Source organism: Hemiscyllium ocellatum, chromosome 6 (genome assembly GCF_020745735.1).
Source record: "Hemiscyllium ocellatum isolate sHemOce1 chromosome 6, sHemOce1.pat.X.cur, whole genome shotgun sequence".
Classification (NCBI taxonomy): Eukaryota; Metazoa; Chordata; class Chondrichthyes; order Orectolobiformes; family Hemiscylliidae; genus Hemiscyllium; species Hemiscyllium ocellatum.
Genome location: NC_083406.1, coordinates 96,657,141 through 97,233,856, shown reverse-complemented (window position 1 = coordinate 97,233,856; position 576,716 = coordinate 96,657,141). Strand labels below are relative to the sequence as shown.

At 41.1% G+C, this 576,716-nt stretch overlaps 4 protein-coding genes and 1 non-coding gene across 6 annotated transcripts; 2 read left to right on the top strand and 3 right to left on the bottom strand.

Moving 5' to 3' along the window:
• Positions 1–80,400: 80,400 nt before the first annotated feature.
• Positions 80,401–92,819, bottom strand: LOC132816500 (NHL repeat-containing protein 3-like). The gene is made up of 7 exons (XM_060826174.1): positions 92,511–92,819; positions 90,420–90,572; positions 89,492–89,642; positions 88,287–88,490; positions 85,811–85,896; positions 83,476–83,588; positions 80,401–81,349 (listed from the first exon to the last, which is right to left on the bottom strand). Exons 1-7 carry the CDS (start codon positions 92,628–92,630, stop codon positions 81,115–81,117), a joined length of 1,062 nt encoding a protein of 353 aa, XP_060682157.1. The 5' UTR covers positions 92,631–92,819; the 3' UTR covers positions 80,401–81,114.
• Positions 92,820–92,824: 5 nt separating this feature from the next.
• On the top strand, positions 92,825–116,883 carry proser1 (proline and serine rich 1). 2 transcript variants are annotated; one of them, XM_060826172.1, is made up of 12 exons: positions 92,825–93,347; positions 98,548–98,613; positions 98,882–98,950; positions 99,114–99,208; positions 100,725–100,818; positions 102,752–102,862; positions 103,810–103,893; positions 106,370–106,448; positions 108,159–108,242; positions 109,833–110,271; positions 111,609–112,833; positions 115,226–116,883. In XM_060826172.1, exons 1-12 carry the CDS (start codon positions 93,303–93,305, stop codon positions 115,352–115,354), a joined length of 2,520 nt encoding a protein of 839 aa, XP_060682155.1. In that variant the 5' UTR covers positions 92,825–93,302; the 3' UTR covers positions 115,355–116,883. The 2 variants fall into 2 exon arrangements, with proteins under 2 accessions (XP_060682155.1, XP_060682156.1); XM_060826173.1 differs by lacking the exons at positions 92,825–93,347; positions 98,548–98,613; positions 98,882–98,950; positions 99,114–99,208 and adding an exon at positions 99,504–99,584.
• A 14,689-nt stretch (positions 116,884–131,572) lies between these two features.
• LOC132816959 (high-affinity choline transporter 1-like) lies at positions 131,573–156,936 on the bottom strand. The gene is made up of 8 exons (XM_060826984.1): positions 156,753–156,936; positions 152,682–152,795; positions 151,211–151,366; positions 148,040–148,188; positions 141,934–142,077; positions 137,590–137,743; positions 135,000–135,217; positions 131,573–132,028 (listed from the first exon to the last, which is right to left on the bottom strand). The coding sequence occupies exons 1-8, from the start codon at positions 156,934–156,936 to the stop codon at positions 131,573–131,575; spliced, it is 1,575 nt and encodes a 524-aa protein (XP_060682967.1).
• LOC132816988 (U2 spliceosomal RNA) lies at positions 145,558–145,750 on the top strand. Its single transcript, XR_009644833.1, has one exon. It is a non-coding gene; the product is annotated as a U2 spliceosomal RNA (small nuclear RNA).
• Positions 156,937–173,092: 16,156 nt separating the features above from the next.
• Positions 173,093–402,193, bottom strand: LOC132816501 (FRAS1-related extracellular matrix protein 2-like). Its single transcript, XM_060826175.1, has 24 exons — positions 396,866–402,193; positions 391,384–391,473; positions 303,121–303,267; positions 295,266–295,496; positions 289,479–289,604; positions 275,175–275,423; positions 218,656–218,805; positions 214,958–215,167; positions 214,178–214,375; positions 212,296–212,460; positions 212,024–212,206; positions 208,432–208,562; positions 207,448–207,606; positions 202,790–203,093; positions 201,057–201,188; positions 200,006–200,337; positions 190,016–190,208; positions 186,004–186,108; positions 185,254–185,381; positions 183,868–184,002; positions 180,723–180,849; positions 179,576–179,763; positions 179,096–179,242; positions 173,093–175,721 (listed from the first exon to the last, which is right to left on the bottom strand). Exons 1-24 carry the CDS (start codon positions 401,925–401,927, stop codon positions 175,221–175,223), a joined length of 9,393 nt encoding a protein of 3,130 aa, XP_060682158.1. The 5' UTR covers positions 401,928–402,193; the 3' UTR covers positions 173,093–175,220.
• Positions 402,194–576,716: the final 174,523 nt, after the last annotated feature.

The window sequence follows — 576,716 nt, the reverse complement described above, 5'->3', positions numbered from 1 at the left end:
GCTGTTGGACTATAACCTGGTGTTGTGTGATTTTTAACTTTTCTCTTGAGGAGGCAGTAGTGAGTTGCCTTTTTTGTACTGCTACAGTCCATTTGGTATAGGTAGACCGACAATGCTATTAGGGACCCAGCAACACGGATGCACTAGTGATACATTTCTGCATCAGTATGGTGAGTGGCTTGGAGTCAAACCTGGAGGTAGAGGTGTTCTCATGAGTCTGTGAATCATGAATCTTGTCTAACTAGATGGTAGTAGTTGTGTGTTTGGAAGGTGTTGTTTAAGGAACCTTGTTGAAACCTAGAAGATAGTACATACTGTCAGCTGCATATCTTAATATGTAGACAAAGTAGATGCACATGCACAAACACACTGCTTCTAGTTCAACTTGACAAAATAGGGCACAGCCATTCTGCATTCATTTCCCAGGACAATGACTGGATCAATCACAGACAACCTGCCTACATCTAACATTTAGATAAAACTTTGCCAGTTGACTGTCAATCATTATTAACTTGTGCTTTATTCATGTCAATGGAGTAATCAGAATCTACTTGCCTTCCAACAACTCTCTCCTCTCATACAGATTAAATGTTGTTTTTGTGATAGTTATAGAGCCATAGAAATGTATAGCATGGAAACAGACCCTTCGGTCCAACCCATCCATGCCGACCAGATATCCCAACCCAATCTAGTCCCACCCGCCAGCAATATGAATAGTTCTGATGAGTGTAAGACAAAAGGTTTTGATAAAATGTATCTTTTATCATCAATGCTCAAGCTGTGTTTGGGAACAACTTAAAGCATTAGTAATTCTAATTTTGAGTTTTAAAACTTAGTGGATTGTAAGAGAAAGTAAAAATAATTTTGGCTGTTTGAAGCTTATGTTTTAGTGGAGGACATTGTGACCATTTCTGATTTCAACACAGTGATGATGCAGAAAAATAGGATTTAAGATAGAACACAGGTTCTTTTACAATTATGGATGCAGAAGAGTTAATCGACTCTCTTTCCTCTTTGTAAAACTACGTGTGGAATCTGCTAGGGAATGTACTTTAAGCACACCATCGTACAATAGGACCTGACCTCAAACTCTCAGGTCAAATCTTAGTAATCAACTATAAATAACAAAGAGTTAACCATGATTGAGAGCAGAACCCACTTAAGATGTATGTGTGTGGTCCTACTAACCACAGATTTTAGTTAGATTGATTCAATGGCCATTTTAAGATAATAGGAACAGAAGTTAAACTCATGCCAGTACCTTCAAAGCCCACTGAAGCAAAATGGATGTAATGTTTGCCCACATAATAAGTACCAGATTTTAGAAAATAATTTACTGTATGAAGCACTTTGCAATATTTCAATGTGATAAGGTGTTTATAATTAAAAGCATTTGTTTTATTTATTTAACAGCTCTGCCAATATTTCAATGTGCTTAATAAATCACAATCTTTAAAATTTCACATGACTGTGAAGAGCAGATATATTTCCAAAAATATATCTTAATATTACTGACAACTCGAGAGATCCCAGCAATTTTTAAAATATTCATTCACGGGTTGTGGACATTGTTGGCTAATTTGAGTGTAGTTGTCCAAATGAAAGTTCTATACATCGATTTATGCCACATGCAAAATCAAAGTGAACATTTTTGAAGCACAATGTGTTAGCCATGATACAGTTACAGATACCTGGATATATGCTGAGAATGATCATTAATGAAATACTCAGTTAATAGAGTCATAGAGATGTATAGCATGGAAACAGACCCTTTGGTACAACTTGTCCATGCCGACCAGATATTCCAAACCAATCTAGTCACACTTGCCAACCCCCAGCCCATATCCCTCCAAACCCTTCCTAATCAGATGCCTTTTAAATGTTGTAATTGTACCAGCCTCCACCACTTCCTCTGGCAGCCCATTCCACACGCACACCACTCTCTGAATGAAAAGGTTGTCCCTTAGGTCTCTTTTATATCTTGCCCCTCTCACACTAAACCTACGCCCTCTAGTTCTGGACTCCCCCACCTCAGGGCAAAGAACTTGTCTGTTTACCCTATCCATGGCCCTCATGATTTTATAAGCTTTTGTAAGGTGACCCCTCAGCCTCCAATGCTCTAGGGAAAACAGCCCTAGCCTATTCAACCTCTCCCTGTCGCTCAAATCCTCCAACCCTGGCAACATCCTTGTAAATCTTTTCTGAACCCTTTCAAGTTTCACAACATCCTTCCAATAGGAAGGAGACCAGAATTGCATGCAATATTCCAACAGTGGCCTAACCAATGTTCTGTATAGCCGCAACATGACGTCCCAACCCCTGTACTCAATACTCTGACCAATAAAAGAAAGCATACCAAACGTCTTCTTCACTATCCTATCTACCTGCGACTCCACTTTCAAGGAGCTATGAACCTGCACTCCAAGGTCTCTTTGTTTAGCAACACTCCTCAGGACCTTGATTTAGGACTGAATTGAGAAGGAACTTCTTCACCCAGACGGTTGTTAATCTATGGAATTCCTTGCCCATGGAAGTAGTTGATGCTACTTCAGTAAACACTTTTAAAGCTAAGGTAGGCTTTTTTTGAAAAAAAAATAAAGGAATAAATGATCCATGAAAAGATCAGCCATGGTCTTATTGAATGGCAGAGCAGGCTCAAAGGGCCATATGGCCTACTCCTACTCCCAGTTTTTATGTTCTCTTTAGCATCAGTAAGGGTAAGGGGTTTCTGAAAAGTAAATAGAAAGACATGGTTACACCAGTAGAAAGAAAGGTAATCAGCAATGACAGAAGAAAAACTATGGGTAGCACCTAGAAATTCAAGAAACAAATAGTTCTGTTATGAAAGTGGATGTCATCATTGGCTTTTACTGCTAGCAATTTTGAAGTTTGAGGTGTCACTGACAGAATTTATGTATTTTCTTCCTGCGTATGATCTGTATTTTTTAATAGAAAATGGTATGGTTTGAGTATGTATTGCGATGAAACCTTACAGCAGCAAGCTTTTGTGAGTTTAAAGAAAGGTATTTATTCTTACACACTTGGATCAATTTAATTCTTGCATATACAAAAGATTAATTTAAGAAGATATTGTACTTTTGCTATCCAAGCTTCTAATTTATCACCTACGATTTCCCAGGTGGTAGATCTATAGGGTTTTTAGATGGTTTCAAAACTTTAAAATTGAAGTGATGGTCTTGTAATACAAATTGTTCTCAGTAGGTTTCTTCTAGTCAAATTTCTATAAAGTTGGTTCCCGGGTGAAAACTAACTGTTATGTATTTTGGCTACCCAATGTCCCCCAGCTTGTTTCCAAGTCTGGTTCAGAGAAGGACTGAAGTGGTGCTTCCAATGGCTTTATTGAAACTGCATGCATATAACTCTTAGCTGGTCATTTAAACAGACAAATACAACATGGCAGCCTTCACATGACCCTTCCTAAGTTTAAATTACTAAACAACCCCACCTCCCTGTGGCTGACCACTTCAAACCCCCTCCCACTCTACCAAGGACATGCACGTCCTAGCCACCTGACAACTGGAGAAAGAATATCCCATCTTCTGTCTTGGGACCCTCCAATTTCACAGAATCAATGTCAATTTCACCAGTTTCCTCATCTCTCTTCTCCCCACCTTCTCCCAGATTCAACCCTCCAACTCAGCCTCTTGACTTGTCCTACCTGTCCATCCTTCTTACCAAACATCTGCTCCACCGTCCTCTCTGACCTATCACCATCCCACCACCCCCCCAACCTTCATCTACCTATTGCATTCCCAGCTACCTTACCCCAGACCCACCTCCCCCTCCCATTTATCTCTCAGCCCCTTGGCCACAAACCCCCAACCCTTACCCACCCACACACATCCTGGATGAAGAGCACATGCTGGAAATGTCAATTCTCCTGCTCCTCGGATGCTGCTTGACTGGCTGTGTTTTTCCAGCACCAGACTTTTTGACTCTGATCTCCAGCATCTGCGGTCCTCACTTTCTCTTTAAAATCAGAGATAGGCCATTTAGGAGCAAAATCAGGGAAAATCTTTCACACAAATAGCAGAGGAGCTCTGGAATGCTGTTCTCCAAAAGGAACATGTAAACTGGATGAACTAAAACTTTCAAGGTTGAAATCAATAAGTTTTTATTCAGTAACTATAAAGAGAAATGGAATAAAGGTGGGTTAATGAACATAATACACATTTAAAAATCAACGATCCCAGGTTATATTTCATAAGGTTTATTTGGAAGTCCAAGATTTTGGAGTGCTGCTCCTTCATCAAGTAGCTAGTGTGGCAGGATCATAGGACACAGAATTTATAGCAAAAGATTGATGCAATATATTGAACAAACCTACATTGCTGTTAAGTCTTTCATCTTGTAGAATGAGTTGCACATGCATGTGTGTATGGGAGAGATGGTGAGAGGAAGTGTGTGTTTGTGTGTATGTGTATGTGTGTGTGTGTTTATGTGGGCATGTGCCCTTGATAGACCGTGTGCATGAGTGTGATGGAGTACATGTCTGTGAGAGAGTGGAAGGATGAGTGGGGGTGTGTATGTGCCTGAGAGAGAGCATGTGTATGAGATAGGGTCTGTGTGAATGTGTGAGTATGTAAGAGTGTGTGTATGCGGGTGTATGTGTGCTTGTACGCGAGAGTGTGTGGGAGAGTGTATAGTGTAGTGGGGTCACCTGTAGTGTGAAACCACTACACACACACCCCACACACTCACACCTACGTGCACACCCTCTCGCAGACATATACTCCATCACACTCATGCACATACTCCATCACGCCTGCACACACAGACTCTCATATGCACGTGCGCACTCACACTCTCTCTCTCTCACACACACACACACACACAGACACACACAAGTTTCTGCGGTGAATTTGCAATTGCAGGATTGTCTTTGCAGATACATTCAATTTTGTTCAAAAAGCACACATATATATAGGCAGTCTATATATTTTTTATGTTCCATGTGTCATTTCCTACTTTGGAAATAGAACCAGCCTAACTCAAGATTGGGATACAGACAGACTCTAACCTCACACCTTTATTCCATTGTCTGAGCTGAGATATCACTTTTTTTATAAACCTTAAGTTGTCTCAGGTATGTGACTTGACAGAAGTTCTGGGATGTATATATTAATGACTTGAGACCTGCATTCCCATTCCAAAAGATAAAAAACTTAACAGCAATCTAGTTTTGTTCAATATATCACATCCGTGTATGACACTATAATCTTTTGCTATAAACTCTGTGTCCTATGATTCTGCCCCACTAGCTGCCTTACTCAGGAGCAGTGCTCCAAAAGCTTGTACTTACAAATAAACCTGTTGGACTATAACCTGGTATTGTGTGATTTTTTTAAACTTTGTCCACCCAGTCCAACACTGGCACCTCTACATCATAGGACACATTTGCTGGTTTCTAGTGGATTGGTGAAATTGTTTCCAGAGGCTGAATGGTGTATTGTGGTCTTGAACCTGTTTTGGATTCTCTTATTGAAAGTGAAAGCAATGGACAGAGTTGGAGTTGGATTCAAGAGAGACTGATATCCAGTGATAAAAGGAATGATTTGTAAGGAAACTAAAATAGAATAAATAATAATATAGATGACAATAAAAGTAAAACCTTCATGTGCAACCACTCTGACTCCACTCTTGTTACAAACTGCCTAATGGCACATTGATTTGTTTTGATTTGTTGTAGTTACATGTACCTAAGTACAGTGAAAAGCTTTGTTTTGTGAGCAGTGCAGGCAGATCATAGCAAACAAGGACATAAAAATCATAGTGTGCTTTGACAGAGCAAGACATGCAGGTTAGATAGGTGCACAAAGCAAGATCAACATTATTTGAAGTTAGAGAGGTTCAGCAGTCTAATAACAGTAGGGAAAAAGCTGTTCTTGAATCTGTTGGTGCATGTGTTCAAGCTTCTGTATCATCTGCCTGATGGGAGAGGTTGTGCAAAAGCATTGTTTACTGCCTAATCCGAACATTTGTAGCTATGCCAAAGTATAAGTGCCAGGTGGTAATCTTGAATCATTATCTAAATTGTCACTTATTTTCTTGGCTTAATTATGAGATGGACACACCCTTACATGTTTAGTATCATTTAGTCTGATACACATCATTGAAACCACTGTAAACTCGACTTTAAACTAATATGTGGGTCATTAAAGAGTCTTTCATACATCTTCTGAATTGAAAACAACCTCTGGTTGCTCATTTCCCTCAGGACATTAGATATATTTATGAGCTAAACAGCCTATTACTATTACGGTTCCCTACTTTTTTCAATCAAATAATTTTTAAACTTGCAAATAAGTTTTCAGGGTTTTTGGAAGCATTTATTTTAGCCTTCTGAATAGTTCAATGGGTGAGTGCTTCTTCTGGTCTGATATTGATCCTCACAGGCAAAGCTTGAAATATTAATTGATAACTCAACAAATACCCAAGAATTAGTTTTAGTATCCCTGGAGGGGTAAAGCATGTTTCCCACTGGAAAAGCTTGTTTATTTCAATGGGGAAATGAAAATAATCGACCCCAACTGGAGCTGGTAAACCTGCTAGAGTACATGAAAAAACTCCACAAAGGCTGGTACCCCGTCACCAAGTCACCTTTCATTTACACATACATTGTGTGTGACACTGGTCCTTAAGTTCTTAAGAGCCAGCTCTCAGTGACCAGAACCTCTGACACTCCCATTTATACCTGTCAGCCAAGGCTTCTTAATTGGATCAGATTAATGGCCCCAATTAGGGAATCCATATTCTATGAGGTCCTCCTGACTGACTTTGTTACAATCACTACAGTGCACTGTCTACTTTTTTAAAATATTAATTTAACAAATTTGGGTTAAACGGACATTGATGGGTCACCGTAACAAAAATACAAAACTACATTTGGACAAGTATGTGAATAGGAAAGTATATAGAGAAATATGGGCCAAACGCAGGCAAATGAGACTTGTTCAACTTAGAAAATCTGGTCAGCAAGAACGAGTTGGACCGAAGGGTCTGTTTCCATGCTGTACGACACTATGACTCTATAACATTTGATGCAAACTTACATAAGGCAAACTGAAACCTATCAAATCAAAATAACGTTGTCCAGGGTGATGATGCATCCCTGCCCCAGTGGTGCCCATCAGTTCCTAAAGGCCAGGACCCATGCCAGTGAGCAGTACCTCGTGCTAGGCTTGTCAAAGACTGACTGCTTGATAATGGTGTTGGAAACTGGCTAGATCTCAATTATGGCCTGAGGATTACTTTCATGAAAAGAAGGAGGATAAAAATGAAATCAGTAAAAAAGTAAACATTGCCTGATATTCTGGTATCCTTGAACATGTTTTAAGGGAAACAATCAGAATATAAATTATAGTTTTATTCTATTCCTGATGAAGGGCTTTTGCCCGAAACGTCGATTTTGCTGCTCCTTGGATGCTGCCTGAACTGCTGTGCTCTTCCAGCACCACTGATCCAGAATCAGGTTTCCAGCATCTGCAGTCATTGTTTATACCTAATAAATAATAGTTGTAAATATACCTCAATCTCTACCCAGAGTTATTGGTGTAGCTTCTGCTATTCTGACACCTGACACTAGAAATTAAACTGTTAATAAGCACTCTCATACACATTAATATATGGCATTCTACCAAGCCAGGTTGTTGCTGAACACAGTACTTTTCCAAGACATTAACAAACCTTTAGTAGTTCACCTAAAGGGTTCCATGTAGGTATTACAAAAAAGCATTGTGGAAGTGCTTCTCATTTGATTTGGAATGATTTGTAATTCATTAGTGAACATTGAAGCCAAAGTAAAGCTGGGTAAAAGTATAATGATAATCCACATTTAAAGATATAGGGAGCTATTGAGAAGATTTTCATACCGTTTCCATACATTTTAGGCCTTTGCTCTGATGCTTGTGGTTAAATTTCTCCCTGGAAAGCTAACATTAGTTTGGGATTAACCGGTTGATCCATTTTGAACAGAACATAATAAAAAATCTTGCATTTGTGGCCAGCACTAACAGTTAATGATACTGAATTTGTTTAGTCTGTAAATTAAAGTATAAAGATTGAATCCCCTTTATGACTAATGTTAGAATGAAGCAATTGAGAAAATAAGTTAAAAAGATCCACCTGGAAAAATGAGTCAATACAGTGTGTTATACGCTGCTAATCAAATTCATATTAAATTGAAAGCTCTTATAAGTTTTCAGTCATTTCATTTCATTTTGATCCACCAACACTTCCTGAAATGACATGCTGTGCACATGAATAATGGAAGCTTCTCTGACTCCATCGCAAATCTCAGCTGTTCAATTATCTGCACAAGGCGTCTTAAAACATCAGATGATGGGATGCTGCTTCATGATGAGGAGTTATCAGAAAGAAGAACTAAAATATATAAATGAAGGCCACACTCAAGGCAGGTGTGGACCTGCTAAGTACAGCAGGAAAAACAACCATTTGCCATTGTAGTGGCACGATCAGCTCTGAGAGAGCATCCTTCATTCAAAACTAAAATACTGCAGATGCTGGACTTCTGAAATGTACATGATAAAATTGTCAAAATCCTCCACTGGAAAGAGAAACAAGGTTAACATCATAGGTTGGTGGAACTTCACCACTTTACCAGTTTATAGTGCCTATGCAATTGCATAGCAGGTTCACAATGGACTCTGTAGTTCAGTAAATAGTTTCACTAAACAAACAATGTTCCTCTTAAAATCTGCTCTGCAAACTTAAAGTGACCACACAGGACAATTAAATAGATTGAAGGGAACTTTACTTGCAAGAGTGTATCTCTAAAACCCCAATGCTTTAAGGGAGACAGTGGCCTCATGATTATGTTACCTTATCTAATAATCTACAATCCAGGTTAATACTCTGGGGATTTGGGTTGAAGTTCCACTCCTGCAGCTGGTGGAATTTACATAAAGTTAATTGTAATTGGTATTTGATATTGGCAATTATTGTTTTTAAAAGATTTGTTTAACTAATGTCCCTGTACAAAGGAAATCTTTGCCTGGTCAGACCTCTCCAGTAGAAAGTGAGGACTGCAGATGCTGGAGATTAGAGTCGAGAGTGTGGTCCTGGAAAAGCACAGCAGGTCAGGCATCATTTGAAGTGCAGAAGAATCGATGTTTCGGGCGTAATTTTCGAGTTTTCCTGATGAAGAGCTTATGTCCGAAACCTCGATTCTCTTGCTCCTCGGATGCTGTGTGACCTGCTGCGCTTTTCCAGCACCACACTCTCTACTCTACGTGGCTCCAGGAAAAATAATCTCCTGGGCTGCTGTCACCTCAGGGTTCCCTACTAGCAGTTTTGATCTGCCAGACCCACACTTCCACAACGGATTTTGCTGCAAGTTGGGCAATCTCAAACTCAGCTGATGGCACAGATTGTTTGTTGGAAATAGGTAGCTCATTAGTTTGACCTAAATGAGACAGGGCCTCAAAAAGATCCCAAGTTCTTCATACCTGAACCAGGCCAGCAGGCAACATGAGTCAGAAATCCAACACCCCAAAAATTAAAATCTATTTTCACATTTCCAATCCAACCCAGTGTATCAGCTCATATTTGGTGGTATCTGGTGGTATCATATTCCCTACATATAAAGCACAATGAAGTCAAGTACAATTAGCAAATGCAATAAATCCTGCAGAGTTTGGTGGTCCTACAAAACTATAATATTATCGGTGATCAAAAACTTCTTATTGTGGCAATTTTGATATAATGATTATATAATTATGTTTGTTCAGTACGATATAAATTTTAGTATGATATAAATTTCACATCTCATCCAAAATAATAGATATTCAACAGCAACCAATCATAATCAATGAAAGAGAAGCAAAATAGCCATTGAAAGTAATCCCTATTCTTTGTTATGGACCAGACCTGACCCCTCAAAACATTTTTAAGCAGGTAGGCCAGACCGTAACATTGCTATTTGTTTCAGGTAAGTGTATAGTGGATATTCCTGGAGTGAATTAGCTTATCTGATTGCCAAGTTTTAAACAAAGATAATTTCTTTATAAAATTATGGAGTGAAACACAAAGAACAGAAAATAGAATACTAGATAACTTATCCTTTCCTAAAAACCAGACTATCCCACCTTAATGATGCTGTTCTGAAAATACTTGCAACAATCCCAATAACCACATCCCTTAGCATAAAGAGTAACAATGAAACAAACCAGGGCTTACAAGCTTAAAGTTAGACAGAGAGAGTGTACCTGGCTGGACATGCCCCATCAGCCCAACACACTGCTGCTGAACTGAATCAAAAAACTTCTAAACGAAGGTTAGTTGCACAGTTAGCTGGCCCTTTGATTATACCAAATTTTTTTAAGACATGAAAGCATTAGGCCAGAAGTATTATCTGTTAGGGGTAAACAAAAAGGGCCCCAGTAAACCTTTCAAACCCAGCCTAGTTGGAGCCTGGCCAATTACCCCCTCTGTGGGGAAAAGAACAACTCAAGGGCACAGCATAACCTTGTTAAAAGACCAGCATTATGACATCTTCAAAGTAAAGTCTGAGTTATATGTTGGTCAGGGTCATTGAAAAGTAATATTTATGTATAGTTTCTAAAGCTCAGGTTTCTAGGAGACAAGATTAACTAAAGTAAAAGAAGAAGTTTTACATGAATCAGCCTTGGATTCAGGCAGGAGTATCACTATTGTCCATGGTAGCACTATATGGACAGTAGACAATAAATGGTTGTTTTGCACTCTGGCTGATTTCATTTGCTTCAAGTTGTGTCCTCATCTGATGCACCCTTGCTCAGTGAGGTTACTGGGGAGCATTCAGGATCAGAACCCCTGACTGATTGTCCCCTCTCATGTTCAGTGGTACAGAGAATAACTGCACCAGGTAATTGGATGTAGTTAACTAATGCAATGATGTGCAGCAAACCCTGTGATCTTTCTGCTCTGTTGGGCCCAACAGGCTAATACAATTAACCAACTGAGCCAAATAGCCACGTTCTGTAAAGTTTCAATTCACTAAGAATAGATTGCATTTTATGTCAAATTGAAATTTATGTTCACTATTTTAAAAATATTGGAGGGGGGGGAAAGATGTGGTTTTTATTGTAGTTAACAGTGGGTGAGGGTTTGGGCAGCTCCACAGCTATTTTTTTGCTGCATCAAAGTCTGTGATCTCTAAAACATAACAGTTTTCTTTCTGTACAAATCCAGAATCTGACTAATCCCAAGTTAAAAACACAAGCGTTTCTCTCTTAAATGTGTGTGCCAAAAAATACAAATATACAGAGATCTATGCTTCCTGCTATAAGCAGGTCCTAAAACTGCCAAAAGTCACATGAGCAGTGGTGAGAACACTGACAAGCCTTTTTTTCCTGTCATTTGATCCTCCTAATTTTTCTGTTCTCCACAAATTTCCATGACCTCATGTGGAAACAATTATGGCCTGATTTCTGTGAAATTAAAATTCAGGCAGAGCATTTGAGGCATCATTCTTCCATTTCCGCTTTCACAATTGAGTCCAAATCAGCCAAACATTTTATTACCACCATTCCAACAACATTCCAAATCTATCACCAGCCACTGAGCAAACACTTATTGAGAGAAAAAAATACATAGCTGGAAAGTTTCAAGTGGCACATTTTAATTTGTGAGTATTACTTCAGCATGTTTTATCTTGTTCTGATTGCATACTAGTTTCTTTCTAAATAGAATTGAACCATGCTTCAGCTGTAATATAAGAAAGTAGGACAGGAGATGTTTGACACTGAGTAGTCATCTGTGAGTCTTAGGTCTGAAAGGTTATGTACACAAAGAATGTGTTTCAGTTTACTCAAATCAAAATGCCTGGCTAACTAAAAAAAAACTCAGTAAAGCTGGTCAAAATCCACTGTAAGATCTTTGTTATTAAGAGAAAGGAGGAGGACAACAGTGAAGGATTAAATAACTATAGGTGGCAATCTTGATAAGCTGGGCAATGAAAATAACAGAGTGGCCAAGTCATAGGTCATAAAATGTATCTGCATTTTGCATCTTAATGATCCATTTCAGCCTATTCTGTTGTGGTGTGTAAAGTGTTCCTTAGTGTTTTTCTACTATTATAACCCTCCTACTAATCAGATTGTGGAGCAAGAGGTTAAAGTAAATCAGCCAGTGATGTAACTGTTGATAGCAGCGATGACATTAGCAGAGCAGACTGAAAGGGAAGCAACACCCTTGTACCTGGAGAGACATGGTAGTAATCAGAATTGAGTAGTAACTAAAACTATATAGTGGGAATAAAGAGTTGGAATTACTTGACCACACCTGCATCCAGATTATAGTTAGAATGAGGATGTAAGGTCTACCAACCAATTCAGCTCAAAGGAGACCAGGCCAAACCAAGCCAAACATAGAGGACAGACCAAACCATGGTAGCAGAAGCACATTTCAGATCACTTCAATCTCAAACCACAAATTGTTCATGTTTACAAAAATAACTCATGATTTAGCAGAAAACTTCAATCATTTGAGGCTGTCAGGAGTACAGATCAAACAGACACTTGTGGAGAACTGTATATTTTAATAAGATGCATTGCTAAAACTGGGTTTGTTAAAAACACCTTCAGTCAATTAACTCATTTTCAGCATGGGTCAAATGATGGTTGCAGTGAAATTTCTGAGCAGGGGTGGTTCATTTGAGCATTATAGAAGTCATAGGATCTTCACTTTCTGAAATACCCTGATATTTCCTGCTGGTGAAAACCACTCACGTTAAAGGGTTTCACAGTTGCTTGCCTGACATTAAGTTATCAAAGTTGTGTCAAACAGGATGCCTTTGTTTCTTGATCCTATACAAGAATTGTTTCTTTTACCACTGACATTATCTTCTTTTTCAGAAATTTGCTCAAATTATTGGTTTTCTATTCAGTTCAACTTAACTTCAAAACCACTGCCATCTGTGACAACACATTGATCACTGGTTGGACCGGATGGGCTGTTTCTGTGCTGTATGATTCTATGTCTCTTGTTAGTCAATTACAACTGCACCTCCTCTTGAATTTTCCAACTGAAGTGGCAGTTTTTCCAATGTCCTCTTTGTTGGTAATTGCATTGGTTTTCTGAATGAATTTTATAGAAACCCATGTACAGTAAAAAGAAATCACTCAAGTTAATTCCTAACCCTGGATATAACTGAAACTTTACTTTGAAGGATAAGAATTACTTTGAATGGCTATTTTGCTTTTCTTTCATTGATTGTGGTTTGGTTGCTGTGGAACATTGATTATTACGTATGAGGTGTGAAATTTATATTGTACTGAAATTTAAGCATTCAATTCTGTAACTTTACCAGGATACATAATCATATAATTATTACATCAAAATTGCCATTTCAAAAATGTACTGATTGTCTTTCACTCTTATAGTATTGTAGGACCACTGAACTCTGTAGGAGTTATTGCATTTGCTAACTGATCTTGACTTTGCTGTATATGAATATGTAGGGAATGTGATACCACCAGATGTAAAATGAGATATTATATTGGGTTGGGCTGGAAATGAAAGAATCATTTTTAACTTTTAGGATGTTGGAATTCTGGCTTGTTGCCTGCTAGCCTGGTTCAGGTATGAAGAGCTTGGGATCTTTTTGAGGCCCTGTATCATTTGCTCTTTCTTTTTGCTTCTTTGCTCCACATCCCTCCTCTTACCCTTCCTAGACCATTTTATTCTATCGGAATGCCTTTTTTCACTTCTCAGGTATTCTGTCCTCTCAATTCCCAACCCCAATTCCTCAAAATTTCTGCTCACTTGGTCCAGATTTGTATCCTATGTACTTGACTATAATTTACCTTTATGCCTCTCTGCAATAGGTTCATCAAGGCATCAGCACTGGCTCATCACAAACAACATACACCAATTGCCCAAGCCACTCTTTCACCAACATCCTAGTCCAGTGCACCCAATGAACAGATTGAAGATAATTGCACAGACATTGTGGCCTGAATGAAAACCAGACTGAGGAAGGATGGCATTTTCTCACTGAAAGAGGCCTAGTCCCCTGGCCCCATCTGCTATCACTCTTTGTATTCTGCTCCCATCCACTAAAGCTGCTCACTATTTCAGGATCATTCGGGAGCGTAAATTAATCCCCAGCTTCTCTTCTTGGAACATAGGAGTAAGAGTAGGCCAATCAGCACATTGAGCATAGCCTACAAGTCAATATGACACAGGTTGATAAATACGAAGTTGGTTTCTGTGCAGGGAAAAGGGGTTCAGAGGGGAAAGGTAGAAAATGATAAACTTTGCAATAAAATGAATAAACCTCTGAAACTCTTTTGTGGTGTAAATCAGCAGCCGGATATGAAACCGTGCTGGGCGGCACGGTGGCACAGTGGTTAGCACTGCTGCCCCACAGTGCCAGAGACCTAGGTTCCATTCCCGCCTCAGGCAACTGTCTGTGTGGAGTTTGCACATTCTCCCCGTGTCTGTGTGGGTTTCCTCCGTGTGCTCCAGTTTCCTCCCACAGTCCAAAAAATGTGCAGGTTAAGTGAATTGGCCATACTAAATTGCCCGTAGTGTTTGGTGCAGGGGTAAATGTAGGGGAATGGGTCTGGGTGGGTGCGCTTCAGCGGGTCAGAGTGGACTTGTTGGGCCAAAGTGCCTGTTTGTAAGTAATCTAATCTAAACAAAAAACAAGGAATGCTCTCCTAATCGCTCAACAGGTTGTGATATTGCTCAGTACTGCTTTAAACAAAAAGAAAGTAATTTGAAAAATATTAGATGAGACTCAAGAGAAGGAAAATAGTGATCGACAATAGTCTGATAGGATGCAAAAGCAAGTGGCTTCCAATTTGGATGTTATTAACACTATTAATAATTGAACACTTTTCTAACGTACAATGTGAAAACGGAATATTTTATCAGTTAATGTCAAGGGAATAGTCAAATAATAAGGTTAGAAATATTGAAAGGTGAAGTGTGTGGGATGCTTCATTTCTAATTTTCTTCATAATAATTTGTTTTAGGCTAGTAACTACAAATATATTTTTGAACACACAAGATAAAACAAAGGTGCAAGATGGTAATATTAGAGCTTGATGAATGTGGTTAGCGAACATTGAGGACGTGTTTGAAATTCAGAAATGGTAATTTATAGTGAACTAGAATTCATTTGAAAGCCTTTCCAGTTTTTAACAGTGATAAAATAAATAGAACATCTCATTAGTGGTATCATTGAGTTCCAGATTTTCCTTCACTCAGGCACCCTGAAGCATTCATATGTTAAGGGACAGCATTCATCTTCAAATAGCTGCTGTAAATCTTTGCTGTCATTGCTGTGATATTCAACATAAATTCGAAAGAAACATGAATAAATCCAGTGGTCTGCTTTTGAATGAAGTTTCAAGGCAAAATTTAATATTACAAATGATTAGTTTGGGGAGGGGATTTTTGGGTGAACAGTGAAGTTAAATAAATTGTCACATTGTGACTGCAATCCAGTTTCCAAATTCCCATGTCGCAGTATAATGGAGATGGGTTTGAATCCTGCATTGCAAGTAAATCACTTGTCACAGATGGGACCTTGATTATACCAGACAGGCTGATACTTACCACGACAATTAACATTATTATGAGCTGTTAATGAGGTTGCTTTGCAGTGAATTTAATTTACCTTTAAATTCAATATCTCCAACCTGAGTTTATAGGTCCATGGGCCAAAAAGACAGATAGGTCCAAATGCTGTTTTTCCAACACTCCGTGTGGACCTGAGGGGGAGCTCAATTGCTCCCCCATTTCTGTGCCTCAAGCAAACATGCATCCATCCCTACTTTCAGCCTCCATCTTCGTCATAATCAGATCGTTCCCTGGATTTGATCCCTGATCTTTTCTCTCATCTCATCCGTCATTTACAACATTACTAAACATTCTATTCACAAACTTCCCCAACTTTTCATCCACACTGTCTATCAGCCACCATCCATCATTAGTCTCATCCTTTGTCTCTATTACTTCTTTGACATTCCATCCTAAATCTGGATAACCATTTGTCCACAATCTCCTCCCACATTGCAATCTCTTCCTCACTCACTCACTCCCTCTCCTGCACTCCCTAGCTCTGCTCTGCCAAGCTCAAGTCTTCCTGTCTGAAAGGACAGTTGGCCTCTTCAACTACCTGACTGTGAGTTGGAAAATGGAAAGGAAGTAGAATAAATGAGACTGCATTATTAATTGGACCAGAACCTCAGATTTCTGGATTTCTCTGAGGTTGTACCACATTTCTTTCTGACCCGCCCTGTACAAATTAGGGCGTAACCTTTCCCCAGAGACAACATAGGGAAGATTGAGAATTGTTTTTGCAATGAGTTTTCCTCTAGAAATTGCAACTGCTTGCGAAATTCCAATATGTAACGACTTTCAAAACAAGATCTCCTCAATGTGTTCACCTTCTTTTTGTGTTGATACTTCTGATCGCAAACAAAGGCCTGCCTTTCCCTCACTCAAGCATGGAAATCTCGAACAGAAACTCAAGTGGGCTCTCGCCATGTAAATTGTATATATACAAAGAGCAGTGTGGACATGTCCCCCTGACTGATTTCAGAGTGATGTTAGTCGAAGTGTATCCCAGCATTGCCTCAAGGGAAATAAGACCTCAGTATAGGCAGGCTCCAGGCCTCATTAAAGAATACAATCAAAAAATGTCACATTTCCAAACCCTTGGAAACTCAATTATAGATGGCTACAATTTATAATAAACAGTCGGGATGGATCAAAAACAAAAGTATTCTGTTTCTATTGGAACACAATTATTAAACGCAACATTTATTAAACAAAAGCCTTCAGGCCATGAATCTTTAATATTTACCAGGACACCAAATAGTAAGTTGAATCTCATTTAAAATTGTAACGATCAGAATGTCATTCCCTCTAGAATGAAACAAATGTGTTCTACAGTTAGAATCTGGCCAGAAGCAAATTGTGCTCAGAATTGCACAAGTTTTAAAGGTTTGATTCTGCAAAGGTTTTGGCTCGCACTTATTTGCATATGACTAAATGTAAAATCTCCTATAAGTCACTGTCAAGATGTCATTTGAGAACATCGTTTTTAAATTATATCTTTTTCATTAAAATCTCTTGATATATTTAATGTAATTAACCTTTATGCATCAAGGTAAAAATAGGTTTATCTCAAAAACTAAAACAGTTATGACCACAGAATTTCAGAATTATTATGGTGCAGAAGGAGGCTATTCAGCCCATCATACTTGCATTGGCAAAACAACACATTGAGTCCAACAGTCATACTCAATGAATCATAGCTGACAGCCAATCCATCATCCCTATCCCTGGCTATGCCCTTTTCCACTATCAGGACAGACTGATCACAGCACAGTAGCATATGGTTGGGACAGAGTGGGTCTGATTGCCATCAATGGTGGCTCATGACCTCATGGAGTTTCATGAAGTTTCATGAAGTTTAGTGATCCAATCATAGACTCAGAAATTGCTGCTTTACCATTTGCCATCTCCCTCCCTCACCATCACTTTGTTTCCATTCACTTTTCTCCTTGTCTACCCTTTGCCACCATTGCCTTCTCCCCTCTCTTTCCCAGCTACCCCCTTACACCTTGCCAACAGACTCTTGCTCCCCATCGGCATTAGACTGCACACACACTTCCCACCCCATCCTTCACACACAGACTTGCTCACTCGTCCTTCAACTAGTTACCTCCCTAGCCAAGCTGTTTCTATACAGCTACAATAGTGGTAGAGATGCATGTAACAGCATATCTGAACAAGTTGATTAAAAATATCTATCCTTCTCCCAATAACAAGGATAAAACAAGAATAATTCAATCTCACCAGTTATCACCCCATCAATCTATTCTTGATCATCAGTAAAGTGATGGCAGGGGTCATTAACAGTGCTCTTAATTGTCCCTTACACAGCAATAACCTGCCAATTGACACTCAGTTTATATTTTTTCAATTCACTCACAGAATGTGAGCATCACTGGCTGCGCCAGCATTTCTTGCCCATCCATAGTTTCTCTTGAGAAGGTGGTAGTGAGCTGCCTCCTTGAACCACGACAGCTCATCTGCTGTAAGTTGACCCACAATGCCCTTAGGGAGGTCCAAAATCTTGACCCAGCGACTGTGAAGAAACAGTGATATATCTCTAAGTCAGGATGGTGGCTGGCTTGGAGGAGAAATTGCAGGTGGTATTCCCATGTATCTGCTGCCCTTGTCCTTCTAGGTGGAAATGGTTTAGGTTTGGAAGGTGTTGACTAAGGATGTTCTGTGAATTTTGGCAGTGCATCTTGTAAATCGCACACACTGCTGCTACTGAGCATCAGTGTTGGGGGGAGTGGATGTTTGTGGAAGTGGTGCCAATCAGGCAGACTGCTTCGTGTTGGATGGTGTTAAACCTCTTGGGTGTTGTTGAAGCTGTACCCATCCAGGAAACAGGGAGTATTTCATCACACTCCTGACCTGTGCCTTGTAGATGGTGGGCAGGCTTTGGGTGGGGGGGGTGGTGGGGGTCAGGATGTGAGTTACTCGATGCGGTATTCCTAGCTCGGTATTCCTAGCCAGTACTCAGCTCCTAATCTCATTACAGACTTGCTGCAAACATGGAGAAAAGAACTGAATTCCAGAGGTGAGGTGGGAGTGTCAGCTCTTGACATCAAGGCTTCATTTGAACAAGTGTGGCATCAAGAAGCAGTAGCAGAACTGGAGTTGATGAGAATCAGGAGCAAAACCTCTCTTTGGTGGAAACTGGCACAAAGGAAGATGGTTGTCATTAATGGAGGTCAGTGATGTCAGCCACAGGACTACAGGTCACTCTACCATAACAAGGTAGTTGTGTTTCTCTGGAACCCCATGCAATAGAAAATTGCACTATGGACAACCGCTACACTCGTTCAGTAAAAGGTTTGCATTATCCAAACACTGTCCACAATTCCTCAATTGAGTTATAGCCAATTTGTGTTGAAAAAATGTGCATTATACCAATATGCTCTGTATATTTGCCCAGTGTTTATATTTTCATTTAACCTGCTCTGCCATACCTCTGGAGAATATGGGTTTTGAACCAGGCTTTCTGGCTCAGAGGTAGGAACACTACAACTGCACCATTCTATTTCTATTCCTAACCACTTTCAGCTGCTTCAGTGCTCCATTCCTCATAAGGTCAGCAGTGGGAATGTTTGCCAATGATTGCACAGTGTTTATTACCATTCGCAAGATGTAAGGTACAGAAGCAGTCTGCTAGAAGCTTAAGAAGACACCTCACCAACACCTTTTCATGAGCAATAGTGATAGATAATAAACGATGTCCTTGACAGCAATGCTCACAATGATTAAAAAAAGCTCAGAATACCCATTTTTTAAAAAGTGAAAATAACTTTTAAAAAAACTTGTCAGAACTGTTTGTCAGTTTTATTGATGAACAATAGTTCGTTTCCTCATATGTCAAAACAAAAGGCTTTTAAAAGCTTTTAAGTCATGTCTATTATTGTTGTGGCTAAAAAAAAGGCTTAATTTTAAAGGCCTTCTCATCATCCTGAAAACCGCTACAGTGAATGGAAACTGGCAATGGTGATTAATTCGATTAGGGAAGAAGAATATAGGATTAGAAGCAGGGTGAGGCCATTTGGCCTTTTCAAACTGTGCCACCATTCAACAAGGTCATGGCCAATTTAGTTGACTAAACTCCAAGATCCTGTCTGCTTCCCAGAACCCTTGACTCACACATTGAATATAAATCTTTCTAACTCTGCCTTGGATAAATGTAGTACCCCAGCCTCTTCAGTGTACCCCAGGTTACAGCATTCCAGAGTCTTATGGCTCTCTGAGAGAAAACAAAATTTCCTTGCCTCAGTCTTAAAATGTAGATGTCTTATTCTTAAACTGGGTCCTCTAATTTTTGTCTCCATCATCCTCCACCAATTCCCACAGAATCTTATATTCCATTGAGACCACTTCAAATTTTTCTATAATCCAATGAGTACATGCTCAACTTTTAGACTTTGTCTTTAAAATTCACTTGTGAGATGCGGGCATTGTTGGCTGAGCCAGCATTTATTGCCTAGTTCCCCTTGAGAAGGTGGTAATGAGCCGCCTTCATGAATCACTGCCATCCATGTATTGTTGGTAGACTCACAATGCCATTAGGGAGGGCATTCCAGGATTTTGATCCGAAGAATGGCAATATATTTCCAAGTCAGAATGGTGACTGGCTTGGTAGGAAATGTGTAGGTGGGGATATCTGCTACCTTTGTCCTTCTGTATGACAGTGGTTATGGGTTTAGAAAATGCTATCTAAGGATATTTGGCAAACTCCTGCAGTACATCTTGTAGATAGTACACACTGCTGCAACAGAGCATTAGTTGTGGATGTGGTGCCAATCAAGCAGGCGTTGTAACACTCAGTCAAATACAGCGTTAATGTCCTGCTTTGGCCTGAATGGTGTCAAGTTTCTTGATGTTCTTGGAGCTGTACCCACCCAGGCAACGGGGAAGTATTCCATCACACTCCTGACTTGTGCCTTCTAGATGGTGGCTAGGATCTGAGGAGACAAGAAGTGAACAATTTTCTGCAATATTCCTAGACTCTGAAGTGCTCTTGTAAGTCATTGTGTGTATATAGCTTTACCAATTCATTTTCTGGATAATGGTTGCTCTCAGGATGTTAGTAATGAGAGATTCAGTAACAGAAATGCCATTGAATATTATGGGACAGTTGTCTCTTATTGGAGGTGGTTATTGTCTGGTAGTTGTTTGGAGCAAATGTTAATTGCCAGTTTTCAGCCCAAGTCTGGATATTGTCCAGGTCTTATTACATTTAAGCATAGATTGCTTCAGTATCTGAGGAGCCATGAATGGTACTGAACAGTGTGTAATCATTGGTGGACATCCCAATTCTGACCTTATGATGGAGGGAAGGCAATTAATGAAGCAGCTGAAGATGATTTAGCCAAGAATACTACCCCAAAGAAGTCCTGCAGAGATGTCCTGGAGCTGACTGACCTCCAACAACCACAACCATCTTTCTGTGTGCCAGGTATGACACCAACCAGCCCAATGCTTCTCCCTGATTCCCCCTGACTCCAGTTTTGCTAGGCCCCTTGATACTAGGGCGAACACAGCCTTGATGTCAAGGGCAGTCGCTGTCACCTCACTTGTTGAATTCAGCTGTTTTGTCCATGTTTGAACCTTGGCTGTAATGAGGTCAGGAGCTGGGTGGCCTTGGCGAAACCCACACTGAGGATCAGTGAGTTGGTTATTGCTTGGAAATATATTGTCAGTCGTTCAGTGTCATTGGAAATTCCCTCCCCAGTGGCATTTTGGGACTATCTGCAGCACACAGAGTGCAGCAGTTCAAGAAGGCACCTTATCATCTGCATTTTCAAGGATAGCTATGGATGTTCAATATATGCAAGCCCAGCCAGCGACATCCACATACCAGGAGAAAATTTTAAAAAGATCTGCCTCCTTCACTGTTCTGTGCTCCCAACAGTGACAATTTATGTACCTTTCCTCTAAGCTACATAGCAGTGCAAGCCAGAGACGTTGGTGGCCTTCAAAATATGTCAGAGGATCCTATATGTTAAAAAGCAATGTCAGTGACAGAGGCTGGAAGATTGAAATTTATGACGGAACAGTCAATATACAGAAAAGCAATGCAGGCCACAAGAGTTTGGCAGCCTTGAAGTCAGTGCAAAGTGGGTGAATGCCAAGAAATTAAACTAAAAGGTATAAGAGGCATCCTGTATGGATGCATGAGATCCATGTGTCCAAGCATGCAAAGTGACCTGGCAGAAGCATGCTAGGCATAAGTATCCCTGAATTTCGAAGTGAGGTTCTGAAGGACTGAAATGGTTTGTGACTTTTCCTGAAAGTAACCATGATATTGTGGTGAGGCTGATGACTTGGCAATACCCATGGAGCAAAGGCATATAACTGGTAGAAATGGTGTTGACCCTAGACTGATGAAACCCCGGAGAAACAAGCAATGAGCTGTTGGCTTGGACTTGAATGTGGAGAGTTGGAGCTGTATAGTTTGCCATTGCCTGAGGGAAGGGGAGAATGGGGAGGTGCAATGAAATGATAAGCTATTGATGGGATTAGCTACTAATAAGGTACAGCTACATGGAAATAAAGTAGCTGTCATTTATTAGCGAGATTCGGAACTCACCACTTAAACATAGAGGAAAATTGGAAATGCTTTTCTTGACATTGAGAATAGTTCTTTTTTATCCTCACTGTTGTTTCTCAATTTTCTAGCCATTGCCTACAGTGCTCAAGGCCTGGGAAAAATTCCCCCCAAAGAATATTATGAGGGTTTACTTGCATTTAATATAATTTGCATTCAAAGTTCCTTGCTTTTATTTTACTGACTTGCCCATATCACAATGAGAAAACCAACAAAACATAATGGATTAATAGTGACCTTTGTTGAGAAATGTGCATTATGACTCATAAGACAAGGAGGTCAGGCTGGAGATTTTTCTTTGTTCATTAATAAGGTTTATTTACAGAGTTACATGTTACATGTAATGCATCTCCAACCAAACAGGCACAATTTCAGTCTGTTCCTATACATGAGTACAGGACAATCTGCAATGAATACCACAACCTGAATACAATTAAATCCCCCAATACCACTGTACAATTAACAAGATTTGGCAACAAACAATAAGAAGTAGATTCAGTAGGCATGTCCGCCAAAATCAAATACTCTGCGAATTCTCACTATGTAGAAATATACATCAAAAGCCATTTGACAAGTTAGTAGACCTGTGCCAGCTCCCCTTGTCATTCCCAGGGAAGTTCTTGACTTACAACATAACTCTCAATCCTGTTAAATTGAGTGTAAAAGTCACAATTTGACAAGGTCATCATTGTATATAGTTATGGATAAAAGTCTTCTGTGCTCTAAAGATTGGTGGATTAGTAAAAAAAAATCTGCTAAGTAATATGGAAATATAAATTGATGTGACTTCTGTGGTGAAACTACATTCACCAAGCATCGCAAACTAGACACTAGAAACATATGGGAAAATTCTATTGGAACCAATTGTATTTATTTAGTTCGTTAACTTTTGTCTAATGTTTCCAGTTACAATGGTAAGTACATTTCAAAGGCACTTGATTGCTGTTGGAATGTTTTGAAAGTTTTACAACACATGAAACTCACCAAAGAGTAAAAAAAAATGCAAAACAGAGGAGAATAATAAAACAAAATTTGATGCTGAGCTACACAAAAACACAGCAGATGATCTAAAGTTTGATCAAAGGGGTAGGTTTTAAAGACTGTTTTAAAAGGGATAGAGAAATGGAGAGCTGCCTTTAATTTTTAATGCTATTGCATGGATCTCTGAGATCTGTGCACTGTAGCAACTTCCACAATGGGAAGTCATTGTGTCTGTGGGATGGACCCTCCCAGCAACTGCGCAGCCATAGAGGGAACATTGGTGGTGAGGTCTTATTCTCATTTATTTATTGTTTTTATTATTCAGTGAATTCATTCTTTAGATTAGATTAGACTTACAGTGTGGAAACAGGCCCTTCGGCCCAACAAGTCCACACCGACCCGCCGAAGCGCAACCCACCCATACCCCTAACCTATCACTACGGGCAATTTAGCATGGCCAATTCACCTGACACGCACATCTTTGTGACGGTGGGAGGAAACCGGAGCACCCGGAGGAAACCCACGCAGACACGGGGAGAACGTGCAAACTCCACACAGTCAGTCGCCTGAGTCGGGAATTGAACCCGGGTCTACAGGCGCTGTGAGGCAGCAGTGCTAACCACTGTGCCACCGTGCCGCCCACAAATATAAATAGTGAGAAACCCCAATATAACATGACATTTAAAGAAATCATCTCTGACTCCACATATTGGAAAAATTTCAGCACTGATTTGACTCTCAAATATTACCAGGGAAGGTGCAGGGCACAGGGGTTGAAATATTGGACAACCAGAGAACAATTGGATGGTCTGCTGCATCGCTATTTGGCACATGTATTCTAAAAAATGGGTAACGTTTGGGTGGCAGAGTGAGCTTGGCAGCTGGTGGTCTAGTATGATACAACATGTCTTTTAACAGTGAAGCTTGTTACAGAATGGTGAGTCACAAATTTGTGTCCTTGTTCTCCACAAGGTGAGGGGCTCATTGTAATAGATGGCCTGCCAAATAGGTTTAACAAGTTTACATAGAGGAAGAGTGTGACTGCACATCACCTTGATCCTCTCAATGGCTCCTCAGCAGTAAGCAAACCTAGCATTGGCAGAGGCCTGAAAGGAGGTCACAATTGCATCAAAGAAAAGGGAATCGTGCCAGATATTTGGAAGGTGTAATAATGAATTTAAAAGTACAAAAAAAAGAGTTTTGAGCTTTGGCCAAATCCAACTGCACAGGTGCAGAGCAAACAAAAAAAAACGCATTGACGCCAGTCCTGAAGCATGTGACATTTCCTGTAGCCTGAAGCCATGTGGAGGCAGCAGCTGTTCACATAGCTATTTCACTGTGTCTCTAATCCACTGCCAGACGTGAGAGGTTTAAAATTGCTGTCAAATGCTAATATTGAATGAGGGTGTAAAACAATGGAGCTTGAACACCCTAAGATATTTCAATCCAAATCTATCAGGGACTTACTCCAGTTTGGGTGAATCACCAAATGGAACTGTGAGGAAATGTTTTCAAAATGGAAAATATTTGCTGTTGGAACAGACCTTGTAGAGGTTTGGTTCCGAGCCAGTTATTTTCTGCATTGTTTTGTAACTGAGAATGCTGCACAGATAGGAATGAGCTGGAGGAAATGATCTTTACCTCAAGAAGAGATCTTATGACTCCCACACTGTCATATCCACCTGCACATAAACATTTCAATTGTAAGGAAAGGAGAATTGTTAAGAAAGCAGAAAGAGATAGGAAAGTAGCAAAAGTTTGAGAACAAGAAAATACGTAAAATGCATGCTTTCTGTGCCAATTCTACAATTAAACTAAATGAGCTCCAGTAATCTACTTGCTACTTTCTACACCAGAAGTTCTGCAATTCCCTTGCATTAAAAACATTTGGAAAATATTTTGAAGATGTAAGCTAAAAATTACATGCTTTTGAGGACCAATAGATGGTTATAAATAATATTAATGTCAAAGACAAATCTGCACAAAATAATTTTAATGGACTTCAATATCCAACTAACCAACTGGTATTTTAATGAAAGCTCCAAATTGTGCTAATTATCATAATTGCAGTACTGAACTGCAATAATTGCTCCATTAGTGCAATTATACATATTAACCCTTTTAAACAAAGTAGCTTCAGGGAAGGGTATATATTCGTGTTTCTTAGATGGATCATCTGAAGATATGAAGTCTCACTAAAGAAAAGGAAATCAGTCTAGACACTATTTAATAAGCTGCATTGAATTTAGAATTTTAAATTTTTGGACCAAGGGAATTAATGGCAGGGGTGGGGGAAGATTTAGAGTTGTTTCAGTTGTCCCTTTTCAGCTAAACAATCGTTGCAGGCTAGACCCCACCAGTGACTTAGGAACCACATAGTATGCTGTATTTTCTCTATGAGTTATTGAGCTGGTATTGCATTGTCAGTTTACAGGAACAATTTGGACAACTATCGCATTAATGGAAACGAATGAGAGGCAGAGTGTTTTGATAGTGCTATGGAAATTTCTATAATGTTAGGTGATAGTGATCTGCACAGAACAGGAAATACCCAAATTCAATTAATGGAGCCTTCCACTCTCACTGGTAGCAAGTTAGGCACTGGCATTTAATCAGACAGGGTAATGTTGTACCTGAACCCCATTGCCTACTTACTCCTAATGTAACTAAATTCTAGATGGAAAGATCTATGCTTGACTCATTCCTCCCCCCCCCCCCCCCCCTCCCCCTCCCCACTCCCCTGCCCTCTCAATGTCAAATAATGATGGGCAATTAATGCTGGCACATTCCATGAATGACAGCAAAGATTATAAGTGACTAACTGATGACCATTTAAAGTCTTTATTCTGCCATAATTAGAATAAGCCCAGATGCAGTTGGGCCAATCACCATCTGGCACATTTATCAAGTCAGACAGTGCTGACCAATTGTCATCTCTGGTTGATGGGCGAAGATGGAGGCAATGTATAGTGGTAACATGACTGAGCTAGTATATCAAACTAATGTTCTACTGACCAATAAAGGCAACTATCCCATTTGTCTTCTTAACCACACTATCTACCTGTCCTACTGCCTTCAAGAATCTATGGACACCCACTTCACCTTTCCTTCCAACAGTGATCACTCACTCCCTCCCTCCCTACCTCACTCTCTGACCAATGTTTCCCTCCCTCACTCAGGCCATGAAAAGATTTATATTGCACATCTCCCTTTCACACACCGCCTTGCTCTTGACAATGACCGATCTTGGACATTAGCTGAACAAGAATCAGGGTTTCCAGAAGGAGAGACAATGGATTGGGTGTGGGATTGGGAGGGGGCAGTGGGGAATCAGGCCAGAAATGGGAGGTGTGAGGTTGGGTCTGCGAGGGTCAGGCTGACGATAGAGGGTTTTCAGGTCCAGAGCTTGGGACAGTTTCAGTCCTCAGAGGGTCAGGGGTGGCGTATGGGGTATTGGGCTGCCAGAAGATGATGCAGTGTTGGAAATCAACCAATCAAAGGGGTATGTATCAGCTCAGGAGAGGGTACAGACTGGTAGTAGGGAAATGAGCACTATTGGTGTGTTAGGTCCATTAGGATTTAGTTGGGTGGGAGGAGTGCAGGGTGTGGAATCTGGTTGGATCAGGGGTGGGTGGCTTTGGTCAGGGTGTGGTTGTCAAGGGTTTTGGGTGTGTCAAGATCAGTGATAACTCTGGGGTGCAGGAGGTTGTTATCCAGGAGTTTGATGCAGTTTTTACTTCCTTTAAATTTTCCTGAGTTAGTACTAACAAAAGTGAAATGGAACTCTCCAAATTGTCCAGCTACAATGCTCTTTTTGAAGGTTCCAGATACAGGGGAATTGACAATCAGAAAATTTAATTTAATGTACAGTGCCCATGGAATCAACTGGGTCAGGGGTTCCTAGTAGACCCAAAGTGCAATTCCACTGTAAGTCCTCCAATGATTCCTTGGTCATTGGAATATCTCAGCTGTGGGATCTTAACGGTCTGTGATGAGGATGGAAAGATTGTTTCTTCCAATGTGACAATATAGAACCAAGCATCTTTGGTCAAAAATCAGGGGCTGTCCATTTAAGACAGAGATAAGTCATAACTATTTTTGTCACTGAGGGTCACGAGTGTTTGGAGTTGTCTTCCTCAAAGTATGGTGGCAACAGAATCTTCAAATTCGTCGAGATGGATTCTTGAGAACTAAGGAGATGAAAGGTTGTCAGAATTAGGCGGGAATGGGATGTAATCGAACAGGCTTTGATAATATTGAAAGTTACAGCGGGCTCAAGGGCCTCAATCATTTGTGTGCATGGATGTATGTATACAAGATGCAAACAATACGATTTCAAACCCAGTATGTGCCACTAGTTAAAATGATATGGTGAGCATTTTGTAAATTCTGTTGAAATGGATTATGCTCTGAGTGATATGGGCAGATTTTGCAATGGCCAGTGGCAGTTGCACAGTCTCAGATTGGGAGCAGTGAGTTGGAAAATTGAATGAAGAAGGCTTAGATAAGTTACTCATCCAATTCCAACTAGCAGTGAGCTATTCTGTGGACATTCTGTATAGTGGTTTTATTTGGACTCCAGAATTTAAATACTTATTTAGTCAAATAATTTGCATAACCTTCCAGCTTTTTGGCATTTTACACAGGTTGAAGATGTGAGCTCTGGATAAATTTTCTACCATTGCCATGGAAACAGGTAAGAATGGTACAATTTTCACTGGGTGGTTTTTCAATATCTAATTCAGGTGTATTGTCAATAGACAGTGCTATTCCAAAGTTCCTAGATTGCTTCTGATTCATATTAGATGTGGCATTACCAATGGGAGGAAAATTGAGAAACTTCACCCAGCAACATTTAAATTATTGCTGCTCAGGCTTAAGCCATGCAGCCTTAAGATACAAGTGTCAGCCTTTATGAAGACCCTCATTGGATTGAAATGTCATTTCCTGCTTTACAAAGGCAAATGGGGAAGTACAAAATCATAGTGACAGCCAAACTGAATGCAGATGCAGAAGAAGAGTTTTCAACCTTGTGTTAGGAGTTAAAAATCACACAACACCAGGTTATAGTCCAACAGGTTTAGTTAGAAGCACACTAGCTTTTGGAGCAATGTTCCTTCATCAGGTGATAGTGGAGGGCTCAGTCCTAACACAGTTAGGATTGAGCCCTCCACTATCACCTGATGAAGGAATGTCACTCCAAAAGCTAGTGTGCTTCCAATTAAACCTGTTGGACTATAACCTGGTGTTATGTGATTTTTAACCTTGTACACCCCAGTCCAACACCGGCATCTCCAAATTGTGTTAGGAATGAGCTTTTAGCTGAATACTCTGCCAAATGACTGATAAAACAGAGGTGCTGCTGCAGAAGAGGAATATGAATAGAGGTGTCTTTGTTTGCCTTACCCCACTGCAGAACATCTCACATGTGCTGGTGTAACAGAATCCAAGACAGATGTAGAAAATGATAATATATTTCAAGTAAATTGGCAATGTCGATCTTTAAAATATAAAGCTAGGAATGTTTTAGCAATGATCGAGCATCTGTCACAAATTTTGAATATCCCAAACTCCTGCAAAGTAACTTAAATACTTCAGGAATGTTGTATTCCTGATCTTGTATTCCTTAACTAGGCACATGCAAGTTGTAACTTACAATTGTAAGCCTTGACATATTTATGCCTTCAAAGGGCTTCCCACATGAAAGCACTGTAATATAACTTGGCTAAATAATAGATGGCTAATCACCAATGTACAGAAGGTGTTGAAAGTTGAGAACATCTGCTATTGGGTGAATATGCTTTCAACTTGCAACATCTGAAGCTGTATTCTTTAATTGCTAGGTAACTTGGCAAATAATGCAGAGGAACAGAAGTGAATTGTGGTTGGGCTCAAATTATAAACTTGTCTTCGATTGCAAAAATGGAAGGTAAGCATAGAAATCTCAAGTCCAGCTGGCAAACAAGGGATTCACAACCTTACAGGGATGAGAATGGGGCTGTGTCTGGATTACTTCTGCACAGTTCACAGAGATAACTGGTCGTTTAAGTTGTCAGATACCTCCCCTGAAGGGGGTGTTAGGTAATCTTAGGATATGAAAAGTGAAAAGTGAAAACTGGAGCAGTGAAATCCAAACTTTGTATATTTCTTTTGATAGTTAAGATACTCATTTTGGAAAGGAAAGGAACCTCTTGGAATCTCCCTGAAACATTTTTAGGGAAGGGAATATGTCCTTTGTTGGAGTTCATGTGCTCTCTGGGTGAAGGAAGATGCCCTTTGGAATTGTTAAAAGTGGACGTATATATGCCAAAAAAGCACATTCATGTCTAGTTCATTGAAACTGTCAATGCACCTTCCAAATTCAAAAGTCAACAATCTGAAGCATAGTCAAAGGCAGTGGTTAAAGAAATCTGACAAAATGGACCTGTCACTTAAGGAGAACTCTGAACGGAGCTGTTAAGTTGTCAAAGGATTTAAAAATCCTGCCCTGTAAATAAATCTTTGGGAAAAACATGTATCAAAATAAAATATAGTTTGCTACTTCACATTGTCAATTGACCTAAGCTTGAAACTTTCTTTCATAGTCCAACCGATCACGGTAGAGTACCTGCCATTTCACAATTTGATTGACAGTTACAAGAGGTTATAGACTCATTGTTGTGGGAGTGTTAATTCAAATGCTTATTAGTATAGAGGATTGTGCACTAATTTAATGTTTGTTGTTATGAGGTCTTATTTATTTGAGGGAATATTAAGTACAAAAATATTCACAATAAGGAATAGACTAGTTAATGTAATAAATACAATTTTATGAATGTGTGTTTTTAAATACATTTAGAGAACTATATTTTCTTTCATCTTTGCACTGGTCTATAACCCTATTGTACTCTGTTCATGGTAGATATTAGTTAAGTTGGGATGGTATGTGTTGGGCAAGGTTTGGTGTATGGGAGAATGTGAAGCAATAGTTTGGCATAGGGGCTATAGAGGAACATGGACATTAGTCAAAAGAATCACCCACCCTGACTGCAAATCCAGTTTGCCCTAAACCCCCCTATCATCCCAAGATTAGGCAAGGTTGAGCTTGCAGTTCCATCTGACCCAAGAACGAAAATACAAGCCTTTAGAGAAAGTTAATCTCAACGTCCTCACGGATGAATAAATGGAGATGAGGGAAAATAAATGACAAGCCTAAACTCCCAAACTCATTTCAATTTGTTAACCTTTTTATACATTTGCACATAACAACAAAGTACTAAATATCACAATTTTTGTTTAGTGAGTGTGGTCATTTTTTATTGCCCATCCCTAATTGCCACTTGAACTGACAAGTTTGCCAGGGTACTTCAAAGGACAGTTATTGCTGTGGGCCAGACCAAGTGAAGATGGTAGATTTCCTTTCGGAGCGGGTATTAGTGAATGAGATGGGTTTTTACAGTTAACAGTGGTTTCATTGTCATCATTTGGCCAACTTTTTTAAATTCCAGATTGCATACATTCAATTTCACTATCTGTCATGGGATTCAAACCCATTTTGCTTGAGAATTAGCCAGCGTTGCTGGGATTCTTCCCACAACCCATCTTCAGCGTATACTGTATACCAACCTTTTCTGAGCTACAATCACCTCTAAAAAGGGGTCACAGGATCTGAAATATTAACATTGCTTTCCATCCACAGGTGCTGCCAGATCTACTGAATTTTTCCAGCAATTTCTGTTTTTGTTGCTGGATTACTCATCCAGTGATATCTGTAGGCTCCCGCTTCTGATAACATTGTGCTGAAATCTGAGGATGGTTAGAAGAGTCTTGGAGCCAACATTTTAACAATGTACTTTTCTTTCCTGTCATTGTGGGCTTGTTACAGGAGAATGCTAAACAATATCGCACCACATAGTTCACTGTGACTCTTTTGCCAAAACATCAGCAGTAGCTACTCATATGACAGAAGAAGTGGTTAGTGAGACTGCAGAGGCAAGACTGGATGACTGACAGGTAAAACACCCAAGAATCTTGTGGTAAAGACAGATTGGGCAAAAGAAAATGTGGCTGTGTCAGATGTCATTACTGCTATCCGTAACCTTGGGATATAATGCAGTATGGATACATTTCACACTGTTGTTTCACTCATTGAAAAGGGAGATGAAACAGCTGGTCATACTATTTGATATAAGTTTGGCTATATTTATTACACTGACAAGTAACTTAGGATTTGCTCAGGCTCAGAGTGCAGTGCATGTATTGGAAGCTACATATAGTAAAAGGCCAGGCCCTGCCCTTTGTAGAAGGAAAGAAAATGTACCTGTTTCAACTCATCAAAATAGGAAACAGCTATTAACTGGTTCATTTCTTGGGTCAATGTCTTGACCAAGTGTCAATTTGCCAAATTTAAAATTCAGAAAAAGTTTGGTAGTTGACTGTCAGTCATCATTTACTAATGCATTTCCATGGCAGGGTCTGCACCAATCAATTGCTAGCTAATTAGTATTTTCCTCTCCAACACTATAAATGTTATTTTCACTTAGATTGGTATTATTGCAAGTTGTCCTGTTGAGCGCAAGTCAAAAAGTGGCTTTTTCCCGAAAGATTTTTAAGCATTTTCTAATTCACCTGTTCTGAGATTTTATTGCACACCTCTAAGCAGGTGGGAATTTGATCCTGACCAAACCACTGATAGTCCTCTTCATTTTAGTCTTAGAGAGCTCCAAGCATTGCTATAATTTCAGATCAGTATCCATGGCAGAAGAAGGAGAAGATGCAGTGACCTTCTGTCAAGACTCTATTTAGATATTTTAGATTTAGACTTTCTTGTCATGTATATTCAAGTACAAAAGTACAGGAGTACAGTGAAAGGTTTTCAATGCCTCTACACACAGCGTCACCTTAGGTACAATTACCTTGGTACAAAATCTTAAGAACAAGTTAGAAAGAAATAAGGAACAAAGTTTAAAGCTAAAATATTCAATCTCTAAAGGTATTGCATAAATTAAGTTAAAAGTTCAACCATTGCGCTCTTCCGTAAGTGTTTAGCATGCCAGATTGCACTTCCTACAAGGACTCAATGTTGATGTATCCTCTCTCACTAATTATTAGCTAGGCCTTGGATAGTAGTTTCAACAAAGAGTGATTTATTTCAGTGAATCATCTCAAATAGTCTTTAAACTGAACTATACACTGACAGAGATGGCAAATCCAATTGAAAGCTGGCTAATGTGGTACCACTGTCTAAGAAAGGTGGTAAGGACAAGCCAGGGAACTATAGAGCAATGAGCCTGATATTGGTGGTGGGCAAGTGTTTGGAGAGAATCCTGAGGGACAGGATGTACACGTATTTGGAAAGGCAAGGACTGATTAGGGACAGTCAGCATGGCTTTGTGCATGGGAAATCATGTCTCATAAACTTGATTGAGTTTTTTGAAGAAGTAGCAAAGAGGATTGATGAGGGCAGAGAGGTAGATGTGATCCATGTGGACTTCAGTAAGGCATTCGACAAGGTTCCCTATGGGACACTAGTTAGCAAGGTTAGATCTCATGGTATACAGGGAGGAGTAACCATTTGGATATTGAACTGGCTCAAAGGTAGAAAACAGAGGGTGGTGGGGAGGACTGTTTCTCACACTGGAGGCCTGTGACCAGTGGAGTGCCACAAGGATCGTTGCTAGGTCCATTACTTTTCATCATTTGTATAACTGATTTGGATGTGAGCATAAGAGGTACAGTTAGTAAGTTTGCAGATAACACCAAAATTGGAGGCATAGTGGACAGAGAAGAAGGTTACCTCAGATTACAATGGAATCTTGATCAGATAGGCCAAAGACTGACAAGTGGCAGATGTAGTTTAGTTTAGATAAATGTGAGGTGCTGCGTTTTGGACAAGCAAATCTTAGCAGGACTTAATGGTAAGATCCTAGGGATTGTTGCTGAACAAAGAGACCTTGGAATGCATGTTCCTAGCTCCTTGAAAGTGGAATCACAGGTAGATAGGATAGTGAAGAAGGAGTTGAGAATGTGTTTAGTATGTTGGAATATTGCATGCAATTCTGGTCTCCTTCCTAGTGGAAACATGTTGTGAAACTTGAAAGGGTTCAGAAAAGATTGACAAGGATATTGCCAGGGTTGGAGCATTTGAGCTACAGGGCGAGGTTGAATAGGCTAGGCCGGTTTTCACTGGAGGGTCGGAGGCTGAGGGATGACTTTATAGAGGTTTACAAAATCATGAGGGGCATGGATAGGATAAATAGACAAAGTCTTTTCCCTGGGGTGGGGGAACTTAGAACCAGAGGGCATAGGTTTAGGGTGAGAGGGGAAAGATATAAAAGAGATCTATGGGGCAATTGTTTCACACAGATGGTGGAACGTGTACGGAATGAGCTGCCAGAGGAAGTGGTGGAGGCTGGTACAATTGCAACATTTAAAAGGCATCTGGATGGGTATATGAATAGGAAGGGTTTGGAGGGATATGAGTCAGGTGCTGGCAGGTGGGACTAGATTGGGTTGGGATATCTGGTCGGCATGGACGGGTTGGACTGAAGGGTCTGCTTCCATACTCTACATTTCTATGACTCTACGATGCTAGATGTCAGTAGTAGCATTCAGGGTATCATCACAACATCCATCCATGCCTTCTTTGCTTCAACTGCAGGATTTCAGAAGTCCTCATGAGGCATCTCTAAAAAAAGACATGTGTATGTGTGTGTATACTCCTTTCTGTCAATCTATTCAATCTACTGTAAACTCTGGAATTCATTACATTTAATTTTGTAAAGTCTCTTCAAATATAGAAGCTGAAAATGAATCATGTAGGTTCTCACTATATTCTGCCCAAAAACATTGGTTGGGGATGGGGATCTTGGATATCGCATGGTTTTTTATATTAGATGCATTGTGCGTTCTGTATGCTGTTACAACCGCTCTCCTCTATAAGACCCTTCCCATTGTATTCAGCTTTGAACAGATCATTAGATTCCTTGCATTGAACAGGTATCTGACGGCTCATGACGATAGGCAAAAGCATCCTTCTGCAATCTAAACATGGCACCCACTCACTTTTTTTAATTGTTACAGGCGGACGTATGAGTCAACTTCCAAGAAATTGGTCACATGCTGTTTACAATGTAAACTTGTTTGCTGTTTTGCTCCTATGTCTTTGTTTATTATTGCTGTGTGATATTCTGCACTTCTCCTAGCTCCATTTGCAGTTTTAGTCCTGTTACAGTCAAACTTATTTCACTCTATCCTCTTCTTCTACATCTTCCCCAGTGCAATGCCCTTAATATTTACTTAATGCATATAATGTGGGCCAGAAGTTATTGATCCCTAATTATTCCTGAAGAGCTGGTGTTGAACTGTTTTCTTGAAGCTCATGGAGTTAGATACACCCATAATACTGTTAGGAGGAGAGTTCTAGAATATTTATCCACTGACAGTGAGCAATTGTAATTCCAAGTCAAAACGGTGTGTGGTTTTGAGGGGAACTTACAGGTGGTAATGCTTCCACATATCTGTTGCCCTCATTCTTCCAGATGGTAGGGGTCATGCATTTGAAAGGTACTATTGTCACAAAGCTAGTCCTTTTCTCCCCCCTAAAAGCTGGTCCTTGGCTCAAGGAGACTTTGTCCTTGACTTTTTTCAGAGGGGTAATAAACCAGGCCAGGCTCCAATAAGTCTGGTTTGGTACAGAGATGAAAAGGATTTTGAGAGGCCTTTTGTTATATGTAAACAGATGAGACTTCAGGCCAAAGTGGTCATGCTTTAGAAGTGACCTGTATAAAGAAAGGGGAGTAGTCAGCTCTCTAGTAAGATGAGTTTTAGTTCAGTCTGGTTGGAAGTTCAACAGGGAGCTGTGTGGAAACTCTCTCTCTCTCTTTTCTGCCCTTCAACTTCAACCTGTGAACATGTGTTCCATGTATACTGGGTTTTAAAGGGAGTTTGCTTTTCAGGATTGTTGTGTATTTGGAACAGCATAATTAAGTCTACTTGGATAGGCTGAATTCTTTAGGCATTCTTTATTCTGTTCATTATGTTTCATTGTGTAATTTTGTGAATAAATTTTTGTCTGTTTTAAAATCTAGTATTCAACCTCGCTAACTTAATCCGGATAATTTTCACTGTACACTTACCGAATAAAATTGCAAATTTATGGTCTGAGCTGCCTGCTTAAGAATGTTTTGAGAGGTCTGGTTTAATCCATAACACTATTTAAAAAACAACTTAGTGAGTTGCTGCAGTGTATTGTGTAAATGGTGTAAATGATGACATTTCGCATCACTGATGAAAGGACTAAATGTTGATGATGGTGGATACAGTGCCAATGGCCGTGTTTTGCCATCAAGCTGCTTGACTGTCAATGGCTCTGCATTAACCCAGGTAAGTAGAGTGTATTTCATTACACTCCCAGGATGGTTGGGCCTAGACCGTACCCTGAGGAACTCCCATGGTGATCTTTTTGGTCTGACGTAATTAACCTCAAAGGTTTTGAGTCCAGTATGACTCTTCTTCAGAATCCTTTGGATTATTAGTCCAGTACTGCTATGCCACTACAGTCCCCTACCTCCTGTCCATTCTAGGCTGTCTCCCTGCACTTCCATACCCCTCACTGGAGACTGTTATCTTGGCGGAGATCTAAAATCCTCTGTCATTTTCAAACCAGCACGTCTCCTCACTGGTCTCACACTTGTGCTGCCTCTGATTGACTTGCAGCTGTGTGAAGTACGATTTCCTGTTGTTAAGGGGTGGAAGTCCTACCTCAACTCAATTAGTGGCCAATTGAGCATTTGATTCCTGCAGGGAAGCTGTCCATAGTCGGGAACTGGCTTTCTGACCACATCTTTTTGTTTGTGGGCAGATGGAAACTTCAATTGCCATTAAACCACCCCAATATTTTCTTAAATTCAATACATTAGCACATTCCCTGGAATATATATTTCAGTGTAAATGTCAGAATAATTTTTTTCAAATTTGATGTTTTCACTACATGTTAATGAAAGATATCCTTTCCCCCTAAGAATCATGTGAATTTGACCAGGCTTTTGGTCATTAGTTGTAATGTATGGCGTACAGTGCTGAATTTTAATTGCTACATGCCTGAACAATCAGTGTTTTTATGCTTTGTATGAAGTAACAATGGTCAGAATTGTCTGGGTCCACTCAATGCTTTCAAACTGATCGTGGACCTTAATTGGTGGGAGGCAGAAATTTAGTTTCCGGATGGTGGGTTGAAGTTTTGCTATTTAGTCCTCGGATCTTTGCAGGCGGATCAGCTTTCCTGATCTTCATCATCAGGGTCTTATTTTTCATTCATTTACATGTCATAAATATTCATACATGCCCAGCCTATTGGAATTACGTTCATAGACACAATTTTGTTAGCAAGAAGAGGGAAATATATGTTCACAGATCTGACTATATTTGTATGTGTGAGGCATGTATTTAGAATCATGGAGTCATAGGGATGTACAGCACGGAAACAGACCCTTCGGTCCAACCTGTCCATGCCGACCAGATATCCCAACCCAATCTAGCCCCACCTGCCAGCATCCGGCCCATATCCCTCCAAACCTTTCCTATTCATATACCCATCCAAATGCCTCATAAATGTTGCAATTGTACCAGCCTCAATCACATCCTCTGGCAACTCATTCCATACACATACCACCCTCTGCGTGAAAAAGTTGCCCCTTAGGTCTCTTTTATATCTTTCCCCTCTCACCCTAAAGCTATGCCCTCTGGTTCTGGACTCCCCAACCCCAGGGAAAATATTTTGTTTATTTATCCTATCCATGCCCCTCATAATTTTGTAAACCTCTATAAGGTCACCCCTCAGCCTCCGACACTCCAGGGAAAAATTGTCCCAGCCTGTTCAGCCTTTGCCTGTAGCTCAGATCCTCTAACCCTGGCAACATCCTTGTAAATCTTTTCTGAACCCTTTCAAGTTCCATAACATCTTTCTGGTAGGAAGGAAACTAGAATTGCACGCAATATTCCAACAGTGGCCTAACCAATGTCCTTTACAGCCACAACATGACCTCCCAACTCCTGTACTCAATACTCTGACTAATAAAAGAAAGCATACCAAACGCCTTCTCCACTATCCTATCTACCTGTGACTCCACTTTCAAGGAGCTATGAATCTGCACTCAAGGTCTCTTTGTTCAGCAACACTCCCTAGGACCTTATCATTAAGTGTATAAGTCTTGCTAAGATTTGCTTTCCCAAAATGCAGCACCTCGCATTTATCTGAATTAAACTCTATCTGCCACTTCTCAGCCCATTGGTCCATCTGGTCCAGATCCTGTTGTAATCTGAGGTAACCCTCTTCGCTGTCTACTACACCTCCAATTTTGGTGTCATCTGCAAATTTACTAACTGTACCTCTTATGCTTGGATCCAAATCATTTATGTAAATGACAAAAAGTAGAGGACCCAGCACCAATCCTTGTGGCACTCCACTGGTCACAGGCCTCCAGTCTGAAAAACAATGCTCCACCACCACCCTCTGTCTTCTACCTTTGAGGTAGTTCTGTATCCAAATAGCTAGTTCTCCCTGTGTTCCATGAGATCCAACCTTGCTAATCAGTCTCCCATGGGGAACCTTGTTGAACGCCTTACTGAAGTCCATATAGATCACATCTACTGCTCTGCTGTCATCAATCCTCTTTGTTACTTCTTCAAAAAACTCAATTAAGTTTGTGAGACATGATTTCCCATGCACAAAGCCATGTTGACTATCCCGAATCTGTGTTTGCTTTTCCAAGTACATGTACATCCTGTTCCTCAGGATTCCCTCCAACAACTTGCCCACCACTGAGGTCAGGCTCACCGTTCTATAGTTGCCTGTCTTTACCACCCATCATAAACAGTGGCACCACGTTTGCCAACCTCATCTTCTGGCACCTCACCTGTGACTATCGATGATACAAATATCTCAGCAAGAGACCCAGAAATCACTTCTCTAGCTTCCCACACAGTTTCGGGTACACCTGATCAGGTCCTGGGGACATATCTACCTTTAACCATTTCAAGACATCCAGCACTTCCTCCTCTGCAATCTGGACATTTTGCAAGATGTCCTCATCTATTTCCCTACAGTCCATATCTTCCATATCCTTTTCCACAGTAAATACTGATACAAAATATTCATTTAGTATCTCCCCCATTTTCTGTGGGTCCACAGAAAGGCCGCCTTGCTGATTTTTGAGGGGCCCTATTCTCTCCCTATTTGACAGGGTACAGTGTTCCTCCAAGCTACAGTGAGTACAAGCTTCTTCAAGTAATCATCACCCTCATAAACAAACCTTATCTTTGCCCAAATCTTACAGTGTTTCTAATGTATCCTTTCTATTTTGATCAGCGGTCTGGCTTCTTGTTGTTCAACACTTTTGGTATTAGTGAAAAGCCTGGACAACTCAATATGCCTAGCCAAGTAGGACAGCCATACTGGCAGATGTCAGTAGACATTGCAGGAGCCAAGCAATTTGAAAGCGGCTCAACTCAAAAGGCCAGCTTTTGTGGCCATATCCCTCTCCCCATACTTTTGGTGAAAAGCTGTTGGATGTGTACTGTGATGATACTATGGCTTTACAAAGTGTATTTTGTCCTGAGTCCTTTTGAAGAGAGGTTTTAAGGGAACTGCACTGAGCAGTCTACCAGAGCCACGAGAGTAACCAGCTTGTGAGGCTTTGGTCTTTTCTTTAAGTTGGAAAAATAGAAGCAGCATGAATGGGCAAGATCAATCTCTCACAGAACCAAGATTTTTAGTCTTAGTTTTCAGTAGTTGTTGCTGGGGTCTCAGCAGGGGTGAAAGCTGCAGTAAATCTCTCCCTGCTACATTCTCTCCAAGTTCTCTTCATGTATTTCCTCTTGGGCTACTGGAGCTGCATGTGAGACAATCTGTTTTCTGAATTTGCCTTTTGCCATGGATGTCTTTATGGAATGTTACTATATTGGTACAGTTACTTAATAATAGTTACTAAATCTATTTATTCTGTCATGTTTTCTAATAGAGTTCCTATATTCCAATTCCTTCTTTCTTTTGTTGTATTTTATAGATAATAAAGTGGATGAATAAAGTCAGTAGTTTAACCACTCAAATTGCACTCAGAATGCAAAACCTTCCATTTACCTTGAAAATAAGAAAACGTTAGGGTCTAAACTTCCTTCTGAATATTTTGAGGGGTTCTGGTCTGGCCCATAATGGTACATTCAAATATAAACAAGAAAATTCTGAAGATGAGTCATAATGGACTTGAAATAATAACTCTGGTTTCTCACTCCATGGATACTGCCACATCTGAAGAGTTTCTCCAGTAATTTCTGTCTTTGGTTCAGGTGTGTATGTTTTCTTGGTTGTGATGAAAGGTTTGTGACCTAATGTTGCATGATTTGCTGATTATTGTATCTCCTTTTATGTTTTAAGCTTGAAGCCTGATAGACATATGGGAGACAGTCACATTGTGTTGCCAGCCCTACTGCATCTGATGGAAATGCCTGGTACCAAACTCCTGTGTGACAGTTCTCTTCAGTGGGAACCTTACAGTGCTGATGAAGGGCTCTGGCCCGAAACGTCAAATTTCCTGTTCCTTGGATGCTGCCTGACCTGCTGTGCTTTAACCAGCAACACATTTTCAGCTCTGATCTCCAGCATCTGCAGACCTCACTTTTTACTACCTTACAGTGCTACCTCACACTCATAGGGGCATGAAGCATTGAATAGAGAGGGCTACATACTGTGGCAGAGCACAGCTGATCATTCAACCCCCTGCAGCATTAGAACCAGGTACTTTTGAACTACCCACAGGAGCTGACCTGTGTCTAGGTTGCCTTAGTTGCCATTAAAATGGAAAAAAATTTCTCATTCTGGACAAATGTCGGGAGAACCTCCAGGGAGGCATTGCTATTCCATAGTCTCAAATATCTCCAGGGCTGAGGCTGATGAGCAGACACTGAGCGATGCCTCCTTGGGGTGTGCTTTCAATCATGGGACATGGTTGTTGGTGGCTTGGCAAGCATTTATTGCTCATCTTGAGGTACCCTTGGTGGTGGCGAGCTGCCTTTTTGAACCTCTGCACCCAATGTGCTGTGGGTAGATCCACACTGCCCTGAGGAAAGATTTGACCCAGTGGCAGTGAAAGAATGGTGCTGGGAAGGTGAATTGGCCAGGCTGAATTGCCCGTAGTGTTAGGTGAAGGGGTAGATGTAGGGGAATGGGTCTCTTCAGAGGGTCGGTGTGGACTTGTTGGGCCGAAGGGTCTGTTTCCACACTGTTAGTTATCTAATCTAATCTATTCTAATATTTCCAAGTCAGGATGGTGAGTGACTTGGAGGGGGGCTTGTAAGTGATGATGTTCCCATTTATTTGCTGCCTCTATCCTTCTGGATGGAAGTAGTCACGGGTATGGAAAGTGCTATGGAAGGAGTTTGGTGAATTTCTTCAGTGCATCTTGTGGAGAATGAAGTGTTGTACAGGTGCTTTTTAAATATGGTGCCCAGATGTTGAAACTTCGAAGGGCTTGGCGGAGACAGAACATCTTGGCCATAAAATTTGACCTTTACCCAAAACATATGTGATGAGTTGAGAAGAACACTGAGAATAATGTAAAATCACATGTTTTGGAAAAAGCTTTCCTCTGCTTTCAGATTTTCACGTGTAAAATTTAAACTAAAGTCAATTAAACTTCATTCCTTAGTTTCATGCCTGTGGTTTATTTTTAAATAGAAGAATTGAATTTCTGTAAATGCAAATAGTGTTTTTGTTAGGTTTGGGGGAAGGGTCTCACATATGGCTTCAAGTTCTTGGATGAAACAAAAAAAAAGCTTTATGGCAAATGTTTCCTCATTATAAAGGAATTGCCAGTAAATTTTGACAATATTTAACTCGAGCAGAATGATGGCTGTCGTTAAAGACAGCTCGATGGAGTTAAATATAAACTGAGTTGTGAACCTTTACCAGGTTTGGGATTGGGCAGTTTTAATTTGCACAAGTGTCTTTGGTTTTCAAAATCTTTCTGTGATCTCCAAAAATCTTCTGCAAAGTTAAGCCAAAATATCGCATTTGAAGGTATTTCCCCTTACAGCTTGATTAATCTTTCTGAAGGTCAGGCGGCATCTGAGGAGCAGAAGAATCAATGTTTCGGGCAAAAGCCCTTTAACTGTTGCCTGAAATGTCGATTCTCCTGCTCCTCGGATGCTGCCTGACCTGTTGTGCTTTTCCAGCACCACACTCTTGACTCTAATCTCTAGCATTTGCAGTCCTCACTTGCGCCTAATCTTTCTGAAGCCCCAAATTGTGAATTTGAATGTGCCATTGGCAATTTTATCATGACAGTAGATTTCACATGAAAACCAATTGCAGGACCCTGTCACAAAACTTTTGTGCAAGGTCATTTGTTTTAGACATTGCAATTTAGGCATGCCTTTATCATAAGATAAATTACATAGATTCCACTTCTGGTGTGAATGGAGATACCTTGTAGGAACTTACATCCTCCTTTTGAAGGGAATTTGTAGACAAAACAAGTTCATCAAATCTCCCTGTCATCCCAATCAATCGTGACTGATCATCCACCTGAATTCAAATTTCCCACACTCTTTCCATTTCCCTTGATGTCATTTGCCTCCAGAAATCTGAGTTCTGTCTTGAATATGCTCAATATTGAGCTTCTATAGCTCTTAGGGATGTAAAATTCCAATTATTCACCACTCTCTGAGAAACTGTTCCTCATCTCAGTCTTCAATGCCCTTTCTCTTATCGTAAGAATATGTCTCCCGGTTTGAGATTCAACAACCAGGGGAGACATCTTATCTACATCTACACTTTCGCAAAGGTACTGTAAGAATTTTTAATATGTGGGTTCAGTCACATTCTTTAAAACTCTAGGGAACACAGACCATATTTTTCTGAATATTTGCTCAAAAGACTATCCTGCCATTCCAAGGATTAATCTGGGAGGATAAGGAGGCAAGGCTTGGTGGCATTATCTCTACACTAACAATCCAGAAACTCAGCTAATGTTCTGGGGACTCAGGTTCAAATCTGCCTTGGCAAATGGTTGAGTTTGAATTCCAAAAATAATCTGGAATTAAGAGTCTAATGATAATCCTGAAACCATTATCGATTGTCAGAAAAACCCATCTGGATCACTAATGCCCATTAGGGAAGAAAACCTGTCATCCTTACCTGGTCTGGCCTACATGTGACTCCAATGTGGTTGATTCTTAACTGCCTTCCGGGCAATTAAGAACGGGCAATGAATGCTGGCCTAGTCAGAGATGCTAACATCCTTTGAGTGAATAAAAAATAAACTCTGGTAGACCTCAGTTGCACTCCCTCTAAGGCAAGTGAATCCCTCTTTCGATAAGGAGACCAAAAGAGTACATAATCCTCCTGGTGAAGTCTCACCAAGTCTCTATACAAATGCAATAAGACATCTTTAATCATGTACTCAAATTGCCTTGTGATGAAGGCCACCATACCATTGGCCTTGCTGATTGCTTGCTGCACCTGCATGATAACATGAATAAGGGCATCCAGGTCTCTGTGGACATCTACATTTCCCAATCTCGCACCATTTATGCAATATTCGGCCTTACTGCTTTTTCTATCAAAGTGAATAATGTCGCATTTATTCACATTGGATTCCATTAAGGCCATAAGACCATAAGACATAGGAGTGGGAGTAAGGCCATTCGGCTCTCTGAGTCCACTCCGCCATTTAATCATGGATGATGGGCATTTCAAATCCACTTACCCACACTCTCCCTGTAGCCTTTAATTCCTTGCGAGATCAAGAATTTATCATTCTCTGCCTTGAAAACATTTAACGTCTTGGCCTCCAATGTATTCCATGGCAATGAATTCCACAGGTCTGCCACCCTCTGGTTCTAAATTGACCCCCTCTAATTTTAAGGCTGCGCACACGGATCCTAATCTCCCTGCCTAACTGAAAAAGTTCCCAGCATCCACCCTTTCTAAGCCATGCATTATCTTGTAAGTTTCTATTAAGTCTACCCTCAACCTTCTAAACGCTAATGAACACAATTCCAGAATCATCAGCTGTTCATCATATGTTAGGCCTATCATTCCAGGGATCATCTGTGTGAATCTCTGCTGGACATGATCCAGTGCCAGTATGTCCCTCCTGAGGTGTGGGGCAGAAAACTGGACACAGTATTCTAAATGGAGCCTAACCAGAGCTTTATAACGTCTCAGTAGCACATCACTGCTTTTATATACCAACCCTCTTAATATAAATGGCAACACTGCATTTGCTTTCTTAACCATGGACTCAACTTACAGGTCAACCTTTAGAGAATCCTGGACTAGCACTCCGAGATCCCTTTGTACTTTGGCTATATGAATTTTCTCAACGTTCAGAAAATAGTCCATGTCTGTATGCTTTTTTCCAAAGTGCAAGACCTCGCATCTGCTCACATTAAATTTCATCAGCCATTTCCTGGACCACTCTCCTAAACTGTCTCAATCTTTCTGCAGCCTCCCCACCTCCACAGACCTATCTGTCTGTCCACCTAACTTCGTATCATCGGTGAACTTTGCCGGATCATTAATATATAAAGTGAACAGTTATGGCCCCAAAGCTGAACCCTGCAGCACACCACTCATCACTAGCTACCATTCCAAAAAAGAACCTTTTATCCCAACTCTCTGCCTTCTGTCAGACAGCCAATCCTCAACCCATGCCAGTAGCACACCTCAAACACCATGGGCCCTCACCTCACTCAGCAGTCTCCCATGAGGGACCTTATCAAAGGCCTTTTGGAAGTCCAGGTAGATAACATCCACTGGGTTTCCCTGGTCTAATCTACTTGTTATTTCTTCAAAGAATCCTAACAGGTTTGTCAGGCACGACCTCCCCTTACTAAATCCATGCTGACTTGTTCTAATCTGACCCTGCACTTCCATGAATTTAGAAATCTCATCCTTAACGATGGATTCTAGAATTTTACCTACAACCGAGGTTAGGCTATTTGGCCTATAATTTTCCATCTTTTGTCTTGATCCTTGAACAAGGGGGTTATAACAGCGATTTTCCAATCATCTGGGAATTTCCCTGACTCCAGTGATTTTTGAAAGATCACAACCAACGCCTCCGCTATTTCTTCAGCCACCTCCCTAACAACTCTAAGATGTAGCCCATCGGGGAGAGGAGATTTATTAATTTTTAGACCGTTTAGCTTTTCTAGTAATTTCTCTTTTGTAATGGCTACTATACCCAACTCTGCCCCCGATACTCCTTAATTGTTGGAATATTACTCATGTCTTCCACTGTGAAGACTGACACAAAGTACTTATTAAGGTCTTCAGCTATCTCCTTATCTCCCATCACTGGCCTTCCTGCATCAATTTGGAGCAGCCTAATTTCTACTTTTGCTTCTGATTTGTTTCTTATGTATTGAAAGAAACTTTTACTATCATTTCTAATATTACTGGCTAGCTTACCTTCATATTTGATCCTCTCCTTCCTTATTTCTCTCTTTGTTATCCTCTGTTTGTTTTTGTCGTCTTCCCAATCTTCTGATTGCCCAGTGCTCTTACCACTTTATAGGCTCTCGCTTTTTCTATGATACATTTCCTGACTTCCTTTGTCAGCCATGGCTATCTAACCCCTCCCCGGATAATCTTTCTTTTCTTTGGGATGAACCTCTGTACTGTGTCCTCAATTACACCCAGAAACTCCTGCCGTTGTTGCTCTACTGTCTTCCCCACTAGGCTCTGCTTCCAGTTGATTTTCATCAGTTCCTTTCTCATGCCCCTGTAATTACCTTCATTTAACCATTACATCCAATTTTGCCTTCTCTTTCAAACTGCAGACTGAACTCTACCATATTATGATCACTGCCTCCTAGGTGTTCCCTACCTCTACCTCTTTTCTCCTGTTCTACTGTTGTGTTACTGAGCTTGTGAACTGGTTAATTGGTTATGATGCTATCATATCTTTTGGTCAGGAGCAATCCTTAATACATTAATTATTTAAGACAATCAGTTGAACTTATAACATGGCTCATTTATGTTTATTAGCGGCAACATAAATTCATACCATGATCATTCTCTGCAAACAAAACCAATGTGTCTGAGCCTTTCACATCATTTGGGGATTTTTGGAAGGGAGTTAATTTGGTATATCTGCAAGGTTATATTTCTTCACTACAGAAACACAGCCACAAATTCACCTGAAAAAGCTAAAAGCTTCCAACCTCTATTTGCCTTCAATGAACCAGCAGAGAAGCCTAACAAGTCTACCCTCTTTTCAACCTCCACCTTAAAGATTGATTAGGCAAGTGGCTTGAGCCATGTTATTCTGTTCGTAATCTAAATGCATGTTACATCTTTGTACGTCATCTTTTCTTGCTTGTATATTTGTCTACATGCTTGCTGGAGGTTGTGGGTTGGGCATTAGTTGCATTTACATTTCAAGAGTATAAAAACAGTAGGAATATATTTAAGAGGGAAATCAGGAGGGAAAAAAGGGGACATGTGATAGCTTTCGTAAATAGGGTTAAAGAGAATCCAAAGGGATTTTACAAAAACATTAAGAACAAAAGGGTAACAAGGAAGAAAATAGGGCCTGAAAGATCAGTAAGGCTATCTATGTCTGGAACCCACAGTTGTTGGGGGAGATACTAAACAAGTATTTTGCATTAGTGTTAACTGTCAAGAAAGATATGGAAGATAGAGCATGTGGGGAAATAATCAGTGACATCTTGAAAAATATCCATGTTACAGAGGAGGTGATGCTGAATGTCTCAAATACATAAAGGTGGATAAATCCTCGGGACCTTTTCAAGTGTACCCTAGAAGTTGTGGGAAGCAAGGGAAGAGATTGCTAGGCCTTTGCTGAGATATTGATAACCACAGGTGAGGTGCCAGGAGACTGAAGGTTGGCTAACATGGAGCCACTATTTAAGAAAAGTGGTAAGGAAAAACCAGGGAACTATAGACCATTGAGCTTGACATTGGTGGTGGGCAATTTGTTGGAGAGAATCTTGAAGGACAGGATTTACATGTATTTGGAAAGGCAAGGACTGATTAGGGGCAGCCAACATGGCTTTGTGTGTGGGAATCTGTGTCTCATCAATTTGATTGAGTTTTTTGAAAAAGTAACAAAGAAGATTAATAAGGGCAGAGCACCGGATGAGATCAATATGGACTTCAATCAGGCGTTCGACAAGATTCTTCATGGCAGACTGGTTAGCCAAGTTAGATCACACGGTATAGTGGGAGAACTAGCTATCTGGATCCAGAACTGGCTTGAAGGTAGAAGACAGAGGGTGATGGGAGGGTTGCTTTTCAGACAGGAGGCCTGTGATCAGTGCTATGCCACAAGGATCAGTGCCGGGTCCACTGTTTTTTGTCATTTGTATAAATGATTTGGATGTGAACAAATGAGGTATGGTTAGTAAGTTTGCAGATGACACCAAAATTGGAGGTGTAGTGGACAATGAAGAAGATTACTTCAGAGTGCAATGGGATTTTGATCAGATGGGCCAATGAATTGAGCAATGGCAGATGGAGTTTAATTTAGCTAAAAGCGAGGTGCTGCATTTTGGAAAGGCAAATCAGGGCAGGATTTATATACTTGATGGTAAGGTTTTAGGGAGTGTTGCTGAACAAAGAGACCTTGGACTGCAGGTTCACAGTTCGTTGAAAGGAGAATAACATGTAGATAAGATAGTGAAGAAGGTGTTTGGTATGCTTTCCTGTATTGGTCAGTTTATTGAGTATAGGAATTGGGAGCTGAAAATGTGTTGCTGGTTAAAACACAGCAGGTCAGGCAGCATCCAAGGAACAGGAAATTCGACGTTTTGGGCCAGAGCCCTTCATCAGGAATGAGGAGAGTGTGCCAGGCAGGCTAAGATAAAAGGTAGGGAGGAGGGACTTGGGGGAGGGGCGATGGAGATGTGATAGGTGGAAGGAGGTCAAGGTGAGGGTGATAGGCTGCAGTGGGGTGGGGGCGGAGAGGTCAGGAAGAAGATTGCAGGTTAGGAGGGCGGTGCTGAGTTCGAGGGAACCGACTGAGACAAGGTGGGGGGAGGGGAAATGAGGAAACTGGAGAAATCTGAGTTCATCCCTTGTGGTTGGAGGGTTCCCAGGCGGAAGATGAGGCGCTCTTCCTCCAACCGTCGTGTTGTTATGTTCTGCCGATGGAGGAGTCCAAGGACCTGCATGTCCTCGGTGGAGTGGGAAGGAGAGTTAAAGTGTTGAGCGACGGGGTGGTTGGGTTGGTTGGTCCGGGCGTCCCAGAGGTGTTCCCTGAAGCGTTCCGTAAGTAGGCGGCCTGTCTCCCCAATATAGAGGAGGCCACATCGGGTGCAGCGGATGCAATAGATGATGTGTGTGGAGGTGCAGGTGAATTTGTGGCGGATATGGAAGGATCCCTTGGGGCCTTGGAGAGAAGTAAGGGAGGAGGTGTGGGCGCAAGTTTTACATTTCCTGCGGTTGCAGGGGAAGGTGCCGGGAGTGGAGGTTGGGTTGGTGGGTGGTGTGGACCTGACGAAGGAGTCATGAAGGGAGTGGTCTTTGCGGAACGCTGATAGGGGAGGGGAGGGAAATATATTCCTGGTGGTGGGGTCCGTTTGGAGGTGGCGGAAATGACGGCGGATGATACGCTGTATACGGAGGTTGGTGGGGTGGTACGCTGTATATGGAGGTTGGTGGGGTGGTATACGCTGTATATTTTAGGAATTGGGAGGTCATGTTGTGGCTGTACAGGACATTGGTTTGGCCATTTTTGGAATACTGCGTGCAGTTTTGCTCTTCCTCCAATAGGAATGATGTTGTGAAACTTGAAAGGGTTCAGAAAAGATTTGCCAGGTTTAGAGGGTTTGAGCTATATGAAGAGGCTATTTTCCCTGGAGCGTCAGAGGTTGGGGAGTGACCTTATAGAGGGGCATGGATTGGGTAAATAAAACTTGCAGAATTGCATTTTATTTTGCTCTAAAACTGCATGAATCCATGTAAGATTCTGTAAATCTTTTTTTGCAGCTTAGAATCAGTTTGACCATTGTGGCACAGACATGCTCACACAAGACAGCTGATACCTTAAATGCATTATCTGGGATGACATGATACCAAAAGCTCACTTGAGAATGTAACTTTTAAAAAAGCTTTGCAATTTACATATGAAAGAGCTGAAACCAACATGCTCATTCTCAAAGATGAGAGACTTAACTAACAATCCAGGTTTTTTTCGATATATAATTTCAGTTACATCACATTGTAAACTTTTGATATAAATTCTGCGTCTTACAATCTTATACTCCACAACCACCTGGTGAAAGAACAGCGCTCCGAAAGCTATTGCTTCCAAATAGACATGTTGGACTATAACCTGGTGTTGTGTGATTTTTAACTTTGTACACCTCAATCCAACACTGGGGCATCTCCAAACCAGTAAAGCTCAATCCCTCCAACCCTGGCAACATTCTTGTATGTATGAATCCTTTCAAGTTTCACAACATGTTTCCTATAGCAAGCAGACCAGAATTGAACACAGTATTCTAAAACTGGCCTAATTAATATCCTGAAGTAAAAAGTGAGGTCTGCAGATGCTGGAGATCAGAGCTGAAAATGTGTTGCTGGTTAAAGCACAGCAAGTCAGGCAGCATCCAAGGAACAGGAAATTCGACGTTTCGGGCCGGAGCCCTTCATTAGGAATCCTCCGGCCCGAAACGTCGAATTTCCTGTTCCTTGGATGCTGCCTGACCTGCTGTGCTTTAACCAGCAACACATATTCAGCTCTAATTAATATCCTGTACAACCCCCGCAACATGTCGTCCCAACACCTGTACTCAGTGCACTGACTGATGAAGGTAAGCATGCCAAATGCTGTCTACCTGCGACTCCATTTTCAAGAAACCATGCACCTGCACCCTAGGCCCCTTTGTTTGGTAACACTGCTCAGGGCCCTACCATGAACTGTGTACGCCCTGCCCTGATTCGCCTTACCAAATTGTAATAAATCACATTTATCAAAATTAAACTCCATCTGCCACTCCTCTTTCTTTTTCTTGACCAGAGCCTCAATTTCTCTGGTCATCCAGCATTCCCTACAGTTATCAGCCTTGCCCTTCACACTAACAGGAAAATACTATCTCTAAATTCTCATTATTTCATTTTTAAAAGCCTCCGACTTTCCACCTGTCCCTTTACTTGTGAATAGTCTCTCCCAATTAAGCTTTGAAAGCTCTTGCCTGATACTATCAAAATTGACCTGGCTCCAATTTAGAACTTTAACTTTTAAATCAACTCTATTGTTTCCCATGACTACTTTAAAACTAATAGAATTACAATCACTGGCCCAAAGTGCTCCCCCACTGACACCTCAGTCACTTGCCCTGCTTTATTTCCCAAGAGTCAAAAAGTGTGGCGCTGGAAAAGCACATCAGGTCAGGTAGCATTCGAGGAGCAGAAGTGTCGATGAAGGGCTTATGCCTGAATTGTCGACTCTCTTGCTCCTTGGATGCTGCTGACCTGCTGTACTGTTCCAATGCCACAATTATAGAGTCTGATTCTCCAGTACCTGCGGTCCTCACTTAATCCTTATTTCTCAAGCGGTCAGGTTTTGCTCCTTCTCTAGTAGGTGCATCTGCATTCTTAATTTTCTTGTACACACTTAACAAATTCCTCATCATCCAAGCACTTAACACTATAAGCAGTCCAAGTCTATGTTTGCAAAATTAAAAAACCCTATCATTAACAGAGCTATTATGCTAAAAATATGTACAAGTGAAATTTAAAGAGATCCAGGAATTTTTGACCCAAGACTGTGTCACAAAGCGGGTCCCTTTTCTCGAAAAGCTGTTCCTTTTCTTTAGGATACTGTGTCCTTGGTTTTTTTTTCAGAGGGGTCATAAATCCGAGGTGACTAGTTTGGTACAGAGATGAAAAAGGATGTTGAGAGGTCTTTTGTTTCTATGTAAACAGATGAGACTTCAGGCCAAAGTGGTCATGTTTTAGAAGTGACCTGTATAATGAAACGGTCAGACCTCTAGCTGAACAGTTCAGTCCAGAACTAGTTAGGAGTTCCACAATGAGCTGTGTGGAAACAGGCTCTCTCTCCCTCGTTCTGCCCTTCTAACTATAACCTGTAAGCATTTGTTCAATTTTTACTGTTTTTAAAAGGGGGTTTGCTTATTGGGACTGTTGAGTATATTCAGAACAATATAATTATGTCTAATTTGGATAAAATGCATTCTCTAGGGGTTCTTTATTCTGTTCTTTGTGTTTCATTGTGTAATCTTGTGAATACATTTTTGCCTGTTTTAAAATCTAGTAGTCAACTTAGCTTCCTCACTCCAGGTAATTTTCACTGTACACTTACCGAAACAAATTGCAAAGTTATAGTCTGGGCTGCCTGCTTAAGAATGTTTGAATGGTCTGGCCATGTCCATAATAACTGAAAATGACCAATCAACGAAGCCAACAATATGAAAACAAATAAGAGCTAAAATGAGATTTAGGTTGGACAAGATAACGTCTAAAATTTATTTTTCTCTGTCTACATCACACTTGCAATACAATTTTCTATTCTGGTTGTCAAGAAATGAGAGATGTCCCACCTTCTGGAGGTGGAGAATGGAATAGACTGAGTCCTAGTACCAGTGAGCAGCAATAGCAATAAATCAAAGCTATATGTGAGTCATTACAACTAGGTTTATTTTTATCTTTCTATTTTGATAAATGTTGTTAAATATGGCCTTTTCGACTGCCAGAAGAATGCAACAAGTCTCACTGCATACAAAGGTTTTGAAATCTGACTTGAAAGGACTGATGCTATCTTTCATATTGCTATATGATAGGGTTATAATTTGCTGCAGGAGTGGATCCAGCAGCATTTTCAATTTGTTAAGCTTGCTCTTGCATGGTCAGGTTTTTACATCTTTGTTTGCATGACAAGTTGTTGAAAGAATGAACTGATCACTTCACAGTGAAACAAACCAGGAAGCCGAAACCTGAGTGAGCAGGAGTCAGCAACAGAATGTCTCCTTATGCAGTCAAGTTGTGAAAGCAGCAACACAAGGGCTGATAAGGAAGTGTAAATTAGAATGGTTGAACTCAAAGCCCAATCAAGTGGAATCGACGTTTCGGGCATTAGCCCTTCCTCAGGAATTTCTGAATTTCTGACTCCTGAAGAAGGGCTAATGCCCGAAACATCAATTCTCCTGCTCCTTGGATGCTGCCTGGCCTGCTGCGCTTTTCCAGCAACTCACTTTTCAACTCTGGTCATTCAGCATCTGCAGTCCTCACTTTCTCCTAGCCGAATCAAGTGGAGCAAGAAAACGAAAGATAAATAAAATAGGTCTGAAAAAGAGACAGATTAGGAAAAGTCAAACAACCAAATATAAGCAATTATATTTTTAGACTTTTCAATAGTAATTAAAAGCTGAAGGAATCTGGCTTTACACATGAAATATTTTGTTCTCAGTGCCGGCAAGATTGACTGATAACAATTGACACATATTGCTCTCTTAAAAAGGTTGTTGACTTAAATGAAGAAACTTAACTACCTGTGGTGAATTTATTTCATACCTAATGCTCAAATGCAGCAATTTGCATGCTGCTCAATCCTTTTCAATCCTAAGGCAAGCAATAAGAAGCTGTTTTTGCAAAGCTAACAGTGGAGCGATGCATCTTGAGTAAGAGCTTTTGATTTAAACATTTAATCTTGCACCTGCCCTTCTTCTGAATTTGCTGCAGCATTTACTTATAAATAATGGTCAAGCACAGTCAACCTCAACATTTCTTTGACAACAAATTATTGGTCATCATCTCTCAGACACCATTCTATGCTCTGGATCAGTGGTGCTGGAAGAGCACAGCAGTTCAGGCAGCATCCAATGAGCAGCGAAATCGACGTTTCGGGCAAAAGCCCTTCAACAGGAATAAAGGCAATGAACCTGAAAGCGTGGAGAGATAAGCTAGAGGAGGGTGGGGGTGGGGAGAAAGTAGCATAGAGTACAATAGGTGAGAGGGGGAGGGGATGTAGGTGATAGGTCAGGGAGGAGAGGGTGGAGTGGATAGGTGGAAAAGGAGCTAGGCAGGTCAGACAAGTCCGGACAAGTCATGGGGACAGTGCTGAGATGGAAGTTTGAAACTAAGATGAGGTGGGGAAGGGGAAATGAGGAAACTGTTGAAGTCCACATTGATGCCCTGGGGTTGAAGTTTTCCGAGGCAGAAGATGAGGTGTTCTCCCGATGCGGTCTCCTCTACATTGGGGAGACTGGGCGCCTCCTAGCAGAGCGCTTTAGGGAACATATCCGGGACACCCGCACCAATCAACAACACCGCCCTGTAGCCCAACATTTCAACTCCCCCTCCGACTCTGCCGAGGACATTGAGGTTCTGGGCCTCCTTCACCGCCGCTCCCTCCCCACCAGATGCCTGGAGGAAGAACGCCTCATCTTCCGCCTTGGAACATTTCAACCCCAGGGTATCAATGTGGACTTCAACAGTTTCCTCATTTCCCCTTCTCCCACCTCATCCTAGTTTCAAACTTCCAGCTCAGCACTGTCCCCATGACTTGTCCGGACTTGTCCGACCTGCCTAGCTCCTTTTCCACCTATCCACTCCACCCTCTCCTCGGTGACCTATCACCTTCATCTCCTCCCCCACTCACCCATTGTTCTCTATGCTACTCTCTCCCCACCCCCACCCTCCCCTAGCTTATCTCTCCACGCTTTCAGGCTCACTGCCTTTATTCCTGATGAAGGGCTTTTGCCCGAAACGTCGATTTTGCTGCTGATTGGATGCTGCCTGAACTGCTGTGCTCTTCCAGCACCACTGATCCAGAATCTGGTTTCCAGCATCTGCAGTCATTGTTTTTACCATTCTATGCTGACAGTCTTAAATTTCTTTAGTCCTTACTCATGATTCAGACACTTGAGCCTTGTTGTTACTGTTCTCTGTACCGCCTCCAAATCCGAATATCTCCCTTATTTTATTAGCAACCAGAACTGGACATTTTACCCAATATTCAGCTCCTTTCAGGAAAGTTCAGTTCACTTCTGAGAAAAGACCAGCCCTGGAAGACACATTGAAATAACAGAGGGCTGTACATTCTAATATAGCATTGTGTACAACACAATATTTTACAAATATGTAAATATAATTGTCACACTGAAATATATCATCAGTCATATGATCAAACATCAGATAAAGGACAAACGTAATACAGGAGGCCTGAATGTAAATAACAACTTTCACAACTTAAGGATTCACAAATCGCTTTACAGTCAATAAAGTATTTTTAACATCATGGTCTCAAGTAGAGAAAGCATTCAAGAGTTAAGGACATGTTTGTAATTTTGTGTATTAAGGGATTTTAAAAGTGCAGTGGTATCCTTTGTGTTAATGATAATCCTTCAGGGGATAGAAGATAGTAATCATCTAAATAGAATATATTTTGAGGATTTAGTAAAACGTTGTCTTTATTTGAACCCCTCAAGCTGTGTCAATGAATGGGCTGATTCGCCAGCTGCAGATCCCCAGGAAACCAGGACATAAGCTCAGGATACAGATTTTCTAGCCACAGGAATGATGACCTATATTTCATACAATTTAGGAGTACTGTTCAACCCAAGGCATTAGACACACCCAAACAATGAAAAACATGCTCATTTGTTAATGGTCAGCAATCTAATTTTGGAAGGGTGGACTTGTAGTACTGCTGAAGAGGTGAACAATGCTTTTTACCTCAGGCTCCATGCTTCCCAATGATTCATCTTTCCATTATGCCTGAATTGTAACAAATAATTCATGCTCAGTGAATTGCAATCTCCATTGTGAGTTTAATTGCTAATTTATATCGCTTAATGGGAAAAAGATTTTGTCGCTCATTTGGACAGGTCAAATGTCATATTCCAAGTTGTTCGATTTGTGTTGGTTCATCATTAGTTTTCAGTCATTCAATTTACTTCAGGAAAATAATTTAAAATACTGCCCGGGGATAGGTTAAGTGACCGAATAGAATTACAGTCTTTTGCACAACTTCTTTTTCACCCAGAGACTTGCATGTGGGGCTCATTATCACTAACACTGAGGTGCTGCAACTTCACTATGCCTATTAATTCTGCTCGCCGGTGCTGTCATGCTCAATACTTACTTCAACATAATTTTTAATGAAGTCAGGACCATGCATTGTTTAAATAAAAAATATTCAAAGAAATTAAAATCAGTATAATTCATGGTCACTCTAAAGGGACACTGATGGTTGAATTGCTTTATAGGATTTGAATTTATTGTAATTTTAATTAATTACTATCCGATAACATCTGCTCTTGATAATTGTAAGTTATCAGAGTTAAAATGTGCACCAATGAGTTGGGCAGTTGTAAGACCTGAAGGCTCTGCAGTCACATGTCTTGTAAGCCAGTCATGAGGAGACTATCATGTGCTTTTTATTGATCGGAAATGAAATAATTTATTTTTTATTACAGTCTGTTATCTTCCATTCATCAACTTATTATCTCTATAGTGAGATACAATGTCATTTATGGATAATATTAATAACAATTGCATTGTATATAATTTACTTGGCATGGTGGCTCAGTGCTTAGCACTGCTGCCTCGCAGCACCAGGATCCCAGGTTCGATTCCAGCCTTGGGTGAATGTCTGTGTGGAAGTTGTACGTTCTCCCCGTGTCTGCATGGGTTTCCTCCGGGTGCTCTGGTTTCCTCCCACAGTCCAAAGATGTGCAGGGCAGGTGAATTGGCCATGTTAAATTGCCCATAGTGTTAGGTGCATTAGTCAGAGGGGGAACGGGTCTGGGTGGGATGCTCTTTCGAGGGTCACTGTGGACTGGTTGGGCCAAAGGGCCTGTTTCCACACTGTAGGGCGTCTAATCTAATCATTATTTTAATTGAATATGCTGCCTGCATTTAAATTATAGAATTAATAGTGTTGTAATTCTTGATTTGTATTATTTGTGACTACTTTGTGAGCCATTTCAATCATAGGACAGACTCAAACGCAGTTCGAGGTAAGATTGTCACAGTATGGTCATGACACACATTCATGCCTGCATATTACTTTCAAGTGACACTCCCTGCTTTTAGACACATGGCCCTGAGTTCAAGCTACAAGACACACTGAAGAATGTAATCTAAATGAACACTTCACTGCAGTTCTGAAAGAATGTTGCCTTGTAAGTAATACTGTTAGGGGGGATAAGAGGTCCTTTTTTCAGCAGGGATGAAACAAATGCAGTATAGCCAAATTTGCAGACAACACAAAAATAGGTGGAAAGGCAAGTTGCGAGAGGCATACTAACAGTTTACAGAGATATATTGATAGGTTAAGTAAGTGGGAAAAAGGTTGACAATGAATAATAATGTGAAAATATGAGATTGTTCATTGAGGGAGGGAGAACAAAAGAACGGAGTATTATTTAAATAGAGAAAAACTGCACAAAGCTGCAACACAATGGGAGTTGGGGGCATTTTTGCTTGAAATACAGAAAGCTAGCAGGTGCAGCACATCAAAAGGAAAGCCAATGGAATATTCACCCTTTTTTAAGAGCATTAGAATTCAAGTGCCATTGTAACCGTACAAAGTGCTGGTGGAATCACATCTCTGTGAGCAGTTTTGTTCCCCTTATTTAAAGAAAGATATTGTTTGTTTGGAGATAGTTCAGAGAAGGTTCACTTGGATGATCCCCAGTCTGGAGGGAATGCCTTACGAGTGAAGACTAAACCGATTGGGACTCTACTTAACTGGGGTTTAGCAGTATGAGAGGTGGTCTTATTGAAACATGTAGGATTCTCAAGTGATTTGACAGGTAAATGCTGAGAGGATGGCTCCCCTCATGGGAGAGTCAAGAACCAGAGGACATAGTCTCAGAAAAACAAAGGGTGCCCATTTAAGACTAAGATGAGGAGGAATTTGTTGTTGCAAGTCTTTGGAATTCTTTTCCAGAGAGAGCTATGAAGTCCTTGCGTATGTTTAAGGCTGAGATTGTTAGATTCTTGAATGGTCTATGGAGAAAACACAGAAAAGTGGCTGTGAGGGTTATCCATGATCCTATTGAATAGCAGAGCCAGCTCGAGGGACTGAACATCATGGTCTGTTGTCCAGTTTATATGTTGAACAAAGACGTTATCCACCCATTCAGGTGGACATAAATCTTTTTTGAAATGGTTGTTTGAAGAACAGAAGACAGTGCTCCACATGCTTTTATGGCCAAATTTCATTGTTCAATCAATCCCAGCAAAACAGGTAACTAATCATTTATCTCATTGCTGTTTGCTGTATATAACTGGGCTACCATGCTTACTTGCATAGAGCGTTATGGCTAAATTTTCCTAACCCCTGTGCAATGGTGAGTCAGTTGGGAGAATACAGTGACATTGCAAAAATAACATTCTCAACGTGGCGGAAAAGAAACAAAATGCTGGAAAAACTCAGCAGGTCTGGCAGCATCTGTGGAGTTAATGTTTCAGGTTCAGAGTTCTGAAGAAGGGTCCCTGTGGATTTCTCTCCACAGATGCTGCCAGACCTGAAGTGTATTTCCAGCAATTTCTGATTTCCAGTACCTGCAGTTCTTTTGATTTTCTGTGAAGAGAAAGAAGTCCAATTTTGCAAGAGTAACCATGTTTCGAATGGTGTGACAATCTCACTACTGTGTGGTGACAAGTCTATTTTTATGCATTTATATGCCGTTCGTACTTAATCTTGCCTCATTTATATGCAGTTTCCTAATCTCCGAAGTGCTGGAGGGAAAGTAAACGGTGACAATTCCAACCTGAAAGTCTGAGCAGTTATCTGGTGTCTCCAGGTTGCTGCTTGGTCCTCAGGGTGGGCTCCATCGCAATGAGCATCCGCATCTACAGAGAGTAGCATCAGACCACGGCTGCTTCATCACATCCTTATGGCATATCTCTGACTTGATTAAAATAGAGTTTTAAACTTCAGTACTACACTTGGGATTATAATGCTTCTGCTGGGCCACTTTGTTAGCAGGGATTACTACCTATCTCATGCATTGTATGCATCTCAGAATTCCTGGCTTGCTTAATAAACTCTCACTTACTTTGTATCTATCTGGACATTCACAACATCTCTGTTATGCCTTGTCTTGGTTTTTTATACTTTGTCAGCTCATTCAGAACTTAAAGACTCACCCTATTTCTCTGTTAGTGCAGACATAACACCAGGCAGCTTGTCATATTTGTCAGCAGTGATCAGTCAAGTGGGTAAACATTTTTCTGTGCTGTACCATTCTACATCAACATCTTACTGACACCATGTGCCAGCAGCATACATGGCAACTACATTAAATATGATTCAACTAAATGGGCATGCCTCAATGTTTTGGGAGAGTAAAGTCAAGGAGAACTGTTGTCCATTGGGGGACCCATTGTAGTCAATGAGGGGCAAACTCTGATCTTAGTTCTGGGGCTTGGACACTGTCAGTTGGCCATTTGGAAATGTCAAGGTCAGGAATTCCACAATGTGACAGCTCGGGGAATGGGCCATGGTCAAGACTGCAGTCTCAGTTCAACCATCGCTGGGATTCACAATAAGTGAGTCAGGAAACTGCATAGTGATCAGTCAGAGGCCCAGTTACTTATGAGCCATGGCTGTCATTCCAAGTCAGTCAAGGAAAAGGCCACAGTGAGTCCTCAGGTCTGTTCATTGAAAGCCAAGTGGGATCATCACGGACCACTGCATGGTAGAGAAACTGAGCAAGTCAATAGTGGGAATTGGAAGCAGCATGCTGGGATGCAAAAGGGACAATAACTGTGAAAGCATGCAACTCTCCATGTAAGGGTGGGAGACAATAGTATATTGGAGGACATGGGCCACTGGGGGTTCAGAGGTCATTGACTGTCACAACCATTCTGGATTCAACAGGGGGCACAATGCAGCACAATTGTTGGCCTGATTAAGCTTTAGGGCTGGGGCTGAAGGGATAATATTGAAATGAAGATGCAAATGAAAGAATAGAGTGGAAATGTCTGAGAGCTCCGTGCTGATGGGGTCAACAGTGAGTACAAAGAAGAAAGGAACTTGGAGGTTCGTGGATGGCCATTGATTAGCAGGATGAACCTGCACCTCCCCCTGCCAAGAGTTCTACATGTAAGTGACGTGAGGTCTTTCATGGGGTAATTACATTAAAAGGCATTCTCACAGTAATCATCTGTCATGGGTCATTGTAGATTGATCATAGTCATCACCGTGAAGCAGAACTAATCACAGGAGACATTTAAAGTCTCACCTGTGGGCCACTACTCACAAACATAATCCAAGATCTTAATGGAATCACAAGGGCACAAAGCTGATATTCTCTCACCTTGAACTGTCAGTATCCATCAACATGCTTTTACCTGAAATGCTGCCTTTCTGAGTTAATGTAGGAGCAGGGTGGACGAGGTGGATAAGAGGGTTTCAGTTATATTACTGCACTTACAATCTCCTCCTGTATTTGTTCAGCATGGCTCGTACTACATGTATCAGAAAAAGGTCAAGTATGTTAAAGCTCCATGCGGAGACATTCCATGGCCCTCCTTATCAGAGTCCTACACACTCACTATATGGAGGACTGTGCTGAACCATACTTGGGATGTGAATATTGACTGAGCACATTACTAAGGACCTGTTCTGTTTCGGATTTTCTGTATTCAAAATAATTGGAAACATGACCAATGGATCTAGCCACACATTGTGTATCATCATCACTATAGCCATGATGCAATGAAGGCAGAGGGATGTGGAGGAGGAACAGATGTGCCAGCCCAGGACCAGCAGTAACCTCCAACATCTACCGAACAGCTTCCACATGGACTAGTTGCAACTGAAGGTCCCCTCAGGATGTGTACAGGAGACCTATCATCCTCAATGCCATTTTCTCCATATAATCAAGGTGCATTGTCACTGCAGATTGAAAATGTCCCAGAGCATTGATGAGCTTTTCCAGTATGTGGTGCTCCCACATTGAACATTGAGAAGATGTTGTGAATCACTGGGTGTTAGTGAAAGGATAACTTTCCTTTATACAGTGTTCTGACATGGTATTATGCTAAGGACAGGGTAGCCTGTGTCGCTTAGTTCATAAGAAAGTGATGATGTACGATAGCAATACGATACATTTACAAATATGATCTTGCATTTGCTATAAAGTGTCAGCTGTGCTGCTTGTGCTCCCTCAGAAACCTGTCTTTATTGTTCTCTCCAATAATGTGCACTGTGAAAGGCAGCTTTCATCTGACAGTGCCTGACTTAGCACACGGCTGAGACATAAATACGGTCACAGCACCTGGAATCCTGGGAGGATCTGGAGGAGGAAGAGATTGCCTGGCACTATAGAGGGCACAATAGCATGAGTATGGCAGGGACACATATATAATGAGGCAAGCTGCAGAAAATTATGTGAGATAACTCACCAGAGCTCTTGGATTTAAACCCTTCATGAACCTCCCTGAAATTGATTTTTAGTAATTCAGCCCATAGAATCTGGAATAGGCCATTCAGCCCCTTACTATATCCTGCCATTCAATGTGATCTATGACCTAGCAACAACAATTGCAGTTCAAAAGTACTTCAATTAGATTAAGAGGTGATTTGGAATATCATGAGATTATAATAAATGCTGACTAAAAGCCAGTTTTCTTTTCAGATGAAATGTTCAAAACCAACACTTTGCCACCTTGCATGTCATTGTGTGAGTTGCCTATGCTTCGTTATGTCTCTTGTGAATCCAGTTTAGCGTCATTTGGAGGATGAAAGCTTTTTAAGTCAACATATCACTTGTGGGAGAATTGGTGGCACACTGTTAATGTCACTGGACTAGTAATCCTGAAGTCCCAGGCTAATATCCTGTGAATATGGGTTCAATTACCAGCAAGGCAGCTGGTGGTATTTAAATTCAATCTGAAATTGAAAGCCCTTCTCAGTAATTGGAGAAGCTGGCTATTTATCCTATCAAGTCCACACTGACGCTCCAACAGTGACCCATGTCCCTACCCTATCCCTGTAACCCTTCAATTCCCATGGTTAATCCACCTAACTTACACATCCCTGGATACTATGGACAATTTAGCAAGGCCAATCCATCTACAAGCACATCTTTAGGCAGTGGGAGGAAATTGGGGCACCTAGAGGAAACCCACACTCACACAGAGAGAATGTGCAAACTCCACACAGACAGTTGCCCATGGGTAGAATCAAACCTGGGTCTCTAGTACTGTGAGGCTGTAGTGCTAAGCACTGAGCCACCATGCTGCCATAACTACAACTCCCATTAATTGTTGCAAAAACCTGTGCTGGCCTGGCCAATACGTGACTCCAGACCTGCAGCAATGTAGTTTCCTATTAGCTGCCCTCTGAAAGGGCCTTGCAAGCCACTCAGTTCAAGAAAATTGAAGATGGGAAGCAAATATTATTCTAGCCAGTGGTCCCCATGTCCCTGGAAATAATAAAGAAATTGGAAAGATGGAAGTTACTGTTGGGAAATTCAACATGGCTTGAATGGTACCATTAAGCATGGCTTGAATGGTATCAGATTGAAAATTTGGCATCCGCTCATCACAATAACCTTCCAGTCACAATATTGATTTATTATGGTCAAATTATATGTAAAGACTATTTATTTCTCATGTTGTAGTTCCCAAGCAATTACAGATTCACAAATATATGAATGATGACAGATTGTAGTGTGGTCAGAATCTATGGAATATTTGGTGGCTGTGTTCGTAATCCTCACAGACTCTCTCTGCAGGTTCTGCACAAAACAAATGTTGTGCAATAAAAGAACCTGCTGATTTGTTGCATATTCTGTCAACATTAATCCTCCTTCACATTATTCACCAGCACTAAGCCTCTCCAATTCCACTGCTGACAAGGAAGTGCTGTTATAATTCAACCACTAACTCACAAATCAACATTTATCATGTGAGTTCATAGCAAAGATGGCTCAATTATTAAGCTACATTGATTTAGAATAATTGAAGGATTGTGTGTTAGTTTTTGTTCCCTATGACAGTCTGGGCAAAAGGACAAAACTATAGGTATGAGGTGGATTTTGTGAGACCAAATACAACCATAAGGGGGAGGAACAACAGGAGGCCATTCAGCCCATTGAGTCTTCTCTGCCATTCAATGAGATCATGACTAGGAACGGAGGGTTTGAAATATAAAAATAGATTGGAAAGACTGGGAGTTTTATAAAATGATGAGAAGCATAAATAAGGTGAAAGATAAGGGGAGTTCAAAAGTAGGGGGGCATACTTTTAAGATGAGAGAAAAAAGATTTTAAAAGGACATGAGGGGTAACTTTTTTGTGTGGAGAGTGATTTGTGTGTGGAATGAACTGCCAGAACAAGTGGAGGATGCATAATAGTTACAATGTTTAAAAGACATTTGGATAGGTTCATGAATCCGAATGGTTTGGAGGCAAATGGGACTGGTTTAATTCGGGAACATGGTGGGTGTGGACTGGTTGGCCCAAAGGGTCTGTTTCTATGCTGTATCACTGTATGACTCTATGGCCGATCAGATAATCCTCAATTCCATGTTCCTACCTTTTCCCCATAACATTTGCTTCCCTTAGTGATCAAACATCTGTGTATCTCAGCTTTGAAGATGAATGGGAACTGTGACATGCAGGGTGACTCAGTTAGACAGGATGCCAAATTCCAAATTGCCCACTGTGGGTTAGGATGCAGAAACTGTGTCTTCACAGTGTGTAATAAGGGTGTTTAATATATTATGATTTGAGAATGTAGGTTTTTAAAATGGAGGGTGATGGATTTTATTTTCAGTTCTCTGAAGGTAACATTTCTTTGAGAGGTCAGAACAGTGACTTAAATGCATCACAGATTTGATACCAGGATGGTGTTTTGCCTTCCTACTATTAGGATGAAGGATGTCATACCCGTTACCTGGTAACTCCAGCTCACGGCATACTCCTGCAGGCTTCAGTCTTGGAATGTGATTCCCAACATTTCAACACACACTTCATGGGCAACCTTTCCATAGGCACATCCCAGCCTCATGACACATCTACCATCCATTTATAATACAGTTCAGAACTTTAATACTGCATTATGGAGTGCACCATTCATTGCAATGTTGATGCTGAGACACTTTGTGCACAGGGACAGGCACCTGACTTATGGATTTGACCAGTGAGCATTTCAGAATTTCTCAATTGTTCTCTAGTTGCTCACTCTATTTGCACCTATTTGGGAGTGCATGACGTTTCTGCTTTGCCTTGCCATTTCTGTGCTTTGTCCCCTCATCCAGACCTTAAAACCTCATAGTCAGGCAGATTATCGTAGTTGTCAGCCGTTCAGTCAAGAGAATGCCATGTTTCTCTACGGTACCTTATTACATCTATTTTACATTTTCACCATCTGCTAGCAGTACACATGGCAAACACACTGCATGTGCATCAACTAAATGATTGTATTATAAAATCTAAGGGGAAGTTGTCCACAGTCATGCCAAGGAAGGCAGCTTTTAGTCAGATTATCTCAGCACAGCAAGTCCAGGGCCGTGTCCAATGTTAGTCCAGGGGCTTGAAGAGGGTCAGTTGGATGCTTTGGGAGTCCCTATAATTACAATCCTGGAGTAGACCACGGTCAGTCCTGCAGGTCTAGTGCAAACAATCCAAGAAGTCTTGTGTGATAACTTTTGTGTCAACTTCATTGAAAAGATATGCGTAATCATGCTCTGGACACCCTCATCATCGGTACCACTCAGCAGTGCAGGAAGAAGACTAATGATCTTCTATGCTTTGCAAGGTTAAGTACCACCACCTTGTTTCTTGTACCTCACACTCACAATGCCAACACACATTCTAACACTGTCTCTGTCACACCTCACCAACACATACGGACTACAACTCTCCATATTATATGTATTATGTCCATAATGAGCTCTACCATCTAGAAGGACATGGGCAGTAGATACATGGGAACACCACAGTGTGCATATACCCTTCGTGGCCACACACCATTCTGAACCAGGAACTTTATAATTGTTTCTTCAGTATTATCTGGAACTCATTCTCTAACAGCACACGGTAGTTCATCTAGACCACATGAATTGCAGTTCAAGGTACCAATACACTACCATCTCAACAAGTCCACACTGACCCGCTGAAGAGCAACCCACCCAGACCCATTCCCCTACATTTACCCCTTCACCTAACACTACGGGCAATTTAGCATGGCCAATTCACCTAACCTGCACATTTTTGGACTATGGGAGGAAACCTGAGCACCCGGAGGAAACCCACGCTGACACAGGGAGAAATTAAAAGATGTTTGCATAAGTTCATGAATAGGAAAGCTTTGGAGGGATATTGGCCAAGTGCAGGCAGGTGGGACTTGTTTGGGTGGACTAGTTGTACTGAAGGGACTATGCTGTATAACTCTGTGACTCCAATAACTAACATATTCGAGTATGTTTTTAATGGTCCAAGTTTTTGCAGTAAGTGGGTGATGGGTAAGTGAGGAAATGAATGAATGAGTGAGGTTGGTAGATAGGTGAAGTATGTAGGTGGTAACCAGTGAGGAGGGTAAGTGGGTGTGGTGGATAGCTGTATGTGGACAATTGAATCATTGGGTGGTCAGGAGGAGTGAACTTAGGTGAGCAATAGTCACTTGGTTGGGGGTAGTCAGATTAGTTGAGGGGGGCCAAAGTCATTGGTTAGTGCAATAATCAGGAGGTTAGTTAGTTGGAGTGGGGTTTCTAAATAGATGGTTAGGAGGATTGTCGTGTGGTCAGGGTGTTGGATCAATGGTTGGAAGGGTTCTCAGTTCAACTCGTGCTCTGGGGTATTGTTTGTGGTGCTAATTGTTGAGTTAAATTGACACCAGCTCTCCCTCTTCACCCATCCACCCTCACAATGCACCCTACCCCTCCAAATCTCCCTCACCCTCTTCACCTCATTCCCCCCCCCGCACCTCTTCTCATACCCCCACCCAACTCCCCAGATCACCCCCCTCCCAAATTTCTGCACCCAGGCTGAACTGGAGCAGTTCATCAACTTTGTCCACAACTTCCACCCCACCCTCAAATTCACCTGGTCCATCTTGGACATCTCCCTGCCCTTTCTTGACCTCGCCATTTCCATCTCTGGTGACAATTTCCAGACAGAAGTTTACTATAAACCCACAGACTGTCACAACTACCTGGACTGCACTTCCTGCCACCTACTTTCCTCCATCCCATTTTCCCAATTCCTCTGCCTCCTGCTTGGATGAGGAGACATTCCATTCCCAAGCATCCCAAATGTCCACCTATTTTGAACAACGTGCTGTTCGCCCCTCTGTCATCCAGACAGCCCTTGACTGCACTTCCTTTATTCCCTGTTCCACTGCTTTAAACCCCCCCCCCCCCAACAAAATGCAACAAAGACAGGGTCCCTCTTGTCCTAATCTATCACTCCACCAGTCTTCACATTCAATTTATCATCCTTAAACACTTCCGCCAACTCCAATTAGACCCCACCACCAAGAACATCTTCCCCTCCCTACCTCTCTCTCCCTTCTGCAAGGACCATTCGCTTCACCAATCCTTGGTTCACACCACTGTCCCCACCAACCCCACCGAACCCCCAAGTACCTTCCCCTGCAACTGTAAAAGATGCAAAACCTGCTGGCACACCATCCCCTTCACCTCTATCCACGGCTCCAAACAGTCCTTCCAGGTGAGATAGAGGTTAACCTGCCTCTCCTCCAACCTAGTTTACTGTGTTTGGTGCTATTGATGTTGTCTTCTCGACATCAGGGAGACCAAATGTAAACTCAGGGCACATTTTTCCGAGCATCTCAGCCAGACCAACCTGATCTCCCAGTTACTGTCCATTTTAATTCCCTTTCCAATATGACCATCCTTGGCCTCCTCCATTGCTACAGCAAATCAGACAGCAAATTGGAGGAACAACATCTCATCTTCCTCTTGGGCAGCCTACAGCCCGGAGGACGCAACATTGAGTTCTCCAATTTCAAATAACCTTCCTTCACATCTCCCGAATCTCTTCCCAGCCCCTCCCCCCCCCTTCCATTCCTCTGAACAATTTTCCTTCCAGCCATCAATTGGATTCATTCATCCCATCGACCAACCAAATCGTACCCTCTACCTGTGTTCACTTATCCCTACCTTAACACCCACTCCCCCTTCCCCAACCATGCCATTCCCACCCCCTTTATCTGCAACCCCTTTAATCCACCCATCCTCAGTCCTGAAGAAGGGTTCCACCTGAAATGTTGACTTCTCCACCTCCTGATGCTGCCTGGCTTGCTGTGTTCTTCCAGCCTTCTGCTTGTCTACCTTGGATTCCAACATCTGCAGTTTTTTTTGTCTCTGAACAAAAAATTTGGCCCAGTGTCAAATGGTCTCATAATTCAGGTGTTACCAAGCAAGAGAGAGCCTTGCATATCTGGCCTAAGTCTCCCCCCTGAGCTCGAGAGAGTCTTACACAGTGACATTCAATTGATTAAAGGTTGACATTTCCTGAACAATTACAGCACACATCTGTTCATTAGGAATTCCAGCAAGTCCTGACACAAATCCCCCAACTTATGTCCCATCTGAGACAATTCGCAGCTCAGAAGGTTTGCATCATTGTTCAAAGACAAACAGGGGCACAAACATTAGGTGGTAGAGTTAAATAAATTTTAAATAATATATAAGTAACATTTCAGATTATTCTTCCTTATGACAATGACAGGTAGACAGTGGAATGAGTTAGGTATGAACATAATTGATCACTGCACTGCATGTTAAAAGCATACATAAAAATATTTTACCAATTACTCTAATATTTACTTCAGCTGGGTTTGATCCAAACATTTCTTATCAAGAATATCAGATCAAAAACAATAACCCGACTACTGTTTCAAGCTTAATGAATTCAGAAGTAATTAAGTTATGAAGGTCACTGAAGAATGGTTGTTTTTAAACATGCGTGTAAATTTGCTTTCCTGTAGACAATTATTGATAATAAAAATCATAATCATGATGGATTGCTATTCATTACTGTTCAGATCAGTACATTTACTGATGGCTCTTCTAACTCGATATTTATATATCATTGTGTAAATATGAGGTTTTTTTTGTTTCTTCATATTTTAGTAACACCGATATTACTTTATATCTAATATGGGTTATTGATTTGATACAAGAAGTGAACTTGGGCCTTCCATATAATGAAACTAAAAGGAATTATTTATTGTCTATGTAATTAAGATTTTTGCCTTGTGTGCATGTACTAGGACAATAGGTGTTGAAGGCGATTGACTCATTTTTTTAAACAAGTATAATGCAACCATTCAAATAATCATTACTACATTGCTTGAGTAAATCTCAATTTAAAAAAATGGGTGGATACTTTGTGCAAAGTAAAGGTCACATTTGACACAATTGATTTTAATTTCTCTCCCTTGCACTATTGCTCTAATCCATCATTATAGGTTTCGGCCTTGAATTTTGTTCCTTTCTGCCAAATCCTATCATTGACTTTATTCTCCTGTGGTCCTCCTTTGTTTTGCCATTTGAGGGTTTTGAAATATGGCTGTTTGCTTTGCCCAAAGAAAACCAGGGAGTAAACTTCAAATCTAATTCATTGGCAGTAAGATTTTTGGCTAGCACAGAGAACAACCACAAACCTTCCTTCCTCTTGTGTCAGCTTTGCATCATGTGCACATATGCTACCTACCAGCGGTTTGAGGAAGTACAATTTTCTGGGAACGTAAGATCCACTCCCTACCCAAACTCATGTTTTGATGTCTTTTATTCTGTTGAACATTTTCTAATTTCAAATTTGCATATGTTAATCTAAGGCAGTAGGTTCTGGGTTCATGTCCCTAAACTTGCAAGAAGGTCAGACCCAGACAATTTTGAAAGAGAGACAATTGATGCAGTGACAATGGGCAATAGACAATAGACAATAGGTGCAGGAGTAGGCCATTCTGCCCTTCGAGCCTGCACCACCATTCAATATGATCATGGCTGATCATCCTTAATCAGTTCCGATGAAGGGCTGTGGCCCGAAACGTTCAATTTCCTGTTCCTTGGATGCTGCCTAACCTGCTGTGCTTTAACCAGCAACACATTTTCAGCTCATCCTTAATCAGTATCCTGTTCCTGGCTTATCTCCATAACCCTTGATTCCACTATCCTTGAGAGCTCTATCCAACTCTTTCTTAAATGAATCCAGAGACTGGGCCTCCACTCCCCTCTGGGGCAGAGCATTCCACACAGCCACCACTCTCTGGGTGAAGAAGTTTCTCCTCATCTCTGTCCTAAATGGTCTACCCCGTATTTTTAAGCTGTGTCCTCTGGTTCGGCACTCACCCATCAGCGGAAACATGTTTCCTGCTGCCAGAGTGTCCAATCCTTTAATAATCTTATATGTCTCAATCAGGTCCCCTCTCAGTCTTCTAAACTCAAGGGTATACAAGCTCAGTTGCTCCAGTCTTTCAGTGTAAGGTAATCCCACCATTCCAGGAATTGACCTCATGAACCTACACTGCACTCCCTCAATAGCCAGAATGTCTTTCCTCAAATTTGGAGACCAGAACTGCTCACAGTACTCCAGGTGTGATCTCACCAGGGGCCTGTACAGCAGCAAAAGAACCTCTTTGCTTCTATACTCAATCTCTCTTGTTATGAAGGCCAGCATGCTATTAGCCTTCTTCACTACCTGCTGTACCTGCATGCTTACCTTCATTGACTGGTGTACAAGTATACCCAGATCTCTTTGTACTGCCCCTTTACCTAAATTGATTCCATTTAGGTAGTAATCTGCCTTCCTGTTCTTGCCACAAAAGTGGATAACCATACATTAAACTGCATCTGCCATGCATCTGACCACTCACCCTGTAATCTCCTAACTTCCTCTCACATTTCACCTGCCACCCAGCTTAATATCATCAGCAAATTTGCTAATGTTATTGCTAATACCATCTTCTATATCACTAACATATATTGTAAAAAGCTGTGGTCCCAGTACTGATCCCTGCGGTACCCCACTGGTCACTGCCTGCCATTCTGAAATGGAGCCGTTTATCACTACTCTATATTTCCTATCAGCCAACCAACTTTCAATCCAAGTTAGTACTTTGCCCCCAATATTATGCGCCCTAATTTTGCTCACTAACTCCTATGTAGGATTTTACCAAAAGCTTTCTGAAAGTCCAGGTACACCACATCTACTGGATCTCCCTCGTCCATCTTCAGAGTTACATCCTCAAAAAATTCCAGAAGACTATTAAAAGCATGATTTCCCCTTCATAAATCCATGCTGACTGTGACCTATCCTGTTACTCCTATCCAGATGTGTCGTAAATTCATCCATTATAATAGACTCCAGCATCTTTCCCACCACTGAGGTCAGACTAACTGGTCTATAATTTCCTGATTTCTCTCTCCCACCTTTCTTAAAAAGTGGTACAACATTAGCCACCCTCCAATCCTCAGGAACCGACCCCGAATCTATTGAACTCTTGAGAATAATCACCAATGCATCCATGATTTCCCGAGCCACCTACTTCAGTACCCTGGGATGTAGACCATCAGACCCCAGGGACTTATCAACCTTCAGACCTAACAGTCTCTCCAACACCAATTCCTGGCAAATATAAATTCCCTTAAGTTCAGGTCCTTCAGTCACTGTTACCTCAGGGAGATTGCTTGTGTCTTTCCCAGTAAACACAGATCTGAAGTACCAATTCAATTCTCGTGCCATTTCTTTGTTCCCCATAATATATTCCCCTGTTTCTGTCTTCAACGGCCCAATTTTAGTCTTAACCATTTTTTTGCCTTTCACAAACCTAAAAAAACTTTTACTATCCTCCTTTATATTATTGGCCAGTTTACCTTCGTACCTCATTTTTTTCTCTGCATATTTCCTTCTTAGTAATGCTCTGTTGTTCTTTAAAAGCTTCCCAGTCCTCCATTTTCCCACTTATCTTTGCTATGTTATACTTTTTCTCTTTTGATTTTATACGTTTCTTAACTTCCCTCATTAGCCACGGCCACCCATGCCTTCTCCTAGGATCTTTCTTCCTTTTTGGAATGAACTGATCCTGCAACTTCTGCATTACACACAGAACTATCCGCCAATGTTCCTCCACTGTCATCCCTGCTAAAGTATTGCACCATTGAACTTTGGCCAGCTCCTCCCTCATAGCTCCCTTTATTCAACAGAAATATTGTCACTTCCGATTGTACCCTCTCCCTCTCAAATTGCAGATTGAAGCTTATTGTATTATGGTCACTACTTCCCAATGGCTTCTTCACTTTGAGGTCCCTGACCAATTCTGGTTCATTGCACAATACCACATCCAGAATTGCCTTCTCCCTGGTCAGCTCCAGCACCAGCTGTTCTAAGAATCCATCTCTGAGGCACTCCACAAAGTCTCTTTCTTAAGGTCCAATACCATCCTGATTCTCCCAGTCTACCTACATGTTGAAATCCCCCATAACAAGTGTAGTAACATCTTTACGACAGGCCAATTTCAACTCCTGATTTAACATCCAGACTACTGTTTGGGGGCCTGTAGATAACTCCCAAGAGGGTCTTTTTACCCTTGGTATTTCTCAGCTCTATCCACACTGACTCTACATCCCCTGATTCTAGGTCCCCCCGCGCAAGGGACTGAATATCATCCCTTACCAACATGGCCACCCCACCCCCTCTGCCCGTCAGTCTGTCCTTATGATAGCACGTTTAGCCTTGAATATTCATTTCCCAGGCCCTGTCCACTTGAAGCCACGTCTCAGTTATCCCCACAATATCGTATCTGCCAATTTCCAAAAGATCCTCAACTCATCGATCTTATTTCCAATGCTTCATGCATTCATACATAGTATTTTTAATTTGTTACTGCCCTCACCCTTCCCATCAACTCCTTTTTCACTCAACCTTACAGTATGATCCCTTTCTGAATTTTCTGCCTCATTGATACAGTTGTCTTTCTTGACTTCCCTTGTTCTAACTTTCCCTCCAATTTCCTTCTTAAACATCCAGTTTGTCCCCTCCCCCGCTACTTAGTTTAAACGTAGCTGTGTTGCAGTAGCAAACCTGCCTGCCAGAATGCTGGTCCCTAACCTATTAAGGTGCAAACCGTCTCTCTTGTATAATTTATGCTTACCACAAAACGTACCCCAGTGATCCAAGAATTTAAATCCTTCCTTCCTGTACCAGTTCTCCAGCCACATGTTCAAGTCCATTATCTCCCTGTTTCTGGCCTCACCAGCCTGAGGAACTGGAAGCAAACAGGAGATAACCACCCTGGACGTCCTGCTTTTCAGCCTTCTTCTTAGTTCTCCGAAGTCCCGCCGTAGTGTGTTCTTCCTCTTCTTCCCGACATCATTTGTGCCGACATGTACCACCACCTCTGGCTCTTCATCTTCGTCCTTGAGGATTTCCTGCACTCTGTCTGTGATGTCTTTAACCTTGGCACCAGGAAGGCAACACACCATCCTTAAGTCCCTTCTGCTGCCACAAAAGCCCCGGTCAGTTCCTCTCACTATGGAGTCCCCTATTACCACGGCTCTGTGTGATGTCCGACTCTTCCGCTCTGCCTCCACGCCAACTTTTGATTGACAGACCTGGCCGCCTCGTGGACTGGCAGTGTCATCTGTCTCTACTGTTTCCAAAAGATTCAACTTGTTCCAGACAGGTACTTCCCCCGGGGTCTCTTGCACCTGTCTCCACTCTGCCTTCCTCATCGTCAGCTCTCTTCTGCTCTCTTCTGGCATGATTGGTGTAATAACCTCGCCGAAGGTCTTGCCCAGAAAGATCTCATTCTCTCAGATGAGCCTAACGTCCTCGAGTTCTTTCATCAGTGTTGCAATATATTAAGTAACAAAAATTATACTTAACAAAGGAAGGCACTCATTCATTGGATATGGGCATTACTGGCTAGGCCAGTATTAATCACCCAGGGGTCAGTTAGGAGTCATAGAGTCATAGAGACGTACAGTACAGAAAAAGACCCTTCAGTCCAATATGTCCATGGCAACCAGGTTTCCTAACCTAATCTAGTCCCATTTGCCATCACTTGGCCCATATCCCTCTAAATCTTTCCTGTTCATGTACCCTTCAAACGCCTTTTAAATCTTGTAATTCAGATGTTATAACGGTACAAAAATTGAGAAACTCTAAGAAAAAAACAGAAAGAAAACTTGTAGAAATTGAGCACCTCCACTGCCTCAGGCTGTGAAAGACAAAAGGATGACTTGAAAAATTCAAGTTGCAGTAGTAAGAGTTATTATTCTAAAAGCGTTAAAGGGGAGTTCCAATGAAAGACCATACACCTGAGACATAAACATATTTCCCTATCCATAAATGCTGCCAGACCAGTTGTACATAGGAAACAGTTAGAGTAGAGAAAGAGGACCTTTCATTTGTCCCATTTCTAATGCACTTGATTCCAACATAAAAACTGATTATGGAGGTCTGGCGACCTTGCCTTTATAAATATGCCTCTTTAACTTATTTACATCTAACCATTAACAACTAAAAGGCCACTTGCAACCACATTACTGTGGGCCTTGAGTCACATGTAGGCCAGATCAGGAAAGGATGGCCGATATCTTTCCTCAAAGGACCAACTGATTTTTTTAGAACAATAACTATGGGATGGCATTGAGCGAGCTTTTTCATTTGAGATTCCTCCTCCCCCCCCCCCCCAAGCTTATTGCATTTCAATTCCACAATCTGCCACAATGGGATTCGAATACATATCCTCAGACTTCAGGGTTACTAGTTTAGTCACATTAACACTACTCCATGTGAATCCTATTTCTAGCCGAGTTCTGATGGCTCCTGCTTTTCACTGATCCTAGTGGCCACAGATGGTTTGTGACTTGTGTTCTTTTTTTATCTTTCTTTGGTTTCCCCACATCTGCACAAAAATATCTCCTATCATTATACTTTTTGATCCTTTGTGTGTTCTGATATTGCCTTTGTGCTTCGATCTTGCCATTTCATTTGTCAACTGTCACATACGTGTAGTCACAATCTGAACAGCGAAACAGCTCATGGTTAACTTTTTTTTATATGTAACTATTTGATGGACTTTATAATCCTATCCTCATTTATTTATCACTTTAAAGTCCATTGTTTTATATATTTTAAACTGGATCACAACTATTAATGCGATTTGAACAGCTGACCATGTTTCTCTTCCTGTGTTAATGCTACCGATAGTTAGATGCAAATTTAATTCAAGTAAAATCACAGCTCCGCCTTCAACACTGTAATCCCAACCAAACTAATCTCCAAACTTCAGGATTTAGGTCTCTGCTCTGCCGTCTGCAACTGGATCCTTGATTTCCTGACCCAGAGACCGCAATCATTGAAGATAGACAACAGCACCTTCTCCAAGACAATCATTAAGCCCAGATGTGTGCCCATCCCCTACTGTACTCCCTGTACCTTCATGACTGTGTGGTCAAATTGCTCCTGAACTCCATCTATAAGTTTGCTGACAACACCACCATTGTAAGCTGGATATCAAGTGAGATGATGAGACAGAATACCAAAATGAGGTACAGCGCTTGGTGACGTGGTGTAAAGATAACAATCTCTCCCTTAATGTCAGCAACTAAAGAGCTGATCATCAGTTTCAGGAAGCAAGGAGGAAGGCATGGCCCCATCTACATCAATTGAGCTGAGGTAGAGATGCAATTTGTCCTTGATCACCCACGTTGATGTGACAGTCAAGAAGGCACAATACCACCTCTCCTTCCTTGTGAGACAAAGGAAATTCAGCATGTCCATAAATACTCTAACCAAGTTTTATAGATGCACCATGGAAAGCATTCTATCTGGATGCATATTAGCTTGGTATGGCAGCTGCTCTGCCCAGAACTGTACGAAATTTGTGAACATGGCCCAGACCATCATGCAAGCCAACCTTGACTCTATCTACACTTCTCAATGCCTTGCAAAGGCAGCCGACATCATCAAAGAGCCCTCCAACCTTGGTTGTAATCTCTTCCAACCTCTTCTGTTGGGCAGAAGATGCAAAAGCTTAAACACATTTACCAACAGTTTCAAGGATAGCTTCTTCCCCACTGTTATTAAACTTCTGAATGGACCACTCAAATTTCAAATCTAATGTTGATCTTCCTTTTTGTGCACATTCTTTGCAGCTTAACTTTGTCTTCGTCACACTGATCAATCGCCCTGTGATCTTTGTATGCAATACAAAACTTTTCACTGTACTTAGGCACATGTGACAATAATAAGCCAAATCAAATTAAGTTACAGCTAAAATTAACATCTATTAATCAGGAAGTCATACAGAATACACAGGAAAATAACTCATAATACAAACGATGTTCGCATTTTCTTCAAAAACGAGCTCAATCCTGAGGAAGTGCTGCACTGTTGAAGGTGCTATCTTTCAGATGATATGGTAAAAAGAGGGCCTCTGTTTGTCCTCTTCATGAACATAGAGCATCCTATGGCACTATTTAATGAACAGCATGGAATTTATACCCATTATCTTACCAATATTTATCCCTCTATCAACATTACCATATTGCAGTTTGTGGGGGCTTGTTATAGAGAAATAAATTGTTATATTTCCTATATTACAAAAGTGACTCCATATCAAAATAATTCACTATGTGCAAAGGCACAACAGCTATCAGTCATTTCAAACAGCTCCAAATACAATAGTTTTGTTGTTATGTGTTGATTTATTTATCAAGTATCAAGTAGATGTGGTGTACTTAGATTTCCAGATGACATTTGGCAAGGTACTACAGCAAACATTACTACATAGAGTTCATGGTGTAGGGGATAACATACTAGCATGAGTAAGGGATTAATTAGCTAACAGGAAACAGAGCATAGGCATAAATGGCTCATCTTTGGGATGGCAAGATGTAACTAGTGGTGCATTAAAGGATTCAGTGCTGGGGTATCAATTATTCACAATTGCTATCAATGAATTGGATGATGAGATTGAACGTTAAGCTGCAAAATATTCTGATGACATAAAAGATAGAAAGGAATCTGCAAAAGGGTAAAGCTATGTTGAGTAAAAGATTGGCTGGTTGGGATATAATGTAGAAAAATGTGAAGCTGTCAACTTTGGCAGGAAGTAGAAGAACAGAACATTACCGTATATACTTCAGTAATAGTAGAACGTTTTTGACTACTTTTTAAAGTTCCTGTGAAGGATTTATGCACGAAATATCGATTCTCCTGCTCCTCGGATGCTGCCTGACCTACTGTGCTTTTCCATCACCACACTCTTGACCTGTTACTCAAATATATATGTACTTAAACAAATACTTAACTCTGAGCCACAAATTAATCTGGGTGTCCTGCAATATAAATCACAGTGCTTGTATCTACAACAAAAAAAATTAAGAATGAAAACGGACAGCTATTGTTTAATGTAGGGAGAGTTGTTTTGTTTCTGATTTTCAGCATCTGCATTTCTCTGGTTATTTTGTTTAGTATTTAACTCAGTGGCACATCTCTTCCTGGAATGCCCACCTTGAAGAGGCTCTGTTCCTCTCTCCGGCAGGATTTCCATTCTAATCCTTTCTCATTGCTCATTGTCATTACTTTTGTTGTCGTTCCTGGTGGTTGAGAAGGAATTTGCCAAAACCAACTTCCACAGCCTCATCATTTTTCTTATGACAGCTTCCAGCTCAGACTCACCCCATGTGGATTCCAACTGAGGTTTCACCCTTTGTGTTTCAAATCTACCCAAGTATCTCATAATGTACAATGCTTCACAGACAGCTGCTCTCGCCACATTCGGAGATCCACACTCAGTGCTAAGCTTTGCCATCTTCGCCACTCTCAACCTCTCTCTCCACCAGCACCCCCTCTCAGTTTCACCTCATTCTCCAGCTCGAGTTCTGAAGAAGGGTCACTCTGTTAACTCTGCTTTCTCTCCATAGATGCTGCCAGACCTGCTGAGATTTTCCAGCAATTTTTATTTTTGTTATAAAAGTAGGAATGATGTGTTACAATTGTGAGACTGCCCATAGAGCACTGTGGACAGATTTGGTTTCCTTACTTAGGAAAGAACATAATTGTGTTAATGTAGTTCAGAGATGGTTCAGTTGATCAATTCCTGTGGTGACGGTGTTATCTTATGAGGAAATGTTAACCAGAATGTCTCTGTCTTATCTGACATTAGACACTAATTTTATGGCAGGTTCAGTAATTATTTAGGATCAGAACTCTTGCAAAACGATATTATTTGCAATACAACATTGATTGGAAGTATTTCAGCACTCTCTTGTGGAGGGGATCTGAAACTACACACAATTATGTGAATTTCACAAAGACACTGAACTTTAGGCAGGCTGGGGGGGTGGGGAGAGAAACAGTGAAATAAACTTTGATTGCATCTGACATTTCAAAAGCATTAATTTGAGCAAAATAGCAATTTATTAATCAGCCATTACATTTTACGACTGATCTGAAAGGCCTTCTGCTAATTGAAATGTCTTGAACCAGAAGTTTCAAATCAATGCTCTCAGTAATTTATTTTGTCTGTACCTATGATATTCATGGATCTAAGCAAATCAGGGATGTAGCAATCAAGCAGCAATCATGCAAGCGCTCAGAACAGGTTAATCCAAAACAAGAGGCATACTAAATTAAATGAGAAGTTAAAAGCACCAATTGAGTAGAGTTTGCTGGACGTTGTGGGCCACGTTGTCAGGTCCTTAAATAGTCATGTGCCATGATTTGGACACCTGTGACACGTTAGCAGCCAATATTCAACTCCTACGCATAAACCAGTAGATAGGCCTTCATTAAATGCATCAGCTTGCATCTCTATTGTAATCTTTGGAGGCGAAATTGGCACAATTCCCTAAACGCTGACCAATCCATATGCAATTTTATACCCAGTGGTGAGTTGACTTCCCACAGGAAGCATAATAATTGCCAACTACTCATGACTTTCTTGGCTGAAATCTGAGCATTGATAGATCGAAAACTGTGTTTGTCATTATCTAGTAAAGTTTCTCTGTTCTGTTTTTAGACATGCTTCTTCCACATGCTGCATCTTTCTCAATTAGGCCCTGGTTAAAATTGTATCAGATTATAAAAAGGATCTCATTTAGCATAGTGTTTTGATGCTTTCATTTCATTTGAGTGAGTAACCCAAGCATGAAAAAAACATAGAGCTGAAAATCTGGAATGGTTGGGATCTGTGCATGTAAGTGACAAGCTCATTTTACTGTTCACCAATCATATTTCCACCATGCAAACAGGATTAAAAAGTGGCCCAACTGATAATGTGTATAGGGTAAGATTGGTTTGATTCATTAGTTTATACACTTACTTATAGCCCATAGGATTTCTGTTCTTTAACAAGATTTATCAACAATTCTAATATAAAACATTAAAGAACATACATTTATATAACATATTTCCATTTGTGGTAGGTTGCCAAGTGCTTCATCATTAATGTATTACTTTCCAAATACAGGCAACAGTATATTATAGGCAAGTATGGCAACTAGGTTATCTACTATGAGCACAGACTAAATGAAGATTTACTTCAATTATATGGGAACTTGGTTAGACTGCACTTGGAGGACTATGTGCAATTATGGTCTCCTTACTTCATGGAAGATATTACCATACCGTGAGTGCAACAAAGATTTGCAATACTTTTTCCTATGTTGATGGGACTGTCCTGTGAAGAGAGATTGGGTAAACTGGACCTGTATTCTCTAGAGATTCAAAAATGGAAGGTAATCTAATTGAAACTTATCAGAATAATTAAAGGGCTATACAGAGTCCATGCAGGTATGATGTTTTCCACAACCAGGAAGTCTAGAACCAGGGAGTACAGATTAAAAATAAGGAGATTAGATTAGATTACTTACAGTGTGGAAACAGGCCCTTCAGCCCAACACGTCCACACCGACCTGCCGAAGCGCAACCCACCCATACCCCCACATTCACCCCCCACCTAATACTACGGGCAATTTAGCATGGTCAATTCACCTGACCTACACATCTTTGGTCTGTGGGAGGAAACTGGAGCACCCAGAGGAAACCCACGCAGACACGGGGAGAACGTGCAAACTCCACATAGTCGTCTGAGGCGGGAATTGAACCCGAGTCTCTGGAACTGTGAGGCAGCAGTGCTAACCGTTGTGCCGCCCACTAAGTTGTCACTTAAAGGATGTCACTTAAGTTGAGGATGTGCTTTTTTTTTGCTACAAAAAAGTTTTTGAGAACCTTTGAAATTCTTTCCCCATAGACAGTTGTGGAGCTCAGTCTTTGAGTATCTTTAAGGTAGAGATTGATAGATTTCTTATTATTTGTGCATACAGTCATGGGGATGGGGCAGTAAAAGGCATTGACGTGTTCGATCAGCCAATATCATGCAAAATGGCAGGACAGGCTTGATGGACTGAATGGCCTACACCTGTTCCTAAGATTGTTTTATTTAATATTAGTTAATGAGACATGGATGTTGCTGGTGGGCTCATGGTTATTGGTCATTGTTCATTGTTATATGGAAGATAGTGGTGAGTCACCTTCCTGACTGTAAGGAGTTGACGTGTGCTAGTACACACAAAGTGCAAAAGGGAGGGAATTCTGGCATTTTGAAGTGTTGGCATTCAAGGAATGGTGATATATTTCCATGTCAAGATGGTGTACAACTTTAAGGGGAACTTGCAATTGACTGTGCTTTGTTTGTTGTTTGTTGCTCTTCTGGATGGTGGAGATTATTGGTTTGGAGGATTCTATTGAAGACACAGTGAGTTAATGCAGTGAGTCTTGTAAACGCACACACTTCAGCCAATTTGTGTTTGCAATGTTGGGAGTGAATTTTTAGGTTTGTAAATGTGATGCTGATGAAGCAAGCTCCAGATGGATAAGGAACTTGGTGAGTGTTGATAGAACTGCACTCATTCAGGCAAGCACTCTCCTTACAGCTGCCTTGTAGATAGTGAACAGCCTTCAGGAAGTCAAAAGGAATTATTCACTGCAGAATGCCCACTCTCTGAAGCACTCTTCTAGCGCAATATTTATATAGCTGCTATTTATATAGGTGTAGTTACAATATAATTGAACATCAAAGGGAGATGACTAGATTCTCACAATGCAGCCGCCTTTACACTGAAAAGACAGAACGCAGACTGGGTGACTGCTATACCAAACACCTCTGGCTACACCTTGAACATATCCATAAAAGTGACCCTGAGCTTCCAGTTGCCTGTCACTTTAACCTTGCTAATATTTGTGTCAATGCTTCAGCAAAGCTCAATGAAAGCCTGGGGAACAACAGCTTATCTTCTGCCTGGGCACCTTACAGCCTTCAACACTGTGTTTAACAATTTCAGAGCATAGAACAGAATGCTAATTTGTCACTAGTATTTTCACAAAGAAAAAGTGAAATGTTTTAAGTCTTCATATCTTGGTGACTATATTAATAACAGAAGCGAAGCAGGCCATCCACGGCAAGCTACTAGAATCTTGGATCACAAAATTCTGCAGAATACCTCCTTCCATGTTCATTACTCACCGGAAACCTCAGATCCTATCCTGTATTTGTTGTTTCCTGCATAGCTAATATTTTTCACCATTCGCAGTTCCCATTATCATCTACTCATCTTTTCTTCTTCACTGGCTTACTTTCAACAATCCTTTTGTGTGCTTCCCTTTCTCTCTGTCTGGGCATCATCCCCATCGATCAGTCCAACTCACTTCCTCAGTACCACCCCACCCTGTCATCAGCACAAATATTACTTGCTTCTTGTAGCCCAAACCTGAATGTGTCCAAGTCTTGTTGCATATGTGCATAGACTGCTCCATTTTCAGGGGAGCTGCAAATGGAAATGAACATTGTGTGCATTAGCAAACATTTTCACTTATGATGGAGGTAGTGAGTGGGGAAGTTGCTAAACATAGTTTGGGTTTGGGCACTATTCTGAGGAACTCTTGCAACAATATCCTTGGGTTGAGATAACTAACTTCCAAAAAAAAACAAAGACATAATTTTTTGCTTATTCTTCCATGGGATGTGGGAGTAAGGGAAATGCAGAGTCATTAGGTTTCTCATTGTGATGGTATAAAATTCCTCCTGTTGGTTTTGGCCCATGGTGTGTTATGGATACCCAGATTTGAGCTGCTAGATCCCTTCTGAATCTATTCCATTTAGTACAGTGGTTGTGCAAACAAGATGGCATCTCTGTGTGAACATCTGTGCATCAGCCCTGCCAATACTGATGTGATTAGATGCATCTATGACAGTTGATAAATGACAAGGTCAAGTAGGAATACTTTCAGTGCTGGTCATTTTTTCACTAACATTACGATAATAAAGCTTTGTAGCTTCAGCCCATTTTCTGGTGTTACATGTAGAATTTGAACCAGAAGAAAGAAAAAAAAGCAATTTACCTTAGAGAAGATATGAAATTGTAAATTTAAAACGATGAAAATCTGTAGGTGGGCAAATGAAAGAATATCCTTTACACATAGCAATATTGTAAGCTGAATAATATAACTGCCTCTTCTCGTGTGTAACATTCCAGCTTTATGATTAATCCGAAATTAATTCAGTTAAGCTGTGAATAATGAATAAAGATCTGTCTTCACCAAGAATGTCTTCATCCTTTTAAAAGTAAAAGCATGGTGGAAAGTTTAGCTGATATAATGATGTTATCCTAAGTCTGTGTAGCAGAGACTCAGGGAGCTAGCTGTGACGGATGGTAAAGGTAGGTTTGGTCCCAGAGATGGCCAGAACCAATAATCCTTCAGTGTCTTCTCACAGGAAACTCTTAAGATCAGAATCTTTAAAGAATGAGTTACACTTGGTCTGGAATTTGCATAGACTAAGAATCCATGCAGTGTGGAAGCAGGCCATTCAGCCCAGTGAGTTCACACTGACCTTCTAAATAGCATCCCTTCCACAGCCACCTCCCTACCCTACCTCTGTAACTAAAATAAAAACTCAAATATGAAACATCCTAATGAATGAATGTAACATAATCTTAAGTCAATCTGTTTCCACATGATTAAAATGCAATTTACTGCACTTAACACCTTGCTTAGGAAATGGCACATTTGTTGGAGGATTTTGTTCAAAGGTGATACCAAGAGTTGCTGCTGATCCAGAGAGAGAGTACCTAATGTGAATAAAGGCAAAATCTGGAAAATGGCTGAAGGCAATACCAAGGAGCAGGGAAGAGCACAGAAAATCAATTCTATATAAATTACTAACAGTGCTTGCAAACTTGCAATAACATTTAGAATTTTAAATAGCTACAACATTATCTTTATTTTATGGTGTATTAATTACATTTCATTTATTTTAAATATAAACTGTACATTTATTTGGAAAGGTAGAACAATTTCACATCAATTCTTTGACATTTCCCTCCCCTCTTTCATCAACTCCTTTTTGGGATATGGTTTCATGAACAGCTGTTCATCACTTGAATGGGCATTATTTGTCAGAGAGCCTTTCCATCGAGTATCAGTTACTTATTTGGTGTGCAAAGGAATATTCACAGCCAAAACCACTTGTTTTCAATTAAAATCTACATATTCACTTCCAACAAGGGTCACTCTACAGCATTCAGAAGGTGGAACCCCCTACTGGGGAATTCGGCACACCTGAACCTGGAACACTGAGGTAAGGTACTACAACTGTACTGCCCTTATCTGGTCTTTAATAGCTTAACAAACTTAGAAAAACCTGGAAACTTCCTAATTCAAATCTCACCTGAGCAATTTTTAAAATCTGACTTTACACTGGATTGGAATTATCCCACTTGCAGTGAAACTGCAACACCATTTGAGACTGTCTATGGGACAGTGTCTTAAACTGCATGGCATTAATACTTTTGTGATTCAGATCAGGTTGTAACACCTGCAGTCTATCACCACGTTTGCATTAATTCACATCTGATGCACTTTACATTATTGTGATAGTGGTAGTGCAACTTCAATGGATGTTACAAAAACTATTTTTTGTTTGTAGGTATAAATTTCTGAGCTTGACGTGCACCGATTTCAGCCACATAAATGGCTCCAGTTTTACGACTGACATCAACTAGATGGGGTTTCACATCAGCAGCCAACTGAATTGTGTCCTCTATGAGGCATGGCCCAATGTCACCTATTGATGGGACAGGCAAAAAAACTATTCTGTTGACATTCAGCTGGGCCACAACGAAGTACTTGCCGTCAGATGTTAGCCTGTAAGAGATTTTAAGAAAGAACAAAATTTAAAATAATAAATTTTTGGAGAAGATGCTGGATGCAACATAGAAAATGAAACTACTTTTTATTACAAAAGATGATTGAAAAACTTAGGATAGTGGCATTTGTCATAGACTGGATAATAGCCCTAAAATTCTATTGGGTTGCAATCACAGCAGTCATGTCGGGATTGCATCTTTTATTCCTTTCAACATTGAAGCCTGTCAAAATCTATGTAGTCAGTGGGAGGGAACCTATTTAGAGAAAGAAAGTGGATCCAAAGTGTCACTTCCAGCAATACCTTCACATCCAACCATGTGTCACTCTTCTGGGAGGAAAGGGTCAGGGCGGCAGGGGATGTGGTGACCACCACCTAGATACCTTCTTTCACCCCTGCCTTGGATTCAACTAGATCCTATTCTAGAATTTGCTTCAAATGATTAGAAATTGGCCCAAAATCAACCAAAAAATGGCTATCACTGTAGGAATGCTTCACTACTCCTACTTTTTGGCACAGTAACAGAGCTCTACATTTCTGTTTAGGAGTTCAGAACTTTGCCCATTCAGAAAAGTGGAATACAGTTTAAACCAGACTCATTCAAGTACTGGTGGATCATTAGATTATAGTGAGAAGATAGGGAGGGAATGTCAGAGGATCAGGGCAGATTTCAGGTGGCACAATTGGTGGGGTAGTTGAAGTGTTGAAGAAAAGGAGTTGGTTGGAGATCTAGTCAAGTTGGTTTAAAGGGTCGGTTTTTTGTTATTCAAGAGTTAGATATATTCTGAGTAAGCAGCCAGGTAAGTAAATTAACCTTTCTAGTGGGAGCTTGTGGACTAGTGATCTGGAGACCAGCTAATGTTCTGGGGATATGGGTTCAAATCCTATCCTATCATAGCAATTGATGAAATTTAAATTTGAATAAATCTGTAATTCAGTGAGGGGAACCACGAAGTTATCTTCAATTGTCACAAAAACCCGTCTGGATCATTGACACTCTTTAGGACAGGAAATTTTTTTTAGATTAGACTTACAGTGTGGAAACAGGCCCTTCGGCCCAACAAGTCCACACCGACCCGCCGAAGCGCAACCCACCCATACCCCTACATTTACCCCTTACCTAACACTACGGGCAATTTAGCTTGGCCAATTCACCTGACCCGCACATCTTTGGACTGTGGGAGGAAACCGGAGCACCCGGAGGAAACCCACGCAGACACGGGGAGAACGTGCAAACTCCACACAGTCAGTCGCCTGAGTCGGGAATTGAACCCGGGTCTACAGGCGCTGTGAGGCAGCAGTGCTAACCACTGTGCCACCGTGCCGCCCACTTTACTTGACCTAGCCTAAAGGTGATGTCAGATCCATAGAACTCAAGTTCATTCTTAACTATGTTTGAAACTGATCTATGAAGTAACTCAATTCAGGATGAATTAGTGATAGTCAACAACAAACTCTAAGTCAGAGTTTGAGGATTTTCCTGAAGGGTTTGCAAAACAGGGAAATTGCCATCAGAAGTTCAAACTTCCTGGGCAATTCTCACACAGTGCTTCAGGGACAGGGGAAGGGTCTTGAAGAGTATCTTTAGTCATATATCTGGTCTAATATTTACCGCAGGGCACTAGCTGCATGTCCAATTGTGCTTCATACGCTAGCTTTCACCATCATGCCAGTTACTTATACAAGGAAGGATCCCCAAATCCAAGCTGTTGATTGCCTTGAAAGGAATGGACTAAAGTTTCACCCCACACAAGTCAATACAGAAGATCATAGACTGGACTTAACCTATTCACTCCATTTCTGTGGCAGACTTGCTGGTCTCTCCTCCGAGCATAAGCCCTGAGAAACCTTGGGCCCAAGTTTTGCAGTGAGTTTTTATTCCTTTTAGAAAACAGGAACGGTTACCATTATAGGTGCCATGCAGATGGAAGAATGGGCTCACAGCGAACATTTCCATACTGTGAAATGTAAATCTCAATCAAAACAAAACAAAACAGAGAATAGAAGTATGATGCTTCCCAACAATTAAAGAAAGTGAAAGCCACAAACCAACTAGTTACAGTGTAACCCAGTTTCATTCTAAAAGTTGAGTTTTCTGTCTAAGCTTGTGCATTTCTGAACTCACCTCACAGAATAAGGAGCATCATCTATGAAGCAGCTAGACCAGGACCCAAGCCACTCTCCTGAAGCAGCATCAAATACTTGCAAACGTTTGTTTCCTCTGTCAGCTACCCAGATCTACAGTTAAAAAAATTTCTGAATTACAAGCAGAAACATTTGCATACAGTACGTCCTCATTTGAAATTCTTGTCTCCCTGAAAGTCCCATATGAATCATTGTTAACAAGATTGTTAAATGTTCTTTTGATTTTACACGCTCAGCCCCCTTTCCCCTCCACTTTCCTGATGAAGGGCTTATTCCGACTCTCCTGCTCCTTGGATGCTGCCTAACTTTCTGTGCTTTTCCAACGCCACACTGACTCTGGATGAAGAATCTTCATGTATAGATTGAAATACTGTGCCATGTATGTGCACTATTGAAATAACCAGTAAAATAAGATGACTAAATATAAAAGAAATACTGTACAGTTAGGTACTTTAGGAGCAATTTCAGCAGGAAAAAAGTTAAGTTGAAATGCTTTATATTCCTAAAATGCCTCCATTCATGAATAGAATAAGTGTATAACAAATACAAAACACTATAAAATGTAAATTAATGCAAAAGAAATCTCCTTTCACATTGTTTCGGATTGACCAGGCTCCATCTAGTGGCAGAAATTGGTCAGTAATGTTGCAGCTGAAGTCCAAAGACCGAAGATTGAGTTCAGAGCAGGAATAGGAATAAGGAGTACCTCAAGTTCCCCGTGATGGCAACACTGGAGACTTTGAGGACAGAGATTGGGAATGGGAGCACACTACAGAGGACCATCAGAACTGAGGGCAAAAAGTGGAGATGGGGGGGGGGGGGGGGGGAGAAAGGGTGAGACTGGGAACAAGGTCAGGAGTGATGGGAAGATGGGATGCGTCACCAGAGCAAGAGTGGGAGCAATGGCGGCGACAAAGGTGGATCAGGGCTGGAGAAAAGGCGAACAGCTAAGGAATATTTTCATGGTGGCAATGGTCACCAGAGACTTTAAAATTGAGGATGGAGGATGAAATTGAGAGCTGCATGTAACAGGGACTTAATGCTGAGCACAGGAGTGTAAGAAGTAGAGAAAAGTGATGCGCAATGCAAATTATATAACAGGAAGTCTGTGGCAATGTTGAAAAAGTGAAACGTTTTGCAACATTAAACAGATGTATTGTCACTTGTATTAGCAATGTTAAAGCCAAACATCATGAAACAAATCAATGTTAAGTAAGGACGTACTTTACTTCTAATCTTACTTCTATTTTCGCACTCTCACTTTCTATAAATGTCTGTTTTAGCCAGGAATTGCTGAAACCATTAGGCTTCATCTAAACCATTCTTGATCCTCCCTCTTAGTTTATTGAGAACAGCTCTGCCTGCAATGAGGCCAATGAACATTTTCTGGTTTTTCTGAGGCGAGTTCATCATAATTTCATCTTGGTTTCAATATTTCATTAATTCTTTTACTTATTGAAGTGATTAATTTAGATAATGAGAATAAGATATTTTACCTATTTTTGTACCTGGTGTCTTTGCCAAATAATTTCAACTCAGGTGTTGAATATAACCAACACCAATGATGTGCATTGACCCAAAACTGAAATGGCACTCTCACTACATTCTGGATCAGTGGTGCTGGAAGACCACAGCAGTTCAGGCAGCATCCCACCTTTACTCTCACTACATGTTTCTGTTAGCTATTCTTGTTATCCCAATGCAAGACACTAATGATGTCAAATCAGAAACCATTTTTCATGCAAATTAAGTCTAGGTAGAATGTAGGTAATGATTACCGAAACTGACTTCAGTTTGGAAAAGTTAAACATTTATTATCTCAACACTTTCTGCTGGATCTATATTCTGAGCTGAGATATAAAAATTTTAAAAAGTTATACATTGTCAACAACCCAATTTTGTCAGAGAAGTTTTGCTTGGAAGTAAAATATGTTTAAGTTCTGGATTTATTACATTTTACACTTGTGTCACATTTGAAAAATTAACCGACAATTCATACTGGAAATTGAGGTGCAGATAAGTCCAGTAACTTTTGCACTTGACTTCTTAACATGCAGACATGAAATGCAATGTTTGTTATTCTGAGCATAAACTGAAAATCATATTCATAAATAATAAAATTTCAGTTGAATATTTGCAAATATGTTGCAAAAGGATGGTCAAATTGTTTTATTCTTCAACAGCTATTTATTACTTTTGCACTGATCCAAATAAATTTTGCAGTCCTGTTGATAAAATACCATACCATCAACTGTTTTGAATCCATAATGCATCTTTAGACAATTCATTTAATAATGCCACAGACTGAGACTTACTCTTCCTACGTTATCTTCAGTTATACTGTGTGGAATGTAAAATTGAGAAGGTCCAGCTCCCTTTTCTCCTCTCATCCAAGCTATTTCTAAGTGTGCAACAGATAAAAGCAGCAGTTAATTAATCATTCACTTCTAACAAAGAACACTCCAACCAGGAGAAAAACTATGATTGATTACAGCAGTAAACAGGCATTAGAAAAACATTAATGTACATTTTGTACAGATCTTATATATTAACAAGGTGGAGGCGATAGTGATATTATCCATCAAGTATTAATCCAGAATCTCAGTTGACATTCTAGGAACCCAGGTTCAAATCCCATAATGGCAAGTGGTGGACTTTGAATTCAACAAAACAAAACTCTGGAATTAAGAATGCATTGATGACCATGAAATAGTTGTCGATTATCAGATAAAAAATACCCATCATCTTGCTCATTAATGCCCTTCAGGGAAGGAAATAAGCCGTTCTCATGGTCTGGCCTACATGAGACTCTAAACCTACAGCAACGTGGTTGACTCAACTGTCCTTTGAAATGATAACATCATTGCTAAGTCTCAAAATAAAAATGCAAAGCCATCTCAGATCAGTACAGTTATTCATAAAACATATTTTTTTTTAAAAAAGAGTTGCTTATGGATCCTAGTCATTTCTTTGGTTTTATCAGAGTATTAATGCACAAAACTGCAACAAGGCTTATAACATGCAGACCTGTTGATAGGAGTGTTACATATTCCTGACTCTATACCAATTTTATCCTTCAATTAGCAGCAAAAGGACAATTCCCTTCTAATATTGGCCCCTCAGATGTTTCTTTCCTGAAGACATGCACCAGACCTAGCTTGAGAACTATATAAAATATCAAAAACTGATTGTAGAACTTTTTTTGTTCACTTGCAGGATATGGGCATCACTTAGTCGGGGTCGGACTTATTGCCTGTCCCTAGTTGCCCTTGAGAAGGTAGTGGTGAGTTACCTTCTTAAGCAGCTGCAGTCCATGTGCTGTAAGTAGATTCATAATGCCATTTGAGGGGGAAACTGAGGATTTTGACCCAAGAACACTGAAGCAACTGTGATACGTTTCCAAGTCAGCGTGGGCGAGAGAGATTGAGCCCATATGGGGAAAGCCCATCATGGACTGCAGGCCCATAGCTAACAAAGGACTGTAATTTGGAACTTTATTTCTTATTCACTACTTCATATAGAAAAGAACTGCAATGCTGAACTTTTAATATTTCTTTATTTTCACCTAAGATTTTGTACCTAGAGTCCTCATACCCAAGATGGCGCCATAAATGGCAACATTGTAACCTTTTCACTGCACTCCCATATTCCTGTACTTAAATTTACATGACAATAAAACCTAATATATAATAAAACCTAATAAAGTCAGGATGGTGAGCGGCTTGTAGGTGAACTTGCAATGATACCGTTCACATGTGTCTGCTGAACGGAGGCCCACAAAGCCTCAAGGATGTCCAGGATTGATTAGCTACATTTGTTCATAGTCTCTGTCCCATTTAGCATGGTGATAGGACCAACAATATTCTTCAGGAATGGAAGTGCTTGTGCTGTAATATCCAGATATGAAGCTGCATACCTTACTGTAGCCAATTTTGAAATGAATAGTTCTGCATTAGTTTAAGTCCAGTTATTACAGTTTTGCTTTAAAGAACTATTCTTCCACACAAACTATTGAGTTCAAGTATAATGACAGCTGTCTCATAAGCAACCTTTACAATTTCAACTAAATTTAAAATGGACAGAGTGGGGTTCTACTAATCTTAGGAGAATTTACTGGAGAAAAAGATATCACAAAACTGGAACATTCCTCTTACATACAAGTCATAGGCCTAGAATTCGGATAATGCTACAGCCAGTGATGACCAAGCTTTTATTAAAGAGCTGCATTACATATTTAATGGCACATGCCATAAAAGAGTCAGCCGTATTGGTAAAGGCTGAAAGAGAGATGTCCAAGGTCTGTATGTGAAACAAGCACTCAGAGAATTTGCACATGTAAAGAGCTTAAATTAAAATTTCCTTTCAACATTGAGTTTTCCTGAATGCAACCTGTGGTAGCAAAAAAATGCTGAAGAAAACATGGTCTATACAGGTCCTAACAGAAAATCCTGAAAAGGACCATTGGAGGCCACTATCAAAAACATAACTTTGAAAAAGGTACTGAAATGAGACAGCATGGGCAACAAGGCAAATGCAGCTTGGATACAGCTTAAATGTCCTCATTCAAAATGGCCAATCTATCCCTCCCAAAAACGAACTGGACAAATCTGAGAACAGCTCACTTGCTTTGGGGACAATGTCTCAAGTTTTATTTAGTGCTTTAAGATAATAAAGGGATAAACTACAACAAACCAAGTCTCTTCCACAAATGCAATAGTAACTTCAAACCACAAAAGTAATGTTTAGAAAACAACATTCACTGAAGTTACAAATTTAAACAGTTACAATTACCTTGATTCGTGAGCTTGATTAGCCTGTTATTTAAGCCTCCATCGCCATCCACAATGTAAATTTCCTCTTTGTTAGAAACAAACACTTCTGCTGGTTGATCAAATTGTAATGGATTTAAGCCAGAGCCAGGTGTTCCAGGTGTCCCCAGAATTTGAAGAAGTTTTCCTGATTGAGTGTACTGCTTTACTGTGTGTCCATACTTTCCTAGAGCAAATGAAAAATCTGCTATTTATAACATTCCTTCCATTTCCTCAAGATGACTTCCAAAGAATTTGAAAGAGAAAGTACAGGGGTCATTGTTACTTTATGACATATGTAGCAGTCTCTTTCCCTGAACACAATGCAATTCCATTGCAATATCAGTGAATTTTAACATTACACACTACACTTCTGAATTTGGGTCCTAACACAGATTGGAAACATACAAATCCAGAGTGAATCCCTCTGCACAAACTTCCCAGCTCAAATTCATTTCACTGGATAGTAACTGCTAGCAATTTCTTATCCACATCTTAATTTTTACGTAGGATACCTGCCAGCTTAACTTGTGCGATGTTATTTACCTAACTTTAGGTAAGCAACAAGTTTGGATTTTTCAAAGTCTTTTCACACTAATGCCTAAACACGACCTTGGTCTTTTTGAGGAATATGATTTCAGGACCAAGCTGAAACCATGGTAATGTGAGGCAAGCATTTTAAAAATATGACCAATGTAGGTTTGTGGTTCCAATATATGTCAAAATAACAAGTACCAAAACTTCACTTACACACCTCCATTTAAAGCTATTACATTTTTTCACCACCTCTCATCTTGGTTTCAACAAAAACGAAAGGCAGATGTCACATTGTAGAATGCTTACAACTAATCTACTTCTCTCCCTCAAAATTAAAAATTTGGTCTTACATCAGGATACTTTTTATCCTAATAAAGCATAGGAATATTAAAAAAAATTCAAATTCTATTTTTGATGACAAAGTAGTAACAATCTGATATCCTGATGTCGAATTCAACATGACTAGTTGCAAAATTGAACGAATTATCCCAGAAAAATAAATTGCACCCCACACATGATACTACATCACAACATGTCCCTATCCTCACACCCAGAATGAACAGAAAAGTTATTACAATCAAATTAAACAAGGACAAAGCATTGTTAAACTTGATTTGTTCCCAAAATCAGAAGCTGTAAATTCTACTATACCATTTCCAACATCTGTCACCCACACAGATGACAAAGGTGCTGTGTAAGCTGCAAATATCCCATGTGGCATCTCAATTGTTGTAGTATTCCACTTTTGGAGGAAATATCCCTTCTCTGTAAACATCAGAATCTTTGGTATCGATTCTCCTCTCTGGAAGGTTTCAGAAAACAGTCTGAATTGTTTAAGTTCTCACAATTAGAACACATTTTGATATAATACATGAAATAGTTTGAACGGCCATGTATAGTTCTAAAGGAAAAATCTTCAGATCGCTGTATATTATTTGGCAGTTGATATGAATGTCCAATAGTACCTGCATTAGTGAAGACATGCATAGAAAATTGTGAATGAAAAGATTTCAGAATTACAGAGACAAAGGTATAGTTTCATTTTCTGGTGATATGGATTATTTCAAAAGAAGTCAAAGCATAGGAGAAAAAAAAGATGATCAATCATACACATCCACATTTACCTTTCCAGTACAGATAGTTCCCATCATAGCATCTCAATATTTGCTTGATCAGCCCAACATTCACCCTTTCATTACTATGTTTGATAGATTTCTCCAAACTTTGTTTCTTTTAAATAACAAAAATTTTCAAAAGTTGATGCTCACTGATTTCCATTAAGAAACACACTTAAAAACATGGCATACTATTTTTTGTCAAGTTCATACAGTTTAGTAGTACAATATCTGCATTGTGTTATTTTTAAAGGAAGTATATCAACTACATGCATCCCACAGGGAGTGGTGACAGTGATCCTGACTGTTCTTGCTTATCTTTAGCAATTTAGTCACTGTTGGCTCAAGTGACCAAGTCACCTTTCCAGACAGAAAACACCAAAGCAGGAAAAACCAAGTAAAATGAGAAAGTATTGAACAATAATAAACACCACAGCATGTTCAAATGCAAATGTATGTCTCACCTGAGCCACATAGACAATATCTGCCACTGGGTCAACTGCAACACCAAATACTTGACCTGAGAAATATTCTGGAAAATTGGGCCAAGAGGTATCCAGTTTGTAGAGGTTTTTCACAACTACTTTAGGCAATTCCAAGTAATAACCAGCTGGCGCCTGATGGATGGAGACATAAAGACAATTTTAGACATAGCACTCAAATATCTGGTTCACTATCTGCCAAGTTTCATCAATTGGTTATGACATAATACCAAGGTAAGTCTAGAATCCAGGGAAGTAATTTAGTGAACTGAAAACAACCACTTTTCCCATTAATATAGCTGATTGAAGGAAAGAGAAAGATCGCCTGTCAACGTGCTATGTTTACAAATTTAACCCCTGGAAGTTAATCATGAGGGCACCGATTTACTTCATATCAGTTTAAAGTGTAATTTTGTGAAAGCAATGATGAAGAAGGGATAGATGACAGTCAATCTCTTCTGTATGTTTGTTAAATCTAGCTCTTCAAATAAATAGAATGTTAAAGGAAAGTGATAAGGATGTCATGTTCTAAGTTTGTGTTAATGATGCTCCAAATGATGTAGTTTGAAATTCGTCTTCTTTGACCAAAGGCCTTAACCCAAAATCACTGAAGTTGCTCTGCTAATTTCGCAGGTTAAATGGCAAGGTGGGAGAAGTCAATTAGGGTCACAACTTGAAAGTGCAAAGTTGGAGGCTCGTGACACAGTGCCAGTGTCCCTTCCCCTGGATCACGAGGCCAGGGTTCAAATCCCACCTGTTCCAGACTTGTGCAATAATATCTCTGAACAGGTTGATTAGGAAAAATAGTTTAAATAAAAGAAACTAAAGTGCAAATTTGCAGCTGCTCGGACTGTTGATAGACAGCGCCTCAATTTGAAAAATGTGATTTTTCTAATCTAATAAATAAAGCAAATTCTTTGCTTTAAAAGTACACTGACAGCTTCTTGTGCGTGTGTTCAGTAACTGCTCACCATAATTGAAATTTTAAAAAATGTTGGGCCTGACAATCGCAATTTCACTGCGAGGTCTGACTTGTTCAGTATTGACAATCAGCTGACATTATAACGCCACATTGACACTGTCCAAATTATCTTCATAGTTGGGAAAGTGAACAAATCTTCACAGCAGGTCAGTCAGAATCTGTGGAATGCGAAAGTTAACTTATCAGGTCAATAACCTTCCATCTGCGCTCGAAATCTAAAGGAGTAAAGGTTTTTAAGCAAGAGAGAGAGAGAGATTTTGTTGGGGGCGGGGGGAGGAAGGAGGAGATGAGGTTAAGGGAAGACCAAAACAAAAAGAATAAGGTAGTTGAGATTAATGACAAAACGTATTATGGTGCAACACCAAGGGAATAGTTATGGGACAAGTAGAGAAATAATGGACACGTTCAGAGGAGGTACGAATGGCGGAAGGATGAACTATTGCCATCTGAAAGCAAGAAAGAGGGAAAAAATGCATTAAACCAGGAAATAAAAATCAAACAAAATGAAAACACAGCCGATGGGTGCGAAATTGTTCAGTCTTTTAAGGCTGTAAAATGTTTAATCAAAAAATGTTCACTTGCTTGAGTTTACATTTATATTCTTTCGACCACAGCAGGAAGCAAAGGACAGAAACGCCCTAATGCAAACACGACAGATAATTAAAATAACAAGTGGCTGGAAGTTCGTGGTCACGTTTAAAGGACCAAAACAGAAGTTTATTAGCCTAAAAACAGTACAGTTTGCATTTTCACTCTGCTCAAATTGTTGAAAGTGTCCAGCATTTCCGTAAAACATGAAGCGCAAGCTTATTTCCTACTGACACCGACCATGGTTCACTGTTCCCCGATTAAATAACCAACTCAAATCAAACTTCTCAGCAACCTCTCTGGCTGGCCGACCGACACTCAACCGGTTTCTCTTTCACCACAGCGGGGCTGCTGAGTTTCTCCAGTCGGTGCCCACTGGGTCACCCAGACCCAACCTCCCCTTCACAGTTCGGCTGAATCCCCCATTCCCCGCGGGGAAAAAAAAACACAGAGAGAGGCCTCCTCGGCAAGTTTGGAAATAACTTGACTTTCTAATAACCTACCGAGTTGGTGAAGCGTGTGGGCAAGAATATCCAGAGGGACAAGAGTGAGACGATCATGATGAAAACGACGAGGGGTTTAGTTTGTTTGACAGACACAAACATCCAGTTCATCCGGAACATGACGGTTGACGGGGGGAGAGAGGGAGGTGGCTACTGTAACTGCCTCCACAGCGGAACGAAGATTGAACGAGGGACAACCATGCTGAAATATTTTATATTTTAAAAGCGATCATGCGACCGCAGGGTGGAAACGAATAAAGGACGAATAAATTAGAAAAGGGGCTGCTGGAGGTTTGGACGTCATCAATTGGCGGCAATTGGTGGTGAAGGACCCCCCCCCCCCCCCTCCTGTCTTCGGCAGTTCGGGGCAGAGACAGAGCGACGGTCGGAAGTTCGAGTCGGTCTCGAGCGGCGGCCGTTAGCCGGGAGTTGGGGGACGACCCCCAAACCTTTCATTTCTCCGCCTCCTCTTACTGGAACACAGCCGGTAGCTGGTGGGGGACAACAAGGGGCGGCGTTAGGGAGGTTGTTGCTTCCCTTTCCCGTTGGTATACCGGCCATGGAGCAGGTTGCACGGTTCGGGAAGAGGCCGAGGAGGATGGCGGCCCTCGGAGCCCAGTGTGTGGAGTAGCGCCCACCCTCTCCCTCTCCGTCTCTGGTCGCATTCCTCATCCTCCTGAGGGTGCGGAAGTAACCGTGATTACTGAACAACCGCTCCTCTCTTTCAAGACAAGGAGAGCGAGGGAGATACGGTTGGATCATCTCCTTTGCTTCCCTATCTCTCCCTCCAAAATGGATAGCAAATCGTTTGCAATCGTCCTGGATGAAATACGGAAGGTAAAGTCTCCACGGTTCCCCTGCGCTTCACTCCGCCCAGTGAGAATTTCAGATTAAAGAAAATACTGCGGATGCTGGAAATGTGGAACATACAGAAAATGCTGGATAAACTCAGCAGAGAAAAGGGGTTAACGTTTCGAGTACAATATGACTGTTGTTCAGAAACAGAATTTCAGAGGTCCTATGCCCGAAGCGTTTCAGACCATGTCATAGAAACGTACAGCATGGAAACAGATCCTTAGGTCCACCTTGTCCACGCCGACCAGATATCGCAACCCAATCTAGTCCCACCTGACAGCACCCGGCCCATATCCCTCCAAACCCTTCCTATTATATACCCATCCAGATGCCTTTTAAATGTTGCAGTTGTACTAGCCTCCGCCATTTCCACTGGCAGCTCATTCCATAAACGGAACATCCTCTGCATGAAAAAGTTGCCCCTTAGGTTCCTTTTATATATTTCCCCTCTTAGCCTAAACCTGTGCCCTCTAGTTCTGACTGTCCCACCCCATGGAAAATGCTTTGTCTATTTATCCTACCCATGCTCCTCATGATTTTATAAACCTCTATAAGATCACCTCCCAGCCTCTGACACTCTAGGGAAAAAAAAAGCCCTAGCTTATTCAACCTCTCCCTATACCTCAGATCCTCCATCCCTGGCAACATCCTGTGTTCCCTTTTAAGTTATAGTTTCTCTTCAGTGCAGAATTCCAGCATGCGATTGGTAGCAGCAGATGAGAAAAGGCACCCCAGGTGGTGGAAGATACTTGTGTAGCTAGTGCAAAGTGGCAAAGAATGCAATGCTGGAAAATACCTAGGCAAGACAAACAGCATTTGTGGAAGGAGAAACAAAACTTAATGTTTCAACTCAACAGGATGTGACCCACTAGCCGCAATGTAGTTCAATGACCATGAGCGTACAGTGTTCCAGTATCTTCTCCTTGACCTGCTGTGCTTTTCCTGCATCCCACTTTTGACTTTTCTCCCTTTTTATGATTGCTGTTCTAGAAGGGAATCTTGCTGGAGTTGGATGCAGTGCAGAAAACTATGGAGCTTATAGAAGCTTGGGTGATTATAGTCTTGAAAGATGCTTGAAAGCTGATGGTAAAGAGATTTATAATTGGCACATGAGCAGACAAGATAAATCTGAAATAAAGTATTAGACTATTGGATTAGGGATAAAGGTTGTAGAGACCAACACTGACTAGACTGAATTCTGGAGGTATAAATCCTGGAATCATTTTAAAAATAATTATATACTGAAATGAGTTAAATTATTCAAAATTATGAAGTGAGATGGGCACAATGATTGTGGATGTTGGATGTGATCTGATGTTAGATCTGGGTGGTTAGTGAATGCAAATTCCTTGAAGAAATATTTGGACTTAAAATGTAAAGTTGTGGTAGTCTTATCAGAGCACAGGGCTGCTGTTTCAATGGAGACAGAATTTTTGGTGGTTTAACCTGAGGGTTATCACCTCTCTCGTGAGGGGAGAGGCTGAGCAGGAGACTTCTTTTTGTCATTGAAATACTGTCAGTGTGTTGTGTGGCTCTGCCACCATGCTGAATGGGATATGTTTCATACAGATCTAGCAGTAGAAAGTTGGGTAATCGTGAGGGACCGATGGGGCATCAGCAACGCAAATGTGTTGACCCACAACCTGTAACTTCATGTCCTGGTATATATGCCACTCTACTATTGCCACCAAGCAAGGGGATCAGTTTGGCTGCAGGAGTAGCATCAGGCATACATTAAAAATGAGATATTAACCTGGTAAAGTGAGAACATCAGACCATGTGATAGTAGACCGTGTGCAATAGACCAAGCTTAATATACCAGAACAAAACCTAAGCTCAGATTCAGTTGTGAGTAGAATATAGTTAAACAACTCATTGGTGAAGGAAAGTCTGCAAATATCGCCCCATTACTGATAATGAGTGCCTGGCATATCAGTGCAAAAGGCAAGATGGCAGCACTGCAAGCATCTTTAGCCAGAGATGGCAAGTGCTTGATCCATCTCTGCCTCTCCAGAGGCCTCAGTGTCATAGATGCCAAGTTTCAACCAGTTTGATTCAGCATGTGATATCACTAAACAGCTGAAGGCAATTGATACTGAAAAGGCTATGGGACATTCCAGTGACAGTACTGGAAATATGTGTCCCATGATCCTTGCCTAGCTGTCAGATGGCAGATATCGTGTTGGCACCTGACTGGCAATGTAAAACGTTGCCTGGGTATGTCATGTATGCAGCAGGCATGACTAATCTAACCAAACCAATTTCCACTTCTTCAATCTATCTTAGTCTTCACTAGAGTGACGGAAGGTGTTGTTGACTATGCTATCAAGCAACACTTAATCTGTTCACTTGCCCTAGTTTTGGGTTCCACCAGCCCTACTCTATTTCATGACCTATCAGCCTTGGTCGAAACAACTGAACTCGTCAGGTAATGGTGGTGACCACCCTTGTCATGAAGGCAATATTTTACCAAGAGTGTCATCAGAGTTCTGACAAAACTGGAGTCACTGGGAATCAGAGGGGGAAACTCTTACACTATAGTTAGGATCTTTCCTAGCACAAAGAAACCTGGTGGTGATTGTTGGAGGCAAATTATCTCTACAGGAGTTCCTTAGGATAATGTCTTAGGCCCAATCGCCTCAGGTGCTTCATCAATGACTTTCCCATCATCGTAAGGTTGAAAGTGGGGATGATTGTTGATAATTTCACTCTGGTTAATTTGCAATGTTTAATACCATTCACAATTCCACCAATGTTGAAGCAGTCCATGTTCAAATGTGATAAAATCTGGGCAACATTCCAGGGCAACTACCAGTTGTACCATCTAAGTTCAGGCAATGACTGTCTTCAACAGGAGAAAATCCAGACATTGTCCCTGTATGTTCAATGGCATTGTCATTTTTGAATCCTCCACTGTCAACATCCTTTGGGATTAGTTGACCAGAAACTGGTCCAGCCATATATACACAATGGCAATAAAACCAGGTCAGTAGCAATTGATAATTTATTGTAAAAATCACAAACTTGTATGAGATTTTGGTGTCGCCTTCATTTAATTTGTAGCACTGCTCATGGAATCCTCAGTGAGGAAGCAGACCATTCAGCCCATCAAGTCCACACTAACACTCTGAAGAGCATCCCACCCAGATACACCCCATCCCCGTAACCGTGCATTTCCCAAGGCCAATCTACCTAAGCTGCACATTTTTGGACATTATGGGCAATTTAGCATGGGCAATCCACCTAACCTGCATATCTTTGGACTGTGGGAGGAAACCGGAGCACCTGAAGAACCGACGCAGACATGGGGAGAATATGCAAACTCCATGCAGTTGCCCAAGGATGGAATCAAACCCGGATCCCTGGCGCTGTGAAACAGCAGTGCTAACCACTGAATCTCTTATTTGGAAAGTTATGGATTCAGGCTAAAACTGAGCACAACTATAATGTCAGAAGTCCTATGTTTTAAATGGATTGTTCAACCAAATTTCTATGTTGCTTATTCCAGTGGCTCAGGTAGACACTGAAGAGCCCATGACACTGATGATTAAATAAGGATTTTTGTGTTTTTGGACCAACAATTTTTTCCTCAAGCCAGATTGACTGCACATTTGTCTCTTTGTTTGCGCGATCTTGCTACTTGATTTCAGCAATGGGCACTGTAATTCCAACAAGTTATTTTACGTGAAAAGTGTGGCGCTGGAAAAGCAGAGCAGGTCAGGCAGCACATGAGGAGCAGGAGAATCGATGTTTCAGGCATAAGCCCTTCATCAGGAATGTCTGGGGGGATGGGGAGGAGGGGGCTTAGAGATCAATATGAGGGTGGAGATGGCTGGGAAGGCGATAGGTAGATGCAGGTGGGGGGTGATGGTAATAGGTCAGAGGGGAGCGTGGAATGGATAGGTGGGAAGGTAGGTGGACAGGTAGAACATTTCAAGAGGGTGGTGCTGACTTGGAGGGTTGCATCTGGGATGAGTTGGGGACAGGGGAGATGAGGAAACTGGTAAAGATGATGTTGATGCTGTGTGGTTGAAGGATCCCTAGGCGGAAGATGAGGCATTCTTCCTCCAGGTATCAGATGGTTTAGATTTGGCAGTGGAGGAGGCCTAGGAATTATGTCCTTGGCGGACTATGCTTTTACAATTTATTGTAGGTAAAATGCTTCAATGTTTCGGGTTATGCATTATGCAGTAGTTTAAAAAAACATAATATGACATTGCTATTTCAGCAGTGTGTGACATCTTAGTGTGTTATAATATTTACGAGCTGTGTTGCTTAAACCCAATATAAATAAATTGTATATATATTGGGTTTCCAGTATTGAATATTTTATCTTCCAGTAATCTCAAAACAAAATATGAGTATTTTATAAGTTCTTGGCAGTTTTCCCATCCTTTTGACTTTGTCCCCTGTATATGATGCTTTCTTTTGAACTGAGATTTGAGATATTACTTTGGCTTGCCTGTTTTCAAAAGTATTCAATTTACTGACCTGCTGATGTTAATATACTTCTGTTTTATATCAACTTGCATTGTCCATTGAGTTACCTAGATACATGATGTACTGTCCAGTATAGAGCCGATTTAGAACATTAGTTTAATTTCGTGATTTAAAATTTGTACACTTGTCAAAATTTGTTTTCAGGTTCTAATAACTCCTTTTTATAATGGCAGCTGCTATAGTTAATTACTTCAATCATTTATGTTTAGAGATATTTGTGAATTCCTCTCTAAGTCATCATGGGGGGCTCTTTTGGTGTAGTTGTAGTGTCCCTCCCCTTGGGTTAGGAGGCCCAGGTTTCAGTCCCACTAGCTTCAAAGCTGTCTAATAACATCTCTGAACAAGTTGATTATAAAAATAGGTTAAAATTTTTTTTTAAAAGGCTTGCTATTTGTGGAGTCAAATACCTGGATACGTAGGACATTTTTTCATATGTTACCTTTCATTTTGAAGTAAAGTTACATTAGTTTTATCTTGCTAAACTATTTTATTAGACACTTGTGATTTTAGCAGAGGCTGGAGTAATACTAGTTTTACCACCAATTGAATCTTGTTAAAGCATATTAACAAAATTTACAACATGCTAAGATGAAAACTGCACTGCAATGTTTGCAAAAAGATGTAAATATGTTCTGGCAACCATGTTATTTATTCAATCTACAAATATTCACTTTCTTCTTAGGGGGTTCTGACTGATCATAAATTAAAGGCAATTGAATATGTACATGGATATTTTTCAAGTGAACAGGTATTGTCAATTAACTTTCAATTAACTGCACATGACTGCTGCTCGTGCATTCTGTGTGATTGCAATTTAATATTTTATGTTATAACTACATCTATGGTAGATAATTGTTGGTTTTAACATTCTAATGTATTCTAAAATCCTAGTGGAAAATATTAATTGAAAGCTGTGTTAGATAATCACTTTTTTCTAAATATATTTAGTTCAAGGGAAGTTAAAAATAATTTTATTTTAGTTATCTCTTAAAACTGTATCCACATCTTACTTGCAGGTGGTTGAGTTACTGAAGTATTTTTCTTGGGCAGAACCTCAACTGAAAGCCCTTAAAGCTTTACAGCATGTAAGTGTAGAAGAATTTGTGCTATATTGCAGACTGTTAAATGTCTGTCCAATTTTTCAGTTTGTCTAATGTATGATGATTTGTCTTGATGAACTTTGTTTTATTGCAGCCCTTTGAACGAAGTCTTTTAAAGCCAGTCTGCTTTCATTGATTTGTTTTACAGAAAATGGTAGCCATCCATGTATCTAAAGTAATAAATATCCTTCAATGCCTCACTTTCACTAAAGATAAACTTGTCGCCTTAGATCTAATAGCCTTGTAAGTATGTTTTTATCTTTGGTTTAGTTTCACACATGCCCTGTGTTACATTTGCTAATGATATATTTTTCCAATTTCAACTTGACATTTTAGGCCTTATCATTTTCTAAATACCCTATGAATAATGCTGAAAAATGCAACAATTCTCGATCATCTAGGAATGCCATAACTATGTGAATGTGAAATTCAGAGTATTTTTGATTCTGTCAGGTACTTCCAGTGCATCTGATGTGTATATCCAAGATATTGTTTTTGGAATTTGCAGGAATATTACCATAAGTGTGTAGTTGTTGCAGCCAGAACCAAGTTATTAACACCGTGAGCAGCTTAGCTGTGTAGGAGAAAAGATGAAAAGGGAAAGAACAGAAGTAATGGGGTATGTTATTTTGAAGACTATTGATGTGACTCTTGGATGATGTGTTACCTCGCTGCTGCCGGGTGAAGAATGTCATGAACCAATTGCAGAACATTCTGGGAGGTTAAACATGCATAGGTCATGCTCTATGTTGCAATCAGTAACTTGGGTAGGAAATGGGAATGAGGTCCTGAAAGCAGACTTTGGTCAATTGGGAAGAAGATTGAAAAGCAGGACCTTTTAAAGCAGTTGCCTCAAGATACTCCCAATCTGTCAACACAATGAGCATAGAACTAGGAGAACTGAATGACTGAACATTTGCATATGAACTGGGTAACAATAATGGGTAACTTCAGTTTACATAGATTGGATTAACCAAATTCCTGGACTGTGGATGAGATGTTTTTCTGGAATAATATATTGAGGAGCCAACTAGGGATTATTTTGGATTTGGAACTGTGAAATGAGAAAGAGGTAATTAATAACTTACTATAAACAAAATTTGGGAAATAGTGCCCATATTATGATAGAATTTTGCATAAAATTTTAATATGGTGCAGTTCATTCTCAAACTATGGTCATAAATCTAAAGAAAGAAAATTGTGAAAGACTGAGAAAATATACTAGAAGAGTTAACAGTAATCAGGTAATGGCTAGTATTTAAAGAAATACTACATTGTCTGCAACATTTATACATTCCTCTAATGCACAGATCCGTAAAGGGAAAGGTTAATCAACTGTGGTCAGTGAAAGAAGTTAAAAACTTAAAGATGTGTATAAGATGTCTCCCCTGGCTGGTAAATCTAAAACCAGGGGACATATTCTCAGGATACTGGATAGGCCATTTAAAACTGAGATGAGGAGGATTTTTTCATTGAGGGTGGTGAAGCTTTGAAATTCTCAAACCGAGAATGCTTCAAAACTTTAATTGTTCAGCATATGCAATATAGAAATTGATAGATTTCTGAACACGAATGACACCAAGAAATATGGAGAAAAGTGTCACTGGGGAGCTGATCAGCCATGAGCGGCAGGGCTGGGTTGATGGTTGGACGGCCTACTCCTAGTCCTATGTTCAGCTGTTTAAAAAATGAAATGAGTTTTTTAAATGTGAAATGTTTGGTAGGCATTGTAAATGTGATCAATATTTTTTCATATTAGGAATATCATTGATCCTCACAATTATCGGCTAATTGAAGATATTTTCCGGGTACACCTGCCAGAAAAGAAACGCTGCAAAAGAATTCTTGATCAGGTGATGTATCTTAAATAAACTATTATTCTGACTTTTGGTTTTATGTGACTCAATGTTGTGTGATGGAGGAGTTAGCAGAAAATGAGGACTGTAGATGCTGCTGGTCAGAGTTGAGGGTGTGGTGCTGGAAAAGCACAGCAGGTCAGGCAGCATCCAAGGATCAGGAGAATTAACGTTTCTGATGTAAGAAATGTCAATTCTTCTGCTCCTCAGATGCTGCCTGACTTGATGGAGGAGATACTTAATTTTAAATTTATAAGGCAGATATTTCAATTATTCAGAAATTGTTTTATGTACCACAATAAAGTATGCACGTAAGAAATAAAATCTGAAAGTTTGAATTTGTAGTACAGGAAGACTGTAACATTTATTTAAGAAGGCGGTTGAACTGTGATACTGTTCTCACAAGTGCCAAGGAAAGAATCACACTATATTTGGGTGGTAGGTGGGAGTACATTTGAACAAGTTATGGTTTTGTGATAGTCAGCAGCCAAGGTCAGGTGGGCAAAGGAAACTTGGCTTGGATGAACAGGATGGATAGCTTATGATGAGCTTATGTTTGAGAGTTTTATGTACTGGATGTACAGTCAGAAACTAGGAATTCTGACAGGACTGCCTGTCACCGCAGGGTTTGTCCACCAGCTGCAAGGCAAATGTCAGGACTATGATGGAATTTTTTCCACCAGCCTGAATGTGTGCAGCTCCAACAACAATTGAGGAGCTTGATGCCATCCAAGGGAAAGCAGCCTGACTGACACCCCATTCATCACCATCAACATTTGCTCATTTCATCACTGACACATAATGACATCAACAAGATGCATCATAGTAAATGACCAAGGTTGCTTCAACAGCAACTTCCAAACCTGCAATGTCGATCATGTACATGGAGAAGAGCAGCAGATGCAAGTTTTTGCCTGAACTTAACTTGGAAATATATTACACTTTCTTAGTTGTCACTAGGTCAAAATTCTGGAACTCATTTCCTAAGAATATTTTGGAAATCTCCATATCCTAAGATCTGCAGTAGTTCAAAAGGCCACTCACCGTTTCTCCAGAGTAATTAGCGATGGACAATAATGCTACCCTAGCCAGTGTTACTCATGTACCATGAAAGAGTTGAAAATAGTATGTTAGCCGAGTAATATGGTTTAGTGGCTAGGCAATGGTGTGGAGCTTGACAACCCAAGGTATACCCAGCAGAGAAAAATGCTCAGTTTGTAGAAGTCAGATCTTGAAAGGAGAGAGAAGAAAACATGGGGACAGAAAAAGTGAGAGGCAGGAGCTGTCTGAGACAAAAGCTAGGAGAAATTGAGAACAGTAAATTTAACATTCAGCCTTTAAAGGTTTGAAGGAAGAAAAGTTGTAATTTAAATTGTATGTTATACAAGGTATTAAGTTCAAGCTTAGAAAAAAATACATTCCAATAAATTGGGAATTGAGCAGCACCTGGTGGCTGGAGTGTAGGACTGCGACCAGACTCCAAGCAATTAAGGTGTTCAAATCGTGGATAGTCTTGGCAAACAAAAGCGACACAGTGAAGACATTATTAACATTTTCAAGCCCATAGGAAGTACTTGTGGATGACTGAATATACTGATTTTATTAATATGTAAATAGGTACCAAATCCATATATTAATATTTGAATCTTCAAATCCTGTAAGAATGCACTTTCTCTAAGTTTTGCACTTGCTTTGAGTCTTAAGCACTTCAGCCATTTTTTGTATTCTCTGGGCAAAGCCTTTGTAATGCATTTTTATTGTTTATATGGGGATTAAGCTATGCAATACAATTAATCTTCTTTTAAACCTACAATTGAGTTTCTAAGCTTATCTATGAAATCAAGGGTAGTGCATTTTGAAGATTTACAACGATGGGATTAGAGGTGTGGTTCCTTCTGTTATAATCCTTATTTTTCTTGTCATGTATAAGGCTTCTAAAGCTGGCTGTAAGGCTCCTCTCGCAATGAGATCTTCGTGTGGAATGATTCCAGGAAACCCATATCCTAAAGGGAAACCAAGTGCGTTGAATGGATTGTTAGCGGTAAGTATAGAAGCTTTATTTTGAACATGTTTAATCAATGATTTCTCGTGGTTGTAAAAGGAAACCGTATCATTTTCAGTTTAGGGTGTTTTCCTTTTTTGAAGGCAGTTGGAACACAGTGGAAAGGGAAGGCTGGTAAATCTGGGTGTGAGTGACTGATCCAGCAACTTATACATTTATCCATTAAGAGGCAAACAGCTTTTATTTCTGTCTGTTTAATGTTAAGGCTGCCAAGACAATTGGGGACAGAATGTTTGCAGCAGAATGGTATGGCATCAATTTGTGCCCTTAGTTCTTTGCAATTGATGTTTTCTCATTTGATGATATGGACATGCTAGAAAATATACTAGAAGGTTTACTGAGTACTAATTTGATTTGAGGACCAAGTTAAGAACAGTATTGACAAAGGTCTGGGACAGATTTCTATCTGTCAATATTTATTGAACTTATTAAAAGAAAAATTGACAAGAACTTCAAAAGTTACAAAGCTAACTTGCTTATAGGTTCAGCCAACAAATGTTATATTGGCCATTTATAAAGACACCGATGATGCAACATCCTGACGGTGGGAACTTTAGCCAAGCAAGGGCATCAGCATTTTGGGAAAGATTCTTAAGACATCAGTAAAGGACACAACTCCTGTGCTTTTCCATCATCTTTTCATTCATGATATTGTACTTTTATGAGAGATTGGAAAATATTGATTTAAAATTATTTGGGACATTTTGTGCTGTTACGTTTTGTGTTTCCTGAAGCTGAGTGAATCATGTAGTTCAGTGGGTTACTTACATCATCATTTATTACCAAAAATGTTTGAATATTTTGGTAGTCTCCTATAATATGTAGAATAATACCTATGATAATAATAAGATATGTAAAATAGAGCTCCATATTAACCAAATATAAATGTACTATGCGAAGAACTAATTGTGACCTTCTTTGGACAGGCTCTTTCTGTAAAGAAAGAAAATGAAAGTGGTTATAATGTTGGCCGAGGGATAGCAACCTGTATTCTTGGACCTTCTAAACCTGTAAGTATGGAGAACAAAATACTGATAACGATGACTAATAAGGTCAAGAATTATATTTCTTAAATAATGACATTGTCCACAGTTTTCATTGATTGATGATGGGCAAACACATGTAATGGGATAGAAGGGATCAAAGTCTATGAATCTGTATTGGTAAGCATCAAGCAAACGTGGGTGTCCAATTGTATCACGTTCTCCATTTTCTATAAACTAATATTTCAAACATTTCTTTCAAATGAATTAAATCATTTTACATGTGGAATAGAATGCCTACAACCCCTCAGTTAACGTTGTGTTTGAAAACATAAAGCCAATACTTTTGTCATTTAAGTAACACTTGCCTTATTCAATGTTAACTTAACAATGTTTGTGTTTTGTGACTTCTGCAATGATGAAACTAGGTATGTTTTATATTGTATTGCACAGTGCTCCTATCTTTGTATAATAAATTTTACCCAGTCTTACCTTGAGACAGGAGTCTAGTAACTAGTTCTGTGAAAGTACATGTGCAGCAGTTCAAAGAAGTTGGGACAGGCAAGATCAGTATCCAGAGGGATAGCTGAAGAGTTTATCATAGATAGTGTAAAGTCATCAGATAAGGTAGAAGAATTCCCAAGTTAAATGGAAATATTAAAGTGACCAGAGCCAGAAAGTGAGCTCAGGGCTAGGTTTGTAAACTGTTTGTCTAGTCACAAAGTTAGAATGTATAGCTAAAGGGTATGACTCCAGTGTAAAGGAGAATTATAAATTGTATCTGAGGTTTCGAGGCTTTCTCTGTATTGAGGTTGGCTCTTTATTAAGGAGAAAGTGAGGACTGCAGATGCTGGAGATCAGAGCTGAAAATGTGTTGCTGGAAAAGCGCAGCAGGTCAGGCAGCATCCAAGGAGCAGGAGAATCGACGTTTCGGGTGTGAGCCCTTCAGGAATGAGGAGAGTGTGCCAAGCAGGCTAAGGTAAAAGGTAGGGAGGAGGGACTTGGGGGAGGGGCATTGGAAGTGCGATAGGTGAAAGGAGCTTAAGGTGAGGGTAATAAGGTGAGGGTGATAGGCTGGAGTGGGGATGGGGGTGGACAGGTCAGGAAGAAGATTGCCGTTTGGAAGGTGGTGCTGAGTTCGAGGGTTGGGACTGAGACAAGGTGGGGGGAGGGGAAATGAGTTCATCCCTGGAGGAAGAGCGCCTCATCTTCCACCTAGGAACCCTCCAACCACAAGGGATGAACTCAAATTTCTCCAGTTTCCTCATTTCCCCTCCTCCTTTCTTCCCCCGCCCCCCCCCCCCCACCTTGTCTCAGTCCCAACCCTCGAACTCAGCGCCACCTTCCTAACCTGCAATCTTCTTCCTGACCTCTCTGCCCCCATCCCCACTCCGGCCTCTCACCCTCACCTTGACCTCCTTCCATCTATCGCATTTCCAACGCCCCTCCCCCAAGTCCCTCCTCCCTACCTTTTATCTTAGCCTGCTTGACACACTCTCCTCATTCCTGAAGAAGGGCTCATGCCCGTAACGTCGACTCTCCTCTCCTTGGATGCTGCCTGACCTGCTACGCTTTTCCAGCAACACGTTTTCAGCTCTGGCTCTTTATTAAAACAAGAGCAGCATTGGCCTATGTGCACTCTAACTTCATTTATTTGTATGGCAGTCAGTTCTTTGCATCAGTTTGTAAACTGATTATGAAAAAATGCTATCTACTTTGTAAACAGGGTAAAGTGAGCTGGTGCTCTAATGTTTTAGACATCTGACTGACTCCTATTCCTAATGTCTAAGTTATTTTCCACTTAAGTTCCCACGTGTCACAAATTATTTGGCCTGTATTAGAGCTATCTGTTAAGTGGTGATAACTGAACTTTTTTCTTTGCGGTTGGCTCTGGAGATTTGAGTAACTGATACTGTTTTATTTGAATAAATTATTTGAGCTTTTATCACAACTTTTGAATATACTAAATTGTTTTACAGCAAGTGAATAGCATCTGAAGTGCAGAAACTGTTATATTGCCACATTTCCTTGTCAGCTGGAACCAAGCAAAATTACATAAAGTACCACGTTATTTTTTGGTGGTATTGATGAGGACTGAACCTCTTGCTGGAAAATATGACTTTCATAGATAGCTGCTTGATGACCAGCATGGACAGGATGGACTTTAGTTTACCTCACCCCTTGCACTTTGATTTTTCAGTGTAAACTACTGCAGTGAATTTCTGTAAAGCCTTTCATGTTCATCCATCTAAAAGTTGTATAAATGCTAGAAAAACATGAATATGACTTCAATTTTAAAAGTATTGATTATGACTAAAAGAGTGTTTATATTTAAACATTCTTTTGAATGATTTGTTGAAATTATGTATTCATTTTATGTTTTGCACTTTATTTAGATACAAAATTCTACAAAGTATACTTGTGAATGGATTAACTGAAGCTTGTAGCTTTTATTCAGGAATTGAGTCCTGCGTATTTATGTTTAATTTTTCTTTTTGTTTAGGCTCCAGCAACTTACAATCCTCATAAGCCTGTTCCTTACCCTATACCTCCTTGCCAACCACATGCAACTATTGCACCAAGTAAGATTTTAGTTGTTTCACTGGCAACAGTAGTTATACTGTGTGCAGTCACGACACCACAAGTTATTTGTGCATCGAATTGTTGACAAAGTGTCAAGTGTCTTAGAGTAGTAATGCTGTTGTGCCTATTTTGACATCAGAAAATGATTTCTGTCCAAAGAATCAAGATATTGGTGTTAGAAATGTTATAAGTGTCAAAGAGTGGGGTGCTGGAAAAGCACAGTGGGTCAGGTAGCATCCGAGAATCAACGTTTCGAGCATATGCTCTTCATCAAAGAAGTGTTATAAGTTGAGCGATGCATGACAAGTATTCTTTTACTTGGGAGAGCGTCTAGTGTAGCAGAAATATTGATGTTATAAAAAAAGACATCATGCTTTGTTAAGCACATCGTGATTGCACTTTGTATACTGGAAGGTGAAGAATGTTGAGCTACAAATTCAAAGCATCGCTCTCAGTATTTTCAAAGTTCAATTGTATAATGGCAGAAGACAACAAGACAACTATCTCTCTTATTTTACACCAATATTTTTACTTACCATGATATAAGCTTATGCTGTATAAGAGCATACATCGTTATTAATGAGTTTTGATCAATAAACATTTTGTCTGCTGCGAAATGGTTATGAGAATTCTAAACCAAAAAAAGAAAATTTTCATATAATCTGTTGTTAGATCTTACCTAAATATAACAAGTAATAAGACCTGCAACTCATTGCACCATCCTGTGTTATAGTTTCTCTAAACTTTGTGCACTTGACTATTGTAGTAGTCAATATACTAGTTTCAATCTGTAATGATTGCAGATTGTACTGCACTGGTTCAACTAGATGGCCTCCAATCGTCAGTTATTTCCTATGGGGATATAATTTGAAAATAGATATCCACAATTATTTCATCTGGAGAGCTATGTTTGGCCCTTGAACTGTGTAAAGTTTGCCGTATGTCTCTTCATTAATTATGAAAATTATGTTTCGAGCCACTTAACGTACCATGTATGCCTGTTAGATATGACATTATTAAGAACACGCAAACATGAACGCTTCATGCAGCTCATACTGAAACTGTAAAAATGCATTCACAGAAAGTAAAAACATAGCGCATATTTTCGAAAATGTTTTACAAATAATGCATTCATCTGGCTGTTCAACGTGGGGATGAGTTATTACAATAAATGCTTAGGTACAAGAATCAATAGCTTATATAAAAGATTGATAAATTTTGTTATGTTGTAATTGCATGCTTAATATACTTGTCCCCAAGGTTATCAATCCTTTACAGCACTTAGTTGCTTAACACCCCAATTGCATCTGCCTCTCATAAATAAGCACTCCATAGCTTGATACCACACAGCTGGATGACTTTTCACTTCTTCACATCTGTAAAACAGGTGTTTTATTTCTTAAAATGTGCACTGTTTTTTTTGTTTCTTCGAATGCATTTTTACACTTTCAATATGGGTTGCATAAAGAAGCTTTCATGCTTGTGTGTTCTTAATGTGTCATCTCCAAAAGGCATACATAGCAGTTAAGTGACTTGAAACTTAATTTTAAAAATTATGTGGGAACGAATGACAAGTTTTGGACCCAAAAGTAGCTTCCCAGATGGTGCAGTGTGGGTGTTTATTTCCAAATAATTGCACAAGGACATGATGTAGGAAATGAGACTCTTATGATGAGTCCCAATTTATATATCTATTTGTTTTTCTGTAGGTGCATATAATACAGCTGGCCTTGTCCCAATGGGCAGTTTCATAGCTCCAGTTGTAGCCCCAGCCGCCTATGCTCCTCAACAAGGTCTGACCAGAATTAATTTGTTTTTCAATGCATTTCATGTAACTGTGTTTTTAAACTAAAAGTTGGTTACTTGGGTGGAAAAGTACTTGGAGCATTTTGTAATGTTGCCTAAGGAAATTTATTTCTGAACCACTGTTCCTGAATATTCTAATCTCCTGTTTCTTACATCACCATTCAATGTAGGGTTAATTCATCACTGAAATTTGGTGAACTTTGTTTAATAATAAGCAAAAACAAATCTGTTTGACCCATGCATTGACTTACAATGTTAATGGTAGAAGTAAGAAGATCATAAATAGAAATGTAACAGAAAAATAGATAAAGTATAAGAAAATGTAGAAACAATATGTAATCTGTTCTATTGTAACCTCTACTGAACTTATTTACTTTCTAGGGCAAGGATTCTGCAAAGCACTTTGGGAAGGTGAATTTTTAATACATGGAAAGGTCACTGGGTACCACAGGATATAGGAGCACAATTAAGCTATTTGGTTCATCAAGTCTGCTCCACCACTCATTCATAGCACATATTTGAATTACTTTTGCTTTAACTGTTTTATGCACTTGATGAAAGTGTCCCTCTTGGCTTCTGCCTTGTTTGGTACTTATTTAGGATATTCTAGCCTATTCGATGACCTGGTCTGTTCTATCTCTAAAGTCGCAACAGACACAGTTCATTATCTTTCCCTTAGATTTCTCAACATGATTGCAGTTCGTCAGCTTGTTCCTCGCATGTATCTAATATCTTAACCCTTCAAATCATGGTACCTTTCATGAATTGATGTAAAAAACACTAAATTATGACAGCTATCTGGTTGAAAGTATTGATATGCATGTCTGGTCACCAGATCCTTAGAAGTGGAAGTGCTTTTCGTTAAAGAATGAGTTATAGTGCCCTGAAGATGTTCCAAAGTGCTTAACAACAGATTTGAAGTCTAGTTTCTGTTACAAAGAGGGCCATCCAGTTAAGTTATACAGAGCAATTCACTAAAAACAATAAATGAAGTGAATAACTAGATAATTTATTTGAATGGTGCTTGCTTGAGGAGACTGCAAAAATACCTGTTTCCTGATGTTTGTATTCCAATCTGAATAGTTAGCTAGGGTTTTGATTTCACTTAACACCTGAAATAAAGGAAATGACATAAAGGTATGCTATTAGTAATGTGCTTAATATTGGGGATTCCATGCAGATAATGGACATGTAAGCTTCTTCTATGTAACGGTCTCTTAAGGGTGTCAAATAAAAATTGAGAGGCATTATTGAAAATTGAGATGCATAGGTAAACAAAGCACCAATAACCTGCAACAATGAATTGCAGGTTAGCAAGGGCAGATTTTTTTTCTGTTGCCTAAAAGTATACAGAGGTGAAAAAACTTGATAGCACTTTTTCAAGAGTTTGTCATTGAACCACTTTGTAGGTTGGACAAAGTTTATTTTAAAAACCATTTATGTTTAGACATACTCATAAATGTACCAGAATTTAAGATTCAAAACGATAAGCTGAGGAGCATTGAACAATGAATATCTTTTAGTCATTATTTATAACTTGTAATACAGCTTTTAAGGCAAAAATATTTTTCTTTCAGCTTTTTCCAGATCAGCCAACCAACTGAGCTATAACTCCTCTGCTGCCAACTTGCATGCGACTGTGTTCTCACCACTTGGTTCTTACTCATCAGCTCCAGCAACACCTGTTGCAACACCTACATTTGTCCAGTCGCCTGCAAATCAATTAGTTTTTGCTTCAGCGCCAGTAACACCAGCCTTTTCAAGGCTTGGCACATCCGCCTCAATACCTCCAGTTTTTGCAGGTGTTCCTCAATCAAGTGGCTCTTCTGCCCCACCTCCATATCCTGAATGTCAGGACACTACGGCTGTAGTATCAGCGGCACCACAGAATTCCCAGGCACATGGTGAAGTAAGGTCAGGAAATACTGGTACATCAACTCATAGTTCAACTGTCACAGGATTAACCTCCAGCTACACTAACACAAACTGTAGTCCTGGTGTGATGCCACAAACTGGGTAAGTATATTGTCTTTGATGTAAGAGGTGCATTACAAAATGTATACTGCAGAAGTACAGTTCTCAATTCAATTAACCTGCTAAATCTGACATATGAGGTGTATTTCTTTATTATAAAAATGCAGTTAAGGAAGTTGATGAGCATCATTTCTTTGAACATTGTAATCTTAACTGAATACTTTTGATTTTGAATGAACAAGTTGTAGAAAAAAAATTTGTATTATGAAATTATTTGAAGTGTGACTTGGCTCAGATGATGGTGCATATTTTTCCCACACTGAGATTTAACAGCCCAAGCTGGTGTAGTGTTGAAGGGTGTGTTGCTGGGAAAGCACAGCAGGTCAGGCAGCATCTGAGGAGCAGGAGAATCGATGTTTCAGGCTTAAGCCCTTCATCAGGCTTATGCCCGAAACACCGATTCTCCTGCTCCTTGGATGCTGCCTGACCTGCTGTGCGTTCCCAGCAACACACTCCTGACTCTGATCTCAAGAGTCTGCAGTCCTCACTTTTGCCAAGCTAGTGTAGTGCTGAGACTGCTGCATTACTGGGGATATTGGCTTATGGATGAGATATTAAATTAAGGTTATGTCTGTTTGGATGAATATTAAACTAAAATACCTGACATACGAAGGTTGGGAGGGTAGAGAATTCCAAAATCTAATAGAAAATCATTAGTCATACTTTAAATTTGCAATTCATAGTCTTCTAGATCAGTCGAATGAAGATTGGTCATTTTCCTGTAGATTGGAATTTTTCCTTTTCATATTTTTATCTGATCCCTTTTTGAAATGAACCAGTTTCCATCATCCTTTTTAGGTGGTGCATTCTGGATTGTAATTTGCTGAAAAATTATTTTCCTCATGCTTTCCTGTATCCTTGTGCCAATTAGCTTAAATCTATATTTACTGGTTACTGAACTTCCTGTCAGACAAAAATACTTTATGCCAGTCTTACCAAAGTCCTTTATGATGTCACAATGGTAAGAAGCGAATAAGGCTAAACTGTTATTTTCCTCAAAATTGAAATCTCAATTTTCAGCCTCCAAAGCTCTATGTTTGAAAATTTGTTTTACTTCAGGATGAGTGAATTTTAAAATGTTCTATTGTACTGACACCATTTTTATATCCTTTCAGTTTGTGTAGATTTCCATGTTGTTAATGCAATAGTGCTTCTGTTTTTAATAACATGAAATAAATCAATCTGTAGTAGAAGTAGTGAATATTCTTGAGACACTCTCAAGGAAAATAACAATTTTATGGTAATCGTCAATAGCTAAAAACCTGTCACTGTTGCAATTCTAATTGTCAATGCTTTAATCTTGCATTATAATTTTTCAGTTCATCCTCAGGTTTTCAGACAAGTGAAAATTCCAATACATCTCCACCGATGAGCAACTCATTCCCAAATCTTCTATCCTTCCCAGGATTGCCTATATTTTTCCAGAATCAGACTTTATCTCCTGCTTCTCTGTCTGCACTCCAAGCAGGAATGACTGTTACAAATTTACCTGGTCTTCAGTCTATTGCAACTGCAGCAACATTGACAGGAATGCATTCCTCTGGGACTACTACATCTCTGTCTCCAGTCCAGAATGGTGCGATGGCAGCTACAATGCCTGGGCTTCAGTCTGCTGTTTCCGTTGCTGGACTCCAGTCTAATGCTGATGTCACCTCTCTTCATGGGCTCCAAACTACAGCATCGCTAGGTGGACTCCAATCTAATGGAAATTCAATGTCTCTTGCTGGACTGCAGCCTACAGTATCTCTTGCTGGGTTGCAATCTGCTGCAGCATCTCCAATTGGAATGCGATCTGCTGCAGCATCTCCAGCTGCACTGCGATCTACTGCAGCATCACCAGCTGCACTGCAAGCTGCTGCCTCTCTCGCTGGTCTGCATGCTGTTGCTGCCTCTCTTGCTGGACTGCAGTCTGCTGCTGCTGCCTCCCATGCTGGCCTCCATCCTGGTCCTACATCTGCTTCTGAGCTCCAGTCAGTTCCTGCCTCCCCCTCTGGACTCCAGCATTCAATTTCCTCTCTCCCTGGGCTTCAGCCTGCTGCTGTCACACTTCCCAGATTGCAGTCATCTACATCTTTTTCCGGACTTGATTCTATTGTGGTTGCTGCCTCATTACCTGGATTGCAACCTACTACAACTGCAGTCACCCTTCCCAGTCTCCAAGCTGCTGTAGCTGCCTCATCTTTGCCTGGCCTTGAGTCAGCAATGGCGGCTGCTTCTCTCCCTGTTTTGCAGTCTGCCTTGGGTGCTGCTTCTTTACCTGGACTTCAGTCTCTAGGTGCTGGGTCTTTACCAGGAATCCAGTCTGTAGTGGGTTCCCCTGCACTCTCTAGTATCCAGTCCACTATTGGTGCTACTTCATTTTCTGATCTTCAGTCCACTGTAGGTACCACTTCTATCCCTAATGTACAGTCTGGTGTGAGCATGGTGTCACCTACAGGCCTACAGTCTAACGTGGATACCGTGCCTCTGCCAGGATTCCAGACAACTATGGGTGCTGCGACTCTTCCTGGATTGCAGTCTGCTGCACCTTCTACTTTACTGCAGGTAAAATGTATAAATATGAGTGGTCAGTGAGCAGAAACATTTTTTTTCTCACTTCTTGGCTATTCTCAATATGTATTAATGATTCAGACGAGGAAATTACATGTCATATCTCCAAATTTGCAGAAGACGCAAAGCTGTGTGGGAAAGTATGCAGTGAGGAGAATGTAGAGAAGTTTCAATGTGATTTGCACAAATTAAGTGGGCAAAAGATGGCAGACAGAGTTTAATGTGGATAGTTGTGAGTGAATCCACTTTGGTAACAAAAGCAGGCAGGTAGATATTACCTGAATGGCAATAGAGTGGGAAAAGGAAGGACTTTGTACACCAGTTGCTGAAGATAAGCATGCAGGAGCAACAAGTGGGGAAGAAGGCATATGGACTTCTTAGCAATAGGATTCAAGTGAATGTGCAGAGATGTCTTGCTGCAACTGTACAGAGTAGTGGTAAGACAATACCTTAACTATTGTGTGCATCATTGGTGACGCACTGATTAGCACTGCTGTTGCACAGTGTCAGTGACCCAGGTTCGATTCCATCCTCAGGAGACTGACTGAGGAATTTACACATTCTTCCCATGTCTGCGTGGGTTTCCTCCGGTGCTCCAGTTTCCTCCCACAATCCAAAGATGTGCAGGTGGATTGGCCATACTAAATTGTCCATAGTGTTCAGGAATATGTGGATTAGTTGCATTATTTGGGGTAAATATAGGATAATAGGATAGGGGAATGGGTCTGCATGGGTTACTGTTGAGGGTTGGTGTGGACTTGTTGGGCCAAAGGGCCTGTTTCTACACTGTAGGGATTCTATGATTCTGTGATTGTTCTCCTTTATCTGAGGAAGAATGTCCTTGCTAGTGAAGGAGTGCAAAGAAAGTTTACCAGACTGATTCCAGGATAGTAAGACTGATGTAGAGGCAGAGACTGGATTGGTTTGGACCAAATTCCCTAAAGTTTAGAAGAACAAGGGGAGGATCTCATAAAAATCTATAAAGCAAGATTAGACAGGATAGATGCAGGAAGGATGTTCTCAATGACTGGTGAATCCTGAACCAGAGATGACAATCTAAGGCTTTTGAGATAGACTACTTAGGACGTGAATGAGGAGGATTTTTTTTAAACCCAGAGAGTGGTGAGCCTGTGGAATTCTCTGCCACAGGAACCTGTTGAGGTCAAAACATTGAAGACTTGCAAGAAAGATGTGGATATGGTTCCTAAGATGAAAGGGATCAAAGGATTTGGAGGAAAAAATGGGAATAGAGTACCAAGTTAGCTGATCATCTGTAATTCAATTGAATGGCGAGGAGGCTTGAAGAGCCAAATAGCCGCTTCCTGCATTTGTTTTCTCTGATGTGTAGTTTGTTTATCGGGGTGAAGTGGTGTATACCCCTATAAAGGCATGGATAGGGTAATGAGTAGAGACTGTAGATGTTAGGAGATTACAATTATAGTACACATAATTGTTGACTACGGGTATGGAATAATGCCTAGAATTGGCACTGCTGTTCACTGAAATCAGTCTTAGGTCTTTTCTAATAAAGTGGAAAGGACTTGGGAATCATTTTAGAAAGAGGTTGACACTAATTAGAATGAATGATCAAATGTACTTTTTCATGACCCATAATAAACTCCATAGATTATGTTATAGATTATGTTAATTAGGATGCACTGAAAACTTATCACTGAATACTTTTGATAAGTGGAAAGTTTTAGCATTTTAAACTAATGGTGCTGGAATTGTGAGAGAGCCAATACAGGTAAGGAGAGTTTGCATTCTACAAATAACAGGCTGAATTCTTCAATCATGTTAAAACCAATTCACATTGAAGAATCACCCATTATAACAACAGACTCACTGAATATGTTTTAGACTGTTGCAGGGAGTAGAGGAATATCGGGAACAGGTAAGAAGGTGGAGTTGAGGCAGATAATGAGTCATCATGTTGAATGGAAGAAAATGTTCAAGGAGGTGCACAGTCTACTCTTAGACTCTACAGCACGGAAACATGCCCTTCAGTCCAACTTGTTGGTGCCAACTAGACATCCCAATATGACTTGGTCCGATTTGCCAACATTTGGCTCATTTTCTTCTAAACACAGTTGAAGGAGATACTAATTAAGCTAGAATTTGGAAGTTAGAAAGAAGAAATAGCTTGCTGTATGACCAATACAAGGTTTTGCTTTTGCTCAAATCTAGGTGAAGGTATAAAACTTTAAATGAATTTAAGTTTGCAGTCTGATTAACATCTATTGCATAGGTAATCAGTCACAACAGAGTGCAATCAGTACTAATAAGAAATTGAACAGCTGATAAAGCATACTTTTCATTTTAAAAAAATCATTGCTAGTACCTTTTGTTAAGATTACAATTACAATATATTGTATTTTTTTTCCAGTCACACTCAGCTGCGTCTCTGGAGAACTTTCCAACTCAGGGCAACAATGATTTTGGATGCTACTCATCTGGACCAGCAACTCCATATTCTCTCCCACCTGGCTTGTCTTCTCAACTGGGGTGGCAGTAGATAATGGACCTGCTTTCAAATACCCTGTAAGATTTCAATGTAAAGTTGATGTTTGCTGAATTTATCCAGCTCTTTGATTAGGCATACGGTATACTTAGCAGTTATGTAGATGGAACTTGATGGGTTTTTTCCAAATAAAATATATCTGAACATCATTTTTTGATTTTTAAAAAAAGGGACGAGGGATGATATAGAAACAGTGTCTTCAGTTTAAATTTCTTCTGATTAGTTGCAATATCTGTAAGCTGGTAAGACTTGCTAAATGCTATTTTTCACTCAAGTATATGGGACATTAGAGAAACATTATAAAGGGATAGTCTTGTGATTAAGTTTTTGAACTAGTAATCCAGAGACTGGAGTAATGGACTGAAGACACTGATTGAAATCCCAACACAGAAGATGGGAAATGTAAATGTGGATAATCTGAGTAAATGTGAAATTTAAAAAATTTAGAACCAGGAGTAGTGACCATATTGCCACTGGATTATTGGTAAAGACCCATCTAACTGACTGTTGTCTTTTTGGGGAAGGAAATCAACAGCCTTACTTGGTCGGGATTATATGCGACTTTAAACTCGGAAATGTGGATAATTCTTAACTATTCTCCAAAATGGCAAACTATTCAGTTGCCAAGGAAGTCTATTTTCTGCAAACAGTTCATTACTGTAAATGTTTGAACATTTTGTCATAAAGCTTGCTTCTTATGCTACTAATTTGCATTAAACTTAAGTGAGACTTCTCGTTAACCTGATATTGCAGTCAAATCAAAAAGATGTTCTGCTGACTGCACATGTAAACAATGTAGTTTTTGAGTCATTACCATTGTTGTGACAAATACGTAGGCAGATGGTTTGCTCCAACAACTGTCAGACCTCATCAAACAACATGTCCCTTTGACCCCCTTTGAGGAGGGATCTGATTGAGACCTACAAAATCATGAGAGGTGTGGATAACAAGAAACTTTTTTTTCCAGCGTGGAGGACTCAATTATGAGGGGTCAGGAGTTCAAAGTGAGAGGGGAAAAGTTTAGGGGAGATATACGTGGAATGTTCTTTACGTAGAGGGTTGAGAGTGCCTGGAATGCATTGTCAGGGGAGATGGTAGGGATGGGAACAATGGCGTCATTTAAAACATCTAGACAAAAAAGTGAATGGGCAGGGAGCAAAGGGATACAGAGCCTTCAAAAATAGACGGCAGATTTAGATGGAGGATATGGATCAGTGCAGGCTTGGAGGGCCAAAGGGCCTGTCCTGTTCTGTAGTATTCTTTGTTCTTTGACCATCTGCAGCAGACAGAATGCTGATCATATTCATAAATGTCAATGTTACATGGTATTCAACATTAGATTTGATTTGTTAAGTATTCCTGACCACCAAGAATTACACTGAAAACCAATTTAAAGTTATCCTTCCGGCTCCCAGTAATTCAGTTTCATGTGCTAGAAGCTACATTTATTTACACGCAGGGTTCTGTCCTTTGTAGGAAAAATATGTTCGTGATTTTTTTTAACTGAGTAAAGGCTTATAAAAACAGCTAACTCCCTTTGCATTTGCATGGCAATGCTCTGACAAAGCAATTGATTTATCTGGTTTAAATCTAATTACTGCAAAGCAGCATAACATCAAAAATGAGAATACTTTGAAGCTTAAAAACAAGAATATGACTTTTTTTTTTGAAAACTGGCAGCTTTCCAATGATTTTTTTTGAGTATTGCGGAGGCAGTTACCAATCCAGCACACTCTGGTTTCTGGAAGAACTAAACAGGAGGAAGGGTTTAGAAGGATATGGGACAGGTGCTAGCAAATGGGACTAGACTAATTTAGGATATTTGGTTGGCATGGACGAGTTGGACCGAAGGGTCTATTTCTGTACTGTACATCTCTATGACTGTATGACTTTCAGGGCTTTAATCTAATTCTTACATTAAGATGTCAAAGATGTTTTTACATTTAGGGTAGCCTAACACAAATGGTTATCAATATAAGATAGTAGCTAATAAATTCAATTTGGAAGAAAATTCTTTAGCCAAGAAGTATTTAAAATTTGGAGCTTGAAAACCCATTAAATAATTGAGATGAATAATATAAGTGTTTTTAAGTGGAAGCTAATTAATGTGTTGAATATAAACAGCACAGCTCAATTGCACCTTTTAGCAAAAAATATTGAAATAAGATAAAAATACTGTAACAAGAAGGAACACAAGTGATATATCTAGCACAAATTTACATCTTTGAATTGTTTAATATGGATTTGTGCTTTCATCCTCATTTTAACTGTTCTACATGTTTAAATATTCTGGAACATTATGTCTGGAAACAAATAAAAGCAGTTTGGGGGAAGCATGACTACTTTTTGCAAAGAAAAAACCCCTGAATTTATTGCTACTACAAATGATGTAATATTTAACTCCACTTGATTTTAAATGAAATATTACAAATATATATGTATGTAGTCTTAAAATAGTCTTTGAATTTCTTTAAAAAGAAAAACATTTTCTCCTTTGAAAGTTATTCATAATGACTTCTTGGTTGAATACTGAAGCCTAAGGCTATTGGAGGACAATATTGTTAAGCATAATGTGAATTTGCTAGCGTGCTAATCAAAGAGTTGGTACAAGGCATACATCCTGCTAATGAAATTTCATTTACTCTGAGCCTTGGTTCTGCTACTAATTCTCTAGCTCTGGTACGTGTTCCACAGAATTATATACAGAATATTTTATTTGTTATTTAGGTGCACCTATTCAGAGGTTTCACTGGTAATTATACACTTTTCTAATAGTACGGTTTTGTGTAAACAATTTAAAATTGATCTAATCTAGCTGCATTGAAATTTAATTTAACAATATTGTCTTTTGAGACTTGTTGATATGCTGGAGTATCAACTTTAAAAAAAACCTTTTAAACTTCAAGCTGTAAAGCTATTGGAAATAAAATGCATTCATGATTTTCTTTCCAAAATGATATTAGAGGATACTAAAACTCATGAGCAGACTGGTGCTTTCGGAAAACGTTAGTTTTGTATCATTAATACATTTATAATGTGAGTCAACAAGATGAACTTATTAGTATAAAGACTTGTAGGATAAAATTAATCTTATTCTGAGTGCATTACATACAAGTTACTTGATCTTTATTTTTGTTTTTATTTGTCTGATACATTATTTCAACAGTGTTGGCAGAGCATGTTTTCTTTTGTAATTTTATACCTCCCATCCTTGAGTATTCTTTGTACTTCTGAAACCATTTACAAATCTATTTCTACAGTATTTCTAAGCCTAACATGTCACTGTCCATTTCTTAGAAACAGAAATAAGTACATAATGAAAGTCAAGAATGAGAAATGGCCATGTCAAATTGAGGTACAGTTATAGCATGCAGGAGCATTTTGAATGCACCAAAGGTGTTTTGTCTGTTTTCTCACATGGCAGTTTATTCTAATTGTTTAACTTTTCAGTAAGATCTTTGTAATAGTTTTGAGTTTTTGACAAATTTAAATGTATTTCAACTGGTGCTATTTTCATGACGTAATGTGAAATATTCTGGATTAAATGTCTCTAAATCATTCAAATGTTTTATATAAAATGCCCCTCAACCCAACAAACTTTGTTTCTTTCAATCTATAAAGTTTGCACTTCTCATATCCTAAACATAGCTCATCTTTCTTACAATTGGAATAGTTTTGCTCTAATCTGCACCTTCTCTAATGCATGAAGCAATTTTAGTGATACCCCAATTTGAAAATGGTGTCCTTTGTATGGTGTTTGCAGTGCACCGTTCAGTCTTAAGTCAGGGTCACAGTCTAAGGATATGGGGTAGGCCATTTTGGACTGAGAAGAGGAGAAATTTTTTTCACTAAGTAGTGGAATTCTCTGTCACGGAAAGCAATTGAAATCAAACAATTGAATGTTATCAAGAAGGAGATTGATATAATTTTTAGCACTAATGGGTTCAAAGGGCTGAAAGTGGAAACAATGTACTTAGTAGGATGAAATCTTCGAGTAAAAAATGAGGTCTGCAGATGCTGGAGATCACAGCTGCAAATGTGTTGCTGGTCAAAGCACAGCAGGTTAGGCAGCATCTCAGGAATAGAGAATTCGACGTTTCGAGCATAAGCCCTTCATCAGGAATATGGGATGATCAGCCATTAATACATTGAATGGCAACCAGGCTTAAAAGGGCAAATGGCCTATTCCAGTTCCTGTTTTCTGTGTTTATAAATCTATCTCTTAACATAACCCACAGGAGGATTATTTCATTGTTCTTAATGTCAGTTCAAGTAGTGAGGAGACCAAGAGGAAATAAGTAATTAGAATTGGAGGATGCTCATGTGAGCTGTGGATCAGCTGGGATGTATTGTCTGTTTCTGTTTTAGATTGTATGTATTCACAATGTGTTTTTTTTTAAAATGATTTCTCAATATTTTGTATGTAATTACCAATACAAAGTAACAAATGTTGAAGGGGTCGAGGTACTGTGTTGCTCCAATTTTCTTTGTGTAGAGAAATCAGGGAAATGTTATCTCTGATTTCTGTCCACAGATGCTGTCAGACCTGCTGAGCTATTTCTGCAAATTCTGTTTTTGTTTCTGATTTCCAACATCCATGGTTCTTTTGGATTTTTTTTTCTTGTGTGTGTTTGTGTATATATATACCATTAACAAGGAATTCTGTGTTTCATAGTAATTAAATAATACCTTCTGTTATGTGTGTACAGTCCATTTTTTATGTATAACTGTTTTTAGTGAGATGAGAATAATGCCTTAAAATAACGATTTGGTCATGTATTATGTCACATCTTGGTATTTTGAAATAAAATTAAAATATAATTACAATTAAATTGTTTGTGTCATACATGGATAACCATTTAGCAGCTTGCCTGGTTGACCTTATCCATTGGTTTGTATGTAGCACAAGAGCGGTGGAGAGGAACTTAAAATCAGATATAAACAAAAATTGAATGTTGCTTTAAAACAAAGTTACCTGAGAACTTTAATACAAATTTCAGTGTAGCATTTAATAGTGAGAGTACTTTTTGGAAAAAGCACCACATGTGAATTTAACTACACATGCTTTTAAATAACATTCAAAAAGCTGATATAGCAACTTCATTGTTCACTGTGTAATGAAGCACGAAACAAGAAACAATTCGACACAACTTTCATTTTAGTACTTTAATTTTACCCAAGGTGATTTTCAAAATGGCAGCTATTATGATACTGTTCAAACCTCCGTGCTTGTAATAATGATAACTAAAACAAATCTGATGCAGTAGAATTTTTTTTTCGAAAATGGAAACGATTTTGACTTCGTATTTGCAATATGTGGCTTTTCTGATTTTACAATGTGAATTTGACTTCTCATTTTGTAGCTTTAATGTTATTTTGTAATGGTCTTATTTTAGTGGAGAAGAGATTAGATTTAGGTTATTGAACTATACACATTGTCTGTAAGTAAGCTGGAAGAAGATTGCTTTTATGGTGATATGATCGACTGGATAATTAGTTCAAAGAAAGCTTATGCAATAAAACATTTCTGTTAAAATAATTTATATGACCTATTGCTTTGAAAGAGCATCATTTAATTATCCTTTGGTTGCATTTGCACATGTGCACTATGATTTCTGCTGAAGGAGGGTTTTCAGGTTTTTTTACCATTTGGAAACTATGCAGAGTTTATATTATTCGACGTTTCGGGCATAAGCCCTTCATCAGGAATGAAGGGCTTATGCCCGAAACGTCGAATTTCCTGTTCCTTGGATGCTGCCTAACCTGCTTTGCTTTAACCAGCAACACATTTTCAGTTGTAATCTCCAGCATCTGCAGACCTCATTTTTTACCCGAAGAGTTTATATTATGTCTTAGACTTTCAAAGAAATCCACTTCATATTTGCAAGGTATGACAAAGTTCTTTCAATCAAAGGATGAAAACAGGTGCTAAGTGGCTCCTGAGCTAATGTTGGAACTAAATGACTGTCGTGATTTGAATATGGTTGGTGACACTAAAACAGACACTTGCAGGATTTACACTTGAGCACTGATCAGAAGCAATTTGGTAGAAATTAGTAGATGTGTAGCTTCCAATACCCACTTGCAGTGAAGATGTGGAATTCACTGGTTGGCACACATTGGAACTCTTTTTAGAATGATTCAAGGTGAGGGAGTACAGGTTCTCAGATGTGGCACTGGAGCTCTACGTAAAGGAGATCCAAGGATATGAAACATCCTTTTATTCTGGAATAGGCTGTCACCTCATCCTCCAGTCCATCTCCCCCACAATGGCTGGTGCTGCTTTCTCTGTCGACATCTCCAGTTCCTCTTTCAAATTAAGAGGGGCATCTGGTAAGAATCTCTTAAAGCACTTACTTTCTGTTGTGGTTCTGTTTGCCAAGCTGAGAATTAGTTTTGCAGACGTTTCGTCCCCTGTCAAGGTGACATCGTCAGTGCTTGGGAGCCTTCTATGATGTTTCCTCTGGCATTTATAGTGATTTGTACCAGCTGCTGCAGCGGACAGCTGGAACAGACAACTGGAAGCGGCAGGTACAAATCACTATAAATGCTGGAGGAAACACCACAGAAGCGCTTCACAGGAGGCTCCCAAGCACTGAGGATGTCACCTAGACAGGGGACGAAACATCTGCAACACAAATTCCCAGCTCGGCGAACAGAACCACAACAATGAGCACCTGAGCTACAAATCTCCCAAACGTTGAACACTTACTTTCTCTTGGTGACTCCTGTGATATTTCCCAGGTGAAATAACAGTTTTTGCTCTCTTCTGGGTGAAATATAAAAATCGTACAAATGAGAATGGGGGCAGCTCTTAGGTCTTTCTAGCTTGCTCTGTCATTTGCTAAGATCATGGCTGATCTGATCCAGCCTTATGTCCTTAGACTCCGTCAGTAGTCCAGATCTAACTCTGCTTTAAACCTATTTAATGATTCAACCTTTGCTGCTCTAAGAGAATTCCATGGAGTAACATATCTTTGAGAAAATAAATTACCATCTCTGTAAATAGAATGATAGTGTTGAAAATATTATAATTGTCTCTCAACTACCAAGGATGATTTTAATACCATTAGTAAAATTGCTATTCTAAACTCATTTTGTAGCAAAACTAAAATTGAATTGTTTATTACTACTGAATAAGCTAACACCTCCCTGAGGTAAAGTTTCTTTGGAATTCCTTGCCACAGAAAGCTGTGTGGCCAGAGTCCTTTTGTATATTTAAGGCTGAAATAGATCTTGATTAGTAGGGGATTTGAAGGTTTCTGGGAAAAGACAGGAAAGTGGATTTGAAGAATGTTGGATCAGCCATGAACCTGTCGAATGGCAGAGTAGGCTTGAGGGGTCAAATACCTATTTCTGTAATAAAGTCATACAGCATAAAAATAGACCCTTTAATCCAACCAGTCCATGCCGAATGTAATCTCAAACTAGACTACTCTCACCCGCCTGCTCCTGGTCCATTTCTCTTCAAACTTTTCCTAATCATTTATCTTTCTAAATGTCTTTTAAGCATTGTAATTGTACCTGCATCCACCACTTGCTCAGGTAGTTCATTTTACATGCGAACCACCCTCTGTGTAAAGAAAATTGCCTCTTGTCATTTTTAAATCTCTCCTCTCCCCTTAAAAATATGCCCTCAGTTCTGAAATCCTCTATCCTAGGGAAAAGATAACCACCTACATTTATTTATTTCATAAAATTGTATCAGATTGCCTGTCAAACTCCTATACTCCAGTGAAATCTCTTCTGAACCCTCTCCACCTTAATAATATCCTTCGTATAACTGGGCAACCAGAACTGGACACAATATTCCAGAAGAGGTCTCACCTATACAACCTCAACATGTCTTCCAACTGCTATTCTCAAAGGACTGTGCAATGAAAGCAAACGTGCCAAATGCCTTTTTAACCACCTTGTCTATATGTGACACAAATGTCAAAGAATTATGGTCTAATTGGTTAAGAAGCAGACTGCAGTATTAACGTGATATTCTTTAATTTGCATCAATGAATTTTGAGATTCAAAGATGTGTTTTTTTTACATGTAATAATTCAACTAATAATTCCTTTTGGACCTCAGCAGCTTCCAGACTTGTCCAGCATCATATACCAAGCTTCAGCCAATTCAGCTCACTCGCCAGGATAGAAAGAATAGCTGAAGGCACTGGATTCTGCAAAGCTCATGGCCTCTGATAACATCTCAGCAATAGTACTGAAGACTTGTGGTCTCCAGAATTAGCCATATTACTCAAGGCTTCCCATATTACTGCAATGACATACCCACCAATGAGGAAAATTGTCAAGACACAGGTGAGTGTAACCGCCTATGACATCAAGCCAGCATTTAATCAAGTATGACATTAAGGACCCCAATTAAACCTGGAATCAAAGGGAATCTGGCAAGTGGGGTGTGAATACTGGCTGGAGTCAAAGAGTCATAGATATGTACAGCATGGAAACAGACCTTTCGGTCCAACCCGTCCACGCCGACCAGATATCCCAACCAAATCTAGTCCCACCTGCCAGCACCCGGCCCATATTCCTCCAAACCTTTCCTTTTCATATACCCATTCAAATACCTCTTAAATATTGCAATTGCACCAGCCTCCACCACATCCTCTGGTAGCTCATTCCATACACGTACCACCCTCTGCGTGAAATAGTTGCCCCTTAGGTCTCTTTTATATCGTTCCCCTCTCACCCTAAACCTATGCCCTCTAGTTCTGGACTCCCCGACCCAAGGGAAAAGACTTTGTCTATTTATCCTATCCACGTCCCTCATAATTTTGTAAATCTCTATAAGTTCACCCCTCAGCCTCCCACGCTCCAGGGAAAAACGCCCCAGCCTGTTCAGCCTCTCCCTATAGCTCAAATCCTCCAATCCTGGCAAGATTCTTGTAAATCTTTTCTGAACCCTTCCAGGTTTCACAACATCTTTCCAATAGGAAGAAGAACAGAATTGCATGCAATATTCCAACAGTGGCCTAACCAATGTCCCGTACAGCTGCAACATGACCTCCCAACTCCTATACTCAATACTCTGACCAATAACGGAAAGCATACCAAACACCATCCTATCTAGCTGCGACTCCACTTTCAAAGAGCTATAAACTTGCACTCCAAGGTCTCTTTGGTCAGCAACACTCCATAGGACCTTACCATTTAGTGTATAAGTCCTGCTAAGATTTGCTTTCCCAAAACGCAGCACCTCGCATTTATCTGAATTAAACTCCATCTGCCACTTCACAGCCCATTGGCCCATCTGGTCCAGATCCTGCAGTAATCTGAGGTAACCCTCTTCACTGTCCACGACACCTCCAATTTTGATGTCATCTGCAAACTTACTAACTGTACCACTTATGCTCGCATCCAAATCATTTATGTAAATGACAAAAAATAGAGGACCCAGCACTGATCCTTGTGGCACTCCACTGGTCACAGGCCTCCAGTCTGAAAAACAATGCTCCACCACCACCACCCTCTATCTTCTACCTTTGAGCCAGTTCTGTATCCAAATGGCGAGTTCCCCATGTATTCCATGAGATCTAACCTTGCTAATCAGTCTCCCATGGGGAACCTTGTCGAACGCCTTACTGAAGTCCATATAGATCACATCTACTGCTCTGCCCTAATCAATCCTCTTTGTGACTTCTTCAAAAAAAACTCAATCAAGTTTGTGAGACATGATTTCCCATGCACAAAGCCATGTTAACTACCCCTAATCAGTCCTTGCTTTTCCAAATACATGTACATCCTGTCCCTCAGGATTCCCAGCAACAACTTGTCCACCACCGCGGTCAGGCTCACCGGTCTATAGCTCCCTGGCTTGTCCTTACCACCCTTCTTAAACAGTGGCACCACGTTTGCCAACCTCCAGTCTTCTGGCACCTCACCTGTGATTATCGATGATACTAATACCTCTGCAAGAGGCCCAGCAATCACTTCTCTGACTTCCCACAGAGTTCTCGGGTACATCTGATAAGGTCCTGGGGATTTATCCACTTTTCCTGTTTCAAGACATCCCGCACTTCCTCCTCTGTAATCTGGACATTTTGCAAGATGTCACCATCTATGTCCCTACAGTCTATATCTTCCGTATCCTTTTCCACAGTAAATACTGATGCAAAATAGTATTTAGTATCTCCCCCATTTTCTGTGAGTCGACAGAAAAGCCACCTCGCTGATCTTTGAGGGGCCCTATTCTCTCCTAGTTACCCTTTAGACCTTCATACATTTGTAAAAACCCTTTGGATTCTCCTTAATTCTATTTGCCAAACCTATCTCATGTCCCCTTTTTGCCCTCCTGATTTCCCTCTTAAGTATATTCCTACTTCCTTTACACTGTCCTAAGGATTCACTCGATCTATCCTATCTATACCTGACAGATGCTTCTTTCTTTTTCTTAACCAAACCCTCAATGTCTTTAGTCATCCAGCATTCCCTATATCTACCAGCCTTCCCTTTCACCCTGACAGGAATATACTTCCTCTAGATTCTTGTTATTTATTTCTGAAGGCTTCCCATTTTCCAGTCATCCCTTCACCTGCAAATATCTGCCTCCAATCAACTTTCGAAAGTTCTTGCCTAATACCGTCAAAATTGGCCTTTCTCCAGTTTAGAACTTCAACTTTTAGATGTGGTCTATCCTTTTCATTCATGATTTTAAAACGAATAGAATTATGGTCGCTGGCCCCAAAGTGCTCCCCCACTGACACCTCAGTCACCTGCCTTGCCTTATTTCTCAAGAGTAGGTCAAATTTTGCACTTTCTCTCGTCGGTACATCTACGTATTGAATCAGAAAATTGTACGCACTTAAGAAATTCCTATCCATCTAAACCCTTAACACTATGGCAGTCCCGGTCAATGTTTGGAAAGTTAAAATTCCCTACTATAACTACCCGATTATTCTTATGGATAGCTGAGATCTCCTAACAAGTTTGTTTCTCAATTTCCCTCTGATTATTAGGGGGTCTATAATACAATCCCAATAAGGTTATCATCCCTTTCTTATTTCTCAGTTCCACCCAAATAACTTCCCTGGATGTATTTCCAGGAATATTCTCCCTCAGCACAGCTGTAATGCTATCCCTTATCAAAAATACCACTCCCCCTCCTCTCTTGCCTCCCTTTCTATCCTTCCTGTAGCAATTGTATCCTGGAACATTAAGCTGTCAGTCCTGCCCATCCCTGATCCATGCTTTTGTAATTGCTATGATATCCCAGTCCCATGTTCCTAACCAGGCCCTGAGTTCATCTGCCTTCCCTGTTAGGCCCCTTCATTGAAATAAATGCAGTTTAATTTATTAGTCCTACCTTGTCCCTGCCCGCCCTGACTGTTTGACTCCTTTTTGTTCTCAACTGTACCAGTCTCAGATCGATCTCTTTCCTCACTATCTCCCTGGGTCCCCCTCCACCCCCACCACCTAACTAGTTTAAATCCTCCCGAGCAGTTCTAGCAAATTTCCCTGCCAGTATATTAGTCCCCTTCCAATTTAGGTGCAATCCATCCTTCTTGTACAGGTCACGTCTACCCCAAAAGAGATTCCAATGATCCAAAAATGTGAATCCTTCTCCCATACACCAGCTCCTCAGCCATGCATTCATCTGCTCTATCCTCCTATTCCTGCTTTCACTAGCTCATAGCACTGGGAGTAATCCAGATATTACTACCCTTGAGGACCTCCTTTTTAAATTTCTACCTAACCCTCTGTAATCTCCCTTCAGAATCTCAACTTTTTCCCTTCCTATATCGTTGGTTCCAATGTGGACAATGACCTCTTGCTGGCCCCTCTCCCCCTTGAGAACATTCTGCACCCTCTCTGAGACATCGTTGATCCTGGCACCAGGGAAACAACACACCATTCTGCTTTTTCTCTGCTGGCCACAGAAACGTCTGTCTGTTCCTTGGAGTAATACCTAATGCAAAAGAAAATTGCTGTAGTTTTTGGAAGTCAGTCATCTTGGTCACAACACTACAGGAGTTTCCCAGAATAAGTGTTATCACACAACCAAACACATGTGAGCAATGCTGGGAAATGTGGATTCTGTGTCATTGGGATAGTATGCACTTGAATCATACTGGAACTGATGTAGTCAGGTACATAAGTAGGGCAGCAGAAAAAGTGCAAATTAAAACATAAAAGCAATGAACAAATTTGAGAAAGTGTGAGAAATCAGAGAAGAGATAAGGCAAGACAGAAAGGTACTAATATAGGAAATGACAAGTTGATCATGACAGGAAGGGTTTCGAGACTACATATTTAAAAGAAAAATAAAAGACAATGTTAGAGATTTAAAAGAAGAACAAAACTAACAAACTTTATCAGAATGCATAAAACATTCATAGTAAAACATAAAGTGTTGGCACAAATAGAAATAAATTAAATACAATTTAATCAGTATTATTTAGAGATGATTATAAAATGACACAGTTTCGGATCTGAATATTAAATGGTACCAGGCATTTAGAAAGAAGAGGTAGCTGGGAAAAGGGAGAAGTTTTCTCTGTTAAATAATCATGGTTTTAGTGCATTAGAGAAATATGATTCAAATTCAGGAAACCAGAATATAGAGTCAATTTGAATCGAGATAAGTAATGATCAATGTAAAGAAGTCATTTCTCTGCCCTCTATTTCTCTCTACTTCTTTAAGACACTCCTTAAACCTTTCTTATCAAGCCTTCGGTTAGCTTGGTGTCATATTTTATTTTACAAAATAAAGTGCCATATAACTATAAGCTGGAGATAGTGTGGACTGCAGATGCTGGAAGTCAGGGTTGATAAAATGTGGAACTGGAAAGGCACAGCAGATCAGGCAGCATTAGAGGAGCAGGAAAATCAACTTTTCGGACTGGGCCCCTGCCTCAGGACCTTTTGTCATAAATAGAACTTCTTGTTGGTATTTCCAGCCTTCAAGTGTCAACCATCTCTCTATCAACTGTGTACCTCTCTGTTGACCTTCATTGGTTAGGATCTTCAGCTCCTATGTTGACTATTTAACTAATTCAAGGTGCTCTTTTTAAACTAAACTCTTGCACTCTCCTGATCTCTTTCTTCCCTTTCTCCAATACTCACTGATCACTATCTAGTCATGTGCTCTGAGTCATTACTTAATGCTGTACCAGAAAGGAATAGCCACCCTATCAATAACCATTTTCAGTTTTACTCCACCCCATATTTTCCTGATGTCGTCATGTTTATACACACTCCTAAAATAAATTCTGCTGCATGATTTTTCTATATTTTCTCAGCAAAAGAAAAGTTTTAAACACAGTATATGTATTATGCTGGTAATCCAACAGAGGAAATTTGAACAGTACATTAACAGTCAAGCATTACCAACTTTCTAATCTTGGAATACGCAGTAAAGAAGACTATCATTTTAACCAGAGTAATGTAAATGAATCAGTATGACTATTCAGTACGTACTATCACATTTAACTTAATTGAAGTTGTTTTCCCTCACATGATCGCTAATAAATGCTTGACCTGCCAGTGACACTCATGTCCCATGAGTGAACTTTTTAAAAATTGGAAACCATTCTGCAGAAAACTTAAATTTAAATGATATTAAGTATGCACATTCTAGAAAGATAGAAATACATTGACATGTTAGTTCTTCACAATTTATTACTTTTCAAATTAACTTGTGTAAGATTATAGTAGGATTTCAACATCTCTACAGACTTCTGTAAGTTGTTCTGTTAATAAACTTACATATACAGATGTCTGTAAATTGTTCTGTTAGTAATGCTTACATCTCTCTTTCCCTCAAAGACAGTTCATCATTAAATTCTTAACAACTTTCTATAAAGTTATTATCCATTATCTTAGACATGTTGACTGTTCCAATGAATATTTTCTAAAGCAACAGTTCTCCCCATAGGTTTGCTGCTGAGTCTCCTCTCCAATCTTATAAACATTCCACACATTGCCTGTAACACAGTTGAGAAATAACTATTTGTCCAACTAAGTTTATCCAATCATTTAAATCCTCTTTCACACCAAAAGTGTATTAACTATTTTTGACTTTATAACTCAAAGCCATATCACTGCAAGTGAATGGATCAGGAGTCTAATGAAGTCTATTTTCTTTTTGTAATTGAATAAGATTCACCATAAAAGTGTGATTACAATTCTGTATTTCCGAAAAAGTTATTTTTATGCCTGCTAGTAACTTAAAAATATAAACATGGCTGCATGAAATGTGGTGACATAACAGATGAATGAAAAACAGCACTTCTAATATGTTCTAAAATTGGAAACAGTAGTTTGAAAATTGTAGGGCAGATTTCTCAATGCTGGTCCAGAGTGGGTCAAAATGTACCTGTGTAAGTGAGTTGGTTGCTCAGGACCTGAATTGCTCCTGTGCTACATGCGACATACCTTAGAATTAATTTTAGATTTCATCAACTTTCCGATTTTCAGTTATACAATCCCAATTTCAGCTAAATAAAAACTGAAAGAACAGCCGGTGCTAGAAATCAGAAGCAAAAACAGAAATTGTGGGAAAAGCTGAGCAGATCTGGCAGCATCACATTTGGCGGTTGAGATAAGAGTCACTCGACCTGAAACGTTAACCCTGATTTCTCTCCACCGATGCTGGCAGACCTGTTCAGCTTTTCCAGTAATTTCTGTTTTTGTTCCCAGTTTCAATGTTTGGACCATAACTTGGTGTAGGAGCAGGAGAATAAAGAGGGAGGGTCCAGGTTACTCTACTCCACTGCTGTAACATTCACAAAGTGATGGGATTCTTCTTATTGTACGTGCAGGTCCAAGTGCACCGCTTTCTCTCCCCAGAGAAAAATCATTAAGTTGTAACCTTTGGGCACAGATCAAAAAACGTGCAGGAACCAGTTAGCAATTCAAACAGGTAATTTATCCTTCACTTCAGATCTCCATTTCCATACAATAGGTTGTGGTTTGTAGCAGTAATCCCTCCCCATATCAGTCCAACATCTATAGAGGCATGATTTCCTCAGACAGGAACAGCACTGGCTGAGTACGTGGTATGATGCTGTCATGTTGGGACAGGTAGAGTTAGAGGAAGAAAACCAGTTGCCAACATAAGATGCTCATAAATGGATCAAGAAAGGGAAGACTGGTCTAATTAATGTGAAGAAAAGAATGACAAATATGCAATTGTCTGGAAGCAATTTATCTGCATACGGAGTGTAATCAGTGAAAAAGCATGGATTCATGGGATGGGTCTGTGCTATGATCCAATTGGGTCTCTAGCATGAGGATTAAATGCAAAGATTTCGACTTAATGAGAAACTCTGCAATTTTACCCATGTCACCAACAAACAGAGAGAACAAGGAAACAAAAAACAAATTTCTGTCAACACTTGAGATCTGAAACAGAAACAGAAAATGCTGGAAAAACTCAGCGGGTCTGGCAGCATCTGCGGATTGAGAAACAGAGTTAATGTTTTGAGTCCAACATTGGCCTTTCTTTGGACACTTCCTTCAGTGCCATCAGACACCCTGAGTTTTTCTTGCAGTTTCAGTTTCTGCCGGATGAATTTATTACCTCAGGTCCTACTTTATGACAGAAGGGAGTTTGCAGTCATTTGCAACCTCAAAGTGCAAAACACAAAATGCTGATAATGTAGAAGCAACTTATCTGGAATTCTTCAGTTGTCACAATTCCTGATTTCTCTCTTCAGAGATGTCCCATTGTGAAGACATGTAAAATAGATACCAATCTTAAAACTAATTTGATACTTTCAGCTCTCCCTCAAACAGGAAATCTTTTAGGGCCATACTGACATTTGCAGAATGTGCCTTTTCCACACAATCATACACATGTCCACCCTGGCTATATTATATCCTCAACTTCATGAGCAAAAATGGCTGCAAAGATGACTGCAAGACAACTTGCAAATGTTCAATCCTAATCACTCCAAACAGTAAAGTTTAGAGAAATCATTTGAGGACTTGAGACAATGTGTGAAAAGCCTGAATGGCTTTTTATTGGAGACTGAAAGCTTTACTAATAAATTGTTCAAAACTTGTGCAGTGTCCTTGGAAAGGTTGCAACAATTTGATTTTGTTACTTATCACTTTTTTCATCCAGAAGTAATCTTATACTGAAGAAACTGAAGGAACATCAGTAATATCTCTAGGTGAGAAAACTAAATCCCACCTCCTTCCTACCAATGTGTCTGGGTTGTATATCGTTTCCAATGTTATGATTCCAGTTAGTCAGTGATTAAGAAGTGGTTCTCATCTCACGTGATATTTCTGTCAAGTTAAATACAGTTACATAACCCTCTGGCCATTTGAGTTTGCTGATATATGACAAGGTTACAGTCACTATCAAAGAGGACAGCATTGCAAAGGTTTTATATGGGAAAATCTGGATATAGTCACTATCCTGGAAATAACCTCCAGGATAATGTATAACAGCTGGGAAATGAAAAAGAGGTTCACCTCCAGCAATTCTAAGCAATGCTGCTGTCAGAACTCCAGTGACAAATCCCAATCTATTCACACACGAAACATACAGAACACAAACAAGCTGTGGAAAAAGGATGACATACACAAGGTCAGCACTTAATGCATAAAGACCATAGATAGTGTTGGTAAACAGAGCAAGGACAGTGGCAAGTACTGTCACCACAAAGACTGTGGTCTTCATTGCATACAGAATTTCTTTCGCTGATGCCTGAAAATAGAAAAAGAAAGAGGGTTGAAATGTGCAAAGCCATATTCTGTAAATAACAGGGTCATTCTAAACACTAATACATTAAGCATGGAACTTTCAAACCATTGGAGAATACATTAAGGTCATCTTGATGGTAAATTTTGATTGGTAGACATAAAGCAGATTTGAAGTCTAAGAAGTGTTCAACCAGGGACTTTTTGCAGAAATATCATTTGGAATTGGCCTATGTAACAAAACTCTATTTTGTGATATTGTTCCAATCAAATGCAGTAAAGCAATGAAATATATACTTATGGTGAAATAAGGTTAAAATTGAACACAGTAGATACTCAAACCAATAAAATGCAATCTATTTCACAAAGCATTAACCTTAGATGAACTCATCTTGTGTTCAATTCTTATTGTGAAAAAGTTAAACTCCAAAACAGTTGTTAACAGTATATCATATAATATGAGCAGAGCACATGAATTGCGCTCCAGATTGCATCTATTTAAAACCAGCACTACCTGAATGACATTAATTGCCAAAGTGACAATTAATTCCGAAGTGACCCAGCATTGCAATGTTGGAAACATTGGAAATGTTTCAAAAAAAGATATGCAGAGATTATTATCTAAGGAGGAATTTGATTGTCCTGCAGACAGTCTCAGAGACCATTTGTAGGACATTGATTTTTTAAAACTCTCTCATTTTCTGTTTATGGGTCACTGTTCACTTGAAATCACTTGACCAAACATTAACATTAAATGATGAAGCTTTTGGCAAATGGATGGAATTTCAAAGAAAAGCAGCAGAAACTCTAGGGGCTGAATGGCCTATAATAGTTTCCATGTTCCTTTCCTGCAAAAATCTGGCAAAAACAATTTGAAAGATGCTGAATTTTGACTACCTAGTTGAATTATTTCGTGTATAGCACCTTGCTAATGACAGCCAGGTATTCATGGTGTTTCTTGTTGTTACCTAAATGCATTGCCTGCAGTAGCCACTACTGCTGGCCATGGGGGCAATAATGAAGAACTGCTGATCTCTGACTGGCCAGCAGCTCTCAAACTTGGGAATTCTGCCCTTCAGAGGGGTGTTTTAGAATGAGATGTCCCCTTGGAGCTGGGAATCCAGGCAATTAGGTTCCCCCAGATGATTGGAGAATCTTTTTAGATCTTTTGAGCCTCCTATTCTCCACACTATAACTGATGACCAGCTCTTATGAACTAAAATAAGGGACACTTAGATTTTACGATGTGGTTGTGGGGTCAGGTGGGTACTGGCAATCAGAGAACAGGATGGGGATGTGAGAGAGCTGGTGACTTTAGGGGTTAGTGGATGGGGCTTTCTGGTGACTCTAAGAATAATTGTGGAATTGGGATTTAAGGCAAGCAAAGCTCTCTCTGATTACTGAGTGGTTAACTTGCAATTCTGCTTCAGTCACTCAAACTGCCCCTGATGGCCAATGACCACAGTGCTCATGCTCACAAATAAAGCTAAAAGGAGGGACTCCCAAGCTTAGTCTCCAGGGAATTGTCTCGAAGTATGGCAGAAAAGGCATCCCCGAAAAGAAGCAAGACAATTAGTCAAAATAAGGAACAATTTCATTCTGTTCAGGGTTAACCTAAACCAATGGGGAAAATGGAGTTGGATGTATTTTGTGCTGCTTTCAGGAGTGAACATGATCACATATCACATTGTGCTAGATTAGGAAATGGCGCTGTGACTGCAGGCACCACAGACATTACTGCAGTTATTATCTGCACAAGGGCTTATATGCAGTCAACTGAGCAGGGCAGTGGGATGCATTGCAGCCCTGAGGGACAGCTTCATCACCTGTACAAGCTCCTTTCATTCCTGTGCTCCTAGAGAGTCCCTTGGTATGACCAGGGAAAGACATGTGGGAGAACTGTGATGCAACAATGACATTGCAGTAGTCAGCATTACCTGGAAAATTGGAAGCTTGGAGAAAGTATCCTTAAACCAGTTGCAAAAAGTGTAGCAATTGTGAAGAAGGCAGGTTGATAAAAAAAGGGAAATATAACCATACATTAAATACAGCATAACAGCATGGAATTATAGATTATAAATTTTTACTTGCACCAGCCAAACATGAGTTAGCAGATTGGAAGAGAAACAAAGCTGATTTCCACTCAAAGCAGATCTTGTGCCACTTTCCCTCTGTTTAACTTATGAGAACATGAGCTGAGTAAACTCTGTGATCTCTGCACTTCATTCAAGACATACAGATCAGAACCTAACACAGGGAATCACACAAGTTTCAAAGTGATTCCTATGCTAAGGCACATCTAAGGGCTGATTCTTTCTGGATGTAGGTTTGCTCGCTGAGCTGAAAGGTTCATGTTCAGATGTTTTGTCACCATACCAGGTAACATCTTCACTGAGTCTCCGGACGAAGCATTGCTGATGATTCCTGCTTTCTATTTATATGTTTGGGTTTCTTTGGGTTGGTTATGTCATTTCCTGTTCTTTTTCTCTCAGGGGGTGGTAAATCAGGTCCAAGTCAATGTGTTTGTTGATAGAGTTCCGGGTGAAATGCCATGCTTCTATGAATGCATGGCATTCCATCTGGAACTCTATCAATAAACACATTGATTTGGACCTGATTTACCACCCCCTGAGAAAAAGAACAGGATATGACATCACCATAGAAAATGACATCACCACAGGAAATGGCATCATCAACCCAAAGAAACCCAAACATATAAAAGAAAGCAAGAATGATCAGCAATGCTTCATCTGGAGGCTCACTGAAGATATTACCTAGTATTGTGATGAAACATCTGAACGTGAACCTTCTAGCTCAGTGAGCAAACCTACATCCAGAACCTCAACCTGAGCTACAAATTTTCTCAAAACTGGCTGATTCTTTCATTTAGGTCTTTTATAATGTGGTAGATTTTTGTTTATTGACTTTGATATCATTCATGGCTATTGCACTCATGTATACAAAAGCAGTAAAGTTACCTTTGGCCTAAGAATCTTTCGGTAGATATTATGTGTGAACATAGTACTGGATGACAGAAGAGAGGAGTCAGTTGAGGACATGACTGCAGCTGCAATGGCACCAATTCCAAATATGGAGATATAGGGAGGACACAAATATCGAAGAACTATTGGTAGAATCATGGCAGCTTCATTTTTCTCATAAGGTGACTGGGAGCCATAAGAAGTCTGATTCCAGTCTGAGAATAAAATAGAACCTGTATCAGATATTAACATTAAAAATCAAAGGACTATCAATTAATTTATAATTATAAATAGATGTTGAGTTTTCTTTTATATGTGATTTCTGGTGTTGAAACTGTCACCAGCTACAAATTATTTTGCTCCATAGGCACATACAATATATAAATACAAAGAGACCTAGAAACAGACATAGACACAGACACATGCAGATATAGAAATGCTTTGTTACCAGCATGTGATGGGGGTGGCGGATGTATCAGATCTCCTTGTTTTAGCCACTGGTTGGTTGCCACAAATATTTATAATCGTTTTCAGCGCACAACTATATCACACTTCAATTAAAATGTAGCACTAGTCAAAATTTAAGGAGTCTATTTCAAGATTTCCTTCAGCAAAATGACAAGGAGTTTCATTATTTCCTAACTCCAAGCATACCAACCACCAAACACACACACACACACATCACAAATACAAAGGGGATGGTACCAGTACAAAACAAAATGCAGTTGAATAAAGAGGTTCTTAGAAGTTGTTATGAACCAAAACAAACCCCCTCAAAATATAAAGAGAAGATAGTCTCGATCCTAAACTTTTTCTGATATTAAAGGTAAGTTTAAGGCATTGCATCCCAGATGTAATTTGATTGGACAAACTAATCAAGGTTAAACAAAACCCAGTTTTTACACCACAGTTAAAATACAGACAAAATAAAACCAAAAGAATTGGCTTAATTGTAGCTCTATTGAAGTGCTGAACAAAATAATAAATATATTAACAACTACTAACTCACTGTTTCAATATGGTAACATCCCAAAAACACATCCTTGACAAATGCAAATTCAATAAAATAAATTGTTGCACATGCAATTTTAAAGCAGGCAGAGAACCCCAGTGTTTAGTTGTAATGGGGAAAGGGATAAGAGCATCCACATCCAGCTTCAAAACTTCAGCAACTTGTACATCCACCAATATCATTTATTGTATCCATTACTCCCGATGCAGTCTCCTCTACACTGGGGAGACTGGACACCTCCTAGCAGAGCGCTTTAGGGAACATCTCTGAGGCACCCACACCAATCAACCACATCACTCTGTGGCCCAACATTTCATCTCCCCCTCCCACTCAGTCAAGGCCATGGAGGTCCTGGGCCTCCTTCACCGCCGCTCCCTCACCACCTGACACCTGGAGGAAGAACGCCTCATCTTCCGCCTCAGAACATTTCAACCCCAGGGCATCAATGTGGACTTCACCAGTTTCCTCATTTCCCCTCTCCTCACGGCACCCCAGTTCCAAACTTCCAGCTCAGAACTGTCCCTATTACTTGTCCTACCTGCCTATCTTCCTTTCCACCTATCCACTCCACCCTCCTCTCTGACCTATCACCTTCATGCCCACCCCCATTCACCCATTGTACTCTTTGCTACCTTCCCCCACCCTCCTCCCTGACCTATCACCTCCATCCCTACCCCCATTCACCTATTGTACTCTATGCTACTTTCTCCCCACCCCCACCCTCCTCTCATTTATCTCTCCACCCTGCAGGCACTCTGCCTCTATTCCTGATGAAGGGCTTTTGCCTGAAACGTTGATTTTCCTGCTCCTCGGATGCTGCCTGACCTGCTGTGCTTTTCCAGCACCACTCTAATCTAGAATGTTAGATATTCAAGTTCTTCCACATCTGCCCAAAAACTGGTTTCCTCAAATAAAGTTCACCCAATGTCTGGCATTATTATTTTTTGCCAAGCAGGTAATTTCCAGAAAGGCATCAATCAAAAATAGGAAACATGAGTTTCTTGAGCCCAACTGAATTTGAGTATTCTTTGATAAAATATTAGTTTCAGTTCAGACTACCCTTGCCTATCTCTCAACACCTTGACCTGGTAACGTGACCTTCAGTCATCTTAAGTCGATTGTATTCCCTTTTCTGAAAAAAACTGTAGTCTAAGAAAAGTCACTCCAGAGAAAAATAAATCTTCCCAAGTATGCAATATATTATAAAACCGTTTTCTTACATTTTGAATGCATAAGTGGGACAAGAACGCCAATTGATCACAACATGTACATGATTTTAGTGAATGTAATGGTAGGCCTACCTTGTGTTGCATGCAGACTCACTGTTCACATCCTTGATATCTATAAGCAAAAACTGATGGGAACAGAAATGGGGGCAGGAACCCCAGAATCAGGTCATGCCTGCCATTTTGAAAAGGCTTCTAAGTCATCCTGGCTTGGTGAATATCTAGGCGAGGTATGGACACAGACACATACACACAATAATGCTGTGTAATAATACACAAACTGCCTATTGTTGATGGCTACCAGTTTATCAGTTTACCAGACATTGTACATGGGGATGCAGTACTGTACCTGTAGAGGCTGCAACGGAGCCAATCAGGACTGAAGGGATGCCCATTATACAACCACCAAATGCTCCTGCGATTGATAATTTTTGAGCATTTTTAATAGAGGAGGATGCCAGCACTCTTTGAAAATAGGCTTGCCATGGTATTCCTCCCAACACCTACAAATAAAAATTACAATCCTGTCAGGCTATGAAATCATATTTTATATTAAGACTAAAAAGTTCATTATCATCCAATATGACATCGTAATATATTTTTGATCCTAACTGAAATAAGTGCACTGAGGCTGGTATCCCATCACGAAGTCACCCTTTGTTTAGATGTGCATGGTACATGGGCTCTAACCCAGCCAGTGCAAAACCAGTCCCTAGATTGAGGAGACTCTCTGAATCTCCTGTTTATATGTCAGTCTGGGCTCCCTGATTGGCCCAGGGTTAACAACCTGAATTAGGAATCGCATAGTCAATAAGATCCACATGGCCCTTGTTATAATAACTACACAAATGTACTATAGAAAGCGAGAAACATTTGTAGAAAAGCCACTACTCAGGCATATTACCTCATAAATTGCACAGACTGGGCAAATTAAATATTAATTTGATACGGGGTCAATAACTTTGACCTATTTTTTAAAAGAAATCATCCGCAGGATGAGGCATCTCTTGCTAGGCCAGCATTTATTGCCCATCCCTAATTACCAGGAGGGCAGTTAACAGCCAACCACATGGAAATGCATGTGGAGTCACACCGGGATAAAATCAGGTAAGGACAGCAGTTTTCCTCCCCACAGGGCATTAGTGAACCAGACGTTGTTTTCCTGACAATAATTTCATTGTTAGTATGAGGCTTTTAAGTCCAGATTTTTAAAAAAATTGAATTCAAATGCCAATATCTGCTGTGGCAGGATTCAAACCCAGGTACCAGAACATTATCTCAGTCTCTGAATTAACAGTAAAGAAATAACACCATTAGGCCATCATATCACCCAAAATGATAGAAAATCATCCTGAAACTGTCTTCCTCTGCACGAAATTCACTTTCACAAATTGGTGGCCTTTAATTTTGTTTGGGAGATCAGGCTCACTGACAATCCAACATTGGTTGCCCATTCCTAGCTGTCCTTGAGCTGAATGCCTTGCTAAAACATTAAGATTCTTTTTGAACTAAGAGGGACATTGTATGACCTGAAAATTGACCTGTTTCAGTTGCTACATTTCAATTCCATTAGATTTAATAAATTGCGAATGCAAATTCAGGATAACATTAGGAATCAACGATAACTGTTACATTTGACAGTAAGGACAAAACACTGGAGCTGTAGTATATCTATTTGTAAAAACATACTCTGCTAACACAACACCTGACTGTCTAAAACCTGACTAACATTTCCATTTTCCCCCTTTAGAATACTGCATTGATTTGTAAACCATCTATATATTAAATGCAAATATTTCCTAATCACTTCACACTATTTTTCAAAAGCATTTCCTAATTTGTTTTCAGTAGTTGGAATGAACACAGCATGAGTGTTCAATTTTTAAGGGAACTTTGCATTCCCTATCAGTTTATACATTTTTATAGGTCACAAGTCACAGTCACCGAGTCATAGAGTCATACAGCACGGAATCAGACCCTTCAGTCCAACCTGCCCATGCCTGAACATTATCCCAAACTAAACGACTCCCACCTGCCTGCTCTTGGCCCATATCCCTCCATATCCAAAAGTCTTTTAAAAGTTGTAAATGTACCCACACCCACTACTTTCTCAGGAAGTTCATTCCACATGTGAACCACACTATCATTCTGCTACAATGTGTGTTTCGTTAATGTGAATTGTTGTAGCGCGATTGACAAATAGAGGATGCTATTTCTAAACTGCGATCTTTTAAAACATGTATTGGCTATAACGCAATCGCATCAGCAACAATTTAAATGCTATTTCTATTGCATGATTTTTATATAGCATGGGGTCACACAAGAATGCACCCATGACATTATCGAAAAACTGCCTGTAGCTTATTCCCAAAGAAGTATTCCAAACATAGGAACATAGAAAGTAGGTCCAGGGGCAGGCCACTGGCCCTTGGGCCTGCTCCACTATTCAATATGAGCTCAGTACCCTAATCCTGCCCTCCCCCGAGTCCTTTTGTCCTTTTAGTCACAAGAGCAATATCTACCTCTTCTTGAAAACACATGATGTTTTGGCCTCAACTGTTTTCTGTGGCAGTGGATTCCACAGACTTTGTGAGGAAATTTCTCCCCCTTTCAGCCTTAAAAGGTATACCCCTTATTCTTAAACTGCGACCCCTGGTTCTGGACTCCCTCACTATCGGGCACATCCTTCCTGCATCTAAACTGTCTGGTCCTGTTAGAATTTTATAGGTTTCTATCAGATCCCGCCTCATTCTTCTCAACTTCAGTGAATGCAATCTAACTGACACAAACTCTCCTCATATAACAGTCCGGCCATCCCAGGAATCAACTTGGCAAACCTTCACTGGACTCCTTCTATAGCAGGAACAGTCTTCCTCAGAAAAGGAGATCAATACTACACACAATAACCAGGTATGGACTCACCATTGAGCTGTATAACTGAAGTAAGACACCTTTGTTACTGTTCTCAAGTCCCTTGTTATTTAGGTTAACATACATTTTTGCTTTCTTTACTGCCTGCTGCATCTCTGTACTTACTTTCAGTGACTGGTGCATGAGAACACTCAGGTCTCTGTGAACATTCCCCTCCTTTAACTTACAGCCATTCAAATAATAATGTGCCTTCCTATTATAGTTACCAAAGTGGATAGCTTCACCTTCATCCACACTAAACTGCATCTACCATGTGTTTAAGTAAAAAATTCCTGATGAAGGGCTCATGCTCGAAACGTCGAATTCTCTGTTCCTGAGATGCTGCCTGGCCTGCTGTGCTTTGACCAGCAACACATTTGCAGCTGTCTACCATGTGTTTGTCCACTCACTCCCCTATGAAAATTACACTGCAACATCTCTGCACCATCCCCGCTCCCCCCGCCACCGCTCACTGTCCCACCCAGCTTTGTGTTACCTGCAAATTTTAAGATACAGGCAGACTATCCTTTATCTGAACATCCAAAAACCGAAAAGTTCCGAATTCCAAAAGTTTTTCTGTGAAGTTTTTTCTCTCATTAACAAGGTTGTTTGGCGTGCAAACAGTTAACCCAAGTCGACACCCACTAGATGCGTGTCACTCAGATGCGATGCAGGGGGGAGGGGCGTGGCCAAGCACCGACAGCCTGTAATTACTTAGAAGTCTGCTCCTCTGGTAAGATTTTTAAAAATTTCACCATTAAGCTATTACTTATTCTGAAAACCAAAAAATTCCGAATTCCGAAAAACAGCTGTTCCCGAGCATTTCGGATAAAGGATCGTTTACCTGTATTACATTTAGTTCTCTAATCTACATCATTAGCAAATCTTGTGAATAGCCGGGTTCCTTATATTGATCCCTGTGGTACTCCACTAGTCACTGCCTGCCATTCAGAAAAAGACACATTTATTCCTAGTCTTTGTTTCCTGTTTGCTATCCATCTCAATACACTATTCCCAAACTCATGCGCTTTAATTTTACTAATTTACCTCTTTTGTGGGACTTTGTTGAAAGCCATCTGAAAGTCCATATAAACCAAATTCAACTGGCTCCCTGATCAACTCCACAAGTTACAATGTCAAAGATTTCCAGTGGACTTGTCAAACATGACTTCCCCTTTGTAAGCCCACAACCACTTCCATCTAGAAGGAGAAGGGCAGCAGATACATGGGAATACCAGTGCTTGCCAATTCCCCTCTGTAAAGCAACCAGCCAGATGGACCTCATGGAATATGAGTTCCCTGTCTGGGGGTGTTAATCCGATCCAATCAGTGAGCTCAAGCTGACGCATCAGAACAGGGGTATCAGACCTCCTGTTTGCTCTGAGATCTGGCTCTGAGGGAGTTGGATCAGTGTCAAGGATACTCCATGTGTATATACAGGGTGCCTTGGTGATGGGATACTGGCCTCTGTGAAGTTATTTCACCCTCCAAGCCACTCATTATCCTGACTTGGAAATATACCACCATTCCTTCACTGTCACTGGGTCAATATCCTTTTGTGGTATAACTTTAGTACTCCTTTAATGTGTGCATCTCAACTACAAAAAGAAAAATATATAACATTAAATGACAGGATGAGAACCTACTTTCCTTTCTTAAAAACTTTGCAAGCTTTATCTAAATATATACCTTGCTAGCCATCCATTTTATGATTAATCAGAAAATCGCAACTTTACACCAGGTAAAATATTTTGACATGAAGAAAGAAAATTTTATATCTTACCATTAGCAAAAAATCATCTATCCATTTTCCAATAAACCTGTCATTAATGCTTCCAAGCCAAGATTTTTGATGGATCTCCTTAACTGCTGTGATCTTGATATCGGTGACAGCATGATTTAGCATTGTGAATGGCACACACAGCCACTAAATGACAAAATATTGCAATTACCCACTCACACATATTTAGCTACACAAGCTATAAAATACACTGGATGCTGGATATCTGAAATTAAAATAAAGCAGAAAATGCTGGAAATATGCCCTAGGTCTGGTTACATCTGATGAGGGAAATGGAATTAACGTTTCAGTTCCATGGTCTTGAAACCTTCTGTATAATTAGCTACTTGTCTTGAATCATTCGTAAATGATTACGCAACCCTGATCGAAAATTTTACCTCAAAATGTTAACCTGTTTTTCTACTTTTCGGATGATGCCTATTTCTGCAATGGTTTTAATTTCAGATTTTCAGGATGATTTTTTTTCCCATTCCAAAACATATTACAGAGTCAATGTACAACATCATTACTTTTAATTTAAGAATCTCTAATTGATTCGTCTGTAGGTGTTTGACTACTAGCCTTTTGTGAAGTGTAAGAACTGAAGGTAAAATTTTGGAGGCATTGGTTGTGCAGGCAATTTTGTAGTCAAGTCATTGAGATCTTCAGCTCATGATTTGACAACTTGTAGATTCTACATTTGAAACATGGCAATTATGTAGCAGTCCCTCAATTTGCACTGCAGTTGCGGTTTGAGCCCAAAGAACTGGTCCTGAATCTTTGCTGTGTTGGGATGGGAGCCCTTTAAGAATGGTGGGTCAGTTTCAATTCCAAGATTCCTGGGCTTTCTAATTTTCAGGATGCCTTTTAAGAGTCTTCTGTGATTTTCATGGAGTCAGGTGGGCCTTTAAGGGATTGATGGTTTACACACCACAGATGTGTCATTCAGTCACCATCCATGTTCCCTCATGCCTTACTGTGGCACTTCCAGACCTATTGATCCTCTACATATTGAACAAAACCCATGAACCCAATAGTAACAATGGGAAGTGCAAACAAACCCATCCATCACCCCTCAATTTAAAGCTATGCCCCTTCGTGCTCGCTGTCACCATACTTGGAAAAAGGCTCTCCCTGTCCACCCAATCTAACCCTCTGATTATCTTATATGTCTCTATTAAGTCACATCTCAACCTTCTTCTCTCCAATAAAAACAGCCTCAAGTCCCTTTCCTCATAAGACCTTCCCTCCATACCAGGCAACATCCTAGTAAATCTCCTCTGCACCCTTTCCAAAGCTTCCACATCCTTCTTATAATGCAGTGACCAGAACTGTGCACAATACTCCAAGTGCGGCCGCACCAGAGCTTTGTACAGCTGTAGCATAACCTCATGGTCCGGAACTCGATCCCTCTATTAATAAAAGCTAAAACACTGTTTGCCTTCTTAACAACCCTGTCAACCTGGGTGGCAACTTTCAAGGATCCATGCACCTGGACACCGAGATCTCTCTGCTCATCTACACTACCAAGAATCTTACCATTAGCCCAGTACTTTGCATTCCGGTTACTCCAACCAAAGTGAATCACCTCACACTTGCCCACATTAAACTCTATTTGCCACCTCTCAGCCCAGCTCTGCAGCTTATCTATGTCTCTCTATAACCTACAACATCCTTCGTCACTATCCACAACTCCACCAACCTTAGTGTCGTCTGCAAATTTACCAACCCACCCTTCTACGCCCTCACCCAAATCGTTTCTAAAAATGACAAACAGTAGTGGATCCAACACCGACCCTTGCGGTACACCACTGGTAACTGGACTCCAGGATGAACATTTTCCATCAACCACCACCCTCTGTCACCTTTCAGCAAGTCAATTACTGATCCAAACTGCTATATCGCCCACAATCCCATTCTTCCGCATTTTGTACAATAGCCTATTGTGGGGAACCTCATCGAACGCCTTGCTGAAATCCATATACACCACATCAACCGGTTTACTCTCATTGACCTGTATGGTCACCTTCTCAAAGAACTCAATAAGGTTTGTGAGGCACAACCTACCCTTCACAAAACCATGCTGACTATCTCTAATTAAATTATTCTTTTCTAGATGATTATAAATCCTATCTATTATAACCTTTTCCAACACTTTCCAAACAACTGAAGTAAGACTCACTGGCCTATAATTACCAGAGTTGTCGCTACTCCCCTTCTTGAACAGGGGAACGACATTTGCTATCCTCCAGTCTTCTGGCACTATTCCTGTAGATAATGACGACTTAAAGATCAATGCCAAAGGCTCGGCAATCTCCTCCCTGGCTTCCCAAAGGATCCGAGGATAAACCCCATATCCGGCCCAGGGGACTTATCTATTTTCACACTCTGCAGGATTTCTAATACCTCTTCCTCGTGAAACTCAATCACACCTAGTCTAGTAGCCTGTATCTCAGTATTCTCCTCGACAACATTGTCATTTTCTAGAGTGAATACTGTCGAACAATATTCATTTAGTGCTTCCCCTATCTCCTCTGATTCCACACATAACTTCCCACCACTATCCTTGATTGGCCCTAATCTTACTCTCATCATTCTTTTATTCCTCAAATATCTATAGAAAGCCTCAGGATTTACCCTGATCCTATCCGCCAACAACTTCTCATGTCTCCTCCTGGCTCTTCTGAGCTCTCTCTTTACTTTGTAACTTTACTTTGTAACCCTCAAGTGCCCTAACTGAGCCTTCACAACTCAGCCAAACATAAGCCTTCTTCTTCCCCTTGACCAGAGATTCCACTTCCTTCGTAAACCACAGCTCCCACGCTCTACAGCTTCCTCCCTGCCTGATAGGTACATACTTATCTAGGACACACAGGAGCTTTTCCTTGAATAAGCTCCACATTTCTAATATGCCCATCCCCTGCAGTTTCCTTCCCCATCCTATGTTTCCTAAATTTTGCCTAATCACATCGTAATTGCCTTTCCCCCAGCTGTAACTCTTGCCCAGTGGTATACACCTATCCCTTTCTATCACTAAAGTAATCATAATAGAATTGTGATCGCTATCACCAAAGTGCTTATCTACTTCCAAGTCTAACACCTGGCCGGGCTCATTACCCAGCACCAAATCTAATGTGGCTTTGCCCCTTGTTGGCCTGTCTGCATACTGTGTCAGGAAGCCCTCCTGCACACACAGGACAAAAAACTGACCCATCTATAATACTCGTATTATAGTGTTCCCAGTCAATATTTGGAAAGTTGAAGTCCCCCATGACAACTACCCTGTCTCTCTCACTCCTACCGAGAATCATCTTTGCTATCCTTTCCTCTACATCTCTGGAACTATTCGGAGGCCTATAGAAAACTCCCAACAGGGTGACCTCTCCTTTCCTGTATCTAACCTCAGCCCATACTTCCTCAGTTGACGAATCCCCAAAAATCCTTTCTGCAACTGTAAAACTGTCCCTGACCAACAATGCCATCCCCCACCCCCCTCTTTTACCATCTTCTCTGTTCTTACTGAAGCATCTAAATCCTGGAACCTGCAACAACCATTCCTGTTGAAAATATGTTGCTGGTCAAAGCACAGCAGGCCAGGCAGCATCTCAGGAATAGAGAATTCGACGTTTCGAGTATAAGCCCTTTTGGCTTGGAATATGTGTAGTTTCTGTTCTTATCAGTTTAATCGCTGATATCTCCCGAAGGTGGGAGTGTTTGTATTAAATGGATTTTTGGAGCAGGGAGATGGCTTAAGGGCTTGCTCTGTCCTCTCCATGTATCAGTCTGGTATTGCAGTGTTTCCAGGAATGGTGAGCTCATTCCTGATGAAGGGCTTATGCTCGAAACGTCGAATTCTCTATTCCTGAGATGCTGCCTGGCCTGCTGTGCTTTGACCAGCAACACATTTTCAGCTGTGATCTCCAGCATCTGCAGACCTCATTTTTTACACAACCATTCCTGTCCCTGCTCTAACCATGTCTCCGAAATGGCCACAACATCGAAGTCCCAGTTACCAACCCATGCTGCAAGTTCATTCACCTTGTTCTAGATGTTCCTGGCGTTGAAGTAGACACACTTCAAATCAACTTCTTGCTTGCTGGTGCCACCTTGCATTCCTGAAACTTGATTTCAGACCTCCCTACTCTCAACCTTTTCTATACTTGAACTACAATTTTGATTTCCATCCCCCTGCATCCATCAATCATCCAGATCCTTTGGATCTATACGCAATTGAAACTTTTAATCTTTGGTAAATAAGTGGGTAGGGAGCAGAGATGGACAACTGCTAATCAAACAGCGTTCAGGTGACAGACCAGAGTGAAGTATTTCTGATTTTTAAGCCAAAAATCCACAATGACACTTAGCTGGAGCACTAAACACTTGAGCCGCTGTCAGCTTTCACTTTCTGATCTCTGTTGCCAGTTTCACAGGCTCAGGATAGACAAGGTTAAGAGATTTCAAGGACTTGTAGGTTCTGCTACACATACATTAAAGAGTCTGAACAATTGGCACATATTGAGCTGTAGAGACATATCGGTATTTTTAACATTGTGAAATGCAACAAATGAATTATTGTTCTTTAAAGCTATTCTTTTATTGTCATTATAGGATTTACTGATTCTATGCAGTGTTTTGTTTTCATTCACTCATATGGGCAATGCTGGATGATCAAACATTCATTGGCTATAGTTACTCTTGAAAAGGTGGTGATGAGTTGCTTCCTTGAACCACTGCAATCCATTTGGTGTAGGTACACCCACAACGATATTAGGGAGGCCAAGGGCAGCTCAGTGGTTAGCACTGCTGCCTCGCAATGCCAGGGATCCAGGTTCAATTCCAATCTCAGGTGCATGTCTGTATGGAGTTTGTACATTCTCCCAGTGCCTGCGTGGTTTTCCTCCCACAGTGCAAAGATGTGCAGTTTAGGTGGATTGGCCATGCTAAGTTACCTGTAGCATCCAGGGATATGTAGGCTAGATGGATTAGCCATTGGAAATGAAAGTTTACAGAGATGGGATGGGTTTGGGTGGGATGCTCTTCAGAGGGATAGTGTGGACTTGATGGGCTGAATGGCCTATTTCCACACTGTCAGAATTCTATGATTTTGACATTGAACGAATTGCAATATATTTCCAAGTCATGATGGCATGAGTGAAGGGACAAAGTCTGGTCTGGAGACATGAGATGGCATGGGAGGGGGAGGAGGGTGTAAGGGGGGAGGTTTTTTTTAGATTAGATTAGATTAGATTACTTACAGTATGGAAACAGGCCCTTCGGCCCAACAAGTCCACACCGACCCGCCGAAGCGCAACCCACCCATACCCCTACGTTTATCCCTTACCTAACACTACCGGCAATTTAGAATGGACAATTCACCTGACCCGCACATCTTTGGATTGTGGGAGGAAACCGGAGCACCCGGAGGAAACCCACGCAGACACGGGGAGAATGTGCAAACTGCACACAGTCAGTCGCCTGAGGTGGGAATTGAACCCAGGTCTCTGGCGCTGTGAGGCAGCAGTGCTAACCACTGTGCCACCGTGCCGCCCCTAAGGTCTTGAGACTTGCTTCTGCTTCAACTGTATCAATTCCTACAGCACCAAGGTGAGCCCTTTGGCTGCCTCCAGTCTCTTTCTCAGGTTGACTGGCCTGACTACAATTCACAAAAATAATGATGGTGCCACCCTTTTGTATACTTTTTCCTGAGGGGGACAAACCAAGCCAGGACATTTCCTATCACCCACTACCTGACTATCTGATAATAATCCAGGCCCTCATCTTTTAAGGCTTTTGTTGGCTGAGTGATTTGACACTTAGAATGACCATTTGAACAAGTGATCAAGTAATTATATTCCAAAAAAGCTGATTATTCCAACATTTTAGTGCAGTGGGGAATAACCTGAGAGATTGATCTTACAATGAATAAAAGATGCAGTTGGAATGGGAAATGTTACTCTGGCAGCAATCCTAGCTTACAATAAACATAATCGAGACTTCAATGGATCACGGCCATGACCTAACAGCCTTGCATTATCATTTTAAAATAATGGGTCAACGATGTATATTTATGCAAATACTGTTACTATATGTAATAGAGTCTGCAACTCACCAAGCCAAAGAAAATGCAACCTAATTGAACGACATCAGTATATGCCACTGAATACAGCCCTCCAAGTAACGTATAAATCATTGTTACACAAGCTGAAATGACCACTGATAGCTTCTTATCAAGGCCCAGAATAACACTAGATGTTGTACCTGAGCAATAAAAGGCAAAATTTATGTTTAGTCTTTAACCATCAATACATCAATAAAAAAAAAAGGTTTACACTAAACAAAAATTGAGAAGCTCCGTAAGATATGTGTTAGCCACACAGCTCCATGGAAACATTCCAGCAAAAGCCTTTGTGAATCTCCTCTTGATGGTAAATGCTCCCGTGTAAGTGTTTTGAGAGACCTTGTGATCAAAGCTGATATTGGACTTTGATATGCACTGATGAGGAGTAGTTGAACTGAAATGTAATCACTGGAGTTGGGGTTGAGGCCAGAGTGTCTGCAATTTGCATTATATACATTTCAGCCTGAAATAGGTTCAGAAATAAAGAGCTACATCATTCATTGCCAGGAAATGTATCAGTGAATGATTGTTCTTTGGTGATAACAGCTGTAGAAGGAACCTTGCTCAGACAAGGCCTAGAGTAAGGACAGGCAGGTACTTTAAACAAATAGCTACCTTTCAAAACTGTGTTGGCTTTGCATTCAACCTTGTATAATAGGATCCTTCTAGAATATGTGGCATTGGATGTCATTTTGGTGAACAATATTGTGGTTCAACTGCCTGAAAAGGAAATAGAACCATGGACTGGTTCACCATGATGAACACATACAGAAATTGCTGGAGAAACTCAGCAGGTCTGGCATATCTGTGGGAAGAAAGCAGAGTCAATCCATCGAGTCCGATGACTTGATGATGAAAAGTCTAATGAAGAGTCTCCAGATGTTGCGAATCAGACAAGATAGAGAAAAAGGATCTGTAGAAACTGATTTGATACTAAGAGGGACAATGCCCTTTCCACCTATGAGGATGAGGACACAAACTATTGGGTGGATAGCCCAGAGACTCACCATGATACCTTGGAGCAGGACTCTGCCCAAAAGCATTAGGAGAGGAAGCATAATGTGTCAGTTTTAAGAGGATTCAATAACTAAGGGATGGCTTTGAGTGTTGTTGGCTAGGCCTGACTTTATTGCCCATTCTTAATTGCCCTTAAGGCAATGAAAAGTTACCAACATCACTGTGAGTTGAGAGTCACATGTAAGCCAGACAAGGTAAGTGGTAGATGTCCTTCCTGTAAGGGCAGCAATGAAAAAATCAACAGGGGGTTACACTGTCACCAGAATTTTACTTTCACCACCTGTTATCTGAGATTCAAACCCATGTCCCAGGACATGGGGCTCTGGATTACCAGAGACATAATGACTAAACTACTGTTTCCCCACAGGACAGCACTCTTTCTAAAATAGATAAGAAGTCCCATTTGGTATATTGCCTATATCACGTCAGGGTGAGGATCATCTCAAACCTGCTTGAAATGGTAAAAGAAGGAGGGAGGACTGAGTCATTGTGATCCATTACCATCGAAAAGAACAGGCAAGCGGTCATGTTCAGAGGATTACCATTAAAATGCCAGACAAGGAATATCTCCAACAAGAATGTGGGTGGCACGGTGGCACAGTGGTTAGCACTGCTACCTCACAGCGCCAGAGACCCGGGTTCAATTCCCGACTCAGGCGACTGACTGTGTGGAGTTTGCACATTCTCCCCGTGTCTGCGTGGGTTTCCTCCGGGTGCTCCGGTTTCCTCCCACAGTCCAAAGATGTGCAGGTTAGGTGAATTGGCCATGCTAAATTGCCCGTAGTGTTAGGTAAAATGGGTAAATGTAGGGGAATGGGTGGGTTGCACTTCGGCGGGTCGGTGTGGACTTGTTGGGCCGAAGGGCCTGTTTTCCACACTGTAAGTAATCTAAAAAAAAATAAATAAATAAAAAGAAGGTTCCAACTATCATCCTTTGACATTCAATGGAAATATTATGACTCAATCCTTCATTCTGGGGACTTACTGTTGATGAGCCATTAAAATACTTGGGACAACCTAGCACACTTGGGATTTTTCAGCAACTCCTATGCAATTGTGGTACCATGTCTAATGTTAGGCATTACATTTTGTTTCTGTGGAGAGAATGCCCTGTTTTAATATAGTTAATAGTCTGCATGTTGCAAACAGCTAAAAGGATATATCAAACAACATGGTGTTAGAGGTCAATTTCTCACCAGAGAAAATCGCCAATGAGACTTACCTCATGGTGAGCTATTTGTAAAATTTTTCCTGACTGGATGTAACTGCCCATTTATTCTGGGATCTTTTAATCTCAGTGAAGAGAGAAATGAGCAGTGCAGAATCCCCTGTCTTCAAGATGAATGAGCAGAATAAAATCGGCAACAGAGCAAGTACACCATTTTTACAGCACTAGCTGCCTTATTCTGGTAGATTTCTATAGATCCTGCCTTTTATTGAATGAGACAGACTGATCAATGGGTAAATAAATACAAGGGTAGGTGGGATTGTGTGAGAGTGGGTGAGTAGATCACTGGGTGAGGAGGTAATTGGATGAAGTAGGTTAGTGGGTGAGGAGGGTAAGGTGGGTTAATGGGTGAGGTGAGTAACTGGGTGAGGTGGGGAGGTGAGTTGGTGCATGAGTGGACAGTCAATTCAAGTTGTCAACCAGGTTACTTGGGTCTGTCTGAACTGTACAACAGGCAGTTGGGCTATAGTTTGGATTTTGGGCCTAGTCAGGTTGGTTCGGATGGTGATTGGGTATTTAGGTGGTCACTGGATATTTGGGTTGGATCGGGCTGAAAGGGTAATCAGGTGATCAGGGTGCAGTAAGACTGAGCACGTGGTTGGGATGGGGGTTTATTTGGTTGATCAGGTAGAGGGCTTGGAGGATGGCGATTGGGGATAGGCTGCAGTTAGAGTTACCTGACTGCTAGACTGCAAACATCTTCTGGGTAAGTACAGAGGTAAGTCACATGTATCTGGCTGAAGATTCCGCCCTGTGTCAGATCAGAGTTATATACAGCAGTCTCTATTCTGGAGGTTTAAACTTGAGGGGGACTTTCCATATTTGCCCATGACATATCTCATAAGACTAAAAGAATTTGACATTTACGAGAGCTAGCTGAGCCGAATAGACTGGAAAAGAAACATTCGTATGATTACCTAAAGCTGCAAGGATGGCAGCAGACCAGAATATTTCCCCGACTATGGCAGGGATAAACACTAAACTTGCAATTTGTTTCCCATAACGCAGCTGAAATGGGTCCAACATTGTTACATATTTCTCAGCTCGCATTTTCTTGGCAAAACACAATCCACCTGTGTGAAAGCAGAAGAAAGGCTCTTAGATACCCACATAGGTGAATCCAAAGGTTTGCTGTATATTCATCTACATTTAATCTTCATGGCTGAGATTTATCCATATCCTGCAGGCTTTTGTTTCTTTAAATAAGGTTCCACGGATTTGTGCTGCACAAGCTGCATTTTTATGCTGAAATGTTCAAATGTAATACGTAGCACACAAGACTGCAAAGGAGCAAGAACAAATTGTTTAAGAATATTTAAGCTGAGAAACAATTTTCTCTCTAACAGTGGTAAGTAGTACTTACACCTCATGGTGAAATCAGTGTTGAGAAATCTGAAAGGCTGCTGCTTTTGCAAGTGTTTACTTTGACTTCAGAAAGCAAACTGTGCAAATGGATGCAAAAGCGCTGGAAATTCAACTCATTGTTTAGTGGCACGCCAGGCCAACATATTGAATGTTTCGAAGAAAATGTCCTGGGGCTAAAGGGATGGAAAAATGTAGGAAGAAAGTGGGAACTGGGGACTGAATTGGATGATGAATGATGTTCATATGGTGGAGCAGGCTCAATGGGCAAACAACCGACGCTGACTCCTTTCTCTCAGGCTTCTGGGTTTCAGCCTGGCAGAGTGGTCAGAGCCCTGGGCTGGCTTCTTCCATAGATCCAGGTTAAGTCAGTAAATTGCTGGTGAGGAAGTGAGTGTTCAAATGAAATGTAAAGGAATGGCAACAATTGAAGGAAAATATGGGATTGGAATGGGAAAAGAACACAAGTTTTGAAAGTTTCTGGAAAGATTTGAAAGGCATCTGAACCCATTGGAAGCTGTTGGTGGTGATAACATTTGCAAAAAGGTGACGGACAAAAATGTAGGAAAATGAAGTCCCACATGTAGATTTGAGGCTGCAGTGGGCCAAGCCAATAGAGGCTGTTAGGATCAAATGTCCTTATAACAAAAGTTACAGCTGTGCATCCATTTCACTGCTCACCTAAAACCGATGAAGACAGTCCTGCACACCCCACAGTGTCTGAAAATATGATCTGTCACATTTGAACAATCTAGGGTTGCTGGTCAATATTGTGCTTTGTGAGAAATAACATTCTGGGTTTGGGTTACTTCTGAGTGTCCATCCAACTTAACAAATAGTTTAAACCTATACATTGTGCCACTGTTGCACTGTGGATACAATGTTTGCAACTTATATTGCAAGTTGGAGCCTCTACCTCTGCTAATTGTTTGTTAATGTGAGGTCAGTGTTGCTGTCAACTGCATCCTACATTCTGATTAACAACATACAAATGAGTGAACTGATACTGAGATTATATTTACTCACCAATAACCAAACAAAGTAGAGAGGTCCAAGGTGCTACAGTCCATACTAGTCCAGCATCCGGTCGATACACCATCTCAGCGGTGCCATTTATATATGCACCACCAACCCAGGTTGCTGCAATAGATGCAAAAGCACTGGAAATCCATCTTATTATATCAATACATGTGAGGAAAATAAACAGTTAACATGCTACTGTAGTTGAAATATAAACCCATCTGCTGATAACATTAGAAACCAATATTGTTAGATTGCAAGAGAAAGTTGGCTTCTGTTTTCTGAAGGAGTATCAGGGAACACTTAACCAAATACTAGACTTTCACAGTAAAGATGCTTCTATTTTGTGTGATATATTGTAGTAAGGTAGATTTTATATTGTACGCTTATGATAGTATCTCTTGATAATCCAGATTGGAAAACAAACACAATTACTGTAATATTAAACTAAAATATTGCAGATACTGGAAAGCCCAACAGGTCAGGCAGCATCCGTGGAGAAAAACAGTTATCAGTTCAGGTTGTTAAACTTTCCCTACTGAGCTTTTCATCTTTTCTTGTTTTCATTATGTAATCATGTTGTTTGTACTATTAACCACCACATAAAATATTTGCTTTTCTGTAAAGTCACAGCTGATAGAATGTATAACAGTGCATGCATATGAATGTGTGGCTGGGAATTTACATGTATAAAATGTTTTAACTGCATCTTTTCATCTCAATCACTTACTAGGTATTTAATGAGCCCATTAACAATGTGACCTCTAATTAATATTAATCAAGAGTTTATGATTTTGTTCCTGTGTCTGAGAAGTTTCACTTGCTTTAGCGTCTGGCTCACCCAATGCTTTTCACATGATCCGGACCCCTGTTGTCGGCACATGTGATTCAGTGCGGAGGTTCCTGTATCACTTCTTGTGGTCCCTGATCTTTTTCCATCCACTGTTTAGCTTCGCTGCATTTAATTTCCAACCTGTCCTTACACATCTGTAAACCGTATCCTCTCTCAAGTCAACAAAGGATCCTGCACATGAAGTCTAATTCTCGCTCCCAACCAGTTGCTCCTGTGTGTGTGTGAGATCGAATCTTACCTCATGTTTCTGCTTGTCTTTCTTTCAGAACAAACCAGAAAAGATTACAAATTTTGCAAAAATATTAAAAATCATTTTTAATTTATGTTCAAAATCAATTTACTTGAATATCTCATTATTCTTTCTTAGCATCATCAGCAGTTGTTGTTCACCCCTAACTGCCCTTGAACTGAATGGTTTGCCAGGCCATTTCAGTGGGCAATTAAGAGCCAATTGCATTGTTGTGGGTTGGGAGCCACATGTAGGACTGGGAGATTTCCATCCGCAAGGGCATTACAAACCAGAAGGTTTTTTTCTCCCACCATCCATCTGCAATGGTCAATAAAATAGTTTTTAAATACAGGTGTAATTGAATTCAAAGTTCACCATTTGCCATGGTAGGATTTGAACTCATAACCCAGCACACTAGCCTGGGGCTCTGGGCTACTCACCCAGTGACAGTATTGTTACACCACCACTCTATGGGAGCACAAAGGGAACCCTATTCATTTCCTTTTTGACAAATTATATTAAATCATTATTATGTGGAATGCCGGTGTTGGACTGGGTGGACACACCCAAAAATCAAACGATACCAGGTTGTATCCAATAAATGTATTTAAAATCACAAGCTTTTAGAGCACTGCTCCTTGGTCAGGTCAAGTGGAGACAGGCATAGGCACAGAGTATATAGGTGGAGAGGTAATGACAAGGTAATTCCACGTAGTTAAGAATATCAACAGATAATACAAACAGTGAGAGTAGAATTTGTACTTATCTGTTGATATTCATCACTACCTGGAATTATCTTGCCATTATCTCTCCACCTACATACTCTGTGCCTGTAACTCTCTCTCTACCTGACCTGACAAAGGAGCAGCACTCTGAAAACTTGTGATTTTAAATTAATCTGTTGGACTATAACCTGGTTTCATATGACTTTTGTCATTAAATGATGAAGTCGAAATTCCTGACACTGCATTGTTATAAATACCAAGTGTATGAGGTCATTATATATTGTGACAGTCTGTTGAATTTAGGGTAAATTGGATGAATGAACGGGATCATAGGAGCTGCTCTGGAATTTGCCTCACAACAGGCTTGGCTGGCTTGGTTGTTAAATGTTAAAGAAACACGTGGATTCTTTCAGCAGGAATGGGTATGGAAGATGTTGGTGGATTAATATTGGCCAGATCACTTGGAAGCATTTTGAGGAAGTATTGTGTCATGCGACCTCTATCCTGCAGCTGAGAGGATAGATGTGTTTCAGCTAAAAGGCCACTCCTCTGACAATGCAGCACTCCCTCAGTACTGACCCTCTGACAGAGCAGTATTCTCTCAGTATTACCCTTTGACAGTGCAGCACTTCCACAGTATGACCCTCTGACAGTGCAGCACTCCCTCAGAATGACCCTTTGACAGTGCAGCACTTCCACAGTATGACCCTCTGACAGTGCAGCACTCCCTCAGAATGACCCTTTGACAATGCAGCACTTCCACAGTATGACCCTCTGACAGTGCAGCATTCCCTCAGTACTGACCCTTTGACAGTGCAACACTCCCTCAGCACTAAACCTCTGACAGTGCAGCACTCCCTTAGTACTGACCCTCTGACAGTATAGCACTCCCTCAGTAATTACCCTCTGACAGTGCAGCAATTCCTCACTACAGGCCCTCTGACAGTGCAGCACTCCCTCAGCATGACCCTCTGACAGTGCAGTACTCTCTCAGTAGTTACCCTCTGACAGTACAGCACTCCCTCAGTACTGACCCTCTGATAGTGCAGCACTCCCACATTACTGATCCTTTGACAGTGCAGCATTCTCTCAGTACTGATCGTCTTACAGTGCAACACACCCTCAGTACTGACCCTCTGATAGTGCAGCACTCCCACAGTACTGACCCTTTGACAGTGCAGCACTCCCTCAGTACTGACCCTCTGACAGTGCAACACAATTGGTACTGAAATCAGATGCCCTTCCCTTTGAATTTAAAATGCTGCCTTGGAACATTTTATATCTATCTGAGAGCAGGTATGAAGCTAGGAATCGTGCTGTGAGTAACTCACCTCCTGACTCTCCTAACCCTGTCCACCATCTTCAAGGCTCAAATCAGGAGTGTGATGGAATACTCCCCGCTAGCCTGGATGGATATAGCTTCATCAATACTCAAGAAGCTTGACACCTTGTAGGACTAAGAACCCATTTGACCGAGACTGCACCCACCATTTTCAACATTTAGTCCCTTCACCACCGTTGCACAGGAACATCTTGCTGTACCATCTACAAGATGCACTGTAGTAACTCATCAAGGCTCATTTGAAAGCACCATTCAAACCTGGAACCTCTACTACCTCAAATATCAAGGGTAGTAAATGCATTGGAACACCAACCGAATCTCAAATCTTTCTGATTTGAAACTACAGTTTTAAATTTATTCTTTCGTGGGATGTGGATGCCATTGGAAAGATTTTTGTCCATTACTGTTGGGTCAATATCCTGCAACTTCCTCCTCAACTGCATTGTGGGTCTCCCTTCAGCACATGGACTGCAGTGTCACAGAGTCATAAAGTCAAGAGTAAATATGAATGGGTAGTAAATGCTGACTTAGTTAGCAATGTCCATATCTCATGAATTACTACATTTTTTAAGGAACGAAAGGGTAGCAGGCCTCTGTTTAACATGTTGTTCTATATTATCCATGTCCAAACAATGTTCAGGGATCAGAATTGCTCTCAAACAGCCAGAACCCTGATTCAGAAAGAATAGCCTCACCACTGAGTTAACTTTAATTTGTTAAGGAGCAATATTTGTATTTTGTGCTTTTGACTAGAACGCTTCCTAGCACCGAAATTAATGGCTATAAAATAATCGGCCCAAATTGCGAATACATGTTTCTGACCAATCAGGTTCCTCATTGGTCATTCAAAGTTGGAAACTGACCGTCTGTAAATCTGACAAACGTTACAAGTCTCTCTCTTGATAATTTAAAAAAACAGTTACTGTACCCATGGTTGTTAGAATGCCAAGAATGAATCCGATTTTTCGTCCTGCGATCATTACCATTTCGGGTTGATCACCCTCGTACGCTCTTTCAATCTTTTTGGCTCTTCTTGCTGCCCAGATGCCAACCGTGAGGATAAGAAGATAAAAGCTGGCAATTGACACAGCCCCAGCGATATTTATTGCCATGGTGCTTTCCCCTATTGCATGAGACAAACAAACACTATGATTACAACTGAATGTAATTTTCAGCAACTATTTCTGTCATTATAGACAACATTCCTAAAGATGTTTTAGAAACCATTTAAGGCTAACCTCTGGTAGATGACTATAGAATAGCTAATAGCTTCACAATATTCATCAAACAGGTTTTTCCAAGTTGTTTCTCCAGTTTAGAATTGATGTTTTCTTACATTTAGTACATAACCTGACTTGTTCAGCAGATCAATAAAAATATTCAAGAATAGAGAAATAGGAAAACTCTTGGTACATTTATGTTGAGATTTATATGATACAAGGATGCGTTGTCTGCAAGATATATGACTTTACAGACAGTACATTCAAATAATTTGACCTTGGTATGTATGCACACTGTACAGAATACTGAAGGTCCTTGTGTAGAGAGGTCCTTGTGGACATTGTGGGCAATGATACATAAGAGCTATAGAGACATTCCATCAACAATCCCATCCACCACATCCTCCAGGTTTAATGGGGAGTGCATTAAACAAATGGTTAAGTCCTTCTTAAAGCCAGCCCCACACACATTCAGGCAAAGGTCTCGGAAAACTAACTCTGATGGACTGAACATTACATCCAGACTGATGACAAACAGCTTCTCTGCAATTTCCGGCTCTCTCAACTCCTCAAATGGCTAACTTTCTAAAAGAGAACAAAATAAGACTCCTGATATACTCTGAAGCTCTTCTTGAAATAAAGTAGCATTAAGATTAATGACTGAGAGGAGTTTGTTCCAGGTCATTCAGAACAGCAACAACTTGTATCATGCTTTGAATCATAGCTTCTTAATGACGAGGAAGAATGAAAGCAGTGAGGGAAAGATAAATAGGCAAATCCTGCACTTGGGATTCCATTACCTTTTGGGATGTCCTGTCCCATGAACCTCAAAATCTATGATTGGAGAATCTGTATAACATGTTATCCAATATTACTCATGTCTAAACAAATGGTTCAGATTCATTCTTAGATTGAGAATTGGTCTATTCACATGAAGACCCTTGGCAGAAATTTGTGATCCTGAATAGATGTCATCTTAGACCCAAAGGACATGGATGGGGTGGGTTATTTTACACAGAGTGGCTGGACAGGTTTGGCCTGGATCCATTGGAATTTAGAAGACTGAGGGTGATCTTATTAAAAGGACTTTGCAGAATGGATGTTAAGAAGATGATCCCTCTTATGCAAGAGACTAGAATCAGGGGACACAATTTAGAGAAACAGATCTTCCATTTCAGACAAAGATGAGGAGGAACATTGTCTCTTATACTGTCATGAGTCTTTGGAACTCTTACCTTCCAGAGAGTTTTGGGAAGTGGGGGCTTCTTGAAGGAATTTATTTACCTATTTTAAAGGAATAGGTAAATAAATTTTTGATGAACAAGATAGTTAATGAAATCGGGGGAGGCAGGAATGTAGAGTTGAGAGGCCACATTCAGATAAACCTTGATCTTATTGAATGCTCATGCTCAAAGCACCAAATGGCTTTCTCTTGCTTCTGAAGCCTAGATAAGTGTGTTCATATTTACACTACTGCTTCAATCAGAACATTGGGGATTTATGGAAGACTCACAGTAAACATTTTAAAGCAACAAAACTCCACTTACTCAGCAAAGTATCAATTTAAACAGTACAGCTGTATGCAGAATCTATTTTTTTATGAACTACAGCAAACAGACTTAAGACTAAAACTAGAGAAAGGTCACCCTCTGTTATTTTTCCAACCACATGGAGTGAGTAAAGGATAGTGGCTGACAAATTACATGTAGAATCAATCCCAGGCACGTTTCCAATCTCAGCGTGACTGATGGGGATTGAGCCATTGTGACTGAACATAATGGTGCCACAACATGCAGCCCTGATTTTAAGGGTAAAGCCTTTTAGATTAGATTACTTACAGTGTGGAAACAGGCCCTTCGGCCCAACAAATCCACACCGACTCACAACCCACCCCTACATTTACCCCTTCATCTAACACTACAGGCAATTTAGCTTGGCCAATTCACCTGACCTGCACATCTTTGGACTGTGGGAGGAAACCGGAGCACACCCACACAGACACGGGGAGAATCTGCAAACTCCACACAGACAGTCACCTGAGGCAGGAACTGAACCTGTGAGGCAGCAGTGCTAACCACTGTGCCACCGTGCTGCCCACTATAATGGGAACCTTTGGATGTCAGGTTTTTTTTTCAGATTAGATTCCCTACAGGCTCTGAGATCACCTCTTCTGCAAGAGATATTAGTGCCTTTGAATTGTTTATGGAGCATACCCTGCTCTTGGCATTACTGATGGCTAGACAACATGCAGTTTTAGCAATTTTTAGAAGACTTAATTGGACCAAGTTAAACATCACACAACACCAGGTTATAGTCCAACAGGTTTAATTGGAAGCACACTAGCTTTCAGAGCACCGCTCCTTCATCAGGTGGTCGCTCCGAAAGCTAGTGTGATTCCAATTAAACGTGTTGGACTATAACCTGGTGTTGTGTGATTTTTAACTTTGTACACCCCAGTTCAACACCGGCATCTCCAAATCATAATTGGACCAAGATATTTAGATGCCAGAATCTTTGATAAGACAGGTAAACATGTAACACCAGATCTCACTAATTCATTATTCTTATTTCATCTGATTATTAGATAAATAGAAAAACTTATAGTACTTTTGGAAGTCATGAAGAAGAGTTATTTGGAGCACAGGAGTTTCTCTGTGACTGCAACTTGACTGACAGGGTAACATGTTACTTCCTTAACAGTGAAAGTGGGATTTATGATGCACTTCCAGCATCATTTCCAAAGGGAATAGCTCCAAGGAACCTCTGAAGGAGGACGTGAAAGAGGATTATAACCAAACCAATGCAATAGATGGAATATAAGAAATTTGCTCAAGGTCCTTATTCTCCTGTGCCCCACCTGACATTTGTGTATGGAATGATTTCCTGGTATTCCAGAAAGGCCCTCCATCTTCTCTATTCACTCTGTGAGCAGATACTACACATCTTACTCCATTGATGCCAAAGCTGTGCTGTGGCATATTTCTTTTGTCCAATTAGTTCTGGAAATTTCAAGACTGGTGCATCAGGTGGTGAATGATGTGAATTGGACTTCACCTTATAGCTGTTATTGTTTTGTAAGTTGCAAATTGTTGTATGGAATTCCTACTATAAGAAACAGTCCATTTGGCCCATCAGATCTGTACCAAGCCTCTGAAAGCATCTGACCCAGTCCCAGTGCCTCCATCATATCCCCAAAACTGTGTATTACCATGGCTAATCCACTTAGCTTGCACAGCCCTGGACACTACGTGGCAATTTGGCATGGTGTGATGATTCTGCTCCTTCCTTATGTTGTCCTTGGTTTCTTTCAAGCGGGGTTGTAAAAGGCAGAGGCTCTGACTTGTCTGGTATTGGGCCACTTTGCTAATGGCTAACAGATACTGCCCTAGAATGGATGCCCTGGAAATATGCAGGGAAGAGGTTTTGGGAATATTGGAAAGGATGAATATAGATAAGTCTCCTGGGCCTGATGGCATTTACCCCAGGATCCTATGGGAAGCTAGGGAGGAGATAGCAGAGCCATTGGCCTGGAATTTTATGTCGTCATTGTCAACGGGAATAGTACCAGAGGACTGGAGAATAGCGAATGTGGTCCCATTGTTCAAGAAAGGGAGTAGGGATAGCCCTAGTAACTATAGGCCAGTGAGTCTGACTTCAGTGGTGGGCAAAGTCTTAGAGAGAATGGTAAGGGATAAGATTTATGAACATCTGGGTAGGAATAACGTGATCAGGGATAGCCAGCATGGTTTTGTGAAGGGCAGGTCGTGCCTCACAAACCTTATTGAGTTCTTTGAGAAGGTGACTAAGGAAGTGGATGAGGGTAAAGCAGTAGATGTTGTGTATATGGATTTTAGTAAGGCATTCGATAAGGTTCCCCATGGTAGGCTAATGCTAAAACTTCGGAGGTATGGCATTGAGGATACATTAGAGGTTTGGATTAGGAATTGGCTGGCTGGAAGGAGACAGAGGGTAGTAGTTGATGGATTATGTTCATCTTGGAGCGCAGTTACTAGCGGTGTACCACAAGGATCTGTTTTGGGACCATTGCTTTTTGTTATCTTTATAAATGATCTAGAGGAAGGACTTGAAAGCTGGGTAAGCAAGTTTGCGGATGACACAAAAGTCGGTGGAGTTGTGGATAGTGAGGAAGGAAGTGGTAGGTTACAGCGGGATATAGATAAGTTGCAGAGCTGGGCGGAAATGTGGCAAATGGAATTCAATGTAGCTAAGTGCGAAGTCGTTCACTTTGGTAGGAATAACAAGATGATGGATTACTGGGCTAATGGTAGGCTACTTGGTAGTGTGGATGAGCAGAGGGATCTTGGTGTCTATGTACACAGATCTCTGAAAGTTGCCAGCCAGGTAAATAGTGCTGTGAGGAAGGCATATGGTGTACTGGGCTTTATTGGCAGAGGAATTGAGTTCCGGAGTCCTGAGGTCATGTTGCAGTTGTATAAGACTCTGGTGAGACCTCATCTGGAGTATTGTGTGCAGTTTTGGTCGCCATACTATAGGAAGGATGTGGAAGCTTTAGAACGAGTGCAGAGGAGGTTTACCAGGATGTTGCCTGGTATGGTAGGAAAATCTTATGAGGAAAGGCTGAGGCACTTGGGGCTGTTCTCATTGGAGAAGAGAAGGTTTAGGGGAGATCTGATAGAAGTGTATAAGATGATTAGGGGTTTAGATAGGGTAGATACTAAGAACCTTTTACCGCTAATGGAGTCAGGTGTTACTAGGGGACATAGCTTTAAATTAAGGGGTGGTAGGTATAGGACAGATGTTAGGGGTAGATTCTTCACACAGCGGGTTGTGAGTTCATGGAATGCCCTGCCCGTATCAGTGGTGAACTCTCCTTCTTTATGGTCATTTAAGCGGGCATTGGATAGGCATTTGGAAGTTATTGGGCTAGTATAGGTTAGGTAGGATTCGGTCGGCGCAACATCGAGGGCCGAAGGGCCTGTACTGCGCTGTATCCTTCTATGTTCTATGTTCTAAGACAACAATCAGGGAAAAGGCTTTTAGGGTTTTTTTTAAAAGCAGTTGCCAGTTCTCCCAGTTCAAAGATTTTTCTAGTTTGGTTTAGTTTTTGCAGTTAGAAACTGCTGGGGACAGAGAAGCAGCTACAGTGAAAAGAGGTTCCATGGTTCAGCAAATGATCCCTGGCTGATCTCTCTCTCTCTACATCTCTCCTCTAAGAACCTGGGTTTGAATTTACCTTTTTTTGCCAAGGGATGTGCTTATGGGGATGTTGCAGGAAATTGGAACAGCATTGTTAAGCTGCAATAGAGTCGGTTGGGTTTTCAGATAGATTAAGCTATTCTATATTCTGTTCTCTACTGTTCGTGTTTGATTCAGTAGTCTGTAAATAACTTTTGTTTAAAACTGAGTGATTTGATCAGCTGCATCACTCCTGGAGTATCCACCTTACATCTGCCTAAAACACCTAAAACAGTTAGGGTCTGGGCTACCTTCTTAAAACATTTTGAGGGGGTTTAGCCTGGTCCATAGTAATGGCCAATCCACCTCACCTCCACATCTTTGGACTGTGGGAAGAAACCAGAGAACCTGGAGGAAACCTACACAGACAGGGGTAGAATGTGCAAACCCACACTGTCAACCAAACCTGAGTCCTTGGTGCTAGCCACCCCATCACCCATAACGTAATATGAATTGATGAGGCACCTGACACTTCATGAATGTTGGGTATGAACCAAAACAAGTTAAGGAATTTGGAGATAACAACAGAGTAAATCCAGAAAAATGAAACAGAGTAATTTGAGTTAAATTAGGTGTACAAGGATAAGTAAAGAGACAAAATCAATTAAGAGAGACAAGCAGGAAATATTGAAAGATAAAATGTTATAGATACAATTTCGTGTCTGAGGGAGTGATATTGTACAGATTTGTTGTTCTTTCTCTGCACCTCTTAGGTTAAGGTTCATCAGGATTACAACTGATATTCTGAATGCAACTTTTATAACATCAATGGCCAGTTCTAATTGACACTGGTATGATTTATTCAAAATAATTGCACTCACCCAGCAATATCATAGCAACACGCTAGGGAGGATGATCATGAAATGGGTTATCCTTTGCATTTTATTTAATGGCAGCATGACGTCATCTCCAATAGTTTATGGTGAATTTGAACCTATGGCGTATTCCTTCTCCATCAGAAATCATTCTCTGTTTAATGCACTAGTAATAGTGTCAGAAGTCACACAGCACCAGGTCATAGTCCAACAGGTTTATTTGAAAAGATAAGCTTTCAGAGCACAGATATAATTAGTTGTCAATGTGACTTCTGGCTTTGTCCATGCGGTCTAACACCAGCAACGTCACATCATAGCTAGAAATAATGGACATTATTATCTTGCCATTATTTCTCCAGTAATTTCTGGGCCATGAAAATGCTTTTGGAGTGGCTGAGAACATAAAATGAAGCTACTGTTCCTTTCAGTAGATAGTAGGCAGTTAAATAATAAAAAGGACGACAGAGCAACAGCTGCAGTACTGTACTCAGGAAAATTCAGGCCGATAGTTATTGGCATTTGAATAGGAGCATAATGCCACCAGCCCTTCATTCTGTTTTATCTGTTCCTGTCAGAAGTGAGTGTTCTTGTAGCACTTTGGTAGTGTCCTTATCTCTGGAATCATTCAAGTCCTGCCTGTTTCAGAGATATGCAATAACATCTCTGACCTATTTGATCAGAAAATATCTGTAAAGAAACTATGGCAAGATGATGTAATTATGTCTTGATTTCAAACTAGGGATCCATATAAACCTCAGATTTCTCAATTTGTAAACTCATTGGCACATTCTTCCTATTGATTTATGGTAATATGGCAACTCTTAACTATTATTCCTTTGGACAAGGTATCTTTCAGATTTTAGCCCCAAGTTCTCCAGGAACCTGCAGAATGATTCCAACAAAAAAAGCATGAAAATCACAATCTATAAGAGAAGCCATGTAGTTTAAATGTTTCAATACTCCTTTCCAAATCACAGTCTCAATAGAGCCATATAGACTCATTGGAGTCATAAAGAATGTAAACAGACCGTTTGGTCTAACTCATCCACGCCAACAAAGTTTCCCAAACTAAACTAGCCCCACTTGCCTGCTCTTGGTCCATATCTCTCTAAACCATTCCTATTCGTGTATCTATCCAATTGTGTTTTATATGTTGTAACTGTACCTGCATCCACCATTTCCTCTGGTAGTTCATTCCACATATAACCACCCTCTGTATGAAAAAGTGGCCCCTGAGGTCCCTTTTAAATCTTTCTCCTCTCACCCTAAAAATATGGCCCGTAGTTTTGAATTCTATCACCGAGAGAACAGACCTTTGTTATTCAGACCTTATCTATTGATTCACTTTGTCACAATTCTTTCTTTCCAGAACGCATAATTTTCTACACCTTAAACAGCCATTTTGAAGTTATTTCTTAAGAAATGTAGTGTGGATTACAATGAACTATTTAAATCTTTTAGTGCTACCATCTCAGAGCCTGATTTTAAATGGATTAAGTAGATTTAATATAATTGCTACAGATTGGAAACAGGCCAATCAGTTTTACAAATCCGCACTGACTCTCCACACAGCATCCCATCCAGACTCATCCCTCTACCCCTGCATTTTCCATGGCTAATCCACCCAACCCACACATCCCTGGATATTAAGGACAACTGAGCACGGCCAACCTATCTAACTTTATACTGTGGGAGGAAACCAACATAGACACAGGGAGATTGTGTAAACTCCACACAGACAGACGCCTGAGACTGGAATTGGACCTGGGTCCCTGGTGCTGTGAGACAGCAGTGCTAATCACTGAGCCACCGTGCCAACCTATTCCATCATTTTCAATGCTTTTCCTGCCTTTGATGTAGAGGAGCTAATGGTGGACTTGGGTAGACAAAACTAAAAATTACACAACACCAGGTTATAGTCCAATAGGTTTATTAGGAAGCGTTAGCTTTTGGAGCACTGCTCCTTCATCAGGTAGCTGTCACAGGATATAGTTGTAATGCCCACTGTCACAGAAACCTGATGAAGGAGTAACACTCCGAAAGCTAGCACTTCCAAATAAACCTGTTGGACTATAAGCTGGTGTTGTGCGTTTTTTAACTTTAGCCTGTAAATTCTTTCTTGCCAGTATATAGACAAAGTGGAACACAAACATTTGATGGTGGCAGGAGTGGAAAGAAGAAAGAGCATTCGAAAGGCAACAAGTTTCAAACTCTTGCAGAAGAAGGACAGAAACTCAGCAGGCAGATTCCAAATGAGACCTCTGTTTCTTTCTCCACAATGCTGCCAGACCTGTAGTGTTCTCTGTGTTTGTTTCAGGTATCAGCATCCACAGTATTTTGGTGTCAGTGTAGAGAAATTGGTTACTGAACAAAGAAGAAGCCTTTTGAATGAAATAAAAGTCGAGGATGTAGTGCATGTTTGAGAAGTGGACCTGATTTGTGATTGAGAAGTTAGCAGAGTCCGGGAGTTAATGAAAGAAAGGGAGCTCAATTTGGAAGTGAAAGTTGAAATTGCTGATGATGAGGAGCTATTTGGTAAAAGCAGGTTGTAGATAATCCTATCTGTTTTGCATATATATCAAGGTCCTTTGCTCAGGGAGATAGAGTCAAATGGAATAGGTGAAAGTGATGGAGGCCAGATTTATTAAAAAGCTATTTAAAATATCATGCACCAAAATGTCATTTGAAACGCAGCAACTTGATCAGGCACGTCTCCTTCAAAATGTAGTCCTTAATAAAAAGACTGAGGATAGATACTCAGGATTGAAAAGCTCTATCCAAGGGAACAGGTGCTTTTCTGGATAAACAACTTGAATTAATCAAACATAAATTTGGGAAACCAAAAATGGTTTCTAGTCAATATTGGCAAATGTTATGCATGACCTTTCATAACGAGTATGTCACAGAAATAACAACAGACATCGGTCATTTTTACTTAGCATTTTTAACATCATTGTTACATGGATTTAGTCTAGTTTAAAGCCATATTGGTCAGAAACTCTGGTTATACATTTGGTTATCCAGTGCAAAAATGCATCTACATCAATTGATACCAATCTTTAAAGGATGACAGTTTAATGCCAGAGAGGTATCAATCACTCATTAAAATAATTAACCAGGTGCAAGAATGTGAAGAAGGTCAGGTCAGCCATGATGTTACTAAATAGCAGAGCAGGCTTGAGGACCGAATGGCCTAACTGTGTTCCTGTTTCTTATGGTCTTTTCAATAATAAAGCAGGTATTACAATTATGTCCTGTTGTTTAGAATTAAATCTGTCTTTAGTTTTGGAAGATTTTGGGAAAGTTACAATATTACAGTTAAAACTCTGTTCTTACATTCTTTAACTGCACCCTAGTAATGCAAATAAACTGAACACTAAATGAGGCTGTTGCTCCACATCTAATTGATTAACCATAGAACCAATGTACTCAGAGTGGTGAGTTGCATTGATGGTTCAGTGATAGGATTCTTGCCTGCCACAAGGCGGGGCAGATTTGATTTCCAGCCAATGAATGGGAACATTTTCCTTCTATTCTTAGGGGCTCTTAGGGTACAGTGGTAGTGTTCCTCCTTCAAGGCTAGGAGACCTGGGTTCAAATCCCAGCTGCTCCAGAGGTGTATAATGATATATCTGAATACATTGGTTAGAAATAGCGGCAAAAAGCATCATGTGCCAGGACGCTGTTTACACAGTTACATTAGACAGGTAAGTTCAGGTAGACATGAAAATCCTGCACATCTCACTTATATTTTCAAGGATCGGTTACTACATACAGCCTGCAAATTGCCAAGGATTGAATATGCACTTAACACTGCCATGGCACTGTAAGAGGTATATTTACCTTACACGCTAAGGGCTGATTAAGTCCTGATGAAGGGCTTCTGCCTGAAGCATCGATTCTCCTGCTCCTCAGATGCTGCCTGACCTACGGTGCTTTTCCAGCACTACACTCTTGACTCTGATTTCCAGCATCTGCAGTCCTCATTTACCACATTAAGGGTCAAATACAACCATCCCTCATTCAGTGCACCTACTTCCTGAAAGTTAGCTTGTTAAATGAAAACACCGTAAAAGAGATGCTTTGCCACACAAAAACATGTGAAAAGATTGAGTTACATTCCCGGTGTGATCATTGCAAGAACAATGAACAGCAAAGCACCAACAAAGCACTGAAAACAAACTTGAAAACTTTATGCCATCACAGCATAACGTACCATAAATCTTACTTATAAGAGTGATCTGGACTAAAGAATGTTTCTCAAGGTGTTAGCTGCTGAGCCTGATCTTACAGTGTTTTGGGGAGGCAGACTAAAGATAAAATAAAGAATTGGAAATCTGAAACAAAAAACAGAAATAGTTGGAGAACTTCAGCAGGTCTGTGGAGAGACAAACAGATCTAATGATTCAAGTCTAATGATCCAGCTTGAGACAAATATCTGGCTGCTGCAAGGTTCACTCCAGGATCTGGGATGCTGGACAGTGGACTGAGGATACCAGCACTAGGCTGATATGACCCGCCTGTCCACAACATTACTATGTATATCCACTTGGACCACTCAAGTAGCCTGCACCAACTTGAAAGCATGGCCGTGCCTTGGGCTGAGGACCAGTTCCTGAGGCTACAGAACCTCAAGCCTGCCTGAATGGCCAGGAGAATCAGAGAGAAGGCAGTGTAGCTGAGCCAGCTACAGGAGGTTGGGTTTATTATCAACCTGGGAACCAGCATTTCACTGTGCACTGTAAGTATTTTACAAATATTCAGGTAGTTATTAAATCTGAAGGTGTCAGAACAGAACCAAAATGTTGGTGTGCTTCTGAATGCATGCACTGTACTAACTTAACAATTGAGGTCATGCTCAGCAATGCTACTCAGGAAAGGTTTCAATTTGTAAAACCTCTCTGAAACAGAAAGGCAGGGTTTAAGTGGAGGATCTCTGCTGGTACAATTTATCAGCAATCACTGTAATATCAGGGATCAGGCACATGGTCTATAATACAGATCTCTGCTAGATCCCCACTCACCCCCACTTCTCCTCACACTGATAATTTCTTCAAGGATCAGATCGTTACATTACTACATGATCAGGTATTGGGAAGTCTTAAAGTCATAAAGCATGGAAGAGACACTTCAGTTCAACTAGTCCACACCATGTTCCCAAACTAAACTAGACCCACTTGCCTGTGTTTGGCTCATATCCTTCCAAGTCCTTCCTAATCATGTACTAATCCAAATGTCTTGTAAATGTTGTCACTGTACCTGCATCTATCACTTTCTCTCGCAGTTTATTCCACACACGAAACACTCTTGTGAAAAAGGTTGCTCGCCAAGTCCTTTCTAAAACTTTCTCCTCTCACTTTAAAAATCTACCCCGAAGTTCTGAACTCTGCAACTCCAGGGCAAAAAAAACTGTTGGTATTCACCTTAAAAAGCTTGAACTTTTTCTCTCACTTGGATAGGAGCTCCTTTCTCCAAAAGGACCAGGCATGTAATCCACCAGACTACCAGTGTAGACAGTGTGTCCCTCAAGCTGCCCCAGCAGTGAACTGGCAGGCTCTAGAAAAACATCACAAGATGTGAAAGAAACTGATGTATTCAAAACTAAAATGATTGGTTAAAGAAAGGTCAAGACAATCCTCATCTCTCATGGGTCACATGACGAGCTGACCAACAACTGCTGGAAGAAAACCATGGAGGATTGAATCAATGTGATGGAGCGACTGTATGGTACATGTCAACGTGTTGAGACATGGAAAACTTAAGAATTAATTGAGGAATACGATCAAACCTACCCAGTGGACAGCACTGATGGATCAGGAGAGAAGGGCAGAGAAAAGAACATGTTTATTTGATGCTCTACATTTTGCAGATAGAATTTAAGATTCAGATTACTCAGTCACATTCGTTTCTTTCCATAAAAGTAGAGGATACAGCGGAGAATTAAAATTTTTCTGAATAACTTAGATCAATTCATATTGCAAGATTTCGAAAAGATAGGTCAGAGGTTTTCAACAATGAACAAAGTCTGACCTAAATATAGTTAATGGACAACGGGATCTTTCATAGAAATTTAGACATTTGAGCCAATCAACTAGAAATTTTGAAAGGTGTCATTGACCAGAAATTATTCTTGTTAAATGGTTTCTTTGTAAATGTCTAGAGTACTTTCCAATTTGACTCTTCTATTTCCTCTAAATTCATAGGGACGAAATTACCATGATTTATAACAACAAACCACAGAGCTCTTTTGTCTGTTGCAGCTTTATGACTGTCACAGGATTGGAGCTTGCACAGCTAAGTACTGTTGTTTCAGAGGCAACCGAGGTCAGGAAACAGAACTGCCAGCATATTGACATTCTGAAATAAAAGCAAAGTATTGCAAATGCTGGAAACCTAAAGTAAAAGCAAAATGTTGGAAAAACTCAGAGGAGCTGGCAACATCTGCACAGACAGGAACACTGTCTGTAATTCAACTTTTATATGATACTTCAAAGAAGACATGTCAGACTTGAAACATTTACTTTTGTTTTCTCTCCACAGATGCTGCCAGACGTACTGATTTTCTCCAGCACTTCCTTTTACTTATTGAGATTCTGTTCTATGTCGGGTGTCAGTTTAGATGTTCATTAAGAAGCTCATTTAACAAGGAGATGGCTTCTGGGTCTCTGCATTATGCAAACTATGCTTCATGAGTCCATGACAATTACTGTCCAGCTGTCTGCCTGGATTGACTTCAAATAACCCTTCATTATGTTTCAGGAACTCTTAACCATTCATGTAAAGAATACTTGAAAATACTTAACTGGCTGCAAAATAGAAGCCATGCAATGATGTGTGTGAGGCTCAGACAAGTCATCGTGTTTTAAATATTACTTTCACAAGGTAATTATAGGTGTAAAAAAAATTCAGCCTGTCTTAGCTTATCCAGAAATAACCTTCAGCATTTGATTATTTGTTATAATTGCTGCATTTTCATCCTCCTACTTTTCTCTGGAATCTGAACTGTATATTGATCATTCTTTACTTGAGACAAAATACTTGAAATCAGTCAAAATGATTCATTTTACCTTTTTTAACCTCATGTCTCTTTCTTTAGTTGAATCAATGTAAAATTTTACTGTGTCTGTTTTTCGCTTAACAATTTAAATCTGGTCAAAATCACTTCAATCTTGATTTGCATTAACTGGAGTAGTACATATGAGCAGAAATTGAAGAGAGATAAGCTTATTTCAAATGGTATATTTGGGGTAGGCTGTGTAGCTATCCAAGTGAAGAACCGGACTGCATGCTTGGCCAGTGTTGCTGGTCCACGATGTGCTAAGTAGTGAGGAGGATAGCCTGAGGCGACAGGACAATACAGACTGCATGGTCAGATAGTGACAAATGCATTTTAATCCAGAAAAGTGTGAGGTGGTGCATTTTACATGGACTAAAAAGCCAAGGGAATACACATTGAATGATAGAACCCTAGGAAGTGCAAAGAATCAGAGGGACCCTGATGTGTATGTCCACAGATCCTTGGAGGCAGAAGGACAAGCAGATAAAGTGATTAAGAAAACATATGGGATCCTTGCCTTTATAAGACCGCACATTAAAACATAGATTCAAAGCAGGGCCCTCACTCCTAAAGTGCATTGTCTAACATGAGTTATCATCTCTTGCACATTGATAAAACCTTTAATTGTCTAGGGACAAAGACTTGAAAGGAATCCGGATTTTGCATTTTAATCAGTAGTCTACCTCCTAACTGATTAAAGAACTCAACAATGACAGCTTGTTTTAAAGTTGTTAACTTTTTGCTTATAAGTGCTATGTTTAATACCTCTCTATCATACTGCAACTGAGGAAGGAATGGAGCTCCAAAAGCTTGCAATATCAAATTAACCTGTTGGACTATAACCTGGTGTCATTTGAGTTTTGACTTTATTAGTCAAGGTATTGAATACAAGAACAAGGAAGCTATGATGGAGCTGTTATGTTATTTAGCCATAGCTGGAGCACCGTGTATAGTTCAGGTCACCACATTACAGGAAGGATATGATTGAACTATAGTGTAGAAGAGATTCACCAGGATGTTGCCGGGGCTGGAGCAACTTAGCTAAGAAGAGAGATTTGATAGGCTATAGTTGTTTTCCTTCGAACAGAGAAGGCTGATGAAAAAAATTCTAATTGAGGTGTACAAAGTTCTAAGGGGCATAGACAGGGTAGATAGGAAAACATTTTACTCAAAGGACTGTCGATATCTAGAACTGACTGCCTGAAAAAGTGAGAGAGGTGGGTTCCTTCAAAAAATATTTAGATGAGCATTTGAAATGCCATAGCATATAAGATTATAGGCCAAGTGCCAGAAAATGGGAGTAGAATAGATGGACATTTGATGACTGGCTTGGACACAATGTGCTGAAGTGCATCTTTTCATGCTGTAAAAACTTTCTGACTCACCCTTTGTGACAATATGAGTGCCTTGCCATAAGGCAAACTCCAGATGAATGCATTCCTGGAAATACCTTCATATTCTGCTCCTTCTTCATGCTCCCTCAACTAGTCACCCAAGACAGCCATCCTTGCAGGACAACATATTCCAATACTGATTGGAACTTTGAACAAATTTTTTGGCACTCAATCAAGCGTTTCTCGAGTGCCAGTCAATTAACCTTTCTTTTTGATTTTCTTTGTCATCGGAGTGGAAACACCCTCATTTTTATTCAACATATGTTGTGAAATTTGAAAGGATTTACGAGGATGTTTGCAGGGGTGAAGGATTTGAGCTATATGGAGAGGCCGAATAGGCTGGGGCTGTTTTCCCTGGAGCATCAGAGGCTGAGGGGTGGCCTTATAGAGGTTTATAAAATCATGAGGGGCATGGATAGGGTGAATAGACAAGGTCTTTCCCCTGGGGAGGGGGAGACCAGAATGAGATGGCATAGCCCTAGGGTGAGAGGGAAAAAATTCAAAAGGGACTGCAGCGGCATTTTCAGGCAGAGGGTGGTATGTGTGCGTAATGAGTTGTCAGAGGAAGTGGTGGAGGTTGATACAATTACAACACTTAAAAGACATCTGGATGGGTATAGGAAGGGTTCAGAGGGATATGGGTCAAGTGCTGGCAAATGTGACAAGGTTAGGTCAGGACAGGATAACTGGTTGGCATGGACAAGTTCGACCAAAGGGTCTGCTTCCATGCTGCACATCTCTATGACACATCAGTGTCAAGAAGAATAATTGTCAAACCCTGGAAACTCTTCACTAATCCTAAAGGGCCGGCTTTGCAGCTAAAAATTAACCAAGTGAACTTACGTCCTCATCTCCAAGTTGCTCTTCAAAAGCTCACATCCAAAAAGGCATCCATTTTGGCGCCAGGAGATGAATAACAAAAAGCAAAGGAATTTGTTGTTTTCTTTAGCCAAATGAGTTGTTACTTACAAAGTGACAAGAAAATCATGAGCCAGGAATTCCTCATGTTTACTCCTTCACTGAAAGTGCTGTGTTAACTCCACTGCAGTGAGCATTCAACTGCACTTCCAACCAAATTGTAGTAGAATAGGTCTGAGGAAATTCCAGCCAAACATAGATGGCAGTGTTAAGAATTTAATACATAGGGATTATTATCTTGACTAAGTTCACTCATGGGAAAAGTGATCATTAAGTTTGTGTCAGGACTTGCGTTCATTGTATATTCAATATATCAATATTACATGTGGAATTGGCAAGGCCAAACAAAAGGTCTGTTAATAACTTCTCCTTTCAACACTCTTGCAAGGGTGAACAGGAACAAGCTTATTAGGAGTGATTTAAAGCAAGTTCCATACATCCCATATAATTGGCACTACAATGGTGACTTTTGACTTTTGATAATCTTCCTTTGAATGACATAGTTAAAATAGACCTTATAAGCACTGAAATTCCAGTTTATAAGAACTCAATACACAGAAAACAAAAAGGAAATGTAGCGTGGACTGAGGGAAAAATAGAACATGCTCTTGTAAAATCAACTTTATTCATTACAAGTAGGAGAAAGAATATTTTATTTGAATGCAATATGACACATTCCTAAAAAAGAAAGGAAGGGTTAAAATTATAATTTTTAACTGCAGCTTTTTACATTATTCCTAGAAATGATTTTTGCCAACTTTATACTTGCTGATGTGTTACAAATAGTTACAATATGCAGCCAATAAGTTTAATACTGACTACTTCCCAGGAAAGCAAAATTAAATAATCTTGCTTTAAATATCAGTGTCCCACAATGGAATAATTGGATTTGCAAACAAGTTTCCAAACACAACAGGCAAGAGATGTTGCTAACAGTGCAGCAAAATGTGTAGAATAACCAAATTACCCTTTTATGCTTAATGGATAAATTCTATTTCCATAAAATGCATGGTTTTCCTACTTCAAATGAGCAGTTGGTATCATACATAAAGAATTACAATGACAGATTTAAAACATTACTTAAAACAAAATGAAATGAACTAATGGTGCATAACAAGGCAGAAATAAAAAAAAGTCAAGTGAACAGTGAATTATTTCAGGATTTTCTATAGTTTATACATAAAGCATCTACAGTGTTCATATAGTCCACTGTTACAATCAGTTGAGTATTTTGAAGCATTTTTGTCGTAAAATTTGTCGCTACACATTCTATAATGAAATAACCATGACTACACTGCAGGCACACACAAAACTAAGTATGCTGTTGTCAATAGGACCTCATTAAAATATAACACTTTGTATGTGAACTTTATATCACATCCATTCAAAGTGTAAAGAAAAACAGTTTAAATCTAGATCCAAGGGGAATTGTTTCTGGAGAGATGATTTGAGATTTAAAACATGAAAATAAAGTACTGGTAGTCATAGATGAATTAGTGGTGACAGAACTAAATTGAAGTGATGAATTAACTGAAACAGAAAATATCAAATACCACTAGCTTTATTGTGATTTCTTTTCCTATGACATGATAGTATCAATGCACTAAGTAGTCAGAACGACAACATTGTATGAAGCCAAACACAATTACTGAAGACCTAATTATTAGGTCTACTCTTGCATGAGTGCAGGGATTACCTGGCCTTGGTCTAGAGTTATTCCATAGATCAGAGCAGACCTAGTGAGGAAGTCTTACAGAAGTTAACTTCACTTGTCATTATGGAAAAAAAAAGTGATGTGGTGAATTTTTTTTTGAATTTTAAGAAAGGCACATCCTTGGCCACCAAGGACAGTTACAACAAGCCTGCTAAACATTTACACACCCACCATCTGCTATTCCCTCATGCAGCACAAGATAACACTTAGTGACAGCAGTACACATGCAGTAAATACACTTGCTTGCAGATCAGAGCACAACGTGACACATGAAATGAATAAACTGAACCTGCCCAAGAATTTTAAATAAAGATACAAAACAAGAAAGCACCATGTGGATAACTTAGAGACCACAGGGTGTGCAAGCTAAAGCACCTCAGTATTCCCAAATGAACAAAACAATCTCTAGGTGATTTTTTTTGTATTTATAAAGGTTTATCGGGAGATGCAAAGATTATAAGGCTCTTCCCTCGGAACTATTTTGCTATTCCATGACTGGTTAGTCTTCCAGTGCATTTGTCTGCGCTGCAATATTCTTCTACAAAATGCTGGCTTACTCATTTACAAGCTAGAAACAAACAGAACATTAAAAAATTGATTTATTGAGTCTTCTAACTACTGCACCTCCAGTCTTTACATCATCTACATAAGTTAATAAATCTCCTTTACAATAGGAAAGAACTAATAGCACCTTTAGATACAGTCGTCTTTTAATCCTGTTCAGGGAAAGCAATTTAAAAAATAGTGGATTCCCCTCACACATAACCCTTGGCTGCCCCACCCCTCCTCCCCCGACATATGTGATGCAGTCTGTGCAGTGCCTCTCAATGGACAGTGCATTTTAGGTCACTTGCTGAATTCTGTGCAAAGATGATAATTGAGACCCATGATCTAGTTTCTGTGAATGTGATGTTGCATGGGTTCCAAAACCAAACATTCAAGTACAGCTGGAGTCAAGTGACTACAGTAATTGGATAAATAACGTTCTGGTCTTTGTAATAAGGCACAGTTCAAGTCCTCTGAGGCACTCTGGAGTTGGCTGAGTTAGAACTTGATGTTGATCAAACCTCAGAACTGTCGCTGTGATAATTCTGTGCAGTCATGGTCTGGACTCTGGACGATTTCTTGTACGCTCCCTTATCTGATTGTTTTCTGCGCTTCAACAGAATGACAATGATAATGACAACACATATAGCGAGGATTAAAGCTGCAAAGCCTCCAATAATGGGAACGTTGCCAATTTTGTCACCTCGGTCATTTGGTGATCTAGCAACAGCTCCTTCAGGGTAGATCTCTTCCTTGACAACCTTCTTCCTGTTGCTGCGGTCCAAGGCAATATGCTGAATGTTGGTTCCTCTGTTGTTTGCGATGCCAATGTCCTCAGCCAGTAGAGGAGCTTCTTTAACTGATCGTCGCTGGCGTGAATGCCCCATGGAGCTCACATTTCCAGAATGTGAAAGAATATGATATTCCACACTTCTCTTTCCAATGCCTCTGCTAGCAGTGTCCCTAGAGCGCACAGTGTAAATGGCATGAATATACCACTCACGACCAGCAGCGACCTACAGATGAAATATAACATGATGATTCAGACTTCAGTGCAGCAATCTAAGTATTTAAAAATACAGACCAAATAACCGGACCTGACTGGAGAGAGAAAATGACTTTAAAGATACCATTAACCATTTTATTTCACATCTGAGAACATAGTTTTAAAATAGATTTATCTTTTACAATAGAATAGAATGTTAAAGGAAGCCAGAGAGGAAATAATGGATGTTGTGATGAACATTTTTCAATGAGGTAGCAGAGGTGGGATGTCCGCAAATGTTGTATCAAGATTCAAAAAGAATGCAAGGGATAGGCCAAATAATTACAGACTCGTCGGTCTAACCTCAGTGGTGGGCAAATTGCTCGAAATCACTAGGAAGAAGTGAGGGCTGCAGATGCTGGAGATCAAAGTTGAGTGTGTGGTGCTGGAAAAGCACAGCATGTCAGGCAGCATCCGAGGATTCCTGATGAAGGGTTTTTGCCTGAAACATCGATACTCTTGTTCCTCAGATGCTGCCTGACCAGCTGTGCTTTTCTAGCACCACACTCTCGACTCAAAATCACTATGTAGAGATAGAATTAGCTGTCACTTAGAACGGCACGCATTAAGCATCATGACTTTTTTAAGGGAAAGCCATATCTTATTAATATGATTGAATTGTTTGAGCAAAAAAAAAACAAAAAAAGTGATGAAGTGAGTGTAGTGGCTGTGGCCCACATGGGCTTAGTAAGGCATTTGATAGAGTCCCACATGGCAAACTTGTCAGAAATAGCAAGACCTAAGGAATACATGGGAATCTGATGAATTGGGTCCAGTAACAGCAAACAATGTGTAACAGTTGACAACATTTTTGCAAATGGAAACTGGTTTCCAGTAATTTTCTGTGGGGTTTAGTATTAGGTTCTTGCTATTTATGGTATATAAGGATCATTGGACCAATAGATGTCGAAACATTCAGCCCATCAAGTTTGCTGGACTGTTTAACGAAATCATAGTGATCTGTTGACCATCTACTCGTTTCCTGCCTTTTCACTGGATGCAATGCTGGAACTATATCAGACACTCGTTAGGCCACAGCTGGAATTGTGTGTACCAAATTGGTCACCAAAGTACAGAAAAGACATATTGCTCGAGACAGAATACAGACACGACTTACAAGAAAGCGGCCAGGGCTTGAGATTTACAGCCATGTGGAAAGATTGAATAGGCTAACATTACCCTCCTTTGTTGTAAGGTTAGCAAACAGTCACTTAATTGAGGTGTATAAAATAATGAGGGGCTTGGATAGGATGGAAATTAATGCAATTGCTTCCCTCCTGGAGAGGTCAAAGGGGGCACAGATTTAGATAAGAGGAGACATGAGAAAATGTGTCTTTACCCAAAGGGTGCCTGGAACTCACTGTTTGGTTTGTGGTTAAGGCAAATCTCTCAATACATTTGAAGGAACCTGATCTGTACCCGAAGCACTGTAAATTAGAAGGCCACAGATCAGGTGTTGGAAAGCGGTCAGTGGGATGGGTGGCTAGTATATTCAGAGACCTTTAGTGGCTAGTGACTCAGACTCAAACAGAAACACTAAGAAATTGATGAACCTGCCATTGTATTTTCCAATGGTCTGTCTATGGATATTACAGTGCACAAAGACATTTAAGGTTGACAATTCAGGTTGCAATTTAAACATTAACTAATTAAAATTCAAACATACTCCATTGTGACAATCTACTACGAACATAAACCATCGTCGTGTGAAGGATGCCTCAGTGGAAAATTTATTATAAATGCCTAAAAAGTACACCAATGAATTCCCGCAGAAAATAAACACTTTTGGAGGTGCCAGGCACTAGCATTAGTAAATTAATTACCATTGCTTTATTTGACCACTGAATGGATTGAGTACATTAAATGAAGCCCAGAAAAAAAGTTTGGTTAGAGATAAATTTTTTCGCTGGGTCTAATAAAAATGATCAGAAATAATTGAAAGTTTAGCTAGCTACCGACAAAGTAGTTACATTGGTAATTGGCAAAATAATAGAATTCATTATTCAGAACAAGGTTGTACAGTATTTAAAAGAAAATCTCCTAATAAGAGGGAGCTGATGTATCTCAAAAAATGCTTCAGAACACAATTAGGCCATTATCTATATGCCCAGTTCTGTGCAAGAACAACACACCTAGCCCCATTCTCCCACCTTTTCCCTGTGGCTCCCAAAATCCTTTTCTCTTCAGATAATAAATCTGCTCAGTTTTGAAGGCCTTGGTTGAATTCACATCAAAAGGTCTGCACTTACTGGTCATGCCTACTTGTCCTTAAAAACTGGTAGTGAGCTCCCTTCTTGAATCGATACAGTCCATTCACTGGAGCTGATCTTTCGGGAGGGAATGCCAGGATTTCGATCCAGTGACATTGAAGGGATGGTGATATATTTGAAATCAGGATAGTGAGTGGCCTGGAGAGGAACTTGCAGATGATAGTGTTCCTATGTTGCTGCTTCTCTTGTCCTTCTGGATGGAAGTAGTTATAGGTTTGGAAAGTTCTGTCTAGGGAACTTTGGTAAATTTCTGCATTACATCATGTAGATGGTACACAATGCTGCTACTAAGCATTGGTGATGGAGAGTGTGAATGTTTTTGGATGTGGCATCAATAAAGTGAGCTGCTTTGTCCGGGATGGTGTCAAGCTTCTTAAGCGTTGTTGAAACTACACTCATTTTGGCAAACGGGACGTCAGGAGGTGAATTACTTACAGTAGGATTGCTAGCATCTGAATTGTGTTTGTAGTCGCAGTATTTTTATATCCAGTTCAGTTTCTGATCAATGGTAATGTCCCCAGGATGTTAATAAGGGGGGTGATTCAGTGAGTGTAATGTCACTGAATATCAAGGGGCAAGGCTTTGGTTCGCTCTTGCTGGAGATGGTCATTACCTGGAACCTATCTGGTGTGAATGTTACTCTGTGGAGTTACCTGAAGGTTTACTTTGTGTTATTGCGTTGTGTGAATGCCAGCTCTCTAATTGAGCTGGCAGCTCTTGGGACAGACTGCCACCCTTAATAGGGGAGGCAGCCCTGGCTCTAGTCACCAAAAATATCCAGATCGGACATTCTTTGCCCACAGAAGTGGGGTCATCCCCTGCTTTTGGCCCCTGCTGGTGATGTAACTGTTGCTTCCTCAGCAAAAGTCAACTAATAGCTTTTAGAAATAAAATATGTCTCAGTCCTAAAAATACCAAAAGTGATGGAACAATGATCCACTAATAACACAATATCTGATTTTTTGTAACTGCACCTGATAATCCTTGTGTTGATAGCACAGCATGTGCCTTCCAGCCAGCAAGTCAAGAAAGGTATTGTTTGTGTAAATAAAGGCAACAAACATGAGTTTCCTACCTGGAAGAGTGGGGAGGAGTCAATTCGAAAGCCATCAGATCCAGGCTGTCTGGAAAGTGGAATTGCTTCAGTGTCATCTATCGCAAGTTTAGCATTGAATGCGACATTTCCAAAATATGGATCCTGTGTCTCAGGCTGAGCCTTATCCTGTTCAGAAAAGTAAAAGTTACAGTACATCACTGAAAATAAAAATACTTAAGCCACATTTGAGGAGGTTGATAATTTGTATTAAAGGCAGCCCAGAGAACTGCTTCCAACAATAAAACAATGGTTTCCAAGCAGAGCAATAGCAATGACATTTAACAGATTAGCAATAAAGGCACCTTAGTTAACATGCATGAATTCACCTTTTCTCTCTCAACATTTTACTCAGCAATCTTCTCCTTACTCCTCCCAGAAAATTCATAGCTGTATTCTGCTGAAGGTCTGGGCACACTTACAATGAGGAACACTTTGAGCCATCTGAAATAATTGACTTACCAGGATTTTGAACCTGTATAAGAGAGACGATGAGTCGGCCAGGCAGCCATATTCACTGTTTATTGGGTTGTACTTGGGCACATAACCATCAGCTCCTGTACACAGAAACACTTTCTCAATACTACAATGGAAAGAGTCTCCCAGGTTCTGCACAGGATCAACCATCACACGTCCATAGACAACTGATCCTGCGGGGAAAATAAATTTCAGTTAGGAATCTGATGAAACTTTGTATCGTATTACCAAACTATTTCCCTTCCCTGAAAAGTACTCTTTTGCTATTTTGGTATGCATTGATATCATTCCACTTCCTGTGAAATTTCCTTATGAGCAAATCACCTCATTTTCAGGTCTCTATCTATCTAAAGCAGCAATTAATTACTGCAAATGCTGTAGCGGCATGCTCTGACCTTCCCTAGCTTCATCTTGACACCACACTTTGTTTCACAATAGTGTGAACTGCTGAATAATTAGACAGGAGACAGATTCCATAGGACAATACAGCACATCATAATGCTGGCAATTGGTTTCTCAGGTAAACTAGGGACAGTGTTTCCAGTGGAACATTCTTCCAAAACATTCTTGTTGTTGGAAGGACGCTCAACAGCGTAAAAGTGCAAAACTGTTGCAAATTATTATATATTATGTCACTGGGATGACACCAGCGACCATACATCTTTATACAAATTTCACAGCAGATTCAGTGCTCTTGTGAACTGATTCTGGTAGATATCAGAATTGGCAATTGGCACTTGTCAGGGCTCACTTGGCTTGACCTCATTGAGGGGTCTAGAGAAGAGCACCTAATTTATGTAAGATGTGCAGATATGCTTTCTGTCCCCACCGGCTAACTGCACTTTCTATACAGAAAATTTGATGCTTAACCACTAATGGAATGGGGGTTGAGAGACAGAGAGCCAGTGTGGGGATGGGGAGAGAATGTTTTGGGGAAGAAGGATTGTCAAGGCTTCTTTCTGGAGTCCTCGCACAGCCATACAAGCTGTCATCAAATTTTAAGAGAAACAACTGCTGCCTTTGAATGGATTTCAGGATGCCCAGCCTTCTAGGTTGTGTATGAGGACTTGATTATTAAACAGCATGTTTCTTTTCTCTGTCAAGAAAACAGTAAATGGCCAGACTTCCATACCTTCAGTGAAAGCGACATCACTGCCTTCTCCAAATCCCATAGAGCCGTCCGACAGCCAGAGACCTTTTCTATTTAACAAGAACATTTGAGTATTCAGGCTGAACTCAGCAGCAACTGGATCACTCACCTGGAAGCAGCAGATAAAGTCAATAAGTCAAAACATAGTTTGCAACGATAATGATGGATGAATTCCAAACTTCATGGAAAAGGAAAGAGTACTTTGATTCATGCCCATAATAGATGCCAATAGCTCTACAGCACATGTATACCAGCTGCTCAATTGCCTATTAACCACCTTGCACAAACCCCACCTAGGATGTAGTATGGATGGAAAACAGACATGGCTCACTCAAGGTACAAGAACAACAAGGTAACTGAATTAGCTGCACAAAGACTGATATACCATCACTAAGTCAAATTTTATTCATTTATCTGTGCACTGTGCTGTGGCCAGCCAGCTTAGAGTCAATCCCCTGAATTGAGGAGATTCTAATCTCCTGTTAATATTTGTCAGCCAAGGCTTTTCTAATTGGCTCAGGTTAACAACCCCAATCAAGGATCTCATAGTCAACCAGATCCACCTAGTTCCAATCACTACAGTAACTAAAGGATCTAATGTAAGCCATGCACTCCTGCTGCATTCAGTCGTGAATGATGCTGTATGATGAAGCACTAACAAAAGGAGGAGGTTTCACACATATCCTCATCCTGAACGACTGGGGAGCCTAACACATCAGCGCAAGCGACAAAGCTGAATGCAACTATCTTTAGCCAAAAGTACCTGTCCAGTTCAGTCTTATCCTGAGGAACCCACCCCAACTCCAACTCTTCAAACAAGTTGATTCAGTTCACATGAAATTGCTGAAAGCACTGGATACCACCCTGATAACAATGGAGTAGCTGTGTCACAAGCCAAGCTGTTCGAGTACAGTTACAATGCTGGCAATTAACCCATCATTGTGAAAAATCACCCAGGTACATCATGCCCACAAAATACAGGCCAAATCCCAACACATCAGCCTCCAAAGATAGTGCCAACAAGCTTTAACCTGTTCACTGAAACTAAGCTTGGATTATGCCTGGGCCACTTAGCTCCTGACCTCATTACATATTTAATTCCATCGTGGACAAACAAGATGTGAACTTGAGAGGTGAGGTGAGTGTAACTGCCCTTAACATCAAAGCATCTTTAGGATTAAGCAGCATCAAGCAGCCAAGGCAACACTGAAGTCAATGGAATTGGGGGAAAACTCTCTAATGTTAGAGACACTCCTAAATGAAAAAAGATAGCTGTTGGAAGTTAATCATCTCAGTCCCAGGACATCTTTACAACAGTTCCTACTGCTAGATTGGTATCAACAAATAATTTGAAGGCTCTTGTGCACAGTGGTAGTGAGCAAGGAGGCCTGAGTTCAAATCCCACCTGTTCAGAGGTGTGTCATCGCATATTAATAGGTTGATTAAAAATATGAATTAATGAATAATTTTGACACCAAGTACTACAAAGTCAAAAAGTATATATAGCCCTTTAAGACAGAAAGGGCTTTTCAGAGCTGAGTGATTTTTGACATCACGTGTGTCTGTGACTAGCTGACTGCTGCATCGAGTGCTGAGAATTGATAATAAGTAACCGTTGGCTTGGGGTTGTCTTTTGATGTTAAGGTAACCAGCTTTGAATTTAACCAATTAATTTAAATTATGACCAGAATACCAAAAGAAAACAACTGAGTCAGAATTGTGATTGTATTGACAACATCAGACCAATGAAAGAGTACAAGTCTTCGGGATGCAAAAAGTGCATTTTGAAAATTGAAGAGAGCCAACCCATCGAACCGGAGAGCACACCATCGGCAAAAACAATGAAGAGTAAGAAGATGACACATGAGAAGACAGCGATTTGGAAGCCCAGAAGGAAGAGAGCATAAAAGGCTGTATGGACCCAGGGAGATTAAGTTGATTTAATGTTTTATAATTGTGTTACGGGAGCAGCATTTTATAGAGTCAGGGTTGGATATTGATTAGTTAAGAAGAAAAAGGGGGCTCGGTTTTGTTACTAGTTTTTGATTAATGTTCACTGTTACGAGTTAGAAAAATAAATCTTTTTATTCTTGAACAGTGGAAATCAAAGGTTCTTTTTTACTCACTCACACTTCTAGCTGATTACAGGTGAGGCAAGCTTATCTGGTGTTTTAGTTTTAGTTAGCAGAGGGGTTTGACCTCCTGTTGTAACACTAAGCAACAGAAAGAAATAACTATCAAAAGCTACTGAGGTGGGGTCTCTAAAGGTGGAGGAGAGAGCTCCAGAACTTCGTGTGAAGTTTCTGTGCATTTGCAGTTCTTACCCCTGCTCATCATATTTTATAAGCTCTCTGTACATTGCTAACTTCAAGGTAGATTTGTTACTATCATCCTCTTTCATGCCAGGGATCTACACGGCTTACTTTGTCTTGTGCAGGACAGGAAAACCATTTGGTCGGCTCATGAGATGAGACTCTTGTTTTAAATAAGATATAGGTTATTGCATGACAGCAATTATGTACAAGTTACACTGATTTGTCAGACATTATTAGAGACGATGTAGACCTTAGTCCTTCGAGATTCTCGGTGTTATCCACCAAGCCCAAATGATGGTAGTGCTTCAGGTGCTCCTCAGTATTAACCTTTTCGGATCTTTACTACCTTGCCTAACTGCCAATAATGGAGCAAATAAAATTGCAAAATGCCAGAATTAGAGGAGTCCCAAGTCCTCAAAAACTTGTAAGACTGGAGGAGGTTCTGGAGATAGAATCAACAAACAAGTATGGATAAGCTGGAATTCTGGCTGATGTAACCTGCATGTGGTACGGTCAGAAAGGCACCAGATGCAAAATAGAAAACACAGAAAGTGTCCAGAAATGTGTAATAAAAACCATGGAGAAGGAAAGGGCAGGTATATGGTTTATGTTCTTGAAAGTCATAGTACTCCAGATGTGGTCTCACCAGTGCACCAACATGGAAATGATATGCATTTCAGTGAGAAAGTTTCCTGAATTGCACTGTTGCTATTTTTATCACACGAATATTGCCTTCCCACGCAACTGAGAGGAATGGAGGAGTTCACAGGCAAGGAAGAGAGGCTCATTTGAGCTTTTTAATAATCTCATACCTGCTGAAACCTGATGTCAAGGTCAAAGGTTATTGGCTCCCTTGGATTGCACACGATTGGGATGGTATACTCCTGGCTCGGAGCAGAGACGCAAGGAATAAGCTTCACAGTGTACGTTCCTGAATAATCACGGACCTAGGACAAGCAAGAGATTAACTGAAACCAGAGAAAATATACCCAGATCACATCAGATAATTAATCCTATATTTATAAATAATTACATCAACACAGAATACCATATCTTTCTGGATTTTTGACATATTATGGTGACCTTTTACATGTCTTTTAAAGTTTGATTTCATGGTTAGTGATCCAATCCTTCCTCATTGCTGAGACCCACCAGCCCTGACAGCATCCTGATCAATCACCTCTGCACCCTGTTAGTTGCAATCACATCCTTCCAATAATGTAGTGACCAGAACTATACACACATTACGTCAGATGTGGCCTATCCAGTGCTTCACACAGTTCCATAATAATTTCCTTGCTCTTGTATTCTGTGCATTGTTTACTAAGGACAAGTACACCATATATTTTTGAAACTGCTTTATCTACTGCCCTGATGTCGATTAAGACACCAGGGAAAAAAAAAGTTGTGTTCTTAAATAATGCCATGGGTCCTTTTATTTCTACCTGGAGTACTGTTAGAGGAAACGAGAGTTTGTGTTTAACAGTCCACTTGAAAGATGCTACCCCTGGTAACGAAGCATTCGAAACTGGGCAGTGAAAGCATAAGCGATGTGGTCAAGTCCTTCAGCTGAATTTTATGGGGTTACTCGTTCTTTGCCCTCCCCGACTGATGAACACATCAGGGGTGGTGGAAGGAAACCCTGCTCATTGGAACATCAAGCACCTTGCGGCTGTTTAACAGCCAATTCATTGATTTTCTCCAGCATGGATGCAGGTCAATTGGCCCATCAAGTCCACACCAACCCTCCAAAGGGCATTCCACCAAGAACCACCCTCTTACCCAATGCTTGTAACCCTGCATTCCCCATAGGCAATCCATCTAACCTACACATCTGTGGGAGGAAACCGGAGCATCTAGAGGAAACCCACGCAGACACAGGGAGAATCAAACCCGGGTCCCAAGCGCTGTTAGGCAGCAGTGCTAACCATTGAGCTATAATGCAGCCCTCTTAACAGACTCCTAACAGGCACACCTTTCCTGACACGTGGTGCTAAAAATTGATGATAACACTCCAGTTGAGGCCAAACCAATACTCCAGATAAGCTTATTACAAACTACCCATTCCTGCATCTCCCACTGAACATGTCATATTTAAGAATCCTGATTTTCATCTGATCTTGGTAAGTCATAATATATTGTGATCAACTGGTTCATCAATAATTCCTCTCCTCTCAGTTTAAATTGATAAAACTTACAGCAAAATCTGAAGTGAAACTCCACTGTTGCTCAGGATGATTGTATGTTGGCTCAGTCCGCACTAAACTGAGGGTAAAGGTCAATCCTGGATGATCAGCTGACATAACCATGGAGCTCAGTGGTGATGCTGGAAAGGACAGATGATTTTAGGGCATCTCAAAAACACTATTACAAGCAGTCAAGTAGCTACAAGTCTGTCAACATTTATTGTGAACATTAATATCTCGAACTGACAGCTCAAACCTATCATAATGTCATGTGGTGAACACTGAGGTGTGCTGATGTGAAAGTGAGTTCAGTCAATGGTGTAAACCTTTTGTGGATCTCCATATCAACAGACTCCTGTTATTTGACTAACATCCTCATTGTTCAACTTAGGCACATGATCAGTTGAACAACACTGTAGTACAAATTACAGTTACACGTATGCACATGGAACAGTATTTAAAATCACAGAACACTAAAACCCGAACGGAAACATTCAGTGAACCTATCTAGGCTTTTCGGAGAACAATAAATCAGTCGGAGACTTCTCCACCTTCTCTATATTCCTGCAATTCTTTCTCATTTAACCAGTTGTCCAGGTTTCCTAAGGAAGTTCATGCTGGGTTTGTATCTCCCATTCTATCTAGTGGTGCATTACACATCTTAAGGACTTACCATGTGAAATAGATGTGAGGGGTCTTCAGGAGAGAGGAAGGAAAGTGTTGAAAGGAAACTGAGCAATGACACAAAAGAAACTCACTCACCAGCATGTGACATAACAAAGAGACCCCGGAATCGTGCATCTGTACGGAAATTCACCACCAGGCGTCCTTCACTATTGATCCGCATGCTGGTTGGGTAAAGAGCACCTAGCGGTACACACACAGGCATCTTTATTAACTCGGGCAAAAAGCATCTGAAATAGTGACCATTGATATTCAGAACTAACAGTGTGAACTTTCCTTAATGTCATCTGATTGTAAGCCATGATGTGGAGGTGCCGGTGTTGGACAGGATTGGACAAAGTTAGCAATCACAGAACACCAGGTTATAGTCCAATAGGTCTATTTGGAAGTACAACCTTTCTGATTGCTCTGAAAGCTTATACGTTATGGGCGGCACGGTGGCACAGTGGTTAGCACTGCTGTCTCACAGCGCCTGAAACCCGGGTTCAATTCCCGACTCAGGCGACTGACTGTGTGGAGTTTGCACGTTCTCCCCGTGTCTGCGTGGGTTTCCTCCGGGTGCTCCGGTTTCCTCCCACAGTCGAAAGATGTGCGGGTCAGGTGAATTGGCTATGCTAAATTGCCCGTAGTGTTAGGTATGGGGTAAAAATTTAGGGGTATGGGTGGGTTGCGCTTCGGTGGGTCAGTGTGGACTTGTTGGGCCGAAGGGCCTGTTTCCACACTGTAAGTAATCTAAGTAATCTAATCTAATCTAAACCTGTTGGACTATAATCTGGTGTTGTGTGATTTTTAACTTCATCTAATGTAGCGTGAGATGTATTGACGTGAAGATGAACTCAGACAATGAATATACAATGGGATAAACCCACTCGAGCTCTACATATCATTCTAGCTCTCCATATCGTTGACAGCAGTTATTTGAGGAAAGTCCTCACCCCTCAATTTAGATATATGATCTGTTGGATCACATTGGAATTGAGCTTCTTTAGATAAGTCAAACATTTTCTATCTAGCACATCTACTTTGTATGTAGAGAGGAAATTAAACCAGGAGAGATTTTTCAGAAAGGTTCAATGTTAATGCTAAACACAGACCCATTCCCCATTACTCTACATTTATCCCTGACTAATGCACCTAACCTACACATCCCTGAATACATTGGGCAATTTAGCATGGCTAATTGACCCGATTTGCACATTTTGGATTGTGGGAGGAAACAGGAGCACTCGGAGGAAACCCACGCAGACACAGGGAGAATGTGCAAACACCACAAAGACAGTCACCCGAGGCTGGAATTAAACTCGGGTCCCTGGCGCTGTGAGGCAGTAGTGCTAACCACTGAGCCACCATGCCACCCAAAAATAGTATGGGTGGCTAACCCAACACCTTCCTGCTGAGCTCATCAATTCAGTGGGTGCTGGGAGATGTACATCCCTCTCAACCAAGGAGTCATCCCTTCTTCCTTCCACCCTACTACCTGGCAGACACCCCTCTCCCAATCCTCCTGCCCACCACTGCCCTGTGATCCCTCTGATTCCTTGAACTGTAGCTCTTGCTATTTTGGAGTAAGCTATGATCCTCTTTGTGGTCCTTGCTGTGGTTCTAGCAACAGCCCCACTCCTGGGCACTGGTCCTGCCAGGAGTGATGCAGCAGCTGGTAAATCAGATTAGCTGGCAGCTGCCAAGAGCTGAGGGGTAAATGTCTCACTGTGGACCAGTTTAGCCACTCCCCAGCACAGCACGGAATGGCTGCAAGGCAGGATCACCCAATCCCATGAGCCTGAGAGGGTTGTGAAGAGGGGTAGCGATGGTTGGTGGGGGTCACGGAAGAACCCACTTACAAACGCAGCCCCTTGTCACTGTCTAGGACAATGCTGGTCTGTTAGAAGGGCAGGAGTCCAACAGCATCTTCAGGAGTGAGCCACGATTGGGGGTTCAACTGAAGATCAAGGACATGTTAATGGATGGGGGCTTTCACAATAAGACACATAGGCTCTGAGGATGTCCAGAGCAAATCACCAGGCCCAGGGAAGGTAAAGGAGAGAGTGGATGTTTGTGAGGGCAGATGGCAGCGTTGGTTGGTGGGAGAGGGGATGGATGAGGAGGTCTTCTTTCAATTATGACGGTCAGATAGCTTTGGCCACTCGTGGGTTTCCCATTTTGAGAAGCCTCAAGACACCAATGGGGTCTCAAACCGACACAGTGATACCCACAATTCCGTGAACATTAACTTTGTGCGGTAACTTCATGTGTAACATGCTTTTTCTAAACCTAAACACATGATATCCACTAGTGTTTCCTTACCAATCTCCAACGTACGACCTGAAACAATTTGAAACAGATTTGCCAAGTGTGATTCCCATTTCACAAATCTACATTCACTCTACCCAATTCCCTTGAGATATTCTGCGTGCCCTGTACTCTGTCCCTGAGAAGAGAAAAGGAAGGTCTTGTGGAAAAGTGGGTAACACCCTAGCCTCCGAGCCAATCCCTCTGTGTTTGAAACCAACTCCAGCACTTGATGGCCACAGAAAGTGTGTTCAAAACATGGCCGAAACAGGTTAAAATAGCAACCCGTGAACCCTGCCAATATATCAACAGCGGGTGGGAAGAGTGAGAAAATTGCCCAGTCACTCAATCTTGTTGTGGAATGATAAGCTTCAAGCTATAGCTCTGGCAATACTGGTGACCTATGCCAGAAAAAAACTAGCACTGGAAATAGACATGTGCATTTGCTTTAATCTGCCTCACCTGAGTAATGGGAAAGTCCTTATACTTCATACTATGTTTAGACTTATACACAAGGTTCCTCAAGATAGACTGGTTAGCAAGGTTAGATCACATGGAATACAGGGAGACCTCGCCACTTGGATACAGAACTGGCTTGCAGGAAACAAAGAGTGGTGGTGGAGGATTGCTTTTCATACTGGAGGTCTCAACGAGCGATGTGCCACAAGGATTGGTGCTCGGTCCACTGCTTTTTGTCATTTAAGTAAATGATTTGGACGTGAACATAGAAGATTTGGTTAGTAAGTTTGCAGATGACACTAAAATTGGACACTGATCACATGGGCCAATGGGGTCAAGGAATGGCAAGTGGAGTTTAATTTGGATAAATGTGAGGTGCTGTATTTTGGAAAAACAAATCTGGGCAGGACTTAAGTACTTAATAGTAAGGTCCTGGGGAGTATTGCTGGACAAAGAGACCTTGGAGTGCAGGTTCACAGTTCATTGAAAGTAGAATCCAAAGTACACAGGATAGTGATGAAGGCGTTTGTTACACTTGCCTTTATTGGTCAGTGCATTGAGTATAGGAGTTGGAGGTCATGTTGCAGCTGTACAGGACATTGGTTAGGCCACTTCTGGAATACTGCATTCAATTCTGGTCTTCCTGCTATTGGAAGAATGTTGGTGAAACTTGAAAAGATTCAGAAAGGTTTTACAAGAATGTTGCCAGGTTTGGAGGATTTGAACTAGAGGGAGAGGCTGAACAGGCTGAAGATGTTTTCCTTGGAGTATCAGAGGCCGAGGGGCGACCTTATAGAGGTTTAGAAAATCATGAGGGACATGGATTGAAAGAATAGCCAAGGTCTTTTCCCCAAAGTGGAGGAATCCAAAAGTAGAGGGCATAGGTGTAAGGTGAGAGGGGAAAAGTTCAAAAGGGACCTAATGGACAGAGGGTGATGCATGTGTAGAACTAGCTGCAAGAGGAAGTGGTGGAGGTTGATACAATTTTAACATTTAAAAGATATCTAGATGGTTGTATGAGCAGGAAATGTTTGGAGGGAGATAGCAAATGCTGGTGAATGGGACTAGATTAGATTAATTTAGGATATTTGGTTGGCATGGACAAAGTTGGATCGAAGGGTCTTTTTTTATGCTGTACAGCTCTATGACTCTAAGAGCATGGTGTGATGTTCTTTCTCTCTGTACAAAGCCTTACTAATGGGTGGGATTTTACAAAATTGAGTTATAATTGCAGAAGTAAATTAGTGATGGGAGGTTTTCCTGATGAACTCAATCCCCATCGAACTGAACTTGCTGACAGTAAGAATTGGGAATGGTGAAGTAATCTCTAGCAATCACTAACCCTGCAATTCGGCCTCTGGTGGGCTGCCAATTCCATCCCTCCACAAGATGGCAGTGTCGTATACAAAAGTCAAACGAAGCTCTGATTGCAAGTCAAAGTGCTGCCAGCCACCAACACCCACTGGGGAATGGAAAACGTAAGAGACATAAAGAGGCACCCGCAGAGTTACGTAGGACTGCACGAGGTTTAAAACCTGAAGAGATAAAAAAAATTAAATTAAGTACATTAGGTTAAGTATTTAGCTTTTTGTAAAAGTCGAAAAATGGGGGCAGCATTGCTTCAAGAACAGTTTGATTACTGCTGAATTTTATTGCTCTGCAGAATTTGTTCTCATTTTTCTTTAGGTAATACACACATGTACTACTGTTAAAATGATTAACATTTTTATTTTTGTTCATCGTGTTTGATAGGTTCACAATATTTAGTGGTTTTGCTAAGGCAAAACCCATGTTTAATTGTGCAAATTTTTTCCTAATATTTTCACTACAAATCCTTCTGTAAGTCTTTAGCTGAAGAATGGACACTTGCTGGTCAGTCACAGAAAGGTGGTAGGAATTTTACCACAAAGGTACTTTCCTTAGTATGCCTCAAGTAAATCGATTGTTTACATTGAAACTTCTTCAGACACACCCTCTAAGCCATTTACGGAGTGTGGGGAATGTGCAAAATGGATTACTCACGGACAGTCAGATTCTACAACTCATTAGAAGAGACAAGTAGGTGGGTATTTAATGAGGAACACAACACAGGTTGGTGAGGGACTGAATGATATACAGCAAACCTTTTATTAACTAGCACGTATGTGACCAGGAGGGTGCTGGTTGATCAAATATTCTGGATAATCAGGAGGTCCACATTATCACATTAAAAACATACACTGAGAAACATAATGCAGAGGATACACACAGCATTGTTATATTTTATGTGTAGCATACATCAGCTAAATAATAATGCAACTTTGCCTTACTGGTGCAGAGCCTTCTCACACACCCTCTACTGACTACTCAGACCTCATGGTAGATCACAGTTTTTGAAGATAAATTAACTTAAATCTGAAACAATTGTTGATATTTCATGTGGCCATTTGATTGAAGAACAGGTATATTTACATTGAGGTAAATAAATCAAAAAAGCTATAATAATTGGACAGAATAATACAGTATAAACTCTGTGGTATTTGAGGTATATAACTTTTGTCAGTTTATCAAGGGTATTGGTTTATTGAGAGCACCAGCTCAATGAGAGTGCCTGGTTAAAACAAAGTTTGCTGTACAGTATTTTCAGTTTTTGAGCCCTAATGACCTTTTCCAGTTCAGTGCATTCCATTCTCTAAGGAACGAAAGACTCCCATCTTCAGCTTTATCTATTTTACCTTGATAATAAACAGTACACAATGTGAAATGTGTTCACTTGCTCAGAACAAAGCACACGTGCCAGTTCACATCTAGGAGGGACATCAATTTGTAAAAGACCAGGACTGATCCCGGCAACACCTGCTTTCTGTCTATGTTTTTGATAAATGTCTGGTCAGCTTTGAACCTAACAACATCCAGGCAGAGTGAAATGTGACTTTATGTAGGGTCTGAAGTTGCCACAAAAGAACTACAGGTAAACCTTAATTTCTGCAGGCACTAATTCTGAGGGAGCAGTGTTTGGCTCACTGGAGGTGCTGAAGAAGCTGGTGAGAACGGCAAGTTAACCACGAGGATCAGTTCCATGGTTGATCATCTGACTTGCCAGCAATTAGGCCTGTAGTAGTCAATAAAATGCCACATTATGGCCTCAATTTGCCTTTGGTAAAGTTACCTGCCGTTGCAGCTGGAGTAGGCCTTTCAGACCTTTGAGCCTGATCCATCATTCAATATGAGCAAGGCTGATTGTCTGTTTCAGCCCAAATTCCCGCTCCCACATATTATCCAAGATGTGTTTAAAATTTAAATCTTTCCGGAAATTATTCCGTGACTTCGACTCCACGGCCTACCGTGGCAGAGAATTCCACAGGTTCACCACCTGTGGTGAAGCAACATTTCCTCATCACAGTCCTAAATATCCTTACACTGTGTAACCTAGACTCCCCAATCAGGAAAAATATCTCCCCTGCATCTGGTCTTTTCAACCCTATTAGAATTTTATATGTTTTAGTCTAAACCACAGTTCATAAAAGCCCAGTCAAATATCTCTTCTGGTAGGGCAGTCCTGCCATCCCATATCAGCTTTGTGACCAGACCAAAACTGCATGCAGTACTTCAGGTGAAGTCTGAGACCAAGACTCAGTATAATTGCAGTAAGAGATCCTTATTTCTGAACTCAAACCCGCTTCCAAAGAAGGCCAAGATACCATTGTTTTCCTGACTGCATGCTGCATATTCCTGTCTACATTCATTGCCTAGTGTACAAGGACATTCGGATTCTTTTGAATATCCACACTTGCCAACACACTACCATTTAAATACTGTTCTTCCTTTCCGTTTTTCAAACCAAAATACGTAACTTTACATTTAGCTAGGTTGTACTGCATCTGCCATGTGTTTGGTCACTTCTCAATATGTCTAAATCAAACTGAAGTCTTTGCACATCCTCTCACAATTTATATTCTTACACTGTTTTGTATCATCTGCAAACTTGGAAATGGTGCACACCTTTCCCTTCTCCAGGTCATTTACATGTATTGTGAACAGCTAGGGCCCAATCACTGATCCCTACGGCACTCCATTAGTTACTCCTTGCCACTCCGAGAAAGAAAACATGTAATTCCCCCTCTGGTTCCTGTCTGCCGACCAATTCTCAATTTGTGTTAATTAAATATCTCCTATCCCATGTGCTTTATTTTATCCACTAACTTTTTATGTTGGACGTAATCAAAGTCTTCTGAAAATCTAGATACACTATCTATTCTTCTATTACAATCTCCAGAAACTCTAGTAGATTTGTTAAGGATGATTTGCTTTTCATAGGTTCATTCAGACTTTATCCAATCCAGTTAATATTTGGTTATCACACCCTTCATAATGAACTCCAGCATTATACCAGTATTCTGGTATGTAGTTAATTGGTATGTAATTCTTTGTCTCTCCCTCCCTTTTTAAGTAGTGAGGTTACATTTCCAACCCTCCAAACTGTAGGAGCTGCTTCAGAATCTACTGAATTTTGGAAGATGACCACCAATGCATCTAACATTTCCAGGACCATTTCCTTTCGTACTCTGGAATGGAGAGTATCAGGCCGTTTGTCAGGCTTTAACTCCATTAATTTCCACAGCACCATTTTCTTATTAATATTGATTTCCCTCAATTCCCACACTCTCACTAGACCCTTGGTTTCCCAACATTTCTGGGAGGTTATGTGTACTATCTTTTGTGAAGGCAGAACCAAAGTATGTGAATGTAGGTTTGCTCGCTGAGCTGGAAGATTCAGAAAGTAGAAAGTGAGCTACATCACCAATGCTTCATTCGGAGGCTCACTGAAGATGTTACCTAGTATGGTGACAAAATGTCTGAAAACGAGCCTTCCAGCTCAGCGAGCAAACCTACATCCAGAATCTCAACCTGATCTACAAATCTTCTCAAAACTCGCCAAAATATGTGTTCAATTCTTCTGTTTCTTTGTTTCTCCATTCTAATTTCTGACTGAGAATGGTGGTTAGTTTTCCAATTGGGAACACCAAGGAACCTGCCTCCCAGGTTTTTTTAATTGGCTGGTGGAGGCTCGCTAAAAGCCACCCCATGCCCTTGCCTTCAAATTTCGTGACTCTCATCTTCTGACAATCTCCCCACCCTGTGAGACCTTCTCGCTATGGGATGCTCTGAAGACTAAACCTGCATCAATTGTTCTAGGACCCAGCTGGTAAGGTGGGATTTCAGACACAATATGTGATTCGTCAAGCAGCATGTATCAAACTGATTGGAGCTTGCTTCTGTGAGCTCTCCCACCAGTGCACTGCAGAGAGTCAGTTGCCACTCAACATGCCCATTCTCTACACCTAAGTTGCAAAATGGAAAATCTTGCCCTCAACGTTTATGAAGTGTTTCACAAAAAGCTGTAACAATTAATTTTGAGCCATGACCCTGAGTTTTGAATATCCTTCAGGCTAACATACACTTGACAAGATAACAGACTGCATTTTACAATCATTACTGCATTCAAGCTTCAGAAAATAAGTGCATCATCACTATAGATTAACAGAAACTCAGTCTAACTAAAGAGATTTAACCACAGCTTTCAGGGTGTAGAAAACAAGCACAAGCTAGTAATCAACTAACAAAATAAAATTCATGTTTCCATAAAAACTGCTGTCTAAGGCAGTGACTATGTGCCTTAACAATAAATTTCCATTTATCTAATGACTGCACAATGGTGCTGTTTCCAGCTGACAGCCACTTGGCACTGAGGGACGGAACACAATTTTGGACAACATCTTTTAACAGAAAGTAAAACATGCATCCAAAATATGCTAACTAATACTCAAATACAAAACTCCTGATCAATCTTTAACTCCAGAATCTGATTCGCCCATCTAAATTGCGGTTTAGAAGTTTCTGTAATAATTGCAATTGTGTTGAGTTGATCAATGTACTCATTCATTTCACCAATCTAAACTACTTCGCAAAAAGACATTTAGTCCATGAATAAAAATCACAAAGCAATAATTTTGCCTAATAAATTTCAATTATCATGTGACAAAAATCCTAGCACTTCTACATAGAACGGAAAACAGTACAGTTCAGTACAGGCCCTTTGGCCCTCAATGTTGTGCCGACCTTCTCTAAGATCAAACCAACCAACATACCCTTCATTGTAGTATCATCCATGTGCCTATCTAATAGTTGCTTAAATGTCCCTAATGTATCTGAGTCTACAACCACTGCTGGCAGTGCACTCCATGCACCCACCACTCTCTGTGTAAAGAATCGACTTCTGACGTCTTCCCTAATCCTTCCTCCAATCATCACATGACAGCCATTTGCGCCCCAGGGAAACGGTCTCTGGCTATCCATTCTATCTATGTCTCTCATCATCTTGTACACGTCTATCAAATCACCTTTTAACCTTCTTCGCTCCAATGAGAAAAGAAGATAGAAAAGTACATGCTGACAATATATTTTGTCAATGTGATTCAAGTGAAATCCATTAATTTGTATTAAAAATTAAATTGTAAAATGACTATTTAGACTCTATTAATAAGTTTCTTAAAATTACAATGCATTCTCCTTTGATTTGTTTATCTAGAAGGGAATGAGAAGGAAGGCAGAACTTCGTGTGGGGGCGGATGGAACAAGGTACAGAAATGCTTTCTGATGAAGGACAGTCAGAATAAGTTGCTTTAATACAAGGAAAATTGATTCTGTTCAAGCGAGCAACAAAGAGAACACAATCTCGAATGAAGAGTCACCACACTCGAAATGTTAATTCTGCTTTCTTCCAATACGTGCTGAGCTTCCCCAGCAATTTCTGTTTCAGATCTCCTGCATTCACAGTTCTTTGTTTTACTTTAGTGCATCCCAGAAAATTGACTTCTAGTTTTATCAAGGATCTAAACACAGAGGTTGGTTCAATCAGAATCCATCTTGGTAAAGCTGCGAAGCATACGCTGTTAGAGAGGATCCAAAGTTTGCAGATGAAGGATATCTCATTGTCAGCAGTGCCACTACTTAGTGTCCACGATATATCAACAGCAGGATAGGGACAGTAGGACACAAATGAAAGATATTGATATTAAAAGTAAATGTTCAAAAGTTCAGTGTTTCTGCACCTTTCTGGTGGCTTTACATAATATCCAACATTTTTCCTGAAGTTGAAACCTACGAGATTCTCTGAAGCATTAAAATAACTCAACTGGAGAAATGTTGGTAGAAGGAAGGGAGTGTTAGAGCAGGTCTTCCAAAATGGAATGGAGACTTTGATCATTGCATTGTTTCACTAAAGTTCAAGCGCTGTACATAAAATAACACAGTAAAAGACAAATAGAAGTGGGTAAACCAATATACTGGACTTAAGAGAACATGTCTTTATTTGCAGGGTTCTGAACCGCACAATCGTTGCATTATCGACAGTAAGAAATGGAAGCAGAAAAGGAGCTTTCTTATCTGCAGGAGACATCAAAGGGAAGCGCCACTGAGATCTAGTTTGTTTTAAAGCCTAGCCTTCAACAGTGCAGCAACAAAAGCAGGGAGATAATGCATTTCCATTTATGACAAGAAGCTATAGTTATCTGAAAGCTGCCCTTTACCAGGGTGGTTGAAGCTCTTAGATTTCTACTGCTGATAAAATTGAGACTGCTGTGGCTGCCTCTGTTCAATGAATGATGTCAGCCCTTGTGCTTACCGCATAAGTAAAGATCTGCTTTGTTAGTGGTGACCAAGAGTTCACAGATTAAATTTTCCTGGGATGTGGGTGCTACTGACTGGCCTGCATTTGTTGTCTAACCCCCTAATTACCCTGAAGAAGGTAGTGGTCAGCTGCATTCTTCGACCCCTAAAGTTCATGTGGTGTAGAGATCCCACAATGCTGTTAGGGAAGGAGCCCAGGATTTAGAGCTAATGATAGTTAAAGATCAACAATAGATCTTGCTGCTACTGGTCTTCCCAAGTATCAGCTGCCCTTGTTCTTCTAAGTAGTAGGGGTCGTAAACCTGACAGATGCTGTCAAAAGAGTGTACTGTTTCATGGACATATTTCTTTCACTGGAAACATTCAGAGCTTCAGACCATTGAAATTCCATTTTCTCCCTTTTTGTAGCATTGTCGGCCTCTCTCACTTAATACTGCCTCCTGACACTTTCTTCTAATGATCCTGCATCTATGAATTCACTGAAATTTCCAATCCCTTTTGAAGAAAGTAGACAGACAAGTGGTAGCACAACAAACTCCTCATTTATGTCTCAAGCTTAAAGAACCTGTTAAAACTACAACCAAGTCTTTTGGAAGTAGCAATATACCAGGTAAAATCTTAAATGCTTTGCAGTTGCAGGTGAAATATGACCACTGTGCAATTGATCTCCAGACTTCACCCAATTTACATATCTTGCAATTACTAACGCTGTTACATTTAATATCGTCAACAATTTACACCAAAATAAGATGAAGCAGAAAATATGTTAGGGTAATATCATGCAGAAAGAACTAATTCCATTCGGTTGAATTCTAAATGGCTATTTCAAAACAGATAATAAATGTATTTTATATCTGAATAGCCTACTCCTGCTCCTATTTTCTATGTCTCTAGTCAGCTAACATTAGATTTAATTAAAATAATAATCCAGTGAAGTTACACTGGTGCAGGTAGCATACCTACATGCAGTATTATTGAACAGCCAAGTTGCTTAGAAAGATAACCCATGGAAATGTGTTAGAAACAGAGAGAAATGCGGAGGTTTAGTCAACCAGTTAGTCAATCTTGCACATCACCCACAAGTGATAGAAGGTAGAGTATAGGACCTGTTAACAATGGAAACTCCATACAGGAGGTCCAGGAGGAACAAAATTAAACAGGGAGAGAAAACTAAAATGAAATATAAATGATAAACTAAAATGTTGAACATTTATCATAACATCAAGCAAATGCTCACAAGGAATGAGTAGGCAGGATGCAGGTTATGGAAAAGAATTCAAAACAAGAGGCAATCTCACATCTCAGCCATACTCAAGACATGTGGGTCTTATATAAAGAGCTGACAAATAAAAGGATTCACACTTTACCTAACGACACGTGGCTCAACATTCTGTGTGGTGTTGTGTTACAGTAAAACATCATCCCCACATAGTAAGCCTTTGTTCACCACCCAGGAGACAGTCAGTAAAGCAACGAGGTAAGCAGACACCCACATAGTGCAGATGAAGGGAGATCTGGCAGCATTTATCAACACATTATTCTGTTCCATCAGCAAATGGAGCCTTTTTCCTCAATCATTTGAAAGGAGATGGGTTAACGAGATAGAAAAGTGTGTCTTGATTTCACTATATTCAAAGTGGTATTTAGAAAAGTATCTAAAAATACACAAATAGTGATTTTCTACAGACTACAAACAAAATTTGCCTGCTCTAGCTGAATGAAAACAATTTTAATTAATCAAAACTGAAGTGGCAGCGTTGTCTGTACAGATGTTCGTGTTTACTGCAAATGACTGCAATGATGTGATTCAAAATGAAAACACTGGATTAGCAGTGATGCTATAATTATTGGATACCATGGTCGACAATGCACTTGTCTAATGATTTAAACAAAACTATTTTGAAAATAGTTTAAGCAGGATATCCTCTGTATTGATGGGTATGATAGTGAGTTTTTTTATATTTGTTTATGAGATGTTGGTTTCACTGGCTGGCCCAGCATTTATTGCTCATTTCCAATAGCGCCAGTAGTGAGCTGCCCTCTTGAAGCACTGTAGTCCTTGGGATGTAGGTACAATCATGGTGCTATTAGGATCTTTAGCATGTTTCACTGGGCTGCCGTCTCTGGTGGGTCTGTGCTGCAGGTTGGACAGGACGTAACTAATGACGATGATTGTGGTGTCTGGGACATTTGTATGTAGTATATAATTCCGTAAGAATGAATATGTCAGGCTGTTGCTTGATTAGTCTGTGCATCAGCTCTCCCAAATACTTTGGCATTAAGCCGCCAGATGTTAGCGAGTAAAGCTTTGCATTTGTTCACAGGACTAAGTTTGGAATTGTCATTTGCAATGTTCAGGGTGATGCCAATAGTGTGTCTAGTATCATGCCTTTGTTTAGACTTGATAGCGGTTCGATACAACTGAGCAGCTTGTTTGGCCTTTTAAAAGGGCAGTTAAAATTCAACCATATTGCTGTGGGTCTGGAGTTACGCTTAGACCAGACCAGGTAAGGATGGCAAATTTCCTTCATTGAAGATCATTAACGAACCAGATGGTTTTTATAACTATTGACAATGGACATCACCTTTCAGTTTATCATTTAATTTCAAATTTTACTGTTTTCGAATTTCACCAACTTCCCAGAATGTTAGCCCGGAGATTTTGATTACTAGTCTAGTGACAGTAGCTGATAAATCGATGTTAATTACAGAAACATTGGAACACGGGAGCAGGAGTAGTCCATTTCACCTATTCAGCCTGCTCCACAATCTAATTTATCATGGCTGACCAAATGCTTCAATGCCTTTTATCCACATTAACTCCATAAACCTTTCTGTATTAAAAATTAGAAACTTATTAAAAAGACCAAGCTTGTACAGCAATCTGGGGTAGAGAATTCCGAAGATCCATAACCCGCTGAGTAAACAACTTTCTCCTCACCTCAGTTCTAAATAGCATCTCTTATTTTTAAAATTGTGACCACTGGTTCTAGATGCCCAGACTGGGAGAAATATCTGTATTTACTCTGTCTATCCTTTTCAGTTGTGTGGTATATTTCAAAGGGATGTTCTCACTGACTCCAAAGACTCTAAAGATTACAGGTTCAGTTTACCCAATCTTTCTTCAGTGGAGAGTCCTATCATCCTTGGAACAAGTCTCGAGAATCTAACATTCACTAACGGTATATCTCAAGCCCTCCTGTTGGAGAGGAGCTAGTCTCAATTGGAAGAGATAGAAATACAAAGGGGATGGATTCTATGGAGTTTGGATCACTCACTCCTTTCTCTACCTCTCCTTAGTCAGTGCTTTGCCAATGTGAATTCTGCAAAGCAACAATATCCCGCTGGGGAAAGGGATGGGAGGCAAAGCAGAGGGAACATGTGGAGGCACAAAGGGAGTATTTTGACAGGGGTGCCTGAGAAGTTACCTCAACCTTCCTGCCCCCAGCAGCCCACGCAATCAATGCAAGAAGGCTGTGGATTGGCCACCCACTTTGTTTCTTAGACCCAACTCTCACCTTCAAATGCGAAAGCAAGGAGGGCACAAAATTCAGCCTCCAATATGTGGCATTCTTCATTTTTTTCAAGTATCAGTTATCATCTGTATAAGAAAAGATACCTGGTGCAATACTAAACATTGCTGAGGAGCAGACACTGTTCATACCTGGCCATCAGTCCCAATAGAGCCTCCACAGTCTGTGAGCAGTTCAGACATATCATAGAAACTCTCAAACTCCCAGAGACAAGCTTCAAGGTTGAGGTTTCGGTAGAACCGGAGTGTAGGAGATCCACGCAATGATGAACTGTATTGGTATGGGGCAGTCTCTCCAATCACCTCGGGGTTTTTAGTGGAATCTGACAAAAAGCCATAATGTGTCTTCACTTCATTGTAGTCCAGCAAGTTAGAACATTTGTGGTTGCCAACTCGAGTGCCGTCAGGGCTGAGAGTGAGTTCAAAGTTAGACAGCTGGCGTGTGGAGATAACCGGGAGCATACCTGAAACAAAAATCAATTGTGAAAAGGACATATTCATTATAGAACACACATACAATAATACAAAAGAACATTCGAACACTAAATCAGAACTTGCTGCTTTTTCTGAACTTCATTAACAGAGGCCTCAAATATCAGCTCGCTTCCCATCCCCACACCAACTGTGATGAAGGATGCAGCCTTGCAAAGTGAAATGTATTCTGCCATTTTTGTGGTTGCAAGTACCCAGGCCTCCGAATATCTGACTACGAAGAGGCAGGACATTTATTTCACGTATTTACAAGGGGCTCCCAAATTAAAAAGACGTCAAATTTCTTTGGCGCTACATGGGATTCACAAAGTTGGGAAACTCAATTGTGAAATAGAGACAGGAGCTGCAGGCTCCACATGTTACTGGCTTATTCAGCATCTCCTTATGAGCTCAGTGGATCAGGTGAACTACTTCCAGCCCAACTATAGAAGGTGGATTCTCCACTCCCCAAATGGGGAATCCACATTCTCCCTTCTTCTATCCCACCTAGCCTTCCCATTCCTGATTTCCCACTCAATCCCACAGCTCTGATCTCTCATTTCCCATGCTGGCTTTCACAATGTTATTTATTGTCAGTAGCGATTAAGTGAAATCTTGCAAACAATGGAACAAAGTTCTACAGAATGTAAAGGAAATCACTTGATAAAGCAGGAATACATACAGAAGCAACTCCACATAGTTTACTTCTTACCATCAATGTGAGGCATTGTTACAGTCACTTTAATGAGGTTGGGATGATCTGGATCTTCGGATCCTGTGTAACGAAGCTTCGCAGAGAAAGGTTCAGCACCGACTGCTCCTTGTACTCTGGGCTGGCATAGACCTGCCAATAAAACAACATTTATCACTATCTGATAGCCAAAACTGAACGCAGACTTAAAGCTAACTGGGAATCCCTTGTCCTCCATCTAAAAGTACGCTATTTCTCTTTATGCATTCATTCCAGTCTCTGTAAAATAAATACAACATGAAGTAACTGTTTGAGTTAGGGATGTAAATCACTTAAAAAAATCACGTTGTTTACAGGATGTTAGTTTTGTAAAATACAAAGATTGGAATCTTCTAATGACAGAGGTGGCAAGGTTGATGGTGTAAGAGGCATTTAATTTGGCTGGGTGGCGGCATACACAAACTTTTGGCCACTCTTCCTGTCCATCGTTAATTATGACCCCAAATTGGTCAATTCAGGATTACCACTTCAGAGTTTCACACTGATGCTGGGATTAACATGACTGCTGGCCAGACAGCTGTTACCCAGTAGCCTGCTTGTCACTTTGCAGTGGGGTAGGGGGTGGGGAGGGGAAGATGCTTGATCAAGGGACTGAACATTGGGCAGGTAGCTGGCTGCTGGGAGACAGTCACACCCACCCCCCCTCTCCAGACATCAATTGCCCTTTCCTTGGTGATCCTGGGGGCCAGCAGGTACTCTCTGCCAGCAGCCATGGCTTCTTCCATGTTGCCGCTGAGTACAGGAATTGCCAGTCTTTGCTTCGCTGACAACTCTAACTGGGTGAGGCTTCTGTCCCTGACATCTTGATTCCTGGGGATGGCTCACCAGTGGCATCACCAATGCTTGACTGGTATGTGGTTTGGTGGGCCTTGGGTACAACAGGTCTCTTGCGGCTTTCCAGGCAACAAGCAAGGTACCTAATGCGACATGATTCTGCCCAAACTTTCTAAGTAAAATTATAAACAACCTTGGAATTGCTTAACCTGTCACTGCAATTAATGTGATAAATCAGCTCACGTCAAAGTGAAATAATTCTGCAGGCATTTGTGAAGGTGTGAAAGTTATTAATGCCATCTCAAGACTCAGTTAATATTGAACATAATAGAGATCCACATGTAGGCATTTAATGATCCTTGCTTAACTATAGTGATTAACGATCGCATTAATCCAGCACAGGAAGCAGTTTCCGCGTGAAAGCATTGTCAGTATTCTTGAAATAAAACAGAAGGCAGGAGAATGGGGTTGACAAACATTTCAGAGTCGAGAGCGTGGTGCTGGAAAAGCACAGCAGGTCAGGCAGCATTTGAGCAGTAGGATAATCGACGTTTTGGGCATAAGCCCTTCATCATGGCTGGTTCCTGGTGAAGGGCTTATGCCTGAAACGTCGATTCTCCTGCTCCTCAGATGCTGCCTGACTTGCTGTGCTTTTCTCGCACCACACTCTTGACTCTGATCTCTAGCATATGCAGTCCTCACTTTCTCCTTGAGAAACATATCAGCCATGATCAAATGGTGGAGCAGACTCGATCGGCTGAATAGTCTAGTTCTGCTCCTATAGCCTATGGTCTTATGAAATGAAACCCATTAAAGTATATAGCAACATCTAAATCTCTTGATTTCTGCTAATCATCATTCAATGTGAATGTTACATTTTAGTCACTTCAAGTAGCAATATAAATGTCTTTATTCGGTACCTTCCTCAACACTGATCGATACAATAGGGCTCATTAATTCAAGCCCTTCATCCCCATTGGAATTAACTGCTCGAGCAGCGCACTGCACCCGGGAACCAGCTTGGAAGTAGATGGAGTCCAGAGTAATTATCTTGGATGAGGTGAAGAAGGTATTTGAGTCGACTTCTCTCATAGGGCTAGTCACTCCATCAGGGCCAGTTGGGGCACTCACCAACCAGCGGTAATGAGTAAGGGTATCATTGATGTTCTCACTGGTACATATTGAGCCTGTCTTGTCATAATCAGAATATTTAGGATTGCATGCCTGAGGAAAGAGTGGAATGGATTTAAACATCTTAAATGATAATATAAACCAGGTTTAATAAAGAACAAAACATTTTAAACTGAGACACTCGACTTTTTTTAAATATTTGGATCTATAATTAAATAATGTTTGCACATGAATAAAAGTTATGCCTTGCACTTAAGCGTTAAATTTAGATAAAGGTTAAACAACAAACATAAAGGTTTCTGCAATGTACAGTATAACCGAAATGTTCTTCAAAGCATAAACAATGCCCCTATACACAACAAGCAGATCCCCTTCTTACTTTCGATTGTTAACATATTTGATTGTTTTTGTTTCGGAGCAGATGAGTTTGTTGTACATTTCCATTATGTAGCAATAACATTTCTACAAGTTGATGGCTTTAAAATCAGTCACCTAAAGGAATCTACTCTGGACCAGATTTTCTAACCATAATATTGTTACAGAGGAACTGCCATTTGATTCAGTGTTAAAAAACATTTAAGCCTAGAAATTTCCTGCACAGGCATGGCTTATCTTGTCTCAGTTATCTCAGTGTCTGTTAGTGTGGTTGTTATCTTCATTTTCTCACTTTTTGGCGGATAATAATGCTTTCCACTTGTATCAATCCCAATGTAGCCAGTACATTACCTCCAGAATTCCTATCTGTCCAATTGCTCAATCAATGCCCTAAAGCTTCATCCTTAGCAAGCTCATAAGAACATAAGAAATAGGAGCAAGAGTAGGCCATCTTGCCCATCGAGCCTGCTCTGCCAATCAATGTGGTCATGGCTGATCTATTCATGGACTTAGCTCAATTTACCCGCTAGATCACCATAAACCTTAATTCCTTTACTGTTCAAAAATTTATCTTTGCTTAAAAACATTTCTATTCCTTTCCCACTGCAGTCATTTTAATGAGGTCAGTCAGCTGGAGCTCATAGAATATGAGTTCCCTAATTGGGGCTGCTAATTGGGTCCAATCTGGGAGCACTGGCTGACAGATTAAAAAAAAGGAATGTCAGACATCCTGTTCACTCTGAGAACTAACTCTGAAGAGGCATTACTAAAGTCAAGGACTGTTCATGTATAAATTAAGGATAACTTGGTGATGGGATACTGACCTCTGTGGAATTATTTCACCCACTTCTTCTCAAACTTAATTCGGTGTGCCCTTGAGTTTAATGTGTGAACCCAGAATGAAAATGTGGGGGCTTGTGTGAATAGCTCAGCACAGAGTAGCTTCAGCGACTGAACTGCTATCTGCTGGGAAGTGTTTAAATATCAGTGTTATTTGTAAAGAAATCTACCTCTTCACTTTCTTTTTGTAGCAAGACCCAGCCTCAATGATCAGTCTAATGTTGTTTACTCTCCATTATAAGTAAACACAAGGACCCACAGCTGTTGGTGTTCAGTCCAAACTCCAGGACAGCCAATTACTGCCTGAGAGCTTGTGACCTCAAAATCTTGTATCACCACCTCTACTGGGTTCACAGCTGCCATTCAGATCCAAACAAGACTGTTTTTATCTCTCCACCTTCATTCTCAACCTTCTCGTTGTTGGTGTGATATTGGACAAATCAAATCCGAGTGAGATGTGCTCCAATTAAACTTCATAATACTGAAGTCAGACTGTTTGACTTCTGACAGAAACTTTGTGCACCACAAGTGCCAATTCCATCCCAATTACTGATTTCTCACTTAGGCTCGGATCAACTCAGGTGTCCCACACAAAGCTCAGTCCATATCTGATCTGTCAAAGACCACCTATTTCGAGGTTAATAAAATATTCTGCCCATGTCTCTACTGCATTGAAACCCTCATCCACCCCTTCAGCATCTCTCAAGTTAATTCTTCCAAAACTCTTACAAGTTCTAGTTTATACAAACTTCCTCATATTAAAAAAAACTGAAAGAACTGTGGATGCTGGAAATCAGAAACAAAATTTGAAAATGCTGGAAAGGCTCAGCAGGTCTGGCAGCATCTGTGGAGAGAAATCAGGAATTAACACTTCAGGTTCAGTGACCCTTCCTCAGTTCTGACTTCTCTCCACAGATACTACCAGACCTGCTGAGCCTTTCCAGAAATTTCTATTTCTCATCTAAAATACAGCCAATTATCTACTACCACACATTTCTATCATTACTATCCTTGCTGACTTGCACCAGTCCACTGATAGAACAAAGTCTAATTTCTCATCTTGTTTCCAATTCTCTCTGGCCTTGCTTTAACTCTACATCTCAACAAATACAGTCCAACTTTCTCAGACTTTTGTACCTCCTACCATTTATTCTTTTATAGATGTGCAACATGACAATCAAAGGTAAATTGTAGAAATTATCTCATTGGATATGGGATTGCTGGCAACGCTAGCATTAATTACTTATTTCAAATTACCAAGGCTCCTCAGACAGCATCACTGGAAGGACAAGGATAGAAGATACATGGGAACACCCACCATCTCGGGAGGAAGCCCTGCTTCAGAAAGCTGAGAGCCAATGTGATGGGGATTCGGAGGGAATCCTGATCAAGACAAAAGGGGTCATGAGGGAGATATCCTGCATACCCACTATCCCCCCCAACCCAGCTCCTCCTACAGCTCGAGCAGACTAATATGTTGAACTTCACACCTGCCCTGACCTCCTTCCATCCACTAGAAAATTAAGAGTCAGGCAGATAACACCTCCCAAGAGAACAGTAAGGCACATTCACCACCCAAGGCCTTGCTCTCCCCCTGTAAAAAATATGGATGGCTCAGGTAAGCTGCAGATATATGCCCATCAGCAAATTTGCCAGTGTGTGTACTGTTAAATTCTGTTCGATGGCAAGTCTGAATTTCTGGATTACTTGTCCTGGAATGTATACACATCATGTAGTCTCCTTTCTAAACATACTGATGTGATCCAAACAACATGGCTGATTTACCTAGCTTCCTGTCCTCCAATGCTCTGATTGGGAAATTGTTTTTTTTAAGATGAGAAATTACTTTTGAGTTGCAATACGTGACATTTTTAAAATGCAATTATTAAACACAAGGGTGGAAGCTTCGACACAAAGGGCTGTATTTTTAATCAAAAGTCAGGACTTGAAAATGGGGCTAGTTGCAGGCCCCTTCCCTGCAGGCCTTGCTTTACACATTTTACATATGAACATTAGAAACAGAAGTAGATCACACAAGCCTTGACTCTTCATTCAACAAGATCATGGGTGATCTGAGTACTCCACATTCCTGCCTACCCCTGATATCCAATTTACACTTTACTCGTTAAAAGTTATTTCCTGTTACCTCAATAAATTCAAAGACTCTGCTACCACTGCCTTTTGAAGAAGAGAGTTCAAATGACTCATGACCCTCTGTGAGGAAAAATCCTTCCCTGTAAATCAACAATCTGACATGGACTCAAATGTATGATCCCTCATTTTTAAACAGAGACGTTTTTACTCTGATTTGCAAAGGTGCAGTATCGAAAAGTGTGGTGCTGGAAAAGCACAGCTGGTCAGGCAGCATCTGAGGAGCAGATGAGTTGATGTTTTGAGCATGAACTCTTCATCAGGCTCATGCTCGAAATGTCGACTCTCCTGCTCCTCAAATGCTGCCGGACCAGCTGTGCTTGTCCAGCACCACACGTTTCGACTCTGATCTCCAGCATCTTCAGTCCTCACTCTTTCCTTTGCAAAGCTGCAGCCAAATACAGGCAATGGAATGAGTTCTCTTTCTGATCAGGGACAATGTGTGGGTAATTAATGTTTGTGTGCCAATAGGAGGCCCTCCACCAGTCAGTGATTGGCAGATCCACTGACAGAGGGGGGAACCAATGATCTGAAGACTGAGGGGAAGAGGAACGACTTCAAGAAGATCTTTGTGCTGCTTAAAATCAATGCATGGGGATGGCCATCAATTGCTGTTGTGGCTTAGCAGGAAGTGAAGGGAGGGAAGGGCCTCCCATATGATCCATTGCACCCATATGCCCTGTCTACCGGCCCATATCTTTTCATGTTGACATGGACATAGTCTAGGCTAATGTGGGCTGTGCCCATATTACAAACTGACAGAGCTAGTTGGCATGGGAACAGAGCTTTGATAGACTCTGAAATTATCATTAATTAATTTGCCATTGTTTCCTGCTGTCCCTCATTAAAAATGCTTCAACTCAGGATCTTGTTGGTAAAGAGGCACAGAAGTTGGCAATGCCAAATCATGTGTCTTCTATCAGAAGTCTGCATTAATGTAAAAATCCTTGCCAATGCTTCTGCACATCATAAAGAACAATAATGCAACCTTATTGTCCAATGAAGATACTACAAAAAATTCTGTACTGAACTGCCATGACAACGTTTCAGTGCGCAATCACGTTAAGTGGATGATACGTACCGTAACGCACACAACAGGATAGCCTGCTGGAGGGCTAGGGGTTTCTGCTGCTCTGGATGTGTCATCATATATAAGCAGTGAGACAACTTGTGGGACAGATGGGAATGTGACATCAGCCATGCTGTTCATCTCCTCGATGTATACAATTGCTTTGTTTATCTGAGACACAATATGGAGAATATCAGTAATGAATTATTGTGCAATATCCACAGAATGAAGCAATTTTTTTTGTCATTGTGCTCATCAAGACAAGCAACATTTGTTCGAAAGTATCAAGCACTCAAAAACAAAATGATGTGGAACAAGGTTAATATGTGGCTTCCTTGTTAGTTTAGTTGAGGATGACCTGCAAGAGCTGTGAGAGGTGTAAGAAGAGAGAGTGTGGAACAGAGAGGGTTTGGAGAAGATTTCATTGTTTTTGATATTTCTGAAGCCTACCATTTTTATTGGTGTAGCAGTTAGGCATTGAGGATCAGTAATATAGATCAAAATTTGAAATAAATGTGTGGACTTAAAGTTGTCTCGTAGCTGATCACTCAGTTGAAACTCTGTGGTAAACTTTTCTGACCTCACACGCCAACATTTCAGAGAGTAATACTAATTACGGTTACAATCCCAATTTGGAGAGATCTGATCCACAATAATAATATTGCCACAGATGCACAAAACACAATTTCAAAATTTGCAGGTGCAATAAAATTTAGGAAGCTTGTCAACTGTGAACAAGGTAGTGATAGACTGAGAAAGGACACAGACAGATTAGTGGATATGTGGCAGATGCCATTTATTACAGAAGAATATGAAGTGATTTGTTTTGGCAGAGAGAATGACGAGGGGTAATACAAATAAACACACAACTCGAAAGAGATGAAAGTGCAGAGCACTGAATCAAGAAGTAGGGACAAAAGGCACTTACTGATATTTTTGAATCTGTTAATCAACCTACTGCTAACTGGGCCACATGCTTTCCTTCTGCTTGTGTACCTGAGTTTCTGCCACCATGTTCTCATCGGGTTTCAGGTGGACGGTGAAGGCCTCTCGCATTTCTCTCACTCCGTCATAAAGCACCTCAACTTCCACAAAGTGCTCAGTTTCACTTGCTTTAAATTCAATTTCTGAAATTAGTCAAAAAAAAGTTTTGATGAAGAAGAGGCAGTCAAGGAACATCTGAGTGAGAAGGGAGACAAATTTTCATTCAAATCACAGAGAACCATTTTCCCCTGAACGTATTTCATATTTTATGATGCAGCTACAGAAAAAATTATACTTTATATCTGTAATTTCCAAATTTACTTTGCATCTAAAATATATCAAATTTGTCAATGAGTAAACCTAAAGTCCAACTCTGTAGTCCGCTCTGCTTTAGCTTAGAAATGGTGGATAGGGTTTGGTCTCACATAAGCTTCAATTGGGGCTATAAGGTCAGAGGGGCAGGGAACCTGCCTACTGTCCCAATGCCTGCTCTGCATCAATGTAATGCTGGGGACAGCATTTGCTTTAAAGTGAGACTTCCATCACTATTGTGGGAGGAGGCCTGCCTCACACAGCAGCCAGCCAAACCAAAACCAATTGTGGGCAGTTCTGCAGAACCACCACCTGCTAACCAGGAGGAGTGGCCACTGTTGGGACTATAGACAGTGCCACCACACCACGGAGCTCAGGTAAATCTGGAGTTGGCAATCTCACCGAGGGGTGGATGGGCAGGTTCAAATGGCCATGGGGCAGATTAAAGGGGGCGACAGCATTATGGGGTTGGCTCCTCTGATAGGCCCAGGGAACTTGAGAAAACTAAGGGGATTCCTACATGTTGTAGGAATTAAGATGAGAACTTTAAGTGATATTTAACTGGCTGCTTAGGCGCTGCAGGAGGCCTCAGGCCTGGGGAGGAATGGCCTCAGGGTGGTCTGTGGAGCAAGCTGACTGTTGGAGTTTGCACACCCAAACTTGGCCCAATCCTATTTATGGAGCACCAAAGTGCAACTTGAAACACGTAGCAACACCATCAGCCAAAACTCCTGATAGTTTATTTGATGAATCCAGTGGTTTGTGTAGAGGTGAGCTATACAGCACAGAAAGGCCCCAGGTTTGTATTCAATTGATGCTCTTAGTTAGGACAACAATGCTGGTGCTACAACTGAGGTCAGCTGACAGGGTATCTACCCTATCTAACAGAGTGGGTAGCATACTTCTGTTCGAATGTGTGTAGGTGCTCCTTGCTCATTACACTGAAAGTGTAGTTGGTTGCTTGTGTTCAAAAATCAGGCATTGGCCACTAAATCTCTAGGCTTTTATCTTTGAAATAAGAGGAAAGTAAAGGGAAGCATTGTGACCATAAACAGACCCTCTGAGTACAGTCATAATTATGTGAAGGCCAAGATGTCTTCTAAGACTTAATTATTAAAATGAATTAAGTCTATGAATCACATCAATCCAATAAATGCACTTCTAGTGTTCAGCATCATAGACTGAATTGCTTCCACATTTAGATCAGAACTCCTTCAATAATGGCATTCCAAATTGTTTGCCAACTTTCAAACAATGTTACACTGATTCAACCGGAAAATGCACTGACACAATTTATCTGGAATATAAATGGAAAGTTGCCACTATTCCAGACAGCTGATGGTTTGCCATGCTAAATTGATAATAGTTACTCTAAATAGCTGTTCCATGGTCACTGACTCCATCCATCTGCCTGGCTACTTTTTGAGGTTCAGTCAGGCTGTTAACAACCGATGGTCTACCATGAGATAACTGCAAGCCCCATACCTGCTCCAGCACGAAGACAATCTAAGTCCACCTCGGTAACATTACCCCAACCTCCCTGTTGGTTTTTCTGAAACTCTTATCCATATCTTAGTTACCTCTTGGCTCTTCCATCACTCTTCTTGTTGACCTAATATCTTTACCCCTCCCAATAAAATTCAATTGATTCAAAATTCTGCTGCTTCTATCTGAGCTCACTCCATGTTCCATTCACCCACTGCCTGTATACTTAGTCAGAAAATAAATTCCACCAAGGCCTGATCCCTCCCTATTTCTATAATTTCCTCTCATTCCCTCACTTTTCTGTACTTCCCCAATGCTGGCCTCTCTTGCATTCCTGGTTTGTACTGTGCTGTTGGAATTCCCTCCCTAAATCTCTTAGCCTATCGTTCTTTCTGCTTTAAGATGATCCTTAAAACCTACCTTTTTGACAGAGACTTTGATCACATGCTCTAATATCTCCTTATGTGACTTGGCGTCAATTGTTGTGTAGTGCCACTCCTGTGAAGTGCTTTAAGAAGTTTAAGTATGCTAAAAGCACTGAGTTCTTGCAACAGTTTAGGTTTTCTGCAATTCATTTGACCCGGTGTTATTGGTGAAATGGCAGGGAAGATATTGGTGATCAATAAGAGTGAGCTAGTTCCAAGTTCCTTTCAGCATGAACTGTATTATTTTTAGGAAGGACATATATCAAGATACAGCACACTTTGATGTTTACATGAGAGTAGATATACAGTTGTATGTATTTGTCTCTTCAGTAAGTATCCAAGATTAAGATGACACACTGTTTCATGGTCATTCGAGATAGGTCATAGATTTATATGTTGGTAGGTAACCAATGGGTGGCATAATGTTGATGGTTTGTACTACTGCCTCACAGCGCAAGAAAACTGGATTCAATTCCACCTTCAGGCAATTGTCTGCGTGGGGTCTGTATGTTGTCCTTGTGTCTGTGAGTTTTTGCTGGGTGCTCTAGTTTCCTCCCACAGTCCAAAGATGTGCAGGTTATGTGGGTTAGCCATGATAAATGTGGGGTTATGGGAATAGAGTGGAGGGCTGGATCTGGGTGGGATGCTGGTTGGTGTGGACTTGATGAGTCAAATGGCCTCTTTCTGCACTATAGGGATTCTACGATTCAGTTGGATTTCAATGGCCTTTTTTTTGGATCTGTGAACTGTTGGGTTATTCAATACAATATATTATCTATATATATAATATGTGTGTTGTTATGTGGTAATTATCAGTTCTGCATCACAGAAGAAATGCAGTTAAATTTTCTGTGAAAATAGCAAGCACGGATTGAATACAAAGACTCAAGACATCCTGTTCTTCAATGCAGCTGAAATTATGGCAGCATTCCATCAGGACGGTTACATATTTTTGGCTTCCTTTATTTTAAACCACAATTAATCATTCCTTGAAAGCTAACTGATAAATTTGGCACTGATGTTGCACAGCAGTGAGAAAACAGTCAACCATTTAAATAAAAAATACTAAAACCAAGACGTTGATTCATTTTCTCAAATCACAAAATACATTTTAAAATTAATATGGCTTTAAAGTTAAGTTCTTTGCATCTTTGTTTACTTCAAAGTTATAGACATTCTATTATTTTTTCAGACATTTTCTGCAGACTAAATAGCTGTCAAAAAATACAAAGGCTGTACTCAGAACAGGTCAAATCATGTTCCAGTCTACTCCAAACCTCCTTGCTGCAGGGCACTTCAGATTTACTTTAGTATAAGTACCTGAAACATAAGACACCACTATACTTTCAGGAAACTATGAACTATTTCATATAATCATGTACCTTCTGACAGAGGATGGTAGTCTTCTCCTGAGGTTGCAGAACCATCTTTTGTGTGGACTCGTACAATAGAAACTTTTGAAGTGTCTCCAAGGCGAAGTACAGGAATTTTTACAACTGCAATCTGCCCGGGTTCTTTCGGTTCACTGATACTGAATTTGGTCTCTCCAAATTTAATAATAGCCTCTGTAGTAAAAGAGCAGTTTTGTTAAAGTAACCAGTGAAATAAAGGATGAATTCAATTCACTTTGAAACTACACAATAATGCTTCTTACTGTCTGCGCCATCCTTGATTTTTATCACTGTTTCATTCTTTTCCCCAATTGAAGCTCCAAATGGGGACTCGCTCTTTGGAGTTCCAAGCACCAATCTCAAATCCTCATCTTCCTCGTGTATTGTATCATCATTTAAAGTCACAGTGCAGGGTTTCTCAATTTCACCTGTGAAATATGACAGATCAATATGACACACTTAAAAGAGGTTTGCCATTTTTGCAAAACATAAATAATTTTTAATTAATGAAAAAGTTTGATTACATCAAAAAAGCTTTATTTTTCTAACAGTCAAGATAAGGAATCTTCAACAGAAATAGTAACACAGGAGTAAAAAAATGACTGCCAGTCACATTATACAAACATTTAATGCATTCATAATAAATACTCCTCACTTGTCTTTTAACATCTCCACTCAATTAGCATTTTTGCATTTTTGAGTAGCATTTTTTTTCCTGTGATAGGTTTATTAACAGTGAAGGAAGCATGTAATTAAGTTTGAGGCAGTTCACAGAAAATTTACGAGACTAATATTGTTACAGGTAAGTTGTCTCTTGAGGAAAGGTTGAGCAGTCTAGGTTTGTAATCATTAGAAATATAAGAAACGACTTGATTGAAACATAAAATGTTAAAGAATTGTAACAGGACAGGTGTGTAGACAATATTTCCTTTTACTGTAAAATTGAGAATAGTGTTTAATCTAGTCAGCGCTCAAAAATCAGGGTCACCCATTTAAAGCACAGAAGGGAACTCTCTCCCTGGAAAGGTGGCGGAAGCAGACTTTTTGAATTAGTAAAGCAAAGATTGATAGATTCTTTTTAAGCAAGAGGTTGAAAGGTTATCAGGTATAAGCAGGAATGTGATTTGAAGTTATAATCAGATCAGCCAGGATCTCGTTAAAGTATGGAATAGGCTTGAGGGGCTGAATGGCCTACTCCTGCTGCTGATTCATATGCTTGCATTTCCCTTTCCATATCAGATGTCTTCCCCATATTCTGCCCTGTGTGGGTCTTCCTTTCTCATTGCCTATTACATCAGAACACATTGCAGGAAAATATAGTCACTATTGTAAGTAAAGGAAATGTTTGCCTGTCAGATACTTGTAAATCAGGGTCTCTTGCGGATAATTCTATAAATACTACAATAATTTGATCACAAACTAACTGATTGGTGGTTCAAGTTCAAAGAACTGTTTTCTAATTTACGCATAAAACACGGATGTCTAGAGAACATTCTCGAAAATGCCTCCAATACAATGGCATCCTGACCTGTCCAAATTCCATTGGCTGTGACTACAGAGGAATTTTGCAGAAGATTGACTAATCGTGTGATTTGCTTCACAAGTAATTTGACAGAAATAATTAGGTCATTTGAGATGTGTGTAACATCGCAAGTCACGGTTCTGTTTCAATGTAAAGCAGACACCAAGTGATTATCTACAGTGAGGAGTGGAGAGCTGTGATCAGGAAGACAGCAGCAGCTCAATAACACAGACAGAAATGACCTTGTTCCTAGTTGCCCTTGAGAAGGGATGGGATACTTCTGTTCCCAATATTCCTTTGTATTGCAATGTAGTTACTCAGTAGTTTGAGAGACAGCAAGGAACTGTGGCAACACTGGAAACTATAACTCCATTTCCATTTTTTACAAGCTGCCACTAGTTTTCTTAATTAGTGTTTTAAAATCAGTTTCAGTTAAATTATTATTTCATTAAGCATTTTAAAATCTGCTTCAGGTCATTCAAAAAATAGTTCTTTGAAAAATTCTGCAAGTAACAAATTGTAGATATTGCACACAAAGTTAAAAGAATAGAGAGAGATAACCAATGCTGCTCTTGCTAAGTAAGTGCTGAAAATTAACATTATTTCTGTATAATGTACAATACCGGGAAGAAATGTAATGATGGAATCATCGGTGTTGGGACGCTCAGCAAAATCCATCATGACCTGAGCAGATGCTTGACGAGTGTAACACCGAACTGTGGATTTGTAACTGGTGTCCCCACTGCGGTAAACAATTGCTGTGATCTGACCATCATTCTCTTTTCCCACATATGCTGCATCCTTGAATTGTACCTTTGGCACTTTAAAGAAAAGGAAAGTTGTTGATGCATTATTTTCTCGTAACCATTACTGGGTGAAGTACAATACAATTTCAAGTTATGTAATTGCATCTGTGCCTGACAAAAATTGGCCATTGCAATTTTAGCTTACAAGATTTGGGTTAGGTAGGAGATCTTAAATGACACAACCACATCTAATCTTGCAAAACACTCTGCTGCTTTATTTTTATGTGGAGATTCCAATTTAATTGATTACAGGTGTGAAACAAATCCATTAAATATTGAAATCCCCAGGTATATTTCCAAGCCAATTTAACACCATTTCTCACTGTGCCAGAAATAAAATGTAGTTAAATGATCAAATGAAAGAAATACTCCCCGCCTGAGACCTTTACATAATCAGGATTCCTCTGTATTGAGAAGATTGTCAGAAATGACATCTAAGACAAATATTTATTTATATCCCTGCCACTTCTTACATTTCAGAAGTTGCCATAATGTCATTTATTTTGCTAACCATTCCAGTCTCCACTTTAGAGGTCTTTTGCCATGGCTTTAGAAGCTATTTGAACAGCAAGATGAAAGTGTAACGTGAACACTTACAATCTGACACTGAGTCATTAATGAGCACTGTGGTTTTACTGGGTTCTCCAAGGACGGCATTTACTGGCATACGCAGCACAAGTTCAAATGTCTCTGGTCCTTCCAGAGCTGGTTGACCTAAATCATCAAGGATTGTAACACGGAAAGTCTGCATGTTCACTCCAGGAGCAAAATCCAGGTTGCGACTGATGCCTACATAATCAACGCCAGCTGGAAAAGAGACCCAGTGTTTAGGAATTCTTAAAAAGATAGTAAGTTAATTACTATCAGACTGTGGAATCACATGATTTCTGTAATTGTTTCAGTCGTTCTTAAAGATACATTTCTAACTCAAGGTCCTTTTAAAATTATGTATATTTACAGTAATCATAATAATAGATCATGAACTGTTATACCAGCACATTTTCAGTAATGAAAATTCCTTGGGTTATGTTGAATTATGCAGGATGCACTATCCCCAATTTTCAATGTTCTTAACTGACTTTTTTAAAAATTGCAACCTTCTCAATCAGTGCTATTTTTATGTACTGAGTAAGACTTCGGTGTTTTCAAAGTGCAATTACAGGGAATTTTAATTATATGAAAACTGTATCCTAACAAAACTGAATTTTTCAGTTAAAAAAATTAACCAGATTTTAATTTTATTTTCAATATACTTCTGTTTTTATGACCCTGGTCAAGGCTGTCAAAAGACCTTGTTGCATATATTGAATGCCACCCATAGCAAAGCTTCTCATTACATTATTTACATGCAGGTGTTCACCCACTTAAAATAACTAATGCGTAAATATATAAAATAGTGTCGATCATACAAAAAGGGATATTTGGTTCCAAGCATATGAGTTATCCTTTGTCTAAAACAAAAAGCGGCAATTTCATCCAGAGGGTTAGGAATTTCTCAGGCCACTTTGAACCAATAGTCCATAATTTTAGTGGAAGATTTGTAAAAATATTGTAGGTAACATCATTAACAGCCATAGTGTTGCATTTCTAATTTCAGGGAATTCTTCTCCAACATTTTGACAGATTTTAGTGATTTCTCAATGGAAATTCAACTCCAAAATGTTCAAACGAGATAACTAGCAAAAGTGTGGATTGGGTTATTAAATGGGTTATACTGTATTCCTAGTTTCTGGGGATTCTCCACTAATATATTGACAGATTTTAGTGATCTGCCATTGAAAATTCAACTCTGATATATTCAAAAGAGGCAATGAACACAAAATGGCTCAAGTGTGGTTTGGATTATTAACAGGTTGAGTGATGGAATCAGAGGACAGTGAGTGAGTAATTAATTTTGTGCCACTGGCCCATGTGCCAGTTCCCCAGCACAATCCTGATCACAAACCACATTCACTGAGCAGGGGTTGAATCAGATCTCGTTAGAAAGTAAGGAGGTGCCAGACAGCTGATTAAGAATAATACAGGCCTATTAAGTGCGTGCTTCCAGGTCAGCTGCATTTTCTCATTGGCCACCCTGGCATCCACCAATGTGGTGACTTCAGCTGACAGCGAGTGTGGTACGAGGAACTGGGGAGAGCCCCCTACTAGAATGCATTCCACCCTCCCTACCACCATATGTGTTGCCAGACCACAGTTGCCTGTCCAGAATCATGGCAGGCAGCTGTAGAAATCTCTCTCTGTGCACATTCATATCAGCAGCTCCCATATCGGCTAACAGATCTGCAGAGGTGAATACTCTGTCGACTGTCCTAGATTAGACAGCAATCCTGTTAATTAGTTTGACTCTTTAAAAATCTTGGTACTACTGTGGAACACAACACACTATGCTGGGTCCTGGAAGTGAACCAGCGGCTATATTCTCAATTCAGAAACTGGAAATCCTGGCCCGGACTACTTTTATTTCAGGATTTTGTTTAACAACAAGCAAGACATATTAGGAAGTATCACTTTATATGCAGGAGGATGTAACTATTTAGAGGCAATCCAGACCTGGTGGGGCCTTGCCTTATGAGAAAAAGTTAGGCTTACATCCTCTGGATTTGAGAAAGTAACAGGGGCTTGATTGAAACATAAACGATTTGAAAGGATAGGTATAGAGAGAATGTTTCCTCTTATAGGACAATCCACATCTTCACTGATTAAAATGTACGGGGGTCACCTATTTAAAACAAGAGATGAGCTGGAATGTTTTTCTCTCAGTAAGTCATGACCTCCCTTTCAGTAAAAATGCTGGAAGCTTAAATATTTGTAAGGCAAATGTTGTTAGATTCTTGTTAAGCAAAGGGAGAAAGGTTATCACAGAGACACAGCAATGCAGGTTTGATTATTATTTGATCGCACTTAGATCAGTCACGATCTTATTGGAAGTTCAAACAGACTTGATGGGCTGAATGGCCTGCTCTTGATTCGTATGCTCGTATACCAGAATTTCTTTTGAAGTTACTGGATAAGTGACTTAGTCAATTATAGGACTATTAAAAGAATGGGGAAGCTTTTGTAGCTCTTACTTTCTGCATTAGTGGAAAGATCTGACTTGAGATTAATTCAATTAAGGGAAAATTGTTAAGCAGAGGTTAAAAGAAATTGACTTTTTTTTGGTTCTTACTTGTGCAACAGACTCGAGGCTGGTATTTTACTTTTGAAGTTCAGAACTACAAACATTGAAGGTAGACTTCAACTATCTTACTAGTATGCAGGGCATGGGAAGAGACATGTTTACATTCCCGTGCTAATATATTTCTCAGCAATGTCCTGTCGATTTGAATGCAGCACAATGTGTTTGGATACCTTTAGTCACAAAACTGTTGACATTCCTAGGATGAGTCATCTCTTAGTACAATTGTATTGGTTTATAATACTTCATCAGGAAAGGATACTTTGCAAGTAAGTTGTTGGATGGGGCATTTTGATTATCAGCTGTCAACATAGAAAATGCTGTTAGGCAGAAACAAATTAACTGTTCCAAACTACTCTCAAAAAATTCTGTGAAAGGGAGCTCTGATGTAAAGTCCGAAAGTGGATTCAAATGAGAATTAATGATGTTAATAATTGTAGTTACTCAAGTTACAAGTTCAATATTATGCATAAAAACAGACAACAACCTGGGTTTGGCAATAAAAATGAGGGAGACTTATTAAGCAGTAAATTGGACAGCAACTTTAGGCATTCAAACATGCCCAGTTAAATACAAAAAATGTGGAAGGCGCTAACTGGGTTTTTGCTGCTCCTCCAGAAGCCGTGTTCCAATGCTTTCTTGCTGAGGCTATAAACACATGAAGTGTGTGATAATGCCGTACCTACCAACTAGATACTCACAAGACAGAAAATGTTGGACTCATCCTTTAAAATATAACAGAATTTTTAATGTTGTGGTAGTGTCTTAATCACTGAAAACAATCTCTTTTATACTGAAGATGTACCTTTTAAAAGCAGCATCTCATTTCTTCACATTTTAGATATTTTAAATAAAAAAAAATTTACTCTTCGTCTGTCTCTTCTCTCTTTCAATTCCTTCACTGTCCCCTTTTTGTTTCATTTCTGTATTCAAATTTACATTGATTTAAATATTTCAACTTACACTTTATCTCTTACATTTGCAAGAGACCCAGATCCCCTGCAACTCATACAGTAAAAACCCACAGAAGGTTTGAGGAAAAGTGCAAGGGTACTGAACAGCTTATTTGCCGCTGACTGCTCCTATGTCTAAAGCACCAACAAAGAAATCATGTTCTCACCTTCAGCTGATGCTGGTTCTGTTTTGCGAGATCGAATAGTTACAGTTGCTGTCTTGGATAAGTCTGTTCCAGTTCGCCAGACTTGGACTTCCACGTAGCCTTCACTTTCATCCACCTGGTACTCAGTGTCTCCAAAGTAAAAAACTGGCTCTGGAACAGAGACAATACCAGCAGTGTGAACCATGTACAACATTATGTACATGAGATATTTAAAGGCAAAAAAACCCAGAAACCAGGTTTCTATTTTAGATATATCACCCAATTTAGAGTATAATGGAGAAATCAATGTGGTAATGAAGGTAATGCTGCAAAATTAGGCATTTTATGGCAATTTGAGAAAAAATATCAAAGTAATACATTTTAAATGCAAATAACCATATCAAGCTTATGGCAATAAAATTAATTTTGATTTATTTGCACATGAAGTTAACAAAAGCGATTTGATATTGAGTCATGATGTGGAGGAGTTGGTGGCAGACTGGGATGGATAAAGTTAAAAATCACACAACAGCAGATTATAGACCAATAGGCTTATTTGGAGGCACTAGCTTTCAGAGCGCTGCTCCATCAGGTGGCTGTGGCTGTGGCTGTGATGAAGGAGCAGCGCTCTGAAAGCTAGTGCTTCCAAATAAACCTGTTGGAATATAACCTGCTTTTGTGTGAAATTTACCTTTTGACATTGAGTAATTTTTCTCTGGTTGTGCTGTACCATAAACCCATACAGGGGCCTGCATGTGTCAATCTGGAGTGAACACAATTAATGAAAGACCTGTAAAGCTCCCTATCAGGAGGCAAGTTAGAGAAAGATTCATTCTGGGCTAATTGCAAATCAAGAATTCCTGTTCCAATGACTCCTATTGGAAAGTGTAACTCCACAGGCATTAGGCTGGTGTAAAAATCAGACTTGGTTCTATTGAAACAAGATCCAGGTACCTCTGTCAACACTCAGTCTGCATATTCAGTTAGGGCACTTATTGTCTGGGTTACAATGTCTCAGATAACTCAAAATCAAGGTCAAATCTAAAACAAAAGTGAACAGCATGACCAAAGTGCAAAGTTAGAAGTATGATTTATTTTGAACTACTTTGGCAAACAAAGTCGAGCAAATTCAGTTGGAATCAAAGTTAAAGGGTAGTCTTTCAAATATATTGTCGATAAATTTGTTTTGATTCACTCAAATTAAGTTTTCTGAAGTTTGTTTTAATTTTGTATGTGGTTAATTGCAGGTAAGAACAGAAAATTTTGAAATTTTGTTGTTCGTATATTTTTCAGAATAACTGTTGACAAAGTCATTTGACTTCATGTTTTACAAAGTTTTACTGATATATTATTGGACAGAGGGTGTTGTGTGATGTGGTAGCAACATGTTATCACAGTAACCTTGAGCAAACAGTATTCTAGTCACCTGCCAAGGAATTCCACACTTTTTTTTTTAACCTCTCCACAAAACACACTACAAAAAGCTGCATATTGCAACTAAACAAAGATGAACGAAGGAAAGGTTGCTGTGAGTCTGATATTTCACATCAGGAAAGTGAAATTGAGATTTCTTCAACTTAAAAAGCAAGTTATTTTATACTCAACATCATCGTAGATGAATATAGTGTCCTTAATACAATAAAACATGTCAAGGTACTTTACAGGAGTGTTGCAAAGCTGAATTAGAGACCCAGTCATATAAGACAATATTAGTGTAGATGGACAAATGCTTGGTCAAGGGGCTAGGTTGTAAGGAGCATCTTAAAGAAAGAAAGAACGATGGAGAGTTGGAGAAGTTTCAGGAGGAAAGTCAAGAGTATAAGACTTGTGCAGCTGAAGGTGTAGCCAGCAACAGTAGAGCAATTTAAAATTGACATTTGCTCAAGAGGTCAAATTAGTTGAATGCTGGTATCCTGGAGAGTTGTTGGACTAGATGAGAACACAGTGATAGGGAGAGTTATTGGAATATTTAAAAACAAGGATGAGAATTTTAAGAGCAAGATATTGCTTGACTAGAAGCAATGCTGTTCATTGAAGACAATACTAACAGGTGGACAGGATTTGGGCAGCTGAGATCTTGACGACCTCAAATTTATGGAGTTTAGAACATGGGAGCGGAGCCAAGAGATTGTTAGAGTAGTCACGTCTAAAGGCTACAAAGGCAAGAATGTAGGTTTCAGCAACAGATGAGCTGAGGTGAAAATAAGATCAGGTAAAGCTATGGAGTTGGAAATAGGCACTTTCAATGATCACATGAATATGTGGTCAGAATCTTATCTTTTGGGCAAATAGGACACCAAAGTTGCAAACAGTCTGGTTTAGCCTCAGCCAGTTGCTAGGGAGAAGGATGGAGTCAGTCGTTAAGTTTTGGAGTGGGTTCAGACTTTCAAATATTTAAGTGAAGGAAAGTTCTGCTCATTAAGTATCATACAATTAGGCTGATAATTTAGCATTATGCTGTAGCCAAGAGTGGTGCTGGTGACATAGAGTTGCATATTGTCAATATAAATATGAGAACTAACAAAGTGCTTTCAAATGATGTCAATGAGGAACCAGAAATTGGAGACCAGGGACAGATCTTTGTGAAATATCAGATATAATAGTGTGGGAATAGGAAGACAAACCACTTTGTGTGCTAGTTTTATTGTGGTCAGATGGATAAAAATTGATCTATGTGTAAGCAATCTCAACCAAGAATAGGCATTGGAGGACGATACAGAGGTCAACCATGTCAAAGACTTCAGGTGAGTGGGTTGAGAAGGGAAATTTTAACTTTGTCATAATCACAAAGGATATCATTTGTGACTATTGATAGGCCATTTTACTATGGAAAACAGAATCTCACACTAAGAAGAAATCCCTCAGTATTGCAGTAGAGTGATAAGTTAGTTTATATGATCAACAGTTATAATTGAGCTTTTATCCAAAGGTTGAATGATCCCTCTTCTCGGGACTTAATCCTGGAGGTCGGGATCAGGAAAGTAGCAGGGAACAGTCCAGGATAACATGCTGATATTTCTAACTGCAGGCAAAGTTACGCCCTAATTAGGGGTGACATCTCCAGACACACAGCATTATCCAGTGCCTGAGCAGCACTCACCATGTAAAGGGAGGTTGCTAGCTCAATGGAGGTGTGCTTTCTGCAGCAGACTAGGGAGGGGTTGTGAGGTATTAGAGCCATAGGCTCCAATTCTAAAGAGGGAGTCTCCGGGAAGCAGTAGGATTGGGGTCCCAGATGTTTATAATCTGTTCATCACTCAGATGAAAGGACCAAGTGAATTGTTGATTTGCTAACCCAACAGGTTGTGAGGAGGGCACATCACCTTTAGTCTATGTCCTCTTGTTCTTTATCTTTTAGAGTTTCTCCTTTTTTACTCTGTCTATCCTACTCATGGTTTTGAAAACCTCTAGTAAATCTCCTCTAGCCAACTTCTCTCCAAGGAGAATAGTCCCATCTTCTTTACTCTTTCCTCATAACTGAAGTTTCTCATTCCTGGAATCATTCTCGTAAATCGCTCCTATACTTTCTCCAATGTATTTGCAGGATTATATTCACTAGAGATTAGAACAATGAGAAACTACCTCATCTAAAAGGATGAGATACTAGTGGGTCTTCACAAATTAGAAAGGATGTTTCCCCTTTGCAGGAATCTAAAACAAGGGGGCATAATTTCAAATTGATGGATCCCCATCCAACAGAGAGATGGGGAAGATAATTTTCACTCAGAGGGTGGTTAATCTTTGAAATTCTCTACCCGGTGGAGGATGGATTATTGATAGAGTTTGGTCGTCAAAGAATCAAGCATTAAGGTGAACAGGAAAAATTGCAGTTTAGGCCATGTCAGATCAACCTTGGTATTATTGAATGCCGGAGGAAGTTGGAATGCCAACATGACCAATGTCAGATCTTATTTCTTATGTTCTTTAATGCCAAAACCTATAGGAAAGCTTTGCCTTTTCATATTCTGACTCAGGGTTGAGTGTGCTACTAGTGACGACTTTCATTTTTCAAATCAATATGATCTTGACTGTTCCGAATAGGATTCAGTTCGATGAGTGCAATTGGATCTTTAAGCATCAGGAACTAAGATTTCTCAAACTCACTTCACTTATGAACTTTACAATCATTAGACTGCTCTATACTCTAACCAGATCTTAGCCTGTTCCACTTTTATCAACTGACTACTGACTTTGATAAATAGGCTCTAAAGGTTAATTTTAATATTAAGCAACTTGATTTTTTTGCAGCATTGCTTATGGCTAGTGTGAAAGCTGGCTGTGATGTGAAGCTGTTAACCATGGCTTAAAAGCCCAGGGACTCTCTGTGGATCCATCAGCTTCGGACTAATCATCAACTTGATAACTGCAAGTGCGATTGGACTTTTTGAAGTGGGGTTGTATTGGGTTTTATGCACTTGAATTTCATGTTTGTTGTTATAAGAAGTTGTGTAGCTGAAGGCATGTGAATGTAGTAAATGTTTTCTTTTAATGAAGGAGAGTGTATTTTTTCCAATGTCATGAGTTCACAATAGACACCTTACTTAATCCTGCCCTTGATGGATAACGAATGAAGCGAAAGTGAGGACTGCAGATGTTGGAGATTAGAGTTGAGAGTGTGGTACTGGAAAAGTACAGCAAGTCAGGCAGCATCCGAGGAGCAGAAAAAAAATCGACGTTTCGGGCAAAAGCCCTTCATCAGGAGTGCATAAAGAGTTGACATTGTAGGTATAAGGGCAAAGGTTGGGAAGTAGAAGGATGGCACAAATCAGAACTAATTTGACATGGGGTTACCATATAGTCCAAGGAGATGGTCTATGGGGTATAGGTTGGCATGGAGAATGTGTGAGGCCGTGAGAATTACTTAGTTAGATGTGTGAGCAGCCATGACTCCAGATTTAGAGGTATGTGCTGGCATGGATTAGTATGGGAGATGGGTAAAGGAGTGTAGGTTGCATATGAGGAGACATAAAGCCATTACTGTGCTGGAGCACAGAGACAACCCTTCTGTTCTACTTGCCTCTATGTCTGGCAACCTCTGCTATTGTTCCTGGTTTGGGCAGCTCAACTCCCAGGGAGCAACTCCAACCTGGAGTGAAAATCCCAATTGCTAGGCTACCTTTGCTCCAGTTGGATTTCTGGCAATAGACTGTGCCAAGAAACTGTTTTCATAGACAGCATATCTGTGAAATAAATGGTGACTGCTCAGATAACACTTTGGGATACATGGCTTGATTGCTATACCAAATATGGAATAACAGAAACAGTACTTTATTCTTTTCTGTGATGTTGTTATTGCAGGTAAGAGCAGAAGCAGTTCTTCGGTTAAGAGTTAACCATTTTGCTGTGCGTCTAGACTCGCATTGTAGATCAGGTGAGAATGGCTGGGTTCCTTCACAAAAGGATATTAATGAACAAAAAAAACTATATATGGAGTTATCAATTTTGATGTAAGAGCTGTTAATAGTAATCAAAATGCATTATTTTACGCATATATTCTCTTTCACAGAATCTTACTTCAGAATCCTCTACATATGCGGTCAGTGCACAGAGCTAAAGGTGGGAACAGCATTCAGGAGAAGCATTTAAAATATTTGCCACTCCAGCCCTATCATTGCAATTGTGCTATACTATCTGTGAGGATGAGGTGCTGTAAGGCTCACTCCTGCATTCAGCAACTGCACTCCTGTATTTCATATTTCAGCAAGTTGGCAAATGAATTGAACTGCATACTTTATATCATTGCGGAGCCAAATCTGCTTTGTGTCAGTGATAACAGTTTATTACGTATAAATGACCCATTAAAAAATCCATTATTCTGTGAAAGATAGTCATTTTTTTCTTCTACAGACATGTAATGTGGAAATCAAGGCCTTTATAAATGATTCCAGAATTCACAGTGCTTTCAGAAGGGAATATTCACACAACAATGATCATACAGCTTTTGAGCATTAAACCCTGATGTTAAGCTTTATTGCAATAACAGTCAGATAGTGAATCCAGTCACATCAGATATGGTTGATCCAAACTGAATGCAATCTCCTCGGACTTATACATGACTGATAATATATCATCACAGCAATATGTCAGCTCATTTGACAGTTCGGGTTTTCAAATTTAAGTAACGTTAGCAATGCTGTCCCTGGTTATTGCCAGATCATATGCTAAGATTAGGGGGAGACCTTCATGAAAAGTGAAAATCTGACTAAAGTATTAACCAGTTACAAGGTACTGACTTGCCCAGATTCACATCTTGTGTATTACAGCTTTAAATTATGAGCTACGCATGCCTTGAGTTCCTCTCCCTGTGGAAAAATAATGGGAGAGAAATAGAAGATTATTTATATCGGTTTGATATAGATCTTAAACCCAGCAACTGGGAGCATATCTGATGTTAAATGTAGGAGTTAGCTAAATCCTTACTGTGGATGTATTACCTTCCTTGTGCAAAATGATTCCTGTCTTTTCCCGAGGTTTGGTCTTGTCACAACTGAATGGAACTACAGAGCAGCATGAATACGTTATAAAAATGTCATTTACTTTTCAACATTTGAAGGTGTAATTGCAGTGCTACGTTATTTACATGTCCAAATATGTTGACTTTATTATGTACTGAAACCACAGTAACAATTTTCAACTTGTGCATTTTAAACAGCAACTAATCATGACTGATCTGCAGGGTACAAACCTGCCATCCACTTTCAGATTCACCAGACTCTTCTTCCCACCCATATCACACTGCATTCCTGTTTGGTGGCCAGGCTTTCATGTACTTGGGCCTGACACTTTGGAATTCCCTCCTCAATCCTCTCCACTTCATTCTCGTTAGAACTTTCCTTTCTGACTGAGCTATTGGTCAAACAAATGTCCTTCAGTAGATAATATGCTGTAGTTTGTCTCATAATACTCCCATGAAGCATCTTGGGTTGTATTATTTGGGATATTTTATAATTATAAGTTGTTGTTCTGAACTTCACCTCTGGATTAAATCACTCATTTCAAGCTTCCCGTAACCAAGTGAACAGAGAGAACTGGTGAGACTGTAATCCTACAATGGCACTCAGTGAGGTGCTGGGTTACATTAAATTAATCAACCCAATTCTGAACAAAATAATAGGGCAAAATAATTTAGTGCACCAATAGTCTTGCTTCATAATTCAAGCCTCTTAATATATTCTGCAATTCCTTTGAAATAAACCCAACCACAATGTAACTATTAAGCTAGGATGATTCATTCACGAAGAATTTTCACACTTTCTCTCACTATTGTCTGCACTATGTGTGCACGAAGAATTTTCACACTTTCTCTCACTATTGTCTGCACTATGTGTGGATAATGCCACTGAGTAACAGGATGTGGTTGAGCATGGAATTCCCTCCCAATTGAGTTATAATCTCTATAGCGTGGTGTTTCTACTTGGGTAAAATCTAAAGAAGTATCTGATTCTTATCACCTGGGCTAAGTAGCAAAGAATGAGTCATTAGAACAGGTCACCTGCCTCTGATTTGGATGGAGTGTTTGGGAGACTTAAAAGAAGTGAAAGAATTATGTAGAACTTGCAGGATACAATCAGTCCAATTGTCCAATGTCAATATTTATACTCCATATGCGTGTCCACTCACTCCTCTTCCTCTAATCCCATCAGAATGTCCAGCTACTCAATTGACCCTTGTGTACTTATCCAGTTTCTCACTTAATTGCTTATGTTTGCTCTTAAGTCATAATGAACATTACGAGATAGGGTAATTGCTTGTGATACAAAACAAAACATAGCAGTGACAATTTTGTAGGACTCTGCTCCCAAAGTACAGTCAGGCAGGTGGGAGTGGATGAAGATTTCAACAGTGGATAAGGTGTGGTAAGGATAAAATCAAACATCGTTTGGAGGTAGAAATGGGGCACATTATTGATACCACATTGGTATGTGGTGAATTCACTCAGCTCAGGGTCAGATGTAACATTGAACTGCATATAGTTTTTTTCAGTTTCAGAAAACTACTAAGGAGAGAGACGGGATCGATGGTCAGGGACTAGAAAATGTTTTCACAGAATCCCTACAGTTTGGAAACAGGCCCTTTGGCCCAACAAGTCCATACCAATCTTCCAAAAAGTAACCTACCTAAACCCATTCTTCTACCCTATATTTATCCCTGACAAGTGCACCTAACCTACACACCCTTGAACACTATGGGCAATTTAGCATGGCCAATTCACCTAACCTGCACATCTTTGGATTGTGGGAGGAAACCCATGCAGACAAGGGGAAATCTGCAAACTCCACACAGACAGTCACCCAAGGCTGGAATTGAACCCAGGTCCCTGGCAGTGTGAGGCAGCAGTGCCAACTACTGAGCCAACGCGCTGAATTTGAAAACAACAGCTTCTGTTTTTCCAAATATTTAGACTGAAGAAATCTCTGCTTATCCAGTACTGAACACAGGGCAAGTAATCAGACAAATCACAGAATGATGGAGCAGTGAAGGGACTTAGAGGTGAGATTAAACTGGTTAATGACAGCCGACATGTAGAAACTGGCTCTGTGATCTTCGATACAGTTATCATGGGGAGGTGTGTAGATGAGAAACAGCAAGGATCCCAAGGATAGAACCAGTTGAGCTAAGGACAGCAATCAAAACTGATCATAGTTTATTTTTCTTTTAAAAATGCAATAGGAACATAGCAGCAAGTGTAAGCTATTCAGCCCCTTGAGCCTATTCTGCCATTGAATAAATTCAATAACAAAAAATTATCAATCTCAGATTTAAAAGGAAAGACATGTGAGATCTTAATGTCTTTCTCATGGGTGTCATTGAGTAGGTTAGGTTTAACAGAATTCTGTACTGTGAAAGTAAATGTGGTGTGTTATGTGAGAACTCCCAGATGTACATTATTAATAGTAGAATGAATTGTACCAGCAGGTTTTATAATGTAGCAGCAACAGGGATATGTCCAAAGGCCTTTAAACTTGGTTTAGTTCAAAGTTCTCAATTTCACTCTGAACTCCGATGGATTATTCACCGCATACTTTAGTGTAACATTGAAATCAGTTACTTTTCATTAATTTTTATTAATTATTTTCCTTTTTATTCCTCATTTTGGCTTTGATTTTCAAACATTTCATTTTGATCTGCTTTCATTTTGACAACAATGCAGACATTTGTCTCTTGCAAGATAAGTTCCCAATAAACAGTTCAATAACACTAAAGAAGCTGATCAATTAAAAGATCAGAAAGTCATGACTGCTGAACAACTTTATTTAATTCTGCCACGTGCTCTGGCTTATTTATTACAATATTTTGAAACTTATCCCTTTAGGTTTTCCTACATCATGCCACAATAAAGTTAAAGTCACCATAGCCCTAGAGGACCACAGAGCTGCTATCTTATTAGAGAGAGATGACTGGTGGCGTTTTAACCTGAGGGTCACCATGCCTCGGGCAAGGGTAGAGGTTAAGAAGGTCCTTCATGGTAACCTCAGTCAGTGTGTGAATTGAACCCATGCTTTTGGCATTTCTTTACATTGCAAACCAGCCATCCATGAGCTAAGCGAGCCCCACACGTTAATAGTTACTACTTTACTCCCCTGGGTCTATCATTGTCATTCTGAAACAGCTGCTAAGAGGCTTGATTGTAACAGCCCTGCAATGACTGCTCTCAGATTTTCCCTCAGGGTCTGTGGAGAAGCAGGTTTCTCATGCAGTAAATGTGAATTAATACAAAATTATTTTAGCTAAAAAACTGAAAGAAATAAAAGCCTGAAAATTCCAGCATACCACTGTGGCATAACAAATGTGGTAGGGTAGGACCTCTGTTACCATCTGCCCTTACCATAAACCTATCTTAAATTCATGATTATGACCTGGTGATCAGAAGAGAATTAAGTGACATGGTGCTTTACCATTGTGGTTGGGGTGGCAGGAGCACAGGGCAGTGTGGTGTCCACATATTCTGATAGCAGATTTAAAATATCTAGACACTAATCAACTATCTTTGACTGATTCATGATGGGACTCATCACTGTGGGCTCACTGAGAGACCTTTATGACAAGTTTGATCTTTACAATTCGCCATACAAAGAAATTAGGATCTCAATAACTCTGCCGCCATAATTTCACTGAGCGGGTTGGTGAAGAAGTTGATTTAGAATAAGCGTTTGTGGGCCTTCCATGGGGATTATTGACTGAGCCAACTGGGTTGGAAACCTGACAGCAACATTTTGCTGACCCTTCACTCCCATGTCATCCCCTATCAAAATGATGTGTAATTTTTAGGCCACAAAGTTTCCTGAAATTCAGCTCTGCATGAATTATATTGATTTAAACAATTATTGCAAGAAATGGGGCTGTGTAATGTCAATTTGGTTCTAATGTACAAATGGTTTGCAGACCTAGATGCTGCACAGCACTCTCATATGAAAAGTTAAGAAAGCAAGTGACAATCAACAATATCCTTAAGAAGTTCAAAACTAATCTATCCAAGTAAATTGTGTTCTAATCATCATATTCTTCTGCTGCTCTGCCTGTGGCTATGAATTCACATTCCTCTACATTATCCACCAGTCCATGAATAATGGAAAATTAAAATTTAGAGTGGTTGCCAAAATGGTTTGGTTTGTTCATTGTCAGCCCTGATAAGAGTATGCAAGTCTCCCAGTAGGTAAATAGTATAGTTATTTTCAAATCTACATCAATTTCTCACTTTTCCAACCATTTGGTAGAAAAGTGCTGGTGATTTCAGCAGCATTCTTTACAGCCTTACATCTCTGGAAGTAATTCTGTAGCCAGGTTCACAAGTCAAAATTGCTTTCTATTTCCTGTCAATTAATTTAACTGCTCCTCAGGGGAATGTAAAAGTCATGCTTTAAATGGTAGGTATTATGTACACAACAGGTCATTTAGAGCTCTTCTGTGTGAGTGAAGGTTTAAATGCAATGGCCTTTTTATCCTACAATCATGTTAGATACAGTAGTCAGGAAAATTAATGGCATGTTTTGAAGGAATACTTCAAAGATAATGGTAAATAAGCCCACAGTAGGGGTGGGGGTGGGGGCGTGGTGATGAGGGGCAGGGTGTGGTAGCCCCTCACTGTTGTGGGTGTAAGTTAATTCTGGTTTGCATTAAATGACTGTTGTTGCAAAGTCATCTGTAAATTATTTTAATGACAATAAAACTTTTTAAACTTTTCCATTTTTAAGATTGATAATGGCCTGTACAAATATGAAGATCATGAAAAAAAATTGATCAACTTATTCAGACTGAAAACTTTTTGGTGCTATAAAAGATTGCAAGCAGACAAAGGATTGCCTTTGTATTTTCCACTGAGATAAGAGGATGACAAAAAAAGTAATTATTCCTGTCTTTATTCTCTTCCATTGCCAATTCCTTAATCTTTTTTTCTTATTTCCATTCAGCATCATCATTGCCAATCACTGCCTTATGTCTTAACCTTGTACTCACTTTCTCTCTAAATTACAAGTATGGAAAAATTGGAATGAAAGCTTTTTCATATTTCTAGCTAAGATTTTGAACAATGGTGTTCATCTCCAGCAATCTCCTGACCACATTGTTTTCACTGGAATTGCACCTTGCATTATACAGTATTCATAAACCAAAGGTTAACGAGAAACTGCCATTATAGACAAATTCTACCTGGTACAGATGTGAATTTTATCATATTCAAGATATTACTGTACGTAATTATAGATATACCTCTGCATAAAAAAAATAATTCACTATATTTTAAAGAAAATCTTTATTTCAAAGCTAAACCTATATCTTTGATATTTGTTTGCTACAAACAGGGTGTATCAAGTTATAGTCAAAGACTTATCTAGACTTCGAACCACATGAAGTCATATACAAATGTCACACTTTGCGATGTACTCATGTGACTCATTTAACTTTCATCAGAGTTCAAAAAGTAATTTTATCACTGTGCATGTGCATGCACGCTAACTTAATCTTAACTGAGCATCTTGATGGGTGGAGCATTAATGTTGAATGAGTTGAAATAAGATAGCTTTTGAATTTTGTAAATTACATATACACACCAAACATCTAAAGATTGATTTCAATCAACTCATTTCTTGATGCTGCTGGTCATTATTTACTCAACATTTAAAATCTGAAGAATTGGTTTGCACTGATAAGATTGGTAGCATTCAGAAATCACACTGATGCTTACAGTCACATTTCCAGCAGGTCTATCAGCATAAGACTGATTTACTAAAGGGGCAAGTAGGGTAGCAAAGATGGATTAATGTCTTGGTAGTGAGCCAGTATCAAAACAACTGAGCCTCTTCACAATATATTTGAACATTTCTTACATGTTAGCTGACTTATACAGTCATGGAGTCATTGAAATGTACAGCACACAAACAGGCCCTTCGGATCAACTCATCCATGCCGACCAGATATTCTAAACTAATTTAGTGCCATTTGCCAGCACTTGACCCATATCCCTCTAAATCCTTCCCATTCACATACCCATCCAGATGCCTCAAATGCTATAACTGTACCAGTCTCACACCATACACGCAACACCCTCTCTGTGAAAAAATTGCCCTTTAGGTCCCTTTTAAATTTTCCCCTCTCACCCTAAACCTATGCCCTCTAGTTCTTGACTCCCCCACCCCAGGGAAAAGATGTTGTCTATTTATCCTATTCATGCTCATTATTTTGTAAACCTCTACAAGGTCACCCCTCAGCCTTCAACTCACCATGGCAAACAGCCCCAGCCTATTCACCCTCTCCCTATAGCTCAAATCCTCCAACCCTGGCAACATCCTTGTAAATCTTTTCTGAATCCTTTCAAGTTTCACAACATTGTTCCGATAAGAGGGAGACCAGAACTGTACACAATATTCCAACAGTGGCCTAACCAATGTTCTGTACAGCTGCAACATGACCTCACAACTCCTATATTCGATGCTCTGAACAATAAAGGAAAGCATACCAAATATCTTCTTGACTATCCAATCTACCTGCAACTTCAAAAATGAGATAATGAGAGTCCAGAGACAGTATATTTCTGTTAGGGTTAAAGGCAAGGCTGGTAGGTGTAGGGAATGATGGATGACTAGAGAAATTGAGGTTTTCGTTAAGAAAAAGAAGGAAGCATACGTCTAGTACAGACGGCATAGATCGAGTAAATCCTTTAAAGAGTGTAAAGGCAGTAGGAGTATACAGCACTTTAGAGGGAAGTCAGGAGGGCAAAAACGGAACATGAAATCGCTTTGGCAAATAGGATTAAGGAGAATCCAAACGGATTTTATAACTACAGTAAGGACAAAAGGGTAACTAGGGAGAGAATAGGCCCCCTCTAAGATCAGCAAGGCAGCCTATGCGTGGAACTAAAGGTGATTGAGGAGATGCTAAACGAGTATTTAGTACGTGTTTACTGTATAAAAGGGCATGGATGATATAGAATGTGGGGAAATAGACGGTGACAATTTGAAAATGTCCTTATTACAGAGGAGGAGGTGCTTGATGTCTTAAACGTATAAAAGTGGATAAATCCCCACGACCTGATTGGGTGTACCCTAGAACACTGTGGGAAGCTGGGGAAGTGATTGTTGGGCCCCTTGTTGAGATATTTGCACTATATTGATGTATATGACAAACATTTTCTGTTTTGAGTTTAGATATTTTGCATTTGTCTCCACCACGTCCTCTGGCAGCTCATACCATACACGTAACACCCTCTGTGTGAAAATGTTGGCCTTTAGGTCCCTTTTAAATCTTTCCCCTCTCACCTTAAACTTATGCCCTCTAGCTCTACACTCCCCCACCCTAGAGAAAAGACACTGTCTATTTACCCTAATTGTGCCCCTCATAATTTTGTAAACCTCTATAAGGTCACCCCTCAGCCTCTGACGCTCCAGGGAAAACAGCCCCAACCTATTCAGGCTCTCCCTACAGTGCAAATCCTCCAACTCTGGCAACATCCTTGTAAATCTTTTCTGAACCCTTTCAAGATTCACAACATCCTTCCTATATGAGGGACATCAGAATTGCACACAATATTCTAAAAGTGGCTGAAACAATGCACCGTACAGCCACAACATGACCTCTCAACTCCTGTACTTAATGCTCTGACCAATAAAGGAAAGCATACCAAACACCTTCTTCACTATCCTATCTATCTGCGATTCCACTTTCAAGGAGCTATGAACCTGCACTTCAAGGTTTCTTTGTTCAGCAACATTCCCTAGGACCTTACCACACAGTGTATAAGTCCTGCCCTGAATTGCATTTCCAGCACCTCGCATATATCTAAATTAAGCTCCATCTGCCACTTCTCGGCCCATTCGATTAAGATCCCATTGTAATCTGAAGTAACCTTCTTCACTGTCCACTACACCTCCAATTTTGGTGTCATCTGCAAACTTACTAATTGTACCTCCTATATTCACATCCAAATCAATTATTTAAATGACAAATCAGTGGACCCAGCACTGATCCTTGTAGCACATCACTGGTCACAGGCCTCCAGTCTGAAAAACAACCCTCCACCACTACGCCCTGTCTTCTAACTTCGAGTCAATTCTGTATCCAATTGGCTAGTTCTCCCTGTATTTCATGTGATCTAACCTTGCTAACCAGTCTACTAGGAGGAACCTTGTCAAACACCTTCTGGAGCTTTAATGGTTTAATTCCCTCGAAGATGTAATTAATGGCCAGTGGTTGCTTCATTTTGATATTTTATTGCTGGGATCTGCAAATTCGTGTATAATTTTTAAAAAACATAATGTCACTGACTTCTCTCCACAATTTATGAAACAACTCATCTGGCGTTCCAACACAACATTGAAATGAGATGACAAACAGTAGGTTTTCATCAAGCACTGAGCAACTGTAATCTTTCAGGTGATTTGTTCTCCTTGCTAAGACAAGGAAAGTCCTTGAGAGAATGGTGCTGATCTGGTAAACACCTTGTTAAAGGAAGGAAAGCGGGCCTGAGACGGAGAATTCTTTCTGTTGTAATGGAATAGAACCCATTGTTGTACTGCAAACCAATGTATAATGAGTGTGGTATACTGCCTTCCACAAAAGGAGTATGAGAATCCCATTTGTGGCATCCAGCCAAACAAATGGCTTCAACACTTGAGTAATTTAAACTTTATTTTAAAGCCTTGGCAGAATGTTCCTCTCTTGCTCAGAGGGGTGCTAGGGTCATTGGAAACGTCAAGGGTCAGCTCAAGCAGCAGTATCCCTATATCCATGAAGCTACTTAGTGATATTGTGCCCAAAGTGGCACCCAATGCCCATCTGATGCATGCCAACTAACTACCCATATAGTAAAGTCCATCGAGGGTGTGGCCAGGAGATGATCTCAAGGAATTTCTTGACTCAGATAAACGGAAACCCTAAAATTAGCTGATATTCAAACTTTTATTGCAGCTTTTCATTACACATATGAGGCACCAATTACCAGTACCTCTCCTTCCTGCTTACTGACCACTAAGCACTACCCTCTCCAGTCCTGACTAGATTCAAGCCTATTGAGAAAGCAAAGAATATTGCAAGTAACAGATCAGTAGGACAGGTATGGTACTTGCCAATAAAGCACTAATGTTGGAAAACAGATTTAAAGAGACCTTTTGTTCATGTTCATCTTTCTATGTTTGGTTATTTATCTCTCATTAATTTTTATCGCAAAACTATAATCTTTCAGGCGATTTGTTCTCCTTGGTGAGACTGGGAAAATCCTTGTGAGAGTAGCGCTGACCTTACCTGATAAGGCAAGGAGAGGGGACCTACGATGGAGAATTCCTCCTGTTGCAATGGAACAGAACCCACTATTGTATTGCAAACCAGTGTACTGAGTGAGTGACTTTGAAAATAATATTGATATTGGTCCATGCTGCATTGAAAGTTCTGCTGAATAATTTAGTCTTATTTGACCAGAGGGCGATGCAAAAATAGAGCAGTGCAAAACTGCTTTCAACTGTGGTGCATAAAACTTGGCTAAACAGCAAGTTATTTATTCCTTATCACAAAAGTTGTGGTTTAGAAACATTTACTTCTTTAGTTCTTTCAATTTTCCAATTCCATTCTGATGCCAAAAAATAGTATGTAGTCTTACCAAGGTCAGAGAGCAGAGTTACCAACAAACCACAGCTGCCTGGTCTTAATGGCTGTGACATGTTTGCTGAAATCTCTCTGATGTGACACGAGAGTAAGATGTCCTGCCAAATTAGTCACTTTCATGTGTTCAGCTTACCTGGCAGAAATTTTGCTATTTTAGTCACAGAATGAATTCATCTTTTGATCATACAGTGGCCACTGAATGTATTAAAGGTTTTAAATGCCATGAGGATAGATTAAATTATTTAGATTGTGGTGTTGACTTGTTTTAAGACTAGACTTTCATCTTAATGTATGTCAGGTAAATACATCTGGAGACTTTGCTGAAGGTGACGACTAGAGAAACAATAATAAAGCAATTTAATCATTGGAGGTACTGAAATACTCAGATACTGTAGCTGCCCCTGCCCACACTAAGCAAGATTTGGATAACATCCAGGTTAGGCTGATAAATAGCAAGTTTGATTCCTACTTCACCAGTGCCAGAGAATGACTATCTCCAACAAGGGAGATTCCAACCATTTTCCCTTAACAGTAATACTAGTGAATATCACCGAATTTCCCCACCATTAACATCTTGATGTTTGATATTAACCAGAATGTTAACTAGGTCAGCTATTAAAATGAAATAGCTACAAAATCAGGTCAGTGTTTGGACTTCTGCAGCAGGTAACTCACCCCCCAACTCCCCAAAGCCTGCTCACCATCAACAAGGTACAAGTCAGGAGTGTGATTAAATGCACTCTCTTGCCTGCTGAGTAATACTCCACTCAACCATCAGGACAGATCAGCCTACTTGATCAACACCCCATCCACCAGCTTGAATGATCACTTGCTCCACCATCAATGTACAGAGGCCCAACAGGATATACCAGCTGAAAGCTGCGTTGCAGCAATTCATTCGTTGACAGCACCTTGTAAAGCTATAGTCATGCCACCTACAAGAATAGTGGGAATACCATTCTGCAGAAGGTTGGGAATACCAATCACTGCAAGATCCCCTCCAAGCCATGTACCATTGTGACATGGAACAAATCATTGTTTCTTCATTGTGATCCAGTCAATAGCCTGGAACCACCCAGCACTTTAGAAATATCTAAATCGGATGGACCACAACATCGCAAGAAGGCAGTTCACCACTTCTCTCTCAAGGGTAGTTAGGGAAGGGTAGCAAATGCAATGCTTTCCTGATAATGATAACATCCCACAAAAGGATTTTAAAAAAAATTAATGCTCTTTTATCATTGATAATTCAGGGAATCCATAATTAGTTGAGCTTTCATGCAAAGAAATAGATTCATGCAATTTCTTTTCCAGATCTATGACTCTATGTGAGTTTGATAGGCCAGGTTAAATGCAAGGAGCAATGTAGCTGCAGCCCGGTTAAGGTTTCTTCCTTCAATTCACATCCAATCCAATATGTTAGGAGGCACACGCCTCCAACAATGGGCTGAAACTGACAATCAGCTTGGTGCCTCCCAAACAATAATGCATTGAAGACTGGGCTAACCTGGCAGACAGAGGACATAAGAGAAACTGGTGCACTTCCATTTCACAGTCCCAATTAGAAGAATACACAGAAAATATGAAAATGTAAAAAAAAAGTTTGCCAACACAGCCAGTATTATAAGACAGTTCTATAGTGCTATAAACAAGGGTACAAAAACTTAGAAGGTATTAAGGAAACATTTTACAAGAACTTGTAAACTGAAAATAAATGAGGAGAGTTGTTTTATAGCGTTATGTTGCTAATTTCTCAAACATTCCCTACAGAACAATTGTTATACATCCTACTGAACCTTCTTCACAGTAACATTAAACAATTCTAAAAATCTACTGATATGCAATCATACAGGAGGGATCAAGATTTATGATTCAGAAATTTGAGCTTTAAAAGGACAGAAATCTTCAAAGTAAAAACAAGAAATGAATAGATTCTAACATCCACATATTCCAGGGCAGTCTATGAATGTGTGTGTGTGTGTGTGTGTGTCCGTCTTCCCTGGTGAGAGATTGAAATGCTTCCTTGGTGTCCTCTTCATCTTAGTGTTGTCCCAACAATGACCTCTGTTCCTGATGATGCTACTCAGGTGACTGAGCTATTCCCACTTCAATTAGAAGGTGGGTAGTCATCGTATAAAGGGATAGCAAGCCCAGCAGCAGCAAGATAGTTATCTGATGGATGTAAAATATGGAGTAGCAATCCTGCAAATGGCTGAGACTGGATAGTTCATGACTTTTACATCCATCATCAGGGTCTCCACCAAATGAGCACAGAAATGAACCATGAAACTGCCTGACTACTAGAGAATTAATTCTGCTTGGATGTTTTCATCATTGAATATAATTAAATATCTCTTTGCTATGATAAAATGTAAAAATTGTAAACATTACAATGACAAAGTAAAGCAAAAAATAAGTAATTGTATTATTTATTTCTAGTATAGGATCTCCATGAATAAGTAGCAGAAACTAGCAAACTCAAACTCTGTTACTACACAAGTAGAAAAACAAACATGGTTTTGGACTGTGCCCAAAAGACTCTTGCTGGCTTAAAGCTGCTCAGTGTAACTATAAAAATCTTCATGCTCATTAAAATTTTACTATACAGCATTTTTCAGTATTCTAGGAAGCATTGCAACAGCACTTTTTTTTAACAATTCTGAACATTTCTGATGTGGCGTTAAAATTATTGGATTTTTGTACTGATTTCTGTTTAGCTCCTTAATTTGTTATATAATGAAATGCATGTCTGTAGTTTTGCCCCACATAGAAACAAAGATACCATCATTTTTGCAAGTTTTCTAAATTTAAACTCAACAAAGTCAAATCCACAAGTACGCAATGCCTTGACTAACATCACTGTCCTAACACTTGAACATCAGGGAGTATTTTGTTGATTATTTCAGCAACTTATCGAAAACTTTTACTTTACATAGATTATCATCAATATTTAGAAAGAATTAACATTAAATAAAGCAGAAACTGAGTTTGTGCTTCAATATCAGAAAAATTGGAGCCACATATATGTCCATGATAGTGTAAACATTTTAATACTCTTCTGTGATACACTTTTAGGCTTGAAAAAAATGTTCATTAATCTCTGGGATTCTGCCCTAATGCCTGATAATGTTATTTTTTATAGTTTTAAACATTTACGCTGAGAATAAAGAATAATTTAGGGGTCATCCTTAAGAGTCATTGTTTTGATTAGAATGCTTCAAGCACATTGGCTTTTCCTTTTCGCAAGTGCATACAATTAAAACTGATGTAAATTTACTGTTTGTGCACATTTGTAAAATGGAGGCATGCTGATGCATATCATTGTTATATTGATCAGAATATACACAAGAATACCAAATGCCAAAGGGAACACCAATTTATATTGCATGAGAAAAAGGTGTTGATTTGTTGCAAAGTGGGCTTTAATTAATCCAGACATGTCACAGAGAATGCATCAATGAGCTACCACCCCTAGGTTTTTGTTTTATTCCAAATCTCAAAATGCCTGAAAATGTTTTCCTGCCTGGTAGAGGACAGGTGTTTGAGATTTAATATATGTAGCTTCAAGAAAACATAAATGAATTGGGTGGCACAGTGGTTAGCACTGCTGCCTCACAACGCCAGAGACCCGGGTTCATTTCCCGCCTCAGGCAACTGTCTGTATGGAGTTTGCACATTCTCCCCATATCTTGAGAGTTTCCTCCCACAGTCCAAAAATGTGCAAGTTAGGTGAATTGGTCATGCTAAATTGCCCGTAGTGTTAGATGTAGGGGAATGTGTTTGGGTGGGTTGCTCTTTGGAGGGTCGGTGTGGACTAGTTAGGCCGAAGGGCCTGTTTCCACACTGTAAGCAAAGTAATCTAATCTAATTATATTGCAAACCTTAAATTGGTTATTAGTGTAATTCTTAAAACACTTGGAGTTGATCAGCAATTGCCATCCAATTGCAGAATATTTTCTAACATCAAGCATTATGTTGTGCGTTTTGGAAGGACAAATTGGTTAAGTAGTGTCAGTGTTTACCTTTTGTGATAGCCATGAGGAGGTGCTGTTTGATTTGACTTGCTGGTCATTGGGAAGTAGACTCTACATAATTGGCATCAAATCAGCAATGAAATTCACACACCATATTACTAATTTGTATAACAGGCAGAGTAATGCAATGCCATGTAATAACTAACTTTACCTGTTGCTCACATCTTTCAGTTATCTTACCTTCTAGAGCAATATTCAGGTAGAGTGGGCACTTGCTAGCTCTCAGTGGAGCACCACCTTCCCCACTCTCTCATCTGCAGCCCACAAGCAACATAAAAGGGTCTTCTTCTCCATATCCCAAAACCATTCCCACAGCACTGTCTGCCACTGAGTCAATACTGAATGCAGCAGGATCAATTGGCAGGATGGAAAAGCTGGCCACTGGCCTTGCCATCATGAAATTAATCTGGATGTAAGTGGGAATGTGATGGAGACCCCACCCAGCAGCCTCTCGCTTAATGAAATGTCGCCTCATCACCAATTCACCATCAGGGAAGTGTAGCAGGGAAGAACAGAAGATTCCACCCTATATCTCTACAGTTAACTGATGACAATGATCCACAGGCATCTGTTCCAGATACATGCTTCACATTATGAAGAAAATACATGAGAAGGTACTGCTCCTTGTTTAGTTGTTAAAGTTATTATTGACTACAAAAATGCAGCCTGGTAATCAGTGTAATACAAGTTGACTGAGACTGTACATGAATTGCATGATCTAAGACATGGTCAGATGAGCTTTGTTGTGAATTAATGCACTGTTTCCTGAAGATATGCAAAAAACGTGAATATAGGATGAAAGATGTCAATTAGCAATCTCAGAAGGATTAAGAACAACTCTTGAAAGTTTGCTGAGTGTTTTCAAAGACTGAAATGATTACTGCTCAAGGGCACTTTAAAATCCACCAAGATATCTAATTTTTAAAGAAACCATCTTTGGAATATTGTTTACAATATTCTGAACCCTGTTTTAAAAGGATTTTAGTGAGAGGGGTACAGTGAAAAGTACCAATGCTATTCCAATATTTCTGACAGTGGGAATCTTACCGACTGTATCTTCAACAGGAGGCTAGTAGAGGAAAATAAATGACCATTCTTATCTTCTGTCTGAGAGTCACACTGATTTCTCACTAACAGAAGCAGAAGATTGGAATAATCCCAAGTTAGGTCTAACTCGTTGACAGCTGACTCATAAATAAGGCTGACAAATATGATTCTGCAGCTTTTCACAGGGATTTGTATTAGATTTCTTGCTATTATGCTTTGTCCATCAATGATTTATACTTAAATTTAGGGGACACGATTAAGTTGAAATGATCATGAAGTTTGCAGGTAGCACGAAAATTGATCATGTGATTGATAGTGATGGAGAACTCTGTAAATATTGGTGGATGAGTCAAGGTCTAAAGAAGTGACAACTGGAATTCAAACCAAGATATGTGAGGTAATGATTCTGAGGATGGTAAAAAGGGATGGAAATAATTAAAGACAATCATTGATAGGCTATTGAGACATTTAGAGCAGGGTTCTAGATGTCTGTCTCCACAGATCCCTAAAAACAGAAGGGCAGTCAGATAAGGCAATTGAGAAGGTAAATGAGATACTAGCCATTATGTGCTGAGGTCCAGAATATTATGTCATATATTATGTTTAAACTGCACAAAAACCAGTGAGATTGCAACTAGAATAGCATGGACAGTTCTGATCCCCGCAGTACAAGAAAAATGGTATCACAGAAGAGAGATTTACGAGAATGTCACCAGTTTGAGAATTACATTGACAAGGAAAGTGTGGAGGAGCCCTGATTATTTTACTTGGAATTCTGAAGAAGCTGAGGGTATCTCAAAGTCAGAGCATCTACCTACTGGTTCCTGCTCACCACTTGTTCCTCCACCTTGAATACCCAGCACCAGCATTTCAGAGCACATCCATAGGCAGGAGTCAATGCACCACACATCAAGGTCACTGGTATCTAAGACATATCAGCTTTCCTGCATCATCAGGGTACATCTCTGATCCATTTAAGTATGCTTTTGCATTTCTATGCTTCACTCTGGGCTGCAAGAGGCTAGAGAAGAAATTGCGGGGGCCCTATCTGATATCTTTGCATCCGGAAGGTCGCGCAAGACTGGAGGTAGCGAATGTTGTGCCATTATTCAAGAAGGGCTGCAAAGGAAAGCTTAGGAACTATAGACCAGTATGCCTAACAACTGTGGCGGGTACGCTACTTGAGAAGATTCTGAGCGATAAGATATACATGCATTTGGAAAGATAGGGTTTGATCAGGAATAGTCAGCATGGCTTCATGAGTGGGAGATAATGCCTCACAAATTTGTTAGAGTTCTTTGATGAAGTTACCAGGGAGGTTGAGAAGGGCAGGGTTGTAGATATAGTCTATATGGATTTCAGTAAGGCCTTTGATAAGGTTCCACATGGTAGGTTGCTCTGGAACGTTACAGTGCATGGAATCCAGGGGGACCTGGCAAATTGGATACAAAATTGGCTTGATGGAGGAAGCAGAAGGTAATAGTAGAAGGATGCTTATTAGACTGGAGGCCTGTGACTAGTTGAGTGCCTCGTTACTGGGCCCATTACTGTTTGTTATCTATAATCAATGATTTGGATGAGAATGTACAAGGCATGATTAGTAATTTTGCTGATGACACTAAAATAGGCAGTATTGGACAGTGAGGAAGGCTATCAGAAATTTCAGCAGGACCTTGATCAACTGGGGAAGTGGGCCGAGAAATGGTAAATGGAGTTTAATGTAGATAAGTGTGAGGTCTTGCATTTTGGAACGTCAAATCAATGTAGGAGTTTCATGGTGAATGGTGGGGCCAGAAGGAGTGTAGTGGAACAGAGGGATCTTGGAGATCACATTCACAGTTCTCTGAAAGTGGAGTTACAGGTAGACAGGACAGTGAAGAAGGCTTTTGGCACACTGGCCTTCATCGGTCAGGGCACTGAGTATATAAGTTGGGATGTTATATTGCAGTTATAAGGATATTTGTGAGGCCGTACTTGGAGTATTATGCTCAGTTTTGGTCACCTTGCTATAGGAAGGATGTTATTTGACTGGAAAGAGGACAGAAGAAATTTACAAGAATGTTGCCTGGACTCAATGGTCTGCGTTATAGGGAGAGGTTGGACAATCTAGAACATTTTTCTTTATAGTGTCGGAGACTGAGGTGGGACCTTATAAAGGTGCAGATAGGGTGAACGCACTTAGTCTTTTTCCCAGGGTTGGGAAATCGAGGACTAGATAGTATCAGTTTAAGGTTAGAGGGGAAAGAATAAAAGGGAACCTGAGGGGCAACTTTTTACACAGAGGGTGGTATGCATATGGAATGAGCTGCCAGCAGAAGTGGTTGATGTGGGTACATTAACAACATTTGAATGGCATTTGAACAAAATACATGGATTGGAAAGGATCAGCAGAATATAGGCCGAGTGCAGGCAAATGGACTTAGCGTGGTCGGACATTTTGGTCTGCATGGGCCTAATGGTCTGTTTCCCTTCTGTAGGCCTCAATGACTCTACGGACTGCACCAGCACCATTTACTGTATTACTGCTGCAAGGATACTTTGCATGGTGGGATGGGCACCAATCCCAGGGAGTGGACCAGACTGCATCACAGGGCTGCTGGCTTGCTACCTTGGTACTTGTGCTCTTTGCATCTACCTGGGTGCTCACTGTATCTGTGCCTTGCCATTCTTCATCTTTTTGCATGTTGGCTCCTTAGCCAGAGCTTAAAGGTTCTCAGTGGTTTTGTCAAGCCAAGCTGCTTAGCCCAGACTCAAACCATGCAACTTGTCATGCTTCTCAGTCATCATTTATCAAAGGGGTGGGAATGTCACTGTACAGCACTGAGCTGATTTAGTGTTATACATGAACCATGTGTTAGTTGCATATGTGCCAAAGAAACTGCATCTGCTTCAGACAGGTGGAGTGACCCTCAATGAATTCCAGGGTAGCACCTTACAAGCACAAATCTCTGGTACTATAGTCAAGGAGAGCCTCTGATAGTAGTCCTGGGGTAATCAAGGTCAGGATCTTTCCATTGCAGAATGTGAAGAGCAGAATAGCAGGCACCCCAAGATTGCTAAGTGAGAAATCAATATAAAACTTGTCTATGTTTTGCACTTTCACTATTGCAATCCATAAAAAGCTATTTCTCCACTTGTGATCACCACAGTTTACCCTCAACCACTTTTGGAATGTTGCTGTCCTGGGTGTGGAAAGACCTACTATCCTGCATTTTTATACATGCTGTACTCTTTGAAAGTAATCGCACTTCAACAATTAAGGTAAATAGTACCTAATAAATCCAATATGTGGATCCTATTGTATTTAGCGAAACCTCACAAGATATTTCTTGGAGAACTTCAACAGTAAAAATATCGACTGGAACCAGAATGCTTAACATTTGGGATTACAGTGCATTGAAAAGGACAAGCTTCAAATAAATGCTGACTAAACAGCAAAGAAAATGAAAATAAATTAAGAGCATGCTGCAGCTAATGCATTGTTATGGTCATCAAGATTCAATTACTCAAGTTTGGGCTGCTGCATTTTTTTTCCATGCTGGCTCATGCTGATTATACTCTAGCTGGGAGTCAGTGTTCAGTTTGAAACACCTGGCTTTGGAATTTTACTGTATGACTCCTAGTCAAGAACTGATCATTTAATGTTAGTGAAAACTCAACTGCAGATAATAGGTTAAAAATATAACATATTTTGTGATGCCAATATTTTCAGAAACTTTCATTCAAACATTCTGAAATTGTTCAAAATCTCAAAGTTTCAAAATCAGAAAGACCATGATCTCCAATGATACATTTTTAAAAAGCTGCTATTCCTAAAAGTAGCCTTTCTGCTTCTTGTTTGGTTTCACTTTATACCAAAGGTACTATTGTGCATCTTTTGTGCATAATGCTCGAAACATCCTCATCACAGAAATCCTGCAATTGTGCCGAAACTTCAATCTTGGTATTAGAGGATCAAACATGAAACTGCAGAAAGGTAGCATGCCGGATTAGCGTTTTAGGATCTTAAAGAATTCAAACTCATGTCCTTATTCCAAAGCTTTCCAGTACAAGTGAATCTAAGAATCAACTGACAATTAAGAGGTAGTTCAGAATGAAGAAACGTACAAACTCCATCAAGCCTGCTGCAGAATGTTTGCATGAGATATTTCAACAGAATTTGTAGTTTTTACAAATAATATAAAAATAAGTATTTGTGAATACCTACAACTAATATATAGATAAGGACACGAATGAACTTTTTATATGGTTATTATTACTGCGATGAGCTTTCAATTGTCGATTTTTAAAATTTAGTTTGAAGGTGGGAATTGAACACGTTTCCAGAGCACTAACCTAGGTCTCTGTAACTCTTCAATTACCTCATTCTTCATATTATTACGAGATAGAAGAAAAGTAATTTTTAAAAAAAAATTCTTGCATAGAATAAAAATATAGTCGAGTTTAGATATTATGAGTGTTTTTCAAAACCATTACTTAATTATTTTCACTTTAATCTTGCTTTTTGAAGAATCAGGTCATTTACCCTTAGGAATTGTAGTTCCTGTGTTTCATTAGTCATTGCTACTAATATACACTGCAAAAGTCAAGAAAATAAAGTACCTCTAAGCTTTAGGTCATTTACAACTTTGGGATCTCCATATACCTTAGGATACTTATGTGAGCTTAGGAATGCTGTACAAATGCTTGACTGACCTGTAATATTCATCCAAATTCCTATTTCATGGCCAAATTAACTTGACTTCTTGTATGCTGTTTTGTCTGTTACATCATAAGAGCAGAATTAGGTCAAATGGCCCATCAACTCTGCTCCACCATTCGATCATGGCTGATATGTTTTTCAATCTCATTCTCCCACCTTTGCTTTGATCCCCTTACTAATCAAGAACCTAACTATCTCTGTCTTAAATCCACTATAGGCCTCTCAATTCTGTAAGTTTCAACAAGATTCCTCCTCATCCTTCTAAATTCCATTGAGTACAGACTCAGAGTCCTCAACCAACCCTGATATGACAAGCCCTTCAACTCCAGGATGATTCTTGTAAAACACCTTTGGACCCTCTCCAAGGCCAGCACATCCTTCCTTAGGTATGCAGCCATAAACTACTCATAATATTCCAAGCATGGTCTGTCCAGAGCCTTTTATAACCTCAGCAACATATCCCTGCTCTTGTATTCTAGCCCTCTCAAATGAATGCTAATATTACATTTGTCTTCCTAACTGTCAAGTGAACCTGCATGTTAAACTAAAGAGAATCCTAAACTAGAACTCATAAGTCCCTTTGTGCTTCAGATTTCTGAAGCCTTTCCCCATTTGGAGAATAGTCTCCGCCTCTATTCTTCCTACCAAAGTGCACAATCTCACACTTTCCTACATCATATTCCATCTCCCACTTGTTTGCTCACTTTCCTTGTCTGTCCAAATCCTTTCGCAGCCTCCTTGCATCCTCAACATGCTTCACCAGGTTGATTAAAAAAAAAGTTGGATTTTGGAGGACTCTTGTAGCACAATGTTGGTGTCCCTACTTTTGAGGCAGGAGTCCTGAGTTCAAGTCTCACCTATTCCAGAGCTGTGTAGCTTATGTGAACTGATTGCAAAAAAAGAGCTGACAGGGTGGTTTAAAGACATTTAGCATGCTTGCCTTCATTGCTCAGACCTTTAGGTACAGGAATTGGGACATCATGTTGAGGTTGTACAGGAAATTAGCGAGGCGTCTTTTGGAGTACTGCGTGTAGTTCTGGTCGCCCGTTATAGGAAGGATATCATTAAACTGATATCATTACATCATTCAGAAAAGATTTACTAGGATGTTATTGGGAATGGAGGGCTTGAGGTATAAAAATAAACTAGAAAGGCTGGTACTGGCACATTGGGGGTTGAGGAGTGACCTCACTTAGGTTTATAAAATCATGAGGGGCATAAACAAGGTGATTGACAACGTTCTTTTTCCTAGGATGGGGGAGTTTAAAACAAGGGGGAATATTTTTAAGTTGAGAGGAGAAATATTTAAAGAGGACGTGAGAAACAACGTTTTTACACAGACAGTGGCTCATATGTGGAATGAGAAAAGTGTACAGTTATAATGTTTAAAAGACATTTGGATAAGTTCATGAATAGGAAAGGCTTTGAGGAATATGGACCAAGCGCAGACAGGTGGGACTAATTTAGTTTGGGAACATGGTTGGCGCAGACTAGTTGAATCAAAGGGTCTGTTTCTGTTCTGTATGGCCCTATGAGTCTATGAGTTCAGTTTTGGCCCTACTTCGGTTCAAATCTCACCTGATCTAGATTAATGGCATATCATGTTGGAACAGGTTGATTAGAAAATATCAACAGATGGGTTCAAAGGAAGTCTTGTGGCTTAGTGTAAAGTGTTGCTATCCATGAGCCAAAAGCACCATGTTCAAGTCCTATCTCAGAACTTAGTGGTCTTAGGACATTGCCATTGTGTGGCCAAACAGGTTGTAAATCACTTCACTATTGGCAGAAGAGTTTTCCAGAGTCATGAGGTGGCTGTAGAATAACAGTCACTCCATGTTAAAAGTCCAATCATGCAGTTTCTTGTCCTGAGCAAACGTGATTCTCATTCTGAGGAACCACCACATACAGACATTCAACACACTGCCTCCATTGTGTCCCAACTCAAAATATCCTCTGAGAAAAGAAATGCCCCTTCACCTCCTCTCTTAAATGAGTGACGACTTTATAAGAGCTGGGTTCAATGTAAGACAGGCTGGGTTGGAGTAGCCAATTCACTTCCTGAAGAAAGATATATGGCAAATGATTCTTCAGTGGCAGCCTGAAAATCATCAGATTTATGGAATTTATTGTCAAAGTTTAATGCAGAATTGTATAGCTTGCATTTGCAGAGCAACTTTTCTTTTGTTCACAAGACGTAGAGTAGTGCTCTCCAGATAATGAGACCTTTTCAGAACATTATCAAGGTTGTATTGTGACAGCCAATTTGAGGAATAGTTCAAAGTTTATTCCTGCATATTGAGGAATTAGTTAACAGCACAGACAACAGGAGACTATTTCTGCTTTTGTTCAAGTAGTGTCATGGGATTGAACTTTACCTAATACCTCCTCTTTGGCCCCTCTTTGGCCAATGAAGGGCCCCCTGCACAATCCCTTGTGGCATTAGAGCCTCTTGCCCTCAGTGAACATTGGCTCCTCCTCCCCCGCCCCCCAACATTGGCAGCTCCTCAACTGGCCCAACAAAACCCACGTGATTTCAACCCAGCAGTAGGATTCCTCTGAAAAATCCCAGCTTTAATGCATGCAAACATCTGCAAAAGAGATTCAAAGAAACAGAGGGACAGATGCACTTCAGACTGTAATTAGTTGTCTAGCACACATTTAAGTATTGGAATGACAACACCTCCGTGGCTCTTTTCACAAACCATAATTAAAACTAACAGATCTCACCAGAAGTATGGAACATGGAATTTGCCAAATGCTCGCTAACTGTCAGTGTTTTGGGTTTCTCACGACTGGTTTCGAGCAGGGACATAACGAGTAAAAAGCTACTTCTACATTTAATTTTGATTCTATTTCATAAATCCATAAAGATTAATCTTTGGTCAGCACCGCTTTATGGATTGCTTCTATTCAAAACTTAATCTTCAATGGTTTCTATTAATTTTACACTCCTTTTCATATAAATCAAAATACAGCATTATCAAATAGAAACAATCTTTATACTCAAGAAGTGTAACGATCAAAAAGGCAGAGGAGTGGGGATGAAATCGAATAGCAAGGGGCAAATTTATTGTGATTAAATGGCCTTTGATTTTCTTGAAATATTTTTGATGTTCTACCCTTAACAGAAAAATGTGATTTTTAAAAACTTTAGAGCATGCTTATTCCTTTAACATGCAAGTAAATACAAGTCTGGTTAAGCATAAATATGCTTTGAATATCATGTACAGATTTATGATAATGTCTAAATGTTGACAAAAGGTATTAAAATGTAACATTTCAAAAAAAATTATTATCCATATTGTGAATTTTTGTTTCATATAAAAAGCTGATAAAGACATTTGTCTATCCACAGACTATGAAATGATCACAAATGTAGTGTCTCAAAACATGGTGTAAAAATCAAATGGAGAGGTTTGTGTTTATAATTAAATCAGGACACAGCTGCCTACATTCCAACTTAATTCACAAAGAGGAGTAGACAAAACCTTGCTGGCAGAAACAGGTGTTAGAAATATTTCTCGTTCAGCAGTTCTGTTCCTGATGGGAACTCCCTGCAGTACAATGTGAAATTATGGCTGAATTAGAAGGCCATGTGTGGTATTTTCCTCCCTCAGGGACATGAAGGGATATTTCACTCTGTTCCTCATGTTCGTAACCTGCTTTACATTCGTACTAGCCTTGATCACCAGTAAGCATGAACAAACAAAAGATTCTGGTGTATGCTAGGCCAGAAAAGTGGCTTGGACTACAATGAATGAGTTAAAAAAAAAGGATTGATGCCTACTTTTTGCTCAAAGCTATAATTACACTGTCATCATGTCATGCTCTGCAGCTTGAACCCCATTGACATTTGTGAGGTCAATAAAAGACACTGTCACATGTACCTTGCTGGCATCAGTGCACCACATGCAGCAGAAAAGCTAGTTCCTAGCTATACATCAATGCTGGGAAGCGATGAATGATAATTTAAACAATGTAATTATGCAGAAAATGTAATTGATTATCACAAGATGTAGATATGATAGACATTGTTGTGTGTGGTGTTTGAACTCTTGGGACATAATGGGTTTTCCTTGGTCGTGGAGAAAGCTGTTGTATTATGGAGTTGATAATGAGGTCCAGCATTTTTCACTTTTCATGTCAACAATTTCTCAATTCATTGTAAACTCATTATAATTAATTAAATCAAGGATTTTATTAAAATAAAACAAAGAACTACAGATGCTGAAGATCTGAATCAAAAACAGAAATTGCTGGAGAAACTCAGTAGGTCTGACAGCACCTATGGAGAGAAAAACACAATTAATGTTTTGAATCCAGTGACCCTTCTCCAGTAACTCTACTTCAGAAGTTCAGTTCTGAACTTGAACGTTAACTCTGCTTTCTCTGCATAGATGTTGCCAGACCTACTAAGCTTGTCCAGCAATTTCTGTTTATGTTTTAAATCAATTATTTTCCTTTATATTCTAAAACCTTTTCATCTCAGTGGATAAAAAATGAGGTCTGCAGATGCTGGAGATCACAGCTGAAAATGTGTTGCTGGTTAAAGCACAGCAGGTCAGGCAGCATCCAAGGAATAGGAAATTCGACGTTTTGGGCCAGAGCCCTTCATCAGGAATGAGGAGAGTGTGCCAAGCAGGCTAAGATAAAAGGTAGGGAGGAGGGACTTGGGGGAGGGGTGATGGAGATGTGATAGGTGGAAGGAGGTCAAGGTGAGGGTGATAGGCCGGAGTGGGGTGGGGGCGGAGAGGTCAGGAAGAAGATTGCAGGTTAGGAGGGCGGTGCTGAGTTGAGGGAACCGACTGAGACAAGGTGGGGGGAGGGGAAATGAGGAAACTGGAGAAATCTGAGTTCATTCCTTGTGGTTGGAGGGTTCCCAGGCAGAAGATGAGGCGCTCCTCCTCCAGCCGTCGTGTTGTTATATTCTGCCGGTGGAGGAGTCCAAGGACCTGCATGTCCTCGGTGGAGTGGGAGGGAGAGTTGAAGTGTTGAGCCACGGGGTGGTTGGGTTGGTTGGTCCGGGCGTCCCAGAGGTGTTCCGCAAGTAAGCGGCCCGTCTCCCCAATATAGAGGAGGCCACATCGGGTGCAGCAGATGCAATAGATGATGTGTGTGGAGGTATCTTAGCCTGCTTGGCACACTCTCCTCATTCCTGATGAAGGGCTTATGCCCGAAACGTCGAATTTCCTATTCCTTGGATGCTGCCTAACCTGCTGTGCTTTAACCAGCAACACATTTTCATCTCAGTGGATATGCAAGCAGATATCTATTGTGGGAATGTTGTTAAATGAGCTAATATACTGTGAATGGCCAGATCTATCAGCTGTAGATTGTAAATTTGACTGCTCTGCACTTGCTTTCAAACTGTGACCACATTTTTTTCCCCTTCCTTTCCATCGTTTTTGTTGATACATTTCTAAGGACATTGAAAAGACCTGCTCTCCCTGCAGATTTGAACTTAAAAAAATACTGCATTCTGGCTAAAATAAAAAAAGACTGATTATCAATCTAAGAAAAGCTACACTAACTAACATTTGGATATTCAACAAAAGTAAGTGTCACCTCCATAACAAACCCACAAAGCTATTCATCCTCTGGAATACCTGCTATCAGTACACAATAACTTGCAATGTCCTCCAGACATTCCTTAAAGCTTCATCCTTGCTAATAGTATCCTCACTTCAAAGTAACAGTCTCCCCCTCAAACTCCCTCGTTCATGCTGACACTCTTTTTCTCCTCTCCCCACTTCATCTGAGTTCCTTCCTTCCCCTTTCCTTTTCTTTACCAGTCTACACAGCACTTTTTCCTCCTGCAGAATTCCTCCTGCAATTCATGCTGGTATTATCCTTCCTCTTTCTTTTATGCTGTCTTTTCCCCTTCACTTCTATTCTTCATTCTGCCACGGATCATTTGACATCCTTCTCTCATCTCTAAAGAGTTATGGAAGCAATTTTCTCCCTGTGCCCAGTGCATGCTGGCACTCCATTCTCCTCCCTTTACGTTGTGCATGCTGTCATTCTGCTTTCAATTTCACCAACACCACCCTCCCAACCTCCACCTCCACCACATCTAGTAACCTCTGCTGCTCCTCTAATCTCTTCATTCCCACTGCAGGGCATTCCTACCTGAATCATGCTGTTGCTACTGCTTTCTAAAGCGACTGGATATGCATACATGATGTTGCAGTAATTCCTGATTCTGAGTCTGCTCATCCAATACAATTGTGCTCAATTACTTACAAAGACGATGACTGGATTCATAAGAATGCCCAGGGGCATGAGTGAGGAGAGGCATGCTCCATCTCAAATCATGAACTGTGGCTCTTGACACAAATCATTTGTATCATTAATGTTGGCAATGTTTGATGTAACAGTCAATGCCCAAAATGGAAATTGTTGCATGCCACAATAGCCTTGTGGGCACAGATATTCATAGAGAAACTGAAAAATAACTACTATAAAAAACATATACATTTGTATGAGAATTATCCTAATCTAAGCAGGTTTTAGAACAGTCAATAAGGTACTTTCAATATGCAGCTGCTGTTGTAACACCGGAACTTTTACCCTAATTGGAACATTTTGCATGATAATTTTATATGCTGCATTGATTAATTTGGAATTCTCAGCAAGAGTTCACCACCCTATATTAAAGAAAATCAACTTCTTAAAGAAACTATTAAACTGCTACAATAATTTAACTGAGTTTTACCTTCTTGTCATTGTTACAGTTTATAGGTAAGAACAGAAAACACTGAAAAAAACACAAGAATCATCAAGATCTTTAGAACTATTTCAACAATTGCTAACCATTTCTTTGGAAAGGACATCAAAGAAGTCATACTATTCAGGCATTGTTTGCAGAGATATGCAGAAAGTGAGTGTGGAACTGTGAAGCTTTTCTGCAGCACTCTAGTAGAAGGATATATTGCTAAAAAAGTTACATTAAGGAATATCTATTTATTTATTTGTTATGAAACATGGGTATTATTAGCTAGACCAACATTTATTGCCTTAACCCGTAAATGTCCTCGATAAGGTGACAGTGAGCTATCTTCCTGTACTGCTGCCATCTATATGTTGTAAGCATACCTACTGTTGTTAGTGAGGGAATCTTTGCCAGGACAATGAAACATCAATAATACAGTTTCAAATCAAGGTGTAATGGGAGTTGGTGATGGACTGTTAGGAATGGAAAACAAGTAACAACATGAAGAACAGAAAATCGCAGGGATAGGGTATGGGTTGGCACGGGGTGGGGTTGTATGTTAGTTAACTTTAGTTAAGTAAAATTGTGGACGTAATTGAAGATGAGAGTAAGGAAATGAATTTGCATTTATATTAAGCCTTTTGCTACCTCAGGATGCAAAGCAGTTTATAGTCAGTGAAATACTTTTGAAGTGTAGTTACTTTGCAATATGACTACGTAGTACAATTTTTGCACAGCTAGCTTCAATCAGCATGTGATAATAAAGTGATAAATATCTACAAGCAGAGTTTCCCGTTTTCAGTTGAAATGGTTCTCATGCGATCTTCTGCTCTTAATTATGCAGCCGGGCTCCCTGCTGCCTTTTTCATGGAATTACATGGCTAGAGCGGTGAAAGTGCTCACCGCTGCCAGGATCTTGTAGCATTCATGCCATTGGTACCACAATTAAAGAGCAGTTGCACACCACACTATTGCCATAATTCAGCTCAATCTTTATTATCCTCGAAAGGGAGGTTAGTTCCTTAACTTGATGACAAGGAGCTGGAGGCGTTGGTGGACAGGTTAATGGAGAGAAGGGCTGTGTTGTGTTGCACTGCTATTCCATTACCACTAGTACCAACTAATTCTTAATCTGCACAAGTTTTAATCCCTTTAATGTACATAATTCCCATCACTCTCTTATGGAGGCACAAGTGGCACCTAGCCACGAAGAGGTCTGCACTGAAGAGACATGGTTCTATCTCTATCTCTGAGGAGTAAGCCACTGAACCTCTGAGGAATCTTTCAACTGCACCACCTCATCAGCTCAAACTTTTATCTCAAGTGGGTTCTCGATCTAAATTAGACTCAGGAGCACAGTCTGATGAGTACCTCATCAACACATTGCTACAGCAGGAAGAGCAGAAAATGTCCTAGGTCTCGCGCACTCAGAGGGCTGCTTGAGAGCAAGGCACCTGCTTAGTATCAGACAAAAAAAATGCCATAGATCTGACATTAAAGACTTTATTAACATACACAAAAAAGCACAAGAATAGCAGGAAGATCTGTAATTCTCATGTGGTACTGGTGACTGCCACGGAGACCCAGCTTCTGCACACTTAATGTCTGTGGGATACATGTACAAACTTGCACTCCAACCTGCTCAGTATCAATGTCAAACAGCATCAATTTCAGAAGGCTTTGTCCTCTGGGGCCAAATAGGCCACTGGATGATAACCCGAGTTCTCCAAGCCAACAAGACTAATTATACAACAGGCTCCCTGCACCATAGCTGTAAAGGTCAGAACTGCACATAGTGATAGTGGGACGCAGAGGAAGAAAAAAAAGTAACAGAAGGTACCTAGATTGCATGACAATTGTCTGATATGGTGTTATTTTTGCAGCCAGCAGTAGTTAAGTTGCACTCATATGAGAAATGAGCAGTCTCTTCAGACATCCCAAAGACAAAAGAAGTTGTTCAAAAGAATGGGCGACTTCTTGACTGCAGCTAGATTTTGACAACAGAAATTCTTGAACTATACATTGGTGATTACAGCCAAGGCACTGCACTTTGATGTGGGCAGCAATAAAGCTAAATGCATTGTGTAGGACTTGTGCTAGGGCCTGCCCAGCACACATCATTTCATAGTTACACCCATCTTTTGAGGGAGAGCACAAACTCAATAATTATATCACATACTGTATCTCTGCAGGGAAAGGTTCATTCACTCAACCAGCTTTTCAAGGAAGTACACTGCTATTCAAGACTGCAAGATGTACGATGGGCGGTCCAAACGTGCACTCTCCCACGTTGTGCACCTGTCTGCCGAGAAAAGTCACTCAAAATGCTAATTCTCACAGGTTCAATGCTGTCCAATAGGATGCTCAAGCATTTTGCGGCAATTTAGTGGTTTCTACTGCTCTAAAATATTGGAAGGTTACTGGTGACGTAAGGGCCAAATGGTTCAATGGCATTATCATCACTGGACACCCCATTATCAACATCCTGGTAGTTAGCAAAGACTAGAAACTGAACTTTTCAAAGCCTGTCTACCATCTACAAGGAGTGAGGTGGAATATACTTCACCTGCCTGGATATGTGCAACGTGAACAACACTCAAGAAGCTTGACACTAGCCTGGAAAAATCAGCCCACTTGATTGACACCACATCCACTCTCTCTACCACATACACTCAACAACTGCAGTGCAACTACAAGATGCACCGCAGAAATTTGCCAGAACTCCTAAGACACGTGTTCCAAGCCCACAATCATTGAGAAGGATAATTGGGAACATCGCCAAGATAGACTTTAATCCACACATCATCCAGATTTGGAAACGTATTGCTGTTCCTTCAGTGGCGCTGGGTCAAAGTCCTGGAACTGTCTCTCTAATGGCATTGTGGTTTACGTACACCAAATGGGCTTCAGTCATTCAAGAAGGCAGTTCACCCTCACCTTCTCGCGGGCTAGTAGGAATACTAGTCCAGCCAGCCATACCACATCCCATGAATGAATTAATTAAAAGAAAGGGACATTCCTCAAAATTCCTATCATCCTGCTGGCTGCAATGAGAGACTTTGCTGCATAGCACTGTATAATATGCTGACGGAAGGCGTAAGTACTAGCAAACTTTAGCAATGTTACTTCACTGTCTCACTCACTGCAGCTTTTACCCTCATCATCAGTTGAACATGTAATACTTAATACTTGATAGTGGGATCATCCGAATATAACAAGCATATATTCAGATGGCTAATGAGACATTTATCGCATAATACAAAAGGTCAAGTACTAGAACAATAACAAAAGTCCTATGTTCTTTTCACCAAGCATGGGCCTCTTCCTAGATTAACTACAGAACTTAAACAATTAAACAGAATCTAAACACAGCTCATTCACTTTGGAAACATGTTTCAATGAAATTGTCTGTCTTCTCACACTTAACAATGCATTTCTCTGTCATGCTCTCTTGGGTAACACTACTTGCCGATGTCCTGACTCATTCTCAGAAGATGCTGGCTGACATATAAAAATTGACCTCGGACTCTGTACTGTTCATCAATAGGGCCAAGGAACCTATTTATGTCCAACAATGGATGCAGTCGGAGCCTCTGTTAAACCATGCATCTGAAGCAGGGTAATGAAGCCAATTTGGTTTTGGACATAGACAGCCAATGGAATTTGGTAAGAATAGGGTAGAGTGCTGCACATGTGTGCAATATGTGCTCTCATTTAAAGCAGGTGTTAAGAGTTACTGGGATCAGAAGAACACAATAAAAAATGTTCAGTGGCCTAAAATTTTGATATTTCAAATTGGAGCTTGTTTCCTAATGGATTAAATTGCTGTGAGATCTTAATGACCAGAAGTCAAAGAGTGCCGCATCCATGAGAAGCTTAAAAATAAAGTGGCTTTATACTGCTCAGAAACAGCTGTATGAAGCCGCAGGGAACAAAGCATTTCCACAATATTCAGCACAAAGTCTTTCCAGGCAGTTATTATAGCTGAATACCAGGTTGTAAAACAGTCTTACTTGTGGATTTAAAAGAGTTTTAACTGGTGGGACTCTTGACTGTTCAAAGCTTAAAAGTTCCCTTCACTTTGATATTCCCTTCGGGTCTTGTTCCAGTAGATGACAAGTGAATGACCGACACAAGCTGCCCAAAATGACACAATACAATTGTGAATCTGTTTTGCTTTCTAGCAACCTACCATGTAGAATCTAGTAACTAGTCCAAAGATACTTGTGCCATGTAACAGCAAGATGAAAGGTTTGCAGTTTAGATTCCACAAAGGAGCCTGACTATATAGATCCTGTGTTTAATTTTTAGTCCATTAATATGAGTTCTGAATTCACTCAAACCGAAACATTAACTCTAATCTCTCTCTCTCCACAGATGCTGCCAGACCTGAAATTTCTATTTTTGTCTCAGAAAGGTTTGCAGTTTATGTATATGATTTTGGCATATTAAGAGGTTGTCTTTTTTCTGTGATGTAACATTTACGGGAGTACTATGTATGTACACTAAATGGTACATGTGCAGGTTCAGTCTGCGGACTAAATAAATATTTACAACAGTTCAAAACGTAGACAGGGTTTTAATCAGACAGGGAATCACGGATTAAGGGCAAAGGAAATGGAGTTGAACTTTTCAGATTCACACTGAACTGACAGGCCAAATGTCTATCTCCGTTCCTCCATCTTATAGTTTTATCTTATAAACAGGACAATTTAATATCTAGTCCTGCTATTCTCTGAGCCAGGTCTCTGTTAGCGCAACAGCAACACAGTGTCACGTAGCCATCTATGTCTGCAATTGATTAATCCAATTTTCACATTCTGACCAATCACATGCCAGCATTGTAATCCTAAATTAGGCTTTGTGCGCCGCAGGGAGTGGGTGCATTATTTCCTCCTCCAATTCTATTCTGATTTAATCCCTGCCCTTCCCTTCACTGTTTGATCACATAGCAATGCCTGTCACTGGTGCTTCTTTTCTTCCTGGTGGTGGAAACTGAATAAAGATTTGTGCACCTCGTGTCTCTCACTGTGTCTCACAGCTGCACACACACAACATGGGTGCTGAAAAAATAAGCACTACCGCAATTAGACGGTAGTGTGAGGGTAAAAGAAGAAAAAAAGAACAGGAATGTCAGACATCCTGTTCACTCTGAGGGCTGGCTCTGAGGAAGCTGCATCAGTGTCCAGAAAAAAGAGTAAATAAATAAATAAGGCTTTGTGCAATGTAGTAAAAAGATACATTTTGAAGAAGCTTTTTGTCTTGCACTCATTAAAATAATTCACAAGAATTGGATAATATCGAGCAGCACATACCTTTGGCTATTTGCTAAAATTAAGACACTGGCCATATCCAAGCATTCAGTGCTTGTAAAACATATAACACAGTTCCCAATATTAAACGTGATACTGCAATTGAACATTTTCTACATATTGATGAGGGTGCAAAAAATTACACTGACAACCAATTTGGAAGTGTTAGTCAGCTTCACAGTTTGGTGTACATGCATGTGCTGGGAGCTACATATATAAATTACAGAACTGTGTTTGCTGCAGATAGGACAAAACAAAACCTTGTACATATTGCATCTGTTTCAAGGCAACAAAATAGGTAACATCCATTCCTTGGTTTATTTCTCAGAAGAATGCCATGACCAATCAGAGTCAACCTGCTTAGTTTAAAATTTTAACAAAGCTTGACAGCTAACTATCAATCATTGTTAACTGGAGCATTCCCTATGACATCACAGTCTATTAGCCAACCAAGTAGCACCCATGTCTTTTAGTATAAATATTGCTTTCCCTTTACAGTTGGAATTCTTGCAAATTTGTCCTGACATGTGCAATGCAAAAAGCTTCAATAAAATATTTTTCTCTCTCTCAGCAATACTTTTTCTATACCACCAAATGACAAATGCAGAACCCACCTAATGCTTTATTATTTCCTGCTGTAGTATTATAGGTTTCTTCCAACCTTCTTTGCATTTTGGTATCCCTCTCCAGTTTTACCTCCTGGTTTCAAATACCCTGTCAAGTTGTTTAAACATTCCCCAGTAGCAATAGCAAATCAACAATCAAGGAAGGAGCAGCAAATTACTGCAAATACTAGAATCTGAACTGAAAACAAAACGTGTTGGAAATCACAGCAGGTCAGTGAGCATCCATGGAGAAAAAGCAAGCTAATGTTTCAAATGTAGATTATTTTTCTTCAGTCAGAAGAATCATCTAGACTCAAAATGCTAGCTTGCTTTCTCTCCATGGATGCTACCTGACCCGCTGTGATCTCCAACACTTTTTGTTTTCAGTTTAACTATCAAGGAGGTTGGTCCTAGCTCTGTTTATCTGCAAAGCATCTGGACAGTACAGCTCAGATTTTCCCAGAACTGATTCAAATCTCCCAAGAATCTAAAATCTTAGCTCTTGCACCTTCTCTCTCGCTAGGCATCCATTTGATTGATTCTCCTCTTTCTGTACTCACTTGCATGTGATAGCGTAGTAACCTGGAGACTATCATTTTTATGGTCCAGCTTGCGAATTTCATGCGTGGCACTAATCCTCTCAAATAAAGCATTTATCATTCAGTATGGCACATGAAGTTGGCAACAATCTTTGAACTTACCTGTCAAAAAGCTCCTAACTCTATTAGTAGCACTTTTATATTTGTGCATTCCCTTCCTATACTAAAATCTTTGCTACACCACATTACATCTCAGGATAGAAACTTATTACATGAACTTACTGATCTCTATTGCCATTGATCTCAGCCTCAATTCCACTTTCCCTTCTGCTCTCCATAACCAGTCAACCCAATACTAATTGAAAATCTATCGATCTCCTCATTAAATCTATTCAATGTTCCAGCATTTCACAGATTCACGACCCTTTGAGAGAAGTAATTTCTTCTAATCTCAGTTTTAAATCGCAACCCTGTCCCTAAAACTAAACTATGATTTAGATATTCCATACATTTTTACAGAAGGACATAAAAGACACACAATAGTGTGAAAAGGAATGATTAGGATGGTATTAAAATTGTTGCAGTTGTGATGAGAATCCTTAGAAGGTGTTTCTTTCCTTCATGGTAGGAAAGAGGTTTGAAGCTGATCAGAGAAGAAGGCTTCAGGATTGTGAAAAATTATGATAAGGTAGAAACAAATAGATTATTAACATTCATTCACAAGACAGTAACAACATCGTCTTGAAATAGAGGAATATGAATACAGAACGAATTAACAAATAAGTGATAAAGTGGGAACATTTAAGAAGCATTTGGATCTGCACTTGCGATAACAAGGCATGCAAGTCGACACGGATTCCACCATTACATGTGGAGACACCTCTCACATGTGGCAGGTACTCATGTGACTCGGCCAATGTTGTCATTCTCATACGCTGCAGGCATGGGTGCCCTGAGGCATGGTACTTTGGTGAGACTGAGCTGAGGCTACGGATAAATGGACACTGCACATCAATCAACAGAAAGGAGTGTTCCCTCCCAGTTGGGGAACACTTTAGCGGTCCGGCGCATTCGACCTCGGACCTTCAGGTGACCATCCTCCAAGACGGACTTCGGGAGAGGCAATACGCAAAGTGGTAAAAACAATGACTGCAGAAGCTGGAAACCAAATTCGGGATTAGTGGTGCTGGAAGAGCACAGCAGTTCAGGCAGCATCCAACGAGCAGCGAAATCGAAGTTTCAGGCAAAAGCCCTTCATGAGGAATAAAGGCAGTGAGCCTGAAGCGTGGAGAGATAAACTAGAGGAGGGTGGGGGTGGGGAGAGAGTAGCATAGAGTACAATGGGTGAGTGGGGGAGGGGATGAAGATGATAAGTCAGGGAGAAGAGGGTGGAGTGGATAGGTGGAAAGGAAGATAGGCAGGTAGGACAAGTCCGGACAAGTCATGGGGACAGTACTGAGGTGGAAGTTTGGAACTAGGGTGAGGTGGGGGAAGGGGAAATGAGGAAACTGTTGAAGTCCACATTGATGCCCTGGGGTTGAAGTGTTCCAAGGCGGAAGATGAGGCGTTCTTCCTCCAGGCGTCCGGTGGTGAGGGAGCGGTGGTGAAGGAGGCCCAGGACCTCCATGTCCTCAGGCAGAGTTGGGGGGGGGGTTGAAACGTTGGGCCACGGGGCGGTGTGGTTGATTGGTGCGGGTGTCCCGGAGATGTTCCCTAAAGTGCTCTGCTAGGAGGCGCCCAGTCTCCCCAATGTAGAGGAGACCGCATCGGGAGCAACGGATACAATAAATGATATTAGTGGATGTGCAGGTAAAGCTTTGATGGATGTGGAAGGCTCCTTTAGGAACTTGGATAGAGGTGAGGGAGGAGGTATGGGCACAGGTTTTACAGTTCCTGCGGTGGCAGGGGAAAGTGCCAGGATGGGAGGGTGGGTTGTAGGGGGGCGTGGACCTGACCAGGTAGTCACGGAGGGAACGGTCTTTGCGGAAGGCAGAAAGGGGTGGGGAGGGAAATATATCCCTGGTGGTGGGGTCTTTTTGGACATGGCAGAAATGTCGGCGGATGATTTGGTTTATGCGAAAGTTTGTAGGGTGGAAGGTGAGCACCAGGGGCGTTCTGTCCTTGTTACAGTTGGAGGGGTGGGGTCTGAGGGCGGAGGTGCGGGATGTGGATGAGATGCGTTGGAGTAAAAAATGAGGTCTGCAGATGCTGGAGATCACAGCTGCAAATGTGTTGCTGGTCAAAGCACAGCAGGTTAGGCAGCATCTCAGGAATAGAGAATTCGACGTTTCGAGCATAAGCCCTTCATCAGGAATAAGAGAGAGAGAGCCAAGCCGGCTGAGATAAAAGGTAGGGAGGAGGGACTAGGGGGAGGGGCGATGGAGGTGGGATAGGTGGAAGGAGGTCAAGGTGAGGGTGATAGGCCGGAGTGGGGTGGGGGCGGAGAGGTCAGGAAGAGGATTGCAGGTTAGGAGGGCGGTGCTGAGTTGAGGGAACCGACTGAGACAAGGTGGGGGGAGGGGAAATGAGGAAGCTGGAGAAATCTGAATTCATACCTTGTGGTTGGAGGGTTCCCAGGCGGAAGATGAGGCGCTCCTCCTCCAGCCGTCGTGTAGTTGTGTTCTGCCGGTGGAGGAGTCCAAGGACCTGCATGTCCTCGGTGGAGTGGGAGGGGGAGTTAAAGTGTTGAGCCACGGGGTGATTGGGTTGGTTGGTTCGGGCGGCCCAGAGGTGTTCTCTGAAGCGTTCCGCAAGTAAGCGGCCTGTCTCACCAATATAGAGGAGGCCACATCGGGTGCAGCGGATGCAATAGATGATGTGTGTGGAGGTACAGGTGAACTTGTGGCGGATATGGAAGGATCCCTTGGGGCCTTGGAGGGAAGTGAGTGTGGAGGTGTGGGCGCAAGTTTTACATTTCCTGCGGTTGCAGGGGAAGGTGCCGGGGGGGGCGGTTGGGTTGGTGGGGGGTGTGGATCTGACAAGGGAGTCACGAAGGGAGTGGTCCTTGCGGAACGCTGATAGGGGAGGGGAGGGAAATATATCCTTGGTGGTGGGGTCCGTTTGGAGGTGGCGGAAATGGCGGCGTATTATCCGCCGCCATTTCCGCCACCTCCAAACGGACCCCACCACCAAGGATATATTTCCCTCCCCTCCCCTATCAGCGTTCCGCAAGGACCACTCCCTTCGTGACTCCCTTGTCAGATCCACACCCCCCACCAACCCAACCTCCACCCCCGGCACCTTCCCCTGCAACCGCAGGAAATGTAAAACTTGCGCCCACACCTCCACACTCACTTCCCTCCAAGGCCCCAAGGGATCCTTCCATATCCGCCACAAGTTCACCTGTACCTCCACACACATCATCTATTGCATCCGCTGCACCCGATGTGGCCTCCTCTATATTGGTGAGACAGGCCGCTTACTTGCGGAACGCTTCAGAGAACACCTCTGGGCCGCCCGAACCAACCAACCCAATCACCCCGTGGCTCAACACTTTAACTCCCCCTCCCACTCCACCGAGGACATGCAGGTCCTTGGACTCCTCCACCGGCAGAACACAACTACACGACGGCTGGAGGAGGAGCGCCTCATCTTCCGCCTGGGAACCCTCCAACCACAAGGTATGAATTCAGATTTCTCCAGCTTCCTCATTTCCCCTCCCCCCACCTTGTCTCAGTCGGTTCCCTCAACTCAGCACCGCCCTCCTAACCTGCAATCCTCTTCCTGACCTCTCCGCCCCCACCCCACTCCGGCCTATCACCCTCACCTTGACCTCCTTCCACCTATCCCACCTCCATCGCCCCTCCCCCTAGTCCCTCCTCCCTACCTTTTATCTCAGCCGGCTTGGCTCTCTCTCTCTTATTCCTGATGAAGGGCTTATGCTCGAAACGTCGAATTCTCTATTCCTGAGATGCTGCCTAACCTGCTGTGAGATGCGTTGGAGGGCATCTTTAACCACGTGGGAGGGGAAATTGCGGTCTATAAAGAAGGAGGCCATCTGGTGTGTACTGTGGTAGAACTGGTCCTCCTGGGAGCAGATATGGCGGAGGCGGAGGAATTGGGAATATGGGATGGCATTTTTGCAGGAGGTAGGGAGGGAAGTGGTGTAATCCAGGTAGCTGTGGGAGTCGGTGGGTTTGTAAAAAATGTCAGTGTCAAGTCGGTCGTCATTAATGGAGATGGAGAGGTCCAGGAAGGTGTCAGAGATGGTCCAGGTAAATTTAAGGTCAGGGTGGAATGTGTTGGTGAAGTTGGTGAATTGCTCAACCTCCTCGCTGGAGCACGAGGTGGCGCCAATGCAGTCATCAATGTAGTGGAGGAAGTGGTGGGGAGTGGTGCCAGTGTAATTACGGAAGATCAACTGTTCTACAGAGCCAACAAAGAGACAGGTATAGTTGGGGCCCATACGTGTGGCCATGGCTACCCCTTTGGTCTGGAGGAATTGGCAGGATTCAAAGGAGAAATTGTTAAGGGTGAGGACCAGTTCGGCCAAACGGATGAGAGTGTCGGTGGAAGGGTACTGTTGGGAACATCTGGAGAGGAAAAAACGGAGGGCTTGGAGGCCCTGGTCATGGTGGATGGAGGTGTGGAGGGATTGGATATCCATGGTGAATATGAGGCGTTGGAGGCCGGGGAAACGGATGTCTTGCAGGAGGTGGAGGGCATGGGTGGTGTCTCGAACATATATGGCGAGTTCCTGGACTAGGGAGGATAGGACAGTATCGAGGTAGGTAGAGATGAGTTCAGTGGGGCAGGAGCATGCTGAGACAATGGATTGGCCAGGGTGGTCAGGCTTGTGGATCTTGGGAAGGAGGTAGAACCGGGCAGTGTGGGGTTCCTGGACTATGAGGTTGGAAGCTATGGGTGGGAGATCTCCTGAGGTGCTGAGGTTCTGTATGGTGTGGGAGATGATGGTTTGGTGATGGAGGGTGGGGTCATGGTCGAGGGAGCAGTAGGAAGAGGTGTTGTCTAGTTGGCGTTTGGCTTCAGCGGTGTAGAGATCAGTGCGCCAGACTACCACTGCGCCCCCTTATCCGCTGGCTTGGAGCAGAGGGATTGGAGGGCTGCGTGTTGTGAGGGTGAGAGGTTGGAGTGATGTCATGTGTGATGCATGAGGAATTGTGAGGGGCAGAAGTGGTTGTGGGAATGGCCATGATGGGGGTGGAAGTGACATCATGAATCCACGTGGGGGTGGCTGCTGCATCAGCCACATGGCTAATCCCCATCCCCACCCTCCTCTCTCCACGCTTCAGGCTTACTGCCTTTATTCCTGATGAAGGGCTTTTGCCTGAAACGTCGATTTCGCTGCTCCTTGGATGCTGTCTGAACTGCTGTGCTCTTCCAGCACCACTAATCCAGAATACGCAAAGTGGCCGAGCTGAGGCTGATAGCCAAGTTTGTACCCGTGGAGATAGCCTCAACCAGGATCTTGGGTTCATGTCACATTACAAGTGACCCTGCTGCAGTATATACACATACACACACACACACACACACACACACACCCTCTCTCATACGTTCACACATACTCTCCTACACTCACATGTGTACACACACCCTCTCACAAACTTACACCTCTTTACACTCACACACGTACACATACTCTCTCACAGACACTCATACCCTTGCACACACACCCACACGTGCATACACATGCACATGCACGCACACACACACAAAGTTTGTGAGGTGAATTTGTAACTTGCAGAATTACATTTTATTTTGCTCAAAAACTGCATGAATCCATGTAAGATTCTGTAAATCCCTGTTTTAGAGTAGAATCAGTCTAAACATTGGGGCACAGAGAGCCTCACACAGGGCACCTCACACCTTCAATGCATTATCTGGGCCAACATTGTACCTATTGTTAAAGTTCCCTTGAGAATATAACTTTAAGAAAGTTCTGGGATTTACATATGAAAGAACTGAAACCAACATGCCCATTCCAAAAGATGAGAGACTTAACAAACAATCCAGGTCTTTTTCAATATGCAATTTCAGTTACATCACAATGTAGACTTTTGCTATAAATTCTGTGCCCAGGATCTTATACTCCACAACTACCTGATGAAGGAGCAGCGCTAGTGCTTCCAAATAAACCTGTTGGACTATAACCTGGTGTTGTGTGATTTTTAACTTTGTATACCCCAGTCCAACACTGGCACCTCCAAATCAAGGTATGCAAGGGCCAAAATGCTGGAAAATGGGATTAGAATAGTTAAGTGGTTATTTTTGACCATGCAAACTCGATGGGCTTGAGGGCCTTTTTCTGTACTGTGTATCTTTATGACTAGCTGATAAATATTAATTTTCACAAAGAGTAGTTAGAATATGGAATTCTGTGCAATATACCAGTGCTTAAGCAGATTCTGTAAGAACAAAGGAAAACATGTAATTATGAGAAAGATTCATAGTGAAGTATCTGGAGAGTGAGAAGGACAGTGGGATGAGGTTAGTTGACTCATATAGAAAAACAAGAATGTAAACTTCATTCGCCAAATGGAGAGTTTTGCTCTGTAATATTCCATGGTCCTATTTGAAAATTAAATACTATATATAAAAAGACTGGTTAGAAACATTTAAAGAGATTTTTTGCCAATTAGTGGGCATGTGCTGATTAGATTTAACCATAGTAAGATGCCACCACAATACTATATACACAATGTTACTTTTGTTACATCCATTATCTTCCTCCTTAAGTAGGCAGTAAGTCTGTATAAAGCTACACTTTTTGTTTGTATGAATGAAACAAGCATTGCTTTTCAGAATGGTGCAGAATTTTGTTAATGGAGGAGATAGCTGAAGGACATGGGGAATAGGCACTCAAAAGTTTCATTTGCCATTATTTTTACACAAGCTCGTAAAAACTGTCAACGTTACCATGGAATCCAAATCTCAAGAGGTGCTGTTGCACCAAAACATTTACTTCTCAACATAAGGGCTATTTACAAGCCATTTACAGCATTTAATCATCTAAAATTGTTTAGTGATAATTGCACTCCTCAGTTAATGGGGGCTCAGAAGGACTGCCGACCACAATGACCTTGGAAAATGCCTGTGTAATTCGGACCTACACACATTTTAAAATTTCACCTACATAGATGAGTTTTGCAGAATTAGGTTTAGCCATAAAATTAGGTTAGTATTAAGTTTAAGGCTGTTCAGAAAAAGGAATATTAAAATATAATCAAAAAATCAATGAAGCATACTCAAACAAATAGATTGTGCATATGAACAATTTGATCAAATTGAGTAATATGTAAAATCATGGCAGCACCATAGAAATCTCCCTCTACTCTGATGCTAATTCAACTTACTTTGCATATAAGTAATTGTGGCTTATTTTGGTTGACAAAGATTGTCTTTCAAACAGTACAAGCTTAGTTTTCCTTTAATAGCTTGGCATGCTGATGCAAATACAATATTTAAAAAAGATTTAAAAGGGTCCAGTTTCTTGAGCGCATACAGAAGGTAGATGAAAAGAGGGTCACAGAAAAAATACGACTTTGATTGAAGCACAAGAATTTGGAAAGGCACACTCAACTAGGAAAGTGACAATCACTTCTTTAGCAATTTTAAATTCACTTTGTAATGACAGCATGGAAAAATCTAAAGTTACCATCTGATCTTTTGGATACTTGGTTTAAAAGTTCCCCATTCTCCTGATTTTAGGCAGTAAGTAGCTATCTGAGGCTTTCTGTTTCAGTTTGCTTCCTTGTGTATGAATGTTGTCTTATTGAATCATGGTTTAAAGTCAACTAGAAGCCTGTAATAGATCTGGTTGGGGAGGCTGTGCAAACAAACAAATGTAGAGTCAAAATATGTCCAGGAGCCGAGCAAGGTATAATTTCACTCTCCAAAAAGAACTCTAACAATTCTTGCAAGTTATGCATCATATTTAAGACAGAGTTGTTCTGAAATTTTGCAAAATTCACCAGTGAAAGAATTGTTCTGATTGCTATGTAATTACCCAACTATCTTGCGATCGGATAATGAATTGAAGGAAGTATCAATTCAGACTGCTTTTTCATTTAAAATTGTTCTGTTCATGGAAGAAACTAAAATTAAATGATTTTATTGTCTTTCCTTGTTTTGCTCTGCATGCTAATTCTTTGTGTTCCTTTCAGTCTTCCACCTATAGAGCCTATTTCTCTTTTGGCTTCATGCTGTATATACTTTCATAATTTCAACACTACAGCAGTGACCACATTCAAAAGCACTTCATTGGTTATAAAGAAAACTTTTGGATGTTGTGAAGTAGTGAGAGACTGTATTTAAATGCATAAATCTTTCTTAGATACTTTACTTCTCAACAGTAATCTGACACCTTCATTCTGATTCAAACTACAAATCTACATGACTGGGGTGTACAAAGCTGCAAATCACACAACACCAGGTTATAGTCCAACAGGTTTATTTGGAAGCACTAGCTTTCGAAGCGCTGCTCCTTCATCAGGAAGGAGAGGCGCTCTGAAAGCTAGTGTGCTTCCAATTAAACCTGTTGGACTATAACTTGGTGTTGTGTTATTTATAATTTTTTTACAAATCTACAGCTCATCTATATTTTTCTCTATTAGGCATACATGAATCTTATTTCTTAATTGCACCTTTTGGGTTTGGTGTCCCTGTTTCTCTCTGTATGCAATTCTCATTAGAACAAAGGATGATTTTCTATTGCTGAAATCACTCAGAAACTAGCTATTGGTGTAACATTTTGGATTCTGAAATTCATGATTTATTAGTTGGTAAGTTAGTTGATATTAATTGACATATGGGATAAATTATCCTGGCCATCTAATGACCACTTGGGTTGAAGCTGAAGGGAGGGTGGAGAGTTGTTGCGATGGAGAAACAAGAGGCAGCCTCACTTGCTGGTGCATATCCAAAGCAAGGGTTCCCAATGACTGATGAGAGTCTGAATCAGCTGTTCCCAATGTGGAGGCAGCAGGCAATGAGGGACCAATTCAAGCTCAACTTTGCAGGCGTGCTGGAATTTCGATATCAGCAGAGTGGCCTTCCACTGCTGTCATTGGGAGCTCCATGCCACAAACAGGAGGCGAAAGGTGGTGGATGAATGCCGATCGAGTGGCTTCTTTATGCTAGATAGTGCCGAGCTTCATCATTTTGGTGCTGTATATGAAAAAGGTAAGTCATGCAGTAATCTGAGGCAGGAAAGTGATCAACCTGCTTCCGAGGAGGCTGGTGAAGTAGATTAAAAATAATAGAGACTTGAACTTAATCTAGCTTTCCTGCATCTTGGGTAAGCTGGAGCTACATCCAAACGAGGGCTTACTGGATCCAGCAGGTGACTGGCCTTTACACCTACCTTCTCGGTATAATGGGTCTGTGTGAGAAACTACTGGGATTATGCAGTCTTCTGCTTTTACACAACACCTCTGAAAGTTCTTCCACCAACCAGACCTCTGGTTTTCTGAGGCCCTCATCTCAATACCTCTGACCTCCACAGTCCCTTCACATTCCCACCAACAATGGTCAGTAATTTTCCCCTTTGGTCCTCCTCCTCCCCCAACCAGAGGCCTTTAATTAACCCCCGCCCAATGTTCCGAAAGGGCTGGTACATTTTTCGTCCAGTCCCTTCCTCACAATAGTGGGAAAAAGTCTGCAAGAATTGTCAGATGGGTTTCTTGAGATCAACCCCTGTGATTTTGGTGTCATTTGTCAGCAAATCTCTTTACGTTCAATGATGCATGTACTCATGAGTACATAAGGGCCAAAATAAAATGTTAAGATAAACTGCCCTTATCTTGACAATGTAGGAGAACCCCCATCCCCACAAAATTCCAAGCCATGTGTGTCAATGTTGAAGTAATGGCATGTAAAGTAAATCTGAAAGAAGTCAGTATTTTCAAAGAATGTGGAATTAATACTGAAGGCTTCAGAATAAAAACATTTTATTTAAATATTTATATTAAGGGAATTCCAGGATTGTAAAACAGTCACTAATCTAGTTAACAACTCTTAGTCCAACATATGAATTAAGGCAGATAGTCTTGTTTGAGTCTCCTCCGCAAATTTTTGTTCTTACGATAAATAAGACCTTTAGACCTTTTTGAAAAGTACAAGATTCTTAAGAAGACTTGACAGGGTAGATACGGAACGATTGTTTCTCCTTGTGGGAGAATCAAGGCTAGTGGACATTATCTCAGAAACAGGGATCGTACATTTAAGACAAAGATGAGGAAGAATGTCTTCTCTAAGAGGATAATGAATCAGTGGAATTTTTTACCCTAGAGAGCTGTTGAGAATGGGCCATTAAGTATAATCACGGCTGAGATAAACAGATTTTTAATCAGGAGGGAAATCGGGGTTATAGGGAAATGACAGGAATGTAGAGTTGAGGATTATCAAATCAGCCATGATCTCACTGAATGGCGAAGCACATTCGGTGGGGTGAATGGCCTACTTCTGCATCAACATTTTACAATCTTAATGAACAACTTGAAGATCTTTAAATACAATATGAGATATTGAGACTCATTCATTAAGCACAAACCACTTTATCTGAGATAAGAACTGGAATATTATAGAACTTAGAACTGTCATTCTTTCACTTCTAGTAGGTACTCATCTCATCCAATTCAATGATTTAGTACAAAAGTTTAAGTTAGTCTCTGTGTGGAGAAACAAGTACAATTGATTATCAGAGTACAACATAAATACTAAACTGTGTTTAGTTCCTCCTCAGGTCAGTCAAGGGTGCAACATCCAGATCTGGCTAATGACTACTGCAATTAGAGTCATAGGGTCACAGAGATGTACAGCACGGAAACAGACCTTTCAGTCCAACTCATCCATGCCAAACAGATATCCTAAATAAATCTAGGCCTATATGTCAGCATTTGGTCCATATCCCTCTAAACCCTTCCAATTCATATACCCATCCAGATATCTTTTAAATGTTATAATTGTACCAGCCTTCACCATTTCCTTTGGCAGCTCATTCTATATAGGCATCACATTCTGCATGAAAACGTTGCCCCTTAGGTCCCTTTTAAATCTTTCCCCTTTCACCTTAAACCTATATCTCTAGTTTTGATCTCCCTCACCCCAGGGAAAAGACCTTGTCTATTTACTCTATCCATGCCCTCATGATTTTAAAAACCGCAATAAGGTCACACCTTAGCCTCCGACGTTCCAGGGAAACAAGTCCCAGCCTACTCAGTCTTTCCCTCAAACCTGGAAACATCCTTGTAAATCTTTTCTAAACCCTTTCAAGTTTCACAACATCCTTACTGTAGTAGGGAGACAAGAATTGCATGCAGTATTCCAAAAGTGGCCTAAACCCTTGTCTGTACAGCTGCAACATGACCTCCCAACTCCTATACTCAATGCACTGGCCAATATAGGCAAGGATATCAAACACCTTCTTAACTATCCTGTCTATTTGTGACTCCACTTTCAAGGAACTGTGAAACTGCACTCCAAGGTCTCTTTGTTCAGCAACACTCTCCAGGACTTTACTGTTAAGTGTATAAGGCCTGCCCTGATTTGCCTTTCCAAACTACAGCATTTCACATATATCTAAATTAAACTCCCTTGGCCCACTGGCCCAACTGATCAAGATCCTGCTGTACTCTGAGGTAACTTTCTTCTCTGCCCCCCACACCTCCAATTTTGGTGTCATCTGCAAACTTACTAACTATACCTTCCATTTATATAAATGACGAAAAGCAGTGGACCCTCCCTTTCTGTCCTTCCTACAGCATCAATACCCTGGAACATTAAGCTGCCAGTTCTGTCCATTGCTGAGCCAAGTCTCAGTACTTCTTGTGATATCTTGGTCCTACTGTTCCCAAACATGCCCTGAATTCATCTGCCTTACCTTTTAGGCCTCCTGCATTGAAATAAATGCAGTTTAATTTATCAGTCCTACCTTGCTCTCTAGGAGAGAGTGAGGACTGCAGATGCTGGAGATCAGAGTCGGGAGTGTGATGCTGGAAAAGCACAGCTGGTCAGGCAGCATCTGAGAAGCAGGAGAATTGACATTTCGAGCATAAGCCCTTCATCAGGATTGTTTGATTTGCTCCTTTTCCCAAGTGCACCAGTTTCAGACTGATCTCTTTCCTCATTATCTCCCTGGCCCATCCCCCCACTCCTTGCTAGTTTAAATTCTCCCGAGCAGCTCTAGCAAATCTCCCCACCAGTATATTAGTCTTATATAGGTCACTTCTACCCCAGAAGAGGTTCCAATGATCCAAAAATGTGAATCCTCCTCCCCTGCAATAGCTCCTCAGCCACACATTCATCTGCTCTATCCTCCTATTCTTACCTTCACTAGCTCATGATATCGGGAGAAATCCAGATATCACTACCCTCGAGGGCCTCCTTTTTAAATTCCTGCCTAACTTCCTATATTCTCTCCTCAGAATCTCTTCCTTTTATCTTCCTATGTCATTAGCTTCAATGTGTACAATGACCTCTTGCTGGTCCCTCTCTCTTTTGAGAATATTCTGCACTCTCTCCGAGATATCCTTGATCCTGGCACCTGGGAGGCAACACAATATTCCGACATCTCGCTGTCAGCCACAGAAATGTCTGTCTGTGCATCTGACTAGAGAGTCTCCTACCACAATCGATCACTTGGTACCTACGTACACCTCATTACATTACAGCCTGTCTCAGTACCAGAAACCTGGCTGTTCGTGCTCCATTCCCCTGAGAATTCATCACCCCCTACATTTTCAGAAAACAGCATACCTATTTGAGATGGGAGACTCCTACACTAACTGCCTTCCTCTCCTATCTTTCCTGGAGGTAACCCATCTACCTGACTGTATCTTCGGTTTAGCTCCCTTCCTGCACTGCCATCCATCATACCCCTGGCTCCTGTAAATTCCTCATTGTCTGTAACTGCCGCTCCAACTGATCGAAGCAATCTGATAGGATTCACAACCAAACATATTTCCTAAAGACATAATCATCAGTAATATGGAAACTCTCCCTACTCTCCCACATCCAATAGGAAGAGCGCACTACTCCACTAAAGGCAATTGACAGACCTAGAAAATAGCACACTCTTACTGCTCTAAAAAACACTCTATGTTTTATATTTTTAAACTTTAATCAAGAAACAGATCTTAATAAAACATATAATCAAAACGGAACCCACTCTACTCACAATAGTAGATTTACAAAAACACAGTAAGGTTACATTTTAGGAAGATACTTACTTAGCTGCTCTCCTGCTGTGAACTCTCCCACACAGGTTTCTCCAAGGTCAACTGTTTTGCTGATTGTTAATTTTGCTGTTTGTTAATTTTTCTTCGACGACTTTAGGGTGAGAGGAGAAAGATATAAAAGGGACCTAAGGGGTAACTTTTCCACGCAGAGGGTGGCGTGTGTATGGAATGAGCCGCCAGAGGAAGTGGTGGAGTCTGGTACAATTGCAACATTTAAAAGGCATCAGGATGGGTATCTGAATAGGAAGGGTTTGGAGGGATATGGGCCGGGTACTGGCAGGTGGGACTAGATTGGGTTGGAATATCTGTTCGGCGTGGACTAGTTTGACCAAAGGATCTGTTTCCATGCTGTACATCTCTATGACTCTGACTCCAATGTCCAGAGATACTTGAAATCAAACAGAGGAGGCAAGTCAGCTGTGCAGATTCACTACTGGGTCAGACAGCAGTGCAGATTTATTTCTCCGTTTGATTTACTTCTCATGGGGGTCACTGCTTTTGTCTGTCTTCCTCCTTTTTAAAGTGCTGTTGATTTGATTTCTTTCCCCCCAAAGTTCCAAACAATGCATCAGCTCATAAAACAGTCATTACCACTGCTGGATTTCAAGGAAATCAGCTCCAACACCGAAAATACCTCTAAAAAGGAAAGGCTCTTACAGCCACATTCTATTAACCAAAAGGAAACATTACAAATTAAAATGATCTTTAGATGACTGAGAAAATGTCACTTATATCCAAAACTAATCCATCGGTAACTCAGTTGTTCCCAGCCTATTTTCCTCAAGTTAATATGTTTGCATCATGCACTATGATATGGTTTCACATTCAGTGGATTATGCAATAGACGGAGCAATGAGAAGACTAGTTATTCAGCTGATCAGGACAAGACAAGTAAGCCTTCTGAGAAATTAATTAACACCACTTGCCATGCAATGGATTTTCCAGCCAGTATACAAGAAGACCAGTTATGAACCAACGGAGTCTCTTGGCAGCAGACTTCGTGGCCTTTGCAGCTGGAGGATCCATTCAACAGGGGAAAACACCATGCTACTGAGTAGCAGTACCTGTTAGTGTGGGTGGGCTTTTCCCCTTTCATCCTGCATATTATTAAATACATGGCTAAACTAATAGTACAGACTTGGTCTGACACCTGAAATTGACTTTGATAATTTACATATATGCTTTTGAACGTAACATCTCACTGGTCTCATGTGTGCTGACTTCTTACACCTGTTGCACTGTCTCAGCATTAAGCATGTGATCTTTCTCAATATAATGTATTCTGTCATGTATTCATGCTACCTGTTATGATCTTTAAATCTTGATTTAAGCCTCCACATTTGGAGTGGCCGACACGGCACAATTTATTCTGGTTAAGTGGTTGTTTAGCAGTATAGCATTTCTTTCAGGTTAATTTCTCATTAGCCATTCTCCCATACTTTAGTCTTAATTCACCTTAATGTATCTGAGCTTCCCAGATTTGAAAGAAATTGAGAATCTCTACAAATATATTCAGTAAAAGAAAAAATGTTAACTTTTTGATTTTCCACAAAGCATTTTCTCCTTTTGTTTTTGACTCTACACTGCACTGAAAAACATTCAACAACAGATCCCAATTCTAGCCAATCTATAGTGAACCTTTCACTCACAGGATATGTAGCCTACTTGGGAACAGGATGCAACAGGTTTCATGTGTTGGGTAGAAAGGTCAGAATTTCAGCACCTAAACAGATTGCAATCTTTAAACTCTTTATAACCAGGAGGTTAATACACAAAGTGAGATAAGAGATAAAGAAATCCATTTGGAAATATACTGGTAGAGTTAGACTGCTCATACACAATGGTGCATGGAAATCAAAAGGTACAATGTTTACAACAAAAAGTTGACAATACACAAAAACAGATATACTGAAGATTTCAGTACTATGTAGAGAACAGAATTACAACATTCTGAGTGTATAGCTACAAGAAAGCACACTCTTTTCTTGGAAAAATGTTTTTGTATGATCCACAATCTTGTTTGAACATTAACTTATTTAAAAATTGAATTATTTGCCTGTGGCGAAGCTATTAAGAGTGCCAATATTGCATAGTTAGAATTTTCCAAGAGATTAACTTTTGATTCACTTGAAAGCAGAAAAAGTGTGGTGTTGTAATTACTCTATGCCAGTATCATATTCATTGAGAGTTAAGAGCAGCAATCGAGCACAGGAAAGTTGTCGACAGGCTTGCCTGCCTTGGATTTAATTTAGTGAGTTTTCCACTAACTGCCCTCCTTGTTACCAAATGCAACTTGAGTGAGGACACAAGATTCCACCTTACACGGGGACTGTGTTTCATGGTTTTATGGACCGAATGCTATCACATAATCTCTTTGCCACCCAGCATTTAGTGTCAAGCATTGATTGGAACTAATAGTAACAGCTTTGCTTTGGAGCATTTCTCTCAGTTGAGTTATTGTGTTTTATTGAGTTTACTGTGGCTCTGAAATTAAACGTAAAATATGTTTTAAGGAAATATAGTACACTTAAAAAAAGGAAACAGTTCAAACATTGCATATCAATTGTGCAGCTTTTAAAAGGTGATCTGCCCGGAGAGCTGAAAATTGTCCTTAAAATTGCTGGGTCCCAATATAAAAGATACAGTGCTTTTCCATAATTTTCAAAGAAATGTTGCATATTTCTAATCAACACTCTTTGCTCAGGTCATTCAAAGTGTTATTCTTAGCCAATTATATATTGCCCGCTATTCATGCTGACAAGGGATAAATTATGGGTACCACTGAATGACTTTAGTGAAATGGGATCTATTTGTCTTGAGCAAGGTGTTGAAGTGAAATGACAAAGATCTTCATGCAGACACCATTTGAAGAAAATAGTTTTCTTTGCTCTTACAACTTGAAATCAGACTCAATAGTCAGGATAATGCATTAGTCATCAAGCTACAAGTTGAACTCTCTGCCCTAATGACAAATGAGCAAGTAGTGATTCAATGTGACACTTATCACTGGTAAATAAGTTAAACCTGATTAATGGGGAGTTAAATGTACAAAAATAATACTTCTTCCACGACCAATTTCAAATAGTACATGGTCAAATTAATTAACAATAAAAAGATTGTAGCCAAATGCATTTCCAATGCTTTTCTCAGAGCAATTAGTAATGATCAATAAATAGTGACCTTGTTAATGACACCCACATCCCATGAACACATTTTTAAAAAGCAATTGAATAGACTCATCACCAGTATTAGATGTACCCATCTAATTCACCTTAAAGATGAAAAACAATTTGTCATTTTGCTGACTACCTGCTCCACTGAGGTGTTTTCAGTCAAATTAACAAATTACTATTCTTTCAGAGAGTTTAGTTCAGTTGTTACATTTGACTTTGCTGAGAATTTGAGGTGATCGCATTATACATTGCTCCAATTTTCAATTATTGGTCAGAAAAGTATAAAGCAACCTGTGGTCAGCTACAGACATTCATTGGTAACAATGTTGGCTTTTCTGTGCAAGGCAGAACTGAACTGAGTTCCAAACACTCCTTATGCATAATCTGTTAACGTTTCTCCTTTCCCACACTTTTAAGCACTAGTCTCTTAGAACCAAGAATGCTGAATTAATGCTGAATTTAGTACTTTTTGGAGATTTTATTCAGGTCATGATTTCTATTTACTCAAGTGTTGTAAGTAAAATACAGGTCAATGAACCTGTTGAAATCATGTGATATACTGCTTTGTTAACTGCTTAACATATTGAACAGAACATTAGCTTAGCCTGCCAGACATAACTAGTGATCCCATACCTGTGTGTTGGATAAAACTGCAGTGTACATTCTTCACAGAGATTTAAACTCATTTCTTAAACATGAAAGCTTTAAAATACAGTAACTAAATGTTCCAGCCACCTCAATTATTATAGGAAGTTTACCTCAGTAAAACCAAAAATATTCTGGTAAACATGGCACTTTGCTCTATGTTCATTCACATAGTTCATAATTCTGTAGAAATGTAACTGTAAAGAAACATTAACTTATGGTTCCTGCTGCATAAAATACCTAAATTTACTGGATCAAGTGAAGTCTTTCAAATTCACAAAATGTGATCAAGAACACCGAAATACTTACGAGTTCAACCTGTAATAACAGTGGATAACCTAGTTTTAATGAAATCATTTACATGTGATGCAGATCAACAAGAAAAAGATCTTGACAAACATATGTCAAACTGACTAGTTCAGACATACCTACAAGCTATCATAGAGAAATGTGATGCAGAAGATCAAGAAGGTTGGGTCTTACCGTCATTCACATCTGGGAGGATGATGATCTGAGTCAATGGATGTACTCCTATTCTGCCCCCCATGGCCATACTCAGTGTGACGTTAAAGGTCTCCTTATTTTCATACAGAGAATCATCAATGATGACTACATGGCATAATTTCTCTGTTTCGCCCTTGTCAAAACGAATAACACTGTTGTGATCCTCTGCTCGAGTGATGTAGTCTGAATAAGACAGCACACTTGATGGAATAGTGCCAGTCGCACTGCCTGCAAAAAGGATCAAAAGATTTCACATTAAACTATTTAACCAAAGCTAAATAATCTCTTTCTTTGAAAATTTAATTCGCTGGAGTAGGAATTTATCCCAGGTGGTATCAAATCAGCGTCCCTTTTTCAGTCATTTCCTGATATTCAGCTCCACTGTAGTCATAGAGATGTACAGCATGGAAACAGACCCTTCGGTCCAACCCGTCCATGCCAACCAGATATCCCAACCCAATCTAGCCCGACCTGCCAGCACCCGGCCTATATCTCTCCAAACCCTTCCTATTCATAGGCCCATCCAAATGCCTCTTAAATGTTGCAATTGTACCAGCCTCCACCACATCCTCTGGCAGCTCATTCCATACATGTACCACTCTCTGCGTGAAAAAGTTGCTCCTTAGGTCTCTTTTACATCTTTCCCCTCTCAACCTAACCCTATGACCTCTAGTTCTGGTCTCCCTGAACCCAGGAAAAAGACTTTGTCTACTTATCCTATCCATGCCCCTCATAATTTTGTAAACCTCTATAAGGTCACCCCTCAGCCTCCGATGCTCCAGGGAAAACAGCCCCAGCCTGTTCAGCCTCTCCTTGTAGCTCAGATCCTCCAACCTTGGCAACATCCTTGTAAATCTCTTCTGAACCCAATCATGTTTCTCAACATCTTTCCGATAGGAAGGAGACTAAAATTGCATGCAATATTCCAACAGTGGCCTAACCAATGTCCTGTACAGCCGCAACAACTCCTGTACTCAATACTCTGACCAATAGAGAGCATACCAAATGCCTTCTTCACTAGAGGAGAAAGTGAGGACTGCAGATGCTGGAGATCAGAGCTGAAAAAGTGTTGCTGGAAAAGCGCAGCAGGTCAGGCAGCATCCAAGGAGCAGGAGAATCGACGTTTCGGGCATAAGCCCTCCTTTCACCTATCGCATCTCCAATGCACCTCCCCAAGTCCCTCCTCCCTACCTTTTATCTTAGCCTGCTGGACACACTTTCATCATTCCCGAAGAATGGCTTATGCCCGAAACGTCGATTCTCCTGATCCTTGGATGCTGCCTGACCTGCTGCGCTTTTCCAGCAACACATTTTCAGCCTTCTTCACTACCCAACTACCTGCGACTCCACTTTCACGGAGCTATGAACCTGCACTCCAAGGTCTCTTTGTTCAGCAACACTCCCTAGGACCTTACCATTAAGTGCATAATTCCTACTAAGATTTGCTTTCCCAAAATGTAGCACCTCGCATTTATCTGAATTAAACTCCATCTGCCACTTCTCAGCCCATTGGCCCATCTAGTCTAGATCCTGTTGTAATCTGAGGTAACCTTCTTTGCTGTCCACTACACCTCCAATTTTGGTGTCATCTGCAAACTTACTAACTGTACCTCTTATGCTTGCATCCAAATCATTTTTGTAAACGACAAAAAGTAGAGGGCCCAGCACCGATCCTTGTGGCACTCCACTGGTCACAGGCCTCCAATCTGAAAAACAACCCTCCACCACCACTCTCTGTCTTCTACCTTTGAACCAGTTCTGTATCCACATGGCTAGTTCTCCCTGTATTCCATGAGATCTAATCTTGGTAATCAGTCTCTTATGGGGAACCTCGTCGAACGCCTTACTGAGGTCCATATAGATCACATCTACTGATCTGCCCTCATCAATCTTCTTTGTTACTTCTTCAAAAAACTCGATCAAGTTTGTGAGACATGATTTCCCATGCACAAAACCATGCTGACTGTCCCGAATCAGTCCTTGCCTTTCCAAATACATGAACATCCTGTCCCTCAGGATTCCCTCCAACAACTTGCCCAGCACCGAGGTCAGGCTCACTGGTCTATAGTTCCCTGGCTTGTCTTTACCACCCTTCTTAAACAGTGGCACCACGTTTGCCAACCTCCAGTCTTCCGGCACCTCACCTGTGACTATCGATGATACAAATATCTCAGCAAGAGGCCCAGCAATCATTTCTCTAGCTTCCCACAGAGTTCTCGGGTACACCTGATCAGGTCCTGGGGATTTATCCATCTTTAACTGTTTCAAGTCATCCAGCACTTCCTCCTCTGTAATCTGGATATTTTGCAAAATGTCACCATCTATTTCCCTACAGTCTATATCTTCCATATCCTTTTCCACAGTAAATACAGATGCAAAATATTCATTTAGTATCTCCTCCATTTTCTGTGGCTCCACACAAAGGTTGCCTTGCTGATCTTTAAGGGGCCCTATTCTCTCTCTAGTTACCCTTTTGTCCTTAATATATTTATAAAAAACCCTTTGGATTCTCCTTAATCCTATTTGCCAAAGCTATTTCATGTCCCCGTTTGGTCCTCCTGATTTCCCTCTTAAGTATACTCCTACTTTCTTTATACTCTAAGGATTCACTCGATCTATCTTGTTTACACCTGACATATGCTTCCTTCTTTTTCTCAACCAAACCCTCAATTTCTTTAGTCATCCAGCATTCCCTATACCTAGCAGCCTTCCCTTTCACCCTGACAGGAATATACTTTCTCTGGGATTCTTGTTATCTCAATTTTTGAAGGCTTCCCATTTTTCAGCCGTCCCTTTACCTGTGAACATCTGCCTCCAAACATCTTTCGAAAGTTTTTGCCCAATGCCGTCAAAATTGGCCTTTCTCCAATTTAGAACTTCAACTTTTAGATCTGGTCTACTCTTTTCCATCACTATTTTAAAACAAATAGAATTATGGTTGCTGGCCCCAAAGTGCTCCCCTACTGACACCTCAGTCACCTGCCCTGCCTTATTTCCCAAGAGTAGGTCAGGTTTTGCACCTTCTCTAGTAGGTACATCCACATACTGAATCAGTAAATTGTCTTGTACACACTTAAGAAATTCCTCTCCAACTGAATCTTTAACACTATGGCAGTCCCAGTTGATGTTTGGAAAGTAAAAAAATTCCCTACCATAACTACACTATTATTATCACAGATATCTGAGATCTCCTTACAAGTTTGTTTCTCAATTTCCCTCTGACTACTGGGGGGTTTATAATACAATCCTAATAAGGTGATCATCCCTTTCTTACTTCTCAGTTCCAACCAAATAACTTCCCTGGATGTATTTCCGGGAATATCCTCCCTCAGGAGAGCCGTAATGCTATCCCTTATCAATAAACTAAACACAGAGAAACCTCGATTATCCAAATGACACGGGCGAGGAGTATTTTGTTTGGATAATCGAATGTTCAGATAATTGAATGCCGGATAAAACAGTTTAGCCAAGCATCGGGACCTTGTGATCTTGTCTGGATAATCCAAAATTTGGATAATTCATGTATGGATAATCGAGGTTCCTCTGTATCAGGTGCTGTGCATAATGGGCAGCAAATTTGATGCTGCCCCTTTAGCACCAACACTCAAGACCAACTTCTACCTCTCTATCTCTGAAGCATTAAGTATTTCACAGCTGACCATTCTTGCTCTGCAAACTGATCGGAAATCATTTGGGGTGATCCGATAAGAATATTTCCAAGACATTTCAAATCAGAATGAACAAGTTAACATTAAGTTCCAAGGCTATTCTATTAATAAAGTTTACTACTTGTTTCAAAGTGGCTCAATTTGCCTATATATATCGGATCACATAAAATGTTAACTTATTACCGACTCTTTTAAGGATGAAATTTAAGCTAGTAATAGGAAACTGGATTATGAACTTCCTACTGAGCCTGTAAAGCATGAAATCAGGACAGGTGTTTCTATTAAATGGTGTCCAGCACATTATGCTCGGAAAGAGGGTCAGATTTTTAGGCTTATTGCAGCCTGATGTAACAATCATGTTGTAAGGTAAGACCTTATATCTCAGCTTCCTCAACTCATCCTCTACTTACCCACAATTCCCAATTAAAGAGGAGTGTGGTCACGTGGCTATAATGTTTAAGAAAGTCATATTTAAGCCACTGCTTTTTAATGGGGTGCCCTGCATGTCTTGAATGAAGCTCTATCACTTAAAATTGTTCCCATATTTGGAACCAAACATTCAATCAACGATGGTAGTGTTTGGAAGGAAAAAAATGAAAACTGCACTTCCAGTTTCGATTCCTAACTCTGGAGGATAGCATATGAAAATTCCAAACATTCTCTATTGCAATCTTGGTAATAACTGAGTTTTAGCTTTGTACAATTATTTTAGCTTTTAGGATGGGAGCGTTATGGAGGGAAATTATAAAGCCAAAAAAACATGGGTAGGTTTGAGTTGGGCAGGAGTTTAACACATTAAAAAGCTGAATCCTGACCCCAACCCATTTACAATCTGCTCGTCTTTATGGAGATGGGTTGGGATAAAAAAGGAGGGTGACCAACACACTCCTAGGAGGTGGGTTGGAATTTAGAAAACTGTACTGAGACTAAGCACCTCATATTTATGGATCATTCTGGATTTAACACTGTGTGACTAGATTTTCAGAGTATTGAGAAACTTGAAAGCTAAAGGAAAGAAGCACTATTTGGTTAAGGAGGTGTGTGCCAATCAGTCACCTCCACCATTTACAACCTCCCTAGTTCCCCACCAAAGCCTCCAACTCCCCCATCCTTACCCTGAGTCCTCATATCACCCCCAGATCTGATCTTAAACAGTAAAGCCTTCACAGTCCCTCCAGCCATCTTACTAATGAACAGTAAAGCCTCAGAGCCCCTCCACCTATCCCATAAATAAATTTATCACTATTGTGTAAAGTAAATGTCACTTTAAAATTGTCACTGAACCATAAATTCTTCCATTTAAATTGGAAATTTGAGAGTTTACCCCCAATTCCACAAATGGAACTGTGTAACCTAACTTGAATTCCATAGCAGTACCAAAGATGTATTACACCATCAGATGGGACATTCTTCAGATGAGAAGTTAGACTGAAATCCATATTACTCTCTCATGTGGACGTTATGAACCTAACTGCAGTGGTCCATGCACCAATGCCACTTAAAACAGACCTAATTCTGGTCTTTTACAGCACTTAAACATATACTTTACTTTTTACAAAGTTTGTAATAATTTCCAAAGGCATGGTAAAATGTGATACAAATGGGTACTGGCCAAAGATGACTACGATAGAATCATTGACTCTACAGAGGAAATAGAGACCATTTGATCCATTGTGTCTGCGCCAACTCTATGGACAGCATCCCATCCAAACTAAGCCCCACCTCGCCATCTCTGTAACCTGGCTTTTAGCATGGCCAATCCACCTAACCTGCATGAAATAAGAGAACCCAGCGGAAACCTATGTAAAGGATGTGCAAACTCCCCTCAGACTGTCACCCGAGGTTAGAATGGAACCCAGGTCCCTGGTGCGGTGAGGCAGCAGTGCTAACCACTGTGCCACCTGATCTTTGAACTAATTTCAAGTATGTTAATTACACAGTACATTATCGTACTGCTCAGACATTGTTGTGCATGTTTTAGAATTCCCGTTGACTTTTTTGGAATGTATCACATCAGGCAACAGGTACAGTCAACACTCTGCAAAATGTATATTATGAACCTCAAGAGTAAGAGTTGACAGCAGGAGATTTTGTGAAGGTAATTCCACCTGAGATGCATTGACTTGAAGTAACAATAAATTTTAAGCCCTGCCATATCTCACTTCAAAGCCTCAGTGTTTTGGTTTGTTCAATAACTTAAAATTAAACGGATGTTAAATCTGATTCAACAGCTGTCAGCTGTAGCACAAAGAAATGAATTGTTTGACTGGGTCTTCCTGTTGAAAACCGTTAGTATAAGTTCACAGCATGGATGCTGTGCATTATTTTGTATGAAATACACAGAACAATGAAGTCACGACACAAAAATGATACATTTAAGGCCATAGTTGTTTAATTGAATGAGGAAGCAGCTTCAAAACCATACTTTCGGCCCTGATCTAACAGCAACCACCTTGCAAAATACAAAAAGGCGCTAATGCGAAAAGCAACCGCCTGTAATTCAAAGCAAAGCATGATGTATACTCTACCATCAGCTAGTTCAACTTGAATGAGCTGAATGCATTGTATTTCCAAGTGATTCTTTTCCCAATTTTCAAACCATTTTCATTTTGTTTAAATTGTGGTGTATAAAGCAATCTATTACAACCATTCTTCCACTATTAAAAGACAAAGCTTCATTACAATACTGAATGTTCCCATCTAACATGTTAGCTTGCTGATTTGCCTGCTGTAAATTCCCTCAGACAGGCCATGCTGTGGATTGTTATGTGCCATCTGTGCAGCTTTCATTTGTATTGTTTAGTAGGAACAAGTGGGCCACATGAAGACCATGCAAATTAATTTGTCCTGCACAAATATTTAACTTCCTGTAATCAGTAACAGAACTCTGAAAAAAAGAGTGAGCAATCCAAGTGCTAGTTGAATTTGAACATTTGTGTCAGAAGTGCGAATAAATAAGGTTAATGTAAAGGTGGCAAATGATCCATTATGCAATCAGGGAATTAGAGCAGTCACATTTTATCGGGACAGAAATGTACAGCCACATTTTGCTCAGAAAAAATCCAACAAACAGAACACAAACCAAATGAAGAATCTAACACACATGAAATAGTAACAATATTTGAGAAGAGTTTTAGCTCAGGTTGATGGCAAGTATGTAAGTTAGCTCACTGTACTTGAAGGTTTGTCTGCAGACATCACCATACTAGGTAACATATCAGTGAGAATCTCTGGTAAGCACTGGTGATATGTCCCGAGTCTCTATTTATAGGTCTTGGTGTCTTAAAGTGGGTGATGTCATTTCTGGTTCTTTTTTTCAAGGGAAGGTAGATAGGTTCTAAATTGATGTGTTTATTGATGGAGTTCTGGTTAGAATGCCATGGCCTAAGAATTCCTCTGTGTGTCTTTATTTCGCCTGTCCTAGGATGTGTGTATTGCCCAGTCAAAATGGTCTCCTTTGTTGTCTGTCTGTATGGAAACTAGTGATAGTGGGTTGCGTCTCCTGGTGGCCAACTGGTGTTCATGTATTCTGGTGGCAAGTTTTCTGCTAGTTTGTCCAATGTAGTGTTTTTTTAACAATTCTTGCATGGTATCTTGTAAATGGCGTTAGTTTTGCTGGTGCTATCTATTGGATCCTTTAGGTTCATTACTTGCTGTTTAAGTGTATTGATAAGTTTGTGCTTAAGCAGCTGGGATATTTACTCACAGTAGCTAGGGAGTAGTGCATTTTGACCAGAGGAAAGTGGCTAACTCAAGTCTGGGACTAAGCTTCACTGTACTGAATCACAGACAGAATGGTGACATCCCTAGCCCTGCACTCATCCCTGGAATACCTGAACAACAAGGTCACCTATGTCAGACACCTGCTAAATGACTACAGCTCCACTGTCAACGTCATTATCTCCTCCAGATGGATCTCAAAACTCTGTGAACTAGGTCTCGGACCCACCCTCTCCAATTAGATCCCCAGCTTTTCGACCCACAGATCACAATGAATGAAGTTAGGTAATTGCACCTCCTACTCAATAACTCTCAATACTGGAGCCCCACAGGATGCATCCTTAGTCCCCTACTCTACTCCCTGTACACCCACGATTGTGTTGCCAAATTCTGAACAAACACCATCTACAAGTTTGCTGATGACATTACTGTAGTAAGACAGATGTCTAACAACAAGTCAAAATACAGAAATGAGATAGAGGCCTTGTTGACATGGTGCAAAGAGAATAATCTCTCCGTCTCAACGTCAGCAAAACTAAAAAACTGATCATTGACTTCAGTAAGAAAGGAGAAGAACATGCCTCCAAAGACATCAACAGAACTGAGGTTGAGAGGGAGGAGGACGTCATGTTCTTTGGAATGATGATAACCAGCAATCTGTCCTGGACTCCTTATGTAGATGTGATGGTCAAGAAAGCACAACAATGCCTCTTCTTCCTCAGGCCATTCAGGAAATTTGGCATGCCTGTAACGAAGGACCATCAGCAACTTTTACAAATTCACCATAGAAAGCACACTGTTCAGGTGCACAATGGCGTGATATGGCTACTGCTCTGCCCAGAACCGTAAAAACTACAGAAGATGGTATACCGAGGTCCATCATGGAAGCCAACCTTCCATCTGTGGACTCCATTTACATGTCTTGCTGCTGCAGAAAGGCTGCCACCATCATTGAAGACCCATTGCATCTCGGTAATGGTCTCCTACAATCATCAGGCAGAAGATAGAGAAGCCTGAACACACAGACCAGCAGGTTCAGCAACAGATGAATGGACTCTCTAGCCTCAAATTATGCTGATCTTGCTAAAGTTGATCGTGCCTAGCAGACACCCTGTGCAATAGAAATTGTAAGCCTCTGTCTCAGTCTTTCTGATCCATACATCCTTGCTTACTATGATCTGCTCGTAATATTCATAAACAAAGCTTTTCACTGTACTTTGGTACATGAGATAATAAATTAAATCAATAAATCAATCAACCAGTGTTGGGACAATCAAATCAGAGAACAAAGTAACTCTGAAAATTTAAACTACATTTACTTCAATGAAAGGGTCTTACAGGTATGGCAGATGAACGCAGGGCATGTTTGGAAACATGGGATTGGGGCGTCATAGCTATTACAGAAACTTAGCTGAGGGATGGACAGGATTTGCTCCTCAATATTCCAGGTTTCAGATGCTGGAGGAAGGATAGAAAGGGAGGCAAAAGATAAGGGAGACTGGTGTTTTTGATTAAGGAAAACATTACTGCTGTAAGTAGAGAAAATATTTCTAAAAAACCACCAGTGAAAATATATGGGCTGAAGTTAGAAATAATAAAGGAATGGTATTGTATTATAGGTTCCCCCAGTAATCAGACAGAAATTGAGGAACAATTATGTAGCGAGATCTCAGATATATGTAAGAATAATAAGGTCGTCAAAGTAGGTGATTTTAATTTTCTAAATATTGACTGGGACTACTATAGTATTAAAGGTTTGGATGGTGAAGAATTTGTTGTATGTGTTCAAGAAAAGTTTCTTTATCAATGTGTAAATGCTCTTACTGGAGAAGAAACAAAACTTGACCTTCTCTTGGACAACAAGGTAAGGCAAATGACTGAAATGATAATAGGGGAACACTTTGGGTCTAATGATGATAATTCTATGGGTCTTAAAATAGTTATGGAAAAGGATAAGCCTTCCATATAAGTTAAACTTTTTAAAAGGAATAATGCAAATTTTAGTGGCATGAGACAAAAAACTTTCAAAAGTTAATTGGAGTAGATAGTTCACAGATAAAGGGACATCTGATAAGTGGGAGACTTTCAAAACTGTGACAACAAGAGTTCACAGACATTATGTTCCTGTTAGAGTGAAAAGTAAGGCTGGTAGGTTTAGGGAAAATGGATGAATAAATTTATTGAGATTCTTGTCAAGAATAAAAAAAATCATATATTATATATAGACATTGGGTTCAAATGAATCTCTTGAACAGTATAAATAGTATAGGGGCATTCTTAAGAGGGAGAATAGGAAGGCAAAGATGGGATATGAGATAGTTTTGGCAAATAAAGTCAAGGATGATCCAAAGAGATTGTATAAGTACATTAAGAGCAAAAGAGCAACTAGAGACAGAATACAGCCCCTTGAAGATTAAAGAGGTCATCTTTGTGTTGAACCTCAGGAGATGGGAGGGGTATTTTCGCATCAGTTTTCACTGCAGAGAAAGAAATGGAGGCTACAGAACTTATGAGAAATAAATATTGATGTTTTGCTGAATGTCTTATAAAGGTGGATAAATCTTCAGGACCTAATCTAGTATATCTAAGGATATTGTGGGAAGTTAGGCAAGTAATTGCAGGACCCTTTACAGAAATATTTGTATCATCTATAACTAGGGTGAGGTGTTGGATGACTGGAGAGTGGCTAATGGTGTACCTTTGTTTAAGAAGGGATGTAAGGAGAAGCCTGAGAACTTTAGCCCTGTGAGTCTAACTTCAGTGGTGGGTAAGTTGTTGGAGGTGATTCTGAAACATAGGATTTATATGCATTTGGAGAGACAAAAAATGATTAGGGATCATCAGCATGGTTTTGTGCAAAGGAAATCGTGTCTCACAAACTTGATTGAATTTTTTGAGGAAGTAACCAAGAAGATTTATGAGGGCAGAGTGGTCGACGTTGTTTATTTGTTATAGAATTGACAGGCCTAGGGTTTCAGGTACTTAATTCTATGAAATTTGGGTCACAAGTAGATAGGGTGGTTAAGACGGCATTTAGCATGTTTGCTTTCATTGCTCAGACCTTTGAGTATAGGAGTTGGGATGTCATGTTGAGCTTGTACAGGATGTTGGTGAAGCCTCTTCTGGATACAGTGTCCAGTTATAGACAGTATATTATTAAGCCGGAAAGGGTTCAGAAAAGATTTACCATGACATTGCTGGAAATTGAGGGTTTGAGTTATAAGGAAAGGCTGGATAGGCTGGGACGTTTTCTACTGGAGCATAGGAGGCTGAGGGATGACCTTCTAAAAGTTTGAAAAATCAGGAGGGGTACAAATGTAGTGATCGCAGGCATCTTTTTCCTTGGATGGAAAATGTCTAAGACTAGGGGGCATATTTTTAAAGTGAGGGGAGAAAGATTTGAAAAAGATATGAGGGGCAACATTTTTACACAGAAAGTGGTTCGTATGTGGAATGAACTTCCAGAGGAAGTGGTTGATGAAGCAACAGTTACAAAGTTTAAATGATAAGTACATGAATAAGAAATGGCTGGCGGATATGGGCCAAGAATAGGTAGATGGGACTAGTTTAGTTTGGGATTATTGTTGTCATGGACTGGTTGGACCGAAGGGTCTGTTGCAATGTTGTCTGACTCTATAATGGTTGGTCATATGTTGGAAACTTTCAGTTAGAAGGAGATGACTAGAAGCTCCAGAGGGCAGATATTCACAGAAACCATGAAAGCTTTGGCCTTTAAAAGGGGAGGGTGAAAGGTCAACGAGGGCATGGAATTTTGAAAGTCATGGCTCTGGAGTAAATGAAAAGGGGAGGCTAAAAGTTCATAGGGGTCATGGAGTCAGTAACACAAAAGGTATTGTGAAGGATAGGAATGAACTCTCGCAATGCAGACTGAGCATCCAAGCTGCTCAGACTGAACAAAGTTGGAATGTTGCCAGATTGGATTGAAAGACTTACCATGTAATAACAGCCACACCATAGGGCCAAAACTACACGCAATGATGGCAGAGAAAGTGTCTTTAGGGTGGAGTAAGAATCCTGGAATTGGAGACCTCCTAGGGACAATTGCAGTAATCATGCCTCCATAATGTCACCCGTCTCTCTACAATTTGTACTTCATTGACAGGCCATTCAATGTCCAAGAATGCAATACCATGGCCTCAAGCAATCATGATCATCAAATTGTGTGCACAAATTGCCTCCTTGTCATGTCTGCTAAGCAAATGTAATTAGATAAACATAATTAAAAGCATCATCTGAGCTTCTCGCATCAGAAAGATATTCCACAGCAGTTTCCTCAAGCACCTCGGAGATTGTGCATTGAAAATAAAATCTGGATGCAGTATTAGTGTCAGCTCTGTACGGAAGCAACACTCATTGTGAGAAGCAGTAAGTGCTAGTTTTTACTTCTAGCCCTCTTAGCTTATTTTTTGATGTTCATTTAATGCTTCCCCTGGCCCAACTGAACTTATTTCACACAGCTTTGATGTCTAATCACCTCTTCACTAAACCGATAATGCGGACTGCTCAGACAGCCTTTTGCATCCCAATGAACCTGTAACTGCGAGCTGTAACTAGATTGCAGCTCATACTTGCCTCTGTGCTTCTTTACCACATTCTCAGCCTTTACCAACAAATACTGTTTCTCCCTTCTGGCCTTTCTATAGGTTTCTGTTTAGGCTCTCTTATTATTCAATTACTTCACTGCTAAAAGGCCCTCAGAATTCACCGGAATTCATTCTACATAGTTAAATCCAAGTCTAATCCTCACCGCTGGTCACAATGTTATGTTTGGTAATGGGTTACTTGTGGTTAGGATAGTTCACTGACACCAATGGAATCATTATCAGAAAACCCTGTTTTCTTAAACATGATGCTGTTTATTGCACGATAGCGATTGGGTTACATTATTACGAAGCACATTGTTGCAACATCTGAGAGGAGATCTCTGGATATTAGATCTATACCCCATGAAATCCTAAACTGTTATGTCCTGTCCCTCTCTCCTAGACTGTACAGCATCATTTGGGTTAACTTAATGCGGTCTCCAAAATTAACTCTTTCAGTACTTTCACAATGTGCTAACGCTCATGTGCTGGTTTATTTTTAGATTACATATGGTGTGGAAACAGGCCCTTTGGCCCAACAAGTCCACACCGACCCTCTGAAGGGCAACCCACCCAGACCCATTCCCATTCATTTACCTCTTCACCTAACACTACGGGCAATTTAGCATGGCCAATTTACCTAACCTGCACATTTTTGGACTGTGGGAGGAAACCGGAGCACCCAGAGGAAACCCACGCAGACACAGCGAGAATGTGCAAACTCCACACAGACAGTTGCCCGAGACGGGAACTGAACCCGGGTCTCTGGCGCTGTGAGACAGCAGTGCTGTTCACTGTGCCACTGTGCTGCCCACATAGTTTCTGGTTGGTGTAGAATGCATTTTCACGGGGACTGGGGGCGGGGTGAAGAATGATGTTATCTGATGGAGTTGTTTCATGCCAGAACAACCAGAACATTAAGTAAACACCTGCAAAAGAGTTTAACTACGGAGGACTGGATCTTAACTTGCAGAGTTCTTTGCTGCCAAACATTCGCTGTCATCATTTGAAATATCTGTTTTGTTTTGGCAACATTCAAGAATAGGCTGAGTGTCTCTTGTATACAGAAACTGAAGAGATTAAATTCAGCTTGCAAATCCAGTACAGAGAGGGCCACAGACTCCTTAGCAATTGCAGGGCACAAATGCTTTTGTGGCACAGAAGCAACTGAGATTCAAGAGTTTCCATCTAGGTGGTCTTTCAGACTTAACCACAAGTCATCACAAGTCCAAGTCTACAGACTCACCACACTCCTGTACTACGCGAGACCTGGACTATGTATCAGTGACAAAGTAGATAGGCAGAACAACTTTTTCAGCAATGCCTGTGCTGCATTCTCTGGATTCATAGGGACTATCATGTGCTTGCAACCTTCTTGAAGCTAGCACTATAGGCAATCAGACAAAACTGCTGTAAGATCAATAACAGTACTTGAACATGGGTCAAAATGGCTGTAAACTGTCTGCCCAGTCAGGTCCAAACTTCTCCATACTTAAATTGCTAGATTTCCAGGGGAGGACAAAGAAATTGCTTCAAATGAACTCTGAAGCTTCCTTTGGAGAACAACAGCATTGACAATGATGGTTGGGAGGAATTTGTAAACAGCAATATAAATGGTGATACCTTGCTCATCAAGCATCAAGCTTTGAATCCAAGTGTCTTATGATGGGGCATCGCGCTGGCAGAGAATGTAAAAACAGAGTCAAATTTTACACTTCAGGCCCGTTGTCAAGCAAAGGCTGCCAGTATTCTCAAAGATCGATCTCACCCTGGCAATGTGCTTCTACAACCTCCACTATCGGGGAGAAGGTACAGAAGCCTGAACACACTCATCAGCCTGTTTCGTAATAGTTTCTACCCTACTATTGTTAGAATACTGAATGGACTCACAAACTCCTGTACCTCTGTTTTTATTTTTGCCGCTGTTTACCTATTATTTACTTATCTATGCTACCTAACTCTGTGATCTGCCGGTATTGCTCGCAAGACAAAGCTTTTCACTAAGCCTTGGTACAGGTGACAATAAATTCAATTCAATTCACTATCTCACAGGACAACAGTCTTGACCCATGTGTCCATGGGTTCATGGGCTGAGAATTAACTTGTCCAGTCACAGAAAGACCTATGACTGAAACGTGTATCTCTGTGTAAACGTCACCTTTAACTTGAGGCACAGCTGACAATGACCATTGCATCTTTAAGTTTCTGCAGGTTACTGGATATCTCCACATAACAGTGAGAATAATTCATTACTTACATTTGATGTTAGCAACTACTATTCCTTCGCTTACCTTGATGTGTGGAACAGATAACCATCAGTTCCTGACTCGTATCTCCTGTTCTCATCACTGGAATCAACAACTCGCCAATATCTTCATCAATGGCATAGGAAGATTTTGGGATAAAGACAGTCGATTCTGAAGAAAATATACGTAAAAGTGTTGATAAGAAGGAACAATGGAAATTATAAAATCGTTTTTGTATAATTGAGCAACAATACACAAACCCAGAAATGCATTCTATATAATGAGGTGGTGAAAATAAAGTTTATTCTTTGATGTTCTGTGGAATTTTATTCTTACCTAAGTAATTGTTGATGTGTTTTCTTTGGTTTTTTTTTGGTAAGTATAGGTGTATAGTAGTTCCTTTATACAAGTTGCTATATTTTGCAATATTATGAGAATTAGAATCTTATCGCTTCAAAGACGATGGATGTGCGTTGAATGAGGCTATGTATAAATATCCAGACAATATTTTTATAGGACATATGTCTCTTGGTTGAACTTTACTTGAATTGTGATTCCAGCAGGCAGTCTCACTTGTGCACCTCCCACAGTGAAAAGTATTCTTTCTTTTGGTCCAGAAAACACACACACACACACACACAGACTCCTGGCAGTATATCAAAGGAAACTTCTGTATGGAAAATCTAAATTAATCCTGGCACTACAGGTCTGAATAAACCAAAATATTTGGGGATATTTTCCAAGCTAACACATTTATGCAACAATAAAAGATAATTATAGTTGTTGTTAAGCTCCCAAAGTACCTTGAGAGACAATTTTTTTTCATATTTTACGAAGACCTTTCATGCTATTTACTCAATAGGTTAGACACCTGCAAAATGAAGATTTGTAACCCACTGACAATAAAATTTATACTAATGAACAGCTAGTAAAATTCCTAAATGTCTGACATCTATGAAAAAGACTAGAAGTTCCACTATCTGGGCTCAATGTTAAGGTGGCTGCAAATCAAAAATTGAATCAACACAAACAAAGCGAAAAGTCAATGTTCATTTTGGGGTTTGAGAACTCATAAGCAGATTTCTGGCAGTTAAAGTGCTTTCAATAATTAATGGGCCTGATATTAATGAAAAACTGTGAAAATTGTCACAGCAGACATATAGATCCTGATGTCATCAAAAGGGTGGAAAGACCAACAAGAAGCAGTAGGTCCCCAGGAAATAGTCACAGCAGGGGATACAGATAGAAGTTGTGGGTAGCTGTCAAAATGGTAGAGAGAGAATGGATGGCAGGTCATCAGAAAGGGAAAAAGAGTGGTGCAATAGGGCCACAGCATTTGGGGACACTGGGACTTCAGTGCAGGTTTGTGGATGGGGCGTAGAATAAAGATTTTCTTCTGAGGTCTTGGGCAAACAATCTTGCTCTTCCTGAGCCAGAAGAAATGCCACAAGAGGCAGCTCTTCAGCGCTTGGCTGGATTGTATATCTTGTATCTGCTGCCAAGAATCTTGTGGCCTGGAGGTTCTCCTCATTCACTTTAAACTTCAGCCGTGGCACTGATGATAATATAAATGTTAATTTAATCCCCACCTTCCTTTGAGGCAGCCCCATCGATTGCTGAATTTGCCTTTGCTAAATTTAAACATGCAGGTATGTTGCTGGATTACTGGCTCCCTCTTCCCTACCTTGTAGAGTTAAAATAAGACCAAACATTCAAACGTCCTGATTCAAACTCTTCTTTTTCCCCTCAATCAACCTTTCTTTGTGAAATTTTGTCTTTAAAATATTTTATCTTATATAGTCCAAAAGGTCCAAGCCAATGGGTTAACTGAAAAGTTACCATTGTAATCTATCATCCTATGGCAGCAGTAAACTGACTGGTTGCAAACTGGATTATCAAAGGTTCTGCTCTCATTTTCACACCACACGCTATCTAAACTTTCAGGCTGTTTTACCTTTGCCGTATCATTCCAAAGTTTTCCTTTAAACAATGAATGCACACACATTCTACTTGCAGATAAATCATTCAGCGGGAGTCCTGCTCTGCAAGTGGAGTTAGCAATGCACTTATTCTTAAGGCTACTAAAGTTACATAAACATGACTGAAGCTTGATGCCTGGAAAATGTCCTGTTTCAAGTCTAGAAATGGTAATAGAGGGCATTCCGGAAGAGAAGGAGTTAACCTAGAGACACTCAAGAAACTTGCAGTTTTCTTACACAAATTAGTCAGCTAATTAACAAAACACGACAGGCTTTGAGAGATTTTGTATGTATATATATATAAATATTATATATACACACACACACACACACAGACTGACCGTGAGTGATTTCATGTACACTAATCAGCTACTCCTTTCACATCATTTGATGTTCTTTTAATTAATTGAAGTGCATGGTAATCACTCCACCAGCAAGACTATACTTTCAGCTGTCACAGCCTTAAGCTCTGGAATTGTCTTCCCAAATATCTGTTTCTGCCGTTTTTACTTTAAGTGCTCATTAAAACCTCATTTCTTGACCAAGTGTCTGGACACAGCCTTGTGTGAGACAAACAACTATCAAATTTTGTTTGATAAAACTGTTGTGAACTGCCTTGTGAGGCTCTGCACATTTAAAATGCCATATAAATACATGCTATTGTTGGAATTTTGGTGAAACTTTTTTTAAATTGCACCAAAGAGTCAATTCCTCTCAGTTGGAGATGATTGATAAATTTACTTAGTTTGAAATATTGCTTCGAAATATCATTTGAAGATTGTAATAAAACCAGGGAGAAATATTCATTACTTTGCAAGACAGAATAACCTGCTACAGCTAAGTGTTTCCTCCACTTTTTTCAATTGCATGAAAAATATGTTTTTTTCCTTTGGTTTAATTAGCATTTAAACATCAATTAACTGTATTTAAGTGTTGTTAAGGCATATTAAATAAATTACTGTTACTTAATACAATTGTCTGTCTCCTAACTATCCCCTATAATTATGTAACATTACTTATTTTTGATTAAATCCCAATTTTTTTGGAACAAAACTTTGAAAATTGGATTTTAGGACATTGTCTCTGACTTCCTCGATGTGCACTCTTGATTTGCCAAACGCATTACAATAACAGAAGCATCTGAGGCAATGAGATTAGTCTACCAATTACCAATATTGAAGCTTTGAACACTATAGGTCAGGGGAGCTACTCTGATGTTGGGGTCTCTTTGTGTTTAGGGAAATAAACTGAGACTAAGGAACAGCAGGGCACTATTCTGTCATTTGAAACTGTTTTGCTAATCAATTAGGTCATGGTTGATCTGTATTTTAACTCTACCTACTCACCTTGAGAAAGGCTGAAGGTGACAGAAAATCTAAAGCAGTTTCTCAATGATCTTCCTATTTCCTAACACCATTCATAACAAATATTTCAATTAAATTAACCACAAAGGAACTGCAAGAACATTTACTGGTAACAGGCTCACCCCAGGTTGGTTTATCCTCGCAGTGATGGAATGAGATGTGGGTTAAGAATTTGGTCAATTAATTAACCCACTAAAAATGGTACATGCTGACCAGAGGCACTAACCAGCTTTATCCTGAACTCTGGGACAAGCCCGGGGAACAGTGAGAAGCCAGGAAAAACAGAATAGCCAGAATTTTAGATGGAGGCGAAGGTCTTGCCTCTACATGGAAATTCTGGACGTGAACTACCTCTGCTTGCCATTCCACTCCTTAGACAATTTATAGTCATGAGGTGGTCCAGCTCTTTCATCCCAACAGTGCCTCAGGGACTGGTGACTGCTGCTAGGGCTGCAGGCAGTCTTCAAAGAAGAGGTGCTGTGGACCTAGACTTCAAGGAATCCCTACAGTTTCATTAGCATCAGATTGGATGGTGCTAGCGAGAATGGTGGTCAGGAAGATGAGTTTATGGAATTCTTTAATGACAGTTTCTTTGAACAATACATTATAGAATCAACTAGGTTTAAAGCTATGTTGATCTAGTACTGGACAATGAGACAGGGTTAATTAGTAATACAGTACTATTATAAAAATTCCACTGGGAAACATAATTATAATACAATAGAATGCACATTACGTTCAATAACGACACATTCCAATCACTAACATGAAATTTAACAAAGGCATTGTGATAAATAAACAGAAAACAAAAATCATAAAACAATTCAGAATTTTCAACAAAACATGCATTTCATTAGTAAACCACAAATCAATGACAGATCCATTGTAAAGAGGTGAAGCATAGTATTGGATTAAAAGAAGGCTTATAATAGCAAGTTTTGAGAAGATTTGTAGCTCAGGTTGAGGTTCTGGGTGTAGGTTTGCTCGCTGAGCTGGAAGATTCATTTCCAGATGTTTCGTCACCCTCCTAGGTAACATATTCAGTGGGCCTCCCAGTGAAGGTTTGCCCGGAGGCCCACTGAAGATGTTACCTAGCAGGGTGATGAAACATCTGGAAATTAACCTTCCAGCTCAGCGAGCAAACCTACACCCAGAAAGGCTTATAAACTTGCAAAGAATATTAGTAAGTCTGAGAATTGACAATGACTTGGGATCCAGCATAGGGCCACCAAAACATGAATAAAATCACTTCTACAGTGTATTTTTCCAGAAAACTGTCACTAAAGCATCTTAGAAACTAATTTTCCAGACCGCCATTGATTTGGTTGATTCAATCCACACAAAGATTAATGTCTTACACAACTATTATGTTGGCTTTGCCTCAAGTTCCAATCATTTCTTGCTTATTGCTCTGGCAAGTGGTATAACTACTGTTAGTGGGGCTTTTCAACCTCACCAACAGCATTTTCTGACTCTTGCCACTTCCAATTTCTTTCCAAACTGATTTCACCTCCTGAGTGTCTGAGGTGGTAGCCTTTCCCATTAAAGTCCCTGTATAATCCCTTTATTGTCAGAGCTGCTCTCCCTCTTTTTGATTCTTCTTGTCTTTTTGAAACACTGTATGCCCTGGAACTTTGTAACCTCTGTCTCTGAATGGTGATAAGGTCTGGATTTGAGCCACTAGTTCATCTATCGTACTGGATGCTCACATTCAGGTAAGGTGACTTCAATTTTATGTTTCAATACTATCCCCTCCTTGGATTTTGGTCTTCACTCTATTATAATTAAGCTGTCTCTCCCATCCTCTACAACTCAGCTTATCCCTAGCCTATTCAATTTAATTTTCTATTGCCTCAACTTTCATCTTGGCATTTCCAAATCTTTCTTCACTTGATTTGGACATGCTGGTGTTGGACTGGGTGTACAAAGTTAAAAATCACACAACACCAGGTTATAGTCCAACAGGTTTATTTGGAAGCACTAGCTTTCAGACGGCTTCTCCTTCACAACCACCTGATAGGAGCAGTGCTCTGAAAGCTAGTGCTTCCAAAAAAACCTGTTGGACAACCTGGAATGTTTTCTTATTGAAAGCATATTTTTCCTATTCTGACCATGCTTACTGGGGTACTCCTATGTTTGCATGCCCTGTCCCTTCCTGTCAAACCCTGGTAACAGCTATCTCTCTTACTACACTGCACCATTGCCCTTTCTTTCCAACTTCCTAAATTTTCCCTCATGTGAACTGTCCTCCAAACTGTTTAATGTGAATACATCAACCAGAACATTCCATTCAAAACTAAACTGTTTCTTTTTCCAGTGAAATATATATGCTTCTTAATTAAATTTCTTTAGAATTTTGAAAAGCCAGTTTTACTTCAACAAAAAATATCATGCTTAATAGGCTTTGGTCATATGTGCACTACATCACAAATATGCAAAGTTTTACTGGTAAAAATCTTGAAATATAGCTCAGTTAGGAAGATATTTACCATCACCCGGGTCCACAATCTCCACAGTTGCAGTCTCTGGGAATTCCAGAACAGCCATGACGGGCTCAGAAAGTACAATTTGGAATGTTTCAGACTGTTCATATTCGTTATCTGTCAAAATCCTTACTCTCCAAGACGCTGTGGTTTGACCTGGATTGAACTGCACCTGTTTTTGGGATTTTCCTCTGAAATCCTTATCCTTCTCAGCTGTGCCATCTTTTGTACCAATGCCTGTCAACAGAACATGAAAAGCAGCTGGGTCAAAATCCAAGTTAATGTAACACATAGCCCTTCAGTGAATGATTTCACTAATGAATAAATGCTGAGCTGCAGTACCATTGATTGACAAATAAATATATGACTGGGTTGGAATTTCCTTCTGAATTTCAAACAAAAAAACACCAAAATGTAAGCTGGTTTCTCAACTGATCTTATAGAACAGTACAGCACAGAACAGGCCCACAATGTTTGCCGAGCATTTATCTTAATCTAAGATCAACCTAACCTACACATCCCTCAATTTACTGCCATCTGTGTGCAGGTCCAGCAGTCGCTTAAATGTCCCTAATGTCTCTGACTGTACCACCACTGCTAGCAGTACATTCCATGCACCCACTGCTCTCTGCGTGAAGAACCTACCTCTGACACCTCTCCTATACCTTCCTCCGACCACCTTAAAATTATGACAGCCCCCATGATAGCCATTTCTACCCTGGGGAAAAGTCTCTGGCTATCTACTCTATATATGCCTCTCATCACCTTGTATACCTCCATAAAGTTGCCTCTCTTCCTTTTTCTCTCCAGTGTGAAAAGCCTGAGTTCACTCAACCTCTCCTCATAAAACAACCCTTCCAATCCAGGCATCATCTTGGTAAATGTCCTCTGCACCTATTCTGAAGGTTCCACATCCTTCTTATAATGAGGCAACCAGAACTGGACACTATATTCCAAGTGTGATCTAAACAGGGTCTTATAGAGCTGCAGCAAAACCTAGTGGCCATAAAACTCAATCCTCCTGTTAACGAAGGCCAAAACACCATACGCCTCTTAACAACACTATCAACTTGGGTGCAACTTTGAGGGATCTATATATGTGGACCCCAAGATCCTGCTGTTCCTCATCACTGCCAAGAATCCTGTCTTTAACCCTATATTCGGCCTTCAAATTCAACCTTCCAAAATGAATCATTTCACATTTATGCAGGTTGAACTCCATCGTCATTTCTCAGACCAGTTCTGTTTCCTGCCAATGTCTTGTTGTAGCCTGCAACAGCCCTCGATACTACCTATAACACCACCGACCTTTGTCGGCAAGCTTACTAATTTACCCTACTACTTCTTCAAGTCATTTATAAAAACTACAAAGAGCAGAGGTCCAAAAGCAGATTCCTGCGGGACACCACTGGTTACAGAGCATCAGGTGAAATACTTTCCATCCACTACCACTCGCTGTCTTCTTTTGGCCAACCGATTCTGTATCCAGACAGCCAAATTTCCCTGTATCCCATACCTCCTAACTTTCTGAATTAGCCTACTGTAGAGAACCTTATCAAATGCCTTACTGAAATCCATATACACCACATCCACTGCTTAACCTTCATCAACCTGTCTCGTCACATCCTCAAAGAACTCAAGGCTTGTAAGGCATGACCTGCCCCTCACAAAGCTATGCTGACTATCTTTAATCAAACTATGTTTTTCCAAATAGTCATAAATCCTATCTATCAGAATCCTTTCCAGTATCTTGCTTACTACAGACATAAGACTGACTGGTCTGTAATTATCAGGGATTTCCCTATTCCGTTTCTTAAACAGAGGAACAACATTCACCTCCCTCCTATTATCCAGTACTACTCCCATGGAAAGTGACGATGCAAAGATCATTGCCAGAGGTGCAGCAATCTCTTCCAGTAGTAACCTTGGATATACCTGGTGTGGCCGTGAGGACCTATCTATCTTAATGCTTACCAGAATTTCCAGCACATCCACTTTCTTAATATCAATCTGTTCAAGCCTATTAACCTGGTCCACGGTGTTCTCACTATCAACAAGGTCCCTCTCTCTATGAATACTGAAGCAAAAAATTCATTTAGGGCCTCTCCTACTTCTTCAGACTCCAGGCAGAAGTTCCCTCCACTATCCCTGATCAGCCCTTCCCTCTCTCTGATCATTCTCTTATTCCTCACGTAAGTGTGGAATGCTTTTGGGTTTTCCCTAATGCTTATCACCAAGATTTTGCCAAAATTTCTTGACAAGCTCATCAAAATATAAACGTAGAAGCTATTATGAAACAAGCAAAAGTAAGTAAATAAGCTAGATTTCAAGAAACTACATACTTGAGGACTATCTTGAATGGTTAGGGCTAAACGTTGGTTGGAAACTGACTGATGAAATAATGCACGGCAGGAGGAGTTACGAAGAGCAGAGTCAGACTTCCACTCTTCCTGGAGAAAGAAAAACCACCTCCGGTACTGATGCACCATCTGATTGGCTGGGAGTTCAAGCAGTCAGAGCAGTGCCAACAGCTTGGTAGATGGCACGGATGGTACTTCAGACAGGAACATGAGGCAGGTAGTCATGGAACAAGGCAAGTCAGAGATATTGGGTTGGAGGGATGTAGCCATCTTAAGGAGTGGGAGTAGGGGGCTGTGGCAGTGTTAGTTTTGGAGAACAAGCAGAAGGAAGAGAGTCACTATCCCTGGGATGTGCTCCCAAAAACAGCAGCCATCCATTTCCTTCCCAGTCTTTTAAAACATTAAAATCAAAGTGGGCAGCCCAGCTGTACATGCCAATCACATTTTAGTGTGGGCAGCATATTAACAAGATATCTGGGCTTTTAAAAGGCTCAATTAACTCTTAATAATTTATTTACACATGATAGGAAGGCTGCCATTTTGGTGTCCATCAGCCCTTTACATTACAGAGGTGAGTAGTAAGAAGGTGGTCCTTCTGTGCCACCTTTGCTGTGGAAATCATCATTGGCAGGAGCTCATATAATTCAGACCCAGCTTTCAAATGTTCCTCTCCACTTTACAGTTGCTGTCAAAACTGAAGTACAAATGGTGATTGACAATTAATGCAGCAAGCAATCAAAGGCACAGGAACTACAGTGATGATTAGAACAGCATCATCCTATATTACCAGATATCATTAAAGTAAAACAACTGAACTACTGACAAGCAACAAAGGGAACTTCGCAGTCAGTGACTGTGGTCAGCATTTGGCACTGGTCTCTTTGGAAAATATGGGATGGCCACCCAATTTGCTCTATATTGTCTATGCTTTCTAATAAGGATGCCTGCCTGAGAAAGAACAGCTAACCCACAGCCATTAAATGGCTGCTTGGCCTTCATGGATAAGAGATGCAATTTCTGCCCTTCTGGCTCAGGATGTTTCCCTTGGAGAGCTGCCAGAGTTCAGTCAGAGGTTGGTCATTGCCATTCAAGGATTGAGGAGGTGAGCTGTGCTAAGTTGGGATACTAAAAAATCGTTTGGTGGTCTCAGTGGGTGCCAAATGTCAGGCCACAATTGGAGGCCTTGATGTTGGGTGGAGGCCTTGATGTGGTGGTTGGCAATCTCCGGTAAACCCATCAGGGCCAGTAGCTTGTTATGGGATCTTCCACTGCCGATTAAATCCTGGAATCAGGATAAGGCCTTTAAATTGTCATTAGGAGTTGGGAGGTCATGTTGCAGCTGTACAGCACACTGGTTAGGCCACTTTTGGAATATTATATGCAATTCTGGTCACCGTCCTATATGAAGGATATTGTGAAACTTGAAAGGGTTCAGAAAAGATTTGAAAGGATGTTGCCAGGTTTGGAGGGTTTGAGATATAGGGAAAGGCTGAATAGGCTGGATTTGTTTTCCCTGCAGTGTCGGAAGCTGAGGGGTGACCTTATAGAGGTTTATAAAATCATGAGGGGTATGGACAGGATAAAGGTTTTTTGCCCTAGGGTGGGGGAATCCAGAACTAGAGGGCATAGGTTTAGGGTGAGAGTAGGAAAGTTTAAAAGCGACCTAAGGGGCAAGTTTTCCATGCAGAACGTGTACAGAATGAGCTGCCAGAGAAGTGGTGGAGACTGGTACAATTACAACATTTAAAAGAAGACGAATAGGACGCGTTTGGAGGATTATGGGCCAAGTGCTAGCAAACGGGACTAGAGTAGTTTAGGATATCTGGTCAGCATGGAAGTGTGCAGACTCCTTGGGCCAAATGGCCTCTTGCTGTACTGTGAGGACTCTATCCTATAAAACAAAGACTGGCATCTGTGTTGTACTGAAGGAGGTGGATAGTCCACATGTCAACTCTGGCTAAAGATTATTGCAAATGAGTTAGCCTTATCTTTTGCACTGATTTGCTGGGCTCCCCTCTCATTGACGATGGGGATATTTGTGGAGTCTTAAGTGACTGAATGGCAGGCAAACTGTCCAACATCATCACCAATGTTTGTTAAATTGGTGGTAGGGTCAGGGACAGGCCACTCACTGAATTTGAACTTGAGACCGACCAAGACATCGTTGCCAATTAATTTCTACGTTTGTTTGTTTATGGTGTTGTGGTTGGAGTGCCAGGCCTCTAGGAATTCTCTGGCATGTCTTAGCTTTAACTCCAACCACAACGCCATAAACAAACACATAGATCTAGATGCCATCTATCAACCCCTCAGAAAATGAACAGGAAATGATATCACCACAAACCCAGGAACCCCATCCAGGAGAAAGATATAAATAGAAAGCAGGAGACAACAGCTTCGCTTCACTTGGAGGTTGCCACTGATGATGTTACCTAGCCACGTAATGAAACATCTGGATATCAAACCTACAGCTCAGCGAGCAAACCTACACCCCACAAAGGCAAGTGATAGGAATGCATAAGCTCCATCCTGTGCCAAGTTGTGGAACATGACAGTACATCCTCACTGCTTCCTGGATAAACACTCAGCTTGGAAAACCTCACCACAACCTTTAGACTGAACAACCTTAGATGCCAAAACTAATCAGAAATCAAACCACTTACTTGCAGTTTCAGCCTTTACGCTATTGGGCACAGACACAAAAAAAAGCATTCTAAATTCTAAAAATATCAATGCTAACTTGTTTTGACAGCTGATGTACAGTCTGCTCAAGTTTTAACAATCCTTCAGAGCTCTATCTGTCACACAGTGGAGCAAGCGAAGAATAAAGATCTAAGACGAGTTATTCAGATTATTGCTTCAGATTTGAAGCTCATGTTTTTCTGGTGAGATATTTTCATAAATGAACTCATTTGCATTTCAAATATTTTGACTCTTTCACATATTTAAGAAAAGTTTGTTGGCGACTTCTGCCTGTAGCCAAAATACCATGCAAGACGACTAGAATTTCCACAGAAGTTTATTCACAAAACAATCTATTTCTGTATTGGTGTAATTATTCTATTTGTTTACCATGTAAAAGCCATAAAATGATAAAATCATAGGCATCTGCAACATAGAAGGGATCCATATGGATCATCAGATCCGTCCTCGAGTTATGCAAGTACTGTCAAATTAGTTCCACTCCCTGTGTTTTTCCCTTGGTACCCTGCAGTCTTTGCATTACATATCCAATTTTCTTTTGAAAGTTACTATTTCAGCCAGTATGTCGTAACTCACTATTATTTCAGCCACATTACTGAAAGGTTGAGATGAGAATATTACAGTAGCAATTACTATATATACTCCTGTAAAAGTTGAATTTTTTTAGACTACTTTTTAAGGTTATATTTATGGGGTCGACTATTACATGGATACTACACAACACCAGGTTCTCGTCCAACAGATTTATTTCGAAGCATTAGCTTTTGGAGTGCTGCTTCTTCATCAGGTAGTTGTGGAATATAAGATTATAAGACACAGAATTACTGTATATTTAGCAGAAGTGCAGCAGGTCAGGCAGCATCCAAGGAGCAGGAGAATCGAACTTTCGGGCATAAGCCCTTCTTCAGGAACGTCGATTCTCCTGCTCCTTGGATGCTGCCTGACCTGCCAAACTTTTCCAGCAACACATTTTTCAGCTCTGATCTCCAGCATCTGCAGTCCTCACTTTCTCCTATTTAGGAGAAGCCCAATTAATCTCGAAAACGAATAAAGAAAAAAAACCAAAGAATTACTGTAATTACTGGATAAAGACAACAGAAACAAAAATGAAATAGTAATTATTCTTTTTTTTTTGTTATTATCTCTTTCTTAAAAAAAAATTACCTTGGAGTAGCAATGACATCATTGGTGCAGCTGAGGCCCAGAATGGAGCAGACGGGAACCCCAGAGCGGAGATGGACACCCAGTAGATTGGAAGCCAGAGCGGAGATGGACACCCAGTAGATTGGAAGCCAGAGCGGAGAGGGACACCCAGTAGATTGGAGGCCCACAGCGGAGAGGGACACTCAGTAGACTGGAGGCCTGGTGTGGAGTGGAACGGCCAGTGGACTGGAGGCCCAGACTTGAGCGGGACAACCAACGACTGGAGGCCCGTAATGGCACGGAATGGCCAGTAGACTGGAGGCCCAGTTTGGACTGGGATGGCCAGTAGACTGGAAGCCAAGATCAGAGCAGGACGACCAATGACTGCAGGCCCGTAATGGAGTGGAATGGCCAGTAGACTGGAGGCCCAGAGCCGAGTGGGACAGCCAGCATACCAGAGGCCCAGAGAGGAGCAGGGCGACCGGCAGTTTGTGGAGGCGCAGAATGGAGTGGGACGGCCAGTAGAATGAAGGCCCAGAGGGGAGTTGGATGGCCATTGGACTGGAGGCCCAGAGCTGAGTGGGACAGCCAGCAGACCAGAGGCCCACAGAGGAACAGGATGACTGGCAGATTGGGGGCCCAGAATGGGATGGCCAGATGACTGGAGGCCGAGAGGGGAGTGGGATGGCCAGTAGACTGGAGACCCAGAGTGGAGTGAGATGGCTAGTAGACTGGAGGCCCAGAGGGGAGTGAGATGGCCAGAAGACTGGAGGCCCAGATGGAGTGGGACAACCAGGGGACTAGAGGCCCAGAGCATTCTGCGACAGCCAGTAGACTGGAGGCCTAGAGCGGAGCGGGACGACCAGTAGACTGAAGGCCCGGAGTGGAGCGGGATGGCCATACAAAAATGAGTACTAATTATAGTAACTATTGTCCTCATTTAGTAATGAACTTTAGAAATTTGTAACCTAACGTTGGTGTGAATTGTACATCAAAGCACATAATAACATGAAAGAAAAATTAATTTCCTCACAGTAGTATTTATATACAGGATAACACCTTGACTCACAACTGTTGACCTGTTACCTGTGAAGAACTAGGGTCTTATTTTATACAAGATATAAAGAAAATTCCAGATTTTTTGGCCAAAAATAGAGACTTTTACATGAGATCAACGTTTACATGAGTACATACAGTACTTTTCTGTAATCAGTGACACTGTAGACACATTAAAAATATTGACTGACACTGTACCAGTCATTTCGACAGGAACATTACTTAAGGATCATTGCTTCCAATTATGTATTAATGCTTTTTTTTAGATTTTTCAGTTGTGTACCTGTATATTCAGATATTTGTGAAAAACCTGTTTGAACCACCAATGAAAATTCCATATATCAGAACTCTACCAAGGCAATTACTGCAAAGAAAACAACAAAATGGCAAAAGCTGATGAAATCTATAGAGCACTGACAGTAAAAGAATAATCATTTTGAAATACCCAGCCGGGACAACTTACAAAGGAATATATAGATAAATTATGTATTATACTATTTGCTGACTTGATCAGCCAGTACATTTTAGACTGAAAACAAAAGCCAATAATACAAACACATACTATATTGTAATTATTTGTGGTTTTGCCAGGTACTTACCAACAAATGACGTTTCTCCCAGATAACCTCTGCGCTTTAATGTAACCTCCAGGAATTTTGAATTCTCATCTATAAGGTAGTACTCCTTTTCCAGAGAGATCCAAGCCCAGTTCAAACGAAAAAGTTGATTCTTCAACTTATTACCACCTGCAGAACAAATGCCGAGAGCACAAATTTAGACATGTACCATTTGACCAGTAACTACGTATTTTGTGAAGACAGGGATAAAGCTTATGTTTGCACCAATAATCCACCCGAGGACAATCTGATGCCAGATTTGCAAAGTCAGTGGAACAGCAAAACTCTTACGTGGGACTGGTGAATGCCCAAGGCATTACAAATACATTCTGTCTGCTCCATCCCACCAGAAACTCTAGCTCCACCAAGACATTTCCACACACTGGATTCAACACTCCATCCTACTCCCTTACACTCTGCCCTGATTCGCCTGTCCTGTGACTCCAACATCTAGTCTTTTGGAAAGCTGCAAACCATCTGATTTCAAAGCCATTCCTGAAGAAGAGCTTATGCTCGTAACGTCGAATTTCCTGTTCCTTGGATGCTGCCTGACCTGCTGCGCTTTTCCAGTAACACATTTTCAGCTCTGATCTCCAGCATCTGCAGACCTCACTTTCTCCATCTGGTTTCAAACACCAACGTCCAGTTTATTTCCTGCCATCATCTGAACCGGGAAGTGGGAATTTCCTGCATAAGATGTCCCTGACCATTCTGATATGGCTGATCTTGTAAGGGGCAGATAAAATGTTCTTCTCTGTACAAAGCTGAGCAGGTTTTCTCTATGAAATGTAGCCTGGCAAATCTAGACTTGAGCTGTTCTCTTAAATTTAGTTCACACTCTGGAGAACAGCCACGGGAATTAACACGGTGTGAAACTGGTCTATCTATATCAGCAGCACAAAAGAGTGAACTTGCAGCCAATTTTTTTACTGGGCCAGTTTTTATCTTCTTGAAAGATACTATCAAAGTGATTAAATTTGTTTTTCAAGCCAAGTAAGTGCAATGGGGAATCTAGGAAATCAGTCTTTACAACAAATTGCAAGTTATTATTCTGTGATTTTCAGTGGAAAGAAGACAGCTGCTGATTCACTTTCCCCTTCACACTGCTGATGTGCACCAGTTTCACCCCCCATTGCAATGATCAAATGCTGCAAATGTTTGGAAGTCTGAAATAATCACCAGAATATTCTAGAGAAACTCAGCAATTCTGGCAGCATCTGGGGGCAGAGAAACAGTTAATGCTTTGGATCCAATATGATTTCTTCTTGAATTGGGATCCCTACTTTCCCAGCAGTTAAGTGTCAACCACATTGCTACAGTCCTGGAGTCACTAATGGGCCAGATTTCCCTTCCGAAGTGACATTACCAAACTAGATTGGTTTTTAATCACAATCAACAATGGTCATCATTGACTAGCTTTTTTTAAAATTGATTCTTTATTGAATTTAAATTTCACCAGCTGCCATGATAGGATAGTGTTCTATTCTATAGAATATTAGATTGGGCCTCTGAATTACTAGGAGAAAGTGAGGTCTGCAGATGCTGGAGATCAGAGCTGAAAATGTGTTGCTGGAAAAGCGCAGTAGGTCAGGCAGCATCCAAGGAACAGGAGATTCGACATTTCGGGCATAAGCCCTTCTTCAGGAATGAGGAAAGTGTTCCAGCAGGCTAAGATAAAAGGTAGGGAGGAGGGACTTGGGGGAGGGGTGATGGAGATGCGATAGGTGGAAGGAGGTCAAGGTGAGGGTGATAGGCCGGAGTGGGGTGGGGGCGGAGAGGTCAGGAAGAAGATTGCAGGTTAGGAAGGCGGTGCTGAGTTCGAGGGATTTGACTGAGACAAGGTGGGGGGAGGGGAAATGAGGAAACTGGAGAAATCTGATTTCAGTGAGTCCGCCTCCAACCACAAGGGATGAACTCAGATTTCTCTAGTTTCCTCATCTCCCCTCCCCCCACCTTGTCTCAGTCAAATGCCTCGAACTCAGCACCGCCTTCCTAACTTGCAATCTTCTTCCTGACCTCTCCGCCCCCATCCCACTCCGGCCTATCACCCTCACCTTGACCTCCTTCCACCTATCGCACCTCCATCGCCCCTCCCCCAAGTCCCTCCTCCCTACCTTTTATCTTAGCCTGCTGGACACACTTTCCTCATTCCTGAAGAAGGGCTTATGCCCGAAACGTCGAATCTCCTGTTCCTTGGCTGCTGCCTGACCTGCTGCGCTTTTTAGGCAACACATTTTCACCTCTGAATTACTAATCCAGTGACATTACCACCACACCACTCCAGCCCATATGTTGCACACGGTTACGATGCTACATATTTTTTTCCACTTCCAGGTGGACTGTAGAAGTTAACTCATACATGGCAGAATTCTCAAGATTGAGTGTTTAGAAAGTTCCAGAGTATAACATTATGAGGCTTGATTTGGACTTCTTACAAAGGTGGTGGGATTCCCATGCATAAGTCCTGCCCTCATTTCTATAGAATAGAAATTGCTGTAAAACCGTGTTCTGAGGAAGGGTCACTCAAACCAAAACTTTAATTTCTCTCCACAGATACTGCCAGACCTGTCGAGCTTTTCCAGCAATTTCTATTTTCATTTTTAACTTACAGCATCCTCAGTTCTTTTGATTTTTATTTTCCACAGACCCAACTTTTGCCAATGAGATAAGAGGCCCAGGTGGAGCATGAATCAGAGGAGGTGCAGCAGGGCTATTTGAACTCGATGCTGAGTTCATATATATCAGTCTGTTTGGTGCTGGAGCTTAATCACAGTTTGGGAGTTATAACTTAAGCAGCATTTTTTTCATAAAGGGAACATATGGTCTGTTTAACAGAATCACAGAATTGATGGACAAATGAATGATATATTGTCCAAAATGTGTGAATTGTCATGAACTGAAGATTTTGAACTCCACTGTTCTTTAAACATGAAAGAAACAGGACGAAGTTCACATGAGTGTTTAAGGAAAATATCTACTGGTCTTATTTGATTGAAAGGCTGTTGTGAGTTACATTTGCCATTTGGCTATGCAGTTACATTATTTCTTGACACTTCCCCAATTCTATTAAGTCAGTTACTAATGCTGTTATATAGGACCGCACAGTGACTCAGTGATTAACACTGTTGCCTTACAGCATCAAGGACCCAGGATCAATTCTGGCCTCAAGCAACTGTCTGTGTGGGGTTTACATATTCTCCCCATGTCTGCGTGGGTTTCCTCTGGGTGTTCCGGTCTCCTCCCACAGTTCAAAGATTTGCAAGTCAGGTGAACTGGCCATTCTAAATTGCCCATAGTGTTAGGTGCATGAGTCAGAGGGAAATGGGGCTGGGTGTGTTACTCTTTGGAGGGTCGGTGTGGACTTGTTGAGCCGAAGGGCCTGTTTCCACACTGTAGGGAATCTAATCTAAGAGTGTAGAAGCATGTGAGGCATTAAATTGTTAGGTGTTTCTCTCCCCATCTCCATATGGTTCCTGAAATCTTCTCATGGCAATTATTGGATGAATGGTTTTCAAGGCTATCTTCCGTCTAAGCAGTCGTTGAGATTTTCAATACACCCCAACTGACATGCCGCGCACGTCATGCATGGACCTTGGGACTCTGACCCTGGTCTGCGCAGACTGGATAAGGGCTTTCTCTTGATGTCTTCCTCCTGGATTAGAGTACTGCATGTGAGATAATCTATTTTACGGAATTTGCCTTGTGAAGGGTAGGTTTATGGGATGTTAAAATATTGGTTAATGTTTAGTAGTTTAAACATTTATTATTCTGATAAGTTTTCCAATAGAGTTGTTATTCCAACTTCTTCTAGATTTTATTGTATTTTAACTATAGCGTATGAATACAGAGGCTGGAAGTTTGACCAATCAAATTGCATCCAGAACACATTGCCTGGCACTTGCCTTTAAAATAAGAAAAATTTAGGATCTGTGCTATCTTCTTAAAATATTTGAGGGAGGTTGATCTTGTCCATAACAATAATCATGACATAAGAGATTACAAATAACCAAGAAAGAAGTATATATATAGTTGAAGGCAAGCTTAACCCTGCCCTAGACAATTCCATACCCTTATTATTACAGTGCAAAGGCAGGCAGCAATGTGGCGTAAAGAAAAGTCATTTTAAATTTAAATTCCTGAAACATATTCTTAAATCCCATTATTGCTATTTATCAAGTCTGCAAAACAAAGATTTGATCTCATCTCTACTGAGCCGATTGAAACATTGTGCAAAGCTCCAGAGCTACTTCCTGGAGAGATCAAGACTCAAGTGGTCAAACTTAGTCTAAATGTGCAACTCAGCAGACAGGTACCAGATCCAAATAGTGGCTCCATATTGGCTGCATCCATTAAAAAAAAGAGGAAGTCTAGACTTTTAGAGGTGACAAACCTTAAAAGGCTGCTACAATAGGACTCAATGAAATAAAATGCCTAGTCATATGCCTATTAAACGTTACAACTATAAATAAGTTCTGGAAAGAAAATTATGGCGAAATGGTGCATCTCTTGTTAGTGCATGTATTCATAGAATCCCTACAGTGTGGAACCCCCTATTGACATCAATGGAACTGAGGCTGGGTTGATTGCAAGTGTCAAGTTCCCACCTAAATCAATGGAGCTGAAGTGGGGATGTTCATGACCATCAAGTTTCAAGGAGTGACAATCACCAGCAATCTGACCTGGACCAGCTATGTTGATGCATTGGTCAAGAAGGCACAACAATGCCTCTCTTTCCTCAGGAGGCTAAGGAAATTCGGCATGTCAATAAAGACTCTCACCAACTTCTATTTAGTTGCACCATGGTTTGGGGCACAGCAAATGCTCTGTCCAGGACCATAAGAAAATTCACAAAGTTGTGAACACAACGCTCCCATCACACAAGCCAACCTTCCATCCATTGACTCCATCTAGAATTCTTGATGCCTCAGGAAGGCAGCGAACATCATCAAACCCGTTTCCCCCACCCCACTTATAATCTCTTCCAACCTTTTCTGTCAGGCAAAAGATACAAAAGCTAAAACACACGGACCAACAGGTTCAAGAACAGCTTCTTTCCCACTGATATTAGACTTCTGAATGGACATCTCAATTTCAGATCTAATGTTGATCTTGCTTTTTGTACACCTTCTCTTCAGCCTCAACTTTGTATTCCTCATTTTGTTCAATCACCCTATGATCTTTGTATTTTGTGATCTGCTTGTACTGCACACAAAACAAAACTTTTCACTGTACATAGGTATGTATGAAAATAATAAATCAAATCAAAGGAGGCCATTCAGCCCAGTGCGTCCGCACCAACCCTCCCACCTAGACGCAGTCCTCTACGGTATCCTTCCTTAACCCTACATTTACCATAGCTAACCCACCTAGCCTATCCTGAACACCACAGACAATTTCAGCAAAGCCAATCCACCTGATTTGCACATCTTTGGACTCTGGGAGGAAACTGAGTATCTGAAGCAAACCCACACAGACAAGGGGAGAATGTGCAAGCTCTACACAGCCAGTCACCAAAGGTTGGAATCAAACCTGATGGGTTAACCACTGAGCCACTGTGCTGCTCACACTGTTGTACCATGAAAGGGCTAGCAGTAGCAACTAAAGTAAGCACCTGTGTTTTCCAGGACTCCAGTTTAGACAGTATCAGTGAAAGGGCAGGACCTTAATGTAAACATGTGTGGAAGAGGCAAGTCCATATACAGACAACTTTTCAAAATAAAGAGCTGCAATTGTAATGTTATTTCAGAGTTTAAGATGAGATGGTGCCAGTGTTGGACTGGGGTCGACAAAGTTTAAAATCACACAACACCAGGTTATAGTCCAACAGGTTTAATTGGAAGCACTAGCTAGCATTTCTAAACAAGCCTGTTGGACTATAACCTGGTGTTGTGTGATTTTTAATTTCAGAGTTTACGAATGCATTCAAATAAGGCAACCATATATACCGGTCAGAAATGCGTTGGAATAGGAGGAGGCTGCATGTTTTGCTAGAAAGATATTCTTTTGCAAAAGATAAGATTTGTAATTTCAAAAGCTGGAATGCTGGAAATTTGGAATAAAATAAAATGTACTGGAACTAATCAACAGGTCGAGCAGCATTTGTGGAGAAAGAAACAATTAACGCTTGTTAGAAAATTCCAGAGTTTAATTGAATTTGATTATGCTTGCACTTCAGAAGAATATGTCTTCAGTCAGGTCCAGTTATTGCTTGCAGTTCCTGCTCTTCTTCTAGTTTTTATTCTTGGTCTACTTCTCCAACAGCTTTTTTCTCAATGTTTTTTCTTACTCTTCCTCTGTTAGGACTTCTCTCTTCTTGGTAAATTATATAGACAGCGAGAGATAACATTGAGAGACCTTGGCAGCAGATAAATAGTTTTCAGCTAATCTTCGATTAACCTCATTTCGTGGAAAGAAATTAGCTCCAAATATCCAATGAAACTCTCCAAGTGCAGTGTTTTAATATCTGTATTGATTTTTTTTGGGGGGGGGGAAAAAGATCTTCAATTACAAGACAGCATTTAATGACAGAAAGTTATGCCAATGGGACAGAACCTGAATCAGTTTCATAAAAAGCTAACTTCATTTGAAAATTTTATAAGGGACTCTGCATCACTTCCATGTATAAAAATAAAAAAAAGCCATAATTAGAAAAAAAATAATATGCACTTGCAAAGAGCACAAGAAAGTGGAAATTGGGTCCAACAAAGAAATCAGATAATTTGAGTTTGATGGAAGAGTAGAATTTACTCCTAATCACTCCCAGTAACAAGGCATTCAGGTTTCTGCTGCCTGTGTAGTAGACTATCTTTTCTAAACAAATAAAACATGGGAAGCTTTTTTAATGGAATGGCTACAGAGGAGCAGTATTTGTCTGCAGCAGACTAATTTCTGTCGACTGCTTATATTTCTTTGATGTTCTGTACCAGTGTCAGCACTTGAACTGATAAAGATGAACCCAAATACATACTTATGGTACAGTGGTAGTGTCCCTATCTCTGGTCAAAGAGACACAAGTTCAAGTCCCATCAGCTCCAGAGGTACATAATAACATCTCTGAACAGTTTGATTAAAAAAAGTCACCCGAGTCTAATTACTTCTACCTTCTAAAAGCATATATTCTGTGCATCAGTGTGCTACTGTCAAACAAACTAACAACTAATGTGGAACCCATTTTATATAGATTATTTTCCCCCTTGTTTCCCTCTAGGATAGCCTCAATTTTTCACTCACACTGATAACTTCCAATAATAAGTGCGGGGTGGACAAATGAGATCAGCATACACTCCTAGTCGTATCCACCAGGAGATGACCAGAAAACACAATTTGTGGTGAGCAGTATTGATATGCTGCTTGTCACTGAACATTAACTGTAGTGCCGAGTTAGTTAATACAATCCTCCTGCTGAGAATTTCAGTGGGCAGGCAGATCGTATCATTTGGTAAAATTTAAATCAGATGTAACTAGTCTATTCAAAAGTGTACAAAAAAAACATTGTTAAAAGCAGAGGACCTGGTCTTAATCTAAATGCACCTAGTAAGGACAGAGTGTGTTCTGATCATACACCTTGATTTATACAGAATTTGATTTTCAACTCCTTATGAACACAATATCAGTCAAGTGTTAAGTAGAACACTCAACTGATGGCATCCAATATTTACTTCTCACATCAGGTTAAATAGGGATTTAATTTTTTCTAATTGATATTTCTACAACAGCTATTCAACTGAAGCCAAAGAGGAAATCTAATCTTGAGAGTATAAACTGACACTGTTGTTCTTTTGCCCCAAACTAAGTGTATAACTCCAACTGTAATGGCAACATAATTGGCAGATTGCACCATAAAAAGAAAAAAAAATTAAAATATCATTTTCAAAGTTATTAATATGAGGCACAATAAACTTTCCCGTTGGTAAAATACTGCAGAATGAAATTGTGTTTTAGTATTGGATTGCATTTTAGCTGTAACTAATTTTTTAATGATTGTATTCTGTCTCGATTGCTTAAGGTCTACTATCCCTGCAGAGATTCGTACAAGTTAAAAGAGGCCTCAGGCTAAAATGATAAACATTCCTTCTCTACACAGCTGTTAAAAAGAATGTTAAATGTCTCCTTCCCAAACTCCTCACATTACCAAATGAATGACAGATTTTCATGCAGCCTTATTAACAGGCTGAAAAACCTGTAGGGGTTGGAGGTTGAAGGTGGGAAGTAGGATGTGAACCAAATTGGCAAGGCTTGCTCATGCATTCCTTTCGTCAGGGAGTTTTCCCAGGAGCAGGTTGAGAATAAGAATGACTGCCCAGTAGATGGAAGTGGGCTGCCAATTAGGATGCTAAAGCCCAAAACAGCCTCAGCACACCAAGTTATCCATGGAGCATTAGGAGCCTATCTACCGGCAAATGACAGTGCCAATCTTGCTGCCAGTAAGTAGGGTTCGGGACAACCATTTCGCCTTAAAATTGAAGTTCTAAAGCCTATGGTAACATCCAGTTCACTGTACATTTTTAAAATGTTACTTACTGACCTGATCAGGGGGACATGCAAAGAAAAGTTAAATTCACTACTTTTTTAAACTTCTATCCTGGGGTTGAGCAGTTGTCAAAAACACAGATGACCTCAGGCAACCATGGGATGAAGGCAGCATCAGTGAAATATGAAGATTGTACACCCATTGAAATGTGCCCACTAATCAGAAGCAAAGAAGATCTGGTCTAAATACATCCAAGATGTTTTGATGAGATGACTGGATGCTTTTGTTGATTTTGAGCATCACATCACCATTGATTCAGAGAAGAAATCACTGCTTGCTTGAATTCTGAGGAGTTAAACAAGTCAGAACAGGAATCCTTACTCTAATATCGGCAGAGATCACATAAGCACAGACAGGGACAAAAGTCTTGAGCAGCACAAATTCTTGAGTCTACCTTTTGATCATAAAATGAAACTGTGTTCCAGCTGAACCTAGGTGGAAAGAACAGAGGATGAAAAAGAGCAGTCAACAGAGCTGATAATGATGCTTAGACCATGACTACCATTTATATCATGCCAAGGATAGAACCTCCCAGGAATATGAGAGAACCAGTGGAATAACAAACATGAGGAACTTCAAGTGATTTGTATTAATAATAAATGTAATTCTGGAGAAGTAAATGGTACTGAAAATTGATAAGTTTCCTGAACTTGATGATTTACATCACAGGTATTGAAAGTGGAGATAGTGGACTTGTGAATGGTCAGCTTCTGAAATTCTACAGATTCAGGAATGGTTCCTGCCAATTGGAACATAGATGATTTCACTCCATTACCTAAGAAAGGAGCAAGGGAGAAAACAGGGACTGTAGAATTGTTATCCTGACACATAGAGAAAGAGTCCATTATAATGGTTGATAACTCGACATTAAATAATAATGGTAGGATTGAGCAGAATCAACATGGATTTATAAAAGGGAAATCATGTTTGACAAATCTGTTTGAGTCTTTTGAGATATGCTTAGTCAAATAGATAACACAGAACCAATGGATGGTGTTTGGACTTTCAGATGGCTTTCAATAAGCTCCCACGCAGGAATTTGATGAAACTTTGGAATTCTTGACCCCACAGGGCTGTGCAGGGATTAGGCATTTTTCTTAATTTCAAGGCAAACATTAATATATTTCTAGATATTAAAAATATCTAAGGATATGGAGTAATGCGGGGAGATGGTATCGAAATAAATGAGCCATGATTTCTGCAAATGGTGGTGTAAATTCAAGGGATTGAAAGGGTTGCTACTCTTGTTTCCTCTGTTCGTATGAACAGTACAACTGGGATCAAGCTAAACACAGACAAATGTATTGTGATAGAGACAAAGCGCAGGCTGTACACATTTCAAACTGCATCCTGAAAATAAATCACAGGCCAGAATCTAATATGGGATTAGAAAGTCTCGCATGTCACTTTCCTCTGGAAGGCCTGATGTCATTTAACTCCAGTCAGGCACTTAACTCGGGAACATTGCACCTCCCATTTGATTCAGCATCCAGAATGGTGGACCTGACTGCTGCTGGCAATTTGGGGCCAACAGTGCCCCCAGGACTGATGGCTACTGGATGGTACTACACTGGAACCTGCAGGAGGAAAAATCAGAGGATCCTTAGATGGAGCTGAGCGGAGCAGAGATGCAAGTCTTGAGGAGGGAATCAATGCTGATGGACGAAGGGTAATTGGAAACAAGGACAGCAAAGTAGCTTCAAGCAGTCCTTATTCCAGATTTGATTGGTCAATCACACACAGGGTTTGCTGCATGTGCATCCCAGATAATGAGCCCACCAGTTGGCATTGGTTGAAAACCAATGTAATTGGCTTCCAGTGTAAGAGTCACCAAAAGGACCTCCTACTCCAGACCTGATTGAGGGAGCAGGGATCTCCATCACACACCCTCTCTTCCTTTCTCCCAGCCCCATCAGGTTGATGGGACAAATGAGATCCAAGTTGAAATTTCAGAGGGGAAGTCAAAAAAATTAGAAGCAAGGAGAAATATGAAGAGAATGATAGCCAACATTAAAAAGCAATCCAAAGTTCTTTTGTAGACATATACATAGAAAAAGGATTAACAAAAAAAGAGGGGAAACATCAATTATGGACTAAAAGGGGGATTTACAGCGAGTCATCTTTAAAAGACCATTGCGCCCCTGGACAAGCACTGGCAGTGTGTAACTGCTCTGCGTGGTTCCCGACATTTGCTCCAGACATAACAGATAAGGAGAATTTGGCAACATGCTTTGCAGGCAGAGATTTGGAGACACAGGCACAGGATGTTGTCTACCCAGGACCCGCAGTGAACATCATGACAGCAGACCATGTCAGCCTGGTCCAAGGTTGCCACCCAGGTCAGAGCAGAGCAGTCTCAGCCATCTGAAGGAACACGCAGCAACGTCGAAAGAAGGTCAATGACCTCTCAACTCTCTATCTCACGTGTTATCCTTTTCTCTATCACCGTTTCTCTATCTCTGCTATTCACCCAGCTCACACCAAGTAACATGCTATACCATTCTCACTATTGCCTGCGATATCTTCCCTCATTTGCAGTCATCCACCCTAACCCCGATATCACTAATCCTGCATGTCCTCTATGTAATTACTCACTTGCTCAGGCCATCTCCCTACCTCCATCAAAAATAATTCCCATTCCAACCATCTTTCATCTCCCTTAACACCTGCATTTTTCTCATTCCAGGAGGAAAGCATCCCACAGTAGGGCAGAAAGAAGCAAGATGTGAGGTGGCCTGCACGACATCAGGCTTCTCACCTTATGTGGAGAAAATTGCGATTCTGACTGTGTCCAAGCATCTGGATTGGTATCAGAAGCTGCCCTTGACCGACTATGCTGGGACTCTCCTGAATGAAGGCTATCCCCTTGACCTAATGGAGGACTGCTGCTAACCACAACAACTTTCCTTGCTTTTGTCCAGGCTAGGTAATACAGCAGCAGTGAAGCTGGTATTTCTGTGAAGGGCAAGCACCTTCCCCTGCAACCGCAGGAAATGTAAAACTTGCGCCCACACCTCCACACTCACTTCCCTCCAAGGCCCCAAGGGATCCTTCCATATCCGCCACAAGTTCACCTGTACCTCCACACACATCATCTATTGCATCCGCTGCACCCGATGTGGCCTCCTCTATATTGGTGAGACTGGCCGCTTACTTGCGGAACGCTTCAGAGAACACCTCCGGGCCGCCCGGACCAACCAACCCAATCACCCCGTGGCTCAACACTTTAACTCTCCCTCCCACTCCACCGAGGACATGCAGGTCCTTGGACTCCTCCACCGGCAGAACATAACAACACGACGGCTGGAGGAGGAGCGCCTCATCTTCCGCCTGGGAACCCTCCAACCACAAGGTATGAATTCAGATTTCTCCAGTTTCCTCATTTCCCCTCCCCCCACCTTGTCTCAGTCGGTTCCCTCAACTCAGCACCGCCCTCCTAACCTGCAATCCTCTTCCTGACCTCTCCGCCCCCACCCCACTCCGGCCTATCACCCTCGCCTTGACCTCCTTCCACCTATCCCACCTCCATCGCCCCTCCCCCAAGTCCCTCCTCCCTACCTTTTATCTTAGCCTGCTTGGCTACTCTCTCTCATTCCTGATGAAGGGCTTATGCTCGAAACGTCGAATTCTCTATTCCTGAGATGCTGCCTGGCCTGCTGTGCTTTGACCAGCAACACATTTGCAGCACCAAAAGGCACAGTCAGGCAAGGCAAGGATGCTGTGAGCATCCAGGTAGGCTCAAAATGAGTGACAGCTGAGACAGCAAGCAAACAGGCCAAAGATGCAGTCTGCTCCAATCCACGAGTTGCATGCTTATTCCACAGTGCTGTGTCTTTGCTGAGCATTATAATGGTACTTGTCGCTGTCTTCTCAGGTTCAGAACTTAAATCCAGAAGTGTACTGTAAATCAATCAGTGATGTATCATGAAGATCTTAGAGGTTGGCACATGTCAGATGATAGTGTCCGTAGACATTGGGTGCATGTGACCAGTGTCTATGAAGCTTTCCCCGAGATGTTTGTGCCTCAACTCCATTATGGAGGTCCTCTGGAGCAAGTGGTGAGCTGAAGTCATCTGGTACCCACTCTGACATCCATGTCGAGAATTCCCAGTGTCTAGCTTTTATGCGGTAGATGGTAGGATAGGAAGTTCTTCATTAGTGAGCCAAGTAGTACAGTTAATAAATTGTTAAGAATTTATAATTCTCATTAATAGGCAACTAGTCGCTCCGTAGAATGACTCTCAAAAAAGATGCAGCAACTCGTTCCCGATATTGAGATTGGATTGCTGGATGTCCTGTATGATTCTGCTATATTTATCCCCATACATACCCTGTGGTGTTCATGCCCTGGGGGCATCCTGGCCTCCCAGAGTTGCCATGGAATCGAGTCCAATTCTGGACATCACAAATTTGAAAAGATGTGAGGTCTTCAGAGAGATTATGAGTACAGAAAACTTTTTCCAAGAATGATGGACTTCAAAATGTGCATGGATTAGAGGTGCTGGAGCTGCCCTTTTTAGGTTTGAGAAATTTGATAGTGGTGCTCAAAATCATGAGGGTCTTAATACAGTAGATAGAGAATAGGTGGAAGGCTCAAGAAACTAGACACTGATTCAAGATAAATGGCAGAGGAACCAAAAAGGTCATGAGAAAAATCTTTTTTCTATAGTGAGTTTTTAGGATCTTGAATGTGCAGCCTGAGAGCATGATGAAGATAGATTTGATTATAACTTTCAAGAGGGAACAGCATAGCTGTCTGAAAGGAAGAAAACTACCATGGGGCAAGTTTGGAACAGGATTAGCTGCAGCATAGATACAATAGACCAAATGCTCTCCTCTTGTGCGGCAATCATTCCATATCTTTTCTTTCTTAGACAAAAAATAAGATTCTTACACATAAAGCTAACTGAGCTCCAAGCATTTCGTTTCTCTAAAGAGACATTTTTCCCTCCTCTTTCCTGACTTCAAACCTGTCACAATGATGGCCACTTTTGTTTGACTACATGCTTGTGATGTGCCTCAAGTCATTTTCCAATGTTAAAAGTGCTCTATAAATACAAGGAATTAAGTATGTAAGTTAACTTGCTGAGCTTGAAGGTTTGTTTTCAGACATTTCATCACCATACTAGGTAACATCACCAGTGAAGTGCTGGTGGTATGTCCCCCCTTTCTGTTTATAGTTCTTAGTTTCTTAAGGTGGGTGACGTAATTTCCGATTCTTTTTGTTCTTCTTTTCAAGGGAAGGTATTTTTTTGTGCACTGCTGGCTGCTTAAATAAGTACGAATTAAGTCATGTGGTAAAAAAACTCAAGGCATTCTTAGCATTCTCATTTTCTTTTCTTCATGCATTCTCCACACCCCCCCCACCAAATAAACTGTATCTACTTCCCCACTAGGCCCTTGCCCTCTACATGACCTTGTCAAACCATGGCAGGTGGATGCCCAAGTAATGATACTGGGAGTGTTCAAATCCATGATTACTTAACTGGGTAGTCATTGCTCTAGTAGGATATGCCACTGTTGGATGCCTGTGGCATAAACTCATAAAATTTCCTGATGCAATAAACATACACTGAAAACCTAATGTAAAGTCAAAGATCTTTCTGGATTTTTTTATTTGAAATGATGAGTAAGATACATTAGAACAACATGGGTTGGTCACAATGCATAAAGTTGACTGAACATGAAACATTTACTTCAAGTGAAAACAACTACAAATTCACTTTTATTCCCCTTTACAATTTTTCCAAAAATACATTCAAATAGTGCATTCAGCATTTTACAAAACATTGGACCAACAGTGTTACTGTTTTGCACCCCCTTGACCTGTAGTATATTAGGTTTTGTTTATTATTCCATATCCAAGAGCTAAAAATGTAATTCAGATATGTATATTAAATTGCACAAGCATGCTGTAATCAAAGTATTCAATCACTTCAAATCATTAGTGCTCCTGTTCCCATTTATAGCAATTTCCACAGCATTGTTTAAAATAAAATGGGAAGCATTGTGTAGTCTGTAGCTTTTCACAATGACCAAGTTTTATGCTTATACTCAGCAACCTGATACTTTAATCATTTTAAGTCTGTTCTACATCAAACGACAAGTAGAATATAATAGAAAATGGCGTCTGTGTTGCATAGACCTCCCTGCTGAGAATTTCTATGCTAATATTGCTAACTGAAAAAAATAAAGGTTTTGTAATACACCATTTCTCACCTGAAAACAAGGTACAAAAAGTAGAGTTCAAAATAATACTGCAGACTTCATTTCCACAGAGAGAGAGAAATAAATTCTGGATAAGTAAAAATTAATTAGCTCTGATTTGTCACTTCTGCTGAAATACATGTGTGGTAGGTCAAATCACATATTTTCTTTGACAAAATTCTGACTTTTAAACCTCACAGGTTGCAACAAAGTATGTTTGTGAAACTTGATATCTTCTCAAAGGGCTATGAAAGCCACAGACCAGATAACCCAACAATTAACCCTGCTCCAGGCTTCTGATTGTCTGACATAAACAGACAGGCCATCATCCTTGCTAGCAGTCACAATTTTGAAGCTTGGATGACGCCCAAAGTGTGAACAGAAAACAGATTGATTTAAATCAACCAAAACTAGTTCACAGATTTTATTTTAGAAATGGAAGTTTTAGTTAAGATCGTGACAGTCCCATTACATTCTTCAATAACTTTTTCTGCACAAAATGGCAATCAATCACTTCATGGTTAATGGAAACTGGTGAAATATTCGACGTCAATCTTTAGATTTCATTTCTCTGAAATACTATTAGAAACAAAAGAATCATGAAAAAAAATTTTAAAATCTGAAACTAATAGCAGACATACCTATTTTTTAAAAAATCAAATGTTTCTCCTTTTGTGCAATAGAAAATGCTGCATTCATATCTTTGTCTTGGTGCTTTTTGAGTATTGCTGAAAAAAAAGATATTTCATCGATGCTTTTTAATCATGCACTCATCAGGACAATGCACAAGAATACTAATGTAAGGGGTAAACCAACACTTACATTGTATGAGAGAAAAATGCAGATTGGTTGCCAAATATAATCTGACTGTCATTGCCATGGAGAAAGTAAGAATTAATGGTGATTTTGACAGTTAACTTCCAGGTTTTGTTTAGATTTTAAAGTATACAGTTTGATTTTGATTATTCAGAGCACCAAGAAGTGATCCAGTGAATGGTTCTCTTAAATTTGACACAGCTCTTCCTAGCTGCCTATCACACAACGAGTAATGTGGCAAATGAATTTCAGTGCTGGTGTGATTCCAAGCATACAGACTGTATATCCCAAAGATGGGCAAATTGTGCCTAGCAGCACATCCCTTTGGCTGTTTGCAACAAGCAAAATACTGCCCCTACCCAACAAGCCCATACCTGCAAAACTCGCAACATTGTCAAACATTAGATGCTATTCTGCAATTGAACAACATTTGCTGGCTAACAACGCTATAGGAAAACTAGTCTGTTCTACTGACAGATCTACTGGTTTTCTTTGAGGATGTACCTCAGAATTGATGAGAAGGAGGCAGCGGATGTGGTTTGTTTGGACTTTCAAACGGCTTTTGAAAAATTTGCACAGAAGACTAAGTGTGAAAAATTAAAGCACGTGGGATTTGGGATCGTGTACTGAAATACATAAAAAACTTGTTGGCTGACAGGAAACAAAGAGTAAGAATAAACAAATCTTTTTCAGAATGTCAGGCAGTTCATAGTGGGGTACATGTAGGGATCACACTTGAACCCTACCTATTCACAATATATCTTAATAATTGAAATGAGGGAACTAAATGCAATATTCCCAAAATTGCAGATGACACAACGTTGAGTGGGATGCTGAAATGTGAGGAGGATGCAGAAGTGCTTCTGTGAGATTTGGACAAATTGACTCCATTGACAAATTGTGGCAGAAGCATTATAATGTGGATGAATGTGATGTTTTCCACTTGGGAGAAAAAACAGAAAGGCGGATGATTATCTGAATGGCTATAAATTGAGACAGGGGAATGTGCAATGAGACCTGTGCATCCTTGTTCACCAATCACTGAGGGTAAGCATCAGGTGCAGCAGGAAGTAAAGAAAACAAATGGTATGTCTGCCTTCATGGCAAGACAATTTGAATACAAGAGCAGAAATACCTTGCTGCAATTATACAGGGTCTTGATGAGAAAAATTGTGCACAATTTTATTCTCCGTTTCTGAGGAAAATGTCCTTGCAATAGAGTGTATGCAGCAAAGGTTTTCAGATTGATTTGTGGGATGGCAGGACTTACATATGAGAAGAGACTGAATCAGTTGGGATTATATTCATTGGAGTATGGAAGAATGAGAGGGCATGTCACCGGAACCTATCAAATTTTAACAGGCCGACATTTAGCTCTGCATCCCTTACGTGGACAGCATCATGACTCTCTCCATCCTCGGTGGTTGATGGGTGGTATCCAAATGCCTGGACTGCTGTCACAGGCCGCCCATAACTTACTATGCCAGGAACCCTGAGCAAAGATGTTGCCCCTTGACGTGACTGAGGTATAGTGACAACCAAATTAAGGTTCCTGCCTTTGTGTCTGGACTAAATGTGAAAGCAAGACAGAAGTAAGCCCTGGAAAGGTAAGCATTGGGCAGTGTACAAAGCAGCTTTACTAGAACAATATGAGGAATGACAGATTTTAGTTATAAGGAAACATTAGAGAAATTGGGCTTAATGTCCTTGGAGCAGTAAGATGAACAGGTGACCTTATTGAGATATTCAAAATTACGAACAATGTTGACAGGGCAAAGAATTCTAGGTAGAATTCTTGATAGACAATTTCAAGATTGTTAGCAAGAGAGTTAAGGACTCACATATGAGGAGAAATTTCTTTACTCAGACAGTAAGTTTGGTTGAGGTGGCAAAGTGCCAAAAGGAAAGGCAAGGATGCAATGTGTATCCAGGTAGACAGAGAATGAGTGAGCATTATTACAAGTCAACAGCTCAGGTGCGTGCCTTTATGTGTACAGTGTCCTTGCTGCAGCATTATAATGGTCGTTGCTGCTGCAGCCTGAGATGCAGCATTAACATGCAAAAATGGATTGGAGACATGCCACGAGGGTTTGTAGAGGTTTTCACATATTCAATGGCAATGTCTATGGATTTGGACTGTATGTGGCGAGTGTTTATGACCTAACCTATTGGTGCTCAGTGTCCAACGTGGAAGTCATTTAGAGCAAGCTGTGAGCTGCATTCACTCTGTTTCCATGTCAGGTTGCCTAGCTTGTTTGTCAAATTTGATAAGGTAGAAAGCGGAATATTATGAGTGAGCCATCAAGAAGGCATTTGACAAGCAATAATCCCCTTTAACTTGCCTGTGGGAAACTCACATCACTGCTTAGCAAATGCATAAGACCTGGAGAGTGTTGTTCCTGACATTGATATGGACCCTGGCTGACTTCTTGCCCAATTCTGCTTTTTATATTGCCATCAGACCCCCATAAGATTCCGCCTGTTGTCTATGTTGCCTAATTTGCATTGCAGTAAGTTTCATAATGGACAGAGTTGAACTAACGTTGATTAGACAGGAAGCATGCTTGGAAAATCAGACCAACGCAATGCTACATTTTATGTTAATGCACTATTACAGCAATAAAAGGTTGAACAGTAAATTTGCTACATTGGAACCCCTACAAAATGATAATTTTCATTCATAATACACCCTAAAGGTACTCCTTGGAAAAAATGGTCATTGCTTATACAAACAGGTAGGTTAAATCACATTGAGCCATTTCTGGCAAGTTCTCCTTGTGTTCCAAGATAGGAGACAGAAACTGGTAGTGGAGGGTTGTTTTTCAGACTGGAGGACTATGGCCAGCAGTGTGCCACAAGCATCAATGCTGGGTACACTGCTTTTTGTCATTTACCTTAATGATTTGGATGTGAACATAAGGTATGGTTAGTATGTTTGCAGATGACACCAAAATTGGAGGTGCAGTGGACAGCGAAGAAGGTTACCTCACAGTACAAAGAGACCTTGATCAGATGGGTAGGTGGGCCAAGGTGTGGTGTTAAATTTAGATAAATCTGAGATGCTGCATTTTGGAAAGGCAAATCAGGTCAGGTCCTACACATTTAATGGTAATGTTGAACAAAGAGACCTTGGAGTGTAGGCTCATAGTTCCTTGAAGGTAGAGTTGCAGTTAGACAGAGTAGTGAAGAAGGCATTTGATATGCTTGCCTTTATTGGTCAGTGCGTTGAGTATAGGAGTTGGGAGGTCACGTTGTGGCTACACAGGACCTTTGTTAGGCCATTTTTAGAATACTGTGTTCAGTTCTGGTCTCCCTGCCAAAGGAAGGATTTTGTGAAACTTATAAGGATGTTGTGAGAGTTGGAGGGTCTGAGCTATAGGGAGAGGCTGAATAGGCTGGGACTATTTTCCCTGGAGTGCCAGAGGCTGAAGGGTGACGTTACACAAGTTTATAAAATCATGAGTGGCAGAGGTAGGGTGAAGAGCCAAGGTCTTTTCCCTAGGGTAGTGCAGTCCAAAACTAGAGGGCACAGGTTTAAGGTGGAGGGGAAAGGTTTAAAAGGGACCTAAGTGGCAACATTTTCATGCCGAGGATAGTGCGTAATACTATCAGAGGAAGTGGTGGAAGCTGATACAATTACAAGATTTTAAAGGTATCTGGATGAGTATATGAATAGGAAGGATTTAGAAGGATATAGGCCAAATGCTGCAAATAGGACGAGATTAATTTAGGATATCTCATCAGAATGGACAAGTTCGATGAAAGGATCTGGTTCCATGCTATACAGCTCTGTGACTCTATGACTTTAAGCAATTAAAGTTTACAGATTATTTTCGGGATATGAATTTCTATCCCAACCTTTCCAAGGGGTAAGTTGTTGACAAATGAATGTTACAAATCTTCAATATGATAATTTCACAAAGCAAATACCTAAACACAACCATGATATAAGGGCAAATTGACTACCACATGTAGTCATCTGTTATTTTGTGGAATCTAAAACCCATATTTTATTTACACGAGGCAAGTTACAAATTCAACTTGTTTCGGTAACAAATAACAAAAGGTAAATGCTCATTGTTATTCCGTGGGCTCCAAACACAAATTTGTTTATTTGAGATCTGAACTGTTCCAATACTAAACATTTTACTTCTTCCAACTATCCAGTTTTTGTTTGTTGCCTAGATTTACTGTAGAATTTGAAACCATTCCAGTTCATGGGATGGAGTCAGGGCAGTGATTGGGGAAACTGCCTTTTTTTCAGAGTGAAAAGCAGAAACTTTCAAAACTACTGATTTGAACCAAGAAGAAAGAACCAGCCTTTTACTTCATCTATACTGCCCCAATATGATTGTTTTCCCCCACAACCTTCTGGAATTAACAAGCAGCTTTTATGGAGGAAATAAATAAATACATGATCGTAACTTTCAAAGACAGTCAGTGGCGAAGCAGCTAGAGAGTCCAGGGGAACTTAGCCCAATACGGGTGAAAGCTCCCCAGCACGTGGGGAAAGCCCAGCATGGAGCATCTGCAGGCTCACGGCTTAAGAAAGGACCGCAATGTATAACTTTTAACTTTGTTTCTTTATTTTTCTATTTGTGCACCTAAGATTTTGTACCTAGGTACCTTTATACCTAAGATGGCACTGGGAATAGCAGCATGGTACACTTTTCACTGTACTTCTGTACCCCTGTACTTGAGTACATGGTATAATAAAACCTAAATCTAAATCTAATAGTTATGCTCAGCCCATTTCATTCAATATGGAATAAATTTTTTTTTCACAACTAGACTTGTCAATGACATGATCACCACTCATGCTGCAATGCAGAAGGTAAAAATCTAGCTGGGCAAGTTGGGCAGAAATTGCTTACTTGCTTCCCGAGAACATAGCTTCTTGGACAAAATCAAATATAGAGAACTGTCCCAACACAACTAACATGATGCAGTCAGTCACATGAGTTTAAAACCAGGGGAATGTGGAGTATGATCTCTGCAGTTAATGCAACAATGGTTTGTGTTTAAGTTCCTCAAATAAAGAAGCAGGCAGTAAATAACTTCAAGTGGGAGATGATACTCATCAATGTAGGTTTTATGGATGCTTTTGAAGGCAATGAGAGGCAGACAGGAAATCATTTTGGTGAAAGAGTAGGGCATTATAAGTGAAGGATCAATTTTCCATGGACCATTGGATAGGTTGCAGATATAATCAGTCAGAAAAATAAAGTGTGCGGCAACTATGGAATGGCAATCAAGACAGGGGAAGGAGTTAACAATAAAGATTCTTATCTTCAAGTTTGTTCACTTGAATTAAGGAAGCCAAGTTAAAACAATTAGTTAAGGATAAAAATTCAAACAGAGAATGGGAACTTTTACAAAAATGTAGTTCTGTAATTGTTCAGCATTAATCAAGGTTTAAGGTACAGTCAACTGGGGCAGCAAAGGGGAGTGCAACAGAAACTAGCTTTAAGGGATTGAAAGCCCAAATGAGAGTTTCAACGCAAGAAAAAAGTATCTGCAATGTTTGAAATGGAGTAACATATCTTACACTGTACTGAAAATGACAAAGAAGGTTTAGCTTCAGAACTGAACACAGGTTGACAATTAACAGTCACAGCCTCAGTAAACAGACAAGTTGATGGAGTTGGAGCAAAACTAAATGCAAATAACAAAAAAAAAGCAGAGTAGACTGGCTTACTTTGCCAATTTTGAGTTGTAGAGTGTCATGATAAGTAGCTCATCCAGCACCTGAGGTCAGGAAGGCAATAGACTACTATAAATCAATCTGTGAAAATTAAATATGAATTATTTAAAAGAGAGCTAACTTGTGACAGTACGTGAAGAGGATTAGATGCTTTCATGAATGCACAAAATTTGATCCGTCACAATATAGTTTGCAAATGTTTTTGTCCCTAGGCAGGACTCAATGCCATTCTTGGCTCAATGATCAGTGGAAAGCAAATGAAGGATAAAATGGACAGGATCTAAGGTGGTCAATTCTATTTCCTACATCATTCCATCATGCTTCCAAGTAGAATGATCAAAGAATTGGGATAATTGGTGGTGGTGTCTGCAGGCTAGACTGTTCTGCTCTCCTGCCCTTTACATTAATTCTGTTGAATGATGCTTTTGTAAGGTTTATATGGAACAGATTGTCAGCATTCCTTTCCAAAAGTAAGAGGAACCACCTGGCTGCATGAAGTTTCACTCATATAATTAGTCAAACTTATCAGATCATTGGGAGTGTGCTCCTGGCATTTTGCTTTGGGTTTAGCTTCATTGATAAAGGTATTTTGATTTTGTTTAGAGGCATCACCACCTCAAAGGATAATATTGGGTCATCTAAATGTTGAGCAATTCTGGACAAGGTTACATGTGCAGTACAAGTGCAGTACAAGCTATATGATAGTAATCTGGGAAATCCATAACATCGGTTTCACACACTGCAGCAAATAATGTGCTACCATATAGTGTACTTTCACAAAAAAAAGTACCATACAGTCTTGGGAGGTCTCAAGTGCTTTTGCAATTAGGCAGGGTTATTTACACACTGTTTCTAAAAGGGGAATATTGACCAAAGGTCTTGCCATCCAGTGACCTCGCCTGGAAGTGTACTTGTTATGTGAGGACAGGCTGTGAAGGCTTGTTGACACTTACTTTCCAGACTTCTATGAAGAACTGATAACTTTTGTGAGGTATCGGGAAACTGTCAGAATGCAAAAAGTTAGCATTTCCAATGACAAAGTATAGCCATTGAATGATAAAAATGATGGAATTCAATAAGAAAGTTGAATTTGGAAAACTTTCCAAAAGCTGTTAATTCTTTAAAGAAATAAATGCAGAATGTATAAGCAATCTTAGAGCTCGGTACTGAGACTCTGCATTTGCACTGTATAGCGGCAGACACTGTAGAAGGAATAATAATTGTACCATCCCAGTCCAAAACTAGATGGATGGGCAGTTAATGTTAGTTGAAGGGCTTGACAGATGCTTGTCTGAAACCTGCCATATTCCATTTAAATCTGCTCTCCTGAACATGCAACATGAGTATCCATTAAAAGCCAATGGGATCATTCTTTAAATAAACAAGTCAGGGCTTCATGAGATTATTGACAACAAGAGTACAAGTGGCTCAGTTGGCAGCAGTCTGGCCTCTAAGTCAGATGATTCTGGATTTAAGCCCCACATTAGGACTCATACAGAAAATTTAGATTGATAGTTCAATGCAGTACTGATGTCTCTACATGGGATGTTAATCCTGGCTATGTCTACCCTCCCAGTTTAATGTATTGTGCCATGCCACAATACAGCAAGGGAGTTATCCTTAATGTCCCAGCCAATATCGGTTCCTTACTGAACATACACAAAAACAAATGACCTGATCATTATCACATTACGAAAAGTGGGAGCTTGCTGTGTACAAATGAACCAACATATTCCCCACATAAAAAAACTGCAATGGCACTACATTTTGAAATGTCTGGAAGTTATGAAAAGTGTTATGTAAATACAAGTTTTATGTTATTTAACAGCAATATTAATGATGCCTTAAAGGGAATCCACTGTGGCTTTCTGGCAGGTGATGGTAGCACAACATGGATCGGGATCAGAAGTCTATTTTTCAAGAACTTTCTTCTGGGGCCAGGAGTATTATTCTGGGTTCCTCTAGGACCTAGAGGATAAGCTTAGGATTCCTGTGCTCAGGTCCTGCAATCTTATTGTGTGATCTGCTCAAAAGCCTGGCTCCCACCACTCTGACTAAATGACTTGCTACAATCCTCTCTTTACTCCCCAGTGACCTTCCACCAAATGAATGCTTGCTCTTCTCAAATAACTGCTTCCCGTCTCTTTCAGCAAGTAGTTTACTGATGACAGCCAAATGAGGTCTGGGAATTAAAACTGGCAGGAACAGGGATTCCCACCTGCCTAAATCTTGTTCCAAGTTAAAAGTCACCCTTTTTAACAATAGAAACAATGGATAAATCAATGCTATATCTTACAAGACTCTTATGAAAGTGGTTTTTCTAGCTTCACATCAATTTGAAGTTTGGAAATCATCCACATCCATTTCAAGTTAGAGCACTGATTTGTTCAATGAAGCTCACAACAAGAGTTGAGAATCAAATCAACAGCCCGGTCCAATAAGCTGAATAATAGCAATTCCCAAGCAGATCTACATTTCCATGGCATGGACAGACTTATAAGTAGATCATATAAACCAGAAGGGCTGAAAATGAGGAATATAAACTGTTGGTACAGCCATACTTAAACAGTATAATTTGACAGTACATACTACATACAGTATAATTTTAATGGACAGTGTAAATTGTATCATGTCCCTGTAGCCTCCTAGCCACCTTGATAGATTGAGTGAAAAAAATCTAAAACTGGAGCTCCTATTTTAGGACAAAATTACAAACTGGATGGAAGTTACCTTGTTGCCCTATATCTTTGATTTATACAAATGTCAAACATCTAATTCCATCATTTTCCCTTGTGCAGACTGACCACAATCCCATGCCCCCTCTCCATAGTAAACGTTTTTTTTTGCAATTCCCACTTATAACCAGAAGAAAGTTTGAGTCACTCAGGTCTACCTTATTTTGACTCACTTCTCACTATCCTGGTGGAGGCTGGTACAACTGCAACATTTAAGAGGCATTTGGATGGGTATATGAATGGGTATAGGGTATATGGGTATAGGAAGGGTTGGGATATCTGGTCGGCATGGACGGGTTGGACCGAAGGGTCTGTTTCCATGCTGTACATCTCTAAGACTCTATTCTAAAAATTATTTGTGCCTGCTTTCTGTTCCATGTATGGAACGTACCCCTTGTAGATTTAACAGAAAAAGAAAACCAAAATGCAAGAAAGTAAGAACTAGGAACAATTCGATCCCTCAAGTCAACTTTGCCATTCAATACAATGATGGCCAATCTCATCTCAGATTCAACTTCACTTTCTTGCCTATTAAATAACTTTTTAACATGTTACTAATTAAAAATCAGTCTAACTCCTCCTTAAAATGATTCAGTGTCCTGGAGTCCACTGTACTCATCATAGTAAATTCCACAGATCCGTGACTCTTTGAGAAAAGTAATTCCTCCTCATCTCTGTTTAAAATCTGCCATGCCTTACCTAAAACAATGACCTCTGGTCTAGATTGCCCACAAGGGGACACATCTGCTTTACATCTACATTGTTAATCCCATTTTGAATCTTACATACCTCAATTAGATCTCCTCTAAGTTTTCTAAACTCAGGTGAGTTTGGCCTAAATAGCTCAATCTCTCCTCATAAGACAAGCATTTCATTTCTGGAATTAATCTAGTGAATCTGCTTTGAACTACCTCCAAAGCAATTATATCCTTCCTCAAGTAAAGTAATCAATACTATATACAATACTGCAGATACAATCTCAACAATGACTTGTACTGCTGCAACAACACTTCCCTACTTTCATACTCTATTCCTTTAGCAAAAAATAGCAAAATTCTATTTGCCCTCCTTATTATCATTTCATAAGTTGTGACACTAAGAAAGCAAAATTTTTTTGCAGCATGATTCAAGCTCCAGAAATAATGCCGCATAACTTCAAAGAATTAAAAGGGACATTATCATCTTTACAGGTGTATTCTATTGCTAGATAAACCTTACAGCAACAATCAATGTTTAAGGAGGTGGATGTTGAACACATGCCAACATAAATCCCGTTATAATCCTTTGGTTAGTTTGCAAATGTGATAACTTCAGTTCACAACATATTGAAACAACTTGCTGAGTTGTTTCCCTACATACCAGTGCAATAAGTAATTGTATTTCACATTTCACAGCAACACAAAGTTAATATCTTTCAGATTAGCGCAACTGGATTTATTCATCATTTCTATCAACTGGGTATTAAAAGTCAGATCCGGAAACCCTTTTCTTTCCATCTCTTTTAAGTCGACCTCTGGCAAATGCTGGACTAAGATCCTTTCATACTAGTCACAAGGATAAAAAGAGGTGTATTGTTAATGGAATTTAAAAAGAAATCTCAAAGGGACAGCAATGTCTACATCTTCAGAATATTTTAAGATCAGAAGTTTGAATATGCAGTTTATAGAACTCAGTCTGTCAGTGTATTTTTAGAAAAGGAAAGAGTTTTAATTGAAATTTATAATAAACTGACAAGGATTTTTTGTAAAAGTGGATTTGCGTAGGAAGCATGCAGGACTCAACTTGGAAGAAATTACACTACCTCACTGGCAATTCTTTCTGCAATATCAGCCAGTGGTGACAAGTCAAAAAATGTTATCTGTGATGTATTCAACATCAATGCTCTTTTATGTATACAGTTAGACTTAATTAAAGGGATTGCACTAGGTAACATGTTTTTGACATGAACCAGGTAATCAGAGTTTGGCATCTAGGGGTTTTCATTTTATTATATGAAGTAGGTCCCTGCCTAGTGCTTTTTCTCTTTATCTTATCTCAGTACTGCACTGAACTGATGTAGTAGCTTTGAACAAACATTTCCTATTTGTTGGACCAAGTTGTCCGAAAGCTATATCACAGAACCTCTGAGCTGGTCACTTTTGTAATGACTAATGATTGAAGGCTCATGTTTAGTGAATTACTTTAATACAGTAGTGGCAGCGTTCTAAGTGTGTCAAAAATTTTCCATGAAACAAGTTATAGTTTTAGTTCTTCAGCAGAAATGCCTATAATAGTTTGCCTGAGGAACAAGTTTAAGAAGCTTAACACTTAGCGGCAAACAACCTTAATACTGTCAACCTGGTGTAAAGGCAATGTACTGTGCAAAAGTTCAGGAAGATTTATGAATGTAACTTCAGAGCTCCGGTGGCAGACAGTTATCACAAATTCATCCTTAGCACCTCCATTCATCTCACCTGGTTTGGCTGAGTTTGAACAGGGCTTTAGGACTTCAAAAGGCACAACACTGAACTTAGCAACTTCTTCCCATTCTTGATCTGCACATCATCGTTTCCAGTACCCAGAGCACATACCTGATCCAGGAGAGCTGTTCACTAAAGATATGCTATCTGTGGTCCTATAGCATATTCAAGATCATAATATAATTTTCACTGGCAAATTGACAGAGTTCATATGTGACATGTCTGTACTTTGTCCAAACCAAGAGTCCTTAAAGGGACTGCGACAAGTCAATCACAAAAGTGAGAAACTTTTACATTTTTAAAAATTCTCATGGAATTGAACATATTTCCAGATGCTCTCTTTGTCCCCTTAGATTGCCTCAGTGAAGGGGGCAAACAGAACAGAACTTTTGTCACAATACTTACAGGTTGACAGTCAACTATTCGGGTCTATATCATTTGAGAAAATCTTTATACGAGACTGAATTTTATTATACGTTACGTATTACAATATGCTACATTCTAATGGCAGTTTAGTAAAATTTAGTTACATTGAAATATGAGCTCACATTTTTTTCAACTACAAGAATCTAGAAATACAGCTGATGAAAAAATTAAGCACAATAATTATTGCCTTATACTTGAATTATTAATGACATATCAAAACATTTAACACTCTGAATGAGACCTTTTCTTCTCATACACTGTAAGCAAATAAATATTCAAGTAAAGTTGTCATAGTACTACTGGCCTCTAGGATTGCTTTCGCATTACAGAGAGAGAGAGAAACCTTCATGGAGACCACAGCCAGTGCAGAAACTGAACCCTCACTTTGCAAGGAAAACTCGCTGTCAGCCAACTGAGCTAACAGACCCCCTAAATATGTGAAGTATAAACAGAAATTGCTGGAAAAAGGTCCGGCAGAATCTGTGGAAATCAGTGTTAACATTTTGGATCCGATGAGTAGAATCTATAGAGAACTTGAACTTACATAATAAAAATTCAAAACTAGTTTATATCAGAGTGATGAAAAGATAAGTTCCAATTAACTCCACAATAAATATTAATTCTCTGAGCAACCACTGGATAATTGCAGTTTCTAGTGTGATTACATTTGGCATCACTGTGGCTCAGTGGTTAGCACCTCTGCCTCACACTGCCAGGGAGGTGGGTTGATTCCAGCTTTGGTTGACTGTCTGTGTGAAGTTTGCATGTTCTCCCCATATCTGTGTGGGTTTCTTCCATGAGCTCTGATGTCCTCCCACAGTCTAAGGATGCACAGGCTTGGTGGATTAGCCGTGGGGAATGCGGGGTTACAGACATCGGTAGGGGTCTGGGTGGGATGCTCTTTGGAAAGTTACATGTGGACTCAATCGGCTGAAGGTCTCCTTCCACACTGTAGGGATTCTAAGCAGATTTCACCTTCCACATTTCTTTGTTCAGCTGAGGCTGATATTCCAGGTGCAATGCTGACTTTAATGAATACTCTAACTCTTCCTAGCTGGGAGTAAATAAGTCTACACAAGTCCTCATCCTACAGACACCACAGCAAATTATAGTGGAGAGTTCCAGGTATATCTGTATCACCTAATTAAAATAAACTGCTTCCTTATCAGTTTCTACTGGGAGTTTTCTGGTTCATGAAGCATTCTTTCTTTCACAAAGCAGGATACATTAAAACATTTAAAAAGTGATATACAGATCCTTCTACCAACTATTTCCGTGAAATTCCTTGTGCCACACATTTCTCAAGCAAGATCAACATACAGCCTCCCTGCTTAAAATAAGGGAGGCATGCAAAGTTGGTGATACGATCATCAAACTACTTTTCTCCTTTGATGGAATAAAGTATACAAAGACACTAAGTCTAACTTTTATGTGAGTTAGTGGTTAGAGAGGTGTGTGTTGTTTCATAAAATAGGAGCTTTTTTTGTACTGTCTTGTATCAAATTAAGACCTGAATTTTCACTCCTGTGCCATGGGTGCAGATTTGGGACAATTCTCAGCTCTGGTAAAACTGACCGGGGGAAAGAAAATGTCCTGGTAGCTCAGATTTTTGTTTTCATTTTTGGCAGGGAGTTGGGTCACCAGGTTTTATGACAGTCTTGCCCACTGCCTCTGGAAATGGTACAGAGGCTGACAATGCAAACATTGGCTCAGCTAAAGGGCAGTCCCATTTGTCCTATGCTTTGTTCCAACTGTAAAAAATAAAACAGAAAGTATACCTCACTCTCCTCGTGCTGCATTCATAGAGTCATAGAGACATACAGCATGGAAACAGACCTTTGGCCCAACTCGTCCATGCCGACTAGATATCCCAACCCAATCTAGTCCCACCTGCCATCACCTGGCCCATATCCCTCCAAACCTTTCCTATTCATATACCCATCCACTTAAAAGTTGAAATTGTACTACCTCCACCACTTCCTCTGGCAGCTCATTCTATACACGTACCACCCTCTGCGTGAAAATGTTGCCCTTCAGGTCTCTTTTATATCTTTCCCCTCTCACCCTAAACCTATGCCCTCTAGTTCTGGACTCCCCGACCTCAGGGAAAATTTATTGTCTATTTATCCTATCCATGCCCCTCATGATTTTGTAAACCTTGATAAGGTCACCCCTTAACCTCTGACACTCCAAGGAAAACAGCCCCTATCTGTTCTGCCTCTCCCTACAGCTCAAATCCTCCAACCTGGCAACATCCTTCTAAATCTTTTCTGAACCCTTTCAAGTTTCACAACATCTTTCCGATCGGAAGGAGACCAGAATTGCACGCAATATTCCAACAGTGGCCTAACCAATGTCCTGTACAGCCGTAACATGACCTCCCAACTCCTGTACTCAATACTCTGACCAATAAAGGAAAGCATACCAAATGCCTTCTTCACTATCCTATCTACCTGTGACTCCACTTTCAAGGAGCTATGAACCTGCACTCCAAAGTCTGCTAACCGTATAGAGATGTACAGTACAGAAAAAGGCCAAATAAGTCTGCACCAGTATTCTACTTTATTTTCTACTCAGCATGTTCAGAAATGTTACTACACACCTCTGGAGCATGTGGAATTTGAATCCAGCTCTCCCGGTATACTACCACTGCATCACAATCCCATTTTCCAGCACCTTGTCCATAGCCTTGTATGCCTTGGCATAATAAGTCTCCACCTAAATACTTCTCAAAAGGATTTCTGCCTCTACTTTCCTAACAGGCAGTGAGTTCTCAGTTCCCACTACCCTCCTTGTGAAAAACAATTTCCTCACAATTCTCTGAACCTCTTTCTTTTGCCTTAAGTCGATGCTCTCTCCATCAAGACGAAAGGTTTCTTCTTGTTTATGCCCCTCATAAATTTTATACATCTAAATCATGTCCTACCTCAGTCTTCTCGGCTCCAAGAAAAACAATCACAGTCTATCCAATCTCTTTCATAATTAGAATTCTCCAGCCTTGGCAATATCCTGGTAAATCTCTTCGCGCCCTCTCCAGTGCAATCATATCACTTCTAGAACGTGAATTCCAGAACTGCATAAAATACTCTAGTTGCAGCCTAACTAACTTATTATGCTTTTCTAACATAACGTCTTTGCTCTTAAACATGCCCTTTGCTCATAAAGGCAACTTGTCCTATATGCCTTCTTAGCCACTTTATCTACCTGACCTCTAAATCAGGAACTGATGATATGCTGCTTCCCATGGTCATGTTCATCATGTATTCCCTTGCCTTGTTTTTCATGCCCAGTGCATCGCCTCACACTTATATCTGAACTAAATTCAATTTGCCACTGATCAGTCCATCTATATTTAGGGCTGTAATCTAGGGCTATCCTCCTTCCTAATTACCATCTGATATACCCATGCCACCCTTAATGGCCCCACATATCCTCAATGCCAATATATACCCTTACATTCACTCCCCAAGGCCCTTCAAACCCCGGTTTGGCCCTTTATAGATACTATATCAACTTATTGTTCCCTCACCTTCCACATTTCACCTTTATGCCATTTCACATCAACTCACTCAGTATACATCTTAGGCAGACTTCATGAGGAAACTTTGGGAAATCATTGCAAGCAGCCAGGAGAAATCAATCAGTAATCAGCTTATAAATCACTGATGATCCATTAAATAACGCTCATGAGGACCTTTCCTTTCTTCTTCCAAATGCATGCTTATTTGTGAGAAGTTGAGAGAATATGTAGCATTCAGCTCCAAAATGACAACCTGGGCCTTAAATCAACTTTGTCATGCATCATGTGAATAAATGTTCACTGTTCAATACAGCAACTGACACAATTTGTTTCAGAAGGTGCACACCCACCCTTGGATATTGATAGTGGCGATTTCTGTGATAATGCTATTTAATGTCAAAGGACAATGGTTAGATTGTCTCTTATTGGAGATATTCATTTGTGTGGGGTGAATATTACTTGCTTGGATGTTTTCAGTGTGCCAAAAAAATCATGCATCACTGAGTCCAATTTCTTGCCTTTACTCTTTTCGCTTAAGCAGATCCCTTTAGTTTAAATACCACAATGATATTCTTGGATAACCTCTGTCCACATAAATGTGTTCAATCACAATTCAACAGGGACAAGTGCAAATAGAGTAACCTGCTGACTATATTTTTTACTGGTTCTTCAAAATAATTGCTTTCTTGTATATTGTACAAGAAAAAGGAGCCAATTTTCTATTATGTGGCCTGGTATCAATGAAGGAACTGAAGCTTCAAATTGAGTCAGTAGCTCTACTATCCCACTAACCCTGACATGCAAATGGTTCCAGGTTTCAAAGAAGCTACTGTTGGGTGCTCAAAGCACTTGCCTGTTTCAGGTGGTAGATCTTTTAAAATATGCAAAATGGGATCTTGCATTGTATAAAGGTGTCGTAAGGTTGGAACTTGCCATTCAGGCTCTGAATCATTCCACTGTCAAATGAATGAATGAGATGGGTTATGAGTTAGTTTACACAGGGCCTGGAGGAAGGTATTCAGGTGGGGAAGGTTTGCAACTTTCTTTAGGTGTACAGGAGCAAACCTCTGGGTTCAGACCAGCTGCAGTTCTGTTTAACAAGACAGCCATGTCAGTTTCATGCTCGGATGCCAGCTAAAATCACAGAAATTTGTATGACTTTAAGCAGGTGCCTTGAAGGCTTCCAAAATTCTCCTGGTTAACATCTCAAATTATTGCTATTTGAACAAGTAGACAATCTGTTTTAATTAAACAAGAAAAAACTCTACAGTAGGTTTCGAATATATCCCTGCATATACTATGACTTACACACAACATTCGTTTGCCTGTGATTCCCTTCATCATTGCTTTTCTGTGACTTTGGATCATGTATATTTTTCCAAATGGAAGGATAAAGAAAATGAGCAATAAACTGGCCAACAATTTTCATACTACTTACTTTCTTTCTGCTCAACCATCTAAAGTGTCATATGCTGTACTGGTAGATGAGATGTCCAAATGATTTTTGCAGGAGGGGAAGTATAACAAGATGAATTTGTACATAACTCAGTCAAAAAAACAAACTAAACCATACCAAAAGAATGCCTCAGAATCATGGGCAGATACACCACAAGTGGGACTGCCATTGGAAGAGACTGAATAATTTTAAATTTTCTGGACACACTTCCAGTCGCAGCTGACAATATCAGACTCCGGTTGCATGAAACATCTAGTCCTGGCAAAACTGAAACAGCTGGTGCGGATAGCGGAAAACAAAGGCCATAACAACTAGAACTGAAACTGTTTTGAAGCCGGAGAGACCAGATCATAGTACAGTATGGACAATTTACTAGAGGCAGTAAAAGAGATTGTCCCAAACAAACTTGCCACCAGATACTGGCTGAACCCCACATGGATCATCTAGGGGTTTCCAAAACCAAGATGTTGGTGCGGAGTTATAGCTGGTGGCCAGGATTAGATGCAGACATTGCTGTGTTAGTGAGGCAGTGCCCAGAATGCCAACAGGAACATGAATTACCGAAAGCAGATGCCCCACATTTGTGGGGATGGCCAGGTAAACGCACGGTGGCACAATGGGCGGCACGGTGGCACAGTGGTTAGCACTGCTGCCTCACAGCGCCTGTAGACCCGGGTTCAATTCCCGACTCAGGCGACTGACTGTGTGGAGTTTGCACATTCTCCCCGTGTCTGCGTGGGTTTCCTCCGGGTGCTCCGGTTTCCTCCCACAGTCCAAAGATGTGCGGGTCAGGTGAATTGGCCAAGCTAAATTGCCCGTAGTGTTAGGTAAGGGGTAAATGTAGGGGTATGGGTGGGTTGCGCTTCGGCGGGTCAGTGTGGACTTGTTGGGCCGAAGGGCCTGTTTCCACACTGTAAGTCTAATCTAATCTAAACCCTGGACTCGGTTACACATTGACTATGCAGGTCCTTTCATGGACTCAATGTTCTTGGTCATTGTGAACACCCATTCAAAGTGGCTGGATGTGCATAGAGTTCACTCAAACACAGCAACGATATAGAAAAACTGTGCGCCTCTTCTGCAATACATAAACTCCCAGAAGTGTTGGTCACAGATAACAGGCTATTGTTTGCCAGCAGGGAATCTGAGTGTATCCTACAGTTGAATGGTATTTGTCATGTATGGACAGCTGCATACCATCTGTCACCCAATGGTCAAGCAGAAAGAGCAGTCCATACTTTGACAGCAACGTTAAAGCAACAGCCTACAGTTTCACTCGATACCGAACTGTCCCAGTTCCTATGGATGACCAGACCATTCTTCATAAAACTACAGCAGAATCACTAATGGGGAGAAGCCACTGCACCAGATTAAATCTGTTCTTCCTGGACCTGGAGGGGAGGGTGAATGCTGGACACAAGTCTTTGCTAGCTAAAAGAGACATTGTACTTCTGGGGACAAAGTTTAGTGCCATAACCATGGCAGTAGCCCTGCATGATAAGAGGCATAGTTGACATGAGGTCAGGTCCAGTGACGTTTCAAGTTCAGGTAGGTGCGATGATACTGAACAAGGACGTGGACCACATGATAGCTGTAAAATCAAAACAGTACAGGAGCAAAACATGCCTGGCTCCTCAACAAACTTTCTCACTGTTCTAAAACCCGTGCATTCTCCCTCTCCATCAACCGCTGAAGATACATAGGAATCTGAGATGGATACTGCGGATGTCATTGTCTTGACACCTTTGATGTCTGAAAAAAGCAATGAATTGTTTCCAAGATGCTCTAGGCACAAGAGGTGAGCTAGTATGCAATACACAGCGTTTGCATCAGAGGTAGAGTTGGAAGAACCTGGCCTAGTGCTAAAACATCTCAAAAGAAGATGCTTAGTAAAGAACCAGCCTATGTTCTCCCCATAGAATATGAGTTCCCTATTTGGGGCTGTTGATCCCATCAGGTACCCTGGCTGACAGATAAGAACTAGAGTGTTAGAGGTTCTGTAACTCTGAGAGCTGGCCCTGAGGGAGCCTGATCCCTGTCGAGAACTCTCCAAGGGTGAGTTGGTGATGGGATACTGGCCTCTGTGGAGTTACTGCAACAATAATTTAGTCATCTTGGCTTAAGAGTCAAAACTAATTACCAGGGTGTAGCTGTGCTGTGGCTTGTGTTTAATGAGGATCAATGCATTTACTGAAACACATGACAAGCTGCGCAGTGTCACGAAAGTGATGAGTTTTAGCTACTATTATGAAAGTTACTCTGGCCAGTTATGCAATTAACTTGCCATTGCAATGCATGCCCGGGATCATATGACAGGGCTCCAGTAACAGATAATGGTCATGCATTGTGATAGGTTAGCTGAATCACTGGGAGATGAGCTAATGCTGAAGATTATGGTGTTATAATGTGATAGGTTAAGTGTGATGGAGAGAACCAGTGTGGCAGACGATGATTAGTTTAGGAAGGTAAAGCAAGCCAGCATGATTGGTTATGCTCATGCTATCCGATAAGCGCGGGAAGAACAACTGTACAAGTTGCTGGAGAACAAAGCGCCTGCGGGGAACAAGGGAAGACATTTTGCTGGCTCTCACAGCTTCGATTTTTCAAGATTAAAGTTTAATTTCGTGAAGGATTTTCTGTGTCTCCTGGTAATTTTCTTTTATAGATCATGGAGTGATTCTTTCACAATAGTATAAAACCTGAAAGTATTAAACATCAAATTCTAAAGTGGATTAAGAAGATTAAGAACATTGTATATTTTGTTAACTTCAATGGAGTAATATTTCAGGAAACTGCATGGATAAATAGTGTTTGAACCGAGCAATGTAGAGGTCGCCACCCACACAGCTTGGATGCTATGTGGACTTATCCTGACAGCTGCTCATAACAAATCAAAATGTTCTATAGTACTCACTGGCATTTGAACTGCTTACTGAAAACTTCTATGGTTTCCATGAGAGTTGAAAAACAGTGGGTTTCTTCTTCAGATACAGGTACAAAAGTAGCAGAACTGAAATAGTGTTTTATTTAAATCACAGGAGAAGTCTTTTTTTGTGGGGCCTAAACTCAGTACAGGCAGTAAGCACAAAACTTCTCAATCTTGTTGCCCTGCCATACCCACATTCACCTTTACATTATTTAAGGATCCAGAATATTCTGAAATGCTATAATCTATAAGGTGTTGATGACCACATGAAGCATAGCACTCGAACAAAAATCATTTGCCTTAAGATGTAACTTCCAATTTTTGATCATAAGTGTACAGTGATTATTTTAAGACTATAGTCTAATGCTGTTCAGGAACATAAGTGAGCAGAGTTTCCCACATGTGCTCTGATCCAAGAAAGTTTTACAATGCCTTGATTTCCAGCTGGTCTCATTTATTTGGAGAGGGCAGACTTCTTATGCTTGTGACTATGCACAATTGAAGCAGACCACCCAGAAACCAGAAAGATCAGGCTGATGAAAGGGGTATAAAGCAAGAAAAGATAACTACAAAGGACTATTGTAGAATAATCATATTTATATCAGTCCTGATATCCTTTTGCAAAACGATGTGCCCAATTTCAATTACTCCTGATACTTCAAAGGTTCAAAAATGTTACAGCATGCTTAAGGATTTGTCTATAATGCTTACATACTAGTACTTTGAAATCTTCCCTGGAATGTATGTACTTCTGCTGCTTTGAGATTCTATTTTTTGCTGGAGGAAATTTTAACTTTCATGAAGGGTATAAAATATATTAGCATAGTCGATCATTGCACATCTTCAATGCTTTTTCTATTTATTGATTTGAGAGAATGGTAGTTTAATAGTTTTGCAAATAGACTTACAATTTAAAAGGATGGGCTAAGATTCTCAAAATTGTGATTTCAAGTTGCTCTGTGGTGGTTTGAGAATTTGAATTCATTCTAAAAAATTGAAACTGATCAAATTGACCATCAAGTTGTTGGAACATTGTATGAACCTAACAAGGTTATTGCTACATTTACCCAATCAAGCAAATGTATGGCATGAGTTTCACACCAACATGCTGACTCTTAATAAAACACCTTTAAAGGTTGCTTCTCAACCTCCTTTCGTACACTTTATGAACATATTCAAGAACACCTCCTCAGACAAACCAGAGAAACATGTGTCTTGCTGGTTGTTTCTGTTTTGTCAGCTTACAGTTTGCATCAACATTAAAATTAGTGGTGTGTAGCTGCTCCTTATCAGCTGCTCCTAAGGAAACACAATAGTGTTTCTAAAAGAAATTACAGAAGAACATAAAAAAAGGAGTGGGCCTTTCATCCTTCGAGCCTCCTCAACATTCAATTACATTTAGTTAATTTGTTTGGGCCATCTATTCCACTTTCCATCTTCCATAACTCTGACTCCGTGTTGATCAGTAATCTGTATAGTGAAACCATGACTATATTCAATGACACAACCTCCACTGCTAGAGAATTCCAATGATGAACAACCCTCTGAGAGAAAATATTCCTCCATAGCTTTATTTAAATGTGAAAAATCTTATTCCTATTTATATAATTTTGCATACAATATATTAAAGGGACACTTTGACTTGGTGCATTCTCCTTAATCTTAACTTCACCCATGTGTTTCAACACACAATCACGACAATCACTGTGCAGTGTACAAGTATAGCTGATTAAGAAACATTACATTTGCTTATGCTTTCAAAGAATCAAAGCAGATTTTGAAAGAATTGATATCAAAGAACAGAAACCAGCATATCCCGGACTAAAGGATGAAAGATTTGATTTAAAATTGTTTAATATACCACATCTCCATGACACTGGACTCCTTTGGCTATAAATTCTCCTCAACCACCTGCTGAAGGAGCGGTGCTTCGAAAACTAGTGCTTCCAAATAAACCCGTTGGACTATAACCTGGTGTTGTGTAATTTTTAAGTTTGTCCATCCCAGTCCAACACCAGCACCTCCAAGTCATGGTTATATATAGAATGCGAAACTTCTTACGTCTTGAACCAGGCTGTTTGAAGGGTATTAGTCAAAAAGAGACTGGACAAACTTGGTTGGTTTTACTCAAGCATTATTCCTGATTCCCTGTGCATTTTCATGAACGTCTGTGATTATTTTGTGGAAAACACTAAAAATAATATAGTTTATAACAATAAAGAAATGGAAGAACCCAGATTCGTACAGTTTTTGAGATCTCAGGATATTCAAGATACTTTACGACTATTTAATACTTTTGAACTATAGTCACTGTTTTAATGTTGGGAAGGGGAACAACCAGTTACTAAACAATGTCTCACAAAGAGCACAAGATAAAAAAACTACATTTTAGTGATGGTGGTTGATGGATAAGTAGTGGTTAGATCATTGATGATACTTTCACGGAATATGTCACATCTCTGAAAGAGCAAATGTGGATTTACTTTAATAAGCCTTCCAAAAGACAATACATCTTGAGTGCAGTGCATTCTCAGTTCTGCTTTGAAGTGTCACCCCAGCTTATATGCTTAAGTCGCTGAATTTCCAAGGCAAGCACACTACCAGAGAACCCACAGTGTTGGATCCTTAAGAAAGGACAGAAAGATTGTGACTGGCAGTATGTTGGAGTGGCTTTTCAAATTTGCCATAAATTATCAGGTGCTGAATTGCTTGGATTGAATTTTTGGTGCTCAATATAGATTGGGACAGAAGCTGGCATAGAATTATAGATTCCCTAGAGTGCAGAAAGAGGCCCTTCAGCCCACCAGGACTCCACCAACACATGACGTCTTTCTAAATTAAAACTCTTTTGCCTCTATCCCTCTATTCCCTACCTATTCATGTAACTGTCAAGTTGCCTTTTAAATGTTGTTATTGTATCTGCTTCTACCACCTCCTCTGGGAGTGCATTTCAAGTATTTACCACCCTCTATGTAAAAGACTTGCCTCTCACATCTCCTTTTATCTAACCCCCTTTTACTTATGTATCTTTGTAAATGATATTTCTAGCCGGGGACTATCTATTCTATCAATGGCTCTCATAAGTTTGTAAAAATTCTAATAGGGTCATCCCTCATCTTCCAATGCTCGAGTGAAACCAACCAAGTTTGTCCAGTCTCTTTATGACTAATACCCTTCAAACAGCCTGGTAACCTTTTCTGTATCCTCTTCAAAGCCTCCACATCCTTCTAGTATTGTGACGAACAGAATTGTGCACAATATTCCAAATGTGGCCCAACTAAAGTTCTATACAGTTGCAGCATAACTTACCACTTTTTATACTCTATGTTCTGAATGATGAAGGCAAGTATGCCATATCCTTTCTTGACAACCATATCCACTTGTCTTGTCACTTTCAAGGAACTGTGCATTTGTACACCTTGATCCCGCTATATGTTGATGCTTTTAAGGGTTCTGTCATTCACTGTATACCCCCCCATATTAGACCTTCCAAAACGCATCATCTTGCATTTGTCCAGATTGAATTCCATCCATCATTTCTCCAGCCTATCTATATCTTACTGCATCCTCTCGCATCTTTCTCTCTTTCTGCAGCTCCCCCAATCCCTGTGTCATCTGCAAACTTACAAATCAGACCACCTACACTCTTCTCTAAATCAGTTATACATATTACAAATAAGAGAGATCCCTGCGTAACACAATTGGTCACAGATCTCCAGTCAGAAAACATCATTTAGCTGCTAGGCTCTACCACCAAAGCAGTTTGGTATCCATCTTACCAGCTTACTATACATCCCATTCTGTAGCAGCCTGCCATGAGGGGCCTTATCAAAGGCCTTGCTAAAGTCCATATTAGATAACATCCATGGCTCTGCCTTCATCAATCATTTTTGTCACTTCCTCAAAAAACTCAATCAAGTTTGTAAGACACGACCTTTCTTGCACAAAGCCATGCTGCCTATCGAAGTAAGTCCATATTTTCTGAAATATGAGTAAATCCTATCCCTAAGAATCTTGTCTAATAATTTCCCTACCACTGACGTAAGGTTCACCTGCTGGTAATATCCCAGATTATTGGGTGGCATGGTGGGACAATGATCAGCACTGCTGCCTCACAGCGCCAGGATCCCAGGTTTGATTCCAGCCCCGGGCGACTGTCTGTGTGGAGTTTCTCCGGGTGCTCCGGTTTCCTTCCACAGTCCTAAGATGTGCAGGTCAGGTGAACTGGCCATGCTAAATTGTCCATAGTGTTTGGTGCATTAGTCAGAGGGAAATGTGTCTGGGTGGGTTACACTTTGGAGGGTCAGTCTGGACTTGTTGGGCTGGAGGGCCTGTTTCCACACTGTGGGGAATCTAATCTAAATCCCTGTTTCCCTTTTTAAACAAAGGGACAACGTTGGTTATTCTCAAGTCCTCTAGGGCCTCTGCTGTGACCAAAGGAATTACAAAGATTTCGTATAAGGCCTCCCTCAGTATTTTGCAATAGATCCCATCAGATCCTTTGTACTTGTCTACCTAAATGCTTTTCAAAATACCCAACACCTCTTTTTTTACATCAACATGCCATAAAATATCAACATGTCTCTCCTGAAACTCATCATCCACCATGTTCTTCTCCTGTAAATACTGATGCAAAGTAGTTTTTGAAGTCCTCATCCACTTCCTCTGGCTCCATGCATAAATTTCCTCTTTTATCCTGGTGTGGACCTACCCTTTCCCTAGCTGCCTTCTTGTTCCTCATAAAATACCATTTCCTTAATCGTGTTTGCCGAGGATATTTCATGGCCCCTTTTAGCCTGCCCAACTCCTTCCTTAAGTTCTTTCGAGCTTTCTTTTTATTACTTGAGGGCTCTGTCTGTCTTCAGTTTCCTAAACGTTAAATATGCTTCCTTTTCCTAATTGACTAAACTCATAATTTCTCTTGTCATCCAAGGTTCCCAAATCTTGCTATCGCTATCCTTCATTTTCACAGGACCACATTGGTTCTGAACTCTAATCAAGGCCCTTAAAAGATTCCCACTTGCTAGATGTGAATTTACCCTTAATTAGCTACCCCCAATCTATATTCCCCAGTTCCTGCTTAATTTTTTGGTAGTTAGCCTTCCCTCAATTTATTACTTTTACCCAAGAACTACTTTTTCAGCTTCGTCAAGCAATATCAACATCCAATTAAAATGTGCATATACTAGAGTTTTCAGCTAAGCTAGTATTACCGTCAGCAGTTCCAAAAACAGCTAAACATTATTTTCAATTCACAATGTCTTGCCTTACCAAATGTTTTAATTTATAACAAAAATACATGACTGCATACAATTCAGAAGTTTATTTTTATCAAATATAAATTAAGCAGTTTCAACTCTTGCCTGAGTAAACAAGACAGCCCTCTCAAGGGGATGCTGTCTCATCAGTCTGCCAAATTTTTTATCGTTACCTAAAAATAAGTAATCTGCCTGTGGGGATTAATTTCATCTCAACATTACTGCAAATAATAGACCTCAAAGATAGAGAATTGTAATTATTTCCCTTCAGTGCTACAGTGAATGTTCACTTTACATTTTTTGATTGCACAAGTTATGTGTTTGAACTCCAAGTAATGTAGGTTTTTAGTTGCTACCAAAGCTTGCTATTCATTATTTATGATACAATATTTCTGTCCATCAACTCCCTTTCATATTGTTTATGCAAATCCAGCATTTAGCGATAAGGAATAAAATATCCTGGTTGATTTGTCTCACTTACTTTTCTATGTGGGTGCAGTCTGGTCAATAGCAGCTCACAGGCTTTTAAGTTTGTGGCCAAACATGTGTTAACCCTTCACTGTGCTGAAGTATCTTAAGTTATTAATCAAAAATGGACCCTTACATTTATTCTTGAAATACTTCACCTTTTGACTTCACCTTTACTGGTCTCACTATGTTAGCTCTAATCAAGACTACTACAGTTAAGTCCATATTTGTACACATACTGTTGATTTAAAAACCAAATCCTATTGGCTTAGGATCCAGAAATGCCGGTCCTTATTGTCAGATTTTTGGTGGTTTTATGCTAAACTTTCCACTTGGCTACAACATCAACAATACTCCCACAAGTGGATCTTCCATCCTGATCCTCATCTTTGTCTTAGATGCAGTTGTCAATCAAAATCACACCCCAACGACTTCAATCACTCAGGATGGTTGAAATTGTTATATTTGAATGGGATAACTTAATTTGGAAATTTGTGCTTAACATATCAAACAACATGCTAGTTAGGAGAAAGTGAGGACTGCAGATGCTGGAGCTCAGAGTTGAGCGTGTAGTGCTGGAAAAGCACAGCAGGTCAGGCAGCATCCGAAGAGCAGGAGAATCAAATGCCCTGAACATCTACTTACCTGCTCCTTGGATGCTGCCTGACCTGCTGTGCTTTTCCAACATGCTAGTTAGGTACATGTACAATCTAAGAAGTCAAGCTATGCGTACCAAGCAATTAGTGAAAAATGGATATCTATGCCTTCCTTTGAGATGTGAATATTAATCAATATTCTCTGCACCTTGTGGAGAGATCAAGGTATAACTGAGTTCAAGCTGTGTGGTCAGTATTGGCAGCATTGCCCTGCAAAATGCACATTACTGTGAGCAACCCAGGATACTCCTTACCTGATAGCTTCAGAAATCGTGGAGAGTAGAAAAAGGTATTTGACTGGATTGAGTGGTTGGAAAAAACAGACATATGAATAATTTCTAGATATATCTGCAAACTGAGTTGCCAATTCAATATACTGTAGTCAGTAATGTGTGGCTAATAAATTATGGCACAGCTGGAGGATCTGGTCATCACACTACAGGAAAGATGTGATTGCAGTAGAAAGGGTACAGAAGAGAATTACCAGGATGTTTCCTGGGCTGGAATGATTCAGCTATGAAGAGGGACTTAGATAGACTGGGGTTGATTCCCTCAGAGCAGACTAGGCCGAGAGAGGACCTGATAGAGATGTACAAAGTTATGAGGCGGGTGGACATGGTAGACAGAGGGTAATCGTTTTCCCTATAGTACAGGGGCCAATAAGTCAGAGGCACAGTTTTAAGATAAAGAGCAGGAGGTTGAAAGAGGATTGGAGGAAAAATATTTTGATCCAGAGTAATGGGAGTTTTTCATTGTCTGTAACAGTGATCATCATGGGACCTATCAAGACATTTAAAAATTTAGATGAATACTTGAAATACTGTAGCAAACAAAGCTATGCACCAAGTGCTGGAAACTGGAATCAGGATAGATGGATATTTGATGACTGGCACAGATGTTATGGACCAAAGGCTCTCTGTCTCTGCTGTAAAAACTCTATTGTTCCTAATTGAACTAGGATTAACAAAAACATTTTTTGTTGACACACTTAGGTCAACATATTAGACATAAATATTGAAAGTTGAAATTCAGACTGCACACTTCGGATTGAGATTTTCTGAGGAGTGGCAATCACATGCATATTGCCACTCCACTCCTTTTGTTACGTAACAAAAGAGCTCCACATTTCTGACAGTAGACCATGATCAAGGCTCCTCCAGAAATACAGAGCATGCTTTAAATTGGACAACTCCCTTATACTGCAGCATAGCAGGGAAAAGGCACTCCAACCTGCCTTTTTTTCTCAGCAGACAGTTGCTGTTTTCTGCAAGTTAAAGGTCTAGTACCATAGATTGCCACTTTGAAAGCTTCTGTATGTGAGGTAAATGTGAGGTTAGGCTGCCAAGAGGGTAGGGGTAGGGTTCCAGAGTGCAAGGTGGCAAGGGGGCCAAGGAAACGATGGGAGTGTTTAGGGTAGGCCCATGGGTTGGAGAGATTGGGTCTGGCAGGGAAAGGGGATGTTGGGTCCTAGGAAGTGGTGGAGGGATTGAGGTTGGATATCAGGTTCAGCAGAGGGCAAGTGGAGAGGGATGGGAAAAATAATCGGAGGGGAAGAGGGTGTTGCATTGTGGAGTGTGGCGGGGGCCAGGCAGGTTTGTAAGTTCAAAAGTGACCTGAATTGTTACTTAGGTATTAGACTTGGTTTTTAATAGGCTAACTTTTCCAGGTTAACAATTTATTTAACTGCAGTGGAACTCTCTGATTTCTCTGAGTTAAATGGACATTTCAGAGGACCCAGATTGCTTCATACTCCTAACATATATACAGCTGCCATCTGATAAGGGATATATAAAACCTTCCAATCTAGAAGAGGCTTCACAAAAACAACTGGAAATTTTGTCCATGGTCACGCTTCATTGTAGTTGAGGAATTATATATCATTGCTCCATGGATCTATCCTTGACCTCAAGCTTCCTTAATATTTCCTTATAACTCAGATCTCTGACAGTGGGAAGCAGTTGCATTGGTTCATTATGCATTGCCTCTAGGAACTGAACGCATCTCTTATTTCTTGGCTATTTGTACTGGATGCTATTGTATTCCAAGTGCAGTCGCACCAGAGAATTAGAAAATTTGATTCCAATTTCCTCCGACATATTTTGCCATTTTAGCTACAGAAATCGAATATGACAATGTAGGTTTACTATATTTCTTGCTAAGAAATTGTGTGATGATGTAGATTTACATTCACACTATTTATTGCCAAAACTTATAAATTATCTGAAAGTGACTTTTTTTTATTTGTTAATGGGATGTGAGTGTCACTGGCTGGGCCAGTATTTCAAAGAAACCTTCACAGAATCCCTACAGTGTGGAAACAGGCCATTCGGCCCAACAAGTCCACACCTCGCCTCCATCCAGACCCATTCCCTGACTAATGCACCTAACCTACACATTCCTGAACACTACAGGGAAACTTAGCATGGCCAATTCACCTAACCTGTATATCTTTGGATTGTGAGAGGAAACCAGAGCACCCAGAGGAAACCCACGCAGACATGGGGAGAGTGTGCAAACTCCACACAGAAAGTCACCTGAGGCCGGAATTGAACCCAGGACACTGGCATTGTGAGGCAACAGTGCTAACCACTGAGCTACAGTGCCACCATGCTGAGTCACCGTGCTGCCCTTTATTGTCCCTAGTTGCCCTTGAGAATGTGGTAGTGAGCTGCCTACCTGAATTGCAGCAGATGGACTCACACTGCCATGAGGGAGGGCATTTCAGTATTTTGACCCATAGACGCTGAAGGAACAGCAATATATTCCAAGCCAGGATGGTAAGAGGCTTGGAGGGAACTTGCAGGTGGTGGTACTCCCGTTTGCACGCTGTCCTTGTCCTTCTAGATGGGAGTGGTCATGGGCTTGGAAGGTGCCGTCTAAGGATCATGGGTGAATTTCTGCATCTTGCAGAAAGTAGGCACTGCTGCTACTAAGCAATAATGATGGAGGGAATGGATGTCATAGGTAGATAGGATAGTGAAGAAGGCGTTTGGTATGCTTTTCTTTATTGGTCAGAGTATTGAGTACAGGAGTTGGGAGGTCATGTTGCAGCTGTACAGGACATTGGTCAGGCTACTGCTGGAATATTGCATGCAATTTTTGTCTCCTTCCTATCGGAAAGATGTTGTGAAACTTTAAAGGGTTCAGAAGAGATTTGCAAGGATGTTCTGGATTAGTAGTGCTGGAAGAGCATAGCAGTTCAGGCAGCATCCAAAGTGCAGCGGAATCGACGTTTCGGGCAAAAGCCCTTCATCAGGAATAAAGGCAGTGAGCCTGAAGAGTGGAGAGATAAACTAGAGGAGGGTGGGGGTGGGGAGAAAGTAGCATAGAGTACAATGGGTGAGTGGGGAAGGGGATGAAGGTGATAGGTCAGGGAGGAGAGTTTGGAGCGGATAGGTGGAAAAGGAGACAGGCAGGTAGGGCAAGTCCGGACAAGTCATGGGGACAGTGCTGAGCTAGAAGTTAGGAACTAGGATGAGGTCGAGGAAGGGGAAATGAGGAAACTGTTGAAGTCCACGTTAATGCCCTGGGGTTGAAGTGTTCCGAGGCGGAAGATGAGGCGTTCTTCCTCCAGGTGTCTGGTGGTGAGGGAGCGGCGGTGAAGGAGGCCCAGGACCTCCATGTCCTCGGCAGAGTGGGAGGGGGTGTTGAAATGTTGGGCCACGGGGCAGTGTGGTTGATTGGTGCGGGTGTCCCGGAGATGTTCCCTAAAGCACTCTGCTAGGAGGCGCCCAGTCTCCCCAATGTACAGGAGACCACATCGGGAGGAACAGATACAACAAATGATATTGGTGGATGTGCAGGTAACACTTCGATGGATGTGGAAGGCTCCTTTAGGGCCTTAGATAGAGGTGAAGGAGGAAGTGTGGGCACAGGTTTTACAGTTCCTGCAGTGGCAGGGGAAAGTGCCAGGATGGGCGGGTGGGTTGTGGAGGGGGGCGTGGACCTGACCAGGTAGTCACGAAGGGAACGGTCTTTGCGGAAGGCGGAAAGGGGTGGGGAGAGAAATATATCCCTGGTGGTGAGGTCTTTTTGGAGGTGGCGGAAATGTCGGCGGATGATTTGGTTTATGTGAAGGTTTGTAGGGTGATAGGTATTTATGCGAAGGTCTGTAGAGTGGAAGGTTTTATGCGAAGGTTTGTGGGGTGGAAGGTTTTATGCGAAGGGTTGTAGGGTGGATGTTGCCAGGGTTGGAGGATTTGAGCTGTAGGGAGAGGCTGAACAGGCTGGGGCTGTTTTCCCTGGAGCGTCGGAGGCTGAGAGGTGGCCTTATAGAGGTTTCCAAAATTATGAGGGGCATGGATAGGGTAAATAGGCAAAGTCTTTTCCCTGGGGTTGGGGAGTCCAGAACCAGAGGGCATGGGTTTAGGATGAGAGAATAGAGAGGGTGATATAAAAGAGACTTATAGGGCAACATTTTCACACAGAGGGTGGTACGTGTATGGAATGAGATGCCAGAGGAAGTGGTAGAGGCTGGTACAATTGCAACATTTAAGAGGCATTTGGATAGGTATACGAATAGGAAGGGTTTGGAAGGATATGGGCTGGGTGCTGGCAGGTGGGACTAGATTGGGTTGGGATACCTGGTCGGCATGGACGAGTTGGACCAAAGGATCTGTTTCCATGCTGTACATCTCTATGACTCTATGTCCTGTATTGCATCAAGCTTCTTTAGCATTGTTGGAATTGCATTCAATCCAGCAAGTGGAAAGTCTTCCTACAATATTCCTAGACTCTGACCTGCTATTGTAGCCACAATATTTACATGACTATTCCAGTTCAATTCCTAGTCAGTTTGCCCCAGGATGTTGATTGTGAGGGACTCAGTGAAGGAAGAGCCTTGCAGTTGTCCAATTGGTTTGGTGAACACACATTTTGGGTGGACAAGAACCAAAACTGATGTTAAGGATGAGCAAACTGACCATGGCACCGTGGAACAGAGAGCTATTAAAGTAGCAAGAGCAAAAATGAATGCTGTTGTGAATGCCCAGTATAGTTAGGGGATAGAAATTGTTCTTTGCAGTCAAGAGTATGAGTCATGGTGGTTGTGTTGTTTGATTGTTTGACAGAGTTGTCACATTAAATCAAGAGGGAAGAGAAAAAAATGAAGACAACAGGAGGGCATGGCAGGAGTAGTTCCAGGCACACTTAAAAAAGATGTCCTAACCTGGTGAAGTTACAACATAAGACTACTTACATATAGAGTCATCGAATCATTGAGACGTACAGCACGGAAACAGACCCTTTGGTCCAACCCGTCAATACCGACCAGTGAAAACGTTGACCTTTAGATCTCTTTGATATCTTTCCCCTCTCACCCTAAACCTATGCCCTCTAGTTCTGGACCTCCCCACCCCAAGGAAAAGACTTTGTCTATTTATCATACCCATGCCCCTCATGATTTTATAAACCTCTACATGGTCACCCCCTCAGCCCCCAACACTCCAGGAAAAACAGCCCCAGCCTATTCAACCTGTCCCTGTTGCTCAAATCCTCCAACCCTGGCAACATCCTTGTAAATCTTTTCTGAACCCTTTCAAGTTTCACAACATCTTTCTGATAGGAAGGAGATCACAATTGCACTATTCCAAAAGTGGCCTAAACAATGTCCTGTACAGCCACAAAATGATCTCCCAACTTCTGTACCCAATACTCTGACTAATAAAGAAAAGCATATCAAATGCCTTCTTTCACTATCCTATCTACCTGCGACTCCACTTTCAAGGAGCTATGAAGCTGCACTCCAACGTCTCTTATATCAGCAACACTCCCTAGGACCTTACCATTAAGTGTATAACTCCTGCTAAAATCTGTTTTCCCAAAATGCAGCACCTCACATTTATCTAAATTAATCTGTCACTTCTCAGCCCATTGGCCCATCTGATCAAGATCCCATTGTAATCGGAGGTAACCTTCTTCGCTGTCCACTACACCTCCAATTTTGGTGTCATCAGCAAACTTACTAATTATACCTCATATGCTCACATCCAAATCATTTATATAAATGATGAACAGTAGTGGACCCAGCACCGATCCTTGTGGCAATCCACTGGTTACAGGCCTCCAGTCTGAAAAACAACCCTCCACCAACACCCTCTGTCTTCTACACCATTCTGTATCCAAATGGTGAGTTCTCCCCGTATTCTGTGAGATTTAACCTTGCTAATCAGTCTCCCATGGGGAACCTTGTCAAACGCCTTACTGAAGTCCATATAGATCACATCTACTGCTCTGCCCTCATCAATCCTCTTTGTTACTTCCTCAAAAAACTCAATCAAGTTTGTGAGACATGATTTTCCATGCACAAAACCATGTTGACTATCCCTAATCAGTCCTTGCCTTTCCAAATACATGTATATCCTGTCCCTCAGGATGCCCTCCAACAACTTGCCCACCACCGACGTCAGGCTCACAGGTCTATAGTTCCCTGGCTTGGCCTTACCACCTTTCTTAAACAGAGGCACCACGTTAGCCAACCTCCAATCTTCCAGCACCTCACCTGTGACTATCAATGACACAAATATCTTAGTAAGAGGCCCAGCAAACACTTCCCTAGCTTTTCTCAGAGTTCAAGGGTACACCTGATCAGATCCTGGGGATTTATCCACTTTGATGCATTTCAAGACATCCAGCACTTCCTTCTCTGTAATATGGACATTTTTCAAGATTTCACCATCTATTTCCCTATATTCTATATCTTCCATGTCCTCTTCCACAGTAAATACTGATGCAAAATACTCATTTAGTATCTGCCCCATTTCCTGCGGCTCCACATAAAGACCACGTTGCTGATCTTTGAGGAGCCCTGTGCTCTCCCTTGTTACCTTTTTGTCGTTAATGTATTTGTAAAAACCCTTTAGATTCTCCTTAATTCTATTTGCCAATGCTATCTCTGGCCCCTTTTTGCTCTCCTGATTTCTCTCTTAAGTATACTCCTACTGCCTTTATATTCTTCTAAGGATTCACTCGATTTATCCTGTCTATATCTGACATATGCTTCCTTCTTTTCCTTAACCAAACCCTCAATTTCTTTAGTCATCCAGCATTCCCTATACCTACCAGCCTTTCCTTTCAACCTAACAGGAATATACTTTCTCTGGACTCTCTTTATCTCACTACTGAAGGCTTCCCATTTTCCAGCTGTCCCCTTACATGCAAACATCTGCGCCCAATCAGCTTTTGAAAGTTCTTGCCTAATACCGTCAAAATTGGCCTTCCTCCAATTTAGAACTTCAACTTTTAGATATCAAACAACATGCAATAGACAGGGCTTATTTACTGCACAACCAATTGCTCACACCCTAGTTCGATAGTCCTGACACATCCACTTATGATTGGTGATGGACAATTGAACAACCCATTGGAGGAGAAGGCTCCACAAACATTCCCATCCTCAATGATGGTAAGCTCAGCTTATCAGTGTAAAATATAAAGCTGAGGCATTCCTATAAGGTGGATGGTGTGTCTCAGCCTCCTCCTGACATCCCTAGCATCTCAGTTGCCTCTCTTCAGTGAATACAATTTACTCTGCATGGTAACAAAATGGTCTGGAGCTCGCTATGCCAGAAACACATCCAAGCTACTCAGTACAGCTACACACCAGCATCTACCCAACCATGTGGGAAACAGTCCAGGTTGGTCCAGTGCACAAAAGGCAAGACAAATCCAACCAGGCCACCTATGCTCTATCTACTCTCAATAATTAGTAAATACATGGAAGAGTCATCAACAATGCAGTCAAGTTCTCAACAGTAACGTACTCAGTGATTCTCAATTTAGGTTTCATGGCTGTGGTTCAAACGTGGAAAGAAGACTTGAACTCCAGAGGTGAAGTAAGGGTGACTGCTCTTGACATCAAGGCAGCATTTAAGTGAGCAAGGTTTTATAGAGCTTTAGCAAAACTGGAATCATTGGGAGTTTGAGGAAGAACCCTCCATATGGATTCATACTTAGCACAAGGAAGATGGTCATGTTGTTGGAAGTCCATTGTCTCATTTACAGTTGCCATAATAGGATATCACCAGGGTAGATATTTTTAATCAACCCATCTGGAACGGGTTAGAGATGAACCTGGATCCCCTGGCTCAGGTGTAGAGACATTTCCAAACATTTTCAGCTGTTTATCAATTACATTCCCTTAATTATAAAAGTAGAAGTAGAGTTACTTGTTGATGATATGTAATGATCATGTGCAATGATCAGTACCTATTGTGACTCCTCAGATACTGAATAGTCCATGCACATATACAACAAGATTGAAACAACATCCAGGTTTTGGCATTTAAGTTTATACAGGTTCAGGACCTGCCAAATGGTCCCAACATTGTTTTCTCACTCCCACAGAGAAAATATAGCCCTAGAAGAGGAAATTAAAATATCCTAACTCAATCTAAAATTATGTACACAAAGCAAAAATAAAGAAAGGGAATGACAGATGGAAGTAAAGGACAGAGAGATCATCAAAGATTGTGTTGAATTCTAGAGCAGGCTCAAATGGCAGAATGTTCGAGACCTGCTCTAATCTCTTTCAACAGGAAGAAAATGTAAAATCAGCAACAAGAATTAAAATCTGAAGGAATGAGATTCGATCCCTTTAATTGTTAAGTTTCAGTCCAAAAAACATTTTGACGGTATTTAAGACTTACCACACGATTAAATTTTACTTACACTTTGATGAGCGAGCCTTAAATTATTTCAGCACATTTCGCAGACATCTAACAGTTAAGTACTGCAATTTCATGTCCTTCAAGTATGTAACATTCAGCCTCTGGACAAGGTACCGATGAAGTGCAGTTTGTGAAGAAGCATGGCATCTTGATTAATAACTTCAGCATTTCCAATTTTAACTGCACACATGGATCACAGAAGTTGCTCTTCACTTTACTCCTTGTTAAAAGCAATCGCTGAAAACTTGCCAATCTGTCTATTGCAAAACTTGAACTATCCACTTCAATTGTTAAGGAACTAAGAAATTACTGTTGTCTCTGAGTTGAAGATGTTTATTAAAACAGAATAATTGCATCTTTGAAAAAATCTATTGCTAGCACAACATAATAGAGGCATTCAAACAAAGATTTGACATTTGGTATCTAAAAGAATCACACGATTGATTAATTGACACGATTGTGTTAATATGCTCCAGGTCATCAATGCACACAAGTCTTCAAATTCATCTTCCTGTGAGTTCCACCTGCTCCAGTAATTCTCGCAAAGTAGGGATTAATAAACTGTGGCATACAAGGTCATGCTTTCATCCGAAATGAAGGGCTGTTTCATTGTGGTAGAAGATTACAGTTCAGTCTTGGATGGACTTCAGCAATTTAACAATGTGTTCTTTTTCCCTGGTTCACTCTTCTCTGACCTAACTTGTATTGTGGCATTTTATGGTTTATACCCAATGATCATACATTGTTCTTGTTGATTTACTGAAGGAGACATTTTACTTCACTCTTTCACCTCTCCACAAATTTCAGTGCAACATGGGTCCAGAGCTTGCATTTGTTTTAAAGGTGAAGTATGATTATGAATCTAAACTCATGAAGGCCCTGTATAAGATTTATACACTTTGACAAATAAATCTTTGAATCCAGACTGGGAATGAAAAATTCCTCTTCTGGTTCCTTGCTACTTTCAAGAGGCAAAAGTGAGGATTCACAAACCTAGCTCCACATGAAAGCAATATAAACTTCAATGGGATGAGAAAAGATTTAAAAACAATAAACTAAAGTGATTGTTAATGGCTAAACACAGAGATAAACAAAGTGAATTTCAAAGAATTGTTTTGCAGGAAACAAAACCAGCCCATAACATACAAGATAAAATATTCAATTTTTGTACCTAATAAATCATGAATTATCAGTAAAAGAAACTGATCAGTAAAAGTAACTATCAGTAAAAGAACCATAATTGCTACCGGACCATAATAAAACTCCAACTATTTCACTAATATCTATCAGGGAAGGGAATATGCTATCCTTAGCTGATATGATCCATATGTGATTTCAGCTTCACACAATGTGATCGACATTTAATTCACAAATGTAAATTAAAAATGGGGAATAAATAAATTGCCAGGATCATTTATATCAAAAATAAAAAGTTCAAAGAAAGATCAAAGCATTATTTGATAAAGAGGAACATTTTAAATAAATGCTTCATCTTGTCATGCGTATTAATACATTAGCACTTCAACAAAGCCAAAAGCTGTCACTGCAGCTGTTCTGAGGCATGCTTTTGTGCAGTTACACAGACAGGCTACTGGTAAGTAGGGATCTGTCCAGGATGGGTGTCATCTTGGTGAACTACACACCCACAGATCCAGCTAATACCTATACAGTGTATCATCTACCTGTGTGTTAAACACACTAGTCGTGTACAAAACCAAACTGTCATGTTAGAAAATGGTGGCAGCAGATCATGTACTCACATGCAGGGGTGTGTGTGTGTGTGTGTGTGTGTGTGTGTGTGTGTGTGTCACTGTCGGCCACAGTCAGTCACCTGCTTGGGATGTTCATGGTCAGCGGAATTGGTCAACAAAATGTTCAGTGGGCAGTCCTGCGTGACTATTCATTGGACATGATACCAAAATTTGATCTGCATTGAGAGGTGAACTACAGCCTCTATTGGTTTTGTTTGTGTTCCATTTTGCTTTCGATAAATAAAAGCTCGTGTCTGTATTTGTCCAATTGCTTGCTGATATGTAATGTTCCCCTACAGGGCAATGTCAAGCTGCAGATTTACGATGAACGTTGGGGATAACTAGTGCTTACGCAGAGGGTGTTTGGATGGGCTGCAGCTAAGCACATGTGTGGCGTGACTGGTAAACTGTGACAACGTGACAGAATAGAGTTGTATGTATGTGGAAATGTTAGTCATATTGGCTATGTGCCATGGGCAGCATGACTTCACAGTTGCTGTGCCACAACATTGCCAGTGAGGTGCAAGGGCAGATCACCAATTCTTGTCCAGGTGCACAGCAGTCTTTCAAAGATGGCACACACACATGGGATGCCTACCAGTTATTTGGAAGATATCTGGAATAGCGCATGGTAAGATGGAGCCACAAATTGAATGTGATGGACAATATACGTAGAATCCCTACAGTGCAGAAAGAGGCCATTCGGCTCAATTAGTCTGCACTGACCCTCTAAAGAGCAACCCACGCAGATTCAGACCCCAAACCTATTCTAGTAAATCCTGCATTTGTCATGGCTATTCTTTCTAGCCTCACATCCCTGAACACTACAGGCAATTTAGCACAGTCAATCCATCTAACCTGCTGTGGGAGGAAACTGGAGCACCTAGTGAAAACTTACGGAGACCCAAGGAGAACATGCAAATTCCACATAGACACTTGAGGTCCCTGGTGCTGGAACGCAGCAGTGCTAACCACTGAACCACCATGCTGTCTCAGGGTAGAGGTAGTAAATTAATGCATTTGGTAAGACACGCTGAAAGAACCGACTTGGCCTCATTGTGAAAAATGTTCCAAAAATCTTGATGCAACTTGGACATAGCTAAGATAGGCAGGTAGGACAAGTCATGGGGACAATGCTGAGCTGGAAGTTTGGAACTGGGGTGAGGTGGGGGAAGGGGAAATGAGGAAACTGTTGATGTACTGGGGTTGAAGTGTTCCGAGGTGGAAGATGAGGCGTTCTTCCTCCAGGCATCGGGTGGTGAGGGAGCGGTGGTGAAGGAGGCCCAGGACCCCCATGTCCTTGGCAGAGTGGGAGGGGGAGTTGAAATGTAGGGCCACAGGGCAGTGTGGTTGATTGGTGCAGGTGTCCCAAAGATGTTCCCTAAAGCGCTCTGCTAGGAGGCTTACAGTCTCCCCAATGTAGAGGAGACAGCAATCGGAGCAATGGATACAATAAATGATATTAGTGGATGTGCAGGTAAACTTTTGGTGCATGTGGAAGGCTCCGTTATGGCCTTGGAATGGAGGTGAGGGAGGAGGGTGTGGGCGCAGGTTTTGCAATTCCTGCGGTGGCAGGGGAAGGTGCCAGGACGGGAGGGTGGGTTGTAGGGGGGCGTGGACCTGACCAGGTAGTCACGGAGGGAACGGTCTTTGCGAAAGGCGGAAAGTGGTGGGGAGGGAAATATGTCCCTGGTGGTGGGGTCCGTTTGGAGGTGGTGGAAATGTCGGTGGATGATTTGGTTTATGCGAAGGTTTGTAGGGTGGAAGGTGAGCACCAGGGGCGTTCTGTCCTTGTTACAGTTGGAGGGGTGGGGTCTGAGGGCAGAGGTGCGGGATGTGGACAAGATGCTTTGGAGGGCATCTTTAACCACGTGGGAAGGGAAATTGCGGTCTCTAAAGAAGGAGGCCATCTGGTGTGTTCTGTGGTGGAACTGGTCCTCCTGGGAGCAGATACGGCGGAGGTGAAGGAATTGGGAATACGGGGTGGCATTTTTGCAGGAGGTAGGGTGGGAAGAGGTGTAATCCAGGTAGTTGTGGGAGTCGGTGGGTTTGTAAAAAATGTCAGTCTCAAGTCGGTCGTCATTAATGGAGATGGAGAGGTCCAGGAAGGGGAGGGAGGTGTCAGAGATGGTCCAAGTAAATTTAAGGTAAGGGTGGAATGTATTGGTGAAGTTGATGAATTGCTCAACCTCCTTGCGCGAGCACAAGGTGGCGCCAATGCAGTCATCAATGTAGCGGAGGAAGAGGTGGGGAGTGGTGCCGATGTAATTACGGAAGATGGACTGTTCTACGTTGCCAACAAAGAGACAGGCATAGCTGGGGCCCTTATGGGTGCCCATGGCTTCCCCTTTGGTCTGGAGGAAGTGGGAGGATTCGAAGGAGAAACTGTTAAGGGTGAGGACCAGTTCGGCCAAACAAATGAGAGTGTCGGTGGAAGGGTACTAGTACACCTGCCAACCTTAATCCTGAATGAGAAGTAAAAGCTTTTACCAACTTATCTGAAAAGCCCAATTACTTACAGCCAAAACAATGTGGTTCTGCGCTTCACAAAAAATATAATTGTGATTATACGAAAAGACAGGAATTTCCCAGAAGTGCCTCTCAGATTCTGCTCCTACATTTATCATCCAGCACTAGCTCTATGTAAATGAGATTTCAAATGACACCTGGTTGTCACACAAAGAGCACAGCAATATTATACGTTTAGTTGAAGGCTGAGAAGGGCACAAACACTTCTTCAGAAAGTGGAAACTGGATTTTGCATCAAGTTGTATGAAAATACTGCTTCCCATACAGCTATTTCCATATCTAATCATCTTGTAGCATATTGTACCACTGGGGAGAGTCAGTGAGTGGTGGTAAAATCAGTAATCCAGAAACACCTGGCAAATGTGCTGATGAAAACAAAAACAAAGTGTTGGAAAAACTCAGCAGGTCTGGAAGCATTTGTAGAGAGAAAAAGAGAAATAATGTTTTCAGTCTAGTGACCAGTCGTTAAAACTGGGATATGGCGATGACAGGGGGTGGGGTAAAGGGGAGAGGTGTGTTAGTTTAATAAATGAAGATGTTGCCCAGAGAGAGAGAGAGAAAGAAAGGAGAAAGAGATAAGGGGATTACTGATGATAAACCGGGAGAGATAAATGCTAAGTTATTGTGAAAATGACATGTGAATAGTTGAAAATGGGCTGGATGTGCTGGGAGTAATCCATGTTTTGGAAATATGGGTTAGAATCCCATCGTAGTGGATACTGAAATTTGAAACCTAAAGTTAAAGGTAAACCAGTGGCCACCATTTAACCATTTTCAATTGCCATAAGAACCCATTTGGTATACTGGTGTCCTCTTTGTAACTATGTCCAGCACCCTTACTTAGTCTGACCTATATGTGACATGGTGGCACAGTGGTTAGCACTGCTGCCTCACAGCACCAGAGACCCGGGTTCAATTCCCGACTCAGGCGACTGACTGTGTGGAGTTTGCACTTTCTCCCCGTGTCTGCGTGGGTTTCCTCCGGGTGCTCCGGTTTCCTCCCACAGTCACAAAGATGTGCGGGTCAGGTGAATTGGCCATGCTAAATTGCCCGTAGTGTTAGGTAAGGGTATGGGTGGGTTGCGCTTCGGCGGGTCGGTGTGGACTTGTTGGGCCGAAGGGCCTGTTTCCACACTGTAAGTCTAATCTAAGTGACACAGACCTACAACAATGTTGTGTGCAATTAAGGATGGATAACAATGCTGGCCCAGCCAGTGATGCTCACATCCCATAAATAAGAAGTGTAAACCACAGTTTACATTTTCCACAATGACTAAATTTCTACTGCATCAAGTTTTACCGAATTTTATTGAGATTAGCAGGTTTCACTGGTACATTATGACAGCTAATTTACCCAGCCTGCACGTCCCTCGACACTATGGGACAATTTAACATTATCAATCCACCTAACCTGCACATTTTTGGACTATGGGAAGAAACCTACGCAGACACAGGGAGAACATGCAAACTCCACACAGATAATCACTCAAGGCTGGAATCAAACCCAGGTCCATGGTACTGTTAGGCAGCAGCACTAACCACTGCCCTGCATAGTGGGATGTCCTGTCAACTTTAAGCTATGGCTGAGAAGAATCACATTTGTTCAGGTCTGTTCACATCTGCAATTGTGTTTTCGGAGTTGGCCAAACTTATTCTCTGGTAGGAGCAAATTACTGAAGATGCTGGAATCCGTACTGAAAACAAAATGCTGGAAATCACAGCAGGTAAGGCAGCATCCATGGAGAGAGAGCAAGCTATCCTTCTGAATCTAGATGAAACTTCATCATAGACTTCATAGACTTTTAAAGAAAAATTTCATTTCCTACCATCCAAATCCAAAATAGCAAAGCCTAAAACTTTAAAGCTGCTCTTACTCAAACTTTAAACTGGAATTTAATCATTCAAGTTTTGAAAATGCTTCAGAGCAAACTTACAGTCTGAATCATATAACACATACCGTAGGATACACACATGGACTGAATTCAAAATTATCACATTACACTGGAGAGACTTAACTGCTGGATTATATAAATCAGTGAAGATTTCAAGAACACACAATTAAAAATTCACTCCTCTGCTGAGTATTTTAGCTGTTTCAGCTATGGCGTTTATAAGATGATTGTGCTTTGTATTCTATCTTTAAAGTTAATATGTTCAAATCTTATTCAGTACAACTCAAATTTCCAGGATCATCTGCACTTAGTTTCAAAGGTGCCAGACTAAAAGCAGCTCCCACCTGCAAGGCCTCAACCAGTTTCCACTAATTACACTTGTCTGCAGGCCTTTGAGGAGGTTCTGAAGATTAGGTTAACATTTTTGGGCACAAAGATACTAACAATTTATTCTAAAATGCTGGTGGAGGATTGACACTGACTTACATTTACATTTTTTGTGATAGACCCATTTTTTAGCTGTTAATTAGAGGTTCTTAAGTTATCACTCTTTAATATATCAAGGGATATTTGTAAAAGCAAGGTTTCAAAAGAGATTACATTTTAAACCACTGCGCAATTGCATTGGTTCATGACAGATTTTAAGCCTGATGATAAATAAATGAGGTTAGCTTAAACTCAGGGAGGGTGGGGTGCACATTTCAAATCGGGTGCAATTTACACTCACATTGGCAATTGCATGCAAAACAAAAATCATGCACCACATGTTCTAGAAAACTCAATGGTCAATTAGTTATTTTTCCCTTTTCTTAATTCAGCTTGCCTTGCAAGAAACCTAGCAACGTAGTGAACATAATTAACACTTGAAAATCAAAGATTGGCATATTCACAGAAACTTAGTATTTGCTAAGCCACTGGAAGTATTAATACATTGCATATCAGCCAAAAAGGTCAGGTTAAACTACAGCATAACACACCTCTGCAGCTGAAGAAAGATAAAAAAAATACACTTGGATTTATATCAAGTATTTCAGGGCCACAGCATATCCCAAGGCAATGAAGTACATTTGAAGTGCAATCACTGTTACAGAGTCAGAAACCTGGTAGGCTTTTTTATGGACTAATGGGATGTGGGTGTTGCTAGCTGGCAAGCATTTACTGCCCTTCATAGTTGCCCTTGAGAAGGTGGTACATTCTTGAACTGCTGCAGTCCATGTACTCTCGGTTGACCCACAATGCCCTTAAGGAGAGAATTCCAGGGTGTTGCCCCAGTGAATGTGAAGGAACTGTGATATATTTTCAAGTAAGGATGGTGAGTGGCTTGGAGGGAAACTGACAATTGATGATGTTGCCATGTAACCTCCATCCCTATCCTTCTAGATGGAAGTTCCTGGGTTTGGAAACTGATTTCGAAGGATCTTTGATGAGTATCTGAAATGCATCTTGTGGATAGTACACAGTTGCTTTTACTGAACGTCAACTGATGAGGAAGTGGATGTACTCGTCGATGTGCTGCCAGTCAAGTGAACTGCTTTGTCCTGGATGGTATCAAGCTTCTTGAGTGTTATTGAAGCTGCACCCATTCAGGCAAGTGGGGAGAATTCCATCACACTTCTATGTGTGTCTTGTAGATAATGGACAGGTTTTGGGTGTCAGGAGTTTCTGGTCAATGGTAACCCTCAGGATGTTGATTGTAGGGGATTCAGTGATGGTACACAATTGGATGTCAATGGATGGTGGTTCATTTTTTTTATTTATCATTGCTTGGCATTTGGGTGGCACAAATGTTACTTGTACATAATAGATTTTCGTAAGCAACAATGCACAAATGTTTGGTTAATCTGTCTGATGAAAGCAGATATGTTGTCCTGAACACCAGGGCTAATTCCCCTAATCTTTGCATTGCAACAGCATAAGACAATTTGTATCCACCTAACTCAGTTTACTGCCTTATTTAAAAGACCTTAGACAATACAACATTGGAGCATCAGGTTTGATTATTGGGTTTGGACTGAGCAAAGAGCATGTGTACTTTTTCAAGATGCCACGATGAAACTGGTTGTTATGCTTCCAAAAAGCTAATTTTTACTGTGAAGGATACTAAATAAACCATCACAATTTGAATAAGGTACAGAAAGGCAGCCACTGCAACTGCACCACACCATCTTCTAAGGGAGAAGACTGCATAGATGATTAAAATAGCCCAATCTAACAGATGATCATTTCTCAGAATTTTCTATATTTAGCATCCATCATAACTGGGATTTAACAAAAATAAACGTACTTAAATATATTATGGTGCAACTAATTAAGAAGAAAGATAATGTGAATTTAAATGTCAGGGGACTAGAAATGGACTGAAATTGTCACAATCTCTCCCATTTGTGTTAAAACAGTTGTCTGGTTAATGGTGGGTGTAATTAACTTTGAATCTATTCCATTTAAATTTTTTAAAAAGGCTGGATGACTCGATTAAGCTGGATAAGAGATACAAAGAATGTTCCTGGTTTTCCACAGTACAAATGTTCTAATGACAAGTGAAAATTGAAGTATAATTTGCCAAACTGAGGCACATGTTATTAACATCCTTCCCAATATAATCAATCGCCCATATTGGTAACAGCTACTGAACAGGAAAATTAAATGCTCCTTTCTTTCAATTGTTTTAAAGCTGGGAATTATTGTATTTAATATCACCCATGAAATTTTCTTCAGGCTAGCTCATACTTTGCACTACATCCTGCCACGTTTCACATGTGAAGTTTGCACAGAATAATTTTACACATTGGGCCTTTTGACATTTTAATCAAAAACACTTAGGACTGAATTGTACTTGTAACACTTACTTATACTCGAGTTGTTAACTGTTTTCTCTCCACAGATGCTGTCAGACCTGCTGTGTTTCTCCAGCAATGTGTGTTTTTGTTTGTTTCAAATCCATTGCATCTGGAATTTTTAAAATTTGAGTGTGTTTTACATTCCCTATTTAGATTTACCAAACATTGAGCAGCTAAATCAGGAAAATGCTGGAATAATCACTCAAATCACTCAAATAAAGATTCATCAAATTGTAAGGGTTCTTCTGTATTCCGGAGGAGAGGTGCCCTCACTGTTTGTCCCACTAATCTTAAGTAGTTGGTGAGCTCAGTAAAGGAATTAAATTGCTATGCTCTAAAAGTATGGAGTGGTGTTTATTTGACTCCTACAACTTGTCAGTGGTCCTCAATAAAGTCTAAAGCCAAACATGATTCAAGTCCTTGACCTCAGCCTGTGCACGGAAGGTCGAATAAAATCAGTGAGAAACCTTGCAGGTCTGACAGCATCAGTAAGGATGGGAATAGAGTTAACATTTCAAGTCCACAGATCCTTTGTCAGAATGGTCAGTTTTTCTCTCCACAGAAGAAGCCGGATCTGCTCAGCACTTTTCTCCAGCATTTTCTGTTCTTGTTTCGCACTTTCAGCATCTGCAGTTCTTTGCTTTATTTTAGCGTGAAAGGGTCTTACTGCTGATTTGGGAGATTAAGTTTCATCATCTATGAACGTTTTTTGCTATTTTGAAAAGGAAAGTATTAGATTTGTCACAGTTTTCCACTCTGAACATTTTCTCAAGTTTTCTGACAGGTTCTTTTGCATATTACCAAATTTAAAATCAACCATGAATCAGCATAATTACTCAGCATTTAAAAACTTATTTTTAAGTCTTAAAATCATCTGAATAATAACAATATTTAAGTACATCCTTGCACAGTTTTATTGATACAGCCAAAAATGGGTCTTGGGCCAGGAAATGTTTGCATTACAAGATTATTGCTCACTAGTTCAGCCAAAAATGTCACTGTAGGATTTATCTTTCTGGTTAATATTTCAGAATGAAAAAGCATATTAACACGGAGACCAATCTACCATCTCCTGACACATTTCTTGTATGAATCTGAAAAATTGTTTTACAAATAGCAACATCATGCCAATATATGTTTTGTACGAACAATCACATAATCTTCAAAAACATTAACTGATGTCCATATTAAATGAAACTAATGCCAAAGTTTGAGAGATTGCCAATAGCACTTGAACAGAAACTTGTCTTCTCAAAAAGCAAATATGAATAACTTTTCTAAGAATGCAGCGTTTTATAATCACAAAACCTTGGTTGGATATTGCATCAGAATGTGGCGTAGACTTTCAATTCTCTTGAGGCCAACACAAACCAAAATACAGATATCAGAATAAAAAGCAACTGGGTGCATGAAATCTTCAAACAAACTGATTTCCAGCTCACATTTACAAAGAAGATTGAATACAATAAATATAAGAATGGTCATGTGTCAAACCAAAAAAAAAAATTTACTTTACCAGAGTTTGCATTTCTGAATAAAACTCTTTGCAATTGAAATTTTAAGGAAACAAAGTTTTTAACCTAACCAAAATATAAGCCACGACAATGGTTCCAGCTAACGGCACAAAACCACTGAAAATATTTTTATATTCTAATGTTTACACTTCAAGGATGTTTAAAAGAGTAATTGCCAAAGATAAGTCTAGAGTGACATGTAATCCACAGCTTACTTGAAGCTTAAGCACTTTCTGAGATGTCAGGGATAGAAAATAATATCTCATGTGGGATGGAATGTAGAAAGTCAGACCTGCCTGAAGACAATCCAAAAGTTTCTAAAATAGAGAGCTAACCTTTTCACACCCAAAAGTAAGAGCTGTCTAATCAATTATAGCAATGTCACATCGACATTTAACATTCATGGTAAATTTAAACTGCCTTTCATATCACATTTGTCATTGTGTGCTTTTGGGATTTAGGTTGGTAATCTGAAGATCTGAAGAATACACAGAATGCTTTAGTCACTAAGATGGTAAAGTTAGTCAGGTGATTAGCTGCTTTGCAACATCTGTATGTGATCTGAACATAAATTAAATATAAGAAGTGAAGTTAGAACTGAGAACAATAACTGCTGTTTACAACTAAATTCATTGAAAATTCAGCAAACTGAGCAACTCTACTTACCTATTCATAAATACAATCATATAATAAAGTGTTTTCCAACCTTTTTTTGTCTTACATTCAGATTCAACAAAACACACTGATCCATGAGAATATTGACTGTTGGCCATAGCACGCTGGTAGTAATTTTACCTCAGAGTCAGGAGGCTACAAGTTCAAGTTCCAGTCCAAAGCTATGTGAATGTAACCTAGGCTGGCATTTCAGTGAAATATCTGAAGACCTATACAGATGAAGTCCCTTAGCCCACAACAAATATTGTCACAGAATCTTTTACATCCCTCTGTGAAGGCAGACAGTTAAATGTATGCTGTTGAACCAGCAAGTGTAGAATTTACACTGTTGAAGAAAGACACGTTTTGCTGGAGCTTTTAATAGGGTGTCCTTATCAGGAGAATTCACAAGAATACTAATATAAAGGGAACACTAGTATATGAAAAATGATGAATGAATACCAATGTGAACTCTGACTGGTTGAGACATTCTCATGGAGAATACACCAGTTAGGTGATGACTGGTAATTAACTGCCAAGCTTCGATTAAACTAAAATCAGGCAGGTTGACATTGATTGGACATGGCATTGCCCTGAGGAATGAACCAGACAGAATCAGTTCAAACAGGCACAACTGATGTACTTATTATTTCTGTGCTTTTAAAAAAAATTATTCATGAGTATCAGGCGGCATTGGCTGGCCAGCATTTATTGGCTGTCCTAGTTGCCTAAGATGAGCTGCCTTGTTGAAAGGCTGTGACCATTTGTTGTAGATAGATCCACAATGCCCTTAAGTATGGAATTCTAGGATTTTAATCCAGCAACAATGGAGGAATGGCGATACATTTCTATGTCATGGGGATGAGTAGCTTGGAGGGAAAGTTGTAGGTGGTGGTGATCCCATGTATCTGCTCCACTTGTCCTTCTTGTTGGACGTTGTCATTGGTATGAAATTCAGTGAATTTCTACAATGCATCTTATAGATAGTCAACACTGCTGCTACTGAGCTTTGGCGGTGAAGGGAGTGGATGTTTGTGGATGTAGTGCCAATTAAGTGGGCTGCTTTCTCCTGGATGTTGTCAAATGTTTGAGTGTTTTTGGAGCTGTACCCAACCTGGCAATTTAGAAGTTTTCCATTACACTGCTGACTTGTGCCTTGTAGATGACGGACAGATTTTGGGGAATCAGGAGGTGAGTTACTCGCAGCAGTATTCCTAGACTCTAACCTGCTCTTGTTGCTACTGTGTTTATGTTGCAAGTTGAATTTCTGGTCAATGGTAACCTCTAGGATGTCGATAGTGATGGTATTGACATATACGTAGATTCCAGTATGTGCAAGTATGACACAGTGTGGGCCCAACTGATAAGCTTAAATTGGTTTTCAGGTTAATTTTTAGCATGCTCATGATTGTTTAGTAAATGCTGTCCAATGGCAGAATCACTTTTAATGTCAAACACTGAGCAACCATGGTTAATACCCTGCCTGTTGTGAGCAGCTGAAGGAGTATGCAGATTGAAATGATTGGCTAATCTTTGGGACATATGGCTTACATATCTAGCATTACACTGCCACTGAAGTTCATGCAGTATGTTACTCATTTGCGTGAAGGGAAAAGTTGTTTGTTCAAACTGGAGCAGAGATGGCCACTGAAAGCCACTTTGCTTTTAAATATGAAGTGAATCCGGTAATTTTTCTCCTGGCCTGGGCCTTGTCCAATGGTTAATGATATCATTTCATATCACTGACTAAGCAGAAGGTGAACTATGAACTCAAACTACATTTCTACTTTTGAAATAAACCAGAAAACTCTGGAGAAACTCAGCAATATGACAGCATCTGTGCAGAGAGAAATGAGTTAACATTGCAAGTCCAGCATAACTCTTTGGAGTTCCAGATTGCTGTTAGACCGACTGACTTTTTCCAGCACTTGCTGCATTAGTACAGTCTCAAACATCTGTATGATTTTCCTTTAAACTCTTTCTTTCTTGACTCTACTCCCTGTTGACATTGCTAGCTTTCCTGAGACCTGAGAAACTAGAGGAGATAGCATCATTAAAATAACAAAATGGAGAACCTTGTTTCCTAGGAGTGTTAATTCTCAATTTTCATTTTAATCGCTCTGGTTTGGAGTTGGCAAGTGTATTTCTCAGTTATTTCCAAACTATTGTTGAAAGTAAATTTAAAGGAGTGAAGTGTCATTGGATGCAAAATTAACAGTATTTTCCAAATTTGAAAAATCCAACAAATACAATTTACACTTCCAATCTCCTCAATAGAAACAGTTAGATGGTGATTTACTGATGTGCTTTCAATCAAATATTTACATGAGCAGACGTTCCAGTAAGTGATCGTGTTTTTCAGCTTCCAAAGTTGCATGTACTTTGTTAATGTTAAAGTTGCTCATAAATTCATCCAACAATAAAGATAATTTAACAAGAACAATTTGGTGGTGCTGTCACATTGTGAAATTCTGCCTTAAACAAATTACTGTGAAGATAGTTTAAAGTGATGTCCAAGTTACTTGTAAAATTCTGAGCCTGTGACAGCGAATATCTCAAAAATAAACTTTACTGTCTTAAGTTATATAAATTAACAGCAATTTTAAGAGCAAAATTTCATGTTTAAGATCTATTTTCATGTTATTCATATTAGAATATGTAACTCAATGGTATTAATAATGAAAATCTTGTGGCACACTGGTAATGTTCCTATTTGTGTATCAGAAGTTCTGGAGTTGACTTCCATGCCAGGACTGACTAGTCACGGGATGTGCATTCATAATGTGACCGAACATGTTGGTTAGCAACCTTTAAATCCTCCCAGTACACCTGATGGCACGTACTAAGAACATGAAAGCTTGTTGTCAGCCATCTTGTAGAAGGCAATGGAAAACCACTGCAATAATTTGCTCATAAGCATAGACCACAGGAGGTCCAGGGCCCCATGTTAGAAACGTTAATATAGGAGAAAAGACGGACAGCATTAGAATAATTGCAGGTACTTCAACAAATTAATGTAACAATGTGTTGGGCAAAGGTCTGCAACCAGTAAGTGATTAATTAAGGACTTCGGTGGCTATCATCCTTGATCTATTGGACCCATTTTGATCAGAAAGAAATGACTCATTTCTCCTTTAAAACAGTTCTTTAAATAATTAAACATTTAATGTTTCCTTGTAAACTTAAATTATGCTTCTGATAAAGTATCATTCAATTAACAACTGTTTTTGTGAAAACATTTCACCTTCATTGAAATGTGCATCTTTCATGTTTTTCATTATCATTTGCATTTGAGAGATAGCACTGCAGCTCTTAAAATTGTGGCCTGGATTTTCACTAATTCGGGAAGTCTTAGGTGCTCTTCATAAGTTCCTTATAATCGCTTCATAACTTATGTCATAGGGTCATAGAGTCATTCAGCATAGAAACAGACTCTTTGGTCCAACTTGTCCACATTTGATATGTGGGAGGCTTTCAAAGATAGGTTGAAGATAGTGCAGGATAGGCATGTCCTTTTGAAAACAAGGGATAGGAAAGGCAAGATTCATGAACCGTGGATAACAGGAGAAGTCGTGCAACTAGCCAAGAGGAAAAGAGAAGTGTTCATACGGTCCAGGCAGCTAAGAACAGAACGGGCCCTAGAGGAATATCGGGGAATCAAGCTGGCTAAAAGGGTTCATGAAAGAACTTTCGCGAGCAGAACTAAGGAGAATCCCAAAGCCTTTTATTCATATATAAGAAGCAAGAGGTTAACTAGAGAAAGGGTTGGTCCACTAAAGGATAAAGAAGGAAGGTTGTTTGTTGAACCTGAGAAAATGGGTGAGATTCTCAATGAATACTTGCATCAGTGTTCACTGAGGAGAGGGACATGATGAATGTTGAGATTAGAGACAGACATTTGTTTACTCTGGATCATGTTGACATAAGGAGAGAAGCTGTGTTGGGTAGGCTAAAAGATGTTAAGGTGGACAAATCCCGAGGATGGGATCTATCCCAGGTTGCTGGGGGAAGCAAGAGAGGAAATAGCTGGGGCCCTGACACATATCTTTGTGGCATCTTTAAACACAGGTGAGGTGCTGGAGGACTGGAGGGTTGCTCATGTTGCCCCCCCTGTACAAGAAGGGTAGTAGAGATATTCCAGGAAACTACAGACCAGTGAGCCTGACGTCAGTGGTGGGAAAGTTGCTGGAGAAGGTACTGAGGGATAAAATCTATTTATATTTGGGCTTATCAGTGATAAATGTGATGCTGGAAAAACACAGCAGGCCAGGCAGCATCCGAGGAGCAGGAGAATCGACGTTTCGGGCATAAGCCCTTCTTATCAGTGATAGGCAACATGGTTTTGTGCAGGGGAGATTGTGCCTTACCAACTTAATACAGTGCTTTGAAAAGGTGACCAAGTTGATTCATGAAGGAAGGGCTGTAGATGTCATAAACATGGACTTCAGTAAGGCCTTTGATAAAGTTTCCCATGGTAAACTAAAGGAGAAAGTTGAAGGAGGCAACAACCATCAGGATGTTCTAGCTAGGTGTACAAAGAACTGGTTGAGTAACAGGAGGCAGAGCATAGTAGTTGAAGGGAATTTCTTGAAATGGAGAAAGGTGACCAGTGGTGTTCCACAGGAATCAGCATTGGGGCCAGTGCTGTTTGTAATATACATAAATGATCTGGAAGAGGGCATTGTTGGTCTGATCAGTAAGTTTGCAAATGACACGAAGATTGGTGGAGTAGCAGAAAGCACAGGGGACTGTCAGAGAATATAGACAGACTGGAGAGTTGGGTGGAGAAGCTCCAGATGGAGTTCAATCCCAGCAAATGTAAGATGATGCATTTTGGAAGCATGTGGTATGCTTGCCTTCTTTGGATGGGGTATTGAGTACAAGAGCTGACAGGTCATGTTAAAATTGTACAAGACTTTGGTTCGGCCGCATTTGGAATACTGTGTACAGTTCTGGTCGCCACATTACCAAAAGGCTGTGGATATTTTGGAGAGGGTGCAGAGAAGGTTTACAAGGATGTTGCTTGGTATGAAAGGTGCTACCTATGAAGAGAGGTTGAGTAGGTTAGGATTGTTTTCATTAGCGAAAGGGAGATTGAGGGGGGACCTGATTGAGGTCCACAAAATCAATAAGGCTATAGACAGGGTGGATAGAGATAAGCTTTTTCCCAGGGTGAGGGATTCAATAACGAGAGGTCACACATTCAAGGTGCGAGGTGAAAAGTTTAATGGGGATACACGCAGAAAGTACTTTGCACAGAGGATGGTAGGTGCCTGGAATGCTTTGCCAGCAGAGGTGGTAAAGGCAGGCACGGTAGATTCATTTAAGGTGTGTTTGGTCAGATGCATGAGTAGGTGGGCAGCAGACGGGATGCTTAGGAATTGGACGATAGATTTAGACAGTAGATTTGGATCGACTCAGGCTTGGAGGTCCGAAGGGCCTGTTCCTGGGCTGTAAATGTTTTTTGTTCTTAGTTGTCCATGCTAGTTTCCCACACTAAACTAGTCCCATTTGCCTGCATTTGGCTCATATCCTGCTAAACCTTTCCTATTCATTTACCTGTCCAAATGTCTGTACCTGCATCAACCAGTTCACTGGCAGTTCATTCCTTAAATAAACCACCCTCTGTATGAAAATGCTACCCCCTCAGGTCCCTCTTAAATCTTTCTCCTCTCATCTTAAAATTATGCCCTCTAGTTTTGAATTCCCTAACCCTAGGGAAGAGGCCTTTGCTATTCACCTTATCTATGATCCTCATGATTTTATAAACCATTTTCAGGTACCCCTCAACCTCCTTTGATCCAACGAAAGATGTCCCAGCTTATCCAGCCTCTCCTTATAATTCAAATGCTTCAGTCCCAGTAGCATCCGTATAAATCTTTTCTGCACCCTCTCCAAATTAATAGCATGCTTCCTATGGCAGGGCGACCATAATTGGACACAGTAATCCGAAAGTGGCCTCACCAAAGTCATATATAACCGCAACTCAATGGTGTGAGCGATGAAGGCAAGTGTGCCAAACGCCTTCTTTACCACTCTGTCTACCCATGACGCAAATTTTAAGGAACTATGTATCTGAACCCCTAGGTCTCTCCATTCTACAACACTCCCAACAGAAGTACCATAAACTGTGTAAATCCTGCTCTCGTTTGTCTTACCAAAATGCAACATCTTAAATTGTATCATCAGTAAATATAGCAATCATACCTTTGGTCACTTTAACTAAATCATCTCTCGAAAATGTGAAAGTTTGAGGCGCCAACATTGATTCCTGGGGCACACAACTTATGGCATCTTGCCAAACAGAATATGACCCAGTCATACCTATTCCCCGCTTCCTCGTAGCTAGCCAATCTTCTTTCCGTGCCAATATGTTGCCCCCGACATAATGAATGTTTATTCTCTGCAAAAACTTGCTGCAGCATCTTGTCAAATACATTCTGAAATCCAAGTGCAGCACACCCACTGATTCCCACAGCATATATTACTTCCTCAAAGAATTCCATTAAAAATGTGAACAAGATTTCCTTTTCACAAGCCATGTTGCTTCTGCCTAATTTCCTTGAACTTTTCCAATGCTCTGCCATAACATCTTTAATAATCATTTTTAATATCTTCCCTTTGACAAATGTTAGGTTCTGCTTTCCATTCCCCTCCTTTTTTGAATCCAGGAATTATGTTAGCTATAGTCCAATCTAATGTCAAAGAGTGTGATGCTGGAAAAGCCAGCAGGTAAGGCAACATCCGAGGAGCAGGAGAGTCAATGTTTCAGCATAAGTCCTTCATCAGGAATTCCAATCTACTGCAAACCTCTCTGAATTTAGGAATCTTTGGAAAATTAAAAGCAATGTATCAACTATCTCACTAGCCACTTCTTTTATAGCCCTAAGACAAAGCCCACCAGGACTTGGGGATCTGTTAACCCACAGCTCCAACAATTTGTTCAGTACCATTTCTTCTTGTGAATGTAATTGTACTTCAGTTCCTCCCACCCTTCCCTTTTATCAGTTGGGTGATAGTGTATCCTCCATGTCTGCCCCTATCCATCAGAATTCACTTGCCAACAAATTGGCACTGTCTTCTTCTATAGTATAAATGTTGTTTTCCTTTCACATTGATATTATCCTGCTGAATGCAAGGCACTTTGATAAAATGTGTTTTTCTTCCAGCAATACAGAAATTGTATACTATAAAAAAAACCATTGCATTCTAAACAAAAAAGAAATTATGAAAAGCACTTGATATTTCAGATTCACTGAACAAATTTAGGGATCGGTGTTGGCATTTAACCTAGTACTAGGTGTTAACTGCAGACAACAGCTAATGGACTGCATTTAGTTCATTTTATTTCTTGTGGGAATACACAACAATAATAGGCTTATCTGTTTTTTCATCTTCATCTGTTTTTGAGAAACACATTTTGTCAACGACAAGAACATTCAATCTTTCCCTTTCCCATCACCATCAACACTGAATCCAGACAACATGATGGCAATATGTCAAAAATGTGACACTTCTTTCAACTCACAATGAAATAATTTCTTAGACAAATACCACTGCACTAATATTTGTAGGGATAGAGATACTATTTCAAATATGGGAAAGTTTTGCTGACACCTTATCACGATACCAATAAATGGTGTTATATGGTGTGAGATGTTACTGTGTATCAGTTTTTGCTGGATCATTTGGGTAGAATTATCCTATATTTGTCAAATATTGTCTTATCATTCTGTTTCAATTTTTATTTTGTAAAAGCAGAGATTGGCCTTCAGCACATTCTTTTTCCTGAGTACTCTGTCAAATGGCAGATCTGATCCACAGCATCACAACCTTTACCATAGGCGCAGCAAGGAGACAAGTCATGTATCTCGGCAAAAGTGAGGACTGCAGATGCTGGAAACCAGAGTTTAGATCAGATTGGTGCTGGAAAAGCACAGCAGGTCAGGCAGCATCCGAGGAGCAGGAAAATTGACGTTTCGGGCAAAAGCCCTTCATCAGGAATAGAGCCTCGAGTCCTGTATCTACTCCAGTCAGAATATTGATCAAACCTCATTGACAGAAATCTGATCACATCAACTGTCCAATCACTGGCAACTCAAGGATTCTGAGTTACATTTGCAACATGCACTTTTCCATGCATGTTGTAGTCTGGAGTTATAGATTGTGATAGTTGATGTCCCTGTTTAGATTCATTATATGGCTGACTAAGAATCTCTTCTGTTTTTACTGACATCAACTTTCATTGGAAAGGTTTTCAAATTGTTAATCAACCTGTTTGGTCACACTATACACACACTTTCTTTAGCCATCAAGTCCTGAAGTGGAATCTGAACCCAGAGATTTAAGCTCAGAGGCAGAGATGTGACCTACTTTGCCACAAGGTTTCTGTCAGCAGCTAACTAGATATTTTCTACGATTCTGTTACCTTGTCAGACTCATGTTGGTGGTACTTACACAACATAGCGGCAGTTATGTGGCTTCTACGGGCTACTTGAGTTTTTAAAGGTCATATTTTGCATAATTAAAGTTCAAAATGAGTGAGAGAGAAGACAAATATCTGTCACCTTGATGCTCCATACTGCTACTTAAGATCAAAGATATAAGCTTCTCGCAGTGCTCATATCATACCTCGTAAACTGATCCGTGCAAGCCTACTGTCAAGTAAAAAGCAGCTTCATCAATTTAATGCATGATCACCCAGTGTTTCTTTAAGTTCAATGAAAATCAGTTGTCTTACTCAGTCTGTTATCTTGCTGTATTACCCAATAATTTACTGCAATGTTCCTTCTGTTTGCTGATCAGGGAAGGGGAGGGGTAGATAAGGGAAAATCCAGTGTAGGAAAGTTTATGGCTTTCTATGTGCAACTGTAATGGGCACTCCTGTTCCTTGTGGCTAACAAGAAAGCAAATTATTTCTTTAAACTTGCTTTGCTGAGACTCTACAGGATCCTGTTTATGGAAAGTTTGGCTTTGGAGGGAAGTCATCATTGTTACTCCACACAGATTTCAGGTTATCATTACAAATTACACTCCAATAACATCTTTGATGTATATTTGAAGGTGGCAATCTGCATCCTTTCCATCTGTAAGTCATCCCTGCCGTCAGTCAGATCAAAGCGGAAAGGAATGGAAAAAGAAATATCTTATTCTGGTTTAATTGAATCTCCTCATAACACCTATTGTCACCAAATGCTGCATCCCAAAGATTAAGAACATTGTGGAAGACCCCACACACCCCTCACTCAAACTCTTCTCCCTCCTGCCATTTGGCCGAAGATACCAAAGTATTTGGTCTCTCACGGCCAGATTTTGCAACAGTTTCTTTCCCCCAAGTCACCAAGTTCCTTAACACTGTTTGATCCGACTCTTTTCCATCGGAAATTCTTTGCATGATTTCAAGTTGCTGCTAGAACAATGTCTATTAATTATCATTCTTTTATTACACTGTAATTTGCATGTTTTGCGCTTCTTATGCATTTTATGCCACCCTTTATAGAATCATGTAGTTCTGCTGTCCATGTAGCACCTTAGTCCTGGAGGAATGCTGTCTCGTTTTTTTGCTGTATCAGTTGTATACGGTAGAAATGACAAATAAAAGCTAATCTACGCTACTCTCTCTCTACTCTACTCTGACCCCCAACTCTCCGATTCATTCGGACTATGAGTTAAAAATTGATTCTAAGGAACAGGTCAACAGTCAATGAGTTAACAATATTTTTCCTAACTTATTCTTCTGGAATGGAAACAAACTGTTTGGACTCTGACTGTGGGCATGGGCTGCAAATGAGAGGACTGGGATAAAGAACTTCCTAATCAAAACAAAGTTCTGAACAGGGAATACACTCGCTGTCTGCAGCCACTCACTCAACCTGCTTCGGTATGTTAAGGATGCATTGCTTAGAACAGTCAAGGTAAACATACTTCAAAAGTTGATTACACATATTCTTAACAGGTAAAGGTGGGATTCAAAATTTAAGAGTATTTTAAAAAGTACTTTGTGTAATGTACAAAAAAGAAATGACAGGTTAGAAGGTGAGAAGTTGCTTCTCTTGCCTACGTCTTCCGTTTTAGGTTCATAATTCTTACATGTTATACAGGAAACCTCACAGTGTTCAAGGCCAGCTGAAGAGTCACAGAAAATCAGTTAAAGATTCAATATAATTCACCACTGCCTGCCTGAGCCACAAGTTATCTTTTAAACACCCATGATCAATTTCCAAAAGAAATTAAAAGTTTTGAGTTGAATATTTTTTAGCAAGTCAGAAATACTTAAACATTACCTCAAATATAGATAGATATCTTGCCACAATGAAAGATAATTTAGGAACTGACACCAGCAAGGTTCTGCCCAATTTAAGAAGGAAGAAATTGCTGCATCTGTTTTTTAAGCATAACCTGAAACTTAGGATGCCAAGTTTCGGTAAAGTTTGTGAGGCCAAGGCAACTGCAAAGATACCCAACATAACAAGCCACCTGCTTGTCTACCTTGGATTCCACCATCTGCAGTTTTTTTTGTCTCTAACCTAATAAGTGGTCAGGCTATGTTTCGGGCTTACCACCTAAAACATGCGATATGTACCTCATTTATATATGGGCCCAAAGTCTATTCTAGGTTACCTTGCAGAAACTGTATTGTGATCAGCAAGTTAGCTTCACTCAGGATTCTTCAGTAGGTTCTATGTTGAAGCAGCAACTGTGTACAAAATATCAGTAAAATAAATTGTGGTAACATTCATAAAAATCTCAAATGACTTGTCTTGGTGATTCATCACATCCTCACTTAGGACTTAATTAACGAGTGCCATTGAGATGGCAGCAGCTCCACTTTCATCCTTTTGAAATGGGGTCACCACAGCTCAGAAGCTGATGTGAATGAGGACCAAGGATAGCTACAGATGCCCACTGATCAAAGCTGATAATGAACAAACTATACTCCAAAGCTAAATAACACAAACCCCTGGGCAAGAATGTTTGGATGGCAGGGCGTCCTGTCCCAATATTTGAAGATTAAGTGGGGAACACATTTCTGTTTATCAAAGCCGTTTAACACCAAGCAATTCAATTGTGTCCCAAGCAGGTACCACAAATTTAGCAGGGTCAGCTGATAACAATTGGGAGGACCTTTACAATGATGCTGACTCCCCACCCCAGCTTAAGGGCAGAAAGACAAAGTGAACAATGGTTAAAACCACTTGAGCCAGGCTGTACTTTTGTACCTTGTATATCGACTTTGTTTTATCATAAGATTCTATAATATCTTTTTTTTTAACCCCTGAAAGGCAAAAGTTAGGACCTCAGTTTAATGCCTCATCTGAAAACACTGAGTCAATTATGTCCCTCAAGAAACCACATATCCATAAATTCTAGCAGGGATCACTAGACTGCAATCAGGAGGGCAAAATTCTTGAAATGCGCAGTGTTTAATTGTTATTATTTCAAAATAAATTAAGCTTTGGGCACTTTCTAAAATAGTTATCCAATCTACAACCATTCCACAAGATAAAAACTGAAAATCTCTTCCTGTCCCTTGATTGTTTTTGAGTTTGCTTATGCTATTTTTCAAAACTTGCCTCATTACCCTAGGCATCATGTCCTCAGGGCCTCCCAAGTGTCATATTCTTCCACTCATCAGAGATGGAAATACAGACCATTGCCAAAACCTCCTGGTATTCTGGTGCTGGTGCCATCTTCAAAAATTAATTGATATCCCACTTTGCTGATGGGGTCTGGGAGGTACTTCTTAGTTGGCATTGGGTGAAGTATCTGTATGTGGATTTGCTGCTCATGAAGCATGCCCAGGGATGCATGCAATTGACGAAGGTTTGGAGCAGTAAATGGACAGCTGGAGTCAGCAATCACCTGCTCTAAGTTTCATGTCAGCAACTGTCACCCTCTGATTCTATCTGGTGAATTGGAGAATGGAAAACTGCATATCCATTAGATGAGATGACATGATAATGAGGCTGTTAATTGGCTTCTCACTGCTCACTAGGGAGAACCTCATCTCATTGTTCAAAACGTGGTTGGAAAATTGGACTTTTTGTTTCCAACAGTGAGACTTTATGCCCTGCCACTCTCACAGGTTCTCCCAACTTTCTTGACAATGCCCACATCACTCAGAGTTTTGGAAGATTCCTTCCCTTATGTTCAAAACAAATGACATCGAAAGTATTTGTTTGTACTGAACATTTCTTTGCTTACATTTAACATTGTGCACTTTGAATTTATTTGTAATTCTCACCAACAGGGATCAGTATTGAGAACTGGTGGGCCAGTTGCCCAACATCATTAATCTGTCAGAGATTAGAATTGATTTGCAAAGTTGTGCGGCAATGATATCTTTGTTTTTCTAGATGATAATCCAGATTTGGGACTTTAAAGTGACTTACAGAAAGCAAACCATCTTTAGAGAACAAAATGTAATTAATAATACTTGCTCCAATGTAATTGTGTATTTCTACTATTATTGTATAAGTGAAACATATAAACTTACTGCATCAAGAATAAAATAATATGCTGAGTAGCTAATCTTCAGCCAGAAAAGTTCCCAGTCTTGCAAGCAATATCCGTGAAAAAATGACATGGAGGTTTGGATTTTCATTCTGAGGCACCTGGTTTTACGGGAGACATGAATGCCATCCCAGATAGATTTTGGCAGCAGTGACAGGGACTGCAGGGTGAAGAGGTGGATTGTATGAAAATTGGCCTTGGCACTCTGGCACTTTGTGTATCTGTGAACTCACCCCTTATACCCATCAACACCCCTAACAATTTCCACGCCGCACCCATCCAAACCCATGCCAATGCATGCCAGTATACCCACAGGTATTGACCCTCATACTCCTCAATCTATTCCCCCTAGACACCTCCATGGTGCATTTAAACTGAGTGCCTCACTTGGTTGGTATGCTAGAAATCAAGCCCGACTATTTCTGAGGTCATTACAGGAGTTAAAAACTTTTTACAAAACTGTGCGGAGCTCCTAACTTACTTCCCATTTAAAATCCAAAAGAAAATCAGGACCAAGTTTTTGTACTTATAGTCATAGAGATGTACTGCACGGAAACAGACCCTTCAGTTCAACTTGTCCACACTGATTAGATATCCTAAATTAATCTAGTCCCATTTGTCAGCATTTGGCCCATATCCTTCTAAATCCTTCCTATTCAAAATGCCTTTTAAATGCTGCGATTGTACCAGTCTCCACCACTTCCTCTGGCAGTTCATTCCATACACACACCACCCTCTGAGTGAAAAGATTGCCCCTTAGGTCCCTTTTAAATCTTTCACATTTCACCTTAAACAAGAATAAATAGATGCCAACTGAAGATAACGAATTATGGACCATTGGCAAATAACCTGCCCACAGGTTAGCTGAGATGATTGTTCTGCTGATCAGAATGCATCTTCTTCATCTTCCTCCTCTTTTGCTTGTTACTTTCGCTTGTTAGAGGAGGCATAAGGTTTATACTTATGTCTCTGACAAATTAACTAAAAGTCACCATTTCCAGCAACTTATGAAATAAACTGTCTTCAATCCTCAGATGATTTGATTTGAGCACAAACGGTTCCTTCCTTTCAAAGGTCCAAGGACTTCTAAACATTCACACCGCCAAGTTGTTTAGCTACCTGCAAATCACTTTCTGGCAGGCAGGAGGCCTTTTGTGATTCATACCACAGGCCAAGCAACTATTTGCTGCCAGCTAAATCTTAATTTGTACACACGCCCCAAGCTCCTGTTCATCTGTAACTAGGCTCTTCTCATTGTTTATGGTTTTGGAAGTCACTGCTACATATGGACCTTAGAGGTTCCGCAAATAAAAAAAATGAGTGGTAACGTTGGCCATGACACAACTGAGCAATTTTCTACATTGTTGAGTCACAGCACAGTCAAAACAATGAGCAGGAGTTCTGTCCTGTTCTTGCAATGGTGAAGTTAAGAAAATTGAGGCTGTTGCTGTTTAGGTCTCCACATTAAATACAATCTGGAATCCAAGATCAATTTCGTCCTCAAAGCTTCCAAAGCAGCCTGTATTCTTGGCAGAACTATACATTAACACTCATCACTCTGATCAATAAATCATACCCTATACTTTACAGAAATAACATATCTCAAGTTAACAAAAGGAAGGTCAGAAGACTACATGAAATTACAAACTTTTTGTCTGAATTAATTCTTTTTTTTGGGCTTTTCAGTCTTTCATAACATCAAGGTAAAATGCCAGCTCAATTAAGAATTAGAAATCTTTTGATCCTTCACATAAAATGCTGCAGGTGGTATATTTTATATAATTATTAGGAGGCACACTGTTGTCTAAATCATTTAGGAGTATCTGATATCAGAGCAATTACAGGAACTCAACATGTTATAATTACCTTTGCATTCGTCTGCTTGACAAGCGTTATCATGCAGTTTTTACAAGTAATATTTGCTAAACAAGAGATTACATTATAATAAAAATCTGCCATATTTTAATCCTACCTGTTCCTTCAGTTTCTGGGATATGGATTTCTGTTGCCCAAAATCACACAAGTTAGCCAATACATCACACAAAGTTCAGTCAAGGACATTAATGAAGCCTTTGCTAAAAGACCTTGTTTTCACACTGCGGAAGGCTGAACAGTCTGATGTCTGTTAGCCAGTGCAAACATGACTGCTCCCGGAGTTTAACCATGAACATTGCCATCGACTCAATTACCAAATTACACCTCCACATTGTAGAATGGCTGGTATTAAAGACAACGTTCACCCGTTTAAACTTAAAACAGGAAAGCATTAAAATAACAACTTTAGGAGATAGATTGCACCTTTCAGAATACTAAGGTACCGAGTGTCACAGGATATTTCTTTAACCTGAACAAGACCCTTCCAATTGACTCTTACTATGTATCTAACATAACTACGAGACCAGAAAAAATAGGAAAAGGAGTAGGCCATTCAGCTTCGCGAGCCTGCTCTGACATTTAATAGGATTCAATATTCCTCACATCCACTTTTCTCCCTTTCCCCCATAACCCTAATTTCCCCATCAATCAAGAATCCATCTACCTCAGCCCTAAATATATACAAGGATTGTATCCCTGCAGCTCTCTGTGGCAAGGAGTTCCAAAGACTGTCCATCCCCTGGAAGAAGAAATTGCTCCTCATCCTAGTCTTACGTTGGTGCCCCTTAATTCTGAGACTATGCTCTTTGGTCTTAGACTCCTCTACAAGGGGAAACATCTACTCAGCATTTACCTTGTCAAGCCCCTATGCTCGAAACGTCGAATCTCCTGCTCCTTGGATGCTGCCTGACTTGCTGCACTTTTCCAGCAACACATTTTAAGCCCCTTAAGAATCCCATAATGTTTCAATGAGATCACCTCTCACTCTTCTAAATTCCAATGAACAGAGTTGCAGCCTGTTTAACATTTGCTCATAAGACAATCTCTGCGTACTGGACATCCTCCTAGTGAACATTCTCTGGCCTACCTCCAGTAAAATAATATCTTGCCTGAAGTATCAGACTAAAACTGCTCACAGTACTCTAGATGTGGTCTCATCAGGAACTTGTACAGTTGCAATAAGACTTCCTTATTCTTACACTTCAAACCTCTTGAAATAAGGGCCAGCATTCCAATAGCCTTCTTGATTACCTGCTGCACTTGTGTGCTAACTTCTGTGTTTTGTGCACAACTATCCCAAGTCCCTTTGTATTGCAGTTTTCTGCAGTTGTTCTCCACATTAGCTGAGCTTCCAAGGAGTCAATTCCTTTCTGGGTGTAGTCAATGAGTAGCAAAGGAATAAAAATTCATGTATGCCTACAGTTTCACATGATAATGTAGACAAGATGATCACAGTGGGATTGTAATAGTGCCCATTCTGATGTCCTATCCAGTGAAAAGTTTAAGATTGGCATTCTAGCCTGAGCACAAACTGCCTACTTCCTTCCTTGGTTCAGTCACACTGCTGAGAAGAGAGGAACTTGGCATTAGAAAATTATTTCTTAAGAAAGTATGTCACGATCTTGGGTGCCAAGAAAACAATTGGATTTTTCACAGATGGCATCCTTTCGGGCCCCATCTATTAAAAGAAAAGTAGCCCCTTACTAAACATTACAAATGCAGCAAATCTGTAATAGAAACAGAAAATGCTGCGAAGTCACAGCAGAATAAATAATATCTGTGGTAAGAACAGTTCTGCATTTTTTCAGAATTCTTTTTATCTCTTGTCAAGCCCCTTAAGAATCCCATTTACAAATGAATTGAACTTCAAAAATAGTTTGTTGGCTTAATTTTTTGTACTAATGACCTAAATAGCCACATACAATAAGTTTGTATATGTTTCGGCAGAAAAGTAGAATAGTACTGTCCCTCAAAAAGACCTTCCCTCCTGCTGCATTAAAAGCTCATGCTTAACATAAATGATGGTGCTACTGCTGCAAGGTCAAAATTACAAGATAAATGGGCCTGGATAATATTGTGATCAATGGAAGGATCGATGCACTTTTAGAAAGAGTGCTTGTAGCATTACTCTAAGTTGAATTCAATTAATTTCTTCCTTGAAGTTCTAAAAGATCTTTCTAAAAGTTCTAAAAGGGCGGCACGGTGGCACAGTGGTTAGCACTGCTGCCTCACAGCGCCTGTAGACCCGGGTTCAATTCCCGACTCAGGCGACTGACTGTGTGGAGTTTGCACGTTCTCCCCGTGTCTGCGTGGGTTTCCTCCGGGTGCTCCGGTTTCCTCCCACAGTCCAAAGATGTGCGGGTCAGGTGAATTGGCCAAGCTAAATTGCCCGTAGTGTTAGGTAAGGGGTAAATGTAGGGGTATGGGTGGGTTGCGCTTCGGCGGGTCGGTGTGGACTTGTTGGGCCGAAGGGCCTGTTTCCACACTGTAAGTCTAATCTAATCTAATCTGTTACATCTTGTGTTGCTCAGTACATGTATCAACAGAAAAGTTGTCTGTTATTCAAATATCATTGGCAAGACATTTTTCAAGTCTAGTGGAGAAAAAGAGAAATAACATATGTGATAATTCAAATGCCAATGTTTAAGAGCAGGAAATCCACCTGTGTATTGGCCTTCATTAGATCACTTATCTCAGTATAATATATTCAGTGAAATGCCATACCAAATATCATTAGACTGTTCTTTGTGCTCTCAACAGCTCTCTATCTCAGTACTTCCTCGGAAAGTTGCCAAGTATTTTGAAGCAAGTCCCAAATTTGTGCCTCAGGAAATGTTCTATTCATAGAATACTAACTTCTGTGTCTAAGGAAATAGCTTTAATTAACACTTTTACCTTCAACATAGGATTTCTTGCAGACATTTCACCTGTAAGCCTGATAGTGTTGTGCTGGCATATGGGCTTTACTAGCTTGTTCACTGTGGTGTAGTGACTGAGATAACCTTTTGCATTTAGCCTGAAACCACAGAGAACTGACAGACGTACAATTTAGTGGCCTCCAGGCACAAAAGAAAGCATATCAAAACTAACATCTACATAGAAAATTGGAGATTGTACATATGGCAATTAAATATTTCCCTTCCTTTCATTTCCCAACATGCCCATAATTTGCAGATGAAGAAGATCAGCAGAAGGATACCACTAGGAAAATTTAAATACTTGTTCCCACAAAAAAAATGACGTATTTTTAAAACCTTTTAACTTCATAATTCAATTATTGGAAAAAAATTCACAGAGACACTCTGACCAAATTCCTCCCCAATTCAGAAACATTTTGTTCACTCAATTCATCGGGTAATTTCCCCTTTGACTTCATTTCCTATTCAACAGAGGTACTATCAGCACCCAAATGTTCCCAGGTGCAGAAGCATCTTTCATTCCTATTGTGCCACTATTCGCAAAGAGATTATTCCTGTAATGTTTTCCCAGGCTATGTCAATCGAAATAGTATTGTTCAGGTTAACATAGTATCCTTGGTATTCTCCAACGTGCATTCCAGCTCCTGAGATTGTTATTATAACACATTCCTGTTTTAAGTTTACACAGTAGAACATTATCTTTAATATCTGTCTTTCTTCTCTAAATCTCCTCAGACTTCACAGAAGTATACCTTTTTCCATCCTTCCAAATGACAGGGGTGACCATTTCTTTGAAAAGCTCTTTTAGCCTTTGCATTTTCTTCAACCCACAGAATAATTTCCTTTATCTTCCAACACTAAAACTTTGTTTTCTCCCCAATATCAGTGAGTTTCTTGACACATTCTCCTCTATAACTAATCCCAATTTATAAAGGCAAGCTTCAACTTCAACTTTTTGGAGCTGGTCAACTCCTCAACCCTGCTCCACTGGTTTACAAAGACACTCTGCTCTCCACTTCACATACTTATTGCTCCTCCAACATCTGGTATGCTCTCTTGAGGTTTCCTTGACTGTTTTTATTCCAACTATTTTTGTTTCCACAGCCCCAAGTTTAACTCCCTTCAAACAGCCTATAGGGTTCACGTGTACTAAATGGACAGTAGCTCTCCACTCCCTTCTCAAGGACAATGGACAATTGATGCTGGCTTAGCCAATGAAACCACATCTACTGAATGAATAAAAATGAGGTCACCGTTAGATAGAGGCCACCAACCCTTGGCAGCCTAAAGTCCAGAAAATTTTAGCTTCTGTGCCTCAACTATTTGCTCCTGGTTAATGCCTTTCCAAAATGAGAAGTGGCAGTTGAACAGAAGCAAAATGTGAAGCTACTGATGATCACTGAAGGAACAGTCCTTGTCTCACAGGTTAAGTTTCCCTTACTGAATCCTTACTGTATTGAATGTAGTATACTTAGGTTTTCAAAAGTCTTTTGATAAAGTCCAATACAGGAGGCTGGTTAGAAAAATTAAAACACATAGGAGGTAATGTAGTGGCATAGATTAATGTTTGGTTAACTGACAAAAACTGAGAAAGGAATAGGTGAGCCAATTTTACATTGGTAGGTTATGACTAGTGGGGCAGCACAAGGTTCAATATTTGAGCACCAATTGTTCCCTATATATCAATGATTTAGATTTGAAGACCCAGGTATAAGGAAAAATAGTATAGGACTAGGACTTTTCTGGTTCAGTGGTAGTGTCCTTACACCTGAGCTGGGAGGCCAGTTTCAAGATCCATCTGCTCCAGAGGTGGGAAAGAGCATCTCCAAACAGGTTGATTTAAAAATATCCAGAGTTGAAGAGCCAATGCAATATTTCCAATTTGTGGATGATACAAAGCTATGTGAGAATGTGTATTGAAAAGAACATGTTACATAGATTTTGGAGGATTTGGATTGACGTAGTGAATGGGCAAGAACATGGCAAATGGAAGACAATGTAGCAAAGTATGAGGCTATTTCGGTAGAAGATGTTCAGTGTATTTCTTGAATGGCAAGATGTTGGAAACTGTTGATGTTCAAATAGACCTAAGTGTCCTTGTTGATAAATGACTGGAAACAAATGTGTAAGTGCAACAAGCTTTTAAGAAGGCTAATGGAATATTAACTTTTATTTCAAGAGAATTTGAGTATGGAAGTAGTGAAGTCTAGCTTCAACTGGATGAAACTTGGTCAGACTGTACCTGGAGTATTGTTGCAGTTTCGGTTTCCTCATCTCAGGAAATTTTCATTGAGAGAGCGCAAATAACATTCATCAGATTTGTTCCTGGGATGGCAGGAGGAATTGGAAGTGCTATGAGAACAGCTTGAGCAAATTAGAACATTTAACATTACAGCACAACACAGGCCCTTCGGCCCTCGATGTTGCGCCGATCTGTGGAACCAATCTGAAGCCCATCTATCCTACATGATTCCATTTTCATCCGTGTGTTTATCCAATGACCATTTAAATGCCCTTAAAGTTGGCCTGTGTTCTCTAGGATTTTAGAACATGAGGTGCTCTTATTGAAACTTACAAAATATTGAAAGGGATAGACAAGGTATATGCACACAAGATATTTCCCATGGCTGAGGAGTCCAGAACCAGGGGACACAATTTAAAAATAAGGGCGAGTTGCGGGGGTGGTTATCACTAAGGTCAGAGATAAAAAAGAATTTTTTTGCTCAGGGAATGGTGAAGCTTTGGAATTCTCTATCACAGAAGGCTGTGGCAGCTCAATCTTTGAATATGTTTAAGGTAAAGAGTGATAGATATATTGTTACTGATAGTGTACAGGGTTATGGAGATGGAACTTGTATAGAATGGGGAGAGGCTGGTTTGATGGGCTTAATGGCCTACTCCTCTTCCTATGTCCCTTAGCCAGCAGTAAGGGTTAACCTCATAGCGTCATTTGGAGGAGGCTTTTAATTAGTAACTTAAAGACCTCACTTAAGAGTGATGGGCTGCTTGCCACTTCCCCCGCCACTTGTAAAATACCAGCAGAGAGTGTTATACCACAGGCATGGCCTTGCTAACATGGCACCTAATCCTACACAATCCCTGCTTGTCAGCTCACTGCTGGGGATCTGGGATGTAAAGTTCCACCTTCGATGTGTGTCTTTGCTGCCTATCTAGAACATCAAGTTTAATCAATATACTTGAGAATATGTAATGTATGGAAGGAATTAAAATTGGCTCTGATATTTCAAACTACCCTTGTAGGTGACTAGATTTAGATTTCATCTTTGTCTCATCCGTCCAGATATCCAAATAAATATATACCACGCCCATAAATGAACAGACCCTTTAGTATTATTTCAATTACCTTTATGCCCTTACTTAATCTTCTTTCTCAGCAGGTGGAACAGAACAACACTGAGCAGGATTTTGTTAGATTTCCACTGCCACACAAATTTAAGGGAACAAGCAAATACTCGGGCTTAGCAAAAACCTAGATTGTTTTGATTATCTGTACTCAATAAGTTTAGCTAACCCCTTGTGTAACTATCAATGGTCATGCTAAATTCTGGCATAAATAATATTCTTACACAATAATTCCTTCCTTTTTCTTGCCAGACAGTCATCTGGCATCGCTACCTCCCTTTGAAGGCTGCAGGATTACTTCACTACTTGAACTAACTGAAAACTGCTTTGACCATAACTGAGTACATTTAAATGACTATTTCCTAAAATCAAAGAGTTTACAATCAAACACTCTTTCAGCCAGTATCAAATCTATTCTGAAGGGTCACAGGATTCAACACACTGCTTTCTCTCCACAGATCCTGTCAGACCTGCTGACTGTCTCTAACAATTTATTTATGTTCCACATTTACTCCATCTCTCCCCTCCTCACCTGTCCTTTTAAATACTGGCCTCAGAAATAGCTTATACCAGACACTGTTCTTCAGTCCAACAAACACTATATTGTAGCTAGTAATTCTAAAACTATTACAAGCCCAAGAATTCCTATTTGTAGCTCCACCCGCCAAAGAAATGTTCACAGTGAAGATAGTGACAAGTAGGAACTGCAGACAGGACCAGAAGTCAGCAGGTCATCAAGGCACGACAACAATTTTCTGGGATGATCCCTTAGGAAAGCAAACAAACCTTAGCATTGCAAGTACTTCAAGGAACCACATTATACACAATGCATTCAATCAACTACAAATTCAAATGAGGATGACGTTTTCTTACAAAAATAATTTCAAGTAAATTCTTGCCCACAGCAAGCTGAAAGCTATCAGTGCCAGAAAATCAACTTTTTCAGTGCTCTGGGATTGCTGATGAGTTAGTTAGCAGCAGCCTTCCTGTTTTGACAAATGTTGAAGCGACCATCAAGCCTGTGAACCTCTGAGGTGTAACAATTGAGATTTATGGTCAGCAACAGTGAGACAAATTGCTAACCCGTTTGTACATATGGAGCTGTGTTTATGTTTGAGTAAAATATGTCAAAGTGGGTGACATTTATTTGTCAACCACAATTAATGAATCTCCCACCAAAGGAGTTAACAGGTCTAGTGAACAAGTCACTCTTCTACACATATGTGGCTGAAGAAAACAGACTTTGTAGCTGACAGTTAACTGTTCAAAAGGCAATTGTCTTGGCAAGTGCAATGGTTTAAAAGACAAAAGATTAGGGCAAAAAATGTTTCGTTTGGTATGTTAGCTTGTAATGGTTATGAGAAATTCTGGAAAAACAGAATTACAAAAATAAAAGATTGAAACTGAGAATGAAGTGAGAATGTAAGGACAAAGGAAAATGGGATCAGCAAAAGTAAAACATTAAATATATTTGTTTTTATCATGAGATTTCCAAGATCTAAATCTAGAGTTTACTTTCTCACTGCCCCACAGTTCCAATGTCGCCCAAATATCTTTGCTGTCTTTGTCCTTCTTTTTATCTTTAAAAATCTTTCTGAAACTTACTTTTACAACAAAAGTTTCGGTCACATCAATTTATCATCTACCATCATAGCTTGGCATTCAATTTCAAAGCTAACATCCTATCCCATGGCTGCAAAGGTTGCTTTGCATTTGGTGAACTTAAATTCAAAACTATCACTATTTCTCAGCTAGGCCAATAAATAAAGTTTACAACTTTTTTTTAATTAGGAGTGGGATAAACTGTCCCAATTCACATGCATGACTGATATTGATCATAGAACATCCTCTCGTTAATGAATCACTTATCTTTCATTTCTTTAGTCTTTTGCTGAATGTCCGCCATCCCTAAATGCCCTTCAATTAAGTGACTTTCTATGCCTTCTTAGAGGACTCTTACGAATTAACCACAGTGGTGTTGTCCTGGAGTCACATGGCAGATTTCTTTCCCTCATGATGAAAGCAGACAGATTTTGAACACAATGGGTGATAGTTTGGGCATTTGTATTATTAGAGCAGTGACATTACCATTATGTCAGCGTTTTCTCAGCTGCAATTTTCCCATTTCCCAGGACAGAATGGCACAGGTTATAAAAGCAGGGAAGTGATGCTACACCTCTACAAATCATTGGTCAGACCATATTTGGATTATTGTGTTCAGTTCTGAGCACCTAATTAGATGTCAAAACCCCAGAGAGAGTGCAAAGGAGAATGATAGCAGGAATGAGGGATTTTAGATGTAAGGAAAGTTTAGAGAAATTGGGCTTATTCTCCTTGGAACAGAGAAGATTAAGAGGTGACCTTATTGAGGAATTCACAATATGAAACCTTTTGACAGGGTAAAGAGGGATATTCTGTTTTTACTAGTTAGTATGTCAGTAACTAGAGGTAACATTTCAGGACTGTCAGCAAAACAGCTAAAAATGAGATGAGGAGAAACTTCTTTACTCAGAGTTGTTAGGATTTGGAATGCTCTGCCTGGAAGAGTGGTGGGAGACAGATTTCACATGAGAAACTGTGAAATAAAAAGAGAATTGGATAGGTATTTGAAAGTGATGAATTTAGAGTGCTACAGCAGTTGGGCTGGAGAATGGAACTAGCTGGGTAGCTCTTAGGAGCTGGTACAGACACAATGGGTTTATTTACCTTTTTCTGTATTGTAAAATTACATGATTCAAACCTCTGCCCTTTTGAGGTAAGAAATCTTGCTAGATCTTTCAGCATTCAGGTAGATAATTGTAAAATAATGCCACAAGTTACAGAAGTGTGCCACATTATACAGCCAATCAGAACTTGGCAGGACCAGAGCTTGGCACCATCAAGTTGCAACAGATTTGTAAATTTAATAAAAATAATACCTAATATATATAAAAGACTGGATAAAAATAGGGAGGGGAGAAACTTAATTTGTATAGTGCTACTTCATGCAGTATTGTGGGAAATGGAGAAATATGCCTAAAAGACAAGTCAGAGGACTGACAGGAGCAGAAGGTACTATGAGACTGAGAATAATCAAAATCTTAAGACTGGGCAAGAACATGGAAGAATTTACAAGTAAAACTGAGAATTTTATGCCCAATGTTTCAATTATTTCATTCTTAAAGCATTACAGCTTAATTTTCCAAAAAGTGTAAAATAATCTCAATGGATACAGGAGTTTGCATACTTTTATTCATTTATTGGAAGCTTTTCTCCTCACTATTTCAGCATTGACAAAAAACAGGTTAGTATCTCCATAAAAATAACAGAAACAACAATTTCAGATGAAGGTGAATGCCATGAATCAATGAGATAACTTCGCTATAGTTGCAAATTTAATAAGTGTCTAAATGATGAATTTCTAATGCTAACTTCAATTTGTTTTCTTTCAAGATTGTCAAAAGGCTTTTCTGAAGGCTTCATTAAAAGCATCAGCTGAATTTCTGAAAAAGGAGCCACTCAAACTACCGGAAATCATTATAAGCAAAGCAAAATTCCTAATACAACAAAGTTAATTTTAGTGATCTTCAATGATATGAAATGATTATTTCTTGAGTAATAAGGATTAGGAGTTTTAAAAGACAATTTCCTTTTGTATACTGCCTTTCAAATATCCCAAAAACACTTTACAACCAATAAAGAACTAATGAAGTGTTGCAAAGTAAAGTCATCGAACAATACTGTGGTTACTGACCTCTCACCAGGAAGTTATTTGGAACAAATTAGCCTGATCTGCTGATCTTCAGAAATCACCTACCTGCAACACAACAGTTCTAAAAACATCCCATTTAAAAAACAGAAATGGAAAGCATTTTTGCCATTTTTGGAATTTTCTTAGACTTAATTACAGATATTCAAGGAAAGCTAACAAAATAATTTCATCATTATTCCCTATTCTGAATTATTCATCTCCCTGGCACATTCTGAAGTGTGTGCAAAACATTGCATATTGATCTATTACAATAAGGTCTTTGATTTAATAAAAACTGTGCTAAAACCTATAGCTTTTAACAAAACACATGAATGGATTTTATGAACATGTGGAAATTATTCTTATATTTCAAATCATTTCAAAATAACAAAATGCTGGAGCTTTTAAATAAAGCACAACATTAAAGAACAGGTGCTTCTCTAAAGATGTAGTTACAATTTGATTCAGGATAATACAGTATTGTCTGCCAAGCCATTGTTAAAGGGTGTTAAAATGAATTGACAATATGATAAACAATATCATACTTCATGATATCTGAAAGTGTAATCAAATTGAAAATATCCATAATTCCTCTGGTTTTCCATTGGCATCCAAAGGATAAATAAGTGAAACTTGTTTTTCTCACTGATGATAGCATCAGAAAATTTGAATACACTGAATTAGGGATACTTTAAATCACAATCTAATTTATCACTTATTTTCAGGCAGTGGTTCTAAGACAGAAATTGAAAAGAAACATAAAATAATAGTCACCTTCCCTCCCGTTCCTGCAGTATTCTACAGTGATTGTAACAAGGTCAGCCAGGTGGACCTTATGGAATGTGAGTTCCCTGACTGAGGCTGTTAGTCTGGTCAAATCAGGGAGCCCTGGCTGACAGATAAGAACAGGTATATCAGACATGTGGCCAACTTTGACAGCTATCTTTGAGGGATCTGGACCAGTGTCAAGGACTCTCCATGTGCAAATAAAGGGTGACTTGATGATGGGATACCAGCCCCTATGGAGTTATTTCACATTTGGCTCTAGATTTCCCTCTTTGGGAAGTATTGTGAAGCAGCAGCATAGAGTATACTCATGAATTACCACCTAAAATCCTGAAAACTGCAGCAAAACGTCTGATAAAATATTTACTATTTCCAGTTAAGAATTTTACAAGCTGGAGTCACTTGAACTAATTAAATCGTAACTATATACTTTAACAAAACTGAGAGTAGAATCAATGATGATTTCAAACAGGTATCTGCATCTGAGACTAAAAAATGTCACTTCAAATTATTGCCTGTCTATGTTGTGTTTACTGAAGCAAGGTGAACAAATCAAAAGACAAAAGTGCCATAGCTTTAATATAGCATATTTACAATTACTTTTCAGTAATTCACAATTTAAAACTTATGAATTTCACTGCTGCATTTTAACTGTATACCAGATGATGTCTTTTGATCAAAACATTGAAATGATTCACATAATTGATGAATTAATTGTTTCGACTGTTGTGATTACGATTGGATTTTTAGATAGCAATACCAAATATCTACTTCATTATTTAAAGATTGACTTAGAGGAAGCACAATGCAATCATTGAGAAATAAAAAGGTTCTACATGAAAGAAAATTAACTGAGATCAGTAATTTGTGTTATGAAGTCTCTGTCCTAATTCCTGATTGTTTCTTTTGTAAAATTGGTTCAATTCTGTAAAATTTCACACTAATTCAGATGTCAAAGAACTGGGGAGAGAAACTAATGTTGCTCTTCTATCTGGCACAAAAGAGATGGTGCAATGCCATCATTTACATGGAGCTGAGAACCATGAACGATAAGTAGACCTGAACAATATTCCACTGCTCTTCTGACAAGCCAATCTGGAGGTAGATCCTGGGTTGACATGAAGCAAAGTTGGATAGACGTTGACCAGATGTCTTTCATAGAATGACAGCAACCATCTAAACTCCTATTTCTGCCTTGATCTTTGCTTGCAAAGTTGGCATTGGCTTATATTTGATAACCAATTTGCCAAGGAGGTTGGCCATGGGAATTACCAACCCTAAATTCAACTCCCAACAGCGGTGATTTAACACTCCAAAAAAAATTACACAACTGTAATTACTTTCTTCCCTATGATGATGATTTTCTTGGATTAAAATTACAAAATCTTTGAATGCTGCTGACCAAATAAGGCTTTGAGATAAAATTTAAAATTAATACAACATAGGATTTTCCAACATGTGCGTGCATGCATTATTTGCAGAATAATTTCTTTTGTGGATCAGCAACAATTGAGATGTCAGTATTAGCATTCTATCAAACCTCAAGGCATATTTTCACGAGAACATATCTCCTTCAACAAAAAAGGACTTCTAACATGATATGTGGGAACAACGCAGTATAATATACAAAACTAGTGAACGTCTTCCAAAACCACCACCTGAAGAATTTAAATTATGAAAGTCTTAATTGGAGAAACCACCTTTCTTACTCTGATGTTTCCTCCTACTATATCTCCAGGAATCAGTTTTATATGCAGCACATACAAATTTTAATGCTATTCACGTATTTTATCCACATAAAATACAAATATTAGGAATCAAATAATAAAGAAAACACTTCTTAAAAATGCATGAGCTAAGCCTTTGGATAAATGCTTTGACATTTTGGCCTGAAAATATTGGAAATATAAGCTTTCAACATTGGGAGAAACGACTTTGACTTTCACTAGAAAACACTTAGGAGAGTTAAAGTAGGAAGGGTTGCTGAAAAATACTACAGAAAGGACAATACCATTAAACGGCTGATTTTATACAGAACAAACTGAGCACCACTTACCACTGTCTTCGACAGAAAAGTGGAATACATCACTTGTTGCATTGTCCCCTTCTTTCAATACATAGCAGATCTTCATGTCATCAATTTCCCCTGGAACACCAATGATGGTTTAGATTGTGAGGAAAGTACATTAAGACCTTTGTCTCACATTACATTCTTTATGAAGTTTCCTTCAGTGAACAAATAAGTCTCATTTTAGAGTAGTCGGCATTGAATAGTGGGACATCTAAAAAATTAGAATGTTGAAAGGCACAATGATAGTGCAACTAATGAATCCAAATGTAATTTTGAATAATTGTGCATTGTGTCATAGCAGAGGGTCCTGAGCGGAAACCAGGAACCTATCAAAAGTAAGAAAGAATGCAAAGAAAAGGAATTTAAATTGGGCTAAATGTATGGGTACCTTAGCAACTGCTTGAAAGCACAGCAGGAAATATTTGAAGTTAAAATAAAACAGAAATAAGCCTTTTGAACTCAACATCATGCATTACACATATTTTCCTCCAGCAACAAATTAGAAGAGGACTTATTGTTTACTAATGGCAGCGAGAGTTGGAAGCCTATTATCTAGTACAATGGTTAATTATTGCAAAATAGAATGAAATGTTATTAAATGCTGAGCTCAATGAAATTTTTGACCTGTCAATCAGTAGCTATTTAGGCCATTTTAAATCACATCTGCAATTTAATATTCTAAGCACACACTACATTCATGTAATTTTGCGGAATCCAAACTCAGAGGCCTGGTAAGCTTACTAGGTTTAATGCTCTATACATTCAAACAATGAGCAGCAGCAATCTAACAAAGCGTAAAGAACATTTACCAACAAATAAAATGTTGGAATCACGCAGTGGGTTACGGCTTCTGTTCAGAAAACAGAGATACTAATATTATTGAACATAGAACAGTACAGCACAGAACAGGCCCTTTAGCCCACGATTATGGTTGCAGATCTTTGTCAAGTGCAGCTTAGAGAGCTGTTACCTTCTGGTCTTTTCACTTCATCAATGTCTCTGTTTAAAGTAGTGTATTAGGGGATTCAAGCAGCATGTACTGCAATGACTTATTCCATGTTAGAGTGCCACACATTTCCACAAATATGGAAGAGCCAAGATTTGGGATAATGCTCAGTTATTTTATGTGTGCTGTGCATGAGTGAAGATTGAAAGGAAGTTGGACAACAATCATTAAACTTTCCTGCATTGGTGGTTCATTGGTGATAAACTGTAGATTCCCAATGCTCATTTTAAAGGAACTTTTGTACTTCTGAGACACTGATATGACTGAGGACAAGAAAGAATCCATTTCCATGGCAAGCCTTAGCATAATGGTGTGACTGAACTACAAGCTGAATCTTAGGTTTTTTTGACTATGTGCAATTTGCCTCGAGTTTTCTGAAGGGCTTTTCACTGCAAGGCCCTGTCGTTCTCTCGCTGAATCTTGCCAAGCTCACCACATTAACAATCACCAATGTCTATGCATCTCTCACATCTGATTCCTAGCTTATCTTACAATGTGCTATTCTGGGCCAACACACAATTGCCCAGATATCCGCCAAAACACCAGTATCTCCTGTGCCCATGCCACGTTTATAAGTCCAGACAAGCACTGACTGCCGGAGCTGCCGTGGTTGGTTCCTTTGATTGGTTTCTTTTTCTGTTGTCACAGGTACCTAAGTATAGTGAAAAGTTTTATTTTGCAAGTGGTCCAGGCAGATCATAGCAAACAAGCACATACAGATCATACGGTGCTTAGACAGAACGAGGCATACAAGGTTCCAACTGCACAGGAGGTACATAAAAGCAAGGTCAACACTAGATTTGAAATTACAGAGGTTCGTTCAGCAGTGTAATAATAGCAGGGAAGAAGCCGTTCTTGAACTTGCTGGCACATGTGTTCAAACTTCTGTACATTCTGACGGAAGAGGTTGGAAGAGAGTATTATGAGGGTGGGAGGGGTTTTTAATGATGTTGGCAGCCTTTCCACAGCAACAAGAAATGCAGATGGAGTCCATGAATGGGAGGTCGGTTCCATGATAATCTAGGCTGTGCACACAACTTTCCGTAGTTTCTGATGGCCCTGGGCTAAGCAGTTCCCGTACCAAGCTGTTATACACCCAGACAGAATGTTTTTTATTGTGCATCTGTAAACATTGGTGAGGGTCCTTATGGACATGCTGAATTTCCTAAGCTTCCTGAAGAAGGAGAAGTATTGTTGTAGCTTCTTGACCGTCACATCTACAAAGCAGATCCAGGTTAGATTGTTGATTATCGTCACTCCTCGGAACTTGGTATTCTCAACGCTCTCCACCTCAACTTTGCTGATGGGGGTGTGCCTTCCTCCTTTCTTTCTGGAGCCAATGATCATTTCTTTTGTTTTACTGATGTTGAGAGATTATCATTGCACAACGACACCAAGCATTCTATCTCCTCTGTCTGTTGTGAATCATCATCATTTGCTATCCAGCCTACAAAGGTGGTGTGGTCAGCAAACTTGTAGATGGGGTTTGTACAAAATTTGACGACACAGTCGTGAATGTACAGGGAGTAGTGTAGGGGGCAAAATATGTATCCTTGCAGGGTGCCAGTGTTGAGGACCATCATGGAGGAGGTGCTGTTGTCTATCTTTATTGATTGCTGTCTGTGGGTCAGAAAGCTGAGAAGCCAGTTGCAGAGGGAGGAGCCACAACCTAGGTCTCGGAATTTTGAGATTAGTCTGGTAAGGATTTTGATGTTGAAGATGAAGTTGTAGTGAATTGGACCCTGACATAGACGTCCTTGTTATTCAGATGTTCCAGAGATGAGAATAGGGCTAGGGAAAAGGCATCCGCGACAGACCTGTTTTACTGGTAGGCAAATTGCAGGGAATCAAGGTAGGCTGGGAAGTTAGAAGGGTGATGAGGGCCATGACTAGCCTCTCAAAGCACTCATGACTATGGAGGTCAGAGCCACTGGGCAGTAGTTGTTGAAATATGTTGCACACTTTTTTTTTGGCAGTAGAATGATGGTGGTCTTCTTGGACAGATGGGGTCTTCAGATTCCCTCTGACTTGGCAAATGGGGAAATTGTCACTCAGATTTACTGGTAGGGACATGGAGGTCCTCTCCCCCCAGGACCAGCAGCAATGACAGCATGGTCCAAGGTTGTCACCTGCATTAGTGCAGATGCAGACATCTTGTGGATACCAACACCATAGGAAGAAGGTGAATATCCTTTTCCACTCTGCCAGTGTAGACGTATTCACCTTCTCTTATCACAATCCCTTGAACTCTACTACATTCGCTATCTGGTACCAAGGCTCATGCTCTACCATTAATGCTTGCAACATCTTCCCTCACTAGCAAACCTCATATTGCCCTCTGTGCTGCTTATTCACTCACTTGGGACTCCTCTCCAGCTGTAAGAACAATAATAGCTGTGTTATCTACTTTCGTGTCTCTTACTACCTGCCCTACTTTCATTTCAAAAGAAAACAGCCCCTAGTATGGCAGAATGAGTTGTAACAGATGATGGGCAGCCCAACATTCAGCTCCTCACCCTATATGGAAAGGATCCTGACTCCAACCATCCCGTGCAGTTGAGTGACAGTGTCCAGGCACCTGGACTGCTATTGAAGGCTGTTCTTGACGTACTGTGCCTGGATTCCCGTGCAAAGGTTATCCCCCTCGACTTGACTGAGGCCTGCTGACAACAACATCGTCCTCCCTTTGTGCCTGTGCTACATAGTAAGGCGAAACATAAATAATATGAGCCAGGAAGCTCACAAAGCCAGGCAATGCAAGGCAGGGATACTGTGCATTTCTAGGTCTGCTCAGAGTGAGTATGTGCTACAACAGTGAGCAAGGGATCTAGAGTTAGCGCCTGGTCCAGTCTGTCAGGTGGGTGCATGCCCCTGAATTTTGTGTCCTTACAGCAGCATTACAATCAATTTTCAAAGAACCACATGGTGCAGCATTAAATGCAGAAGCATCCTGTAACTGGATCGGGGATAGACTTTAAAGATTTCATAGAGGCTGGCACTTGACCGTAGCAATGTGCGTGGGGGTGGGGTATGTATGGACTCAGCCCATACAGCTGACAATAACTGGTGTTTCCCATCTAGAACTTAGGTGGCTGAGGTGGTGAGAAAGGGCAACATTTCTTTCCAGGGCCAGCTTTGCCCAATTATTTGTCATTCCCACAATCCCTTCCACACCACCTCCAGACAGGGACAATGGAGGGGCAAATTACACTTTTCTGACTATTTTAAATTGATGATCTTTCATTTCTGTCTCCCCCAATTCGAGAAAAACAGCTTTCCCACTATAAGTTATCGGTATAGTTCCTTAGTGTATATTAAATCAAGTCCTTAATTTAGAAACCTCAACTAAATATCCTCTTGAACCTCTTTGCTCCAGATTAACTACTTCCAGTATCTTCTTATAACTAATGTCATTACCTCTGCATCATCTTGTTTAATCTGTGCTGTTCACACACTATGGTTTTTGAGATATTGTTAACAGACCACTCAATATAGACACTATTGTTTAAACTCAGAAGAAGCCTTGTACAACTAGAGAATACCATTGTTAGATATCTGATTCCTCTCATGACACAAGATAGGTTTCCTTAAATCTTAATTACTTGCTGTACCTGCATACCTTTTTTTTGTTACTAGGACATCTGCACCTCAAAATGCCTCAGTGATTCTCAGATTATATAATACTGTTTTTTTCAGCAGCCTGAGATAAACTATTGTGTGAAACATGAGTAATTTGTGTGGATGCACGCTGGTAGAAATTAACTTGAGAGTATCTATGGTTAGGTCACGGAAGGTCTCTTTAGCCAAGACAGGGATGAAATGTTATCACTCAATCAGCAGTGCTAGATTTGGATGTAGGTCTTAAAAGTAGACAGATAATATTTTATTTATTGATTGCCCCAATATAAAATTGTAAATGGCAGTTGTTGCATGTGGTGTTAAATATAGATTACATTTGATGCTGTTTTTGCTGAACCCACAATGTGCAACATATTTGAGAAGTCAGTATACAAGGTCATCTCTATTAAGAACCCAGTTAACATTGCTCTTCCAGTATGGCCATAAAATTCCGCTAGAAAACAGAATCTGTCAACATTACCAAAAAATGTTTCACCATTGCTAAACAGTAATATAGGTTTCCAGACATAAAAATCTAGTGCTGCTTTTGACTTCTGTCTGCTAATAAAGTTTGGTACTAGATTTACGATGTATTTGTAATGATGCTTTTCCTTCAATATAATTCTCACATGCAAAATTGATTCTCAACATTGAGTATTCAGTTGTGAACCAAATGCTAATTCAAAATACAGATAACTTGTAATTTATTCTCAATCAGACATTTTTTCTCTGCTAAATCCAATAAATTGAAACAGAAAGCAGCATATCTCTCACTTCATGATCAAATAAAATGCACCTGAAAGTAATAAGAGACATGATATCCATATAACAAAGGAATCTCACCTTGAGTAAATCCAGTTACACTCTCATTTCCTTTGCCCATGTGGATAAGATATCCATGTTCAGGACCTTCCAGAATCTTGAATCTCAAAGAATTATGTACACTATCACGGTCTTCAGCTTTTAGTGCTTTGCTGGTAATCATAAACCCAAGGTGTCCTGTGGTAAGGCCACGAAGAGTGGGGGCACCTTTATTCACAATAATCTGAGGCACTCCATTATCAATGGGCATTGTTCGTATTCTCATCATCTGTGATTTTCGTGTTTCAAAGACAGTGTCAGGGAAGACATAGAAGTCCGTATGCGTGCCATCAGTCACTGTGAAAGAAAAGCTATCTTCAGAAAATTCTGTCCCATCATGCTTGTAACTGATGAGGTTTTCATTCAAGTCCTGCTTAGTAAAAGACGTAATGGATGTTGTGCGGTTAAATTGCAGTTGTCCGTGAACTGGAACTTGTGTCACAGTAAACCGCAGCAAGTGATCAGGTGTGTCTCTGTCTTCAACAGTCAGTTCAAATGGAGTAATTAGTTTTACTTCTCCTTCATTCACCATCAAGTCATGGAAAGTAAGGACAGGTTTTTTGTTGTCAACGTCACTGATAGAGATTCTGAAAGTACGAAACACAGGGTTGTATCCATCTGTGACTTCAAATTCAAAACTGTCCATTTTCACTTCATCGTCAGATGTGTGAATATAGTAGATTTTGTTACCAGCTAATTGAAGCTGTGAGAATGTTGTGATAGGTATCCCAGGCTGATCTGTGCATTCTAGGTGACCGCGAACAGGTGCTCGCGTAATACTGAAAAGAAGATTTTCATCAGGGCTATTCAGATCTGTGGTACTAAGTAAATCCGTTGTAAGAGTTACTTTTCCACCTTCTTTTAGTGAGACACCTTTACTGACCACATCAGGAAAGATCATATCAATACCACCAATAGAAACATAAAAATAACGATCAATGAGTGGATTAATGCCATCGGTGACATCAAACTTAATGAGATCGCGGATACCTTCCTGGCCAGTATGTGTATACTGAATCAAATTCTTGTCAATATCATCCTGGGTAAAGTTTGTTCCTACTGTAATGTTTTTAAACTTCCCTGAAGGCAGACGTTGTTGCAAGAGACCTTGATTAGGTCCATAACGTATAACGTACGCAAGAGTTTTGTCCTCTGAGTCCAGGTCTGTAGCTTTAAGAACTTTATTATTTACAACTTTTGTTTCTCCAATCTCAATTTCTAGCCCATCATTTATGGTCATTCTTGGAGTCTCATCATCAAGTGGAATAACCATAATGATTACTGTCTTTTCAACACTGTACTTCCCATCTGTAAGGCGAATGTCAAAGCTGTCTTCCTTAGTTTCGGAATCATCATGCTCATAAACAATGCTGGAACCTTCTCTGATCTGATCTAAAGTAAAACTGTTGACAAGGACAGTGCCTGTAGTAAGCTGATTTACTATCTGACCATGCTTTGGTGCTTTAATGATGGAGAAAGTTAAGTCATTGGCAGGGACATCAGCATCTGCAGCATTGAGAATAGGAGTGTCAATGACGAGGCTCATACCTTCCATTACAACAAATTCTCTCATGAAAATGTCTGGTTTTTCATCATTTGCGGGTATTATAACAATTGGAAAAAAGTGCCTCTCTGAGAAGTTAATTCCATCAGAGCAGCGAAATGTAAACCTATCTTCCACTGGTTCAACAGTTTTGTGAATGCTCTGAACATAATTAATGTGTCCAAGACGTATCTCTTTAAAAGTGAAAGCAGTGATAGCTGTTCCTGCACGAGATGTCTCAGATCCAGGAGCCGGTGAAATGTTCTCAACATAGCCAGAAGTTGGTTGGACGATTATAGTACAGAGAATATCATCATTGGGGGTATCAAAATCTTCAGCTTTCAAATGTTGCTGTGATATTGCGTTTTTATCACCTTCAACCACAGTAAACTGCCTTCCCACAATAACATTTGGAGCTTGACTGTCAACAGGAAGGACAGTCACCTGTACACGGACACCTTGCACTTTGTTTCCTCCAATGTTCCACTCATCAGACATGTCAGTGAGTGTCAGATTAAAAGAATCTTCTTTCTTTTGCAGTCCTATCTCACCATCTGTATGAGCATAAATCACAACCCCATTAATGATGTCTTGTTGTGTAAAACTTTCAGAGGGGATTCCATTAACTAAGATCTCTCCCTGTTGCGGTTGATCTTCAACAATGAAGGTCAACCGAAGATCATCTGTGTCTTCATCGGTTCCTTGGATGACATTGGTTGTTATTTCAGTGGCTCCGTTCTCCAATACATCTAAGTATGATCCAATGGTTCCAACTGGAAGTGTAATAGTTGGCACTTCATCATCAACAGGACGCACTGTTACCTTAACAGTGATAGTAACTGTATGAACTCCATCACTGACATCTATTTTAAATAAATCACTAGTAGACTCGTCACCGTTGTGCACATATGCAATTTTCCCATTGCTTATATCATTCAAATTAAATGCTTCTCCCTCAGTTATAGTAACACCCGCGTACTGCAACTGACCATGTTTCGGAAGCTGAGAGAGCGTAAATGTAATCTGGGGTCCATCAGTGTCTGGGTCTGTGGCATCCAGCTCGGCACTTGTAATTATGTAGGTGTCTCTCTCGAACATTGTAAAGCCAGTGTTGGTTATTTGAGGCGGTTTGTTGTCAACTGGCTGCAGGAAGATGGTGCAGGTCCCATCCACGCTGTTGCCAGCAGTGTCTTCCACTGTAAACTCAAACTGAACCACATGAGGAGTAATTCCAAGCTCCACGTCGGGTGGTCGGTAGGCAATTTTGTGGTGGTTGACCTGAGCTTGGGTGAACTCACCCACCAGGATGTTGGGGCTTTCGGTCAAGACGATGTTGCCCATTTGCACTGGGTTGTTCTCGTCGGTGTCGGTGGGGGGCTTGGTAACAGTGTACCTCAGATCCCTGTCATCCGAATCCAGGTCGGTGTAGCGAAGAACCTTCCTGCGAAAGTGGGTCAGGCGGTACTCCTCCACCACCATCTGCAAAGTGGTGCCCGGGTACAGCTCGGGGGCGATGTCGTCCACCGGTTGGATTTTGATCACGAAGGTGTGCTCGCCAGACTGGTTGGGCGGGTCGTTGTCGTCGCGCACACGGAAGACCAGCTGCTCCATCACCGCCCGGGTGCTGTGGGGGCCCACGTGGCGGTAGAAGAGCCTGCCGTCCAGGATGTCCTGCTGGGACCACTCGCTCACCACCTTCTCGTAGGCGCCCGCCGCCTCGGAGTGCTGCCAGGAGGAAGGGTCGGCAGGGGGCTCCAGCTGCCGGAGGACCAGCTCCCCGACGGCGGCGGCGGGCGGCGGCTCGAGCGCGAAGCGGATGGTCGAGTCCTCGGAGTCGACGTCGGTGGCGCTGAGCGCGAAGGGCGAGATGGGCGCGGCCTGGTGCTCGCGCACGCTCAGGCCCGTGTTGGCGTTGACGACGGGCGGCTCGTCGTCGGTGGGCACCACGGTGATGGGGAAGAGGAACTCGACGTCGTGCTCGCCGTCGGTCATGCGGAAGACGATGTTGTCGCTGTACGTGTCGCTGCCGTCGTGCTGGTAGAGCACGGTGCCCGCGTCCAGGTCGGCGGCGGTGAAGAACTTGCGGCGGGAGCCCAGCACGGTGAGCTGGCCGTGCCTCAGGCCGTCGAGCACGGTGAGCCTGACCTCGTGCAGGTTGTCCTCGTCGCTGAGCTGCAGGTTGCGGGAGCTCGACAGGGCCCGGGACTGACCCTCGTACAGCAGCTGCCCGGTGTTGCGGCTGACCACCGGCGCCAGCGTGTTCATCGGCTTGACCACCACCACGAAGGCGAACGGCTCGGACACCGCGCCCTCGGTGTCCACCACCTCGAACTCGATCTGGAAGATCCTCTCGTGGTCGGAGTCGGCGGCCGGCGGCTGGTAAGCGATCTTGAGCTCCTGCAGGTCGCGCTGGTAGAAGGAGGTGATGGGCAGGTGCCGGTCGTCGGTGCTCACCACCGAGCCGAGCGGCGGCGGCGCCGTGATGTTGAAGACCAGCTCCCCCGGCTCGCTCTCGGCGTCCTCGGCCGCCAGCATGTCCGGGGTGATGGCGGTCAGCACGAACTGGTCCACCTCCATCATCATCATGGCCACGAAGCTGGGCTTGGGCGCCGTGTTGTCCGCCCCGCCTCGGATCCGCACCACGATCTGGAAGTACTCCTGCTTCAGCAGCTGGCCCTCGGCGTCCTGCAGCTCCACCACCGCCGGGATGTAGTCCCGGTTCGGCGAGCCGCTGGCCGCGACGTGGCGGTACCGCACGCCCGACTCCAGGAACTCCTGGCAGTCCAGCAACTGGCCCCCTCCTCCTCCTCCTCCCCCACCACCACCACCTCGCCTCTCGTCCAGCAGCCGCCCGTAGCGAGGGAGGCCGCCGGCGCCACTCAAGGTAGCCAGGCGGCAGCGCTGCCAGCTCGGCTGGTAGCTCAGCTCCAGCACCTTGCGGTCGATGGCGTTGCTGGTGCCCAGGAGGCGCTCGACGGTCAGCGGCAGGTTGCGGGTGACGATCTCCAGCTGCGTGAAGACCACCTCGACCTCCAGCATGAACGGGATGATCACCGTGTCCGTCTGGCTGTCGTACCTCAGCTGCAGCTTCACCCGGTCCCGGGACGGGCTCCGGGAGCCGAAGTGCGAGTACTTCACCTCGTCCCGGCCGAAGTCGCACGGGAACTTCTTGGGGCTCAGCTGGCCCGGCCGCTGGGACAGCGGGTCGTTGCCCAAGACCGTGACCGTGCACTTGTCCTCCGGCTGCACCTGGATGACCAGGTCGTGGATGGGGTCCAGGTCGACCGAGCGGCCGAAGGGCACACGGATGCCGTTGTTGGCCAGAAGGATGGAGTCCTCGGACAGCCCCGACATGAACCCGTAGTAGAGTTCCGCACTTTCCAAACTCTCATAGCCCGCTGTGCTACCTGTCACTGTCAAAGCCAACCACAGCAGCAGCCTGGCCACACAGAGACACAAACAGCAGCACTCACTCTTCCCTCTCCGCTGCAAACTTCCCATGGTCTTTACTTTCTTCTCACCAAGATTTATTTCCTCTTCCTTCCCTTTCACACAGCAAGTGATCTGCACAGATTAGTCCCTCTGGCACTCATGTGTTTCAAAAACAAAGTGACAATTCTCTTATTCTTCCTCTGTGCTGTTGTTGAGGACCAAGTTTGCAACCACTCTTGTGTCTCGTTCTCCCTTTGGAACGCAGGAACAGATTGCACCCTGCACCAACCCAGACTCCAGGCTATAAACTCCCGTCGCTGGGACTAACCTGTCTGCGGAAGTACCGCCCCGCTGCCGGCACCGATTGGAGATCAATGAGATCTCAGCCCCTGTCCTTGTCGCCCAACTTTCCGGACGGTGGGTGGTCAGGTAAACTGTCAATTAGGTGACGTCTTCCAGAAGGACCCCCCCTCACTCGGTATCCTCTTCCCCCTCTACACCCACCCACCCACATACACACAGAACCCTCCTATCTCAGAACATAGACCCCCGAGCTGCCCGTAAATGGCAGCAGGGCCAGCAGAGCTAATGAGCAGGGAAAGCGAGACAAAGCAAATATATGGAGAAGGAGCATAGAACAAATGACCGCGGAGGGAGGAGGGTCCAGCAGAACGAGGAAAGTTGAGGAAGCAAACCCATCTGGGAAACTAGGTACATTGTTGGATTGAATACGTAGATTGGAAGGAAATGAGACTAAATAAAGATCGAAGTCTCAAATTAGTCGTAATGGCAAGGACGGTGTGAAAAGGGATAACGATGAATATATTCTTTTTAAAATCGAAAGATTCAAATCATTGGTTTAAACGTGTTTTAAACTTTGTACCAAAGTTTGTCCTGTCCTATTCATTGTCTGGCCCGTGAACGCTGCTTTACGCTAACACAGTAGGAGCTGCTGGTTGAAATCGTTCCGTTTGTTTCTTTATAATTGGATGTGCTTTTTTCTTTTAAACTGTTGTACCGTAATGGTTTGTCGTTTCATTTGACATAGACATGGAAATGTTACTGTCTTCAAAGTCACCTGCGGAACTAAAACTGACCCAAATGAGTTTTTTAGGGCATGTTGTATCTGAAATTTCACTTGTATGAATACGTTAAAGGGAAGAATCGTTTCCACAACTTTATAGGATGTTTTACTTCAGAATTGTCCACCACGTTTATTTGTCGCGGTTTTACAACAATGTTTGTAGTTACTGACCCACGCGTCATTTCCGAAACAGTTGTTTGTCGATAATCCAGCATTTCTTATCAACGGATTCAGGTTTGTCACTAGTGTTGAAGCGACAACAAGCCATTGATTTCCGTTCTCGCGGCCAGGATCTAGTCGCGAGTGCCCGTCAGAAATTAAAAGCAGTAGCAACGCTCGTGTTGGAGTGGGAAACCTAGAGGGAGCTCTGGGCTGCACGACCACATGCGTTCACGGCTGCTTACCTTGGGTTTAAGACAACGGGAGGTGTACCGCCTTAAAGTTAATTCCATGCATTCAGCCAAGGTAAGGGAAAACATCTACACAAAGAGGGGCTTGTGTGCATAAATTTATAATTGTAGGTTTTTTAATTGCTTTTGGGGTCTGCTTTGCTTGATGCCTATTTCAAAAGTAGTCTACAGTCGAATTCTCATGGTATATTCTTCTTGTTCTAGCTCAGTTATTCACCTCTTTTTAAAAGTAATCTTATAATTGACAATACTGGTAAAATTCCAACGGATCAATGGATTCCCCCCTCCAAAGAAAACATTAGGATCAACTCTAAAGCATAACTTGCTGGGAAAACTCAGCAAATCTGGCAACATCTGAGAAGAGAAAAAGTTAACTTTGGATCTGCAGAAGTGATCCACAAATAGCTTATCGTTTAAACAGTGCGCCGCTAACTTCCTACTTGCATCCATTTCAATCCCAGCTGACCTTCTTCTCCTCCTTCAAGTGTTTATTTTCATACACTTCCATTCTGTGAATTATCTGGGTCCGTTTAGTTCTACATTATTAAAAGTTCAAATTCACGAAGGCTCCTGAAGCAGTACCATCCACATTCATGACCACTGCCATCTCTAAGGACAGGATAGCTGATACATGGAACACCACCACTTACTTAAAAGTTCTCCTCCAAGCCATTCACCATCCTAATTTGGGAATTAACACTGGTCCTTCAATGTTGCTGGGTCAAAATCCTGGAACTACCTTTGTGGGTGTACCAACAACAAATAGAAGGCTGTGGTTCAAGAAGACAACTCACTATCAGCTTCTCAAGGGCAATTAGGAATGGGCAGTAAATACCAGCAAACTCAGAGCATCAATAAATAAAAAGAAAGTAGTTGTCGTGACTGACCAGTAATCTGTAGTGCTGTGTGGCTGAGGTGGTTACTGCCTGCTGAAAAGATAAAACCTGACACCCTCCTGAAATGACAAATTGCATTTGTACAACACATTTAACATAACACAGTGTCTCAAGTGGCTTCAGAGGAATGGTATCAAAGAAAGATTGAACCACATGAGGAGACATTAGAGCAGGTGACAAAATGCTTGGACAAAGAGATAAGTTTCAAGGAATGTCTTAAAGGAGGAAAAACAGGTAGGAGATTTATGGAGGTAGTTTGCAAATATCAAAACTAGTATTTAATAAAGATTTGTGTAACCTAAAAATGCAATGATACTGGATACAAGAATTTCAGGGAATGTCAACAAGGGATTTCATTTGATTACTAATTTCTTTCTTATTTTAGCAATTCATTCAACATACTCTTTGCAAAACCACAAAATGAATTCCATGGATTCATCATGAGTTCAGCTACCATAAAGGTTCTAAGTTTTTCTCTTGTGGCATTTAACTATTTCTTAATTGATTCTACTGTTGTTAACCTCAATTAGTCTATCTGGATTAATTTATCTTGAGACCTTGTTGATCAATTTATGTGAAAAGAAAAGCCTTGATTCTTAAAAATTACAAAAATCGCTAATTACTTTCATTAATTTGAACTTACGTGCAGATGATCTGTGCCTATTCAGTTTGAATTTGAAGTAATATTTTGAGTTAACTTTTTCTATACCCTTTACAGACATATGCATCTCTGTAAGATTAATTCATAAAAATCTCTAATTAGACTGAAAACACAAGTTAACAGGTGTTAACCAAAGGGATTAATTAGCCTCCTGCTTCTGCTGATCACTACAACCTGTAACTTGAATACCATTTTCATTTCTTGGATACAGTACTCAATTCTGTATAGTTTACTCAGAGCACAATCACATTTGGTAAACACTTCCTTGGACTTTATCCAGTTTGATTATACAGTTGGACATCATTTTGATTTTTGCTGTTAACTTTTAATTTGGTTTTAAGCTTAGCATTGAGCTCATTATATTTGCTCAGTCATTTCCAGCAACATCTGTATTTTTTTGAATGCAGTGCATAAAGTATGTTTTTTATATATACTGTAAATCCATAGGGTGGATTCTATTTTTGCCTTTCTGTATGATGTGCTTTACTTCTTTGCCTTAATTTTCCTAAATTATTAATTGTTAATTTACTTATGTTATTCCATCTGTCAGCCTTGGTTCAGTCATTACACTTTTTGCCTTAGAAGGTCATATATTCAGACTTCAGTTGAGACTTAAATATGGCTGATATTTCAGTACAGTACTGAGGAAATGCTGCTTTTTCAGAGGTGCTGCATTTTTCAATTAAGCGACAAAGAGAAATCTTTTCTGCTGTCCTGAAGTGACCACTCTATTCCAACATTGAAAGAAATTCAGGATAGCCCTCCTAGTATCTTGGCCCACATTTAGATCTTACCTGAGATTACAATAACAGGTTATTGACTTATTTAATGAATGTTGCTGTATACTGAATGGCAGTGGCATTTCCCAAAAGTGCAGAAGTGACTACACTTCAAGAGTACATGCACACACAAAAATAGGAATAGCCTCTTGAGCCTGCTCCACCATTCAATCCCATAATAGCTGATCTGGTGTTTACAATTCACATCGCTATTTATGCCCAATTAGCTTTGATTCTATTGCTTAACTAAAATTAACTACCTCCACTTTAAAAAAAATATAATAACTGCTTGTTCCTAAAGAACCCAGACTTCCAAAGTTGTACAGTCCTCTGAGAGAGAGAAAAATCTCCTTATCTTCACCCCAAAGTCTCTAAATTTTAGTTCTCTGGTTCTGGACTCACCTGTAAAGGGTAGCATCATTTCTATGACCTCCTCATTTAGGATCTTATACACATCAATCAAGTTACCCCTCACCATTGTACAACTGAAGTCATCATTCCTGATGAAGGGCTCTGGCCCGAAACGTCGAATTTCCTGTTCCTTGGATGCTGCCTAACCTGCTGTGCTTTAACCAGCAACACATTTACAACTCAAGTCTGTCCAATCAGTTCTCAGAAGACAACCCAATCATTCTGGCTATCAATCTAGTAAATCTCATTGGAATCATCTCCAGTGCCTCGTATCCTCAATACCAGATATCAATCCAGTAAACCTCCTCTGAACAAACATTTGCTTAAATACAGAGACCAAGACTACACATGGGATATTTGGGATGTGGTCTCAACCAGTGCTTTGTAGAACTGAAGCATTATATCATTCCTTTATGTCCAATTATTCTTGTAATAAAAGATAGCATCCATTAGCCTTCTTGATTACATGCAGTACCAGCATGCTATGGTTCATGCACTAAAACACCAAGATCCCTCTGTATGTTGAAAATACACATTTATCCTCAATTTAAAACTGCATTTTTTCATTCTTTCTGCTGAAGTAAAAAGTTTCAATTTTTTTTCCACATTATATTCCATCTGCCAGATGTTTGCCCACTTAGTCAATCTATCTATATCATATGCAAATTCCTTTCCTTTAGGGAAGAAAATCTGCAGTCTTTACTTGGTCTGTCCTACATGTGGCTATTTACCCATAGCAATGATGGTGACTCTTAGTTTCATTCTGAAAACTTAGTGATGGGCAATAAACAATGGCCTTGCAAGCAACTCCTATATTCCATGAACAAAAGAAAACTCTGAGTTCTTCATCCTAATCAACGTACTTGTCGTTATCTGCCATCTCAAATGAACATACAAATTAGGTGCAATATCCGAAATACAGTCCTTGCACGATATTTTGTAAATGACATTAGGGGAACTTCAAACCAGTGTCTACAGGAAAACAGCACATATGGACCAAATATTGAACTATAGAAGCAATTTCGCCAAAATCCGCAAACAAAGCTGCATCAGAACATTATTCCAACAGACCACCACACACTGCAGCATAGAGGAACTATGCAGAGCAGAGGAAAATCATCTGTACAGTGTATTCAAAAAGAACGGGTACCCAATGAACACAGTCTGCAGATTTCTCAGCAACAAATCCAAACAAGCGGACAAAACACGTTCAGAAAGCTTAGCCGCACTCCCCTACATCAAAGACATCTTGGAAATGACTGCCAGACTACTCAGATCCCTTGGTATCATAGTAGCCTACCAACATACTAAAACAGCAGCTAATGAATTTGAAAGACCATATACAGACAACAAGCAAAACTAATGTCATTTACAAAATACTGTCCAAGAACTGTAACAAATACTACATTTGTACATGATACATGAACATCAACTAGCCACAAAACAACATGACCATCTCTCAGTAGTATCCTTACATACAGCTGAGGAAGGACACCACTTCAACTGGGACAATGCACACATCCTAGGACAGGCCAAACGGAGACATGCACGAGAATTCCTAGAAGCGTGGCATTCCAACCAGAATTCTGTCACACATTGACTTGAACTTGATTTACCAGCCCCTGAGAAAAAGAACAGGAAATGACATCACCAACCCAAAGAAACCCAAACATAAATAGAAAGCAATGGTCCGTCTGGGCTCTCACTGAAGATATCACCTAGTATGGTGATGAAACATCTGAAAATGAACCTTCCAGCTCAGCGAGCAAACCTGCATCCATTTCCAAACATGTAAAAGCCCTGATTATACTTTGAATTGCCTTTAAGCATGCCAAACTTCCTAAGAGTTGGTTTCAATCAGCTTGTGACATGATAACAGTTATACTTTAAAAATGATCATTGTCCAGGAAACTAGACAGGAGGGAATAAATATCTTGTAAGTCGACCTTTCAAATTTCAAGAAGCACCGCCAATCCTTCAACTAAAATGATTAGATGATAACGACAAAAACTAGTGTGGTACATTCCTATTCAATAGAGACAGTCCTGTGATAGGATTGGATTATAAAATAGCAACTTGAACATTAAAATAAATTATGTGGTAGTACAAAATTCAAAAGAAGTGACAAAATAATGCTGATAATTATTTCTTCATTCTCTCTCAGATATTAGAATCCATTGCAAATAGTAAATTTGAGGATCATCTGCAGAATAACAATTTTAAAAATGAAACAATAAAATTGTAAAATAAACATATTCAGAACTGAAGCACTTTTTGTTTGACAAATTTCCTTGAGTGACCACTGAAAAGCTCTATGACAAGCTGTTGCTCAACCTGCATATCACTTTTGTTAGGTTTTTCACATCAAAGACTGTAAATTAACCTAAAAGCTGTGGAGATTCAGATAAAGTAAATGAACTAAGAAGCAATCAGGCTGGCATTTAACACCCTAATTCATGGCATGTTTGGTGGCAGGGAGAGTATTTAATCAGGCAGAAGAGTGTTGGGTTGGTAGCTCACCACCAGCCCCATTAATTGCGTAGATAGCCTGCCTGCCTCACTGACAATTGAAACCTTTAGCTGGGCAATTAACAGCCTCCTAGGGCATTTGCCATGCAACAAGCTGATCTGTGAACTCCGTCCCCACCTAAATAACCTTGCATCTCTCTGACATAAGTGGGAATGAGGAACGGAAAGTTGTGTGACAGTGGTGGAAGGGAAAGGGTTGGAGGAATAAGGATAGGACAGATCAATGCGTGGCTGAGGTGCAGGGTGCTGGGATTTAGATTTCTGGGTCATTGGGATCTCTTCTGGGGCAGCAGTAATCTGTGCAAGAAAGATGGGTTGCACATGAACTGGACAGGGACCAATATGCTGGTGGAGTGATTTGCTAAAGCTACTTGGGAAGGTTTAAACTAGTGTGGTGGGGAGTGGGTTCTGAAGTGGTAGTGAAGCAAGAGAAAGCTGAAGCTGTTACAGGAAGTTAAAGAGTGCAAGTTAACTAAACAAGGCAGGAAAGAACACAGCAGAAGAAAAAGGGAAGGCTGATGAATTAAAATGCATTTATTTCGATACAAGAGATCTGGCGGGTAAGATAGATGAACTCAAGGCATGTATGGGAAGAGAATGGTTCAGGGAGTGGCAAGTTCTGGAGCACAGGTCTTCAGTATTGTTGTTGGAATGATGTCAGGGCCTACAGTCTCTATTATCCAGCACTTCCCACCTTGTCTTGATATAAAGTTGTAGAGTGGTTGAAGATGGGTCTCTGTGATGCTGGAGACCACCGAGGAATACAAGATGGATGGGTCATCAACTTGGTAATTCTGGTGAAGGTTGCTGTAAATGTTTCAACCTTATCTTTAGCACTGATGCTCGGTTCTTCTCTCATTGAGGATGGGGATATTTGTGGAACCTCCTTCACCATTAAGTTGTTTAATTATTCGCCACCAGGAAGCATATATAAGGTATAGACAGAATAAATCGAGTGAATCCTTAGAAGAGTATAAAGGCAGCAGGAGTACACTAAAGAGGGAAATCAGGAGGGCAAAAAGAGGACATGAGTTAGTTTTGGCAAATAGAATTAAGGAGAATCCAAATGATTTTTACAAATACGTTAAGGACAAAAGGGTAACTAGGGAGAGAATAGGGCCCCTTAAAGATCAGCAAGGCGGCCTTTGTGTGGACCGCAGGAAGTGGGGGAGATACTAAGTGAGTAGTTTGCATCAGTATTTACTGTGGAAAAGGCAATGGAAGATGTAGACTGCTGTGAAATAGATGGTGACACCTTGGAAAATGTCCACATTACACAGGAGGGAGTGCTGGATGTCGTGAAATGCATCAAAGTGGATAAATCCCCAGGACCTGATCAGGTGTATCCTAAAACTCTGTGGGAAGCTAGAGAAGTGATTGCTGGGCCTCTTGCTGAGATATTTGTATCGATAGTCATAGGTGAGGTACCGGAAGCCTGGAGGTTGGTTAACATGGTGCCACTGTTTAAGGAGGATGGTGAGGACAAGCCAGGGAATTATAGACCAATGAGTCTGACCTTGGTGGTGGGCAAGTTGTTGGAGGGAATCCTGAGAGACAGGATGTGCATGGATTTGGAAAGGCAAGGAATGATTAGGGATAGTCAACATGGCTTTGTGCATTGGAAGCCATGTCTCACAAATTTAATTGATTTTTTTTAAGTAACAAAGAGGATTGATGAGGGCAGAGTAGTAGACATGATCTATATAGACTTCAGTAAGGTGTTCAACAAGGTGCCCCATGGGAGATTGGGAGGCAAGGTTGGATCTCATGGAATACAGGGAGAACTAGCCATTTGGATACAGAACTGGCTCAAAGGTAGAAGACAGAGGGTGGTGGTGGAGGGTTGTTTTCAGACTGGAGACCTGTGAGCAGTGGAGTGCCACAAGGATCAGTGCTGGGTCCTCTACTTTTTGTCAATTACATAAATGATTTGGATGCAAGCATAAAAGGTACAGTTAATAAGTTTGGAGATGACAGCTAAATTGGAGGTGCAGTGGACAACGAAGAAGGTTATCTCAGATTACAACAGGATCCTGACCAAATGGACCAATGGGCTGAGAAATGGCAGATGGAGTTTAATTTAGATAAATGCGAGATGCTGCATTTGGGGAAAGCAAATCTTAGCAGGATTTATACACTTAATGGTAAGGCCCTCCAGAGTGTTGCTGAACAAAGAGACCTTGGAGTGCAGGTTCATAGCTCCTTGAAAGTGGAGTCGTAGGTAGATAGAATAGTGAAGAAGGTGTTTGGTATGCTTTTTTTTTGGTCAGAGTATTGAATGCAGGAGGTGGGAGGTCATGTTGTGGCTGTACAGGACATTGGTTAGGCCACTGTTAGAATATTGCATGCTATTCTGGTCTCCTTCCTATCGGAAAAATGTTGTGAAACTTGAAAGGGTTCAGAAAAGATTTACAAGGATGTTGCCAGGGCTGGAGGATTGAGCTATAGGGAGAGCCTGACCAGGCTAGGGCTGTTTTCCCTGGAGCATCGGAGGTTGAGGGGTGATCTTATAGAGGTTTAGAAAATTATGAGGGGCATGGATAGGATAAATAGACAAAGTCTTTTCCCTGAGGTCGGGGAGTCCTGAACTAGAAGGCATAAGTTTAGGGTGAAAGACATAAAAGAGACCCACGGGGCAACTTTTTCACACAGAGGTTGGTATGTGTATGGAATGAGCCACCAGAGGAAGTGGTGGAAGCTGGTACAATTACATTTAAAAGGCATTTGAATGGGTTTATGAATAGGAAGGGTTTGGAGGGATGTGGGTCGGGTGCTGGTAGGTGGGACTAAATTGGGTTGTGATATCTGGTCGGCATGGACGGGTTGGACCAAAGCGTCTGTTTCCATGCTGTACATATCTATGACTCATTCATGACTGGATGTGGTAGGACTGCAGAGCTTAGATCTGATCCATGGGTTATGGAATTGATTAGTTCTGTCTATCACTTGCTGCTTATGTTGTTTGGCATGCAAGTAGTCCAATTGGTAGCTTCACCAGGTTGACACCTCATTTGTAGATACCTGGTGCTTCTCCTGGCGTGTCCTACTGCATTCTCCATTTGAACCAGGGTTAATCCTCAGACTTGATGGTAATGGATGAGTGGGAGATATGCTAGGCCATGAGGTTGCGGATTGTGCTGGAGTATATTTCTTGTTGCTGTTGATAATTCACAGTGACTCTAGGATGCCCAGTCCTCAGTCGCTATATTATTTGATGTCTGTCCTATTTAGCATCATAACAATGTCACACAGTACAAGGGAGGGTATTCTCAATGCGAACTTGGGACTTTGTCTGAACAAGGACTGGTTGCTCTTACTGATACTGTTATGAACAGATGCGTCTGCAGCTGGCAGATTTGTAAGGATGAAATCAAATCTGTTTTTCCCTTCTGTTGGTTTCTTCACCACCTGCACAGACACTGTCTAGCAGTAATGTCCTTTAGGATCTGACCAGGTCCATCAGTAGTGCTGCTGCTGTGTCGCTTGGAGCTGGACATTGAAATGTCTCCACCCAGAGTACATTTTCCATCCTTAGTATCCTCACTGCTTTCTCCAAACGTTATTCAACATGGAAGAGTACTGATTCATCAGCTAACGGAGATGATAAATGGCATATTTGATGATATATTTCTTTGCCCATGCTTAACCTGAAGCCATGGGACTTCATGGGTCTTGGAGTCAATGTTGACGAGTCCCAGGGAAACTCCATCCGAATGGTGTACCACTATGCTGCCACCTCTGCTGGGTCTCTTCTGCTGGTGAGACAGAATATTTCCAGGGATGGTGATGGTGGTGTCTGAGATATTGTCAGGAATGATTCTGTGCGTGTGACTATGTCAGGCTTGTTAGACATCACTCCCAATTTTAGCACTAGTCCCCAAATGTCAGTAAGGTGGATTTTGCACAGTCGACAGGGTTGTTGTTTCTGCCATTGTCTTTTCAGGTGCTGAAGTCAATACCAGGCACATGTCCTATGTGCGTAAGACTCTTACTGTTCCCAGATAATCCAATAAAGAAATTCTCAGACTTCTTTCCTTTACAGCCACCTTGTCGGACTCCTTTACATCTAGCTATTTCAACTCCACGTTTGAGTCCATTGAAACAGTTGCTTCAACTGCAATCTTTCCACACATATTCCAAAAATCTCAAAGACCCACCCTCATCACTTGGACCCCTTAACTGTAAGTTCTTCGCCTCAATGTCTCCAACCTTACTTCTATATGAAAGAAAATGTAAAAACTTGCATTCATTTAGAATCTTGCAAATCTTAAAATGTATGTAAGATCATTACAATGACATGTACATATCAAGAGTAGTAACGGTTGTCAGTTCATTTGCAAGAACCCATAAACAAGTGAATTAAGTAATAAGTTGACCTGTTTTGGTTTTGTTGGAATTCCTAGGGAAATGGTAGATCTAGGCACAGTTACAACATTTAAAAAACACCTAGGCAAGTACATAAGTAGGGTAGGTTTGGAGGGATAAGGTCCAGGAGTACGCAAGTAGGACTAATTTATGGGATTATGGACTGTTTGGACTGAAGGATCTGTTTCTGTGCTGTGTGACTCGATGTTTTGTAGTTTCTTATGTGAAAAAACATACAATCCATAAGTAACCAGAGAACTGCAGATACTGGAAATCAGAAACAAAATCAGAAATTGCTGGAAAAACTCAACAGGTCAGGTAGCATCTCTGCAGAGAAAGCAGAGGAAATGCTTCGGGTTCAAGGACCCTTCAGAATATAATCTATATACAGTATATGGCTGATAAGCTACATGAATATGGATTTCACTTATAATATTTGTGTTAACATTGCGTAAAGGTATATCTTTTTATCTTTCTGTGTTTTTAGTTGTGCACAGAAATAAGAAACTAAGTGTCTTAAAACCAAGGATTACAGTAGAATTGCTGTATGTCTTGAAAACAAGTAACCTGACATTCATTGAAAGCATAATTTGCAAGCTGCACTAATTGAAGTGTGGTGCAGATGAACTGGAGCTGAAAGGTTGTGTACAAATGGAGCTTTAGTTGGCAACAAGAAGCTGTTGGAGTAGTGACCAGTTATCAATGACAAAGGGTTTTCCCTGTCAACGATTCAGCGAATGGTTCTCAGGGAGCTGAACAACTTCAAGCTGTGAACAAGATACACAAAACCCTTCAGATCTCACTCAGGAGCCTCCTGTTCGCTGCAGTAAAAGTTACATTTAGCTTGAGAAGAACCAATTTATTTTTCCTTCTTTGGGTGCTCTAAGTTGTGACCTTTTAAATAATAAGTCAGACCTTTTATAAGTATGAACCACCCTCTGTGCTTCCTGTAAACCAGTGAAAGCCTCCAGTGAAGGAAGACCAAGAAGCATTGTTCTGACCATCTGAACCCTGTGAATAGGAACCGCGGAAAGTTCTGAAGAAGAGTCACTGGGCTCAAATATTAACTCTGTTTTCTCTCCACAGATGCTGTCAGACCTGCTGAGTTTCTCCAGCAATTTGTTTTTGTTTGTTTTAGGAACCACTGAATTGCCTTTCCAGTCTTTCCTTCCATCCATTACAACCGTATTTTCTTTCCAAATGCACACGTGTTTGTGTTTGTGTAACGGAGAGTTAATCAGAGAATTCAGGTATTTGGTAGAGTTATGTTTTGATAGTAATTTTTTTATGTGTAGCTGGAATCTAATTACTTATAGTAAATAGTAATTTCTGCTAAATGCAGAAAATTGATCCATGCTTTCTGTCAACCTGGCTCTTAAAGACAGCACACTAGGGAATTTTATGCATCTTTGAAAATTTTTTGTGACAATTTTGGGAATAGCAGAACTTAATTTTCAGTGTGCTACCACAGTCAGGCATAACAACTGATATCATCAGGTACATGTAGTATAGAGATATGGCCTCTCCAGAGGGCTATATTCGTTTCAATGTGCATTTGGAAATTAAGAAGAAGTTCCATTCTTATTGCATATTATTGTTGTAGCTCCTGGTGTCACATCCTCAGTACTTGTGTTGATGAGATTACAGTCCAATGAAACAAAAAGATACTTTAAAGTTCACATAGGAAGCATTTATTGTAAAGTAAAGTCAGTTGGCTTATGATGTATACCTCAAGAAAATCTGAATGACTTTGGGAAAAACATGTTTTGATTGTTTGAAGAGCAACAAATACATCTTTGTGGTATGCAGTAGATATGACAGATTATAACCTATATTTAATTTCTAATACATTATAAACTACAATGGTTAAACAATGAAAATTGCTAGTTTTCATTACAGATTTTCCTGATTGCCATTTATTGGTGTATGTCTGATTGAGTGCATGCTCTGTAATAAAAGTAACAAACATTCACTCATTTTTTAAGCCTTAACATTTTTATTGCATCTTGGTTTTATAAATATCTACCCTCTTTTGGTAATTACATATATTGCACAACATTACCTTGAATAGTTTGGTTTTCTAATACAATTTATTGTATGAGAAAGACATTAACTCTAATGGAGCTTTTGTTGAAACAAATGATAATTCATCCAATAGAAGTAACATTGTTTTAAGGAATTTTAAAAGTGACTGGATCATTGAATTGCAAACCATATTTTGGCACTGTAATCATCTTATCCATTTTGTTTATGTCCCAAGATTCATTCTTATGCTTTTTATAAGCCATTTGAATTGACCAGCCATTGAAGATTGATGATGTACATTTCTGCTCTCCTGACACATACCAATACAGTTGTTTCATATTACTTGAGAAGAGGTGCATTTTATGGCCTTATTTACCTCTCTGTTGACTTTTTCTATACCAGTACCATGTTCTCATTCTAGAACTGGCAATACTTCATGAATACAAAGGTACCAGTGTCAGCAGCTGAGTTTGGAATTGAAATCTTTTTGAAAGTCTGTCCAAAATTCTAGTACTGTTTATTGGGTTACTTGAAATGCTGGAGGTGATTTTGAATTGTTGATTGTCCTTTTCTTTCACCTTTAAAACAGGTAGCTTGCAGTTGAATCTTGTCTTAATGTGGTTAGTCCAGTAATTCAAAGAATCTTTTTTGTGCTTCCAATATTCTAGTAAATTCCTATGTATCTACAAAAAAAAGTCTTAAATGATCATACACAAATAATGGCAAATTGGTTCACTTTAAAATGGGAACTGATGTTCCTTTATCCAATTACCTCAGCTCTTTAATCTCACTTTGTTTGGAAAGTATATATAGCCCTTGTGTTTAACACCATGTGGATTGACTAGCTTCACAAAAGTTGCGTTCACAAATTATAAATTCAGAAGTGTTCATGTGACTAATGGTGATGAACATTGAACATAGGGTATGAATATAATTACATACACTAGATACAAAAAGAAAAAGGGAAGTAATGTATTTTGCTCATTTCCATCTCTCCCCTCCCCTGAAAAACTCATCTAATTGAAAATGTGAAGATGGTCTAAATAGCATTAATTTTGCCCTGTTTCCCTCACTGCTGTTTTACTCTCATACCTTTCAAGGCTCTTGTGGCACTGTGGTAGTGTCTCTACCTCTGGGCTAGCAGACCAGCATTCAAATCCCGCCCATTCCAGACGTGTGTCATAACACCTCTGAAGCAGTGGATTAAAAGAATTATCCTTATGCCTTTCTCCTGTTAGATACCTCCGAACTACTGTCTGACGAGGGAGTCATGGAAGAGTAACAAGTGGAAGAGCAATAGGACAGTGGTGATGAAGAAATTCCGTTACTCTGTCTCACACTGGCAGCCACCATCTTTAGAGAGAGCATGCAGAACCAAGAGTGTTGCACCCACCTTCCTCATCAAAGACCATCTTCCCTTACCTGTGGCAAATTTTCTGGCTGCAGGATTGAATTATTCAGCCAATAAAGAGTATGGAGTGGAAGCAAGTCATGCCTGACTCCGAAGGATTGTCAAAGCCAAAGAAAACATGTGGTAACTCGTCAAGGCTTTCTCGATAGTACATGCTAAACCTGTGACCTCTATTAACTAGGGAAAAAAACTAGTAAATGCAGAGCATCATGGCACTGTGTTCCCTTCAAAGTCATGTACCATCCAGACTTGGAAATTTATGTCTACTCCTTAACTGTCGCTGGGTCAAAACCCTGGAACTTCTTATCTAACAGGCATACGGACTGCAAGGGTTCAAGAATTCAACTTACCACCATCTTTTCAGGGATAATTAGGATTTTGCAGGAAATGCTAACCTTCTCAGTGGTGTGCACATGATATGGAGGAATAAAAACAATTTGATGTTGAGAACGGAAAGGGTTAAATCACGAGGAAGGATTTGTGAACTTGGATTTTGTTCCCTTGGATTTAGTTCTTACCTTAATACAGGTATTCAAAATGATAAAGGGATTTGATGAATTGACACAAGGGAAGCTATTTCCTCAGGTGGAGACTTTCAGAACACATGACCATACCTTTTAAATTAGAGCCGTTTCAGAGTAAATACAGAAAACACATCTTCACCCAAGAAAAAATTGTGGAAATCTGGATTTGCTTTTCAGCAGAAGCTTGGTCAATTTGAATGATAAAGCCTGAGATATAGATGTTTCATCATGGGTTTTGATGAGTGAAAAACAGAGGAGGATAAATGGCATTAAGGTGCAAGTAGGTCATGATTTGATTGACTGGTGGAACAGACTTGAGGGGCTGAATTGACCTACTCCTGTGCCTATAGAACATAGAACAGCACAGTACAGGCCCTTTGGCCCACGATGTTGGGCTGAGCATTTATCTTAATCTAAAATCAACCTTCACACCTATCAACTTACTGCCATCCAAGTGCTTGTCCAGTAGTTGCTTAAATGTCCATATTTCTCTGACTCTACTACCACTGCTGGCTGTGTATGCCACACAGCCCCCCACTCACTAGGTAAAGAACCTACCTCTGAAATCTCCCCTATACCTTCCTCCCATCACCTTAAAATTATGACCGCTTGTGACAGCCATTTCTACCCTGGGGAGAAGTCTCTGGGTGTCTGTCCATGCCTCTCATTACCTTTTATACCTCTATCAAGTCATCTCTCTTCTTTCTTCTCTCCGGTGTGAAAAGCCCAAGCTCACTCAATATCTCTTCATAAGACAAGTCTTCCAATCCAGGCAGCATCCTGGTAAATCTCCTCTGCACCCTCTTTGAAACATCTATATGCCTCCTATAATGAAGTGACCAGAATTGGACAAAATATTCCAAGTGTGGTCTAACCAGGGTTTTATAGAGCTGAGGCAAACCCTCATGGCTCTTAAAGTCAATCCAACTATTAGTGAAAGCCAAAAATACCATACACCTTCTTAACAACCCTATTGACTTGGGTGGCAACTTTAAGGGATCTATTCCTCCACACTGCCAAAACCCTGTCTTTACCCATACATTCAGCATTCAAATTCATCCTTCTAAATGAATCACTTTGCATTTATCCAGGTTGAACTCCATCTGCGACTTGTTAGCCCAGTTCTGTTTCCCGCCAATGTTTTGTTGTAGCCTGCAACAGCCCTCGCCACTATCTACAACACCACCGACCTTTGTGATATCGGCAAACTTACTAACCCACCTTGCCACTTCTTCATCCAAGTCATTTATAAAAACTACAAAGAGCAATGGTCCAAACACAGATGCCTGCAGGGCACCACTGGTCACCGACCTCTAGGCGGAATACTTTCCATCCACTACCACTCGCTGACTTCTTTCAGCCAACCAATTCTGTATCCAGACAGCCAAATTTTACTGCATCCCATATCACTTAACTTACTGAATGAGCCTACTGTGGGGAACCTTATCAAATACCTTACTGAAATCCATATACACCACATCTACTGCTTGACCTTCATCAACCTGTCTCGTCACATCCTCAAAGAACTCAAGGCTTGTAAGGTATGACCTGCCCCTTACAAAGCTATGCTGACTGTCTTTAATCGAACTATGTTTTTCCAAAAAGTCGTAAAACCTATCCCTCAGAATACTTTGTAGTACCTTGCTTAGCACAATGTAAGACTGAATGGTTTGTAATTCTCAGGAATTTCCCTATTCCCTTTCTTAAACAGAGAAACAACATTTGTCTCTCTCCAATCATCCGGTACTATTCCCTGGAGTGTGAGGATGCAAAGATCATTGCCAGAGGTGCAGCAAACTCATTCCTCATTTCCTATTGTAACCTTGGATATATCTGATCTGGTCCTGAGGATCTATCTATCTTGATGCTTCCCAGAATTTCCAGCACATCCATTTCCTTGTTATCAAGCCCATTAACTTGATCAATGGTGGTCTCACTATCAACAAGGTCCATTTCTCTAGTGAATAGTAAAACAAAATACTGAATCTAGGCCTCCCCTACCTCTTCAGACTCTAGGCACAAGTTCCCTAGACTATTCTTGATTGGCCCTACCCTCTCTGTAATCATTCTTTTATTCCTCATGTAAATGTAGAACACCTTTGGGTTTTCTCTAATTCTTCCCATCAAGACTTTTCTCGTGCCTCTCCTAGCTCTCCTCAGACCATCTTTGAGTTCTTTCCTAGCTACTTTGTAATCCTCTAAGGCTGTGCTAGATCCCTGCTTCTTCAACGTTAAGTAAGCTTCCTTCTTCCTCTTGAGGAGAAGCTCCTCTTGTCAGCCAAGGCTCCTTCACCTTACCATTCCTTGCCTGTCTCAGTGGGACAATGTTATCTAACACTTGCAACAAGTGCTCCTTTCGCAGGCTTCAAATTGCTGTTGTGCATTTCCTGTAGAACAGTTGTTTCCAATTTATGCTCCACAGTTCCTGTATAATAGTAGTATAATTTCTCCTCCTCCAATTAAATACCTACTCATACTGTCTGTTCCTCTCCCTCTCCACGGCTATGATAAAGGTGAGGCAGTTGTGGTCACTGTCACCGAAATGCTCTCCCACCGAGAGATCTGACACTTGGCCTGGCTCGTTGCCTTGCACCAAATCTAATATGGCCTCCCCCCATAGTCGGTCTATCTACGTATTGTGTCAGGAATCCTTCCTGGACACACCTGACAAAACTGACTCCATCCACACCATCTGCACTAAGGAGGTTCCAATAACGTTCCTGCTGAAGTAATAAATGGTGAAAAGTGATTCATCAAAATCTGATGGTGAGCTGGTTTCAATCAAATTGATAACAGCAAGACAAAATGTAGAATTGTTTATATTGTGATCACTCTAATTTTACAGCTAACCTGAAAAACAGTAATGTTGACTTTATTTTGATTAATTATTGTATGATCATCCATTTATGAAAGATATTCAAGATTGATGAAAAAAGACTGTGCTGGTAAAGCTCAACCTGAAGGGTTTGTTTGAAATGTTTGAATAACCTATGCAGGAATAGTCTTTTTAAAAGAGCTTTTGTATTCAGTTCTTGATGATTCTTAGACTAGGTATGTGAAGGAGAGGATTTCACTATATTTACAGAAAGATTGAATTAGACAGCGAGGCACAGGCAATTCAAAGTACTATCCTCAAAATTTGGTCATACAGCATCTTATGTCAGGTCCTAAATTGTGAACTAAAGTTCCAATATGATAGAGAGGATACCTGTCCACTTTAACAGCTGGATGTGCAGTATCTGTCTTATTGGTGAAGTTGGAAGCATTACTGGTAGGAATGCACATCTGGTATATGTAAAGGGAAAAATATCTTATTTAGAATTTCTATGTTGATATGTACAATACATTCCTTTCCACAAGCTGGACTTGCCTAGTAACATATAAGCTATTGCTAGCCTGACAGCCTTATCATTATGAGGTATTCCACTTTTAACAATGTCCAGCTGATTGATGCAATCTGTGCTCCCGACTACCTGGCAGCAGTGATAACTCCTTTATCCTGCACCAGTTCTCTGTGCAACCTTTATCCTAACCAAGCTGGTGAGTCTCAGGCTGGCCACCGAGTGCTAAAGGATATCCATTCCAGACATGATTCAGGATTCCTTTCCTGGAACCCACACATAGCCGCAGAGCTGGCCCACAGTGAGTGTCACAATGTCCCTATAAACCAGATGGAGCAAACAATCAGCATACTCACATGACACTTCCGTTGCCTGGACCATTCTGTAAAGGTGTAGGTATCACATACACAGGTGTTTGTGTTTGTCCACTGCAGAAAATGTGTTGTTGGAAAAGCGCAGCAGGTTAGGCAGCATCCAAAGAGCAGGAGAATCGACATTTCGGGCATAAGCCCTTCTTCAGGAAAGCCCTTCTTTCAGGCTAGTGCCCAAAACGTCAATTCTCCTGCTCTGTGGATGCTGCCTGACCTGCTGCGCTTTTCCAGCAACACATTTTCAGCTCTGATCTCCAGCATCTGCAGTTCTCACTTTCTCCTTTGTCCACTGCAGACTACATAAGGGAGATAGGCAAAAACCACGAATCCCTCTAGATACCAGAGTTAATAGAGATGGGCTGATTGTGGAGCAGTTCATCAAACTGGCCCTGTCAGTTCCACTTCATGAGGAGTCCCATTATTCTTATAGTTGTCCATGTGCCTGTTATCCAATTGCCATCCTGCAATACAGAATTATGACCTCACAACAAAAGTGAATATCACCACACAATCAAATATCAATCATCTCAATTACAGGTCCAATAAGTACCAGCCTTTTGTGCCCCTCTTGCAAACTTCTTTTCATTTCTACTGATCTACAAAGTGTTTTCCCGGTGGCTCCAGCTCAGGAGATGCAAGGCTGCTGACATTTTAAATCAGGATGCTCACAGTTTAGAGGGCACAGCTATAGACCACACTTGGAGAACTGTGTGCAGTTTTCTCTCCTTAGCAGAGGAAGGCTGTTCTGGATATGGATTAAGTACAACAAATATTTATCGTGCTTATTCCTTGGATAGCAGGACTGACATATGAAAAGAGATTGGACCAGTTAGCACAATATTCACTAAAACTTTGAGGAATTAGCGGAGTTCTCATAGAAACCTATAAAATTCTAACAGGACTAGATAAGGTAAACAGAGGAACGATATTCTCAAAAAACACCAAGTCAAGAGCCAGAGGTCACCGTTTAAGGATACAGTGTAGGCCATTTATGACTGAGATGAGGAGAAATTTCTTCACCTGCATAGTATTGAGCCAGTGGGATCCTCTGCCATAGGAAGTGTTTAAGGCCAAACCATTGAAAGTTTTCAAGGAGGAGACAGATATAGTGCTTAGGACAAAAGGTATCAAAGTGTATGGGGAGAAAGCAGGAACAGGATACTGAGTAGGATAAGCAGCTGTGATCATTTTGAATGGCAGAGCAGGCTCAAAAGACTGAAAGGCCAACCTCTTTTCCTACTTTCCATGTTTCTATGCAATATCTCAACACGGCCAAAGCAGTCTGCCTCAGTTGTGTGACACTGACCAAGGCACAGGCAAAATGACCTGCAGGAGAACTGTCAACCAGAGATTGGACTGTTGGGCCTTTGCCAAGGAACTGAGGCTACTCTCCTGGCACAATATCTCAGCCCTCGCAGCTGCACTCAAAATCAACAAGGAGAAATGATGTGAGATGTTGGAGCTCTCTGTCGATGCTGAGTATGAGTTGGCTGAATACCTCATTTAATGAAAATCGGACAGCTTCTGTAATTGGTGGCCATTGGCCCAGACACTAACAACTATAATCGGCTTCGCTGATTCATTCTGAAAATGTACCCCCCAGGCACTGCAATGCCATTCTTTATCAGAAGTCAAGCTAAGCGCAAATGATGAGGTTCGATATCATGATAGATTCAGTGAATTCATCATTCATCTCATCCTACAATCTCATTCTGATTTTAACTGATTGACTGGGTTCAAGGTAATTAATTCAGCTTAATTTTATGTGTGTTCTTAAAAAGGTTTCCTACTAAAGTAGAACATAGGTTTGAGATGATTCACAGCTGAAAATGTGTTGCTGGTTAAAGCACAGCAGGTTAGGCAGCATCTCAGGAATAGGGAATTCGACGTTTCGAGCATAAGCCCTGGATGCTGCCTAACCTGCTGTGCTTTAACCAGCAACACATTTTCAGCTGTGATCTCCAGCATCTGCAGACCTCATTTTTTACTTGAGATGATTCACCTCAACCTTGAAATATTAACTTTGGTAATCATTCTCCACTCAACTGTTGTTTTTACCAACTTTTTAATCTTTTTAAACCACCTCCCCTTAAGTCCCAGAAACCCAGGAATGGATCAGTATTCTCAATTATCCAGTGTTGCTGGAACATAAAGAACTACACTTGATGATGTGCTTCCGTTATTCCATAAAAGAAAAAAATTACATTTATATAGTGTCTTTCATAACTTCAGGACATCTCAAAGTACTTTACAGCCAATGAATTCCCTCCCTAATGGCAATGTGTGTTTACTGAAAGCATTCGGTCTACAGCAGTTCAAGAAGGCAGCTCACCACTACCTTCTCCAGGACAACTAGAGAGGGGCAATAAATGCTTGCCAGTCAATGACACTCACATCCCAAAAGAGAATAAACAAAAAGTGCTTTTAAAATGCAGACATGATTGTAATACATAAAGTGCAATGCCAGTTTGTGTACAGCATGCTCCCATGAAAGCAATCTGAATATGACTCTTACCTGTTTCTTGTGAGTTTGACAACCTGGTCATGACCAGGATATCAAGGAGTACTTCCCTACATTTTAACAAAGATCTTTTATGTCTGCATGAAAAGTAAATGGGGCCTTGGTTTAACATCTTGTCTGAAAGATGGTACCTCTGACAGAGTCTAGCACTTCCTCAGCTGTCCATTGAGATATCAATCTCAAGACAATGTTTGCTGACATCCACAACTGTGAAAGTGCAGACAAGAAGTGCAATTTTGAAATAGGGTTTAGGGTGGGCAGTGGACGAGTGGAAGTGAGGACGTGAGACAGAAGGGGAAATAAGGATTCACAGCAGGGGGAGAAAGGAATGTGGGGCAGACAGAATGAAGACGCAAAGCAGGAAGGAAGTGAGGACATGGGGTGGTGGTTGCTAAGGACACAGATCAGGTGGTCTAGTGATAATTCAGGGCAGTGGCATGAGGACAGGGGTCAGGTGGCAGTGAGGATACAGATTGGGGGGCTGTAGCCGTAATGTGTGGGTGTAAGGACATAGGATAGGGGAGTGAAGAAGTGGCACTGGGGAAGAAGATGCCAGGCAGTGGGATGGTTAGGACAGAAGGGTGAGGACACAGGACCCTGGAGGCAGACTCTCCCACACCTTCCAACCACCCCTTCCCCCCATCTTCCCCACCTGCACTGGATCACAGGGCACATTCGGTGAACTTATTTAAATGTGCATACGCTGGGCAAACCCAGCCAAATCTAAACTTTTAAGTGCAAGTCCTAATATACAACTTGAATTCGCAACCTTTGTGGTGAGAGTGCTCCCAGCTTAGCCAAATTGCCTTTGAGTACACCTACCCATGTTTGCACATATTTTACATCCCATTTAATCCAGCAAAAATCTAGCATCTGTGGCAAGGAAAAATTGGAAAAAAAAAAGAGGTTATTGAAAAGTTCCCACTCATGTCTGTGTCACTCCAATGAAAAATGATAGAAGGTTGTAATAGTGGGCATGATCCTGTCCTCGTCTGACATCCACATCAATAAACTTGCAGCAGAGTTCACTAGATAGCGATCAGTAGCAGAAACCCTGGCTCGTTTTTCCAACTTTAATGCCAAGGCTAATTATAAAGACTTGGCTGAGATCAGCTAATTCAACAGAGACAGAAATTTGACCTCTGTTAACGTTGAGAAGATTTGAAATTGAGTTTAAAAGGTTTCCAATTCCTGTTATACCACAGCAGATGTGAAACTGCAACCTTTTGTAACTTGTTTCTGCTTCTGGCCTTAAATTGAAAAATAAACATGAATGAGGCATTGCTAAAACTGTTCAATGTAGAATATTCTTCAGTAAAGGTACTGGGGAGTGAAGGTACCTTTTACAGGGCAGTTGCTTGTTAGATCATTTAAAATCTAAGGTCATTCTTTACTGGGTGTCTGTGTTTTCCATGCTCCAAGATGTTTGAGAGACTTGGACAACCTACATTAGCCAGCTCAAAGCACTGGAAAAGTACTACCATTGGTGCATTCACGAGATCTTTCAAATCCAGAGGCAAGAAAGATGATACAAGATAAACATCCTTTCCAGGTCTACATGCCCAGGATTAAGACTGTAGTCACGCAAAAGCATCTCCGGTGCATGGGTTATGTCACTCTTATGCTTGACTTCCAAAGCAACTGTTTTACCTGGAATTCAGTCGCAGTAGGAGACTGCCAGAAGGAGAGAAGAAATTATCTAGGGATTTCCTCAAACCCAGAAAGAAGTCAAATACCCTTGCCAACTCATGGGCAAACTCTACCTGTAATTGATTAAAATGACAGCAGGATGTGGGACAAACTAAAGGACTATTAAAGTTAGAAACACAGGAATATAGGAACAGGAATAGGCCATTCAGCTCCTCAAGTCTGTTCTCACCATTCAATGAGATCATAGCTGATCTCTAGCCTAATTCCTTATGCCTGCTTTTGACCCATACCATTCAATATCGTTGTTTAACAAAAAATTATCTATCTGAGATATAAAATTAACAACTAATCTGCTATCAACTGCTGTTTGTGGGAAGAGTTCCAAACCTCTTCCACCCTTTGTGTGTTGAAGTACTTACAAAATATTTCTCCTGAATGGTCTAACCTAAATTTTTAGATTATGCCCGAGTTCTAGAATCCAGAACCAGTGGAAATGGCTTATCTACGCTATCTTTTCCTGTTAATATCTTGAGAACTTGAATAACATTCTAAATTCTAGAGAAGACAGGCATAATTTGTATAATCTTTCCTCATAACTTAATCCCTGAAGTCCACTTTCATTCCTGTAAATCTATGTTGTACTCTCTTCAAGGTCACTATCTCCTTATTAAGGTGTGATGCCCAGGTCTACTCAAAATACTCCAGGTGGTGTCTAACCAGAGTCTTGTATTACTGCAGCATAACCTCTATGTCCTTATACTCTAGTCCTCGAGATATAAGGCTCAGCATTCCGTTAGATGTCTTGATTATTTTCTGCACCTATTTGTGGCATTGTAAATATCTGTGCACCTGAACACCCAAGTCTCCTTGAACAACCATTGTATTTAATTTATATCACCTAGAAACTTATGGTCTGTTCAGCTAGGTATCACTTTGGGTTTTGTCTTGTCTAATATTGCCATCAGCTGGATAAGTTTAGATCAGATGTTCTGTATTTCTTAGTATAGTCTTCCAAGCAGAAGTCATTTCAAAGAGAAGTGCTGACATTTTTTTTACAGTGCCTGGAAGCCTACCATACAATATTTCATTTTTTTTGTCTTTGTTTTTGTTGTTGCCACCTAACTTATCACCACTTTTATGGTGGAAAAGAGGTATGAGTTTAATATTGAGGCACAGTTCACCTCAGCATGGAGTGAGCATTGGCCCAACCTATCACCTTCATCCCCTCCCCCACTCACCCATTGTACTCCATGCTACTTTCTCCCCACCCCCACCCTCCTCTAGCTTATCTCTCCACGATTCAGGATCTCTGCATTTATTCCTGATGAACGGTTTTGCCCGAAATGTTGATTTTACTGCTCCTCGGATGCTGCCTGAACTGCTGTGCTCTTCCAGCACCACTAATCCAGAATCTGGTTTCCAGCATCTGCACTCATTGCTTTTACCCATTGGCATTTACTGTCCTAGCCATCTTTAGTACTTCTGGTGTGTTGCTTTTCGGTTGTAACTGAATAAGTCTACAATAAATAATACTGAATCCCATCAATTCCTTTGTGTCAGCCTATGAACTTTGTAGACCTCCCAGACAAAGATTTTGTATGCAAAGCAACTTTTTCTGGTCTATTTCCTTTGAGCTGTTCCAAACCTTCACTTCCTTAAGCAGGATATTTGTTTCTGCATGGTGCCATCAAATTGTAAATAATTAGTAAAACTCAAAAGAATTCCAGATTCTGTGAATCAGAAACAAAAATAGAAATTGCTGAAAAGCTCAGCAAGTCTGGCAGCATCTGTGGAGAGAAAACAGATTTTAACATTTTGAGGTGAGTGAACTGTTCTGAGGAAGAATTGCTCAACTCAAAACATTAACTCTGATTTCTTTCCACAGATGCTCTCAGACCTGCTGAGCTTTTCCAACAATTCTTAGTTTTGTTTGTGAATAATTAGTTTCTCATTTTCTATTAATGATGAGAGTTCATCACCTTTATTGTGATTAGGCTAACCCCAGAAAATGTGGTAGGGCTGTCCTTACTTCACAATACTTTGCCACTCTGAAAATTAGTGAACAAAAAATTATGAGGTCCTATTCCTTGAGCATTGAGTAAGGTAGACAGCAGAATCAACCCTGTCAGATTCAACGGAGGACTTCAATTCTAAAGAGAATTGACAAGTTATATTCACGGATAATGATACCAAAGGATGCAGTTAAAGCTGAAGAGTTTAAAATTAAAAGAGGAAGAAAAATAATAATAAATTCTGGAAATAAGTTACTGGGAAGGTCAATGTGTGAAGCCTATCTATGTTGAGATGGTTAGATGTATTGCTAACAAAGATTGGAGGATATAAAGCAGAGATAGCTAGGTAGAGTTGATCTGTCAAAAAAGCACAATTTTGCTCAACCTGAAGTCTTTTCACATTTCTATAATTTTTTAAGTTCCATCCTGCTTCAATCAAAACCAATATTTGTTGCCCTGAGCACCTTTAATTTTCAAAGACGAGCCCCAGTAACTGCTTACAATCTGGATGCAATTATTACAGACAGACCATTCAGACATATTTATGGTTTGTCAGTTCAGTAAATCTAAGCAAAGGAAGTCAATCCAATATAAACCATATTAGTAAATCAACATTTTCATTGCCTACAGATATAGCACTGTTAGCCTCCATTAATTTATACAGGCAGAACACTTCCAATTGTTTTATTATATTTCTCTTCTGGATCTGACCTATTTTGCTGTTAAAATGCATGAAAGAAGGAGCAAACAGAAATTTATTGCACCCAAGTTAACGGTTATGTTTTAAATTAATAATGTGATAGTTACTATGATTCTCAAACTTTCTAGGATAATGTCATAGTCATAGTGCTATTTCAGAACAGAAGGAAGCCATTTGGCTCATCAAGTCAATACCCGCTGTCTATCAATCACTCCAGTTAGTCCCATTCCCTTAACTATATTGGCATCCCTGCAAGGTTATTTTCCTCATGTGTCTGTACAAGCAAGATTTCACAGCTGCTTTACACTGTGAAAATATTCTAACGTTGTGGCAGAAACCCAGGACTGCTCAGAGAATACCTAAAAGGTCTCAAGCTAAAATTACCATTTTCCAGCAATTCACCATCAGACAACAATAAAACAGGAGGACCTATTATAGACAATAGACAATAGGTGCAGGAGTAGGCCATTCTGCCCTTCGAGCCTGCACCGCCATTCAATATGATCATGGCTGATCATCCTTAATCAGTATCCCGTTCCTGCGTTATCTCCATAACCCTTGATTCCACTATCCTTGAGAGCTCTATCCAACTTTTTCTTAAATGAATCTAGAGACTGGGCCTCCACTGCCCTCTGGGGCAGAGCATTCCACACAGTCACCACTCTCTGGGTGAAGAAGTTTCTCCTCATCTCTGTCCTAAATGGTCTATCCCACATTTTTAAGCTGTGTCCTCTAGTTCGGGACTCACCCATCAGCGGAAACATGTTTCCTGCCTCCAGAGTGTCCAATCCTTTAATAATCTTATATGTCTCAATCAGATCCCCTCTCAGGCTTCTAAACTGACAATGTAAACTATGTCACATTGCTAGCATGAAAGAAATGCCTATGAGTTTCAGTATGACCAGGAGCGAATCTGTGAAACAGAAAAGTTTGAAACAATTCCTGTGAAAACCAGAGGCCATGGGAAGTTCAAGTTTCATGGTAGTACCAGCCTGTGTGACCAATGAAACAATATTTAAACCTATGGTAATTTTCAAATATAAAACCAAGCCAAAAGTCAAGCTAATACGGGGGCTTTTGAACATTCCCATGACAATGGTTGGATTAATGAGGTTAGCATTCAGTTGTGGATTGATAGATAACATGTGGAATAAACTTCCCAATGGCCCATTCATAAAGAACACAACATATTCATTGGGATATGTTCATATCTCATAGAATCAATAAGATCAAGGGCACATACTAAGAAGTAACAAATAAATTGCAGCTATACCAGGGAGTCTACCATCTGTGGTTCAACCTTTGAATATGTCCTTCAACAGGTCATTCCAGGATCATGTTGGTGGGGAGCACTATAGATGAATGGTTGATGAAGATATACTTCCTCTTAATACAGTAATAAGAATTCCGACCTGTTTGATGTGGTTTCATTGTCAAATTGTCGGATGCTGCTTATACACAAACTGCTATCAAATCATTTGTAAAACGCAGAATATCCGATTCAATGGATGGAGATGAAGATGATTTGATGTAGAAGAATGATTCAAAAATCATTGCAAGTGTCAAATCTGATCCAGAGTGGAATCTTTGTGAAGGTGCACAGCCATAGATACTCAGAGTGAATTTGATGAATTCTATGAGTTGAATCTTCCCAGATCTTGGCTAAGTGTCATTTTGCTCAAACGTCATAGAGAGTTTCTCTCACGAGGCATAGTTGAAGTTTTCCATGCAATCATCTCAAACTCACCTCATTATATACCTATCGTACTCCTGTGATGCTCCTCTTGTCCAATATTAGCCCATTGTGCCCATTCATTGTGGCTGGACACTAAGGCCACTACTATGATATACCAGCTGGTAACATATTTAAAAGCCATTCCACACCTGGTCATGTGTTGTCAGTTTGAAACTGCCCAGCATCCATAAAGACATTTGGTCCAGAAATGGCAGACGTGTGCTTTTGCTAATAGGATCCTAGTGGACATGATGCTGCAGAGGAGGGATGTCCTTTTCCCCAGACCAACAGATGAGGCCACGACCCAAATTATGCCAGCCTAGTCCAAAGTCATGGCTTAAGTTAGTGCAGTGTCCACAAGATCTGTCAAAATGCTCAGAAATGCAGGAAGAAGATCTGTGACCTTCTCTGCTCAGCCAAGGAAAATGCCATCTCTCATCAAGTTTCATGCTTTACAACTCTTACCATCATCTTCTCTCACTTGCTCTTACTTACCTGAGATCTATCCTACATGTTATCTCTGTATTCCCAACCATGCATATTCTCTGTGTTGCCAACTCGCCCATTGGGACACCTCACAATAATTTCTCCAACTGCACTAACACTAATGGCTGTGCAATCCACTTTCACCTCACCCATTCCCTGCCTTTCTCTCAGTGCAGAAGAAATGGTCTAGAACAGGGTCAAAAGGACCAGGAAGGATGATGCGGTGTCTGATATTTGTCTCCCAACCCATGAAGAGGAGAGGATCTAGATCCTTGCAGGATAAACCATCACTGCTCTCATGGAGATGCACAAATCTTAATGTCCTGACAACCAAGAAAGAAGCAGTGTTCATGTTGTGATAATGTCCTTTACTCCCAGAGAGAATTTAGACTGTAAGACCATAAGATATAGGAACAGAAATTAGGCCATTTAGCTCATCGAGTCTGCTCCGCCATTGGATCATGGCTGATAAGTTTCTCAACACCATTCTCCCACCTTCTCCCCATAATCTTTGATCTCCTTGATACTCAACAACTATCTGTCTCAGTCTTAAATTTACTTAATGACCTGGCCTCCACAGCCTTCTGTGACAATGAGAATTCATAGATTCAGCACTTTCCAGCTGAAGAAGTTTCTCCTTATCTCCATTCTAAAAGGTCTTCTTTTTACTCTAAGGCTGTGCCTTCAGGTCCTAGTCACTCCTACCAATGGAAACATCTTCCCAACATTTACTCTGTTCAGACCATTCGATATTCTGTATGTTTCAATTAGATCTCCCCACCCCCCCTATCCATCCCATATAGACCCAGAACCCTCAAATGTTCCTCCTCTGTTAAGCTTTTCATTCCTGGGGCCATTTTTGTGTATCTCCTCTGAACACAGTGCAGGGCCAGTACATCCTTCCTGAGATATGGGGCTCAAAACTGCGTACAATATTCCAAATGTGGTCTGAGCAGAGCCTTATAAAGACTGAGAAGTACATCCCTGCTTTTATATTCAAATCCACTCAAAACAAATGCATCATTGCATTTGCCTCCCTAACTACTGACTCAACCTGCAAGTTTACCTTGAGAGAATCTTGGATGAGAGCTCCCAAGTCTTCTTGCACTTAGAACTTCTGAATTTTCTCCCCATTTGTAAGATAGTCCATGCCTCATTCTTCCTACCAAAATGCATGACCTCACACTTACCCATGCTGTACTCCATCTGTCCCTCTACCTATCTTTGTATCGTCTGCAAACTTAGTCAGAATGCCCTCTATTCCTTCATCTGGATTGTTAATGTATGAAGTGGTCCCGACACTGAGCCTTGCTAAACACCATTTGTTACCAGCTGCCATCCTGAGAAGGACCCTTCTATCCCCACTCTGCTTTAAGCAAGACAGCAAGTATTCTGTCCATGGTAGCACCTTGCCTCTAACACCATTATCTTACTCAGTAGCCTCTTGTGCAGCACCTTGTCAAAGATCCTCTTGAAGTCCAGGTAGATAACATCCTTGGCTCTCCTTGGTCTAAGCTGCTTGTTACTTCCTCAAAACATTCTAGCAGATTTGTCAGGCATGACCTTCCCTTGATGAAATCATGCTGACTCTGTCCTATTTTACCATACACTTGCAAGTATTAAAAAATCTTATTGTTTACAATGGATTCTAGGATTTTATTCACAACTGAAGTTAGGTTAATCAGTTTGTATTTTTCCAGCATTTGCCTTACTCACTCTTTGAACAAGGGTGTCATGTTAGCAATTTTCCAGTCCTCTGGGACCTTCCCTGATTTTAGTGATTTAACACCTCCCCTATCTCTTCAGCTATCTCCCTTAGAACTCTGGTGCGTAGACCAACTGAGGTGATTTATCCACCTTCAGGCCATTCAGTTTTTCTAGCACCTTCTCCTTGGTGATGGCCACCACACTCAGCTCTGCCCCCTCAGTCTCTTGAATGTTTGGGATATTACTTGTGTTTTTCACTGTGAAGACTGACACTAATTGTTCAGTTCCTTAGCCATTTCCTTGTTTCCCACCACTATCTCTCCAGTGTCATTTTCCTGCAGTCCAATGTCCACTTTTGCCTCTCTTCTGCCCTTTGTATATCTGAAAACTCTCTTACAATCTTCCTGTATATTATTGGCTAGCCTACCCTCATATTTAATCTTCTCTCTCATTATTTCTTCTGTGGTTACACTCTGTCAGTCTTTGTAAGCTTCCCAATCCTCTGGTTTCCCACTGCCCTTTGCCACATTATATGCTTTCTATTTTGCTTTTATGCTATCCCTTACTTCCCTAGTCAGCCATAGTTGCCTCAGCCTTCTTGTACCATGCTTCTTTGCCTCAGGATGAATCTCTGCTCTGTCTCCTGAATTACTCCCAGAAACTCCTGCCATTGCTCTTGCACTGTCTTTCCTGCTAGACTCCTTTCCCAGTCAATTCTACCCAGCTCCTCCCTCATACCTCTGTAGTTGCGTTTATTCAGTTGTAATACCATTACCATTGATTCTGTCTTCTCCCTCTCAAATTGCAGAGTCAATTCAATCATATTGTGATCACTGTCTCCTTTCTGGTTTGCATGCCACAACTTTGGAACCTTGGTGATGATGTTTCTCTCTTTTGTCAGCTGCAGGCACGAGCAGGCTTTCCAAAGTCTCTGCAGTCAAGAAGGACCATCCTGCAAGTCATGCCTCATACACCTCGCATGGATGCTTCTGGGCAACAAAGCTGCTTCCTGCATACCCCACCAGCTGACACCCGAGGAGGTATTTTCTCTAGATTAGTCGGAACATCTCATTGCCACATCTTTGCAACTGTCTAAGGCATAGAAACGGAGAAATATAGAAACCAAGTGTAGGAGTAGGCCATTCAGGTCCTTTGAACCTGCTCCACCATTCAATAAGATCATGGCTGATCATCCAACTCAGTGTCCTGTTCCGCTTTCACCACATATCCTTTGTTACCATCAGCCCAAAGGACTATATCTAATTCATTCTGGAAAACATTCACTATTTTGGCCTCAACCACTTTTTGTTGTAATGCCACAGGCTCACCACTCCCTGGGTAAAGATACATGTCCTCATCTCAGTCCTAAATGCACTATCCCATATCATTAGAATATGACTCCTAATTCTGGACACCCCACTCATCCAGTGCATCCTTTTTCCATTTATCCTGTCTAGTCCTGTTAGAATTATTTAGGTTTCTATGAGATCCTCCCTCATTCTTGTAAACCCCAGTGATAATAGTCCTAAAGCATCCAGTCTCTCTTTCAGACATCAGTCCTGCCATCCCAGGAATCAGTCAGGAGGCAGTAACACCCCAGGTCACTGGCACTCAGAGGGCTGCTTGGCAAGAGGTGATCCCATGGTGTCAGCAATTAAGGATTTCATACAAATGCATAAGCAGACACAGCAACGGAAAGTAGCAAGGCAATGTAAGAATAAGGCTGTAGGACTGGAGCAAGGCTGCTTAGGACTCTGTATGAGCATCTGGCTGCTTCTATTGACAGTTTCCATAGAGAAGCAGGTCCCGAGTCCTCAGAATCTGCTGGATATACGTATACAGACATTTGAGCTGTGGCATTTTGGTAAGGCAAATCATGGCAAGACTTATATAGATCAGGGTAAGGCCCTGGGTGTGTTGCCAAACAAAGAGACCTAAGCGTGCAGTTGCATAGTTCCTTGATAGTGGAACTACAGGTAGACAAGGTAGTGAAGAAAGTGATGCACTTGCTTTTATTTGTCAGTGCATTGAGTATAGCAGTTGGGACTTATGTTGCGGCTGTACAGGACATTGGTGAAGCCACCTTGGAGTGCTGTGTTCACTCTGGTCTCCCTGCTATAGGAAAGATATTGTGAAATCTAAAGGGTTCTGAAAAGATTTACAAGGATGTTGCCAGAATTGGAGGATTTGAGCTATAGGGAGAGGTTTAATACACTGGGCCTTTTTTCTCTGGAGCATCGGAGACTGAGGGGTGACCTTATTTTATAGACGTTTATAAAATCAGAGTGGCATGGATAGGGTGAATAGCCAAGGTCTGTTTCCCAGAGTAGGCGAGTCCAAAACTAGAGGGCATAGGTTAAGGTGAGAGGAGAATGATTTAAAAGGGACCTGAGAGACATCTCTTTTCACGCAGAGGATGGTGCATTTATGGAATGAGTTTCCAGAGGAAGAGGTGGAGGCTGGTACAATTACAATATATAATAGTCATCTGGATGGGCATATGAATAGGAAGGGTTTAGAGGGATATGGGCCAAATGCTGGCAAATGGGACCAGGTCAGTTCAGGATGTCTGGTCGGTGTGGAAGAGTTGGACAGGAAGGTCTGTTTCTGTGCTAATAATCCTGAGTCTATTGGTGCTCAATACCAACAGTAAGGTGACAGGGAGACAAGGAAGCTCCATGTCACTCCTGGTGACCCTTCCTCACAAGGAGACAGGGTGCTGCTGGAGGAGGAAACACGGACAGAACCTCCATCCCACCCCTGAAGTCACCTCTCAGGATAATCCAGAGGTGCCCAGGCCTTCTAGCTTCTCTCTACCTGCCACCCTCAGCCCTGTGGGAGTTCAAACTAATGATCTGTCTTTCAGCAGGATGCACTCAACATGTCTAGGCCGCAAGGCACAAAGATCCCCAGGGTTGCCCAACCAAATGTCCAGCATCAATGGACCTTGGAATCCAATGCAAAAATATTGTAATCCCCTCTCCATCCGAGCATTCTAACCCCAATCCCAAAAACTGAGCTGTCCAGCCTCCCTCCTAAAGCAGTAGCCTCTAATAAACCCTTCTTGATTTTTAGTGCACATTCCACCAGGACTGACCATGGCCAAATTAGCCAGACAGCCCTGATTGATAAATGACCAGATACCCCATGACTGTTATCTATACAGGCCCTCAATTCTGTTACCATAGCTCCCTGGATTGGTTATACTGGAAGTTCAGTGTGGACTGTTTGGTTGTGGTTAATGCATTTTTGTAGAATTATCTCTCAATAAAACATGTTGCAATGATTTGAAATGCTGATATTATGACTTTTCCTCACATTTCTAAAGGGAAACCAGTTATACCAACAGTTGTGTTTGCATTTTGTTCATGGCATTCAAGTTCCAACCCTGTTTTTGGAAGTTTTAAGGCTTCAAAGGTCGACTTATGCTATAATTTATGCATGCACAGCAGGTACAGATGAATTTTTGAAGCATTCATCCTTCAGTGAATAAAACCTTTCCTTATGGGGGCTTTCATTTCAGTTAGCTACAATATGTTTCAGTGAATGTTACAGGAAGTGGCTAAAGAGAAGATTGTGGGAATATGTGTTCTTTTCAATTTGAGAGCAGAAATCATTTCTCAAAACAAATATCCTTTTCGTGTTGCGCATGAGTGAGTTTGAATGGTATTAAATATAGAAGTAACCTGAAGATGATAACTTTTACAAGATGAAGATACCCAGTTATATGAGGATGTAGTTAGTATTTTTACGTTCATCTTAACGGTCATGAATAATTTATTGCTTCTTCCATATCCTCATATGTTGCTATGACAGACCTGATTATGCATATTGTTACAAACTGAAGAAAACTCGCAAAACCTAGAAATTTACAGCACAGAAGAATGTCATTCACCCATAGTCTGACCTGTGCCTTTGAATAAGGTATGTTCTGATGAAAAGGAAGTTTGGGAAACACCTATGAACAAATTAATTGCTTATGTTTGTGATTTGCTTCAAGTAATTATTTGTACTTTCATGTACTTTAAATTTCTCATCATAAGGCGCATACATAAAATAACTTAAAAAAAATTATAACAACATTGGGAAGAGTCCAGGTAATGCAAAATTAATTAGAACAGTGTTTGCTTAAATTTTAATCATGTTTGAATTGCAGAATGGAATTAGAGTCATAGAGTCATAGAGATGTACAGCATAGAAACAGACCCTTCAATCCAACCCATCCATGCCGACCAGATAGCCCAACCCAATCTAGTCCCACCTGCCAGCACCCGGTCCATATCCCTCCAAACCCTTCCGATTCATATACCCATCCAAATGCCTCTTAAATGTTGCAAGTATACCAGCCTCCACCACTTCATCTGGCAGCTCATCCTCTCCATATACATACTACCCTCTGTAGAAAAAGTTGCCCCGTAGGTGTCTTTTATATCTTTCCCCTCTCACCCTAAACCTATGCCCTCTAGTTCTGGACTCCCTGACCCCAGGGAAAAGACTTTGCCTATTTATCTTATCCATGCCCCTCATGATTTTGTAAACCTCTGTAAGGACACCCCTCAGCCTCCAGACTCCAGGGAAACAGCCCCAGCCTGGTCAGCCACTCCCTATCGCTCAAATCCTCCAACCCTGGCAACATCCTTGTAAATCTTTTCAAGTTTCACAACATCTGTCCGACAGGAAGGAGACCAGAATTGCGCGCAATATTCCAACAGTGGCCTAACCAATGACCTGTACAGCCGCAACATGGCCCCTCACTCCTGTGCTCAATACTCTGACCAATAAAGGAAAGCACATCAAACGCCTTCTTCACTATCCTATCTACCTGCGACTCCACTTTCAAGGAACTATGAACACTCTCTAGGACCTTACCATTAAGTGTATAAGTCCTGCTCAGATTTGTTTTCCCAAAATGCAGCACCTTGCATTTATCTGAATTAAACTCCATCTGCCACCTCTCAGCCCATTGGCCCATCTGGTCAAAATCCTGTTGTAATCTGAGGTAACCCTCTTTGCTGTCCATTACACCTGCAATTTTGGTATAATCTGCAAACGTACTAACGGTACCTCTTATGCTTGCATCCAAATCATTTATGTAAATGACAAAAAGTAGAGGACCCAACGCCGATCCTTGTGGCACTCCACTGGTCGCAGGCCTCCAGTCTGAAAAACAACCCTCCACCACCACCCTTTGTCTTCTACCTTTGAGCCAGTTCTGTATCCAAATGGCTTGTTTTTCCTGTATTCCGTGAGATCTAGCCTTGCTAATCAGTCTCCTATGGGGAACCTTGTTGAACACCTTACTGAAGTCCATACAAATCACATCTACCACTCTGCCCTCATCAATCCTCTTTGTTACTGCCTCAAAAAACTCAATCAAGTTTGTGAGACATGATTTCCCACGCACAAAGCCCTGTTGACTATCCCTAATCAGTCCTTGCCTTTCCAAATACATGAGCTGAAAATGTGTTGCTGGAAAAGCGCAGCAGGTCAGGCAGCATCCAAGGAACAGGAGATTCGATGTTTTGGGCATAAGCCCTTCCTGAAGAAACGTCGAATCTCCTGTTCCTTGGATGCTGCCTGACCTGCTGCGCTTTTCCAGCAACACATTTTCAGCTCTGATCTCCAGCATCTGCAGACCTCACTTTCTCCTTTCCAAATACATGTACATCCTGTCCCTCAGGATTCTCTCCAACAACTTGCCCACCACTGAGGTCAGGCTCACTAGTCTATTGTTCCCTGGCATGTACTTACCACCCTTCTTAAACAGTGGCACCACGTTTACCAACCTTCAGTCTTCTGGCACCTCACTTGTGACTATCGATGGTACAAATATCTCAGCAAGAGGGCCAGCAATCACTTTTCTAGCTTCCCACAGAGTTGTAGGTTACACCTGATCAGGTCCTGGGGATTTATCCACCTTTACCTGTTTCAAGACATCCAGCACTTCCTCCTCTGTAATATGGACATTTTGCAAGATGTCACCATCTATTTCCCTACTGTCTGTACCTTCCATATCCTTTTCCACAGTAAATACTGATGCAAGCAACTCATTTAGTATCTCCCCCATTTTCTGCGGCTCCACACAAATGCCACTTTGCTGATCTTTGAGGGGCCCTATTCTCTCCTTAGTTACTCTTTTGTCCTTAATGTAGTTGTAAAAACTCTTTGGATTCTCCTTAATTCTATTTGTCAAAGCTATCTCATGTCCTCTTTTTGCCCTCCTGATTTTCCTTTTAAGTATACTCCTACTTCGTTTATACTCTTCTAAGGATTCACTCGATCTATCCTGTCTATACCTGACATATGCTTCCTTATTTTTCTTAACCAATCCTCAATTTCTTACATCATCCAGCATTCCCTATACCTACCAGCCTTTCCTTTCACCCTAACAGGAATATACTTTCTCTGGATTCTCTGAAATTGTTCTAAAGGTTCCACTTATGGTAAAACTTATAGGAAGAGCATAAAACAAAGGAGCAGAAACTAGGCCATTCAGCCCATCAAGTCTGCTCGCCATTCAATCATGGCTGATAAGTTTCTCATCCCCATTCTCCCACTTTCTCCCTGTGATCCTTGATCCCCTTGACACTCAAGAGCCTATCTATCTCAGTCTTAAATATACTCCATGACCTGGCCTCCACAGCCTACTCTTACAATGAATTCCATAGATTCACCACTCTGGCTGAAGACTTTTCTCCTTATCTCTGTTCTAAAATGTCTTCCCTTTACTCTAAGGCTATGCCATCAGGTCCTTGTCTTTCCCAACAATGGAAACATCTTCCCAACATCCACTCTGTCTAGGCCATTCAGTACTCTATATGTTTCAATAAGATCCCTACTGTCATCCATCGAGTATAGATGCAGAATCTTCAAACGTTTCTCATAAGTTAAGCTTTTCATTCCTGCGAACATTCATGTGAACCTTCGCTGAATACACTTCAGGGCCAGTGCATACTTCCTGAGGTATGGGGCCCAAAACTGCATAAAATACTTTTATTCCACTCCTCTCAAAATAAATTCCATCATTGCATTTGTCTTCCTCACTACTGACTCAACCTGCAGTTTACGTTGAGATAATCCTGGACTAGAAGTCCCAAGTCTATTTGCAATTCTGACTTCTGAATTTTCTTCCCATTTAGAAAATAGTCATGCCTCTATCCTTCCTACCAAAGTGCATGACCCCACACTCTCCCACATTGCACTCCATCCATCACTTCTTTGCCCACTGTCCTAACCTGTCCAAATCCTTCTGCAGCCTCCCTGCCTCCTCAATGCTATCTGTTCCTCAACCTATCTTTGTATCATCTGCAAACTTAGCCAGAATGTCCTCCCACTGTAATATTGAAGAAGCTGAAACCAAAGAGATATCAGCAGGATTAACTGATGTGAGCAGAACTCAATAAAGCTAACTGAATTACAGAATTACAGAGCAGTTATGGTGCAGAAAGGTGCCATTTGGTCCATCATGCCTGTACCAGGCCTCTGAAAGAACATTATGTCTTAGTGTCATTCTCCCACATTTGTCCCTAAAACCCTGCACTGTTTCTTTTCAAACAGTCATCTAATGACCTCTTGCGTGCCTCAATTGAGCCTGTGTCTTGGAAACAGAATGTCGAACCACATAATTACATAGCCAACTACTAAAGGTGGTCGCTAGGAGACAAACATAAATAAGTCATAACTAAAATGTTTATATTTCTAGTCAATTCCCATATTGAATACTATGCACAATTCCAGTCATTGAGACACAAAGGAATTATTCAGACACCAGAAACACTGCCAAGTAGCTGAGAGATGATCCTTTGTATTGAAGTTCTGCAGTAATAATATGAAGATGGAGAAATTTAAGTTTTTATTTGAAAAGCAAAGGATTCACAAATTATCTCATAAAGCTACTTAAGATAGTTAAAGGACTGTAACAGGTAAACCCAGAATATCACTTCAAATTAAACAATGTAAGAAATACAATGGAGGTTGGTTCAAACTAGCAAAAGATAAATTTGGTTTCACAGTATGGTGAATAAAACAGATGGGATAGACATCTGGGAGGAATAATGGAGGCACAAATTCTGGAGTTATTTACAAAACAATTTGTGGGACCTCAAGAGTTTTTCAAACTAGATGCATTAAGGTGGCCTGAATGGTCTTTCTCATCCAAAATTATAGTGATTTCTTCATTGATACCGTAAAACTTTAGTTTGCTGGTTTTAAATTAAATCACGTACCCTATTGTATGAAATACTTCAGTGTTATCCTATGTTAGGATGATACTTTAAAGCAGTCTAAAACTATTAATTGAAATTATTAGCACTTACTTTTTAGTCGTGCAAAATATAACAAGTTCAGAATAAATCATGATTGTCACTTTTCATTCAAGATATAGAAGTAAAACATTTTTGTATAAATTGTATTTATGGATTTTGACTTACAGGCTGGTTAGCTCAGTTGGTTGGAAGGCTAGTTTGCAATGGCAGAGTGACATCACCAGCAAGGGCTTAATTCCCGCTCCAGCTGAGATTACCATGAAGATTGAACCTTCTCAATGCTGCATCTTGCCTGAGGTATGGTGACCCTCAGGTTCAGCCACCACTAGTTGTCCCTCTCTAATGAGAGAGCAGCCCTGTGGTCTGGCAATGACCACTTTACCTTCTTTTGATATGATGTACAATGATACATATTTACTAATCGTTTTAAAATTAGATACTGTTCCAAGTTTATGAAAATATCAGTGAAAATCATTTCAGCTTATACGTTAGATATTCAGGTAGTATGTAAATAATCATTACATACGTTTTGAGTTAGACCAATGTGCCAATGTTGGAGGATTATCATCACAAACTACTAACTAGATTAACTAAATTCTTAAAGTATTGTTTTTAATGCATTAATCACAACCTTTGCTAGCTAGGAAGCCTCCAGATAATAAATAAACATTGATTCAGAAATCCTGTGAAGTATTTTAATTAAGAGTTAATTGTTGATTTATACATTTTTACCAGTGTTTATCACTTCATTCCAGAATCATGGTTTATGGTGTCAACCACTGCGTTAAACACAATCCCATCTTGTTGAAAATAGCTGCTTGTAGAACTGAAAACATTGCCATTCTTTTATGATTTAGTATCATGTAAAACACAAGATATTGAGAAGAACTAATACAATGCAACCACTGATATTACTTTTAAAAATATATAATTAGGCAGTCTGCTTATTAAAAACTGAAAAAAAAACCGTCAGGCAAATTTGCATGATCTAATCTGCACTCCTGCCACATCCAGTTGTGAATGGTGGTGCACAATCAAACCACTCACTGGAGGAAGAGGCTCCACAAGTATCTACATTCTCAATGATGGAGGAGACCAGAAATCAGTGCAAAATATAAAACTGAAGTATTTACATGTACCTATAGAAAGAAGTGGTGAGTGGATGATCCATTTCAGCCTTTTCCTGAGGTTCACAGACACCTGCCTTTAGCCAACTTGATTCACTCCATATGATATCAAGACACAATTGAAGGCATTGGATAATGCAATAGCGATGTGCCTTGACAACATTCCAACAATTGAACTGAAGACTTATGTACCAGAACTAACTATGCCCCTAATCAAGCTGTTGCTGTACAGTAATAGCACCACCATCTACCTAACAACATGGATAATTGCCCAGATATTGCCCATAAAGCAAGAAAAATTCAACGTGGCCAAATGCCATCTCATTCAGTCTATTTTTGATCATCAATTAAAATGGTGTAATGTGTCAGCTGCAGTGGTATTAAATGGCATTTACTCAACAATAACCAGCTCACCGACACTCAACTTGTTTTCTGCTGAGACCATTCAGCTCCTGATCTCATTGCAGTCTTCGTCCTGACACGCGTGAAACAGCTGAATTCAAGAGTGGAAATAAGAGTGAGTGCCCTTCAAAGCAAAGTAGGTTTTGATCAGATGTGGTTTCAAGGTACTGTAGCAAAACTGGAGTCATTAGTAACCAGGGGAAAACTCTCTGCGGGTTGGTGTCATAATGGCACAAAGAAAGATGATTGTGGTTATTGAAAATCAATCACCTCAGTCTCAAGATTTCTCTGCAGGAGTTCCCAGGCTCAATCATTTTCAGCTGCTTCATTTAATCACCTTCCTTCTATCATATGGTTAGAGGTTTGCTGATGATTTCACAATGTTCTGCACCATTTGCGACCGTAGAGATATTGAAGCAGTCCCTGTCCAAATATAGAAAGATCTGGATCACATTCAGGCTTGGGAACATATGAAAGTAATCATCTCCCAAAGAGATAATCTAACAATTGCCCCATGATTTTCAATGGCATCATTACCTGAATCTCCCATGATCAGCTAAAGTTGACTATCGACAAGAAACAGTACAACTACACCACATAACTACTGTGGCTATAAGAGCAGCTCACAGGCTGAGAATTCTGTAGTAAGTAACTCACCAGCTGCCTCCTCAAATGCCATAATGCAGAAGTCAGGAGTGTGAAGGAAATTTCTCATTTACCATGATGAATGTAGTTCCCATATTTCTCTTACACACACCATTTAGAACAAAGCAGCCACCTTAATCAGCACCCCATCTACCACATTCAGCAAACACTCAGTCCACCATTGATGGTTAGTAACAGCAATGTGTAGCATGTTCAAAATGCACTACAACAGCTCATCAAAGCTCCTTAGATAGCATTTTGAAACACATAATTTCTATCAAATAGAATGACAAGGATAGAAGATACATAAAAACACTACCATCTTCAAATTTCCTTTCAAACCACACACCATCCTAATGGAAGGAATTGCAATGATGTTCTTTACTGTTGCTGAACCTAAATCCTGGAATTTCATTCCAACAGCATTGTGAGTCTATACCACAAGATCTGCAGCTGTTCAAGATGGCAGGTCACCATCAGCATCTCAAGGGCACTTTGGAATAGACAATAAATGCTGGCCTAACCTATGATGCTGACTTATTGTCACTGGATTGAAAAAAAGGTCTAAACTAACATGACAACTCTCACCATTTTCAAACTGCTAAACCCTTAGGTTCCGGGCTTGTATAATTCTTTCTTGTCACAATAAAAGTAAACACAGAAAGGAAACTGAAGAATTCGGCAGAATGAGAGGAACATTTCGAAAGTGAACAAAGAAATATTATCTTAGGTTATCAGATTCAGTGAAAATAATTCTATTCACAGAAATAAAACAAAGAAACATCATTGCTGGAAGAACTTTGTATTCTTTTTAACGTCAACAAAGGATACAACATTTATAGGATTGTTAAGTCCACTTGGTAACTGTTTCAATGATTTGATTTATGTTTTATTTATTTCAGCTGAAACAGCAGTCAAGTCTTAGTTAAATAAAAGCAATGTACTACAGATGTCGTTGTTATGACCACGGTCCGAATACCAAAATACTATGGACATTTGTAATTTCAAAATGCTTTTTTTAAAAGACAATTGATCGAACCATGGAATGTCACACCTAAAATGTGAAGGAAACTTCCAACAACGAAGAGTTAATTTATGAATTAATGTGAAAAAATAAGTAATGCAGAGCCCATACACACAGTTTAGAAATAAGAGGTAAGTTTAAAAAGATAAAAATTAAAAAAAATAGATTAGTGGCTTAAATGTTTGCAGCATGCAGACCATTAAACTTTGTGGCCTTTACAGTGCAGGTTAATTTGACAACTTCGCAATTCACAAGAGCTTGTGATGTGTTCAAATGATCCGACTCATCTATCTGATTACTGGTGAACACATTGGATTTCCTTCCAAGTTGGAAGGTCATTAGTAAGTTTCTTTTGCTTTTCCCATTCACTGAAGGTTTATGGTACTGCAGTCTTACCACTGAAATTATCTTTAAGATGGAGTTGCTGTAGGGAAATTAAAATTAGAATTTCAAAGGGGAAAGAGGGAAGGTGGAACAGACTGGGCTGTGATCTTTTGTGACTACAAAAGGTAAGGAGGAGCTGAAAATCCATTGCTCAATAGCAAGCCATCTCATGCAAGCTGTATTCCAAACTGCAAACACATTTTGTGTGTTTCACGAGGGGGTAAAAATCCATTTCAATCCTCCTGGAGTGCCATAGAAGGACTGAAGTTCATGTGTGTGTGCCAGTGGGGTTGAGGTTCTTGTGTGTGGGCTAAAGAGACTGGGGTTCTTGTATGTGTGTTAGTGAGACTGAGGTTCTTGTATGTGTGCTAGTGAGCCTGAGGTTCGTGTGTGTGTGCTAGTGGGACTGAGGTTGTGTGTGTGGGTTAGTGGGACAGAGGTTGTGTGTGTGGGTTAGTGGGACTGAGGTTCTTCTCTGTGTGCTAGTGAAACTGAGGTTCTTATGTGTGGGCTAGTGGGACTGAGGATCTTCTGTGTGTGCTAGTGGGACTGAAGTTGTGTATATGTGCTAGTGAGACTGAGGTTCTTGTGTTTGTGCTAGTGAGACTGAGCTTCTTATGTGTGGGCTCATGGGACTGAGGTTGTTGTGTGTGTGGTAGTGGGACTGAGATTCTTGTGTGTGTGCTAGTGGGACTGAAGTTGTTGTGTGTGGGTTAGTGGGACTGAGGTTGTTGTGTTGGCTAGTGGGACTGAGGTTCTTGTGTGTATGCTAGTGGGACTAAGGTTGTTGTCTGTGTGCAAGTGGGACGGAGGTTCTTGTCTCTGGGCTCGTGAGACTGATGTTCTTGAGTGTGTGCTAGTGGGAATGAGGTTCTTGTGTGTGTGCTAATGGGACTGAGGTTCTTGTGAGTGTGTTAGTGGGACTAAGATCCTTGTGTGTGTGCTAGTGGGACTGAAGTTGTGTGTGTGTGTGCTAGTGGGACTGAGGTTGTTGTGTGTGGGTTAGTGGGACTGAGGTTCTTCTCTGTGTGCTAGTGAAACTGAGGTTCTTATGTGTGGGCTAGTGGGACTGAGGATCTTCTGTGTGTGCTAGTGGGACTGAAGTTGAGTATATGTGCTAGTGAGACTGAGGTTCTTGTTGTGTTGGCTAGTGGGACTGAGGTTCTTGTGTGTGGGCTCGGGGGACTGAGGTTCTTGTGTGTTTGCTAGTAGGACTAAGGTTGTTGTCTGTGTGCAAGTGGGACGGAGGTTCTTGTCTCTGGGCTCGTGAGACTGATGTTCTTGAGTGTGTGCTAGTGGGAATGAGGTTCTTGTGTGTGTGTTAGTGGGACTGAGGTTCTTGTGTGTGGACAGGTGAGACTGATGTTCTTGAATGTGCTAGTGGGAATGAGGTTCTTGTGTGTGGGCGAGTGAGACTGAGGTTCTTGTAAGCGTGTTAGTGGGACTGAGGTTCTTGTGTGTGTGCTAGTGAAATTGAGATTCTCGTGTGTAGGCTAGTGGGACTGAAGCTGTTGTGTGTGTTATCGTGGGACTGAGGTCCTTGTGTGTGTGTGCTAATGAGACTGAGGTTCTTGTGTGTGTGCTAGTGAGACTGATGTTCTCGGGCGTGTGCTAGTGAGCCTGAGGTCCTTTTGTGTGCTTGTGATTGTGAGGCTGAGGTTCTTGTGTGTGTGCGAGTGGGATTGAGGTCCTTGTCTGTGGGCTAGTTCGACTGAGGTTCTTGTCTGTGGGCTGGTGATACTGAGGTTGGTTTGTGTAGGCTAGTGGGACTGAGGTTGTGTGTGTGCTTGTAAGACTGAGGTTCTTGTGTGTGTGCTAGTGGGACTGAGGTTCTTGTGTGTGCTTGTAAGACTGAGGTTCTTGTGTGTGTGCTAGTGGGACTGAGGTTCTTGTGTGTGTGCTAGTGGGACTGAGGCTCTTGTGTGTGTGTGCTAGTGGGACTGAGGTTCTTGTGTGTGTGCTAGTGGGACTGAGGTTTTTGTGTGTGTGTGCTAGTGGGACTGAGGTTGTGCGTGTGCTAGTGGGACTGAGGTTCTTGTTGTGTCGGCTAGTGGGACTGAGGTCGTGCGTGTGCTAGTGGGACTGAGGTTCTTGTTGTGTCGGCTAGTGGGACTGAGGTTTTTGTGTGTGTGTGCTAGTGGGACTGAGGTTTTTGTGTGTGTGTGCTAGTGGGACTGAGGTTGTGTGTGTGCTAGTGGGACTGAGGTTCTTGTTGAGTCGGCTAGTGGGACTGAGGTCGTTGTGCATGTGCTAGTGGGACTGAGTTTCTTGTGTGTGTGTGCTAGTGGGACTGGGGTTGTGCAAGTGAGAGTGAGGTTCTTGTGTGTGTGCTATTTAGACTGAGGTCCTTGTTTGTTCTTGTGATTTTGTGGCTGAGTTTCTTGTGTGCAGTGGGACTGAGGTTCTTGTCTCTGGTCTTGTGAGACTGATGTTCTTGAGTGTGTGCTAGTGGGAATGAGGTTCTTGTGTGTGCTAGTGGGACTGAGGTTCTTGTGAGTGTGTTAGTGGGACTAAGATTCTTGTGTGTGTGCTAGTGGGACTGAAGCTGTGTGTGTGTGTGCTAGTGGGACTGAGGTTGTTGTGTGTGGGTTAGTGAGACAGAGGTTCTTGTGTGTGTGATAGTGAGACTGAGGTTCTTGTGTGTGTGCTAGTGAGACTGAGGTTCTTTTGTGTGCTTGTGATTGTGAGGCTGAGGTTCTTGTGTGTGTGCGAGTCGGACTGAGGTCCTTGTCTGTGGGCTAGTGGGACTGAGGTTCTTGTCTGTGGGCTGGTGATACTGAGGTTGGTTTGTGTAGGCTAGTGGGACTGAGGGTGTGTGTGTGCTTGTAAGATTGAGGTTCTTGTGTGTGTGTGCTAGTGGCTCTGTGGTTCTTTTGTGTGTGCTAGTGGGACTGAGTTTCTTGTGTGTGTGTGTGTTCAAGGGACTGAGGTTCTTGTGTGTGCGCTAGTGGTACTGATGTTGTTGTGTCTGTGTTAGTGGGACTGAGGTTCCTGTGCGTGCGCTTGTGGTACTGACGTTGTTGTGTCTGTGTTAGTGGGACTGAGGTTCTTGTGTGTGCGCTAGTGGTACTGACATTGTTGTGTCTGTGTTAGTGGGAATGAGGTTCTTGTGTGTGCGCTAGTGGGACTGAAGTTCTTGTCTGTGGGCTCGTGGGAATGAGGATCTTGTGTGTGGGCTGGTGAGACTGAGGTCCTTGTGTGTGGGCTGGTGAGACTGAGGTTCTTGTGTGTGGGTTAGTGGGACTGAGGATTTTGTGTTTGTGTTATTAGGACTGAGGTTCCTGTGTGTGGACTAGTGGGGCTGAGGTTCTTCTGTCTGGGCTAGTGAGACTGAGGTTCTTGTGTGTGTGCTAGTGAGACAGAGGTTCTTGTGTGTGTGATAGTGAGACTGAGGTTCTTGTGTGTGTGCTAGTGAGACTGAGGTCCTTTTGTGTGCTTGTGATTGTGAGGCTGAGGTTCTTGTGTGTGTGCGAGTCGGACTGAGGTCCTTGTCTGTGGGCTAGTGGGACTGAGGTTCTTGTCTGTGGGCTGGTGATACTGAGGTTGGTTTGTGTAGGCTAGTGGGACTGAGGTTGTGTGTGTGCTTGTAAGATTGAGGTTCTTGTGTGTGTGTGCTGTGGCTCTGTGGTTCTTTTGTGTGTGCTAGTGGGACTGAGTTTCTTGTGTGTGTGTGTGTGTTCAAGGGACTGAGGTTCTTGTGTGTGTGCTAGTGGTACTGATGTTGTGTCTGTGTTAGTGGGACTGAGGTTCTTGTGTGTGCGCTTGTGGTACTGACATTGTTGTGTCTGTGTTAGTGGGACTGAGGTTCTTGTGTGTGCGCTAGTGGGACTGAAGTTCTTGTCTGTGGGCTCATGGGAATGAGGATCTTGTGTGTGGGCTGGTGAGACTGAGGTCCTTGTGTGTGGGCTGGTGAGACTGAGGTTCTTGTGTGTGGGCTAGTGGGACTGAGGATTTTGTGTTTGTGTTATTAGGACTGAGGTTCCTGTATGTGGACTAGTGGGGCTGAGGTTCTTCTGTCTGGGCTAGTGAGACTGAGGTTCTTGTGTATGGGCTAGTGAGACTGAGGTTCTTGTGTGTGTGCAAGTGAGACTGAGATTTATGTGTGGGGGCCCGAGGGATTGAGCTTCTTGTGTGTGGGCAAGTGGGACAGAGGGTCTTGTGTGTGTGTTCTACTGGGTCTGAGGTTCTTGTGTGTATCCTCGTGAGACTGAGATTTTTGCATGTGTGCTAGTGAAACTGAGGTTCTTATGTGTGAGCTAGTGGGACTGAGGTTCTTGTATGTGGGCTCGTGGGAATGAGGATCTTGTGTGTGGGCTGGTGAGACTGAGGTTCTTTTGAGTGGGCTAGTGAGACTTAGTTCTTGTGCGTGTGCTAGTGAGACTGAGGTTCTTGTGTGTTCGGTAGTGGGACTGAGATTATTGTATATCGGTTAGTAGGACTGAGGTTCCTGCATGTGTGCTAGTGGGTCTGAGGTCCTTGTCTGTGTGCTCGTGAGATTGAGATTCTTGCGTGTGTGCTAGTGGGACTGAGGTTCTTGTGTGTGGACTAGTGAGACTGAGATTTGTGTGTGTGGGCCCGAGGGACTGAGGTTCGTGTGTGTGGACTGGTGGGACTGAAGATCTTGTGTGTGCGGGCTAGTGGGACTGAGGTTCTTGTGTGTGTGCTAGTGAGAATGAGGTCCTTGTGTGTGCTTGTGATTGTGAAGCTGAGGTTCTTGTCTGTGGGTGAGTGGGACTGAGGTTGTTGTGTTTGGGCTGGTGGGACTGAGGTTCTTGTGTGTGTGCTAGTGGGACTGAGGTCCTTGTGTGTGTGCTAGTGATTGTCTGGCTGAGGTTCTTGTGTGTGTGCGAGTGGGACAGAGGTTCTTGTCTCTGGGCTCGTGAGACTGAGGTTGTGTGTGGGCAGGTGAGACTAATGTTCTTGGGTGTGTGCTAGTGGGAATGAGGTTCTTGTGTGTGGGTGAGTGAGATTGAGATACAATCTGATGCTCTGGGGTATAAGATCAGGGGAAATTGAACAGTTGGGAGGAGAACTACCGAGCCCCAGCATGTAAAAGACTGTCTGATAAATAACTCTCTTAAAAGATGCCATTTTCGATCAGTGACCTGTGAAGCAGAAATCCTTAAGAAGAAGAAAAGAAGACACAGGAAGATTCAAATAGAAGAATTGAAAGCTGCCTGGTTTTGAGATAAGATGTTTTATTTTGTAAATCTTAGCTGGGAGTTTTATCGGACTCATAGAAGGGAAGGTAAAAGATAGGCTAGAGTAAGGATTTACGAATAGCTGTTCCTTAATTATTTTCTGTCATACTTTGAGAAATAACGTTGTTAAGTTTTACTTTAAATAGTTCTTGGTCACTTGAATTTTTACTGATTACTGCACAGGATAAATCTTTTATGTGTTACTGGTTTAAATTAAATAGGAGAGTTCATCCTGTGTTGGAGCAGTTTGGGGACTTGGGTCCATGATTTGAACTGGCTTAGGCAGATTTAAATAAATTTGGGGTACGAAAAATCTCAGCAGATTTAAACAATTGCAGGTTAGTATCCTAGACCTTTAAATAAAACATAAGTGAGGCAATTTGTTTAATTTCGATGGCTTGTTGTTGAGAGAAATGGCTCTTAAAATTGCTGAAGAGGTTCTGGGATTTGCAGATGATTCTCAAATTTTTCAAGAAAGTTTAGAAGGAAAGAAAAAGGCCAGACCTTTAGAATTAGCAAATACGTTAGATTTGGGTTTAATCAAGGACAAAAGTAAAGCTGAAAATATAAGGGGGTTATTCAAACACTTGGATGTGCCAGAGAAACAGACAAGTGCAGTAGAAGTCGAAAAACTTAAATTACAATTGTGGAAAATAGAGTTAGAAGATAAACAAAGGGAGAGAGTAGAGAGAGAAAGATTAGAAAAAGAGAGAGGAAAAAGAGAGAGAGTGAGCAGGTTCTTAGCTGAGCAAAGAGAGAGAGAAGAAAGGGAGAGAGCAAGAGAGAGAGAAGAAAGAGAGAGAGTGAAGAAAGGGAGAGTCAAAAATAGAGAGGGAATTGAACTTGAGAAGTTGCCACTTACTCAGCAAAGTCAAGTTAACAGGATGGAGAATGAAAGAGAAGATAGTGATATATATATATAAATACGTCAAAACTTTGTCATATTTTTATGAGAAAGATGTTGAAGCCTTTTTTATTTCATTTGAAAAAATGGCTGTGTAGATGGAGTGGTCTGAGGTTTTATGAGTAATGCTAGTTCAGACTAAACTGATAAGCAGAGCTAGTGAGGTGTCTGCCGCACTGTCAGATGAGGGGTCAAGAGATTATGAAGAGGTTAAGCAGGCTATTTTAAGTGCTTATGAATTGGTACCAGAAGCATATAGACAGCAGTTCAAAAACACAAAGAAGGAAACAGATCAGACTTACGTTGAGTTTGAAAGAATTAAACATAATCATTTTGATCGATGGATGCGTGCTTTAAAAATAGATAAGACATGTGAGGCTCTAAGAGAGATTTGTTACCCGAGAGTGTGGTAATTTGTGGGATAGATGGACAGAAATTTAGCATTCCCCTATGTAAGATCAGATTGGAGTGCCAACTCAAGACTGGGGAATTTACAGTGGGAGTGATTGACGGAGTGTCAGTTCCAGGAATACAGTTTGTTCTTGGCAATGATTTGGCAGGATCCAAGGTGGGAGTGACATCTCTTGTTGTGAAGAAGCCCAAGGAAGACCAAGAAACTGAGGAGTTAAAACAGAAATATCCTGATATTTTCCCACTCTGTGTGGTAATCAGATCCCACTGTCATAAGTCACAGCACAAACTGCAAAGTAAAGAGAAAGATGAAGGAATTGAGGTTCAGTTAGTGGAGACCTTGTTTGATGTAATAGTGCAGGAAAAGCCTGAACAGGCAGACGGTCAGACAGAAGTGTTTACTCCTGAAAGGCTAAGAGACTTGCAGTAGCAAGACAATAAAAGATATATATGTGGATGCATACTCCGAAAATGAGGCAGAGAATATTCTGGAGGGTTATTATCTGAAAGGTAGAATCCTCAGGCAGAAATGGAAACCAAGGCACGTTAGTGCAGAGGAGAAATGGGCTGAAGTGCACCAGATTGTGTTGCCGGTAGCATACAGCCAGGGGGTGTTACGGGTAGCACATGAACTACCTGTAGGAGGTGACCTAGGGATAGGAAAGACCAGGCTAAGGTACAAAAACATTTTTATTGGTCTGGAATGCACAAGGATGTGCTTAACTTTTGCCAAATGTGTCATATATGCCAAATGGTAGGTAAACCACAGGCGGTAATAAAGCCAGCACCTTTGTTGCCAGTTCCTTTATTTGATTGTTATAATTGATTGTGTAGGTCCCCTCCTAAAAACTAAAAGTGGGAACCAGTATTTGTTAACCATAATGTATGTGTCTACCAGATTTCCAGAGGCAATTCCAATATGGAGTATCAAGGCAAAAAGTGTGGTAGAGGGGTTAGTAGCTTTTTTCACACGGTATGGGCTATCCGGAGAGATTCAGTCAGAACAAGGGTGTTTACTGCAAGGCTGTTTAAGGATAGCTTAGGTATAAAGCACTTTAAATCCAGTGGGTATCATCCTGAATCCCAGGGAGCTTTAGAAATGTGACATCAGACAGTGAAGACCATGTTGAGAGCATATCGTCAGGATTACCTAAATGATTGGGATAAAGGTATCCCATTCGTATTGTTTGCCATTAGAGATGCCCCCAAATGAATCTACTCAGCTTACTCCCTTTGAATTAATATTCGGTCATGAAGTGAGAAGCCCTTTGAAATTAAATAAAGAAAAACTGACAGGACCAAAGTCAAAGATCTCACACTTCGATTATGTATCGGAGGTGAGGGAGAGATTAAATAGAGTAGGTGAGTTAGCTAAACAGCACCTAAAGAGAGCACAGTGTAGAACGAAACAGGTGGCAGATAAAAGCTCTGAGACCTGGGTGTTTTCCCAAGGGGATGATGTGTTAGTACTGTTACCAATAGTAGGAGAGCCTCTCAAAGCCAGGTTTAATGGTCCTTATCAAATTGAGAAAAAGTTGAGTCAGGTGAACTATTTAGTAATGATGCAGGTGGTTAAAAAATGTGAACATGTTGAAACTGTATTATACTAGAGAGAAAGAATTGGAGAAACAGGTGATAGTTACTGCCCTGCAGAGTGAGGAATCAAATTCAGATGATGTGGATGTTGATGTACCTCAAAATAGATTAAAAAATGAAGAAGTCCTTGAGGAGTGGGATAAGTTAGTATTTGTCTCAGGAGCATAGAACACAGTTGAAAGATTTGTTACTGCAGTATAAGGACAAATGTAAGAATCAGATGGCGAGGACCAATGCTATTGTACATGAAGTAGACTTAGGGAATACTGCTCTGATAAAACAACACCCCTATTGGCTTAATCCTTTCAAAGCCAGACAGTTCCAGATGCAGGTGGAGGCCATGCTCTACGATGACATCATTGAACCAAGCCAGAGTGAATGGAGTGCGCCAATCGTCTTAGCTCCCAAACTGGATGTGACTCAATGATTCTGCGTGGAATATCGGAAGGTCAACGCCATTACAAATTGGATTAATATCCAATTCCTACGTTGGAGCACTATATCAAGAAAGTTGGACAAGCCAGTTACATCACCAAGTTGGACTTAATGCATGGTTGCTGGTAGGTAACTTTATCAGATATGGTGAAAGAAATTTTTGTATTTGTTATCCCAATTGGGCTATATCAGTTTAAATTGATGCCTTTTGGAATGAAGAATGCACCCGTTACATTCCAAAGACTCATGAAGAGAGTTGTGGCGGGGTTAACAAACTGTGCAGTCTATTTGGACAATGTAGTGATCTTTACTAAATCCTGCAAATATCACACAATACAGTTATCAGAGCTCTTTGAATGACTATGAGAAGCAAAACTGGTAATAAACTTCAGTAAAATAGAATCTGTGAAAGCAGAGGTTACATTCTTAGGACATAACATCGGTCGTGGAAAGTTGACCCTACAGAACGCAAAGACGAAGGCCATCGAAGAACTTCCACAGCCATCTTTGAAGAAAGAGGCACTTCAATTCTTCAGACTCAGCTGATTCTATCGGAAATTTGTTCCAAATTTCAGCAATGTAGTGGCACTGTTAAACAATTTGCTGAAGAAGAAAACAAAGTTTCGGTGGACGGAACGATGCCAGGAGGCATTTGACCATTTGAAATCAATATTAACCACCAAACTAGTTTTAGCTACACCAAACTTTTCAAACCCTTTTAAATTCGCCATCGATCCTAGTGACATTGGAGTAGGTGCTGTACTCCAACAGGAGGATGATGCGCCTCAAAATAGATAAAAATAAAGATGTCCTTGAGGAGTGGGATAGCTCAGTAAGCTAGCTGTCTCAGGGGCATAGAACACAGTTGAAAGATTTGTTACTGCAGCACAAGGACATATGTATTTGATTTGGTTACTTTTCAAAGGAGATCAACATCCACTAGAGGAAATACTCCACAATCGAAAAGGAACTATTGAGTCTGGTACTGGCTTTACAACATTTTAATATGTCACAAACAATGTGTCAGAGACGGTTGTATACACTGACCACAATCTGTGTACATTCTTAGAACATTTTAAAGATAAGAATATGAGACTATTTCATTGGAGTCTTTTAATTTAAAAATCATATATGTTGCGAGTCAGAAGAATGTAATCGCAGATGCGTGATCGTGGATTTAACTGACAGAGTTTAGATCAGATTTGTCTTTATTTAATGTTATATATACAGGTATATGGAAAGAAGTTAAGGTGAACTTATATTACAGTTATCTGTATGTTCAGGTAATGTGTTTTAAAAGTAGAGAAAAGAAAATGATGATTCATTATGATGATTCATTTTTTCTTAAAGTGGGAGGTGTTATGAAGATGTGGGTGAACTATAGTTTTTAAGAGAGTTAAAATGCTAGTTGTGACAGCACCCAGTGTTCTCAATGAGACACAATGTAACGTGCTCCAACTACTGGAGTCACTGGTTGCCTGGAAACGACAAAAACCAAATTCGTATTAGGCCAATCAGTTTAAACTATACCCTGAAAAATACCAACTTCCAATCAAGTTTGAATTGAGTATATTGACAATCTTAAAAGCCAATGACACAATCTGATGCTCTGGAGTATCAGACCAGGGAAAATTGAATACTTGGGAGGAAAACTGCAAGAGACTGTCTGAAAAATAGCTCGCTTAAAAGGTACCATTTTTGATCAGTAACCTGTGAAGCAGAAATCCTTGTGAAGAAAAAAAGAAGACACAGGAAGATCCAAATAGAAGAACTGAAAGCTGCCTGGTTTTGAGATAAAAAGTTTTGTTTTGTAAATCTTAATTGGGAGTTTTATTGAACTCGTATTGTAGAAGTGAAAGTAAAAGATAGGTTAGAGAAAGGACTTGTGAATAGTTGTTAGTTGATTATTTTCTGTTATAATTTAAGAAATAAAGTTGTTCATTTTTACTTTAAATACTTTACAGATTACTGCACGGGATAAATCTTTTCTGTGTCGCTGGTTTAAGCGAAACAGGAGGGTTTACCCCGTGTTGTAACACTGTGAATTGGATTAAGCTCAAATGATCTACTGGTCTTAAAAATGACCATAGCCCCCAAGCCTTCAAATGAACATGTAGATTTTGTAGCAGTCCCCAGATACACTGGCAAGACTGATCAAAGCAAGATCCTATTATTCAATTTACTCCGAGTTTCTGCTAACCTGGCCAATGTTCTCTTTTTGTTTTCTGGAAGTTCCATGGATGTTGCCAACTGACATGTTGCCCAAGAGCAATTCGTAATGTCGAAGTCTGTTCAGTGAGCATATACCGTAGATTAGAACACGGGAAGTCTGAAAGACAATAGGAAAATAAAATTCAGAAATGTTCAGATAATATTAACGTGGCTTAAAGTCGGGAAGAAGGGAAGACTGGAAAAAAAAGGAGCTCGATATTCTTAAAATAAAGAATAAGAAACAATTCTCCATGGTATGTTGAGTCCTGAATTCAATCCCATAAGTGATGCTGAATCAATTATCACTGCAGACTTAAACCTAATGTAATTTTAATAATAACGTTGCTTTCTTCGCAATTCCGGAGAAGACAGTGTGAATTACCTTAATAAAATTATTAATGTGTTGTTAAGGATGTTTAATATTAGAATAATTTCACCTTTTCCAAGTCCTGGAGCAAAACTGTAATCCTTGATTGTGGAAGCTGTGCATTACTGTAAGACAATGATTAGCAGATGTTTTTGAGGTATTCTGAAAGTCACTTGATCCCTTGTCTCTTCACTAAAGTATTACTGTCTATCTGTAATGCTTTATCTGCGAAATCAACTTATTGTGGTTTTTCTCTTTCAACAGAAAAATCTTTGAGAACAATGAGCTCATTGTATTTACCTAGAACTTGTCCCTTCAGCTATTAATTTTATCAAAATCACTACTCTGTGTGTATTCAAACCAGATAGCATTATAAACTCTTTTAAAAATAAATCTTTTGGACATTGGGGAAACAGCAGTACTTATACAGTTACATTGTAATAATAAATTTACTTGCTTTCACAAACAGATAAACATGCATATGTTTCCATTCTATCTTTTTTATTCTTTCATTGAATGTGGGTAACACTGGCCAGGCCAGCATTTATTACCCATCCTTACTTGCCCGGAAGGCAGTTAAGAGTCAACTACATTGCTGGGGGTCTGGAGTCGCATATAGACCAGACTACAAAAGGATGTTAGATTTCCTTCCCTAAAGGACTTTAGTAAACCATGTAAGTTTTTGCAACAATCATCATTGGGTTAAGCTTTTCTTCCATTTTTTAATTGAATTCAAGTTTCACCTGGTATGTTGATATTCGACTCCATGCTCTGGGAACATTAACCTGGGATTCCGAATGACTGTCCAGTGACGTTACTATTATTTCACCACTTCTTCACTCACACTGCCACTGTTTCCTTCCTCATATAAATGACTTGGAGGTGCCGGGGTTAGACTGGGGTGTAAAACGTTATAAAACACACATCAGGTTTAGGTTAGATTAGATTCCGAAAGTATGGAAACAGGCCCTTTTCCTGAACAAGTCCACACCGACCCTCCAAAGAGTAACATACCCATACCCCTACATTAACCCCTTATCTAACACAATGGGCAATTTAGCATGGCCAATTCACCTGACCGACACATCTTTGGACTGTGGGAGGAATCCCACACAGACACAGGGAGAACGTGCAAACTCTACACAGTTGTCTGAGGCACGAATTGAACCCGGGTCTCTGGCGCTATGAGGCAACAGTGCTAACCACTGTGCCACCGTGCTGCCAGGTGAATTGGTCGTGCTAAATTGCCCATAGTTTTAGCTGCATTAGTCAGAGGGAAATGGGTCTAGGTGAGTTACCCTTCGGAGGGTCGGTGTGGACTTGTTGGGCTGAAGGGCCTGTTCCCACACTGTAAGGAATCAAACTTAAATCTATGCACATGGCAGTACTGGTTGGCTGAGTGGTATGTATAACCTGAAATGGGATGTCATGGAGCCTAGATGACAATATGTGCAGGAAATGCTTTCAACTGCAGAAACCTGAGCTCTAAGTTACAGATCTTGAGCAGTGGCTGGGGACATTGTGACACATCTGTGAGACTGAGAGTTGCGTTGTGACAGCATTTTTCAGAGAAGCGGTCACACCGCAGCTTATGGGCCTGGAGGAAGGGAGAGAATGGATGACCATCGGGCAGTCCCCAAGAGCAGGCAAGAATCCCCAGGTTCCTGGTCAGAGCTTTCTGTTTTGGAAGCTGATGTGGGTGCTCCAGGTGTGGCACCACGAGTGTTTTGGTAATACAGGAAGGGAGGAAAGTCAAAAGAGGAGCAATAGTGATAAGGGATTCGTTAGTCAGGGGAACACACAGGCATTTGTGTGGCTGTTATTATGACTCTGGGTGGTACTTCCAGAAAGATGGTGCCAGAGTAGGATGCTCCACGCAGAGCTCCTCAGATTCACATATTCTTTTTGTTTTTATTCCTCTCTTTTTAGCAGTCATGGAGCAGCGTGTGGGGAAGCAGTCGCTGTGCAATGTGAGGGGAACGAGTCCCAGTGCAACGTGACGGGAACGAGTCCCAGTGCAGCATGAGGGGAACGAGTCCCAGTGCAGCGTGAGGGGAATGGATCTCAGTGCAGCATGAGGGGAACTAGTCCCAGTGCAGCGTGAGGGGAACTGGTCCCAGTGCAGCGTGAGGAGAACGGGTCCCAGTGCAATGTGAGGGGAATGTGTCCCAGTGCAGCGTGGGGGAAACGAGTCCCAGTGCAACGTGAGGGGAACGGGTCCAAGTGCATCGTGAGGGAAACGAGTCCCAGTGCAACGTGAGGGGAACGGGTCCCAGTGCAATGTGAGGGCAACGAGTCCCAGTGCAGCATGAGGGGAATGAGTCCCAGTGCAGCGTGAGGGGAATGGATCTCAGTGCAGCATGAGGGGAACTAGTCCCAGTGCATCGTGAGGGAACGGGTCCCAGTGCAGCATGAGGTGAATGGGTCCCAGTGCATCATGAGGGGAACGAGTCCTAGTGCAACATGATTGTGAACGGATCCCAGTGCAGCATGAGGGGAACGGGTCCCAGTGCAGCCCAAGGGGAACGGGTCCCAGTGCAGCCCAAGGGGAACGGGTCCCAGTGCAGCCCGAGGGGAACGGGTCCCAGTGCAGCATGAGGGAAATGAGTACTAGTGTAGCATGAGGGGAACGGGTCCCAGTGCAGCGTGAGGCGAGCGGGTCTCAGTGCAGCGCGAGGGGAATGGGTACTAGTGCAACATGAAGGGAACGGGTCCAGGTGCAGCACGAGGGGAACGAGTCCCAGTGCAGCGTGAGGGGAACGAGTCACCATGCAGCAATAGGGGAATGGGTCCCAGTGCAGTACGAGGGGAACGAGTTCCAGTGCAGTGTGAGGTGAATGAGTCCCAGTGCAATATGAGGAGAACGGGTCCCAGTGAGCATGAGTGGAAGGGGTCCCAGTGCAGCGTGGGGGAATGAGTCCCAGTGCAGCATGAGGGCAACGGGTCCCAGTGCAGCATGAGGGGAACGAGTCCTAGTGCAACATGAGGTGAATGGGTCCCAGTGCAGCATGAGGGGAACGAGTCCTAGTGCAACATGATTGTGAACGGGTCCCAGTGCAGCATGAGGGGAATGAGTACTAGTGCAGCATGAGGGGAACGGGTCCCAGTGCAGCGTGAGGCAAACGGGTCTCAGTGCAGCGCGAGGGGAACGAGTTGTAGTGCAACATGAAGGGAACTGGTCCCAGTGCAACATGAGGGGAACGAGTCCCAGGGCATCGTGAGGGGAACAAGTCCCAGTGCAGCACGTGGGGGACGGGTCCCAGTGCATCGTGAGGGGAATGACTCCCAGTGCAGCATGAGGGGAATGAGTCCCAGTGCAGCATGAGGGGAACGAATCCTAGTGTAACACGAGGTGAATGGGTCCCAGTGCATCGTGAGGGGAATGGGTACTAGTGCAACATGGAGGGAACGGGTCCAGTGCAGCACGAGGGGAACGGGTCCCAGTGCAGCATGAGGGAAATGGGTCTCAGTGCAGCGTGAGGGGAACGAGTCCCAGTGCAACATGAGGTGACCGGGTCCCAGTGCAGCATGAGGGGAATGGGTCTCAGTGCAGCGTGAGAGGAACGAGTCCCAGTGCAACATGATTGTGAACGGGTCCCAGTGCAGCATGAGGGGAACGGGTCCCAGTGCAATATGAGGGGAACGGGTCCCAGTGAGGATGATTGGAAGGGGTCCCAGTGCAGCATGAGGGGAACGGGTCCCAGTGCAGCATGTGGGGAATGGGTCCCAGTGCAGCATGAGGGGAACGAGTCCTGGTGCAACACGAGGTGAATGAGTCCCAGTGCAGCGCGAGGGAAACAAGTTCCAGTGCAGCATGAGGGAACTGATCCCAGTGCAGTGCGAGGGGAACGAGTCTCAGTGCAGCATGAAGGGAATGAGTCCCAGTGCATCGTGTTGGGAACGGGTCCCAGTGCATCGTGAGGGGAACGGGTCCCAGTGCAGCATGAAGGAAATGGGTCCGAGTGCAACATGAGGGGAATGGGCCCCAGTGCAGCCCAAGGGAAACAAGTCCCAGTGCAGCCCGAGGGGAATGGGTCCCAGTGCAGCCCGAGGGGAACGGGTCCCAGTGCAGCATGAGGGGAATGAGTACTAGTGCAGCATGAGGGGAACGGGTCCCAGTGCATCGTGAGGGGAATGAGTCCCAGTGCAGCATGAGGGGAACGAATCCTAGTGTAACACGAGGTGAACGGGTCCCAGTGCATCGTGAGGGGAATGGGTACTAGTGCAACATGAAGGGAACGGGTCCCAGTGCAGCACGAGGGGAACGGGTCCCAGTGCAGCATGAGGGGAGTGGGTCTCAGTGCAGCGTGAGGGAAATGGGTCTCAGTGCAGCGTGAGGGGAACAAGTCCCAGTGCAACATGAGGTGACCGGGTCCCAGTGCAGCGTGAGGGGAACGAGTCCCAGTGCAACATGAGGTGACCGGGTCCCAGTGCAGCATGAGGGGAATGGGTCTCAGTGCAGCGTGAGAGGACCGAGCCCCAGTGCAACATGACTGTGAACGGGTCCCAGTGCAATATGAGGGGAACGGGTCCCAGTGAGGATGATTGGAAGGGGTCCCAGTGCAGCATGAGGGGAACGGGTCCCAGTGCAGCATGTGGGGAATGGGTCCCAGTGCAGCATGAGGGGAACGAGCCCTGGTGCAACACGAGGTGAATGAGTCCCAGTGCAGCGCGAGGGGAACAAGTTCCAGTGCAGCGTGTTGGGAACGGGTCCCAGTGCATCGTGAGGGTAATGAGTCCCAGTGCAGCATGAAGGAAATGGGTCCCAGTGCAACATGAGGGGAATGGGCCCCAGTGCAGCGTGAGGAGAACGAGTCCCCATGCAGCGTGAAGGGAACAGGTCCCAGTGCAGCATGAGGGGAATGAGTCATAGTGCAACATGAAGGGAACGGGTCCCAGTGCAGCATGAAAGGAACAGGTCCCAGTGCATCATGAGGGGAATGGGTCCCAGTGAGCATGAGTGGACGGGGTCCGAGTGCAGCATGAGGGGAACGGGTCTCAGTGCAGCACAAGGGGACCGGGTCCCAGTGCAACATAAGGGGAACGTGTCCCAGTGCATCGTGAGGGGAACAAGTTCCAGTGCAGCATGAGGGGGATGGATATCAGTGCAGCATGAGGGGAACGGTCTCAGTGCAGCGTGAGGGGAAAGAGTCCTGGTGCAACATGATTGTGAAAGGGTCCCAGTGCAGCATGACAGGAACGGGTCCCAGGGCAATATGAGGGGAACGGGTCCCAGTGAGGATGAGTGGAAGGGGTCCCAGTGCAGCATGAGGGGAACGGGTCCCAGTGCATCGTAAGGAGAATGGGTCCCAGTGCATCGTGAGGGGAACAGGCCCCAGTGCAGCATGTGGGGAATGGGTCCCAGTGCAGCATGAGTTGAACGAGTCCTGGTGCAACACGAGGTGAATGGGTCCCAGTGCAGCTCGAGGGGAATGAGTCCCAGGGCAGCATGAGGGAAACGGTCCCAGTGCAGCGTGAGGGGAATGATTCTCAGTGCAGCATGAGGGGAATGGGTCCCAGTACAGCGTGTTGGGAACGGGTCCCAGTGCACCGTGAGGGGAATGAGTCCCAGTGCAACATGAGGGGAATGGCCCCCAGTGCAGCGTGAGGCGAATGAGTCCCAGTGCAGCATGAGGGGAACGGATCCTAGTGCAACACGAGGTGAACGGGTCCCAGTGCAGTGCGAGGGGAACGAGTACTAGTGCAACATGAAGGGAACGGGTCCCTGTGCATCATGAGGGGAACAGGTCCCTATGCAGTATGAGGGGAACGAGTTCCAGTGTAGCGCGAGGGGAACGAGTCGTAGTGCAACATGAAGGGAACGGGTCCCAGTGCAACATGAGGGGAATGAGTCCCAGTGCAGCGTGAGGGGAACGAGTCCCAGTGCAACATGAGGGGAACGGGTCCCAGTGCAGCATGAGGGGAACAGGTCCCAGTGCAACATGAAAGGAACGGGTCCCAGTGCAGCATGAGGGGAACAGGTCCCAGTGCAACATGAAAGGAACGGGTCCCAGTGCAGCATGAGGGGAATGGGCCCCTCTGCAGAGTGAGGGGAATGAGTCCCAGTGCAGCATGAGGGGAACGGATCCCAGTGCAGCGTGAGGGGAACGAGTCCGAGTGCAACATGATTGTGAACGGGTCCCAGTGCAGCATGAGGGGAACGGGTCCCAGTGCAGCCTGAGGGGAATGGGTCCCAGTGCAGCGTGTGGGGAACAGGTCCCAGTGCAGCATGAGGGGAATGGGCCCCAGTGCAGCGTGAGGGGAATGAGTCCCAATGCAGCATGAGGGGAACGAGTCCTAGTGCAGCATGAGGGGAACGAGTCCTAGTGCAACACGAGGTGAACGGGTCCCAGTGCAGCACGAGGGGAACGAGTACTATTGCAACATGAAGGGAACGGTCCCAGTGCAGCATGAGGGGAACGAGTCCCAGTGCAGCATGAGGGGAATGGGTCCCAGTGCTGCACGTGGGGAACGAGTCCTAGTGCAACATGAAGAGAACGGGTCCCAGTGCAACATGAGGGAAATGGGTCCCAGTGCAGCATGAGGGAAATGGGTCCCAGTGCAACATGAGGGGAACAGGTCCCAGTGCAGCATGAGGGAAATGGGTCCCAGTGCAGCGTGATATGAACGAGTCCTAGTGCAACATGAGGGGAACAAGTCCCAGTGCAACATGAGGGGAATGAGTCCCAGTGTAGCGTGAGGGGAACGGCTCCCATTGCAGCGTGAGGGGAACGAATCTCAGTGCAGCGTGAGAGGAACGGGTCCCAGTGCAGCATGAGGTGACTGGGTCCAGGTGCAGCATGAGGGGAATGGGTCTCAGTGCAGCGTGAGGTGAACGGGTCCCAGTGCAGCATGAGTGGAACGGGTCCCAGTGCAGCATGAGTGGAACGGGTCCCAGTGCAATATGAGGGGAATTGGTCCCAGTGCAGCATGAGACGAAAGAGTCCTGGTGCAACACGAGGTGAATGGGTCGCAGTGCAGCGCGAGGGGATCGAGTCCCAATGCAGCATGAGGGGAACGGGTCCCAGTGCATTGTGTTGGGAACGGGTACTAGTGCAACATGAAGGGAACAGGTCCCAGTGCAGCACGAGGGGAACGAGTCCCCATGCAGCATGCAGGGAACGGGTCCCAGTGCAGCGCGAGCGGAACGAGTCATAGTGCAACATGAAGGGAATGGGTCCCAGTGCATCATGAGGGGAATGAGACCCAGTGCAGCATGAGGTGGACGGGTCCCAGTGCAGCATGAGTGGAACGGGTCCCAGTGCAATATGAGGGGAACGGGTCCCAGTGCAGCGTGAGGGGAATGAATCCCAGTGCAGCATGAGGGGAACGGGTCCCAGCGCAGCATGAGGGGAACAGGTCCCAGTGCAGCATGAGGGGAATGGGTCCCATTGCAGCGTGAGGGGAACGAGTCCTAGTGCAACATGATTGTGAATGGGTTCCAGTGCAACATGAGGGGAATGGGTCCCAGTGCAGCGTGAGGGGAATGGCTCCCAGCGCAGCATGAGGGGAACGAGTTTTAGTGCAGCACGAGGGGAACGTGTCCCAGTGCAGCATGAGGGGAACGAGTCCCAGTGCAACACGAGGGGAACGGGTCCCAGTGCAGCACGAGGGGAACGAGTACTTGTGTAACATGAGGGGAACGAGTCCCAGTGCAGCGTGAGGGGAACGGGTCTCAGTGCAGCACGAGGGGAACGAGTTGTATTGCAACATGAAGGGAACGGGTCCCAGTTTAGCATGAGGGGAGCGGGTCTCAGTGCAGCGTGAGATGAATGAGTCCTAGTGCAACATGAGGGGAACGTGTCCCAGTGCAACATGAGGGGAACGTGTCCCAATGCAGCGCAAGGTGAACAGATCCCAGTGCAGCGTGAGAGGAACGAGTCCCAGAGGAATGAGGGGAACGAGTCCTGGAAGAGCATGAAGGGAATGGGACCCAGATCAGTATGAAGAGAATGAGTCCCACTGCAGTGCGAGGGGAACAAGGCCCAGAGCAGAGTGAGGGGAACGGGTCGCAGTACAGCGCAAGGGGAACAAGTCCCAATGCAGCCTGAGGGAATCGAGTCCTCGTGCAGCCTGAGGGAACGTGTCCCATTGTAGCGCGAGGGAAACGTGTTCTAGTGCAGCGTGTGGAGAAGGTGTCCTAATGCGGCGCGAGGGGAACGAGTCCCAGTGCAAAGTGGGGGAACGGATCCCATGCAACATGAGGTGAACAGGTTCCAATGTAGCGTGAGGGGTTCGGGTCCCAATGCTGTGCGAGGGGAATGGGTCCTAGTGCAGCATGAGGGGAATGGATCCCAGTGCAGTACAAAGGGAACGTGTCACAGTGCAGTGTGAGGGGAACGAGACCTGAAGCGGTGTGAAGGGAATAAATCCCAGTGCAGTGTGAGGGGAATGACTCCAGGAGCGGTGCAAGGAAACGGGTCCCAGTGCAACATAAGGGGAATAGGTCCCAGTGTGACATGAGGGAACTGGTCCTAGCGCAGTGTGAGGAGAATGAGTCCCAGTGTGACATGAGGGGAACAGGTCCTAGCGCAGTGTGAGGAGAATGAGTCCCAGTGTGACATGAGGGGAACGGGTCCTAGCGCAGTGTGAGGGGAATGGGACCCAGTGTGACATGAGGGGAATGGGTCCTAGCGCAGTGTGAGGAGAATGGGTCCCAGTGTGACATGAGGGGAACGGGTCCTAGCGCAGTGTGAGGGGAATGGGACCCAGTGTGACATGAGGGGAACGAGTCCCAGTGCAGCACAAAGAGAACGGGTCCTAGTGCAGCATGAGGGGAACAGGTCCCAGTGCAACATGAGGGGAATGAATCCCAATGCAGTGTGAGGATAACGAGTCCCAGTACAAGGCGAGGAGAACGAATCCTAGAACAGTTTGAGGGGAATGGGTCCTGGAACAGTGTGAGGAGAATGAGTCCTGGGGCAGTGAGAGGGGATTGAGTCCTGGAGCGGTGTGTGGAGAATGAGTCCCGGAGCAGTGTGAGGAGAATAAGACCTGGAGCAGTGTGAGGGGAATGAGTCCAGAGCGGTGTGAGGGGAATGGGTCCCGGAGCGGTGTGAGGGAAATGAGTCCTGGAGCGGTGTGAGGGGAATGAATCCCGGAGCGGTGTGAGGGGAATGAGTCCTGGAGCAGGGTTCGGGGATTGAGTCCTGGAGCAGTGTGAGGGGATTGAGTCCCGGAGCGATTTGAGGGGATTGAGTCCTGGAGGGATTGAGGGGAATGAATCCCGGAGCACTGTGAGGGGAATGGGTCCCGGAGCGGTGTGAGGGGAATGAGTCCCGGAAGGTGTGAGGGGATTGAGTACCGGAGCGGTGTGAGGGGATTGAGTCCCGGAGTGGTGTGAGGGGAATGAGTCCCGGAGCGGTTTGAGGGGAATGAGTCCTGGAGCGGTGTGAGGGGATTGAGTCCCGGAGCAGTGTGAGGGGATTGAGTCCTGGAGCAGTGTGAGGGGAATGAGTCCCGGAGCAGTGTGAGGAGATTGAGTCCTGGAGCGGTGTGAGGAGAATGAATCCCGGAGCAGTGTGAGGGGAATGAGTCCCAGAGCAGTGTGAGAGGATTGAGTACCGGAGCGGATTGAGGGGAATGAGTCCCAGAGCAGTGTGAGGGGATTGAGTCCCGGAGCGGTGTGAGGGGAATGAGTCCCGGATCGGTGTGAGGGGAATGAGTCCTGGAGCGGTGTGAGGGGAATGAATCCCGGAGCGGTGTGAGGGGAATGAGTCCTGGAGCAGGGTTCGGGGATTGAGTCCTGGAGCAGTGTGAGGGGATTGAGTCCCAGAGCGATTTGAGGGGATTGAGTCCTGGAGGGTTTGAGGGGAATGAATCCCGGAGCGGTGTGAGGGGAATGAGTCCCGGAAGGTGTGAGGGGATTGAGTACCGGAGCGGTGTGAGGGGATTGCGTCCCGGAGCGGTGTGAGGAGAATGAGTCCTGGAGCGGTGTGAGGGGATTGAGTCCTGGAGCTGTGTGAGGGGAATGAGTCATGGAGCGGTGTGAGGAGATTGAGTCCCGGAGCGGTGTGAGAGGAATGAGTCCCGGAGCAGTGTCGGGGGAATGAGTCCCGGAGCAGTGTGAGGGGATTGGGTCCCGGAGTAGTATGAGGGGAATAAGTCCTGGAGTGGTGTGAGGGGAATGGGTCCCGGAGCAGTGTGAGGGGAATGAGACCTGGAGTGGTGTGAGGAGAATGAGTCCCGGAGCGGTGTGAGGGGAATGAGTCCCGGAGCGGTGTGAGGGGATTGAGTCCCGGAGCGGTGTGAGGGGAATGAGTCCCGGAGCAGTGTGAGGGGAATGAGTCCCGGAGCAGTGTGAGGGGATTGGGTCCCGGAGTAGTATGAGGGGAATAAGTCCTGGAGTGGTGTGAGGGGAATGGGTCCCGGAGCAGTGTGAGGGGAATGAGACCTGGAGTGGTGTGAGGAGAATGAGTCCCGGAGCGGTGTGAGGGGATTGAGTCCCGGAAGGTGTGAGGGGATTGAGTACCGGAAGGTGTGAGGGGATTGAGTACCGGAGCGGTGTGAGGGGATTGAGTCCCGGAGCAGTGTGAGGGGAATGAGTCCCGGAGCTGTGTGAAGGGAATGAGTCCTGGAGCGGTGTGAGGAGAATGAGTCCTGGAGCGGTGTGAGGGGATTGAGTCCTGGAGTGGTGTGAGGGGAATGAGTTCCGGAGCTGTGTGAAAGGAATGAGTCCTGGAGCGGTGTGAGGGGAATGAGTCCCAGAAAGGTGTGAGGGGATTGAGTCCCGGAGCGGTGTGAGGGGAATGAGTCCCGGAGCAGTATGAGGGGAATGAGTCCCAGAAAGGTGTGAGGGGATTGAGTCCCGGAGCGGTGTGAGGGGAATGAGTCCCGTAGCAGTATGAGGGGAATGAGTCCTGGAGTGGTGTGAGGGTATTGAGTCCTGGAGCAGTGTGAGGGGAATGAGTCCTGGAGTGGTGTGAGGAGAATGAGTCCCGGAGTGGTGTGAGGGGAATGAGTCCCGGAGTGGAGTGAGGAGAATGAGTCCTGGAGCGGTGGGAGGAGAATGATTCCTGGAGCTGTGTGAGGGTATTGAGTCCTGGAGCAGTGTGAGGGGAATGAGTCCTGGAGTGGTGTGAGGAGAATGAGTCCTGGAGCGGTGTGAGGGGAATGAGTCCCGGAGCAGTGTGAGGGGAATGAGTCCTGGAGTGGTGTGAGGAGAATGAGTCCTGGAGCGGTGTGAGGGGAATGAGTCCCGGAGCAGTGTGAGGGGAATGAGTCCTGGAGTGGTGTGAGGAGAATGAGTCCTGGAGCGGTGTGAGGGGATTGAGTCCTGGAGCAGTGTGAGGGGAATGAGTCCTGGAGCGGTGTGAGGGGATTGAGTCCTGGAGCGGTGTGAGGGGATTGAGTCCTGGAGCAGTGTGAGGGGAATGAGTCCCGGAGCAGTGTGAGGGGATTGGGTCCCGGAGTAGTATGAGGGGAATAAGTCCTGGAGTGGTGTGAGGGGAATGAGTCCTGGAGCAGTGTGAGGGGAATGAGTCCTGGAGTGGTGTGAGGAGAATGAGTCCTGGAGCGGTGTGAGGGGATTGAGTCCTGGAGCGGTGTGAGGGGATTGAGTCCTGGAGCAGTGTGAGGGGAATGAGTCCTGGAGTGGTGTGAGGAGAATGAGTCCTGGAGCGGTGTGAGGGGAATGAGTCCTGGAGCAGTGTGAGCGTAATGAGTCCTGGAGCAGTGTGAGGGGATTGAGTCCCGGAGCGGTGTGAGGGGATTGAGTCCTGGAGCAGTGTGAGGGGATTGAGTCCCGGAGCGGTGTGAGGGGAATGAGTCCTGGAGTGGTGTGAGGGGAATGAGTCCTGGAGTGGTGTGAGGAGAATGAGTCCTGGAGCAGTGTGAGCGTAATGAGTCACGGAGCAGTGTGAGGGGAATGAGTCCTGGAGTGGTGTGAGGGGATTGAGTCCTGGAGTGGTGTGAGGGGATTGAGTCCCGGAGCGGTGTGTGGGGAATGAGTCCCGGAGTGGTGTGAGGGGATTGACTCCTGGAGCAGTGTGAGGGGAATGAGTCCTGGAGCGGTGTGAGGGGAATGGGTTCCAGTGCAACATGAGGGGATCAGATCACGGTGCAGCACGAGGGGAATGAGTCCAAGTGCAGCATGAGGGGAACAAGTCCCGGAGCAGAGGGAGGTGAACGGGTCCCAGTCTAGCACAAAGGGAATGAATCCCGGAGTGGCACAAGGGGAATGTGTCCCGGGGTGGCACAAGGGGAATCGAATCCTCGTGCGGGTGGTCAGACTAAGTGCTAAGCTGCTGGTTTTTCTAATTCTTTTCCAGACTGTGATGTGAATCCTTTAACTATGTTATAACTATCTTATTTCGAACTTTGTTTGTAGACACTGTAAGTAATGTTGCTCCTTTTACTTTTATTCTGCTTTGTAATCAAGATTTGTACCTCAGATGTTGCCATTAGAGGCAGCCATTATAAAAATCTTTCACTGTACTCCTGTACATCTGTATTGGAGTACACCTGACATTAAAGGATATTCTATTCTATGATGCCTCCCTAGTACCGTTGGCAAAGATGTCACAGAGCGGTTGTGAAATATTCCTCTCGGGGTGAGTGAACAGCCAACGGTTGTGACCCATGTTGGTACCAATAACGTATATGAAGGGAGATGTGGTCCTCCAGTCAGAACATAGGGAGCTAGGTAGATATTTAGCGAGCATGAAGTCAAATGACGTGACATGAATGAGTGGATGGAAAGATGAGGGGGAGTTTTTCATTCCTGGGACATTGGGCTGGCTTGAAGGAGGATGGCACTTATACAAGCTGAATGGCTAGCATCTGGCTATAAACAGTAAAAAGAAGAAGAGGAAGTAAGTACAATAACTATTTTGGAGAATCAGCGTCAGGGAAACAAATGGGGTTAAACTAACAAAATCCTCTGGACCTGATGGGATGCATACTAACATACTAAAAGAAGTAATCGCACAGATATTGGGCAGATATCTGTAACTAGTGGAGTGCTCTAGGAAACAGTGTTGATGCCACAGTTATTTACAATATTCGTTAATGACATGGATGAGGAAAGTGAATGTATAATAGGCAAATTTGCAGATGACAGAAAAATGGTGGAAAGTCAAATGGTGAGGAATGGATAAAGAGTCTACATAGGGAGAAAAACAGGTTAAGCACTTTGACAAAACATAGCATAATGTGGGACAGTATGAGATTATGTACTTTGACAGGAAGATTAGAAAAGCTGAGTATTATTTAAATTGAGGATGAGTGCAGAAAGCTGTAGGATTTGGAAGTCTTTGTGTGTAAATCAGAAACAGCTTTCATCCAAGTTCAGCAGGCAATCAGGAAGGCAATTGGAATGTTGGCTTTTATATCAAAAGGAATGGAGCATAAAAATAAGGAAGTCATGCTAAACCAGTTGGTCCTTTCTTCTAAGGAAATATATAATGGCATTGGAGAGAGTCAAGAGAAGGTTCACAAGGCTGATTCCAGTTATGGAGCGACTGTTTTAGGAGGTGAGGTTGAATGGCTTGGCCCTGTACCTTTGGAGTTCAGAAGAATGTGAGGCAACCTCATTGAAGCATCCAGCATTCTTAGCAAATTGACAAGAAAGATTATTTCCCCTTGTGGAAGGGCTTATGACCAGAGACATGATCTCAGAATAAGGGGTCAACTATTTAAAACAGAGATGGGGAGGAATTTCTTCTCTTGGGGGATAGTAAATTTGTGTAAGTCTTTACCACAGAAGTCGGTAAAGATTGGGTGATTGAGTATATTCAAGACTGAGACTGACAGATTTTTATTCAATACATTTCAGTTGGGAAAAGGAAGGAAAATGGAGGTGAGAATTGCCAGATCAGTCTCATTGAATGGCAGAGAGAACTTAGTGAGCTTGATGGTTGACATCTGCTCCTTTGTTTTATGGTCTTATGGTTTCACTGCCCTCTGATCTGTCTTTCTTCCCACTGTATCAAGTTGAACTATTGATGAGAAGGAAGCTACTCAGTCTGTTATGCCTATATCAGCACTATAGTTATCAAATTAGTTCTGCTATACCACCCATTTCCCCAGCAGGTATTCATTTTCAAGTATATATTTAATTCCTTTTGAAGATTGCATATAAGATAATGATTCTGAAGGAATTAACCTGATGATGTCATGCAGTCTTTGGACTGAGACAAGTATGTTCTCTACAGCTCCTGAGAATCCTTAGTGATTATGACTAGCAGGCTTTTGTAAACTATCTATCATGTAATGAACCACACAAAAACAGAAATTGCTGGAGAAACTTAGCAGGTCTGGCAGCATCTGTGGGACAAAAACAGAATTAATCTTTTGGATTCAGTGACCTTTCTTCAGAACTGAAAAAGTTTTGAACTTGAAATGTTAACTCTATTTTCTCATCATAACGCTGCCAAACCTGCTGAGTTTCTCCAGCGAATTCTGTTTTCATTTCAGATTTTGATTACATTAGATTCCCTACAGTGTGGAAACAGGCCCTTCGGCCCAACAAGTCCACACCGACCATTTCTAGTGGCACATGTCTTTGTTTTATACTAATGTCAAAAAACCTTGTTATGGAAGACAAGTATCTCGAGATTCAGTACTGGCCTATTCTCTACTGCTGATGATTAAACTTTGCATGATAAATGAAGATTGAAACTATCTCCACCAGAATATCAAATGCTGGTGGCAGTAGTATCTGAAAACATGACAAAGGTTATTATTAAGTCAGCTTTTACCAGCTTTCTCGGCATTTCATTCCAGCTTAGTGTATTATTTAAACTAAATTCCTAATTTTCTGTCAGTTTCTGTAACTGGTTACTATTTTTAGTGTTTTTTTTAAATTATTGGATAAGGAATCACTGGAAGCATTTTTTTTGACCATCCCTGATTGTCCTCAAGAAGATGGTGGTTAGTCACCTTCTTAAACAAAAACAGGCTGTCTGCTATAGGTGTTGTTAGGAAGGGAATTCTAGACTTTTGACCAAGTAACTGTTAAGGAATGATGAGTACATTTCCAAGTCAGGATAGTGGAAATTGCAGGCAGTGGCAATGTGTTCCTGCAGTGCACCTTGTAATTGATATATATTGTAGCATTGTATTTTAATGGTGAAGGGAGTGAATATTGGAGGTGGTGGATCAGATGCTGGTCAAGCCAGTTGCTTTTTCCTAGGTGGTGTTTCACTACCTGAACATTGTTGGAGCTGCTCTCATCCAGTCAATTGGAGCTTAGTCTATCACCCTTTTGACTTGTGCCTTAAAGATATTGGTTAGATTGTGAAGAGTAAAGAGGTGAGTTACTCATATGCAGACTTTATAGCCTCTGAATTGTTCTTGTATACACAGTATTTATGTGCCTTGTCCAGGTCAGCTTCTGCTCAACGTTAACCTCCAAGATGTTGATAGCAGTGGCTTCAGCAATGGTAATGCCAAGGGGAGAAGGTTGGTTTCTTTTTTTGTTGGATATGGCACTTATGTAGCATGAATCATACTTGCCACTCGAGAGTCCAAGCCTGAATGGTGTCCAAGTCATGTTAAATTTGAATGAAGACTGCTTCAGTGTCCAAGGAATCGGCAAAGGTGCTGAATATTATGTAAACATTGCTAAACATCCTCATTTCTGGCCTTATGATGGAGGGTAGGTCATTGATGAAGCAGCTGAAGATGGTTGGGCCCCAGATACTACCCTGAGGAACTTATACAAAGGTATTTTGGAGCTGAGATGACTGACTTCAACAATCACAACCATCTTCCTGTGTGTCATGTATGAGTCCACCCAACAGTTTCCCACCTGCTTCCCACTGATTCCAGTTTAGCTGGGGCTCATTGATGCACACTCACTCAGATATAGCCTTGATGTCAAGGGGGAATCATATTCACTTCCCCTCTTCAAATTCTGAAGCAGCATCTGTGACCAGAAAAGCAAGCAATGGTGTTTGCTGGCTAACAAACAGGACGGCAACACATTCTTCCCTGCAATATAGTTTGGTAATCTGTAACATTTTAGGATGAGAGTTTTAGAATTATAAGCAACATAAGATCGATAATAAATATGACTGAATTAAATCGTAAATGCCAGAAACTGTTTTACTGCTCACATATTTCTTCTCTTACAGTTGCTATTGTGTTGACATCCTCTCACCCCTTTAGATGGAATGCTGATGATGATTTATTTCTGGCAGCCATCCTGCATTCAGATGACCGGATACAATTTTATACAAGGTTATTAGTTCTGATTGTTTTATTTTGCTCCCACAAGGCATCTACTTCAAACTGTTCTTTGTAATGCCCTTGAGAGCTGACAAAACATGAGTCAGGTCAAGTTCAAAAGCTAGTTTGTAACAAAGCTAGTGTCTACAACTTACTGTCGAAAGTCCACTATGGTGTCACTAAATTACTGGATGGCAAAGGAGTATCTGTGCTCCATAACTTTTAGCACATCTTCAATCCTTTGAAGTAACTTCTCTGAAAACAATTAGAATATTGTGTGCATATATGCATTTATATATTAGGAGCTATCACTTTGCAGAAAACTTCAAATAGTTCCGTTTATTCCATGACAAAGTGCCTTCCTGCTCTACTGGTTGATGACCAGTGTGTGGATGTTTAGGGTGACATGGTGGCTCAGTGGTCAGCACTGCTGCCTCACAGCACCAGGGTCCCAGGTTCGACTCCAGCTGTGGGCGACTGTTTGTGTGGAGTTTGCACATTCTCTCCGTGTCTGCATGGGTTTGCTCTGGTTTCCTTCCGTAGTCCAAAGGTGTGCATAATGTCCAGTACATTAGTCAGAGGGAAATGGGTCAGGGTGGGTTACTCTTCGGAGGGTTGATGTCGACTGGTTGGGCAGAAGGGCCTGTTTCCAAGCTGTAGGGAATCCAATCTCAAAGCTCACTCTATTTCCCACTGTGCTATTATACATGCCAAAGAAAATTGCTCTATGACACTCCCGTTCGAAGAGAAGCCTAGGGAGCTCTGCACAGAAACAGTCGGAGTAATTGTTGAAATTTCCACTGTGAATTGCCATACTGCTGATTCGAATCAATTGTAACATCTGAAGTCCTTGAGGCAAATGTATTATTTGGGCACATTGCAGGACACATCTGTAGTCTGATAACAATTTGTTTTTTCAATTGAGACTCACAAACATTATCAGGATTTTGTAAAGTTTTTTATAGGTCTGAATGTTACTGAAAAGGGAGGCATGGCGTTAAGGTTTTTCATCTTCCACCATCAGGACAGAATTTCAAGAATACCCATTTTCAAATTAGGCAATGATTTAAACTGTGTGAAGGAGACAGTTCTGAGCAGTTGAAGCATTATCATGGAGACTGCATGAAGAAACTATTGTCACTTAACTATTTGTTTAAATTCAAATCAGGCAAGTCAATTTTGATTGGTCAATATATTATCATGGGGATGCACAGGGATCAGTTGACCCCAAAACTTTTCTTTATTTGAAAAGGATGCAACACCTGGACATCTTCAGCTGCCTCATCAATGACCTACCCTCCATCATAAAGCCAGAAATGAGGATGTTCAGCAATGTTTATATAATAGTCAGCACCTTTGCTGATTCCTTGGACATTGAAGCAGTCCACATCCAAATTTATGTGTCACTTCCAGTCAATCTAGTAAATGAGCTACACTGTGAGCCCAACAGATAATTTTAAATTGGTTGTGAATTTTGGATTTTGAGTAGGTGATGTGGAATTGCAGAATCACAAAAATAAGTACTATTCTGAATTTTTGTAAGTACCAGCTGATTGAATATGGCCAGTTCTCTGTGTAAGGGGATCAGCACAGGGGATGTGCTGCTTGATACGATCTGCTAGTCGTTGGAACGGAGACCCTGCACAACTGGCGTCACATTGACACTGAAGTTCATCCACCACATTTTTTTTTGTGTGCAGTATGCAGAAGATCCTGTTGGCTTGACAGCAGCGGCCTTCTTTTTGAAGGGTCTTGATGAGATCCTACATACAAGATTAGCATGTAAACCTAAAGTGCATGGGATTGGGAGCAGTGTGCTGAAATGGAGGTGGCCTTGGTTCTGGCGTGGAGATGAATGTTGAACAGCTTCCCAATCATTGTGTAGGTTAGCTCCATTCCAATGAGAACTTCATGCAGATAGAGAGGGGAGAGCTGTGGTGGGGAAGATGGAGAAGAGTGTTGGTATGATGATGCAGCTCTGCTTGACCCGTTTGTACTCAGATTGAGTCTGCAGTGCATCAGTCACATGCCTAATGAATGAATGATTCTCTAATTGAAAACAAAATCCGGATTTAGGGCATCAGACTAGACAAACTGTAAGAAATGTGAGAAATGGAGAGCCACTACAGTGAAAACTGGAAGGACTGCAGTTGCCAGAGGGTGCTGGATTAGGGAGGTATAGCCTGTATCGTCTCCTTAGTTAGCAATAGTCCAGAGGAGGTTACATGCAATGTAGATTTTTTCAGAGAAGTTTATAAACATGTTCTCTTTTTTCTCTCATGCATCAAAGATACCATGCCTATTTGTCAAAATATGAAGGGTTTGAAACGTGTTGGCCCTTCTGGAATCGAGAAGTAGGGCTGGAGGGGTATAAAACAGCATTCAATCAATATTATCTGATGATTAATATTTCCCCTCAAACAGTCCAAGCAAAATCTGTCAGTTATATAATTTTCTGTTTGTGAGATTCTGTTGTTGGCATACACAGTTACTATAATTCATTTATAACAATAGTAACTAAACTTCAAAGGAAGTAAACCTTTGAGAACTGTTTGGAGGCCTTGAGGTCATGTCAAGGCACTGTAGAAAATTCAAGTTCTTTCTTCATTTTGTTAACATCAGAACATAAAAGGAACCAAATTATATTAAGACACAAAGATATTCTTTCCCAAAAAAGACAAAGAATGTCTGTGTTTGTATGAGTAAGGATGGATAAAATGTATTGGTGTTGCTTACACCAAGGCTCAAGTTCATTTGAACTATTCTGCTTTGTAAACTCAAACACAAATATTTTAGATTTATTATGCACCTTTTGATGTATAGATTTTAGCTCAATTTGGCACTTTCTGATACAGCAATTTCTGTGGTCCAATGCCCAAAGTACTTCTGGTTTTCTCTATTGTGGCTTTGCACGGTGCTTTATTCAAAATGTTTTCACACTTTTCTTGTTTAGATACCCTAAATCCTGACTTTGATGTTCTGCTGAAAGATTATCCATCCACTTGGCATGTCATTGATACAAGTGGGGCATGGATAGGATAAATAGACAAAGTATTTTCCCTGGGGTCTGGGAGTCCAGAACTAGAGGGGATAGAGGTTTAGGGTGAGAGGGGAAAGATACAAAAGAGACCTAAGGGGCGACTTTTTCATACAGAGGGTGGTATGGATATGGAATGAGCTGCCAGAGGAAGTGGTAGAGGCTGGTACAATTGCAACATTTAAGAGGCATTTGGATGGGTATATGAATAGGAAGGGTTTGGAGGGATATGGGCCGTGTGCTGGCAGTTGGGACTAGATTGGGTTGGGATATCTGGTCGGCATGGATGAGTTGGACCGAAGGGTCTGTTTCCGTGCTGTACATCTCTGAAGAAGGGCTCATGCCCGAAACGTCGATTCTCCTGCTCCTTGGATGCTGCCTGACCTGCTGCGCTTTTCCAGCAACACATTTCCAGCTCTGATCTCCAGCATCTGCAGTCCTCACCTTCTCCTCGCACATCTCTATGACTCTAATCCTCTAAGTAAAGGTGAGATTTTTACTTTAAAGTGTTTGTGCACTGAATATATTTGACCCTTTGTGGCCAAGCACAAGCCTCAGTCCCCAAGATGCCAGATTAAGGATATACAACCTGCATTGTCTTCAATCATGGCACTTGCTCTTCCAAATTTCAGGTAAAAATGAGTTGATTTACTGACACGACTTGTGCCACAATCAGAAATTTAAATGTTGCTGTCTACTGTGTTGATATTAAGACAAATGATCGACCTCAAAATCCAATCATACTAATTAAAATTAAGGATTCTTCACAACACTTCTTGTATCTCATAGCAATTTCAGCAGAAATAGCAGCTTTTTATTAATGAGTTCAAAGTACAGTTTATAGCAATCTTTCATAGGGCAAGTTTAGGTAAATTTGTACTTTATATCTGAGGCACTGGGGAAGCTGACCTCTGTTGAATCATAACAATGTTTGAGTAAAATTTGTATCTTAACTATTAATATTTTGTATGACCAGTCCCTTGGTATAGTTCCTGTATTTGTTATAATTCCATACAGGATGCCTCAAATTGTTTTGCTCCCGGGTGAGAAGATGTGAATTGGCTGCTCTTGGTTATTCACCCTCTACCTCCGTTATTATAGCAAGGTTAATTTTCCCTTACCTTTGAATAGCTTTCTGTCAGGTCTAATGAGCTTATATTTTAAAAGAAGCCAATTTAACCAGGTTTTCTTGAATTAGTGAAAGGAGTGAGTTTATTACTTACAAGTGAAAACAGTTACACAATACATAAACGCGCTGATCAGAAATAAGAGGTGAGTCCACAAACATTTAAGTTAAAAAAAATCAATCTCGGAATTGTTCTTAAACAGCAGGTAGTCGAATGTTATGGTTGTTGCAGTAAATGTTACTGATAGCACTGATGTTCGTAATTGAACAGTCAATTTCAAATTCACTTTGTCATGATTTCTTTTATACTCAGTAACACTCAGTAACTCTGGTAACACTCAGAATAAGTATATATTTTTTCCTTTCTTCACCTAGAGTGCAGGAGTATCTAAATGGCTGTTCCCAGAGCTGTGACCCTCACAGCGCACGAGTCTGCACACTAAGTTGTCAGGCTAACAACACACACGCACACACTAGGGTTGAAGCTTGCTTTTAACCCCAGTCTCTGTGGATTATTGAAGGAAGAAAACCTCAAGTATATCTGTTTCCCAGACTGTTTATTTTAACTATCATGTTCACAGCCTGCGAGACTCCTAGGGAATTACTAATTTAGTTAATAGTGCAATTTTTCTCTTTGGACCTTCTTTGGTGCTTCATCAGGTGTGACAACCCAGAGTTTCACTCCAGACACACACTGACGTCACACCTGCAGTCAATCTTTATATGTGTCCTCTCTTTTACAAAAAGAGGCATTGTAATTCAATTTTAAAGTGTCCAAAAGTGATCCAGGGTTACGATTTGTGGACGAGACATGTTCATATTTTGATATCAAATTCATTAAAATGTTCTTTTCAAACTTATACTGTGTCATCATTTGTACAGTTTTAAGAAGTCAGCACAACCATTTGGAGTTGAAATTGCTTTGCAGAATATTTATGATGTTGATACATCATTATAAATTTTTCCAGTCACTTTATTTCAACAAAGGCATTACTCAAAGTTATTTCCTCATTCACTCAGTCAAAGGTGTAGACAATACAATTTTCTGCAATCTTAATAATGTGTTTGTCCCATTTCAGAATTTTAGATGTTATTGTGAATGGATGGAGAATCCTGGTGCAAAGTGTTAAAAATGCTACAATTGAGCTAAACCTGGCTGTTAAGGAATTAAGAACATGAAACAATCATGAAAGGTGCAGATTAGGTTTCAGGTGGGGCACCCAGTCCAGCAACAACTCATCTGTCCTTTAAAGTACAAAAATGCCCATAGGTGTTTCATGGAAGAGTTACCGACAAAAATTTAAAAACTGAGCCAAATCACAAAATATTTAACGAAAAGCAAAGTTCAGTGAATGATTGAAATCTGAAATAAAAAGAGAAAATGTTGGAAACGCTTTACAGGTTTGGCATCATCTATAGAGACAGATGCAGACTTAATCTTTCAGATTGTGATATTTCATATGACAATTCAGATATGAGGGACCAATAAAACAGTACAAGTCCTTATTGAACTGAAGCTCTTATATTGTTCTGCTGTCAAACAATTTTATGAGATTTGGGCTTGGGACATATCAGTGATGGATATATCGGCAATAAACAGATTATTAAGATAATTAAATAGTCAATTGTCAAGTATTTTCTTACATTTTTCTGATCTAATTGAAACTATTTGTTCTCCTTGTCCTTGATCAGGAACTTTGCATTGTGTTAAAAGCACACAGATGTGCCACACCATCCACATGGTCTACTCTACCATGAACACATGTGGCATGCAGATTCAATGAGATTCAGGCATTCACTAAATTCTGATGAAACACATGATTAGTATTCCCAACTAGACAGATCAGTAGGGTCATTATTCTAGTTGTAGCTTTGTGAAGATCATTAAAAAACATGAGGGTCTGTTGCACCTCACACAGTTTTGGCAAGCAGAGAAAAGGTAGAATCCAGCAGGAGATTGAGGAGGCCTAATCTCAATATTTGGCAGGGTGACAGAGAGGAGGGAAAAAATAGATGAAGAAATTTAATAAACAGTAAAACTTCAATGTTTGTCATGAATTGCTATGACATTCACCTAAGTGGCTAATCTGTCTTCAGTACATCCAGATCTGGCTTATTTTCCACTATACAGTAATCTGCTCAATATACTTCTCTTCATCAACCAATCTATTGTTATACCACTGCAGAAATGAACTGTTGGGGAATGTTTAAAAAAGTTTTATTTTAAAACCTAAATTTTATACAGGCTGTCATAAAATGTCTCTTATTGAGTCTAATCAACTTTGGCTTGTAGTGCACTCCCAGTGAGAGCAATACTCGTGGGAGACTCCAAATCCCAGTGGAGGGCTTTATTGAATGGATATGATTTCTACATTGAACCTCCATGTAATCCAAATGCTTACAATGTGGCTTAACAAAGTAATCATGAAGTATTCATTATTTTCTGCCGCACAAGGCACTAGTGAAACTACGATGAAAACTAATATCTATCACTTGGTTCTTTTGTTGCTTTTCAAAAACAAAATAAACTATGTGTGAACATGAAACAAACCAGTATAAGGATTAAGCTGATGAGAATTCACAATTTATTCCATGGGCACATTTCAAATTTTACCAAGTTATCTTGGCAAAGGAAACACACTTTTTGGCCTTTTGGAAGTGAGGATTCATTTAAGCGGGAGTTCTGAATAAACATCAGTGGGCCCTATCAATAAAGGATGACATACACGCAGCAATAGGTCAATTGCAGATGTTAGTAAAATAACTTAGATACACAGAACTATTAAACTTCCATACAATTAGTGACTGCTAATGTAGTGTTAGATCACCAGATTGTGAAATAAACTTGCTGTGTAAGTAAAACACTAACATTAGACTGTGTTATGGTGATGGTAAAAATAGGTTATTGATTTTCAACCTCTACCATCCGATTTTAATACTAGGACCTTTCATGGATGAACGTAGTTTACAAAAAAAAAGTACTGATCTAAGATAACTGCAGTCTTCACCTGACCCAGTGGAGCCAGCTCAAAACACCAGTAAAGAAGATTCAGTCTGAACTGAAATTAAAAGTTGTCATTCAAAATTACTGAGACCAGTCATTCAGATCGATGTGTCCTGTTGAACTTACACCTTTCTAAAGTTCGACATATTGGCATGCAAGCCACCTGTCGATTACCTGACTTGAGAAGAAAATGAAAGCAGGCATGGGAAATCACAAAGGAACTATTTCTGGCAAAAGTGTTTGGGACAGGATAGAAAGAAGAATGATGGATTTGTACATGCAGAACCATAAGGCTTACTCTCTTTCTCTCACAACCTCTCACAGGACAGCATCCAGAAATAAAGCAAATTTGTTAAACATCCATTCATCAAAAACTCAAGGGTTCTTACAAATTTTGCTAATGCTAAAGATACAAGACATCAATTAAACAAGAAAAACAAACTCCAAAACTGAAATTGCTGGGAAAACTCAGCAGGTCTGGCAGCATTTGTGCAGATGTTAATATTAATGTTTCAGGTCTGGTGACCCTTCTTTAGCAGTTTCTATTTTTGTTTTTGATTTTTGGCATTTGCAGTTCTTTGGGTTATTTTATTAAGTGTTTAACTCACTGCCACATCTCTTCCAGGTATGTCCACCTTGAAGACGTTCTGCTCTTCTTTCTGACAGGATTTCCGTTCTAATCGTTTTTTCTTGTTCACAGTCATTTACTTTCACTGTTGACAGGGTATTTGCCAAAACTTGCTTCCACAGCCATATCACATTCCTCAGTGACTGCCTCCAGCTCAAACTAATGTTTCAACCTTCGTGTTTTGGTTCCACCCAGGATCATCACAGATTTCTCCGTGACATATAACACTCTTCCTGCATTCTGAGATCCATCCACAGTGCCATGTGCTAACAGTTCTGAAGAGGGATCACTGGACTTGAAATGTTAACTCTGCTTTCTCTCCAATGATGCTGCAGACTTGCTGAGTTTTCTCAGCTATTTCCATTTTTGTTATCAATTGAACAACCATGGACTGAAGTTAAAACGTAATACTTCAATCACCATGAGGCCTTTTCAAACAGCTCATTCTTGATCTTTGTTTTTGTATTAGAAATCCTCCCTTCTTTAAACTTTATACCTGTGTTTGTGAGAGTGTTTGGTATCAGGTGTTAGTTTTCTCAGAGTAAGTGAATAATGAAATTCTTATTTCACTCAGGAAAGGTTTGGAATTTGTTCTTTAACGTTCTCTAATACCATGCTTTAGTCAAAGTGTGATATACCTGTGTGCTAAAAATAGTCTAAAATCTTTGTTTTGGCCAATGAGCAGGGTTAAAAAGAAGACAATTGATTCACCCCCTCCATAGCTCGTAATGATAGCTTTTAGGAAACAAGATATAGAAGGTGTGATTTTTGAATTGAACACTAATTGTTTGGAACCTCAGTTTTCCTTTAAGAAAATATGTGGCAGCTTCTCCTTTTCATTTCTGCAGTCCATAATGTCACAGTATGGAGAGTTAATTTTAGGAAACGCATTAAACTGAAACTTAATCCAATTCCAGACTGACACATCTTGCTCATTTTGTAGCAGATTCGCCAAATTCAGCTAAAAAAGAGCAACCTGTTTCTGCCAACCTTGGACATGGAAAGCAATCACAGTATGAACACATAAACGAGGAGCAACAGTAGCCCCCAACGGCCTTTCAGCCCGTGCCACCATTTCATTAAATCATGGCTAATCTGAATTTTATCAAATCTGCATATCCCTAATAATCTTTCCTCCCCATGGTAATCAAGAATTTCTCTACCTCTGCCTTAAAAATATATAAAGATTCTGCATCCACTATCTTTTAAGAAAAGGAATTCCAAAGACTCATAACCCTCAGAGAAAAAATATTTCCTCATCTCTGCCTTACATGGACGATCCCTTTATTTAAACTATGAGCCCTAGTTCTAGAATCTCCCACAGGGGAAGCATCCTTTCAACATCCACCTAATCAAGACCCCTCAGGATCTTATATGTTTCAATTAAGCCACTTCTGACTCTAATAAATTTCAGAGGATACAGGCCTGGTCTGTCTAGTCTTTCCTTGTAAGACAATCCACTCATTCCAAGCATTAGTATAGGAAATTTTCTTTGAACTGCTTCCAATGCATTAAATCCTCCCGTAATGAATACTGTACACAATACAACAGATGCGGACTCACCACTGCCCTGCGTAAGCCATGTACAGCTTTTTTACTTTTGCATTCAGTTCCCTTCATAATATACCATAACATTCTGTTCGTATTCCTAAAGTGTGCTCTACCTGCTTACCAATCCTATAGGATGCATGCACTAGGATAACCAGATCTCCACAACCACTTCGTTAATCTGATAATTGTTCAGTTTTTCTGACAAAATGGGTCATTTTCCACTTTCTGTCACTATACTCCATTTGGCAGATCTCTGCTCATTCACTTAACCCATCTGTGTCCTTTTGTAGGCTCCTTATGTCTTCTTCACAACTCACTTTCCTCGCTATCTTTGTGTCATCAACAGATTAAACTACAATAACTCTGGCCACTTCCTCTAAACCATCTATATAAATTGTAAAGAGTTGAGGGCCCAAAATTGACCCATGTGGCAAACCATGTGTGACATCCTGCCAGTCTGGGAAAAAAAACCGACTGTTTCCTATTAGTAAGCCAATCTTCTGTCCACGCCAATATGTTATCCTCTTACACTATGAGTTTTTACTTTCTGCAGCAATCTTCGATTAGCAGTTAACAAATGTTAATTATTTTGAGTATTTTTAAACAAATTTTTAAAGTCCACTTCACAATTTTGGCCACAATATCTCCTTACATACAAAAGGGCTTTTAATATCTCGATTTGTGAAGGTAATCACACAATGAGAATCTTTAATTTTAGTTCTTTACAGTACTACTGTACATTAAATAGATGTGCAGGCCCATAACTGAATTCCTTTATTTTGCCATGGACAGCATCAGCTTCTTGTTTCGGTTCGGTTGATATTATGTGCTGGAGTTTGCTTGAGTGTTTTCCTGTTTGGGGAATGGTGTGAAATGAAACACATTTTAGCTGGAAGTAGATAAAAACATGTAGATCAAAACATGCAGACCTTAAAAATCAAAACATAGAAAATATTTGACAAATACTTGATGCATTCTTTTGACATTATCCTATTTACTCTTTAATATTTTCTTAACCCATTTATTTCAAATGTTTTAAACAGTTTAACACCATTGTTACAATATTTGAGCAAGGACTTTGTGCAAACATATTTCATGTTCCCATGTTAATGCTGCCAACAGTAATTACCATATAATAACCTCACTAGTTTAATAACATGAATATCATTAGCAGCTTTTACAAGTTTGGGACAGATGAGATTTGGACACCATATTAGTAAGCTTTATTAACTCTTAGCACTATGTTCAGAGACATGTTTGAGCAGGATCTGATTGAAAACGTCTTTGATCAGATCTTACTTCCGTGTGATCTGATATCAGCAAGACATAGCTCCTTTTGTTTTGAGCTCAGGAGGTATTCTTAAGAGCACTGTTATGCTTAACCCTTTATCCTACATTAATTAGAAATTGTAGCTGGTATTTTTCCAATGAATAGGCAGCCCCTGTGCTGCTAATAAAAGCAGGATCTAACCCCATGCAAGACCCAATGCAGCAGCCATTCAAAAGGTTGCCCTCTGGATAGTGGCCAATTCAGGATGGTGGCCTACCTCTCAGAGCAGCTAATGTGATCAATGGACAGAAGTCTCAGCAGGATCACTGATCGAGGTGAGTGTTGTCGAGACTGCAGCAAGAATAAGAAGATGCCTTAGTACTGCTGAGTGGGGAGATCGGGGGAGGTAGTCCCTTTAGGTCATGGAATGCTAATAACCTATCACCCTCTCCAGGAGGGAGCAGGTCTTGCTAATTTAAGTGAAAAGGAGGTAGGAAGCAGCCCTTAATTGGGTAACTGATTGACCAGCCATCTCTGGTTGGCAGGCAACTGTGGTGCTGATGTTGCCTCCACTGTGCTACTCTGTGGTGGCAGGGAGATATCAGGCTTCTCTTCTCATTTGACACCACTTACCAAGGCTTTTCAACTTGCACATAGTTTCCAGAAAGCTAGATAAGTCCAGACCTCTATATCAGATGTAAGTTATATGAAATATTGGAACTGTTACAATGATTGATCATCCTGATTTACAGTGGAGACAAATTGACCTTATGCTGTCTCAGAGGCTACAGAAAGACTAAGAGGGTACTTATGATAAAAATATTACTTCTGTTTTTCAGTGACTGCTATATTTAAAGAGGGAGAACTATACAAAACTGGCTCAAAGGTAGAAGACAGAGGGTGGTGGTGGAAGGTTGTTTTTCAGACTGGAGGCCTGTGACCAGTGGAGTGCCACAAGGATCAGTACTGGCTCCACTACTTTTTGTCATTTACATAAATGATTTCGATGTGAGCATAAGAGGTATAGTTAATATGTTTGCAAATGACACCAAAATTGGAAGTGTAGTAGACAGCGAAGAAGGTTAACTCTGATTACAACAGGATCTTGACCAGATGGGCCAATGGGCTGAGAAGTGGCAGATGGAGTTTAATTTAGATAAATACGAGGTGCTGCATTTTGGGAAAGCAAATCTTAGCAGGACTTATACACTTAATGGTAAGGTCCTAATGAGTGTTGCTGAACAAAAAGACCTTGGAGTGCAGGTTCATAGCTCCTTGAAAGTGGAGTCGCAGGTAGATAGTATAGTGAGAAGGTGTTTGGTATGCTTTCCTGTATTGGTCAGAGTATTGAATACAGGAGTTGGGAGGACATGTTGCGGCTGTACAGGACATTGGTTAGGTCACTGTTGGAATATTGCGTGCAATTCTGGTCTCCTTCCTATCGGAAAGAAGTTGTGAAACTTGAAAGGGTTCAGAAAAGATTTACAAGGATGTTGCCAGGGTTAGAGGATTTGAGCTATAGGGAGAGGCTGAATAGGCTGGGGCTTTTTTCCCTGGAGCATTGGAGGCTGAGGGGTGACCTTATAGAGGTTTACAAAATTATGAGGGGCATGGATAGGATAAATAGACAAAGTCTTTTCCCTGGGGTCAGGGTGTCCAGAACTAGAGGGCATAGGTTTAGGATGAGAGCGGAAAGATATAAAAGAGACCTAAGGAGCAACTATTCCACACAGAGGGTGGTATGTGTATGGAATGAGCTGCCAGAGAAAGTTGTGGAGGGTGGATGGGTATATGAGTAGGAAGGGTTTGGAGGGATATGTGCCAGGTGCTGGCAGGTGGGACTAGATTGGGTTGGGATATCTGGTCGGCATGGATGGGTTAGATGGAATGGTCTGTTTCCATGCTGTACATCTCTATGACTCTATGACTATAAACCATAGCTGAAAATGTGTTGCTGGTTAAAGCACAGCAGGTCAGGCAGCATCCAAGGAACAGGAAATTCGACGTTTCGGGCCAGAGCCCTTCATCAGGATTCTTGATGAAGGGCTCTGGCCCGAAACATCGAATTTCCTGTTCCTTGGATGCTGCCTGACCTGCTGTGCTTTAACCAGCAACACATTTTCAGCTCTGATCTCCAGCATCTGCAGACCTCACTTTTTACTCGACTATAAACCATAGTCCAATTGGTTCAAAGAGTGAATGAAATTTGATCCCTGACTATAAACTAGACAATTGGGAGCTGATAAAGTTGACTAACAGAAAAAGAACACTCAAGCTATCAATAATTTATCTTCCATGGGGTTTGGATGCACTGGAAATTAAACATTTGTTGTCCATCCCAACTGACCTTAAACTTTGAACGGTTGAAATCCACCTAGTGCAGCTCAACCCACATCGCGATTAGGAAGGAATGATGTCTCCTTCCTCTTGTCCATCTAGGTGGTAGAAACCATGGTTTTGGAAAGTACCTGTCTACAGAGGCATGGTGAGCTGTTCCAGTGTATCTTGGTATACATAGATTACTTAGATTACTTACAGTGTGGAAACAGGCCCTTCAGCCCAACAAGTCCACACCGACCCGCCGAAGCGCAACCCACCCATATCCCTACATATACCCCTTACCTAACACTACGGGCAATTTAGCATGGCCAATTCACCTGACCCGCACGTCTTTGGACTGTGGGAGGAAACCGGAGCACCCGGAGGAAACCCACGCAGACACGGGGAGAACGTGCAAACTCCACACAGTCAGTCGCCTGAGTCGGGAATTGAACCCAGGTCCCTGGCGCTGTGAGGCAGCAGTGCTAACCACTGTGCCACCATGCCGCTGTCACTATGCATCTTTGCACATCATTAGTGGAGGGAGTGAGTATTTAATTTGATGGATCGGGTGCTGATCAAGCAGGCTGCTTTGTCTTGGATAGGATGTGGAATGTTTTATGGGACTGTCAGAACTGCAGTCATCTGTCGGTGCCTTTTGAGTTCATCTCTTTTGTCTATGTTTGGACTGAGTCTGTAATGAGGTCAAGAGCTGAGTGCCCTGATGGAACCCAAACTGAGGTTCAGTGAAAAAGTTATTACTGTGTAAATGCCACTTTATAGGACTGTCAAGGACAATGTCAATCACTTTGTTGCTTGTTGAGGGTAGATGATAACATAACCATTGGCTGTATTGTATTTGTTCTGTCTTTTGTGCACAGGACATATCTGGACAATTTTACACATTGCTGGACAGCTGCCAATGTTGTAGCTGGACTGAACCAGTTTGGCCAGAGGTATGGCTAGTTCTGGAGTGCAAGTACTATTTCTGGAGTATTGTGAGGAGCAATCGCTTTTGCAGTATCCAATGGTTTCAACCATTCCTTGACATCACACGGAAATAATGAAAATGACTGAAGACTGATGTCAACGGTGATGGGGACATCAAGAATGGGTGAGACAGCTCGTCTATGCAAGACTTCTGGTTGCAACTGCTTCAGTTGTTTCGTTTGCACTGATGTGCTGGACTCTCTCATCATCGAGGACAGGGATAAATGTGAAGCTTTTTCCTTCTGTTAGTTTCTCAATTGTTCACCACCATTCACTACTGAATGTGGCAGAATGGCAGAACTTCGATCTGATCGATTGGTTGCAGGCTTGCATAGCCTTATGCCTATTGCTTGTACCCCTGCTGGTAGTCCTGTGTTGTAACTTTACCAGACTGAGGTATGCCTCTAGCAGTTCCTGCTGCAGTTTTTAATATATGTGCTCACTTTTAGTACAGCCATCATTGTCTCACAGACTTCAGCATGTAAACTTGATATGTAGATCTGAGTCGAGAAGATTGGCAGCTTTAATGAGGACAACTATCCTCACTTGGCAGCTCTGGCCTTCAGGCACGGAAGACATATGGAACCTCTTAGAACAGCGAAGAGCCAAGACCATTCAACAAATTTGTGGTTTAGACCGAAAATACAGAAAAATCATCAACCATATTAAAAACAATCAAAGGGATGATGGTGATGGAGAAATATGACTGTTGCTTAGGAATGTTTGGATTCACCGATAATATATAGCATAGACAGTGCACCTGATGATAATGTACAAAACAGTTTCTGTCTGAAATCTGACAGCGAAAGATATATGCCATTCAATATGGTTTCAAAAAAGAACTGAAATAATTTTAACTGCTTCACTACTATGCACAATTGCTCAGAATTTTTGATTTTTTTTCTGACAAGACAGGATGTGGCATGAGAAAATTTGTGGACTGGAATTACTGGCAGATTACTGTCACCTTTTGTTCACTTCAAATTATCTCTAAGTCGTCAAAATTAATTGAACCAGGGCTAACGGTGATAAAAATAAATCGCTATTTGTTTGTTGGGGACATTAATGAAAAACTTGTCCAAATGGAAAACTGACAATTGGTAAGTTGAAGAACAATAACAATAATTTCAATGGATTATCATTGCAGTATCAGCTGGGAGTCATGATTAGAGCATTTAGTTCATTGTGGTGCTGGAGGAGGGCAAGGTAATGGTGGTAGTATCAGTAAGGGCATGCACCATCAAACAAAAACAGGACATGCTGAAGAAACCCAGCACATCTGGCAGTATCTGTGGGGGGAAACCAGAGTTATTATTTCATATCCAATGAGTCTTTGTTTTCCTATGGATTTCTAGTCCACTTCAAAAAGCGGGGGAGGGAATAGAAGTGTGGAACTCATTTAGACCCCCTTGGCATTGAGGCAACTGGTTGACCTGTGGGAGACATCTGAGTTTTGTGTCAAAGATTTTTACTGCACCAGAAGAAAACAAGATGTCATAGTGGAATTGGAAACCTAGACTGGGGGAAGGGTTGCCTTTCACTTCCTCAATGCCAACCTGGATGTAACACTGATGACGTTAAGGAAGAGAGGGAAGCCATCTTCTCAGAAGGTGGAGGGAAGAGGTCACCTCACCACATAGTGAGGGCAGTTGCCTGTTTCATATCATCTCCCATCTTCTTCTCATTTTCTGTTCCTCCCCTGATGTATTATTTTCTTCAATGATCTCTTTGGCCTTGAGATCCAGAGGAGGTCGCTCAGGGGCTATGGAATGGAATTTGAAACTGGCCATCAGAAAGACCAATGATTGTGTCGGAGTGTATTGGACTGCATCACTCAACCGGACCAGGCATCCGAATTGCATCTTCCAAACCTCAAAGGTTTGTTCAATGGTTATCATACTGAGCAGATATGATTGGTTATTGAGGTCTGGGCCCAGCAATCTTGAGATCTTGTAGAAAGGAGCGGGGCAATAACTTGTAACTTATTGCTTAGGTTTCATCCATCATGGAAGATGAAGGAATTGTCGTGTGCACAGGTGGTGGAACCCAGTTTGGGGCACCACGAGAGTGGAAGACCAGCTTGTTGATAGCTCTCTCTCTCTGGAGACTGCATACATTGATGGCCACATGTTTTGAATCTATGGTGTCACATATTTTGTGTTTTTTTCTCCGTCTCTGGATTCATCAATGTCCTTGTGATGCCATGTGCATCATTAAATGATCATGCCGTCAAAATCTGGTACAAAGGACACCACAGACCTGTGAGAGGCATTGCTTTGTAGCCATTTCTGAGCAAGATCTGGAGCTGGTTCGTGGGGGGATCCATAAGCTAAGAGGTGTAAGGCCTCTGTGTCCTGGATGACTTCTAGCAGGGGATGGTGACCTGGGCTTTGAGGTGTCAGATCTTTGACAACAAGGACACAGTTGTTAGCAACCATCTGTCTGAAGATCCCAGTCTCCTGTGACCTCTCCTGGCAGCTCCATCTCCATTGGTTGCTTCTATGTTGAGGGTTTGAGCTCTGGTCCCTTCCTTACCTCATCCCTTCGGCCCTCCCACAGAGAGTACTGTTCTTATTCACCACAAAACCTGACACGTATGCCCACAATGTCAGCTGACATCTTTCCTTTTTAGACTTGGTCACCATCCTATTGTGATTAGAGTGGTGATGGAAAAGCTCAGCAGATCAGGCAGCATCCGAGGAGCAGGAAAATTGACTTCAATGTGGACTTCACCAGTTTCCTCATTCCCCTCCCCCATCTTACCCCAGTTCCAAACTTCCAGCTCAGCACCTTCCTCATGACCTGTCCCATCTGTCAATCTTCCTTCCCACCTCTCCATTCTAGTCTCTTCTCCGACCTATCACTTCTATCCCCACCTCCATCCACCTATTGTACTCTCAGCTCCCTTCCCCCCAGCCCCACCCCCCCTCTCATTTATCTCTCCACCCCCAAGGCTCCCAGCCTCATTCCCAATGAATGGCTTTTACCCGAAACATTGATTTGTCTACTTCTCGGATGCTGCCTAACGTGCTGTGTTTTTCCAGCACCACTCGAATCTTGACTTTGATCTCCAGCATCTGCAATACTCACTTTTGCCCTATCCTATTGTGATTGGCAGCCTTGCGCTTTGCTCATCTGTCCCATGATTATGGAGAAGAGGGTGAGTGGTGACCCTGTTCAATGGGTGAATACTGAGTTACCACACTCCATGAGACCCGTGCAGTGTGCATTTATACCAAGTATTAAATCGACCTTTGCCCTGCTCTTTCTTATTATGGGGCTGGAGCAATGCACTCAGCCTGTCTTGACTGGATCCCTATTGTACATCAGCTGCCCCTCAGCTGTTTTGAAATGATAGCTTCTATCATTTAAATGCACCCATTTAAACATTCCATTCACATCCTTCAAGAAGCACTTAATGAGCTTTTTACTGAGTTTAATGAGCCTTGGTTGAGAGCAGAGTAGATTCCTGTCCCACCCTGGAGATTACTGTTGACGCCAGGATCAAGGCCTGAAACTGACACACTGTCAGTGTTTTCAGGGCCACCCTCACCCCTGTTCCCACCTTGGTAGGTCAAAAATATTAGCTCTATATCTGGGACAATCTGAGTTCACATTTTCCTTTAATATAATGAGGTTTAGAAAATGAACACAAGCCAACAGATTCTTTCTGAATGATCACTATTTTGCCAGATACCTATGCTTGCCTTTTTTTTCAGCAACGCTTCATTGCATGACTTTTACTCCAAGTAGCCAGGATGTGTGTCTGCTTCTGGTCTGGATGTGTGTTTACATGTTGTGGTCAGCTCTCTTACATAACCACTGGAAGGGTAACCTGCATGCACTCTGATCATGTCAGCTGTTGGGTTTGAAGAGGATTAAAAGGTGGTCTTTCTAAAAGTTCATTCTGGTTGAAGACTGCTGCACCATCACAAGTGAGTGAGAGATAAGTAAGGATCACTGCTCGGTTCACTCACTTCGACGTCAGCAATCTTGACTGCATAAATCTGTTTTTGACACTTGTCAAGAGTGTTTGCTGTGAGGCAGCTGGCACTTTCATCCAAACATAGCGATAGGGTACAGTGCTTAGACTGAGGGGAGTGGGGCATGCTGAGGTAATTATCTTCAGGAGACACATTTATTTGTTTACAGGGATGTGGGTGTCACTGGCTAGATGAGCATTTATTGCTAAGATTCCACCATGTTGTTGTGGCTCTGGAGTCATTTGCAGGCCAGACCAGGTGAGAACAACAGATTCCCTTCCCTGACAGACTTGACTGAACCAGATGGGTTTACCAACAATCGGCATTCACCATTAGATTAGGTTTTAATGGCAAATTTTTAAAAATTGAATTTGTTTGATAACTACATTCTGTTAATAACCATTAAAATGAATGTTTCTCTGAATATGGACTTGGGGTTCAGGATTGTTAGTTCAGTGATTTTACACATTACTGTACATTGTTGAATATCTGTGACACCATGCTCTTGTGATATGGCTACAGGGATATAATCACATTGAACCTGCTATAAAAATGCTTATTACTATTGAAGGAAAGCACGAGCAGAAACACACTGCTTAAATGCAAAAATGCTGTCCTCCCTTTAAACATGACAGGAACTTTTGTTTGAATCACTACGAACAATCTATCAGAATATTGCTTGTATAGGTCTGGCACCTGATACTCCTCTCGAAATTAGGCGAGTGGAATGCAACGGGGAATTAATCACCTGTAGGTGAGAAATCAGATGAGACCCTTGTTGTAAAATAATTTGATGTAACCAATCCTTTGTTACCAAGTTGTATGGTTTTGTTTTAGTCCTAGGAGATGTCTCTTGTAAAATTGACAAGGCCAAGAGGCGGCACGGTGGCACAGTGGTTAGCATTGCTGCCTCACAGCGCCTGTAGACCCGGGTTCAATTCCCGACTCAGGCTACTGACTGTGTGGAGTTTGCACGTTCTCCCCGTGTCTGCGTGGGTTTCCTCCGGGTGCTCCGGTTTCCTCCCACAGTCCAAAGATGTGCGGGTCAGGTGAATTGGCCAAGCTAAAATTGCCTGTAGTGTTAGGTAAGGGGTAAATGTAGGGGTATGGGTGGGTTGCGCTTCGGTGGGTCGGTGTGGACTTGTTGGGCCGAAGGGCCTGTTTCCACACTGTAAGTCTAATCTAAGAGCTGGGCAGGCCCAATTCTTGAACCAGTGGCTGCTACTTGTGAGGCTGTGTTGGAACCTCAGAAAGTCAGATTCACCAAGAAAGTGAATATTTATGTCAAAACAAAATTCCATCCAGCGTTAGCTCATGGATCCTCAGTTTCACATAACAACAAGAAGTCCCCACAATTGTGGAAAACTAACAGAGGTTATTAATGATTATGTTATAAACACAAATGTTGCAATTCATTTCATAAAGAGACAACTATTTCAAGTTCAGAAAATGCCAGATATTCACAAGTGTCTAAATACTGGACCTGAAGATGCACTATGTTACAAGTTGCACCAGGATTTTAAAACATATATCTGGATGTAATCTTTTGACTTCAAGATACATGACAAATCAAAATGACTTTCTTCCTGAAAATTGTATTGTATATTTCAACAAGTATGTTGCATCATAAGTTTGCCATTTCAACTAATTTTAATTTAAATAATTCTCCACATATATTGTGGCTAATCTATGCTGTAATTCCAAATTAAATTGTGGGTAAATAATTTGAGAGGAAGAATGTCCCAGTGATATCGATTTAAATCTAAGCATCTGTATCTCTGCACACCATGCAACTAATAGTTGTCAGTTGAACCAAAAAGCAGTTTCTATTGATAGTTTGGCTGTTGGTCATATACTTAGCTACAGAGCCTGGTGGCAACAATACTGTTTGAAATGCCAGAAACTTCCTGAGCCATGACTAAAAGGATGACCTATAAATACACTGTTTATTAATCTGTCACTTTCCATGAGTTTTAAGTTTTGGAATTGAGAGTCCTCAAGATTTCATCCCACAAACCCTACATTACAGGTGAAATGTGGGTGGCTAAAGGTCAATATAGCAATGACAATATTTACAGTTATCTTACACTGGAACTGCCTATGTGTCTTTCCATTGTTCTTAGACTCTTTTTTTGTGAAGTTTGCCTCATCACACAAGAGGCTTGTTCACAAGAACCCTAGTGCAACAGTCAGTGTGGATCCTGCAACAGTGCTACTGACTCCTCTACTCAATATGTGCTAGGTAATTGGTTGGCTTCTTAAATTGTTGGTTAATGCCTGGGCTGTTTATGCCTGGGCCGTTTATTGGAACTGACTATTTTCATTGCTCCAGCTGACGTCTGGCAGCTGCTTTGTTCTGGTGTCAATTGGCTATTTGGGAACTGTTTTCTTCCAGCCCTGGGCAATTTGGAAGGCACACCTTCTAAACCGAGGAGGGGACGGAGGGAGAGTAACTTGGAAGCTATCAAAGATCAGGTAGCCATGATGTGGAGGAGCCAGTGTTGACCTGGGATGGACAAAGTTAAAAATCACACAACACCAGGTTAGAGTCCAACAGATTTATTTGAAAGAACTAGCTTTGGGAGTGCTGTCCTCCATCAGTTAGCTGTGGAACAGCTCCTGGTGAAGGAGCAGCACTCTGAAATCTAGTGCTTTCAAACAAACCTGTTGGACTATAACCTGGTGTTGTGTGAGTTTTAATTTTATCAAAGATCAGGTAAGAGAAGGAGAAAGAGGAGGATATTCCAGGAAAATACTGACAGCAGCTTTTCTGGAAATAATCCTCCTACCTGAACTGCTACTGAAGATTTTCTGAAATACTAATGCTCTACCAAGGGAAGTATTTCCCAGATTTTCCACTGGCCAGAGCGATGTTATACTAGTGTAGGTGGGATTTGAGCACGGGGATCCTGCTGAGTTCCCAGCATGCTCCAGTAGAATTACCAGGAAATAGAAAAGTCCACTAGAAGGAATTCCTCTGTGATTGAACCCTTCAAAAATCTCCATCGAAATAAAAAAAACTAATGAATAGTTACTCAGAAAAAGTAGACTATTGATTAGACTATTGATTACCTCATCCACATTCACCTCCCCCTTCATGAAGGAAAATGTCCCTTCATCCAATCTGGACTTGAGCTCACATTCACCTGCTTTGGATATTACCATCCCCTTGTTTCTGCTTCAGAACTGATCGGCTTCCCCATCCCCGAGGGACTGAACCCTATTATTGGACCTGATCTACCTCTGATTCTTCTCCATCCCACCTCCTCCTCCACCCAAAAAGCTGGACCCGAAGCCACCCCAAATCCCATCTCACCATTGGTCCCAAAGCCCCTCGACCTGACACTGACCATCCCTTGCCTGACCCAATTTCTCCCACTCCACCCTGCTGTACCCTAAACCATACAGCACTTAACTGGCTCGCTTGCCACCTTACACCTTGGAATCCGACCTAATGGCTCCTGGCACTTGGCACTCTAGCCCTTATTCAGCTGGCCACCTACCAGCTGGCACTCTAACCTCACACATACCTTATGTAGTCACTGTTTGACCTCAGATGTCAAGGTAGTTGTCAGGATTTTTATAGCGGCTGACTGCTGGGAAAGTGAAAAGGCGGTTTGTGTTGGCCTCCGCCAACAGTTTTACATGATAAAAAGTACTGTCAGAACAGAAATACAGCTCTCAAGATTGGAATCTCCTGTCAGACATGAGTTTCTCTCTCTTTCTCTCCTTGTGTAATAGAAAACAGGGACTCAGGAAATCTAGCTCTATGTACTGTGCTAGAATGTCCAAAGCCAGGACAGTCACCAGTGCCCGAGGCTGTCCCGATCACCGCTCTTCATTTTGATGCCACTGTGGCGGGCACTTGCTGTGGTTGTGGTAGGCAGTCACCAACAGTTCTGGATATTGAAGGATACCCGAATAGACTGCAGCAACTTGACACGGGACAGAATAGTTTTCTCTCCTAATCAGGCAAAATATTCTTTAAATATAATTTACAGAGTTCATCAGATATCACCATAAGGCGGAATTTTCCCAGCCCTTGAGCAGCTTGGGCAAAGTCAAGAAAGATGGGAAATTATAACACGAATGAAAAACATTGATATCCAGGCTGAAGAAAAAAATCTTGATTTTCCCCTTAAGATATCAGTGGCAAGTTCTGAATCTCACTGGTAAGCAGTGACTACCTTTTTTGCCACGCATTTGCGATTTATTATTTGCCAATCTTGCCTCATTTAATGTAGTTCACAATTTTAGCATGCACTGCTCAGAAACTAGATTCCTGGAAATAAAAGTGGTTACCTGGTGGCAACAACTGACCACTTGTTTCTTTGGGACTTCATCTTAATGTGCATTCACCAGCATTTCATTGCATGTTCCAAGGACAGCGACCTGCTTGACAACACCATTGACAACCCTTCCCATGCCTTTACTGATCTTGGAGAGTGGACTGATATGATGATGATGATGATGACGGATGGATGGATGATGAATGATGGTAGATGGAGGAGGCGGAGAAGGTCGTCAGTTGGATTTGTGCTGTTTTTTTGTGTACAAGACCATGCATGGGGTAATTTTCTGCATTGTTGAGTAGATGCCAGTATTGTTGCTGTATTGAATCAGCTTTGCTGGGAACACGACAAGTTCTGGGGCACATTCAATAATATTACAAGAATGTTGTTGGTGCCCATAGCTAATGCAGTGTAAAGTGCCTTGAGCTATTCCTTGGTGTCATGTGGTGTGAATTGAATTGACTGAAGACTGGTTTCACTCTGGGATCAGTTGATTCATAACAATACCAAAACTGTATACCAGCATTGGGGAGCTGATGTTTTACTTGCTGCCCAATTAAATTCCCCACCTGCCATTCTAAGTGGTTCCAGGAGACTCTGCCTTCTGTATCTTTAATAAGAATAGGCTTGAAGCTTGAAATAATGGCATGTATTAGTGTTAGGAATCCAATTGACTCACTTCACTTCCAATCTTTAGCTTAAACATTACAGACAGAAACATTCATTTTGTAGAAAATACTGCTGTCAGGACTTAAATAAAACTTGTACGAGCATAACTGTATAAAAAAAGGTGGGATATCTTATGAACTCTGCTGGTTTTACATGAAAAAACAGAAACCTTTTCAAGGCTGTTAGATTGTGAATTCATCACTTTCAACTTGATTAATTATTTCCTCACAAAACACTTTCTATCAGAAAGCTCTCTGATCTGTAAACGGCAAGTCACTAGAGTGGGTGAGGCTAGGTTTTATTCCCTCTATTGGTCAGGAAGGTAACAGCAACACAATAAAATGTGAATCTCTGGCATTTTGACAGAGTCTTTGAAATGGATGGTCTGGACCAGAATTAGATAGGGCCTAGCCCATCCAAATCAGGACCCTATGAAACTTGTTAGGTCCCAGTGTACACTCTGGCCCAACGGTTCTTTTGGTATTGAGCAAGCCTACTCAGTCATCCTTCACAGATTTGCAAGCAGTTCAGAATAAAGGGAAGATCGTTTGCAGAAACGATTTTTGTGATACATGGAGGAAACTTGGAATCCTATGGAAATAGGTACAATTCCTTTTTCATTTTACTGGTGAGCTTTCTTCTCACAAGGTGATGGATGAACAATTGGAGAACAATATTCACTCTGAGAGTTAGTGTCAGAACCATGTGCCATTCTAGGTCAGTCTAAGTGCAGAAAAAACTCTTCTTTCATCCAGCAATGTGCCTCAGCTCCAAACTTCAATGTGTCTCTTCAGATACAACAATACTAAATCCTCTAAATTATCCTCACAATCCACCATTTGCAATGAGAGCTGAACTAATGCAAATTAATGCTAAATCAAGATTTGTTTTTTCAGTGTAGGTTCAAGCCCATTATGAACCAGCTTGAATGTTTCCAATTATAACTAGATTCTGGAGACCCAAAGATGTGTGATCTTGTTTTGCTATCATACCAATGATGGAGTGGAACTCTCCCTTCACTGACCTGTTATACCATATTCCTGCCTGAATCCTTGGGAGTTGGCAATTTGGTTAAAGTCTCTAGGAGTCTGCATGAGTATTGGAAATACTGAGGCCCTTGCAAGGAAGAGTAGGGAGATTGAGTCCTGCTGTATCTGTTGGACCCTTGTATCAGCCACAGCAGACAAAGAACCTTCACTCGGAAGTAATGGCCTGTTTTTGAGCAGACTACTTTTTCCTGATTCGAAGGTTTGTGACTGGCTGGAGAAGTTGCTGTGCTCCACTTCTTCCAACCAATAGGTGGTGGTGGTGGAATAGGAGGAAGGGGTGAGTGTGGGAGGAGGCGGTGTTAATGAGTGTGGGTTGGGGGGTTGCAGTTAGAAGTAGAGGGGAATGGTGGAGTGATGGGAGCTGGCATCAAGGTTGGGAATGTGGTTCGCGCCAAAACCAGGCCTCTTTATCAGTCACTGAGTGCCTTTGAACAAGGGACCATCCTCTGAGAGATCATAAGCAAACCTTTAGTTTCCTTCATGAGCTTACCACACAGCTGTCACTGGGTGAATGCAAAAGGCAGCAGAATGAAGCCCTGAAATGGGCAATAATTTCCTACTTACGGAGCTCTATAGTTAGAAGATCTTTCTGCTAATCTTTCTGACATAATCAGATCCGTAGCTCCTTCACGTAAAGCTAAGGCATTAGACAGAGAGAGCACAAACGTCAAGACAACTCGTCTACCCAATGCTTCAATCAATACCTTCCTAGTATTGCTCAGTCTAGGGATTTATCAGAACACATTACAACATACTGTCTTTCCATAGTAGTCTTCCCAATATATAACACATCAACTCACAGTGCAAGGAAATTGCCCTCAATGCCTAGAGATTGCCTCAGAAGATTTGTTTTTATTTGTCCAATCTGAACACCTGGTTTAACTTAAAATGCCACAGGGGTATAAGCCAAGTCTAATGCAACTTCTGAAATGTTTATATTATTCACTTCAAGCAGAAGTTTTTAAAAAGACGTGAAATCAATCACCCATACTTTAGACTATTTTAAAAATGCTCTGATAGATTAGCAATCATGTTAATGAGCCCCTTGATCTATTCTCAGATCAAAATGTCATATAGTTGGAGCTCTGAAGCAGAGAATATCAAATGACCACAAAGATCAACAAAGCTATTCAAAAACTGCATCAGACCATTTATATTCTGTTTCATAAATGTGTTGCTACAACTGTTCAGAGCTTGTGTTAGTTAGTGGTGAGGTTAGCTCTAGGATTCAGGCTGGCGTAGACAATCTGATGACATGGGTAGAAGCTAGGCATTAGATCTCAGTGTGGAGTAGATTAATGGGTTACATATTGGGAAGACTCCTTTTTTTTAGATTACTTACAGTGTGGAAACAGGCCCTTTGGCCCAACAAGTCCAAACCAACCCTCTGAAGAGCAACACACCCAGACCCATTCCCCTACATTTACCCCCTTCACCTAACACTCTGGGCAATTTAATGTGCGCAATTCACCTAACTTGCACATTTTTGGACTGTGGGAGGAAACCGGAGCACCCGGAGGAAACTCACACAGACACGGGGAGAATGTGCAAACCCCACATAGGCAGTTGCCTGAGGTGGGAAGTGAACCCGGTCTCTGGCTCTGTGAGGCAGCAGTGCTAACCACTGTGCCACCATGCTGCCCATATTATAGTGTAAATGGCACCATTCTGAAAAATATAAATTAACAGAGTGATTTTGATGCCCATATTCATAAAGATGCTTAAAGGTGGGAGGGCAAGTTGATATAGTGGTTGAAACGATTGATGAATGGAATATAAAAGGAAAGAAATCATACTAAAACTTGATAAATCACTGGTGATGCCTTATCTGGAGGGGAAATTCTGGGCAAATCATTTCAGAAAAGATATAAAGGCCTTCTAAAGAGGTTTACTAGAATATTATTTGAAGTGAGAAGCTTCCATTATGAAGACATGTTGGATAAGTGGGGACTGCTCTTAGAACAGAGAAAGTTTAAGAGTAGACACTAACAGAGGCTAATAGAGGATGATGAGTGGCTTTGATAAAATTGATAGACCCTTCTGATCTGAGGGCATAGATTTAAAATAATTAGCAAGTAATCTAGAGAGAAACTGAGGAAAGATTCTGGCTCCTTTGTCAATTATCTTAAATCTGTGTTCTCTGGCTACTAGCCATTCTGACATTGGAAACTGTTTCTCATTTATTTACTCTATCAAAGATTTTCATGATTTTAAATAACTCTAACAAATCTCCATTTAAACCTCTCTGCTCTATAAAGGCAAGTTGCAAAGAGTCTCCATATAAATGAAGTCTTGCACATATGGCACCATTATAATAAATGTCCTTGGCCTTTCTCTAAGGCCTTAACATCCTTCCTAATGTGTGGTGGCCAGATTTCACCACAATACTCCAGCAATAGCTTAAACTGGTGTTTTATAAAGGTTCACCATAACTTTCTTGCATGTGTATTGTATGTTGCCAAGAATCCTGTGTCTTATTAAAAAGAAGCTGCTAAATGTGGTTAACCACCTTCACAGACGTAAGCAAGTACATTCCCGGGTGTTTCTATGTCAACACCCTGCTCTTCTCTTCTCTTTGGCTCAGTTGGCTGGATGTCTGGTTTGTGATGCAACGTGATGCAACAGTGTGGTTTCAATTCTTGCGCTGGTTGAGGTTACCATGAAGGACTTGCCTTCTCAACCTCTCCTTTCATTCGAGGCATGGTAACCCTCTGGTTAAACCACCAGCAGGTGTCCCTCTCCAATGAGAGCACAAGGCTATGGTGACTTTACTTTTATTTTTACCCAGGTGATAATGAATGTCTCCATAATAAAGATAAAAATTGTGACAACATGGCTTAAGCTTAGAAATCAAGTCATAGAGTCATACAGTCATAGAGATGTACAGCATGGAAACAGACCCTTCGGTCCAACCCATCCATGCGGACAAGATATTCCAATCCAATCTAGTCCCACCTGCCAGCACCCGGCCCATATCCCTCCAAATCCTTCCTATTCATATATCCATCCAAATGTCTCTTAAATGTTGCAATTGTACCAGCCTCCACCACTTCCTCTGGCAACTCCTTCCATACACATACCACCCTCTGCGTGAAAAAGTTGCCCCTTAGGTCTCATAGTAAATTATTTTTAACATGCTTTACAAACTAAAATGTGCATGAAACATGCTTGCAGTAAAAAAAACACAGACTTAATATAAATGTATTAATGCTGAAATAATTCAGAGAAATTGAATGGTGTCAAGCTGAAATGCATGTTTTAAAACACTATTGTCTGAAGTTAAAATAAAAAGCAATTAACATTGGTGTAAAACCATAATTTCTTCAGGATAAAGCTGAAGATGTGCTTAGGAAACCAGAAATAGGAGGAGAGCAATGGATTGAGAGACAAGATTGCAAAGATATTGAACATTCTTCGAACATAGAACAGTACAGCATAGGAACAAGCCCTTCTGTCCCACCATGCTTGGGCCAACTCTGATGCCATTCCAAAATAATCAAATCTGCCTGCACACTGTTTGTATCTCCCATTCTCTGCCCGTTCATTTGTCTGTCTAAACGCTTCTTAAACATTACTATCATATATGCTCTTATCACTTCCACTCTCCTTCCATCTTCTTTGCAAAAAACTCACTTGTATATTTCCTTTAAACTTTCCTCCCTCATTTGTATTTGACATTTCCAACCTGGGAAAAAAGACTTGCTCATAATTTTATACACATCTATTAGATTGCACCCACCCCCACCCCCACGAACCCACCCCCCTCAACCGCCCCTCCTCAGCCTCCAATGCTCTAGTGAACATAATCTCAAGTTTCTGCAATTTTTCCTTATAGCTAATACACTCCAACCCAGGAAACATCCTGGTAAACCTCTATTATAATCTATCAGAAGTCTCTATATCTTTCCTATAGTGTGGCAGCCAGAACTGCACATAATAATCCAAATGTGGGCTAACTAAAGTTTTATACAGCTGCAACATGAATTGCCAATTTTGTATTCAATGGCCCATTGAAACAGGTAAGCTGTACACCTTCTTTATCGCCTTATTCACTTATGTTGCCACTTTCAGGGAGCTATGGACTTGGACCCTAAAATCCCTCTGCATATCAATGCTCCTAATGGTCCTGTATATTTTCCTGTATATTTTCCTCTTGCATTTGACCTCCCAAAAAATGCATCACTTCACACTTGTCCAGATTAAATTCCATCTGCCATCCCCATCCACCTTTCCAGCAACCTATTTCCAGCGATATCCTTTGATAACCTCTCTCACAATCTACAAGTCTAGATCTACTAGTCACAATCTATCCCTCCACAATTACACTGTCTTTTCTGACTGAGCCAGTTTTGATTCCAACTTAGCAACTCACTGTAGATCTGATATGACTTAATCTTCTGAACCAATCTATCAGAAGAGAGTAAAGTTCATGTAGATGCAACCTACCTTCGTCAATCGACTTCATCATTTCCTCAAAAACTCATTCAAATTTGTGAGACAAGACCTCCCCCAATGCTGACTATCCCTAAGTTCATTCTTTTCCAAATGTGAATAAATCCTGGTCCAATCATTTCCCTACCGTTGATGTAAAACACACTGGCCTATAATTTCCCAGATTACTCCGGTTCCTCTTTTTAAACAAAGGAGTGACACTGGCTATTCTACAGTCTTCTGGAACCTCACCTATGGCTAAAGAGGATACAAGGGCCTTTTCCAAATTCCTAGCAATCACCTCTCTTGCCTGTTTCATTATCCAGGGATAGATCCTGGGCACTGATTTACCAAGATACCTAACACCACCTCCTTCATAATATTGACTTGCCCTAGAATATCAATATACTCCTCCCTAATCTTACCATTATCATTACTGAAGTTCTTATTGAGGACTTCACCCACTTCCTTTGGCCCATGCATAAACTCCTTCCTTAGTCCTTGAGTGGACCTATCCTTTTCCTAGTCATCCTCTTGCTTATAATATATGTTGGACATAAAATGTTTTGAAATTTTCCTTAATCTTTGCTAAGGAGATGTTATGGCATATTTTAATCCTTCTCATTCCTTGTTTAAGCTCTATCTTGCTTCCTTAATATTCCTCAAGGGCCTTATCTGATTTCAGTTTCCTCAACCTTCTGTATGCTTCCTTTTTCTTTTTGATGCAATGTCTAATATCCCTTGTCATCTTGGATTAGCAAATCTTGCCATCCTTATCTTTCATCCTCACCTGAACATGCTGACCCTGATCTGATCTTCATCTGATAAACTGACCTTTAAAAGACTCTCACATGTCAGATGTGGATTTATCCTCAAACAGCCAATCCACAAACTAATTTCTCCAGTTCCTGCTGAAGACTGTAGTAATTAACCTTTCTTCAACTTTGTACTTTTACCTGAAGGACAGTCTTGTTCTTATCTATGCCTATCTTAATGCTTGCAGAATTATGATCACAAAGTACATCCTTACTCAAACTTTGATCACCTGGCCAGGCTCATTCCCGCAACACTATAGCCCCTTCCCCAGTTGGACTATTGATATATTGTTTCATGAATCCCTCCTGGGAGCTCCTAACAAATTCTGCCCCAGCTTTCCCCTGGCACTGTGGGAGTCCAGGTCAATATTGGGGAAGTTAAAATCATCTGCTACATCAATCCTGTTTTTTTTACATGTTTCCGTGATTTGCTTTTATACCTGTTCCTCTGTCACCTGCTACTACTGACTGACCAATCATATAACCCCATCATAGTGATTGCACTTTTCTTACTCTTGAGTTCTGCCAATATGGTCTCTCTGGATGAGCCCTCCAATATGTTGTCTCTTAGTGCAACTGGGACATTCTCCTTCATCAGTAATGCAGCTCTCCCTCTCTATCACGCCTGAAACGTCTAAACCCTGGAGTGCTGAGCTCCCAGTTCTGCTCTTCTCTCAACCCAGCTCCTGTAATGCTACTACATTGAAAGTCCATATACGAATCCAGGCTCTAAGATCATCTGCCTTACCTGTTATACTCCTTTCATGAAAATAAATACACTTCAGACCGCCAGTCCCATGTTCATTCACCTGATCCTGCCTGTTCTTCCTATTTGACTTACTTGAATTAATCTGTACCTTCTCCAATCACTCCACACTCTGACTGACTGCTCGGGCTCCTAAACCCCCTGCCATACCAATTAAAATCCACCTGAGTAACACCAGCGAACTTTCCAACAAGGATATTGGTGTCCCCCCAGTTTAGCTGCAACCCATCTTTCCTGGATGGGTCCCTCCTGCCCTGGAAGAAATCTCAATGATTCTGGATGTTGTGAAACTTGAAAGGGCACAGTAAAAATTTACAAGGATGTTGCCAGGGTTGGAAGTTCTGAGCTATAGGGAGAGGTTGAATAGGCTAGGGCTGTTTTCCCTGGAGTGTCAGAGGCTGAAGGGTGACCTTATAGAGGTTTATAAAATCATGAGGGGCATGGATAGGATAAATAAACAAGTCTTTTCCTTGGAGTGGGGGTGTCCAGAACGAGAGGACATAGGTTTAGGGTGAGAGGGGAAAGATATAAAAGGGACCTAAGGGGCAACTTTTTCACAAAGAGCTGCCAGAGGAAGTGGTGGAGGCTGGTACAATTGCAACATTTAAAAGGCATCTGGATGAGTATATGAATAGGAAGGGTTTGGAGGGATATGGGCTATGTAATGGCAAGTGGGACCAGATTAGGTTGGGATATCTGGTCGGCATGGACGGGTTGGACTGAAGGGTCTGTTTCTGTGCTGTACATCTCCAAGACTCTACGATTCTATGGATATTGACAAAGTCCTTCATGGCCAGTACCTCATGACCTTCTGCCTGAGTTTAATCAGGTACCTGGTCTCCAACACTCCTCCGAGTGCCAGTGACTTGGAGTATCTTCCTTGGCTGGCTGTGGAGTTGTCACATTATGGTGCTCACCAGATTGTTCTCACAAGCCTTCTAATGTTAATGACCTCCCCCACTCTGCGTTCCCTGCCCTGGGGTGTCAGTATCTGATCTGGAAGGGGATGCAGGAGGGAGGAAACAGCCTTGTCCATGCTTCCTGTGAGGCTTCAATACATTTCTCCTCAGAGGTCAAAATGTCCTCTGGCAGAGCTGGCTGATTCTCTGTGGAGGTGATTGACATCCTGAGGTACCTGTAAATCTACAAGGGAGAGGAGGTGACATGGCCAATGGTTAGAAGTGGCGTATGATGGGTGGTGCTGATAATGAGGTTACTGTGAGAATGAAGAATGCTCGGGCATGACTACCTTGGCTCCTCCACTGACATGCTCCCAATTTCCTCCTGGAAGGAGCAGGGTTCTCTCCTTGTTTGGGCTGAGGAGTCAACTGCCAATCACCTTCCACCATCCTGATCTTTCCGCCACATTTTTGCCTGACTTTTCTTGGAATGAGAAGGAAAGGAGAAATTGAGCGAGATGAAAGTGGGTGGCATTGCTGTTAGCGCTGGTGCACATGCTTGGGAGAAGTGGTGAGGAGCCCTGGGAAAGTGAGTAGGTACAGCGGAGGACATGCAAGGTTAGTAATGTGGGGAACTTGGATGTGTAAGAGAGAGAGTGAGGGAAGCTGCTGCAAACAATAGGGAGAGTGACAAAGTATGGGTCTCAATGGGAGGTGGGAGCAGTGGCAGATGTAGAATGAGTGTGAGATAGCAGAGAGAGGAACGTGGCACTTACCCTGACAGAACAGAGTAAGTCACTGACCTTTTTACTGCTCTGTTCTTCTGTATCATTGGGATGGCATTGACCTGGGTGGTAAACTTGGAGCAAGCAGCCAGGATCTGATAGTATGGCCCCCCCTCCAGGAAGAGGACAACACTCCTTTATGCTATTGCCTCAACCTGGACCTCCATATCCCTGCCTTCCTCAACCTGTTCTAATTCTGTCCATGAACATACCATGGAATTTTGGAAAACCAGTGCTTACCTGGTGCTTTTAAATATGGCAGGTGTACCGGGGATACTGGTGTTTCAGCAGGAAGCTTTTCCAGAATGCAACCTGGTAAGATGGGACCAGAACTGGACATGGTAGGGAGTGATATTATCGCTAGACTGTTAATCCAGAGACCCAGGCCATATTCTGGAGTCCTGGATTCAAACCTGGCCTCAGCAGATGTCGGAATTTGAATTCAATAAAAATCTGGAATTAAGGGTCTAACAACAACCATGAATCCATCGTTGATTGTTGGAAAAACCCATCTGGTTCACTAATGTTCTTCCCTGACATCTGTATAATCATTTCCAATCAATCATTGTTTGATCAGTGCCAGAAACATGGCTGATTTTCTCACCTGTCTTGTGCATCAGGCTTACACGGTTTCTATGAAACACAGGTGAGCTAACATAACACAGAGCAATGGTCAAACTTCAGAACGTAAGAGCCCATTTTACAGGTACACCTGGATGCACATTTACTCATATGTCAATGGAAGAACTCTTGGCTTGTACTTCACAATTTCTTACACTTTCTGTCAGCTTGCACAACACTGCACACTGTTTTGATCAGGCCAAGGAAACAGCAATAAAATGCTTGAGACATAAAGCAAAGCAAAAATGTCACAGTGGGGTAACAGAGTAATTAACCTAAGGCAATGATTTATTTTGATGTGAAGTGCACTGACTCACAGCATGGGAGAAGCAGATTCAACCATAACTTCCAAAAGGAAATTGGACATTTACAAGAGAGAAATAAAACCTAGAGGTCTGTGGAGGTAAAACAGATCGAGTGGACCCAAAGGGTTAACTCTTCCAAAATCCCAGCCTAGTCATGATAATTCAACCAATGGGTATCCTGACATAGATCATCATTTCTTTTAATTACAATATTCTCACTATTTTGAGACAACTACTGATGCAATAAAATTAGTTTCCAATTTACCATAAAAAGATGTTGTTCCAAAGGAAAATGTTTGATGTCATGAATATTGTACTTAAATGCATAGTTTCATGACAAAGGTCCTGTGATCATGACCCGGGCATAGATTGTGCTTTACAGCAATTGACTGCTCTTTCAGTTCATTTGAGTCAATTGAAGTGAGCCACTTCATTTAGCAGGATGATTTATAATGTATCAGAAATGATATATGTGGCTGAATGTGAAACTGGGAAGCAGCTGCTTCTTCAGCTGTACTCCTGTCAACACTTTGATCAACAAATATTTGCTTCCTGGTTTAATTCAATGTATTATATGGCTCCGTTATTTTTGTAATCACAGACAGTTTTAGACTGCTTTACAATTTACGTCTTTTTTTTTGCTTTAAATGCCTTGTAGGGTCACAAGCTGTAGGAACTAATAATAGCATCTGCTTCGTTCAGAAAGTTTACTATAATGATCTAAAATTTGGCACTAATACTCCATAACTTTATTCTTGTTGGAACTGGTGCAGTACCAAATAATAAACAGAAAGCTATGGCTGACTAAATGCCATACAACGCAGCAAAGGAGTCAATATTTCCAGGTCCTATATTTTGGGATAAAGTCAAAATGCTTAAAGGAAAAAGTTTAAGCCCATTCTCAGTCATTTGCTTTCCTATTAGAGAACAATGTTCTTGCCAATAGTGTTCTTATTCTTCACATTAAATTAATCCATCTCTCTACTCTGTCAGTTGAGTATGGTAAAGTGAGAGCTCAGTTTTCCAAAAAGCCACTGATCTCATTGAAAATAAGGTTATATTAAAACTGCAAGTGACCGAAGTGTTAGTTGAGGAACATTTGGGGATGAGTGATCATAATTCTAGTGGTTTTAAATGAATTATGGAAAAGGATGAAAGTTAAAGTTCTTAACTGGAATAAGGCAACTTTTTATAGTATGAGGCAAGAACTTTCAAAAATTGATTGAAGTAGACTGTTCGCAGGTAAAGGGACGACTGGCAAGTAGGAGGCTTTCAAAAGTATGATGGTGAGAGCTCAGTGATATTATGTTCCTGTTAGAGTGAAATGTAAGGCTACTAAGAGTAGGGAACAATAAATGAATAAAGATATTGAGGTTCTAGTCGAGAATAAAAAAATCATATATTGGACATAGACCACTGATATCAAATGAATCTCTTGAAGAGTATAAAATGTGAAGGGGCATTCTTAAAAGGCAAATTAGGAAGGCAAAGGGAAGATATAAGCTAGCCTTATAAGCTGAAGAGATTGAAGTACATTAAGAGTAAAACAGCAACCACAGAGAGAGTAAGGCCCCTTAAAGATCAACAAGGTTGTCTTTGTGTTGAACCTCAGGAGGTGGGAGAGATATTAAATGAATATTTCATGTCAGTTTTTACTGTGGAGAAAGAAATGGAGGCAAGAGAACGTAGGAAAATGCGTATTGATGTTTTAAAAACAGTTCACATTACAGAAGAGGAAGTGCGAGAAAACATAAAGGTGGATAAATCTTTGGGACCTGATCAAGTGTATCCCAGGACGTTGTGGGAAAGTAGGGAGGAAATTGTGGGGCCCCTTGCAGAAATATTTATGTCAGCTATAACCACGGGTGAGGTGCCGGAGGACTGAATGATAGTTAGTGTTGTGCTTTTGTTTAAGGAGGAATGTAAGGAGAAGCCTGGGAACTATCGACCTGTGAGTCTGACTTTGGTGTTGAGTACATTGCTGGAGATGATTCTGAAAAATAGAATTAACATTCATTTGGAGAGGCAAGGAATGATAGGGGTAATCAGTACAGTTTTGTGCGGGGGGAGTTTTATCCAACAAACTTGATTAAGTTTTTTGAGAAAGTAACCAAAAAGATTGATGAGGGCAGAATGATAGATGTTGTTCACTTGGACTTTAGTAAAGCCTTCAATAAGGTTTGGGCATGGTAGACAAGTTGGTAAAATTAGATCGCATGGGATTCAGGGTAATCTTGCCAATTGGAAACAAAATTGGATTTACAACAAGAGGCAGAAGGTGACGGTGGAGGGTTGTTTTTTGGCCTAGAGCTCTGTGACCAGCAGTGTTCCATGGGGAATGGTGCTGGGTCCACTTCTGTTTGTCATTTATAAGAATGATTTGGATGAGAATAAAGGAGGCATGGTTAGTAAGCTTGCAGATGATACCAAATTGAAGAAGGCTATCTAGAATGATAAAGAGATCTTGATCAATTGGGTCAATGAGCTGAGAAATGGCAGATGGAGTTTAATTTAGATAAATGCACTTGATAAAACAAGAACTCATACACTTAATGGTAGGGCCCTGAGTAATGTTGCAGAACAGAGAGACCTAGGGGTGCAGTTACATAATTCTTTGAAATGTACTTCACAGGTGGTCATGATGGGAAAAAATGGGTTTAGCACGCTTGTCTTCATTGTTCAGACCTTTGAGTAAAGGAGCTGGGATGTCATGTTGTGGTTGTCCAGGTTCAGAAAAGATTTACCAGCATGTTGCTGGGAATGGAGGGTTTGAGTCATAAGGAGAGGCTGGATAGGCTGGGACTTCTCACTGGACCTTATTGCAGGCAGGTGGGACTCATTTAGTTTGGGAACATGGTCAGTGTGGACTAGTGGGACCAATGTTGGGTGGCAGTGTGGCTCAGTGGTTAGGACTGCCGCCTCACAGCCCCAGGAACCTGGGTTCGATTCCACCCTTGGATAACTGTCTGTGTGGAGTTTGCACATTCTCCCCATGTCTGTGCGGTTTTCCTCCAGGTGTTCTGTTTTCTCCTACAGTTCAAGGATTGCAGATCAGGTGGATTGGCCGTGCTAAATTTCCCATAGTGTCCAGGTATGAGCAGACTAGGTGAACCAACCATCGTAACTGTAGCTTTGCAGGGACAGGGTATGGGGTGGGTCTGAGTAGAATGCCATTCAGAGAGTCATTGTGGACTCCATGTGGTGAAAGGCCTGCTCGTGCACTATAGGGATTCTACGAAGTGTCTAATTCCATGATATATGACTCCATAGCTTAACGTCTTCATAAGTGACTGTAATAGGAGGCAATATGTAACTTCTAAAACAGTATTATCTAATGTGCACAGATCAACACCACAAAAATAGCCACTGAAAATATTGTGTCTGAAATTATGCCCTTGACATTAACTGAACGTCACCTACCAATCAGCACCAGGTAGGAGCAGGTCATGTGTTTAAGATTAAACATGGAGAATGGGCTTCCATGATGCTTCACCGTTGCCTGTCACCTCCCTTCCTGCAGCACATATATTGGTCTCCAGGAGCTCAATTGTGTGGAGTTAGCATACCTAATTTACATGTTGTGCTGCATAACTGTTGCTATTGCTGGTCTTCCCATGAATCAGGCAAACTAACCGATGAAAAGGAGGCAGAAGCTGATGCTTCCGAAAGAAGCATTTTATCTAAATGGTGAAAGATTGAAGAGCTTTGAAATGCAGAGGGATCTGAGTGTCCGACCGCATGAATCACAAAAGGTTAGTATGCAGACACAGCAAGAAATTAGGAAAGGTAATGGAGTGTAATCATTTATTGTGAAGTGAATTGAAAACAAATTATGGGTAACAATAAAGCTTCAATAAAAGTAAAACACTGTGAATTCTGATCTATTATAAATACAGGAGATACTGGAGAAAATCTGCAGATCTGGCAGCTGCTGTTTTGAAAAAGAGACTTGGATACAAAACATTAATTCTGTTTCTCCATAGATGCTGCTGGACCTGCTGAATTTCTCCAGTGTTTTATGTTTTTGTTTGAGCTTCTACTTCAGTTTTACAGGCACCGGTGAGATCACATTTCAAGTACTGCACACAATACTGATCATCTTATTTAAGGAAGGGTATAAATGCATTGGATACATTTCAGAGTAAGTTCACTTGGACCTGGAATGAATGGATAAGGAACGGTTGGCAAGGCTTGTCTTGTAGAAGACTAAAAAGTGACTTGATTGAACCATATAAAATCCTGAGAGACCTTGACTGGGTAGATGTTTTAACTTCCAGGAGAACCTAGAATTAGGGTCATGGTTTAAAAACCAGGGTTGTCAATTTAAAGCAGAGATGAGATGATTTTGTTTTACTTCTGGAGGGTTGTGAGTTTTTGGAAATCTCTTCCTGAAATTAATTAGAGTCACACAACATCAGGTTACACTCCAATGGGTTTATTTGAAATCACAAGCTTTCAGAGCGTCAGATGAGGTTCACTTGTGATTTCAAATAAATTACTTGGACTATAACTTGGTTTCATCTACCTTCTGATTTCGTCCACCTCAGTCCAACACTGGCACCCCCACATCTTTCTGAAAAGGTAGTGCAAGCAGATTCCTTACATATTTTAAGGCATTTGCAATGAGTCGGCTTCAAATAGTTCTTGATGTAAGAGAGGTTGTGATTTTCTTTCTTTCCTTTGTCATAAACTTTGATCTTCTTTTGTTAATTACACAGGAAGCCTGTTGTGTATATGAACACCATGATAAGAATCTTTTTTTTCAAAAAGCAAAAATAAAACTTCTGTTCTTTGGGATGTGACTTTCCAGTACCACCATCAGTTCACATCATAAAAAAATGTTTTTTTTCTAAACAATTGAAACATTAGCAGAATTAGGTCTCACTATCTCAATAAAATTCCTCTGTCAATGATGTTAATATATCAGTTAACCCAGAACAAATAACCCCTTATATCCACCTGAGATTGAAGAGAAGCTGTTCCATGTTACAGAATCATAGAGTCATAAAGATATATAACACGGAAACAGACCCTTCGGTCCAACTCGTCCATGCTGACTGGGTATCCTAAATTAATCTAGTGCTATTTACCAGCATTTGGCCCATATTGTTCTAAACCCTTCCTATCCATATACCCATCCACATGCCTTTTAAATGCTGTAATTGCAGTCCCCTTCACTTTCTCTGGAAGCTCATTCCATACATACACTGCCCTCTATATGAAAACGTTGTTCCTTCGGTCGCTTTTATATTTTTCCCCTTCACTCGTTAAACTAATGCCTTCTAGTTTTGGACTGTGCTACCCTGAGAAAAAGACCTTCGCAATCCACCTCATGATTTTATAAACCTCTGGAAAGTCACTACTCAGCCTCTGAGAGAAAATGGCTCCAATCTGTTCATCCTCTCCCTGTAGCCCTAACCCTCAAATCCAAGCAACATCCTTGTAAATCTTTTCTGAACCCTTTCAAGTTTAACAATTAAACACAGTTCCAGTTGAAATCTTCTCTAACTCTTCATGTACACGTGTTTGCCACATTTCATCGGTGGGAGTCAAGAGAGTGTGAGCAAGGGGCCTGCCAGGAAGGTAAATTTGAATATAAAATAGCTGCCTCGTGAATCAGCGGAGTGAACACTGAAAAGGAGCGAAAGTGGACATGGGGACTGCTGAGTAAGTGAATGAATATATTCAGGCAGTGGCTAAGTTCAAAATACTACATGTGTAGTGTTGCCCACCCGTCTTCTTCCGCTAACCCAAAAGAAAATACTCTGTGTGGAGGGTTGGTAAGGTAAGTTGGTCTTTTAGTATCTCTTTTGGCAATTTAGAATAGAGGGAATGGAGACTAGGGCAGTTGCATGCTCCTCTTGAATGATCTGGGAGGTAAGGGTCACCAATAGTTTTGGATATAGGTTTGCTCGCTGAGCTGGAAGGTTCATTTCCAGATGTTTCGTCACTCTATTAGGTAACATCTTCAGTGGGCCTCCGGGCAAAGCACTGCTGATAATTCCTGCTTTCTATTGATATGTTTGTGTATCTTTGGGTTGGTGATGTCATTTCCTGCAGTGATGTCACTTCCTATTCTTTTCCTCAGGGGGTGGTAGATGGGGTCTAACTCGAGGTGTTTGTTGAATAAGTTCCAGTTAGAATGCCATGCTTCTAGGAATTCTCGTGCATGTCTCTGTTTGGCTTGTTTTAAGATGGATGTGTTGTCCCAGTCGAAGTGGTGTCCTTCCTTATCTGTATGTAAGGATACTAGTGAGAGAGGGTCATGTTATTTTGTGGCAGTTGATGTTCATGTATCCTGGTGGCTAAAAAAAAACAAAAACTAGCCACCAGGATACATGAACACCAACCAGCCACAAAACGACATGACCCTCTCTCACTAGTATCCTTACATACAGATAAGGAAGGACACCACTTCAACTGGGACAACACATCCATCTTAAAACAAGCCAAACAGAGACATGCATGAGAATTCCTACAAGCATGACATTCTAACCGGAACGTATTCAACAAGCACCCTGCGCTGGACCCCATCTACCACCCACTTAGGAAAAGAACATGAAATGACATCACCAACCCAAAGAAACACAAACATATCAATAGAAAGCAGGAATTACCATCAGTGCTTTGCCTGGAGGCCCACTGAAGATGTTACCTAGTAGGGTGACGAAACATCTGGAAATGAACCTTCCAGCTCAGCGAGCAAACCTACATCCAGAACCTCAACCTAAGCTATAAATCTTCTCAAAATATGGTCACCAATAGTGTCCCTGTTGACTTCACCTGCCAGAAGTGCACCCAACTCCAGCTGCTCACAAACCGCTTTAGGAGGTGGAGCTGGAGCTGGATGAACTTTGGATCATTCGGGAGGCTGAGGGATTTATAGAGAGGGGTTATAGGGAGGTAGTCACACTTAAGGTACAGGATAAATGTAGTAGGGTGACCCTCAGGAGTGGGAAATGGAATAGGCAAACTGTGCAGGGATCCCCTGTGGCCGTTCCCCTCAATAATAAGTATACCGCTTTGAACAGAGTTGGGGGAGAGTGACCTACCAGGGGAAAGCCACAGTGGCCAGGTCTCTGGCGCTGAGCCTGGCTCTGTGGCTCAGAAGGGAAGTGGGAGAATAAGACAGCGATATTGATGGGAGATTCAATAGTTAGGGGAACAGACAGGAGAGTCGTGGACGAGTCTCTTGGATGGTATATTGCCTCCTGGGTGCCAGGGTCAGGGATGTCTCAGATTGAGTCAACAGGATTCTTAAGGGAGAGGGTGAGTGGCCAGAAGTTGTGATACAATGACATAGCTAAGGAAGGGGATGAGGACCAGAAAAGTGAGATTAGGGAGTTAGGCTAGAAGCTACAAGGTAGGACGGGCAGAGTAGTAGTCTCAGAATCGTTACTGGTGCCACGGGCTAATGAGGCTAGGAACAGAGGATGAGTGCAGGTGAACACATGACTTCAGAGCTGGTATAGGAGGGAGGGCTTCAGATATGTGGGTCATTTGGATACCTTCTGGAGAAGGTGGGACCTGCATAAGAAGGGCGGGTTGCACCTGAACTGGAGGGGTACCAATATCCTGGGTGAGAGATTTTTTAGAGCTCTTTGGGATCGTTTGAACTAGCTTGGAAGGGAGATGGGAACCAAAGCTACAGAGTAGAGAATGAGGCAGCTGGTGAACAGGCAAATACAGTGTGGAGAGAGTCCGTGAGGAAGGATAGACAATTGATAGGGGAAAGTTGCAGTCAGTGTTATGGGTTGAAGTGTGTCCATTTTAATGGAAGAAGTGTCAGGAATAAGGGTGATGAACTTAAAGCATGGATCAGTACTTGGAACTACGATGTTGTGGCCGCTACGGAGACTTGGATATCACAGGGACAGGAATGGTTGTTGGATGCTCTGGGGTTTAGATGTTTTAAAAGGAACAGGAAGGGAGGTAAAAGAGGTGGGGGAGTAGCATTGTTAGTCAGGGATGGTATCATAGCTGCAGAAAGGGAGACCGTCGAGGAGGGTTGTTTCTAGAGTCAGTATGGGTGGAAGTCAGAAACAGGAAAGGAGCAGTCACTTTATTGGGAGTTATGTACAGACTTCTAATAGCAACAGAGACATGGAGGAGCAGATTGGGAGGCAGGTTTTGGAAAGATGCAGAAGTAACAGAATTGTTGTCATAGGTGACTTCAACTTCCCTAATATGAATTGGAACCTCCTTAGTGCAAATAGTTGGATGGAGCAGACTTTGTCAGGTGTGTCCAGGAAAGATTCCTGGCTCAATATGTAAATAGGCTGACTAGAGGGGAGGCCATATTGGATTTAGTGCTTGGCAACAAACCAGATTGGGGGTCAGATTTCTCGGTGGGAGAGCATTTCGGTGATAGCGATCACAAGTCTCTGACCTTTTCTATAGTCATGAAGAAGGATAGAAGCAGATGGTATGGGAAAGTACTTAATTGGGGGAAGTGGAATTATGAAGCTATTAGGCAGGAACTGTGGAGCATAAATTAGGAACAGATATTCTTAGGGAAATGCATGACAGAAATGTAGAGGTTGTTTAGGTAACACTTGCTGTGCGTGCTGGATAGGTTTGTCCCATTGAGGCAAGGAAGGGATGATAGGTTGAAGGACCTTGGAAAACAAGAGATGTGGAACATCTAGTCAAAAGGAAGAAGGAAGCTTCCTTCAGGTTGAGGAAGCAAGTATCAGACAGGGTTCTAGACGGTTACAAGGAACTGAAGAATGGACTTAGGAGAGCTAGAAGGTGGCATGAAAAAGCTTTGGCAGGTAGGATTAAGGAAAACTCCAAGATATTCTACACTATGTGAGGAACAAGAGGATAGCCAGAGTGAGAGACGGCTGATCAGGGATATTGGAGGGAACTTATGCCTGGAGTTAGAGGAGGTAGGGGACATCCTTAATGAATACTTTGCTTCAGTATTCACTACTGAAAGGGATTTTGTCATTTGTGAGGACAGTGTGAAACAGGCTGAAATGCTCGAACAGGTTAATGTTAAGAAGGAAGATGTGCTGGAAATTTTGAAAAACATGAGGATAGATAAGTCCCCTGGACCTGACAGGATATATCCTAGGTTACTACGGGAAACAAGGGAAGAGATTGCTGCATCTTTGGCCAAGATCTTTGTGTCCTCACTGTCCACTGAAGAAGTACCAGATGATTGGAAGGCAGAGCATTGGATGTGGTGTACATGGATTTTAGCAAGGTATTTAATAAAGTTCCCCATGGTCGGCTCATTCAGAAAGTAAGGAAGCATGGGATACATGGAAATTTGGCTGTCTGAATACAGAATTGGCTGGCTCTTAGAAGACAGAGGGTAATAATAGATGGAAAGTATTCAGCCTGGAGCTCGGTGACCATTTGTGTTTCGCAGGGATCAGTTCTGGGGCCTCTGCTCTTTGTGACTTCTTTAAATGACTTGGATGAAGAAGTGGGTTAGTAAGTTTGCTGATGACACCAAGGTTAGTGGTTGTGTATAGTGTGGAGGACTGTTGAAGTTGCAATGGAAGATTGACAGGATGCAGAGTTGGGCTGAGAAATACCAGATGGAGTGCAACGTGGAATAGTGCGAAGTGATTTATTTTGGAAGGTTGAATTTGAATGCAGGTTACAAGGTTAAAGGCAGGATTCTTGGCAGTGTGGAGGAACAGAGGGATCTTGGGATCCATGTCGATAGATCTTTCAAAGTTGTGACCCAAGTTGATAGGATTGTTAAGAAGGCATATGCTGGGGGTTGTCTTTCATCAGCAGGGGAATTGAGTTTAAGAGTCACAAGATGATACTGCAGCTCTATAAAGCACTGGTGAGACCACATTTGGAATAGTGTTTTCAGTTCTGGTTGCTTCATTATAAAAAGGATGTAGTAACTTTAGAGAGGGTGCAGAGGAGACTTACCAGGATACTGCCTGGACCGAAGGGCGTGCTTTATGAAGAAAGCTTGAGGGTGCTTGGCCTTTTCTCATTGGAGTGAAGAAAGATGACAGCTGACTTGATAGAGGTGTACAAGATGATGAGAGGCATAGATAGAGTGGATAGCCAGAGAACTTTTCCCAGCATGGAAATGGCTATCAAAATGGGGCATAATTTTAAGGTGATTGGAGGAAGGTTTACGGGAGATGCCAGAAATACATTCTTTCCGCAGAGAGTGGTGGAACTGTGGAATGCACTGCCAGCAGTGGTAGTAGAGTCAGATACATTAGGGACATTTAAGCGACTCTTGGATAGGCACATGGAAGAGAGTAAAATGTAGGGTATGTACATTAGTTTGATCTTAGAATAGGATGAAAGGTTGGAACAACATCAAGGATCGAAGGGCCTGTACTGTGCTGTACTGTTCTGTGTCCTATGTTCTACACTGGCAATAGCCAATTTACAGTGATCCTTGTCTCGATTTTGGTTCAGTGCACAAATTTGGAGAAATCCAATACCCCAACAAGCGCAATAGTTCAAGAGGCAGAGCACCACTATAAGGGCAATTTGGGCTGGCCGAAAATGAATTGCAAACAAAACACCAGTATCAATACACATGGGGGATAAAATAGCATCTTATTTCAATCTCTATATTGCAGACTGGACACTGACACTGTATTCAGAATTATTCATTTACAGAATGTGAGAGTCAGTGGCTGGGCCAATATTCAATAACCATTCCTAATTACCTTTGAGAAACTGGTGCTGAAATCACCATGATATAGATTCATCTACAACACTGTTAGGGAAAGAGATCCATGGTTTTGTTCCAGCAACAATGAAGGATGGTGAAAAACATCCAAGTCAGGCTATTGCTTATCTTGGAAGGATACTAACAGGTGATTGCAATTCTATTCAAGCCCTTGCCTTTTTAGGTGGTGGAGGTTTGGAAGGGGCTGTCCAAGAAGCTTTGAAGTGTTGTAGATTGTACACATTGCTTCTACTGCTTGTCAATGGTGGAGGAAGTGAGTGCTGAAGGTATTAGATATGGTGTGAATCAGCCCGGCAAATTTTCTAGATTATGTTGTTCTTTGAGTGTTGTTGGAGTTGCACACATTGAAGGCAGTGGAGCGTATTCTTTATACTCCTGACTTGTCCTAAGTAGATAGTAGTCAGACACTGGGGAGACAGAAGATGATTTACTTGCCACTGAATTCTCAGTTTCAGACTTGCTTTTGTCAGGCTGGTCCAGCTTAATTTCTGCAAAGGATAACTTTCACACTATCAGATTTCTAGATACTTCCAGACAGGTTGCGTCTTGTCGACAGGTCTTGACAAGTTGGACAGTTCCAAAAGCTTTACCCACTAATTACTCGCAATGTTCTCTACAATTAACAGTCCTAAAGGCACCTGACCTTCTCCTTCCCACAAAAGATATTAGAGCTGTCCTTGTGCCTCTGAGGATCTCAGCAAACCACCAATTCCACCCACTATCCCACCCTCCCTGCATCCTACCCTTACCCTATTCTCCAAAAGGTGCTGAGGGACCATGTCCATTGAGGTACTCCAGTTCTTCAGCTGGTTATTTAAGTAGTTAGCTGTTTTTGGAAACCTGGCATACGTGAACCATGGCCCACCATGAGTTCTACAATCACAAAAATGAGGGATGCCATTCTTGGGTCTGGATTTGCAGGTTTCAGCAAGTTCTGATAGTTTTGCTAGTGTGGAATTTGGGGCCAATGATTCAGTGCTTAATTTCACATTAGTGCATTGAGTATATGGGTTGAAAGGTCATATTATGGTTGTGCAGGACATTGGTTATTTTACTTTTGGAATACTCCCTTCAATTCTGGTCTCCCTGCTATCAGAAGGATGTTGTGAAACCTGAAAGGATTCAAAAAAGATTTACAAGGATGTTGCTAAGGTTGGAGGGTTTCAGCTATAGGGAAAGGATGCAGCTACTTTCCCTGGAGCACTGGAGGCTGAGGAGTAACCTAACAGAGGTCTATAAAACATGAGGGGAATGGATAGAGTGAATAGCCAAGGCCTTTTTCACAGGGTAGCAGAATCCAAAACTAGAGAGCATTGGTTTAAGGTGAGAGGGGAAAGATTTAAAAGGGACCTAAGGGACAAATTGTTTATGCAGAGGGTGGAGAAAGTGAGGACTGCAGATACTGGAGATCAGATTCCTGAAGAAGGGCTCATGCCTGAAACGTCGTTTCTCCTGCTCCTTGGATGCTGCCTGACCTGCTGCGCTTTTCCAGCAACACATTTTCAGCTATGCAGAGGGTGGTGCATGTATGGAATGAGCTGCCAGAAAAAGTGGTGGAGGTTGGTACAATGACAACATTTAAAAGGCATCTGGATTAGTACATTATTGGAAAAGGTTTAGAGGGATATGGGCCAAATGCTAACAAATAGAATTAGATTAATTTAGGATGTCTGATCATCATGGACAAGTTGGATCAAAGGGTCTGTTTCCTTGCTGTACATCTCAATGACTCTATGACTCTATATGTAATTCAAGTGGCATTTTTTGTATCTTTTGATTCATTTTTGAAAAACTAAGGAAACTGAAAATGGAAGTCTGAAAATGGATGAGAATTTGATTTATTCCTATCTGTAAAGTATGAGGGCTTAATTTTCTACAAATTAGAAGATCTGCACTGTAACTGAAATGTAACACATCCAAGTATCTTACAACACAGTACATTCAATGCCAATTTTTTTCCTGCTATCTCATTCCGCTCTTTGCTATAAATTAAATAAGGGGACATTGCGCCTTCATCGCAACATCGCTCCATCATAAGTTTCACTGGAGACAACATAGCCTTGTTCTGATCAGTTATAGCTGGGTTGTATCTTCAAGATTTAATGGGACACCGCACATTCAGTCAGTCCTATTTTAGTTGGCAGGTTTGATAGGTTTGACTGACTCCAAGTATACACATTAAGGACAATTCTGTGATTCTGTGCAGCAGGCAGGCAGCTTTGGTGGCAGCACTCAGCTTTCTTGATTGGGCCTGCAGTGCTAATGTTCCTTTCAGTCATTTGATCCTGCTGAATGTAGGTGCACTGCTGTGAATGAGCAATAATGGGAAATGCTCCTATTTATAAGTGGCTCCAGCACATCAGGGCTGGTCTTTTCAAGGCTTCTGGATGTTACTTGATTCGTTTTTATAAAAGCAAAGCAATGGTTAGATAATAAAATATATAAGCTAATGTCAACCTTTTTTTTGATTGCATCAGGATTGTTAGGTTCAATGGAAACCTATTTCTTGGATTTACCTTTTATTGATTCCTATTGAAATACTGCATCAGTCATATTTGAAATTGGAATTCAACAGCAGCAGTATGATTAATGAAAGAATAAGATAAATCCTTTGTAAATAGGATGATATGAAATACGATAATGAGTGGAAGAGTGTGGTGCTGGAAAAGCACAGCCGGTCAGGCAACATCCGAAGAGCAGGAGAATCGATGTTTTGAGCATAAGCCTTTCATCAGGAATGAGGCTTGCGGCCCAAGGGGGCTGAGAGATAAATTGAAGGGTGGTGGGGCTGGGGGAAAGTAGCTGGGAATGTGATAGTTCTTCAGTGCAGAGGAGACAACCTGGGGCATGGGGTGCAGTGTGAGAGAGAGAGAGAGAGATGCACTGCAGAGGGAGGAGGAGAACTTCTTCAAGATAGGCATCCTTGGAAGAGGTTTCTCAGTAAGGTTATAATCAACTTGAAGAAAGTAAGGACTGCAGATGCTGGAGATTAGAGTCAGAATGTATGGTGCTGGAAAAACGCAGCTGGTAGGGCTGGTAATTCGAGGAGCAGGAGAATCGATGTTTCAGGCATAAGCCCTTCAATAGGAATAAGGCTTGTGGCCCAAGGGTGCTGAGAGATAAATGGGAGGTGGAAATATGATAACGTTTGGAAATATCTAAGAAAAGAACAATTTGAGAAATGACTGAATTAAATTATCAAGGAACATATGAAATGATATTTGCAGGTTCTTAATTAATGGAAGCTAAATCAGGTTGGGGATGGGGCCACTGACAGAAACACATTATAAACTCTCAGAAAACATCAGCAAAATAGTTAGGTTTGCCTCAATATTACCTAGGAGGGTAACATGTAGGATATGATGTGAAATGAGTATATCAAAACAGGTATGAAGAGTAAAGATTATCTACAAAATAATCAAACATATGGAGGATAAAATGTCTGATCTACATGGCTTGCTGCAGAGCTGTATGAAAATAAGTAATAAACATACACCTGCTATTTTAATCCTTATACTTAAGAAGGGATGTAGAACAAGTGTGATGTAAACTGTAGGATTTATGTATATATGTTTTAATATTATTTATTGTAAGTCTCTGTTTCTGGTTTTTAAATTGCTAACGGTTTTGTGTGGGTCTGAAAATAATCATTCGTTTATAAGTACTTCTGTTGCCATGATGACTTAAGACCTTGGTTTGGAGTGATGTTTGTGTGCATCCCCAATGGGCTTTTGTTTATTTTAACTAGTTTTTATGACCCAGCACAGGGAATAATGGGACTTCAAGGGTTTGTTTGAAACTTCTGTAAGTTGTTTATTTCAGGCTTAAGGGAAACACTCATAGCAGTGAGGGGAAGACAAAAAAAAGGGAAGAACTGGAAACACTCAGCAGGGCTGGCAGCATCAGTGGGAAGAAAGCAGAGTTAACCTTTTGAGACCAATGGCTCTGCATTAGTTACCAGGAAAATGTGGTATTTATGCTGAAGATGAGTTTGGTGGGGAAGGTAGGGAGGTGGAAGGGAAGGAGTGAATGGATAAGTGGAGACAGAGCTCAGATTTGGGGAAGTGATGGTAAACAAGGAAATTATGGATAGTGGGGTAGGACAGAAGGAAAGTAATAAGAACTAAAAGGGAGAAAATGGGTTAGTTGGGCTGAATACTACCCATATAATGTAATGATTGTGCTAGGAATACATGTGAAAGGGTGACTGTGCTAAAAGCAACCCATGTCATAACAGGGTCGAATGTAGGGTGGGTAAAAACATGGAAAGATGGAAGCAGGCTCTGAAGTTATTAAACTCAACACTGAGTCTAGAGGCTGCAAGGTCTCCAAGTGGAAAATGAAATGTTGTTGTTCGAGGCTGTCCAGAACACACAACTAACCCATTTTAGATCTTATTATCACTTATTCAACTTTTGTTCTGTTCTGGCCTGCTATCTATTTTCTTCTTGTTACCTATCCCTTTCATATCTCCCTCTCTCTGGACTTTGTCTCTACCTATTCACTCACCAATCCCTTTCCACCCTTACCCATTCACTTTGGCTTTAGCATAACACCACTTCTTCCTGGCTGCTAACAGTACTGATAAGAAGTCAATGGACTTGAAACATTAACTCTGCTTTCTTTCCACAGATGCTGCCAGATCTGTTGAGTTTCTCCAGCAATTTCTGTTTTTGCTTCAGATCTCTGCAGTTCTTGGGTTTTATTATAGAAAAGAAGACTTTTAATTTCACTTTTTGACTTTGAGTAAGGGGCAGTCCTATGAAATCCTTGGACTAGGATGGGTGTATACAACAGTGCACCTGAAAAATGAAGAATATTTAGTAAATGAAGAATATTTAGAGTAAGGTGTTATTAGAATCTCCAGACCAGAAGTGTTGGAATAAATCCTGAGGAGATTACTTAAAGCAAATTACAATTAAATAAGTTTTAATAGCTTGAGGAAGAAGCTGTCTGTAGCTCCAGTCTAAAACTTAAATTCATAAATGACTTAAACCTACTGAGCTATTAAGACACAGGGAATCTGGTTTGATTATTATATGAATACTGTTTTGGGTACTGCACCAGGGGTGTATTTTGGGCACTATACAAAAACTGTTTTGTCTCTTTTCAATTTATAAAAGATTGTTTTGGGATTGATGTGTTTAAAATTCTTAGAATTGTATCATTAATAGATAGTTGGTTTATTCAATTTTATTTTCATTTCTTTTGTTCATAAACTTTTGTTTTATTGGTAAAGCAAAATCTGCAAAATCATGTTCTATGTTTCAGCAAGACCTTACTTTGCTAGAACTAAAACAAATAAAACTATAGTCTATCAAGCCAGGTTTTCTGTCATTACATATTCAAACAGCTGTAAACCAATTCCTCTAAAGTCGGTGATAGGAATGATAAAGGAACTCTTATTCAGAATTGATATAGAAGAACACCTGGAAACTGGAATATTAGAAAGAATCGTAAGATTTCAAAATGGAAGGCCAACTTATCTGAATTCTATAAAGCAGTAACATTAAGGGTAATTAAGAATAATATAATGGTTATAATGTACTTCAGTTGTCAAAATACATTTGATAAGTTGCCACATAGTATACACATGACCAAGGTAAGGACTTCCAGAGTCAGGAATAGGTAGAAAAATGGATAAGTTGCTACAAAAAAGGAAACAGAAAGTAACTGTTAAGGATTGTTACTCAGACAGGCAAAAGTTGGGAATTGTTATTTCACAAACCTCAGTACTGAATCTATAATTCATATGTAAGTGATTGAAAAAAAGATTTTTATGGGATGATGGTATTGCTGTAAAGCCAACATTTATTGCCCATTCCTAAGTGTCCATGAACTAAGAGGCTTGCAATGCTAATTCAGACACAAGGGGAGAGTTAACCAGATTTTTGTGATCTGGAGTGACATATAGGCCAGACCAGGTATGGACAGCAGATTTTTTTCCTTAAAATACATTAGGGAATCAGATAAATTGCACTTAAATTCCATCCTGTGGCATGGTAGAATTTGAACATACGTTCTCAGAGGAGTAGGTTCGGCCCAAGATTAGTAGTAAAGTGATATTACCAATGTGTGCACATTTCCCTAATTTGGGCTTGGGAATGAGCAATTCTAAATTTGCAAATGACACCACATTATTCATAACAATAGGCAAAGGAAAGAATTCTGCAAAAATACACAGATATTAATTATTTGCAGAATTGTTGTATCATTGGTAAACTTTGGAAAAATAAATGTCTAAATTATTAGAAAAGCAGAGGGATAAATAAGCACATGTACACAAAACCCTAAAGGTAATGACACAGGTTAATTATAGAATTATCAAACAAACACTGAAGTTTGAGCCCAGAGGGAGAGAATTGGAAAATAGATGAGTTACATTCAACTTGTACAGAATCTTGTTTATATCACACCTGGAGTACTTTGAACTGTCCTTGTCTGCTTATTAGAAAAGCATATCAGAGACACTGGAGAAGGTATAATGCAGATTTACTAAGGTGATAACAGGACTATGAATTATCCCTACAGAACTGAGGTATTATTACTTATTATGACTTTATTCTCCAAAAAGAGAAGATTGAGGAGATATAGATTTGTGAATCAGGCATAAGAAGAGAAAATGTTTTAAATTATGAGCACAACCAGAAAGTGGGGTGATAAATATAAGGTAGTTGCAAATAAGTTCAACATAAAGAAGAAACTTTACCCAGACAGTGATTAGACTGTAGAAATCATAACCACAGAAACGGGTTGAGGCATGGGAAACTAGATAAACATACAAAGTAAAAAGGAATAGAAGAAATGTTGATAGGTAGACAAAAAAGGATGGGCGAAGACTTGTTTAGAGCATAAACACTGAAATAGACCCATTGTGCCAAAGGGTTTTTGTGCTTTGCTGAAAATATAATGCTTTACGTTTACACATTCAGAGGCATTGTTAATGAATGTGTTTTCTGGGTTAATGCAAAGGTCAGCTGCTGGCAACACTCATTAAATTCACCTGTTATTGCACAACCAAGCACCTGGAGATCACTGGGGACCAGTGTCTCTTGACTACTCAATTATACCATCTCCAAGATATTTTGCAGCTAATACAGCAACATTTAGCATTCTGCACAACCTAAGTAAGAACGTAAAGATTAGCTGCATTTTTCCAATTTGATCATCACATTTTGTCCTATGTTTGTAAAAAGTGCTGAACTGTTTCCTGCAGCTGTTTCCCGAATTTACTGACTCATAAATGTTCTGATGTGTCGACTTCTCCTAGTCTAGTTTTCATCCTCAAATCAAATATCTGTTGTCAGCGGTGGCTAAAGCAATACGACTCTTCCAAATCCACGGGCTGAACAAAATGTGTTACAGTATGATGTAGAGCACATTTCTCCTTACTGGACTGGTGAATCTTGAGTCATTCTGTATCTTCATGTACATCATTGATGTTTCTGCTGAAATACTGGGATGAGTTTTAAATTTGTCATTATTGAAATCAGTAGAAATAAAAACTGGACAATATCTATAATGGGTAGCAAGTCATGTATAGCCAGTTTTATATCCACTCAGTAAGTTAAAAAATCTACTCCTACTTAAACATTAATTCAAGGGATATGTGCGTCGCTGGCTGGGTCAGTATTTATTGCCTATCCCTAAAGCATAGTTTTAGTTTGCTTGCAGGATGTGGGCCTCGCTGTCTATGCTCAGCATTATTGAGCATCCCTAATGCCCAGAAGGCAGTTAAGAATCAACCATATTGTTGTAGGCCTGGAGCCATATATAGGCCAGACCAAGTAAGGATAGCAGACTTCCTTCCCTGAAGGGTATTCAATAACCAGATGGATTATTTCTAATGACAATGGCTATATTATTGCCATCAAGCTAACACTCTATTTCAGATTTTTAATGAATTCAAATTTTCACAATCTGCTATGATAGGATTTGAAACCATGTGCCCAGTGCTTCACCCAGAGGTTCTGTATTTATTAATCAAGCGACGTTGTCAGTATGGAATGTAGTGGTGAGCTGCCTTCTTGAGCTGTTGCAGTACATGATGTATAGGGACTGTTAGGAAGGGCTATTCCAGGATTTTGACCCAGTGAGAGTGGGGAAAAAAAAATAGCTGATATAGTTCCAAGTCAGAATGATGTGTAACTTGGAGAAGAAATGTGGAGGAGAATTGTGCACCTTCCAGGTATCAGACCAATCAATGCAGATATTTAGGGCAGTTAAATCAACAGGTAAAAATATAGCACAATTTGTAAAACCTGCTTTCTTTTCATTGCATACATTGATAAACGCTTTTGAACCTTTTGCAATGTCAGATATGATGTGGGATACCATTAGCAGATTTGTCATCACCAATCCCTCTCACTGACATTAGTAAAGGATGCTGTTGAGACCATGTGGGCAAGGGTGCCCACACAATATTCTTAAACAGTAAATAGGTTTATTACCTATTATGTAATAGCTACTTAAAACAAAATCTAAGAGCATGATATCATAAGAAGTATGAACAGGATGGTAGGCCATTCTGCCCACTGTTTCCGTGCTGCCATACAATGAGACAATGACTAATCTGATAATCCTCAACTCCATCCTCATCCCTATTTCCTTTAATTCCCTTACTTATTAAAATCTATCCATCTCAACCATGAATATCCTTAATGACCTAGCTTCAAAAGACCACTGTGGTTAATTAAGAAATTCATAGATTCACTATCTTTTGAGAGAAGAAATTTCTCTTTGTGTCTTAAATGTGCATCCCCTTATTCTGAGTTATTCTCTTGTTCTAGACTCTCCCACAAGGGGATCAACTTTTCTGTATCTACCCCGTCAAGTCCCCTAAGAATCTTACATTTTTCAATACGATCACCATTCATTCTTCTTTATTCAAATGAGTACAAGCACAAGCTGCTCAATGCCTTTTCTTTAGCCAGTTCCTCAGTACCTGGTATCAGCCTCATGAATCTTCTCTGGACTAGCTCCAATCTTTTGTTGAATAATAGCTTTAGCAAAACCTCCCTACTTTTATACTTCATTCCTTTGAAATAAAGGCCAACATTCCATTTGTCTTCCATATGCTGAACTCAGATGCTCGGCTTTTATCATTCATGAATGAGAATTCCTCAATCCCTCTGTTATGTAACTTCCTTCACTCTGTCTCCATTTAGATAATGGAGCTTATTACGATAGGATTGTCCTTTCACAACAATTTTCAGACTGTGAACCCTTCAATTAAATAAACGAGACCTGCTCTCAATTATTCTCAAACTTATGCAAACAGATGAGTATTTCACATTCAGAGAAAATTCAATTTTTTCGCACACTTCTGACATACTTTAGCATGTGCACAACAACATATTTGATCACCGTTCCAAGCAAGTGTGATTATTCTACCTCAAAGAAATGAATGGTTATGTTTAAAAATCTGTACTTTGATCAATAGCTCAGCTGAAGCCAAACTTCTCAGACAGGATAATCTTGGATATGTACTTAATGCTCATGTAAGTTTTATGCATTGTTGGTTTTGTAACATTATCTCAAGGCTATTTTCTAATCATTGACATGACTTACAATCTCTTTTCTGTTTTCTACTTATAGACTGCCACTAGTCAGCGTACCACAAATTAGGATTGATCAAAAATTTTAACTATTAGCTTGTCCATTCCATGTTAGGCAAAGTTACTTCCAACAGCAAATTCTGATTTTCCACAATGCAAAGCTATTTTAAAGGGAAACTGGATGAAAGTTTGGTCCCATAAGGAGAGACAGTATAACTGAGGAATGTTATCACTAGAACAGAAATGATTAAGGTGAGACATGTTGGCATGTTCAATATTCAGACACTTTGGTACTGAAATAGAGGAAGTAAAGGTGAAATCTTCATAGAACTTCCAGACCAAAGGGCTGGTCTCTCATTAGAAAGATGACTGGTGGGAGTTCAACACAACAGCCAACCGCCTTATGTGAAGGGAAATTCCTTCATAGTAACTTCAGCCACTTTTGGCATACTCTGAATTGCAAACCAGCCATCCAACCAGCAGTGCAAATCAATCCTAACAGTGGACAGAATATATTTATTTCCATTGACCAGTGAATGGAAATAAATTATGTACATAATTTCACATTCATGACCATTAAAACAAAGGAGAAATTAGTAAAAGTTCATAAAATAAAAGTTTATATGGATCCGGCAATTCACTTTCAGAAACTGCTCATGTCAGAATCCAGAATAACTTTGAGCAACACAATGTATAATATTTGAAAGGAAATTTAAAAGATTATGTTGGCAGTTCTGGAAAATGAGAGAAAATGTATATTGTTCTCAGAATCTTCACTATTGCAAAATGTTAAACAGCCTCCCATTGTGCTGTAAAACCTTTTGGATGTGATTTTCCAGGTTTTTAAAAAGTGTGGGGGATAGGCGCTGGCTAACATGTCATTCGCATCTTTGAGAGAACACAATTTATGGTGTACCAAGCAGCTCATCCAGAGCTTAGAAGCAAAGCACAGTCGAATTCTCAGCCTATGGTAGGCTTCAACACTGCCACTCCGACTCACCAGAAGCTCTGGCCTGTCAGAGGCCGGCAGCTTCTAGGTCCTAAGGACTGTCAGTTGATGTATACTCCTCTGGGGATCAGTGGTGAGAAGATAAGTAATCTTGGCACATAATCTAGAGGTTGAAAGGAGGGAGGGGGTTGGGTCAAGGGTGTGGTTTTCAGACATACCTAATTGTCCCCCACTCTTACAGATTGGAGCTATTGGAGGTCCCCTTTTTGCCAGGTTGGTCATCAGGAAGACAGACAATTGAGGAGGTATTGAATTGAGGCCCTTATGTGGTCATCAATCAACAAAAATTATTTCGATGGTGGCGTGAGAAGATCCTCCATGGAACTTAAGTAGTGAGGTAGATAGAAGTGCAGGCATGTCTCACCAGGGCCAACTTGTCCAATTATTTCTCCTTCTTGTCACCTCACTGCCCACCTCCAGAAATGAAAAACTCTACCCTAAGATTTTGATTTTAACTTGCCAAAATGGTGGGAACTAGATTGAGCCGGTACTATGGCCAAAATTCACATGTTCCCTTTTATTCCCTGTATTATTATGTTTGAATGTGAGAGGTTTGTGTATTCTTATCCACAGGGTAATGTCTTAATTACGTAATTCCAGTAGCAACCAGATTTTGAATTTTAAGATAATTGAGCCTAAATTTAATACAATGTTTGTTCACTCATCTCACACACAAAAAGATTAGAAAGAAGTATTACATTGGTAATACACCAGTTCAGTTTATAATTAACTCAGTTCCTTCATGGTAGTCCTGTAATTCCTTAGGTGAACTAGATGATTTAAAGTTGAAATGAAGATCTGGGCAAGCAAAATCTTCTCAGCAGGCTCAGATGTTTCCTGTAAGTTGGCTGTCAGGCAAACTTCAAGTCGGAAATGTTGGACAGTCCTTCTTTCTGTTAGGATATCCCACCTCCAAGGCATTCCTGTATACAAGTCACTCTACTGTAATGTGCATTTCGTTAATGCAAATTCACTGTAATGTAATTGATGAATTGGGGACACTGTTTCTAAAGCATGAACATTTAAAGCGCGTATTGGTTACAACGCAATTCTGGCCTTATTAGTTTAAATGGTGCTGCTATTAAGCGATTTTCCTATCACATGGAATTACATGAGAATGGAACTACCATGTTATAGCAGAACCGTCTGTATTACCTTGGCTGGTTGCAAGACATGCAACTAGTTCAATAGCTTTCAATAGAACTTTGTATGCAAACAGATTCTAGGTATTTTAGAGGAGACTACCAAATAGCTTTCTCAACATGTGACTTCAACAAGTTCAAAGTCCTTTTTTCGAAACTAAGATTGATGTGTGTGTTGATGTCAACTATCCTATGTTGTTGTTTGGCTTCATGATAGTCATACATTGTAATTTGGATAAGAGAGACTATTATTCTACAAGGTAAGGTTGAAACATCCATTCACATTCATCTTGTACACACTGAGTTTCAATGGTTCCTTTTGTTCAGGGTGAAACAGAGAGATGGGCCTTCAGAATTCCACCGTTCATTTGTCCATCCTTAAACAATATATGTGTGAATTCCACAAATGGCTACATTCAATTGCTTTTTTTTCCTGGAGAATTTGGACTGTTTGAAGCTGTAAATGTCAAGAACCACAAGGTTTGCAGTGAGCATTTTAATAATCTATGGTAACTGTGTTAACAAAACCTGGGATGGAATATTTGAGGCCTGGAAGATGAGATACAGATACTCAAAACAAATGGAACTCTGAACACTGAGAAAAAAAAGGAAAATTTAAACTGGTAGAAGTGTACAGGAGCCATTCTAAGTTTATGAAGAACAGGAATGAAACAGGTGCTTTCTGGATAAGAAGTGGACCTTTCTGTTTTGCAAACAAAGATTGAAATGTTGATGAGCCAATTTTCAAAAAGCAGACAAAATGTGGCACTGGAACTTTAAATTCAATGGCAAGAGTGCTAGCAACTGATGTTGGTTGGCATTCTCAAAAAAGAAGTAAGTTCCTTTGTCTCTGCTCTCCTTGCTCCCTCCTCCTCTCAAGTGAATTCCACAGTTTTGGCAGCACTATTAAAGGCAACACTACACATGCAAGTTTGCAGAGGAACAATTGTTTTAAAGTTGCAATCATAGTTTTTAGGACAGGTCTTCACGGTTGTCCAGGGAGGGGCTTGAAATGCCAGAAATGTGAACCTCCAGCAAAGGTGTTTGTATTGTCCTGGCTGACACTGATTATAGATTAGAGTGGTGCTGAGAAAGCACAGGTGGTCAGGCAGCAACCGAGGAGCAGGAAAATCGACATTTCGGGCAAAAGCTCTTCATCAGAAACTTTTTGCCTGTCACTGATTATAGCACTGCCTCAACTGCAGTGAGGGAATACTAGTATAATGTTCAAGGCAGTGAGGAGCAAACAGTCCTATATTGTGTTCAGGACAATTTCCTACAGCAGTGTATGTCCAGTCTACCAAGAAAGAATTCACTGTTGACCTTGCCTCTTTAAAAAGAGTAGGCCTAATGGATTAAGTTTCAGTTGGGGAATACATAAGATACAGTGACAATGTATAGTAATGTTTAGGAAGATGGTGGTGAATGACAATGGTCAATGCAGAGTAAGAAAAATCGGCTAGTGGAGAACCAGTTTCAATGAGGCAAGAATGGAGCTGAGCAGGATAGATTGGAGTGAAAGTTTGGTGGGAAAAAGTGTAACTGAACAAAAAACTAACTTCAAAGAGAAGATGGCATGAGTATAGTCAATGTATATTCCCTCCAAGTTGGATGTAGAACAAACAAATACAGAGCTCCCTGATAAACAAAGAAGATCACAATTAAAATCAAGAAGAAAAGTGTGCTTATGCCACGTGTCAGGTAGAAATTGCAATTTAGATTCAAGACCAATTCAGAGGGGACATGGTAAAACATGTCAAAGAAGCAAGGAAAAATTATATGATAAGACGAGTAGACAATAAAAATAAGAGGGTCCCAAACTTTTCAATAGGCAGATATATAGTAATAAAACAGTAAAGGAGGAATCAGGCTGATTAGGGTCCAGAAAGGGGCATTACATGTGAAAACAGGAGGCATGGCTTAAGTATTAAAATGAATACTTTGCATTAGAATTTACTCAGCTGATAAATGCAATTGAGGAGGAAAGTTGGTCACTAGAAATGTTCAAAATTGATAAGGAAGAGGTTTTGGATTGACTGTCAGTAGTTTGATAAGGCAACAAGACCTGATGAGATGCATCCAAGGATATTGAAGGGAATTGCTGAGTGAAAATTGCAGAAACACTGGCCAATAATTTTTCAGTCTTCCCGAGGTTCAGGGACATGTCAGAGGACTGGCGAATTGCAAATAACAGGTCCTTATCTAAAAAAGGACTGTAAGGGTAAGTACACTAATTAGCAATCAGACAATCAACATATTCAAGAGGGAATTAGATAATTATTTAAATGGAAACAAAGTGTAAGGGTATAGGGAAAAGACAGGAGAATGCCACGAAGTCATGACCATCTTTGGGAGAGCAAGATGGGCAAAATGATCTCTTTCTGCACCATAACACCTCTGTAATTCTGAGAAGGTGATCCATAGTCAGTCCTTCAGGATTGCTAAGGATGACTTTTTCCCACTCTGGTGTTCTGGATTTGAGGTGACTAAACAATCTAATGCTGGGTCCATACATCTTGCTGCATGTGGGACAGGAAGTAGTGACATGTTTGGATCTTTGCATGCACCTTCCAATATTTACACTAAGATGTCACCTGGGCCTATCATAGATGGTTAGCACCTTCACTGGTGCCTCATCTCTGGTTAGGGCCGTCTAGAGCAAGAGTTTTTTGCAAGTCAATGGGAGTATTACAACTTCTCTGAAAAGCTTTGAGGAAATCCTTGAAGAATTTCCTTTGTCTTCCTTGTCCCCACTTGCTTCGTTTAGAGCAGACAGCTTCTTTTGGAAGTTTTACATTAGTTATGTTGACAAACTTGGCCCATCAAACACACCTGACTGACAGCAACCTGTGCCTCAAATCTATGATCGTTACCATTAGAGATAACCATGATACTGGAGAGCCTAATCCACAGTGGATTTACAGAATTTTAGAGAGGCATTTCTGGTCTTATTTCTCCAGGGATTCGAGTTGTTTGTTGTATGGTGTGCATATCTCTGATGCATACAGAGCACGAGCATCATTGCTGCCTTGTAGCCCATAAACTTTCTGCTAGGTTTAAAGGCTGTGTTAGCAACCCCCTGTTCCTTAGCTGGCTGAAGGCTGTGTTGGAAGGCTGGTGATGATATCAGATTTCATTGTTATGTCTGCCCATGCTGAAAAGAAGCTTTTAAACTATGAGACTTGATCCATATTGTCCAGAAGCTCACCACCTTGCCTGAAGATCTTGTGCTGTTTTCTGAGGACTAAGCAGCCTCACAGTCCTGAAATGGGTACAAGTCAATGACCCCAAAAACTTTGCGAAAGCTCATTATTATTGCAAATTGTCTCAACCAGCCTTCAATCATTCTGACTAAATTTACACATTTTGACAAATTATTCTGTTATTTAGTGCTACTTTATTAATGTCATAGGTTCAAAATACTTCGTGACTAATATATAGAAAGCTTTGCAAGTTATGACTGGTCCTGACTGATCAAGCTTGGAATGTGGACTCTCAGCAACAGCAGGTTGTCGACTGTGGTGGTGTTACTTCCAAGAGCTCATGCCCGAAACGTCGACTCTCCTGCTCCTTGGATGCTGCCTGACCTGCTGCGCTTTTTCAGCAACACATTTTCAGCTCTGATCTCCAGCATCTGCAGTCCTCACTTTCTCCCAAAACAGGGACCTTGCAGAAATCCTGGAACTGTGTTTGGGATACTGGCTGATGAAGATGAACTCTATTTAAGTACTTCATTTTATTCTTCTTGCACCTCAAGGGGCATTATGGTGGCTCAGTGGTTAGCACTGCTGTCTCACAGCACCAGGGTCCCAGGTTCAATTCCAGCCTTGAGTGACTGTATGGAGTTTGCACATTCTTCCCGTGTCTGCGTGGGTTTCCTCCAGGTGCTCCGATTTCCTCCCACAGCCCAAAGATGTGCAGGTCAGGTGAATTGGCCATGCTAAATTGCCCATAGTGTTAGGTGCTTTAATCAGAGGGAAATGGGTCTGGGTGGGTTACTCCTCGGAGGGCCAGTTTGGGCCAAAGGGCCTGTTTCCATTCTGTAGGGAATCTAATCTTAAAAAAAGGATTGTGGCGACAGAACACTTTTCACTCTATCTCCCTCGATATATGTGATATAGGTGACAATAAATAAAACATTCAAATTCGTTCAAGTATTCAGTTGGCATCACAATAGAATCAAAGAGTTATAGAGAAGTACAGCACGGAAACAAACCCTTCAATCCAACTTGCCCATGCTGACCAGATATCCTAAATTAATCTAGTCCCATTTGCCAGCATTTGGCCCATATCCCTTTAAACCCTTCCTATTCATATACCCATACAGATGTCTTCTAAATGTGTAATTGTACTAGACTCCATCACTTATTCTGGAAGCTCATTCCATACACGTAACACCTTCTGTATGAACATTTTGGTCATTAGGCCCCTTTTAAATCTTTCCCCTCTAACCTTAAACCAATGCCCTCTAGTTTTGGACTCCACTACCCTGGGGAAAAGACCTTGTCTATTCACCCTATCCATGCCACTCACAATTTTATAAACCTCTATAAGGTCACCCCATAGCCACTGATACTAGAGGGAAACAGTCCCAGGCTACTTAGCCTCTCCCTATGGCTCAAATCCTCCAACCCTGGCAACATCCTTGTAAATCTTTGCTGAACCCATTCATGTTTCACAACATCATTCCTACAGCAGATGTTGGCATAATTTATAGATAATTAATACAAAAGGTCAAACTATTATGAACTGAAAGATGTATTGAATGCACCAGGTCTCTTTGAGGGTCTAACCTGACCTGTTGTACCTTCAAAGTTTAAGAGACTGCAACAGTGAGGCGTCATTTAGATTTACTAGTCTATAATGAGGATTTTGTTACATTTTACTTTATCCATGTCATTCTGGTCCACTTTTGCAGAACAACCATAGCTTCATGCATAACCTATACACTGAAAAAAATGACAATTTACTCCAACATGTTTCTTATCAAATGTTTCATTTTGGTATATATTAATAGGCAAACATGCATAGGTGCATGAATGCTGTCTGCTGCCTGGACTAGTAGTCGCTTATAGTTCATACATACACATGACTTAAAAACTGATCACTGTGTGTACCAATTTAGTTAATGCCTTCATAAAGATTTTTCCATTCCATTCTTTCTTGCAAACTCATGAGATTTTTTCAACAAACTGTTTACATTTTTGGTCAAAAAAATAAAACAGTTCAATAGTTTCACAAATACATATGAAGATCAGGCTAATCTTTACTTCCAATCAGTAGGAATTTGGTATATGAGGAAAAACAATATAATAAATGCATTTATATAGCATGTTTCATGACATTGGACGTCTTGAAGCACTTTACAGCTGATGAGGTCCTTTTGAAGTGTCATCATTGTTGTCGGAAATGCTTCAATGGATATGTGCACATCAAGTTTCCCCAAATGAGTAATAATGAGTAGGTAATCACTTTTTGTCATGTTCAATGAGAGATAAATATTAGGAAGGATGACTCCTCTGCCCTTTTTCAAAATAATACTATAGAATATTTTGTTTGCACCCAAACTGGCAGGTGGAACTTGATTTAACATGCCACCAAAAAATGGAATCTCTGTCACTACGTACCAGAGTATCAGTTGTCATTGTTGTGCTCGGACCCTGCAGTAGGACTTGAATTCAGAACCTTGTAAACATATTACCAACTGAGCTACGGCTGAACATTGTGGCATATTCTGTCATTACTTCCCATTCTAATGGTTGACTGTTCATTTTATTGTGTTGACATGACAAACTTCTCAACAACATCTTGCTTTTTTCAGGCTCTTACATTAAAGGGAATCAATGAAGATGTGTAAAAGGTACTAAATCAAATGTCATAGAGTCATAGTCATAAAGCAGGGAATCAGAACCTTCGGTCCAACTCATTCGTGCCAACTGAACTAGTCCTACTTGTCTACATCACTCTAATCAATAAAGACTTAAAGGCCCTTTCTAATATAGCACAGCTTTTGTAACACATCATCTGTGGATGTATGTTTCTCTCGATAGTCATTATTTTGAATTGCCTTGAACCATGAAAGACATCTTTGAATTACAGTGTTGTTCCCTTACAGTCCGTCTCATGGTAACGTTGACCTTAAGATCAAGGAAACAAACTTCTGGATGGAAAGCTAACCCATCATTAGTGAATGACAAACTTGAAGAACCCTGTATTTCTCTGGGAAATGAATAGACTAAAGCAAGGCTATGGGAATGTGCACAGTTTGGATTCCCACAGATAACAAACTACTCAGATTCTCAGTTACTTGTATCTTATTGCAATATTGTGGTATCTGTCACGACTTTGGCTTATCATTGAAATTCTGATCTGGGCTTACTAAGACTTGATAAATTATACTTTGCATATAGCTGTCAGTCAATCATGGCTTTTTATATTTCTATAATTGTCTTTTCCTGTTTTCTGTTGGAATGAATAGTAGATCATTTATCTTACAATCGTGATTTAAGAAAAACCCCTGAATAAAAAAGCAAAGTAAAAAAATAAGCTTAGCCTTGCATATGCATTCTTACTGTTGCAAAAACAGTTAGGAAGATATATGCAGTTGCAAAGTAAATTTGGAGTGTATCAGAAATAGTAGAGCATAATTTTACAGATGTTATATATAAAAATTGACCCTACTGAATATCATAGAGTCATAAAGCATGAAAATAGGCTCTTTGTCCAACTAGTACAGGCTGACCATGTTCCCAAATTAATTAGTCCCATCTGTCAGAGCTTGGCCTCTATCCCCCCAAACCTTTCCTATTCATGAACTTATCCAAATGTCTTTTAAAACGTTGTCACTGTACATGTATCCACCACTTTCTCTGGCAATTATTCCACATCCGAACCACCTTCTGTGTGAAAAGGTTGCCCCACATGTCTTTTTAAATCTTTCTCCTATCATCTTAAAAATATATCCCCGAGCGTTGGACTCTCCTATACTAGGGAAACAACCTTTGTCATTCACCTTATCTATGCCCTTTATGATTTTATAAACCTTCAACAACCTACACTCCAGTCAATTTTATAGACTCAAACGCTCCATTTCTGGCAAATCTTTTCTGACTCCCTTTAGATTAGATTAGATTCCCTACAGTGTGGAAACAGGACCTTCGGCCCAACCAGTCCACACTGATCCTCCGAAGAGTAACCTACCCTCTGACTAATGCACCTAACACTACAGGCAATTTAGCATGGTCAATTTACCTAACCTGCACATCTTTGGCGCTGTGGGAGGAAACTGGAGCACCTACAGGAAACCCATGCAGACACGGGGAGAATGTGCAAACTCCACACAGACAGTTGCCCAAGGCTGGAATTGAACCTAGGATGCTGGTGCTGTGAGGCAGCAGTGCGAACCACTGAGCCACTGTTCCACCCCAGATAATAATATCCATCCTATAACAGATTGACCAGAATTACACACAGTACAGCAGAAGAGGCCTCACCAATTTCCTGTATAACCTCAACATGATGTCCCAACACCTATACTCAAAGATCTGAACAATGAAGGCATGCATGCTAAAGGCCTTCTTAACAGCCCTGTCTACCTGTGATGCAAATTTCAAAGAATTTTGTACCTGACCCCCAGGAGCCTATTCTCTGATACTACCCAGGGCCCTATTATTAATTGTATAAGCCCTGTCCTTGTTTGTTTTATCAAAACGCAATACCCCACATCTAACCAAATCATACATCTATCCATCTGCCACCACTCAGCACATTGACCCAATTATAGAATCATAGAGTCATCGAGATATACAGCATGGAAACAGACCCTTCGGTCCAACTCATCCATGCCAACCAGATATCCCAACCCAATCTAGTCCCATCTGCCAGCACCCAGCCCATAGCCCTCCAAACCCTTCCTATTCATATACCCATCCAAATGCCTTTTAAATGTTGCAATTGTACCAGTCTCCACCACATCCTCTGGCAGCTCATTCCATACACGTACCACTCTCTGTGGGAAAAAGTTGCCCCATAGGTCTCTTTTATATCTTTCCCCTCTCACCCTAAACCTATGCTCTCTAGTTCTGGACTCCCCGACCCCAGGGAAAAGACTTTGTCTATTTATCCTATCCATGCCCTTCATGAGTTTGTAAACCTCTATAAGGCCATCCCTCAGCCTCCGATGCTCCAGGAAAACAGCCCCAGCCTGTTCAGCCTCTCCCTATACCTCAAATCCTCCAACCCTGGCAACATCATTGTAAATCTTTTCCGCACACTTTCAAGTTTCACAGCATCTTTCCGATAGGAAGGAGACCAGAATTGCATGCAATATCCCAACAGTGGCCTAACCAATGTCCTGTATAGCTGCAACATGACCTCCCAACTCCTGTACTCAATACTCTGAACAATAAAAAAAAGCATACCGAACGCCTTCTTCACTTTCTACCTGCAACTCCACTTTCAAGGAGCTATGAACCTGCACTCCCAGGTCTCTATGTTCAGCAACACTCCGTTGGACCTTACCATTAAGTGTATAAGTCCTGCCAAGATTTGATTTCCCAAAATGCAGCACCTCGCATTTATCTAAATTAAACTCCATTTGCCACTTCTCAGCCCATTGGCTCATCTGGTCAAGATCCTGTTGTAATCTGAGGTAACCTTCTTCGCTGTCCACTACACCTTAAATTTTGGTGTCATTTGCAAACTTACTAACTGTACCTCTTATGCTCACATCCAAATCATTTATGTAAATGACAAAACATAGTGGACCCAGCACCGATCCTTGTGGCACCCCACTGGTCACAGGCCTCCAGTCTGAAAAACAACCCTCCACCACCACCCTCTGTCTTCTACCTTTGAGCCAGTTCTGAATCTGAATGGCTAGTTCTCCCTGTATTCCATAAGATCTAACCTTGCTCATCAGTCTCCCATGGGGAACCTTGTTGAACGCCTTACTGAAGTCCATATAGATCATATCTACCACTGCCCTCATCAATCCTCTTTGTTACTTCTTCAAAAAACTCATTCAAGTTTGTGAGACATAATTTCTCACGCACAAAGCCATGTTGACTATCCCTAATCAGTTCTTGCCTTTCCAAATACATGTATATCCTGTCCCTCAGGATTCCCTCCAAAAACCTGCCCACCACCTACGTCAGGCTCACTGGTCTATAGTTTCCTGGCTTTTCCTTACAACCCTTCTTAAACAGTGGCACCACGTTAGTCAACCTCCAGTCTTCCGGTACCTCACCTGTGACTATCGATGATACAAATATTTCAGCAAGAGGCCCAGCAATCACTTCTCTAGCTTCCCACAGAGTCCTAGGTTACACCTGATCAGGTCCTGGGGATTTATCCACCTTTATGCATTTCAAGACATCCAGCAGTTCGTCCTCTGCAATATGGACATGTTGCAAGGTGTCACCATCTACATTCTATATCTTCCATATCCTTTTCCACAATAAATACTGGTGCAAAATACTCGTTTAGTATCTCCTTCATTTCCTGCGGCTCCACACAAAGGCCGCCTTGCTTACCTTTAAGGGGTCCTATTCTCTCCCTAGTTACCCTTTTGTCCTTAATATATTTGTAAAAACCCTTTGGATTTTCCTTAATTCTATTTGCCAAAGCTATCTCATGTCCCCTTTTTGCCCTCTAGATTTCCCTCTTAAATATACTCCTACTTGATCAAGATCTCTTTTTAATCTGAGATGTAACTTCTTCTCTGACTTGTGGTCATATGTTTTATGTCATGTTTCAAGGCAGCCCAAGTAAGATGGTTTTTGAGACCTTTAAGCCGTCAGGTCACAGTGCTCTTGTAGCACAGTGTAGTGTCCCTACCTCTAGGTCAGAAGTTCCAGGTTCAAGTCCTACTTACCCCAGATGTGTCGTTACATATCTGAACAGATTGTTTAAAAATATTGACCCTCAGGTGATATTTTATAACGGAGTATTGATATAATGAGCACATTTTTTATAATTATTCCACAGACCCTGTCGCTTAAAGGTATACTGATATGTTGACCATGAGACATAACACAATAGAAACAATGCACAAAAGTAAGACCAAATGGTTTGACAACTGATTTTGTATGCCTAGATAGGCTGTAGCTGAAATGTGTTGCTGGAAAAGCACAGCAGCTCAGGCAGCATCCAAGAATGTTTCGGGCATGAGCCCTTCTTCAGGAATGAGGAAAGTGTGTCCAGCAGGCTAAGATAAAAGGTAGGGAGGAGGGACTTGGGGAGGGGCGTTGGAAATGCGATAGGTGGAAGGAGGTTAAGGTGAGGGTGATAGGCCGGAGTGGGGGTGGGGGCAGAGAGGTGAGGATAAAATTGCAGGTTAGGAAGGTGGTGCTGAGTTTGAGGGTTGGGACTGAGACAAGGTGGGGGGAGGGGAAATGTGGAAACTGGAGAAATGAGAGTTCATCCCTTGTGGTTGGAGGGTTCCTAGGCGGAAGATGAGGTGCTCTTCCTCCAGCCGTCGTGTTGCTATGGTCTGACGATGGAGGAGTCCAAGGACCTGCATATCCTTGGTGGAGTGGGAGGGGGAGTTGAAGTGTTGAGCCATGGGGTGGTTGGTCCGGATGTCCCAGAGGTGTTCTCTGAAACCTTCCACTAGTAGGCGGCCTGTTTCCCCAATATAGAGGAGGCCACATTGGGTGCAGCAGATGCAATAAATGATGTGTGTGGAGGTGCAGGTGAATTTGTGGCAGATATGGAAGGATCCCTTGGGGCCTTGGAGGGAAGTAAGGGGGGGAGGTGTGGGCGCAAGTTTTGTATTTCTTGTGGTTGCAGGAGAAGGTGCTGGGAGTGGAGGTTGGGTTGGTGGGGGGTGTGGACCTGATGAGGGAGTCACGGAGTAAGCGGTCGTTTCGGAACGCTGATAGGGGAAGGGAGAGAAATATATCCCTGGTGATGGGGTCCGTTTGGAGGTGGCGGAAATGACGACGGATGATACGATGTATATAGATGTTGAATGGGGTGGTAGGTGAGGACCAGTGGGGTTCTGTCCTGGTGGTGATTGGAGGGGCGGGGCTTAAGGGCAGAGAAGCGGGAAGTGGAAGAGATACGGTGGAGAGCATCGTCGACCATGTCTGGGGGGAAATTGCGGTCTTTGAAGAAGGAGGCCATCTTGGTTGTTCGGTATTGGAACTGGGCCTCCTGGGAGCAGATGCGGCGGTGACGGACCAGGTAAATTTGAGGTCGGGGTGGAAGGTGTTAGTAAAGGTCCACCCTGACCTCAAGTTTACCTGGACCGTCTCAGACTCCTCCCTCCCCTTCCTAGACCTCTCCATTTCTATCTCGGGCGACCGAATCAACACGGACATTTACTATAAACCGACCAACTCCCACAGCTCCCTAGACTACACCTCCTCCCACCCTGCCCCCTGTAAAATCCCATATTCCCAATTCCTTCGTCTCCGCCGCATCTGCTCCCAGGAGGCCCAGTTCCAATACCGAACAACCCAGATGGCCTCTTTCTTCAAAGACCGCAATTTCCCCCCAGACAAGGTCGATGATGCTCTCCACCGTATCTCTTCCACTTCCCGCTTCTCTGCCCTTGAGCCCCACCCCTCCAATCGCCACCAGGACAGAACCCCACTGGTCCTCACCTACCATCCCATCAACATCCATATACATCGTATCATCTGTTGTCATTTCCGCCACCTCCAAACGGACCCCATCACCAGGGATATATTTCTCTCCCCTCCCCTATCAGCGTTCCGAAAAGACCGCTCACTCCGTGACTCCCTCATCAGGTCCACACCCCCCACCAACCCAACCTCCACTCCCAGCACCTTCCCCTGCAACCAGAAGAAATGCAAAACTTGCGCCCACACCTCCCCCCTTACTTCCCTCCAAGGCCCCAAGGGATCCTTCCATATCTGCCACAAATTCACCTGCACCTCCACACACATCATTTACTGCATCCGCTGCACCCGATGTGGCCTCCTCTACATTGGGGAAACAGGCCGCCTACTTGTGGAACGTTTCAGAGAACACCTCTGGGACACCCGCACCAACCAACCCAACCACCCCGTGGCTTAACACTTCAACTCCCCCTCCCACTCCACCAAGGACATGCAGGTCCTTGGACTCCTCCATCGCCAGACCATAGCAACACAACGGCTGGAGGAAGAGCGTCTCATCTTCCGCCTAGGAACCCTTCAACCACAAGGGATGAACACAGATTTCTCCAGTTTCCTCATTTCTCCTCCCCCCACCTTGTCTCAGTCCCAACCCTCGAACTCAGCGCCACCTTCCTAACCTGCAATCTTCTTCCTGACCTCTCCGCCCCCACCCCCACTCCGTCCTATCACCCTCACCTTAACCTCCTTCCACCTATCGCATTTCCAATGCCCATCCCCCAAGTCCCTCCTCCCTACCTTTTATCTTAGCCTGCTTGGTACACTTTCCTCATTCCTGAAGAAGGGCTCATGCCCGAAACGTCCTTGGATGCTGCCTGAGCTGCTGCGCTTTTCCAGCAACACATTTTCAGCTCTGATCTCCAGCATCTGCATTCCTCACTTTCTCCTAGAGAGGCTGCACAACAGTTAATTAATTCCTTCTGAATCAACTTGTAGAAATAAAGTCTCAATCATTAAATGTGAAAATCATGACAGATTAGTGACTTGAAAGACCCTGATGACCTATTTTTGCATCAATTGTTGCTAACCCAAAATAAATCTGTAATTGAATTAAAACTTACTTATAAATCTTGTTCTTACACAAAATTCATACCTGGGTGAATTTAAGAAATAAGCTAATTCTGAGATGAGATGCCAATCTAAAATGGGTTTGAACAGTCTATTAGAACATTGAGTGGATTCTTATAGAGGTCGGAATGAGATAGGCTATGGCAGAATTTGTGTCAGAATTAGACGAGAAATCCGGGGAGGCCCATTTTGGGAGCATCTCGTTCCATGTTTTCTGCTTTTCACAAATGATGAGGCACATTTCTTGCCAGGAAGCAGCAAATTGGCAATTAAGGGAAATAATTCCTCTTTAAACACCTAGTTGACGGTCCAATTTGCCTCATTTATATTTAGCTTTCTATCTTATCAAATTTGCTAAACAAGCATAACTTTGAGAAAACATGACGCGGCAACAGAAATAACTCCACAGAGGCCAGAATCCCATCACCAAGTCACCCTGTATTTACACGTGGAAAGTCCTTGACACTGATGCAGCTCTCTCAGAGATAACTTTCAAAGTGGCCTGGATGTCTGACAATCCTGTTTAATTTTTATTTTATTAAACAAATTACAAAACAGTTTACAATAAACATTTACAGCTGTACAAGAGACAGCAATTTTACAAGGGAGAGGAGCAGCAAAGCTAGGCCCCAAACCCTACCGTTCAACCATTTTACAGAGAATGAGGACAACCCTCAAATCCCAGTTCCACATTTAACAAGACAGTGACAATGACATTTGTACATTAAACAAAACTGTTACATACAGAAGTGCAGACAATACAGACCCAGCAAGCCCCCACCCCTCCCACCTTCCGACCACTCTAAGGCAGCCCGCCCCTACCCACCTTCCAGTTCTCAGTCCACCCTGTGCCCCTTCCAGTTCTCGGTCCGCCCTCACACACCTTTCGACCACCTCTAGGACAGCCCGCCCCGGTACCCGCCCGGGGTGACAGCGGTTTGGACGGCCTACCCACCTTCCGGCTTCACTAACCACCCTCAGCACCTTTCGACCACCTCTGGGGCAGCCCGCCCCGGTACCTGCCCGGGGTGACAGCGCTGAGGATGGCTACCCGCCTTCAGGCTCTCGGTCTGACCCTACGTACCATTGGGCTCTCACCCACCCTGTTGCACCTCCGACTAGTGGGCTATCCTAGCACATCTTTCGACCACCTCTAGGGCAGCCCGTCCCCTTCCCTGGGACGACAGCATGTAGGGTAGCCCACAAGCCTTCCGGAACTCAGCCGCCCCTACGCGCCTTCTGGCTCTCGGCTGCCCTGACACCTTTCGACCACCTCTAGGACAGCCCGTCCCGATTACCCCTTATCGGGACGACAGCGCTCAGAACAGCCTACTCACCATCTGGCTCTCAGGGTGACTGGCATCAGGGTGGCCTACCCACCCTCTGGCTTTCAGGACAGCCTACCAACCTTCAGGTTTGCAGGATGGCCTACCCACCTTCCAGCTCTCAGGGTGACAGCTTTCAGAGTGACGCATGAGCCTCCCAACTCACAACAAGGCCTGCCAGACCCAGGGACACACAAGACAGTGCAGGCGATAGATACAGGAAACACCACAATAAAAATAAGAGTCCTTTCTGGTACACAGTCCAAATTCATACATTAGAGTCTTCAAGATATAGAATCCATTGCCAGGAAGAGTCCACTCCAGTATATGACGTATATGGTCAGAAATGAGTCCGCTCCAAATTGCAGAGTCAGTTACTAAAAACAGAGTCCACAACCAAGGGCAGAGTCCACTCTTGAAGGCAGCAAATGCACACCACACAGGTGTTCAGTCTCCACAGAGTCCTGGCCCAGCCTTGGATAACCAGGCCCACTCACAGGAACAGTACATAGTACAGGTGCAGTTAACTCACAGCAGTTTGGTCCACTCTTGAGGGAAAGGTCTTCTCCCAAACTCCAGCATACAGCAACTGCTCACCTCCCAGCACACACAGGTGTTCAATCTTCAGAGGCCCAGTCCCAGGGCTAGGCCTCCCCACAGGAACAGCTCCTCTGGTAGAATGTATGTCTTCCACAGGGCTCAGTCCAATCACCAATTAAAAAGTGAAAATACATACAAAAAGCAAAGAAAACTACAGTCCAAGGGCTAAGCCCTACCATAAAAGTAACATTGTCCTTTTCTCAAAACAATCCTGTTTAAAACTGTCAGCTGGGGTTCCCTGATTGGACCAGGTTAACAACCTCAACCAAGGAACTCCTATTCTATAAGGTCCACCTGGCTGACCTCGTTATAATCACTACAACAACCACAGGAGATACCTGGTAAACTCAGCTCACTGCTTGTTCTGAATGACCTCCATGTTGGATACTGGACATCAACATTTCGGGGCACTTTCCATGGGTAATCTAGGTCCAGGAGGTGGCACCTGGTAGAGTCACAGTGTTATAAAGCAGAGAGATAGGCCCTTTAGACCATCATGTCTATACTGACCAACAAATGCTTAATTGCATTAACTCCATGTACCTGCACTGGATTCATCGTGTAATATGCCCTGGAATCTTAAGTGTTCAACCAGTTGCTTCTTAAATCTTGAGAGAGTACCTGCCTCCATCACCCGCTCAGATGGTATGTTCTATATTTCTACTACCCTCTGATTAAAAATATTTTCCTCAGATCTCTTCTAAACCAGTTTGTCCTCACCTTAAACGTACACCCTCTGGCTTTAGACACATCTGCCATGGGGAAAAAAAATTCTGACAATCTAACCAGCTGTGCCTATCATAATTGTGAATACTTCAATCAGATACTTCCCCCTTCTCCCAACCTCCAGCTTCCTCTGCTCCAAAGAAAATAAACCCAGCTTTATTCAATCTGTCCTCATAACTAAGACTTTCCAAACCAGGCAACACCTGGGTGAATCTCCTCTGCTCTCTCTCCAATGCAATCTTTCAGATTGTGTGGCAACCAGAACTGCATGCTGGATTCCATCTGTGGCCTAATCAACCTTTTATAAAGTTGCAATAAGACTTTCTTTCTCCTATATTCTGCAACCTAGCTAATGAGGGCAAACATCCTATATGTCTTTTTTATTATCCTGTCTATCCCTGCTAACATCTTCAGGGATTTATGGATTTGTACATCAAGGCCCCTTTGTTCCCTGCTACTCCCTAGGACTTACCATTCATTGTATACATCCTTCTCTTATTAGACTTCCCAAGATGCCTCACACTTATCAGGCTTGAATTCCATCTCACACTCTCTGCTCAATTTACACTGTCAACAACAACCCCAATTATGGCGCTTATAAACTTACTAGTTAAACCATCTACATTCACAACCAAGTCATTAGTGTATGTATATAACAGACAGCAAGGGTCCAGCACCAATCCCTGTAGTATACGATTACTCACAGGCTTCCAATCACAAGAATAATCCTCTGCAATCACCGCTTGCCTCCTTAATTTTTTAGGCCAGCCTCTGATACCTGACAAGAGGCTTGGAAATGGTCAGCAAGTCACTCAGGACAATTACAATCAGGATGGTCTCCACGTAATGAAGGAGGAGCTGAGTGTCAGGCAGCCATTACTGGCTGTGAGTCTTTCTCTTTGATTGGATCTGTTTTCTTTCTGGAATGAGAATGCTACAGGTAGTAAGGGAGATGGCTATTTCTTTTGATGCAAGTGAGGAGATGTCTGCAGTGAGTGAATAGGCAGCACAGACAACATGCAGGGATAATGCTGTTGGTGGTTGAATAGGTGATGAGTGAAGTAAAATATTGCAGGCAACAATGAGAGTAGTAGCGCATGAGTCTTGTTGAGAATTGGGTTCAGTAGCAGAGATAGAGTGAATGTGAGGTAGCAGCGAGAAGATGGTGGCACTTATGTTGGTGGAGCAGAGAACTTCTTACATTACAGTTTTCCTCCAGATGGAGGGGGCTGCTTTAACCTGGATGGCAAACTTGGACCAGGCTGGCACAGTTGTGGCTTTCACTGATGGTCTTGGGGGAAGCGGTCCTACCCTCTGCCCTAGCCCATTCAGTAGGAACTGCAAGTCCCTGTCCACACAAAGTGGGGCACCGAAGTCCCCATTCTGTCATGTCCAAGGAAAATGTCAGCAATCGTGCAAGCAACTCTGGACTAATAGAGCTTGTCCAGATGTAGGATGGACTTTAAAGATGGAGCAGGGACAAGGGAAGTCGCTGAGTGGCACATTGTCTTATGAACAGTGTGTCCTAACTTGGGACTAGAAATGGACTTGAAGAATGCTAGAGAAGTGAAATTGGTATCTTATGAAGGGAGTTGGATAAGATACATTGTGAGAAAACTCATTTGGTCTCACGGTGGAAATTCGTTCAAAAAGCTTGATGCACTTGGACATAGCCAAAAAAAAATAAATCAAGTCCCTTTTCTTTTACTTCATTGAATGGGGTTTGAAAATCATGATAATATGATGAGGTGAAAATCTTATCATTATTCCAATGTAAATCTCAACTCAGTTTCTGGTACCATGTCTCCACAGATATTCAGAATTCATCACTGAATCAGCAATTTTATTCGAAGGTCCACAAAAGATGTTATAAACAATGGAAAAACAAAATCTCTGCTACATTGCTCTTGCAGGGCATAAATTGTTGGGTCTGTCCCTGACGTGACCATAATGCCTGATGTATTCCACTTCCCCGTGAAGATGTATCTCATCGGAATAAGCACCTAAAAATATAACTTCAAAACAGCTTGATTTCCAGGTTCATGAATTGCTATATCAAATTTGTAATCATGCCAGACATCTGCTACTTTCTATAAAATGACATTAAATAAATTAATACAATTGTTCTTCTTCAATAACACATGCACTGTCTCCCCTTAGAGACCAGGCAGACAATGCACCCATGCAACATTGATGTTCTTCAGAAATGTCAGCTTAGATATGTACTGAAATTTGTGTGAAGTCAAAACTCACAACCTAAAGGCATAGAGCAAATGGACTAAGCAAGTAAGGATTATATAGTAATTACATGGGAGATGCCTGTCATGTTTCATGGCAGCTGGTGACGAGCAGAGTTTTGCAAGGGACCATAACTATTCATGTTTTACATTAACAATGTGGGCAAAGGAACTGAGGGCATTGTTGCTCAGTTTGCAAATGACGCAAAGATAGGTGGAGGAGTAGACAGTAATGAGTTCAGCTGGCAGTTAGGAAGGCAAGTGCAATGTTAGCATTTATCTTGAGAGGGTTAGAACATAATGGATATACTGCTGAGGTGGTATAAGGCTCTGGTCAGACTGCATTTGGAAGATTGTGAGCAGTTTTGGGTCCCATTTCTAAGGAAGGATATGCTGGCCTTGGAGGAGGTCTAGACGAGGTTCTCAAGAATGATCCCAGGAATAAAGGACTTGTCATATGGGATGTTGTTGAGGACTCTGGGTCTGTGTTTGATGAAGTTTGGAAGGCTGAGTGGGATCTCACTGAAACTTTCAGAATACTGAGAGGCCTGGGTAGAGTGGATGTGCAGAAGATGCTTCCACTACTAAGAGAGATAAGGATCTGAGGGCACAGCCTCAGAGTGAAGAAATGACACCTTAGAACTAAGATGAGAAGAAATCTTCGATGATGAATCTGCGGAACTCATTTACAGAAGAGTGTGGAAGCCAAATCATTGAGTGTCTTTAAAACAGAGATAGAAAGGTTTTTGATTTGTACGGGGATCAAGGGTTACAGGAGAATGAAGTGGAGAAGCACATGAGCCACGATCAAATGGTAGAGCAGACTTGATGGGCCGAATGGCCAAATTCTGCTCCAATAGCTTATTTTTTAGTCTTATTTTCTTAGAATGCAATAAATGCTATGACTTAACTTCCATTTTGGAAGTACAGATGTTTTGTAACAATCATTCTTCTTTTGTTCTTCCATCCTAAAAAAACACATTAAACAGCCTCATATATTCTCCTCTCTCCTATAGTTAAGAGTTCATTTTTGCCATAAAAAATACCCTTATTATTTGGATGGGTTGTTTGTCTGAAAAAAAGACAACTGCTAAATGTCATAGCTAACTCCCATTTGATATCAATGCAGAATTCTGATCTCTTACTCTCAAATGACTAGAAAATCTGAGTGATAAACACTCTCAGTTGAAGATTACTTGCTATCAGACAACGGCATAGCATATGTGTTCCATTGATATTGTATTCCAAGGAAATACTGAGAGTAAGAATGAAAACAAGAAATGTCATCTTGAGGCTCCAACTTCCATATGCTGTTCATACTGATGCAAAATTACTTAGTAAATGTAATTCAACTCCAAGAAGTATTCATATGCTGCATAAAAATAGAATTGGAGTTAGAATAAGTAGCCTCTGAAACAATTAAAGTACCTGTAAAAATGACAAGCAAAACTGTAATCGTAATAAGATATCTTAACAGTGGACGCTCAACCATAATAAATAGTTGTCTATGTGAACCTAACCTGAGGCATCGTAAATAAGATTATCTCAAATTACCTTTGAATTAGGCAGCTGGTGAATATTTTGGATGTTTACTTTGCTTTGACTTTGAAAGTTTTATATAAAGAAAAAGGAAAGGGAACAGGCCAGTGTGTTCCAGGGTCTGCAATGTCATTCAATTCGATCGTAACTGATTTTACCTCTATACTTCTCTACTCATCTTTACTCCATACTGTAAACTAACAGAAATTAAATAGTATCAGTATTTTGTGGGACAGTGCTCAAGGTATTTGTGGTCAAAGTAATGGTAGAACACATAAAGAACACGTTATGCTTAAAGGTAATATTGTGGATTGAAACTTGCCATATCTGCTGTGTGAAAAAAATGATCAGTTTATTTATTATATCACAGAATCTTAAAATAGTACAACAAAATAGGAGGCCATTTGGCCCATCTTGTCTGCATACTGTGAATTAGAGTCATAGAGATGTACAGCATGGAAACAGACCCTTCAGTCCAACTTGTCCATGCCAACCAGATATCCCAACCTGATCTGGTCCCACCTGCCAGCACCTGGCCCATATCCCTCCAAACCCTTCCTATTCATATACCCATCCAGATGCCTTTTAAATGTTGCAATTGTACCAGCCTCCACCACATTCTCTGGCAGCTCATTCCATACACGTACCACCCTCTGCGTGAAAAAGCTGCCCCTTAGGTCCCTTTTATATCTTTCTCCTCTCACCCTAAACCTATGCCCTCTAGTTCTGGACTCCCTCACTCCAAGGAAAAGACTTTGTCTATTTATCCTATTTGTGCCCCTCATGATTTTTTAAACCTCTATAAGGTCACCCCTCATCCTCCAACGCTCCAGGGAAAACAGTCCTAACCTATTCAACCTCTCCCTATAGCTCAAATCCTCCAACCCTGGCAACATTTTTGTAAGTCTTTTTTGAACCCTTTCAAGTTTAACAACATCCAGAATCATTGAGATTTCTTCCAGGACAGGAGGGACCCCTACAGGAAAGATGGGTTGCAGCTAAACTGGAGGGACACCAATATCCATGCTGGAAAGTTCGCTGGTGTTACTCGGGTGGATTTTAATTGGTATGGCAGGGGGTTTAGGAGCCAGAGCAGTTGGTCAGAGTGTGGAGTGATTGAGGAGAAGGTACAGATTAATTCAAGTAAGTCAAATAGGAAGAACAGGCAGGATCAGGTGAATGAACATGGGATTAGGGGTCCGACGTGTATTTATTTTAATGTAAGGAGTATAACAGGTAAGGCAGACGATCTTAGAGCCTGGCTTCGTATATGGACTTTCAATGTAGTAGCATTACGAGAGCTGGGTTGAGAGAAGAGCAGAACTGGGAACTCAGCACTCCAGGGTTTAGATGTTTCAGGCATGATAGAGAGGAGGAGCTGCATTACCCTCCGGGAAAACAGACCCAGTCTGTTCATCCTCTCCCAATAGCTCAAATCCTCCAACACTGGCAACATCCTTGTAAATCTTTTCTGAACCCTTTAAAGTTTCACAACATCCTTCTGATAGGAAGGAGACCAGAATTGCACACAATATTCCAAACGTGGCCTAACCAATGTCCTGCACAACCGCAAGATAGAACCCACTCTACTCACTACTGCAGACTTACTGTAAGACCACAGTATCTCTTTCTGTGCTATGACCTCTTCCAAACAGGCTCCTCCAAGATAAGTTGTGAATTTCAGTGTTTGTCAGTTTCCCTGAATTCTCACTTCTTTCCTGATATTGTCCTACTCTGCCATTCTGTCCCCATAAAACCCTATGCCATTCTTTCCCTCTATCCTGCAAGTATTTCCTCTGCATCATTCACCCAATTCCCTTTTTAAGTGCACCATTGAATGCGCATCTATTGCCCTTTCAGGTAGTATATTTAAGTGTGAACCATATCTGTGCTTTTTTTTTTGCCTTGAGTCACTTCTGAATCTTCTGTCAATTGAGTTAACTCTATGGTCTTTGGTTATCGCACCTACGGGAAACAACTTTTTTTTGATGGAAATTATTCCAGGCTTTAAACATGGATGTCAAACCATTTTTGAGCCTTCTTTACTCTAAGGAAAACAACTCGATTTTGTCCAGTTTGTCTGTGCTACAATATTGCTTATCCCTGGAACCATCTCTTCAGAATCGGCTTCAAAGTCCTAGCAATGCTTCAGTGTGCACTGATCTAGTGTATTAGATCACATTCTAATAACTTCTTGGCATTTGTTTTGTTCTATGCCTCATTAATAAAACCCAGAATCTCATTAGGCTTCATTTACCAATATTACCTAAGAAAGGCAGTATTGCATATATGAACATGAGCAATTTTTTTTAATTGCAAAAATACACTTTATTCATGAAATATCTTTATTGACATTTGCAGATATTAAAACAGACCAATACAGTCAAGCAAAACAAACATTGGAATTTGACATTCCCTGCAGTTCCAAAAGCCAAAGGCATTTCTTACTCTTGGAGGACACTATTAACATAATTGAGGCAATGACAGAGTCTGACAACTGAACAGTTCCTCTTCATACTTCAGCAGAAAGACCTTAATTGGTGCTCTTTCCCCACTGCACCTTGGCAGCAGCTGTCCCTCAGCATGTAGTCCTAGACCTTGGAATGTACAAGGTGGTAAAAGCAATAACTGCAGATGCTGGAAATCAGATTCTGGATTAGTGGTGCTGGAAGAGCACAGCAGTTCAGGCAGCATCCAAGGAGCAGCGAAATCGACGTTTCGGGCAAAAGCCCTTCATCAGGAATAAAGGCAGAGAGCCTGAAGTGTGGAGAGATAAGCTAGAGGAGGGTGGGGGTGGGGAGAAAGTAGCATAGAGTACAATAGGTGAGTGGGGGAGGGGGATGAAGGTGATCAGGACATGGTTGAAGAGCTTCAGGGCAGAGGAAATGACCTGGGAGTTGCAGTGGGAGAGGGACTCCCTGAGATTCTTGTAGAGAGAGGAGGAAAACTTCTTCAAGGCAGGTATCCTTGAAAGAGGATTCGCAGTCGGGTTAAAATCAACGAGGTAAAAACAATGACTGCAGATGCTGGAAACCAGATTCTGGATTAGTGGTGCTGGAAGAGCACAGCAGTTCAGGCAGCATCCAGAGTGCAGCAAAATCGACCTTTCGGGCAAAAGCCCTTCATCAGGAATAAAGGCAGAGAGCCTGAAGCGTGGAGAGATAAGCTAGAGGAGGGTGGGGGTGGGGAGAAAGTAGCATAGAGTCTGCAATACTTGGTCAAGGTCAACTCTTTACATTAGAAGATCAACAGGCGTTGGGCGGACCAAAGAGCACTTTTCACTGAGTTGATGGTCCTCCAGGCATAACTGATAATTGTCCCAATACATGTCCCAGGAAAAAGATTCCTAAGTCATGGAACTGCTCAGGAAAAACTTTGACAAAAGCCAATGCATCTCTCCCCAGATCTTATTTGCAAAGGCATATTCCACATTAAGATGTGTGACAGTCTCCTCACAGTATATCCACTTTGAGAGCAGTGTGTGGTGGTGTCAGAGTCCAGGCATGTGTGAACGGCTTGTCAGGCAGTGCCCTTCTCATCAGCAGCCAAGCTACATCTTGGTGTTCTTTGGAAAATTCTGGTGATGAAACATTTTGACAATTGACTTTGACAGCCGGCTGAAGGAAACAGGATCCACCTTCTCCTTTTCCTGCAGGATCTTGAGGCTGCTACAAGCTAACCACTGCTAGTTGAACGTGTGGTCAAAGTTGTTTTTCTTTATAATGTTTTTCTTGAAGGACCGGTGATGCAGCATAGAATCCCTTCAGTTTGTAGAATCCCTACAATGTGGAAACAGGCCATTTGGCCCCACAAACCCACATTGACCCTCCAAAGAGCATCCCACCCAGGCCCATTCCTCTACCTTATCACTTTGCATTTACCCCAGACTAATGCTCCTAACCAAAACATCGCTGAATACTATGGACAGTTTAGCACGGCCAATTCACCTGATCTGCACATCTTTGGACTGTAGGAGGAAACCAGATCACCCGGAGGAAACCCATGCAGACCCAGAGAGAATGTGCAAACTCCATGCAGACAGTCATCCGAGACTGGAATCCAACCCAGGTCCCTGGCGCAGTGAGACAGCAGTGATAACCACTGGAATGATCCAACTACTTGAAGCACCCAGCAGCAATGAGGCCAGAGCATCCTTCACATACCTGGGGACAGATAGAACCACAGTATATTGTGAGATTTGGTGTTTGCGTACTGAGGGTCTGTGCACAGCTAGATGCAGCCGCACACAAAGATGGTCATCTGGTTGAGGACAGTGTCATTCCACTTGATCTAGAGTTTTATACACATACCCCGGTGGACACGGCCCACTTAGACCTCCAGATGAAGTGGAAGATGGCTTGCTTGGGTGATAGCAATTGAGGAGGTTCTGGGAATGGGCCAGATCTGCACTGAATAAACAGCAGAGAGAGTGCCTCACACCTGATGACCAGGTTTTTACCCACAATACAGAGGGTGATCCCAACTGCCCAGGTTCCGCCTCACCTTCGCAATATACTCCTCTGAATTATATTCCTAGCACCTTTAGGTACTCTGTACCGACAGTGAAGGGGATAAAGGATCAGTTGGCCAAGTTCCCAAAGAACATGGCCTGTCTCTTCTTCAATTTACCTTGGTTCCCAAGGCCAGTTCGAACTGGTCACTGATGGCTGTGAGTCTGCACACTGACAGCAAATCCGAGCAGAAAACAGCAACGTCATCCATATACAGGGAGGCTTTGACTTGCAGGCCTCCGCTGTCTGGAATAGTCACCGCCCCCCGACGGCTCACATCCTTCCTGATCGACTCTGCAAAGAGTTCTACACAACGCACAAACAAGGCAGGAGCCCCGCCTGATCAGGAAACCTTCTGATTCCTACCCATTGATGAGACTGCACTAGTAAATACTTAAAGGTCAAGGTGAGAGGAAATTAGCTCTGTACCTATGAAATGTGGGATTAGCTTTGTGCATTGTGTCCTGCTGGTGCCACTTTTAAGGCAGCCTGTGATTACTTCAGCCCTAAGATTATTTCCCTGTGTTCTACATTTCTTCATCAAAGATTACAAAAAAAAAACCAAAAGTGGAATTATACCTCCCAGGTAAAATGGAAACAGTGTATTCATTATAAGTAATGATAGACATAATGCCCTGGACCTTAAGGCTGTAATCTAATACCAAAGAACAGCTTTACAACTCTTAGATATCTCTCTTACATTTTAGTGCATGATCCAAGCTCTTGAATAGATTATGACTACTTTGTAATCAGCACTAAGTATCCATATTAATAAAAAGGATATTATCGTCATTTGACAGAACCGCATGTTGACATTTTATGGCAGTGAAAATTAAACTTATATTGTGTAAGCGTCAAATATCAATTAAATTTGAAATCATTTTAATACTTGCAAGTTGAGACAAAGAAGGCAATTTTATCTGCCAAGATGACTTGGGGTAGGACAAGCAAGGGGTTAAAATGAAATGACATGCAGATATAACCCTAATTTGACCTCATCAACCCATTTAGTTATTTAAGAGGTGGGTCACCTACTGGGCAGGGGAACAAAATCAATTGGTTTCAGAAGGCTGGCTGGTCACTAAAAACTTCAATAATCCTTGGTTGCTCCATTTTTATAATTTTAAAAACCTTTTACTCATTACTGCCAGCTTCCCAGCAGAAAACCTGGCTTGTCAAAGGAAGCAGGAGCAAACAAAAGTAAAGAAATGAAGAACAGAACAGTACAGGAACAGGCCCTTTGGCCCACCAAGACTGTGCTGACACATGGTGCCCTTCTAAACTAAAAAGCTTTTGTCTTTAAGTGGTCTGTGTCCCTATATTTCCTGCCTACTCATGTATCTGTCTTAATCTCTTAAATATCGCTATTGTATCTGCCTCTGCCACCTCTGGCAACATATTTTAGGTACTTACCACCCTCTGTGTAAAAAAAAGTCTCCTTTAAACTTACCCTTTTTTTAACCTTAAACATATGCCCTCCAGTAATTGACAGTTCTACCCTGGGAAAAAGACTCAGATGATCCTTTCTGTCCATGCGTCTTGTAATTTTATGAACTTCTAACACATTGTCCATCATCCTTAGATGTTCAAGTGATAATAAACCAAGTTTGTCCAATTTCTTCTCATAGCTAATCTCCTCATACCAGGCAACATCATGGTAAACTGGTTTTTGTACTCTCTTCAAAGTCGCCACATTCTTCTGCTAGTGTGGCGACCAGAACTGTACATAATATTCCAAAATGTGTCCTAACTAAAGTTATATACAGCTGTAACATGACTTGCTAATTTTTATATTGTATGCTCCAACTGATGAGGCCTAGGCTGTTATATTCCTTCTTGATCACCTTATCCAATCATGTTGCCACTTTCAGGGAAATGTATGCAAGGTCCCACTGTATGTTGATGCTACTAAGGGTTCTGCCATTTACTGCATATTTCTGTACTTCACCAGTATCACTCTATATTTGTCTGGATTAAACTCCATTTGCCATTCCTCCACCCAATTCTCCAGCCTATCTATATCCTGCTGTATCATCTGGAAATCCTCCTCATTGCCTGCAGCTCCCCCAATCTTTGTGTCATCTGCAAACTTACTAATCAGGCCAACTACATTCTTCTCAAAATCATTTACATCTGTTCATTTACAACGGGGGTCCCAGCAGTACTCACTGCAAAAAACCACTGGTCACACAAGCCCAGTCAGAAAAACTTCCTTTGACAGTTACTCTCTGTTTTCTATGACTTCTGTATCACCTTACCAGCTGACTGCATATCTGATGTGACTTCATCTTTTGTATCAGCCTGCCATGAGGAACCTTGTTGAAGGCTTTGCTAAAGTCCATATGGACAACATCCACCATCCTGCCCTCTTCAATCATTGCTGCCACTTTTTCAAAAAACTCAATCACATCAACCCTGCACTAAGTCATGGTCCCAATCGCATTAAGTTTGTATTTTTCCAAGTATGAGTAAATCCTATTGCTAAGAGTCTTCTCCAATAATTTCCCTACCACTGATATAAAGCACACCAGCCTATAGTTTCTCAGATTATCCCTGTTGCCCTGCTTAATCAAAGGAAAATATTGGCTCTTCTCCAATCGTCTGGGGTCAAGATGAAAGTGGTGCTGGAAAAGCACAGCAAGTCAGGCAGCATCCGAGGAGCAGGGAAATCAGCGAATGATTCCAGATGAAGGGCTCCTGCCCGAAATGCTGATTTTCCTGCTCCTCGGATGCTGCCTGACCTGCTGTGCTTTTCCAGCACCAGTCTCATCTTGACTCTAATCTCCAGCATCTGCGGTCCTCACTTTCATCCAATCCACTGGGACCTCTCCTGTGATGAAAGAGGGGACAAAAGTTTCATTCAAGGACTCAGCAATTTCCTCACCTGCTTCCCACAGCATTGTAGGACAGATCCCATCAGGTCCTGGGAACTTGTCTACTTTTTAAAGCACCTAGCACTATCTCCTTTTAAACATTGCAATGCAGTAGAATATCAACATACTCTTCCTGAGATTCACATGTCCTTATCCTTTGTGAATACGAATGAAAAGTATTCATTAAGGACCTCACCCACTTCCTCTGAATCCATGCAAAATTTCTTTCCATTGTCCTTGAGTGGATTTACCCTTTCTCTAGCTACTTTCTTACTCCTTATGTATGGATTAAACACCTTGGGATTTTCCTTAATCCTGTTTGCCAAAGACATTTCATGGTCCCTTTAGCCCTCCTAATTCCTTGCTTGAGTTCTTTCTTGCTTTTTTTGCATTGCTTAAGGGCTGTGTCTATCTTCAGTTTCCTAAGCTTTACATATGCATCGTTTTTCTTTTTGACTAAAAAGGGATAGATTTTACAGCACTACTTATGGGTCAGGAGAACCAGGAGGGTTTCCATCAGGTTCAACAGGAACCATGCTTCTCTTTCAGCAATTACTGTCACCACAACCGATTAATTCTTTGGGCCTCTCTAAATTCCTGCCATCGCCGATTGCCCGTAATTGCCCACAAACTCCATAATTCTTCCCTCATCAAAACTTGCCCAGTTATTCCCTTGACCAGAACTTGCCCCTCAATCCTTCACCTCCCTTCCCCTGCTGTTAATTTCAACAAGATGTCTGGGAAACTCAGATTTCCAAATTTCCTGGCTGGATCCATCTCTGCCTCCCCATAAATGTTGGATGTAAAAACTATGACAACAAAAAGGTACAGGAGCAGGAGAATCGACGTTTCGGGCATAAACCCTTTGTCAGGATTGTTGCAGAGCCTACATTAACAAGTTGCACTTGCAGTTGGATATAGGGAGATGAATAATTTCCAATCATTCATTTACTAATGTGCGAATGCTCTTGTAAAAATAAAACTATTGCTAGAATTAATGCCAGTGCTAAAAAACAATAAAAGTTTGGACTTCAGACAACATAGAAATTGTAGATTTGTGACTGCTGTCAGCAACCATGAGGGACGTTTGCCTTTTCTCATTATCATAATGAAAAGGTTTAAATAGAGCTGAAACAAAAACAGACTTTGCTGGAGAAACTCAGCAGATTTAGCAGATCGTTGTGTTCTCCTGGTTCTCACTTATAACCCACTAACATTTGCATCCAAAGAATGATGAGGTGCCATTTCTTCCACCTCCAGCAGTCACTATATTCTCCTCCCTTCCCTAGTCTGCATTTTGCAGGGACTATTTCCCTTCGGGACACGTTGGTCCAACCCTTCTCCACTCCCAACAAATCCCACACCTCCCACAGCACTTTTCCATGCAATCACAGAAGGTGTAACACTGACCTGTTTGCCTCGTCCTACCTCACTATCCAAAGTTTCAGGTGAAGCAGCGACTTACCTGCTCAATCAAGTCTACTGTATATACCAGTCACACTGTGGTCTCGTCGACATCAGGGGGATAAAATGCAGAATGGGTGACTGCTTTGCTGAATACCTACATTCTTTGTACAGAAAAATGACCTTGAGCTTCCAGTTGCCTGCCATTTCAACACCAACACCCCAATCCAAGGTTTCTGTCTCAGGCCTGCAGCAATGCTTCAGTGACACTCAGTGCAAACTGGAAGAACAGCATCTCATTTTCCATTTGGGCACCCTGTAGCCTTCAGGACTCCATATCAAACTCAATCATTTTAGAGCATAAGCACCTCCTTCTGTCTCCCCACTCCCCCAGCCCCCCAATCCATGGTCCTCCCATAACATGGGTTACTTTCAGCACAGAGCTGAAAATGTGTTGTTGGTTAAAGTACAGCAGGTCAGGCAGCATCCAAGGAACAGGAAATTTGACGTTTCGGGCCAGAGCCCTTCATCAGGAATGAGGAGAGGGTGCCAGGCAGGCTAAGATAAAAGGAAGGGAAGAGGGACTTGGGGGAGGGGCGATGGAGATATGATAGGTGGAAGGAGGTCAAGGTGAGGGTGACAGGCCGGAGTGGGGTGGGGGCGGAGAGGTCAGGAAGAGGATTGCAGGTTAGGAGGGTGGTGCTGAGTTCAAGGGAATCGACTGAGACAAGGTGGGGGGGGGGGGGAAATGAGGAAACTGGAGAAATCTGAGTTCATTCCTTGTGGTTGGAGGGTTCCCAGGCAGAAGATGAGGCGCTCTTCCTCCAACCGTCGTGTTGTTATGTTCTGCCGATGGAGGAGTCCAAGGACCTGCATGTCTTCGGTGGAGTGGGAGGGAGAGTTAAAGTGTTGAGCCACAGGGTGGTTGGGTTGGTTGGTCCGGGCGTCCCAGAGGTGTACTTTCAGCACAGCCAACCTATTTTCACCTACTTATGTTAATTATGTTCCTCATTATTAGCTTTTCTTCCTCCCTGGCTTACGATCAACCATCATTTTTCTGCCTAACTTTCTTTCACTCTTTCTGGGCTCTATTGTCACCTATCTCCTCATTCCTTCCACCCACACCACCCCATCCCTATAAATACTCCCTCACCCCACCCTCATCCTGTCATAAATGCCACCTTGTCCTAACTACTGTTGGTTCTGAAGAAGGGTCACTGGATTCAAAACATTAACTCTGCTTTCTCTCACAGATCTTCAGCATCTGTAGTGCATTGTTGTGTTATGTAAATAAAGTTGTTTCTTTGTTCTAAAGAGGATTTTGTACTACTCATCAAAGCCATTAAGTTAAACTTTACATCTCACTTGCAGTTATTTTCTTTAACTATTGCCCGAACAGCAGTGAAGTAGCCGAGAATATGGTTTCACTAACAGCTGCACATCATAATATCAGCCCTTGCATTGTTTGATATGCCCTTTGGGTAGTGGTGTAGAAAGGGGTTCTGCTCTTCATCACCATCCTACTTACACTGTCCAGCTGAAGAAGAGGTGGCCAGTGAGTTTGCAATTTATCTTTGAGCCTGCAGTTAACATGACCTACCTCCTCCAACAACCCTTTGGAGAGCCTGCCTGGACTGGCCTATTCCATTTTTTTACTTTCCATGTATTTCTATGTCATCTGCATTAAAGGACAGCATTGCAGTGTTAAGTTTCTCTCAGGATTTCATGTTCACTTATTAATAAAGTTGCTGTTGAAACAAAACAAAATTAGATGACTACAGCTGCAGTCTTACTTGGTTGTAAAGCAAAGCGAGTGATCTCAATTATATCTTGCAGCTGTTCAGTGCTTGCATCAGTAAAAGGATAACATATTTTATTTTAAATTGAGTAAGGTGATTTTAATTGGCAATGGAGTACGAGTGAGTTTCACTGAATTGCTTTCATTTAATGTCAAATTAGCCACTAGCATCATAATAACAGGACATGCAGTTTGACAAAGAGAGGTATAGGGGTGGTTGGGCGCTAAAGAGTATAGGGCAGCACAGTGGTCAGCACTGCAGTCTCGCAGCGCCAGGGACCAGGGTTCAATTCCCACCTCGGGCAACTGTCTGTGTGGAGTTTGCACATTCTCCCTGTGTCTGCGTGGGTTTCCTCTGGGTGCTCCAGTTTCCTCCCACAATCCAAAGATGTGCAGGTTAGGTGAATTGGCCATTCTAAATTGTCCACAGTGTTAGGTGTAGGGGAATGGGTCTGGGTGGGTAGCTCTTTGGAGGGTCGGCGTGGACTTGTTGAGTCGAAGGGCCTGTTTCCACACTGTAGGGAATCTAATCATACTTGGAGCAGAAGTAGGCCATTGGGCCCCTTGATCTGATTGTGGCCCCTATCTCTCATAAATTTTGACATCCTTTTGTAGATCGAAAATCTATACAACTTGCCCTGAAATGTTTTCAATGACAACACTTTCCTGGCTTCTGAGTAGAGAATTCCAAAGATTAACAAACTTCTCAAAAAAGAAGATCCTCCTCATCTTCATTTCAAATAACAGAGCCTTTAGTTTGAAACTATTCCCTCTCATTCTAGATAATCACAGAAGTATTCTCTCAGCATTGTCCCTCTTCAGCCCCCTCAGAATCCAGTTGTTTCAATCACATCACTTCTCATTCTAATGAACTTCAGTGAGAGTAGTCTCAGCTTGCTCAGTCCCTTCATCCCAGGAATTGGCTTAGTAATCCTTTGCTTGAACTGCCTGAGATGCAAGTAGCTTATTCTTCAGTTCTCTGCATGAATGAAAGTCTGACCCAGAGCACCATGACCTCCACCACAGGATAGGACAAGGAGGTAGATCCTGAATCCACTCCAGAAAGACTGGGGATTGAACCCTCTGTTGATGGCAGTGATCTCGTCCCCACTCTCCTTCCTGTCAACCAAGCCAACCGGCCCCCTCCACAGCCCTCAGATGTCATTGGAAGGTTGATGCAGGTATATAAATGGAAATTATGGAAGAAACATTTTCAGAGTAATAGAATGGCATTGGGTCTCTAATTGGAGTGGCAAAATCTTAAGCTGACTCTCCATTCATTTATTCAGTCCATCAAAATCTCTCTGATATTCTCCAACCAGAAAGTGAGCAGAGACAAACAGATATAGCATACGAATGTGTCCAGGATTATAGAGAACAACAAATTTTCCATATGCAGGAATGCCCTTGAGTAATCCCGAAACTTGGGAATGATGGTCTACTTTTGCCTGAGTGCCCAGATAATTCTTCACCTTTGCTTAAGCATTCTGGGCATACTGTTAGAGACAACTGTATTGAATGATGATGTTTGAAGCAACTACACACCTAGTTCTGACAGTCCTGACAGCAAATCTTCAAGGACAAGCTACCATCTCTGAAAAGATTGTTATCAATAATGTGCAGACAATCACTTGAGTCTTTTGAAGAAACGAATGCATATGCTATAGTCTTCTAACGATTCACTCACTCCAAACTTGAGAATACGATGTAACAAATTCAAAATGTAATTATGTTGCTAATAAAGTAGAACAGTGATGCCTATCAGCTCTTATGCAATAGTAAAGCAGAACGAGAATCTGAAACTTTGCCATGATCAAAACTTGTACATAGCGTTACAGACAGCAAGGAGGTGAATGAATGTTCTTGTACTTGTTGGTTATTTGCTGCAAAACAAATCCTTTTGAAAAGGTATTATTATACAATTCTTAAGATTGGATTCAATGTGCTGATATTGGTTAACACAGTAAACTGTTTCTGCTATCATATAGCTGTAGATTTTAGAGTTACAAAATGGGGAACAGCTTCGGTCTAACTTGTCCATGCCGACCAGATATCCTAAATTAATCTAGTCCTATTTGGCAGCATTTGGCCAATCTCCCTCTAAACCCTTCCTATTTATATACCCACCCCGATGCCTTTTAAAAGTTGTAATTGTACCAGCCTCCATCATTACCTCTGGCAGCTCATTCCATGCATGTACCACCCTCTGCATGAAAACGTTGACCCTTAGGTCCAATTTAAATCCTTCCACCCTCACCTTAAATCTATGCTCTCTAGTTTTACACTCCCCTACCCTGGGGAAAAGACTTTGACTGTTCACCCTATCCATGCCTGACATAATTTTATAAACCTCTATAAGGTCACCCCTCAGCCTCTGATGCTTCAGGGAAAAATACCCCTTGCCTATTCAGGCTCTCCTGATAGCTCAAGCCTCCAACCCTCGCAACATCCTTGTAGATCCTTTCTAAACCCTTTCAAGTTTAACAACATCTAGCAATGAACCTAGAATTTAATGCAATATTCCAAAAGTGCCTAACCAATGTCCTGTACTGCCATAACATGACATTCCAACTCCTATACTCAATGCAATGACCAATAAAGGTAAGCTTGCTGATGATTGGGGGGAGGGGGAGGGGGGAAGAGAGGAGGGGAGAGAGAGAGAGAGAGAGAGAGAGAGAGAGAATAGAATACAGAGTGTAGAGATGGGACCCACTTGTCCTCTCTCTGTTTTTCACCCTTCCCAACATCAAGACTACTTCTTCCCGGATGCTATCAGTTCTGAAGAAGGGTCACTGCACTTGAAATATTAACCCTGTTAATGTTGCCAGATCTGCTGAGATTCTTCAGTAATTTCTGTTCTTGTTTCAGATTTCCAGTATCCGAAGTTTTGTTTTAATTTATTGTAGGAGTAGGAATTGCTTCTCTCAAACGGTTTTGAATTTAGGAATACCAGGACATTGAATAAATTTAAGGAGGAGACAGAGTGATTTTTAATTAGTAACAAGTTGAAGAGCGATGGGGATCGGCCAGGAAAGTGAAGTTGAGGCCAGGATGAGGTCAATCATCATCATATTAAATGGTCGAACAGGCTCAAGAGACTGAATTGCCTACTCTTGCTCCTAGATCCTACATTCTTTATTCAATCCACCATTCTGTCATCAGGACAAATGCTGTTTATTCCTAGCTATTTTCAATTCTGATGAAGGGTTTCTGGACTTGACACATTTTTCTTTCTATAGATGCTGTCAGACCGGCTGAGTTTCTCCATTGCCTGGTTTTGTTTCAGATTTCCAATATCTGATGTTCTTTGTTTATATTTTCATGTGTAACCATGGACAATGGAGAGAAATGGTGCTTTTGGAAGGACATCTAGTTTGATGCAAATCTTTTATGCCTAATGTTTTCAGTCCCTAATATGAAGAAAATACTTTCAGTTCATGATACAGAGAACTGAGAAAGTACTTGAGTGGAAATGTTGAAATAGGGTTTAATGCATTTGCAGATGAGCTTCTGAGGTGTGCTGTCACGTAAATGCAACCTCTGTAGCTATGAGTTGGAGACTGTGTTTGAAGGTTTGAACTAGTGCAGTTCAGAGTAGGGATCATTGCTGACTTATCATCATGAACATATTGTGAATACTGTTTAAAGAAACCTTGAGTTATGATCCCAGCTCAGAGGAAAAGCAAAATAGGGTTACTGACCTCTTTGGTAATGGAAACAGCTCCTTTGAATCCACTTTATCTTCCCCTCATAATTTTATACACCTCATTTAAATCTCCACTCAGCCACTTCTATTCCAAAGAAAACAATGCCGACCTATTCAAACTTCACTGACAAGTTAGAATTTCCCATTCCTGGCAGCATCCTCATAAATCTCCTTTGTACCCTCTCTATAGAATATTGTGTTATGTATCCTTTAAGTGCATCATGTTTTAACCCTCAAGGAATTCATTAACATGCAGGTGCAACAACATCGTTCAATATATCCCTTGTTCAGGTATCACATTTCTATAATAACCAGTCCTTGACTCTTTAGGTACAGGTTCCAGCCTGACAACTATCAATGCCTCCACATGGCATACTCAGTTATTTCGCACTCTTGCAGTTGACATGACTGCCTTCGAGCATGTGTCAGTACAACATTTCACTTGTATTGACAAAATGAGAACATTCTTGTGGTAAATTTAAATCTCTGTAGTCAGAACAACAGAATGTTTTAAGAGTATTTTCTCCTTAAAAATATTATGTTTGTGTCTTTGTCATTGCTTCAGAAATGATAATAGAAATATTGGGATACCATAATTCTTGCTTTTCTCTTTGCAAACGTATTAAAGTGAGGAATGATGAACATCAGCCTGATGTTGGGAAATACCATGAATTGCAGGCATAAAGTGAACTTGGGTAGGACTTTATTTTCATATTTGCATTACTTTGAAAACTAAGTCCAACTTCAAACTTCATTTGAATCATTTATTTTACTTTGTTTGTTGTTGTTTAAACTGTGCTGAAATATGAAGTAATGGATTAAGCCTCCACAGAGAGCATAAAAGGTCACTAAAGAGACTCCTCCTTGATTTTGCTGTCTGAATTTGATTTAGAATCTGCTTCATTTTGCGAAGGTCCGCCTCCTAATTGAAATATGGTGAGAAGGTAAAGCCTTGAGCTGGCCTTTAAATCTTATTCTCATTTGAAAGATGTAACTTAGTATGATCATGGTCATGAGTTGGGGCAACTTGATGGAAAAGTAATGAGGAAAAGATTGGATGACCCCTGAATAGTCAGAAAGATATATAGCATTGCATTTGCCACGCTATGGTTCCAGGGATATTCTCCTTACCTTTGCAATCTGCAACTTGACTTTCTTATACTTTTATGAGTCTTGCTTTGATTTGTAAATTTATGTGGCCATTATTGATCAGCCTTTTCCTGTGCTGTGGACCTCTACTTACTGATATGTGAGTTTGGCTTGTAGATGCATTGGTTATAATCTTCCAAAGTTTCTTAAATTTTGTAATAGCTTCAGCATATCAGGAAAGTGTAAATGTTACACTTATTTTCAAGAAAGGAGTGAGACAGGAAGTAAGAAGCTACAGGCCAATTAGCCAATATTTGTCTTAGAGGAAGTGTTACGATCCATTACTTAGGACATTATTGCAGGCTACTTAGAAAAATATCATGTGATGAGGCAGAACATTATGTGATGAAACAGTAATTAATTTTAGGTAAAAACAATGACTGCAGATGCTGGAAACCAGATTCTGGATCAGTGGTGCTGGAAGAGCACAGCAGTTCAGGCAGCATCCAAAGTGCAGCAAAATCGACGTTTCAGGCAAAAGCCCTGCGCTCCTCTAGTAATTAATTTTAACTTATTTATTAAAGTTCTTTGAGGACGTAACAAGCAAAGTGGCTGAAGGGGAATGTATAGACCACTTTTGTACTCGGATTTTCAAAGGGCCTTTGATACCATATCAAATGTTACTATTTCAAATAAAAGCTCATAGTTTAGTGGGTAACATATTGACATGGAAAAAGAATTGGTTAGCTAATAGGAAGCAGACAGCATTGACAAATTGGTCTATTTGGGTAGGCAAACTGTAACTAGCGAATTTCCACAGGAATAAGTACTGGGGCTTTAGCTATTTACAATCTATGTCAATGACCTGGATAAAGAGACTGAATCTATGGCCACTAAATTTGAGACACCTGGGAGCGGAAGCAAGGCAACTAGGAAACTTCATGTGTCACAGGGCTAAAAGCCAGCTTCTTGATGGCAGGATTTTTAACAGCAAGTGTCAGAATGCCGATTTGCATGAATCTGCATTTCTTGCATGCTTGTTAAAAAAACAATTTGTCAGAATTAATTTCCCCTTTCCCAGTTACATCACCCACAAATGAGCATGCAGGGAACCTCCAAGTGCGATGAGTAAATTGCATATAGAGCAACTATCGTACTAGGAAGAGTCTTGCTGAGGTTCTGAAAGTCAAAGACTCTGTCTTCTCAAACACTGAAGCAGTCCATCTCCAAATTCAGCAAGACCTCAACAATAATCAGGTTTGGGCTGATAGGTTGCAAGGAACATTTATGTCATACTTGTGCCTGGCAATGGATATCTCCAGCAATAAAAACTGTAACCATCACCCTTGACATTTAATAACATTACCATCATTGAATCTCCCACTATTGACCAGAAACTGCCAATCAGTTATCCTAACTAATCTAATCCTATTTTCCAGCATTTGGCCCATATCCCTCTAAACCTTGCCTATTTATATACCCATCCAGGTGCCTTTTAAATACTGTAATTGTACCTGGCTCCACTACTTCCTCTGGCAGCCCATTCCATATATACACCACCTTCTACATGAAAAAGTTGCCCCTCAGGTCACTGTTATATCTTTGCCCTCTCACTTTAAACCCATACCATCTAGTTCTGGACTCCCCTACCCTTATTGCAGTAATGCACACAAGTATATAAACCAACCTAACCCGATTTAATAATCATTTACAAAATAACCAAAATTCATCCACTTTAGAAAATTAAGAATTTCTGTCACAATTGTATATTTTATTCATGCACAGACATTTTTCACAGATGCTAAAAAAAAATCAGTTTTGAAAGCTCATGTGTGTTCAGTGGCAGATGACAGAAAGCACAAATTGTTTGAGCAGAACACGTTTAGCTTCCAGGCATGTACAAATTAGACATAACATTCTTTCCTACAGATGTTGGAAGAAAGCTATCCATCCTCAAACCAAGGCATTGTTGACAGCCAGTGATTGTATGATTTCTCTGTCATCTTGCTCAGTATCCTTGGAGGAATTTCAGGTACAGACTGCTGATATGCTTCATTGATTGATATAATAAAGTTTGTACTCTGAACAGTGTTGACCTAATCCACTATTGCTGATCCTTGTATTATATGTTGTTTGCTTTAAACTTTTACACAGTTTCTAAATTGCCAGCTTGCTTGTCGGACAGCCAGTACTGAACATGCAGAAATTTCCTCAAACTAGACCTCAATTATCCAAACGTCAATTATCCAAATTTCTGATTATCCGAACACAATCTCAAAATTGGGTAAACTGTATTGTCCGAACATTTGATTATCCAAAAATTCTATTATCCGAACAAAATATTCCCTGCCCATGTCGTTTGAATAATCAACGTTCCTCTGTATTGGGAACCATTGTCCTTGGTTCCGGTCACAGGCTCTATTCCACAGCCATTAATTCTATATCACGTTTGAGGTTGAACCTTAGGATTTTATTTGACTTCCGGACTTAAGTAGAGACCATGTTTTGATTTTGAGGGAGTCCAGTAACTTTTAAAAAGAAAGACACATTACCATTTATTAACAGAAAGAATTATGCCAATAGATTTTATGTTTTAAGACATGAGATTTACAAAATGATTTACCGAGCAAGACATAAACAAAACAAATGCTAATAAATCAGAACAATATTTTACGAAACATGTACAATCAATTATTTTGACAGTATACTGATTGTTCCACCATTATTAACAATGAAGAATTCCCCTGTATTTTATTGGATTTGGAGAGTTCCTCCACGACTGGAGGATTGCAATGTTGATCGAAGAATCAATTACAGCAATAAGGAGGGAGGATGTCTTGGAAAGAACATTAACTGGGGCCATACGGGCAGAATTACAAAACACATAAGGGCAAAACAAGCGTTTGTGTCTGTACTATTGGCCTAATAGGGGATCAAATAGGTATTCAAATTTCAGAGAAGTGTAAAAATAATAAGGCTGGAATAGAGGATTTTAATCACCCAAATATGAATTGGAATGTTTTAAGAGTGCAAGGTAGGGAAGGAGCAAAGTTCTGAAATTACGCTCAATAGGATTTTCTTTTAGCTGGTATGGTCCTTGTTGGACTTTGCAATTCTACAATTAATATTCCAAGGCAAGTTCAGGCAGGTGGAAGGCATATCAGTTAGGGAGCATTTTGGAGATAGTCACCATAACTCAGTTAGATTTAGGGTAGTTATGGAAAAGGATGAAGGAGGACTGGGAATAAAAGTTCTAAACTGAGAAATGGTTGATTTTACAAGATAATAAATGATTTGCCTCAAGTGGGCTGGCAGGATCTACTTGTAGAACTTGTGAAACTGTATCAGAACAGTGGGAAGAATTCAAGGAGGAGATAGCACGAGTACAGGACATAAACATTCCTCTAAAGACAAAAGGTGGGAGCAAGACTGGGGAAGTCTGGATATCATGGTAGATACCAAGGCCTCATTATAGCAGAATTCTTAGAGAAGTATCAAAACTGCAAGAGGGATCTTCAAAAAGGAAATTAGGAAATAAAAGAGAGTGCATGCAAGAATGACAACCACCTGATGAAGGAGCAGCGCTCCGAAAGCTAGTGCTTCCAATTAAACCTGTCGGACTATAACCTGGTGTTGTGTGATTTTTAACTTTGTACACCCCAGTCTAACACCGGCACCTCCAAATCATGCAAAAACATTGGCACGTAGAATAAAGGAACACCCAAAGGATTTTTAAAATATTTAAACAGCAAGGGGATAACAAGGGGACATGTAGGGACCATTAGGGACCTTCAAGGCAATCTTGTGTGACCTAGAAAGCATGGACACAGTCTTCATTGAATATTTTGCACTGGTCTTCACAATACAAAAGAACAGCACAGGAATAGACATTAGGGTGGGGGGGCTATGAAATATCGGAAGAAATTAACGTAGAGAGACAGGAGGTGATAACAAGTTCAGCAGCCTGAAATATGGAATTGAAGTGCAGGGCTGGATGTGATGTATTCCAGATTGTTATCGGAGGCAAAGGAGCAGATACCAGGGGGGGCCCTCGCTGTAATTTTCAAATCCTCTCTGGCCTCATGAGGTGCCGGAAGACCGGAGGACTGCTTTACTCTTGTTTATCAGCCTCTCAAACTGGGTAGGTCCATTACCTTATTTAAAAGCTTCATGCACTGAACTAAAAGTTACTCTGCTTAAGCATATGGTTCAAGAAATTAGATATTTTTGTAACAACCAGCTAAAGAGTCAGGAAAGATTTAAGTTAATCATGAAAGAACTCAGGTTTCATAAGAAAATACTTCCTCAACATAATGTCAGAGAGATCATTCACAGTCAGGTTGGAAAGCACTCATCAGTGTACAGTCAATGTTGATCACAATTCTCTGGAACCTGTTTATTTTTAACAACCTCTCAGGATGTCTAAAGTGGAATAAAATACATTGGGGTCGACCATCAGTGTGTTTGCAATAATGAGAGTTTTTGAATTTTAAGCATTATGTAATTTACTTCCAAAAATATGCCTATACTCCTGTTTTTGGTGAACTTTTACACTGGTTCAAGATTCAATTCATCTGAAGTTCATCCTCAAAACTAAGCATTTTGCAGTTGAAATTACAAGGTTCTGTCAGTTTCACGTTTTGAGGATACTGCTAAAGTTGTGCTCATTTTCCAATACATTAAGTTTATCCCCCTCCATCCATGCATCAATGAATTTAATACGCGTCATGAGGTCAAACATTTCTTCCGCCACCTCCAAGATTACTTTTTCAATCAGGACTCCTGCCCACCTTCCGAGGGCCCCTTCATCCGCCTCCAACACACTCCATCCAACTGGACATCTTGTGCTGGCCTATTACCTGCCCTCGACCTCTTCATTTCCAACTGCCGCCGACATTAACCGCCTCAACCTGTCTACCCCCCTCCCCACTCCAACCTCTCACCCTCACAACGTGCAGCCCTCCAATCCCTCTGCTCCAATCTCAACCTCACCATCAAGCCAATAGATAAAGGGGTGCAGTGGTAGTCTGGGGCACTGACCTCTACACCGCTAAAGCCAGACGCCAACTCTCCTCCTACCGCCCCCTTGACCATGACCCCACTCCCCCCATCACTAAACTATCATCCTCAGACCATACACAACCTCATCACCTCAGGAGATCTCCCACCCACAGCTTCCAACCTCATAGACCGGGAACCCCATAGGGCCCAATTCAACCTCCTTCCCAAGATCCACAAGCCTGACCACCCTGGCCGACCCATTGTCTCAGCCTGCTCCTGCCCCACCAAACTCATCTCCATCTACCTTGATACTGTCCTATTCCCCCCTTGACCAGGAACTCCCCACATACATTCGAGACACCGCCCATACCCTCCACCTCCTCCAAGACTTCCATTTCCCCAGTCCCCAATGCCTCATCATCACTATGGATATTCAGTCCCTATCTGCCATGACGAAGGCCCTCAAGTCCTCCATTTCTTCCTCTCCCGAAGTCCCCACCAGTACCCTTCCACTGACACTCTCATTCATTTGGCTGGACTGGTCCTCACCCTTAACAATTTCTCCTTCAAATTTTCCCACTTCCTCCACACCAAGGGGTAGCCATGGGCACCCGCATGGGCCCCAACAATGCCTGTCTCTTTGTTGGCTACGTAGAGCAGTCCATCTTCTGTAGTTAGACTGGCACCACTCCCCACCTCTTCCTCCGCTACATCGATGACTGCATCGGCACCACCTCGTGCTCCCGCGAGTAGATTGAGCAGTTCATCAACTTTACCAACACATTCTACCCCAACTTTAAATTTACCTGGACCATCTCTGACACCTCCCTCCCATTCCTGGACCTCTCCACCTCCATCAATGATGAGCAATTTGACATTTTTTACAAACCCACCAACTCCCACAGTTACCTGGACTACACCCCTTCCCACCCTACTTCTTGCAAAAATGCTATCCCGTATTCCCAATTCCTCCGCTTCTGCTGTATCTGCTCCCAGCCTCACCACAGAACACACCAGATGGCCCTCTTCCCACATGGTTGAAGATGCCCTCCAACACATCTCATTCACATCCCGCACTTCCATCCTCAAACCCCACCCCTCCAACCGCAACAAGGACAGAACCCTCCTGGTCCTCATCTTTCACCCTACCAACCTTCATATAAACCACATAATCTGCCAACATTTCTGCTCTCTCTAAATGGACCCCACCACTATGGATATATTTCCCGCCCCACCACTTTCCCCAAAGACCGTTCCCTCTGTGACTACCTGGTCAGGTCCACGCCCTCCCGTCCTGACGCCTTCCCCTGCCACCGCAGGAATTGCAAAACCTGCACCCACATTTCCCCCCTGACTTCCATCCAAGGCCACAAAAGAGCCTTCCACAACCATCAAAGTTTCACCTGCACATCCACCAATATCATTTATTGTATCCGTTGCTCCCGATGCGGTCTCCTCTACATTGGGGAGACTGCATGTCTTCTCGCAGAGTGCTTTAGGGAACATCTCTGGGACACCTGCACCAATCAACCACACCGCCCTGTGGCTGAACACTTCAGCTCCCCCTCCCACTCTGCCGAGGACATGGAGGTCCTGGGCCTCCTCTACCGCTGCTCTTCGCCACCCGACGCCTGGAGGAAGAACGCCTCATCTTCCACCTCAGAAGATTTCAACCCCAGCACATCAATGTGGACTTCACCAGTTTCCTCATTTCCCCTTCCCCCACCTCACCCCAGTTCCAACAAGCCAGCTCAGCACCATCCTCATGACCTGTCCCAACTGCCAATCTTTCTTCCCACCAATCGAAGCACTGCTACCTCACAGCACCAGAGACCCAGGTTCAATTCCCGCCTCAGGCGACTGACTGTGTGGAGTTTGCGCATTCCCCCCGTGTCTACGTGGGTTTCCTCCGGGTGCTCCAGTTTCCTCCCACAGTCCAAAAACGTACAGGTCAGGTGAATTGGCCATGTTAAATTGCCCGTAGTGTTAGGTGAAGGGGTAAAATGTAGGGGAATGGGTCTGGGTGGGTTGCGCTTCGGCAGGTCAGTGTGGACTTGTTGGGCCGAAGGGCCTGTTTCCACACTGTAAGTAATCTAAATCTAAATCTAATCCAATCCACCCTCCTCTCTGACCTATCACCTTCATTTCCACCCCCATCCACCTATTGTACTCTTTGCTACCTTCTCCCCAGCCCCACCCCACTCCCATTTATCTCTCCATCCCGGAGGCTCCCTGCCTTCATTCCTGATTAAGAACTTTTGCCCGAACCGTCAATTTTCCTGCTCCTCAGATGTTGCCTGACCTGCTGTGCTTTTCCAGCACTACTCTAATCTTGACTCTGATTTCCAGCATCTGCAGTCCTCACTTTTGCCTAAATAAATTAAGTGGTCCAGTGTAGTTTCTAAAAAAAAGTCATCTTCAGTAATCTTATATCAAGTAGGTTGATGACTGGAAAACTCTATTAAAAGTGGTGACAAGCCCTCTCTTTCCAGAATTAATAAATCATGTTAATTAAGCATGTTAGCACTCTTAAATATATCAAATGATTGTTTTTTAATAGAAAAAGAAAAATTAACACTTGTGTTCTATGACATAGTCTGAAAGAAGATTTCACGTTTATGATCACTCTTAATAAAATTTAGCAGGAACATGAAATTAATATCCACCTGAATTTTAATTGTGTTTTTGGCACAATTCCTATTTATGCAAAATGTAAGTTCTACTTCTTTGTCTATGAATGAAAGTTTGTTTTTCTTAACAGTCTACTGTCTGGCCTATCAAATTTTAATACCCCAATGTGCAGCTAAATAGACAATGATTTATACTGTCATGCAACTTTACTTTCAGCTTTACCTTATTTGTACAAATGCCATGCGCCTCCTATAACTGGGACTTTACTCACCTGCAAAAATAATAATCGCAAAGAGAAAACTGACAACCATTTTAGACTGAATAGCGAAGTGATCCCCCAGTTTCTTAGCAAGAATAGAATAGCTTTTATGTCAATATTTGTGAGTGAAACATTGTTGGCCTGACTTTATCAGGACTAAATAACTAGTGTGCAAGCATTTGCACACATGTGTTTTGATTGTGTAAATTGTGAAAGGTTTGCAATAACTGTTGAACTCAATAATAGCTTATTGAATTTTATTTGAGGAACATAGTTTCGATATATAATCATTGGTCTGTAGATGAACTGCTTCTGGGACATATCTATCAACAAATTTATAAAGTTTACAATGCAGATATTTTATGATAAAGGGAGAAATTCGTGGGATAACTGAAAATTGATTGTGATTTAGAAAATTGAACTAATTGCCTCTTCAACTGATGATGGATGGTACTGACAGAAAATTCTGTTTAGAAAATAATTGGCTCACTGTTTCTGATTTTTTTTTCTATCACTAATTAATTGGAAGAGAAGTGAGGGTACATGGCCAACAGTTTCATTGTCAGTGTGCCCTACGATCTGTTATTTCTTGGTGGACTGTTTGATCAACAGATTAGTCTCATGAAACTCTATGATAATTACGAGTAGAAGGATACTACTACTATTCCTTTTTTGTTTGACTGGGTTTAAGATCTATTTGGTTTAGAGGATCAACCGCTATAGAGTATCAATGAAGAGACGCTCTTGTCTTAACAAGATTTTTCTTTGCAGGACAACAACGAGGTCTGAGTTCACCCATCCACCCACCATTCTCCTCTGCTTGGCCGAACTTGTTCTTTCACTGAACAATTTCTCCTTTAATTCACCTCAGTTCCGACAAGTCAAAGGAGTGGCTTTGGGCACTCACATGGATCCCAGTTACACCTAACTTTCTGGGATATGTGGAACAATCCTTGTTCCAGTTCTATACTGGCCCCCTGCCACAACACCTTTTCACAGTACATCGACGACTTTTTCTGTGTCGCATCAAGCTCATGTTGGGACCTTGAAAAAATAGTTAATTTTGTCTTAACTTTCCACCCTTCTATAACTTTCACATGGTCCATCTCTGGCACCTCCCTTCCTTTCCTTTCCTTGACCTTTTCATTTCCATTTTGAGGAATAAACTGTCCACTGCCATCCACTACAAAGCCACTGACTCCCACAGCTACCTTCACTACAGCTCTTCATACCCTACGTCTTGCAAGAATTCCATCCTATTTTCCCAGTTCCTTCACCTACATCATGTCTGTTCAGATGATACCACCGTCCAAAACAGCGCTGCTGATATGGCTTGATTCTTAAGCGTGGTTTCCCACCCACTGTGGTTGACAGGGCCCTCAATCACATCTGACCTATCACCGGTGCTTCTGCCCTTGCCCCTCCCCATCACCCACAACAGTGTGATCAGGTCCCCCTTGTCCTCAATTTTCATCCCACCAGCCTTCACATTCTCAGGATCATTCTCCGCCGCATCCAACAACTCCAGCAGAATGCCACCACCAAACACATCTTCCCCTCACTTCCTCTGTTTACATTTCGCAGGGACCATTCCCTCTGGGATATTTTAGTCCATTCCTTGACCACCACCCCCCACTTCCCATGTAACCTCAAAAGGTGCAACACCTGCCCCTTCACCTCCTACCTGTTCACCATCCAAGGACCTAAACAGTCTTTCCAGGTGAAGCAGCATTTCACCTGCACCTCCTCCAATCTGGTCTATAGCATTCACCACACCCAGTGTAGCCTACTTTATATTGTGGGGGGAAGGAGCCAGTGTTGGAATGGGGTGGACAAAGTTAAAAATCACACAAAACCAGGTTAAAGTCCAACAGGTTTATTTGGAAGCACTACTTTCCAGAGCGGTGCTCCTTCATCAGGTAGCTGTCAAAGGTAGTGCTTCCAAATAAACCTGTTGGACTTTAACGTGATATTGTGTGATTTTTTTAAACTGCCTCTACATTGGAGAAACCAAATGCAGCTGAAAATGTGTTGCTGGAAAAGCGCAGCAGGTCAGGCAGCATCCAAGGAACAGGAAATTCGACATTTCGGGCATAAGCCCTTCATCCTGATGAAACGTCGAATTTCCTGTTCCTTGGATGCTGCCTGACCTGCTGCACTTTTCCAGCAACACATTTTCAGCTCTGATCTTCAGCAACTGCAGACCTCACTTTCTCCTCGAAGATAGAAACCAAATGCAGACTTGGGTGACCGTTTTGTAGAACATCTCTGGTCCGTGCCCAGGCATGATCCCAACCTTCCCGTAGCCACTTAATTTAACACAGTATCCTGCTTGCATGCCCACTTGTCTGTCCTTAGCATGCTGCAGTGATCCAACGAATCACAGCGCAAATTGGAGGAGTATCATCTCATCTTCAGACTGGGCACTTTACAATCTTCTGAGCTTAATATGGAGTTCAACACCTTCACTCTGTGAACCCACTCACATTCTTCTCTTTCTTTTAGCTTTACTTGTTACATTCTCTGTCACCATCTGCTCTCTCCCCTTCCCTGGTTCCAGTGGGATTATATCTTCTTTCCAGTTTGACAGCTAGACACACCATTGTTCTGCCATCCTCACATTCCAATCAATTAATCTGCCCTATCAGCAGCCTGTCTTCCCCCAGCATTTCACCCTCCCCCATTATTGTATAAATGCTGCCCCCTCCACACTTCACTTCAGCTCTGATGAAGAGTCATCTGGACTTGAAATGTTAGATTGCTCTCTCTCCATGGATACTGCCTGACCCGCTGTGACCTCCAGCACGTTTTGTTTTCAGTACAGATTCCAGCATCTGGAGTAATTTGCTCCTACAAGTTAAATTAATTTGTATATGCTGACTCAGAGAAAACCTATGGATATCAGCCTGTATTCTATCAGATCTTAGGACGTTTAGCCTGAACATTTGTACTGCACCAACTGCAGGTTCCCCTTCAAGCACCCTCACCATTCTGATTAGGAAATATATCACTGCTCCGTCAATGTTGGTGGTTCAAAATCCGAGAACCCCTCCTCTGAAAACAGTGTGTCCCCACCTACACCAAATGACAGCAACAATTCAAGAAGGAAGCTCACCACCATCTTCTCAAGGGCAATATAAGATGGGCAATAAAAGCATCCCATGAATGAATTTGAAAACAAAAACGGAATGATTTACTGGCAAGTTATTTTCTCCTTTGATAAAAGTAAGCTGGGAGGTGACATAATAGAGGCCTGTAAAGCTTTGAAACTTTTAGCAGAACAAGTACAGAGAAAACGTTATGTTGTGTCAACAAAAGTTTATCGAAGGAGCGTCTTTATAAAACAGTCATCAAGAAATTCATCAGGGAATCCAAAAGAAACTTTATTTACCCAAAGTGCAGTGCAAATGTGGAACTTGATACTGCAGTGTGCAGTTGCAGTGAACAGTTGGGTGCATTTAAAGTGAAACTAGACAAACATGACAGAACGTGATGGCTGCAATGAGACATTCAGATAAGAAATGATGGGACATGTCTTCAATGGAGCATAAAATCTGGCATGGACTGCTGGAGTCAAATGGCTTGTGCCTAATCCATTTTCCTATTTTATCCTCTGTACGCAATGATGCCTACACATAAATTAAAGTAAGTGGGAATATTGTCCTAATTACAGGTAAACATCTTGCAAGGGGAGAGGGGTGGCCTTGGATTTAAGTAATGTAATCAAAATGTCTGAGCGGATTGACCAAAATGGCAATTGAAGAATGATTAGGGGATAGGTGTTGCCACAACAGCAAAGACTTTTAATTAGTTTTGTTTGGATCTCTTCAGAATTTTGCAGAGCATATTTAGTTAATCCTCCAGGATAATGAGTAATGTGTAAATGGGTGTATTGCATCAGTTTTCACAGTTGAATGTGGTGTTGAGTTACGAACACCATTACCTGGAGGTAAAGTTAAACTTAAATGTATTCACAGGGCTGCAGGTATAGTCCTCACTGGCATTAGGGATTTTACAGCACATTAAGTTGCTACTAATGCTGCTGTTATACAGCCTTGGCTGTTAAATGCAATGAAGCTGTATCATGAAGCATTGGCTTAGCACTCAAAACTCACTGAGATTTTGGATTATTGCCATGAGGTGGAGAGATCCCCATGTGATGCTTAAATATTTCGGACTAGGAAGTGAAAACCAAGACACAAAAGGTCTCATAAGTTATTATTGGAGATCCATTTATTATCATCTGGAAAAAACAGGGTTATTTGGAAATCTCAGTATGGCATCTAAGAAAGGAATACTGTCTCACTAACTTGATTACATTTTTTTAAAGGGCTCACAAAGGAGGTTGATGGAATTTTAGCTCAATATTGTGTATTGTATTTCTCTCTGAAAGGTTTTGATAAAGTGCCACATAAAGGGTTGCTAAGTAAAGATGAAGTTTGTGTGATTGAATGGACAGATTTTAGATGAGATAGGAAATTGGTTGCATCTGTAGGAGACAGATGGTGGTTATTAATGGTAGTAACTCTGCATGGGAGCTAGTCAGCACTGAGGTCCTGCAGAGCTCTGGGTTAGTCCAATGCTTTTCACATCCAAATGAATGATCGGGGGAGCAGTCTGAGAAGGTGTGCAGGAATCAGGAATTTCACTGGCAATACTAAAGAGAATGGTTCCATATATAGCAAGCATCTTCCAGTAATAACAAGTGCAGTGTGAACTTGTTGCTTTTAAATTTTTGCAGATTACAATCCTGAAAGTTAGAATGAGAATCTGCCAGCTGGCGGATTGAGTTCTGTTGGGGTTTACGGAGGCAGTAGGAAGGTATTTCATTTATCTTAGATGCTGGATGTCTCCAGTATGTTACCCACATGCAGTCAGAAAATGCAGACCGTATTTTCATTCAAGTTATAGTCAGGGGTTCCTTTCTCCAAACCCCTTTGCTAATCCATGGCCCTCTGGTTGAGCTTGAATTTAACAACAATGGGACGAATTTAAGTCCCCAAGAGTGGGTGGATTTGGATTGAGTGGCGTGTTTAATTATTAAAAATCTCATTGTTGGACCTGACCGCCTCCTAATTTTAATGAAGACATGGAGACCCTTTATTTCAATGAAGGGGTGGCACAGCAGCTCAGTCATTAGCACTACTGCCTCACAATGCCAGGGACCCAAATTCGATCCCACCTTGGGCGACTGCCTGTGTGGAGTTTGTACATCCTCTCGGTGTCTGCGTGGGTTTCCTCCTGTTGCTCCAATTTCCTCCCACAGTCCAAAGATATGCAGATTAGGTGATTGGCCATACTATAATGTCCAGGGATGTGCATGAAGAGTTACAGAGTTGGGGGTTGGAACTGGATGGGATGCTCTTTGGAGGGTTGGTGTGGACTTAATGGGCTGAATGGCCTGCCTCCACACCATAGAGATTCTATGATTCGATGAACTAAGCTGCTTGCAGGCACAATGTGTTACATACTTACCATAATTTTAAGCTGAAACCATGCAGAGCATTGTCCAAAGCTCAGGAAACCCATCAGCTAAAGGGAGGTAAGACTGCTGGACCAGGGGGAAATTGTCTTTCCATTTACTTTCAAACAAAAGGAGTAGCCATGGGCACCCACATGGGCCCCAGCTATGCCTGTCTCTTTGTCGGTGATATGGAACAGCCCATCTTCCACAGTTATACCGACGCCATTCCCCACCTTTTCCTCCGTTACATTGATGACTGTATCGGTGCCACCTCATGCTCCCACAGGAAGTTAAACAGCTCATCAAATTCACCATCACATTCCACCCTGACCTTAAGTTCACCTTGACCACCTCAGCCACCTCCTTCCCCTTCCTGGGCCTCTCCATCTCCAACAACGGTGACTGACTCAACATGGTCATCTTCTACAAACCCACTGACTCTCACAGCTACCTAGACTACATCTCCTCCCACCCTGCCTCCTGTAAAAACACTATCCCTTATTCCCAATTCCTCTGTCTCCAGGGCATTTGCTCCCAGGAGGACCAATTCCACCACAGAACACACTAGATGGCCTCCTTCCTTAAAGACTGCAATTTCACCTCCCACATGGTTGATGATTCCCTCCTGCGCATCTCATCCACTTCCTGCACATCCTCCCTTGAACCCCACCCCTCCAACCGCAACAAGGACAGAACCCCCGGTCTTCCACCCCACCAACCTCTGTTTACATTGCATTATCCTCTGTCATTTCCACCACCTACAAATGGATGCCACCACCAGAGATATATTTCCCTCCCCACCCCTATCCGCTTTCTGGAAAGACCATTCCCTCTGCGACTCCCTTGTCAGGTCCATGCTCCACAACCACCTTCCCCCCCAGCCAACCCACCCTCCCCTCCCGGCACCCTCCCCGGCCACCGCAGAAAGTGCACCCACACCTCCCCCCTCAGCTCTGCCCAAGACCCCAAAGGAGCCTTCCACATCCATCAGAGTTTTACCTGCACTTCCACACATTTACTAGATCCGTTGCTCCCAATGTGGTCTCCTTTACATTAGGGAGTCAGGATGCCTATTCGCAGAGCGCTTCAGAGAACATCTCTGGGAAACCCACATTGACCAACTCCACTGCCCAGTGGCCAAACACTTCAACTCCCCCTCCCACTCTGCCGAGGACATGCAGGTTCTGGGCTTCCTCCATTGCCATACTCTAACCACCCAATGTCTGGAGGAAGAATGCCTCATCTTCCACCTTGGGACCCTCCAATCACACGGCATCAATGTGGATTTCATCAGTTTCCTTATTTCCCCTCTCCCCACCTTATCCCAAATCCAACCTACAAACTCGACACCGCCCTCATGACCTTTCTTACCTATCAATCGTCCTGCTCACCTATCCGCTCCACTCTCCTCTCTAACCTATCACCATTACCCCCACCTCCGTCTACCTATTGCACTCTCAGCTACCTTTCCCCTAGCTCCAACCCTGTCCCATTTATCTCATCACCCCTTCTGCTCACAGCCTCATTCCTGATGAAGGGCTTTTGCCTGAAATGTCGATTCTCCTGCTCCTTGGATACTGCCTGACCTGCTGTGCTTTTCCAGCACCCCTCTCTTGACATTTATTTGCTGTATCTAGTTTACCTGCTTCCCCAATACCCTGTGAATGGGCACTACTCTGAGCCTCTGGTCTCTTCAACAAGGCCCATTATCTCCTCCACAAAGACCCCATGACCCTCTGATCTTCCCCGACTTGTGCTTCTGAGCTTCCTCTGGCCTGCTCAAGCACCTGCTCTAGCCTTCGAGTTGTTTCCTGGTCTCTGTACCCTAATCGCCCACTGCTTCAGCCTTCCCAATTGTCCTTGGCTGTGGACACTGACCTTGCTCCTGATCAACCCTTTCTGTTTCCCCAGCTTTGGTCTGGTAGTAAAACTATACCTCCTGCTCCCTTTTTAACTGCAAGGTTGAAATATTACTTCTTCTGTAGCTTTACGTGACATGTTCAGCAAATCTTTCAAGTCTTTTAACAATAATGGCTTCACTCAAACTTATTTGATAGCTGTTGTAAAATAGTTGGACTGGATGGAATAGTTAGACTCGATAATGATATACCGAACTTATCACTCACTGATATTTGAACTATGCAACTGATGATTAACATCCCTTGAGTTCATTGTTTCTGTTCCAAATGTAAAATGCAATTGCTGCTATTGATTGAGATTGCAACATGTAACACAATGGAGTTGGTTTAGAAAATCTGATTTAAATGACAGCTAAATTATATCCTCTTGGCTGATCCCTAACATCAAAGGACTAAGTTGCCTGTTAAACCTGAAGAAAAGTATGCCGCTAATCCTTGAAAAGGGAATCCCAGGGATGATACTTAAAATGTAAAAACCAGCACAATCTCTAGTTAAGCTGCAGCCAGCTTTCATTAGGTGTCTGAGCTGCCTGATGTTTGGGACACAGCTGGTGAGTGAGAATTATGTAATGTCCGTATGCGTAGATATGTCCCTCAGTTCACCCAGTTTTCTAAGGAACAGTAGGCTACTAATTCACTCTCAAAGAATGATTTGAATCTATACTAAATGGCGTGTAAGTTAACATTGACATTTCTCTATCATTTCCCTCAGGGGAAATCTGACAGTGCTCATTGACTTTTAATGATTTTGATATCTGCCTCTCCCAAAGGACATTACAATTGTCTCTGGTCAACCACACTTTTAATTGTAATCCAATAAATATTTACTGGAACAATCTGGGTTTTTCATGAGTTCTGAAAGAATACCAACTAAATAACATTGTCAGAGAATTGGTGCCATAATGGTGTCATATAACATTTTGGTTAAATTAAGATTGGACTTGAATACTTTCCCTAGAGCAGGTAAAGCAACATGTATAGTTGTCTGTTTAAAAAATTCTTTTAGTCTATTTATAATGAAGATTCACATTATAATTTTCTGCAATATTAAGTGAGAACAGAACAAGTTGCTGGTGTGTCAGGGTGTGCCAGGGACTAGGTTGGGAGGCATGTGTCTTTATTGGATCTGACTGATCCATCAATAGACAGGTCACTTTTCGCATATAGCAAAGTCAGATAGGTCTGGTCTATTACCTCCTTCAAGCAGCACCACAAGGGAATCTGTGTCATAACATTCTCCTTCAGTTGTCAGATAGGATAGCTTAAGCCAGCCAGCTTTTCTGCTAGTGACAATGTCAAGTGTGATTTATTCTGAGACATTTATTTTTATCTTCATTATTTTGCAATGATTCATTTTCATGGTCTTGCT

Bases quoted from the DNA above. Each gene is read 5' to 3' on its own strand.
- LOC132816500 (XM_060826174.1), bottom strand. From the start codon at position 92,630: ATGTTCCGGATGAACTGGATGTTTGTGTCTGTCAAACAAACTAAACCC. The intron at 90,573-92,510 runs GTAGGTTATTAG...TCCATCCATCAG, and splicing joins CCACACGCTTCACCAACTCG to GCGCCAGCTGGTTATTACTT. The intron at 81,350-83,475 runs GTGAGTTCAGAA...AATCTCTTACAG, and splicing joins GATGCTCCTTATTCTGTGAG to GCTAACATCTGACGGCAAGT.
- proser1 (XM_060826172.1), top strand. From the start codon at position 93,303: ATGGATAGCAAATCGTTTGCAATCGTCCTGGATGAAATACGGAAG. The intron at 100,819-102,751 runs GTGATGTATCTT...GTCATGTATAAG, and splicing joins GCAAAAGAATTCTTGATCAG to GCTTCTAAAGCTGGCTGTAA. The intron at 112,834-115,225 runs GTAAAATGTATA...TTTTTTTTCCAG, and splicing joins CACCTTCTACTTTACTGCAG to TCACACTCAGCTGCGTCTCT.
- LOC132816959 (XM_060826984.1), bottom strand. From the start codon at position 156,936: ATGGCAATAAATATCGCTGGGGCTGTGTCAATTGCCAGCTTTTATCTT. The intron at 142,078-148,039 runs GTGAGTTGCAGA...TTTGTCATTTAG, and splicing joins GTTGCATTTTCTTTGGCTTG to TGGCTGTGTGTGCCATTCAC. The intron at 137,744-141,933 runs GTAAGATATAAA...TTTTATTTGTAG, and splicing joins TAGATGATTTTTTGCTAATG to GTGTTGGGAGGAATACCATG.
- LOC132816501 (XM_060826175.1), bottom strand. From the start codon at position 401,927: ATGGGAAGTTTGCAGCGGAGAGGGAAGAGTGAGTGCTGCTGTTTGTGT. The intron at 218,806-275,174 runs GTAAGACCCAAC...TCTCTGTTCCAG, and splicing joins CCTCCCAGATGTGAATGACG to AGCCAGTTTTTTACTTTGGA. The intron at 212,207-212,295 runs GTAAGAAGCATT...CTTTTACTACAG, and splicing joins AATCAAGGATGGCGCAGACA to AGGCTATTATTAAATTTGGA.